At 53.6% G+C, this 533,632-nt stretch overlaps 19 protein-coding genes across 62 annotated transcripts in view; 6 read left to right on the top strand and 13 right to left on the bottom strand.

Moving 5' to 3' along the window:
- Positions 1-38,772, bottom strand: part of TNRC6A (trinucleotide repeat containing adaptor 6A) — a 43,353-nt gene extending 4,581 nt beyond the window's left edge. The window contains exons 1-21 of one of the 7 annotated variants that reach the window (XM_051797902.1): positions 38,609-38,772; positions 37,917-37,964; positions 35,727-35,762; positions 28,810-28,900; positions 26,802-26,823; positions 20,110-20,442; positions 15,480-15,527; positions 10,467-13,055; positions 9,493-9,657; positions 9,142-9,317; positions 8,885-8,965; positions 8,400-8,451; positions 7,194-7,336; positions 6,392-6,529; positions 6,036-6,164; positions 5,867-5,944; positions 5,405-5,615; positions 4,809-4,841; positions 2,430-2,561; positions 887-1,045; positions 410-550 (exon numbers count right to left, since the gene is read on the bottom strand). In XM_051797902.1, coding sequence (XP_051653862.1) covers positions 410-550; positions 887-1,045; positions 2,430-2,561; positions 4,809-4,841; positions 5,405-5,615; positions 5,867-5,944; positions 6,036-6,164; positions 6,392-6,529; positions 7,194-7,336; positions 8,400-8,451; positions 8,885-8,965; positions 9,142-9,317; positions 9,493-9,657; positions 10,467-13,055; positions 15,480-15,527; positions 20,110-20,442; positions 26,802-26,823; positions 28,810-28,900; positions 35,727-35,762; positions 37,917-37,964; positions 38,609-38,613 — 4,810 coding nt within the window. In that variant the 5' untranslated portion in view covers positions 38,614-38,772. Of the gene's footprint in view, positions 1-409; positions 551-886; positions 1,046-2,429; positions 2,562-4,808; positions 4,842-5,404; positions 5,616-5,866; positions 5,945-6,035; positions 6,165-6,391; positions 6,530-7,193; positions 7,337-8,399; positions 8,452-8,884; positions 8,966-9,141; positions 9,318-9,492; positions 9,658-10,466; positions 13,056-15,479; positions 15,528-20,109; positions 20,443-26,801; positions 26,824-28,809; positions 28,901-35,726; positions 35,763-37,916; positions 38,446-38,608 lie in introns of those variants that run through there. The other 6 variants (XM_051798203.1, XM_051797833.1, XM_051798067.1 and 3 more) reach the window with 6 other exon arrangements.
- Positions 38,773-73,807: 35,035 nt separating this feature from the next.
- RBBP6 (RB binding protein 6, ubiquitin ligase) lies at positions 73,808-102,804 on the bottom strand. 6 transcript variants are annotated; one of them, XM_051798413.1, is made up of 18 exons: positions 102,377-102,804; positions 96,557-96,656; positions 94,597-94,635; positions 93,921-93,957; positions 89,239-89,283; positions 86,854-86,942; positions 86,642-86,738; positions 85,732-85,871; positions 84,655-84,827; positions 83,619-83,722; positions 82,813-83,177; positions 81,893-81,986; positions 81,734-81,812; positions 81,595-81,640; positions 80,114-80,476; positions 79,668-79,769; positions 76,505-78,250; positions 73,808-75,816 (listed from the first exon to the last, which is right to left on the bottom strand). In XM_051798413.1, the coding sequence occupies exons 1-18, from the start codon at positions 102,540-102,542 to the stop codon at positions 74,229-74,231; spliced, it is 5,373 nt and encodes a 1,790-aa protein (XP_051654373.1). In that variant the 5' UTR covers positions 102,543-102,804; the 3' UTR covers positions 73,808-74,228. The 6 variants fall into 6 exon arrangements, with proteins under 6 accessions (XP_051654373.1, XP_051654633.1, XP_051654554.1 ...); XM_051798673.1 differs by lacking the exon at positions 80,114-80,476; XM_051798594.1 differs by lacking the exon at positions 79,668-79,769.
- Positions 102,805-119,078: 16,274 nt separating this feature from the next.
- Positions 119,079-145,849, bottom strand: CACNG3 (calcium voltage-gated channel auxiliary subunit gamma 3). Its single transcript, XM_051803357.1, has 4 exons — positions 145,576-145,849; positions 124,211-124,294; positions 121,659-121,799; positions 119,079-120,560 (listed from the first exon to the last, which is right to left on the bottom strand). Exons 1-4 carry the CDS (start codon positions 145,784-145,786, stop codon positions 120,049-120,051), a joined length of 948 nt encoding a protein of 315 aa, XP_051659317.1. The 5' UTR covers positions 145,787-145,849; the 3' UTR covers positions 119,079-120,048.
- Positions 145,850-154,943: 9,094 nt separating this feature from the next.
- Positions 154,944-252,747, bottom strand: PRKCB (protein kinase C beta). 2 transcript variants are annotated; one of them, XM_051800788.1, is made up of 17 exons: positions 252,485-252,745; positions 252,209-252,240; positions 210,502-210,584; positions 200,691-200,802; positions 199,314-199,442; positions 191,425-191,581; positions 190,916-191,050; positions 188,728-188,824; positions 185,055-185,201; positions 179,496-179,669; positions 175,950-176,041; positions 175,387-175,449; positions 173,790-173,928; positions 172,000-172,080; positions 171,627-171,734; positions 167,280-167,420; positions 154,944-155,804 (listed from the first exon to the last, which is right to left on the bottom strand). In XM_051800788.1, the coding sequence occupies exons 1-17, from the start codon at positions 252,652-252,654 to the stop codon at positions 155,652-155,654; spliced, it is 2,013 nt and encodes a 670-aa protein (XP_051656748.1). In that variant the 5' UTR covers positions 252,655-252,745; the 3' UTR covers positions 154,944-155,651. The 2 variants fall into 2 exon arrangements, with proteins under 2 accessions (XP_051656748.1, XP_051656656.1); XM_051800696.1 differs by lacking the exon at positions 154,944-155,804 and adding an exon at positions 158,251-160,638 and having other exon boundaries at positions 252,485-252,747.
- Positions 252,748-267,435: 14,688 nt separating this feature from the next.
- AQP8 (aquaporin 8) lies at positions 267,436-273,038 on the bottom strand. The gene is made up of 5 exons (XM_051803481.1): positions 272,629-273,038; positions 270,417-270,543; positions 269,610-269,824; positions 268,338-268,472; positions 267,436-267,997 (listed from the first exon to the last, which is right to left on the bottom strand). The coding sequence occupies exons 1-5, from the start codon at positions 272,880-272,882 to the stop codon at positions 267,955-267,957; spliced, it is 774 nt and encodes a 257-aa protein (XP_051659441.1). The 5' UTR covers positions 272,883-273,038; the 3' UTR covers positions 267,436-267,954.
- A 5,955-nt stretch (positions 273,039-278,993) lies between these two features.
- LCMT1 (leucine carboxyl methyltransferase 1) lies at positions 278,994-297,222 on the bottom strand. 2 transcript variants are annotated; one of them, XM_051803078.1, is made up of 11 exons: positions 297,084-297,221; positions 295,946-296,037; positions 295,249-295,370; positions 293,826-293,902; positions 292,939-293,000; positions 285,931-286,033; positions 284,633-284,753; positions 283,772-283,873; positions 283,046-283,137; positions 281,317-281,414; positions 278,994-279,849 (listed from the first exon to the last, which is right to left on the bottom strand). In XM_051803078.1, exons 1-11 carry the CDS (start codon positions 297,158-297,160, stop codon positions 279,827-279,829), a joined length of 969 nt encoding a protein of 322 aa, XP_051659038.1. In that variant the 5' UTR covers positions 297,161-297,221; the 3' UTR covers positions 278,994-279,826. The 2 variants fall into 2 exon arrangements, 1 of the variants encoding a protein (XP_051659038.1); XR_007907102.1 differs by lacking the exons at positions 278,994-279,849; positions 281,317-281,414 and adding an exon at positions 283,233-283,407 and having other exon boundaries at positions 297,084-297,222.
- A 390-nt stretch (positions 297,223-297,612) lies between these two features.
- ARHGAP17 (Rho GTPase activating protein 17) lies at positions 297,613-340,260 on the top strand. 6 transcript variants are annotated; one of them, XR_007906724.1, is made up of 21 exons: positions 297,615-297,755; positions 317,611-317,650; positions 321,302-321,406; positions 322,293-322,369; positions 323,467-323,578; positions 323,776-323,852; positions 324,142-324,253; positions 324,987-325,055; positions 325,213-325,294; positions 327,537-327,664; positions 328,054-328,165; positions 328,751-328,832; positions 329,282-329,362; positions 330,029-330,142; positions 330,481-330,572; positions 330,701-330,857; positions 332,114-332,338; positions 333,715-333,878; positions 334,534-335,139; positions 336,118-338,140; positions 339,311-339,421. XR_007906724.1 is itself a non-coding variant. In XM_051800065.1 (21 exons), exons 1-20 carry the CDS (start codon positions 297,703-297,705, stop codon positions 336,138-336,140), a joined length of 2,511 nt encoding a protein of 836 aa, XP_051656025.1. In that variant the 5' UTR covers positions 297,615-297,702; the 3' UTR covers position 336,141; positions 339,311-339,457. The 6 variants fall into 6 exon arrangements, 5 of the variants coding, with proteins under 5 accessions (XP_051656317.1, XP_051656025.1, XP_051656154.1 ...); XM_051800065.1 differs by having other exon boundaries at positions 336,118-336,141; positions 339,311-339,457; XM_051800194.1 differs by having other exon boundaries at positions 338,096-338,140.
- Positions 340,261-340,397: 137 nt separating this feature from the next.
- On the bottom strand, positions 340,398-354,599 carry SLC5A11 (solute carrier family 5 member 11). 6 transcript variants are annotated; one of them, XM_051801590.1, is made up of 17 exons: positions 354,402-354,599; positions 352,261-352,437; positions 351,300-351,371; positions 350,913-351,017; positions 350,634-350,693; positions 349,989-350,093; positions 348,429-348,534; positions 347,431-347,511; positions 346,900-347,105; positions 345,984-346,119; positions 345,537-345,644; positions 345,013-345,163; positions 344,637-344,805; positions 344,335-344,550; positions 343,924-343,966; positions 343,087-343,231; positions 341,508-341,654 (listed from the first exon to the last, which is right to left on the bottom strand). In XM_051801590.1, exons 2-16 carry the CDS (start codon positions 352,390-352,392, stop codon positions 343,128-343,130), a joined length of 1,794 nt encoding a protein of 597 aa, XP_051657550.1. In that variant the 5' UTR covers positions 352,393-352,437; positions 354,402-354,599; the 3' UTR covers positions 341,508-341,654; positions 343,087-343,127. The 6 variants fall into 6 exon arrangements, 5 of the variants coding, with proteins under 5 accessions (XP_051657187.1, XP_051657254.1, XP_051657350.1 ...); XM_051801227.1 differs by lacking the exon at positions 343,924-343,966 and having other exon boundaries at positions 340,398-341,654; XM_051801294.1 differs by lacking the exons at positions 343,924-343,966; positions 354,402-354,599 and adding an exon at positions 354,321-354,353 and having other exon boundaries at positions 340,398-341,654.
- A 2,420-nt stretch (positions 354,600-357,019) lies between these two features.
- On the bottom strand, positions 357,020-384,956 carry GRID2IP (Grid2 interacting protein). Of its 5 annotated transcripts, none has more exons than XM_051799691.1 (21): positions 384,543-384,956; positions 377,099-377,353; positions 375,506-375,591; positions 375,035-375,104; positions 373,680-373,774; positions 372,608-372,791; positions 371,143-371,297; positions 369,506-369,607; positions 368,253-368,347; positions 367,692-367,809; positions 366,912-367,237; positions 366,336-366,749; positions 365,434-365,521; positions 364,460-364,549; positions 363,512-363,708; positions 362,931-363,086; positions 362,047-362,133; positions 361,410-361,539; positions 360,335-360,453; positions 359,738-359,902; positions 357,020-359,064 (listed from the first exon to the last, which is right to left on the bottom strand). In XM_051799691.1, the coding sequence occupies exons 1-21, from the start codon at positions 384,554-384,556 to the stop codon at positions 358,993-358,995; spliced, it is 3,018 nt and encodes a 1,005-aa protein (XP_051655651.1). In that variant the 5' UTR covers positions 384,557-384,956; the 3' UTR covers positions 357,020-358,992. The 5 variants fall into 5 exon arrangements, with proteins under 5 accessions (XP_051655651.1, XP_051655810.1, XP_051655554.1 ...); XM_051799850.1 differs by having other exon boundaries at positions 364,460-364,537; positions 369,506-369,596; positions 371,105-371,297; XM_051799594.1 differs by lacking the exon at positions 384,543-384,956 and adding an exon at positions 380,599-380,692 and having other exon boundaries at positions 364,460-364,537.
- A 2,568-nt stretch (positions 384,957-387,524) lies between these two features.
- Positions 387,525-394,749, bottom strand: LOC127466220 (delphilin-like). The gene is made up of 3 exons (XM_051776839.1): positions 394,651-394,749; positions 390,645-391,216; positions 387,525-387,767 (listed from the first exon to the last, which is right to left on the bottom strand). The coding sequence occupies exons 2-3, from the start codon at positions 391,206-391,208 to the stop codon at positions 387,525-387,527; spliced, it is 807 nt and encodes a 268-aa protein (XP_051632799.1). The 5' UTR covers positions 391,209-391,216; positions 394,651-394,749.
- Positions 394,750-395,071: 322 nt separating this feature from the next.
- Positions 395,072-403,748, top strand: ZDHHC4 (zinc finger DHHC-type palmitoyltransferase 4). 8 transcript variants are annotated; one of them, XM_051802680.1, is made up of 8 exons: positions 395,627-395,757; positions 395,831-395,851; positions 396,481-396,611; positions 399,033-399,118; positions 400,246-400,424; positions 400,522-400,647; positions 401,440-401,684; positions 402,967-403,748. In XM_051802680.1, the coding sequence occupies exons 3-8, from the start codon at positions 396,489-396,491 to the stop codon at positions 403,249-403,251; spliced, it is 1,044 nt and encodes a 347-aa protein (XP_051658640.1). In that variant the 5' UTR covers positions 395,627-395,757; positions 395,831-395,851; positions 396,481-396,488; the 3' UTR covers positions 403,252-403,748. The 8 variants fall into 8 exon arrangements, with proteins under 8 accessions (XP_051658795.1, XP_051658736.1, XP_051658377.1 ...); XM_051802835.1 differs by lacking the exons at positions 395,627-395,757; positions 395,831-395,851 and adding an exon at positions 395,072-395,182; XM_051802776.1 differs by lacking the exon at positions 395,831-395,851 and having other exon boundaries at positions 395,614-395,753.
- A 439-nt stretch (positions 403,749-404,187) lies between these two features.
- Positions 404,188-414,311, bottom strand: E4F1 (E4F transcription factor 1). 2 transcript variants are annotated; one of them, XM_051800478.1, is made up of 14 exons: positions 413,943-414,311; positions 413,501-413,640; positions 413,278-413,374; positions 412,404-412,675; positions 412,076-412,196; positions 411,652-411,804; positions 411,002-411,168; positions 410,321-410,536; positions 409,919-410,024; positions 409,017-409,234; positions 407,847-408,045; positions 406,956-407,116; positions 406,110-406,172; positions 404,188-405,224 (listed from the first exon to the last, which is right to left on the bottom strand). In XM_051800478.1, exons 1-14 carry the CDS (start codon positions 414,058-414,060, stop codon positions 404,877-404,879), a joined length of 2,379 nt encoding a protein of 792 aa, XP_051656438.1. In that variant the 5' UTR covers positions 414,061-414,311; the 3' UTR covers positions 404,188-404,876. The 2 variants fall into 2 exon arrangements, with proteins under 2 accessions (XP_051656438.1, XP_051656536.1); XM_051800576.1 differs by having other exon boundaries at positions 412,404-412,609; positions 413,943-414,309.
- A 198-nt stretch (positions 414,312-414,509) lies between these two features.
- PGP (phosphoglycolate phosphatase) lies at positions 414,510-417,906 on the top strand. The gene is made up of 2 exons (XM_051803227.1): positions 414,510-415,194; positions 415,795-417,906. Exons 1-2 carry the CDS (start codon positions 414,570-414,572, stop codon positions 416,118-416,120), a joined length of 951 nt encoding a protein of 316 aa, XP_051659187.1. The 5' UTR covers positions 414,510-414,569; the 3' UTR covers positions 416,121-417,906.
- Positions 417,907-418,095: 189 nt separating this feature from the next.
- Positions 418,096-423,066, top strand: BRICD5 (BRICHOS domain containing 5). The gene is given in 7 exon segments (XM_051803851.1): positions 418,096-418,982; positions 418,984-419,024; positions 420,527-420,656; positions 421,086-421,238; positions 421,516-421,623; positions 422,074-422,227; positions 422,704-423,066. Coding segments are annotated over 7 exon segments (798 nt in total). The 5' UTR covers positions 418,096-418,865; the 3' UTR covers positions 422,799-423,066.
- Positions 423,067-423,516: 450 nt separating this feature from the next.
- On the bottom strand, positions 423,517-427,683 carry MLST8 (MTOR associated protein, LST8 homolog). Its single transcript, XM_051802966.1, has 8 exons — positions 427,439-427,683; positions 427,311-427,362; positions 427,069-427,231; positions 426,897-426,972; positions 424,996-425,148; positions 424,792-424,916; positions 424,178-424,341; positions 423,517-423,696 (listed from the first exon to the last, which is right to left on the bottom strand). The coding sequence occupies exons 1-8, from the start codon at positions 427,565-427,567 to the stop codon at positions 423,578-423,580; spliced, it is 981 nt and encodes a 326-aa protein (XP_051658926.1). The 5' UTR covers positions 427,568-427,683; the 3' UTR covers positions 423,517-423,577.
- Positions 427,684-428,545: 862 nt separating this feature from the next.
- Positions 428,546-435,330, top strand: LOC127477450 (hexosaminidase D-like). Of its 4 annotated transcripts, none has more exons than XM_051802009.1 (15): positions 428,546-428,581; positions 431,307-431,512; positions 431,704-431,800; positions 431,933-432,170; positions 432,278-432,387; positions 432,689-432,776; positions 432,857-433,021; positions 433,108-433,291; positions 433,513-433,584; positions 433,692-433,896; positions 433,996-434,078; positions 434,290-434,368; positions 434,559-434,660; positions 434,804-434,893; positions 434,998-435,330. In XM_051802009.1, exons 3-15 carry the CDS (start codon positions 431,706-431,708, stop codon positions 435,179-435,181), a joined length of 1,695 nt encoding a protein of 564 aa, XP_051657969.1. In that variant the 5' UTR covers positions 428,546-428,581; positions 431,307-431,512; positions 431,704-431,705; the 3' UTR covers positions 435,182-435,330. The 4 variants fall into 4 exon arrangements, with proteins under 4 accessions (XP_051657969.1, XP_051657883.1, XP_051657791.1 ...); XM_051801923.1 differs by having other exon boundaries at positions 428,550-428,581; positions 431,304-431,512; XM_051801831.1 differs by lacking the exon at positions 428,546-428,581 and having other exon boundaries at positions 430,289-431,512.
- Positions 435,331-437,767: 2,437 nt separating this feature from the next.
- On the top strand, positions 437,768-468,167 carry CASKIN1 (CASK interacting protein 1). Its single transcript, XM_051798969.1, has 20 exons — positions 437,768-437,965; positions 451,619-451,670; positions 453,935-454,032; positions 454,146-454,291; positions 454,379-454,474; positions 454,756-454,886; positions 454,956-455,064; positions 455,348-455,456; positions 455,567-455,661; positions 455,732-455,849; positions 459,320-459,427; positions 459,571-459,689; positions 460,546-460,633; positions 462,000-462,097; positions 462,209-462,319; positions 462,391-462,492; positions 462,987-463,125; positions 463,196-465,304; positions 465,408-465,801; positions 466,231-468,167. Exons 1-20 carry the CDS (start codon positions 437,872-437,874, stop codon positions 466,325-466,327), a joined length of 4,413 nt encoding a protein of 1,470 aa, XP_051654929.1. The 5' UTR covers positions 437,768-437,871; the 3' UTR covers positions 466,328-468,167.
- A 259-nt stretch (positions 468,168-468,426) lies between these two features.
- TRAF7 (TNF receptor associated factor 7) lies at positions 468,427-499,596 on the bottom strand. 3 transcript variants are annotated; one of them, XM_051800931.1, is made up of 21 exons: positions 499,452-499,596; positions 488,631-488,749; positions 488,388-488,445; positions 487,252-487,343; positions 483,043-483,159; positions 481,634-481,726; positions 479,995-480,028; positions 478,104-478,287; positions 477,253-477,387; positions 475,912-476,129; positions 475,253-475,326; positions 474,798-474,846; positions 474,533-474,660; positions 473,459-473,541; positions 473,007-473,046; positions 472,433-472,549; positions 471,212-471,334; positions 470,338-470,457; positions 469,994-470,125; positions 469,729-469,848; positions 468,427-469,177 (listed from the first exon to the last, which is right to left on the bottom strand). In XM_051800931.1, the coding sequence occupies exons 2-21, from the start codon at positions 488,709-488,711 to the stop codon at positions 469,163-469,165; spliced, it is 2,013 nt and encodes a 670-aa protein (XP_051656891.1). In that variant the 5' UTR covers positions 488,712-488,749; positions 499,452-499,596; the 3' UTR covers positions 468,427-469,162. The 3 variants fall into 3 exon arrangements, with proteins under 3 accessions (XP_051656891.1, XP_051656980.1, XP_051657053.1); XM_051801020.1 differs by lacking the exon at positions 499,452-499,596 and adding an exon at positions 496,312-498,813; XM_051801093.1 differs by lacking the exons at positions 487,252-487,343; positions 488,388-488,445; positions 488,631-488,749; positions 499,452-499,596 and adding an exon at positions 483,410-484,224.
- A 1,417-nt stretch (positions 499,597-501,013) lies between these two features.
- Positions 501,014-528,992, bottom strand: RAB26 (RAB26, member RAS oncogene family). 4 transcript variants are annotated; one of them, XM_051779115.1, is made up of 9 exons: positions 528,760-528,992; positions 526,158-526,268; positions 507,709-507,750; positions 506,834-506,900; positions 506,501-506,553; positions 504,868-504,933; positions 504,660-504,716; positions 504,249-504,325; positions 501,014-503,648 (listed from the first exon to the last, which is right to left on the bottom strand). In XM_051779115.1, the coding sequence occupies exons 1-9, from the start codon at positions 528,964-528,966 to the stop codon at positions 503,546-503,548; spliced, it is 783 nt and encodes a 260-aa protein (XP_051635075.1). In that variant the 5' UTR covers positions 528,967-528,992; the 3' UTR covers positions 501,014-503,545. The 4 variants fall into 4 exon arrangements, with proteins under 4 accessions (XP_051635075.1, XP_051635092.1, XP_051635084.1 ...); XM_051779132.1 differs by lacking the exon at positions 528,760-528,992 and adding an exon at positions 527,659-527,879; XM_051779124.1 differs by lacking the exon at positions 528,760-528,992 and adding an exon at positions 527,648-527,879.
- Between the last annotated feature and the right edge of the window lie 4,640 nt (positions 528,993-533,632).

Here is a 533,632-nt window from a genome sequence, read left to right on the forward strand (position 1 = left end):
GAGGGTCCTGCACTCCCCAGGCCCATCCTCCAGCCACGGGCACACGGTGGCAGCAGGAGCACCCCACGCTCAGAGAGCACAGGCTCTACATTCCTGCATGGCCGGGCTGCCAAGGTTCGACTGCTGCTTCCAAACACTCGGGGTGTGCACAGCTGACATCAGGATGCAGAGCACAGCTCCTCTGCCCACATTCCCGGGATAGCTGCTGCACTGCATCAGCAAGCAAGCCAAGCCAAGGATGAGCTTGGCAGCTGTGACAGGCACAACATAAGAGATAAACCAGGAGGTGAGCAAGCAGCAAACAGATCCCAAATCCACGACACAAGGGACAGACCAGGAGAGGAGCAAGCAGGAAACATCTCCACGAGAAACTGAGGGAAGGTCACACAATGAATGGAGCAGAGCATACCACTGTTCCTGTCCCTGAGGTGGTCAACTTCCCGCACAGTATTAATTGAGAGATTGTTTATGACACTGCCAGGAGTGACGTAAGGGTCAGTCTCGGGGTCGATGTTTGGATAACCTTTCCATGGCTCACCAGGGCGAAACTCTAGGAACACAGATGCAGAAAAGAAGCTTATTTTGATTATTTTTTAAAACATGAAACAGCTGTCTAAACAATACATCTCTTAATGACCGAAAATCCAAAACCTTTTACTTAATTTAGTCTTCACTTCATTCACTTAATTTCTAGTTTCTCTGCTCCCATCTCCCCAGGCAGATACACTTTTCTCTGCGCAATAAAACTCCCGCTCTCCATTTCCATCTCTAAAGAACACCCTTCGGGCTCTTCTGGAGGCTGGCTCCTGTCCCCTCCACATGGAACACCCAAGGAACCAAGGACACACCCAGGGGAACCATCAGGGGGAGGGCAGTGGAGCTGTACCTGGGGGCCAGTTAACACTGCTAGAGCCATTAGGCGATTTGGCACGGGGCCAGCCGTCCCCAATGGAGCCGGGAGGGCTGGCTGGAGAATTACTGCTGTTCATAAAGTCATAAGGAACAAACGGAGAATCTTCCAGCCTAAAACCACTTGAAATAGCACCTGAATAAAAAAAACAAACACAAACAGCGGTCAAATATTTTTTAAAGCCAGTTTTTATATCTCTATATAAATACATATAAAATCACGCCCTTGTAAATCATTAATGAAATATATGGCAGCTCACTGTCCTCTTATATAGGAAATCTAAAATGAAATGTGCCTGAATAACTCAGGAGAAAATTGTAAGAATAATGTTCCATGGAATCCCTTCACTGAAAGTATCATGTGTTCAATGTAACATCTATTGAGGGTGAGAGCATTCTGTGGGACCCCAACTGGCTAGAGGGGGTAGTGAATGGATTCTGTGGTGGGAGGGCTCTAGGAAGAAATGGCTACAGCACGTGAAGGATCTTTAGCTACTGCAAAGTTCTGCTTATTCTACTCCTGTATTCTATTCTTGGGAGGGAAAATATATAATTTAAAAATCCCTGGAGACAGAGCAAGGAATGGTTTAAAAGTTATCAGACAGCAAAGCCAGTTCTGCTACAGTTCTGAGGGAGCCAGGGATTCCATGCAATATGGAAATTCCTAGTCCTAGTCAGAAAACATCACCTACAGCTCAAGGAACACCACCACTGCCTGTGGTAACAGTTGGATGGGGTTCAGCTGCAGGGTATGGTCACTACATGCTACAACAGCAAAGTCACCTCAGAGCAGCAAAGCAGCTGACACGTCTAAAAATACCCCAACAATCTGAGACTGAACAGTAACAGGAGACTGGGGACATTTATAACTATCTTTAGACACAGAATCTTTGGGCTATAGACTCAAATTTTAACTGGATGAGATTTCAAGCAACTGAAACAGTTGAAATGTCATATGAATCTTGATTACTGCAATCAAACATAAAGCAACCAAGTCCACCTCCTCTAAAACTAAGGACAGCAATGGTACCAGTCTAGCCCTTCTAAGCTCTCCCCAATTTTAGAATGCAAACATAAGACATTCATAACCAAAACCTGTCAGTAAAAATGTCAGCCATGCCCAGAATGTGGTAAATCCCTAAAAATCGCCTTAGGGCAGCAGGGTGGTGGGAGAGAAAACTTGAAAACCTAAAGCTTTTGGCTTAAAAATATATGAAGCATTCCACTCGAGATTAAGGTAAAACTAGTAGGAACAGTCACACTTACAGAAAAGTCTGGTTAAAAAAGGAATTCTGTACAATGTTTCTACTAATCTCATCACAAGATCACTCTGTAAGCACAGTCAGCAAATCTGTGGCTGCTGTGGAAGACAAGCAGCAAGTTGGCACAGACGACACAATACAAAGTGCGACAGCTACAGCAACACAAGAGTTACAACCACAGCCCAAACACAGCAAACCTGCACCTTACACCCAGCACATGACAGGCTGAGGTACTGCTCAAAGACATGCTGAACATACCATGTTTGCTGGAGTTTTGATCTAAGGATGTGTTCACAGAAATGCTGTCGACTGTAGTCCATTTCCTCAGCCGAGATTGTGGCTCTTTAATACTGCTCATATCCAGGTTTACATTCAAGTTTGAGTTCATTCCTGAAAGCATACAGAGCTTATGAAATACAGATTGAACTACTACTTCTGCTCATCTCTCCTGCTGTCCCAATAAGCACTGAAGAGCACACTGCTATGGTTATGTCATGCTTCCAAGTCCCTGGTTTTGAGGAACATTCGAGCATTTAATTCAGTGAACTCAGGGCAGACAGAAGCTAAGCTGAGCAATGCAAAGCACTCCCAAGTTCTCAGTTCATGTCCTCATGCAAAAATGTCAGTGGAAGAGCCATTAGGAAGTCAGAGAAACTAAAATGTAAATACCTAAAATATGGGGCAAACAGAATTTGTCTTGGCCTGCTCTAAGCTGTGGTCTGTACTTCCAAACGTTTCTCTCCCAGAGAATCAAGACAATGTCAACCCAAATCAACCCAAATACCTGGGAGAACCAGCTGTTCTGGGCTGTGACAATGTGCCCACACTTGACTTTGCCTGCTCTCTTTCCAGGTCTGTAAGAATCCTGAACTCACAATCATACCTGGGTACTCTTCCAGCCCTTCAGATCTAATTACTTCATTTCTGAAAATAAACCACTACAACGGTTTCACTTGGGGCCACAGACACACAGGGAGCTTCTCAAATGTCTCCTAGAAACGCCTTCCTTCAGCACTGGAAACGAGGGCTTCATCTTTCTCCTGAGTGGACATTCATGGTCACAGAGAAGCTGGCTTGTTTCTCTGGGGATTAGGGTTGTTTTTCTTAAAGGCATGATCAGGAGTTGAAGCCAGAAATGCCTCCCCTAGAAAAGCCTTGCAAAAAGTGCTTGGAACAGGATGGAGTTTTAAAAAATGTAGCAACTACCAACAGCTCAGGCAGAAAAAAAGCAAAGTCCAATCGATCCTATTTGTGACACCTCCCTCTGGCATTTTGCTGTTGTCAGAGCAGTGACTGCACCACAGAAACCTTCCTTCTACCTCTGGAGCAACTGCAGAGGCCAGACCTCTGAGAGAAGGGTTAGGAGGATCCCAAGCTGGCAGAGGTGCATAGCTCTGACCAGGCCAATGCCAGCCCCTGGCAGGCACAGGTCTGTCACTGCCCTGTATGGGAGACCTATGGGCTGAGGGATGGACACCAGTCCCTGGACATGATCCATAACTTAAACACTCTTCCCAGAAGTAATTTTTCATATCCTACTCTGGAAGACTTTATATTGTTCAGCTATACTCACTATTTGGCAGAAAAAGGTTGGTTTTATTATTAGAAATACTTAATTCTATAATGAATGGAGACGTGACTGCAGGACTGGTCAGGGAGAGAAGGACATCCCAGCCCCCAGTCTCTTCTTTGGGTGAGTATCTAGTGAATCTTGACAAATTCCTTCCCTAAAATGGAAACACAACCTCCTTGCTGGGTCTCCTGACAGTTACAAGAACCTGGAGAAAATAACATACCTACAGGATTGTCCAGGAGACAACTGGGCAAACTGGGCTGCCTCTCACATGACTACACTACCTCTGGACTCAATTCTTCACTGAAGTGTGAAGAAATTCCAGCAACCTGCTACTCTTACCCTTAAGCTTTTATGAGGACTGAGTGTGGCTCCATGTGCTTGTATCACTAGACAGTGCTATTCCAGGGGCATCCCAAAGAAATCCTACCTATACTGTGGCAGAGTCCTGAGGGATCTCAAAGCCACCTTTCATACACTGCAGGTTCCTGAGACGTGGCCATGGTTCAGGTGAGAAAACAGCTCTGTAACAGCATATTCCAGCTCCAGGAATGAAACAGAAAGGAACCCGAGGTAGGCAGGATGCAATTCCCCAGCATGGAGTTTGGAGAGGAAGTGAAATATTCCTTTCCTTAGATCTAACACAGTGTCTGCAATAGCTAAAAAACTTCATTTGTATGCCTTGTTCTTTGAATGAAAGCATAGTTAGACGTTGATGCCAATCATCACCAGCAACCATGAAGCAGCAGCCTGGACCCAGGACTGGCCACAAGTCACCTCAGTGTGGCACATGCAGGGCCAGCACTGCCCCGCTGGCTCCACAGCTCCCTCTGCAAGCACAGGGGTGTCAGTCCCCAGGACACACACTGCTCTGCAAAAGGCAATGGGGATGCAAAGGAAACCAGCCCAACAGAAATGACCCAATTAGAACAAGCGAGAAGAAAAGCAAAACTGAAGGGGAGGAAAAAAATGGGGGTAAGGAACTGAGGTAAATGGTAAACACTTGTGGTAAGTGTAATATAGCAATAAAAAAGGGACCTAAAGAAAGGAGAAAATATACGAGCCTGAAATTTCTGAAGTAGAAATTGGACAGAAGCCTGGAAACACAGGGAGAAAGAAACAGGAGATGTTTGTATTTATAAATGTTCAGACATTTTGCCTGAAATGAGATAACCATTCTTTAAAAATGCAGATCCAAAAGGTTTTTTCCTAGGCTAAACCACTAACAGGTAAACTGACAGTTTGTTCTACCTGTGCAATTCTAGTAATTGGAAATCATTGTGGAAATCCAAAGAAACATGGCTACATCAATGGATTCTTTGAATGGATTCTACTTCTAAAAGTTTTTTAGCTCCAGGAACCAGGACTTTGTACCACTTTGATCCCAAGGGACCCATGGGATAAAAGAAGCACTAAAAGGAGCCAGCCATTCCTCAGGACTGTAAAGCATTTGGCACTGAGACCCAGACAGTCACTGGGAATGAGAGTACTTGGGGAAAAGCTCTTTGGTGAAAAGGGTAACTGGGTAAGCCCCACAAAGAATTAGTACTTCCACTGAAATGGGGAGTGCTGACTGGATTACAGTCACTGTTTTAGGAGACAGGCAAGAGGAAAGTAGGGTCTGTGTCACACAAGCACTGACTGACTGCAGGAGACCCACCTATAGGGAAGCTGCTGAATGCATTGATTGGTGACGGCCCTTTCTGCAGCTCAGGAGTAGCGTGGGGTATGACATTCTCAAGGAAGGATTTCATGGAGGGCTGATGGAGTGACTGCTGTTGAGAGGGTGGAGTTTGCTGCTTCATTAACAGGTTTGGATCAAGCTGACGGGACTGTTGCATCATCTGTTGCTGCATACTAAGAGATCGACCCTTAAAAAAACAGAGCAGTTACAATATCAATGGGCAAAAGCTTTTCCACATTTAAAGGAAGAGAATGAAATGCATCTCTGTGCTCCGTGCATCCTGCACAGCCAAACCCCAGCACCGAGTCCCTCCCTTAGGGCCATCCAACCCAATTCACTCCTGCACACTTCAGTACAATTCACAGCAAGAAACGGAGCTCAGGATGAAAAACAGCTGTAAAGAGAGTTTGAGAAGTCAAAATAAAGGTGTTTGTTTACCTGCTGCTCCTGCTGCTGCCGACCCCCCGAAGGCATGCTCCTTGGAGTCTGCGCCTTTTGCTGCTGAGCCAACAGCCGCTGCGAGACATTGGTGTGGGGGTTAGAGCAGGCCCGGCCCGGGCCAGGCCCCGCTCACACACAGCACCGAGCGACCCGCTGGGCAGCTTACCTGTAACTGGGAGATCTGAGAAAGCTGGTTTAACTGGGACAGTTGATTCAACATGGCTACCTGTTGTGGGCCAAAAAGTGGGCTCAGGCCACCGTTGTTTGGTGCATACTTCAGTAATGATACTGGAACCTGCAAAACAGACCGGGACCGAGAGTGACTGACTGTAACTTAGCCCGGAATATGGAGAATATTATAACCTCTGGTCAACAGCTGCCTGGTTTCTGAAACACTTATCAAGCCAAATATGTTCCCAAATATTTACAGAATAAATAGGAGCGACACCAACAAACAAGGGACAATTTTCTGAAGCAGCATTTAGGTAGTCTCTACACAGAATGCTTTCTGTACTCAGTTACCTGAGGGGATAGTAATGGAGGAGGCACTTGAGCACGTGGATTAGGCTGAGATGAATTAAGAGGTTGTGCTGGAGGCTGCTGCATGCTCCTGGGCTGTGCTGCTATATTCCCAACACCAAACACACTGGGATTGCCATTCTGGAGAACGGATGGACAGTCAGTGACAATAAAGGTTCTGCTGCTTCTCCCACCCCACTCATTTCAGTTACAAGTTAAACACGTATCAATCACATAGGCAGCTACAATGTTATATCAAAAGGCATTAAATGCTGCCAAGTAACATGCCAAGGATATGCACATAGCCTTACCTGTCTAACAGAATTCAAGTTTTGCATACCCAGCCCTGCTAGGGAGCCCAGGGCTTGGTTAGGTAGTGCATTATTTGAAGGGGGAAGCTTCATGTTTTGATTGGACATAAACTGCATGTTTTGGGACTCGTCTGCTACAATGCCATCCTGATGGGACACACAAACCGAGGCGCAACAACCAGCCAGCAAGCAAGCAGAAGGGAGAAACCATTGCCAGGAGCAGAAGGGAAGAGTCACAGGACAGTCCAGCACCAGCAGGAAATAGGCAGAAAACAAAAGAGATCAGGTTAGTCATTGGCACCGCAAAGGGCTACAGAAAGTGCTTAGTATTGTATGTCAGTGAGTTAAAAAGAACAGTTCATATCTCATGGATTAACCAGAAAGCCCTCACTCCCCTCTACACTACCCGCAGAGAGCTCAGGAGCACACAGGTAACTGCTCAGAATGCAGAGTCAGAGGAGTTCAGAAGTGACCACCAGTGAGACTCCACTGACCTTATCGAAGTAAGGACCGCGATCCATGGAAGACTCTTTGGGAATTTGGGGACGAGAGCCAGGGCCTTTTCCAACCACACGATTGTAATCTCCAGCGCCGAGGCCGTGCTTGTCCATCTCCATCCGTTTGTCCTGCAGTAACCCTGCGGGCAGGACACGGTGGCTGCAGCACTCAGGTGTCCTTCAGGCTTCAGCTACAGCAGAACCAGCCTGTGCTCATGAAGACCTGAACTAACACTGCTCTTGGGCAGGAGACTCATAAAAGAAATATCACTTTAGCTTTAAACTCTCTGGGCTTTACTGAAAAGGGAAAGGAAACCTTGTGTATCGATGGCTACAGACAACTGGAAACATGGAATCAGCACCATGATTCTTCAAGGCTTCATGCAAACATTACTCTGTTTTCTCTTAAAACCAAGAACATGTAATTGTTTAAACGTGAAATAATTTAAGTATCAGGCCTGCCATTAATATTAAAATCTAAAACTCAACAGACAGTTTCTTTACACAAGAGACTGTGAGCCTCAAAGTGAAAATAACCAATTTTAAAGTGGAATAAAAAAAGAGTAACTACAATAAAAACTACAATGCTACAATTACTTTTACTTAAACATTCTATCATCATAGTATATTGTTATTAATGTATTAAAGAATTATACTATTTTTTATTTGCTACAGGAATCATAATGGTCAATGGATTAAAAAAAAAAATAATTGCTTCCAAGTAATTTTACACTCGGGTTTAAATGTTTCTAAAATAATCATTCAGTATTAATGTAGTTCTTAGAACTGAACATGTGTTTCCAAGAATGAACCCAATGAGTGAGTGTGGGATTTGGAACATTTCTGTTTATACTCAGTGAAGTGCCCAGAGGGCAATCAAGATATTTGTATTACAAGAAACAAACACACCGTGCCCTGAAAACATTCTCTTATGTCAGTTTAACATATATAAGTATATATAAGCTTAGCTTGATATATGGCTAATATTCCTATAGCAACCAGGTAATGCAGGTGTGCAACATTACTCACACACACAACTATTTTTCTCTACAAGAGTATTCCTGTTCTTTAGGGAAACATATATTTAACTACATATAGCTATATATACATTTGTATTTTAAAAGTAATTTACAGAAGGATATAAGCTAAAAGAGAATCTGGAAGGAAAAGCAATAAAGCCCAGCTTGGTTCTGCTGTTCTTACCTCCAGACATGTCCATCTTATTGCTCTGTATGGTTTCTTCTGGTGATTCTCTCTGAAGCAATAAAATGAATCACAATTATTTAATAATAGTATTTTTAAGAGCTAAAACAAAGATTCTTACACACTATTTGAATTCAAACCTGCAAGAGAGAAAAATCGAGACAATCAGATGCTATTGGAAAGCATTTTCTCCCTTTAGTTGCTATCCAACTGAGAACAGGTTCTCTCACCAAAACTCCCACGTAACGTGGAGTAAAGCAACAGATTATGGGATGAACACCTGGGGAGCGGTTACAAACCCACTTTTCATCAACAAAGAGCTCTCTTTGTAACGAGAATGCAAAGAAAAGGGATGGGTGACAGAGGGGAGACGAACACGAGTAAAAAGAAAACCATGATGAAGATGAACACTGAGCATTTAGAAGTCTGTACACGGTACCAGCCCTGTGGGAAGGCAGCAAAGCCAGACAAAGGCAGTTACTTACTGAAAAACTGAGATTTGTGAATTGCTTAATGAATGGATTGATCCATGTTTCATCTTGCTTATTTCCACCTTTCATTATTCCCTTAAAAACAGAAAGGAATTTCTGTGAAACTCAAATATTTATGACCAACTGCTTCAATTACATCACAAAGTGTTAAGAATGAAAATTAAAGTGCAGCAGTGCTGCAGTCATGCAGGAATCCCTTCTGACTTAGCTTTCAGAAATGACAACAAGCCTTGCCCTGAGCTGCTCCTTACCTTTGTGGGCATTTTCTTCATGTAGGGTGGCCAGTTTAACGATGGGTTGGCTTCTTGTGAGGAACTGCTGTTCCACATTCCAATCTCGACATCCTCCTCTTCCTCCCAGCTGGTCTGACGACTGCCTGTCAATGGCATATCATCTCCACACCAACTATCTTGCATAGATTTAGGCCCTGGTTGTGAAAAAAACCCAGCACATGAACATTTCAGTGGCAGCTGCTGTCCTTCACACCAAACACAGCTTGATGCTGACTGCAAGGTGAACACCCTCAAAACCGTGAAGCTTCCACAGAGGTGCTTCACCTCCCTCAAACACACTTGTTCCAGGATGACACAGAGAGCACTCACCAGGTTTATTTGGAGGCTGTTGCCCAAGAGGAGCATTTCCCCAGCCAGAGGTGCCTCCTGCATCGCTGACGGGCTCTCCCCAGCTCGTACCAGTGTCCATGGGCTTACCCCACGCTGAAGTTCCGTTATCTACAGTAGTGGCTGGAGTAGAAGGCTCTCCCCAACCTTTGCAAAGCAGGGGGAGTTATTGGCATGGTTTTGAACAGGATTTAAAAGCTACCTAAAGAGACTCAAGCATTTTGCTTTTCCTAGATCCATAACACACAATAAAAAGCGTGAGAGCACACATTTCCATTTTGTGTGAGGGTCATTATTACAACTGCAAGCTGTTCCATAAATAAAAGTAATCACAGAAACACAAATTTTGTATCTAAAGAATTACATTTCGATAATACAAATTTCTAAGATATTAAGCTCCTAAAAGCTGCTCATTACATCTAAGTGACCCCTCTCTGCACTTGAAAAACAGATAGAGCACAAGATACTTCCTAAATCCCATCTAAGCTCCTCCCCAAAATTGTTATTCACTGCTCATGAAACTACAAGACCAGAAAGTCTGATCCCAAGTCTGTATAAACCCAGCATCCTTCATTCTGTCTTGTAGAAGCTCAACACTTTTTTCGGGGAGGCTCATTGGCAATATTAAGTTTTAACTGTTTTAGAATCATTTAGAAAAAGTTTCATTCCTCAGATACTATTTTAAATATTTTCTCCATGTTCCCACTCCACAGAACTCAAACAGAACTGTCTAGTCCTTATTACTGCAGCTATTTGAAACTAGAACAGATCTTCCAATCTGTACAAAACCATCAAACCTCTATGAGCCCTGCTGTTCATTTTTTTAATGAATAAAAAGCTGACTTCATCAGCACTTTGTCCTTTCCATCGAACCTTTCCATTGTTCTATGAAGCAAGAATAAAAAATTGTTTTAAAATCATCAGAAAAGACAAATCTGGATAAAAGCCAGGCTTACCAGAACCCGAACTGCTCTCCTTGCTAGTCATGGCACTTGAAGACAGTAGCTGCGGATGTACCTGTGCTTGCTGGTCTGAACTGCTGCTACTGTTTGGGACATTTTTATTCCACATATTCACATTTTTGTAGTTGTATTTGCTTGGATCACCCCAAGCAGAAGTTCCATCATCAATCTCCATTTTCCGGCGTATGGATTCAGGGGATGGCTCCTCCCAGCCCGTGGGCTCTTCCTCCTTTGCCGGGGCTGGCATCGGCCCCCCAAGCCAGCCCGACCCAGGGGGTTTGTTCGTGGCAGACGGGGCTCCCCAAGAGCCAACATCTTGTTTGTTCCATTCTGGAGAGCTGACTGGCTTTGATGAGTCCCCCCAGACTTGAGGTTGATTGGATTTTGGAGGGTCTCCCCAGCCCTGGTTCTGATTAGACTTTGCAGGCTCATCCCATCCTGAAGAGTTGTTTGGGTTTGCATTATTACCTCCCCAAGTAACAGAATTCGATTTACCTGGCTCATTCCAACCAGACACCGACCTGTCGCTGTTGCTACCTCCAGAACTGGATTTCTTTGCCTCACCCCAATGGTTACTTCTGGAATTTTCTCCCCAGCTATCACCGGCAGACACTGCCCAACCCTGGCTGGCCTTCTGTCCATCTCCCCATCCCTGCTTCATCTTCGGTGTGTCATTCCAGGATGACTTTTCCTCTTTGCCACTTCCCCATGATTGATTGCTCTTGACCATTACTGTAGCAGCAGAATCTTCTTCCCACCCCCCTTGGCTGTTTGACCCTTTGGAGTCTCCCCACCTTGTAGCAGACTTTGGATCTCCCCACCCCGATACAGATGAGGTATCGTTATTATTAGGGCTAGGTCTATCCACACACCCCCCTGAGCTGGAAGTCTGTGTCACAGAGCCCCCCCAGGCCTCTGTCCCATTGTCAGTTTTTCTTTCACCCCTCGGTGACGTTTCGGTATCCCAGGCAGTGTTCTGTTTGATTGGAGTCTGTCCCCAGCCAGAGTTGGAGAGGACACGTGGATCTAAGTCAGTTCTGTTCACTATGCTTTGGAGTAACGTGTGCTGGTCAACCTTCCTCCTCTCTCGGTTCTGGCCTTCTGCAGCTCCTCTGTCCTCATGGCACCCAGTGCTCTCCGAGCTCCCCTCGCTGTCCCCCGTACCTGTTTTGGCCCATGTGCTGTTCTGCTCAGCCATCTGGGAAGCAGCAGAACTCTGGCTGTTAAGATCATCCTCCTCAGTAGACTTCCATCCATTTGTAAACTTCCTGCTGTTTCCATTCACACTTTCATTGGAATGCTGATTACTAGGCAGTTTGCTCCATTCCCCGTTGGAAATGTTAGTGCCAGTGCTTTGTGCAGGGTTGCCCCATCCTCTTCTGCTCCCGCCAGCACTTGCACCGTTCCCGCTTCCCCACGGCATGTTCTGGGAGTTGACTGTCCCTGCCTCCCACACCCCTCCTCCTTTATTCCCATTGATTTGAAAGTTAGTGCTGCCAGGCCCGCTCCCGCCCGGCTGCATTAGAGTTGCATTCACAGTGTCACCATTAGCTTGGCTGTTTGGGCCTGGACATTTGTCTCCAGAGTAACTGGAACCATAGGCACCCCAGGTAGTACCGTAAGAGCCGCCGGTTTTGGCCTCACCATTGCTCAGGTGAGAGATGGAAGTGCCGTTTGCCACTGGAGAGGCCTGAATCTGAGAATGATTCATTGTGCTCACGCGCCAGGCCCCGGGCCCTGCGGTGTTGGGCAGCTCGTTCATCTGCACCGAACCAGCAGAGTTTGGTAAACTAGAGGTCATAAAGTTAGTAGTGTTATTTGGTCCATTCATTTCAGTGTTAAGGTTTTGAGGTTGCCCACTGAATGAAACATTCCTTGTACCATTTAATTCAGAATCACAACTTTCCTGAAGGCTTCCCCAGGAACCGTGGGCTGAGCCACCCACTTTCGAGTTAATACTCTGGCTGTTGGCCATCTGACCTATGGTACTGCACTGAATGCTTGTGCCAGGACTCCCACTCCCCACGGACCCTTTCAGGGCATGTCCACTGTTCTCCAACACGGACCAGGCACCATGGTTGCCATTTGAATTCAAAGTGCTTGGATTTAACCCTCCATTTGATGAAGAGTTTATGGTGCCCCAAGCATTCATTCTATTGTTGCTACTTTCAGATTTGCTGTCAGGAGCATCCACAGAAACTTGACATGTGCTTATTATGGATCCATGGGATAACCCCCACGGCCCATTAATACTTCCATTGCCCACATTATTGCTGTTGCTACCAACCACAAACTTATTCTGAGACCCATGTCCGATGCCATTGCGAATGCCATCGCCTTCTCCGCCTGTGCTCCCTGAAGCCATGATAACGAGGTTCCGCTCTGACCCAGAGCTGGAGGCAGAGTCAGTGTCCATACATTCTGAAGTCAGCTCTGGGTCACTGCCAGTGATTGATGGCCATGCTTCTTTGTCAGAGCCGTCTACGATAACTTTATCCCAGTTTGTGCTGGAGTCACTATTTGAAGAGACTGGTCCCCAGTGAGAATTTTCATAATGGGATCCTAGACCACTGTGGTTCAGATCTAAAAGGAAGAAGGAAAGTCCAAGAGCATTATTGTAAGTTCAGTATTATTACCTCATTAGGTAGAAGAGGAAAAAAAGAATAAATATACTAAGCCAGGAATTATTTTGTGTATTATTTTGCTTCTGTTAACACTACAGTCACAGGAGGCGATGGAGAAAGCTCCAAGTACAGCTGCCCAAATGCTGTCACACATATCCCAGAACACCTCTCCCAGGATGCAGAGCTGCTCTGACAAAAAACTTGGAGAAGCACTCCTAAAGATCTTTTACTTTTCAGAGAAACATTTTTTTAAAAAGTACTCTGTATCACTGCATATAAAGTATTTTCTAAAAACATATACATATTAAAAAACTACAATATTATATAAAAACCAAAGACAGTCTGAAAGGCAGAAATCCCAACAGGACACTGCACAGCACTACCAACTGCTGTGTGACAGCAGCCAGAGAACACACACCTTCCCCCCCATTACAGACATCATACAAGATTCTTACACACACGTTACTCAAGATATTTTTATACAACAACTTGACACAAAAAGCACAAGACCCATCTGAAGTTCTGCTTCAGAATGCACTGATGCAGAAGTCCATTTTTAATTAATTTTTAATCAATATCAATATTACTTATCATACAGTGAAAAAGAATCTAGTCCAAGACTCTGGGTCCAAGAGCTGGAGCAGCACAGAGCAGGGACCACCCACCACTCCTCAGCATGGGGCTGGTGAGAGCCCAAGGGGGTCCAGGCACTAAGGTGAGCTCCCCCTGGTAAGTGCAAAAAAGAACAGTGGCTCAGCAGTTTGGAAGAGAAGGAGTGGGGACAGATCTGCTGCAGACAGAGCTCTGTCCCAGGGCTTGGCAGCTCCCAGGCCTGCAGTTCAGTGGAACGGAACCCAGAACTTGCTGATTCATGTGCTACTAGAAAAACACTGCCCAACAAACCTCAAGATTTCAACTCTCACCCTGATATTTACAAAAATACATTTAACCTGTACTAAGAGACTGATCAAAGAGTTGCCTGCACCCTTGGGAGCAAGAGAACCAACAGCACAGAACAACACCTTGATTACACAAACACCATCCCTTTCAAAAGCAACACGAAGGCACACAGATGGCAAACAGCCCGAATTCAGCATGGAGAGAGATACAGGTTAGGACTGCAAGTCAGGGGGAAATGGTAAAACAAACCCTAATTTGCACAGCAGCAGAACACATAAAGAAAGCTGGTATTTATTACAATTCTATTCCCCTAATTTAACTGTGATGCAGTTTGTGCCGAGCCAATCCCCAACAGCATACAGTGATTAGCTTTCACTCAGCCAGAATCTTCTCCTAGTGCATACAAAACTACTTGGACCAACAGTCTTTCTCCTGGACACAAATATGTGTTAGTGAGGCTTAGTATGAGCCACTGTTCTGGAACATTCCTATCTGAATCTCCTCAAGCCACGAACTTCGGAGTTTAAGGACACAAATACTGAACAAGCAGGTATTAAACCAGAGAAACAGCCTCAAAACTGACAACCAACAGCTGACAATATACTGCATTTGGTGCACAGCACAAGCAGCCAGAACAGCCTACTCTCGCTTTTCTTCCCAAAACTATTTAAAGTTGCAACTGAACTTTTGCTGCTTAAATCCTGGACAAAACATTTACACAAACCTGAGTTCCTTAAAATTCTGTAATCTGCTAGGATTGTTTTCAATAATCTGTAATTTAATGCTTTGCAATAATCTGTAATTTCATGCTTTCTAGCTATGAGTTATTCTGCAGGAAATGTTTGCAGGAAACTGTATTTATTTACAAAAGCAGTTTGTTTGTTTTAAAGTACCATCACACAGGCTAAAGTAAACAGAAGGATTGAGAAATGTAAATTAAGGAATACCTGGATCTTGCTCTTTCTGCCTCCTTTTCCTGCTCCAGTACACCTGGCACCCCCAGACTGTCAATACTACACCTTGCCAATCACTGTACCTTTGGGCCTTATGAACAAATGCATTTTAGTAAACAAACTTCTGAGCTTTTAGTGAACAATCAAGACATAATTTCCTCCACAGTGCTGCAGCACATTTCTGATAGAAAGCACAGGGTTGCACAGATTATTCAATTTAATACCACAAATAGGTGATTTAACGAGTAAGCATAAAGGCAAAAAAACCCCCCACTTAGTGTTTTAAAGCTAAGGTGCCAAAAGCTTCTAGTATGAATTCTGACTAAATTAGAAAATTAAAAATGTTAAACCAAATTAGTATGCAATGGCACAGAGAAAGTATACTGAAGTCAGTCACACAGCACATGCTACTGAAAAATGTAAGCCAAAGAATAAAAAACAATAATAAAAAACCCCAGACAAAACTGTGTGAAACATGTAACTACTACAAACACGGTAGTGCAAAAGCAGGTGAGATGGAAGTAGCTAACCTGACTGGTTAGGGGAGTGGCTCACCAAGTCCCGAATGGGAGGCATGCCTACAAAAAAAAAAGCAAGAAAATCACAGAAGTGTTACTTCAGTAAACGAGAGAACAGTCCCCAAACCACTCACTGCTGTAAACCCATCTTTAGCCCCCTTTTCCAGGACAGGTTTCTCTCAGAGCCAGCTGCTCTGATCACCTCCCTGAGCAGGGACACTGACAGCAAACCCAGCCTGGGGATTTCTGCATTAGCAATTCAGCTGCTTTCACACACAGTTCCACTACCAGCTCCTTGTTACACATTTGGCAGTTAGTGAACCAGTTTAGCATGTCCTTAAAAGTTTGATTTACATGAAAAAAAGAGGAAGAATTTATAGTCAAAGAAACCAAAATCACTTCATTTTGGACTGTACTGACTTAGAAGTTTAGAGGTCAGCCCTGAAACTTCAGCAGTTCCTCTCTGAACAGTACATTTGCTCCACCTCAAAGTCAGTATTGTGCTGCCTGACTGAGCAAACAGCAATATCTAAGTATGGCCTAACTCTAGTTTAACCTAAGCACGTGTATAACTGTCATTTACCCTCTTTCACAGCCTCCTCCTCCTCTGTGTCCCACAGGCACTGTATGGAATCAAAGTTCATGTTTCAAACTCACAAATTTTACAGTGGCAGACCGTAACTGTTACATTTAAGGCAATGTTTCCCAAATTAATCCAGCCTCCATCACTACTAACAGCAAATCCTAACTGCTCCCTTCTTCCCTGACTCCTACAACAGCCAAGAAACTTCTCCAAGTTAAAGGAGGAATCTTTTGTTCCCAAAGGCTGTGTCTGGGACACAACTTTGTGGCTCTGCTGCAAGATGCACTGGGATAAAGGGAGACAGGAGGAATCCAAACTGGAGCCATGCCAGGAGCCCAGAGGTGCTGTCCTGTTATGCTCTGGCCCACAGTTGTAAGCAGTTACTGCTGGTTATTATTTTAGTTCATTATATAAATCATTTCACTGTGGAATAACCACCTGGCTATTCTGTGTTCCACAGGAGAGGTGAGCAAACACCAGGGCTCTGATCGACCCTTCCTTCTGTGGGGAGTTTGCACAGGGGGAGCATCAGTGAGGCCAATGACTGCACTGGGGATGAAAGTGTGCTGATAGAGAGCTACTTATGGAGAGTTCTTAAAATAACCATCTTGGCACAAGCCTGGATCTGTTTCAGAAGCACTACATGGCATGAGCTTCACTTATGTGTCTCTACTAAAAAGATATGCCAAATGTCCTAAAACCAGCAGGAAAACAAAGAACCCACAGAGCTAACCCTTCTTCAGCTTCACTTCTAAACAAAGCATGTTCATTTTCCAAACAGGAGATGATTTTGCACACAAAACACAAAAAAAGAGATAGGGGTTTGACCTCTTTGTAATTAAAAAATTCCCCAATAAGAAAGACAGAAAAACTCAGTGTGGTCAGGGCAACTAGAGACTTCGAAGTCAGCAGTACTTGTGTTCCCTGGGTTTTACAAATCACTACCCAATCATTCCAACCACAGCTGGAACTGGGGAGAGCTTTTCAGGAAGACACATAAACCAACCACAGCCATTCCCAATTCCCGCAATTCTGATTTCAACACCTCAAGCCACAGTTTTTCTTGTAGCCCTAAAAGACATATCAATTCCAGTAGCCATTAAATAATGCTTTAAAACAAAAAGTCAAGAAGGTATTCTGTTAAGGTATCAAATTTAACCCTAGTGTCCATGGATATCCTGTCAAGGATAGGGAAGGGATCTACAGATATGTCAAATTTCATAGATTTTTGATTTCAGAGGTAACATCATGGAGGGTACCTGGAATAGCTGTTGGAGGCCAAAAGAGGAACTAGGAAGAGTGGGTGAGATAGGCAAATGACAACAGCATTTCCTTTCAGATACGAAGGTGTCAGAAGACACTGGGTCACTCTTGGCTGCTGCTGCACAGCCACCTCACCTCACCTCACCAGCAACTCCTCAGACAACAGTTTGAAACCAGGACAAAAATCCAGCATAGAAAAACTATTTGCCTACACATTATCATTTTGTCTGTGTTTCTGAAAGAACATAACAACACATCCAAACCAGATGTTATTCCTGGTTTTCCAGGCAAAGAGACCCTCCAAGCACACAAACAAGTGGCTCCAAGAAAGGTGATCCTGGCTGCCCAACCTCAACCAGTGGCTCTGAGGACTTTTCCTGGGACACGGGGAACACCAGGAGCAGAGCACACAGGGACAAAGCTCTGACAGGATGCCACAGGCCACACAGACATTTCCTTAAGGTGGGAAAGGGATCTGGCCAACCATTCTCTCCCCTGAAGGCTCTCAGAACCGCTTTGGAACCAGCTGGGTGTGGAGATATACTACTCTAACAATTCAGGTATTATTCAGACCACAGAACTCCTCCCAGGGAGGCAGCTGCCCCAGACACCAGTACAGCACTGGGACATGCTGGCAGTGCCCAGCCCGAGGTGCCCAGCCACACCAGCATGAATTCAAGGAAAACTGAGCAAAACTGGGAAGAAGAGAGTACACAAATGAGAATCCAGCTAGTTAAATACCGGGCTGTACACAAATTCTCTGGATACAACTAGGAGGTTCCATAGGTTGCATAAACAGTAATACTTCTTAAGTTAGTTTACCTGCGAATTTGTATTTAAATCACCACTTGCTACCATACAACCTGACCAGCAGAGGATATATGCTGCAGAAAAGGCTTCATCTTAGAAGCAGCCAAGTATATGAAAGGTGACTTTAAACCTGGCTATGGGCAGGAACAACATTATACAGGTGAAGCAAAAAAATTAACTACTTAAAAATTACTTATTGCAATGGTAAAGAGTTCTATCAGTATGTTACAGAAATAATACTGGAAAGTAATAGGGTAAACATTCCCAAAGGGAATAAACTGCTGCCAGTGCTTTGATTACTTTCATTTTAAATACTGTTTCTTCAAGATTGAGTAATCAGAACAGCTCAAAATTCAACTCAAACTTGAAATATCAAGGCTATTTTCAGGGGCTTTTTTGTCTTTTTTTTTTAACTAAAGGGGCTAGGAGTTGCATCCTTTGTGGTCTACAAAACACTAATTTTGAGAAACACTGGGAATTTAGTAAAGTCTCAGAAGAAACTATTTGTGGAAACAAATTACATCATCACTGCTATGTGCACATCAAAATACAAATACAATTATAAAAATAAGAAAGTATTTGTCCAACATATTAAGTGTTAGCATGTACTAATATCAAATCCCTTTGAAAAGCTAGATCCCTCACAGAAAGTTACTTTTTTCCAGCCAAAAATAAACTGCATTAATGTCTTGGAAAATTAACTGAACTGCACACTAGTGCAGTCACTGAACAGCACATCATGCATGTGTAACAGGGAAGTTTACCTGTCTTAAAAGGGTATTTGTAGAAATGCATAATAAGCTAAAATAACAAAGGATAACTGTACTTAAATAGTAATAAAGGTAAAGTGGATCCATTTTGTAGGGCAACCAAGCTTCAAGTAGATAAACAGAGAAAAAACCTGACCTAACAACAAAAAGCAATTCTGATATCCTGAACAAGCCATAGCCTGGCTGGATCCGTAGGCATGAAGTTAAAAAAGAAAGAAAAGTCTTGAGGTGTTTTTCAGAATCACAGAATGGTTTGAGTTGGAAGGGACCTTAAAGCCCATCCAGTGCCACCCCCTGCCATGGGCAGGGACACCTTCCACCAGCCCAGGTCGCTCCAAGCCCTGTCCAACCTGGCCTTGGACACTTCCAGGGATCCAGGGGCAGCCACAGCTTCTCTGGGCAACCTGTGCCAGGGCCTCCCCACCCTCACAGGGAAGGATTTTTTCCCAATATCCCACCTAACCCTGTCCTCTGGCAGTAGGAAGCCATTCCCCCTTGTCCTGTCCCTCCAGGGCCTTATAAATAGTCTCTCTCCATCTTTCTTGTCTTGGGTCACTTCAGGTCCTGGAAGGCCATAATTAAGTCACCCCAAAGCCTCTCTTCTCCAGGCTGAACAATCCCAAATCTCTTTCCCCATAGCAGAGGTGCTCCATTCCCCTAATCATCTCCATGGCCACCTCTGGACTCGTCCCAACAGGTCCATGTGCTGGGGACCCCAGAGCTGGAGGCAGCACTGCAGGAGGAGCCTCACCCATGCAGAATGCCCCCCTCCCCTGCTGCCCATACTGTGGGATGAGCCCATCTCTGGAAAGGGTCCTAAAGGCCCTTCCTTGTGAGGTCTGTCTATCAAAACTGGACACAGAAAAGGTGCTCTGTACCACGACCACACTTGGGTCAATGCCCAGGACACAGACTGGAAATGTGGAGCACAGTCATGGTCATACTGGAATCACCACCTGCTCCAAACCTGCCGTGCCTGTCACACACCACTGGCAACAAGAAGCCACTGAGATGGGCTGAGGCTTCAGTCTGGAACTTGCACAAAGAGGCCAATACCACCCTGCAATGTTCAACAGCAAGCTACAACACAGCCAAGTACCTTCTCATGCTACGGTTTACAGTGAAAGCTTAAATAATGTGGGCTCCAATATTACCCTGGCAAGGGAATTTACAATACTGGATTTTAGTTCAGGGAAAACAAGGTGCTTGCCCTCACCTGGCTGTTTTTTGCTGCTGTTGGGCACTTCTCCGTTGGTCACGGGCTGGTTACTGGTGACAGTGCTGCCTCCTGACTGGCCGTTCAACACTTTGGGAGTGGATCCCAGGTTTGCAGCTATCACTGGTAACTGCTGCCCTCGTTTCAGAAGCTGTTTCTGTTCCTGGTGTCGGAATCGAGGTGGTACTTCCCGAGGAGGGTATCGAGGCAAGGGCTGCTGCTGGCTGCTGGCTGGGGCCCGCTTGGCATTATTAGTAGTGCTGGTTCCTGTGGAAGTGCCGTTGGAGGTGACAGGCTGAGGCTGGCTTACACTTGTCTTGGTTTGTTCTGGCACTACCCCCACCCCCAGGAAAAAGAAAGTGGGACAAAGTTATTCATACGAATGGCAACGTAAAAAAATCAAAGACTTAGTCAATACTTAAAGGTGTTTTTATATGATGCAATGGATAGCATTTCTTCCTATTCAAGCTGTAACTCATTCCCCAGGAAAAGCTCTGTTATTCCACCATCACACATTTTCATGGCACAGATCTGGAAGCAGGAATATGCCTTGCTGTCACTCCTAACATCATCAGTTACAGCAAACTACTACTAACCAGCTTTCTATTGCTTTTTGCTGACACACCAGCACTATGCAGTTTATTTCAGCATTTAACCTTCATTTAGAAAACTACTTAAGTACTAAAAATTTAAGTTTCCCACTGGAGTTAGATTTTCAGTGTCATGTACAGAAAACCGCCCTGGCCTGGCCCAAGAAGAACAAGGGGTGAACAGGACCTACAGGACCTGTTGCTAAGACTTCCCTGTTTTGTTGACCCTAATATCCAAAGGGGAAGATATCAATGCCCTCAAGTCACTGGTTCCAGCAGGAACAGCTGTCAGCACAGGTAACTCCACACACAGCCCAGCAGGATGGCACTGGCACGGGGAAAATGCCAAATGTGCAACTGCAACTCCAAACAATCTCAGTGCCAACAGCACGGCCCCAGCACGGCCAGGGGAAGGTCAGAGCAGCTGCAGAGGTCACAGCGAGGGACACACCAAACCCAGCTGCTGAACAGGGGAAACCCACCCCATGCTCAGCTCCACAGCCCTCCCCAGCAGCACAGGGTGAGCGTGGGGCAGGTGCAGGAACTGGAGTAAGGCAGCCCAGCAGGCAGGAGGGGACACCGAGCTACTGGTGTGTGCCCTGGTGCTGCTGCCATCCAGCCCAGCCCAGCCCAGGGCAGCTGTGCTCCCTCCCTCCTTATTGATGTCTCAATGTACTTTTCAAATTTTCTGGATATCCATAAAATGTGTTAATATTTATTGTGGAACTTCCTGAGATACCTCAAGACTCAATCATGACCTCCCTCAGCACCAGGAATATTGTGGCTACATGACTGAAAATGTAGTTTTCAGGGGCCTTTAAAATTTTTAAAATTTGTTTAAAGACCATTTTATCATTGACATTCAGGAACAGATTCATGGAAATATAACATAAAAAATAAATGCAAACAAACTCAAGCTTTTATTTAAAGAATCAATTTGAATGTTGTCAGTGCTATTATGACTATAATATCAGTTTATTTTTACTTCGGTATACAAATACATATTCTTAAAAACACAAACTAGAAGGTCTTTAGAACAACACAAAAAAAAAAGTAGTGGAAGAATCAGCATCCAAGTTGTGTTTTAATGGATTATTTTATTTAGGTTGCTTAAGGAAAGCAGGAAAGAACCTCCTTGTTTGACACAGAGGTGGGCAGACAAGGGTGGGCAGATACATGTGGGCAGAAGTCTCAGTGTGAGGAGCACCCAGCTCCCCCCACACCCCACATCCCTCTGGGCACAGCTCTCCCATTTCACAGCTGACTGGAGACGGACTGAATTAAGGACAGGAATGGCCAGGATATAAGTCAACTTAATGTACAGAGCACAGGGAATAGAAGGGATTCAAAAGCTATCAGATAAACTGGGAAGTTGATAAAGATCACCAACAACACCCCAGATTCCCTCAGTTTAAGCTGTTCCCTATATTAATGGGGGGTAACTGATTCCTTGAACAGTGTTTTGATGCACATAATGAACAACAAATTATGGCCAAAACTGAACTACACAAATACAATGTAGTCTTAAGCAAATCTATTTCATTTGCTCCTTCTAAAATTTCTTGCTTTAAAAATAAAATAACTGAGAGTGAGTAAGCCCAGGGGTGTGGGGGGGTGCTATGTAAGCAAATTGCTGTGAATTTGTTGACAACTTAATGCAGAAGCACTTTGCTCTTCTCTGTGGCCTAGGTACTGCAAAAAGTTCTGAAATTAAAACACATTTATTCACACTCCACAATCTGTGTAACCACTGCCCAAACCTTAACTTTTGGCACTCTCCCTGTGCTTCTTGCTTCAGCGGATTCCATGAGTGTGCCCTCCCAGCCTGGAGCTGAGCTGTGCTGACAGGGACACACAGAACCCCCTTCCTGCAGCCAGTGTGTCACATCCAGCCAACAGAGCAGTCCTGGAGCCTGGAGCCACACACTCCTTCACACACACTCCTTCAGCACACCCCACTCAAGCTCTTTTTTTTTTTACTGTCAGCTTAAGCAGAAAATACAAATACCCCTCACTTGAGGAGGTTTTAATACAACATAGAGCACCTGGTAATGTGCTCACTGAGTCACTTCTCCTTCCCTGCCACTTCCACTGCCCTACAACTGCTCTTCTGGGATAAAGTGAAATAATTTCCATCTGACATTCCCTGGACACCCCGACAGAGCTGCCAGCAGCACACTCACCGCAGTCCTAACACTTTACTTTCCTAATTAAAGCCACTTTAAGACCAAGTGTGTTAGAACAGACCCCAAGGACCTGCAGGAACTCAAATCGCTTTCGACTATGAAGGAGAGCAACTAATAAACAAGGTACTCTCTGCCCAGCCAGCCCTAAGGCACAGCACCAACAGCACTTCTCTAACAGTTCAAGAATATTAAATTTCTCACATATTCTAAGCATTCATTTCCTCAGCAAATGTAGCAATTCTGTCTACTATGATCACCAAACTAAATAGCAATCTGCCAGGTCCCAGGGTTAGACTACAGAATACAGAGTCCACATTTGTATGCTCATTTTAAACTAAAATTATCCAAAGTACACAGAATTCCCTTGCCTTTGCTTCCCTCAGAACCACAGAGTAAGTTTTAAGCTATACAATTTATCCTGTCCAACATTTTCTGCTCCACAACTTCTCAGAAGACTAAATAACATTAATATTCCAATATGGCTACTATGAATTCCAACACCCCTAAATCGTTATCTTAATATTTTAATTTGTTCTAAACAAGTAGTTTGTTAATAAAAGTTTGTTCTGCATACCAGCATTTTATTTTGAATCTTATTAATGCAGAAATACAATACTAACAGACCTACAGTTTATCACAGTTAATTAACTTGACTAGGAACAGCAAGTTTACAGAAATGAGTATTAAAAATGACAGATTTTCATAAAGAACAAACCTGCTGCAAACCCTCAGAGCAGGGGATGGTGGAGTTACAGTTTACAGAGAGATTCCAAAGAAAGACGCTTCCAACTTGTGTTGCTTTCCCACTCTGCAGATTTCATTAGAAAATGGAGGAGAAGCATGGTGTCATTTTACTGCTCCAGGAGCTGCCTGCCAACTCCTCCTGGAGCAGGGGCCCAGGGACTCACGCTCCCCCTCCAATAAAAAAATGGCAGCTGCTTGAGTAACTTTAACGCAGATGGAAAACAGTTTCTCCCTCGCCCAAAATCAGCGTACAGAGATCAAATCCTCCCCTAACACACACAAAGAACAGCACCAGGCTGGCAGGGAAAGGCTCCTTGTCGCTGCTGCTGGAGCTGCCCCTGAAAACGCCCTGTGCCGCTCTCCCTGCATGGCATGCCCCCGAGTTGTCAGGGCTGGAATGCTGAAGGGCAAACAGAGGAAGTCTGGCTTTCAAGCTGACACACGTAAGATGTAGTGCTAGAATTTTCGTGGTGGAAAAATGGCCGCAGCTGTGAGCTCGGAGCTGCTCTGGAAAATATCTCCGTGTTTGCCAAGGCGTTAACCCCTGCGGATCCAGAGGTGAGCGCGCCTTTCCTGCGGGGACTGCACCGCCAGCCAGGCCCATTCCCGGCATTCTTCTACTCACTTGCAAGATTTAAGAGCTAACAGAAGAGTTTTTCCAACCGGGAAAAGCAGAGTCAGGCGAGTGAAAACCCCGACGAAAACCAGAAGGGTCAGTGCAGTCGGGCCATTCTGCTTCGCCGAGAAGAACACAAAAAAGTTTCCAAGGTGGGAAATATGAGTCAAAGATTTCAATTCCACACCCAGCTATTTTTAGAGCACTTTCCGTTTCAGTGGGTAATTCAGTTTATTCTGTTCTGCAATGAAAGCAGCACTTTCTGCTGAGGGATCCAGTGCTGCAGTGACAGCTGGGTGCAGCTCGAGCTCCTGCTGCTCCCCAAAGCCCAGAACCTTTCAGAACTAACCCCAACTCCAGCACTGAGCCAGTTTTATCAATTACTTGGCATCTATACATTAAATGGTGTGCAAAGGGCACTTCAGCTCACGCTGAGCTCTCACCCTGGGGCAGCACAGCCTGACTGCTGGAGAGAGCACACACAGCCAAACTCAAACAGCCTCCTTCAACAGCATTTCCTTCAGTGCTTGACTCACCAGCAGCTACCTAGGGCCACAGTGCTGCTTGCAGAGTTCTGCTTTAGAGGGAATTCAGGATAAATGGATTGATTTGTCTATCTTTAATAGCACTGACTTCAAACACAGCAAAAGGACATATTTTGCCAGGCCAGAAAGAATACCACAACAACTGACTATTCTACAGTACTCTCAACAAATAGGGATTTTCAAATTATCCTTTTTTTCCTAAAGTACCTGGTAAAAAAGCACTGGGATGGCACGTGTCCACGTGTTTTGCCAGCTGCTCCACAAACAGATAAACCTTCCACTTAGCAACTGATACACTCACCTCTAACTGCTCTAACCTGCTCTTCCCTCCTTTAACAAAACCAGCTGGATCAAACCAGACAGGTCAGAATCCCTGAAATCCGCAGGAATGCCAAACGTGCGTTTTTAACTGCAATACTACTGCAATAAAACGCTCCTGGCACCAGAAACATTTATATTAGCATCATCTTCGTTACTTCCATCCCCAATCCTGAACAGGAAAACCCCCAGCTCTATGAACTTTCTCGGAAGGTTTCTGTCATTTTACATGAATGCTGGGACCTACTTCAGCTGGCACAACAGCAATTTCTACCTTAGCTAAAACAACAGTTTAGACCCATCCAAACTGTGCTTAAAACCAAGAAATATCCTCCTTCTCTACCCCCACCACTTAACCAGCTCCTTTTCTGAAAGAGGCACATAATTCTGAATTATTTAGAGATCCTATACTCTTGTATTTTATCTTCAGCTCATGCACAGAATAAATTATTTAAGACATTAACGTGATGGAAACTTGGAAACTAATGAAACATTAATTTGCATCCTGAATACAAGGAGGCAAAACTGGTGAAACAAGGCAAAAGCCATGCAACACAAGATATGGATTTTGTTCCTATAGAAACTGTGGCAAAAAGTTGTGTATCTGCATCTCATGATGTCTGTTCTTCCAGAGCACTGCCAGCTTGTGTTTCTCTGACAACTCTAAATTCCTGTTAAACTTTCTGAAATACCCTTTAAATAATAATGTAATTAAGTTGGAACTTATTATTTCCATTAGTGAACGTTAGGCCTTAAAGAAGAAAAGGAAAAATTAAAAAAAAAATTAAAAAAAAATTACTTTGTCCTTCAGAAGGAAGGCATTTTCTTTCCCTGTGAAGATTCCCACCAGGTAGCCTCCTGAGCAGAATTCCTGCCCTCCCTCTTCATGCTATTTTTAGCCATTTGCTTTGGCCCTGACATGACGCCAGAGCAGCCCGAGCACACGGGTCAAATGGTCACTCCAAATGTATGTTACTATTTACAGTAAAGTATTCTACTATTTTCCTTCTCCATCATCTTTTCAAACACATTTTATCACTTCAGAACAAATCTAGATATTTTCCTAATTCTTTAAATTCAAGAGAAAAGTGAAAACAATCTTTGTTCTCCTTTTTAGGGGCTGGTTGGAATGGAGATTTGCACAAACCCTACAAATATTCAGAATAACTGCAGTGCTCCCACCTGCCATGAACATGGAAATGACACCTTTCAGGTAGTGGCATCTTGATCATTTTGCAGGATGAACCCTTCACAAGCAAGAGTTAAAGTTATATCAATAACTTGTCTACCAAGTGTTCCCAATCCCAGCTGCACTTAGAGCATCTGGAACCTAAATTTCAAACAGATCATTCTATACATGGTCATTCCTTAAGTGTTTGTGCACTTGCAATCAAGGCAAAAAAGGGGAAGGAAAAATGCAAACCAGGACAAGAACTCCAGGTATTATGTCTATGCTTGGTGCTGTGTAAGTAACTAAGAATGGAAAACAGGAAGACCAGCAAGTCCAATCCCTGGATAAACCCTTTGCCATTACTTGTCTAAACTTTTGTGGTCACTTTGAAAAAGTGCAGCTGAAGTCTCAAGGATCCTACCTTTCACTTCTGAAAGGAGTTTTCAGGTGACACGTTTGATTCAACACATTTAAAACCACAGAAAAAGTACACAGAGTAAAACTAACTGTAAAGTAACTTACCTTTGATTTTTTGTTCAATGGCCTAGAACAAGAAAAAAGAAGTGTCAGTGATTTGTGCAGATAAGAGAGAAACCACATGTGCACGTGCCACTTCATAAAGCAACATTAGCTTTTGACTTTCCTCTTTTAATATGGTTTCAAGTTATTTAATTATCTACTTCAGAAGCATCTCTTTAACCAACCCAGGCCTATTATTCCTTATGCCTAAAAAGCTGTTTAAATGTTACAGAAGACAAAATTAATTTGAAAGATAACTACATGAAACAGACTGAATTAAACTTGCAAATTAAGATGTTTTAAGTGAGTTAAAAACTGTGCCTGGAAGCAAAGAGCCGCCACCACTTTTATTGCAGAACAGGGCAGGGAAGGGGGAGGGACCTGGAAAAAGAAAGGAGTAGGAGAGCAAATGCCAAAGCTTCAAGTCTTTCATTTCCAAGATTCAACAGGTTACACCTGTGGTATGGCCAAGATGAAAGATCTATTTGAATAAAACTTTAACACAGCATAAAACTGGGGACAGAGACATTTCTTGTATGTTAGTGCACCTCAGTGGTGTGCTCTTAACTATAAACCACAGTGAGATTGTGCTCAGAAAGCCCCTCCCAAAAGCACAAATCATAGTTCCTCCTATCTGAAACTAGAGTTCTCACTTTTAAAATCAATTATTGCCACAACAAAATGAGATTTAATTTGATGCAGTCACTCTGGAAGCTGCATAAAACTCATTTTAATTGTGATGTTCCATATATCTGCAGTATGTAATAGACTTGCAAAAATACTGAGGGTGTGATTATCTATAATAAAATCCACGAGGAGGGAGAGAAAGGAGAGTGTGTGAATGCAAAAAGAATTCATGGATTCACTGGTTTGATGTCAGACTTGCCCAGATTCAGACATTAGCACTGCCAGGGCTGAAACTTTAACCACAACTCTTCAGTGCCTCGACCTTGCCTCTCTTCAGGAAATCAAGGGCACATTAACAGAAACCCCCTCCTTTTCACCTTCTTATGCTGACAGAAAAGGGTACATAGTTTGAACTCTCCCCAGTTGTGACCCCACGAGTCATTTGCCTGGCACTTGGCCCATGAACAGGAAAATAAGACAACTCAGAACTTTTCAAAACTTTTTTTTGCTGTTTCTGGCAATCCACAGCACCCAAAGAGACCCCTGAAGAGCAAGGGGCTGAGCCCAGGCTCCTGACTGCCTTCTGCACTGAGGTGCAAGTCTCTAAGAAAAAAAACATTGAACATGTTTCAGCTGAGGACTTCCAAAGTGCTCGGTTCAAGACTCTGCAGGTTTTGCCAGCGAGCCTGTGGAAGGTAAAACCAACCAGTGTGTTCCTAAGAGCCATATCCAGCATCAGGCAATGGAATCACAGGAAAACTGCTGAGCAGGTTCACTCTGCTCCCACCAGCCAAAGAATCCCAAAACGGACATATTTAAAACCCACATTTACAAGCTCCTCTCAAGCTCAGGGTCAATATTTAGAATCAATGGCAATGAAGTGCACCTTGTCAGTAAACAGGGATTCTGAAGTGTTTACAAGCATTCCTGTGATGTTTCCATCCCTAAACACCTTTGCTATCAATATTTTCATTTTTATCCACCTATCCTACTACAAATTCTCTTATGACATGTTTCCATACTGAAGAATAAGATATATTAAAATAAGGATACAGCTGAAAGCCACTACCTTCAAATGGTACTTTTATTCTACTAATAAATGCATTTACAGAGAGAGGTTTCAAACTTAAAACCGCCTCTAGTGACAATCATTAAAAACAAGGGTCATCTCAGAAGAGAATTTAGTCTTGTAAGAAACTACACAGAGCCAATTACATTGTTCAGTATGACAGTTACCACTATATAACTGACAGCACATTTGAATCTAAAACACTACATTAACAAGAAAACACCTGTGAGAAACAACAGCTAAATCAGTTTTTACTAGCGGGGTGAAACAAGTCACCCCTGAGCACAGGGTTTTATTTTTCAGTGCTCCACATACCTTTTTTTGAGCAGCTTCCTTCTTCTTCTTGTCTTCTTTTCTCTTTTTCCTTTCTTCCATCAACTGTTCTTCCTCTTCTTGCACTAAATCCCTGAACCACACAGTTTGTAATTAACTCTCCCAAAATACAATCTGTACACACTTAGATTCATTTTAGAACAATTATTTCACAGTGACACAAAAGGAACTGGGGAATTTTGCTTCTAATTGGATCCTGTTTCTACAGGGACTGTCACTGTCACTGCAAGACACAAGTGACAGGACTTTAAGAGCAGATGTGGTGTCAAGCTACACGTAAGGTGTTCTTTCTTCCAGAGCTTACAAGGAAGGCTTAGACTTTAATTTGATTCAAAAGGCAGCAAATTCAGATGTTATTTAATCTCTACCTGAACTGGTACAACTGAGCTCTGGCACATCCCAGCCCGGAGCATTCCCACACTCAGCCAAAGCCACAGACCCCCTGCACATCTGCACCAGCTCCCTCACCCCCAACCACCTCTGCCAGGAACCACCCGAGCGTGGGCACTGTCACACCACAGCTGGCACCAACAGGGTCATTTTAGAGCTCCCCAACCACGGACAAAACTGCAACTTGTCAAAAGTGAACCCAAAACTCAGTGCATTAACTAAATTCACTTGATACATGGTATTTTGTGCTCAAACTGGAGGCTGAGCAGCAACATCCCTGTCCAGCTTACCCTGTTTAAAAACACACTTCAAAAGATTTTTGAGGAAAAAGAACTAACAATGTCAATTGGGGCAGTCACTACTTGCCTCTGCCTGGAAACACTGGGCTCCTTTTTAACCCCAAACTGCCCATAACCACACTTTCAGACAAGATAATTTGGTATCTGTCAGAAACAATGCCAATTGAATGCATTAAACTACAAGATATTCCACAAGTACTAAAACTTTCATTACTTTTTTAGATATATAAATAACCAGTTGATTTTACTTTTAGCTCAGGTCCCTTTCAAAGTGACTGCAGGTGTCAGTTTTGGAGTTTTCATTTTTAATTTTTTTTAAAATCCACATGTGAGTTCAGGCTCCCAGTTGCCCAGTTCCACTGCAGCATATTCATATAAGTTCCTCACTGGTTAATGAGACAAACAGCAGCACTCTGAGCACTGCTCTCGTGCAGGTGGTGCCAGTGTAAGTGATACTGAACAGTAGCTCACCAGGTCATCTCCTTCTGGTACCCAGCAGCAGGTTATCCTCATCCTGATTTATGATCCCACCATTCCTTTGGGAGAGGCAGCTCTCAGGTTACTGCTGCCCATTTCAGTTCTACCTTTAAGCTCTAAAATTGTTTTTTTGTCCTGATCTGAAGTTCTCCAGCAAGATGGTGAAGGTGGTTCTCCTCCCAATAAGGACAATGCCACATTGTAAATGCCATTACATAAAATGCCAGTTATACTTAAATTTAAATTTCGGTGGCTGAATGTACTCACAGAGCAACCACCAACAGCAACTACTGTCAATCCCTGATTGCAGAGATCCTGGTTCTCACTGCAAACCCCATTCCAGCCACTGCCTGCTTCTTTCCCCAGTGCTCCCTTCTGTTGGAATAACAGTGCTTTACTGCACATCCAGCATCCCTTTTCCCCTCTACCACACCGAGGGGGCTGTTCCAGGTACCAGCACCTCCTGTTGCACGTGTGAGCAGCAGCAGCAGCAGCAGCCTGGTCCTGCAGGTCTGACCAGCAGCAGAGCTGCTCTGACAGTGAGCACTCAAACCACCCACACACTGACCTGCTACAGACACACCCCTGCTCTGAGAAGCTTCCACAGACCAAATTCCGGCTTTTAAGATTTTCCAATAACAGACAGCAAGCATTAGTTACTTCTCTTAAGAAAGAATTGTTTCTGAGAATTGCTAAGATATGCAAAAAAAAAAATCTAAAAGTGTTACTTCTGAGCCCCCTCTGTGTTTCAGTTGCACTGCCAGAGGAATCACAACCCACCAAACACAACCTGGCTATTTTGCATTTTGCCACAGCTTTATCATCTGGTTGCAAGACTCATCAAGGACTGTCTCACTGCACAAGCAATTTTGCATTTACAACTGGGTCTCAAAAATGATTTCAGGGACAACTAAGAGGTCAGTCACGTAACTGCAGAAACAATTCCAGTTGGCCAGTTTCACTTAGAGCAACCCCTTGGATGCAGTGCAAATCTGAGTTTAATGATTAACCTGCAGTGACATCTGTGCACTGCAAAGGTGACACATCAGTCAGTCTTGTCCCTTGTTGTCTCACGCCCTGAGCATTTGTAACCAAAGGGAAGTTGGTGACACTGATCCTCAGTTTGGGCTCATTTGGGACAGTCCAATTTTTAACAGGCAATTTAAGTTGGAGAACAATACCAGGTCTGGAATCAGTGTAGAGGAAACAGGTTCTGTAGGTCCCAGCTCCTTCTCAACACGACCCCCAGTTCATTTACAGCTCCCTTCCATACAGAGCAGAGTCAATGGTTCACTCCTCGGGAATTCAGTACTTCCTGAGGTACCACTGACAGCAGGAGATGCCTAATCCAGCTGAAAAGGCAGAGTACTGTGTCCTCCTCCCTCAGCCAGGAGAGGTCATGCCCACAGCCCTTCTCTCTCCCAGTCTCAGTTCCTCGGTGGACATGGTCCGTAGGCAGCTCTGCCCACCCTGCCAACACCCAGGCTGGGACCTCCCCTCGGACTGGCTGCTGGAGCAAAAGCTTAGTTACAGAATCTCTGAGAGCTCTAAGAGCTAAGAAAGCCACCAGCACTTGTTTTGTATAACAAATTTCAGTCTGTCACATGCCAAAACTGCATTAACTGAAAAATTGTTCCGCTTTTAGAAGAAAGCTGTAGCACGTTCAAGAACAAGCAGAATGCAAAATAGTATTTTCACAGGGAAAAAAAGTAACTCATCAATCCTGCTCCAGCTAAATCAACAGGATTTCATTTTGAGAATACAGATGCTAACAACTAACATACCAATATCTCTGGAATATTCTACCACAGCATCATCGGTTTGTTTTCACACAGGAACAACAGAACTCCTAAATTATGACACTCTATGACATCTGATTTTCATCTAATTTAGAAAAACATTCTAGATTACAAAGCCAGTTTAGGATACACAAAACCTCCGATGATTAGGATCAGGACTCCAGGCAACCGATGGATAAAAATTACCCACCTATAGTTCATGCTGAGTTTTTAAGAGTATTAATTACCACTATAACATTGAATCTTAGTGACTGGAGTGCAAAACTAACCCACTGTACAGCAGCAGCAAAGCCCTTCCTGCTCCTGTTCTTCCCTGAAAACTGAACCCTCCAAGGAAGACAGGCCTATCCCCCACCCTCATACATAAACTTAAGCCTGAGACACAAATTCACATTTGCCTATTAAGTCTTCAGAGTGTCAGGCAGAACTCCTGAATTTTCATCTGACAGCAGGAAGTGTCTTCTCCCTTATTCTTTCCAACACACAAATCCATGGCCCTCTCACCAGACAGCAAATGATGGGATTGATGCCTCCGAGTCCACCTCCATTGGAACATGTAACAAACAAGCTCCATTTCTGATGCTGCTCCCTGAGAAACAGGAGTGGAATGTAGCATTTCCCATTCACCACCTCTGACTAAGGGCTCCCTGTTCCTGTGTACAAACTAACAGCAGCCCCGTGGCCCTTTACAGCACGGAACAGGAACCACCACAGGAATCCGGCCTTGTGGTAACAACACAAAGCCAGAAAAACAACCAGTTTTTTTGCTGGGCTTTTCCCTGTATCTGGGAGATTTAATCCATCGACCTTGTGTGGCCAAAGTGTTTGCAGCACCACGCTCAGCTCAGTCTGCCAGCGGGCCCCAGCCAAGGCCTGAGCACTCCAACTGAGAACAGAAACACACCAACAGGCCCCTGATTTCCCCTATCAGCCACCCCACTTCCACCAAACACATGCACAGGGAACGTCCTTCTCCTCCTGTGTAATGGGATTAGCTTGCTCAAGGTTAAATGGCCTTAGCAGAAATGCAAACCATATTTTTCAATTTAGATCAAGTGAAAATAAAACACCCCGGCCATAGGAAATCCACATCGGAGACAGAACAAAGGCCTCTGGTTTCAACAGCTTAACTTGAAAGGTGCTTTATTTTCAAATGAGACCAAATGAAAATGGATCTTGATCTCAGGAGAGACTGCACATTTGATGGCTCTGAGAATGTGCAAGGAGAAACTGCTGCTATCTGCATAAATTTGAACAGACCGAGGGTCAGATAAATATTTACCATTTTTTTTAAAAGCGATTTTTTGCTCCAGGTGTGTACCCCAGTACAATTCCTTGTATAAGGGGGAAAAATCCTAACAAACTACCAAAATGTTTTCCTCAATTAAGCCATTTAAAAAAAAAAATAAATCAAAACCAAACCCAGCCTTTCAATCTCCTAGAACAGGTATCAAGAGAGTGCAAGACACTTTATTTTTGTATGGCTTGATTTGTTATTTGGCTTGTGGAAACTAGAAAAAGCTCTCATGCTCAAACTGCAAACATTTCAGGTCAATATTTATATCAAATCACGTTTCACTCATTACTTTAATTCTTGAAAAAGAGTTCTATTAATCTTTAATTTCTAAAGGTCCAGTTTGGCATTGTAAAAATACCTGGGCTGAAAGAGTCATATTTAACCTTTATTCTTATGTTGCAGAAGGGGAAAATCAAGTTCACCCATATACTCCCTGGCACACAGGCTGAGGATGCAGTAATTAATGTTTGTGCAGCACTGCTATCTTTGCTGTTACAATTTACCAAAGGGCAACATGTTTTGCCACAATAAAATCACAATTCTGTCACCTCACAGAGGAAATGATGGTTACAAGAATTCCAAGTCACCATCCCTGAAGGGATTTAACAGCCATGTGGATGTGACACCTGGGGACATGGTGGCAACTGGATTATCAGCTGAAGGCAAAAAATAACTATGGATTTTTACCTTTTTCCCATATACTCCATGGAGCAAACATACAAGGTAGAATTAGAAGTGATTGTACACAGAGGCTTTTGAAACCAATCTAAAAATTCCAGTGACAAACATAAAATAAATTTTGGGTGAAACAAATAAATAAATTAATTCTTTCCACTGTTTGCTCTTCTTCTAGTTATAAATTAACTTGCAGTGCTACAGGTGGAACACTGCCAGGTAACTACAGGTAAGCATCAGGAATCAAAAGGTCTTTAACAATTCTGCAAAGCACCATGTGCTCAACCTACAGCTGATCTTCTACACACACTTCCAAAAACGTCGCTGAGACTGTTTATATTTTGACATAAAAGTTCCCTAATCTTTAAATTTTTTGAAATTACACAATTACATACAACTGCCAATAAAAATGATTTCTCAGGTTCTATAAAAACCAACAGCTTTTCTACTCGCCAGAATTCTACAAGGATCAATTATAAACTGTGTATTTTGGTTAAAGAGGGATCCTACAGTTCCTTTATCCATGTGTCCCACAGAACAGCCAACTGCACTGGGAAGAGTTCATGGAATAGACACCAGGACTTTGAAGTTAACAAAAAACCCCAACAAACGCTCTGGCACCTGAACCCACCCAGCGTGTTCCTGGGAGCACAGAGAGCCTCAGGCAGTGAGAACAAAACAAACCCACTCATTTACAGACGTGTATGTGTGTTAGTTCTTTCCAGCTATTAACAGAAAGGAGAGGTGCTGCCAAGCTAAAAACTGAAACAAATACTTCAATGAATAATTAATTAGTAAATGAGTATCAGCTACTTTCTTTTTTGCTTTTAAATACCTCAGTCTTTAAATTATCACCCTAAAAGTGAAGTGCTAGAATTGCACCTACCATGTCTGCCACTACCAATTACCTGGAACACATTCAGCTTTCCCATTTTCCCAGTACAGACGCTGGCTCATCAGAACAATGTTCCCAACTACAAGCACTATAAATGCACCATAATTCTGGCACATTTGTGTTAGTTTTGTCCTCAAGTTTCACCCGAGATGTTCACTGCTATGTAAGCAGACAAAAGACAGATCTGTTTCCCAAGAAGTTTATCATCCAACTCCTCAAGACTCCAGCAGCAGCCATAAACAATCCCTATCTTCTGTACCAAATGAGGGACCGAAGGAGGCAGATTAAACTGCTCCTCCACAGTCACACTGGTCATACCACAGGAGGCTCTAACAGAAGCACAAACCCAAACAACTGTTCAAAACCAGCACCTTAACTCTGACCCACTCCCAGGCTGCTGCAGCCTTATTGCTGCAGAGGCAGCACTGCTCTGCACAGGGCTTTGCTCTGAGACCCAAAACGCAAAAGTAAATAAAAGGTACCTTATGGGGACCACCTGACAATTATGTATGACCTGGAAAAGTGTCTGTGGAGGAGAAAGGGGTGTGTAATTTTGCAAAAGTGTCTCTAAAAGTCTTGAAAAGCACAAATAGAATGTTTTTTTTTTCTGCAGTAAACTCTTCCCCTTTCACAGCAGACATCATTCCATCAGAAGTTTCTCAGGGAAAAGACTACACCTCCCAAAACCCAACAGAAAACCAACTGCTTAAACATCAACAAACAACTGCATTTCTCCCTGTTTCTCTATGTCTCTATCATTGAGCCAGCTCTTTTTTACACTCCTGCAGCAAATAAGGAACATATCACAGCAATATTGTAGTTATTGTAACACAAAACCATAAAAATCAATTGTACAGTAATAACTTAGAATACAAGGATGAAATCTACAGGTGAGAAGTTTGCTCTCCCAAAACATGGTCAGTCTGCAACCAATGCAGATGGAAGGTGGAGCGGAATCACAGATGAATGGAAGCCATGGAGATTCTTCCCTATGGTTTGCATGCTTGTGAAACAAGACAAACCCTTGGGTTTGGGAAAATAATTGTAAACGTATTTCAGATATTTACCTTCTCTCAGTTCCACATAAATGAGGCAGGAGAGCCCTGTTTACCAAACAGAATTGAAAGGTTATTGCTTAAATCAGAAGAACTAAATGGTGATTTTTAGCAGTCCTGATTTTAACCAAATTTAACTCTCAGATGTCCCCAGTTAACACTGGATAGCTCTTGTTCTGCCCAAACAGGTGACATTTGACTCGTAACATTAACAGTGTGCAATGGACTTGTCTGAATTACTGTCACGAGCTTATTTTTGAGACCAGGAATATTTGTGCAGCACTAGGCATGTATGAATTCTAGAGAGAACACAGACCAAATGAGGATTCTTTTTCAAAAGGCCAAGCAAGCCAAATGCTAATCCTGAGTGTAAAATAGGAATCACTCCAACTGGATAAACAAGCTGTACTGAAATCTGTAATACTTAATCCTGTCACAAACCTACAGTCTAGGCCAATATTCCCAGTAAGATAAAAAATATTTGCTACCCATTAATTTATAAGCATAAACTCCAGAAGTGACTTCAGAACACACACGAAGCAAACCCAGTGTCCCATGGTGTTCAGAGTCTACATCCACACTGTGAAATCTGAGATTAACATGAACTATAGCACAGGGCTATGTACCTTCCCAGGGAAGAATATGTGCTCTTTTACATCTTGACTAGGTCACTGCAAATTTAATAAGACTGTAAATAATGCCACTGGAGGAAGAATGAGGGCTATCTGCTGAGTTCTACCCCCGTAAAACAATTAACCAGGCCCGTCCAGCGCAGGCACATCACGGTTTATCAGCTGTGTGCTCACACGACCAGGGCTCCCTGGCTAAACATAAACCAGATGGGGCAGCAATGTGAACTTCAAACCAGTTCTGAATCTTTTCAATGAATAAAACATACCCCTCTGTGTCAGAGAGACACAGGGACCCATTCCACAGTACGATTTACTCTCCAAGCACTGAATTTTGGCACGTCTATAGTTTTCTTTCACTTCTTGTCACTCTTGGCCTTGCCTGCAGCGTGACAAGATCTCTGCTAAGGTCATAAAAATGTGCAGATCTACTGACTTACTAAGACTGGCACCAAATACTGCTCTGAACTTAGCACTCTGTCACTCTAAATAACACAGTTCTGAAATCACTTCTGTCATCGAGAAAACACCAAGTGCTTTCACAGAACCCTGACGGGTTAACAGCAATGTGCCAAAGGCATCTTAAAGATTCCACGTGTTAAAATTACTCCATGTATTTATTTCAACAACAACATGGGAAAAATTATTCATGTTTAAGAGTATTACCAAAAAAATCCTGACAGCAGGGGAAAGCAAAGCAGTTTTCACAGTGCGATCCTAACTTGGCCTGGAAGCGGGAGACTGCTCAGGCACGGGAAAGAGGGAAAAATGCAGTCTGGGATTCTATCAGCTATATTCAGGGTTTGGGCACATTTGGAAATCCCTTTAACAATTAGCAAAAGGCCCTTTAAGGTCTAACTGAAAAAGAACCCAAAAAGGAAGTAGGACAAAAGCTGAAATCAAAGAATGTAAAAACCAGAGCAGATATCTGCGGGAAAGTCACAGGACTAAAAGCAAACGGTGCAGAAGAAACAACTACTTAAACAGAAAAATGATGTGTGATGGCACAGAATTCTTAATTCAACATGACTCTGAACTCCTGCCCATTCTACAAACTTTTCATTCTACAAACTACGTGCTAACGGGAAATTCACCAACTAACTCTTCATGGCAAAAGAGGCAAAGACCCAATAGTTCTATGGCAACATACAGTTTATTTGAGTTCTTGCCACAACCAATTGTTTCTTGCCTCCCAACAATATTTGCCTGAAGTGTATAGAAAAAAAACCCCACCAACTCTTCCTTTATTTTTTAGTTATTTTTAGGTACTACGCCCTAGAGCAGAAAAGTTATTTTTCTCTTCAAAAACCTCCCATATTAAAGACACTCTATTATACACCTGGTGTTGTTATTCGGAAAAAAAAAAAACCCTGCTAAAAAGGTGTTTAGTCTGCAGAACTAACTAAACTTGCAGAGATTTCTCTACTCAATAGAGAACGTTTTCCAATTCAGGGTTTTTTTTATCTTTACAATTAACAAGAGATTAAAGCTCCCGATAAAGCCCACAACTATTTCTAGCCCAAGGCCAACTCTCCATCTAAACTGTGGGAGGGAATTTAAATGAGCCTTTTACCTGCTTAGTTTTCTTTCGACTTCTTTGGTAGCTTTAGCTTCCAATTCTCTAGAAGAGAAAGCGGTGTTGGTTTCCATGTCAACAGCAATGCAGCACGAAAATAAAACTGGTGCGGGGTCAGGATGTACAGGGAGCTCCAGGTGGGGCTGGTCAGGAGGGAGCAGGGAGAACACGGATCGCCCAGGGATGGGATGCAGCGGTGCGTGTGTGTCCCGGGACAGGAGCGGGCACAGCCTGCCCTGCCGGCCCTGTGTGCCCTGTGCCCAGCACCCATTCCGGGAGCACGGCACCCATCCCTGCGTGTCCTACCTGCACCCCAACACCCAGCCCTGCTCCGTCCGACCTGCACTTCACCCTTTCAAGGACTTTAAGGAGAACAATTCTGCTGCATCACTTCATCCCGCGGATGCGGTTCCGGCGCAGCCCCGGGACCCTCCGTGCCCCACCGGCGGCCCCTGGGAGCTGCCGGCCCCGCAGGAGCGAACCCCGAGCCGGGGAGGGCAGAGCCCGGCCCGGGATGGGGGAACACCGCTCTGGGCGGGCGCTGCGACCCCCCGGGGCGGCCCCTCCGCCGGCCCCGCGACCCGGCGAGGGCGACCCCGACCCCTCGGGCCGCCTGGGGCTCCGCCGCCGCCGCCCGGCCCGTCCCCCGCCCCGCGCGGCCCGGCCGGCGCCGCCCGCGCTCCCGGTACCTCATGTATGTAAAGTGCTCGGAGTCCGTCCCGGAGGCGGCGGCGCGGGCCCGGCGCGGCCGGCGGCTCTATGCGGGCTGAGCCCGGCGCTGCGGAGCGGGAGGGCCCGGCAGCTGCAGCCGCAGCTCCGCCGCCATTTCCTGCCGCCACCGCCCGCCCGCCCCGCGCGCAGGAAGCGAACCCGCCCCGGCCGCGCTTCCGGGGCGCCCCGACATGGCGCGGCCCGGCCGGGGTCAGGGAGGCACGGAATCATCGCATCACTGCACCTCGAGCTCTGTCACGGGGGCTGGGATGGGTATCAGGAGAAGGTCCTTCCCCCAGAGGGTGGTTGGGCACTGACCAGGCTCCCCAGGACAGCGGTCACGGCCCCAAGGCCGTCAGAGCTCAGGGAGTGTTTGGACAACGCTCTCAGGGACAGGGTGGGACTGTTGGGGTGTCCTGGGCAGGGCCAGGAGTTGGACTGGGTGATCCATGTGAATCCCTTTCACATGAGGATATTCTGGGATTCTGTGATCAGGGTTGGAAGAGACTTTAAAATCATCCAGTCAGACTGTCAACCCAGCACCACCACTGTGACCCTTAAACCACATCACCCAGCGCCACATCCAGATGCCTCTCAAACACCTCCAGAGAAGGTGACTCCACTACCTCCCTGGGCAGCCCTTTCCAGTGCCTGACCACCCAAACAGTGAAAAATATTTTCCGATATCTAATCTGAATCTCCCTGGTCTCAGCTTGAGGCCATTTGCTCTGGTCCTGTCACTGCAGGCACGGCAGAGGAGACTGGCCCCACCTCACTGTGCCCTCCTGTCGGGGAGCCGTAGGGAGCAGACAGGTCCCGGGTACCGACATGTTCCTTCACTCTCCCAGGCACATACATGGAATTCCAGGTGCTGTCTCATCAAATGCCCTCAGCACAGCACAGTTGTTCCACAAGCAATGCAGGATAAGACACGGGTGGACATAACATCCATTTCCACGTGTTTTCCGTGTGTTGGGCAGCTCTACCAGGGCACTGCCAGTGTGCCCGGCTCTGCACCAAGCTTGGGGCACCAATAACTGGCAGGTAAAGAGTGTTAATGTGTAAATAACCACCAGAGACCTTTCTCTTACCCTTCCACTGACTCTGTTGGGTTTAGGGAGGGAATAGAAAAGTCCCCAGCACTGGCAAACCTGGTGAAAGATTGATGTAAGTGAACACAGAGCTTATTCCAAAACACACAGAGATACTGTAACTTCAAATACAGAAAATGAAGAGTGAGGAGTATATGAGCCACACTGTGTTACTGGACTTGGCTTCAGTAACAGTATCCCAGAAATTAGGAAAATCAAGCCAGTCAAAAGACTGAACAGGATAAGAGATGAGAACTGAGAGCAGTAATGTCAGGAACAAGTGAAACTGAGAGCAGACAAGTCCCAGTGAACAGTTCTCCATCTGACAGGCACTCCCTGTCCAAGGTTTTGTTGGGGTAGGGAACTTCCTGCTCTCTCTTTGCACCCGGCTGCACATTGTCACCAGCATCTACCAGCCTAGCTTCAGTTCTTGTCAATGCTAGTGAAAAAATGAATGCTGTTTGATTCTCCTGTGACATGAACGGATGCCCTGGGCATATGAGCAATTGTCCCTGGAAATCTGCTGCAGTATCCACTGTCTCTGCCTGCATGAATGAAGTACAGTGTTTTTCAACTGAAGAAGATCATACATTATTAAAGATGAGGTTTATGACAATGCAGAGTAGCCAGGGAGGGTATTTTTGTCCATAGAGGCTCAGAAATGCAGAGTACATTGCTGTGAGCTGAAAATGCACAGGCATAAAGTGATTGGACTTAAAGGGTACTGACAGTTTGAAATTGGTTTGAATTAATTTGGTCATGTTTATTTTTCTTCATATGAAAAAGTTTGGACTGTCATGTAATTGTGTGTAACTGAAAGCCATTATTTCCTGAAGTCTGACTCAGCTCCCTCTCACTGTTCCATTCACAGCAGCCCTGTTTCATCTCTCTTTGGAGGTACTACACGTGGTGTAGGAGGGCTGCTGTTAAGTCTGTCCTCAGTTGGGAAGGCTGATGAATGCATTATGTACTCCTGTTATGTCAGTTTGTTAACTGTATTATGCCACTGTCAATAAAATTCATAGTCAAGGTCTGCAGCTTTCTTTATTATTTTAGATTGTTCTCTAATTTTATTTATGCACATGCTCCTAGAAACTAGACTGCTGCAGTGGTGACTTCCATTCTGTGCTGTAAATGCTGCAGCTGGTTATACACTGTCAGCAAATCAGTGTATATATAACCAGTGTATATATATTTATAATCAGTGTATAAGTGTAAATGTCAGCTGCAGGAACCAACCCTCAATTACCTACCCCATCATCATCTTCCATCAGCGTCATGTTCTTACCTCTTTCACCCTCACAGGTAACACTTTGCTCAGCTGAGTTCTGACACATATGACACTGGCTGGTGAACTCCTGGATACAGAAGGGAAATTAATAAACCCTCAGATAGGAAGAACATTTGCTTCTGGAAGAACTGGTTGAGCTTCACCCATGCAGAAGCCTGTTAGTCAAAGCAGGGGTACTAGGTCAAGGCAGCTGGCTGGAAGCAACACTCTGATGTTCACCACCCACTCCTGGTTTTAGCCTTAACCTGCACTGAGCCTAAGGTTATTTGGGAACTGAGGTTCTGAGTGACCTTCTCTCCTGCTTACTACAGTTATTTAGTTCATTCTTTGTCCTTTGGTATTCACTGAAGCTTGGGCCTTGGGAGTTCTTTGCTAAGGCCTCAGATTCCTGATTCTACCAGCGAAGGGACAGCAAAGCAGCACCCTGTGCTTGAAGACATACATAACCACCTGTTTTGGGAGCTGCTTTCAGCCAAAGGGTTGATAAATCCTTAACCCTCATGGGATCACTGTTCCCAGGAACCACCATGTTCCTGAGCAGGAAGGAGAGCTCAGGGCAGTGTGTGAAGGGAGGAACCTCCAGCAGTGCTTCCTGCCCACCCTGCCACCTTCTCTGTTGTGTGTTTGAATGGCTCCGCAGCACTGTGGTCATACATTACATCAGAAATTAGAAATAATGGAAACAACTCTTCAAGGGCAAACACACCACCCGTGTTCAGGCAGCTGCCAGGGATGATCTGTGCAGTTACACTTTCATCACTCGGCAAACATGCCCTCCTGGGCAGCGATCCCCAAATATCCTCTCCCTGCAACAGCAGCCGCCACCTGCACCCTGCCAGCCTGGCACGCACGCGGGTCCTCCCATCATCACATCCCCATTCACTTTTTAATTAGGATTTTCATGTCATCAGAGCAAGAGAACAAACTGCAGGAGGCAGAGAAATGCACTGGCTGAAAACAGTTAAAGGGGAGCTGGCGCCATTTCAGCATTCCCATCCCCTCCGCCCTTCAGCTGCAGTTTGCTGTCAAGGCTTTCGTGGAGTCGGGAAGCCGACATGTTAGAAAATACCATCTACTTCATGCCTGGGGAAAACAGAGCTGGGGCTGTGCTGGGAGCAGCGCAGGTCTGGGGACGTGAGACTTTGCCATCAATAACTCTCAGCCGCTCGTTCCATTCAGTCATTACACGGGGCGAAGCCGCTGTCACGGGAGAAACAGATTGTTTTCAAAATTGCTCTTGACTTAAATAATCTAAATGAGCTGATTTGACAGACAAGGGGAAACAGTCTCCTCATCAACACGGCAATTCTCTGTGTTCCTCTGTGAGGAGGCTCCTTTCCTTTTCATTGTAGAGGCTTTATTTACAGGATTTAAAAATAGCCCAGGTGACAGTAAGAGGCGGCAGTATAAAGGTAGTGAACAGGCAGCACTTACTGATAGAAACAATCCCTGCCCTGGAGCCTGTCGGTGCAGTGAGACAGGCTGTGTATGTTAGTGAGGGACATTTGGGACCCTGAGGATCCTTAATTAGGAGGAAAATCCACAAATGACAAAACTGGAAGTCGGTAACAGAAAGCATTGGGCTTGCCTTCAGAGCACCCCTGAAAGCAGCTGGAAACAGCCCTGGAAAGCAGCTGGAAAAAGCCTTGGAAAACAGTGAACACCATGCTGTGCTGAGGCTGGGGTTTAAACAGTTGGCTCTTTTTCAAGGGCTGCAGCAGCAAACAGCCATGGGATCTGTGCTGGGGAGAACATTCCCTGCCTTGCCTCTGGGCTCCAGCACCTTGGCACCACTATCACTGTTACACAGAGCAATCAGAGCAGGGCAGAGCAGGCACTTGGGGTTATTAAATGGGGATTTAATCCTATCCTTTAAATCAGCAAAAAAATTATCAAAGATAAAGGATTTCCCTGTGTTTTAAAGCCAGTCCAACTTGCGTTCCCCGATCTGCATTTGGGAAGGCTGCCAACTGCAAAATGGAATTGCTGAGCCTGGATTTCACTCTGCATCCAGCCAATTACACCAGCCTCACATCCCTGCACTCGGAAGTGGTGCAGTGCAAGAGATGTTCCCAATCTTTATTGATTTACCAGGGCTGCACTGCACTTCCAAAGGGAATCACACTGGTGGGCTCCCTATGGCTCTCCCCAGTGCCCACACTCCACACTTCCCAGGCATTAGCAAATACGGCCCAGTCTAGTCCCTCATAGAGGCTGGTGGAGGAATGTCCCCGGCTCTAAATGTCCCTTGAGATGCTGCTGCAGCAGTAGGTCCAGCCACCCTGGGCATCACCTGCCCTGTGGGCAGCTCAGCCAGATTTGCCCACGTGGAGTCTGCCAGGTCCACGCGTGCTGACCTCTCTTCCACAGCTGTGGCTCTTTCTAGCTTGTTTCTATGTTTTTGCTAAACAAAAAGACAACTCCAAAAAGTAGCAGAGCACTCTTTGGAGAGCCCACAGAGTTACAAACCACTGTCCTTTGCCACCAGCAGGAAGATGTGGATGACATGTGTAGGGAAAAGTGCTTTCCCTCCTGCTTCTGCCCTCCAGTCCAATAATTTGCCATGGCCTCATGCAGTCACTGATGTTCATAGAAGAAACAGCTTCCCCTCCCTTCAGCCCACCAGCTGCACCCATGGCAGAGCTCACCCTTCCTCCAGGATTAATCCCAGGTGGTGAATCGGTGAGAGACACATGAGCTATGCCTCCAGAGAAATGCCAGTGCCCTGGGAGAGGGACGGGAGCGACCAGAGCACCAGCGTGGTCAGTGCTGAGTGCTGACACAGGAGGCTGCACACCCTGTGTGTCTGCTCTATCCTCCTCCATGTCAAACAGCAGTGAGCCCCTTTCTAATCAATGCTCATGGATTGCCTCACTCACACCTGCCCTTTCTCAGCACAGCACCAGAATAACAGATTTCACCTGTTTCCTTTGGACTTCTCACTGACAACGGCACAAACAATTCCTACTCTGCCGCAGACCAGTTCTTTCTGTGCCAGCAATATGCTCTGGTTTAGGCTTCAGAGAGCGATTCATCTACCGAATTTCCTAATTAGGGAGGATAAAATGGGGCCAGGACACACTTTATTGAGCAACACCACAGACCACAGCATGAGCTCTGGCACTCGTTACCTCACGGGACCATCTCCAGGTGTGAGAGTGTCCTCATGCAAAGTCACATCGGTGCTGCCAGGGTGGCACTTTGCCTGGGCCACAGCTGGCACTCACCGGGACCTTTCTGTGTGACCCTGAACTCCTGTGCTCCCGATTCTCCCAGTGGTCCCAGTCATGGGAACTGTAATGCTGAGGTGGTTGTATCTCACCCTAACAATACAGTGAGTTACTTAGCAGACTGTCTGAGGCTCAGCAAGATGAAAGGTCCTTCCCGTGAGACCCTTGAGACCAGCAGCTTCATGCCCACTCCCTGCTGCAGCCCTGCTCAGCACACCCAGGCTGTGAGGGACTGGCCCAAGGCTGGAGAAGCCTCCCCACAGCAGCAGGGCGGGACTAGCTGCTGGATACACTCCCCACAGCCACTGCCCCTGGGCTGGTTGCTCAGCTCCCACTGCCTTCCAAGACACCTGTTTCGGAGGACAGGTTCTCCTGGAGACATTTTCTTTCTGGGCAAGGCTTGACACGTGGCTGCTGCCTCTGCCCTTAACAAAGACTTCACTGTTCTCCCATTATCCTCTTCTTTCCCTCCTGCCTCACTCCAAGCTCTGAGGGTTGTAGGGATGCCTGGGGAGCACCAGGACCTCAGCAATGACACCACATTGCCCTCTTTGTGTCCCCTCCTGGCCGCCTCTCTGTGCCCTGGGGAAGGTCCACAGGGACTGGAGTGCCTGGAAACCGAGGTCCCCATAAACCTGCATCAATACATCTGTGCATGCACACACACACTTTCACATCTATCTTTGCACACTTGAGATGTGTAACATCATCCCATTTTCTAAGTCTCGAATGCCCCTGGAAGCAGGGGTGGATACTGCAGTTACTGGATCACACCCCTGGCAGGCTGCCTTCACCCTACCCCGGTGGAGCAGGCAGCCACAGGGGGAAGGGGCAGTGAGCTGGGGCAGGATCTTGGCTTTGGGCTCTGAGTTGACTCGAAGCATCTTTTTCCTCTGCCCAGGGGCTGGAATCTCAACTACCAGGCTCAGCAGTTCAGCAGATCTGGCTGTACCTGAGCCTCGAGGACAGGGCAGCGCTGGAAATGGCATGTCTGACTCGGCAAGGAAATGTCAGCTATGCCTGGGGAATGGGAGGGAGGAGGAAAATGTCTCCCCCCGCTTGCTCCTGCCTGTCAGATATGAGGCCGCTGGCACAGCCCCATCCCGGTGCCCCCGGCGGGCGATGTGGTCACGCTGAGCAACAGCACCTTGGCTGGGGGAAAGAGGAGAGCGAGGAAACACAGTGTTCTCGCCCTGATTGAATCCCATGGATTTCTGAGCAGCTATTGCACCGATAAAACAAAGGCTGCTTTGAAATGGATGCCTGGCCTGGCCGGCTGCCAGCGCCGGGCGGGAGACAAAGGCTGGGAATACAAATGCAGCGCTGGAAGTGGCGAGCCAAGGATGCTCTGCGGCAGGGAGAGCGCGTCGCCATGGAGACACGGCGGCCAAACCGGGCAGGAAAGGACCTGCACTGAGATGGACTGGGAGCCACAGGAACCATGGGAGCCGCGGGAGCTGAGACACGGGCACTGGTCCCACCAGTGCCCTGCTGAACCCACAGAGAGGCCAGACCAGATGCCAGCTCTGTGTCTTGCTGGGCCCGGGACCTGGCCTGACAAGTGGCATGAGTGACATCTGTCAAGCAGACAGTGAAAATGAGGTGGGGATCCATGGAGGAATTCTCTTTCCCCCTCATTTCATAAACACAAAAGCTGTCAGGGGGGAGGCAGGAATTGCTGTAATTGGTTCATGTAGGAGGCACAAACCCCTGGGCTGGCCTGGGCAGGGACACAGACTGAGCAAACCACTCCATACACCCGAGAGCTCTTGGATCATCTGCAGAAGATGTAACAGTTGCTGTGCAGAATTATGTCATGAATGGCTGCTGGTGATGAACATGATCTGTGTGTCTGATAGTGGCCTAGGGTGATTTATCATTTAGAAAGCAGGAGCTGCTCCCGTGTCCTGTCTGAACGGCCGGTGAGTCCACGTGGATGGCTCCTGTGTCCTGCCAGGAGTGGGCTGAGGCACTGGCCAGGCAGGGAACACGGGGCGTTCCCCACTGCAGGCTGGAAGACCCCCTGCCTGAGGCCAACATCAAGCAGGGGCTAATGCCAGGGAAGCCTCATGTGATGTGGGGTACACCAGGACCACTCCAAGTCACTGCTCCATGACAGGAGTCACCACCAAAACACCCAGGATGGCACCAACCCAGGCAGTGGAGTGAGTCCTGCTCATCACCCCACCGAGCCTCTCGGGCAGATCCTTGGGGAGCACCCTCCACCACTGGTATCTTGGAAGGGAATGGGAAAGTCAATCCCATACGCTTTCCATAAATCCTGAAGCCCTCATGGCTTTGCAGAGCAGGGGAGGGAGCAGGAAGCAAACCATCATTTTTTAAGCAATGGGAGGCACTTGGGTGGTGCCGTGGTGAGGGCTGTATAAACAGCCAGAAAGACAGATTAGATAGAACAAGGCTCACTGTCAGCACACGACAAATAATGAATGAAGGATAAGATTCCCAGGAGAGGCACTTTTCTAATAAATGACATTTTGATCTATAACTTTAACAACTTGTCCCAAGCCATCAAGTTCTGAATTAGGGAAAGGGAACCCGTAATCTGCTCCATCAGTCCTGAACAGGGTCAGAGAGGCAGAAATACAGCTGTGAGGAAGGTGATGGGGACATTTTCTGTGCTCACAGATTGCCTGCCAGAATTCCTTGTCTGCTTTATCACTGATAAAAATCACCACTGAGTTTTCTATTTTCAGTACTGAATGGCTAATGCTCCCTCACCCGGCCCCGCTCCGTCTGATCCTGCCTGCGGGCTCTGCAGCACAGGGAGGAACAGGAACAAAAGCCGGCAGAGTGTCTGCACAGTTGAGCCCTACTGAACTCCTCCTGGCTGGTTAACATCTTCAGGCAGGTGTTTTTCCATGTAAATTAAGTCCATGCTTCCTCTGCAAAGTGCTGGAGGTCCCCACTGATTCCAGGGGGTGGCTGTGACTGCGCTGGCTCTGACAGCCACAGGGCCCTGACCCCACCAAATGAATTACCAAACACCCCCTCCTGCCCTCTCAGCAGCAGCCTGTGATCGACCATCCCCGGCTCTCACTTGTTCTCAAGCAATCAAAACTTAATTCATCTGATTTTAATTAAAGCTAAAAAATTCAGTAGCCTTCGATTTCTCTCAATGCTTTGCAGGGGACGAAAAAAAGACCAGGAGGGTAAAGGGACAAGCAGGAGAGAAAGGGCTTTGAGACAATCACACGCTGGCCCTGTTGGCTTTTATTTCATATGTAGTGCTTTTCTTAAAAGAAATAATTACGTTTCAAAACCTCCTTCCCTGTTCCGAGCGCTGCCTCTTTCCACATTAATGCTATTTGCATGCGCCATCTCCTCCCACCCTTCAATAATTTAAACCTTCATTTTTTATTCACTCAGTTGTCAGATTCATTTACATATCATATCTCTATATTTAACACCAACTTTGCTCCCCTGGATTTTTTTTAAAAGAGGAAATAGATTTCCCTTCTAATTTAACCACGTCTGGGGCAGGGCTGGCTGGGAAGGGAACAGCCCTAGCACAGTGAGGGTTAGAGGGATTCTGGTCTGTCCTTTGGCAGGTGCAGAAGTGCTGGGGGGCTCAGCAGCCCCCGTGGCCAAACCCTCACCTCCATGGGCTCCACAGGGGCTCAGCTCAAAGTGTGGCCTCCTCCCAGGTCCTTCTCTCACAGCCATGGAGAGAGCTGGGCCTCATTCCTGCCGTGGGTCAGGGCCAGGGGAGGGCATTGGCAGGGGATGACTCCAGGCTTCCCCTCCAATATTTGCTGTGGTTGGACAGCTCTGCCTTTATTAACAGTGCAGGGCAATTAGCGATTGCTGTTAGTGGGGTGTGACTGGTGGCACATGGGGCTGCTGCCAGCATGGTGGGGGACATGTGCCAGCAGCCTGCCCTGCAGCCCCCCTGCAGCAGGAGCGCTGCATCCTGTGCACCAGGTGTCCTGCAGCAGCCTCTGCCCCGAATCTGCTCAGAAAATCGAGGGAAATCATCAAGTAAAGGTTCAGCTGAAGTTACAGCCTCTCCCTGCAACAGGGTCTGGCACCTCCCCATGTGAGTGGCAGTGCTAGACCCAGGATGAGCCCTCTCTGATCCTTCAGAGCAGGCTCTGCCCACCAGCCACCCACCACGGCCCCGCAGAATGAGGAAGGCAACGGGGGCACAAACTTCCTACTGCGGGAGACCAGGGATCAGAGAACAAGCCTATATGGCAGTGCCTGGCAGTGGGTGCCAGGGACCACCCCAGCCTGACCAGGGGGGCATCATGGGCCCCTCAAAAGCATCCCCATGGTGCCAGGCTGAGCAAACATGTCACAGTGTCCACTCTGTCCTGTGGGTACAGTACCATGGCAGTGAAGGGTTACATACATTCCACATGGGTAGGCTTAAGGCCCATGGAAAATAAACAGTATTAAAGGCAATTTGAAGGAGAGAACATGAATGAGAAAGGGGTAAATCACAGCTCCAGTCACTGAGGAGAGGCTCAGATCCCCCTCCCTCATTTTCCATATTACTAGAAAAAACAGGGAACTGATCTCAGACAAATGAGCCCTCTGGACCCAATTTTTCAAGGTAATGAGCTCCCCTTGCAGCTCTCCCCCAGCATGGAGACTCCCAGCACCTACCCTTTGCCACAGCCTCTAATGAGCAGAGCCACCATCATCCATCTCAATATCTGCCAGGGACACACACGGCCCACACTCGGCGTTTGCACGAGGAGGGGACAGCGATGCCCTCAGAGCCAGCCTGGGCAGCACTGGCAGGGTGGGCAGGCTGAGAGCCTGGAGCCTTGGCTCTGCACTGAGGGACCTGCAGCAGCCCCAGACAGAGCCACCGTGGTCCTGCCCAACCCAGGGACCACACTGTGGCTGCAGAGTGGTCTGCCAAGGATGCTGCAGGGCCTGAGAGGTCTGCCAAGGATGCTGCAGGGCCTGGCACTGACTGACTGTTTAAAGGCCCCGAGGGTTCAGTGGCAGCTGCCTCCTGGGGGAGCACCGATGGCTCACCTGGCATATTCCTGGCGAGCCTGGCACATTCTCTCCCAGTCTTCCAGCATCAACCTCCAGCTGAATTGGTATTTGCCAGGTTCAAAATAACCTCCTGTTTCAGGAGAAAGTTGCTTTTCCTGCTCCCAAGAACACCTTTGCAGTCTTGATTGGGAGATTTCCAGTGGTCTTTGGTGAGTTATTGGAATTCTCCCTTGCATTTGTCCTTTGCCAGGCTGTGGGAGGGGGAGCAGGGGGCACAGGATGCGGCTCTGGCACTGCAGTGCTCCCTACTATTATGCTTAAATTAACAGGGAAGTTTTTGTAAATTGAAGACTAATTTTGTCTTGGGAATAGATCATTAAATTACAGAGTACTAATGAAAATTTACAGCATCTGGAGAGGGGTGGAGGGATAAGCAGAAGGAGCAGTTAGTTGGTATTTTCCCTTTTTTCCCTGGCCACAGCCAGGGAGCTGCCAAGTCCAAGCCCCTGAGTGCTGGAGCTGGGAGAGGAGTCAGACACATCCACAGGGGAACAAATGTGCAGCGAGGCCGGAGCTGCAGCTCTGCAGCCCCTGGCACCCTGAGAGAGGCGGGGGACGAGACCCCTCCATCGTCCTGCACCGGCCCCGGGAGCTCCATCCCTTGGCTCCCCCGGGCACCGACAGCGGCCGTGGGCAGGGGGGTTCCTTCCCCACCTTCCTGCCCATCACCCCTCCCCAGCCCTGCCGGCTGTGCCCATCGCCCTGGCAACGCGCTGGCTGAGCGGCGCATCCGCCTGGATTAGGGAACAGCAGCAGCACTTGGAGGCCGTATTTTTCCAATCTAACTCAATTTCTTGGGAGCGATGAGGCTCACCAGCTCTGGAAGTGCAGAGGCAGGAGCTGCCTTTTGGGGGGGACACATTGGAGAGCATTGTGTCTGGGGGGCTTGAAGTGAGAAAATGGGGATTTTTTTATTGCTTTGATCATACATAATTTAAATATTCAAACTGCTCTGGAATTCATTGAATTATACATGAATTGCACAGGCAGCATTTTTGTAACTCCTGAAAGGCATTAATGGTTTTTTCTCTCTCTTCAAAACCTTGGCTAACCTTAAATTTATTTATTTCCAAATTTTTAAAATTCTAAATCAGTCTCATCCCAAATCACCTTGAGAGCGTCGCCCACGCTGGGTAATTCCACCAAGTTAATGAGGGATGTGGTGATCTCGGTTTGCTGTAACATCACGTGTTTTGTAGCAGTGTTTGGGTCAGCATGGCAGGGTGAGAGCTCCTCTGAGCTCCCTCCCTCTGGGAGCTCCAACTCACCACGGATCCCTCCAGCCCTGGCTCCCTGGCACCCTGCCTGGGGTTAGCTTGGGACACAAGGCTGAGGGAGCTGGAGGCACTCTGGGGCAAGGGAGCACCTGAGCCTCCCTGGACACACCATCCCTCCCTCCTCATCCAATTTTCCATGGCCCTGCACAACAGGAGCATGGGATGTGCTGCTGCATCTGCCCCTCAACTGGCAGCTGCTGTCTGTCAGCCAGCCCAGTGGCCAGATGTTGTGGGAAGGGAAGGGCCACAGCCAGATGTTGCTAATCTAACCCTACTCTGTCAGTCTGAAGCCATTCCCCCTTGTCCTATCACTACAACAAGCAACACTTTCCCTTGGGGCTGGGTTCTGAGTATGCTCCCCTCCCCATTGCCATCAGACCCAGTACAACACTCTGCACTGGGGATCCCTTCACCCCCAGGCAGGGATGAAGCCAGGCAGTGCCTCTGTGTCACTCCAGATCCTCAATTCCAGAGAGAACATTTCCCAGCCCTGGAAAGCTCTCTGGGGAGCAAGTGAGAGGCTGGCAGAGAAGCGGGACCTGTGCAGCCCTGTCTGCAGCCTTTCCCAAGTTAGCTCATTCCTCATTATCCTTCCCTACCCTTTTAATTTCTCTCTAAACTCAACCAGCTATTGCTGTTCAAACTGAAATAATTAATTGGAACAAAATTGCCACTGTAGGAGAAAAGAATGATTAAACCCATCCAGCGGACAATGGGGCAATCACAGCCTAAGCAGCTAATTACAGGGATGCAGGATAATAACAGAGCCCTGGGCAAACTCTAGGGCTGGATGAGCCAGGAGGAGGGTCTGGGCTTGACTTTGCTCCAGGTTTGGTGCCTGATTCCTGGAGTAAAGATACAAATGCAAGAATGAAAGGTCATGAGGAGGGGGTACCCACACAGGTCTGCTGGGGACACACGAGCAGCGGGAAGCCCAGACACCTTGCACAGCTCTGGGCACCCGAGTCACTGCGGGTGGGAGCCACGGGGGGGCCCAGGGAGATCAGCACCAACACTCCTGGGAGGGGCACAGAGAGCGGAGGGTTTGACTGAGGGAACTGTTAAAGCACATTACACACGTGTGTGCATGTGTGTGTCCATGTACAGATGGCCACTCTTTTTGGGATTCCTTTTTGGGAATAACAGTGTCAGGAGGTCTGGATGGAGCAGAGCAGCCCAGCAAGCCCATGGCCATCACCAGGGCTTGTGCCAAAAGGATAGTGAGAAAAACCACTGGGATGTTTTTCTTCTGTCTCTGCAGCAAAGGGTGATCTTGGTCCAGGAGACCTCACTGCAGAGCATCTGGGTCAGTACTGGGGCAGGGAAAGTGGAGGAAACATTGGATTGGGACTGACACATTTCAAGGAATAAACAGTTATGACAGAAGGGAACAGGAACACCTGCAGCATTACGTGGGTGATGGGGTGCACACCTCAGCCCTGGCTGTGGGGACACACGAGCCGTGTGCCCTTCCCAAAATCCCTGTGTTTTACAGCTCTGCACTGGGCCCTTCCCAAAATCCCTGTGTTTTACAGCTCTGCACTGGGCCCTTCCTGAAATCCCTGCATTTTACAGCTCTGCACTGGGCCCTTCCCAAAATCCCTGTGTTTTACAGCTCTGCATTGGCCCCTTCCTGAAATCCCCATGTTTTACAGCTCTGCACTGGGCCCTTCCCCAAATCCCTGTGTTTTACAGCTCTGCACTGGGCCCAGCACATTGGCTGCAGAGCGGGGGTCACCTCCCCCCACCTGTGGAAACCATGTCACCAGGTGACATGGCAATGGCAAGGTCAACATGTCACCTCACTGGTCCAAAGTGAATGCCACCAACCATCTCCAGGTAGTCACAGCAACAGGAAAACCAAGGGACAATCCTTTTTTGGGAGGTGCTGTGCCCCGACAGGCTCCCAGGGGAGGCCAGGGATCACCACGTCCTCCTTCCTGCACCCTTTCCTGCTCTCCCCACTCACATTAAAACTCATTTAGCTCCCAGTCAGAGACCTGTGACTTCCCTTAATAAAGACATTTTTCATCTCCCCAGCTTCAATGAGAGTGAGTTCAAAGTGGTGTGAAATTGGAAGTGGTCACGGTGTGTGCTGGCAGCACTTCCCCAGGTACTGGCACAGGGGCTCCAGCCTGGAGCACATAAATCCTGGCCAGCTCCACATTGCTTCAGTCAGAGTTCATTTTCTGATGGAATTTTGACTGTGACTGGAACTTCTAAGAGGCATTTTCAGCAATGGGCTTGACCCAGGGTAGAGGGTAAGTCCCAGTAACTAAATCTAGAATAAAGGAGGCTCCTCTTGGCTTATGGGTGAATCTCTGGGGCAGGACCATTCCAGGAAGGCTTCACTTCATGAGGAGCTCCAAGTGCCTTCCAGGCAGACCTGAGGAAGGGGACCTGACCACTGACAGGGGCAGGACACACACATCCATCCCAACTCCACATGGGTCCCCCAGTCAGGGGAGGGCTCCTGGATCCCATGCCAAGGCAGAGACACTGACTCCCCTGAGCCCCCTGAGTCCCCAGGCCCCCTTGGCACTGCAGGGAGCCTAAGCCTGACACTCAGCCTGCCTGGGGCTGCAGGAAAACAGGACTGTTGGGGACCCATACCCATGGCCTGGCAGGGATCGCCCACCTCGGGCTGGGAGCCAACTGCAGCCATTGGTGTAATTAAATCAAGGTCAGGCACAGCCAGGGAGCCACAGCCTGTCTCTGTGTGTCTGTGCTGCTCCTGCCTTTGTACAAAACATCCCTGTGCTGCCCCTCCAGCTCTGAGCCAGCCCTGGGCACAGGCAGCCAGACTGCAGGCTCTGCCACACCCAGGTCCTCCAAAGCTCAGTGGAAGCTTTGGATTTCACCCCAAAGGACAAGAAGAGCACTCTGCAGGTGTCAGACACTTTAACAGGATCAGGTATGTGCTTCCCTCTGCAGGCAGGGATCCCAGGGGACCACCCAGAGCAGCTTCTGCCCTAATTTTGTTGGGTTTGACCCTGCACCCTGCCAGCACTGTCCCCCATTTCCCAAAGTGCACGAGTTCCCCCACTTCCAGTGAGGCAGTTACACCCCACAGCACTGGGGTCACCAGCCTGGGGCTCCCTGACACCAACAGTTCCCCATGCCCTGGGCTGGGGGCTCGCAGGGCCCCTGTCACTGGAGCTGCAGTCCAGCCCCTCAGTCTGCCTGAATGGCTCTTGGATGCCCTCAGAGGGGTTCTGAGGCCCAGGGAAGTCAGGACTCATCCCCACCCCGTGTCCTGTCCTTCCTGCTGCAGGATAACTTGGTGTCAGGAAAACAGCAGCTCCAGGTCTGGGAGCATCACTGGGAGGACGCGGCGGTTCCCGTCACCGGCACCCTGGTTTGTGTGACTGCCAGCCCTGGGTGGTGTGGAAGACACAAACCTTCACAATCACACTCGTGATGAGGAGGGAGAAAATGGCTGGAGTCAGCCCAGTGTTCATGCAACCAAGGAGCAACCATTCGGGGAGGGCGAGCAGCTGCCTTACTGTTCCGAGTCTTCTGGCACTGCGGGGTGGGAGACCTCGGCTTGGCACTTAAAGGGCGACGGCTCTTCTCTGACCTTTATGGAGACAAAAGACAGAGAAGGTTCAGCTCCACTGCAGTGCAGGAGCAGAGCTCTGAGAGCCAGGGGCAGGGACAAGGCACAGGGTCGTGTCCCCACGGGAAGGCTGGCAGAGCTCAGCTCTGGCGGCAGCTCCACCTCTGCCAGGATTCGGGGATGCTGAGCTGGGGACCACGGACTGCCCAGGTCCTGGTGCCAGCTGTGGCACTGTGGGGAGCCTAAGTGGCCAGGGCTCCCCTGAGGTCAGGGCTGCCAGGGAGACTGAAGCTCTGACACCGAGCAAACGTGCCTGGCAAGCTGGAGAGGCTTCTGTCAAACCTGGTTTTCTGTGAATCTTTTCACACTGTGGCCAAGCTGCAAACACTGTGTTCTGTCGGGACCCTTCAGACTGACAGCAGTTACCAGGACATGACCTGTGACCAGGTACAGCCCCCCGTGACCCCGCAGGTGCCAGGACCACGTTCAGCACCGCTCAGATCCTGCACTGGGAACTTGTAAAGGAAAATGAAATGAGTTACAGGAAAACTTCATGGATACACTTTTCAGAGGTTCAGTGAGAGCAGACAAGTCTCTGTGATTTAAGTGTCATCCACCCCTGCAGGGCTAAACACGAGGCCAGGCAGTGCTGGGCAGCATCACGGGGTCCCCCCGGCAGTGCCTGTCCCCCCAGAGCAGCTGCCCCACCGGAGGCAGCCCCTGCTCTGCCCCCCCTGCCTTGTGACTCCCTGGCACACAAAGTGCAGAGTTGGGAATTGTATTTTCCCCTGAATGCTCTGGAAGAGGATGACTGAGATCGAGTGCAGATTTTGCTGCCTGCTCCCCGAGCCAGCCACCTCCACCCGAGCACAGACAGACACAGGACAGGCCCGTGGCTGTGCTGTACACAGCCTGATTACTCACATTGCTCAGGAAAATATATTGGCATAATTAATAACAGGAGGCATCTCTATCAGCCTCTGTGGTGCAGCAAATTATGAGGCAATAACACTTGGACGTGTTGACCTGGATTTCATATATAATCCATCAGACTATTCCTGCCCGGTTGGGTCTCTGGAGACATGAACAATACAAAAATGATAATTAAACAAAAGCAAAATGGACCGCACTGATGCACCATTAATCACTCCCACTGTTGTGGGGAAGGCATGGGACCCCCAGTTTTGCCCTTTTTTGTGCACAGGTTTTGTTATATTTTGGGCCTGGAAGGGGCACCTTCCAGTGCTGCTCAGGGTGTGTGAGAGAGATGAGGGTTTGGTGTCATTATCCAGGAGCAGCAGCAAGGACAGGCTGCAGCTTGCCACAGGGATTCAGGGAATGGGTGGCAGGGAGGTCACCGGTGTGGGCAATCCTTAAACCAAAGGGAAGAGTGACCAGCTCACAGGGAGAGAGGGGAGAGCAAAGCTCACCCCATCCATCCCATTCCCCATGTCAGAGACATTTACACTGCTGAACACCACTGACACTGCAAGTGCCACCCGAGCCCTCGCTGCTGCCACACGTGTTCCCTGTTCATGTCATTCCCAGGGCTATCCCTGCCGAGGCCATCCCACCCACAGCGATGGCACCGAGTCCTGTCCCGTGCCCATGTGTGCACCCAGAAGGGCGAACACCAAAATAGAGGCACCTCTGGGACTTGGAGAGGAGTGGGGCTGAGGGAGCCTGGCTGGGCATGGAGTGGTGCCCATCCCTGTGCCTGGTAGCATTCCTGGCACAACACATCTCCAGAGCTGAGGGCATCTTCTTCAGAGAGGTGCCCAGACACACTCCCAGAGGTCCCCAGGCACATTCCATTGACTTTCTATTTCATCCCTGTTATCAGTTCTGAGACACTCGTGTGTTCAGCGGGAACACTTTGAGGGGAGGGATCGGGTGAAAAATGAGGATGCAGCTGGCTATTAACTGAATCTGAATTTAGTATCCCATTAGGGAGATTGTATTTGGCAGCAGCAAGGAAAAGGTTTACAGAAAGAGACAAAAATATTTTCAATAGAGAAAGGGAATCCTCTGATCAAAACAAAACAAAGCTAATGAGTTTGTTTATCTCAAGCGTGAGGACAAGGAGGGCTGAGAGTGAGCTGGGGGAGTTCCTCCTGGACCCTAAGGCTGTACCTGGGCTTCAGGGCTCCCACTGAAGCTTCACCTCCTAAATTAGTTTAATCATGTCTGTCATTAGTCATCTTTGTCAAGCCCTCATTTTGAGGCCATTTAAAGGGGATTAGAGGAAATATCCACTCTTTACTCCCCTACAATAGTGATTAACTCTCTGGACTCACACGGCATTTTCCTATTGAAGGAAAGAAGCAAAATTAACTCATAACCACAAAATCTAGTGCCTCCACCACAGAGTGGAACCCGGAGCCATTGTTAGGGGAGGAATTACTGGGATAACACCTGGGGTTCTCATCTATACTCAGGGGAGCCACCAGTGCAGGGCTGAGGATTAGAGGCTCACAGGAGTGACAGGGCAGCACTGTAAATGTGCCATGTAAGATCTGGCACACTGGCAGGGGAACCACCAGGTTCCTGGCAAAAATTTAGTTCAAGATGAACCTGACTGCAGGTACTCCAAAATCATCAAACTCCATGAATTACACACACAGAGGAAAGCCTTTGGCTGGAGATGCAATTGGAGCTGCTCCAACAAGTGGGAAGTCCTGCAGAGGAATCCTCTCTGTGAGGAGAGACTCGGCTCCCCAGGGGCCCCCGCCGGCACACAGGGCACTGAGCAAACATTTCCTAATCCAAACCAATTCAAAACAAACTGATGGGCTGTGCCAGCTGCCCACGGTGCTCTGTGCCCGGCTGCCTCACTGCCAGCACCACCCATTCCTGCCTCTCAAAGCCAACCTGGCTCTGCCTGCACCTGAGCGACCCCAGAACAGCGGCATCCCTGCCCCGAGCCAGGCGGCATTCCTGGCCACAGCCTGACAGCATCCTCCTGCCTCCTCCCTTTATCCGAAGAAACACCGCTAACGCAAACAGCCCTTTAACGTTATTTACAGAACCGCCGTCATGAGGTGTCTTCGCCCCTCTGCCCCTCGCCCCGGTGCCCTCAGGGCCCCCCGGCCCCGGCCGAGCTCGTGGCGGCTCCTCCGCCAGGGAATCCGCGGCAGGAATCCCTTCCTCCGGCAGAGAGGAACGCGAGCGCTGCAACAGCTCGGCGCGCAGGGGGGACCCTCGTTCCGAGAGCTCATTAATCCTTGGCAGAGTCTTTGGGTTAATTTGGAAGGTTACTCACCCGTCAGCGCGAAGGGATCCCGACGGGGACGCTCCTCGTGCGCGCGCCGCAGCCTTCGTGGGGAGGGGAGACGGGAAATGGAACCTCTCCCAGGAGCTCAGCAGCGCTCGCATCCTCGGCCCGGCACAGCGGGCAGGGGAACGGCCCGCTGCCAGAGCCCGCGGGGCGCAGGGAGAGCCCCCGGCCCCGCTCCCTCCTCCCGGGGCGGGACACGGACCCGGCCTGGGCTCCGCTCCGGCGGGGAGCAGCGCAGGGCACGGGGCGCATGTCGGGGGGCTCGGCGGCAGCGGGACCCCCCGGCAGCCCCGCGGCTCCGTGCGCTGCCGGCAGCGGCCGTGCCGCCGCTCTGCCCGCTCGCCCTCGCCGTCCCGGCGCTCCGGCCGCTCACTGAACGCATCCTAAATCAAAGCGACGCCCGTGCAGCGCTCGAGCCGCTTCCCTGGCTTGGGCACAGCTCCGGATTTGGATTTAGCATCTCCCGAGCCAAGTCCTCGGTGCATTCTGTGTTAAATAACTAAGGTTAATTTGATTTGATGCACCACTTCATTACCATAAACAGCTCACAGTGTGTCAGTCCTCTGTAATTATGGTTCCCTACAGCCGGCATCTTGTTCATTTTCCATCAGTGCTGGAGCTTCCTTGTGATCCCCTCCCAGCCAAGCCCTCCTGCCTGAACTCCCCCCAGCCGTAATTAGGTGTCATTTATTCTGCAGCTGATGGTTACACTCATTTACAAAAATAGGGGCAAGGATATTAAATTTACTTTTCCTTGCAGCCACACTTGCCTCTGGTGGCTGGGACGAGGCTGTGTGTGCAGGGGGCCCGGCAGGGAAGAGAAGGGATGCTGTGAAGGGAAGGTGCTTTGGCGAGGGGATGCCACGCTGGGGAGCCCCGGGAGCCCCAGCAGGGGTGGGTCAGAGTCAGCAGTGCCTGCAGAGAGGCAGGGGGCAAGGCACAGTGCCAGTCACTGCCCAGGTGGGATTTCTGCCCCCACTCCCACTGCCAGGGGGAATGCCCTGCCACCACCAGCAGCACTAGAGCAGGCATGGATCACATGGAGCAAACTGAACACACAAAGCCACCGTCAACACCTGTCTCCACCTTGGCCCTTTTTGGCCACCAGTGCCTTTGCCAAGGCAGGCACTGCTGTCCCCCTCCTCCTCAGCTACATCTTTCCATGTGTTCCATGGACTGTCCCTGTGCTGCTGGAGCGGGGAATGGGGCCATCCCTGCTGCTCTGCCCTCCGAAATGGGGCTGTTTCCTCATTGTCTCCCATTTAATTCCACCATCACACTGGAGGTGCCACGCTGGAGTTGTTTGCCACCAATTTTGTTTGACAAATTACTCCAGTGTTTGGAAACTCCATTATTTGCAGCTACAGAAACATGACCACACTGGCCCATCCCACGGTCACAGCGAAGCAGTTGATGGGACAAATCCCACAGCTCCATGTGGTCAGAACACACAGTGTCACTGGGACATGGGGGGAATCTGGGAACTGACAAACCACCAGCACAGAGAAACCAAGAAGCATCACACTGTGGCTGTGGGTAGAGCTGCAGATGCCATGACTGGCCTGAGCCCACAATGGCAAAGGTTAGAAACCCAAAGAATACAGCAGCAGCCCTGCCCTGCACTGATAACACTGCTCCCTGTGCCAGCACCAGGGAGGGGGACATGGTGTGCAATTAGAGTGTCCAGGATAGAAGAGGAATACCTGATAAATGGCACGAATACCCAATATCCAAGCAGAATACCTGTTACACAAGGCGAAAACCCAATTCACAAGAGGACTACCCAGCACAGCAGCAGCATAGCCAGTACACAAGATGAATCCACTGGGAATGCCCTGTCTCCTGACCACGGGCTCTGCTCCATCTGCTCCTGCTGCCCAGAAGAGCCAGTGGTGGCCACAGCCCCATCCCTGCTGGGTTCCTGTGAATCCCCCCAAGCCTGGCCATCCCCCACCCCTCCCTGGGCTGGGCACGCTGTCCCACCAGCCCAGCCACACTCTGTGCCAGGATGTTCCACACGCTGGTCCCACTCCCCACAGAGCAAACACAGAGCTCACCCACAGCAGTCACTCTGTTGTAATTTCAGGGGGTTTTAACTGGAATATGCCTGGAGATCAAGTGGTGGTGGTTGCAGGGCCGGCAGCATTAGCAGGGCACTGGGCTGTGACAATATAAAATAGACATTGTTAGAAGCCACTTAAGCCTTTCCATGGGAGGATTGTGGAGCCCTGGAGCAGAGCCCAGGGGACGGTCCTTTATTGCCACTGTGACCAGGTCAGTTACTCCAGAACTCAGCAAATTATTTATGAGGTGGTTGGCCTGTTAAAACATTAACACATCCATCACCCTGTCACTGATCCCACTCCTGTGTTCATGGCACCATTGGGCTTGGGAATTTACTGGCATTTGATTTTCTTCAAAGCTGCATTTGCAAGAAAACCCCCACCTCCAGCTCCCACTGTGACAGAGTTATAGTTGGACCCAGTGGCTCCTCCAAACTCCCTGAGACTATTTTTCCTTCTGGTTTTGTCTTTGCTCCTGTTGCCTTGTTGCATGGCCTAATCAAAGGCACAAATTGGCTCTTTAACTTGCGAAGATGCTTCAGAGCAGAAAAAATCAAATTTAGCTTTTACCATCAGAATGTCGACGTGCCCTTTAAGTGCAAATGCTGGCAGTGGGAGCGCAGGATGAGCCAGCCCAGCCACTCCTCTGGAAGTGATAAAGCATCGAATCTGGAGGATAAATGGGCTGACGGCTGTGGGCACCCCGTGGTGACAATCCAGCAGCGAGAGGCAGATAGTGCTTCCCGGGAAGTGGGGGCATTTATTTCTGTCTGTCAAGACACAGGGAAGATGGAGAACATACAAGGGATGGGAATTAGTGTCTTAATCTACTGCGTTTACTCTTGTCCCTTTTTTTAATGCCTTTGGCTACTCATTTTCCTGCATCTGATATTTTATTATCATATCTTTTATGACATTTCCAGATATTTATTAAATCAAAAGGGAGAGTTCTGCTTTGTGTGCTGGCTGGAGACCCAGCAGAGTGGCTGGGGATGCCTGGAGAGGGGGGTCTGAACCTGGCTGGCTGCTGGGGAGCCTGGGGGGGAGCAGGTGCCCCAGCCCTGCTTGTTTGGGTGAGGGAAGCAGGAGGAGGAATAAAACCACAGTCCAAGGAGTGCTGGGCAGACCCTGGAAGCTCACCCCATTCCTCTTGCCACAGTCCCTCCAATGGGGGATCCCGTCCATCTCTGTCCCATGCCGGGTCAAAGTCCCCAGGACTGGCTGCTGTCCCCTCTGCGACGGGCGAGGAGCTGCCGCAAAGAAGGAAGGGAAAAGCTGCTCTCCATGTCCACTGCAGACAGGTCGGGAGGCAGCCGGTGAAGATCTCTGTGAGGACACTCAGCTTTAGCTGAACAGGCTGTGCTGAGCCTGGAACTCCATCACGGCATGTTTTCCAGAGGCAGGAGCCAGGGGCAAGCTCCCTGTCCCGTGGATTTCTTCCCCTGCTGTCAGCACCCCGAAGGCTCCTGCACTCCTGCCACAGTGGGATGCACATGGCAGGGGCACGGCCTGCTCACCCCAACCCATCCCCACTGGCCTCCCCGGGGCTGCACTCAGCAAACTCTCCGTTTGCTGGAGCCCTTAATTACCGACTGTTTATTCACAGCCTCTGAGGAACTTGTTCTTTACTCCCCAGGCTGTCTGTGAGGGGCTGCTCTCCAGTGCTTCCTGCACTCTTGGCTCTGGGTTTGGCAAGGGGTGGGAAACTCAGGGTCCTGGACAGGTCTGTTGGCAGAGTCCTGGTGTCCTGCAGGGTTCAGCCTCTCGTGTTTGAAGGTTTAATGTTCGTGGCACCCACAGCTCTGAAGCAAATTCAGAAGCAGAGACTGCTATGGGAGACATGCAGCACAAAGTCCATGTGGATGGAGTACCTGGGAAAACTGCAGAGTGACAGTCAGAAGGGTCCCAGGGGAGGTTCTGAGGAAAGGTCTTGTCCCCGGTCCTGGAGGAAGGTCCCGGGGGAAGGTCCTTGGTGCTGGCACCCAGCTGGCTGCTGGAGGGTGGCTGCCCCCTCTCTTTGCATCAGTATCTTCACTGCTCTGCAGCTCTCAGCTCCTCAGGAGAGACTGGCACAAGAACCGTGCTGGGAGCATCAATAGAACCTGGAAGAGAAGCACCCGGGGCAGCCCTGGAGCCCGAGATCCCTGCGGAGCAACGGGAGCGGAGCACAGAGGGCAGGGCTGGGCCCAGCAAGAGGGATTTCACTGTCAGCCCAGAGCTGGGAGGAAGGCACAGCTGGTGCACAGCTGGGGGTTTGCACCCGGGACCGGCCCTGACCCCCGAGACACGACGCTGGTGTCCTGACTCCTGCCAGGAGCTGTGCCTGCACCTCCAGGTGCAGTGAGACTCCACGGGACACTGGCTGGATGTGCTACAAGGGGCTGCACACTTCACATGGCAGGGGGGACACCAAGCTGGCACGGGGGCTTCCACCACATCCCCTCCCTCATACTGTGGGGGAATATTCACAGGAGCAGGTTTTGATGGGAGTGGAATTCCTGCCATGAAACTATTACAGAGCCAATTAAACCCCCAAAAAATCCAGTGCGTGAGCAAAGTGCTGTGGGAGAGCGGAGCAGTGAGGGGGTGGGTCACTGGTTGGTGTGTTCAGCCGCCTGCCAGGCAAAGACAATCTGGATGAGCACAGGGAAGGATCATCCTCCAGCAGCGCCACCACGGAAGCTGCTTCCCTGCGATGGAATTACACAGGAGCTGGACTTGGGAGTGGCAGCAAACGTGAGAACAGGGCAGGGCAGACACTGATGCCAATTAAAAGCTTGTGGAGCTCATTCGCCCAGATGGCAAATCCTGACTCCAAGACTCCAAACACGAGCCCGTGTTTGCCGGAGCTGCGCATTCCAGGCTTGCACAAGGCAGCCGGCCCGGACGGCGGGTGATTGGCAGCCGCATTCAGCAGCGCTCAGAAATCCCTTTCTCTGTTGTCCCTGCAAGATCCTTGGAGATGCCTCTGCAGCATATGGCTCCCTTCAGTGGCACAAAGGGCCTGCAGTGGCCTGGGAATGCCCCAAGTGTTAAACATGGGATCACCGCACCCGAACGGCAGCTCCCACCCGCGCCAGCTCCAAAGAGCTTTTGTGGATAATTAGTTCAAGGACAAAAATATGAAATTGTTACCGATGGTTGAACCTGCAGTGGGCTCGAGTGACATGCAGGGCTGGCCATCGGCCCTGGTGCCCCGGCTCCCTGCACGCTTCCCCTGCTCCCCCATTCCTGTGCCGACAACGGGGGAACAAAGGCCGGAGCCGGCACAGAGCAGTAATTCATCGGCACCCCGGCACACAGCTGCCCTCTCCCAGCACAGCTGCCACCGCCCCAGACACGACTCACCCGGCCTCCATTCCCATGGTCTCCAGGGAGATGGTGATGGACCTGCATCCTAATGATGGGTGGCCGACGGCACCCACAGCCACAGCCGGTTCCCTCTGGCCCTTCCCGGCACCAGCACTCTCGGCATTGTGGATGCAGCCCCAGTTCCCACACAGCAGTGAGAAGGGGAGAGTGGGTGGCCCCACCCCAGCGGGGACATCACTGGGGAGCACCAATGCACTGACCAAGCACCAAAATAAAACCTGCATTGTCTGGGAGCTGCCACTTTGGGACTGGCAACCCACTGGCGCTGAGCACCTGGCACCAACCGCCCTTCAGACGAGGAGGGAAGGGAAACCAGCCCCCAAAACCCACCCCAAGCAGGACACATCACGGTTAAACCCTGGCACGAACGCAGCAGAGCCGTGGCCACAGAGCACCCCCAGGAGCCCTCTGTGGAGCGTGGCGGTGCTCGGAGGGCAGAGATGGGACAGCGCCGGCAAACCCACCCCGCCCTCACGCCCGACCCTGCCCGAGCCCCCCCGGCAGTGCCACAGCCCCGGGGCCACCGGTGGCTCCCACGGCGCGAGGCCGCACGCGGCAGAGCCCACTCGTGCCCCGCATGATAATGAGCCGGCGCGGCGCCAATTAATTGCTGGAAGTGTCTGTTCACTCACCGAATGGGGAGCCGTGGCGCCGGAGCGGAGGGCAGGGCTTGGCAGCGCTGCGGCGGCACGGAGGGGTACGGCTCCACCACGCCGGGCAGGTGAAGGCAGGAGACAGACCTGCTGATATTTTTGCATTTAAATTTCTTTCTTTTTGAGCTCATGTAGCATTTAGGGTCACATGCTGCTGCGAGCATCGGTCGCACCGTCACGTGCCGGGGTCAGGGCTCACGTGATGAGCAAACCTGATGAAGTGCCACCATGACCCATTTTGCGTCGACCCTAAAAAACTTAGTTGTAAAAACCTGATTTATAAAGGGGTTAATGAAATAATTAATTTTTGAAGCAGGCTTCTATCCTTAAGGACCAAATAATTTCACGGGGAGGGGGCGGGAGAGCAAGAGATGGGAATGAAATGCTAAGATTTCGATGAATATTTAATACACCCTCCTCACTCCTCAGCAGCTCCTGTGCTTGGAGCGGCGCCAGCGCCAGCTGAATCCGTCCTTTGTTAATAACCAAACCAACGCCGCTGCTGTCGGTCGGGGTGTGCGGCTCCATCAAGCTGGAATGTGTCACAGCAGACTGGGGGGACGTGGGGCTCAGTGAGTGACCACCCGTCCCCACCACACCACCGGACAGAGCACCAGGCTGGGACCCGCCCTGCCATCCCTACAGAACCCTGATGTATCCACATACACACAGCGATATTTAAAAATGTGTATATATATGTATTTTTTTTTGCAGCCAGAAATAGCACAGGATGCTTCCAAAGGCTCCTTCCTGCTGCACCAAGAGCAGAATTTTGCACTGTTTGAAATTTTCTTAATTTCAAGCAGAAAATAACAGGGCACGTACATTTCCACAAATAAACATCTCCTCCCTCTCCACCTGACCGACCTTCCCTCAGTGCCTGTGGGAGCAGAGGAGCTGCTCACACTATTGGCAAGGACAGGATTGTCGTGATGGCCCCAGCATGGGCAGGCAGGGCACAGGGACGTGAGATTCGGTACAAGGACGGGGTTACAAACCAACCACGGCCCCGCTGGGCACTGATGGGCTGGAATTCCAACCCAGCTCTGCCTGCACACGGATGTCTGGATGAGGAAAATAAATAGGAAAATCTTCCCTCTGAAAATCCAGCAGTGCAGCAAAATCAGAAACTCTGGCTCTGCAGAGATGATCGGAGTCTGGCCCCAGAGCTGGTGGGGATGCCACAGGTCCCTGCCAGCCCTCCTCGCTCACAGTTGTTTAACTGGGCAACAGTTCCAGCGTAATTCCCTGGATTCCCCCATCCATCGGCTGCTCTGCATCCCGGATGGACGTGTGCTGCAGTGTGGGCACGTGGCGAGCCAGAGCTTCATTGGCATTCCCGGCACATGGAGCCGCAGGAGAAGGCTGGCTGTGGCTCCGGGCTGTGAGGAACCACGGGGAGGGAACACCCCACTGGCCACGTACCGGGGGAAGGGAGAGAGACAGCCCCAAGTTTCAGCTCGTGTTCCATCAGCTCGTGCGTGGCGGGGAGTGGGTGCTGTGGGGGGTGCTGTGTGGGGTGCTGGGTGGCTGCAGATCCCACTCTTGGCACCAGCACCGGTGCTGCTGGCATGGGGTGTGGGAGAGTGGCGGTGGCTGTGCCAGTGCCCCACCCTCGGCGCAGGGTGTGCGGGGTGCCCTGGGTAACTCGGCAGGTGCTGCTGCCAGAACGTGCTCATGAGGGCTCTGGTGCCAGAACGTGCTCATGAGGGCTCTGGTGCCAGAACGTGCTCATGAGGGCTCTGGTGCGAGAGGCACCAGCTCGGCTGAGGGGGTGGAGGATCAATGCCAGCAACATCCCCCTCTGGGGAGCCAAAAGAGGTGGAAAACACAGAGGGTCTGGTGGCCAGGGGTGCTGGCACAGCTCCATGGTGGGAATGAGGCCCACCCTTCCCTCCCTCCCCTGTGCCCAGCAATGATCATGGCACAAGTGCAGGAAAGCACTTCCCAGGTCATCTCCAAGTCACCACACTGTCCCTCGTGTTGCCATCCCCTGTCCCTCATGCTGCACCCACTGAGCTCACCGTGGGTGGCTCCTTGGTGCTGGGAAGGCCAAGAAGGGCAGGATTTAACACCTCTGGTGCTGTCAGCATGGGGCAAGTCAGTCTGGGGAAGCTGGAGCCCCCAGAGTGGAGTCCCTGGGGTGCTGCTCACGCCTCCCTCTAAGCATGGGCTGTGGATGGAGGGGGAGTCCCTGTGCTGGCGCCAGTTTCAGCCCAGTGCCCACACTGCTGGGATGCCCAGGACACCACCCAGCCCAAACCATAGGCTCCTGCTCACCCTGCACCTCTGCCCTGGCCGAGCCCCAGCAGCTGTGCCAGCCCCATCCCGCACCAGGGCCCGGCCCGTGTCCTGTGCCGCACCCCGGCCCTGTGCCAGCGACCCCAGCGTCCCCCGGTGACAGCAGGACGGGGCTGGCAGTGCAGCCGGGCACAGCGAGCAGCAGGGGCACGGTGGGGCCGTGGGGACACCTCACGTACCTGCTCTGCTGGAGCGTGGCCTCTCCTCTCTGGGAGCAGGGCTCCCACACATGGCTGGCACTGCCCCTGCACCAAGGGAGCTGGGCAGCTGGGAGCCAGCTCATCCGTGGAGGTGACAGGGAGCGGCCAGCACAATTCCCGGCATTTCCAGGAGCTTTTCTTCCCTCTCAGTGGAGACGAAGGAGCGCCCCAGCTTCATCCGTCGCTCCGGCACTCCTGCACGGAGCCACTGGCACTGGGTTATGTCCTTGAGACACAGACCGGTGCCATCTGGGCAAAATGCCACAAGATCCCTGGAGACTGAGGAGTTCCACGCTGCATCCAGAGCCTCAGAGAGCACCCAGAGCCTCAGAGAGCACCCAGAACCTCCCAGAGCACCCAGAACCTCCCAGAGCACCCAGAGCCTCCCAGAGCACCCAGAGCCTCACAGAGCACCGAGCACAGAGCCTCGATCAACAACGATGAACTGCTTTGTGGCTGGGGCAAAGTGTGGAGCAGGGGGTGTGCAGGGGGAGGCTGGGCAGGGAGCAGGGGGCTGTTAACCCTGTGCCAGGGTCCCTCTGAAGTGACACGAGGGTCTGGCACAGAGGTGACCATGGGAGTGATCCCAGCCACTGCAACTTCGGAGAGAGCTGGATCCTAAACCAAAGTCATTCCATTTCTCGTGCCGGACATCTGCCCTGGCCACCTTCCTATGGGACTGAGATCGACTTTAAAATCAGACTTCAAGCACCTCTTACCTGTTCCCCTCCACCCTCAAGATCCCTGACTACATTTTCCTGGGCATGATTTGTCAATTCTTCCATGACCTACATGGACACACAGCACAGACACACTTGGCTGGAGCGTGGTGGGTCTCTGTGCTCTGCAGCCAGCAGGGCAGCTGGAGGGGCTCATGGTGGGGGGGCAGCTGCCCCTGACCTCAGGCACATGGATCCTTTTGCCCTGGTGTCCAAGGCCAGGTTGGACAGGGTTTGGGGCAACCTAGTCTAGTGGAAGATGTCCCTGCCCATGGCAGGGGGTGGGACTGGATGGACTTTAGGGTCCCTTCCAACCCAAACCATTCTGAGATTCTCCAATCCCCTGCCTACCCAAGCCCTACAAGAATTAACAATGCTGATGGAATGGATTTCACTTAGAAAGGTTTAAGAAAGGTTTAGAAGTCAAACAGTTCTGCACTTACCCTCGAGAGCAGCTCTGGGTGGAGGTTTCCCATCTCTCACTTGCCACTTTACATCCCAATGTCACATGCTAAGACAGAAGAGGTGAAATGTTGAGATCTCACTGGAGGGATGGGGACACGTGCCCTGACCTTGGTCCCCTGGCAGCACCAGCACTGGGGAGTGGGGGCCCCTCTCCTGCCCCCCCCCGAGGCTGCACACAGTGTCCATCTGTCTGTCCAGGACCCCACACTCCCACTGCCCCCACCTCGCCCCGCCTCATTCACCACTTGGAGTTGGGCACATGGAGGATCCGCTGCGTCTAATTAAAATGTACATCCAGTTAATTACTGATAATCATGTATTTCCCCCTCCAATACAGGCTCCAGCAAAGCTTGTGCTGAGAACAGCAAAGCAAAATGCTTTGTTTCCAGTAGTTTTTTAGAACGAAATAGCCCAATTTGTCTTAACATGACACCAACAGGCAGAACAGCATTCCTGGGCTCCAGCCCGAGCTCCCCAGCCATCCCTGCAGTCACAGACCAGGAGATTCAATTATCTGGCAGAACATGTCCCAGAGGCATCCAGATAATTGCAAACATAAGTACAAAATCTGCCACTAATTATTAAAGAAATACCAAATAAGGAAACCAAGTGATGGAAAAGTTGGTGCTGGTGCAGAGACCATCCCCCCATGCTGAAAGGGCAGCATGTCCCGGGGCTGCTCTGCCGTGGTGGGACCCCCAAACCATGCTGGGCTGGGGGAGAGGCACCACCACAGCCCCCAGCCCGGTCTCAGCCCCTTCCTTCTCAGCTGTTCCATCACCTAGTGCACCATCAGGGGCTCAGGCTCCAAGATTCCAGGGTGCTCCAACCTGGCCTTAAACACTTGCAGGGATGGGGCAGCCACAGCTTCTCTGGGCAACCTGTGCCAGGGCCTCACCACTCTCACAGCCAAGAATTTCTCCCCAGTATCCCATCTAACTCTGCCCTCTGGCAGTGGGAAGCCATTCCCCCTTGTCCTGTCCCCCCATTCCTTGTCCAAAGTCCCTCTCCAGCTCTCCTGGAATCCCTTTAGACACTGGAAGGGGCTCTCAGGTCTCCCTGGAGCCTTCTCTTCTCCAGGATGAACACCCCCAGCTCTCCCAGCCTGTCTTCATAGGATTTAACTGTGATTTAAAAAAGAAAAAATGAAAAAAGAGACAAAACCAAACAAATGAGAACCAAGCCCACATCTGGATTTGGAATGAGGATGTGTCTGCTTGTAACCCATCACCACTGCTGGCTGGTGCTGTCTGTATTCACCAACCACTTCCATCCCTCGAGTTCATCCCTCTCTCTTCCCCCTGCTTTTCCAAGCTCAGCCGTTCACCCTGCCCATGATCCAGATGCTCTTCTGATCCATTCTCCCTTCACCTCATAAACGCCCAAGGAACGCGGCTCTGCTTGGCTGCAGGACGCTCACAGCCGACACCTTCAGATCTGCCAGGCCCCCCAGGCGCTGCTGGAGGTGGATTTGGGAACAGCCTGCAGCTCCCGTGTCCCCTCCCCGCGGCCGGGGGAGCCGTCCCTGGGCACGGGGGAGGAGGATGCTCCGAGCGATGATGCTCCACCCGCCGCCGCGCCGAGGGGCTTGGAAGGCAGCCCATGTTTGAGGGCTCCTAAAGGGAAAGCAGCTTCTCCCTGACAGCGTTTTGGCAAAAACAGTGTTATTTAAACACAACAGTTTATTCACTCAAAGTAAATAATAATTAAATAAATCCAATTAAAATCAGGAACGCTTCAAAATTTTCTCAGAAGCGCCTGAGCACTTGACTCGGCTCCTCGCGGGGAGGAGCATGGGCTCGGCTCAGGGCTGGAGACTCGCTGGGCTGGGGACGTGGCCAGCGACTGCCGGGCACCCCAGCTGGGCACGGGGCTCTCGTGGGAGTGCGGTAGGGTCGGGGTTGCAGCTGGGCTGGGCTGGGGGTGCCTCTGCCTCCTCCCAGCTCAGCTTCCCAGGGCAGTTTGCTCCTGGCCCTCGAGTCAGGGACACGGAACCGGCAGCCGAGCAGCCCAGCTCACCCTGGCTCACGGCTTTTGGGCTCCCCCAGGCCCACGGGGCAGAGCAGGAGCTGCCCCTGTCCCCCGGCCCTGCCCTGTGCCCCGTGTTAGAAACAGCCAGGAGGGATGTACAGGACTCGGCCAAACGGCCAGGGAGGGATCCCCAGATCCTCTGAATCCAGACCCGGTGCATCCACCCCCGTGGGGCTGCAGGGCAGGGGACACACGAGAACAACCCAGGCCCAGGGCATGGCTCACCAGCAGGATGTGTGTCAACAGCACTTAATTATATCTCCACAGTGACTATTTTTCCCCCCATGTCCTCATTTCCCTGTGTCCTTAAAACAAGGTGGAGTGTGTTCACCTGCAGCACAGAGCGTTTCATCAGCTCTGGCATCCCGAGCTGGGCCAGGCTCTCCTTCCATCAGCAAAATCACAATAATGACAAAAACAACGAAACCATCCTCTTTTTGAGAGTATCCTTAGGAAGCCCAGGAATCTGGAGAGCTGCCAGGTGCCCTCGGGGCAGGGCTGCAGGCAGGGAGTTCCCGCCTCCATTTCTGCTTTGGTTCTCATCTGGCAGAGCACGGCTGAAGGCTGCTGGCTGGGGAACCATAAACGTCACCCACGTTTGCACACATCTCTATTTGTTTTCCTGTGAAAACATCACGATGTCTGTGCTGCTGGCAACTCTGAAAACAAACCAAAACAAAACAATCCCCTCTCTGGCAGCTCCCAACTCAAGGAGCTGGGGGCCATGCCAAGGATGCCAGGGCAGGGCTGATCTGTGTGGTCCCTTGGGGAGCACTGGGGGCATGGGATGAGCCCCAACAGGCCCTGGGCAGGGCTGACCTGCTCAATCCTTTGGGGAGCACCAAGGGCTGAGCCCCAGCAGCCCCAGGAGGCCGATGCTGCTTACGCCCACGGCCGCGGTGCCAGATCACAGAGTCCTCGCCGGCCTCCTGTCACCACCCCAGAGCCAGTGAGCCCGACAAATAACTGTTTGCAGCTGTCATTGGCTGAAAACAAGTGAATCTGCATATGCTTAATCTTAATTAGGCAACTTGGCAAGGAGCCCTTGCTCGCTGCTACCAAACAGCCATTTCACTCACAAAAGGGCAACAGAAACCCAGTGTGTGCAGAGACGCAGAGACACACACACAGACACACACACAGACACACACACACACACACACAGACACACAGACACAGACACACACACAGACACACACAGACACACACACACAGACACACACACACAGACACACACACACAGACACACACACACAGACACACACACACACAGACACACACACACAGACACACATACAGACACGCATACACACGCATACACACACAGACACACACACAGACACACAGACACACACACACACACAGACAGACAGGCAGACAGACACACACACACACACAGACACAGACACACACACAGACACACACACACACACACAGACAGACAGGCAGACAGACACACACAGACACACACACACACACACAGGGGATGGACAAATGCCTGCGAAGCCTCGTCCTGCCCCGGCCCCACAGAGGGTGATGGGTTGGGGGGTGCTCGGCTGGAGCTGCCCCAGCCTGGGACACACGAGAGCAGAGCTGACAAAAATGAAAGCAGAGGAATTCCGCCCCTCAGTGCAGCATTGCCAATTATTCAACTTTCACTTACCTCTCGAAGACACAGGTGTTGGCCGATGTTCCAGGGGCATTTCCATGGAGGAGGAGGAGGAGGAGGAGAGCCTGCTTGGAGGCACCTGCTGGGGCGGGCTCTGCCAGCAGCCTGGCACGGGACTGGCACTGGATTAGGGCTTTGTGAGTGAAGCCCTCGCTGTGTGGGGAGCGAAACCGGGCTCGGTAGTGAGTGCGTTCGCCCCTCGTGCCCAGCGCTGACATCAGCGGGGCAGCACCGTGCCAGGTGTGCCCTGGAGTCCTGCCAGGCACCCCGTCCTCCACACAGCACCTTCCGCCTCCTCCAAAACCCTCCCAGCGCCACTGCTGCCCAGAGGAGCCTGGCACGGCACAAGTAGGTGTTATTCCACTGTTGTGGGCACTAACACAGCCGTGACAGGTCCAGAAAGGTGCCACCATCCACTACAGAGTGTGACCATCTAGCAGGGCACCCGCATGGGATATGGTGTAACCCCCAGCATGGGCTACACATAAATGCCTGGAGAGCCACCAAATCTTGAGCAAAAGCAGCCCCAAAGGCAGATTTTGGACAAAGCGAGCCCATTATTTATAACCTGGTGCCCCTCGGGATGTGGCAGCTGCCTTTGCAGTGCCTGATTTTAAGCTTTATCAATTTACAGCATATTCTACACAGAGGGGAATTAAAATAAGGCTGGGAATCATCAAAACATTTCACTTTTAATTGAAATTGACTCTGAAATTATACACCAGGGAGGCCAAATGAAAGACATTTACACCCAAGAAAACTACTCTGCCTGCTGTCCTCAGGCAAACACAGGCAGCTCCAGGCTGAGGCAGAGCACAGTTGACACCACGAAACCTTTCCAACACCTCGAACTGGGCATTAGGACAGACTTTGACAACAGCTTCCAGCACAAGGTTATATAAAAATACACTATTTTGCTTGGGTTTATGGAGCTATTTAAAAAAAAAAAGTTCAAAATTTGACTTCAGTGGAAGTTTACTCACCCATTTGAACCTCAGCAATAAAGCACTTAACACATGCCAGCTCACGTGAGAATCCCATCCCGATTCCCAAATTTTCAGTTTCATTAGCCCAAAACATGCACACAGAGAAGTGCAAAATCAATCCTGTTTTCCAGCCTCATGCCCCCAGCACAGACTGTGCCAAGGGAGACTCCGGGGCTGCTCTCCCTGTGCTCCAACAGGGCTGGTGCTCCCACGGGTGACTCCAGTTCCCTGCCCCACATGAACCCCAGCTCAGCACCTCTAACACCATCACCCACCCGTGCTTTTGGGTTCTGGGAAGCAAAAATGGGAGCAGCTGAACTGAAAACCTGCTTTTCCTCAGGCAGCAAACACCTGCAATACACCCGGAATGCCTGACATGGAAAGGCGCGAAGTCCCGGGGGTGATACCCAGTGGGGGTCAGTCCCGGGAATGATATCCAGTGGGGGTCAGTCCCAGGGGTGATACCCAGTGGGGGTCAGTCCCGGGGGTGATACCCAGTGGGGGTCAGTCCCGGGGGTGATACCCAGTGGGGGTCAGTGCCAGGGGTGATACCCAGTGGGGGTCAGTGCCAGGGGTGATACCCAGTGGGGGTCAGTCCCGGGGGTGATACCCAGTGAGGGTCAGTCCCGGGGGTGATACCCAGTGGGGGTCAGTCCCGGGGGTGATACCCAGTGGGGGTCAGTGCCAGGGGTGATATCCAGTGGGGTCAGTGCCGGGGGTGATACCCAGTGGGGGTCAGTGCCAGGGGTGATATCCAGTGAGGGTCAGTGCCAGGGGTGATACCCAGTGGGGGTCAGTGCCAGGGGTGATATCCAGCAGGGTCCTGGTGTGCTCTCCTTTTACCTTTCAGGATGCTCCATTCCTGGTCCGGGATGCCCCAGGTGACGGTCGCCCCCAAGGAGAACCAGGATCAATGTCCCCATTTCACCATTTCTGTGCCACTCTGCCCCAGGATGGCACCTCTGCCCGGTGACACTTCCTGCCAGCAGGAAATGCTGCTTCCACCAGGAAATGCTCTTCCACCAGGAAATGCTGCTTCCACGCCCAGCACTTCCACACCAAACTCTGGGGCAAAGCCCGTGGCCAAGGGCCGTCACTGGGATGTCGTGCCCTTATTGACACCCATTCCCCACCCAGTTGAGCCACACCCCCCACTGCCCCCTCTTCCTTAAAATTGTATCTTAAAATTATCCAGCTAATTCAGTTTCTATTTTCTAGCTCTCCTGCCACTGCTCACAGCAGGATCCTGTCTTTCCAGGCTTTCCTGTCCTGCCAAACCCCTTCTGATCCCCACATGGCACAGAGGAGTCAGGCCTGTCAGATGCCACCACTGTATCCAAAAAGTTCTGGTTAACACACAACCACCTTTTTATCTCTCAGGAGAGAAAATACAATTACAGGGAGCTTAACCCCTGTGTGCAAATGTTTGCTGGCAAATCCTGGAATGGTTTGGGCTGGAAGGAACCTAGAAGAACATCCAGTTCCAACCCCAAAGGACAACAGTTTTCTGAACAAACCAGACCAAGGCATCCACACAACAGCTTTGTGTGCAACGTTACCTCAAGCAGTCAGTGCCAGCTGTAAGAGGGACTGCAGTTTTGGGGTCACAGCCTACCTTCCACCCCACAAACTCCTGGCTCCTTGGCACATGGATGCAGCACACCTCCTCCAGCACCTCCCCAGCCTCCACCAGGGTAGGACATTTAAGGTCCCACCAGTCTTTCCAAAATTACCGCCCTTGATAAGTTTTCTCACACGTTAGCTCCCAGCAAGCTTTTTCTCTGGCACTACCGTTAGAATCCTGAAATGGTTTCCCTCTGCCATGGGCAGGGACACCTTCCACTCAATTAGGTTGCTTCAAACCCCATCCAACCTGGCCTTGGACACTCCCAGGGATGGGAAGGGTTGGGATGTTCCTTGCTTGTGTTCAGCTCTCACTGGAAATCTCACCACATTGGGTCATTTACTGAAAACTTCTTTATTGTAATCAAAAAGTGACATAACAGGGCTGTAATGGATTCTGCAAATCATCTGCCGGTATTTGGTAACTGGTACCAGCTGCTTCTGCCAGGCAATTAAAAAAAACCCAAATGTGAAATTCTTCACAGTACAGTAAACTCCACCCAAACTAATTAATGGTGGTTAAAAAGAAGATGCCCCAGGAAAACCTTTCATGTTACATGGTCACAACTCACAATTCTGTACAAAATGTTCACTTTTATAAAGCTCTGATGTAAAAATCAAATAATCAAGCAGCAATATTTTAAGTGCAGCACAGGGTCTTTCATGTCATTATTTACAACGCTTGAAGTCGTTTACATTTTAACAAAATTAATACAGATGACTTAGGAATTAAGTCATTTTTTCATTATCTGTCGGTTTATGTCGTGACAGATTTCACTTTTTGGTCGTCTTTCTCTTTATCTTTGCTCTTCTTCGATTTTTTCTTCTTGTGTTTGTGTTTTTGGCTCTTTTCCAATTCTGGTTCATTTCCCATGTGTTTCTTATGCTTCTTATGTTTCTTGTGCTTCTTGTGCTTCTTCTTCTCTTTCTTCTTCTTCTTTTTCTTGCTGTCCTGACTCTCCCCTGAGCTGGCACTGCTGCTGTGGCTCCGGGTCTGGCTCTCGGAGGGGCTGTGGCTGCGGCTGCGGCTCACACTGGGGCTGCTCTGGCTCTGGCTCCTGCCGGCCTCCGGCTGCTCGGGGGGAGCCGGGGCTGTGGCTTCCTCTTTCGCCTTCTCCACAGCCTTTTCTTTCGCTTCTTTCGGCGTTTTCCCCGCAGCCTCCTCCTCCTTGGCAGACACGTTGCTCTCGCTGTCGCTCTCGTTGTAGTCGGGCACAAAGGCGGCCTCGTCGGTCTCGCGGGTGAGGTCGGACGAGAGGCGGGCGGCGCTGCTGCTGCTGCTGCTCACCGGGGGCTTCGGCTTCGCCGCGCCCGCCGCGCCCTGCCCCGCCACCGCCTCCTTCTCCGGCTTTGCTTCCGGGGATTCCTGTTTCACGGGTGGTTTATTCCCACCTGGCTCTTTCTCCTTATTGCTCTTGACTTCTGGTACATGCTTCTCTTTCTCCTTCTCCTTGCAAGGGTTTTTCTCCGGCGGTTTGTGTTCCTCGGGCCGTTTGGAGTCGTGCACAGCTTTGTGCTCCGTGGGCTTGCGCTCCCGGGGGGGGCTGTAGCTGCTGCGCTTGGGCTCCGCGGGGCCCTTCTTGGGCGGCTCCACACGCTCCTCCCTCGGTTTGCTCTTCTGCGCTGCTGTGGAGTCTCTGGTTCGGGACGGGGAGTCCTTCCTCCGCGCTGATTCGCTCTTCTCATCCCTGCGCTTGGAACTCGAATGTTCCCTGTTGCCATCGTGGTCAGACTTCTTGTCCCGGTTGGGAGTGAAGTCCTTCACAGCCGAGCCACGGCCACTGTCGTGTTTCTCCGAACATCTGCCATCTTTGGAAGACTGAGAAATGGTTTTTCCATTTCCTTGTTCAGCCACACGTTCTGAGTGCTCTTTTTCTGGCTGAACACTGCTCTTCCTCTTCTCAGAAGTGTCCTTGTCTGACAAAGAATGATCCCGGTCTTTGGTTTTGCCTTTTTCACTCGACACGGAACTTTTGGAACTCTTGGCATCATGCTGGGCGCTTTCATAACTGGCCTCTTTCACAGCTTTCTGTGTTTTCTCCAGAGGCTCCATCTCCTTTTCAGTGTGTTTGAGGGGGTTTGGTGTCTTTGCACTCACAGGTTTGATAACACTGGTGGGTTTTCCTACAGTTGGGGGCACCTGGGGGGTGGTTTTGATGTCTTCCTCTTCAGATTCAAAGTCATCTTTATCCCACTTGGACTGGGGGACCTGGATCATGATAATGACATCCTCAGCAGGGGCTGTTATGTCGTTGTTATACTCCTCCAGGGTCTTAATGACAGTTCGTTTGGTGTCTGGCTTCTCCTCGGGCTTCCTGACAGGGCTTCCCCCAGTAGAACTCGTGCTAGAAGGAAAAACATGGACATTAGTAACAGGATGCACCTACAGCCAGCTTTGCGAACATTTTATAAACTGGTTCATGTTTCAATTCTAAATTCTCATCATTTTTCCAAAAGATGTTCAATTAAGGGAAGAGACAAGAGAAAGGCTGAGTCCACTAGCTGAGATTACGAGCAATCAATTAATTTCCTATCTTGCTACTATATATTCAATTAACAAAGACACAAGATTATCAGATTGAGGACTGTCTGATCTGGTAATTCCTTCATGTCCTATTTCTCCTAATGGCAGATAAATTAGATATCCATTCTTGTTTCCACATGAAAGCAAGAAATTATGCAGAGGTACGGACAGTCAGAGTTTTATCCTCATGTCCCAGTGTTCTTCCTTAGAAAAACAGACATTTTAAAACCCAAGACGCTATCTTAAGTCTCCAACAAATGTATTAACTGTTTTGAGTTTGCATCACCAATGAACTAACCCTGCTGGCTTCCTGCTCAGTACAAACTGCTTGTTTTCCTTGATAACATGTGAGTTTGACCTGAGTACAGTTTCACAGGGAAGATCACAGATTATTCCCTTGTTTAGCATGGATTTAGCTGTTCCTTTCATTAGACACCATAAAGAATTCTATACTTTTTTTTGGAGGGGAGAGTAGGAAAGAAAGCAAAGGAAAGGCACTGCTGAGGTACCTGGTGTAATCTACAAGAGTTGAGCTCGCTCCATCAGCTGTTGTCACCTTCCTTCTCGCTTTTCCCTTTGCCTTTTCTGGCTTAACTTTGCTGCTGCTGGGCTCAGGTTTCTCCGCAGCTTCTTTTCCAGGTGGCACATTTTCTCCACTCACAATCTTTTTTCCAGTTTCTCGGTTAAGTTTAATCTTTTTGGAGGGGTTGTTAAGAAAAGCAGCTTTATCCTTCTCTGGTGTTCGCTCTCCTTTCTCCCCCTCGGGCTCACCCTTCCCTTTGGGTGATGTTTTCGATTCCGCAGTTTCAGGTTTAGAGGCTTTTGCAGAAGCGGCTTCGTGTTCTTTATCAACCTTTTCCTCTGCTTTTCTTTTTCTTTTCTCAGTTTTGGCATCAGAAGTTTTGCTCTTCTCAGTAGGTTTTTTTGACTTGTCCTCCTTGCTGGAGGGCTTCTCTGACTTGGCTTCTTTTGGATGCTCTTTCTTTGCCTTCTCCTCCTTGGCTGGTCTGGTTTCTGGGTGATCCTTTGCCACTTTGGGGTGAACCTTCCGTGGGGTACCGAGAGCTTTTTCATCCTTCTGAGATGAAGAGGTTTTAACACTGTCTGTCTTTGGCAGCTCCTCCTTCAGTTTTTTCAAGGGTGGTTCTGTTCGAGGTGATTTTTCGCGATCGGGGTCCACCTTCTCCTGGGAAGCTTTAGCTGGTTTCACCACGTTGTCTTTCTTTGGAGCAGTCGCCACTTCTACTTTCCGCTTTGTCTTCTCGATCTTTGCTTTTGGCTTATCCTTCTCTTTTTTCTCCTTTTCAGACACCGGTTTGAAAGCAATAGAATCCGCTTCCATGGGCTCATCCCTCACAGGGGTGGCATCATCCCTGCTCGGCAGCATGAACAGAGAGTCTGTTTTAGCATCTTCTGTAGGAACTGGCTCTCTTGGTTTTCTCGCCCCTTCTAACAGCTCAGCATCAGGAAATCCTTCATTCTCATCCCCTTTTCTTCTCTTTCGGTGTTTTTTATGTTTATTGCCTTTGCCATCTCCCAGTGGATTTTCCACCTCCTTCTCTTTCGATTTTGTAGGATCTTTGATGCCATGGCTCTCTCTTCCAGGCTTTTCAGGGTAGTTTCCAGCAATATTACGATTTCTGTGGCTCTGCCCAGCAGCATACTCCTCCCTCCGTCCCCGAGCATATGGTGAATTCTCTCGTCTGGTCCCAGGTGGGCCAAACCTTTCTGGAGAGAAGTTCTCTCTGTTCACCGGAGGCCGTGGCTGAGCGCCCACGGCATAGCCCTTGTAGAACTTCTCATACCACTCTCTGTAGTTCCTCTCCCACTCTCTGTATCTCTCCTTCTCAAACGGGTCTCTGAAGTCCACAGAGCGACCATAGTAAGCCTTCATGTCGTACGGGGGGACTTCTCGGTAGCGGTTGAAGTACTCCCGCTCCGCGTCCCCCTGCGGGACAGTCCGTTTGGTGGGAGACTGGCCTCTGAACACCGGAGAGCGGGAGCGGGAGTGGTATCGCCGGTACGGGGGGGAGCGTGACCGCGAGCGGTGGTACCCGTGGGACCGGGACCTGGAGCGGTAGTTCCGGCTCTTCCCTTTGCCTCTCCTCTGATACGGCGGCGACCGCGAGTAGGAACGGGAATGGGAACGGCTAAAGGAGCGCGAGTAGGAGCGAGAGCGGGAGGAACCTGAGCGGGACTTCGAGTAGGTGTACGAGCTTCTAGAGTAAGATGAAGCACTATAGGGAGACTTGGACCTTAAAAAAACACAACACAAAAAAAGAAAAAAAAAAAGAAGTTAATTCCAAACAGTCATTCTCCCCAATTCTTTTCCTCCCACACTTATTTTTTTCTTTCCTCTCCACATGCTTATGTCAAAGCTTCTTTCAGCTGCTGACATAAAGCTACTGCAAATTGAAGAACTTGATAACATGTAAAAGTTTCTGCTCACAAGACAGAACAGCTGCTGCTTTGTTAGTGTCAGAACACACAGAAGGGTCAGTCTACTTCCACTCACTCTATCGCATGAGCTACCAGAGCTACAGATGGATTTCAGGTGGTTACACTGGCCTCTACTGGTACGGGAACACACACATTTGTCACTACTCGGCAAACACATGCAGTGCAAATCATTTTTGTTGCAGTAAGATGCAAAAAGAGCTAGTCTGAGTGGCTACGGTGCAGAACCAAACATCGAGAAACCACCACTTATCCTGAAGACAGCAAAGCCCAATGTTAAAACAACAGCTAGTTAACTTCACTCTTTTCTGGGAATTTGGACAGGATGCACAATCCTGGTACTGCAAAGGTACAGACAGGCCTATGGAATCCACATTGTCAGGTGTGCCAGCAAAATCCTGCACGTGCCTCCAGCTCTAACCAAGGTGAGTGACCACACTGCAAGAAAAACCCTATCTAAAGGCTTCGAACCTCAGCCTCTAGTCAATGCCCCAGTGCCATGACTCTGGTACAGCTCCTGACATCAGTGCAAACAGCTACTCGGACTCCTGCCCAAGGGACTTCTGGGGACAGAAAACAGCAGCTACTTTCAGGTTTTCCTTCACAAGTTTTTCTTTCGCTATTTTTTAAAGAACCATTTCACAAGATTCTGCATATGTTCATAAGCATCATTCATCCTCTCCAAGTCCCTCACCAATTTCAGATTTCCTTACAAACAAGTCTGAGCTTTTAATTCCCAAGGAAAATGTAACAATGTCAACAAACTACTAGTGAAAGCCCCCAGTTTGCAGTCCAGGTTCAAATCTCTCGTGTATCCACACGAGACAGACAAAAGTGGAAATGAGGATGATTTCTCTCACCTATCTCCTCCAAAGTGCTTGAGGGGCTGGTTACAATCAGGACAGGGAGACACAGAAAATACAGCCCTTACAGCTATTCCATCCCTGGCCTCCTCAGGGTTGTCAGGCAGTGAAGGATGTCACTGCAGACACCTCAGACAGAGAGACCCTTCAACGCTCTTCAGCGCCTGCTGCCCAATGCTAACTCAGTCACCTGCAATCTCTGCCACACTGGAGCCAATAACTGCATATGACACTCCTGTCACTGCTCATTCTTTAATCATCCAATCCATCTAACGACAGGGAGGTGGAGTGGAACTCCCCCTGATTCCTCTAGACAATCTGCTTCTCCATTACGGACATGTAAAGCAGTTACCTGGAAAACGAACGCCTACGCTCCTTTTGAATCTTTTTATATTCCATCAATTCCTTAGCAAAATCATTTGTAAACTCATCAAGTTTGGACTTTTTCTTTTCCCTGTTAAAATAAGTTTGACCTTTATTACAATTATAGTTTGACCTTTATTACAAAAGACATCAAGAAACAAAACATGGCCAATATGAGAAAATGTTTACTGCATGCAATGCAAAAGGTGAACATCCTATTTAAGCAAAAACAGTTCCTACAAGTTTTAGGAAAAGTTTTAGAATTACATTTATCTTGGTTTAGCTTTGCATATTTACCATCTGCAATGAAAAATATATTGGAAGAAACACTGTCACTTTTTCTTAGGTCAGATGCACTTTAGTGTAACTGCAGTCCAACACGCTCCCCCGACACAGACATGAAAACAAGGCAACGTTAGCGAGCCAAATACTTACTCCTCTTTAAGCCTCCGCTGCTCTCTGTAAAACTCCTCCCTAGAGAGAGGAGGTGCTTGTGTCGTTGGGATGGTGTTTGAATGAGCCGCTGGCACTGCTGTTGGGACCCAAGCTGATGACATGTTTGCAGGAGCTGGGGGATATCCGGGAGGGGGGACAGTGTACCCAGCGGATGGAGGCTGCCCAGGTGGAAACTGAGGAGGAAACTGTGGTGGTGGTACCCCCGGAGGAAGAGGAAGTGCATGGGGTGGTGGAGGATACAAGGGAGGTGGAGGCACAGGCACAAAGACTGGTGCTGATGCTGGCAGTGATGGGGCCTGAGTCCTTTGGGCACGGTCACTGTGCGGGCGTCCTCGATTTGAACTTTAAAGAAACCCAAAAACATGTGTCACTGTTTGTCACAGCCTGCCCTGAGCGTACAGAGGAAAGCGAAGCGGCAGCACGGCGGGAGCTCTCCTGGTTCTCACTGGTCTCCGGCTTTCTGTTCACTTCAGACTACACTCAGTTCTGCAGTCCTGGACTTGCCTTCCACAGCCTCGCCCCAGCAGCTCCCTCAGCCTCCTCTCCTTACCCAGCTTTGGGGCTGTGGATGAGGCTGCCACGAGACCCCCATCTCCCACAAGCCAAGTGCCCACTGCTCCTCTGTCCCTCCTGGATACACTTCGTGCTCCACACTCCTGAGCTTCCAAGCGCTGTGTGGGATTAACTCACCTCTCAAACCTCTCCTAACCTCTCCCGCTCATGCTTCCTGTGCTCCTGCCTCATGAGGTATTTGGCCTGTTGCTGTTGTTGAATTGTTATTTTCTTGCTTACTGAGTTAGAGATTTTAGATAATCTGGGGAATGGATCTTGGATTTTGTTTTGATTTATCTTTCAGTCTTTATAAACACAATGACCCTTACAATCCGGCTGTAACAAATGTATAATACATGAAGGACTACCTTGACACTGCAACAACAACTAAACAGGCTCCTTTCTCCAATGTGAGAAAGCAGCTTGGCCCTTTTACATGACTGAACTGAAGAAATGCAGAAGTGTCATAAAATAACAGCCTCAACTTTTCAATAATTTGCTCAATCAATATCAACTAAGTTTTTGAAGAAAGAATGTTGGAGGCTGATTTCTACTGGGAAATCTATTTCTTCAGCCTTATTCAGCCAGTAATCAAAAGGACGGCTTTCCATCCGATCTTTTAATTACATTTAATTTTTATATGTAATTATGGTTTCCTCAAAAAGTGTTCATTATTCAGAGTCTTCTTTTCAATTATGTACTGGAGTTTTATTTTTAAATAATCTTACTGTAAGCACAGATCCCCTTTGTTAAAGCCGATTTGAATTAAGCCACTTGAAAATTAATTATTACTTGTATTCTCTACAACTATTATTTCATTATAAATCAGCTGTTGTTTAAGTGATGTGTTACAGACCAATTTGTCAGGTTACAACTAGTAATATACTGAATTTCTGTTGAATACTTACAGTTCCCAGCCTGGCCTGCGAAGTGCACCAGCTCTCATTGGATGACCTGTTGCAGCGGGCACAGGAAGAAGAAAAATTTCTCAATAAGTTTCTTTGAAGATAATGTTTTAGAAGAAATTCTAAAGTTTTAATTTCTTACCAGTTGTGGGTATTGATTGTCCTTGAGGGCCCAGAAGACTTGGTATCGCTGGTTGTCTCAGTACAGGAACCTGATAGCCCTTGGGAATAAATGCAAACAGTTACAAAATAAGCTCTACTACAACACAAGAATCATTGCACGCATTGAAATAAAATTTACCTTCTCTTCCAACAAACTGCTGATTGACAAAGGGGAGGATTTGGAAAGCTCAGCCGCGGTCATCAGAGCAGGAGGCAACACAGCATCGGGATCGCTACAAAAATCACGGTTTTGTTATTCAAACACTGCTTTGAACTGAAACACAATATACGTTTTGAAATATAAAGTCCAAGGTGAGAAAAGGCTGACTTCTGTAAATGAAAGAAAATCCCAAAATAACCTTCACCACACGTACACCTGTGAAGTTGGCAGGTTCCAGAGGAAGCACTGCTGAGGAGTCTGTTTGGATACTGGTATTCAGAGAGGAAGCTCTCTGGAAAAATATTTGATTAAGCTGCACTTGAATGGATGAGAGTCTGTATAACTCACACACAGTCTCAGCTTTGGAAGATGCAAGAACTGACATTCCATCAGAAGATGTTTCTATGCTAGTTGAGGCTGCCTTAGAGGCTCCTCTGAATCATGGTCCCTGTACTGACAGCACAGTTGGCTCTGTGCATCCAAGGCAGCAAGGCTAAAGGATATAACCCTAAACAGTGGCACAGATTTTTGCATAAAAATAGCATTTCCTCAGTACTAAAAAGAAATGAATGAGACACTAAGGTCTGATGGAACTAAATGGCTAGTTTAGGAATGGCTGGTCATTTCAAATCAAAAACAGTCCCTCCTTCAGGGCAAACCTGTACTGAATGACTGGTAAGGGAACCAAACAAAAACACTGCCAAGAAAATTCCTGCATGAGGTACATGTTCAACTTGCCAAAGTGTCCTCATCCCAAGTAAAAAGAAAAACACAACTCCCACAAGGACATGGAGCTGTCACTACTGATACATAAGGTGATGGCTGGGAAGCTCAAGAAGAATCTAACTTAAGCAGTGTTGGTGTCTTTTAAATTCCTGTTGATCTCCAGATATCCTTACCGAAAATGTCCGTCCGGCTTTTCCCCGCGGAGAGAGAGGGACACTGCTGGAGGGAGATCAGAGACAACCACAGAAGACGGATTCACTGGCAGCCCAGCTGCCATGGACGGCCCAGGGCCCAAGGATGAGAGGGCGGAGCGGGAAGCCAGGGAAGCCAGAGGGATCATGAGCGGATCCTGCTGCCGGGCCATGGCCGGGCGCATCAGCGGCTGCAGGTTGCGCGTTATCGTTTGCCTCATGAGGGGCGGTGGTGGTGGAGGGGGTGGTGGGGGCAGCTGCTGCTGCTGCTGCTGCTGCTGCTGCTGTTGCTGAATCTTGCGGAGCCTTTTCGTGTAGCCGGTCTCATTTTTGAAGTTGTTCACAGCCTGGAGGTAGGAAAATATGTACGAAAAGGTGATATGGAACTTGCAGTAGAGATACGAACAAAAGCCTCCTTAGAGGAAAATCACTGTGTATTCCTGCAAATGCTATTAATCATAAACCCAATCAGCATTCAGCTATGAACACATCCCATTAAACTCTGGTATCAATGACTGGTACCTCAGAGTGTCTGGTTTAAACTGCTTTGGTGTTAACACCCAGTTTAAAAGTGAGGCCACCCCATTACACACAAGTGTGTAGTTAATTTCACAGACTGTCTCTAACGAGTTGTAGGCTTCTGTAATAGATTATGTATTAGAAAAATAAATTTAGCCTTACTCAATTTAGTCTCGCTTAAGGAGATCTAAATTCACATTTTTTTCCCTTTCAGCTATTTACAAATAGACTTTTCCACCAAAGAGTTCACGCTGAAGTCACCACGTTACCTGGCGCAGGAACTTGTTGGCGATTAAAGCATCAGGAGAAACATCTGTCTGATGGCAGGTTGGGCATGTGTGTTCCTCAGACTCCAGCAATGCTGTTCTGATACCTGGAAATAATTAGAACATTAAAACAGTTTTTAATCAAACTACGAAAACTTTTTGGTTCTCATCAATTATAAAAACAAGCACATGATTAATGGGGAAATACAGTCTTTAACAGAGAGCATGAAGTTATAAACATTCAATACTAAAAAAGACTGGCACTGGCACAGGTTGCCCAGAGAAGCTGTGGCTGCCCCTTCCCTGGAAGTGCTCAAGGTCAGGTTGGACAGGGATTGGAGCATCTTGGTCTAGTGGAAGGTGTCCCTGCCCATGGCAGGGAGGTTGGAACAAGATGAGCTTTAAGGTCCCTTCCAACCCAAACCCTTCTGTAATTCTAGGAAAACTTTTAGCAAGCAGCAAATAATGATAGGTTTGATATTTCACTGTGGCAATATGTGAATATGCAGAGCAGACTGGGGCATGACATCTCAACTGGTCTTTTTTCCACTCTAGTGCAGCTAGAAGTCATTCCAGATTAATGAACAAAACACATTTCAAAAAACCACGAGCAGGTTTGAGTTCTGAAGGTTTTAATCAGCTCTGGGGAAGAATGTGGATGAAATGCCTCAATCTCTGTTCTTTGTAGACCACAGTAAGTCCCTGAAGTTGGAGATGGAATGCTGTGTGAGGGAAAGGGCTGTGGACAAACTAAATGCATTTTATATCTAACACTGTAATCACCTGCATTAATATGCACTATTGTCATCCTCATCCTTCTGCAGGTAAAGAGGATTTAGCTAAATACTAAATACTAAGAAGGGAAAAAAGCTTTCTGCCTTTTTTTCACCCCCTGTACTAGAGAAGAGTCTTTTCCTGTTCAGGACACACTGAAATATTCAACAGAACTAAGACAGCAATTTCCTTATCTCCTATTTCTGCTCTCGGAAGATCAAATTTAATGTTTGGAATTAACAAACGGGGCATTTTACACACTTACATTCATCACAGTAACTGTTTCCACAGCAGGGAATAACAACCGCATCCGTCATTATATCCTTACAAATGAGACACAACAGTTCATCTGGAATAGGATCATCTTCTTCCGAGGAGGAGGACGGCTCCTCGGGCAGGAAGGGAGGCTTCTCCTTCTTTCCTATAGCATAAGCTTCCCTGGAGGGAGGGTGGGGAAAGCAAAACAAAAAGTCAAAAGGAAACTCTTCCAAGCTTTGGATTTTATCAAATAAAGATAATTTATGGAATTCTTGTCCCTCCCCATCAGCCTTCTTAAACACAGTTGTTTAGTTTGAACTACAATCCCAAACAAGAAGAGGTAGGTAGGAACAAATCTCCTCCTGCAGCATTCTCCTATTCATTGGATATCTCCTCCTGCAGCATTCTCCTATTCATTGGATCAACTAAGAAACCAGTTGAAACTAGAAAAATATTTTGACAGCTCATCTCAGGTGAAATGAATCCCAGCTCTCCTTTGCCAGAGGGTAAATGTAAATTGGAGGCTCAGGATAAAGCTGGTCTCCCAGTAATTACATTTTCTAAATGAAAGAAGTCTCTGTGACAGCTTCCACAAAAGGACATCCAGGAGACAAAACCAGAAGGGCTTCCAAGTGTCTTTAGAACAGTCATTATTCTCAGGAAACACAAGTGTTTTCTTAGTTTATAGCAAAAAGAAAACTTGAGCCTGTTTCACATGTGAGATCTGATCAAAATCTGAGGGATGGAATCACAGTCCAACAGCTGTTTTGTTACATTTTGCATGAGGCCTTTGAAACACAAACCAGAAGCAAAACAAGTTTCCAGAGAGAACGATCCCAGCTACAAACCCTGCTGCAATGTGCTGCAGAAACAGTCTCTCAGCACCCCCCGTGTTTAACCACCTCCCAGGGGTGTGAGCAGCAGGACCCCTATTTTACTGTTAGCCACCACCAGACATTTGAAACTGGAGCCCCAGTGACTGCCCCTGTAACTCCAGGCACTGGGCAGTGTGGCTGTGCTGCCACTCGGGCACTTCCCCACGGCTCCCTCCCCCTCTCTGGCCAGCCCACCCCCCCCCACTTACGCGTCTATGGTTGGAATCGCGTATTTCCCAGTGTTGGTCAACATGGCACCCTTTGTGTTGGGGTCCTTCACCTCCATCATAAAACTTCTTGGAATTCCTGTGCTTTTTTTAATTCTGGGAACAGACTCGAAATTTTTGTCCTGTTAAGAAATGCAGACATATCTCAAGGCCCACACTGAAAACAAGATTTCAATGACTATTTTAAGCACGAAAGCCTTTAACCCTCTTCTCCGACCGAGTGTAAGGGTTGTTGGACTAAAATACTCATTTCCCTACAGGGTTTCAGCCAGGATGTTCCAGAGGCTGGAGCAATGTTTTGAACTCATCAATATTCTTTGGCTTTAACTGTAGGTTCCTTATGGGTGAAATCCCCCAAACCTGCTCCTCCTCCAAAGGGCAGTTCAAAGGGAGCCAAATTCTGGGCTTGGATAAACTTATACAAACAACCTATAAATGAAGGCTGAATTAATCTCTCATGCACACCGTCACTGACCCACGTTAAACAGCATTAATGTTCAACTAGGGAGTGGGGTTATTAAAGATGCAAATATCCAATAGATGGGGGACACAGAAACATCTTGTTTTTAGGCAAAATACTAAAAATCGTGAACTGTCATAAAAAGAGAGTTAAAACCAGGAAAATGTCCAATAATATTGAGATATATCAAACTGCACACAGAAGTTCACAAAGAAAGATCTATGGAAATACTTAATGCCTGTGACCTAGTGAAAAGAAAATTTCAGATTTATAATTCTAGGTTTCCCTTGAATCCAAAGGGCTTTGCAACACTGCCATGTAACCTCTGTATTTCACTCCAAAAGAAACAATTCTTACTGTGAGTATTCATGCATTTAACTCTCAAGGTAAAAAATGAAAAACCGAACAACCCCCACGTCCCCCAAGTCTTACCCCGTTGGTTGGACAGTTCTTGATGTAGTGCCCAGGTTTGCCACAGCGAAAGCACGTGTAGGAGGGTGGAGGTGGCCCCACGGGTTTCTTCATGTAACTACAAGGGTTTGGGAAAAAAAGAAAAAGGAATGCATGTGTCTTTCTCGTTAAAAAAGATCTCTAAAATTTTTAGATCAACTTCAAAGAACAGGTTTCACATTAGCAACACTTACTTGACTGGATCATATTCATGGCCAGACTGTGTCATCATAGCTTTTATTTTATCCTCCTCGGAAGCATTGGCTTCAGCCAGATTGGCAGTCTGTGCAACAGGTAATTATTTGACACACACATTAGAAACACATTTAAGCCCACACAGCCCAAGACAACACCACTCATCCAATCCTGTAAAGAGCAGCACTACACTAGCTGAGCTTGCATGAAACCAGCTGCTTATACCAAACATTTGTGCTGAAGATGTTCTGGGGAGTCCTTACGCCATGACATGATGTTTATGTGCCTGAGAACCTACTAGAAAAGAGCATTCCTGAGCACTCAAACCTTAGGCTCTGTTTGTACCTTACAGCACGACTTGTAGAATCAATCCAATTTCCTTCAAAGGACTGACGCTATTTGTAGAAAACTTACAATATCTAGTATTTTCAAACTGATTTTTAAGCTCCAGACTATAGGCAGGAGAAGATCTCCACTGGACATGGAATTAAGATGGATGCAAGTAGCACTATTTACATTTTGCTGCATTAAAAGGACACACAACTCAGTTTCAGACACAGAAGTATTAAAAGGACTCAAGCCTTTTACAGTCTCTCAGCCAGGCAAAAGATTCTTTCCATCAGGAGCTGCAGGCAGCCCAAACTGTTCCCCCCTACTAGCTTCCTCCTATGAAGGGATTTAACTACAGTAAACACAGCCTGCAGTTTTCTCCAGTTGACTGTGTCCTTTTAACACACAAATTGTAACATAAACCTTCTGCACAGTTAGATCTTCAAATTACTGAAGGCAGTTGATTTTTCAAGTCGTCTTTGTTCAAATGTTTTTATTACACACTAGTCCAGATACAAGCAGGGTCTAAGGGAGTGACTGTCAATGACTCGGGCCTTCAAGCACCTATCACTCAGCTCAAGCACTCATGGTTTGGTTTTGTATCATTCATTCACAAAAGCAACCAACTAGTTTCAACATTTTATTAAATGGTTGTTTCATATACACAGTTTTTCTCCACAGTAACAGAATCCGGATCGCCAGCTATGAAACCATTTCCATTAACAGTTACAGAAAGCTTTACAGATAATACTTGACTAATTTGTTTGAACCCAAACAGGTTACAAAACACATCCAAAAGCCACAAAACATTAGTAGGAATAGACCAAAATTCAAATATGGCATTTCATACATAGTAATAATCACCAGAGAACTGTTAACACATTGCCTCCGTGCTGAGCCGGGCTGCACTAGAGTGGTTAGAGGGAGCAACAGTGCTGAGTTGCTTGGTGGCATCTTCCTGCATTTTAGATTTCCTCAAAAGTTTAAATGTGTACACCCACCCCTTGGACACCTTTGCACATTTTAGAGTAAAACTTCACATGAGGTTACAAACCCGAGGACATGTTTAGGGACAGCACTAATGGGGACCAATTGGTGGCTCCCTTCCAAACTATATATATATATATAAATTTTTCTTTTTTGGCCAATGTACACAATTTAATTTCTGTAGTGAAGAGGGAAAAAGTTACCAGTGGGAAGAGATCTCCTTTTACAGGAAATGAACTTTATTCTGAGGATGAAGAACCAGCTGCTCTGCCTCAGGCCCTGCCTGCTCTGCTGCCTGTAGCTTTAGGGACCGGTGGTTGAGCACCCGTCTGTCCACACAGTGCAGTCACTAGTGCTTTCCCAGACAAATTACACATTGGTGAGCAAAAATGCAAGCAGTTCCCGAGCAAAACATGGCATTACAACAGTTTCGAAAGGTCACAGCTGCTCAGATGCCACACATACACATTGGTATATTCCTATAAACAATGAGGTACATTTACACAATTTACACAGTCTGCGTTCAAACAAATTAGATCGGGTTGTCCACTGTATAAATCCCAGAATTTATGGAATTGTGCAGCATTCAGAGAATGGGTCTGTAACTATGACTAGGAATTCAAAAATGGCCATGCAATTGTCCATGGTACAGAACCGCTTCTCTTGTGGCTGGTCAAACCCCCCTGGAATGTCCGGAACTTACAGCCAATTAAATTCTTCTGTACAAACTGGGTTAGTTTCCAACGCAAAATTAATGAAACGTATGAAAAACGGTAAAACAGCTTCTGAAGCGCTTCTTCTTTGTGTCTTGAGGATGAGTAATACTGCAACATTATGCTGAGGCTGATAAGGTACTCCCCTTCTATCTTCCCAAACTGGGAACTACTCTTTACAGGATAGTATCAAAATATACACAAATTTAAAATTAAAATAAATACTTTAAGTTATTAAAAATTAAAGGGTTTCTTCCAATTACAACAGTTATCCAACTATAGATCACAGTATCAATTTAAAACTAGGAAGCAAACACTTTTTAAAGTATTTGACAAGAATATATATATATATACCTTAGTAAGCTGGGCCAGAGAAATAGATGCAGAAGAGTCATCAATCTGTTCACAAAAAATTAAACACATATTCAAGTTCTACAGTCAAAACACAACAACAGTTAACCTCTACTATAGTCTGAATGTCTGCACTATATCCCCTGAGTGTCACCCAGAGGCAACTCCAACCCAGTGTAATTTGTATTTATTCAAAACAAAGTCCAAATCTATGATGGCTTAAGAGTGTCTACATAGTTATGAGAAGAAATTAAAATAACCAACCCTGCTGGTCACAATATCTCAGAGAGGGATCCCTGTCAAAAGGGTAAAGGAATCTGCCAATTTTCAGTTAAAAAGGATTTAAAAAAAGTAAATAATTTTAACTGAGGAAGAAGCATCACTTCGGGTAACTTAATATTAGTGTAGTTTATAAATGAATCAGTGAATGTCTCATCATTATAAATGCACACAGTGATGCTTTTGTGAACCCAGCAGCTGCCAGAAAGAAGGCCAGGCCCAGCAATCCTGGAACACACACTCTGCCCCTCCTGTCAGTACCCAAATAACCTCAAATATAAACCAGTCTAGAACAGCAGCCACAAAAGTAACCTGTCACTTTGCCTGGAAAAAAACCTGCATAAATAATTTACATAACGGTGTTTATAATGCCAGAGTAGACTATAAAACCTGAAAAAACCTGTACGTTATTAGACCACAGGCCCTGCCACCCAAATCTGTTTGGGAAGTGTGGGAATGTAGATTATTGCTTGCAGTCAGATCAAACCTGATCTTTAATAGCAGCCCAGTGCTAAATGAACAAAAGAAGAAAGTGCAAAACTTGATGATGAAAACATGGATTCAGAGCACAACCCTGGAGTTTTTGTCTCCATTTTTCTCCTCCCAGCTGGCTATGGAACAGCTCTCAGGAGTGGAGTCTTCAGGCCAGTAGCTAGGAACAGACTGCAGAGCTTATGGAGAACTAGTGCTGAAGGGCAGCTTTCCCACAAGTAAAAAGGGCAACTCTGATCTTCTCCAATACATATACATGGAAATCTACCATGCCACGAGCAGCACTTAACCTGACACCAGCAAAGCAGTGCCAGAAAGATACTCAAATCACTGCTTATTACATCTGAATTGCTGAAAAAAGTAGAATAAAATTTCTCAGTGTGAACTGAGCAGTTCTCCAAGAGGTCACTAAACAGGTCAGCAAAGAGATTAAAACCTTTCCCTAAAACAGCTCTTGTCCTTTACTACCTAATGTGGTGGGAGAATTCAAGGGGGCAGTTTTGGCAGACTCTGAGAAAAAGTATCTCCACGCAGAAGATGATTCCTCACTCCAGTTAGTTGTTCCTCCTCTATGTTTTCAGGAAAGCACATATAGCACACATTCCTGTATTACTGACTAAAGAGCTCTTGAAAAGTGTGCCTTTGGATCACCCAGATCGAGACAAAGAGACCTTAATTCCACTGAAAGTCTTACCAGAAGATTCACCTTTCCTCTCTAGAACACTTTGCACCTAGTCCTGCTCAAAAGGAGGTCTGGACAAGCATTTTGAAGCCTCGTGCTCCATATGCCCCTCTCTTAAATGTGGAAAAGCAAAGCAGTGTTCTCTCAGGGCAGGCACAACTAAATTTTGTGGCTTTTCAGAAGCAAAAAAAAAAAAAATAAATTAGGAAAGCTCTAGCATTAAACAGTCTAGTACTGACCAGAAACTGAAGCACAACAGTTAATAAACTATTAATTAGTTCTTGTATTTTTTTTTAGGAAGCAGTTATTATATGGCCTGCAGGCAACAGTCTAATTTCTTAAAAGAGGTGATATTGAACAGTTACCAAAAGCATAAAAAAAAAAAAAATTAATGTACTCTTCAATGCATTTGCCCAATGGCCATCTTTCCATGGTCCTACATTTCTGCCTATTTTTTTTCCTTTTAAATTTCTACTGAAGCATTTCCTGGTAGTCCCTCAAAACAGTCAAGTAGAAACATCTCCATGAGCTTGTATGCAACCCCAAGATAACACTGCAGAAGAACTAGAGAAAAAAAAAGAACAACCAGAAAAAGCAGACCCCGAACCCTGAACTCCAGAGCCAATGTATTAACTCCCATTTCCTGCAGCAGACTGACAAAAACTAACACGAAGCCAAGTGGGCAGGGGGACAGAAGAGGGGAGGCAAAGGCTGATGGCACTGCTGGAGTGCTCCACTGAAATTCCAGGGCTTTCCTAAACCCTGGAGCTTGGCTACACTGCCAGTTCAGCCAGGAAGGCTCCCAGCTGTGCCTGACAGTGCTACAGCAATGGGCATGGCCCTGCACTCCTGCACTGCAGGGACAGAGAGCCCAAGAGCCCTGCATGGACTGCAGCACCGACAGTTCAGCAGAAAGGCCCCACACTCTGGCTCTGGCTGTGCTAACACCAGCACAGTTCCACATGTGGAATGACAGCTGGTATAAGACAATGAAGACATTAAAAATAAGCTTTTGTGCATCCTTTAGAAAGAAATCTTAACTGATTCTAATTTTGCAGCTTTACTGTCCATCAATAATTGACAAAATTTCCAATGATTTACCCCTACTACACCAAGACCCCGGTTCCACTCTGAAATACATGCAGAAATAGGTGTATTAAAAAAAAAATAAAGGGAAACAAACCCCCACGCTTCAGAACAAGATCTGAGTTAGATTTAAGAACAAACTATTTGTGTCTCCAGCCCCAGAAGTTCCTGAGGCTGCTGGGCTTTTGCAGTGAGAGAGAGGGAGGGTTTGTACAGAGGGATGCAAGGGCTTCCACCCTCCCAAACCAGGGGCAGTCAGAGCACACCAAGGAATGGCTTTGCTTTGCCTTTCCTTTCCTGCCATTACTTCTCACTCACACTAAGTCTTCCCTCCCACTCCGGGATTTTTCCTTTTCTCTTTTTTGACACATCTACATTAGCTTATGGTAAGATGCTACTGAGCAATGTAATACAGACATGCCAGGGAACACACGAGGCTAAAAGAATGTTAACTTTATTTATGAACATGTGGTTTGTGTTTATACACATGCTAGTAAACAAAAAGAAAAAGAACTGTTTTCAAGAAATAAAACCCCATCTGAATTAGATCAAATACTATAAACGTGGTTTACATAAATGCATTACATTAACTACTAGGGTCACTGGGCCAGTTCAACTAACTCAAACTCACAATCAGAGGCATTTGTGTCTAAAAAGGAATTCCAATCAATCAGCAATAGAATTACAGATATCACATTTACTGATTTTAGATCTACGCAGAAAATTTTCAATTTGAGGTTGATTGTTTCCATGGGGACCAGAGGCTTTATTCTACCCAGAACACAGCCCCAGAGTTCAGGAATTTCTAGATTGAGTGATCCTAACGGCTGATCGAGTGATCAGATCCAATGATCCAGGGTTAGTGTAATGCCTCACACCAGTCTAGTGAAGGAGAAGCAGTTATATTTAAAATAAAGATGAAAAATAAACCCCACCAAACAGTACTCTAAGAACTATTGGAAAGGCATAGTTGCACACAGTACCGGCCAAGTGGCACACCAAGATCTACCCCATCACCTGGATTTCCGTGGGGGATTTGTATGTTAGCAGCACAACAACAGTGTTTGCAAAACTGAAGGAAAATGCTGCCCTTTTCCAAATGTGAATTCCAAGTGGTGGTATACTAAAGAAAGGCTTAACCTTTGGGAAATACAGCAGCAGCCAGCCTCAGAGTTACCCAGATCCAAAAACGTGCTGCAGGCAGAAGTTAAGAAAAATGACAGGGATTTCACCCCCAAACGCCCCAGGCTCTAACCTGGTGTCAAAATTTGTGTTGTATATTGTCATTTGCAGACAAACTGCTGTTGAACTAAACTGCTTCACCAGATAAAGGGGAGAGATCAAATGCAGAACTTTAGAATACCACTCTGTGTAGCAACGATATCGAAATTCACGTCAGGCTATTAAAGACATTTCTGTACTCAGAGGGGCCCAAACAATATCACTTCAATTACACAGTTTCAGGAACAAATACCCAGTATTTAAGGACATGAGAAGGAATCATTTAGCTGCACAGAACTGTCCTCAAAACGTCTGGGATATGCTGGGTTTGGTATTTGTTTGAACCCCCAAGTCAAAAGTAAGGAACAGCACCAAGTTTCACAATAATGGTTTCTCAGTGGTTTTTGATAAACATTTTCAAAAACCATTAGGCAAAAAAAAGGTATTTAAAAACAAAAGCTAAGTGATACAATGTGAAAATGGCAAAAAATACACTCCAAACAGTTTTTATTGCAAGAAACAAAAAGCACACAACAACCTATACAAACATACATATCACTAGCTATAGACAGACAGATGTAGAACATGGCACCATGTTCAGTGTGCAAACCTCGAGCCTACAGGATCTGAAACGATCATACATTATCTGTACAACACAGAGTCATACAGGAGAGATTCTGGCATATTCAATATGAAATACAATGCATTGCTAGGTAAAAATACCAATATTCACATTAGAACTCTGCAAGTAAAGGCATTACTCAGTTTTTACTATGCTGAATCAAATACAATGTATTTACAACATACACTAGGTTTTACTGGAAAAGATATTAAGTTAATGTTTGGCAAATTAATAAAAGGCTGCATTGTTTAGAATTAAGTGCAATGTGTAGGAAAAAAAGTGTGAGATTGTGTTTTTACATACTGCTTTTGATGTCGCACTCACTGGCTCACTTCGACTTCTAGAAGAAGAAATAAAGGTGATCAGAATTGAAAACAAAGCACTTGAACCCAACACAAAGACTCCAGAACCTGAACATCACAACATTATGCTCCAATACTCGAGTGAATGTGGACATTTACTGGTATACATAAACTGTTCTCTCTCGGTACATTCAGTGCAACTAAAAAAACCCCCCAAAATCACATTTCTACCTTGTCACAAATTACTCAAGACTCACAGATCTAGAACACAACAGTGCAAGAGGAAGTCCTCACATATTGTGTCTCTACTCTCTAAGTATCAAACCCATGAAGTCCGTACTAGAGTTCTGTGTTCTTAAACAATCAATGGCTGAAATGTGGAGGCAGCTTTGGACAATCTGTACATCCCTGGTATCACACACAGGTACCAGGGACAGGGCTCCAGTTTCTACAGAACAACAATCATCATCTACAAGTGCAACTCTGCTCAAGTGAAAAACACAGTCACGTGACGAAGGGGTAACAACAGTGTCAGCAGCACAGTCTCTAGAACAGTGTTTCTTTGTGGAAGCCCAAGCACTGTGTTCAGAGATCTACTATATTTAGCCATCCAAGTGCCAAAATATTAAACACGTTACATATGCTATATTGACTAAAAATAGTAGTAGAAATGTCACCTGAAAGTAGTTTCTAGGATTTTGTGCGATTTAGGAGTCCTGTGACAAAAAAAAAGGTCTTAATTGCCAGAATTTGCTTTCAGATAATCTTGAAAATGCTACAGTATTTTAGGAAATATGTATTACATTTGAAAACTTGTTGAGATTCCACATATCATTGGTCTGTACTTGCATGCTCCTCATCAAGAACCACACATGCAACCACTGAGAGAGTTAACAAACAATCCACACATCATCCAAAGTGTCCCATGAGCAGAGGCAATGCAAAGGCTGCTGGGGAATTTACGTACCAATGAAAAGGCTCAGCTTCCTGCCAGTGCTAATCCCTCCCAGGCTCCCAGTTGCACCATGTACCTCCAGAAGGTGAGGAAGTACACCAAAATACTTTGGATTACCACAGAGTGGAGGCTTCAGCCATTTACTGCAAGGTGGGTAAGGCCTTTCTGAAGGCCTCTCCACCACTCCAGCAGACATTCCCCACCCCAAACATTAACCACTCTACAGCAGGGGCTTCTGCCATGTTTCCAGCTGAAGAACAGAAAGCTCACCTGCTGGTTTCCTTTCAGCTCTACCCCAGCAGTGCTGTTCTTTCCTTATAGCCCCACGCTGGTACTGATGTGATCTTTGATGCCAACAGCATCTGTCCTCCCATTTTAGGGCAGGGTTACAGCAGCAGGGGAGGTGCCATCCAACCCAAGGGGAGGGTGCACTGACAGCACAGCTCTCAGCACATACTGAAATGAACCCCCAAAGCTAGGCCATGGTTACAAGCACAGTGCTGTGGGTCCACAGCCTCGAGGGAGTGCCTGGAAGCACTGCACCAACTCCTGCAGCAACAGGCCCCAAGGTTACACACAGAGCCACATCAGTCCAGAGCTTTTTGCTTGCAAATGCTTTATGGGTACCAGGATGATGTTGTACTGCTTGTTCAAGACACGGTAACTCCTCAGGGTACTTTATTTATTGAGAACCAACATTAGAAGGACATGACAAAACCAGCAGTGTATAATATCCTGCTGGTGGTGGAGAGGCTTTAAGGAAGCTGGAAAACATGCCCATTCCAACAATGCTGATATAGCTATTATAGATCTGAACTGTATGAAAACATCAATGTAGCAATAATCCTACGGTCAGGATTGCATTTGAGTATCTGTGATTTTAATCAATACACCTGATTCTCTGTCCTCAGTAAATCTCAGGAATACAGAATTAAAGCCTGGAGCACAGGTCCCAGCTTGGGTACAGACAGACTCAGAAAGGTAACCAGCACATTTGGTAATGTGCTAAACTGCCTCTGAGATTTGAGTTTGGGAAGGACTAACTATTCCTTCATGGTACTCGCACAAAAGCCAGTAGGCTTTAGGGTATGGTGCTTTCTGTCTTGCCTGGAACAGACCCTGACTGCAGGAAACAGCAATCACTTCAGAATGAACCTTCTTGTTTGCATGAGTCACCAGCAGGCAACCCCTGGCCTTTCCTCTCCAGCTACTATACAACCCCCTCCCTGATGTGAGGCACAAAACCACCTGCCATATCCTGCCCCACCTCCCCCAAATGCAGGAAATAGTCAAACACCCAGAATCAGAGTCTTCTGAGATGGAAACAAATGCTAAGTTTACACTAGAATGCATAACTGCCTTTACTAAGAAAGCAAACACATATAATAAGGAATCTCCCCATGTAGAGGAAACAGGATCTGCTCTTGGATCTCAGAAAGATCAACCCAAAACAAACTTAATAGAACCACCTTAAAAGTTACCATTGCTGGAGTCTGAACCCCATGTCCCAGCAGACCTCAAAATCTAAGTCTCCTTTGGGACAGACATCAAAATCCACCTCATGCCAACAAACAGCAGCAGCAGCTCTAACAAGGAAGATCCAATGTGAGGGGCTCTGTCCCTGCTGTCAGTACCAGTGTGCCCCTGACCCCTCCCAAGGAAGCCAGTGCTGGGGTACTTACATAACGTATGTTTTGCTTGTAGCTTTCACTCCTCCAATGGGGATTCTCCTCACAATCACCGAGGAGTTCTTGGGAATCAGGGCACTGTCATCGGTGTATTCTGAAAACAACACCAATACAGAAGAAACATTACTCAATTTGTAAGAATGTATTTAATAGGTAATCGTGGAGCACTTTGAAGAAACTCCTTACAAATCTAAAAGCAAAATTTTATATATAACATCTCACTTTATCCTCTCAACACACCAACAGCACCTATCAAGGAATCTTTGGATTTGATAATCAAGCAGCAAAATCTTTCTCATTTTTTAGAGTTAGTTTGAATGCCAACAGCAAAACAGTCTCAAAGACACTAAAGCAGAGCCTAATCTTCCCTGCCTTAAGTTGCTTTTGCTTCTGTTTGACTACAAAAATCAAGAAATCTCTGGAGAAAAACAAACCACAGCCAAGTCTCACCTGCATAAAACAGATTCTCAAGTCTGTGACTGCTTGTCCTGAACAAACCAGGCACTTGGCTAAAGCAGGGAAACTGCACCAGTGCCTTCCCTGTGTTAACTACACTTGACTCCCCCCTGGCTGCCGTGCCCAGGAGAGGGAGCAGAGCTGCCAGCTCTGCTTCTTGGAGCTGAACCATCCATAGCCTCACCGTGCAGCTGCTCAAGGCCTGGCATAGAAATGGAAATGAAACTGGCACCACTGGAGTTTGGAGCTCAGAAACCTGGGGGAGCTTCTGAATTTGCTTTCACAAGTAGGGCAGAAATGGCTCAAACTAAAGTGGTACCTCCCTCCTTAAGCTCATCATCCAGTCTCAATTAACCAAGGGGACATGAGTTCTTTCCATTCACTTTCTGCAGGGAAAAGAGACTCAGACAAAATGACTTCTGAAGACAGCCCCGAAAAGCCTTGGCCTGCACTGTGCTGCTTGTCCAAGGAGGAGAAAAGCCTCCTGACCTTTTACATGAGGCCTAAACAAAACCCCAACTCACAGACACACTCTGAGTAAGCTTAAAACTCAAAGACCTCTCCACGAGAATGATTTTTATATAGAACTGACACAGGCTGGATATGGCTAAATATTGCAAAGCACCATGAGCAGCCATTCCTTGTGATGTGCCTGCAATGTTATATATTCCAAGCCCTTAACTCTGTACTCCGAATCAGAACAATGGTCTGAAGCCCAAAGTTGCTGTGTATCTAGTGAAGTTCCACAGTGGTTTTGCTCAGTGATCACACACACAAAATACAAGTATTTCAAAATTTATGCTCCATTTTTCAGGAGGCAGGAACAGATTCTTCCTAAAGGCAGGAACCTCCCTTAGACCAAACATACCCACAAGAAGAATTCCTTTCAACCATGAAATAATATCTTATTTCTGTTTCCAACTAACAGAATTTTTCTTCAGAAAACTGAGAAATCATTTAGCTGAGACTAATTCCTGGCCTTCCCCCCCCCCCCCAGGGAACCAAACAGCAACATTCCTCTGGACTGCACAGCAATTTCAAACTGTAGGATGAGGGACTATTAGTGACAAAACCAGCAGCTCTAACACAAGTCACATCCTGGAACAAGCCCTAGAGCTCTGCTCCTCACACAGCCACCTGTCAAGAGGCTGCACTGGGACTTTCAGATGGAGAAGGAGCTCAAACAGTGCTGAGGCCCAGACAAACACCTGGGAGATGGTGCCAGCTGCACTTCTAGAAGCCCAAAGCAGCTGTTTCTACCAGTGGAACAGAGTCAGAGTGTCCTTTCTGGTCCAGATCGCAAACCACTGGACTGAGATTTCAGAAATACAGGATAAGAAACAGCAGCTCCACAAAAAGGCTTTCAGATTAAACTGGCATCTCCCAGCAGGGCCTGTTCCCCATGGGCAACAACATCCCCTGGCACAGACTCAACTCCCAGGACCTGCTTAGCCCTGTCACTGCCTTGCTGTGGGAGCAGTGAGGCCAACTTCACAGAGCTGCTCCTCACACTTGTCCAAGCAGAGCTCCAACAGAAATGCTCAAAGCTGGAGGTAACATCGTTCACTCCCACTCCCTTCTAGCACAAACTTGTTCTACCACCAGTAATGGCCAAGAAGTGGCTACTGGATTTTGTCAATCTGAACTGTGATTAAAAATAAAGACTAAACTAACTCAAAATGCTTGCAAAAGCAAAGAAAGATCTGGATATTAAAGGCAAGAGCAGACGAGATGTAACAGTCTAAAACTTGCTATTTATCCCTCCAAGAAAACAGCAGCTTGAAAGAGGTCCAGGGAAAGAAGTATTTCAAGGAATGAATGGATGCAGACTAGTTAACAGCAGCTACCCTGACTGCTGACTCACATTGACTTAGAAATCTGACATCAACAACTGCATTAGTGCCCACAACATTCTTACTGCAAAGTGCAAAGAGCTCAGCTATGTTCTGAAGTTTCTGCTGCTTCACATTTAATGCAGAATTTAAACATCCAATTTTCAAATTAATCTATAATTCAAAAATCTACTAGTTTTAGTAATTTGTGTTCTATGTATGCTACAAACAAGTTACTGACAGAAGTTTCCCCATTATTTTCTGGCCTGCTTTAATCCACCATTTTGTGTGACAGCATTGCTGGAGCAGCTCTGAGCACTCTCTCCAGAGTACTTCCCAAGTGGAGTACAGAACTCACCAGGAGTTCTCAGAAGGCAAGTCTAGGTGTGAAAGGTCAGGGAAAAAAAAGCCTTGCAAAGCAGCTGTTATGCTCTGGGGCCAGGATGTGTAGGTAAGAGTTGGGAATGCCTGCTAATAGGCCAGGCTGTCCCCACCAGAACACAGAGAATTCCTAAAAACACATTTTCCCTCTAGTGCTTAAAATTCCACTCCCTCATGACAGGATTTGTTAGCCCTGTTCTAATCACCTGCACTTGCTCACTCTGTGACAAGCCATCGCTGTAGCTGGCTCTGAAAGCAGCCTTGAAACATCCCGAGGAACAGACTGGGCCACTCCTGCTGGATTTTCTGCTTCCCCCAGAACAGGCATCACTGATCTCACCTACACAGGCAGATCATCACTCCTGGAGCGAGCTGGCTCAGGAGGCCAGAGGAGCTCCCTCTGCACTGTTATCCCAGGGCACTGTGCCCCACAGGAGCCCCTGCACTGCTCTGAAGGGAGCAGTCCATCAAATCTGCCCTCCTTCCACTCGTTAATTGGATTACACTGCCCACCCCTCGCTGGGGTGCTGTCAGGTGGGGCTGCAGTGCCCGAGCACTCCTCTGCCTCCAAAACACTCAGCCCACACCAGTTCAGAGGCACAGCTTCTATTTATTTATTCAATTAATTTCCTTTGTATTTTGCCCAGTAAGTACAACGGCACAATTTCCAAGTGCTTTGAGTCAGAACTTCACAGGGCAGGAAAGAGCACTTGAGAAACCTCAGTTCTGGAGTTTGCAGCTCTTCACAGATTGTGAGAACACCTGTTAGAGAAGACAGGTCAGGAAATCCAGATCCAATGAAACAGAGGCAAGTTTAAAAGCATCACTCTTGAGTGCAGGCTTTACAGAACATGCCTCAACAACAGGCACGGAAGAGGATCCCCCCTTTATGGAACAGGTCCCACCCACCCAGTTTGCATTCCCAGAATTTCACAGAGTCCATCACATCCTTTTTTCCCCACTGATATTTAAAATCCTGTTTACTTTCAGCTTATATTAGCACTGCTTCTATTACTAGCTTTCCATTAGGAAAAGTAACAGCTCCTGAACTGTAAAAGCTTCCTGGACCTGGGAACAATGTGACCGCACAGCACATCTCCACTCATGGGGCACTTTGTTCTTCCCAAGACCATTCCAATGTTTACTCAGGACTCTTGCACAGACAAGGTTATAAAACACCAACACTCATGTCCACATGTAAGAATTCCAAACATCCCACTTAGGCAGAATATCCTGATCAAGTTTTTACTTTAATTTTTGCAGGTGAGCTTAAGCATCTATATCTGATTAATAAAAACAGAAATTCACATTTATAAACCAAAGATTTGGCAGACATATACTTTTGAAATGCATTCCCTAGCTTTGCTCTGCAAACCACAGGGGGATTTTTTCCTGTTCACATGGAAAACACCCTTAGGAAAGCTTCAGTAAGCATCTGTGTCACTACTATAGAATTTTTAAATTATGTATTTTATATATATTTATAATTTTATATTCATTTTGAAAAGGTCAGAGTGCAACACAATCTGCCCAAAGGACTCAGCATAATCCTTTTTTAACTTCACCTTGAGGCAACACCACATTTAACAGCTTCTAGTAAGGCAAACACTCTTCCTTCCCTGGACTCTGGTTATGTATGAAAAAAAAGTAACACCCTGGTAAATCTGGTATGTTGGATGCTGCAGTAACACTTCATGAGGTGACATTTATGAGCATCATTTTTTCTTCCAAAAACTTTGCTTTCTGTTCACCTGCTACAACAAGCCCCACGTGTTTGGCCCATTTCAAAGCGTTTTCTGTCCTGGTGTCCATAACTGGGCTCCATCACAGCTCCTTCCCACAGCCCCCACCGGCCCAGGATGACATCAGGCAGCTCCTGCAGCTGGGAGGCCCGAGTGCCTCAGCAACCGAGGACACAGCTCAGGGACTCTCCTGCAGCACAGCCCTTAAAGCAAATTAAACTTATTTTTCAAAAGCTTTTGAAAATTTTATTCAATACTACTCGAAAGATTCAAGACTTCTGAACTGTGTCTCTGTCTCTGTGTTCCTCACGCAACCCAACAACTTCCCCAACACTTCCAGCACTGTGAAGGCTCTCCACACCCTCCTGAAAATAACTTAAATATTTGTAGAGAAACAGAAGCTTTAAGTCTGACCCCTTTAAAGGCCAGGGCCGAAGTCACACAGCATTCTGATTAAGTTTTAATATGTGAAACAGGCAGAGAAAAAAACACTAGTACACATTTTAAAGAAAAGACTGTTGTGACAAAGAACCACAGGGGAAAAAAATAAACAGTTTTAACGTTTAAGGGATGAAAATACAATTCTTTTTATTTCTGAAAAGTCACATGCCTTAGTCTTTAGTCACATTTAAACTTAGCAAGATGGCAGATTACCGAACTGAAGCACCATAGTAACACAAGCCCATAATCACCTCGCAGAACCAAGCACTATTAGATTTAAACGAATTTATGACTTCACGAAGAATATTTCGTACATATATACATCATAAATGTTCTGCCATAAAACTTCAGGGCTGCCCTGATCTGGCAAACACGCAGTGCCAGGAAGATAAAGAAAAAAAGGTGGACATGAATGATGAAACGATGCTCAACAGCATCCCAATGATGGTGTCTTTTGTGTGGAAAAGTTACATTAACCAGGAATTCCCAAAAGTAATTCCAATACAGAGAACACTCACGAGCAAGAGGCTTTAAAGGGTTGCAGAAATTGATACAGTCACTGATACACTCGATGCAAATTGTTGCTTCTGAGCAATTCCCGCAACGGGCACAAACCTGGCTACCAATGAAGGGGGGCAAAAGAAGGTGAAGACAAAATTCAGTCACCAAACTCATTTTTTTTGGTTTATTTTTCCTTCAAATTAGCCATGTGTTCTATTCCCATCACCTTCAGATTTCTCTGAAATCTGACAGGTTTGTTACGATAAGACATCCTCCCGCATTTCCTTATCCTTTTACCTCGAACTCCAGGCAATCAACGTTTTGTAGCGCTGAGGTGCCCGAGGCCCTCACCGCGCTCCGCGTGCAGCAGAGCTCCGACGGTGCCGTGAGAGCAGCAGCTACAAAGGCACAGCTCCGAGCCCGCCCCATCCCCGCAGCGCGGCTCCCGCGGCCCCACGCACCTTCTTTGGTCTGCGCGTTGGTGATCTGCAGGTCGCAGTCGGCCGCCTTCAGCTTCTCTCGGCCCATGATCTGGCGCTTGAGGTCGCTCAGGGAGATGTGGAGCCCGTCGAAGGTGACCGTGTCATAGTTGAGCTTGGAGGAGAACTTGTAGTGGACGCACGACATGGCGGGGCGCGGGCGGCGCCCGCTGCGGGGCCGCGGGGTCGGGCAGGGCCCGCGGGTGCCGGGCGGCGACGCTGGGGCGGCGGGCGGCGCTCAGAGCCCGCGGCGCTGCGCCATGGCCGGGCCGCGGCCTCGGCGCTGGGGCTGCGGGCCCCTCAGGGCTCCATCGCGGCGAGCCCGCGGCCCCCGCCCCGCAACGACCACGGCCTGCGGCCTCAGCGAGCGCGGCGCGCCCGCCCGGCCCTGCTGCCGCTGCTGCTGCCGCTGCTGCTGCCGCTCGGCTGCGCTCGGCCGCGCCCGGCCCGGCCCCGCTCGGTTCCGCTTGGCCCGGCCCGGCCCCGCTCGGTTCCGCTCGGCTCGGCCCGGCCCCGCTCGGTTCCGCTCGGCCCGGCCCGGCCCCGCGGTCGCTCCCGCGGCCCCCCCGCCCTCAGCGCCCGCCGAGGGGTTTCCCGGCCGACAACCGCACGGGCCGCCTGAGCGCCCCCAGCGCGCAGGCGCAGCCGCGCCCGCCGCGCCCCCACGTGACCCGGCGCCGCGCGTGACACGAGGTCATGTGGGCGCGGCGGCCCCGCCCCCGCCGCGCCGGGGCGCCCCCTGGCGGCGCGGCCCGGCCCCGCGGGTTCGGCGCTTGGAAGGCGGGAAGGGAAATCGCAATTAATTTAACGCTAATTGTGAACCGTGCATCCGTCATCGGCCTCCGCACGCCGTGTTTTGGTAAAGTCACTGTAAACCCCCTGTGGCTCTTGGAGGCGCTGGGTCGGTCCCTGAGAGCAGTGCTGGGGTTCGGTGTTCCCTGCACACCTGGGGGCACCGGCGCTATTTTTGTAGCTTCGAATTGGTTCTGAAACCTTGAACTCTTTCGCTTTCAAATGTGTTCAGCAGTAAATTGTCCTCTAAGCTCTGCAAAACAACCCAAAACCCGTTGGCACTTTTTTGGGTCATTCTCACACATTAGTTTAAGAAGAGCAATAAAGAGAAACTATTTGCTGTAAAATGGATTTTCAGTGTTTTACCATGACAGATTACTGGGAGCTGCATGGGGAACTCCATCTCATTTACTACTTATTGATTTAGAAGCAGCTTTTATCTGTGCACAGAGCTGCTGTGCTGAGCACCTTTGGCAGAGCGCAGTGGTCTGTGCTGCTTTAATTCTCAAATACACAAGAGCTTGAATTCGAGAATCACAGAATATCAGAAGGGTTTGGGTGGGAAAGGACCTTAAAGCCCATCCAGTCCCACCCCTGCCATAGGCAGGGACACCTTCTGCTAGCCCAGGTTGCCCCAGGTCCTGTCCAACCTGGGATGGGGCAGCCACAGCTTCTCTGGGCAACCTGTGCCAGGGCCTCCCCACCCTCACAGGGAAGAATTTCTTCCCAATATCTCCCCTAAACCCACTCTCTGTCAGTTTAAAGCTGTGACATTCAGTTTGAAGCCTTGGACTGAGGGCTGACATGGAGCTGTACCTGTGCACAGATCACTGCTGGGAGCTTCCCAGCCACACGGGCGGGTCTGCTGGGAAAGGACACGCAAACAAGCACGTTGGCAGGGTGGGAAGGTGTGGATTTGCATTTCCTTCTCCAGTTTGTTTTGTCAGCAGCAATGACTGTACTTTTTCCCCCCAATTTTTATGGACTTCAGCTGTGAGCTCTGTGCAAGAGGAGAGGAACCTGCCTTGCCCCGAGCACTCAGGGCTTGGGCGATCCCAGAGCCCAGCTCAGCACAGGCCAGTTTTGCTGGAATATCCACATTGCTCCCTGAGCCCCAGCTTGGTGTCATCACTGCAGCTTGAGGTCACCCAGCTGCTGTGGGCAGGCACTGAGTAAAGCTCAGCTTTAATTAAGAATGATGATGCATTAATACACTGAAGAAATGAACCCCAAATCTCTTCCCTGCTCCCGCTCTCTTCCACTTTGCTCCATGAGCACACGCCAGACCATTCCCACCAACATCACACCAGCTCATTCCCACGGATAAATTACTCCAGTTTGAGCACAATGACCAAACCTTAGAGCCTGGAGAGTGGCAAACAAAGGCAGCTAATTAGGCCGGGGAATGTCATTCAAATGTCTGGTTTTCTGAAGGAAGGGAGGAGCAGATCTTGGAACCCCTGAACAATCAGTGAGCACATCAGGGACAGCAACACATCACAGTCCCCACATTTCCATGTCAGCCTTCAGATCCACAGACCATTTATGCTGAGATTCCCAATGGGCATTTTTTAAAACTCAAGATACTTTCCAGGAGAAGTTGCTGAAGCTTTCTGAATTCTGGCTTCATGATCCCCAAAGCTTCCCAAGAAAAAAATGCCTTTACAAGGGCAGAGGGAGAATCCCAAATGCCTGTGCCTGAAGGAGGGGAGGCACATGCCTTGTGAATGCAACTCAATGCCACCCGCCCCTCCAGGGGTCTTTCCTAAGACAATAGTGTCAGCTGAGGAAGGAATCCAGACTTTTCCTTATCTTTGCCACAGCAGCTAGAAAGAGCTTTGTCAGAAACAGCCCAAAGCTCACCAGAACACATCTCTTGTTTTTAATAAATATCCCATGCTGACTCAAGACTGGAAAATGGTGTTTTGGGCCCCGCCTGACAAGTCCCTGTGGAATGTGCTGGCCTGATAGCCCAGCTAGGGAGCACTGTATCCTCCAGATTCTCAGAACCATACAGAATGATTATGGGATGAAGAGGTTGAATTTCCTTGTTTTGTGCCCTGCCAACCCTCCTGCTGGGAGAAGCTTGGCCATGGCATTTGTGCCCATGCCTGGGAGCTGGGAGTTCCTTTTACCCCACAGCCACCCAGGGCATGGCCCAGTTTGGCCATTATTCACTGGTCTGAGCACAAGCTATTTACCCAGATAGGGAAGCTGGTTTTGTCAAAGCTCCTCAGAGTCTCCTCACCCCCCAGTATCCACCTACCCTCCCATAAACTGCCTCAGGGAGCCAGAGCTGGGTGATGGATCAGCACCATACGTCACCACCCTCCCCTGCTGTGCTGATGTACAGCTTTTGGGGTGGCACTGGCTGGGACAAATGGGCCCAAGGGGCCCAAGGAAGGGGTTATTTATTATGTTAAATACTAATAAATATTACAAATATCTGTGAGGAACTGTTCTGCAGTTTATGAAGTGAAGGGGAGAAGAAATAATTTAACAGGCAAAGGAGAAGGAACCAGAGACCCTGAGACACTGACTGCAAGTTGATTTCTCAGGACTGTCTTTGGTCTTTTTGGCAACACCATGTGTGTTTCCCTGGACTGAGGCACTTGACTCTGCCCCCTGAGCTGGTGCTGCTCTTGCAGATCATCAGGTATGCTTGGATGTTTTGGGATACCTTGTCCCTACAGCTCCTTGCAATGTAGCATGTGAACTAAACTAGCACAGTGCAGCAGAAACGTGCCCTCTGAGGCCGTGGGGGAACATCCAGCAAAGCATTTCCTGGGTCAGGCCACTTCCTGACCGACCTGTTCATTGGGGTGGTTACAGGTTTGTATTTTTCATCTGTGAATCACCTCTCCAACAGTAATTAAGCCTTGAAGTGCAGCAGAAGCCAGGAAGGTCTGTGACTGCAGCACTGCTGAGGGGCACTGGTGTGAGGTGGCAGTGCCAGCCTGCTCCAGAGGCTTCCAAGGCTCTGGATCGTTCCTCCCTCAGCCTGTAAATTTGGGCTCCTAATTCCCTCCACACTATTTGGCACCAGCACTTTATGCCAGTGCAGAACAGTCCCTGGATGCAGAGAAAATGAACCTTTCACCCTCCAGTGCCTCTGGACCTCTCCCTTCCCAGCCCTGGCTGCGCTTCAGCACCAGGAACCAGACCCGTGTGTTTGTCTTGGCCTCCCCAGGGTTGAGCAGAGTCTGAGTTTGGTGTCCTGAAAACTGGGAAGTTCTTCCAGCACAGGTCTATGTGCACTGACACAGCCCATCTGGTGGGTTCCCCTCCAGAGCCCTCTCACAGTTTGTAATCCAGCAATGTTTGCCAGCTCCCTGGGGCTCGAGGGACTCAGAATTGAGGGAAACCAAAAGAGTTGTGCTGGAATACTGAAACAAATCCAGAAACCTGCTTTCATGTCAGAGGAAACAAACAAACAAGAAAGTAAACAATCAAACCCAGCCTGTAATTACCAAGCGTCCTGGGAGCTGCTCCCTCCACAGCTCTGCTGACACCTCCAGCACACGCCCTGCACACCCGTGTGGACGGGTGGAAGGTGCTGACCTGGTTTTCAGGGGGTCCAAAGCCTGGACAGCTTGAATTTATTACCATTGGTACTGAGGAGAAGAAGATTTACCCTATCAATGAGTCAGAAAGAAGATGAGAGCTCATTCCTCATCACAGAATGAATCAGGAGAGGTGTAGCAGGACAAATGCCTCCCTGTGTGAACAGCATTCAGAGTTAAAGGACCTTTTTTTGTTATAATCAGAGATAAAGCCATAAAAACCATGTAACAAGCTCCATCAGAAAGAGTCCCCCAAGGAGCCTGTCCCAGGACCAGAGCTGCTCCCTCCTGGAGGTCCCAGCACCGAGCACCCCACAGCAGAGCCTGCCCTCTTGGGATCAGTGCCTGCCCTGGGTCGTGATCCCAAATTAAAGTAAGGGTTCCTCTGCAGAGGGCTTTCCTTTGATCCTGTCCCGGGATGATGCCAGGAGATGTGCCCCGCTCTGGCGCTGCAGCACCGAGCTCTGCGACCCGCCCGCCGTGCGCGGGGAGAGGCTCGGGCTGGCAGCAAAGCCCTCCGGCGTCTCTTCTCCTGCCAGCTCCTTGTACCCACAGTCGTGGGCGCAGAGGGGGGGTCACACTGCTAGTGGGAACATCTCGCCTTCCGCCCGGGAATCCCCAGGCTCTGGGAAGATGCCGCCTCGTTATCCCGCAGTCACTGGCACCGCCGGGCATCTCCTCCCGACCTGATCCCCCTCGGTGTGAGAGCGCCGGGGCGACCCTGCTGCTGAACTCCCAGTCACTAATTAGACTCCTCAGCAAAAGAAAAAAAATCAGCTGGCCACTGCCATCTCGGGAGAGGAGCCCGACGCAATTTGTTTTTTGTTTTAGCTTAGTTTTTTTAAAAAGAAAACGCACTCGCCGCCCCCGTCCCCGCCTGCCACTAGAGGTCATTTTAGCACAGGGATAGGAACCGGCGGCGGCTCCTGGCCATGGGCAGGGACACCTTCCACTGGCCCAGGTTGCTCCAAGCCCCGTCCAACCTGGCCTTGGACACTTCCAGGGATGGGGCAGCCACAGCTTCTCTGGGCAGCCTGTGCCAGGGCCTCCCCACCCTCACAGCCAAGAATTTCTCCCCAGTATCCCATCTAACTCTGCCCTCTGGCAGTGGGAAGCCATTCCCCCTTGTCCTGTCCCTCCAGGCCCTTGCCCAAAGTCCCTCTCCAGCTCTCTTGGAGCCCCTTTAGGCACTGAAAGGGGCTCTGAGGTCTTCCTGAAGCCTTCTCTTCTCCAGGCTTAACAACCCTACAGCTGAGAAAAACTCTGGTGCCTGTTTTGGGTGGTTATTTCTATTCAGAAGGGCAGGAAACATCCCCTGGATAACACACAGTCGTGTCTAGTAGCCAGATCAGTGACGGTTCATGCCCAGTGCAGCCCCACACGTGCAGCTGGTCCCAGTGCCCCCCTCGAGTGCTCCCAGATCCCAGGGCTGGGAGCAGTCAGGGCTGTGCTGTGGTGTCTGAGCCCACGGAGAGCAAATGCTGCCGGGCACCACACCCGGGCAGCTGGCAGCTCCTGTGCTGGTCCCAGTGCCACCAGCTCCCTGGAATCTCCCGTGGGAGCACTAGTGTGTCCATCCCCCCGGCGCTCCTCAGCCCCTTCTGCTCCAGGTCCTTGCCTCCAACCTTTCCTGCCTTCCTTAATCTCTGCCCTCTCTGCAGCCTCTCGGCCACATCCCTCCACCCCCTCACATCAAAGCAGCCCCGGCTTCCCTCCTCATTCTTAGCTGCTCAATACATTTTAAATCACAGTTAATTAGAGGGATCAAAGGCCCCTTCTCCCTGTCCCCTGGAGTCCCCCCTTCCCAGCCCGGTGCCCGGCTGGCTGCGCACAGCAGCTATCACCGGCTGCAGACGCCGGGGATCAGGAGGTGGAGAGCCAGAACAGAGCAGTTCTCCTCCGCAGCTCCCCGCGCGGCTGCACTAATCGCTCCGGAGACGGTGCTGACTTTGTGGAATTGGCTGGTGATGGGACTGTGGTTGACTTTATCCCCGGATCCTGCCTGTCTTTGAGTCATCCCCATTGTGAGTCACCAGCAGCCGTTAATCCCTTGGAGATAAGGCCTCATCCAGCTCTCTCCGTGCAGGTACTGCTGCTCTGTGCCTGCTCCTCAGAACGGGGAATAAATCCGTGTGAGCTGAGGTCGTGGTGGGAGCGCTCCAGGACACGCTGTGGGGTCACGTCACACCAGCCCTGTGTCACCTTGGGGAGCCAGCCCCCCCCGAGCCAGGGCTCTCTTAAACGCTGCTCAGCAGTCCCAGGGGCTCCTGCCCCCCCCAACCATTTACCCCGTGGGTGAACACTGCCTGTTCCTCCTCTACCCTGAGGCAATGGGGGACTCCTCTCTCCCCCAGCACAGCTCTAGACCCCCTGAAGCAGGACCCCCAGGCTCCCCCCGTGCCTGGCACACCACCCTCAGCAAGGGCAAGCTGAAATTCAGCATTATTTGTCTGCTTCATTTTAAAACCTTCTCCACATCCATAGTAAATTGTTCCCACTTTAATTTCTCCCTTTGTTAAAATGTGTGTTTTATTCCCAGCTCAAATCACTCTCAGTCACACAACTGCTTGTGCCATCAATCACCGAAACTTCCCACACAGTGCCTGGAGACCACAGATCTCTGACCCCCTCTGTGACTCACCTCTTTAACTTTGACCCCATGGCAGATTTCCAGCCCTTGAGCAGCTCTCATAGCTCCTGCCAGGACTCTGCAGCTTCTCAGCACCTTGCTGGGAGCAGAGACACGAGCACTGGCCTCAGGATGCTCCTGGTTTGACTGGTGTTGTGCAGAGGTAACATCTTCCCTGTGGGAATTACTTTGGGATTTCCCTGTGGATAGCCAGGACCCACAGGAGCCACAACATCACACTGGAGTTGTGTGCAGCTGGTACACTGCCTTTCAGAGTCCCCCCCTCCAGGACATGCTTCCCTCTGCCCATCCCTCTCTCCTGGCTATGCCCTCACCCTCTGCTGCACCCACTGCAAGCTCAGCCTGAGGCAGCACCAACACAGGTGTGGGGGGCACCAAACACTGGAAACCCCTCTTTGCTTCCCTCTTTTTTATTTCTTTTTGGTACCTGTGGTGGTTCGTGGAGCCTCTGCTGTTTCCAGGGGAAGCATCCCTCTTTCCAACCTCACCTAAGCCCCACAGGCAGGAGGAAAAACCCCACCCTCTGCTGCAAGGAGGCACAGGTGAGCACTGGGTACTGCCTGCCCCTATCTAGCCCACCTGTGCTCCCACAGCACCCGCCCTGGCAGCAGGCTCAGCCCCCAACAATGCTGTTCTGCTTTTCCCAGAGGGTGGGATACCCTGCTCAGGCTGCCTGAGCCCAAGTGGGCTGTGCTGGCTTCACCCGTGCCATCAAGGATGAGTTCTCCTCCTCTGTTGTTCTCCCTAACCCAGGGAGTGGAAGCCACATTTGTATGCAGAGTTTGAGAGCAATTAAATTGAATTCTAATTATTGTATATCACAAATTAGCAATTTCTACCGTGCTAATATTAATTGCTAACACGATGATAAGGCGTATCAGACAGTTGGGATGGAACAGGCGTTTGCTTGCTTGGAGAGACGTGTGGAAGTAGAAATCACTGCAGACATGGATATCCCACAGCTGGGAGATGTTCCCAAGGCTGGGGGTGCCAGGGTTTGGCATCAGCCCCCAGCCTTCCCAGGGCTGGAGTTCAGAGCAGGCTGGAATTGCCAGTGCTCAGGAAGGGACACTGTCAAGGTCACACTGTGAACCCCAGAGCAGGTGTGATGAAGATGTGCCCAGTCCCTCCTCCCCAAAGCAGGGAGTTTGGGTGTATTTTGTTGCATTTGTGGAAAATTCAGTAAAAAAAGCCAAAGACTGGCTGGTTCTCGAGATTCAGCTCCCTAATCCCTGCCCAGAGCTGCTCTCCCAATCCTCCCAGGATGTTCCTCCTATGGAGAGTGGCAGGGTGGGTATGGTGCAGGAGATCCAATGCCATCACATTTATCACATTCCAGGCAGTCGCTGTAGTGACCTTCACCTCTGCCAGGCTGGAATCATGACTAAAACACCACTGGGACTGTGGGGATGGGCACTGGTGGCTGTGGGAAAAGGGACTGGTGGCTCTGGGAGTGGGCACTGGGGCTGTGGGAATGAGCACATTGGTGTCTTTGGGGGTGGACACGAACATGCAGCTCCAGCTGAGTGCTGGGACTGACGTTCTGGCTTAGCAGGACCAGCTCTGAGCTTGTCACAGATGCTGTGGCAGGTGCTGCCTGTCAGAAAGTTCTCATCCTGTCCCAGCCAACACCCAAAGCCAACATGTTTAACATCCTTACATCACACAGGGAAATCCGAGGAGATCAAAGGCACAGCTGGACGTGCTGCTGTGGGTAAGCACATCACTGGGGAGAGTTAATCAAGGACACAACAATGCCAGCAGCTGTGGAATCAACCCAGACAGAGCCTTGAAGGGGCCTGTGGGCACAAAGCCGGTGCTTTGCAAGGAAACCCTTTCTGAGGGGGTTGCTGCAGTCCCTTGGTGCTCCCAGCAGCAGCTTATGGGGGCTTCTGGGAGGGCAGGTGGGAGCACAGGGATGTCCCCGACATCCAGAGCAGCAGCTGGGATAAATCCTGGGTGTGTTTCTGTGCCGGGGGAGAGCAGCAGTGCTGGAGGCAGAGGGAGAGGGCAGTGGTGCTGGGCAGGCTGGTGGCACAGGGGTGGAGCTGGGAGAAGCTCAGCAGGCAGGGGAAGAGCACTGAGCATCCCCCGGGATTGGCATTTCCCGTCACTCATGCCCCCAGGACTGGTGTTCCCCGAGGATGTGCCCCAAGCAGGCTCTGCTTACCTGCAACTATAGTGACTTCATATCAATGAGGTAATTTTGTCCCAAGGGCTGTTTATCTGTCTGCTGAGCAGCCCCGGCCCTGTGTGAGTCAGCCAGGCTGCACTGCAGCCCCGTGATGAATTACACTCGGACACAAGCTAAATGACATTTGCCAATAAATTTATGCAGATTTCTCCTGTAATCCTTCTCCTCATCAAAAGTAGTAATGCTTTCTCTAATGCAAATGCATTGCAAGAGCCTCGCCACATCAAACGGGAGCTGGGCTGAGTTGTTCGGAATTCAGAACGATAATCTTCATTGTGCTCATGAATGACCATTTCCTAGAGATGAATATTCAACAAAGCCTTGGCAGAGCCCCCTCCGAGTCCTGGCTGTCCCACTGCCCAGGTCCAGCAGCTCTGACCAGCCCTGCAAGCAGATTTCACACTCATTTCACTTCATGCTTTGGGCATTCCTTGTGTAGCTGCAGATTTAATGGGCTCCACTGAGTGTGGAGCAGGTGCAGAGCAGTGGCAGATTTGCAGCCTCGTGGGTGCTGTCCTGACCTTTCCTCTCCATCCTGACCCCTCCTCTCCATCCCATGACTACACCCTCCCCCAGCAGCCCAGCCCAGCCTGTGGGCTCTGTGTGGTCTCCAGCACGGGGTCACACCATCACTGAGAGCAGGAGGGTCCAGCACCCAGCTCACCCCCTGCCCATGGCATCCACCCGTGCTCTTGACCAACACTTCACAGGTTGCCCAGAGAAGCTGTGGCTGCCCCATCCCTGGAAGTGTCCAAGGCCAGGTTGGACGGGGCTTGGAGCGACCTGGGCTAGTGGGAGGTGTCCCTGCCCATGGCAGGGGGTGGAATGAGGTGGCTTTTTAAGGTCCCTTCCCACACAAACCAGTTTGAGATTCTCTGATTCTGTGATTCTGACTTTTTCTGAAGACCCAGTAAAAACATGGCAGTGGCTGCTCCTTCAGCTCCAAATCCTTGTTGTGTTACCAGGAAAGGCTCCTACTTCCCAGTCCCTTCTCAGAGCTGCTTACCTGGAGAGGGCAGGAGAAGGCAGGTGGAAAGGTTGGAGCACCAGGACAGGTCTGGCTGCTCAGTGACATCCCTGGCACCCAGGGTGGGGAGCACTTATCCAACAACACCCCGGGCTGGGCACAGGCCAGGCAGAGCAGGGACTGGTGAACACCCCAGGGTACCAGAAGGGGAATGCTGGATGTACAGAGCCCTTGACCACCTCTGGTCAGGGGGGTTGCATTTTTTGTCATTTTAAAGATGATTACATTCTGAGCAGTGATGACCTAAGCTAATGAACCGCCTGCCACTTCATGGCTTGGCAGGAAAAGTTGAATTGCTGGAGTTGTGGGGTTTTTCCTTCAATCCCAAACACAGAAGATAAGGAAATAAATTATTTATTTCACAGTTGTTTAGTATAATTTTCTCTGTGCTGGGTTTTATGCCCTGACATCCTGGTAGCCTCAGTTAACCCAGGGCAAGGGCAGCTCCAGCACCCCAGAGATCCCCTGACTCCTTAATCAAGGCAAGGAATGGGAGAAGAGCCAGCAGAGGCTGCAGCCAGGCTGCTGAAGGCACAGGCTGGGACATGGGCAGCAGTGCAGGGCACTGGCTCCATCTCTTCTTCCTTGGGTGAGAAAAACTGCCCCAAAGGCACCTTTTGGAGCTCAGCAGCACTGGCTGCAGGGTTTCCATGATCTGAGAGGTTAAAAGGCACTTGAACCCTGAGGTGAGAGCCTCTGGTGCACACTCTGAGAGTGATTTATGGCTTCTCCACTCACCCAGAGCCAGCTTAATGCCTTTCTTCTATTTGGTTTTTTTTTTGTTATTACTGTAAAATAAATAGAAAGAGGATTTAAAATTCAGACTCTCAGCCCAGACCTTGCTGCTGCAGGACCAGCAAAAAGGGGGGCTTGGGGCTGTGATCTACAAGCTCCCAAATCAGGAGCTGTTTTCATATTACCTGCTTTGCAAGGGAAGTTCCTACTTGGAGGAAAAATAAACTTGGAAATGCACAAAAACACCCCAAGAGGACTGGGGATGGGGGTGGTGCTGGGGAAGGGAAGAGCCCAGCAGGGATTTCCCAGGAGCCATCCTGGCCACCCTGGTTGTACCTGTCAGGGATGTGACCCAAGGAGGACCTGCATCCACTGCTGCCATCCTGCATTCTCTGCTGCCATCCTGAATCCATGGGTACCCTCCTGCATCCTCTGGGCACAGTGCACGTGTGAGGGCTTTCATCCTACAGAGCTCATGGGGCTGCTCCAGGCATGCTGGACACGGTTCCCCACCATCCCACCACCATTGCGGGTCCCCAGCACCACCCAGAGCCACTGCTCCCATCTCTCCTGTGACAGCTTCACCAGTGCCACTGCTGGCTTCGCTAAGGAAGTTTCTGAAGACTCAGGCTGTGAAATCCTGCCCTTTGTATAAACATTTTAATTACAATTTTCCGGGACTTCTTTCCTAAGATAAACACATTTTACTTGCAAATTGCTTCTGCTGTCTTTACCCACCCCCCAACACTGCTGCAGCTGCTGGGTTTAATATTTAATGAAACTGCCTCTGGGCTGGGCTGGATGCGGCAGCGGGGCCGAGGGGCACCAGAGCAGCCCCGGAGTGCCTGGGGTGAGCCTTGGGCACAGCCTGAGAGCAGGAGAAAGGTGACTCCTTCGTCCTGCAGGGCCACCACAGCTGGGAGGGACTCTGGCAAAAGGGCCTCGTGCCTGGGGCACAGCAGCTGTGACGTGTGCCCCTGCCAGAAGGGACAATCACCCACCCCGCCTGTCCTGCGGGGTGCCAGGCAGCTTCTGGGCTAGCCATGGCCCCCCATGGCAGGGGAGCTGGGCTTGGCCAGCTGCCTGTCACCTCCCACCGATGGCACCACTGCCCTGTGCCACCACTGCCCCTGTGCCATCACTGCCCCTGTGCCACCACTGCCCCTGTGCCACCACTGCCCTGTGCCACCACTGCCTCTGTGCCATCACTGCCCTGTGCCACCACTGCCCTGTGCCATCACTGCCCTGTGCCACCACTGCCCCTGTGCCATCACTGCCCCTGTGCCACCACTGCCCTGTGCCACCATTTCCCGTCCCTGGGGCCGCCTCACGATGAGGAAATGCCATTAGCTGTGCATGTGGCACCTCATGTGCCACCACTTGTAGGTCAGGTCTCTGGGCACCACGAGTCAGAGCCTCCCAGCCCTGAGGCAGTGGGAGCTGCAGTCCTGGCAGCCTTGCTCGTGCAGGTCCTGTGGGAACGGGGGTTTGTCACCTGTGAGTTGTCTGTGTGGCTTCTCCAGTGACACTCCAGCTGAAGCCAGAGCTGGCAGAGCTCAGGGTCTGCATGGGCCCCCCACAGTGCTGTGCCTTTGGGGAGCACAGGGTGACCCCGATCCCAGCCCCAGAGATGATGCCCTGGCTCCCAGCCAGGCAGGCAGCACCGAGCTGTGCCGTGCTGGCAGTATCTGCTGGCAGTGCAGATCCCATGGGAACTGGCCCTGGCTGAGCCCCTGGCTCTGCTCACAGACAAGGGGTCTGGCTCCAGCTCCAGTGGGGCACATGGTCAGCACCACACAGGGCCTTGGTTTGCTTTAAACCCACCCTGCCCACCCCATGGGCACCAGGATCACACATAGGAAACCAACCGAGCGCTCCCACTGCTCTGTCTTTTATTCCTTCACTTTTTTTCCCCTTTTTCTCTCTTCAAATCTTCCTTTGAAACCCAAACTTCCTGCAGTTTGAAATGGACAATCAGGCCGCTCCGGCAGCTGCAGCCCGAGAGCTTCAGCTCTTGGCAGGAGGATCAGAACTACAAAACTATTTCTTTGAGGCAAATTATGCATTCATCCAGCTCATTTGAAACAAAATATGATTTGCAATTTAACTTTCCATAATGAGCTCCTGCTATTATACCGTTTCCATAATGGCTGGTTTCATTGGAACAGATTGTTGGTGCACATGGTTTACAAAACATTTTCAATGCAAGCCCCGTTTTTTCTTATTTTAAATAGCAACAGCTGCTAAGCATGATAATTATTGTATTTCATCAAAATAAACTTACCGAGTTGCTTCTTGATGCCACTCATTGCAGTTTTCCAGTGGACCTGCAGGTTATTAAAGAAGCTGAAACTTTAATTCAGCAAAGTGAGAGCAGTACCTCGGCAGGGACACCTTCCACCAGCCCAGGTTGCTTCAAGCCCTGTTCAATCTGGCCTTGAACACTTCCAGGGATGGGGCAGCCACAGCTTCTCTGGGCAACCTGTGCCAGGGCCTCCCCACCCTCACAGGGAAGAATTATTTTCTAATATCCCATCTAAACTTACTCTCTGACAGTTTGAAGCCATTCTCCCTTCTCTTGTCACTACATGCTCTTGTAAAAAGTTCCTCTCCATCTTTCTTGTAGGCTCTCTTCAGGTACTGGAAGGCTGGGAGCAGACAATGAGAACCTGCAATGATTAATTGCTAATTGCACTTACCTGCATCACTGTTTCCCAGGGCACCCATCAGAGCTCCCCCAGCTCTGGAGCAGCCCCAGAGCTGCAGCCACGGCCACACAGCACCAGTCCCCCCTCCCCAAACATGCCCAGCTCCTGCTGACCTTCTCCAACACAGCTCAGGGGGTCAAGGAGGATTTTCTCCTCTGGTGACTGTCTGGAGGTTAATGGCAAAGGGACGGGAGTTTATTAGCAAAGAGCAGGTGAAAGTCTTATCTGTTGAAAATTTTCTGGGGGGCTATTGAGAGCTGGGTCGGTCGGAGATTTATGGGTGTGCAGGCACTCGTGGCAGAGGATAACGATGCTGGAGAAGCTATTCCAGCCCCAAGTGAAAGGCTGCCCTTTACAGCACCTCAGCATTTGGATTTAGATGACATACAGTAATGGCACCACTGAAGCCATTACTGTCCATCAAGTAAATAATAAACACACGATATAAATCACTTGGCCTTATCCAGGCTCTCACAAACTATGGCAAACACTAAAAAAAAAACAAACCCAAAAATCAAAGCCAGAAAGGACAAAGAATGATGCCAAGGAAGGAACAGCCAAAGCTCTGCAGGAATAGGGACTGGGGAGCCTCCTTTGCAGCAAACCATGGTGAGGGCTGTGTGCTTGTCCTGATGTGGAATTAGGGGAGGAAGGGTGAAAAGCAGAGCTCTGTGCTGCAGCCAGGACCCAGCTGCCATCTCCCCTCTGTGGGCTCCGTGCCAGTGCCAGCTCCTGCGGGCTGACAGCGCTTCCCCGCCGGGCTTGTCATCACAGCACCAACACAGCAATTAAAACCTCCCTTGGGAGGCAAGCGGAAAGGCAGCCCACAGGCACCAGCAAAGCAGCGCCCCAGCCACGACTGGGAGCCATCCCCAGTTCCCACAGCTGTGGCTGGGTCCCTCTGTGTCCGCAGGGCCGGTCCCAGCCCCCCGGGGCAGCCCCCAGCCGTGTGTCCCTGCCATGCCGAGTCCTGTTTCACCCCTGGGGAGCTGTGAGTGACCCACGGTGGGGCCACTGCTGTGCCTGGCACTGACACAACAGGTACCGACCTCAGCAGGCACGTTTGCTGTGGTGCCACCTGGGATGGATGGTCCCGGTTCCTCCTGTCTGTGGGATCGTTCCAAGGGCAAAGACTGAATCACCCAAAGTCTTCTTCTCTGGCCAGAAGAGCCCACACGCTCATGTTCATTTTGCAGTGTTTACAGTGCTCCCACGATGATCTAACACTGCACAAAGCCATTGTAGGATAAATATAGAGCACTGCAGCACCATAAATCAGCCTGCTCGGGAGCAAGGGGAGGATCGGGCTCGCTGGTGGGATGTGGGTCTGCTGGCACTCCGAGAAGCTGTATCTGCACATGACACCGGGCTCCTTTGTCACCGCCTGGGCTGTCCTGCCCGCGGTGAAGGCGACTCCAGGCACTGCCATGGGGATCCGTGCCCGGCCTGCCCTGGCCGGCGGGTTGGCGTGGCTGGCGTTGGGAACGGCGCCGGCAGCCCCGCGCAGACGATGGGCTATCATACTGTTTATCAAGGGCTGGCGGAAAGAAAACAAGGTAATGGGGCATTTGCTGATTCAATTCGTTGAATCTGAACAAATCTTTTTAATCTTCTTCCCCTGAGGATTGGAAAGGTCAGGAAATAGGCAGAATGTGCACTTTCAGGTATTGAAATTAAACTTGTTAAGAAATCCATATTGATTTGCACTTCTCTGAGAAATATTGAAGCCTCCAGATTTAGCCCGGGTATTGATTTTCTCTTCCAGGGGAAAGACATGGGCACAAAGGAAAGATATTACACGTGGCAGTAAACACCTTCAATCACAGGCTGCTCTGCCTCCACAAACAAACGGCCCGGCCGTGCTGGGAGAGCAGGGCCGGCACTGACCCCACTCCTCTGTGCCCACGGGGGCCTCGCTCCCTGCCTGGGCAGGGGTCGGTGCCCCACACCTGACAGGGCTGAAGAGGCATTTGGGCAGTGCCCTTAAGGCCATGGTTTAGCTTTTGGCCAGGCAGTTTGAGAGGGTCAGTGCAGGTCCCTCCCAGGTGAACTGTTCCACTCTGTTCTATTCCATGTTTTGTGCTTCCAGCCCTTTCACTACTTTGTTTTTAAATATCGCCCTAAGATCCGGGTGCTACTCTTCCTTGACTGTTTTTAACACATGCAATCAGCAACTACAGGCAATTAAGAGGCCTAATTATCATCTGAATCAGCCTTCTCAGAACAACCCCCTTCAAAATAACAGCAAATAAGGGGGAGGCAGATGAAACTCTTCCCTATGAGGGTGGTGAGCCCCTGGCACAGGTTGCCCAGAGAAGCTGTGGCTGCCCCTGGATCCCTGGAAGTGTCCAAGGCCAGGTTGGATGGGGCTTGGAGCAACCTGGGCCAGTGGAAGGTGTCCCTGCCCATGGCAGGGGGTGGGACTGGGTGGGCTTTAAGGTCCCTTCCAGCCCATTCTGGGATTCTATGAAGAACGTGCCTGCAGCCCTGTGCTGAGGGGCAGATTGCCCTGCCTGGGGCCGTTTGCAGAGCTCCAGGAAGGATTTCACTCCAGCAAAGCTCCTGTGCCAGGTTTCCCACAGTGACCCGACCGTTATTCCCAGATGGAATTAGGATGTGACCCGTGACCAGCCACACTCTTACTTTGGGTGGGAGACCCAGGGCAGGGCTGCTCAAAGACACACACACCAGGCACCAGATGTTTCCCTTCTGTGAAGAGCAGAGCAAACGGGAGCCTCGCTGCCCCCAAATCACCCCCGAGGACCTCGTGGGAATCCATCACTTCTGTCAGAACATTAAATAAGATTTCAATTAAGTGACACATCATCACAGACCAGCTGCTTCAAAATTGCCTCCGTTTAGACAAGCTCTGGCCCAGTGGGAGAGTTTAAAGCCAAACCTCCACCTGCTCACATGTGCCCTGGCACTCCCAGACTGACCTCCCTCCTCCCTGCCAGCCACGGCGCGCGCTCCTCCGGTGCCCACAGCAGGGTCAGTGTGACCTATGCAGCCAAGGAACTTGCCAAACTGGACTATTTTATTGTTGTTTTTCTCACGGATCTCCCAACCATTAGGGAATCCCCCCATCCGCGTGCGGCCGCAGCCCAGCCGGCCCCAGCTGCTCCCGCAGCACCACGATCACACTCTGCCTCCTTGGCTGTGCCCAGACAGTCATCTCTGACTGCTGTGTATCAACTGCAGGGAATTAATTCATTTTCTTGCAACATTAGAGGTGAATTAAACGCTGGATACTTGCTACCAGTCACTGGAGAAATTCTGCTCCTGAGTCCTTTCATGGGAAGGAAGAAAGGAAGGAAGGCAAGAAGGAAGGAAGAAAGGAAGGCAGGAAAGCAGGAAGGCAGGAAGGAAGGCAGGAAGGAAAAAAGCCCTTTCAAGACCACAGAAAATTGCAAAAGGATGTTTCTTCCAACCCGACATGACAAAATTGAATTCCAAGCTATTTAATGCATGCACGAAACGCCATAGAGGAACCCAGCCCGAGCACTCCGTCCAGCACGACAGGGAAGGGGGTTTGGAACACGAGCATCGCTCCGGCACCAACTCAGTGCTTCCAGCTCCGGACTTCCAGGCGATTCCACTTAAGTGTAACTACCGGGTTAAGGGTTCTCACGGACAGGGCTATCGCCAGCATTTCCATGGACACACAGCTACGGGAACACTGCGGTTATGATCACACGAACGATGGAGACCTCGGGAAGCCGCTGTCCCGGGGGGTTGGAACCCCACTCAGTCTGCAGGGCGCCAGGGCCAGGGTCCCAGCACGGCCCTGTCCCCTCCCCACCGGGGGTCCCGTCCCCCCGCGGCCGCAGCCACCTGGCCCGGCCGGTGGCTTTTCCAGGAGTGAAAAACCAGCCCCGCAGGCAGGGGCCTGGGGAGCCTCTGGGTTTGTCCTTAAAAACGGGGTTTCACGGGTTACACCATCACAAGGGTGATGCCATGCAGCCTGCCCACAGCCCTGCCCGCCTCAGACCGGCGTGGTTCGTCTGTTGGCCGGGTTGTTGTGCAAAGACTCCTTGAACTCTTTGGGGATGGAGTTATGGACCTGTAAAAAACCGTGGTCCCGCTCCGAGTTAAGCAGTGTCCCCATGGTGACCTTGGAGGGATCCCTGGAGAGGGTGAACATGGAGATGTCGGTGGAGGGGATGGTGCTGAACCCCTTGCTGATGGGTGACATGTCCCGGGAGCGGGGCTCGGTGGAGCGGGAGCTGGACCGCCGGCGGAAGCGGTACCTGTAGGGGGGGAGGCGGGTGAAAGCCGACTTCTTCAGCAGCTCTGAGTGGGACCTGGCGCGGATCTGGCGGTGCTTCTCGATGTACATGTGCACAGCAATCACCCCCACCATCTCGGCGATGATGAAGGACAGGGCTCCGAAGTAGAAGGACCAGCCGTAGGAGTAGCTCTTCTTGGAGTCGCTCTGCCCCGGGTCCCCCGCGTTGGCCGAGATGTAGACTATGATCCCGATGATGTTGCTGAGACCTGCAGGGGAGGACGAAGGACAGGCGCTCACCTGAGTGGCAGGAGCGGGATGGGAGGATGTGTCCCCATGGGGCACCAACCCCTCTGCCAGCACACGGGGGCCAAACCCCCTCACAGACCTCTGCTACCCCAGTATAACTACATACACCGAGTATATCTGTATATTCCAGGATATTGGAAGGTTAGAAGAACAACCACTATTTTGTTTAGAAAAAGGACATTTCAAGAGCTCGCTGTGCTTTGCTTTGCTGAGCAGAACCACAGGAGCCCGGTCTGTGGCCAGAGCAGAGACATCCCAAGGGGCACAAAAGGATCCCTCCAGCACAAACCCCAGCTTGCAATGACCCGTGGGAGCACAGGGAAGCTGGAATGGCTCCAGGTCTTTCCATTTCTGCTGGAGCTTGGAGGTTTTATTTGAGATGGGGGCAGTTTGTGCCCTGCCAGCAGCCAGTGGGGCTGTGCTGCAGGGCTGGGGAGTGGCTGGTGCATTCCCGGATTTACTTAATGAATCGATTATGTTCTCTCTGCTGTTTTCTCATCTGCATCAGCAGCTCCTGCCAGCCAAGGAGGGAGAGTCATTTGTCTCTTTGTGGGGAGAAGAAAAACACAAAATAGAGCAGTTTCTTGAGACAAAGACATTGTCACACGATAATCAGGGGAAGTGTTGGGGAACAGCACAGAGAAATGAGTAATCCAGCAGGAACGGCCTCTCCAGAGAGTGATTTCCATGTAGGACTGCAGCAGCCCCTCTGCCTGGTCCTGCTGCTGCCAGCACAGTGCCCACTGACCGACAGGGCCCCCCGAGACCTGTCTGGGGGCCGGGTAATCCCCCAGTGGGACAGCTGCCACCCTTCCCAGGCTGCAGCACCTGCACGGATCCTGCTTGGCACAGAGCAGGGAGGACGCTTGAAGTGCTGTCCAGCACGGTGACCAAGGCCACAGACCCCTGATGGTTTATCCCTGCAGTGGGGATTTTCCCACCTGGATGGGACAGCTCACAAACCCCAGAATCTGTGTGGACGGCCTGGAAGGACCCACGCCCCGTCTCTCAGTCGCCCCTGTCCCCCCAGGCTGGCAGAGCCCCCCGGCAGCTCCTACCTGCGGAGACGAAGAAGATGCCGGCGCTGAGGATGACGTTGTGTTTGCTCTTGTAGAACTCGCTGGCGGCCACACACAGGCCCCCGAAGAACAGCAGCCCCACGCTGAGGATGGGGAAGACACTGGATGCTCTCACTGCACCTGTGGGACAGGGAGCAGGGCAGGATCAGCTCCTGGGGCGGGGGCTGCCAACATCCCCCCCCAATGCCTGCACCCGGGAGGGAGCAGTGCAGGGGCATGTTTGGGGCTGCCAGGAGGGTGGGGAGACCCAGCACAGGTCCCCACTATGCATCCTCTGCTTGTCATGGAATCCTGGAATGGTTTGGGTTGGAAGGGACTTTGGAAATCATCCCATCCCCTGCCATGGGCAGGGACACCTTCCACTAGCCCAGGTTGCTTCAAGCCCCACCCAACCTGGCCTTGGACACTTCCAGGGATGGGGCAGCCACAGCTTCTCTGGGCAACCTGTGCCAGGGCCTCCCCACCCTCACAGGGAAGAATTTCTTCCCAGTATCGCTATTGCTCCAGATCCCAACACCAGCCCTGCAGGCCCCGTGATTCCAGCCACAAGAACAGCTTAGTCCCTGAATTTCTTTCCCCCCACCTCCTAGGCTATTTTTTCCAGCCTTGTCACACACTCAGCACCAGCAATTTACCTTCCCATTACCAAACACACCACCCACAGGTTTCAGCTGTGGATGTGCCTCTGGAGTCTGGGGTGGCAGAAACCACACAGATCTCACCAGGCTGGGGAGGACCTGCCAACCACAGGGTCAGAAACCTTTCCTGTAGGGCCCAAACTGTCACAGCTGCTTTGAAAGCCAAAATTTGCAAACTAATACACCTCAAGTTCAACAAAAAGTAATTTTCTGATGTAGAAGAGGAACATTTTCAAAATGAACAGAGAGCCCCTGGAGCCCAGCACAACGCCGTGGCCCTGGCACTGGGCTCCATCCCACAGGATCAGCTCTGGCAGCGCCAGTCTCTGCATGCTTGGGAGTCACTGACCAGGCCCTACACAATGAAGGGTCTTTCCTGAACTGATCAGCTTCCAAAATGACAGTAGAGAGTAATGAATACAGCAAATCACTACCTGCTGCACCAAAAATACACCGTGCCTTGGTTTGGGCTCTCCCTCGATTAGGGCTGTTATTAAAACACAGAAATACAGAGAGGCCCCATTAAAATGCCACTCTGGGGGCTTTAAAATAGACTTTTTACTTTAAATGTAGGAGGGGGTGGGAGAACTTCAATGCTAATCTCCTAAAACTGCAAACCTATTCCATCAAAACCCCTCCCCTCTCTGTTTGGTGAGCAGAGCTGTAGAAACTGGGGAGTTCAGAGCAACATCTGGCTGAACAGCAGCTGGGTCAGGCGGGGGATTGGGGCTGAGAACTGGGCACTGGGCACAGGGCCCTTCTCCTGGGATTCCTCCCAGCCCCAGGGGCTCAGAGAGCACCCAGGGCTGCCACCGCCTCCAAGGCTGCCTCGTGCTCCTGCTGCCATATGTTCTTGTTTGGAAACACAGGTGTTGGAATGAACCCTCAGCTGTGCAGGTTCCACAGCCTGTCACACACGTGTGTGGCTGCTGACGGGCTGGGCAGTCCTTGCCCGTGTGCCTTTGCACTTTGGGGCGTGTCATTTGTGTCCAGGCTCTGTCACCAGGTGTCCCAGTGCATTCACACACGTGTCTGCAGAGCACTGAAGGGACTGTGCCCCTACTCTGGGGGGTCAACCTCACCCAGCCTCAGGGGTCCCCATCTTGTCCCCTGAAAGGGGAAATTTAGGTTAGATATAAGGAAGAAATCCCTCCCTGGGAGGGTGGGGAGGCCCTGGCACAGGTTGCCCAGAGAAGCTGTGGCTGCCCCACTCCTGGAAGCGTCCAAGGCCAGGTTGGACAGGGCTTGGAGTGACCTGGGCTAGTGGAAGATGTCCCTGCCTGTGGCAGGGAGGTAGGACTAGATAATATTTAAATACTAAGGTCCCTTCCAACCCAGGCCATTCCAAGATTCTGTGACTCTCTGTGTGGTTCTGCCCCGAGGGTTTGCTCACACCAGAGACAGGAGAACCTGCTTTTCCCAGGAGGGCTGCCAGTTTGATTTTCCTCTGTCTCCCTGCACTTGGCTGCCACTGCAGAGCACGTGGCAGATGCTCATTGTGCTCTCCCAGCAAATCCAGCCTGGCTGGAGACTCTGGGAACAGGGACACCAGCAAGAACAGAGCGTGAATACGAACCCCTGTAGTGCTGCACCACAGACACACGGGGTCCCAGTCCCCTCTGGGGGGACCCCAACAAGCTCAGACCATGCAGCAGCTCCTGGGACTGGCCATGGGGACGGCAAGTGCCAGCCAAATGTGCCACTGACACGTGGCTGTGTCGGGTCACCTGAGGGTCACTGCTGCTCCACGGGCAGGGGGCTGCGACCCATCAGCCTCCTGCCAGCAGGTTGGGGGGACCTGCTGGGTGAGGCTGGGGGACTGGGATGGGGGTGCCCTGCAGGGGGGGTTAGGGGGTGCCCAGGGAATGTGCACTGTGGGGAAGCAGAACTCACGGAGGAGATACTCGGCCGTGTCTTGCTCGTAGTCTGCATCCTCAGGGAAGTGGTCGATTTTCTTGCACACTCCTCGGAAGGTTCCTGGGAACACACAAGCCAGGAAACACTCAGACCTCCCTGCACTGGCTGGAGCTCTGCAGGATGTGCAGCAGCCCACAGGCCTGGGTGTTTTAAATGGGGAAACTGAGGCACAGCCTGGGACTCCTCTGGAGGGGCAAGGTGAGGTGAGAGGAACTGCAGCATCTCCCTAGAGAAAGGGAAGCCCCCTCATCACAGTGGCACTGGAGAACGTGGTCAGGTCATGCTGTCTCTGTCCCCTCTCCCATGGGACCAGGAAAGACGTGTCCCCAGAGGTCAGGGCTCCAGGCAGGAGAAGCCCACCCTCACAGTGTCCTGCACGCTCTCGGGCTGCGCTCAGGGGAGCTGAGCGTCGTGACAGGCATCAATTAAAGCTTGGAGATGAAACTCTGGAGGAGGCAAGCTGTCATCCAGAGGGAGACACGGCATCCGAGGGAGAACCGCCTGCTCCCGTTGCTTTGGGAACTCTGGGAGAAGGGGATGCACTGGGCACAGCGAGGACACACCAGCTGCACAGCACAGCCCCCAGCCTCCTCTTCCTCTCAGCTTTTGGGTTCCACCCACGTTCTCCCGGTATCCAGAGCCAGCAGGCTCTGCCCCACTCACCCCACAGTCACCCCCCATGTGTCCCTTTGCTCTCCAGCCATCAGGCACTGCCAGAGTGGGGCTGCACCAACTGAGCCCTGCTCTGAGTGGGCACAGGCAGGGCAATGTGCCCGACCGCCCAGGGGGAGGGGGTGGGCAGGGGGGCAGCCCCAGCTCCACTGCAACTATCTCACGCTCTGACATTTATTTTGGCTCCTTTATTCCCTCTGTTCATCAACTGATGCTCGTTGCCATGACAATGCTGAGCCACCTGACACACAACTTCAGCCTCCAAACACATACCACAACAAGGCTGAAATCCCAAAAAGCCCCCTCTGACCTCCAAAATGCTCCCTGAAGATAGAGTCCTGCCTCAGGGAGCTGTGGCTGGAAATGGCTCTGGGGATGGATGAAGCAGCTGCTCAGGGTCAGCTGGGCTACATGGCACATCCTCAGCCATCAGCTCCCCATCCCCTAGTGATGCCAGATGAAATTCCAGGTATTCCTCTCCCAGCTTTATAGCTGGGCCTGGGTTACAGCAGCAATACCACATCATGGACAGCAAAGAAGTGGATTTTGTCCAGGTCCTCAGCTTCTGGAGTCTCCTGCTCTGTCCACATTTCCTCAGCAAGAACTCAAGGCAGCAGTGATGCCAGATTACCTGCTCCTGGATCACTGCTCCTGGCTGCCTCTGACCCTGCCAGATCCAAGGCCACAGCAGTGAGCTCAGGCAGAGGATGCCCTGCTCCAGTGCTGGCCAGAGCAGGACTCACCGGGACGGTGTCTCACTGGGACGGTGTCTCACTGGGATGTGTCCTGGCTCAGGTATGGCTCAGCCACTTGCTCTGGGCACTTGCAGCCTCAGCCCCTGCTCACGCCTCGCCTGGGCACACCTCGCCAGCCCCAGGTGTGGACCCAGTGGTGGGCACAGCCCTGGGCACGGCACCAGTGTCGCTCATGCTGGTCCAGGGGGCTGCTGCCTCCCACCCCAGACACCTCTCCCCATGCTGACAGCAGTCAGACCCCTCTCTCAGCTGGGAGCACACCAGGCTGGTGGTTCCAGCACATCCCAACCTGCTCCCGAGTCCTTTCCCAGGCGCTGGCCGTGCCTGTGCTGCAGCCCCAGGCTGTGAGAGTGAATCACACCCCGGGGTTGGTTGGTCTGCCGGGCGAGCGCCAGTGCAGGCAGCGCTGCCGCCGGGACTCGCTCCCTGCTCGGCTGTCTCGGTGCTGGATCTGCCTAATTTCCTCTCCCTATTAGTATGAATCCCAATTAGGCAGCTTGGCTGATCTCCACACTTCCCTGCCAGAGCCCAGCACGGCAGCAGCCGGCTCTGCCTGGAGCCCGGGGCTGTGCAGGGATCCCGACCTGCTGACTCCCTTGGCCCGCCCCGGCACCGGGCAGCACAGAGGAACTACACCTGCCTGTCCCATCTTCCAGCTGGGTTCTGCTCCAGAACCCCCGAGTGCATCCAGCAGGTTGACAAGCTCGGCTTGCTCATGCAAGGACACGTGCTGGGCTCCCCCAGACCCACAGACAGGCTGGGATGGTTCCTGGCCAACAGGCACCAGCAAGGAGACATAAGAACAATGTTCTGAATCAGCTGGAGATGTGCCAGCCCCAAAGCCTGCAACGTAATCCTTTGCCACATTCCACAGCTCTTCCATTTTACATCCCTGTTTTCTTTTCCAGAAAAGCATCTGCAGTTGCACAACCCACCACTGCCTCAGTGCTCTCCTGTGGCCAACGTGGACACGTTGGCAGTGAGAAATGCTGCTGCCATGTCCAGGGAGAGAGGCACAGCCCTTGAGGTGGCACTTTGAGCCTGAACAAGTCAGCGAACAGATCAGCAACATCACCAGAGTAAGTGCCTGGGTGAGCCAGGCAGAGCGGGTGGGAGAGGAGCACTGGGGATGAGCTGTGCTCTCTACCACCAAGACACTCATGGTGGCACAGGGACAAGCGTGTTCTTCAAACACTTGCTGTGTGCTGTGGCACTGCACACCCTGCCCAGGCTACATTAGAACCTCCACCATGAAGCCAGAGCACCTTCTGCCTCCCCTGCAGCATCTTCTACACGGACAACTGAGCTGCTCCAGAGAGAGGAGCAGCTGGAGGAGCTCGATCAGGAGCTGAGACTACCAAGCCCCAGTTGGGGTCTCCTGCTCTGCCTCTCCCTGGCCCTCCTGCCTTTTGGGGTGCCAGGGGTACCTGGTCATGGTAGGGTTAGGGTGAGCAACCCCACCTCTGCCACCAGTTGGGCTACCTCTCTCCTTACCCTTCACAGCAGCTACACACCCGTGGCCAGGAGCAGAGCACATCCACCCATGCTTTGCCCCACCTTCACCCAGCTGCAGGTCAAACTCTCCATGCAATGGTCTCACTTTAATCCAGGGGTGCCCTGAGAACCTGCAGGCATGGCAGGGAAGCCCTCTCCAGCTGGGAAATCTTCTAGGGCACATTGTACATGTCAGCAGTGGGACCGTGGGCTGTGTGGTACCTGCAGTGTGTCCCTGCCCAGCAGCTCCAGGCTCCCTGCAGTGAGCCCTGTCTTTAGGTGACACCAGATTCAATTTGGAAGCAATGGACTCGTCCAGCACACTTTGCAGTCACTGGTTTCTACAGGCATCCCTTCCCTTCCTGCCCCAGCCACAGGGCTGTTTGTGTCCCACACTCCACAGAATCCTTCGATCCCTTTCATCCCCCCCAGCTGGGAGCTCCACCAAGTGCACGTTGGATAATGTGAGTGGTGGCTCCCCCCGGAGCCCCCGCTCCCCCCAGGGCCCAGGGCAGGGCGTTGTGGTTCCCCTGCTCTGCTCAGCCGTGTTTGGTGCCTGCGCTGAGCTCCGGCCCCGCGGTTATCGGCGCATGCAGAGGCAATTAATTGATTTGATCTCAGGTCGTTTTCCTCTCAGAACCCTTTTCCCCAGAGAGGGCCGGGGGGAACAGGGAGGGGGTTGCAAGGGAAGTACGATGGTGTAAATATGGCCAAGAATATCGATCCCAGCCCAGCGAGCCAGAAGACTAAAGAGCTCCAGTTACGGTGTTAAAATCTCATTACTTTTCATCCAGTGGAACAGTTTTTCAGGGACCATTCTGGGTGTTACTAGTGTGTGCAAAGGAAGACTCGGGCTGGGGAGGATGAGCTAAGACCGCTCTTAAATGAGAACAAAATTCCTTGCTTCCCTAATTCTGGCTCAGCCAGGGGGAGTCAAGGTCACATTCCAGCCCTCAGCTCTCTACTCCTCCCAATAAATCCAAGTGAGTTATCTCCCAAGTTGTGGTTTCCAGTAATGGCCTTCCTAAAGACACTACATTACACCAAACCCATTTGGAGGCAATGGCAGTCATTGCGATCTAAGTTCTCTGAAAAATAATATTTTGGAGAACCAGAGGTCGGAGCTGAGCTGGGAAGTGCTGGAGTAGGAGCCTGTGGCACATCCCAGAGCTGCTCAGGCTCTGCACTCCCTGAGTAACAAGAGCAAGATACCTAAATATCTCCAAGGAATTAAAACTTCAGGGCTCATCTTTTTTTACCTCCCACCCACCTCCCAGATGCTTGGAGAGATGGAAAGAAATTCATCTGTGTTCCTTCCCTTCCCCAGCTCCAGGCTCTGCGAGGAATCCTGAAGCTCTTTGCACAAGGTCCCTGGTGTGAGATTGCAGAGCCCTGGGGTTTTGAGTCTTTGTTAGCCATGGCCAGCACCCAGTGGCCACTGTGAAGGGCTCAGTGGGTGGCATCGAGCACCTCTTGTCCCCTGGGAAGGGCTGTGAGGGTTCCAGCAACCCCCCAGCACCTTGTTTGCCTCCTGCATCGCTGAATTTTCAACACAGCCCAATTTCAAAGACACACAGCAGCTTAGAAAAGCATCAGGGAAGGCTGGTGGGATGGCTACAGACCCCTGACCTACAGCTCAGAGCAACACAGCTGGAACTGTTGCTGGAGCCAAAGACAAGAGGTGCTAACCCCCAGGGCAGGGAAGACTCGGGGAGCCAGGTGAGGGACCTGTCCTGGCCATCATCTGTGACTCCTCAGACTGTTACTGTCACCTGCCTCCTCACACAAGCATCTGCTGGCCTCAACTCTCCTGGAGAGTAGCTCAATTAAGGCAAAACCCGTGTGTTCATTCAACAAAAGCCCCAGCTCTGCACTCCTCTCTAGCCAGGATCTCCCCATGTGGGGATGGGTGCTGGGCTCCCCAGCACCTGGCAGTGGGAGGAATCCTCCTCCTCAGGACTGAGTTCTCCTGCAGCACATCCCCATCGCCCCGGCAGCCCCACACCAGCTTCCCACCGCGGCACCGGCCTAATCTGGCTCCATCTCCACTTCACACCCTCTCCCCCTCTCTGCGGTGGTGGTTTGTGGCTGAGCAGAGGCACCTACACAGATATGCTTGTTCTGAAGGACTTTTTTCCTGTTTTTGTAAAAAAAAAAAAAAAAAAATAACAGTGGAAAAAACCCAAGTCAGATGAAAGGAGTGCAAGAGCGAGGAGGCGGCAGAGGTGGCTCCGCTGTGCCGGTCGGACGCCAAGGCCAGCGCGAGCACACGCCTGAACACACACAGGGGGGAAGAACCGAGCCCCCCGTGCCTCCCGACAGCTCAGCAGGCTGTGGGGAGCAGCAAATGCCCCTGACGGGCATCCCCACAGGGGACCCCGCAGGCACAGCCTGGCGCTCGCGCCAGGGGAGGGCCGGGAGCTCCCGCCAGCTCCAGCCCGCGAGGTGCCAGCGATCGGCGCGTGGCACAGGGACTTCACTCCCTCGGTGGTGCTAAAACGGAAAAAAAAATAAAAAAAAAAAATCTACATTTTGACAGTGACTCATCATCTCCCATTCTGGAATCTGTGGGGTTGGTGCAACCTACACAAGGCAGTTCAGAAAAGCAAAACAATTCTGAATAACAGAGGAGGAGAAAAAAGTTTGCAGCTGATGGGTAATTTCCAGCCCTCTGCTCCGAGGGTTTAGCTGGGTTTCCTCATTAGAAAAGTAGTCAGGTAACACTCTGGAGCTGCTTCCAGGGGCTCCCCTCGTGCTCCCTGGGGTTTCCTTCTTCCCTCCATCTTGCCACCTTCCTCTTTCCCTCCTTCTACATTTCTGGAGCCCATGGCAGGGACACACCGCGCTCCTGGGAGATGCCGGGATCGGGTAGGAAGGTGCAGGGGGCTGAGGTGAGTGTGGGGGTCCAGGGTGGCCCCTTCCCTGCTGTCCCCTCTGTGGCACAGTGATGGCAATGGGCAGCAGCTGCTGATGCCGGGAGCCCTCGCATCGTGCTGGGGAGGAGAGCACTCATCAGCATGTCTAAGGAAATCATTTCATGTTTTATCTTTAACAGTGAATAAACATTGATTTTTATTTTAAAAAGTAATTGACATTCCTATGAGAGTGCAATGAGCACTGGAGCAGCCAGAATCAGCGTAAATAAGCCATGTGCTAGAAATTAATGAGCTTCACTGATTGAGTTTATCTGTTTAAATTAATACAATTTTAGCAATTAAAAAAAATAATGATCTTTTGTTTGTTTGCCTGCTTGGGGATGTTGATGGTAAGAGATGGGGCAGAGCAGGAGCCCTGGCCCCAGCTGAGCATCCCAGTGCCTGAGGCACCAGGACCTCTGTCTGTGCAGCCAGAGCAGGATCCCCCTCTTCCTTGTTTAATGAACATTTTAGATTCACTCAGGTTAACTGATGAGCTTCTGGGAAGGGTTTGCCTTCCAGCCTCCTCCTTGGCTGTATCAGGGATGGCCAGCTCAACCCTGGACATTCCTGGACCACACAGCTTTTTGCTAACAGGACTTGGGGAAAGTGGGTCCGTCCTGCACCATGGGAGCTTGTGCCTGTCTGGGAAAGGGGACTTGGGCTCATCTCCATCCTCTCCTTCCCACCACTCCTGAGAACTGGCTAGAGCTGGCAGAAGCTCACAGTCCACTACTGGTGTGAGTGCCTGGTCTTTAAGGTCCCTTCCAATCCAAACCATTCTGTGATTCCATGATTCTACCCTCTCAGCCACCAGCTGGACAATTAACAGAAGGATCCAGACTCACTCATTTGTAGGAGTGAGTATGACCCACGTGATGTTTCATGGCCAGAACACTGAAAACTGATGATAAAAACTGCCCAGATGGGACCAGAGGGAAAAACAAGAGTCAAGAGTGTAAAACCTGAGATCCTCTGTTTAAACAAGCTGCCAGTAATTCAGACCAAGAGAGTCTGTAGGAGTGGGTGCTCCGGTGTGTGCTCGCACCCCAAGCTGTGCCAGAGGCCGGATCATCCCCAGGCTGCTTAAGCACCTATTTATACTAAGGAGGAGAGAAGCTGCGTTGTGATGGGGAGCTGGAGGTTTCACTTCACCAGTATTAAAATGTCCTCTGAATTTCTAAAAAACCTATAAATGACAATTTTATAGCTGTGAAGCGTGGCATCCAGCACAGGGGAGTGCTATTTTCGACTCTGTGTTGACAGCTGAAGGGGAATGGATCACAGAATTAAAAACTAGTTGCAGCTCAAGTCCAAGCAATCACAGCTTGATTACACTTCTTATGGGCACACAGAGGCAAGTCCAAGGCACCAGCACAGACTCCCGGTGCTTTGAGAGGTCAATTCACAGAGCAGAAAACAATTATAAGCCAAATCAGTTAGGAGAATGGATTTAAGCATAAAACATGACTGTGAATGGAGAATGATTTAAGAGTGTTTTGCCCCAAACTCCATCACCACAATGGGAGTTCGTATCGGTTTAGAAACTGCCTGGCTAATATGTAAACAGCTATAAAAATAAAAACAGGCCCAACAAAGAGAAGAAAGGAGATATTCATAACTCTGAATATAAATCAGCAGCACAGAATTGTAGAGCACTGATAAAGGCGCAAACAAACAGCAGAAAACCATCCAAACGTCCTTCCCCGGTGCACTGGGCTGAGCAGCAGCAGCAGAAAGGAGCAGTGCCAGCGCCCGTCCCCAACAACGGCAGCAGCGTTAGTCACAGGCCCCGGGAACGGTAAATAACCCAGCACAGCCACGGCATTTCACATCCAGCACAGGCACATCCCGGAGCTGGGGAGACGGGAGAAGGAGCCGGCTGAGCAATGAACAGCTGCTGGAAGCGCCGCGCCGGGAAGGGTGAGGATGGAGACGCTCCACTGCCCGCCCTGCCCCTGCTCCAGCCCCGAGCTGGGCCACTGCATCCCCCTCGCTGCTCCGGGTGTTGGGATGGTACCTGGTGGCACCAGTGAGGACTCAAACAAGGGGACAGGCCATGGATACAGAGTGACGAGATCGCTGGTTATGGTTGCTCCAAGCCCCATCCAACCTGGCCTTGGACACTTCCAGGGATGGGGCAGCCACAGCTTCTCTGGGCAACCTGTGCCAGGACCTCCCCACCCTCAGTATTCCTTATTTCAAGATGAAGCAGCTGCTCAAATTTGTGACCAACACTACAGCCCATGTTTGAAGGAAGGTGTTACTAAACTCAGGGGGGTCAGAGGCAGAGGTCCGGGAAGTGCCGGAGAAGCCCAGCAGGCAGTGAGCCCCTCTGTGCCCTCAGCACAGCCTGGCCTCAGCCCAGCACTGCAGTTTGAGGGCTGCTAAAAGCAAATCATTCTCCAGAGGAGCCCCACTGTGCGGAATATCAGGACTAAAAATATGTAAATCGTCATGGAAAGCGCTGTCAGAGCTGCAGCGAGACGAGCCAGTTGCCAAAAGGCAATTTTGAATTTCCAAGCTCACTGCACGAGGCATTAAAAAGGTCACTATTTCTGAAATAAGGATCTTTACAAATAAACACATTTGCCGAGGCCTCGGTGAGTCATTCCAGAGCGGAGCAGAGAGCATTTCCACCCTAATGCTCCTGACAGGCCGGGAGCAGGGGAATCTTTTCATGTTTACAGTTCATCAATAGTTATTACAGCTGCACAGTCAATCTTTAAAGCACATTTAGCCTGGGAGGAGGCTCGGCAGGTTGTTTTCCCTGAAAAACTGATATTAAATTTATTACATTCTCCCTCTTTTATAGCATCGATTTGAAGGTAAGCATTTGAACTTCAAATACGTGACTGCCACTCCAGTACCTGCCTTTTTTAAAATATATCTGTACTTCTGTCACATCTTCCTGGTATAAATATTTGAAGTTTTCAGCTGATGCGCTAAAAGGGCCTCGATCCATCACAGCCTATTTATTCCAGGGAATGCAGTGGGCATCGTGCTGCTGGTTTGCTGGTGCAGGAGGTGGGTGCTGGCATCCTACAGCCGCAGGTCCCTGCTCCCCTCCCCGCCGGTGCTGGGCTCGCCCCGGGCCGGGGGTGCGGGTCCGGCCCGGCGCTGCCGCGGGTCCCGGCACATCCAGCACCGCCGGATTTAGCTCTGCCTGCCGGGAGGCTGAGCCGCCTCCTCACCATCTGCGGGAGGGAAGCGAGCCCCGGGGAGCGGCTCCAACGGCCCAGATGGGGAAAGCGACATTCGGGAGTAGCACCATAGTTTCACTCTTGGCTTTTTTTGGAGAACAAGAAGGGACTCTCCTTCCAGACAGAGCATCAGGAGAGAACTTTGCTGGTGAACAAGTGAGCGACGCCAACCTCACCTTCTCCCTCTGAGAAATAAAAGCTGCCTTCCTGATCTGCCCAGAAATCCAGAGTCATTCCCATGGCACAGCACTCGCCCCGCCCTGTGCCTTTGGGAGAGCTCTGCCCTTGGGAACACCTGGGCAGTACCAGACTAGCAGCAGGCTCCCTGCCTAGGGCAGGGACAGGGGATGGTACATCTTGTCCATTACCCATCACTTTGGGATTTTATAGCACCAAGAGACCCCAACACATGACAACCAGCTGCCCTGGAGATCTGAAACACTCCCCTGCCCACAGGCAGCCCGTGGGACTCCTCTGTCTCCAGCTCTGCTGTTCCTGCCCACGCTGCAGCCCCAGCACCACAGGCTCCACATCCAGCCACCCTCAGAGCAGGGAGCAGGACCCCCCTCCCAGCTACAAACCAGTTCCACTCCAGTGTGGGTCAGACCCAGGCAAACTGCTTCACAGTCCCTGAGCTGCTCACACCCTCACCTTGGCCATTAACCTCCCCAGCTTCCCAAAACTGGCTCAAAGCACAAAGTACTCTGCTGGAAGAACTCTAGTCTGTGAAACAATCCCAGTTCCATGGTAGCCCTGCCATTCCAGGAGCAAAACAATTCCAGTTCCCCATGCCTCTGCTCTTCCAGGAGCCAAACAGAGCTCTAAGGGGGAGAGGAGGAACATAGGAAAGCCCTTGAGATGATGGCACACAGAGCTTCACCACTCATACAATGCTTTCTATCTTCTGCCTCTTTTGCATTCAATCACAGAGACAGCCCATCCTGCTGCTGCTCAGCCAGGTGCTGCTCTGCCACCAGCTGTGAGGACAGTGAGACCATGCCAGGCTGCCTACCCTGGTTCCACCAGCCCCAGCCCCCCTGAACTTACCTGGGGCTGCCTCTGCGGATTCACTCCCCTATTTTCATCTCCAGCTTGTGCCCAGCATGTGGCTTTGCCCTCAGCATGGCTCTGCCCACAAAGCGTGTTCCTGCAGGGAGACCTGTGCCTGCAGCAGCCCTTTAATAGCTCTGTCCCAGCTGCAGCCCAGCAGCTCCACCTGGTTAGTGCTGACAGCACCCACCTGCCCCACTCTGGATGATGCACCGGCAGTGTGGACCATGAGCTGGATGGGGAATGGATGGAGAACAACAGCCCTGAAGAGAGCTGGAGAGGGACTTTGGACAAGGGCATGGAATGATAGGACAAGGGGAATGGCTTCACACTGACAGAACAGGGTTAGATGAGATACTGGGAAGAAATTCTTGCCTGTGAGGGTGGTGAGGTCCTGGCACAGAGAAGCTGTGGCTGCCCCATCCCTAGAAGTGTCCAAGGCCAGGTTGGATGGGGCTTGGAGTAACCTGGGCTAGTGGGAGGTGTCCCTGCCCATGGCAGGGGGAGGAACTGGATGCTCTTTAAAGTCCCTTCCAACACAAACCATTCCATGGGTCTATAATTCTGTTATCCCCAGTTTACAGATGGGTAGTGGAGCACTGGAGAGATCACAAGCATCTGCTCATTTTGGTGCTCAGCTGGAGCTGTGCAGAGCCGGGGGTTTCACAGCCTGTTCCAGGCTCTGCGCGGGAGGTGACGGCGCTGTCGCAGCCCAGGCAGCGCTGCCGAGCCTGTGCCACCAGCGGGGCTGAGCTCACACCCAGGAACCAACTTGGGAGCTCATGGGATGCTCTGCTTCTCCTATTTTCTGGAAGACTTCTCATCCTGGAGGGGAGATCTGTTCAAAGTGACATGGCGAGTAATTTCTAAAGGCTGGCTGAGCTCGTGTACCCTGCCCAGCCCCAGCCTAAGGCACGGGGCTGCCGCCGAGCCCCTCCGGTGAGCGGCACGGGCAGTGTCACAGGCACGGCACCAGCGCTGGGCCGCGGCGGTGGAGAGCAGCTCCCCCAGGGCCGATGTCACCGCAGCCGTCCCCTGCACGCTGCAGTGGCAGAGGGGCCGTTCCGTGGCGGCGGTGCCCCAGCCCGGGGTGCCCCAGCCCGGGGTGCCCCAGACGGGCCGTGCCGGGCCAGGATGGCTCAGGTGCGGGGGCGCCGGCACGTCTGTCTGTCTGTCTGTCTGTCTGTCTGTCTGTCACCTCAGCCGCGAGCGAGCCGCGATTCCCAGCGCAGCCAGACGGACCCGTCTGGGGGAGGCAGCGGGGCTCCGTCGGGGGGTTTGGGGGGATCGGGGGGATCGGCCCCGCGGGGGAGAGTGGGCAGGCCCTGCCCAGGAGCTGCTGCGGACTGAGGGGGGGGATGGCAGCGGTGGGACTTGGGGCAGGTTGGGGCAGTATGCAGAGAAGATCTATTTAATATTATTATCTGTAATTATTTAAAACATGCACACCACCTCCCCCGACTTCTCTGCGGTGCCCTCACAGGACCACACTTTGACGCCGGGTGAGAGAAGCAGAAGCAGCGGTTCCGGCTCCTCCCCAGCCGAGAGGTCTCACACCCCGCTGCAGCTTTCCTGCTTCCTATGCAAGGCGCGATCGCTCTGATCCTTCTCCAGCTTCTCACGCTGGAGAGAAGGCCAAAGACTGATGTACAGAGAACACTTTCATCCTCAGCTGGAGCGTGCTGAGGAGCGACAAGAGATTCTCCCGGCACGGGGAGAAGGAGCCTCGGGGCTGCGAGAGGCTCCCAGCCCCCGGCGCAGCCCGGGCGGGCAGGGGGGAGCAGCACGTCCCCATCTGGGGGGCCCCCTCGGCTGCACGCCGGGGTCCCGCTCCCAGCCCGCTCCGCCGGGCGGCACAGCTGCTGCGCCGCGATAAGGGCTGCGGGGCTGCTCAGGCAAATGGAGGATTTGGCAAGGATGTCCTGCATCCCGGCAGGAATGACTGCTCAGGTGGCCGGGACACACAGCCGGGCTGCGGCAGGAACAGCCGCCGGGAGGTCACAGTCTGCCTCGCCAAGTGACAGTGACCTTTCCCAGCCAGGCAGCGGGCCGGGCCGGGGTAGGGCAGGAGGCTCCCGGGGAAGGCGGCCGATGACTCCCGCAGCCCCTCGCAATGTTCGTGCGGTGACGTTGTGTGATGCAATCGGTGATGCTGATCCATCACATACTCTGACAGCTGCAAAAATAACCCTAAGTTGTTGTTTAACCTCCAGCTGAGCATCCCCAGCCCGGCCCAGGAGTTCTTGCTCTGTGTTGGGAGGGAGCCCAGCCCCACCAGGGGGACAGAAGTGCCATCCCTGGGACCAGGGGAAGTTCTGCAGGACATGAGCAGCTCACTGGTGCCAGCAGCACAACCCAATGCTGATTTCAACAAATTAAAATTAGGAATACTTCAAATGGCTCACTGCTTGTTGGTAACCTCTCCGGGGGTGCTCTCCCCTCCCCTTGTGATTCCAGGCACGAACTGAGAGTAAAGGTATTATTAGGGGACAATTACCAAATCACCAGTGAAATTGGAAATGCGAGGGTTTGAGAGGCACAAACCTCAAATGCCACCTTCTGCCACTGCTCTCCAGTGCCTGAGTCCCATGGGGCACATCACCAATGCCAACACCCCTGAGGGTGCCCAGCAGCTCCCAGAAAGGCTGGGAGGTCACATGTCCCTCCCCTCTCTCTGTGCCCACCCTGGGGCTCCTGTCCAGGCCCAATTCTCCTCCTTCAATACGAAGTACTTGGCAAAGAGCAAATACCCAGAGCCCTGTGGAGCGTGGCAGGATGGCACGAAGAGCTGCCCCACTCCCACACCTGCCCTGGCATTTCCTTATGGTTCTGCACAATAAAACACTACCATTGCCAAAGACCTGACGTGGGAATGGCTCAGCCCTCCTCTGCTGCCCACCAGCACAAGGTTTGTCTGTAGATTGTGATGTCCAGAGATAAGAGAAAGGCGATATCTGAGAAAATCATCATGTGCTATAACCCATCCAGCAGCCACGATCCCTCCTCCTGCCTCTGCCCACTAGGACTGTGAAAAACCCCACTATGTTCCAGCACAGTCACTCACCAGTGAGTGAGGGATGCCTGCAAGGGGCAGGGGATGAGTGAAGCCCAGCGGTCCTGACACATCTCAAAAGGGACCAAAAGCCTGATGTGAGAAGACCCTCCACTCCTTCTCCTCTGATCATAGAATCACAGAACCCCAGAATGTTTTGGGTTAGAAGGGACCAAAGGACACGGGACAGTTCCAAGCATGCAGGATACTCTGGCCTGGACTTTTCCTCCTGAAGACACTGTTAAACACCTGCTGCAGGTAGATGGCTGGAAGGTCACACCAGTGTAGAACCAGAACATTCCACAGCATCCCCGGTGTCCCGGGCTGACCCAGCGGCGGGGACACGAGGGGTGTTTCACAGCAGGGTTGTGTAACAGGTCTGGGAACGGGACGCAGCCCCTGCTCCTCCTCGGCTCCTCCCCGCGCCGCAGAGCTGTCAGCACACACGCCGGGGGAGAAGGCACCCGTTGTCACCCCGGCACTGTCATTCTTTATCACAGCAGGTGTCTTCTTAATCAGAGCCTTTATCTCGAGCTGCCACTGCCGCACTCCCCGAGCGAGCCACGGCTCCTCACAGCCTGCGTGGGACTGTGCAGAGCTCCTGGGTCCTCACCCCAAGGAAAGCTACCCAAACCTCTGGAGCTGAGCCTGAAGAGTCAGCCAAAGCAAACCCACCCAAGAACTCTCAGGAGGGACATGAAAACCCCCCCTCCACACCAAGCACTAACCCAAAATGCAGCCACCAGCTCCAGGAATCTGATTCCGAGGGTCATTTGAAAGATTGAAGTGGGTTGTAGATGTTGTAGCCCAGCAGCAGCCCCTCCTCACAGGATTGGGGCAGTGGGCAGGAGCCCTCCTTTCCCAGTGGGGAGTGGAGCAGCAGGCAGGAGCCCACCCTTCCTGACAGGGAGTGGGGCAGTGGGCAGGAGCCTCCCCACCTCCTCCAGCATCACAGACATGTGGAGAAAGCCTTCACTGAGGTCACAGCGCTGCTCCCTCCTCACCTCCCCAAGGGCACTTCACAGGGACTCCACACATGGGTGGGCACCTTGGACTAACCCACCCCCAGCTCCTGTCAGTGCCCTGTTAATGACGGTGGATACCTGGCTGCTGCATCCTGCCAATGCTGTGAGTCAGCCAGTGACACTCATCAGCAGGTGAGGCAGGGATGAACCCCCACACAGGTGGGACCCCTTGGGCAGGGCAGCAGGTGAGCCAGCCCTCCCTCCCCCATACTTATGGGTTAGTGCATTTATGTAATTTTAAGAGCATTTTTGATTTTCCCAAAAAAGGAGGTTAATGTCTATTCATGAAGTGCACACTGTGTTCATTAAAAATCCATGGTGAAACCCATGTGAACAGGAACCATGGAGACACAAGAAGCACTGAGGAAGCTTAATGCCTCAGCTGCCTCACCTCCCTCACCTCACCTCATCCCAAAAGGCTGAGCATCACAGGTCTCCACCCCTGGCCCTTCACCCTGAGTCACTGTGCCACAGCACAGCATGGCCCAGGGGGGCTGTGCCAGTGGGCACAGGAGGGTCTTCACCCTGTGGACCCATGGTCACAGTGCTGGCAGATTTTCCAGATCCATGTGAGATGAACACTAATGAATCCACCTGGTCTCACCTTACAAAGGGCAAAATTCATGCTGAGAGAAGGGATTTACCAAAGTCCAGGTAGCTTTCAGCAGCAGAACTGGGCATCTCTCCCTGCTCCCTGGCTGCTCCAGCAAACATCAGCACTGGCACCTCCCAGCCAGTCCCCCCCTCCCTGAGGACCAGAGGATCCAGCATCCATCTGTGGGCATCCTCCCCAAACCACAGCTATCCCCAGCCACCAGTCCCAGCACCAGGGCTCGCAGCCTTCATTAGCCAGCCCTAATTATTTACAGCCGGCGTGGAGCTGGTGACCTTGCATGGGAAAAAACCCACTTGAGCCTCATTCAAATTCAGCCTTCCACCTCTATTACACGGGAACAGCTCTGGAGATGACAGGCTCTGCACCACGCCTATGCAGCAGTAAAATGCCTCTTTCTGAGCTGTTCACAGCATACATTTTACTCATCACGTGCTGCTCGCAGGCAGTGAGGGAACCAGCTCTCTAACCCACCCCAGAAGTCGTGATTTTTGCCCAGAAAACACCACAGCCTCCCAGGAGGGTGAATTTTGCACCCTGTGCTCAAAGCAGAGCTGGTGGCAGCGAGCTGAAGCACAGCTCCACCCCGGCCACTCTCCAACCAGCCGTGGAGCCGGAGGAACGGCTGCCTGCAGCCACGGTGCCAGCTGGCAGTGGCACGGGACCCTCGGCATCCAGAAGGATTTTTATGGCTTGTGGCATCTGGCCACGTGCCACAAGGACGTGGGTCTGGAGCAGCCCGAGGGTCCAGCCAGCCTCATTTCCATCTCCATTAGAGGACAGTGATTCACGTTTATCCAGCACATCCTCCACCAAGGCGAGGCTCAGGGATTCCCCAGGTCTGAGGCCGTGCCTGGATGCCGTTCATACCCGACCCCTCGCAGAGCCCCTGTCCAGGGCACGTGTCCAGTCCCATGTGAGCGCAGTGCCAGGCACGGGGCCTGTCCCTGCTCTGTGCTGTCCTGGCAGAAAGGCTCGCTGGGTGTCAAACCTGCAGCCTGGTGATTCCACCAGGGGGTCTCAAACAGGTAACTGGTCCCTCTCCACCTTCATCCATCACCTCACCTTAGGTGCCTCCATCACATCACACCCTCTGCTCCCATCACACAGGTTAACTCGACGCCTCCCTGGGCTCTCCTTGCCATGGTGCTGGAGCCAGCAGGCACCCCTGGGCAGAGCCATGGCCAGTGGCACTGGGGCAGGGGGCCATGCCGGGGGTGGTGGGTCAGTGGGCTGGGGCAGGGTGGTCAGCGTGGCCACGGAGGGCAGCCTGGCAGCCACAGCCACACCATCACCAGCACTGGCACCGAGCTGGACCGAGCACTGTGGAGAAGGGCTCGATGGCACGTTGGGGTGTTGATGAGAATCTATCACAGACACCGACCAGACAGAGGAACAGGATGAGCAGCTCCTTAAATACCTGCCTGTAATGAGTAGCGAGAAAAAGTGCTCCATCATGGGTGATTGCAATCTCAGGGACATTTGCTTGGCGCTTTTAAAAATTAAAGATAATAACTTTCTAACAGAAACAATCTTGCTGTCACCTTGGGGAAATTCTCTGCTTGGCCTCACTCAGAGGGCTGAAGAGCTGGAGGCGGGGGAAGAGCTGGTGGCTGGCCAGGGCAGCCGCTTCCAGCCCAACTTAATGCCTCCGCTCAGCAGAGCCAAAACCAGCCAGACAAAACCAACAGGGGAAAATTCAGGAGCAAAGGCGGGTGCCTCCCTGCACCTCACGCCTCTGCTAGGCCTGCTGAATGGAAAACTGAATAAAAAAATTAAAAATCAGGGATTTAGATACGGGAAGTAGCAGGACACTCACGTGATCGGTGGGAGAAGCTGATGGAGTCAGATAAAATAAACCTGTAACCAAAAGGTCAAGGCAAAACAAGGAGGAATCCTTTCATTGTGTTCGAAGGAGGTCTCCTGATGGTGTAAAACACCACCAGATCACGACAGGGCAACTGCCAGTCACGGAGCAGAAGTGACACATTATTATTTATTCATTAGATACTTCTGTTCTGTACTTGGAGACAAATAGGCTCCTGAATTCCAGCAGGAGCTGGGGGGATGCTGAACAGCGACTGCGATGTGTAAACATGGAACCGGGAGGACTAAAGAACTTCCTCCCAGGAGCATTCAGAGAATAGGCTGAGAAGGTTTCTGAAGATCTAAAATGGATTTTAATAAGCCTTGCAATTCTGTTGAATTTCTAGAAGACGAGAGAAGTTGGTTTAATGCCAGGAGTGATGGGATGGGCAGTGGCAGGAGCTGTGTCCCTGGCACTGCCCGTGGGTTAGCAGAGGTGGGAACTGTGGATGAGGAAAATGTCAAACAGCCTTGTGGAAAATAGATTAATCAAAGTTCATAAATTTTTCTTGATATGGTTACAAATTAAGTTGATAAAGGAAGTCGGTGACATAATACATTTAGAGTTCCACAGGGTATTTGATTTAGCTCTCCTGAAAAACTTAAAGACCTGTATTACACAGAATCAACAGCACTTTATTAATGGGACTGGGAGCTCACAGAGACAAACCCTGTCATCCGAGGGATGTTCCTGCACAGCATCACCTGTTACTAGAACAGTATTGAACTATGACAACATCTTTGTTGACAGTATTGAAGAAAACATGAAATAATTGCAGGTGAAAGAGGGAAATGGCAGAGAAAAGACTGATGGAGATATTAATAAAAAAGGGAGGCAAATTTGGCCAGCTCAGTACCACGGGATCATTCAGCGACAGCCATCTGTATACAGCCAACTCCAAGGGTTAACAGTGAAGAACCAGGAGAGCAGGTTCCATTTTGGGGGTGGGAGGTGATGCTCAGCCACACAGGATGGGCCGGGCCCTGGGGTGGGAACTCCCTGTGAGGGGCTGCAGCCAAGGGGGCTCAGGTGACCTGCAGGTGAGCAGCCAGAGTCACAGCAGGCAGGATTAATGACAAACAGCTGCATGGCTACGGGACAGCTGGGTATCAGAGATCATTTCTTATGCTCAAAGGAAGTTCGACAGACCCTCCACCCACCACACACCCTGAGCCACACAGGAACTGCAGGGCAGGTGTAGAAATAACTGGGCAGGCTCCTGAGGACTGTGGGGTCAGCTGATGACACCCACAGTATTGTTTCAATCTAGACAGGATCCCTCCAAAAAGAACGACCCCAAGCAAGGCTCTCCAGGCTTGGCAGGGAGGAACTGCCAGTTGGCAAAGGCCGTGCTGGAGCTGCTGCGGGGGACACTGGAGGGGCCAGGATGGGTCCAAGGGGGACAGTTTGGCTGAGGAACAGCTCCAGGACATAAGATGTCTGTGTCTCCTGCAAACCAGCCTGCATCCCACCCCAGAAGGATGCGGGATGCTGAGCATCCTCCGTGAGGGAGGCAGGCAGAGCAACGCTTGGCCTCCTCCAGAAATGACAGAGCACTTTATTCTGATGAGGGAAATGAGGGAGGAAAGAAAAAGTACCACATCGCCTTAAAATATGGTATTTTGAGAAGCCTTGGCCAAATCCTCCTGCTCCTTTTGCCTGTTTCAGCTCCGCATGATGCCATGGAGCCAGTCCCAATCTACACCACGCAGCAGGGAGGACATGGAGCCTCCCTGCATTTAATGATGCTGCATTTAATGATGCTGAATTTAATTAAGTTTGATGAAAACCAAAGTTCTTTTACCTTCTTAAAAAACACCACCAGCCTAAGCAGCTATTTCTCAACTTCAGCTCTCTCCTCAAAGTGCCATGTCCGTCCCTCCTTTCTGACAAAGCAGGAACAGAGGAAAACAAGTGACGCTGAAACAGCAACGGGGACAGGCACCGACCAGCGCTGGTCACGCCTGAGTGGGACACACGAGGGGACACCTGCTAAGCGTTTGCATATTGTAAAAGCAATAATTAGGATCCAAACACTGCGAATCCAACCAGTCTATCCCAGCCCAGCAGTCTCGGAACACCTGCCTGGGCTCCACATATTGAGTCAACTGCTAATTTGCGTTTCCCAGTGTGGGTGTCTCTCCATGGGTCTGCAGCGGCTTCATTCAAGATTTATCTGCTCTCGCCGATGGGCTTGTGATGCTCACGTGGTGCAGCTCCCACGCAGGCGCTGCCGGGGCTGACACGGATGCACAGAGCCGGCACTCACGTCGGGCAGCTTCGGGATCTGCCCCGCGCCCAGCCGGGAGAGCCACTGCGGCTCTGCACTTGATTCCTCCCTCCCTGCACACACTAAACCCCTGTTAGCAGGGGAAAGTTCAAGGCTGAGGGGCCGACAGGCACAGTTCCCGATGGGCACAGAGCTCTGCTCAGTGCTAAGAGCATCTTCTGCACCGCAGAAGAACCGGTCCCTCCAATAGATCGAGCTCGATCCGGGCACAGGGGGATGAAGCCTCTGTCCCTTTTTCAAGCCTGGTACAGTGAGTGCACAGAAAACAGTAGGCAGCGAGGCCCTGCAGATCACACAGGACCCGCTGCATGTATCAGGTACAGGGCTCAGCCCCCAGTGCTCCCCTGGCTGCAGTGACCATCCCCAGCTGGGGGTTCTCAGGCCCTGCTGCTGGGCAGTCCTTCCCCTGTGCCAGCACGTGAGCTCTGCGCAGCTCAGCTGGGCAAGTTTTCCCTTCCCAGCATTGCACCGGTTAACAGCCTGCGAGGCACCAGTTAACAGCCTGCCAGGCACCAGTTAACAGCCTGCGAGGCACCAGCACGCTCCTCCCGCACAGTCCAGGAGGGTGACGAGCAGCCCTGTCACGTCCCCCCAGCACCATCCCAGCCCCCTGTGTTCCCCCAGAGCGCAGGCTGGGACCCTCCCTGCCCTGCCACCGACTGTGTGCTGCAGCCCCCCACAGCCCTACTGCCACCCACACCCACACCCAGGGGCTGACAGAGCCCGTGTCCAGTGTGAGGCCTTGGCTGTGCCGCAGGGATGGCACCACAGGGATGGCACCGCAGGGATGGCACCGCAGGGCTCCCGCTCCCGCTGCCACCACAGCAGCTGCCAGAGCACCAACACGGGGTAGGATGTGGAGCTGGGAGCACTGAGCCCATGGTGAGCCCATGCCCTGCTGCTCTCAGCCCCACACCTGGGCTCAGGGTGACAGGCTGTGATCCAGCTCCAAGCTCTGCCATGGCACTGCCAAGCCCTTTCTGAGTGAGCTGTGCCCAGGGGAGTGGGGCCTCTCTGGCTCCTTCCAAAGCAGTGATTGATCACACTGAGGGAAACATAAAACATTGGCTGGAAAAAAAAATACAGCTAGCAAACCCAAGAATTTTGGAAATTACTCATGCCTCCAGCAATTCCATCTTTCACAGCCCTGGCTTCTGCCTCCTTGGCTCCCTCAGCCCAAGAGGGGAGACAGATTATCTCAAATTATTTATTACAGAATTAGAGCATGATCCAAACCCTCCTTGAATCAATAAGAAAGCTCCAACTGACTTCACCGGGTTTAGGACCAAGCACCAGGAAGAGACCGGGTATTTCTGCATCCATGGCCATGACTCACCGAGAACTTTCCAACGTGGAGGAGCAGTTTGGCGCCGTGGCTCGTCTGCCCCCACCACTGAAGGGGTCACTCCTGGGCTGGGGGAGCCTGATGCCCCTGGAGCCCCACAGAACAGTGGGGCGGGTCCCCTCAAGCACACAGCACACCCACTGCTGCCACTAATTTTAAAAGTTAGGGCCCAGAGTGATGCCATCAGCCATTTTTTTGCTGCGCAGGTACCAGCACCTGGCTCTGTTCAAGCTCATCTTTGAGCACAGCCCGTGGGTGCTCAGAAACACCTCAACCTGCAGCTTTGGGGCAAAACTGCCCCAAAGTGTGGCCTGTGCTGCAGGAGGGCAGCAGCTGCCAGGGCCTTGCCAGCCGAGCACTGCTGTGGGAGGGAGGCAATTGGGCGAAGCAGTGAGGCCGGGCAGGCAAGAGAACGTCCGTGGGGCAGCCGTGGTGAGGCAGCCCAGCCTTGAGGCAGCTGTGGTGGGGCAGCCTGGCCGTGGGGCAGCCCAGCCGTGGGACGGAGGGACGAGATGCAGCGGGGCAGCAGCAGCCCAGCTTGCCCCACTCTGCCGCTCGGAGGGGAAGGGCTGGTTCTGGTGCTGGGGCTCAGCGATGACACCGCCTGGTGCGGTGTGTTTTCCGGTGACAGGGACGCGGTGCCCGTGCAGCTTTGGAGAAAGACAGCAGCAGCGGGGCTTTGCTCGCTCCCACTCCCACAGCCCCGGTCGGGAGAGGGACCTGTGGCCCCTCAGCCCGAAGCTCCCCGAGAGCATCCCCGGGCAGACACAGCGCGGCTGCCGCCGCCAGTGCCAGTGCCCGGCACGGGGGCGACCCCGCAGCCCCGCTCCCCCCGGCCCCGCCACACGCGTGGAGGAGCCCCCGCGAGCTTCCACCGCGGAGCGACTGCAAGTGCCCGGGAAAGGGAGCGGAGGGCGGCAGCGGGGGGCGGCGGGGCCCCCGGGCAGGGGGATGCTCGGGTGGCCGGGGGATGCTCCGCTCGCCGGGGATTCGGCTCTGGGGTGGGGGGCCCCGCGATGCACCCCCTCCCCCGAAGTTTTGGGGCCGAGGGGGTCGGTACCTTCCAGGCAGCACGTCCTCCAAAGCCCCGAGTGGGTCATCACCTCCTCGTTCTTGCGGCTCGTGTCGTTGTCGCTCGTGGACTTAGTCCTACACACGCCGCGCGAGTAGAGCCAGTAGTCAGTGCCCACGGCGATGGTCATCAGGCTGAAGGCTGCGAAGGCTCCCACCGTGGTGACGAGCATCTGGACGCCTCTGTCACACATCCTCATGCTGCTTCATCCTCCGGCGGCGGCTCGCAGGGGAAGGGCCGGCGCCGCCGCCCGCCGCCCGCCGCCTCATGCCCCCGCGGCCGGCGGAGCGCCGGGGCCCCGCGGCGGCGCGGAGCGGGGCGGCCCGGCCCCGGGGAGCCCGGCAGGCATGGCCCGAGCGGAGCCCGCGGAGCGCAGCACCGAGCCCGGCGGAGCCGCTCCGCCGAGCGCTCCCGCCGCCTCTCCCGGCGCCTCCCCCGCGCAGCCCGGCCAAGGCAGCGGCGGGGGGCGGCGGGGGCGGGACCCGCGGGGGGCTGCGCCGCCGGGACACCGCCCCCCGCCCGCACCGACCGGCCGGCGGCGGGGACAGCGCCCGGGGACCGGGACGGGGAGGGGGACGAGGGGACCGGGACCGGGCACCCACCCCGGGGTGCCGGAACTGGGCGGGGACTGGGACTGCTCCGGGAACCCCACTCCGGGATGCTGAGATCGGGACTGCCCCGGCGCATCGGGAGAGAGACCCTACCCCAGGATACCCGGGCCGGCCCCGGGGAACCCTACCGCTGGGTGCCGGGACTGAGTGGGGACAGTGACAGGGACTGCCCCGGGGACCCCTTCCCGGGGTTCTGGAACCGTACCGGGACTGTAACAAGGGACCGGGACCGGGACTGGGTGGGAATGCCCACCCCAGGGTGCCAGTACCGCAGACAGTCCCGGCAGACGCCCACTTGCCGCAGCCCCCCGGCAAGGGGCAACTCGGCTCCCTCCCCGCCCAGTCCGCACAGCGCTGGAACTGCTGCACCGGTACCGGGCACCGGGTGGCATCCGGTGCGAGGGGTTGGGGGCCACACACCCACAAAGCAGACCCAGGGAGGGCACAGCCCCTGCCCACACTGACACAGGACTGTCCGTGCCCCGGGGACACCGTGTTTAACCCCTGCCCAAGCACAAATTCATCCCGAACATCCCTGATACCCGCAACCCGCTCCTGAACCATTCCCACCAGTCAATCCCCCTGTCCACTTCCTCTCCACTGTCTCCTCATCTCCCTCAAACATTCCTCAGCCGGTTGCATGAGCCCATGACTCATACGACCTTTCCAACAAGCCCTAGAACACACTTACCTCTTGAATTCACAGTCCTGTAAGGGCCACGGGTGAGACGGGAAAGCGAAAGATTTACGCGACGGCGTGTGCTTCCCCAGCCCTCATCTGTATGCACTCGCATGGAATTACTAGTTATTTACTCCAAAAAGGCAAACAGAAAATTATGAAGGTACCGAGAAATTAAGAACGTGAAAATTAAGTAGCTCCTCAACCTGAAATCACCGTCTGTGCTACTCCCCAGGCAGGATACGCTGATTGCTGCCCCGCCGCGCTCCCTCCCCGGCTTCCCGCTGGCTCCCGGCCGTGGATCACCCTGGTTCATTCCCTGCTTCCCCACGGGCCCCGTGCCTGGTTCCCAGCTCAGGCTGGAGGCGGTGCAGCTCTGCCCAGGCTCTCTGGGCGAACAGCACCAGCTCCTGATTCTCAGCATTTCCATCCGGAGAGCGGCAGCGCTCTGTGGGCTGGGGGAGGACACAGCCCTCTGAGGAGTGTGAGCATGGGGCCACAAGGGTTGGGGTCAGCAGCACCCACCCAACCACCTTTCCTGTGCATTTTTTGAGGAGGGGTTATCCCTGAGCAGTTCCTGGGACTGGTGCTGAAGTGGCACACAATGGTCACAGGTCACATCTTGGTGTCACAGGCTGGACACTGAGATGAGCCCTACGTGTGGCAGGGGACACTGGTCATAGAATCATAGAACCCCAGAATGGTTTGGGTTGGGAGGAATCTTAAAGCCCATCCAGTGCCACCCCCTGCCACGGGCAGGGAAACCTTCCACTAGCCCAGGTTGCTCCAAGCCCCATCCAACCTGGTCTTGGACACTTCCAGGGATCCAGGGGCAGCCACAGCTTCTCTGGGCAACCTGTGCCAGGGCCTCCCCACCCTCACAGGGGAGAATTTCTTCCTAATAACTAATCTAAACCTCTCTTCTTGTAACTCAAAACCATGCCCCCTTGTACTGTCACTATCTACCTGTGTAAAAACCCACTTTCCATCGTTTCCATAAGCCCCCCAGTCCTAAACAATCCCACGGGTACCACAAAGGTGGTTTGGGGCACAGTACAGGAAGAGCCCAAGTTTCCCTGGGGCATCTGCCTGAGCCGTGCCCGACGCCCCCCATCCTGCCACCCCCGGCACTCCCCCGCTCCCCCCGCAGCGCGTGGGGCAGCGCCTGACGCAGCACCCCCGGGCCCGGCCCGCGCAGAGGCAGCAAAGATATCTCCCACCCACAGCTGAGGGGCTGCAAATTGCGTTGCGAGTGGGGGATTTTGCAGCCTTAATTGTGTTATTTTAACACAGCGTGTGTAGGTGTGAGCAGAGTGCACATGTACCGTTTCCTAGGCTTTGAACAAAGCGAGCTCAAACAGAAGCAAAGTCCATGGCAGATCGTGTTGGCCCTTGTAGGGTTGGTGGTGGGGGCACCCTTGCCAAGCCCTCTCGCTGCTCCATGAATGGAGTGTCAGCCCCAAGAGCAAGCTCAGAGCTCTGTCTGGAGCAGCTGCCCCAGGGCAGATTTGTAATGAACAAGAATTTGGGGCCCCTGGTGTCCTGCTCTGCAGCTCAGACAGTGGCGGGCAGGGTCTCAGCCTGGCACCCTGCCCTGGGCACTCCGGGCTCCTCCAGCTCCTGCTCCATCACCTCTTGCTGTTCCCTGCCCTATCCATTGGCACCCACCTGCTCCTGGTCCCAGACCCTTCTGCACTGGGCAAAGTAGAAACAGATAACAACATCCAGCCCACACTGCAAAGATTGTATGACTCTTGTGAGAAGAAGGCTGTCCTTGCAGGCAAAAATGTCCTAACACAAGATCTGTTAGGCTTTGTCCTCCCAAATCCAGCCATGAAAGCTCTGCTGCATTTAAACTGGCAAAGTGACAGGAAGTAAGTAGTCAGAAATAATCCCCAGCTGGATTAGGTTTTTCCTTGAAGGAAGAGAGGCTGATACAAGGCAAGTTTGGGTCATTAGCGATGCAGAGAGACGCTCCAGCCTTGCCTAGTCTTCACTTCATTTCCCTGCTCCCAGGGGCTGTGAGGGGATAAGGGCTCCAGAGCCTTTGGCACATGTGTTCGTCCTTCCCCACTCCCACGAGGGGATTATTTATGTCTGTACATGCTTTGGAAGTGCTGGGTGCAATCCATTGGCTCCAACAGGACTCCAGTGGGGAGGCTGGTGTGCCCCTGTGTCATGTGCTGCTGAGCTCAGCGGGGTTCTAGGAGTGACAAAAGGCAGTGATGCCACATGTGCCCCCAGCCCTGCTGCTGGTGGCACGAGCTGGTTCACTCAGTGCGAGCTGGTGCAGTTCCCTCCCTGCTCCACACTCTCTGCTGGACTTCCGACAGTTGAGTAGCAACAAAAATAGCAGGGGAGGAACAGAAATCCATTCTGATTAAGCCTCTTTATTCTGAGATGCAGAGGGAGCAGGGGTGGCTGTGCGTGGGCCAGCAGCAGCAGCTTCCGGGGACTGGGCGACCACACTGGCAGCAGCTGCGTGCCTAAATCCTTGTTATTTTGCCCACACTTGTGACATTCCATCAGCTTTTTTTTCCTCTGTACCGATGCATTTTCAACAACTCCCTGACAGGAGGGCGTAGCCAGGTGGGGGTCAGTCTCTTCTCCCGAGTAACAAGACAAGAGGAAACTGCCTCAAGTTGCACCAGGGGAGGTTTAGATGGAATATTAGGGAAAATTTATTCACCAACAGGTTGTCAAGTGGTGGAGTCCCCGTCCTTGGAGGGACTTAAAAGTCATGTCAATGTGGCACCTGGGGACAGGGGTTAGCAGTGGCCTTGGCAGTGCTGAGGGAACAGTTGGACTCGATGGTCTTAGAAAGCTTTTCCAACCTGAACGGTTCCATGGTTCTTTGATTCCCTGGCAGACAAAACAAGCTGAGAAGAGGGAAAGGGATGACACAGGACAGCAACCATTATGGCAGTGCCCCAGGGTTCCTCCAGCTGCTCTGGGCAGCTCAGCAGCTCCCCATCATCCCCATCCCAGGCTCTGTGAGGGAAGCCAAGAGAATCCCTTCCCCAAGGTCATACAAAGACCAGCCTGTACGTGGAGAATGTCTGCATGGGATGGGTGGGAAGGACAGACTATTACCAAAGGGATCTGTGGGCAGTGGTACCCCAGAAGCAATAAAAGAACAAATAGCAGAAGATTAAACCCCTTCTGTAGCCGGGTCCGGCTGGACCACGCTGAGCCACAAGGAAAGGTTCACTGCTGCTCCAGCCGCCGCAATTTAATTGATTTGATTTAAATCCTTTGAAGAAGAAGTGGATAAGGAATAATGAGGCAAACAGGATTGTAATGCAAATGAAAGAGATGAAAGATGGCTTCAGGGAGACGCTCTTGAAGGTCAGCGCCCAACGCAGAGCTGCTCCTGGTCACTCACTCCGACGCTAATGAGGCTGCGTTTCCCTGGGTGCTTTGATGGATGGACGGACGGATCTGGAGGCAGCACTGGGATGTCTGCCCTTTAATCCCCTCGCTCCGGGTGGATCATCCCTTGCAGCAGTGGGGAGGGTTTTACCTGGCTGTCACAGGGACCGGGTTCCTGCTGCCCGTGTCACGCTGGGGAAGCAGACTTCCTAATCGGGTTTTTCCAGATACTCCAATGGAGGCTCGAACTTCAGAATTAATTAACTTCACTATCAAAAGCTGAGTCATTTGTCACAATGGTTTTGTCATTAGCTCCCATAATTAAGGAAAGTGTCACAAAACCAAATGTTTCACTTACACAAGCCAAGAGAAGCAAAGCTCAGGAGCGTTTCTGACGTGCTGGGAAAGGGCACGGCAGTGAATCTGGGGAGGGGCTCAACCAGGCACCCCGAAACCCTGCACTGGGGCTGGGGGGCACCTTCCCTGGCACAGCTGGGGGCTGAGTGCAGCAGCAGAGGCAGCAGGGGCTAGGGCCTGGCAGGGGCAGACAGAGCAGGGCTGCCCAGTGGGAGGAGGGATGCTGGGGTACCTGGGCAATGCTGAGGTACCTGGGCAATGCTGGGGTACCTGGGCAATGCTGGGGCTGGTTGAGCAGGGCAGTTTTCCCACCCCCAGGTGAATTGGGGTGGTTCCCAGTGACCACCTGCCACACTAGGTGGAAGAGATGAGGACATCTTACTGAAAGCTTAGCTGAAGTCCCCAAAGACAGGAGGAGAAGCCCTTCCCAACACACTCACCAGCTTTCACTTCCTAAAAAAGCAGAGTTCCTCGATGGAGAAAGGCAGGTACAAGCTGTGGAGCTCTCCTGGGAGCGAGCAGAGTGCGATGTTGCACTTGGCCAGGAACCCCCACGGGCCCTGGAGCACGTGCAGGCTCTGGGGGATCCCAGAGGATTGAGATCAGCTCTGCAGAGCCCTGACCTGCCCTCACCTGCAGCCCCCTGACCTCGCTGCCAGGCATGGTGCCCACAGAGGGGCTGCTGGGCACCCAAGCCCTCAGTGCCACCAGCTCAGCCCCACAGCCCTGCACCAGCTACCCAGCCTGGGAACCAGTGCTCACAGGGTGGTGGGAAAAGCCTCTGCAGCAGCATTAACCCATTAACTAGCAATTAACTGAAGATGCAAACAACCTGCACCTTCCCCTGCTCCCCCTGGTCCATCTGTACCTCAAAGTGCAGCTGAAGGTCTCCACTCTGGGACCTGCACTTGGGCAGCTTCATCAGCTGATACTCTCCAGCTGTTCAGATATGCAGCTTTTTGACCAAAACCCTACAACTTCTCAGCATTTCCTGCTATGCCAGGGCTCTGTAGGGCCCCTCCTGGTGACCCCAAGCCCCAGAATCCTTGGCTGGAACCCTCGGGCACGCCCAGCCACTGGCTCGCCCCTGGAGGCTCATGGGCAAAGAAGCCAAGTTCTCAAGGTTTCTTTAAAATTATATATTTTATTTTCTCATACATGCAGCAAATCGAATCAAGAGTATATGCCCATCTAAAAGGAGATCTTAATGAGAACCGTTTGACAACACACAGCAGGTAGTCTAGGATGTAGAAAAGTCATCAAATACTTGCAGGTGAAATCAAATGCACAAACACAAACTGTTCAACAATAAACATTTTTCTTTTTTTTTTCCTTGTTTTACTTGCCACTTTGAATGTGATCAGAAATAAACAGCTTGGGTGACACTTCCATGCACGGACCCAGAGGCGTGTGGTCAGACAGGCTCACCTGCTCCTGCCACCGTGGGCAAGTCACAGAACTCAGCAGTGGGAGAGAGTTCCACCCTCCAGGTGCAATCCTAACCTTTGGAACAGCGTGATCCTTGTGTTCTGTGCTAGAACTCCCCTGGTTCTTCCCTTAGATCAGAGCTCTGGGATTCACAATCATCAGAGCACGTTGACTGCCCTGTGCTTGCTCATCTTCCACCCTTGAGGCTCTCTGTCTACATGGGTTGGCCACTGTGCAAACTTGCATTTATTTATTAAATGGATTAAATCAATCAATAACTCCTTGGGTGATGGGACTCAGCATGAGAAGGCTGCTCAGGGCTCCAGCCAGGGGAGGCAAGTGCAGCAGCAGGTCCCCAGCCCCATGCAAACAGAGCTGCACTGGGAGCAGGAGTGGGGCAGGTTCTGTGCACGGAGCAGCCACCAGCCAAGGTGGAACTGTCTGATCCATCCTGTCCCAGGGAAACCACCTGAGAGCCTGAACCCCACTTACCTGCAGCACTAGGATGTAATCCAGCCCCGCACCAAGTCAGGGCTTGCCATCTTTGCAGCGCATGTCCTGTCCCCTCAGCCCTCCCCCTCTGCCACTGCAGGGCCCTGCTGCCAGTCCCACTGCATCCAGGGGGGACACCAGACCTGCACCCACTCCCCCAGCAGCAGCAAGTGGCCAGGGGCACCCAGCAAGGCCCCCCTGCATCAGCAGGCTGAGGTGCCACCTCTGTCCCCCACGAGCATCCTTCTCCTGCCTCACACTGTGCCCTTGTCCCCAGCACGGCTCTGACACACACACACACAGCAGTGGGGATACCACATGCTCCAGGTATGGATTTACTGGTATGGATTTACTGGGCTTTCTCCATCATTAGAGTACCTGGGGATTGGTGAATGGGGCTCTCCTGAAACTCAGCTCTGAGCATCCTCCTGCAGGTCTGCTCTCCCCATCCAATAGTGAAGATTAAATCATCAAATTACAGTAAACAGTGACTCAACCCCTGTCACCCTGCCCTTCCTTGGAGGAGTCCACACAGATCTGAGTGTCTGTGCAGGCCAGGCACATCCCATTACACGTTTCTCCACAGAAGAAACAGGTCATCTGGAAATAAACCTTGAAATAAGAGTTTGGCAAGCAGCACAATGGACAACGTCAGGAATAATGAAGGTACGAGCCCTGTGAAGAGGACCCAGCCTTTGCCAAACTCTCCCCAGAACATGGATCTCAATCCCAAAGCTGCCACCCAGGCTGCCTGGTGCCAGCCCTGGCTTCCCCACAGGTCCCCTCCAGGGCCACCCAGTTTGTTCAGTGTCCAGCAACGCCTGCTCCACACACGAGTGTCACCCCAACACAGACACAGAAGTCCTAAACAGAAAAGATGTGACTCCCCCCGCAGCAGCCCCTGCACGTGCCCACAGCCCCAGGGTGCCCCTCAGCCCTGGAGACCCTCCAGCAGCATCCTGGGCAGACCTGGGAGCGCCTTCAGAGCCGAAGATACGGAAATTAAAAACATTCACCACTGAAGTAACACTAATTCTGCAGCAACAGGTTTGAAGGTCACAGTAACGCACATGCTCTGCCATCAGCTGTGGGCTGCAGAGGATGGCGGGACGTCCTCGGGGACAGCGCTGGGCCCACGGGAGCCCTCGCCAGCCCCCAGCCCCCCGAGCCTGCCTGGGCCCCTCATAAACACCCTCCTCCATCTGGTACAATTTGCAGTTTTTCTGGGTTTGGTTTGGTTTCCTCCAGCCCAGGGCAGGACCCGGGGCCGCGGGCTCGGCTCACGCCCCAGCAGGCACAGGACAGTGCCCGTGGCTGGTAACGGAGCGAGGACGCCCGTCCTGGCACCGGGACATCGGCTTCGCTGCCCGCAGCCTTTGTTCTCGAGGAATCATCAACAGAAAAGAAAATTTCCAAAGGTATAGCTTGATGTTTATAAAAGATCTACAACCAGAATTTCCTCTGTGGAACTCCTCCTGACTGATAAAATCCCACCCCAATTCCCCATGGCACGGAGGAATGGCTGTGCACAGCAGAACCGCTGCTGGTTCAGCAAATACACAGGGGGGTTCTGCAAACCAGCCAGACCGGGCTGGGACGGGAGTGGGGACGGGGATCCAGAGGCCTCCGTGTGCCCAACTGCCAGAGCCACTGCCCAGCTTCCGATGGGCAGCCCCTGCCTGCCCCTGCCCACATCTGTCTGTCCCTGACCACCCCTGCCCACTCCTGCCTGCTCTTGCCCACACCTACCTGCTCCTTCCTACCTGCCCCTATCCACTCCTGCCCTCATCTGCCTGCCCTTGCTCCTGCCTGTCCACTCCTGACCTCCCCTGCCTGCTTCTTCCTCCACCTACCTGCCCTTGCTACTGTCTGCCCCTGCCCACACCTGCCTGCTCCTACCTGCTTCCAATTGCTCTCGTCCCCTCCTGCCTGCCCCTGCCTACCCCATCCTACATCTGCCTGCTCCTGCCTCCACCTGCCCACTCCTGACCACCTCTGCCTGCTCCTGCCTGTTGTTGTCCCCTCCTTCCAGCCCCTGCTCACCCCTGCCTCCTCCTGCCCACCCCTGCCCTCCCACACACCACGGCTCTGCCTCACGAACAGCTACAAAATTGTCTCTTCTCATTCATAGTTTTTTTTTTTTAAATTATGCAGAAGGTCCTGGATTACTGACTAAAACCCCCAGGAATTTTGGTGGAAATCAGGGAAATCAAGATGCCTGTGAAATCCATGGGTTTGGAGCCTGGAAGAGAATAGCAGAGGGTGTAAAGTAGAAAAGTTTCCGTTATAAATAGCCCTCAGTGCAGCCCTTTGGTCTTGGGCGTGTTTTCAGTTGGTAAATTGTAAACCGAGAATATAAATGTGTTCTGTTTTGGTAGAATATTAATATCCTTTACAGAGCTGTTACATCTCGACAGTGTCTGCGAAAGATTTATGCGAGTGCTGACAGAGCGTATCAAAACTGCAAACTGTTCCAGATGTTACAAAAAAACCCCCACCTTTCACTTAGAAAAAGATTTGCTCTGATTTACAAGAACTGGCATGGGATTGGTTTGGAGTCGTAATGCCCGAGCATGGGGAAGGCGGATGGTGGGGGAGGACACTCCAGAGAGCCGGGCTGACCCTATAGACAATGCATTGAAAAATATAGGTCTATAAGCAGATTTTTCCACACTGATCAAATGTACCCATGTCTTGAACAAAAGGCTCCTCTAAGACAAGCTCACACTCATTGCAAGCTTCAGCACAACGCTTTAAGCGATCAACCATGCTTAGCATTCCACAGCAACGCTTTGGGAGTAGCTGGGTCACTGGGATCTCAGCATTCCACTGCAAAAATTACAGAGACTGTAGCAATTTGGTATATTTCTGTTTGAAAACTCTATTAGTCACCACCAACTACAGTTCCTAGAAGTATCACTGATCGGTAACTGGCACCCCGGACACCTCCGGCTAGGGAAACCAAGCTAGCGAGTGGCACGGACATGGAGAGGCCTCCTAGGAGAAGCGGTCGGCGTGTTTGGCGGGAGGGAATGTGTGTCTGCACTGCTAATCCCGGAAGACTAGTGTCGGTATGTACAAGGCGACCTGGAGTTGGGACAGCGAGGAGAGGGCTGGCACCGCGACTACACGTTAATGACAAACTCGGGGTTGGTGTAGGAGAATCCAGCAAACTCGTTCTGGTCCAAGTTCATGATGAAGAGTTTATCCGTGGGCGTGAGCTCCACCGGCTGCCGGGTGAACTCTTTGTCGAAGTTGGAAGTGTCGCGCTTGTCTTTCTGTTAAAGGGAAAGCACAGAGTTAAACCGGGAAAGGAGCGAGCCAGCGAGCAAGAGAGCGTGGCAGCACCCAGGGGTAGTGGCAGCACCCAGGGGTGCACAGCCATGGGAGCCGTGCTGTCCCCAGGGAAGCCGTGCTGTCCCCAGCACTCCACATTCCACACCAGTTTCTCAAGCTGCCGCCGATGAGGAACTCACCGCCCTGTACAAAAGAAGCAGCCGCACACCACCAGCAAGAAGAGAAGAACACCAGTTTAACAGGCCTGGAACACACAACCGGGACACAAAGGGACACACGAGAGCTGAGGGTGTTGGGGAGGGAGCATCCCTCCTCTCCTGTTCACTGTGAGAGAGAACACAGAGCAGTTCTTAGCATGCAGAACCCCCACTGCAACCAGAGCTTGGCACCGCACAGGAGGAAGGAGCCTGGAGGAAGCAACATGCCTCAAAACAATCAGTACAATGTTAAAATTTAAACAAAATAATCAGCTGTGAGAGCTCTTTCTGCTTTAAGCTTGGTTTTTGAATGATGTCATGAAATGGTGTTAACCAACACTGGTTCATTGATGGAGGATGTGATTTGCTCCAGGGTTGTACAGAGAAAACACACAGCACTTCAAAACCTCCAAGAAGGAAAATTCCACATAGGCAACCTTTTCTCCTTTTAATTTCATAAGAAGAACCACTTTGCAGCTACACCCAAGCCAAAAAAGGGAAAAAAAAGGACGTTAGTGTCAGGATTAGCGCTGGGAACCTGCTATCAGCACTGCGGAGCCAGCGCTGGCAACGCGTGGGCTGGTTTCCTAAACCCGTGTGGATCAGAGACCGCCTGGCTCAGGGGTGTCCCACTGTGGGAGGTGAGAGGGCCGTGGCTGAAGGGGTGACTGAGCACTGAAGGTACAGAACAAGCACCCAGGGTCCTTCATCCACAGCAATGGGAGGTGGGGGGACATTGGCAGCCAGGAAACTGGCTCCGCTTTGCCTCATTACTAAAGCCAACAGGGACAAAAGACCTTCTCCATCCCTTCTTCCATATCTTTACATAAGAGAGACCCCAACACTGTGCTGGAGGTGACCTTACCCTGCTGTGCCACTGGCAGGACCCTGTCACAAATTTGGTGCCTTGCAGAATCCTGCAATATATTTTTTTTTTCATTTTTCCCAGTTTGCCTTTGAAGGGGGCCCTGCTCTGCTGCACCAGGATTTCCAACCCTGGGTTAACCTGTCAGCTCGAACTGAGAAAAAGAACTGTGGGGGTCCTGCAGGTCCCACAATCCCACCCTGCTCCCCCCACCTTCTGCTGCTGTCCTGGTGAAGGACCTGGCAGCTGAGATGCTGTGTCCTCCCTGCAGCCCCTCTTGTCCCAGCAGCTGCCACTGTCCCAGAACTCCGGGCAGAGCCATCGGCATCTTCCTGCCTCAAGCAGGAGCACAGCCAGGACACGGCACAGAGAGGTTCTCCTGCCAGCCCCGACAGGCAAGGAGCAGCACAGCACAGCTGCAGGCAGACCGAGCCTCGGGAGACGAGCCAGCAACGGAGCACGACCTACAGGGGTGCTCAGAGACCCCCCTCGTCACAGGAGACATCCCCTCAGGATGGCTTTAGCCTGGTGGGAGGAGGATCAGAGAGAGGCAAGGGTGATGGAGAGGAGACAGGTGGGAAGAAAAACAGGGCTGGATGGAGCTCAGTGAGCAAAGAGAGAAAAGCCAGGATAAGAGCCGGGACGTGGTTGTGCCATCAGAACTCGAACACGTGGCAAAGCTCAGGGCAGGCACCGGTGTCTGTGGGTCCCAGACTGTCCCTGAGCCGTCAGAGTCTCTCCAGGCCTCTGCTCCCAGCACAGAGAAGGAAGAAGATGCAGATCTGGGGGCACAGAGCGGGAGCAGGGAAGGGCAGACAGGGCGAAGGAGCCGCCTTCAGGTGCAGAGTTCTGCAGGCAAAGGGTGAAGCAGTTGAAGCACGAGGACAAGCCCACCTTGATGGCAGCAGGGTCCCCCCAGGGACGAGGGGCTGGGTGGTCCATGGCAGGTGCTGTCCTTCGCTGCAGAGGGGGCGGGCACGGGGTCCCTCCTGCACCCCAGCCTGTGCACAGGGAGCTGATGGTGGTACCGGGCTCCTGCTCCATTCCCAGAGGGATGCTGAACTGACCAAATGGTTCCTGAAGGCCACATCCATCCAAACCAACGTGTGCCAGGAGCTTCTCCTGCAGAGGAATGCTGTGGCATGCTGCAAAGGGGAATGACACATCGACATCTGCCACTGGTGCAAGTTGCCACCATGGACCCCAGCTCTCCAGAGTGCTCAGCCTGGGGGCCCTGGGGTGGGAAAAACCTCCTGCTGCTGCTTTTTGGCAGCAGAAAGCTCTGGCAAAGGCAGTGACGTGCCCTGGAGGGGGCTCAGGGCAGCCCACCCCCGTGCACTGCCCCCTCCAGCAGTCCCCCACTCCTTGGGGGCTCGTCTGGGAAGCTCTGAGTTCAGCCAAGTGAAGTTTGCTGGTTTCTTACCTTGAATTTTGTCTGAATCGGTGGCAATTTGGCTTCTGTCAAGATGATGAACAGCCTGGGAACAGGCACAGAATGGCTGCATGGACCTGGTATGGAGAGAGGGGAGGGCAGGGGACACTCTGGGCTGAAAGTGCCTCCAGCAATGGGCAATTTGACTGGGAGGTGACGAGGAGCACAGTGGGACACCCTGGGCTCCCACTGTCCGGGCACAGCTGGCCCAGAGCAGTGTTTCTGCCTGGACCACAGCGATGAGAATCCTCCCTATCCACTGCCCCTGAGCCCCTTTCCCACGGCAGAGCTCTGGGGCTGCCCAGGTGCAGGATTCTGGGTCAGCTCCTGCCGGTGCTGTCGGTGCCGCCGTTCGGTGCTCTCGGAACAATCTCGCAGCGTCCAGACCCGCAGAACTTGGCAGAAGCGGAATCCCAAAGGCAGGAGGGAGGTTCTGCCGGCACTCAGGAGGGAGGTTAACAGGAACCTGTAATCCCTCTTTAGCTGAAACTGCCAATTGCTTTGAACAACTGCTCCTGGGAGAGCGGGGCAGGGATGAGTCACCGGCACACGCTGGGCGCTCGCCTCTGCAGTCTCCAGAAATCCGAGGCGATGCCGCAGTCGGCTCCGCTTAAGGCATTGGAAGACATTCCCAAGTGGCAGAGCTCTGCCATCCTCCACCCCAGATCGTCCTTCCTCCAAGGGTCATCCCAGAGAAGCTCCTTCCCTGTCCATGCTGGAGTCCATGAGTGAGTGGGGTCGTCGCTGCGCAGCGTGGGCTGTGCAGGGGACTGGACAATCACCCCCTGCTTGGACGATGCTTCCAGCACATCCCACCTCTGTTTTTTTGGGACAAAGGCTGTAGAGGATGAACAGGCCATGGCTCCAGTGCTGCCTGTGCTGTCCCTGAGCCGGCATCCCCCCGTGTTCAGGGAACCTTCCAGCCCTCGGCGCGGTGCAGCCTCAACTCCTGGAATTGCCTCACTGAACTGCAGAAACTCATTATTGCCAAACACATGCGGGTTTCTTGGACATAGTTTCTCACTTTTTATTTTATAATCAGTGTCAGAAAAAAAAAATTGGCACATTACAAGTCAAAGCAGATTGATACAGTGACAGCCCACAAACATCTGCAAGGGCATAGAAGGAAGTGGTGTGATTGTTGTTGTTTCAAGAGAAATTCACCCTTCCTGAAATGTTTCCTTCGAGGTCAGAAACAAAACTCAGGCCACTTAAATATCTAGCGGCAATTTTTAAGAGTAGGACTAATAGCTGAAACAAGTTTCTTTACAAGGCTCATATCAGAATTCACAATACTGGTCAGAGTTAAATAGGTCCCGTTTGGGTTAATACCATTTTTTGACACATTTAAAGCACAGGTAACAAACTCCATCAATTGCTTTGGCATTTGAAAAGAGGAGGAAGCTTCACTATAGAACCGGTGTTGGTGGTGTTTACTGGGGTGACCATGGATTCAAAAGCAGTTCTTCCAAATTTCTCACTTAGCACTGGATATTGTTTGTTTTGATTAAAAAAATGCCACTTAGGAACTGTACAATCAGGAGAAATCTTTGCCAACAGCAGCTCTGCCTTCCTGAATAACATATCCCATTGCTGGGGACCCAGCACTGGGAACATGCCATCCCAAAGCATCTTTGGAGGGAAGGGGAGCTGTGGTAGGCCTGGACAGACAGCAGGACACAGCTAAAAAAGGAGCCAGAATCAGCATCTTGGCTCTCCAGAGGTTTTGGGAGGAGCCAAAAGGCTCTGGGGAAAGGTTCCATTAAAAACACTTACCTGCCACTAAGGCTAAGAAGGCAAAATATGAAATTTTCATGATTATATTAAAAGACTAGAAAAATGAAAGAGCAGGAATTAAAACATACATGAAGAGATTTCTCCCAATTGCCACTGTGTCTCTGTTTTCCTTCCATCACCCACTGAACTGGTCCTATTTTCTACCAAAAAAACCCATCACAAAAGCCCATTTGCAGCATTTCCTGCACATCACCTCCCCTCCAGGGACACCCCAAATCACAGGAAGACACTTCTGGCTTTGAAATATGGTCACTCTAGTAAGGAACTGAAGAAAATCCATGGATGCAAGGTTCTCAATGGAAAATGTCACCACAACGGCAGCTGGGACTGGATGATGGATGTGGGGATGAGATCTACACAGCTACTTAGCTCTTGGCTTCAGGCATAAAAAACTCAGAGTTAAAAAAGGAAAATCCTTCGAATTCTGACTGGTCAATGTTCCTGATGACTTCCTGGTCGGGAGGTGTTAGCACGGGTGGGTGGCGAGTGAAAAACCGGTCGAAGTTTTCAGCGCTGCGTCCGCACTATGAGAGGGAGAAAAGAATGGATGTGGGTGGGGCAGGAAATGGTGGGATGGGGCTGCACCAACCCCCTGTCGCGGCACAGCCACGTCAGGACAGGAAAAGGTGCAAAACACACCTTGTTAGTCACAGGGTGCTGGCATGGCATGGCACGGCACAGCCAGGGACTGGTACAGCCCCAGCGGTGCCACGGGAAGCGGCTGCAGCAGGAATGGGATGGGGTGCAATGAGAACAAGGGTCTTGGAACAGCCCAGGCTCTGGGTCGTGATTCACTGGACTAACAAGAGCAGTAGTTCACATCAGTGGTGCCAGGTCACTGCTCAGCTCCAGCCCAGGCTCAGTTCCTGCCTGTCACACGTCACATCCCCACAAACAGCCTCCTCTGCTCCAAGGGCTGGGGACTCTCCCTCCTGTCACACGCAGCCAATGCTCTCTGGGCCCTGTTTCCTCCAAGAAGCTGCTCAGCCAGCAAATCCCAGTCCCTCAGGTCTCTCTCCCATTGCCCCTGAGAGAACACACGCTCCAAGTGCTGCCACAATCTTTCCTGGTGTTTAACTTTCATTTGTTAAGTAAATAGATTTGCAATTTTAATAAACGTCAGACTAAATTCAATAAAATATTAACAACAAATACATGTAAACTTCAGCATTTCCCATTCCCTCCTCTGCTCAGAGGTTTCAAGGAAGACAGTGTGAAAATCCATCAGCCCCCATGGCACGTTCCTTTGGCAGCTCTTGTACGTCCTTATAGCACCAAGTGAGAACATTCTTCTCAAACCTCTACAGAACAGCTCAGTGGGTAATGCTTCAGTCGATTTAACTTCAGCCTGAGCCCATCCTTCCAATCCCATGGTTCCCCCTCAGGTTTGTGTGGTCACATCTTCACATTTCTAGTCTGGCTTTGTTAAGCTTCTGCTCCCAAAAGCGTCTCCTGCCCACAGCCATGAGCTCAGCCCGGACACGAGTCCAGCCCTTCTCCCCTCCTGCACCTCTCCTGGGCTGTGGCATCCCATGTGCTGCAGCCCCAGCCCCGGGGACCCTGCAGGAGCCTGTGGTGAGGCTGTTGGACAGCCTAACACCTTCCCAGAGCCATCCCATCAACATCAAACCAGCAATTAAACCCTCCAAATGGGAGCTGCCACCTCCACAAAGCCCGGGGGGCCAAAGGCAGGACACAAGGAGCCAAGCTGGGCTTTTCCGGGCCACCAGTTCCCCCCGAGCACTGGGATAACACAGACCCCCAGCAGGATCCCTGGGAAAGCTGCAGAGCTCCAGCCACCAGCCCAGGGACACCACACCTGGCAGGGGTTACCTGCCCCTGCCATCAACCCCAACACACCCTGGGAGCCTTCCAGAGCCTTCCAGAGCCTTCCAACCCCGCTGTCATTCCCTATTAGCTTCAGAAGACCTCAGTGCAGACACTCAGGGCAGCTCATGTGCAATGTCTGACAGCACCAGATGCCTTTTGGCTACAAAGAAATGTGCTGTCTTAAAAAAAAAAAGTATTAAAAATAAAAAAAAAAAATCAAATGAGCAACCCCCTCAGGAAGATTTAAAAATTAATCCTGATGAGATGCTACCAGTTATTGCAATAGGAAGCACAAATATATTTTAATATGCATATTGGCAAGCAAGAATTTCTAGCTATCATGCAATAAGTATATGTGGATGGAAAATCTGAAAAGTTGCATCTATCCATAGTATTTCCTGTCCTGCTGTGTGGAAATCGTGGACTTTCTATTTGGATACAGATAAAATGGATGGATAAAATCAATACTTTAAAGCTGAAAATTAGGTTTACGGAAGTCACATCCAAGCCCATCCCTGAGGTCTGAAGGTGGTGACCTTGCCCTGGCTGTTCTCACTCCACGTCCCGAGACAGTTGGGGGCTCTGGGAACAGAGCAGGGTTATTCCAGCCCAGCACTGCTGGAGTTCCAGACTCCAGGTTTGACCCACCCCTGTGATAAGGGAAAGCAGGAAGGATCTGTGCCACTCTAGGCAGCAAATGGTCTCTATCTGCAGGAGCACCTTCTTTACAGCTTCCTAAATTAAGTTCCATGTTATTGGACAGGAGATGCCATGGGAATTTTTACATTTATCTAAAGCCACCTTGTGAAAAATCTGCCTCCTTTTAGTCTGATATTAATGTACAGGCATCACTCCATCCCGACTGGAGAAAGGGGGAGGGTGGGAATTTATCTTACATAAATCCCAGCGTGTCCTGTCTAATATTTATAGCCAGCACAGAATGGCTTTTCTTCCTGAGCTGCAGAAATAAACCTGTCAGCTCCGAAGATGGCCTTGTGTTTTATCACTTTCCTGCTTGATTTCAAATAGAGACAAAAGGCATAATAAAATATTTTCCATTGATCCCTGGGATGCAATCAAGGACCATAAGAAGCCAAAGATGCTGCTGCCACCAGCCCTCGTTCCCAGCACCAAGGAGAGGTAGAGCCACAATCCCACTGGCCTTGCAGGCATCTCCTGGGCAAGTCTGACCTTCCTGGTGCTGTTCTGGGTCAGGAAAATTGGCTCCTTGCACCCCAGGGAGGATCAGGGCTTTTCTGGCAACCGTGTTTAGGGAGATTTGGGTCACAGCAGGAATTTGGGGCCAGGCTGAGCATCCCTGTGCTTGTCAGGAGGGATGATGGTGCTTTGGGATGCTCCAGCGCATCCCTTGATCCCTGCTGCTGGCAAAGGGAGCATCTGCTGCAGGGGCTCCTGATATAGGGCCCTGCCTTTCATCCAACTCCTATGGAAAAAGCCAAGTTTCTGCCTAATGTACTGAAAACAGTGGCTGAATAGTCTGGGGAATCTCAGAGAAAGTCTTTACAGGACCCTGGGACTCCCAGAGCAAATCCTGACTGGATTACCAGAGGAGATATTTAACCTTAGCACTTCCACCTGCCCACTGTCAGCCCCTTGAATCCTTAAATCCCACCTAATTAGGAAATTACTTATGCAAACATTGGAACTCACCTCGTACAGACTGAACTAAGGCTACAAAACCCCACACGCAGGGAACCAGCCTTTTACACACCCAGGTCTGTAAATGGCATTTCAATATTAATTAACTCAAGGCAGCTAGGGGAAAATTAATTTATGCAATTAAAAATTATTAGATTAAAAGCCGTTTTTTTAACCCCCCCATCCTGTTGTAAGTAATCCTGGGCTCTGCCATGTGATTTCAGTACCTTCAAAATGAGACTTTTCAAATCACTAGGCTTTATGTAAAGTAAAGGAGTAATTAGATACCAAAAACAATAATTATCTCAACGAGAGACAGGGAGAGCAGAGAAGTGTAAATGCACTGCCAGGGTAACTGCAGACCCGGGGAAGGAATTGTTATGCACCAGCCAAAGCAGGGAGCAGCCAAGCACAGCCCCACGTCAGAAGCACCAAAGACAACCCAGCCCCTGATCTGTCTCGTTCCTGACTCTCTGATAAAGGTTAATCAAGCACAAAGCAACACATGAGCTCTTGGGAATTCACTTCCAGCTCTGGGCACAGAACAGCCCAGCCAGGGGGGGCTGCAGCCTCCATTTCCCTCTTGGGGTACAATGACTGAGAGTCTGGGAGGGGTTTGATGCCCTCCCCAGAAGCAGGGCTGGGCAGGCACAGCGAGCCCTCCCCAGCAGCCCTCTGTACCCTCCCAGTACCCCCCTCAAAACTGCAGTGATGCTACAACACCAGGGAAATGTGGCTGCTGCAGAAGAGACAACAAGCAAAGGTGCCTGTGTGGAGACCGGGTGTGGATGAGGAACTGAGCCACCAGCTCAAATCAAACATGAATTAATGACACCTCTGAGAAGCAAAATGATGCTAAAGACAATTGGAATGGGGCTCTGCTCCTCTTGGCTGGTGTTCCTGGGGCTGAGCATGGGCTGGATCAGGGGATGGCTGGGGGCAGACACCCAGCCCTCATTTGTGTGTTATGCCTTATTTTGTGGCTCTGGATACAAACAATCCCTGCAGCCTGACCTTTACAGACATTAATTTATTTAAAAAAAAAAAAGAAAAGAAAAGAAAATAGACTTAAGCCAAGGGGAAGAGCCAGGTCAGCACCAACTCCTCTGCAGCAGTGCTCAGCCCTCGTGTGACCCCTGAAGGTCACAAACACGCAGCAACATCTCCCTTGTCACCCCCCAAACACTCTGTTAGTGCCCAAACCCCACTCCCACTCCTGCTGCTCCGCTCTGCACCCACTGCTGGCATGGAGGAAACAGCTTTTTGCAGCACAGAGGCACTGCTGGAGAAATATCAGCTATCAGCAAGTACCTGAGTTGTCTTAATCCTCCCTAAATCCCAAATCAGCTGCTGTTAATCTCCCTGTCCTATCAAACGGGGAATTTTCCCGGCGCCAGCCGCTGGGTGAAGCGACAGCCGGCAGCTTAACCAGCCCCCTCCCCAGGGCCGGTGTCAAAGGGATTTTTAAAGAAAGAAGACATTTAAAGCAGGACAAAATTTGCACATTTTAAAGCAGAAGAGCAGTGAGGAAGTGCTTTTGATGGAATTCAGTTGTTTTTCACTGCAAAACACCAAACACCAACGTTCTATCCCAGTCCAGGGCAGGTGACACTGGGGACCTGCTGGGGAGGAGAGGGACAAGGCACAGGGGACACAGCAGCAGCAGCTTCACTGGAAAACAGACACAGAGAAAGGTGGGAAATGGCAGGAGCTATGGATTTACCTTTGTGCCTCAGCATCCCTGGCACAAAGGTCCGATCCCACCCCCAGAAAAACCACGGGGTGCACAAACAGCCCCAACCCCTTCTCACTGTTACACTCTGGTATCAAAGTTAACGCTGTCCTGGTAACACTGTTCCTACACAGTCCAATGGCTTTAAGATCCCCTTCCTTCCCAAGGAAAGGCAAGCAGGCAGCTATCCAGACCCCTGGATAACCATCCCAGCTGCTTCCCAGCACCTGGGTCTCCCCATTTCTGAGGCAGGCAGGGAGAACAGGAGATTATCCCTCTGCAGATGTGGGGACAGCCTGGGCCACGGGGCACAGAGTGGAAATGAGCAGCTCTGAGGACAGGACCCCGTGGAGCTCCCTGCAAAGGCATCATTGCCAGGAGTGAACTCGGTAAAAATATCTGTCTGAAACCAAAACAAGCAGCCCCAATCGTGGGCAGGGCATGGCTGGCAGCTGCCCAGGTCAGCACCCCTGCCCCACCTGTGCCACGTGCTGGAGGGAGATGGGGCTGTGGAGGCTCCCACACGGCCACCAAATGGGTGGATTGTTCCTGTTTGATCAGTCAGAAAAGGAGCTGTAGGAGGGAGAGCTGCTGGAGCAAAGAGGTATTGAGAGGAAGCAGAGCTAAGGGCACTGAGCACCCTGCACCAAGTGGACTCCCACTCCATGTTTTCCCTGAAAGCAGAGCTTTTCCAAGCACCGAAATGAACAGGATAACCATAAAGCGGAGGAAAAGCAGATGTGCACGAGGTTGTTACAGGCAGTGGGACAGGGGAGGGTTCAGGTAAATACATGGAGCATCCCTGGACTCCCAGTTGTGACCCAGGATGATGGATTAAGGGAGCATGGAATGTTCCCACCCTCATCTCAGATATCAGCCATGGAGATCAGATTAACTGTGGATTCAGTTCTCTGTGAGACACCAGTGCCCAAGTAGGGTACAGCAGCCAAGAGGCACCTGGGGGGGCAGCACATGAATAATCCCAAGCCTTAAGGAACTGGAACACCACAGAGAGCCTTGGACATGGCTGTGACCCTGCCAGTCCCACCAGTGGCAAGGAGAAATAGAGAAAACCAGGGAGAGACATCCCTGTTCCTGAGCCTACACAGTCACTGCTTCCTGCACATCCTCTCTGGAGGAGGGCAGGGAGAGCACAGGGAGAGAGGGGATCACACAGAGTTTGGAGTCACAGAGCAGCCACAGCACTGCAGGCAGGAAGACCCACGGTGGGGTTCAGGCTGCACCCCTGTACTGGTGTTACATGGTCAGATGTCGCTGCAATGATGGCTGGACAAGGAGCAGTCAAGTATTCCCATCTTTTTTGACAAACAGGTTTCTGATTGCTCCTTCCTCCACCTCCATTTGGCTCTGGCAGCTCATTCCCCCCAGGCTGCACTCCCAACACCTCTCTCTGGCAGAGGCAGGCAGGGCTGAGGGAGAGCAGGCAGGATCCCCTCACCACAGAGCTCCCTCCACCTGCGAGCCCGGCTCCAGCTTTCCACCTTGGAGAGAGACTGTGGGGTCACATTCAGCTCCACTGCCCACTCAGGCAGACTGAGCTGATCTGGTGCTAAAATAAAGTTGAGATTAAAGAAAAGAGAGACCTGGTCAGCTTGAGAAGAAGGGAGGAAAAACCCAACAGAGAGACTGAGCCAGGATGACAGACAGACAGTGCTGCAACACAAAGGGGTCCAGGAGCTGAACATGTGGAGCTTCCATCCCTGCAAGCCAGAGTGGGACCAGGCATCCCCAAGTTGTCCTGCCACAGCAGAGCTCTGACACGTGCCAGATCCCAGGAGAACCATCTTCCAGGCAGGCAGAGAAACGGCACCTCCAGGACGAGCAGCACCTGCCCGTCTGCCCGTGTGTCCCCACGAGCAGGAGCAACCCTGGAGGAGAGCCCGGGCACACGGGAGGGCAGGAGAGGGGGCACGGAACACTTACAGCCTTTGGCTTGAAGGGGGGCTGGATCTCCTTGCGCTCCAGCTTGTCCCAGTCGATGTAGCGGAAGAAGGCGTGCTCCTTGATGTCCCGCTCCCCCTCCGGGCCGCAGCCCAGGCGCTTGGCGGGGTGCTTGGTCATCAGCTGCGGGAGAGCAAGAGAAGACACGGTCACTCACAGGGTGTCCAACTGCTTCCCACGTCCCCAGGGAGCTGTGATGTCCAGCTGGACAGGCGGCACCGTGCGGCTGCTGCCCCGGGACACCCCAAGTCAGGGTCTGTACCCCAGAGGGGTCCCATCTGCTCCACCTACTTTTGGGGCTCCAAGCAGAGGACTGAGGGGGAAGCCAGAGCAGCTCCGGGGACAGGGAAGGTTGACAACGGCTTATGAAAGTAGGTGGCAGGTACATAAGCACTGGCAGGATGGGCACACCCCCTTTCCCTCTGGGAATGAAACTGGTTCACCAAGAAACAACCTCGGGGTGCTGGCAGAGCGCCCCGTGGTGCTGCAGCCTCTCCTGCTGCAGTGGGGGGCAGGACGGGAGCAAAGCTGCCTCTACTCGGTACAGACTTCTCAGCATCTGCAGAATTAACTCTAAAACCCACTGCCCATTCAGGATGAACAATCTGCCCTCCAAAACTTTCATCAGCCCTCCTCCAGCAGAGCCCCCACTCCTCCGGAGCCACAGCAGCACAGACATGAGGTGGATTTCTAATGAAAGAGTCAGTTTGGAGAAAAAAAGCAGAAACAGTCCATTAATGTTGTTTATCATCTAAACTTCTCCTCTTCACTGGCTCAGTAAGGGAAAGGGGCCCCAGGAATTAAGGGCAGCTGTACAACATTAATATCCTGGGGCAGGGTTTGAGCCATGTTCAGAGATCAGATGGAGATTCCAGAGATTCACAGGACATTGATAAGGATGGAGAATATGAGCTATATACCTGCAACAAAAGCACTGCTTTATTAAAAGCAAGGCAGTTCAAACTGGTCCCAGGGCTGTGCAGAGGTTGCAGGAAGCCTGACTCTGTGTCCCAGGGCTGGGGGAGCCTCTGGGAGGAAAAGGAGATGCCAATGCTCCAGCCAGAGAGCTGAGGAAAGGGTTTCAGAAGCAAGTAGAGAAGCTGTGCCTGCCCCATGCCTGGAAATGTTCAAGGCCAGGTTGGATGGGGTTTGGAGAAACCTGGTCTAGTAGAAGGTGTCCCTGCCCATGGCAGGGGGTTGAAACAAGATAAGCTTTAGTGTCCCAACCCAAACCATTCTAGGATTTTCAGACCAAAATAAGCCCATCAGCCCAGGCAGCCATTGGCAGCACACACCACCCCATGGGGATCTCACAAGCTCCTCTGCCAGGGGTGCAGGTGTTGGATATGAGTCAGTCCTGCCACCCCTGATGGTACAAAACAAACTTGCTCAGGGAAGTTGATCTTTAACAGCAGTGCTGCAACAGGGTACTGAAAGCAAGGAAAACTCCAGGGAAAAAACCCCAGAACCCTAAAAAGACAAACTCCAACAAATACGAGGTAAGAGCAGAGGCACCAACTGCTCTGTGAGCAAACAGCTCTACATCCCTGTCCCCCAGCCGTGATGCCATCTGCAGCTGGGAGAGTGATGGAGCACGGCTTCCCTGGATCAGCATCCCCCTGGAAAGCCCATCTGCAAACAGGGAGGGCCTGGCAGGCTACAGAGGCTGGACCAGGGATTTTCCAGCCTCTGCTCAGGAAGAGGATGTGACTGGCATCAGCATCAGCTTTGCAGAGCCTGTCCCTGTTGGAGGAGCCACGCTGGAGCATGGCCAGTGGGCCCGGGAGGGAGGGCCCGGGGGGCAGGTGGCAGCAAAAACAAAAGCAAGGATTTTTTTCTAACTCGTTTTTTGTTAATAACCAAGTTTCCCTTGGCATTGCAGCACACAGCCCTTTATAAAATAGAAACCCAACAACAAATCTCAGAGTAAGAAGCCTGAGAAGGTGGTAGAGGTAACATGTCTTGGCCTCTTGAACATGTGGGGCAACAGCACGGACAGCAGCTGTGATGGGCTTTTCTCAGGCACCAGCACCAGGGGAAATGGCACCTAAAACACCTGTAAATATTCCCAAAATGCTGCAGAAAATGTGCCATTTCATGCCTTTGCTACCAGGCAGAGATTAAAGAGGGAGCTGATAGTCACAGACAATCTGTTCCCCTGGAAAGGGCTGATTTGCTCAGGCACCATCAAACCTCTCCATATGGGATGGAAAAGGCTGAGGGTCTGTGCCGGTGCCCACGCGCTCCTGGGACAGGAGTCTGGCTCCTAATAACCAAACCTGAGCTACCTGCCCATGGAAACAGCAGCTCCAGGATCAGCCTTCAGAAACAAATCCGAGCTGACAGCACAGGAGGGAAATGCTCCGTTTGATCCACTAATTGCTGCTGACTGGAGAGTCCTGGAGCCACGTGCCAGTGAACTCTCCAGTTTCCTTCCCAGCCAAGGATCCCTGATTAATGCTTGTCTCTGGGCTCAGGCCGGTTCCAGGCTTTCAGGATCAAACACATTTCATCTCTGGGTGGTGCAGGGATGACTGGCACCAGCACACTGGAGTGAAACCACGAGGGAACAAGGAAATGCATTTGGAGACCACGGCAGTGCAAGATCAAACCTCTCACGGGTAAGGGCAAAGGCTTCTCCAGTGGCTTGTTCCCTGCACTAATGTAACACCAGGTTTGTGCCCTCCTGGCAGACCTACCACACACCAACTCAGCTCAGCCTCAGTGCAACTCACTGAGATGTATTCCACTGTGTTCCAGGGCAAAACATACATACTTAGTTCCCAGCTTACTAAAAAGTTCTTAAATCCTACACAGTTTTAATTCAACTTTCGGGTGTAGCAGTTTGGTGGTGGCAAAGAATGTCAGGAGGTTTTGAAACAACAGTAGTACAGAGGGAACCACCACTTTGGTACAAAAAAAATCTGGGAATTTATAGAGAATCAACCCTCGGTGCGTGGCCAAATATCCTCCCATGCAGCCTCCCATCTCCAGAGTGAGAAAAGCCATCGCAGCTACACCCAGCAGACGCTGCAGTCACGGTCCCTGCTCATCTATTTACAGCACCTACACTGTGACTGATGCAGCAGCAAACAAAGCTGACACTGAGCCTGGTCCCTGTTCCAGCCTCAGGGACAGTGATGCTCAGCAGCACCAGGCACCTCCCGCCCTCCTGCCTGACCAGGAACACGCTGGATTTTCCCTTTACATCCCCAACATCACAGTAAGAGGATGAGAGACGGTGACAGAGTCGGTGGGAATCCCCCTCTGACCACCCCTGTGGTTTCTAAATTAAGGATTTGATTTTCCTACATTCTGCTGATGGTGGTGGGGCAGCACCCCTCCCTGTGCCCCATTCCAGGTGGGAACACCTGCTTTTCCCCATGGGACAAGCGAATATTCCTCTTTAACACCAGCTCAGAATCCTGGCAACGCCAGGAAGAGGCTTTGAAATGCCGCAGTGGGAGCGTGAAGCGCAGGATGTATCATTTGTAGATAGAAACACTATTTTGAGAGAGAGAACATTCAGATATTTTCAATATTAACTATTATAAGCAAACATTTCTTAAATTCCTACACAAACACATATTTATAGCAGTGTGTGGCACTTGGGGGTGAGATGAGGCTCAGTCCCAAGCACAACAGAACAACATCGGGACCTCGCCAGCCTTTATCCATCACATCCCAAATTAACTCAGGCTGCATTTAAGTCATGACTAGGCCCAGTCCACAGAGAGGTCGGGATGCTGGGCAAGGTAGAGCTTCACTGCAGATTAAGAGACAGGATAATGAAAATACTGCCCTGACACCACAGATACCACCAGCATTGACGTTCAGGTCATCCTGAAGGGTGACATCAGAGCTAAACAGAAGGATGAAAGTGTCTGATCTTAGAAAAACTATTTTGGGATCATATTCACTTTCCCTGAGCATCATTTTTCATTTCAGGCAAAGATTTATAGAGCTGCCCTGTCCTCACCTGATGGGGCACAGAGTCTCTGGGGATGCCCTCCCTTCCCACCTCCCAGCCAACACCCCAATTCCCCCCTGAACTTCACCTGAGCCCTCAGAGCAGCCCCTGAGCCCCAGCTGTATCTCTGCTCAGTGTAACAGCACAGAGAGGATGTGGGTGTTTTTTTTACCTGGTTTTAGTACACACACACAAATGACACAGGTTGTAGTTTTAGGAGTGGAGAACCCATCTGAGTGTCAGATCCCCTCGTGCTGGGGAGCAGGGGCTGAGCTGGGACCCCCAGGTGTGCAGGATCTCACTGCTCCCACTGCCCACACCCCCCCCCCAACCAGCAGAGGACCCAGCCCAGCCCTTACCCCTTTGCAGATGGCCACTGCCTCCTTGGACATGGACTTGGGGTAGGCGACGTTGTGCTCCATGATGGACTGGAAGAGCTCGTCTTCATCTTCTCCCTCAAAGGGGGCCTAGAGCAAAGCAGACACAGGTTCAGTGGCATTTCTGGGTCCCTAAGCTTCCATGTGCTGCTGTGGTCCTTGGCCATGGACCCAGCCCTGGCTGTGCCATGCAGGGAGGTGAATCATCATCACAGTCCCTGGGGCTGCACCCAGAGTCACCCCAAGCTCCTAAGAAAATGCCCCAGCTGTGTGCCAGCAGCATGGCAAATTCCACATCAGTGTATGCTCAGAATGGAATGTAACAGCCCAGAGGAATCAATTAAAACTCAATTACCTGGCCAGCCAACATCTCATAGAGCAGGACTCCAAACGCCCACCAATCCACAGACTTCCCATAGGGCTGGTAAGCAATTATCTGCAAACAAGAGAACAGCAGGATTACACTCCCAGGTCTGACCTGGTGGCACAAGGCAAAGTGACTCCAAGCTGCAGCCCAGGTCACAAGGACAAGGTTATTCACTGGGACACGTTTCAGCACTGAAGTCCCTCGACCGAGCACACTCGGAGTTCCTCCCACCTGCTCTTTACCAGCACTCTTGGAAAGTCAGGTGTGAACTGTTCACATCATAAGGGCCTTTAAAAGGAAAGAGCACTTAGAAGAAATCCTCTGTCCTGTGAAGTCCCCACCTGCCTGCTGGGGAAGGTCAAAGCCCAGCAGGTGAGGAACAGCTTTGTTCAGCGGGGATCACACGCAGGGCTGTTCGCACGCAGGACCTGCCACCTTGGCATGCAGAGCTCTGGCTTGGAATAGGAAAAGTCCTGAAAATGGGTCAAGCAAATCACAGGACTGTTTTACCCCGAAGCCACGTTGGCCTGAGCACATTGCAGCTCCCTAAAGGAGGAGGCAGGGAGCAGCAGAAGGGCCTGGGCTGGAGCGTGGCCACCGTGCCACAACCTTATTGCTATTCCCAAAGAGGAGGTGTGAGATCACTCCTCTGAGACCCACTGCCAGCAGGCTTTAATGCCATTCCTGGGTGCCACAGTGATCTGCATCCTAATTTCCTATTTTCTGTTCTTCTTTTGGAAAAAAAAGAATTAGAGCAAGGAGAAGAAAATAAGAGTTAAAGTGAAAACACTCAGGCAAATACTGAGAGAACTGGTCATCTGTCCTGTTTGAAGGAGCATTAATCACCCAGAGCAACCAGCTCTGCACCAACACCCCCAGTATTAATCCTGGTGGGATGAGGGGATGGAACACATATTTGATCCAGTAATTGGAAACCTCACTGGCTGCAGCAAACACAACATTGTTTAGCATACGAGTGCATCGATGTCCTAACAAAGAGAATCTCTTTCTCTAAAATATTTACATGTATAAATATTAATCTCATTATTTCAAATTCAGCAGTGACAAGATTTTAGAGGGATGTTTTTATGCGAAGGAAACAGGCACTGGGAATAATTATGCCCCTGAATTTCACAATTGTGCCCATGCAGCACCTCATGGAAGTGTCATGTGTGACTCCATTCCATCAGTAATAACCAAATGCAAAGTCATTTTGGGGTGATTTAGAGCCATGGATAGGGAGTGTCTCCCCAGCAGACACATGGCCTCTCACTGTGAACAGTGAGCTGGACAGATCTAAGGATTGCCACTTCACAGGGAAATATTATCCACTGGTAATTCCCTGTTTCCCACTGGTCATGTTGTGCTGGAGGTGTCACACACAATGAGGGGCAAAGCTGAGCTCCTGAGCTCGTCTTTTCCAGGAGCAAGGGAGTAGCCCACGGTACTCTGAGTGTGCCAAGGGTCAGACAGGCATGGAGCTGCCAGCAGGACATGGGAAAAAACCAAGAGAGGGAAAACACACTGCAGGGAGAGCAGCATGAGGATTTGCTGCACTTTGAGGGGAAGCAGGGAACAGTCCAACAAAGACACAGCTCCAGCATCCCTGCTTCCTTAAGGTCAGCGGGAGATGGACAGTGCTGAGGGGATGAACTTCCCAGGCTGATAGTGAATTCCCTATGTCCCTGTTTCTGCCCAAAGCAAGGTTGTCCCGTGGGGAGGAGCACCAGGGAGGTGCCGGGACGTGCCCGGAGCAGCGGCCGCCCTGCCCAGCTCACCTCGGGCGCGATGTAGTCCGGAGTGCCACAGAAGGTCTTGGTGGTCACCCCATCCCAGATGTTCTCCTTGCACATGCCGAAGTCTGCGATCTTTATGTGCCCCTCGCTATCCAGCATCACGTTGTCCAGCTTCAGGTCTCTACAGAGGGAGAGCAAACCCGTGACACAACGGACAACACGAGTCTCCCAACTCCTGGAGCTCTGCTGGACTGCTGACCTCCAGCTTTGTCTCACACCCCAGACTCTTTGCAGGGGAAATGAGTAATAATAAGTCAGAGATCTGTCAGGATGGAGTGTTTATTTTACTTTTAACCCACAGGAACACCATGCTGGGCACAGTGCTTTGAAGTGTATGATGGAAAATACTCATCTGGCAGGTTGAATTGATTTGGTTTTTTTGCTCCTATGAAAATCAAAGTGCACTTAAAGCTCCCAGCAATGAAGAAGCCCCTATTCAGCACAAGTCCCTGCCTCACCTGTGCTCTGCTCCCCATGAAATACACATCAGCTGTGTTTCTGATCCTCACCCACAGAATACCTGTTTGTGATACCCAACTTCCCAGAAGCTCTGCTCCTCAGAATGAGCTGCAGGGATGGATCCAGCTGCAGAGCCTCGGATCCAACTCCCAGCCCCAACTCAGAGGTGGGTGCTCCAGACTCGAGGACACTTCTGTAGCAAACAGTATTTTGCTGCAATTTCTACACTCTTGCTGGTTTTAAGGCTGCTTTTTCCAATTATCATGTCAGTGCTTAGAACCCCAACAGGCCAAAGGCAGATGGATAGGAGCTGGGATTCAGACTCGGAGGAAGGAAGGAAGCAGGGGCACTGGGGACTGACAAACCAAGAAATCTCTCTGCAGCAGAGGATGGCAAGAAACATCCCTCATGTCAAGTTTGCTCTACTTCTTTCATCTCCAGCATCTCCCTTTGCAGGGCACTTAATGGTATCTGACACTCATTAGGATGCTCCGCTCCACCCTGGGCTCTGGGAATTCTTCTGAGCAGGGAAGAGCAGTGAACACTGGTTTCAGAGCTAAACCAGCAGCCTCTGAGCCTAGTCTGGCACGTGGCAGCGACCCAGATCCTCTGGGTGCCCTAATCATACTGGGAATGGCAAAGGAGATGCAGTGGCTGAAGCAGAAGTGACACTCACACTGCAGAGCTCGGAACCAGCCCCTGCTGAGTGCTTCCTCCAGTGTTAATGGTAGGAGAGAGGTGCCCTGAGGGGCTGGGAGCTGCTCCAGGCTGCCAGCCAGCATTTGTGTTGTGTGGAGAGAAACACGTGGAACGGGGGCAAGAGAGAACCAGAGGTGCCTTCCTATAAACCGGGATAAAGCAGGAGCCTCCTCCAAACCAGCGGCACCTCGAGGCTCCCAGCTCTGCCTGGGGGTGTGGAACGTGCTGATGGCTGGACTTGATGATCTCAGAGGTCTTTTCTGACCTTAATGATTCTGTGATTCTACCTACAGGCAGCTGCCAGACCCTGCCCATGGCACAGGCAGGGAGAGCCCTGGGCCGGGGCTGTGGCAGATGGGGAGCCCAGAGCCTCTGGCCGGAGGTCCAGGGGAGGGGAGGAAGGAGGAACCTGCTCACCTACCGATAAATGATGCCTTTGCTCTGCAGGAAGAAGAGGCCAATGGCTATTTCTGCTGCGTAGAACCTGAAATGGGAGATTCAAAAGGAAGGCTGATAATTAAAGGAGATGAATCAAAATGAAAACCTTTCAAATCCGATCACAGTGAATGAAGCATCTGAAGGCTTTCAGGAACACATCCTGCTCTGTCCAGCTCACGGGGGACAGGAGCCAAAAGGCACCCGTTAACACTCAGGTTGCCATCCCAGCAGAGGAGCCAACACCCAGTGTCTTCTTCGTCCCCCAGGGAGGGGGGAAGCCTCCAAAACCTCCCTGTCTTCTGCTTTCATTTACATAAATTTATTTATTTAGCTCAGTTATTTACAAGTGCAATGTACCTCAAAGGTGAGGTGGAGGTACCAGCATCCTTGGTAAAGACTTCTCCTGCTTCTTCCCAGTCCTGCTGTTTCCCCTCCCTTTCTGCTCAGGAATTGCACCACAAAGCCTGTGCCTTGGGCTCTGTTTCCAGCCACACGCCACAAATACATCCCATACCTACCCCAAAGGTGCCAAACTACTGCACTTACACTGCGTGGGGCTCCTTGAACCTCCCGACCTGCTGGATCTGGTACATCAAGTCCCCACCATTCACATATTCCATCACAAAATACAAGCGATCCTAAAGGAAAAAAGAAACAATTAACAGAATTATCAGAGCAGGGAATCTGCAGGGGCCAGAAACAAGGACTGAGGCGATGGGCAGCTCCAATCTGTATTTCCATGGCAATACAGTCATCATCCCTGTGCTCCCCACGAGGTGCAGGGGGCTCATGTTCACACAGAGCCCAGAAGTGCTGATCCCTTTGCAACACTCGGGGCTGAAGCTCTGCCCCTCTGCAGACAGACCCGCTGGAGAAGGCAAGTGGAGGAATCCCTAAACCAGAGGATTTTCCCTTCCCAGGAACACGTTTGCTCTTCTTCACAGAATCTGTTTTCAGAGAGCTGGTCAGGCAGCTCCTCGCTGGCATTTCCCCACGCACTGCATGGCTTCAGTTAAGGGATGCACAGGAGACACGAGCACTTCCAGTGGGGACCAAACTCCACCCATGCCCACCATGACTTGGCCAAGCACCAGGAGGACGAGTGACATTGCCAGCCCTCTCCTGGGCCAGCAGTGCCAGGGTTGCACAGGTCTGCAGGGGATCCAGCTGCCCTTGATCAAGCTGGGCAGGCAGGAAGGAGCTGCATCCCTTCTCCTCACTCCTCCCAGCCTGGTCTGAGGGGCCACCTCATTTAACCACACATGGTTAGATGAGTCCTGGGGAGTTCAGAGGTGCTCTGAGAGCTGGAGCCCCTCTGCTCTGGAGCCAGGCCAGCAGAGCTGGGGTGTTCACCCGGAGAAGAGAGGGCTCTGGGGAGACCTGAGAGCCCCTTCCAGTGCCTAAAGGGGCTCCAAGAGAGCTGGGGAGGGACTCTGGACAAGGGCACAGAGTGACATGTGCCCTTGACACACAGGAGCCAAAGGACACCCTGGGCTGGCCCCATCCCAGCTCACGGAAGGAAGGACAGAGGCTGGAGCACTGAGAGCTGCAGGTTGGCAGCTTTATATAACACTTCATAATATTTCCTCATTTCCTCCCTAAATAAGCTTTGCCCTGCTTTTCAGACAGGAAGGACAAGGAGATCCAAAGAGATGCAGATGGAGCACTGCCATAAGAAGGGCTATGGAGGAACTGGGGTCATCAGCTCCAGCACCCCACAGGGCACAGCCCAGCCTGGCGATGCCCAGCCAGAGGAACTGGAGTCATTGGCTCCTGCCTCCTGGCACAGCCCACCCAGACAGGGGGGCAGCACCAAGGGGAATTAAATAGAGCATCAAAGGGGCAATTGGGCTGTGTAAAACACATGGCACTGATGGGATAGAAGGGCAAATTCAGTTTGGGGATTTTGGAGCCCCCCACTCTGTAAAGGACTGCCCTGCCAGCCCGCGGGGGAGGCACGTGCAGGCAATGTCACCTTGAGCAGGCAGAGCCACGGCAGCCAGGCTGTGACAGCCACGGGAGAGCAGAGCAACGCTGTGCTCGGCTGCAGCTGCTTCCTAAATATATCGATCGGCTTCAAGAAGGAAGAATATTAAAAAGACGGTCTCTTGAAACAGCCAGCTGAGCTCTAAAAGCAGGAGCTGAGCTTTCCTCATTTGGGTGGGGAAGGGAACGCTGGTGCTTCAGAGAAAAATGCCATGAGTAAAGCAGGCAGATGGCTGGGCAGCCCACGGGCTGGGAGGGAGGGATGGATGGGCACAGAACGCTGTCCTGGCTCCTGTCGGAGGCAGAAAGGACGGCGTCTGTCCAAGTCTGGAGCATCCAAACTCACTGAGCAACAGCACAGTTCGGAGATGTAAATCCCACTGCAGAGCCTGGCATGGAGCCGGTGACACCCCCCTTCGCTGGGCAGACAAGGTGCAGCTCCCAGGCTCCTTCCAGTGCCCTTCTCCTAATTAACCACTTATTAACCTGATTAACCGTTTAGTCCACCCCCTGCCCGACCCCACACTGGAAACGAGTGGCAGCGCCAGGACAGCACCCACCCTACACATCCACCCCCTTATTAGACACTAGGGAGAAATCCGTCCCTGTGAGGGTGGGGAGGCCCTGGCTCAGGTTGCCCAGAGAAGCTGTGGCTGCCCCATCCCTGGAAGTGTTCAAGGCCAGGTTGGACAGGGTCCCTGCCCATGGCAGGGGGCAGAACTGAGTGATTTTTGAGGTCCCTTCCAACTTAAACCATTCCAGGATTCTGTGCTCCTGTGATTTACCATCTCAGTGTTGCTGCAGCTGCTGTGCCCTTTGTGCTGTGCCCCAGAGGGAACCAAGGTCACCAGTGAAGGCACAGCTCACCTGGGGACACCCAGGGACCCCTGGCTCACACCTTTCCCTGGAGCCCAGGATCTCACTGGGATCTTTCAAGGCAGAGCACTCCAGGACATGCCAGCACAGGCATCTCTTGCCCTTCAGCCCCAGGCAGGAGCTCTCTCTCTCACTGCTCATCTTCACTCTTTCTTTAACACAGATTTAGGGCTCGTGTCTCTCCCGAAGCCGCTGAGCCAACAGCCTCGGCTGAGAATTGTGCTCTGGACTGTGCTCCCAGAAATCAAAGTGCTTTGTGCCAGCGTTTGATAATACACCCTGCTATACATTTTGATTACATTACAAATACGATTACTATTAAGCTACTATAGGTCTGCCAGGAATAATCCTGCGCTGACTCACTTCAGATGCCAGTGAGATGCTGTGTGAAATAGCTGCTCCTGCCACATTTCTGATTACTGTGCTGCAAAGCCAGGCCGCAGGCTTTAAACACTCAATGTGTTTGGTAAATGAAATTTCTGGAATAACATTAAAATGTAATCCTCCTGGAAAGCATTGTCATCGTTCTAAAGGACTCTGCTGATTCCCTCTCCCGGCTCCCACTGACAGGGGCCTGGACATTCTCATTCACAGGTTGCTTGAGGGCTGGGCAGGGATTGTGTTAGAGGTCCCCTGTCCCCTTCTCCACTCCTGACTCATACAAACCCAATCACATGCCCATTTCAAACTGGATTTCCTGTGGTTTGGATTAGGTTTCTCCCTTTACTCAGGGTTTTGATCACAGGGATGAGTTCTAGGAAAAACTGCAGCACTTGGCAATTGAATCATAAGGGACATTGTGGGCTGGGGGTGCCTGAGGGGCTGGGAAATCACTACTAACACCATGAACAGCTCCCTGATGAAAACATCTCAGGGGAGTGCAGCTATGGGACATTACACTCTCGTTTCACACATTTTGTCATGGAGACACTTTTGCCAGAGAGGTGGACAAGCTGTGAGGTTGCCAAGGCAGAGAATACAGGGCTGCTTTGGCAAGAGCAGTGATGTACAGAGAATCAGGGAATCCCAGAATGGTCTGGGTTGGAAGGGACCTTAAAAATCATCCAGTTCTACCTGTGCCATTGGCAGGGACACCTTCCACTAGCCCAGGTTGCTCCAAGCCCCATCCAATCTGGCCTATCCATTTGCCAAGGGTCAGGCTCCCAGGGCTCAGGGTCCACAGTCCCTCCTGCCCCTTGCCCAGGGACAAGCTGTGGCACCAGCACTTACCATGGTCTGGAAGCAGGAGTGGAGCTGGGTCAGGAATGGAGGCTTCCCGGAGAGAGCCAGGACACGTTTTTCCACCATCGTGCACTCCACATCATCATCCTGGATAACAACGTCCTTCTTCAGGATCTTCACAGCATAGAGCTCGTCTGTGCCCTTCCTCTCCGCCAGCATCACCTACTCAGGGTGGAGGATAAGTGCAGGATCAAGGGAAATGTGGATTTTAAATGTCTTGACCTTAAATAGTTAAACTAATGGCTTGCTTATTATCCTGCGGCTCCTGTTACAACCCTGAGAAGAGCTTCAGGTGCCAAATGATGCAGAAAGCTATCAGGGGTATTGCCAAAAGCATTTAGGGACACCAAGTCTAATGAGTAACGAGTCTACTCCCTCACCACCTCATTGCCTGGAGGAGCCCATCCCAAGGGTTTGCTGATGTCTGAGCCCAGCTCACCCTCCAGCACCCCCAGCCCTGAGTCAGGGCCCAGGGCAGCACCCTCACAGTGTCACCAGCAACGGGGGAGGCTGTCAAGAGTCTGAACACAGAATCCATCAAATTACAAAGTGGTAAAAATGTAAAGTGGAAAAGAGTCAGTCTATAGTGAATAGTAAGGAAAAAACCACACAATCTTCTCTGTTTCACCCTGCCCCCCAACAGTGACCAAACCCCACTGTGAGCGGGTCCATCCCCCAGCCAAAGCCTCTCCCAGCCAGAAGAATCCATCCAACCTCTCATTTCAAGCCAGTCTCACCCATTTACAGGTTTATTTATTGCAGTAAATGGGATTCACTGCTTCTGATGGTGCAAATCCCCCAGGTTAATCCCATCAGCCCAGCGAGGGTCCCCATCCCAGCCCACCACGCTCCATCAGCCTAAGCTGCTCCTTGTGCTGCCAGCAACACAAACCGACTCTGAAACCACGCTTTGCCTCCCATTTTCCCTCTTGCACTCTCTCATCACATTAGATTGGAGTGCTGGCTGGAAATGAATTGCTTTTCATTTGAAGGAGTCGGCAGAAATCCTCCAGTCACATCGGGAACAGCAGCTCGGGGGTTTTGGAAATAAATTATGTGAAGTCAACATCAATAGGGTGGAACTGAAATGCACTTCAGGCTGGGGCAGACTGGAGAAGACACACGAGCGGGTCTCGGGATGACTTTTGAGACTCTAAGGACAGCCGGATTAACCCTCTTGTGTTCCAGCCCTGGTACAGCTGCCCAGGGCAGGGGTGGAGTCCCCATCCCTGGAGGGATTTAACAGATGTGTGCATGTGGCACTTGGGGACATGAATTAGTGGTGGCCTTGGCACTGCTATGGGAAAGGTTGGACTCGACGATCTTAGAAGGCTTTTCCAACCTCAGTGATTCTGTGATTCTGTTCTATGACACAGCCAGGGATGACAAGGCAGGGACACAGCCCAAGGATTGAGGTCTTCATTACCCACCCACTTGTTTGAGTGAAAGTACCAGTGGGAGAGGGAACGGGCCCTTCCGAGCACACGTAGCTCTGGCTCGTTCCCGGCGCTGGCCCTGGGGAGCTCGGCTGTCCTGGACACGCTGCCTGTCAGGATTAGCTGGGAATGGTACTGGAGCTCCTCAGAGCCAAGTGCTCTGGAGCAGGTGCTGACATTTCCCTCTCCATCAGCGGGGTGGGGCTCTCACAGGGCGGGGCCGTGGGCTGGCGGCTCAGGGACCCCGGCAGAGCACTGATTCACTCACTGGTGCTCGAGAAACACTGAGAGCCCAGAGCAGCTCGTTGTGCTGCTGGGACGGAACCCAGCAAGGCACAGGCACTGGGACCAGCTCTGGGCTTTGCCTTTTCCCGTTACCAGTTCCCTGAGATGTTTGCAACAGCCCTTAGCACCACACACGGGCACGGACAGACGGACACCCTGCCTGCAGCCACGGATCAGTAACAACGGGACAAGGGGGAACGGCTTCACACTGACAGAGAGCAGGGTTAGATGGGATACTGGGAAGAAATTCCTCCCTGGGAGGGTGGGGAGGCCCTGGCACAGGTTGCCCAGAGAAGCTGTGGCTGCCCCATCCCTGGAAGTGTCCCAGGCCAGGTTGGATGAGGCTTGGAGCAACCTGGGCCAGTGGAAGGTGTCCCTGCCCATGGCAGGGGGTGGGATGGGATGAGCTTTAAGGACCCTTTCAACCCAAACCATTACATGTTTCTCTGCCAGGGCAGCAGACACAGCTGTCTCACATGGAGTCTGCACCTCTGCCCTCCCTTCTGATGCTGCCCAAACTGAACTGTTTTGGTTCATTGCCTCCATTTATCACCATTTTTACACAAGTTGAGCTTTACAAGGTGCTGTACACAGGTGCTAAAACCAGGGCTGATTTCTAAGTGATAAAAGCAGACAGGCTTTGCTGTTCAAAATTGGTGGAAAAGAAGCAACTGCTCCAAGAATAGAGTTTGTGGGAAAATTAAACCTGTTACCTGGGAGTAAGGGCATTATATACAATATTAGTTATATACAGACCTGCCCTGCTATCCATAACCCTTTCAGAGGAAAGTCTACTAAACCAGGGAGCCTCTGAGCCTGGCATCTGCTGCTGCCCTGAAGGGACCTTGCTGGGGACGTGGCTCCCACCCCCCTGTGCAGCGAGGCAGAGGTTGGCTGGGGTACCACCACAAATGCAAAAAACTGCTCCAGGGCACACATGGGCTGTGAACAGTTCATGCAGCAGCTTCCCAATGACACGGCAACCCCCAGCACAGCTGAGCCAGCCCTGCTTTGCTGGGATGTGAAAGGCAAAAGGACCCTCCAAGCTGCTGAGAACCAGCGGGTGACACACGGGGGACCCCGGGTGTGAAGTGTGTGCCCAAGAGTGCAGGGATGGTGGAAACCACCTGCTGCCCTCAGTCACATCTGGGCTGTGTTCCCATCTCCTGTGTTAAAGAATCACAGAATCATTGAGGTTGGAAAAGACCTCCAAGATCATAGAGTCCAACTTATGACTGATCCCCACCTTGTCCCCCAGCCCAGAGCACTGAGTGCCACGTCCACTTGTACCTTGGACACCTCCAGGGATGGGGACTCCACCACCTCCCTGGGCAGCCCCTTCCAATGCCTGACCACCCTTTCCATAAAGAAATTCTTCCTGACACCAGAAGTGTCCTGATGTCTGGAGGTGTTCAAATACCAAGAGATGCAAACAGGCAAATGCCCCAGTACAGTCAGTGATGCCCTGACCAGAGCCATGCACAGATTGTGGTTGATTATCACAGCACATGAAAACTGTGTTCCATTGGACTGGAATCCAGAACTGCAGTGGCCAAAGGCTCCACCCTGCTCAGCAAAACACCACAAAACCCCCCAAAAGCCTGACAGCTAGAGAGCACAACAGATTGATTAGCTGCAAAAATATGAGCAAGCCATGTAATTTCCTTTTCCTCTATTTATATTACAGCAAAGCAAACCCAGGGTGGGCTGTGCCAAGTGCTGCCTCCCTCCCTGGGAAGGTCTCCCTGCCCATGCCAGCCCATGGAGTGCTGCCACCAGCCACAGTCCTGGGGGCTTGGTGGGACTCACGACCAGGGGAGCCCAGGGAGATCCCAGAGCACCAGGAGCAAACAGGGCCACCCTGTGTCCTGGGGCTGAATGCACCAACCCAGGATTGTGCACACCCAAGCCCCTATTTTCCAAACCAGATCCATTTTCCACCCCCTAAACTCTGCTGCCTGGCTCAGGGGACCTCCATCTGCCAGCACACTCGCTGGGAAGCAGATTGCATTCTTTTTTAATTTTTTTTTTGGTGCAGAAAAAAGCTGATATTTAACTTGATTTATTCCTGTAATATAGAGTATTGTTTGGGAATGCTTCAGCATAAAAACTGGAGATATTCTGAACATAGAGAAAGCAAGTTTGTTAAACTCCACCGAGGCCAACATATTGGTACTCCTGACCTGGACTGCCAGAGTGTGGAGAGAGGAAAATACCAAGCAGTAAATCTGAGATCCTGATGCCAAAGAGTTAACAGAGAGAGACAGAGACTCACTAAAATAGTGTGGTTATAGTCCAAGAGCTCTCACAGCCAGCAGGGACTGGGAGGAGGGAGGCTGGCAGCAGGCAGCCAGCACAGGAGCAGGCAGTGCCAGCCCTAGGAGGGAAGGCCACGGTGCCAGCCCTGGAGAAGGACGGCGATGCCACGAGCACAGAGTGGGCTGCTGGGCACGCCAAGGGCTGCAGGGGGCTGAGCCAAGGGCTGCAGGGGGCTGAGCCCCTGGGCTCCCTCCCCTCTGTGCCCCCTGCCTGGCTCTGGGCACACGCCCTCACTGTCCCCGACCAGGAGCAGGCACAGCCCCTGTGCTGTGCCAGCCCGTGCCCCCGAGCAGGGGATGCCGTGGGGAAGTGCAGGCACACGTGAGCAGGAGGCTGCCTCTGCCCGCAGAAACCAATGGTGCCGTTTTAATTAGCGCTAATTAGCATATTTATAACATGCTGTTCCAGGGAACAGTTTCTGTCACACATTCCCTTATATAAGCCACGGAGCCAACTGAAGAGTTTGCTAATGTTTCTCAAATTTAAGGAAAGAAGGCGGGGGGGGGCTACACGATGCACAGCCACAGTCTCCAGATGCCAGCACTGGGTTTGAAAGGGATGAGGTGTTGGGAGGGAGGGAAAGGGGACATGGATATATTTCTGTGTGAGCAGCTTGGGCACGAGGCTTTCCTGCTCCCCAGGATACCAACCCACAGCAAAGGGGTCCGACGGCGAGTTCTGGGCAGGAACCCCAGGCTGATGCTCTGAGTGCTGGGGACCATCAGGACCTCCCTGTTTTCCACCTGTCAAAGGTGTTTCCATGGATCTCTGAGCTCTCCATCTCCAGAGAGGGAGCAAACACCCAAACAGAGGCTGGGACCTCCCCAAGCTCCACGGCCATCAGGAGAAGGCTGAGGGACGGAAGGGGTGTCCCTGCTGCACCCCTGTGCTCAGGTGATGGGGGAACATCACTCCCTGCACACCCTCCTCATCTTCGCTACCTGCCCAAGGAATGAATCTGTTGGCAGAACAATATTTCCTGCAATTAAGGGGGAATTCACTAATGACAGTGGTGCTGGGCCAGCCATCACACCAGCAGACACCAGGCCAGTGTCCAGTGAGAACCACCCACCTCCTGTGGAGCCCCAGCAGCCACTGGAGCACTGGGATCCCAAATGGAAATCATGAGAGAGTTGGAAAGACCCCAAGAAAAATGAAGGCTCTGAGTCACATAATTATCACAAGAATGAAGTTCTGTTACTGCTTATATATCCCACATATTTGTAACTATTAGGAAAAAAATAAAGGCCAAATAAAAAGGAGCTTTAAAGACACAGCTCAGCCCCCCACTTCCCAAAAGGGGCCAGATGGTTTTTGTGATGGTCTCATCAGACTTCTCAGGTGTTTCCTGCTGTGACCCAGAGGTCACAGTCCAGAGGGAGCCAAGCTGGGCTCCCAGCACCGTGACACCAGTGCTCCCAGTCAGAGCGAGGACAGGTCACACTGGAGCAGCCACATGAAACTTATCTTGAATATAGACAGTGTCAAGGAGAATTTGGTGCCTCACCTTCCCAAAGCTTCCTTTTCCCAGCACCATCAGGAAGTTGAAGTCCGAAAGCTTCATCCGATCTCTGCTCCCGTTGTTGTCAAATTTGGAAATGGCATTTCTTGTCTTCTCATCCGCAGCCTTGGACCCAGTTCCGATCTTGGCTCTCTGCAAGGGTGACACGGGACAGGGAGAAAAGAAAACACATTACTGAAATCAGCAGGGAGAAAGGGTGTTATAAACCCCAGTGCATGCCCCCAAAATCCCACCTAGTCAGCCCTTTCCCAGCTCAAACACCATCCTGAGCTTCGGGAACCTTTTCCATCACCGTGATGGGGACAGCACCAAGAAGGGCACTGGAGGAGTTACCAGCACTGGCACATGGCACAGATCGACTGCTGCCCAGTCAACCTCTGCCAGAGCAACTGGGAACCACCTCTGCCCACTGTCACCCTCTCCCCATGCCAGAAGGCAGCCTGCCACACTGCCCCATGCTCCAGGTCATCCAAAGCATAGAACAGAGCCTTAAAGAAGCTTTTTTCCTCAGAACAAGCTTCTGTCTCTCACCTCCTCAGAAAAGGATGGGTGAATATCTCATAGAAGATTTCACAGAATATTCTGAGTTGGAAGGGACCCACAAGGATCAAGTTCAGCTCTTAAGTGAATGGCCCATACAGGGATTGAACCCATAACCTTGGTGTATATAAATATATTAAGGCAAAACACAAGACTTTTTATCCAGCTCCACCTCCATTACTCCCCTTATGGGTCCCTTCCAACTTGAGATATTCCATGATTATATCTGACATTGAAGAGAATCACACTCCTGTGCCAGGTCAGGTTGAACATAGGAAGCCCCAAATCTACTTGGAACAGCAGAGAACAGAGAGCCCCCCTCTCACACCCCAACCACCCTCACAACCACAGCTGCTCACTGAGGACCCCCACAACCCCCCATGCTTAAACACCAAACCCCACCAGTGTCCTGGCACCTCCTCCCCAGGCCAGGGGCTGTCTGATGTGCCGAACCACTGCTTGAAAAAGCTATCTCACAATTTATTCTCTTTTAATTTATAGAACTGTGTGGCAGTGTGAGGCCTGTGCCGAGCTCAGCCTAGCATGAAATTCCATTAACCCGATCCCGGCGGTTCAATTTGGCTGCTGCTGGCAGCCCCTCCAGATAGCACCTCACGGGTAATCTCAAGCCTTTGCTGCTGCTAATTGGTTCTCACAAGGTTCTCCCTGCTGCTGAATTCCCCACTCAAGGTCACCTGCAGCACCTACGAGCATCTGAAAAGCTCCTGCACTGAAAACCGAAGGACTGGTCTCTGGCATTTTCAAACACCATTGGTGTGACCACAGCTCTGCCCCGGGAAGAGGCTGGAACCCAAGGATGGGACCCGCTGCTGTCACTGGAGCCACACACATCCCGCCTGCTTCCCAGTGGGAAAATATTCATACAGCGAAAAGGAAATAAAGTCACATCTCCCAAAGCACAAGGGGTTTCCTCAGAGTCATTTCAGGCTTTTCCAGTGTCCCCAAAGGACAGGGAGACCCAGCAGGCGCTGTATTGACAACCAGCTCAGGTGACCAACAGCAGCTCCGACACAGCCAAACATTTCTCATCGAGCCCAACCAAATCACAGAACCACAGAATGATTTGGGTTGGAGGGACCTTAAAGATCAAAGAGGGAGAAAGAAGAGGATTTTCTTTTGCTCCATCTCAGCAAACCATCCAGCCTCAGGCCCAACACCAGCAGACACGGGCTGAGCTCCAGCACCCAGACCTGGGGTGTCCTGGGGTCCCTCCTGAGGCTGTGTATGAAGAGGGGCCGATTCAAACCCAGTCAGTCCAGCACTTGACCTGATATACAGCATCACAGTATGTTCAGGAAGATCAGATGAGGATATAAACACAACCAGGCCTCCCTGATAGAGCAGGGTCAGGGTGTGGCTTAGCCAGGAGGGTGAAGGTCTTCCCAGAAAAGAGCCCAGAATAAGAGCTGGGGCAATGTAATGACCAGCACTCCCAAGGGAAGAGTCTTGTTTCTGCTGTCAAGCATCTCTAAGGACCCTAAGTGAACACAAAAGTCCTGTAACCTCTTTGTAATGCACTCCTAACACCTCCACAATCTCGAGACCTCTTTGAGGTTTACAACCGAAGCGTGCCAAGTATTGCTCACTAATTTTTTTTAAAAAAAAGCACTTGACCTTCGTTATCCAACTCCATTTGTCACAGTTAATTTACTACATCTGAATTTATGCAAGAGCAGCTGACATCCCCATCTCTCCAGCTGTCCCAGAGAGGGGCTGATAAAGAGCGAGCGGAGCTGGCAGGGATGTGGTGCAGGGATGTGGTGCAGGGATGTGGTGATGGGATGTGGTGCCGGGATGTGGTGCCGGGATGTGGTGATGGGATGTGGTGATGGGATGTGGTGCCGGGATGTGGTGCCGGGATGTGGTGCCGGGATGTGGTGCAGGGATGTGGTGATGGGATGTGGTGCAGGGATGTGGTGCAGGGATGTGGTGCAGGGATGTGGTGCAGGGTTGTGGTGCAGGGATGTGGTGCAGGGATGTGGTGCAGGGATGTGGTGCAGGGATGTGGTGCAGGGATGTGGTGATGGGATGTGGTGCAGGGATGTGGTGCAGGGATGTGGTGCAGGGATGTGGTGATGGGATGTGGTGCAGGGATGTGGTGCAGGGATGTGGTGCAGGGATGTGGTGCTGGGATGTGGTGCAGGGATGTGGTGCAGGGATGTGGTGCAGGGATGTGGTGCAGGGATGCAGCACAGGGTTCCATGCTGGGCTCCTCTCGGATGGTCCTTGTCCAGCCCAGGCCGTGCTGGCTGGGACACAGCTGCAGGGAGCACAGCAGCACCTTGCTCAGGCTGTGGAGAGGGGCATGGCTCTGGCAGCAGCTCCACAAGCTTCCAGGCAGCTCCGTGCCCCCCAGGCTGGCACTGTGTCCTCCCTGCCAGGCTCCAGCACACTCCACTCCTCCCTCCCAACACCAGCACCAGCCATGGCCCAGCTGGAAGGGGATCCCCTGACTTCCTCACAAGGGAGGAGGGGAGACACATCAAGGTCAGGGCTTGGGTGTACTCTGGCACCTCTGGACTGTGTGTTTTCTGATCTGTAGAAAATTCATCATCTGACTTCCAACACAGCATTTTAACACCACTGGAACATCATGAAATGCAACAGAAGACAGTTGTTAGCTCTTTATAGAGCCAACAACCATTGTTTGTAGCTAACTGTTGTATTAGAACTGTCCTTTCTTGTATATTCAGGAAAGTTGTATATAAATAAGATAAAAAAAGAAAGGAGAACTCCAGTCTCTGCTACAATTATGGAGTTCATGCTGACAACCATAAGGGCAATTCTTTTATGTATGGCTCATTGCATGTAAGTCTCCAGATGTACCATGCTCATTCCCAAGGTTCTGGGGAGATTTTAGCTACGCTGAGAAATGGCAAAGACCTGTTAACTCAGCAATGTCTGGATCAATCGTTCAGCAAGATCTTCCACGGCTTATTAAGTAGTAAATAGACATTTCTCCTTGAAGCCTCTGTGGGGAGTTGGACCCTACTCCATGTTCCCTGTGCTGCCAGGGAAAGAGCTGGCAGGGAAGGCCCCTTGCTGAGGGCACTGCAGGCAGGCAGCAAACACCTGAGTCCAACAAAAATCAATTCACCTCAAATTTCTGCCTCAGTTCCTCGTTTCCTTCTTCTCCCTCGGGAGGCACCGGGACGTTGAAATACTCCCCCTCCTCCTGGCTCAGCAGCTTAAACCTGGAGGGAGAGTGAGAATGTCGGGTCAGGATGGTAGGTGGGGCTGCAGGTAGGCAGGACCACAGGCAGGACCTCACCCCTGCTCCGAGCATGGCATCCAGGTGAACCTTCCCCAAGGTCAGAAGACCCCCCAAACCATGCCCCTCAGCAAGCCCCAGACTCTCAGCCAGGTGGAGGGATGTTTCTGGGTCCCTCACTGTACTGGGGACCCCCACAGCCCGGGGAGCACATCCACTGCCTGCTCTGGGGGGCACACAGAGCACTGACATCACTCTCAAACGAATCCTGACCCCAAAACCCACAGACAAAAGCATGTCTTTCTCATGACAGGCACAGGAACAGGCGTGGGCAAAGCCCCTCTCCATCAGCTGCCCCCCGAGGACAGCACGTGGAATGTGCCAGTGCCAGGCTGGTGCTGCCAACCCTGAGAGCACAGACAAGATGCTCCTCAAAAGAAGGAAAAAAGCTTAAGCAGCAATTATCAGAAATCATGGAAATGCCACTCAGAAAAGAGGCATTCCACCCCATTAGGGGTGAAGCCCAGCTCTGGCAGCAGAGGCTCTGGCAGCCAGGAGGGTTCTCAGCTGGGTGTTATCCCAGAGGCTGCTCCGAACAACAAAGCCCTGTCCACACAACACAGGGACAGGCTCTGCCTTTGAGCTTGTTTTCTCCATTAACTGCAGTTGTTTGGATATGAAATATAGATCAGAGCTCCTGCTCCTTCTCCAGTTTACTTCAACCAGCGCTGTGACAAGGAAAATTACTTAGATCTCCACTTACATGATTTTTAAAAGGCTGGAAAACACTCAGGCTTTGGGCTGCGTCAGAAGCCAGCAGCACATGACACACATGCACCCTTACAGGTGACTGGGAATTTGGGGGGAAGTGACAGCTCCCTGCTGTTTTCCAGAAGAGGAGCCATGTCCCCATCAGGTCTGGTTGGTGATGAGGAGGCTGAAACCCTGCCACGTGTCCCTGTGCTGTACCAGGTGCTGCCCACCTCACTGGGGGCAGGGAGGGGCTGGACAGTGACAGGAGCACCCCTGGATGTGCCAGGGTGGGGCAGTGGGTGCCCCCTCCAGTCCCCTCCTGCACTTCCCAGCTCTCTCTGGGTACCCAGACTGCCTAATTCCTCCTCCTCCTCTCCATTCTCTGCTCAAAGGGAGACACATTCAGTTTCTATGGTGGGAAAATGCAGTCTGGGGCATTCACTCAGCTCGTGAATGCAGATTAACAATATGCAGGGGTTGGTTTCCAAAAGACATCTAATATCTCTTTTCAATTATTACACTTGCCATGGACAGGTAACACAGCTCCCAGGCACCAGTGCCCGGGGAAAAAACAGGGAAATAAGGTACTGTGTGTCCTGCTGGGAGAGATAAAATGAAAATGGAGACCCACTGAGGGGTGTTACAGCCCTGCTGTGTTCATCACTCGTGTGGTAACGAGCGTTGGTAATTACACACTTTGGTGGTTCCTCCTTGTACTGAGCTGTGCCCTCCACACTGGCACTGCAGCCCACGTGCTCCAGCCAGGAATCACAGCTCCAAGGTGTCCCCACCACCACCCCCTCACAGCCCTGCTCTCCCACACGCCTGAGGAAGCCACAGTGCCTGCCTGGTACAGAAACTGAGGGAATCCAAGCAGAAAATGCTGGAAGATGCTGCCTTGGCAGATGAGGGCAGGTGATGCTGGCTCCTCCCAAAGCCCACGCAGTGAGAGCCCCCGGGAGCACCAGCCCTTCAGGCAGAGCAACCCTGGGGCTGGGAGGGGAGTCTGGGGGAGGGAAAAGCCCCACATGCCCCCTGAGCAACCCTGCAAGGAGCAGGAGGACACGCAGAAGGTGATGCTAAGCCACTCCATGCTGAGCACCCCTACACTGTCCTGACTCCTCTGGGCACCCCATGGACACCCCACACAGCACCAGCCACCCTCTCCAGCCCGAGAGGTGGAGCAGCACCTTACACAGAGCCAGGCCAGGTGGGCCTGGAGCAGAGGGGAGCTGGTACGAGGGGCTGTCACGTCTCTCACCCCCACAGATGATCCGGGCTGCTTTCTGCCCATGGTATTTAGGAAACGATTACATCTTACCATCCATCCACTCCCGACTTCTGCAGCTCAGAGATCCCAAAGGACAAGGAGCCCATGAAATCATTCCTGCTGGTCAGATCCCAGTCCCAGATCTCCACAGACAACCGCCTGTCTTTGTCTGCCTCTTTCAGTTGGCTGGAAGAGAGGAACAGGGACGGTTTTACCCTGGAAGATGTTGCCACACCACCCTGTCCCCCCATGCTCTGCAGGAATACGGATGCAAAGTGAAGGGATGCTCCTTGATGCCTGTTGAGGTCTCCAGTATTTAATTGCCCAAGCACATCTGACTCACACGGAGAGCACAGAGTTTGTGCCCTAACACTCAGCTTTGATCGGGGTCAGGGCAGAGGTTTGAGTGTTTCTGAGTCACTTACTGAATAAAAAGAATCATTTCTCAGTCGAATCAGTTCAATGCCTCTGAATAATTAAATAAGAGCAAATACAATCACATTAATTCTCGGGGGTGAGAAAATTCAGTTTACAAATTTAAACATTTTCCTTGTACTTACAATTTAAACGTCTCGTTCCACTCAGGATTCAGGGAGCACTTGATAGTTTTGGTCTTCTGTTTGCTTTCATTTTTGGGGTCAGGGATTAGCTTAAGCTTCACGTAGGGATCTGACAAGCCATTAGGGTCCATAGGAACTAGGTTTTTAGCATCTCTTACTGGGGAAGAGAAACAGGATTAAATTCAGTATTCCAACTATAAAAATACCCGACAACTGACAACTTCCCTGCGTGCCAAGAGTAAGTGTGAAAATAGTGATTAAAACCAGAATTAAACTGGATCTGTGCAGACATGGGCATTACATGAGGAACGACATAATTAACGCAGAGCAAACGCAGCTCTCGTGGACGGGGGAGGCTGAAGGGTCGACTCAGGAGATGATTTTTATTTTCTGATAGGATGGGTTTTTGTTTGCTCTCAGTTCTAAGCAATTTAAAGCCGGTTTGTTTCCTCTTGCCCCCTGGGAAGCAGCACTGCACTGATTTGGTGGGAGCACGGGGATGGAGCTTTCCTTGGAGAGAGGAAACAGCAACGTTAATGCCCCAGGCAGGGGAGAGCAGGGACCCAAAGGCACCAACCTCCCCACTGGGCCCTCCCAGGCTCAGCTGGGGCCCTGAGGGAGCAGGGGGATGCCCATGGGGCATCATCACCTGCCCACTTGGCAGCATCACCCCGGCTCTGGGAGCTGAAGTGTCTCCTCTGGGAAGCAGGAGGAGAGAGGGAAGAGCAAACCTGAGTTGACTTGGTTGCTTGTAATTGGATTGCAGCTTGGATAAATTAAATACAGCCAGGCTGAGCTGAGGCTCTTTGCCCAGATTAAGTCAAAAAGGGTCTGTCTGCCAGGAGAAGGGTCTTATCTTCCCTCCAGCCCGAATGGAGACATCAGAGATAGAAAGCCTGATGGCCACCATGGAGCCGAGCTGTAACCTGCAGAAAAGCTGTTTCAAGGAAGCCCAGAGCAGAGCTCTCCCCTCCCCAGGTCCAGTGCACACCCCAGGGATCAGGCACAGAGGGTTGTGCCATGTTGGGAACAGGAACTCAGTGCTGCCTGAAATTCCACCAGACGCCACCAGCAGCTCTGCTGTGAAGGCACAACTTCACCCTATAATCCCAAGGAGGAGGAGAGGACTCTGGCTCTGTGTGTAGCACCACAGGGCATGAGAAGATACTTTTAGAGTCAGAAGAGTAAAAACAATTGCCCACTTCCCAATTCACCAGTAAGGCACTTCTGATGAGGTTGGGAACCAGAGAGTTTTGAAAAGCAAATTAATGCCCCAAAATCTGCCACCTAATGCTGTCCTGCCAAAGCATTGCCCAATTTTCAGATCCATGGAATCAAACTTGCAGCCAAAATGCAAATCTGCATTTATAAACGAGCTCATTTATCAAACGTGACAGCCCTGCCAGCAGCTCGTGAGACGGGAGAGGCGTGAGCCTGCTGGGAACCACCGCCTGCCACTGCAGGAGCTGGGCAGCCCCAGCCATCCTGCTGCTCTACGTGCTCCTCAGACGCCTGGGACGAGGCAGCTGCAGGAGCCAGAGTCACCTCTGCCCCTCTGGCAGAGGGGGAAGGAATGACTTCATCCCTGCCCGTGGTACACGGGGACCTCGCCGGGGATGCCATCACAGAATAACTGAATTCCAGAATAGTTGGGGTTGGGAAGGACTTTACAGCTCATCCAGTGCCACCCCCTGCCATGGGCAGGGACACCTTCCACCAGCCCAGGTTGCTCCAAACCCTGTCCAACCTGGCCTTGGACACTTCCAGGGATGGGGCAGCCACAGCTTCTCTGGGCAACCTGTGCCAGGGCCTCCCCACCCTCCCAGGGAAGAAACACCTTCCTAATTTCTATTCTAATCCTGCCCTCTGTCAGTTTAAAACCACCACCCCAGGGTTCCCTGCCTGCACCCCCCACACTGCCAAGGCACAGGGAACAATGCTCCCAGTGCCCTCCTGAACCAGGGCCTCGTCACACCCTCCCTCTGAGCTCTGACTGCTTTTTATTGCCTTCTTGGCCTTAAAATTATTACACAAATGTGTTTTCAGTGCCCCTGCCCACCTGCAGTAGGGGACAACCACTGCCACTCACAGAAGCACCTACATTGGGATGTTGTGGCACCAGGCACCAAACAGTGCCCACCCTGACCCCAGCGCCCGGGGCAGGAGAGTGGGCACAGTCTTCCCTGGTGACCATCACCCCTCACCTGCCCTGGGGTCAGCAGAAACCACTGAGGACCCTTCAGACCTCCTGTGTGAGCAGCAGAACCAGCCCAGGGGCTGGAAGAAGCCGCTGGCTCTGGGGTCTCACACCAGCCAGTGTCCCCTCACTGACAGGAGATGCAAAACGATGTCACACGGAATCAGCTCCATCCCAACAGCCAACACAACATCCTCTGGAGACTAATGAACCACCCTCCATTGTTTATCAGGCCGTCCTTCGCTTCTTTAAGGAACAGGAGAAGTAATTCCTGACCCTCACAGTTAATCAGTTTATGCCCTGAAGCATGAGATTTGATTACCTCATGTTATTATCTCAGCGTGCAGACCTCACAATTTCATTAATGGGTATAATTTTATCTATTCATTTAAAAAAACAAAATGCTTCTGCTTGACCTCAAGAAACTTTCTAACTTTTCAAGCAGAAATCAACAATTAAGTGAAGGGAAGATAAGAACGTGAAGCAGCACAGCAGTGATACCTCACAGCAGGAGAGTCGCGCTCCTTCCTCGCCAGTGTTTATGGAATTTATTTGACAGTTAAATTTGATGTAAAATAGTTTTACATCTGTCATACCCTGACAGTTTTGTGCATCATTAGGAAGTAGTAACATCATTATTAACGGTGATGAGTAAGAATATTACGATCCCATTTAAAGCAGGACTTAAATCACTGTGGGTACCAAATGCGGCCAAGGAGATGCCACTGTGGCCTCAGGCCATGGGTAGGATGAGGCATCCTTAAGTCTTGGACATCCCTGGACCAGGAAGCTTGGAGGGGCAGGGGTGGCAGTGCTCACCTCCTCCACACCATTCCCATGGCAATGGGGACACCGCTCCACTGCCATTCTGTGGTTCTATGAAAAACCCTTCCAAAGCCTGGCTCACTGCAAGGAGAGGTCAGAGCTCTGCCACCTCATGCCAGCCCATCACTTCTCCATGGCCGTGCCAGCAGCACCCCCAATTCCACAGCTCTTGGATGGGATTTTGGAGAGGGGAAGGCTCTTGGGCTGGCCTGCAGCACTCATCTTCCTCCCTCCAGCAGCACACACCATCCCCAGCCAGGAGCAGCCCCACCCCAGTCAGTGCCCGGCACTCAGATGAACACCCTCACAAGTTAAAACATTTAATTAATGCTCTGATAAGAATATATTTGCACACGCTCATACAATGAAAAAGGCACAGGACTCATTACAGCTGCATCTGCCTGGGCCGGTGATTATTAATTAACACACTTCCAGCTCGTTTATCTAATCACAGCATAATTGGTTTCAGTTTTGGTCAATGTTTTCCTTCAATCAGCTCAGTAAACAGTGAAGCTCTGTCCCAGCAGCCTCTGCCACGCTGCAGGAGCATCAGGGGGTTGGGCCCATGGGTGCTAACGAGGGGCTCGGCTTCGCAGGAGCCACTGGGGGCCAGGGCACGGTACCAAGGCTCACAGGAGAGAAGAAGGAACCCAACATGGTCCCCATGCTCAGCAGCCCTGGCACGAGGACAGGGCACACTCTCCTTCACACGCACGGGGTCAAAGGGCCCCGGACACGCTGAAGAGTCTCCATCGCCCAAACACACCCCGACCTCGCAGCATAAACCACCACAGCTTTTCTGCCTCCTAATCCCTGCTAGACTCTCTACCTTTTAGGTCTCTTTTTTACACCAGCACTTCCCCGAGAGAAGAGATGAACACGTGCTGGGCTGCACTGGCACACGGCGGGACACACCTCCCACCTGCCCGCGTGGCAGAGCCAGCTCCCGGCTGCTGGAGAGGAGCCACGCAGAGTCCTCAGAGCAACTCCCATCTTGGAGCAGCAACAGCTTTAATGGATTCCCAGCCCAGCCTTCACATTCTCCCACTCCTCCATTTCCCAGACTCAAATATTCATGTCCCTTAATACGACAGGCTCAGAATAATCTGCATTTGGAAGCTTTTCTGTTACGGAAGCCAAAATGCACAACGCCTTGATGACACTTCAATTTGCTGTGATTTCCCGCTTTATTCCTTAGTCTTTTCCCACTAATAAGACACTTGATCAAAGCCCAGAGCAGAACATGGACTGTGAACATGCATTTGCTCCTGCCCCATTTCACATCTCCCTCCCACACCGGGGGTTCAGAGACACAGAGCCCACATTCTAAATATTAGGAAGAAATTCTTCCCTGTGAGGGCTGGGAGGCCCTGGCACAGGTTGCCCAGAGAAGCTATAAATGCCCCATCCCTGGAAGTGTCCAAGGCCAGGTTGGAGCAACCTGGGCTAGTGGAAGGTGTCCCTGCCCATGACAGGGGGGTGGAACAAGATGAGCTTTAGAGTCCCTTCCAACCCAAATCATTCCAGGATTCAATAATTCTATGAAAATCTGTGTCTTCCACTGGGAGGGAAAGATCAGCTTTACAAATAAAAGGAAAAAATTAGAGTAAGAGAAAAGAAACCCACAGAGCTGAACAGCATCCAGCAAATTCCTGTTAAATTTGTCAAGCGACGAAGAAACCGAAGCCCCGAGTGGGTCCGTGTTGGCCGTGCCCGTGCTGCCATCTGCAGGCACCGGCCCTGCCCTGCCAGCCCTGCCTGCTCCTGCCAGGAGCACCCGGGCACCCTTCACACTTCATAGCTGGGATCCTCTTTGCCTTGGGAAAGCTTCCGAAATTCCCGGGCAAGGGTCTCCCCCCCGGTGGCACAGAGAGAAGGTCTCGCCCCACCGCCAGTACCTGTTTTTCCCTGAGCAGCAGGACCAAAGGGGGGCTCAGCCTCCCACCCCTGCCAGGCTCAGGGGCTCCAGCACCCCCCTGCCACCCACCACTGCGCTGTCACTGCTGTTCTCGACAGAAATCCACCCCCTGCCCGCCCCAAACCGAAATTCCTGCAGAAAACGTGTAAAGGGCATTTTCCACCAGAAATCTGCTCAGAGGAATCCTGGCTGCTGCCTCCACCCACTGCCTTCCTGGGCTGGGCTGGGGCCCCAGTGGGGACACTCTCCAACTGTGCCCCACTGTGCCCCCCTGGGATGGCCAAGGCAGGTCCTGCAGGAACTGTGTGGGTTGGAAAATCCCTCCAAGATCATTGAATCCAACTGTTCCCCCTGCTAAGGTCACCACTGAGACACATCCCCAAGTGCCAGACCTACACAGCTTTTAAACCCCTCCAGGGATGGGGACTCTGCCACTGCCCTGGGCAGCTGTGCCAGGGCTGGACAGCCCTTTCCATGAAGGAATTTTTCCAATATCCAACCTAAACCTCCCCTGGCACAACCTGAGGCCGTTCCCTCTCCTCCTGTCCCTTGTTTCCTGGGAGCAGAGCTCGAACCCCCCCTCCTGTCAGGAACTTGCAGAGCCAGAACGTCTCCCCTGAGCCTCCTTTGCTCCAGGTTGAGCCCCCCCCAGCTCCCTCAGCTGCTCCTGCTGCTCCAGCCCCTTTCCCAGCTCCTTTCCCTTCCCTGGACATGCTCCAGCCCCTCAATGTCCTTCTTGTTGTGACGGGCCCAAAACTGACCCCAGGATTTGGGGTGGCCTCCCCAGTGCCCAGCACAACATGAGGTGGCTCCATCTCCCAAGGGCTGGGTGCCCACCCATGCTTTGGGGGGCTGGCCAGGCTCCCCAGTGTCCAGCCTCTCCTCTCCCAAAGCATCCCACTCCTCCAGCAGCTCCACAGCAGAGCTGGAGAACTCAGCACGCTTCCCTGCCTTCTGGAAAAGCCAACAGCTGACATGTTTTCACCAACACCTCCATAAAGGGCCAGAAATAAAACAGCCTTTCAAAGCCAGTGGAAAAAATGAAAATCCAGCTGCACAGAATGGGGCCAAGGGAGCTCCTCCCCTGCCTCCGGAGAGGTGGGAACACAGTGCCAGGGAACTCATGGTGCCAGTGGGAGGGTGAGCTCTGTACCCCACTGGCATCTGATGGAGGCTGGGTACCAGTCCCATCTCACTCCCAGAGGGAATCATAGAATCATTAAGGTTGGAAAAGACCTCCAAGATCACCAAGTCCAACCTTCAGGAAGGTGCCTGGGAAGCAAGACTTCTGAGAAACATAGTTCTGCCTGGTTCACTGACACTCTCCTTTAAGGACAAATCAAACAAAAAATAAATTAAAAAATCCTCCAGAACTTTTTTCAATTTTTCATTAACATCTTCAGCAACTTGGTATTTTTCTTGAGAATACTCCTGATGGCTCTGTAGGCCAGAAGGATCCTGGCTCTCCTGCACACTCCTGGATCATACCTGAGTACCTCTTTCCATGTGGGTGAGGTGACCTGTGCCGCCCCTGCCCAGGCTGGGGCACCTCCTGAGGCTGTGCCCACCACAGACCAACGCTGCCCTCGGCCTCCCATCCCCCGGGGGGGCTGGCTGGGCTCACCCTCCCTGGAGCAGAGCAGGGCTGGAGCCCTGCTGGGTCACGGCAGCCATCCCTGTGGGCCCAGAGCAGCAGGACCTTGGCAGCCTCCGCTCTCCTCAGGGAACAGGTGCCCGTCAGAGTGACGAGGAGCACCCCGGGATGCACGGAGACAACCCCATCCCACAGAAACCAACCCTGGGGCTGTCACGGCACCTCCCGCTGCGACAGGACGTGGAAACCAGACTCCTCCACGGAGCCGGTGGGATGGTGGAGAAGGATCTGGTGTTGCCATGGATGTCCCACCCGGTGCCCCCTCAGGGGCACTGCAGGGGGCACTTCACAGCCCACGGCTTTGACTCATCCGGGAATAACCGCGACAGCTCGGCTGCCCCTGCGGAGACCGCGGCACCCGGAGCTGCCTGGGCACCAGCGTGGGCACGACCTCCCTCCCACACCCGGAGCTGCCTGGGCACCAGCGTGGGCACGACCTCCCTCCCACACAGCACCGGCTCAGCCCCGGCAGACAAGCCCCGAGGGACTGACAGTGCCGTGCCCACAGGGAGCAATCCCTGCCTCCAGCCCCCGCTCCACGACACACCCGTGACCAGCACCTAACAGAGCCACAGCTCTGCTCTGATCTCCTTGTGCTGGGGACAGGAGGCTTCACAAGGACATGGCTTAATGTTTGGGGGGGTGCTCAAAGGTCATGGGGGAAGCAATATCTTTTGGGAACTCAAAATCTGGGTGGCAAAAGTCCTTAAAGACAGGATAGTCCTGTCTCCTGCCACAAACCAGGAACAGAGAAGTTTCAGGACAGAGAAAACTGGCACTAGGAACAGGGTGTTTCCCCATGGATGGCCACCAGGTCCCTGGGACACTCCAGGCAGGGAAGGAGCCTCTGCTGAGCCCGGCACTGCCTGGCTCCCTGCAGGCTCCTCCAGCCCCATCTCCCACCACTGGGCACATCCCTGCAGGTGGATGCTGTGGGATGGCTCCTGCCCATTATGGCTGGTTGGATCCTCTCTGCTCCCCCTTCCTGGGGTCCTGCAAACGCTGAAATTTTACAGCATTTAAAAAGCAGTTCGAAAAATCTGTAACTGCCGTTGATACAGAACCCCTGGAGCCCCAGCCAGGCTTTGCCAGAGGGCAGGAGGGTGCCCAGAGAGGCTCAAAGCCTTGTCCTGCCCTGCCAGGCATCTGCTCCTGGGTGCTGACGCCGGGCACGGCGCTGCCCAGCCCTGCAGGGCCGTCAGGCTGTGGGTGTGCTGTCACACAGTGTCACACACTGTCACACACTGCCAGTCACACAGTGTCACACAGTGTCACACACTGCCAGTCACACATACCTACGACGGTGAGCACGTCCTTGTCGATGTCTGCCCGGATGTATATCCGCCCCCGGCGCTCCGTGTGGTCCGTCCCGCACAGGCTGGGCACGTTCATCACGCAGCGCTTGTGCACGTTCATCATGCAGGCTGGGGACAGAGGGACACACGTTCATCATGCAGGCTGGGGACAGAGGGGACACACGTTCATCATGCAGGCTGGGGACAGAGGGACACACGTTCATCATGCAGGCTGGGGACAGAGGGCACGCTCAGCACCCGCTGCCACAGCCCACAGGGCACTGGGAGGGACAGGGAGCACCCGTTCTCCTCCTAATGGGATGTTGTGAGGGATTCTGGGATAAATATGCAGCGAAGGGATCTTCAAACACAGCCGGAGACTTCGCAGAGCCCTGCCTGGACACGGGAAGCCATGGCAGCAGCTCTGGGTCCTGCCTAAGAGACCCCAGGGCTTTGAGCCCGTTCTCTGATCGCTTGAGTTTTGCTGACTCATTAAACTTTTCTTCCATCACACCCAGGGTACAACGCTGGATTCACCAGGAGCCCAAGAAGGGGCATTAAAAATTACCTGTGTATCTGTATACAGATGCACAGGTATAAAATTTGATATATGTAACATAAGCAGATATAAATATTTATATTTCAAAGCAATCCATTTCCCCTTGGTAAGATTCCCAAGGAAAACCCTGCTCCCACAACGGCCAAGCCTCTCTATTCCTGAGCAAGGACCAGCCGAGTTTGCTGCTCCTGCTGCCGCTGCCAGCACACACTGCACGTCCCAGTCCCTTTAAATGGAACGTACAGGATTAACTTGGAAAATTACTGATTCCATCCTCTCCCTCTGTTTCCAATCCCCCGTTTTCTCCTCTCCACTGGCAGCGCCGGGAGCGGCAGCACATGGCACGGCCACACGGTGTCACTCGGAGCCAGCGGGAGCTGAGGGGATGTGCAGGGGGATCCTACAGGGACGCTGCAGGGGGAACGTGGGGGCACGCAGGGCAGGATGTGGGGAGCAGGAATGCTGCACGGATGCTGCGGGGGGTGCTTCCCGAGGGGATGTAGGGGGGGATGCTGCTGCAGTGGGATGCAGGCAGGCTCCCCCCCAGCCCAACACCTTCCCTCTCCCTGCAGCCACGGGAGGATGCCCCACACCAGGTGAGAAGGTGCCCACTCATGCCCCTCGTGCCCCCAGCAGCCCCACAGTACACTCTGCACCACGGTCAGAGGGAACGGGCTCTTGGCTATAACTCAGGTGGGTCAGGAGCCCCTGCCCAGGACCTTGGGGTGCCACAGCCTCCCACGGGGTGCCAGAGCCCCCCATTGCTGCAGCCAGAGCCCCCCATTGCTGCAGCCAGAGCCCCCGGTGCCATCACTTACTGTCACATTTCATGCCCTGGTGGATGAGCCCGTACAGCAACGACCCGCAGTGGTCGCAGAAGGTGGGGCTGGAGTACGTGTGGATTTTGAATTTGTGCTTGCTCCGGGGATCCTGGGAGGGAAACAAAGGATAAAGATTATAAACTTGCATCAAATATTGGCAAGGCACCCCCGCTCTGCCCACTCCTGTGCCAGCTGGCTCTGGAGGTGCTGCTAATGGACTTCAGTCAACTGCCCCCGACTGGTGGGGACCTTTTCCAGTAATCACCAGGATCCAGCTTTATTCCTCTTTACATATGTTGCCATAACAATGAAAAAGCAATGCATTGGCTTGTCTGGGGATTTATTCTTTTTCAATAACTCGGTCTTAGCTTGGAAAACACCAGGTGAAATTGGTAGGTACAAACCAACAGAAGGGCTGGACACTGCCCAACTTCCATGCAGAGCAGGACAAACCATCCATGATTCCATTTATATTAAGCCTGCCCAGGAAACATCTCTGTGCTCCAGTGCCAGCCCTCCCCAGCATTCAAGCTGGGGATTCAAGCTGCTTGGGGGATACTTTAATATTTTGAGCTTTCTTAAAAGCAAGGGAAGATTTTTCTGCAGCAGAGTGTGCAGACCCAGAAGAGCCCAGTTTATCCCTTTATTCCTTGTGCAGCCACCAGGCAAACAGGGCTGCTGGGGCTCCAGCAAAGGCAGCAGGAGTTAAAGCCAAACGAACTCAAATCATAGAATCCTGAAAGGACATTGAAGATCATCTCATCCCACCCCCTGCCATGGGCAGGGACACCTCCCACTGGCCCAGGTTGCTCCAAGCCCCGTCCAACCTGGCCTTGGACACTTCCAGGGATGGGGCAGCCACAGCTGCTCTGGGTAACCTGTGCCAGTGAAATAATCTCCAAAAGAAACAACTTCTCAGCCAGGAGAGAGGATGAAGCACTGAGGTATAGTAAGGATTTGGTATCTCTTGGTATCTTCCTAGCATGAAAAGACAATTCTGGAAGGCCAGGAGAGCCTGGAGCAGCTGGGCTGTGCAGAGGAGGGCTCTGGGGCTCCACACCTCTGGGAGCAGCACACACAGACCAGGGGGAAGATTCCAGCATGGAGCAGCTTGATTTCATCTCAGGTTAATTGTTTAAGGGTTAGGGATAAGGCACAGCTCCCGCTCTGTCATTTGAGCTGAGCAGCTTTTTAATGGCCTGGAAAGCTGCCCAGGCATTAGCAAAGACACCTTTTCAGGGCACTGAGAGCAGAGTAAATAAATAAAGAGTGGAATCAGAAGCGAGCTATAACATCACTGCCAATACACTCCTTCCCCCTGAAATTAATTTCCCAGCACTGTTGCATTGAAGCTTCCAGCTGCATTAATCACCAACATCCTGCTTTGTTACTCAGCACCACAGATAACCCCACGACACCAGCCAGGAGCAAAACTAACGGAGCTTCCTCTAACTTGATCTGTGAAGTGCCAGGAATCAGGTACAGGCTTCAGCAAATTTGTACTGAAACTGGAAATAACTCACCTGGTACCCAAAGCAAACCACTTCTAGACACAGAGCCCAGTGTAGCTCTGCCTGGTAGCTCGCTCCTGTGCCAGCTGTGGCACAGGAAAGCCAAGGGGAAGAAGGGTCATGATCAACCTGCCTTTTGGACATCCCAAAGAGACAGTTCTTTAAGTGACACTATAGGTTTGAAAGCCTTTTGCAATCCTCAGAAACATAAGAGAGCAGAGAAAACTTAAACCTGGATTTTAGGCTAGAACAGCAGGTGGGCGAGGAGTTCCCCCCGAAAAGCTTGGGGCAGGCAGCCTGGGCTCGACCCTGCAGGATGGTCTGTAAGGTTCCTTCCAACCCAAACCATGCTGGGATCCTATGATTCCCTTGCCACTGTCCCAGGAGAAAGGGGGCCTCTGTCTGACCGGTCCTGCAGAGCCCCCTGGGCATCAGCCACCACTGCTGACCCTCTGTGGCAGCAGGACAGGGCGAGGGGGACACGGGGCAGGGCGAGGGGGACACAGGCAGGGCGAGGGGGACATGGGGCAGGGCGAGGGGGACACAGGCAGGGCGAGGGGGACACAGGCAGGGCGAGGGGGACACGGGGCAGGGCGAGGGGGACATAGGCAGGGCGAGGGGGACACAGGCAGGGCAAGGGGGACACAGGCAGGGCGAGCAGGAGCCCTGTGCCAGCGTGTGACACGGGGAGGAATCGCCCCCAGGCACTCCAGCTTCTGTGTTCCCTTCTAGAAACATATATTCCTGTTTAGGCAAATGAAAGCTTTAGTCATTCATAAAAAACACAAGCTTTATGCAAAAGGAGACAATTCCCACTTCATGCGAAGGATGTGAAATTCCCACTGGAACCCGGAGTTAAAGAAGGCAGAGCTGGGAAAGCAAAGTGTGTGTTGAAGCATACTGAGCTCCCCAAACCCAGCACCACAGCCCTATGGGAGGGGCTAAATCCCTCATGGGAACACTTCAGGCTTCACCTTCTGCTCCCACATGCCCAAGGGGCTGTTCTGCAGAGACCCACCCGCAGAGGGGCAGAGCCCAAGGGGTGTGAGGGTGATGGAGCAGTCAGGAACAGGGAGGCAGAGCCAGTTTTCTGGCTGCTGGGATGTGTAGGGCCCGTGTCACCTTGACCAGTGCCTTAGAAAGTGCCAGAAACTGGCAATTCTGGATATCATTTTTGACCAAGGCTGTACAAAGAGACTATTTTTGTACCACCGAGACAAGGATGACGAGAACACTGCGCATGCAGATGCTGAGACTTAAAACAAGAATGGTTAAAAAGAAGTTTGCCAAGAAAAGAAAAAGCACTTCTCCTCCCCCAGCAGCACAGAGCCGGCCTGAAGAACAGGGCAGGAACAGCTTTCTTTGGAGCAGAGCTGGAAAATGCCATTTGGAGAATGTCAGTGCACGGCAAGACTCTGCCCTTCCCAGCCAGTGCTGCCTCAGAGGGGTCTGAGCCTGGGGCAGGAGCCAGGACAGGAGCCAGGGAAGGAGAGGAGATGCTGCTGGCTTTGACCTGGTGCCCTGCAGGCATCAACCCTGCAGAGGTGGCAGAGCCCATCCCTGGCCAGGTTGGACGAGGTTTGGGGCAACCTGGGCTAGTGGAAGGTGTCCCTGACCCTGGCAGGGCAGTGGAACTGAATGACCTTTAGGGTCCCATCCAACCCAAAGCTATCTATGATTCTATGAAATAACCTCCCAGGCCTCCACTTCTCCTTCAGTGGAGCCCTGGGAAGGGGCAGCCAGACCCACACTGATGGCTTGTTTGAATCCTCTGTACTGACATTTGCTGGATTTGACAGAACACAGCTTTGCAACAAGATCACAGGTGGCTGCTTTCCCCATCTCATTGCAGAGAAAGCTCTAAATTATCTCTCCCAAAGAAGAATTAACACAGTTCCCATGAAGAGACCATTTAAAAGTGAATTTCATAGCAATTTAAGCAGCATACTAGCAAATACAACACAGCCAGAGCTTACAGCATGTGCTCAATAAGCCTGGGCAGGGGACATAAACCCAAAACCTCACACTTGTTTCCCATGACTCCCATGTGGAAAATCCCCCCGGCATGCAGGGGGGATCACAGCAGGCAAAGGTGGCCTGTCATCCCTTCCAGGGAAAGACTGGATTACAAGAGGTCAGGGATGTGAATGTGAGGGTTCCAGGTGGCATCCTGCCACTGTGCCAGCTGTTCTCTGGGATGCCAAGATGAGGTAGGGGAAGATGTAACAGAGACAATGGCACCCACCAGAGACAGGGAGCCCGGGCTCCAGCAGCACTGGCCCATCCTGTCTGGGGGCTGCTGCCCTGGGGATGCACCTCCTGCATCCCCCCACCTGCCTGCACAGGGCTGGAAAAACACCTTTGGTGAGAAATAGCTCAAGTCCCAGCAAAAAAACAAGCAAGGAAGTTCAGGAACAAGGGCACAAGAGTGCTGGGTCTTTGTTTCAATGAGAAGAGTCACAATAAACCAGAGACTCCATGGAAAGGAGGTTACAGGCAGGAGGAAAACACAGGTCATATTCAAGGTAAGACAGCAAAGATTTGGGGCTCTGTCAGGTGTCCTTGCCCATGGCAGAGGGATGAAACTAGATGGTCCCTTCCAACCCAAACCAGTCTGTGACTCCAGGATTCTGGAGCATCTTTTCTACCACCACATCTCCTCGGAAGCTGCCTCAGTGTGCCACAGCTCAGAGGCAGTTGGACGCTGCTGCGCCAGTAAGTGACACCAGAACTATTTTTCTGTATTTTACAGCATTCCAGCCACAGAGAAGCTCACAGAGCACAGGGCCTGGGGGCACGGCTGTGCAGGCAGCAGGGTCCTGGCAGCAGGATGGAGGCAGCTCCTGGGGAAGAGCCAGCAGAGCAGCACGGACACGGCTGTGGGCACAGGCACCACGGCGGGGGCTGCTTCCATGTCAAACAGAACCTGCCCCTGACAGCTTCCAGCAAGTAAATACATTTTTATTGACAAAAGATCTCATCCTCTCGTCAGACAACTGCAGTGGGATATGGACGACAGTTGTTCTCCTCTTGCTGCTGACAACACTGAATAAAACGCTTTCTCTTGCCAAGCAGCAAAAAAACCCAAAAAGCCAAACTCAGCTTCTCTCCCAGAGCAGCACTTGCATCTCAACATCCTTTAGACATGTCTGGTATCTTGTACATGCCTCGAGAGTCATTTTATTACACCTCCATGAGAGTGGGGCTCCCACAGCACTTTCCCTGCAGCCTCTGGGTGCTGGAACAGCAAAGAGATCCCTGAAACACCTCCTGCCTGCAGCATCCCCAGCTGGTGCCACCTCGAGCACAGGCTGCACCACCCACCTCATCACCATCCTGATGAGGGCCCAAACCCACCTCAGACCCAGCCCTGGTACTCTGGAGCCACAGGGAGGGCACAGACCCAGCCATCTGCTCCAACCTCTCCTTTAACCAGCAGCTGTGTCCGACCTGGAGTAACCAGGCACAAACACGCCGAGACAACACGAGAAGAGCTTTCCAATGCCAGGGCTGAAGCCGTGTGCAGGCTGGCAGGAGAAAGAGTCGGGCTGTGGCAGAGCCAGGGAAGCACCAGAAGGTGCTGGGAGGGAGCAAGGCAGATACATCTTCATCCCATGGGAACTGTCACTGGCTGCTGGAGCAGCGAGCAGGTGCCCGCCCTCGAGGGGCAGATGGCACAGCACGAGAGCTGGAGAAGTTAATTAGCAGCACAAAAGCAAGCAGAAAGTTGCAGAAAGGTTGTGAAGATTTGCCAGAGCACTGGACAGTGAAGCCCAGAGGAATGTGAGATGTGAGGAGGGATCAGATCCTGTGCTCTGAGGCAGTGCAGGGGCAAGAGGGTGCTTGGAGTCACCAGGAAGGTCCTGACTCGATGGGCACATCATGGAATGTTTTCCATGAAGAAATTCCTCCTGAAATCCTCTCCCCATGCTGCAAAAGGGGACAAACTACAAGCAAAACTGAAATGTAGCTACACTGGCCTGTTACCTTCAGAGAGCAACTCTGATATTCATTAATGCATCCTGATTAGATGACCTTTAACAGGATCATGCAAAGAAGGTCATTTTAATGATTATTTTGTCTACAATTTAAATAATTATGCATTCTACTAATAGCTCTGGCTATAATTAGGTTTGCCAACTGGAATACATTACACATGCCTGACTTCAGCTCCTGGAGACCTGGCTGTGGGTCAGAGTGGTCATGGCAGCTCTGCCTCCTGCCAAGAGGAGACACAGGAGTGCCAGAGCTGGGAATGAGGAACAGCAGAACTGGACAGAGGAGGCAGGGCTTTGGGCTGCCAGCCCCTCTGAAGCACCTCACCAGTTCTCACTTGGGGAATGCTGGGGAGAGACCACAGCCTGGCAGCACCTTCACACGGAACAGAAGTCCTGCCCTGGCCAGTGTAGCATGAATGCAGCCTGATGTCTGCAGCACCAACATCTGCAGCTACAGCCCCATCCTCTGCTGCAAGAGGCAATTAATCTTACATCTTTTTCTACTTAGAGGCCCTATCATGTGTAATTAGTCCTCTCTCCTAGATGCAAGGCTCCTACTCAGCAGGCTTGGCAAGGTTAAACACACAACCACGCTCCCGCTCTCTTCAAGGAGGTTCAAACACAACCAGATCAAAAAGAAACAACCCAAAGCCTGTTCAGCCAACACTAGACAAACTCTGACATTTCAGTGGTCTCCAGGGATTCTGCTCTGCTCCCCAAGTGTGAAACACCAGCCCACCCCAGGTCATCTCTGCATGCACCAGCCTGCATCCCCCACAGCACTTCAGCACATCCTGAACTTCAGACTGAGGAGTTTTATTTCAGTAATTAGAATTACACAGGTGTTTAAATGTTCAGATAGAGGATAAGCACTGTACAGGGACAAAAGGTTTTCTCCTTGATTCTCCAGTAACTATGAAGACACAGAGATCAAGGAGCAAAGTTAGAAGATATTTTTTTAACATATTTTTTTCCCTGGGCTCCAGGACCAGGCCAGAGGAAAGAGCAACTCTGGGCTGCAAACCAGCAGGCAGCTGGCAGCAGGAGCCCCAGCCCTGCACTGCTGAGCCCTGGATGCCAGTTCACTGCACGGCTCCCTTCCCTCTCCAGCTCAGCACAACCACGGGGCCCACCGTGAGGACGAACCCACTGCGAGGTTTAACACATGCAATAAATTAAGCTCCTTATTTCTGCTGGATTCTCTGGAGACTCATATCTGGGGAAAAGTTACCAGCTTGAGGCACCAACTGAAAAAACACATCACTGTAACCAGCACGGCCTGATGGCACCAGATCTGACACCAGCACAGGTGTCTCTGGATTCACACCACGGCTCTCAGCAACCACAGGGCACGGGGAAAGTCCAGCTTTCCATCAGTTCAAAGCAAAGCTCCAGTCCCTGGCTCATTCTAAAGCTGACAGGGCATTGCTGTGTGCTCTGGTTCTCCCTCTCCTGATTCAAAGCTCCTTAAGGATTATATGATTATGTAATTATAAATATTATATATTATAAATATAACGATATTGCTGTACGAGCATGACTGACTGTGCAGGAGGAAGGAATTTTGTCCTGCATTCATCCCCCAGTGACAGAGGGGCAAGGGCACAGACCAGAGGGGTTCTGGGGGGCTTTGCTAAAATAGTAAAAAAAAAAAAAAGCTATGAAAGCACCATTTTCTCCCTGCTTTAGTCCCAAGCACCTGCGTCCCTCTTCATTTTCAGAAATGATGTAATAAGAGATTCACTAACAGCACTGGGCAGCTGTTACCTGTCTGAGGGCTGTGCCATGGTGGCAATGCTCATCCAGGGATAACAGCAAGCAACAGGGAACGTGACCAAGGGCCTTTACACCTGCCCTGGTATTGTGGGGCCTCTTAAAATGTGACAACTTGGATTTAAATTAGACCTTTCCCTTCCCAGGCAGAGGCTGCCCACAGTCATCCAGAGCTGCTGGAGAGACCAGCTGGGACCAGCTGCCCGAGGGCTCCTCCTGCTCCTTGTGTGCTCAGCCTGGGCAGGGCTGCTGGGGAGGGACAGCAAAGCATCGTGTCCCCCATCAGCCACAGCTCCACAGGGACGGGAGGAGTGTCCCCTGTCCTGCTACCTGTCCTGTGGGCTCACACTGCCCGTCCCGTGGGCTCACACTGCCTGTTCTGTGGGCTCACACTGCCCGTCCCGTGGGCTCACACTGCTCTCCAGCTGCCCAGGCAGTGCCGGGCAGTGCCAGTTGCCAGTGCTGCTCCAGAGGTGGCAGCTGGATCCCAGCCCTGCTCTCCACTGCCAAACCTCATCTTCCTTCAGCAGGGCTAAGTGCTTTCAGCCTTTCCATCTCTCTTGGCACCAGAGTGCCCTGGGCACCCACCCAGCTGCTCCCAGGGCCCCTCACAGCTGCGGGGCTGGTGCCCCCCTCACCCGCTGCTGTCACCCCCTGGGTGCCCACAGCTGGGGTGGGAGCCAGGGCTCTGCTCAGGCTCCAGCTCCTTCTCCATCACACTGCACCTAAAGCAGCCTTAGCAGCAAGATTCCATCTCAGCACGCACAAATATCCAAGCACCGACCAGAGCAGATATTTTGCAGAGGTGCCACCCCCCCACAGCCCCAGGCAGGCTGGCAGGGTGTGAGATGGACCCGTGGGTCTTGCTGCTGCTGCCTTGGTGTGTTTTACATGACAGGGAACAGAGAGAAAGTGTGAGTGTCAGAGCTGCAGCCACATGGCCAGAGGGAACTTCACAGTGTCACATCATGTCACAGCAAGGGTCTGTAAACCTCCAGCACTGAGGGCTCCCTGGAGGGAGCCCAGCACACACCAGTGGCACCCACAGCCCAACACTGGCACTGCCCAGAGGACACAGACCCCTGTGCTGCCTGGGTGGCCAGGCTCAACCCTCAGGGAAGGGATCCCTCTCCACCACTCTCCCTTCATTTCTCCATGCCTTCTCCAGCTGTCCTTGCCCTATTTCAGCGGGCACCCACTGCAGAGGGGCAGCAGCAGAGGCAGGGAGCAAAACTTCCCAGAAAAATAGCAGAGGCGGGAAGTTGAGCAGTCTAAGGCCATCACTTCCCTCTCCTGCAGCTCCATCCCCTCAAGTGACCTGCTCTGGGCCAGGGCTCTGGGACAAACACCGTGCAGGCACACTGGGTATGCACACACACCCACCCCAGTGCCCTCCTGTATGGACCCTGGCTGTGCCCGGGCACCCAGGGATGGAAGAGCAGGGCTTGTGTTCCAGCCAAGCCTCGCCCTTGGCCTCACTCCAAGCAGGCAGCAGCTCCTGCCCACACCTCCACTGGTAGTCCCTCCTTGTCCTCAGGGGCTTTTGTCCTGTGGGTGCCAGCAGTGCCACTGTCACCTCCTGGTGTGCTGTCCCGGCGCAGGAAGGGCCGTGGGTGCCGCAGCTGCTCCGGGGGCTGCGTGAGCAGAGGCTGCCACGGCTCAGGCAGAGGGTTCGACCTCACCCGGGCCCAGGACAAGCCCACCCACTGCTGATGGCCCCAGGAGCCTCACCCCTGCAGGCCCCCATCTCTGCCCACCATGGCACAAAGCCTCGATTTGGGAGGGCGACCGACAACATGTGTTTAGCCTCCACCTTCCGCAGCCTGTTACACCTCCTGCTCCCACCACTTCTATTTTTAAGGGTGAGAGTTGTGGTGCTCTGTCGTTTCCCCAATTCGAGCTCTTTTCTCCCAGCAGTTCCCCAAATTAGCCAGTTTCCACGGTAAAGCACAAAACCTGCCAGACGGACCTGAATGGTGCTGGCAGAGCCCAGCTCTGCTGCCCCGGCTCCCACTCACCCCGAAAGATCCACTGGGAGAGAAAATCCTTGTGGAAATAAGGGTGGGGACTTAGATGGCAGGCATTTGTGTGGTTTTCTGATGCAAGAGATGAAAGGACACTGGGGCAAGGCTGTGGGGTCAGCCCCAAAGGGAACTCTCTGCATCCCCACACATCCTCCCTGCTCTGCTGAGAGCCAGTTATTGGGTGGCTTAAGTGTTTTAAGTCCCAGAAACATGAGAGTCCCCATAACTAAGGAATCACTGTCCCTGGAGAGATTTAAAAGCTGTGCTGATGTGGCATTTGGGGACATGGGTTAGTGGTGGCCTTGGCACTGCTGAGGGAACAGTTGGACTCGATCTTAGAGGTTCCAACCTAAACTACTCCATGAATCAGAGATGCCTGTGAAATAATGGCACAGAAGTGCCCTCAAGCAAGGAGGAACGTCTTCTCCAAAGGGCTGTGAACCACAGTGAGCCCTTGAGCACCATGCTGTGCCCCCAGCCGGGGCATCAGAGCTGTACTTACATCAGAGGCAGGGCCTTTGTCAGCGCCAGGGCAGGAGAAGGTGACGAACTCATGGCACCGTTTGTGCACGACGAAGCAGCAAACTGGAAAGAGAAGACAGGGACGGGGTGAGGAGCATGTTACAGGATCAGCACCTGGGGAACAGAGAGTTAACAGAATAAAATGCAGCTACATCTGATTTGTGAGCAGAGGCCCCGTGGCCTGAGCAGGTTTTTTAAGCCGTGGCAGAGTTTCAACCCTTACTGAACATCACTGACCAGACCAGGCTATTAGTAAAAGTCAGTAGAACAAAGTGTTGAGCAAATGTCAGAGGAGGGCTGGGAACCCTTCTGTTCCTCTGAGCTCATTGTCACTCGTGGCACACGCTGAGGTCACCGCCGGGAATAAAAAGAGGGAGAATCTGGCGTTCGCGGGTATCTGAGCTGAAAAGTGCATGTGTCCAAAAATGGAAGATTGTACTGAGGGAACAGGTGGGCAATTTTCCTCCCACAGCTCTGCTTTTCTTCAGCATCTCCCCAGCCTCCGTTTGCCAGACCAGAAGACACGCAAGTCTTCCTCCCCTCACGCACGTCGACGACAGTCGCCCTTCTGGGAACAGCACAGGGAAATCAATCCCGACACGCCACTACCCAGACTTCCAAGCAGAAGTATCCAGAGTCCCCATCCCCTAAACTACCAAACCCTTCCAGCACATGCCAAGGCAAAGCTGCCAGCACTATTTCTGCAGTTTTTGCAGTCAAAGCACCATACTTCAAAGCTAATGTTTTCCCTAAGTGACAAATAAGCACATCACCTTCAGTAACAGACCTTGAAGAGCCGTTTGGCACTGCAGGGAACTTCAGCTGATGGCCCAGATCTTTTTCGAGGGTCTCAGCCCACCCCACCCTGCAGCTGGAGGTGGCAGCACTGCTTTGAGGAGCTGGGATGTGCCAGGTCTGGGGAACAGGCACCACCTCACACCCCACGTCACATCCTCCTGAGTGCCAGCTCCTGCCTGGGTGCACCCACACTCTGCACCACATCCACACTGTGCCCCATCCCTAGGGATGGACCCCAGCTCGCAGGAGCACCACCATGCCCAAAGGGAGCCCAGGCAGGAATGGAGCAAAGGGAACAAGCACTGATTCTGAGGGGAAGCCTGGGCACCACACTCTGCTCTGCCTCAGGGGTCTCATCTGCCACATCCTTTTCCCAAGAGCCATTGTTACACTAAATAAAAGGCTCTTTGGAAGATGAGGAGCAGGCATAGAGGTTTGGAGACAGAGCTCAGGAACCAAACTGAGCCATGAACAAGAACAGTTGCAGCACTACGGGACATTTCCTAAGAAACAAGGAAAAGGTGGCCCATGACATGGGCCATGAACCTCACAATCCCCTCTTTGTGCTCTGCTACATCCAGCTGTAAATTCCTTTCCCTTTCCACATTTTTCATTGTGAAAAAAACCAAACCCAGAAGGTTTTAAAGGCAGAACATCTGCCAAGAGCTCTCTCCTCGCAGGACCTCTCACTTGCTTTTCTGAGGCAAACAAACAAACATCTTCTTGAAAGCATTGCTCACCATCTCTGTCATTGGTATATGGAGACAGAAGCATCTGGGAAGCAGGAAGGAAGGAATTAGAACCATATTAGCAAGGTTTTCTCCTGAAGTGTGTGTATAAACTCAGTAACTCTGTGACACGCCGGAGCTCGGCGCCGTCGGGAGGGTGCTCTGCTGCCAGAGCCTGGGCTGCAGCAGGAGCCTCCCAGCAGAGCAGGGGTAATTCCAGCTCAGCAAGAGAAACAAGACTGCTACTAGGCTGAATTTATCATGGAATGGTTTAGGTTGGAAGGGACCTTAAAGACCATCCCTGGAAGTGTCCAAGGCCAGGTTGGAGGGGGCTTGGAGTAACCTGGGCTAGTGGGAGGTGTCCCTGCCCATGGCAGGGGGTGAAACTGGATGGTCTTCAAAGTCCCTTCCAACTCAAAGCATTCCAGGATTCTCATATAGATTGTAAGGATAATATAGACTAAAGAGAATCCACTGGAGGACAGTGGAGCAGAACACTTCCCTGCATCCAGCACAAACTGGAGCTCTCTGCTGAGGGCACCAGGCTGGGCTTTGCATCCAGTGCTTCAAAGGAAGCTCCACAAGCCTTGGAAAGATCCATTGGAACACTTCACACATGCTTAGGTGAATGCTCCATCCATGCAAAAAAACAAAAAGAGGGCCAATAGAATGAGTCAGGTACGGGGTCTCATGTCACTAAACCCGTCTCAGCTCCCAGACGTGCATCCCACCCAACGGATGTGAGGAGTTCTGAGAGATCTTTCCACTGCTGTACCCTCCTGCTGTCATCACACTTCAGCAGTTTAAGCCCATGTCTTTGTCAGTTTAGAAACCCCAGCACGAGCAGCAGCTTTCCCAGGTTGCTAATTAGACAGTTAATTTGTAAATCTTATTATTTGGATAATAAAGTTATCAAATCCCACTGGTGAGCTACAAACATCCCAAGTCATTTGTATACAACAAGAAGGAAAGATTAACCTTTCCCGTTCCCTACTGCATAATGCAAGAGTGTTTCCTGGTCCTAAATTATCCTTCAGAGCCAGCTCCACTGCAGGAGTCTCAGGAGTCATCTCTGTCCTGGGACAGGATCCAAGCCCTATGGAACCCAAGAGGCAGAGACCCCCAGCTCAGCAACTCTCCACAGCCTTATGAGACTTGCTGGAACACACGTTCTTCATACCAGCCCCAGCACAGAGTGTCACATCTGAAGAGATTTGCACCAAAGTATCAGGGCCAAATCACACACATCCATTCCCTGGGATCCTGACATAGTCCTGGGAAGAAAGGTCTTCTGGAAGGTTGGGTTTGAGGGCTAAGAAATCACAATAACAACAGGGCATTTTCAAACCCCAGGAAATAATCTTATTGTGGAGGTTGAAAAGAGAGAAAATGCTAGAAAATGCTAACACAGTATTGCTTAAAAAATATATACACACACACATACATGCTGAAAGGCTTCTTGGCTTAAACCACTGCTCAGAAACCCTCCAGAAAAACATAAAGCAATTTCCTAAACTGATCCCAGAACATGCCAATCAGAAAAACCTCATCAAAATGTGTTCCAGGAGTTTGAAGTCTGCAAAGCAAATGTCTGGCTGTACCTCCAGCATGGGAAGGGACTTCCTGGGGATGGGACACCCCGGGGAAGGGACCTGCCAAGGCAGTGAGGGCGAGTGGGGCAGCTCAGCAGAGCATCCACCAGCTCCGGGCTGCCAATGGCCAGAGCAGCCCGTTCCCCTGAACACAAGGGGACAGGCTGCAGAATTACAGCTCTATCTGGCAGCAGTTGGGGCTGGCAGCAGTTGGCTGCCTGCATGTTCTGGAAGGATGCTGCCTGTTCCTGCAGCAGCCAGAGGCAGCCGAGCAGCTGCTGCTCCCACGGGCAGCGCGGCCGCTGCTGCCCAGAGCCCACACGGGCACCTTCCTGCTGCAGAACATTCCCCTTTCTCCTCTTCCCAACATGTAAACAAACTCCAAAGTGTTTCTCTGCCACCTCTCACCTCACAGGCTCCTTCTCCCCTCAGACAGTCGGGCACTTTGCCCAAAGACACAACAATGCCCAAAGATTTGCTCTTAGAATACAAAATCCTTCCCAGGCCAGTTGCTTCTGCCCAAGGAAAGCCCTTTATCAAAGCTTTAAGCTCCTTATACTGGCATCAGGCTACCCAGAGAGCCAGCCCAACACAAGCATAAGCATTCCTGGGAATATCAAAGCCCAGGAAAGGCTCAGGTCAGCATTTCATTTGCAGACCCCTGAGACTGCTGAGCCTGCCCTGGAGAGCAGCACAGCAGCAGCCCCTGCCTGTGCTGCTACTGCCAGGACACACAGCATCAGAGAATCCTGGAATGCTCTGGGTAGGAAAGGACCTCAAAGCTCATCTCATTCCAACTCTGCCATGGACATCTTCCACTAGCCCAGGTTGCTCAGAGCCCTGTCCAACCTGGCCTTGACACAGTGGCCAGTCCTGCTCAGAGCAGGTCTTTTGTGGTATTTTGAGCACTATTTCTCCAGCCTACTTTGACCTGGCTCTGGATCAGGTATTTGGGACGCTACAAACACACGAGAGAGGGAAAGCTGTCCTTGCCCATACCATGGCTGTGCTGTACAGATCCACTTATGCAAAGAAAACAGATCATAGAATATCCTGAGCTGGAAGGGACCCACAGGGATCGAGTCTAACCCCTGGATGGGCACAGGACTCCCCAGGAATCCCACCATGTTCCTGAGAGCTGTCCAAGCACCCCCTGAGCTCTGGCAGCCTTGGGGCTGTGCCCACTGTCCTGGGGAGCCTGGTCAGTGCCAACCACCCTCTGAGGGAAGAACCTTTTCCCAATATCCAACCTAAATGACTGCAAAGGCTCACAGACACTGGAAGAAAAGCCATGGCATTGGGCCACCCAAAGCCCCACATCTCCACACAGCCCAGAAAAACCCAGGAGAGCCCCCAAGCTGCCTCCAGCCCCTGTGGAAGCTCTCAGCACCAGCCCACAGGGAGAGCACAGACCCACAGCATCCCTGGCACATGGAGCAGGGCTGGCCCGGGGTGATAAATCCCCTCCTGCCCCTACTCCCAGCCTGCCACCCGAGCTGGGATCAGCCTCCTCTCCCACACGGAACGTCCTGAGCTGCAGGAAGGTATCCAGCCCTCCCCAGGGCTCAGCCACTGTGAGAAACTGCCTCCTGCAGGAGTGAACCCTGCCTGGCAGCCCACAGAGCAGCCCTGCCTTCCATCTGATCTCCATTAGGTGCTCTAATTTCATTGCATGCACTCCTTCCCCTGATGTTCTGAAGAAGGGGATAATCAGTTTTCCCTGAGTCCTTCACAAAATGAATAATTCAGTGAAGTCACCTCTGCTGCCTCCCCCGAGTTCATCCCTCCCCAGAACACACATTCCCACTGAAGGGAAGCCTTCGTCCCCCTCGTTAGGCCAGGGAGAGGTCTGGAAGCACCAGGAACAGTCTCAGATACAGCATGTCAAGAAAGGGAGACAGATGGAGAGTTAACAGAGACAGAAGAAGGTTCAAGTAAGATTCATCTAAAAATCAAAGCCAGGGAGGAGTTCAACCCTCCCCAGGGAGCTGACGGAGCCGAGCTCTGGCAGATGGTTCCAGTATCACGAAGCTCAAAGATTATTTCGAGCATATCTCAGTGTGTAGCTGCTCCCTTCCAACCTGTGGATATTCTCATTTGGATAACGTCTCCACTTCCCAACTAACAACAGACTCAGGAAACAGCTTGGAATTCAGATTAGCAAAACTGAAGAAAACAAAAAACACCAGAAAAAAAGATTTTTTTTTTTTTTTAAAGAAGCTTTGTGTTGATCCACCTACAGTGGGCAAACCCCTGGGGTCAGAGGCACTGCCCTGGGCTGTGCCCCAACGAGGGACTGAAACACTCCAAAGCCCGAGCTGCCCACGACTTTCCATTCCACATTAAAAAAAAATAAATCAGACTCACGACATCAAACAGAGGCAGTGAAGCGTGGTAATCATAAAATAAGGGGAAATAAGGGCTCCAGGAGGGGAAGTCCTCAATTTCTGACAGCACTTTACAGCTTTTAATCACTTAGAGCACACAGAGAGAGAAGCTGAGCTAAAATTTGTGCTCTTTGGATTTAATCCCCAGCTTTGGTTAAAAGCTTTCTGGGGTTCTTAGAGCACAACAAATGTCTTCAGCTCCTCAGACTTCAGTGGTTTTCCCACTGTCAGCTCCAGAGAGACACAGTAAAAACAACCATGATCCACAGGGATTTTCGCATGGCACTGGGAAGAGGGATGGAGATGTCAGGATCTGGGCTGATGCACCGACTGCCTGTGTGCTGGAGGATGAAGAGAGTGACACAAAGGACCCTGCCCTCCCTCCCTGGGTCTGTGCCTGCTCCACCACGGCCCAGCAACCACAAGGAATGATGAGAAACTTCTGTGCCCTGGAAGACACTGGAATTTTGCTGATTTGCCCCACTGGGGACACGGCCCAGGCACAGCACCATCCTGGCATTGGGATGAGCAGAAAGGTTAAGGCAGAGGACAGAGGGCATGGGGGACCAGGAAGAAGGGGAGAGGTCACTGATTCAAGTAAAAGGTGAAGTGATGAAGTGAGATACAGGGGTAAGAAGTGTGAAAAGGCATTTCTGCCCAGTTTGGTCTTGTTATAGAAAAGGAAACAGCCGTTTTCCTTAAGGAAAAGGGGAAAAACCAGATAGCACAAGACATGAGGCTTCTCTTTCATGAGGTCTCCTGAGCCTGTTGCTCTAGAAGGCTCTGACTGCCTGGACAGCTACAAAGATTTCAACCCCAGGGAGTGATTGTCCCCCAGACCTGTTAATCCTGCAGCAGTGGGACACAGAAACCTCTGTCACAGACCTGAGGAGGCCCAGCCTGGCAAACCAGCACTGGGAGAGCTGTCATCGAGTGCCAGGCAGAGAAAACTGCATTTCCTGATATTTCTGAAGCAAAAGCAGCAGGATGTGTCTTTTTAAAGCTGTACAATCTCCCAGCCATTACAAAAGCAATTCTCACTGTCCCTTCTGCTCTCTGGGAGGTTCCGGCAGCAGTGGCCGGAGCTGGGACCACTTAAGATCCTACATAACAGGCAGGGCTTTTGCCCACCACTACTCATCCCAGGCTGGCTTCTGGAGAGGGATGGAGCATGGACACAGACACGTGGGATCAGGGATCACACAAGGATATCCCCTTTTGCAGGGAGGGGAGGATGTTCAGGCTCCTCTTGGCCCCCCAAGGTCTTTCCAGGTCAGGAGCTCAGCAATAGGGTCTACGTGCCTGAAGAGCTGGAATCCTCTTTTGTGCACATCCCTGTTAGGAAAAGGGCACGCTGAAATACCCTAATTTATTGAGGCTCCTCATCTGCCCAAAAACCCAGCTCCAGGATTTTTTGCTCACTTGTCACATTGACTCTACAGGGAAAATTCCAAGAAAACTGACCCCTCACTCTTCTGCCTGTTTGCTCTTTGGGAGGGGAAGAGGGGCAATGTTGGCTCTTAAACAATAAACCCAGGATGCTGCAGAAGATGCCCCATCTCCCTCATCCCGCGATGCCACCGGCCGGCAGCGCGTCCATCCTGGGGCTGGCAGCTATTTCCAGAGACACAGAGACATTAATTTTGCATTAGAGAGCCTGTCCTGGCTCCGACAAAATCGGCTCAGAATTTAAATACTTCATCAGCATTTCTCCCGGACTGAGCTGTAACAGAGATTCACTTTCAGGCTGAATAATTTAGCCCCGTGTGTGCTCCCGGCCAGAGCAGCTCCTGCAGATCCACCGGCTGTGCCGGCACCACCCCCGCTGACAGGAGTTCTGGGAGCCCACCGAGACCCCCCGCCCCAACAGCACGGGCAGGGCCCGAGATGGTTCCTGGCAGCAGCACCGGGCTCTGGCTCCAGCAGCAGGAATTGCCACAGCCTCCAAAACTGGGCAAGAGCCCAAAGCTCAGCTTTACCCCTTTCCTCTGTGAACTAAAAGTTTTAGGGCTCCTCAGAAACATTTGTGTTATTGATACCCCGGGATGGGGAGGAAAACACTTCCAGTACCAATGTCTGGGGGGCTCCTCACGCTACCACAGGCTGAGAGCTCTGGGTGGCTCCTGCAGACCCATCACCATCCACTGCTGAGCTCCAGCAGCATCCAGGGGCAGAGCTGGGCACAACTGGCACCTGCAGCTTCTCGGGGTAAGACCTTGTCAGCAAAACTCAGGTGCATCCAGTGCCTGCAGTGCCCAACACCTGAACCAGCCCCAGCAGCTGCACTGAGGAGGGGGAGCAAGGCTCTCCTGGTTGCTCCTGAAAGGTGTATCTTTAACATTCCTCCTTTTTCATTGAAAGGGGCTGAGTATTTTGAGCCCAGCCACATGCTTCAAGAAGGACTTGAGCCCACATGAACAAAACACCCAGAACTGCCTGCAGCTTTTCCATGACATACCATAATGAATTGACAACATCCTCTGCATGACAATGAATGTGCTGGAGCCAGGCAGGATGAGGAGCATCAATCATTTCCAGCAGTGGAAGAGGAGTGGGTGGGGACAGGGACGATGACAGCATCAGAGCTGGGATGGGGAGAGAACTTCATTCTCCCACTGCATGTGCCTGAGGAACACCTAAAGCCACATCCAGGCTGCCAGGGACAGGGCTGTCCAGGCAGAGGGTGGTCCAGGATGCCAGGGACAGGGTGGTCCAGGCTCCAAGGGACAGAGCTGTCCAGGCAGAGGGGCTGCTCCAGGAAACAAAATCCAGCTGGCCTGGATTTTGTGGCTCTTGCTGGCACAGGGTTCACTGGACGTGGCAGAGGGTGAATTCCTCTACCCAGCTTGGGCCAAAAAAGCTGCTTGGGAGCAGGCAGAGCATCCCAGCATCCAAAGACACCCTACAGGAACTGTTCTTTCACCCCACCATGTGCCTGTTCCTGGACCATGCAGGTCCACAGCTGAGTCCCACCACAAAACAAGCTACTGAGAGCCCAACAAAAGCCCCTGGCAGAACCCTCACAGAGAGGCTGTTTGCAGTGTGGGGGTGACCACGGGGCACACAGACACTGAGCTGCACCACTCGCCCACTCCCCAAACCCAGCTCCCCCAGGACACAGCCAAGGCCAGCAGGGAAGCTGAAAGCCATGAGAATGAAGCCACCAATGTCTCCCCATGGACACCTTTCTCCTCTGCTCCGTTCCCTGTCCCAGGTGCCGCTGCACAGACCCACACAAGGGCAGGGGAACTCGCCGGGTTGTGCTGCCCACACACGGCCCCAACAGTGCCCTGAAGGAACGGGAGGGGAACGTGCTGTTCCCCACCTTAATTATAGCCCGGTCACACACTGCAGCTACACTAACAGGTAATTTCACAAGGTGGAATTTGGTTCTTCCCATGTTAACAGTCCCCTCTGACTTGTTTCTTAAAAGCCTGAATCACAAGCCTTGTGACACGGCGTGGAGGGAAGGTCGGCACAGGGAGGATGGCCCCGAGGCAAGCAGGGACAGGGTTATGGATTATTTGGGGATCACAGGCACTGGAGGAGGAGCAGCCAGGTGCTGGCCAAGGTCAGGCAGAGGAGACACCTCTCGAGATGCACAGCTGATGGACAGACTTGCTTTGTACCTTGGACAAACGGGGACAGGCATCGAGGACACTGCTGCAGCCCCCGCAGAGCCCTGTGCCTTTGCAAGGGGCTGGGGGCTGGATCCCTGGGGACATCCCTGGTGCCTGCAGCCAACTCTGCTCACAAACACCCACACACCAGCTTCAGGACCAGTCCCAGCCCCCCAGCGACACCCTCAGCATCTCCACCAGTGAGAGATGAAAAATAAGCACTCTGTGATTAATCAAAGCCCCAAGGGAGCAGATTAAACAGTCTTGGCAATTAGTTCTGGATTTCTTACGAAGGCGCTGGAAGACAGTGGAAAGCTGCTGCAGTCCCTGAGGATGAGCACCGAGTCCTCCTAAAACCCTGCACCAGTTACACAACTCGCCGGCGCTGTGGCGATGTGTTAAATTACAGATGGTCTCAATTAAAAGTGCAGAGATGGAAAGGAGGCTCGGAAAAAAAAAAAAAACACACGAGAAGAAAGAGAAGATCATTAAAAACTTGGCAGCCTACTTTGACTCCGGTGACCTGGTAATTTAATATTGTAATTGAAACTCCGGGTCAGGCTCTTGAGAGGAGGGAGAAATATGGAAAGGTATCCCAGCAGGATCAGTGCTGCCCAGAGAACAGGTCAGGCATTAAGAAGAGGGCAGTCCCAGAGGCAGATAACCCACCACCAGCCCAGTTATGACTCTGGTATCTCCCAGCCTGAGAAGATGCTGCCAGCCTGCTTTGAAGCCAGTCCTTTTTGTCACAGCGTATTAATCCTGTTCAAGGCAGATAAAAACCCAGTCCCCAAAGTGCTAATAATGTAACTCAGTTAAAGCTGGATTTCGTCGCTTATCTTCAAGAAGAGAGGGGAACTTCACTTCCATTTTCGTCCTCGCATCCCCCCTTGCCCTTAAATTTTAATATTCTGAGCACTGTCGTATTTCCAAAAGCAGAGACCAAGTCTCCATGCCCCAAGAACACTGCCTGCACCCCCAAACAGGCATCGAGCCACAGGGACACCAGGCTGGGGAAGGGCCTTTCAAACATCACCAACAACACCCCTTGTTACCAGTGCCATGTGCCCATGTCCCACCCTGTCCCAGTGCCACCTCTGCAGCCTGGAGTCCACCCAGTTCTCCCAGCACTGGTGCTGCCCAGCACAGCCAGTGGCAGTGGGAAGGAGCCCCATGCACTGCCCCCATCTATCCATTAGATAGGATATCAGGGAAAATTTGCACAGATCCATCTGGGAACGTTATGGTTTTATGTCCCTAAAAGAGCTGGTGTCACACACACCTCAGTGGTGCTCCAGAGCTACAGTGAACAATCACAAGAGGTGGCTCCTGCCCAGGGACAGGGACACCTTGCTAAGGCAAGGGGATTAGGGAGCCTTTCCTACAAGGGGTAGGTGTTACACCAGTTTCCTGAATAAATCACAGAGCTACATATACTTGGAGCACCTCGGGATGATGGGATCAGGGTCAGCCATGTGCCTACAAGGACATCTCAGCAGAGACCCAAACCCCCCCTCTCTCACTGGTGCCCCCACCACACCAGCTGCCCCAAGGCACTGTGGGGTGGGGCCCAGGCATGCCCCAAACAGCCTGTGCCTCCTCCTGAACCTGGAGCACGCTGGAATCCATGGATTTCAGTGAGGATTTCATTGTGCTCATCCTAAGCCTCCTCTGGCCAAGAGGCTTCACAGTCCTGATAGGAGTATTAATTTTCCCTGGCACTGGAGATCCAGAGACTGAGCCACTTTTTGCCCCTGCAGAGCAGCAGGAGAAGTTTATGCTGAGTGCTCACAGTGAGATGCTGCACTCGTGTCCTGTAGATCAGCTACTGAGGGCAGAGAGTGGAGCTCATACGTGGGAGAAACCTCTCAAGCACCCCTGGCCAGAAGTGGTGGTTTTTTCCAGAGCGCTCACCTTCCCTCCAGAAGCTCATCACCAGTGAGCCAAGGGCCTGGAGATCAAAACCAGCCCTACAAATGTGAATAAATGAAGCTCTTTGACCAAAACACCATCGAGAGTAGACCATGAACACAGAATTACCAGGCAGCAAAGGCTGGGAGGCATTTATATACTGCTAAAGAGGCAGTATGGGCTGTACTCTTGCTCCTCTGTGTATTTCTAAAAAAAACCCAGAAAGCTGCATGGTCCCTTGGCTTTTCAGGAAGCACAAAAAACCAAAATAATCATGAATACAACAGGAACATATTTTTTTTTGTCCGATATGAAGAGTAATGACTTCCCTGCTGCTGCCTCAGGCTTATTTTGAGCTGGCAGCATCTTGGGAGGGTTTGTTCTCCATACACTGAATGATGTTTGAAGGGTTTCTTGAACACCCAGGAACGTGAACAGCTCAATTTAAGTACAAGTGAAAGCAGCAGCCAGCCAGGGTCCTGGTAAGGTGAAGCTGCCTACAGAGGATATATTTAGTGTTGCACAGCCCTGGGCTTCCGACACAAAACACTGACCGTGGCCCCCCTGCAGCTGCACCACCAGCACGACACCTCCCTGGTGACCAAGCACAGCAACCCATGGCATGAACTTGAGGTTTTTAAGGTTCCTTCCAACCCAAACTTGCCCTGGCAGCGCTTTAAACACAGGCACAAACAGCTCCTGACATTAGCACACCTCCTGTCCATGCCACCGATCAAACCGAGCGTCCAAACAGTCTCAAGACATTTTTCCATCCATCTCTGGCTTCTCTCTCCTGTTACACACCAGGTTTTGCCCCAGTTGGGTAGCCACCAGCTCGCTGCTGGGCACCTGTGCCCCAGTTTGAGGTTGGAGCCCCGTCCAGTGTGTCCTTCAGCACCTCCACTTCCCCCTGGTCAACATCCAACGGGCTGCCCAGAGGAGCTGTGAATGCCTCATCCCTGTTCAGTGCCAGGCTGGATGGGGCTTGGAGCAACCTGATCTAGTGGAATGTGTCCCTGCCCATTGCAGGAGCATCAGAATCTTCAACAGTCCTTCCAGTCCAAAGCATTCCAGGATTCTGTGAACTAATCCAGATAAACATCAGCCAGCACGTTTTGGAGCTTCCAAGCCCATGAGACACCTCAGGACCTGCCAGGCAGCAGGAGATAAAGCTCTATCCCTGATCCTGCATGGTGGGAAGCCAGAAAACACCCCACGAGCCTGCTCTGCTCCCTCAGCAGGGCCAGCCGTGGCAGGGCCGTGGGACTGCAGTGCTGCCCAGCAGAAGAGAGCGGCCAACCGGACTCGGTATTTCAACCACTTCCTCCCGCAGCACAACACAGGCTCGGAGCCACAGCTGCGACACAGAGCAGGGCTTCCCTTTAGGTTTGGACTCTCCCAGCCCCTCCAAGAGGAGCGTGTCCCCCAGACCTCAGCAGCTGGCGGGGGGGGGCTCAGAGGGACCCCGGGGCTGGAGCCCGAGCGCGGCAGCACAACCAGCCCCTGCTCCCGGCAGCGCTATCGCAGCAGCTCCATCTGCACGGGCAGCTGCTGACTCACAGTGCCCACGCTCCACCCCGGCCCCCCACGCTCTGCACCCTCCCACAGCACCAGCACCCCCCGCAGAGGGGGGCCCAGGGGGCTGGGCACCCAGCAGCCACCATCTGTGAGCCACGGGCTCAGAGAGAAGCTGTCCCATGTGCACTAAGGCTATTTTAACATGGGGATAAAATTAAACCAAGCGTTTTGTCCCCACCGTCTCTACTTTAAAAAGATCTGGCAGGACCATCAAATGCCGCAGGCAAGGAAGGGATGTTCTCCATCACCCGCTGTCACTGCAGGATGTCCCCAAAAAGCCACCAGCAGGTCTTCCCCCCCCTCCCAGCTCTCCAAACACCCATCGGGCAGGACCAGGAGCCAGTCAGTCCCCAGGAAAGCAGCAGCAGCCCAGGGCACTGGACCCTGGCAAAGGGAGGGGACACCAGGCAGCCCTTGGGCACCCCAGTCCCCTGGGGAGAGGGCTCTGTGCTGATGTGACACTCGCTGCAGGACAGGCGGGGGTGGTGGCACACGGGCAGGTGACACACCACAAGGTGACACGCCAGGGTGCCCCCACTGAGGAGTCTCCACAGACCCACCAGACCGAAGCAGGGCACAGACTGCCAGCCCACAGCGGGGGATGCCCATCCCCAGTGTACATGGTCTGAGTGGGGAAGGACCCAGACACTGCTCAACCAGCGATCACCTGCTGAAGGCTAAAGCTCACCTGGAGCTGCTCCAGCTGCAGCAAGCGAGCACGAGCCACACAGGGCATTGGGAGGGCACAGCAAGGGAAGAGCAAACCTTGAGCTGCAGCCTCACCTCGCTGTCAGGCCCCAGCAACACCACTAATTTGACGAGCTCCATTCTCCAAGGCCGTTCTCAATCCCTCCCTTGTGCTGCAGTGGGGACACAGGGACAGCAAACTCCCTGCAATGGGGTTGGGCAAGGCAGCACAGGAGTCCCTGCCTATGTCCTCCTGGACACAGCCACATTCTGCAGCCCCACACAGTCCCCCACATGCTTGGGACAGGACCCTATTTCCACTCCTCTCATGTTCTCTACACAGAGGGGATCAGACCTGCACCCAAGCGCCCCTCCCACCACCAGCCCCTCTGTGGGGCACCCCTGTGGGTTGGGCAGCAGGTCAGGTTATCAGCAAACACAGCAGCAGAACAACAGCCAGAGACTCCAATGGGCATTGAGGCCCTGCCACACACCCCCAGAGGATGTTTGTCTGTCCGTCTGGAGCCAGGATTTGTCCCGAGCCACACTCCAGGTCTGTGGCCAAGCAAAGGACAGAGCGTGGCTGCCCCAGTGCTGACCCAGCCTGAGCAGACACCCCGTGATCCCATAGAGAGCAGAGGCACAGAACCTGCTGGGGAATTGTTCCAGTGATGCTCCTTAGGAACAAGTTGCTCCTATTTTCCAAATCCTGTCCAAACCAATGGCAGCCAGGTCAGCCACAGGCTTGTCCCAGTGATGCATCTGATGCACTGGGCAGGATCCAGCCCCTAAGCAGTACCCTGTGTGCATCCCTGCACCCCAAGAGCCCTCTGCCAGCCCGGGCTCAGCTCCCAGCCCTGTCCCACAGCCATCACAGCAGGGACTGCAGGCAGCACCCACCAGTGCCCAGCAGGAGCACGGCCGAGCTTCAGGCTCTCCCAAGGCAGGGAGGAGCTCCAGCTTTGCATAACAAACTGGATGTTACCAGGGGAGGACCCACTGGGGTAGGAGACACTGGATGAGGCTCCCACGGAAAGGCTCTGCTGGAGGCTCCCGAGGCAGCACCACAGTGTCCGTGCCAAACCCACTGGAGCCACAGCCCACAGGACTTGCCAGGGGACAGGACAGCAGCCCTGGCACTGTTTGAAGGGGTAATTTGCTATTTTGGCAACACAATGCCTGTGCCAGGTGCTCTGTTAACCCCGTCACACAGGGCTGACCCTCCACCGCCAAAATGCCAGGGAACAGGAGTGAGGGGAAGCACAGGACTAACACTGACTGCTGGACAGTGTCAGCCCCCCAGACCCTGGGGGCTTTGGGACCACCTGACCCTTCACTACAGCACATTGGGCACGAAGGAGAGAAGAAGGAAGGGAGGGAGGGAGGATGCTCGCCATGGTGCTGAGCACTCTCCTGGACTCCAGCCAGGAGATGAATGTTCACTTCCCAGGAGAGGTTTGCCAGCAGCACCACAAACAGCAAAACCCCTCGGCGCTGACCCTCGCAAGACGAGCGCTCCCACACTGCAGCCCCCACATGCAGCAGGAAGGGGAGCAGATTACACGGGGTTCTGTTGTTTTTCCTCCCTTGAAAACAGGCCATTATCTCCTGACAGGCTGGAGCGCCGGGTGTTATTACACAGCAACATCGCTGCCTTGCAGACATTCAAAGGGCTGCAGCTGGCAAGAGCGCTCGTGTACTTGGCACCGCGTTTGATGCTCCACGGATAAGATATTAAAATAACATTTCCAACATGCAGAATTACTGTGTCTGCTCACTCCTCATGCTCCAGCCGGAGCCGCTGAGAACAAGGTTTTATTGATGCTGCCAGACAGGCAGCACCGAGCGCGGCGCAGGCTGGAAGAGTCACCTTGCTGCAGGAGAGAGGAGGCAGCTCTGTCCCGGGGATCTGTCTGTCCCTGCCCCCGGGTTTCCTGGGGGAAGCTCTGGGATGCAGCACTGCGTAGGATGCACTCAAAAACCTGTTCAAGGTGATGGCCATGGAGAGGTGGAGCAGAGAGGTACCAGTCCTAGGCCAAGGTCAGCACAGAAGGTGGGAATCAGACACTACCTGCAGTATCACCTTAAGGGAAGCATCTTAAAACATGGTGGTGGGGAGGAAGAAAGCAAACCTGCTTAGTATTTTACCTTTTCTTTAAAAAAAATAACATTTAGGTGAATTTTGTTTTAACAAAGCAGACAGAACCCTTGGCTTCCGCTTCCCTAACAAAACTCCATCAACCCAGGAATTGAGTTTGCTCTTCTTGGACAACAGTCCTGTGCAATTACACACCACCGGGTTCAGCGAGAACATTATCTGGGCTGGCAGCTTTCGGAGGAGGAGAAGAGAAAAGAGAGGAGCCGTTTTATTTACACAGAGCTCTGCAAAGAGCTTTCCTGGCTCACTCTCCCCGTCCACGTCCCTGCCGGCCAATACGACTTTATTAATGTTTACGATATGCCCTACTTTTTCATGCGGCTCTGTCCCGGGGAAGGAATCCATTTGCATTTTTAATGAAATTTGGAGAAGCAATTTAGCCAATCCCCTGCACGCCGGGCTCCAAAACCCTGGCACAAAGAAAGCCCAGGTAGCAGCAGCCCCTCGGACACCCCTCTGTGCCGTGGCTGCTCCAGCCCCAGCGTCACCCCGAGCAGCCAGGGGTGACATCTCATCCCGACTCGGTGCCGCTGCAGCTGGCACAGCACCCACACCCTCCCTGCCACCGCCACCTCGCCCAGGGGCAGCTTTACATCCAGTCTATTTTAATAAGGCAATAAAGGGGAAAGCTCCATACATAAGAGACTAAATGGGACAATAAAAATCTGTGAGCTCGCCCGAAATGTCTCCCAGCTGTTCTGCAGCACTTTAGAGAAACAAAACAGGGCAAATTTCAGAAATACTGAGTTTTGCTTGTGCATTCCCAGCAAGTCTCTCCAGTTCACATTGGCCTCTTCCCATTTCCTCTCTGCTACACAGATAAAGAGAGGAACCTCTCTGCTGAGCCATGAGGAGTTGTCAGCAAGGCTGGGAGGAGAAGGAACAGAAGTTTCTAGTAACCCACTAGTTGCAGCACCAGCTCCTACAGTGAGCAGCAGCCCCCAGCCACAAGCTCACCCTCAGCCCCAGCCAGACCACGCCAGCTCCTCCACACCGAGATCTGCCGCGACATCCAGCTTGATTTTTGGAATAAAAACCTGATCTCCAGCAGAAGAGATGCTCGCCCTTCACCTCTGCCTTACTACAGGCCCACACCACCTCACCAGGGCAGGAAAACGAGCTGCAGCAGCTGAATCAAAAATTCCAGCTCACCTCCCAGCAATCTTTCCATGTGGAGTTTCCCCTTCCCCCTGGAGGGGAGCACGGTGCAGCATCCCCACAGCATCACCCCCAAGGCATCTCACTCACCCTGCAACACCTCCCAGCACATGCAGAGCCCAAGGAAAGACACAGGAATGTCCCCAACACTGCTCTGCACAACCACCTCTTGCATATCCCTGAAGGAAGAATAATGTTCCTGGGAGCTTAAAGGCCACCCGGAATCGGTGGGGTTGAACGAGGAGGCACAAACCCCTCACCACCGAGGGGATGCTCCCCCACAGACCAGGGCATGGCTCCCCCACCATGCTGCCTCCAAAGCTCCCACAAAGCCACCCAAATGCTCTTGCAAACACGAACTTGTATCTGTTTGAAGAGTTTGGGGTGATAAAACCCCTAAAAGAGGTGCCTGTCCAAGTAGGTTCTGTTTAACCCCCGTCACTCTGCCTTCCAGCCTCTCCTTTGCCCCAGCACCTCACTGACCATCCTGAGGGTCCCCACCAGCCCACCCAGCCCCCAGCTGCCAGCTTCTGCCCTTCCACATCAACCACATCCCAGATCCAGCCTCATCCCAGATTGGCAGCTGCTCGGGGGCGGCTTTCCATTTCTGCACGCACGGCACCCGCTCCTCAGCACATGATCGAGTAATAAATATTTGGAAAGATCTGTTATTTTTACATAAACAGCCACAACACGCTGTAGAGGCTGGGGAAGGAGCCTGCTCCTCACTGCCGAGCCCCAGGGTCACCTGCTGCCCCTTCCCCACCTGCCCCAGCACCTGGAGAGGGAGCTCTGAGGGATACTGGACACAGGACTCACTCATCCCAAGCTGCAGAGGCTCCTGGTGCTTCACTCTGGATGTCAAACAGCCCCTCTGAAGTCCCTCCAAAGTTTTGCCAGAGCACAGCACATGCAAACACTTCCATCACCTCTCCCAGCTCCCTTGTCATAAAATCATGGAATGGTTGAGGTTGGAAGAGATTTCTGGAGGTCCTCCTGTGCAACCCCCTGCTCAAGCAGGGCCACCAGGATCATGTCAGGATGGCTTTTGAGTATCTCCAAGAAGGCAGACTCCACAAACTCTCTGTGCAACCTGTTCCACCCCTCTCTTTGCCATGGGAGTGCTGTAACATGGAAAACCTCAGGCTCATCTCTCCCCTTCCTCCTGCTCCCATCTCCCAGCACTGGCAGCCTGACAAATCTGCCAAAGAACCCAGTGACCCCCACATACGGCTCTGACCTGGAATGAATTCCATCTCCCTGTAAAGAATGGCCTGTCCCACAGGAATCCTGGGAATTATGGAGACTGGAGCTACAGAAGAGGAAGCAGGTTCAGCCCAGGACTCAAACTCACTTGCCAGCCACCCCCAGGGAAGCACTTCTCTGCCTTTCAGACTCCAGGAACATCAAACGCACCCACCAAAAGGTGCTTCCCAAAAATTCGTGTTTTGCACCCTGCCAGGATAATTCACTGCAAAGTGGCTCTCAAATACAGTACATTCACACGGCTGCATCCCCTAGACTGCGGGTTTTCCTGCCTTACATCATCCTTCCTCCTTCAGCAGCTCCAGGACTTTCCTGCCCTCCCACCCTCACCGGGCACCACTGCTGGGCCATGGCCCAACGTGACACCCACTGCCTGCGTCAGCCCCCTTCCCACCTCGGGGCCATTAATAACAATTACCTTATAATTCTATTTCATTATAAGGTTATTTTGGATGGCAAAGGCTGAGCCCAGCATATTCCCATCACTAATGGAATTAGGGCTCCTTCCGCAGCCTCGAGCGCTGGCGGAGCGGGAGCTGCAGCCCCGGATGCTGGACCTGCTGTGTCCCCACCTCCGTGAGCTGTGGGGATGAAGCTGCAGCTCTGGGGCTTTGTCTTTGCTCAGTGAGCAGCTATTCCCACCCACATCAACTCACTCTGGGCTCCAACTCCAACCTGCAAACACCTCCTGTGCCCTGATCCCCCGTGTGAGCATCCCTACAGGTCCTCCAGCAGACAGGCTCCAGCTTCAGAGAGTTACAGGCTCACACAGTGCCCAAAAGGGAGGAGGGGATGACTAAAGGAGAACACTGATGCTGCCTCAGCCTTTTTTTCTCCAAGGTTAGTGTTTACAGACCCACAGCCCCTGCTCCCTACCAGCCCCTGGCTCTCCAAGTGCTGTCCCAGTTGTATCCCTGGGATACAAGGAAAACATCAACACGCAGGACTGTCATTTCAGAGGAGCTCTTTTCTATCAAGTTATAACTCAACACAAATGATTTTTGCTGCTCTTTTCAGTGAGCAGGTTCCCAAAGGAGCAGGAGTGAGTGGCAGAGCCCTGGGGAGCACGGGGGGCTTGGGAAGGGCTGTGGAGCTGCAGTCCCAACACACACACCCCGTCCTCATCCTCACCTAAACAAGCCACTGCCATGGGCCTTTGGAAAGCAAGAGAGGAAAGCAAGCTCCCTGGAGGAGAACACAACCTCCCACAGTGCTGTTCTGAAGCTGCAGTGCCCTTCAAGGGGGCCAAGTTCACCAAGAGCCCAGACAGATTTCAGCTGGGCAAATGTGACTGAGGAACAACAACTCTGGAGCTGCTTGCCCTAAGTCCAAGATCTGGCCGACATAAAATCCTTTCACTCCTCGAGAAGGCTGCTGACATCCCTCCAGTGAGGAGGGAACATTCTGGATGCTATTTAAAAAAAAACAAAAAAACCCCAACAAATGTAAAAACGTAGCAAGATCTTTGAGCATCACCTCCATCCTGCAAATTACAGGCTGGCTGAAGGCCTCCCCTCCTTCTGTACCTGCCACTCCTGCACCTGACAAAGGCAGCAGCCCCTGCAATGGCAGTTTTATAGAGAAATATCCCAAATATCAATTGATGCAATATTGGAAGGCAAATACTCTCTATGGCAACCTGAAAGGTCTTAATTATCCATGCAGGTGGCATAGAGAGCAGCCCCACACACACCGAGCTGGTAAACTGGGCTTTTGATAGTGGGTATTGAGGGGAAAAATCCCATTCAACTCCTTGAGAGTTCAGGCAGGTCCTTCATTAGGGAAAGATATTCTTGAACTCACTGCACCACCCCAAAAACTATTATATTTGCGACTTAAAACCCATCTGAGTGTTTTAACCAGGAGGGAGCTGGGAGGAGAAGGAATTAAATCAGGTTTCCAACCCAAGAACACTCGTTCCCGTAGCAACAGCAGCACCACGCTGGCGCGGACAGGCAGGAATGCTGCATCCAGAGCCTGCTCCAACCCCACATCCAGGGCCATGGGAACCCCAGGACAGGCAGGAATGCTGCATCCAGAGCCTGCTCCAACCCCACATCCAGGGCCATGGGAACCCCAGGACAGGCAGGAATGCTGCATCCAGAGCCTGCTCCAACCCCACATCCAGGGCCATGGGAACCCCAGGACAGGCAGGAATGCTGCACCCAGAGCCTGCTCCAACCCCACACCCAGGGACACGGGAACCCCACGGCACGGCCAGTGCTGGACCCCGGGACAGGTCTGGTGGCTGCAGGAGTCATAGAATCCCAGAGCAGTTTGAGTTGGAAGGGACCTTAAAGCTCATCCCATCCCACCCCCTGCCATGGGCAGGGACACCTCCCACTACTCCAGGTTGCTCCAAGCCCCATCCAACCTGGCCTGGGACACTTCCAGGGATGGGGCAGCCACAGCTTCTCTGGGCAACCTGTGCCAGGGCCTCACCACCCTCCCAGGGAGGAATTTCTTCCCAACATCTAACCCAGATCTCCCCTCTGAATTTAAAACTGTTCCCCCTTGTCCCATCACCATCTGTCCAAGTAGAAGTCTCTGAGATAAGACATATCCTGGTCTTGCAGGAATCCCAGTGCACAAACTGGCTGCTTTTTAAAGATGTGCTCTGATGGCTCAGAACAAACAGAGGAGTATCTGCAGGAGGAGAAAGTGTTTAACCACCACTGAAACCGTAATTGTCTCCAGGGAAAAAGCATCCAGGCAGGGCACACGTGAACTGAGAGTTCCTGGTGTACGAACATTTCCTTTGGGAATTTCCAACTCCCCAGTGAATTCCTGACCAGCCAGTAAGACAGTGCTTAGACATCATTATTTCTACAGACACACCAACCAGAAAAAAAGAACCAAACAGCTGTAATCTTCAGCAGAATCAGCCTAAAGTCAACTTCCAGGAGAAATTTGCAGAGTGACTCTGGAATAGAAAAAGCTCCTTTTTAATTCCTCACTGTGAGGGTGGGGAGCCCCTGGCACAGGTTGCCCAGAGAAGTTGTGGCTGTCCCTGGATCCCTGGAAGTGTCCAAGGCCAGGTTGGATGGGGCTTGGAGCAACCTGGGCTAGTGGAAGGTGTCCCTGCCCATGGCAGGGGCCTTGGAACTCGATGGTCTGTAAAGTCCCTTCTAACTCAAATCATTCCACGACTTGGTAGCTTTCCTTCCCCCAACACTCCTGTTCCTTGCAAACACTTTCCATGCAATTGTTGAAAATATCCAAAATTTGTGCCATGTAGGTTTGGGTACATCTGACTGCAAAGAGACAGGAACACAGTTCTGCTGAGCTCTGCAAAGACACGACACCTGAGGAGACACCACCTCACCATCCACCTTCAGCTGCCAACAAGGCCACTGAAACCTGGCTGTGAGGAGCAGCTTTAGCAGATGCAGGACTCCAGGTTCTTACAGAAGCAGGCAAGTGCCAACCAGCCCAGCATACAGGGCAGGAGAGATGCAGCAGAATTTCAAAGCTCCAGGCAGGTTATAGTGATGCTGATTTGGAAAGGACAGACCCACCCCTGCATGCAACAGCATTACAGTAGCATTGGCACAGCCTTCACAGAACTGTTCCTTCTGCAGGAGCATGGCAAGAGACAGGCCCATGGAAAGCCCTGGTTCCACTCTGTCCATCCCTGACAAGTCTCAGCACTGGCAGAGCACTCACACACTGACAAGCAGCTTTGTTACAGAACATCCCTGAACCGCTGTCTCTCTGAAATCTGGGTTCCCACCTCAAAGCCCAGCCCCAGGGCTGTTGCTTTATACAACCCCAGACCATGCTCAGCAGATCAAGGGAGCTCCTCCTGCACACCCCCACACCTTCCATCAGAAAAACCTCCTACCAATTTTATTACCAGCTTCTAGTAACAAGTCTGGAGCAAGGAATTCTTCAGGCAAAGGCTGGGGAGCGAGCCCCGCTCCCACACCATCCCGCTGCTCCTCCTCGCCCATGGGAACCGTCCCGAGCGCTCCTCGCCCCCGCTCAGGAGCTTTCACCACAGACAGCCCTTGCATCCTCCACCATATCAAGAGGCAGATGGATCGTTCTCACGTCAAGGGAAAGACGGACCGAGTCAAAACAGAGAAGGATGGCTTTTAAACGGCCCCATTGCGGGGAGGGCGCCGGTGCAGCTGCTGGGGATGACAGAACCAGGCAGCGTCCCCAGGGACACAGCTCAAGACAGCTCTTCGCTCACTCGAGTACAGAAGTGGGAGAGCAATTAGGAGGAACAGCAAGGAGCTTCTCCCCCTTCCATCCTTCCCACTCGAACACGGTGCCGCAGTGCCGAGCTCCCGCCGCAGCAGGGCCCCCACGCCCCCAGCAGTGCAGCCCCAGCCCGCCAGCCAAGCCCAGCCGGGGGCCCTGATCCTTTGAGCAACAGGAGGTGACAGTCAGAGACTTCAAGAGGGCCCAGAAGGGCTGGGGATGGAGTTGCTGGCTGGTCTCACCAGCGGCCAGGATGGGCTGTTGGAGAGCCCCTGCTGCCAGGAGAGGACAGCTCAGTGACACTGCTAAAGCAGCTCCCCAGCCCTGGTTGTGAGCTGGGGGTCAGCACGACAACCAACATCTTGCTTTTAAACTGAGCAAGTGCAGAGCAAAGGCTGCACAGCAGCACAGTGAGGTGGCAAAGAGTGCAGGGCAGGGAAGGTGTGGAGCTCCCGGGGTACCAGCCATCACCACACCCCCACAGAGAGGTACAGCCCTGGCTTACAAATCCTGAACCACCCTCCCAGGAAACTTTATCACAACAAGGTCTATCTTGGCCATGATGCCCCAGCTCAGAAAGCAGAGGGTGAACCCCATGCTACTGACAGGGAGGATCCAGGAGAACAATGCTCCAGCACCAAAGGAAGAGGATGGACAGAGCCAGAAACCACACATGGCAGCAAGGAGATGCTGAGCACAGCACAGAGATCCTCTGTGAAGGGAAGGACCCTGAGTGCTTGCCAGGGGAATACCCAGGGGCTTCAAACCTCAGTCACCCAAGAACAACCATGTGCCAGCCACTTCCCTTCTGCTGCAGGATTTCAAGGAGCAAGAGCAGAAAGCAGCTGGGTGTGGGGTGTCCAGGCTCCACCGTACTCCCCAGCTGCAGCTGCTTGGCACCTTGTATGTGACCACCAGCACAGCCACTGCTCCTGCCCCAAAAACTGCTCCTTGGAGCAAGGGCGAGCAGGATCCTGCACAGGATACACTGTCACACCACGGCAATTAGTGCTCAAGCCCTGCCAGACACAAAGCAAGACAAGCTCAGGCTGCTTAGTGAGAACCTCCAGGCTCCACAAATAGCTTTGGGGAAGTGATACTACAGACAACGCTGCGGGGCACACACAGGGACTTCTCGGGGCACAGCTCCTGGCACTGCTCTGCTGCTGCAGCTTCCTGCTCTCCCACGGGCACCAGTGGGACCACAGACCCTGGGCCAGCAGTGCAAGGGCTCAGTGGGCAGCTCAAATCCCAAAGCCCTCACTGAGCAACTGTGCTGCAGGAAAACCGAGAGCAAGCTGAAGATGCCATTGCTGCTTCTCCTCCACCTCCAACCCAGTCCCCTCGTAGCTGCTCCAAGTGGAGCTTGACCTTGGGCTTCCCCCAAAACCAGGCCCCCAGCACAGCCTGGCCCACGCCAGTGCACTGCCACCCTCCCTCCTAGGGATTTCTGCTCCTCTGCCTTGCCACAAAGTCATGTGTTGAAGTTATCGGAGCTGGAAGTGAGTCAGCACAGTAAACGACAGCCTAAGAATGCAACTAATTAAAACTATTCACTCAAGCCAACCTGTTCCAACATACCCAGGACCCCACACAGAGCCAGTTGCACCAGTGGGACACAGGATGCCATCCCAGTACGTTGGCTCCTGTCTCCTTTGGCACATGCATGAAGAGCGAGTCCTTCCTCATGCAGAAGTCAGGGCCTGTGTTCCTCACCAGACATTAGAGAAGGGTTCAGGGGAGCTTTACTTCAGCCTCATGACTGTACAAGTCGTGTTTCAGTTGGGGGAACACATGAAGCCACCACCAAACCACCAAGGAGTGCTTGTACAAGACAGGACAAATTGGTGACTTGGAGGCAGCAAGTCAAACCAGCAACAGGAACGAGCTGGGACTCACCTGCAGGAGCAGCAGGCCAGCCAAACACCTCACTGACTTTAACACTTAACCCTCCCCTTCTCTTTTTCAGGAGTCAGAGTGCAGTTTGCTGATCAAGACTAAGAAACCTCAAGGTTACACAGGTGGCTTTACGGTAGAACAAGCATTTCCCAGATCCAAAAGCAGGGAAAATCAGGTTTGAGCAACTCCCAAGAACTGGGCAGGACCTTAACATTCCACTGTCACTGACTGGTGCTGCTTTTGTTATGGAAATGGTGTGCCAACAGATGCTGGTAGATCCATTTGCAGGATGATGCCCACAGGGATGGGACTGGAAAGCTGGGAAGAAGGGAGTGTGTTGCTGTGTCCGTGGGCATCCCCCAGCACAGCAGCTGGAATAGGGTTGCCTCAGTCCTCCCCCCTCAGACACAAAACAGGGACACCCCTCACTGTGAACAGAATCATGAAGGTTGGAAAAGTCCCCTGAGCCCATCGAGTCCAACCATCCCCCAGCACTGCCAAGGCCACCACTGACCCAGGTCCCCAGGTGCCACATCCACAGGGCTTTTAAATCCCCCCAGGGATGGGGACTCCACCCCTGCCCCGGGCAGCTATGCCAGGGCTGGGCAGCCCTTTTGGGGAAGACATTGCTCCTAATGTCACAAGATGAGCGTGGAAAGCACCTTCCACACCCCTCTGTCATCCAGGCAGGCAGCTGGGCCAGCCCAGTGCCACCTCACAGCCCAAACCTGCCCATCCTGGAGCTCAGGAGCGCGGCAGAGAGAGAGCACTTGAGTGACTAACTTATATGACTAGAAAGTATTTAGTTAAACCCTCTCTGCTGCCAAGAGTGTTTCCTTTATGCAGCTGAGATGGAAAATGAGCATGAAACCTAATCGGGTCAGTGCAGCAGGCAGGAGGGCAGCAGAGCCCGGCTGTGGGCACTGGCTGGGGCAGGTCCTGGGTGGACAGTGGTGCCCCCTGAGCCCAGTGATGTGCCCACCACAGCGAGGGAGAAGACAGATTTACAAGAATTCTGGAGCATTTTTTTTGGCATTAAAACAGAAGAGATGCTGAACACTTTATCCCTCGTCACGCTCCCAACCAAGTAAGGCAAACCAGATCCAAACCCCTATAATGGATTTATTATTTAATGCCAGTATGTAACAAGACCCAGCTCACGCTAACAAAGTTTGACAGAAGATAAGTAACCATCCAGCCACAAGAGCTGCAAGAATCACAACAGACAATTAAACAGCCCTTCCAAAAATAGCCTACCTGACCTGCTACCACTCCTGACTATCAATCCAGCTCTCCCTGCAGAGAAGCTGCTACAGTTGAGTCAAACCTCAAAATACTCCCTCAAAATAGAGCTGAACCGGTGCCGTGTCTGTAAGTGATCCTCCCCTTCCTCAATTTAGATCTCTCAGAAACCTTCACAGAGAGAAAAATCACTACGTGTCAAGGCAGAGCAGAGACAGATATTGATGGCAACAACGCCAGCAGTGGAGGGAAGGGGAGCAGCGGGAGGGAGCTGACAGGGAAGGCACAGGCAGTGCCCAGGCATCATCAGCACAAGGTCACTGGGGAGCTCAGGAGGTTTGGTAAGAAATTAGGAGTTGGAAGTCTTCATAGTTCCTCTGTTGGTGCTTTCCAATACTTTTTATCTCCAGTGCATGGGAATGCCAGGCAGCACAGACTGGCTGCCTGCGTGGGCACACAGGGCTCTGCCTGCACCCCATGGGGCTTCCAGTACCCACCGTGCTGCCTCCCCCACCATCTCCCCCTTGGCTCTGCTGATTCCCAGCTCCTTTCCAGAGTGCTGTTTCACACTGGAGCTGATCCTCAGCTGCTGAGGATGAGGTGGGCTCTGTGCCACAGGCTCCTCAGCTCAGGTTTGTAACCTCTGCACGCCTTGTTTCACCCCAAAGCCTGCACACAGCTCCCCTTGCCTTCTGGCTCTAATGGAGACAGTGGGAAGGCTGTGCCTGAGGAAGCACCCGTGCTCCTGGTTCCAGAACTGCAGACTGCTTTGGGTTGGAGGTGACCTTAAAGCTCATCCAGTTCCAGCCCCGCTGCCATAGCAGGGACACCTTCCACTAGACCAGGTTGCTCAGAGCTCCATCCAACCTGCCTTGGACACTCCCAGGAAGGGCCATGCAGTGCCAGCTCCATGCTCATACTGGGCTGGCACAGCCTGCCACGAGCAGCGTTCCTGTGGGAAGGCAGGGCACAGTGACAGTGAGCTAAACCACGCAGGAAAAGGTTGTAACTGGGTATGGTGACACCAGAGAGACTGGATGTCACCTCCCCCAGACACACAGATGAGTTACCCGGTGCCCCAACAGAGCAGGATCCTCCATCAGTCACACAGATGCAAACAACCTTAAAAAAATGACCATTTCACACACATCACACAAAGACCTGAAACGCACCATTTGGTTCTTCATTTAAGCCCTTAGATTTTTCAAAGGCTGTATAATTTTCATTCCTCTGCCAGTGAAAGTCTCTTACAGGAAGTTACTCCACAGTTTCCGTGTTACTTCAGCACAGCCCTGCTTACAAGACCTGAGCCTGGGCCACAGAGCTCCACAGTGAGCCCCAGGAAGGGACCAGGGCCACTAGAACTGTCCTGCCAGGATGTGCCACCTCCTGTCCAGCTCACCAGCAGCAGGGGGGACACCAGAGCTGGCAGTTCCCAAAGGACAGACAGCGTGGCAGGAGCAGGGGAGCCCAAGGCTTTGGAGGAGATGAGGAGCACCCTGACCTGCAGTTCCACATGGAGCAGGGTAAATATCCCGTCCATCCTTCCCCCTCCAGAAACAGCCACAAGGCAGCAGTGGATTGTTATTTGACAGCAGAGCTGAGCTCTGCTCCTTGGGAGGGAAGACATCGGGGAACAGCACAGGAGCATTGCCAAGGAGCCCCAGTTTGACCACACAGAGGCCAGAGGTTCCTGCCAAAATGTGCTATTATCGAGTACAAACATGTGATTTGAGTGTCTGAGCAGACTCCACTGTTGGGTCTGACTGTCCTTCCAGAGCATCACCCCGCAGGCTGCCCTGCTTCCACCCAGAGCTCACCCCCTCCAGCAGCTCCTTCCCCCCTCTGCCACAGAGGGGGTTCACTGCACACCCCAACAAACACCAACAGCTTCAACAGCAGAGGAAATGTGGGGTTTTATCCCAGACATCACCAACTGCCACTTTCCTGAGCTGTTTCAGCACAGGTTTGTACAGTCTCACCGGGCACAAGCCTGGACTGGCAGCAGCACTCCCAGCTCCACCAGAGGACCCCCACGGCTCCTGCTCCCACCCACAGCATCGACCAGGCCGAGCCACAAGCCCCTGCAATTAAGCTGCTCGTTTCAGTGTAATGGCTTGGCAGGGCCTGGACAGCAAATAAAACCTGAGCAGGACAAGACCTGAATGTGCAATAACCCGATCAAAGGCACAGCTGTCCTGAGAGGCAGACACCTCCCACAGCCACTGCAGAGCAATTAAGAGCCCAACCATCTCCACAGCAGTGGAAGATGAGACACGAGCTCTTTGTCAGACATCCGTTGGCCCTGGTTCATTAGAGGAAAAGCACATCAAAACCAACGACCAATAAACTGGGATTTAAACATAAGCAGCAATATCCACGTACAGACACCTCTGGTACTAAAATACCAGGTGATTCCACAGCTCCAGCACTGCCAGCACACAGGCACGTGCCCATCAGCACTTCCACGCTTCAGGATCACACACCTGCCCCAGAAATTTTATGACTAAGAGAAACTGCTTGACCCCAGCTCTCCTGAAAGTCTGGTTTCAGCCTTGTAATAAATGGACAGGTGATAACAGATCTCAAAATCTGTAGGATGTTCTAACAACAGAAGATCGTGGTCCTGAGAGTGCCCATCCCAACACAAGTGCCCTGTGGGGCCAAGTCAAGGCACCTCCAGTCTGGCCAGCCCACCAGCATTTTTGTTTCCTAAACTGTCTTCCCCAAGCCAAAAGCTTTAGCACCCTGTGCAAGTCAGCAGGGAGCTGACAGCTATTATTTTAGGAGTCTCCATATGGACCCATTGCAGCATCTTGCCGCTCTAATTTAGGGCACAGGCTGACGAGGAGGGGATGCTGCTTCCACCCCCAGAGGATGTTGATCTTGGAGCACCTTCCGGTCCCTAGAGGGGCTCCAAGAGAGATGCAGAGGGTCTTTGGCAGCTGCAGCTTCCCCATCCCTGCAAGTGTCCAAGGCCACGTTGGACGGGCTTGGAGCAACCTGGAATAGTGGAAGGTGTTCCTGCCCGATGGCCCCTTCCAACCCAGGCAGCACCACCATCCTACTGGTCCCACAGCATTTTCCTGAGGGTCCCAGCACAGGGCAAGGAGGGCAGCCCAGCCTGGGAGCCCTTTGCTTCTGCCTTCGGAAGGGACCAGATGGGCCACGTTATTTTGAACCCTCTCTAAGTGCTGACACACCACTGCTCCCTCACATGACTGTCCTCCTGCTTTTTAAAGAAGTTTTCTTGTTTCACTCTGACATGGTGGAAGCAAAATTACAGCCCAGGCAGCAGCGATAAGGGAGGAACTCGCTGCAGAGCCTGAGGCACCCGATTCAGGAATAAGATAAATCACCAGGGCTCAGAGCAAGGAAGGGGCCCCTGGGGCTGGGGGGATGCAGGGCAGCCCCTCCACCCACAGCAGAAAAGACTTGCTGCCCCCAAACCCCCAGGGAGCAGGAAGAGGTCCAGAAAAGGGTGAGATGGCCACAATAACAAGTTGATTGTGTAGGGGAGCATCCAAAAGTCAGTCAGCAGGTACCTGCTGGAGTCGGTATTCCTTTACAAGAATCCCAGCCTTATAATTTCTGCAATTAAAAAGGGAGTTCTTCTACCGTGAGCTAAAATAGAAGTTTTTGTCACAAATTACCAGCTTTCACTCCTCTCATACCTGAGCTTAAACTGAAACTTAAATGGAAATTTACAGGAGAATGAGAAAGTGAGTCAGCCTGCCCTTCCCAACAGGCATTTACTTTCATCCTTTCGGACTCAGTTAATAGTAACAGCAGAGAAATTAAGTTTATTCCAAATTTACAAAGCCCAGAAGAGGGAAGGAGGTTTTGGAAGGGACTCCACCACACCAGGGACCACTGGCAGCACCAGGATTTGCTGCTGGCCAGGGATGCTGTGCTGTGGCTCCTGTCCCCATCCCAGCAGGCCCAGTGGGATGCAGGGAGGGCTCCCTGCTCTGTCCCACCCTGTGGGACCTGCCCCCACAGCAGGAGGTGCTGCAGTGTGTTATGTCACCCATGTTATCCCACTTTTCCCACCCACACAAGCAAGTGACACTTCCACCAGCCTGGGGAAAGGGCTAAAGCGACCTAAAAGATAAACAACCCTCCTGCCTCATAACCTGTTTGGCCAAACTGCAGCAGGGTGAAGGCAGGGGGACTCTGCCTTCCAAAACCTGGCACAGAGGCCAAAACAGCCAGAGATTTGCAACTTCCATTTGGGAAAGGAACAACAGCCACTTGCAGGGAAACCTTTGATGGAAGAAAAGCAGATCCTCCCACGATGCAGAGCAGGACCCAGGCAGGGCGAGGAGCTGCTCCCCAGGAGAGCCAGCCCCAGGTTCTCCATAGCCCAGGGGAGCAGGGGCCAGGGGCAGCTTGCAAGGTTGGAGAAATGGTCACTCCTGCCCAACACAAACCCTGCTGACAGAGCCACTGCCCTCAAACACCCAACCACCACTGGTCTCACCTCCTGGGCAATGCCAGTGCGGAGTCTGGAGCAAAAGCCAGCCCAAGAGTATGGAGGCTTGCTCTCATTTTGCACTTGTGCAAGCTGACAATGCAGAAGAAACCAAAAAAAGCGTCCAAAATACATTTCAAAGCACCTTATTCCCAAGTAGCAGCAGAGCTGAGGTTCAGGAGACACACTGCAAAGATTCCTACCTTGCTACATGTCTCCTGGGTATTTAGGTCAACAGAGGGGCTGCTGGTAGAGCAGAAAAATCCTTTTAGGTGTATAATAAGGGAGAATTTAATTGTGCTCCAAGGTGGAGAGACACAAGCCATTTGTCATGCAGCATTTGCTGACAGGATATGTCCACAGCCCAGCCCTTGCCTCCTTCACTGCAGAGCCAGAGCTGCAAACAAAGGAATTCAAACCCAAAGTGTTTGGCACCAAAACAGATATTCCCCCAGCTGCGGAGAGAGAAGAAATCTGAACTATAGTTTAAAGTTATTTTCAAAAAATTCTCTACAAGGGTTCAGCACCCAACCAAAATGCAAATCACCAGCATGGCTTCCTGAGCAAATGAGCTATTGCTGCATTTTTTCCAGTCCGGCAGCATCTTGCTCTGAAGATCTAATAGCAGTCCTACTGAGCAGCAGCTAATTAAAGCCTTTTCTCCTGCCAAACCCCCAGATTCAGAGTCTCTAAATGACCCAGTAAGTGAGACTTTTTCCACCTCAGAAGCCCTGGGAGACACCAGGTCAGCAGCTCTGTCCTTGCCACTGCTGTGGCTGTACATGGGCTGTGCCCTCCCCGCCGATGGCACCTCAGGCAGAGGTACCATGGACTGACCCCTGCTCCTCTTACACATCCACAAGCTTGTTTCCAGAAGATTCTGGCCCTGGGGCACCTCTCCATCAAGACAAGCGGGTAAGACAAATTTGGAAGTTAATGGAGTGAGCTATTGGAGACAGCCCTTAGACACATGATCACACAAATGGGAATTAGTTCAGTTTTAGAGCCGTTCCTGGGGCAGGAAGCAGCACAATCTCCTGCGACAGGTTTAGGGGGGATAGACTAAGGTCCTGTTCAGCCCTTCTTCCCCTTATACACATGGATGTCCCCTCTTGGCAGCTCTACCATCCTCAGAAACCCACTGTCACTGACGGCTGTTCCATGAAAGGGCTCCAATGAGACCCCCCAAAGGCAAGTTATTCCATCAAACTCTTCAGAAACCAAGTGACCATGGAGATGTCGACCTCTCCCCCATCAGGGCTGGTTTCCCAAGGAGCCCATACAGAATCTAGAACAGGCAAAAGCAGAGCCTCCACCACAGCCCATCTCCACCATCACGGCACAGTCCAGGTTCCTCCGCAGCAAAAACGGTGCCGAGCTCCAGACAGTCTATAAATAACCATTTGGGGGGATTATTTCAAGCTGTGCATGAATCTTCCAGGTGACAATGCACTGGCTGATCCTGAGCGACAGCAACTGCTGGGCACGGAGGGGCTCCTGTGCTGTCCCCACCACGGCCTGGCACAGCTCCTGCTCCACGGTGGGCACAGCCTGGCACAGCTCCTGCTCCACGGTGGGCACAGCCTGGCACAGCTCCTGCTCCACGGTGGGCACGGCCTGGCACAGCTCCTGCTCCACGGTGGGCATGGCCTGGCACAGTTCCCACACCAGTTTTATCCCTCAGGCAGCCTTCCTCCTCTTGGCTACTCTCAGTTAAGGGCAGGTTATAGACTATTGCCAAATAGTTTTCCTAAGCCAAGTTAAAGTTTAAGTATTTAGTGTAATGAAAGCAAAGAATGAAAAGCCCTAAAAACAAATTACTCAGCCTCTGGGGCCGGCACAATGCTAACAGCCTTGACAAGCACCATCATTTTGCTTACAAGGCAAGTGCTAACGGTCCCCACCAAGTAGAACAGGGAGCTGTAACCATTTCTGAATCAGCCTCTCCAAACCACCCCGCTGAGAGAGGCAACAGATCTGGAGACACAGTAAATAATGACTTTGCACTGCGTCAGGAGCTAATCCACTCAGTGATGCAAATGAAATTCGTGGGCCACTTCCCCCTCACTCCGGCTTCTCACTGATATTATAAAACAATCTTTGCACTGACTCCTGACTTCATTGCTATGTCACCACTGAAGCTGCATGAAGCCATTCAGAAGAGCCAGGACGACTTTCACTCCTCTTCACAACCTCACTCTCTCATTCTTCTGCTATAATTGGAAATCATGAAAATGCATTTGCTCATGTGCTTGGAGTGTCAGCTATTGAATGTGCTTCTGCTCTGTTCAGACCATCAGAATAAAGGTATTTAACTGTTCCCCCCAAAGGTGAAGCTATTACTGCTGCATCCTTTCAGATGGCAACAAAAGACTGGGAGGAATCCACCGGCAGGACCGGCTGGAACGCACCCGCGTCACAGCGCGAGGAAGAGGAGGAGCAGCTGAAGGCTGAGATTTAGACATCACAATCTTTTTTAGCTTCCCTGCTGCTGACTAAATACCAAATGTAGGAAGACGGGATCAGAACTACAAGAGACTGAAGATTTTAAACATAGAATCGTAGAATCCCAGAATAGTTTGGACTGGAAGGGACTTCAAAGCTCATCTCGTTCCAATTCCCTGCCATGGGTAGGGACACCTTCCACTAGCCCAGGCTGCTCCAAGCCCCATCCAACCTGGCCCTGCACATTTCCAGGGATGGGGCAGCCACAGCTTCTCTGGGCAACCTGTGCCAGGGCCTCCCCACCCTCACAGCCAAGAATTTCTTCCCAATATCCCATCCAACCCTGCCCTCTGGCAGTGGGAAGCCATTCCCGGTGTCCTGTCCCTCCACCCCTTGTCCCCAGTCCCTCTCCAGCTCTCTCAGGTCTCCCTGGAGCCTTCTCTTCTCCAGGTGAACCCCCCCAGCTCTCCCAGCCTGGTTCCACAGCAGAGGGGCTCCAGCCCTTGGAGCATCTCCGTAGCCTCCTCTGGACTTGTTCCAACACATCCATGTCCACAAACACAAGTCCTGACTGACAGCAGAGGCAGAGCCACCCTGAGGAGGCAGTGACTGCTCCAGCCCAGCAACTCCCAGGAGCTCCCTGTAGAGACACCAGTTATCTCCTCATTTTCCCAACCATCCCCCAAAAATCATGCACCTCTTATCTCCTGCTTAGAGAGAGAAAGCTTCCCTTGTTTCAAAGATTGCTCTGGGGAGACAGCTCCCACCCAAAGAGGAGAGCTCCAGTAGACTGAGTCTTTGGAAAAATCCAGATTTAAGTGGATGCAAAGAGGCAATTTACAGAGAGCTCAGCCATAATGAGCCTCAGGTTTGCAAATCCAGTAATTTCCATGTACTGGAGCCTATTAATATTGGATCTTTTGGCAGGCACTGCCTTGTCCAGCTCAGATTAGCAGCGAGTATATTCTGCTTGTCAGATTTAAACAAGATGTATAAATCTGGCACAAAAGCAAGACCAAATATGGAAGCAAATTATTTAAACTGACAAGATGTAACTCAAAAGTGTTGGGCACTCAGCAGCCAGTGCCCATCAGCTGGGGCAGAAAGGCTCCTGCTCTGGGCACAAGAGTTAAACCCCAAAAGCAAGAGGTCACCTGTGCTCACTTCAAACACTCTCTGATTCCAGTATCAAGCTGGATTGGGATTTTTTTTTTTTCCCACATGATGGGAAAAGCAGAATGTTTATAAACAGGTGAGGAAGTCAGCCCAAAATCCCTCAAAAGCAAACAGCTTGAGCAGAGCTGCAATAGTGCCTCGGGTCAGTGCTGTGGCACAGAGCCTTGGCCAGGCAGCACATGGGCTGTGCCATCCCCCGAGCCAGCCCCTGCCCCCTCCCCACACCGGATACACTGGACAGGCAGCTCAGGCAGGGAAAGAACCACAACTTCATCTAAACAGCATTTATCAGCAGCCAGAGCCAGTGCCCAGCCTGGACAGCTTCCGGGAGAGAGGCATTCCATGAACACAGAGAGAAGAGACCTTGCTCCCAGGAACCTCTTTGCAGGAGGGTGACACGAGTCCTGTTCCCGTTTGTGCCCCGGGGCTGCAGGGGATGCTCCCCAGCGATTCCCTGCTGAGAGCAGGAGGTGCCCAGCACTCCCTGCCCAGCACTCCCTGCCCAGCACTCCCTGCCCAGCACTCCCTGCCCAGCACTCCCTGCCCAGCACTCCCTGCCCAGCACTCCCTGCCCAGCACTCCCTGCCCAGCAGCTGCCGAGTGAACAGCAGTGGGAGCAGCAGCTCCATCTGCACCGTGATGCTGCGGGAGCAGAGCTGTCATGTCTCATGAAATGCATTTCCTTTCCCAGGGAACTGGGATCAGCTGTCGGAAGCGATGGCAAGGGCTGACTTACGGCATCAAGAGGGACCCTGGGAGGGCTCGTGTGCCTCCTCCCCTATCAATGAACAGGAATAATCCTGAACAGGAGAAAAGGGAGTGTTGCTGGCAAGTTCTCAACTACACAGACTTCAGGTGCCTACCCATAAGGAAACATTTTAATTTATTTTTCCAGGGAGAACAGGATGGATGAACCCCTCCCAGCCTGCATCAAGGCAACCACAACAGACCAGGACTGACCACGGAAAAGCCACACAAGCCACTTCCAAGCAGGAGGAAGCTGCTTGGCCAGAGCCATCCCTTCAGCTGCTCCAGTCAAGCCTCGGCCACACTCAGGGGAGGACACATTTGGGGTGCTCAGAGCAGGAGCTCCCAGGGCACAGCTCCCCGTTACCCCACAGACTCTCTGGGAGCTGCAGCAGCCCCTCACCACAGTCAAAGCCATTTGCTGCCCCTCAGCTCCTTGGGAGGAGATCCTGAGAGGGAACAGAGCATTGCCCGGGAGAGACCCTCCGGCTGCTGTTCTCATGGTGCCTGCAGGGATCCTGCTCACCCTGGGAACCCCAGCCCAGCACTGACTGCCTCTGCCCCTGCCCAGCTCCAGGTGCAGCTCAGCAGGAGCAGGTCGTGGCTGGGAACGCTGCCTGCCCTTCCCAGGAACAGCTACAGCCAGCACAGCCACTTCTGGGAATTGCCTGTGCTCGACACAAAGCCCTTGGCTGCTCCCGAGTACCACACCACTGGAGCTTTCTTCCCATCTCCCCCACCCCTCCTGTGGCTTTTGTGGAAAAACTGACTTTCTGGTGCTGGCTGCTGTGGGCTGGCAGGACAGGGCCAGCCAGGGTCACATCTCTCCCCTTCCCTGCTGGGGCAGCAGCCCCTGTGCCTGGGAAACAGCCTGACAGGGCTGAAGAGCTCCAGGGAGATTGGTACCTTCATCCATTGGGTCAGTTCTGGAAAACTCAGCCACTTACTGTGTCATTTTACATCCCTGGTGTTCCTAACACCTCTCTGCCTCCAGGGACTCCTGGCCAAGGCACAGAAGCCACCAAGACCAGCCCAGCCCTGGATGGATGAATGGTGGGTTGGCTCAGAGCAGGGGAGCAGCAGCCCACAGCTGTCCTTTCCCTGAGGAATGTGAAACCAAGGGACAGCCCTGTCTCCTGTCACACTCAGGCCCAGGTGTCCCAGCCCTACATCTCTGCTCAGGTCCCAGGTGTGTCACCCCAGGGAGCCCCTGAAGGGTCCCACTCCAGGGAGCACAGTGGCTTTGCTTTCTGGGTGTGGGATGACAGCAACCCAGGGGATGAACGAGCCCTTGGCTAGCCTTCATTTCCTACAGCATCACCTGAAAAGCCTGGAGGGGCTCTGGAGCACTCCATGCTCTCTCTGACCCCTCCCCTCACCCAGCTATGGGGACATCACACCTACCACCAGCGTGGAGGGGGCTTGAGGGGCAGCACACAAAGCAACCCCAGAACACAGCAGTGGCAACCCAGGGCTGCACCCAGGATCCCCACGCCAGGGCTCCTGCTTCCCTGATTTTATTGTCTTTTCCAAAGGCAGCCTGCAGCCCTCGAAGAGCACAAGGAACATGCTGCCCAAAGACCTGCAATTACTCCTCCCTACAGGGAGCTTCTTACTCACCTTTTCTAAATGGCTCTAATCTATGGACTTTTGGAATAATGATTCATGAAGCCATGAATCCCCTCTGCTGGAGGGATTAACTGCTCCCTCCACCACACTCCGAGCTGCCCTTTGGGACTGAGCTGGACCACAGGCACACACAGGCACCAGCCCACGGTGGGGTCTGGCAGGTCCTCAGCGCTCTGCTAACACACAGCACTAATCCTCTCACAGCTGGCTTCTGCGGGAAAAATCCACCCAAACACTTCTCCTGAACAACATCCCATCCCACCCACCATTATAAACATCCCCTCTCGTTACCACAAGCTCCAATCCAGACCAGGGGATGGCACTTCCACCTTCCCCTCCTGATTGCACACACGTTACAAGGACGTGTTTCAAGCAGTTCTGCCCTCAGCTAAATTATAAGCACAGCTAGAAGTTAATTTCTGAGTCACTGTGATCCTGCAACTTATTTGCTGATAGATCCGACGGGGGCCTGGATGGCACTGAGGAGCCTCTCCAGCCTTTTTAGGTTTTTGCCTGTTGAGCTGCAGGCGGGAGGAGGAGCTGTGCTGGCTGGGAGGGAGGGCAGCAGCACACCACAAGGGCTTGTGCAACTCCTCTGCTCGAGTTCCTCCATAAAACCCCAGCAGTTAACACAGTCCACTGCAAGTTTGAGAGGAGGCTCAGCCCCACCTCCTGTTCCACAGCAGACACCAAACCCTCAAGGTCTTGCTCTGTTTTTCAGCATCTTGGTGCCAAGACAGGTGAGCGCCCACCCACCCCTCGCTGCCAGTGAAGGTGCCCTGTGCACCCTCCAGGAGCCGTGTGCTGCAGGAATTTGCAGGATCACACGCGTGTGAGCGAGCAGGCGTGCACAAATGCCTGCTCTGTTTGCTGAGAAGTCTCCTTAGAGACAGCCCAGGCATCAAATTCCCCAGGAAGACTCAATAGCTGGAGGATAATCGTGGCAGAGGCTCGTACACCGGGGTGGTCCAACCTGTGCAGTGGGGTCAGAGCTCACAGGCACCGGGTAGACGTGCTGCAAACCCTCCTGCCACCCCCAAGGCACCCAAACCCTCGGGCAAGCTCTGAGCCCCTCTGCCCAGCTTCCCACTGCTGCCACGGGTCAGCAACGGACACCCCAGGGAGGAAAGAGTCCACCCCATTATCCGAGCCCCAGATCGCTGGAGGATGACAGCTATCTCTGGAGATAAGAAAGAAAAATCTACCCTGCTAACAGCAGAGGGGGAGGGAAAGAGAAACCACTTCCACTGAGAGACTCAAGCGAGCCCTTCTGCACTGCAAGGGGACACTGATGGGCCTGCACACAGAGTGGTCCTTGCTGAGCCCGACAGCTGTGGCCTCAGCAGGTCCAGATTGCCTCCAAAAATCTCCTTCCAAAACAGATCTCCACCCCCAGCCCCTCCCCTGAGCCGCAGGTATCCAGCGCAGGAAAGAGCAGGATTAGGGGAGCCAGCTCAGGTGACAGGCTTTAAAACCAGCCTGGGAAGGGGCACATCTTCCCATTTTCCCTGTCAGCTCTGTTTGCACTCCGTTGTGCAGGACACAGACCATCTGTGCAGCACAGGGCCCAGACCCACTTCCCCTTTCTATTTGTACCTGCTCCTGATGCCAAGGACGGGGCTCCCACTGCCCCGGGGCTCCAGCACCAGGAACTGCCTTATCACCACGAGGCACACAAAAAAAACCTACCAAATCATGTTTCCAATTTCTGCAGCATTATATAATTAGCATCATTTGTGTTGCAAAAGTAATTGCAGTAACATTTTTAATTAGTCTATTTGAACACTAACATTTCTCCAGTGCGCATAATATGTTGACACGAAATTACTGGGTTTGAGGCAACTCTGAATGATTGGAGTTTGTTTTGCTTTTGTTTCTTACTTGCTTAATGCAGTCAATAAGAGCCGGCAGTGCACGGTGAGGAGCCCAGCCCGCAGCACAGAGCGAAGTGTGATGGGTTTCACTTCCGTCTGGAGGGCAGAGAGGGGGGAGGAAGGGTGGGTTGTGAAGGCTGAGAGCAAGAGAGAAACACTTGCTGGAAAGGTAAGGCCTGGGTGACATTCTCCAGCTGCTCAGTTTTGGTCTCAGATGTTGAATCGTGAAAGCACAAAACAAGACGAGGGCGCTGGCCTTGGAGGACGGGGAGAGGAAAAGCTGGAGGGAGGAATTCTATTTGGTATGAAGTTTAGGAAGATTTAATCTGAAGAGTGTCTTGGCTTACCGAGTCATAACCAGGGACAAGAAGTACAGAGTCTCCCCAGAAAAGTCACTGCATGAAATCCAAGCACCCATTACCAAATGATGCTTCCCCCCCCCTTCTCTTAAGGAAACAAGATTTTCCTTTCCAAGATCTTTTCTACTTAGTACACGTGAAAGCTGTAACAGATGCAGGTTATTTTTTGCTCCCAAGTGTGAATCACGTTACATGGCTCCTCACCTCTGCAGGGACACCTCTGCCCAGGCCCCCGGGGTGAGAGCCCAGCCCAGCCCAGCGCTGCCACAGAGACTCCAGCTCGAGCAAACAGCTCTTGGGGACCCACCCCCCCATCAAATCTCCAGCACAGCCAGTACCCCGATCCACAGAGGGACCAAGAGCTGCTTGGACAACAGGAGAAACGGACTCTGAGGATGCCAAGGGGGGAACACGAGTAGGAAAGACAAAGAGAAAGCTGCCAGCTCCCAGGAGCAGCACATTCCGAGAAAGAGAGCAAGACCCTCACTCGGCAGCTCTCAAGCCAGTTCCCTTTCCTTTACCATCCTCACAGCACTTCCTACATCAGCAGAACAGAGACAGAAAGCCACCAGCTGGGACTGGCCACACGTTCCCTCCCCAGGACATCCCCAGCCTGCAGATCCGAGGGGCTGCTCTCTCCCTCTTCATGCACTCCCTGGTAATGGAACTGGGCAGATGGATCCCAAAGCCCGGGAAGGGAGAACATGTACACCCCCTTCTCCTTGTTACTGATGAGTTCATACACCTTCCAGCTACAGCAGGTCCCTACAGCAGGGCCAGAAAGCCCCTTTGTGCCACGGGCTGACAGGCAGCCAGGGCACATGGAGCTCATCTTCCAGGCACATCCTCAGCACTCCAGCCTTCCAATGCCCACAGTGTATTGATACTTTCTCTTAACCTGCAGCACCAGCCCTGTTCCTGGGCTGCCTGTGCACAGACCTCTCCTGCCCACACTGAAAGGCTTTCTGGCTTGGGAGAGAGAAGTTGGCCCAGGAAGTCTTCAGATGCACACGAGGATAAGGAGGGGATTGCATACAAGGATAAGAAGCAGATTAGCAGGCAATTAAGTGGCATTTGTGGTATCCATTAGTATTTCAAGATACAAAGAGTCAGTTTCTGCTAACTTCCTGCCAAAAGTCACAAGTAATGAGCTAATTAACAATCTAATTATTGCAAATGCCCTAGAAAGAAATCAGGGCACAGGTGAAAACCTACTTAGAGTGAGCACAGCAGCAGGAACAGCTGAGAACTCAGGCGTGTGCCTCAACTGCATTTCCACCCATCCCACGGAACAACAGGGTAAAATACTCAGGGAAGTTGTGATAAAGTTGAATTAAAGCTCCATTCAGTAAAGGGGGAGCTAGACCCCAACATCAGAGCTTACTGCCAGCCCTGTGGGGCTGAAGAACCCCTAAACAAAAGCCAGCCCTGGGGTTTTGTGCTTCCACGTCAGCATTTACCGAGTCCAACAGCAGCTGCAGCACAACCTGTGGGGCACAACCCCAAAGCTGGTGGTACCCACATGACCCAGTGCACCCAGGGCTCTGGTGGAACAGCCTGACCCCCTGGCACCATGCCAGCCCTGACACCCCAAGTGCTGCCTCCCACCACAGGAGAGCTGCCCCCCGGGGTGGCTGTGATCCTGATCCCAGAGCAGATGGCAGGAGGGAGCGACTTCTCCTCCTGCTCGACTTCCAAACCCGGGAGTGTTCTGCAGGGAGACACAGTGTGTCCTCCACCAAGGGGCACCAGCTGCTCCGTGCCCCCACTGAGATGGGCATCACCCCCACAGCTGCCCCACCAACAGGAGCACTTTAACCTGGGCACCTCAGCACCTCACAGAAGGGGTGACTGAAAATCCACAGGTCACTGATTGTAGGAAAGGAAGGACTGGGCTGTTCTACAGACCCAAATCTACAAAATCTCCTATTGCACAGTAAGGAGGTTTTCATGTCTGTAATACCAGAACAACCTGGAAAGTGGTTTCTTAAGGCAGAACAGGATGTCACAGACCAGCCACACACCCCTGGAGACATCACTGAGCACCTCTGGAAATGCTACTGGTGTCACTGCAGCCTCACAAAGGCTCTTGCCCCACGACCCAGGGACAGGACTGCTCTGCCCGACATCTACTAGTGGGGGGAAGACCCTTCACCTGTGCATTGGCAACTCTGAGACCACCTTCAAGGACCCACCCACTGGCCTTGCACCGAGGACTGATTTGATACTGGTTACAAACATGTAAGGATAAACCTTGAAGCAAGAGCACAGCTCCAGGTTTGGATAATAGTTCCTGACAGCTGGATGAGACTTGGAAAGGCTCCAGCTATCCAGCCCTGGATGTTATAGGTAGGACTGAGCAAAGCTCTAGAAATAATGCAGGAAAACCCTGCCCTGCTAACACATGGTCCCCTCCAGCTTCTCCAGCACACTCCAAATTTCAGGGACATTGTGTCTGCACAAATAAGCCTGCACTGTAAGGAAAGCCAGGGAATGAACAGCCAGGTAAGGCTAGGAAGAGCCACAACAGAGATACAAGCTGCACAAAACTCCTCTGAGTAACATGACTGAACTGCCCATGTGTGAAACCTCAGGTACCAGGGGAAGCTGTGACCTTGAGAAACAGCCCTAGGACATGTTTTAGTCTCCATATCTGCTTTCCACTGCTTGCCAACACCTGCCCAGGCCTTCGGGTGGGGGTTTGGGAGGTAGCAGGGAGATGGTTTTGGTATTTTAAGGTTATACTCCTAGGGCAAGTGTTAAGGATGAGTACCAGCATCATTTAAATTGGATTAGACTTACACTGCTTGTACAAGCATCTGCAGAGATGCTTCTGAGAGCACCCAAGACAGAGCCCTCCTGCCTGCAGGTACAGCTGCCCTCGAGATCCAGACCCACCACAGCACCCCAAGCCTGGGCTCTGTGCCACACCACCACCCAGACAGCTGCCAGGAGGAGCAGTTCTGGAGATATTAGTGCTCTACAGCCAGTTTGTTTTCATGCCAAATACCTCCACCTGGGATTCAGCCACCCACCAAAATAAAACTCTGTCCCAAATATTCACAAGAGCAAGATTTCACTGCCAGCAGCTGCGAGCACCAGCCCCATCTGAACCCCACAGCCAGACCTGGACCCTACACAGGTGGGACCCATAGGGCAGGATGAGCTGCAGGCAGGAACAGCCCACAGCTGGGCTGGCAACGAGAGCAACCAGATACCGCCTGGGTAATTCATCCGAATTTCCCGAGAGAACATCACCAATCCCTAAAGAGCCCCTCCAGAATCCCAGCATTATCAGAACAAAGAATTCTGGTCGTAGTAACCCAGCTACTGCATCATATTTTGTTGTAAAGCCTCATTTCTCTCCCCAGCAACACAACTAAGCCATTCAAGTCCTTGCGGGCTGCGCAATTCCAGCCCTGGAGGAGCCCTCACCCAGCCCGTTTGCCAGCCAGACACATGTTTTCCTGTTAAGTTCATTAAAAACCAAGTTCCCTCTGCCTTTTTCGGGGGATTTCGCTGAAGTCCTGGGCGCTTATCTCTGGAAACGAAACCCGACCGGCTTAGAGGCAGCGACCAGTTGCTCGGTTGATTAAAAAAATGACTAAGCTGCTTCCCCAGCTCCGCGGGGATGCTCGGGGACGGTGCCGCGGGGATGTTGCTCGGGTTCCGCGGGGATATTCAGGGCCGGTCCCGGGGGACGGACACGGTGCGCGGATCCCCCCAGCCCCCCGGCACGGCGACACTCACCTTGACACTGGAAGCCCTGCTTGCCGAAGCCCCTGCGGAGAGAGAGGCGGAGTGAGACACCGGCACCGCAACCCCCCTGCCCGGAGCGGCCGGCGGGAGCAGGGACCGGGCGGGACCGGGATGGGATGCGGGGGGATGAGGGGACACGGGACGGGAGCGGAAGGGGTGCCCGGAGGCGGGCGAGGGTGAGCTCCAGCGGGCTGGGCGAGGACGGGCGTCCCGGAGCGGGATGGGGGTCCCGGAGGGGGGGTGCGGGGAGGTCCTGGGGGGGCTCACCAGATGAAGTCGGTGCAGTGGCTGCAGAAGGTGGGCTGCTTGAAGAACCGCGCCGTGAACTTGTGGTTCTTCACCTCGTGCACGTTCTTCTGCCGCAGGGCGCCCTTGCGGGCGAAGCGCACCGGGCCCTCCTCGCCCTCGGGGGCCGGCGCCGCCGGCGGCTCGGCCATGCTGTGCGGGGGCCGCCGGCCCGGCCCGGCTCGGCTGGGTTGGGCTGTGCGGGGCTCGGTGCCCGGCGGGCCCGCTGCCGCTCCGCGCCGCTCCCGCAGCCGGCGGGAGGCTCCGACACCCGCCCGGGCGGCCCCACCCCCTCATCTACATACGGCGCCCGCCCCGCCCCTCATCTGCATACCAGACCACGCCCCTTAACGCTTTCTACATGACAAGCCCCGCCCCCCGTCCGGCCGTGGCCCCGCCCCCCGTGCTTTGCATGTCATTTGCGTGGCGCCCCTCGCGGGGCGCAGTGGGCGGGGCCTAGCCCGCCGCCTCATTTGCATACAGCATCTGCATCCCCGCGATGATGCTGCCCCGGCCCCGCGGGGACCGCGCGGGACCACGGCCCCAGCCCGGCCGGGCAGGGACACCGTGAGCTCACGCCGCCCGCGCAGACAGCGCCGGAGCCCGCAGGAGTCAGCGGGAGACAGACACGCAATAACAATGGCGGTAATAACGACGGTAACAAGAACAGCAAAAACAACAATAAAGCCAGGGAAGTCCCGACTTCGTGCCAGTTGTGGTGGCACCTGCCCGACACCCACCGCAGATACCCACCCCAGTACCCACGGCAGGGCTGGCAGTGGCAATGAGAGGTGTTCCCCGGCTCCCTCAGGAGTCCCAGACCTCCCGCTGCTGAGGCCAGAATTATTTTTTTCTACCTTGATTTTCTGCACAACACGAGTCAGCAGCAGGGGCAGCAAGTCCGGAGGGGATCCAGGCAGGGGCTCAGACACAGTGGAGGGGCATGGCTCCATGCCAGGCCGGGCACTGGAATGACCATGGCTTGGGGCAGCGGGACCATGGCCATGAGCAGCCCATGCAGGGCCACGCTCCCAGGGCTCACACATGGGCACAGGGACACAAAGCTGACCAGCTCAGTGGTCCCCTCAGAATAATTTTTTAAACTTACAGTTGGAATAATGATCTTCTTTTACCCAACCCACTGCAAACACCTCAGCTGGCTGGCATGGAGGAATTTTCCAACCACATCCACCATTCGTCTCTCTCTCACTCCCTGCCGGCACTAACGGACATGGAAAATCAGATCCATCAGTCTCCTCTGACATCCAGGTTTCCCTGTGCCCACCTCGTGCTGCATCATCCTGGTCTGAGCACTGAGGAAATAAGAATTCAAATCAAAACAGGAGACATCTTCAATGGAAGCATAACCACAAAAATAATTCCATGAACAACAGATCTTTCTAAAGTCTCATTTGTGGGATTTAATTCTGGCTCTGCAGCCACGTGACCCTTTCCCTTTGGGGCCCAAGACCATCCCTGCTCTGCTGGGATCCATCCTACGTGCTCTTTCTCTGAAGAAAGCCCCTCTCCCTCCATGGAATTAAATGCCCAGGAGGCTTTCTCAAAATAGGCCCAGGGCTGTTATTATGTTGCTGCTTTAAATGGTTCATTACAGTAATAACACGTGGCCGACCTGTCCTGCTGATGTCACCCTGCTAGAAACAGGCAGGCTGGTACCAGCTCCCAGCACCTGATTTTCCTGCTAAGAAGGAGAAATAAATTGCAGGCATCCCTCCTCGTGCTGTGCTCATGTCGGGAGGGAGTGAAGGGAAGGTTCCTGGCGTGCCGAGAGCGTGGGGGCTGCAGGGGATGCTTTCTGTGCCCATCACAGTGCCAGCCCTGTGCGGGGTCCCCACTGCCCCGGGAGCCCCGTCCCCTGCGGGCTCACACACAGAAACCTGCGCAGCAGAAACAACTCTCCTGCCTGGAAAGGAACCGGAGCAATAATGGAAATAATAACGGGGCGTTTGGACTCCTGCCCCGTGTGCAGGTGTGTTACCCTCAGTGCTGCTGCACTGCTCGTGTAGCCACACCAGGCTGAATTCTAATTGTAAACTCGGGGCTTTGCCTGTTTCTCCTTTGTTGTTCTTTTACTGCATGTTCCCATTTCCCTGCATAGCTGCTGTGTGTGGAATCCAGAGAATATGGCTTTAGTTTGCCCCTATGAGTATAAATAATCATGATAATAATGCACAAACTTTTGTCACTGCTGGGCCAAGGAGTACAAAAGCCAGATACCAGTTCCTGCTCTCAGGGGATTGCTTTCTTCTTTGCTTAGTTTACATCATATTACCTTATTTTACCCTTTTCATTACTTAGTGCACTCTGAGTCATGTCATATTAAAGGCAGGAGTTTCATGACCGTGTTAATTTTCACGGAAGCTGAGGATCCAGATCCCCTCAGCACTTTGAAATGTTGGGATGAACATCCCAGCAGCTTCTTCCTCTAAGGAAACTGTTATATTTATTAATGCAAGTGAAGTCCCCACAGGTGTGACGAGGGACTAACACAAACAACCCTGAACTGTCACTCTCAGGGGAGCACAGTGGTGGAGCAGAGGGGAAATCAGCCCAGTTCATTCCCGTTTCCATAAAAGTGCAGGTTCTGGTCCTGTTTTTCCCTCCATCTATTCAGGAGGGTACCAAAACCCAGCCGGTGGTGTGGGCAAATGGTGACCCCACTCCTTGCCACGCAGGGCTCTCCACGGAGCTGTCAAATCCAGGCTCGCCTTTCCCGGTGGATCTGCAGCCTCCCTCCGCTGCGGGGGGCGGGAGAGCAGCCCCACTCCGCGGGAGACAGCGGGTGCAGGAGCAGACTCCCAGAGAGACATGATTCACATCCTGAGGAAGGGACCTCATCCTCCCACCCGGCAGCGAGGAGCTGCTCTGGGGAAGGGAAGGAGCCGAGCGCCGCAGGGCTGGGCTGGGGAACGTGGGAGCAGAGCCCAGCGTGAGGCTGCAGGGCCGGGGGGAAGGAGACCAGTAACACAAGCCCCTTCCAGCGAAATCCCCCAGCCCCGGCTCACAATCCCCAGGGGTTCAGATCCTGCCATTGCAGGATCCAGCTCCAGCCCCTCAGCTTCTCTTCACGCTGGGTGAGCCCACACTGGTGAGAGTCAGCCAGCCCCAAAGCTCGGCAAAGAGACAGAATCCCCCAAATCCCCCAAACCAAGGCGAATTCTCCCCATTTCCTAGGCAAGCTCTGCCTCCACACGAGCAGGAACCCCTGCAGCGGCGGGTGTGGGAGCACAGCGAGCGCCTGCAGCCTCCAGCCTCCTGCTGATGTGGGGATGCTGCTTCCCTGGTGCCCACACTGGCTTCCTCTAAAGAACTCAAAGAAGCTGGAGAAGAGATTTGGCTCTTTATTTTCAGCTTTCTTTACTTCGGGACCTAAATCCACCACAGGAAACAGGTGGAGGAAGAGCCCGACTCTAATTAGATATAAAGGTGTCTCAGCAGCCTCCACATCCGTTTGTGGATGTCCTCTTGCCCCCACTCCACATGCCAGGAGGGCCAAGGCCAGGAGAGGGGTCCTGGAGCAGGGACAGGGATACTGGAATAGGAACAGGGACCCTGGATGTGGGACAGGGCACCATGGTGCAGGAATAGGGATCATCTTGGGAGGAAAACCCTGGTTCCACCAAACTTCGGAGGAGCTTCTCACTGCCCACAGCAGGCAACTCTCAGAGGCTGCCCAGGGGGCCCTGGAGATCATGGGACAAAGAGTCTGGGGGCAGAGACACAGCTGGAGCTGCAGTCTGGGACATCCTGGTTCGGGGCAGCACTGGCCCCACTGGGCACCCACTGGGGGAGAGGGTTCTGCTCTGGGTCCCATGGGGACACTGGGGACAGAAGAGGTGACAGGCAGCTCCCCACCCCCCCCCGGAGCAGGGTGACATCAGCTGCGCTGGTTTTTCCCTTTCTGCTTTCACAGTTTTCCATGTTCCACGGCCTCCGTGCAGCGAGGATGCAGCGGGAGAGAGATGCTGCACTCGTGTGAGGAGAGACCCAGCTCCCCACCCACCGGCGGCAGGAGATCCTCCACAGCAGCCGCTGGGGAGAGGAAGCCCAAGTGTTGGTGCGTGAGCTCACCGAGAGCTCAGGAGGGGCCGGGGAGCGCGGGAGGAGCCGCAGAGGCAGGGGCAGGGCACGGCCGGAGCGGCCCCTGCTCCACTCTCGGATGCAGGAATCCATCGTTTCCATTTCCCTTCTCCTGACTGTTCCTTGTTTCACCCGGCAGCACGGATGAAGAACAGTTGGCAGCTCTGGGATGCAGGGATGTGATGGAGAGGGATCAAACCGGGCTGTCATGGGGGCATCGGGATCACTGCCTGCAGTGGTGGAGCTGCCATGGGGCACGGTGGGCTCCAGCTGGCCATGGCCCCCCAGACCACCTCTGCTCACCACGGGGGTCAAACTGAGGGAGCAGAGGCAGCCAGGTGTGTTGGGAAGAGAGGAGGAAACCTGGGCAAAGCAAACAAAGGAATGTCAGCCCTGATGGCCCCCTGAGAGCAGGTGACAGCGGCTGGCAGAGCTGGCACAGGCTGACCCTCCACCCAGGGGCAGGAGGGCACGAGCAGGTGAAGGGGCTGCAGTAAGTGGTTAACAGGGCTCTATCTCCCCCAGCCCACCCGTGTGGGGCAGGGCAGGCAGGATGGCATCTCCCCTTTGCACCAGGGAACACCATTTCCTGCCGAAGCAGAGCTCGTCCCCTGTTTCCTGGCTCCCAGACAGTCTGTACTCCTTTGCCCAGGATTCATGGACACCCAGGAGCAAGCTGGGGAGCAAGGAAGTCCTGGGGATGCAGTTCCCGGGCTGTGAGGGGCAGCAGGGCTGTGTCAAAGCAGTCAGCCTGTTCCCAGCTCAGCACACAGACCTGCAGTGCCTGGTGCTGGGGGCTTGTGTAAATACATCCCTGTTCTTCAGAGTCAACAGCATTTCTCCCTCCTTCCTCAAGGCAGAGCTCGCTGCAGATGAATAAATGAGATGAGGAGCTTGTGTTGTTCACTGCCCAGTGGTTGTACACCCTCTGCCCCCTCTGGTGAGGGGCACAGGCACCAACCCTGCCCAAAAGCTGCAGACCCTGAATTTCCCACCCTGTGTGCTCAGGAAGCAGAGGCACATTGGGTGCTTGCATGGCTCGGCACATCCCAAACACGGTTAGGCTGTTTAAATATTTCATATTCCTGGCTGCTGGCTTTCAGGGAGAACAAATTAATTCTGTTTCATGTACCCAGAAACGGCCCACATCAAACTGCCTTCCTGCACAGTTGGTTAAGCAAAGTTTGTGGTAAAATCCTTGGGGTTTTGCTGCTTGGTTCCCAAACCATCTGATCAACAAGTGACTTCCATATCCTATGACTCTTGGGGAAGTGGTGTTGGTCCCCCCTGCTATTGATCCCGTGCAGGCTGGGTTGGTGCACAGTGAGGTCGGTGTGGTGGCAGGAGGACAGGGGCACTGCCACCTCCACATGTGTCACCAGGGTGCAAAGGGGAGCTCCAGGCCCCGGGCAGCCAGGCAAAAACTTGGAGATTTAAGGACAGCATTGCATTTCTGTGCTGGATAAAGAAAGCAAGACCCAAACTGAACAGCAGCAACACCGAGTTGTGAGCGATGGGCTCGAGCTGGTGCACGATGAAGGCTCTGGGGAGAGCTCAGAGCCCCTTCCAGTGCCTGAAGGAGTTCCCACAGAGCTGGAGAGGGACTTGGGACAATGGATGGAGGGACAGACCAAGGGAGCAGGGCTAGATGGGATATTGGGGAGGAATTCTTCCCTGTGAGGGTGGGGAGGCCCTGGCACAGGTTGACCAGAGAAGCTGGTGCTGCCCCATCCCTGGAAGTGTCCAAGGCCGGGTTGGAACAGCCTGGTAACACAGCCCAGCTCTGGAGGCAGAGCAAAGCCACCAACCCTCTCCCATCCCTGGGCTGAGGCTGCAGCACCTGCCTCTTCTGGGCTGCAAAATAATTCTGCTTGTGCCATGGCAAACTCCAGCTGCTCTCCCCCAGGAGCTGGATTTCTCTGCAGCCTCCTTCTCCCGAGGGATGGCTGGTTTTATATCCATCATTCATCACATCTCTCAGAAAAATCATCTGATGATGAATTCTTCACCCAGCCCTGCCAGGAGCCTCATTTAAATAACAACGAGGCTCATTAACAGCACAGAGCTGATCCCTGCACAATGATTTCTTCATTAAGCTTTGCCTGGGAGGGTTTTCCTCCCAGCCGAGCCAGCAACCCCTTCCCTTACAGCCACTCTCTGCTGCTCCACATCCACGGGTGCCAGCGGGCCCAGCTGTGAGCAGGGGTGTACCCAGGGATGCTCCAGAGCCTGTTTTGTCAAGAATCCTCTCTCCTGGGTGCCTCAAATCCTGGGAAATTCTCCGATGGATGTTCCTGCGATGGCTTTGGCCTTTGTCCACTCCCAGCTTATCCTGGCACGGCCATTGGTCTGCCCTGGGCACGTAAATCCCTGCACACAGATGCTCCACAGAAAATCAGTTGGCTCTTCCCTGCTGGTTCCTCCAAGTGAGCACGGGGCTCATTTGGTTTGTGCTGCTGGGGCATTGTGCCCTGCTCCCTTTCCCCAGCAGCTCCACTCCTGGCTCTCTCCAGCTGCTCCAGTCTTTCCCCAGCACAAACAAGCCTGGGATGAAGCACAGGCCCGTTAGCACCAGGTGGGGGTTGCTGTTTCTCACTGCATTTATCTCATGGTTTTTTTTCCAGTGGAGATTATTCCAGCTTGAGGGGGAGCAGGCAGGCAGGAGCTGTGGGCCAGACATGCCCAGGTCCTGCCTCTCTGTCCCCTGATGTCCCACTGGCCACCCTCCCCAGCCCCACAGTGGGTGAGACTGTGCCTGGGCAGGGGCTTGTGGAGGCTTTGCAGCCAGGGATGAGGGTTTCCCTCCTCCATTCTCCATTCCTCTTCTTCCTGCTGTTTCTGCCTTCTCAGTGGCCTCACCCTCGACAGTCTGAGCACACTCACACACACTTGCCCTCAGTGAGGACTGTGGCTGCCCCTGCTCAGCTGGCACCCCCCCATTCCCCAGGCACTGAGCCCACCCCAGGTGACATGTCCCCCCACTGCTGGTGGCTGCCAGGCTGTGGATCCTTCCTTACACACAGATTTGTGTCACTGGAGCATCCCCAACACCGTGTGACAGCTGTGACATCCTCCTTCCTTCCAAGGAGAGGTGACCCTGGGAGCTCACCCCTGGCTTCACCACTGACACCACTGCCATCTTCAGCTGTGGCATCACGACAGGAGGAGAAGCAATGAAAAAAAAAAATTGTTGATGAATTTCCAGAAATATTTGAATAAGTTTCATTAAAAAAAAAAAAAATCCCCCAGAAAGATCTGGTGTTTCACCAGTTTAGAAACCAAAAGAATTTTGGAATGGAAAACATTTGCATGAGGCTTTCCCTCCTCTCTAATGAAATGACTGGGGCTGGTTTGGGCCAGCAGTGCCTCAGCTGCTCTTGGGTTTCGTTGCCCCAAGGGCATCCCCGGGGCAGCAGGTGGGAGGATGTGGATGCCCAGTGGCCCCAGGGTGTCCCCTGGGTGCCAGGGTCCTGCCCCAGCCCCTCACACTGCCCACCCCAGCGCAGGGGAGGGGAGGGAACCAGCACTGGCCGAGTGGGAATTCTCTGCAGTAAATCACAGCAGGTTGTTTTACTCCATGATCTCCGAGGTTTATTTATCCCTCCCTCACGCTTGCTCATCTGTGTTTGTCAGCCAGATCGTACCAGTTGCCATCTGCAGGAAGCTGTAAATTGTTTTCTGGCTTTTCCCTATCGACCGCAGCTCCTCCAGCTCCTTCCTGCTCCCCTCGGAGCTGGGAGCTCTGCAGCACCTGGGAACAGGCAGGGCATGGCTCCTGCCCGAGGGCTGCTGGGGCCCTGCACGTCTGGCTGGCCACAAAGCTCCTGTCTCCAGGTAGTTTTTCCTTGGACACCAGGCCATGGCAAACCCTCTGGCTGTGCCCAGCCCGGGGCTGCTGTGGTGTTCTCAGGTTAACATCTCCCTGTCACTCACAGGGGTCACACTACTCTCCTTCTCTATTTCTTTTCCCAACCTCCCCATGAAACTCAGTTGCTTCCCTACCCCCGGGGCAGAGGACAATCCTCAAGATGTCACCTTGTGCTTCCCAGGCATCCTCCCTGCTCCAGGGCGGTGAATTCTCCACAATCCCAACTCAGCCTGGATCACATCCATCAGGTCCTGCGGGCTCCTTTATCACCGCACATTTGGATATTAAAGGCCATCCTGCCGTTCCCCCTGCCCCCCGTCCCCAGCCCGATTCGTTCCAGGCAGAATTTCCTCTCCTGAAAGGACTCGCTGGTCTGGCAGCAGGTACCTAAATGTAATTAAATTCCGCTGCTCTTCCCGCTGGAAAGGGAATGCTTTAGGGGAGTTCCCTACCCGTGGGACGCCCCCATTCGTGGGATCCCGCAGCCGTGGGACCCCCGCCCGTGTCCGGGGTGGCCCCGGGCATCCGCACTCCCTCCGCTCCGCCCGGCTCGGGATGTCACCGTTCCCATGGCAACGGAAAGGCTGCAAAAAAAAAAAAGTAGGAGATGGGAAAAGGAGCTGAGGGAAGAGCCAGAATGGGGGGGGCGGGAGGAGGCGAAGGGGGGGAGCAGGGGGAAGAGCAGCCGTGGGGGGTTCGGTACCCAGAGGCCACCCCCTCCCCACAGGGACATCCCCGCCACGCCGGGGGAGGCTCAGGGTGCGTGAACCACGGAGGGGACCCCGCACAACCCCTGCGCCCACCCACAGGTCCGGGCGGGAGGGACCCGGGCCCGGCACCCCCCCGACCGGCAGGATCGCCGCTGCTGGGGCAGGGGACGGTCACCTCCCCGGCACTGCACGGTGGCAGCCACGTCCACTGCTCAGAAACCAAACCCGCGCTGTGAGCGGCGCTGGGCAACTCAGCAGCTCCTGCTCCTCCTCCTCCCTGGTCCCCTTTTGGCTGCGCCTCACCTGAGCTGCCAAACCCCGCTGGCCCTGCCCCCCCCGCAGCCCAGTGTGGGGACCCTGGTGCAGGAACCTCATCGCAGGGACCCTGGTGCAGACCCCCGGTGCAAGGACCCCGTGCAGGGACCCCAGCACAGGGACCCCGAGGAGATGACCCTGATGCCGGGACCCCGGAGCAGGGCCCGCTGCCCCACCTCACCCGGCACTGCCGAGGCTCTTTGCCACCTCCCCACTGTGGTCGCACAGCAGAGGAGGCAGCACCGAGGTGCTAATTCCTCCTCGATTAGCAGCCCATGGATTCCTTTATCAGCCCTGTGCTTTACTGTATCGTGTTGATCATTTTGATGGAGCATTTGTTTTAATTTCCCAAATGAGGAAGCAATCTTGTAAATATTGTGCAGTAATTAAAATGGCTATTTATTGTGCAGCATTCTGGCTGTTGCCAGCACAGAACATGATTAGCATTCCCCTTCCGCCGAGCCTTTGCTCCAGCCGGCCGGCAGCTCCAGACGGCTCTGGCTCCGGTGTGGGAAGGGCTGGTGACACGTGCCTGGAGCACCTCCCCACCCTCAGGTCCTGCTGCTCGGGGTCCTCACTGCTACAAACAACTGGGGGTTTGATGTCACCCAGAAGCTGAGGAACACGGCAAGGAGGGAAAGGAACTCTCGTTGTTGAAGCAAACCCCACTCCTTGGGGTCCTGCTGGTGCAGTGGCTGTGAGCAAATCTCTGTGTTGGGGACAATGGAAGGGCTGGAAGGGGGGTCTCCTGGGGCAGTGATTCCTCGGCCAGCTTTGAGCTTGGGTGAGGGGGTTCCTGCCTGCTCTCTGCCCCCTGACCTGATCCATCCCCACTGGCATGGGAGAAGGGTGCACATCCAGACAGAGGAGCCTGGAGGGATCCATGGCCCCAGGAGCAGGGGCTGCTCACAGGCTGCTCACACACCTCCACCACTACCCTCACACTCAGCCGTTCCTCAGGGTTACCTGTCTGAGCCCAGACTGTCACTCTCACCACATTTGCATGAGCACAAGTGAGTTCTCCAAAGCTTTGCCTGCTGTGGTTTCTGTCTGTTATTTCCTCTTCACAAACATTCAAAGTGGCAAATGCTGAAAAAATAACACTTGGAAATAAATGTCTGCCCAAATCCATTTTAAACCCCCTTTAAAATGTAAATCCTTCAGCGATGCCGGGCACAGAAACACTTCAGAGCCGGGGGAAGTGAGGCTGGATGTCAGTGGGGGTGCAGGGAGGGGATGAAGCCCCCGCTACCACCAGCGGCTCTCTTCCCTCTCCAGCTGAGGGAAGCAGGGCTCCAGGGGGAAGGGGGGCTCCAAGGGGAAGCAGGGCTCCAAGGGGAAGCAGGGCTCCAAGGGGAAGCAGGGCTCCGGGGGTCCCAGCCCCCGCACTGCCCCGGTCCCAGGGGCACATCTCTGTGCCAGCTCCTCCCCAGGGAGCCTGAGTGGGTGGCCTGTGCCAACAAGAAGTGAAAGATCGAGAGAATGAGGAGTAGAAACAGGAGCAGGGTGGGAAGGAGGGAGTAATCCCCTCTCCTCACATTTCCTTTCCTTTCTGTGCTCCAGAGCCTCTCCTGCTCTGCTGTGGGAAACAGGTCTGGGAGCACTTGGGGGGGAGCTGGAGATGTCCCTCCCTGGCCCCGTGCAACAGCCCAGGTCTCTGGCAGAGCCCCGGAGCTTTGCATGTGGTGGGGAGGCTCGTTAGTGCTCTTTGCATACCTGCTGATGGGCGGGGGGGCTGCTCCGGCTCGGGACCTTGCTCGGGGCAGGAGAGCAAATGCAGCAGTGGAGGCTGGCACAGTGCTCCGGGGCTGCATGGTGGCACAGTGGCGAGGGACATGGCACAGTGGGGGACATGGCATGGTGCCAAGGGCCTTGGCATGGCAGCAAGGGACATGGCAAAGCAGTGAGGGACGTGGCACTGTGATGAGAGACATAGCATAACAGTGAGGGACACGGCACAGTGTCGAGGGACATGGCACAGTGTCGAGGGACATGGTGCATCACCGGGGACGTGGCACAGCGGTGAGGGACGTGGCAGAGCCATGAGGGGTGATGCCCAGTCTGGGGGCACAGTCCTCAACCCCGCGGGCACCATCCAAGGCCAGGAGGGCAGGAGCCCATCCCCATCCCTGTGCCCGCTGATGGCGTGGCTGTAAAAGCTTCCCCAGAATACATCCCGACTCCCACTCCTCCATCCCTCGCTCCCGGCTCCTACATGCAGCTGCCAGCTCACGCGCAGCGCTGGCTCCGCACGTCAGCGCCCACCTCCGCTGTCCCCCCGGCCCTGCCCACGCAGCCACCCAGCACCCCGGCCCGGCTGAGCACCCCCGGGAGCCCCCCGTGGCACTGGGGCAGCGCCGAGGGCTGGCACAGACACTGGGGATGAGCTCGGGGTCCGCCCTCCGCAGCCACTGCGGATCCGCCCGACGGGCAAAATGGGCTCAAAGGATTCATTCACCTTTCCTTTTCAGGCTGTGGTTTCTCCAGCTGCAGAAAACCTCTAGCGCCGAGCAACGGGAGAATTCCCAGATGCTCTCATGGGGCATGTTCTAAAAGCATTCATCCATCCTACCCTGCCACATTTGGGCACCTCAGTGTGCTGCCTCTGCTCGGGGATGCCGCTATTTTAAGACCAGGCTTTGGGGGAATACACTGGCAGCCCCCCTAATCCTGTTGGGAGAAGGATTTGGAAGGGAAAACTCTGGGAGCTCCTCCTTTCCAGACTGCAGGAGAGGGCAGACAGGCAGCGGGCACAGGAAACAGCTGGGTGTTGTTCTGCCTGGATGAAAAGCCTTTTGTGCAGGAACACGGCCGGTGAGGCCCCAGCACCAAGACAACCCCACCACGGGGACAGCCTCGCCCAGCTCCCCGCCCTGTGGTTCCTCCTCGTGTCCTGATTGTTGCTGACACGGAGTTATCCCTCCTTCAGCCCCTGGCTCCCCACTGTCCCTCCCTGCAGGCGAGACCAGGGGTGCTCGGGCATCGGTGCAGCAGTGGAGCCAGATCCTCCCAGCCAAGGGATTCATGTGCCGGTGTCTGGGCTTGCCAGGACCAGCCCCTGGCAGGCTGAGCTGTGCTGCCCTGGGCGTGGGCACAGAGTGATTCCTGCCCAGCTCTGTGCCAGGGTGGGAGCACCTCGCTGCCCCCCAGCTCCCCAGCCAGGAATTCCTTGTTCTGGGGGGGGGCTGCAACACAGCAGATCTGGGGAAGGGGGGAGGCTCAGCTGTTCATTCCCACATTCCCGGGCCACACATCAGCACTTGCAGTGCCAGGAGCTGCCAGCAGCCGTGTGCCCACGGCCACCAGCCGGGGACCAGGGACCGGCTGCGGGTGGGGGCACAGGGCAGGACATGAACCCCCCCAGGGCTGCTGCGAGGCCGAGGGTCTCACAGGGGGGTGGGAGCCAGCTTGGACTGGGACCAGAAACCAAAGTCAGGGCCAGCAGCCGAGTCGGGCTCAGCCGGTGCCGGCCCTGCTGTGGGCGAGCAGCTCAGAGCTGTGCCACAGACCCGGGGCTTTGGCAGGAGCCTCGGCCATGGCCAAGAACCTGAGCGTTCCTGTGGTTGGGCTGGCACAGGGAGCCTGACCACAGGGAGAGCACGCCTTTACTGCCCTGTTCCCTGTCTGTCCAGGGTGTTTATCCAGAGTGAAAGAGCTGCAGTGTGAGCGCAGGAAGGGCGGGGGCGGAGACAGGGGCACACAAACGTCCTTCTGATGCTGCTCCCGGAGCACACCCCGATTTTTTTCCCTGTGTCCCCAAAGTGCTGGTGCCAGACACAGCTGGCAGTGCCCAGCTGAGCACGTGCCCAATGTCTGCAGAGCCTTTGGCATCCCTCTGAAGTGCCCTGGGCTCTCCCAGCTTTCCGTCATGAGGGGGGTGAGTGTTGGTGTCCTCAACAGCCCCACTCCACTAGTGACTCCACTAGTGCCCACAGCATCAGGGCCCCGTGCCTGCTCTGCTCCCGAGCAGCACCTCCATCCCAACAGGAGCCATTTCCATCCCAACAGGCACCCAGAACCTGGAAAACACCAGGCAACATCCCAGGAGATCTGTGTGCCGAAAAAACATGGTGCAGACCCGTGTCCAGGCCTGATGCAAATTTAATTGAATGGGAATGAGATGTATTTTATGTCCTTAAAGCACATTAAGTGCTCGGAAGTTAATTGGTATTTAATTAGCATATATTAAGCACTTTAATAATACTCAAGGAAAAACAACGTGGTGTTACAGATGCTTTATCAAAAGTCACCCTGACAAACGAAAGATGAATGTGCTGAACACAGTAGCAGCCAAACAGGGGGGCACTTGGGGTTGTGTCCCCTCCTGTCCCCCCTGCCTGGGGACCACAGGCAGCAGCATCACCACCCGGGGGGGCCTGCTGAGCCCCCCTCTTCTGCACCCACTGGGAGAGGTGCCTTGGAACCGGGGTGCAGCAGGGAGATGGGGTGAGGGACAGAGCTGGGGTGCAGGATGGAGCTGGGGTGCAGGAGGGATGGGGGTGCAGAAGGGATGGGGGTGCAGGAGGGATCAGAGTTCAGGAGGGATGGGGGTGCAGGAGGGATCAGAGTTCAGGAGGGATGGGGTGCAGGAGGCCCCCCCGTGCAGAGGCAGCCGCAGCCAAGTGCGTTTCCTGCGGGGCCGAGGGGCCGAGCATCCTCTCAAAAGGGGAAGGGGGGAACCCGTCACAGCCCAGTGGCCTCAGCCCCGCTCCCACAGACCTGCACCCTGAGCAGGGGCAGGTGGGGTCCCCGTGATGACTCCCCACAGCACCAGCTCCCACCAGTAGCTGCTCCCCCCAGGCCCCCTTTGGGGAAGAAACAGTGATTCTGGTCCATGTTTGGTTTGGCATTTTTTGTGGTGTTGCCATGACAACCATCCCAGTGACATCTTCATGCTGTTTGTCTCCTTCTGAGGGTTGCATCATTTTCCTTCCTGAGTGAGCAGCTGCTGGTTCCCGGGCTCACCTGGGGCCCAGGGTGCCCCTGGGCCCACGGCCCCCCCAGCCCCCAGAGCTACCCAGGGCAGGGGTGCAGCAACCCCCAGCTCTGAGCCAGCAATGCTCCAAAATGCTCCAATCCCGGCATTCCCTCGCTCCAGCATCTCTACAGCACAGTCCTCTGTGAGCACATCTTTGTGTCTGTGTCCCTGTGTGGGTCACCTCCTGGGCTGGGAAGTAGAAAACAAGCTGAAAATAGAGAGGTGACATTGGCAGGGCTGTGCCAACCCCACGGGGACAGGGGAAAGCTGGGAACTGCCCTGTCACAGCAGCTGCGAGGAGCTGCCTGTGGAGAGAGGGACAAGCATCTGCCTCATGCCGGGGTTTCCTCCAGACTGCTGGGGAGGGGAACAGCCCGAGCCCAGCACGCAGCTCCTGCCCTGGGGAAGCTGCCATTGCCCCACTCAGGGCAGCTGGGCCCTCTCCTACTCCTGCCTCCTCCTGCCCTCCAGCCCCATTCGTGGGCAGGGTGGGGGGCACAGCTCTGCCAGCACAGCCCCTGCCCCAGGGCCAGCCCAGGGCACTTCTGAGCTGTGCTGGGACGGGCTGGGAAAGCAACAGGCATTTCCAGGGTGAAATGTTTGCAAAATTCAGAGGGTCTAAATCCAGGGACGAGAGGGGGTCCTGGCTGGGGTGGGGAGTGCTCACAGTGACACCCTTGTGCCAGTTCACCACCCAACAAGCCCCCGGGGGGGGGGAACCAGTGAAGCCCCCGGGGGAGGCTGGGGAGGCCGCAGGATGAGTCAGGGCAGCTGCTGGAGGGGACGATGCCCGGCTGACGCAGAGCTGCTGTGCTGGCTCCTCTCCCCCTGCCCACACAGCTCCAGCGCTTCCCTTCTGCCGCTGCTCCTGCCTGTGGCAGCACCCCCTCTGCCAAACAGCCCCCCGCCCCCTCGGCCCCTGGCCCCCCCTCTGACAGGGGAGGGATGACCTGCCCTGAGCTCTGGGGGGGTGTTTAACTCCCCCTACCCCCATCCTTCTGATACCCAGAGGGGCAGAGATGAGGCTGTCCCCAAAGCTCCCTTCTTATGTCCCCCTCTGTGGGAGGGTGCATGGGGCAGGCCAGGGGCAGGAGCTGCTTGGAACATCCTGGACAACCTGAGCAGGGAGCAGCAGTGCTCACTCAGAGGGCACAGGGCTCCCTGGCATCGAGATGCCCAGGGACACCTCTGGGGGATGGACACTGTGCACGGTGATGCCGAGGGAGGCTGGGGCACCACAGGCACCGTGGCTGCTCAGAGGGGGCTCACACTGAGCTGGTCTCATGGCAGAGCCCTGGCACCCACGGCTTGGCTGGGGGGGTCCCACCAGCCCTCCAGCGTCCGGGGAACCATCGCTGGGCCACAGGTGCCTGGGAGATGCAGAGGGGAGGCAGGAAGGTGAGGAGGGAGCAGGAGCAGGAGGTTTCACACGGGCTGTGCTGAGCCCCACCCGCAGCAGGTCAGGGCCGGGGGCTCGGCGTCACCACAGGAGCAGGCGTGTGCTCCGGTCACCCATCAGGAGCCTTTGGGGGACAAAAGAGAGAGGAATCCAAGGTCAGCCTTTCTGCCATGGCAAGGGAGCAACAGGGACACAGTGATGGCAGCAGCCCAGCACCAGTCGGAGCTGGATTCGCCATGCAAGACATGGATGGAGCAAACACAGGGATTTGGACACAGGTTGGAACTCTGCTGTCATCCTGTCCTCATGAGAAGGAAAAGGGAAAGGACTTTCCAGCCCTTGGACATCTTTCTGGAAAAGTGTCTGCTTGCAGTGCGGGTGCAGGGAGCAGAGCAGCAGCACAGGGGGTACAGGGGGTCAGTCTGCATGGCCCCACTCCCCATCCTGCCACAGGCACCACGTACCTCACCAGCACAGCGACCAGGAGGGCAGCGACCATGGGCCCTACCCAGTAAACCCAGTGGTAGTCCCAGTAGTTTGCCACCAGAGCTGGTCCGAAGGCTCGGGCAGGGTTCATGCAGGCTCCGGACACGCCGCCCCTGGAATGCAAACAGAGTGGCTGCATCATTGTGGAGGGACACGGGACCAGCACCATCCCCTGGCTCAGACCAGCCTGGTCCCATCCCAGCACGGCTGCTTGGTCACAGGGATGGTTTTCCTTGGCAGCCCAGACTCGTGTGGCTGCTCAGCTGCCACACAGGGACCAGCCCAGCCCTGGGAGAGGCCGCTCACCAGCACCGGCCTTCACTCATGGCACTGGCAAGTTACTGGGGAAAACCCAGTGTGAGGTAGAAGCACCAGTGCCAAGTTTATTTTGGGGCATCCCAGGAGCCAGGCTGTCAAACAGGGAAGGCTCCATGCCATGCACAGGTTGTGGAGCAGGGGATGGGGATGGAAGCGATTACAGGTTAAAGAAAACTGCAAGGGATAAATATTTGCCAAGAGGTTTGTGCTGTGTGTAAACAGGGGCTCGGGGTCCCACTAGAGCAGGTGGGCACTGCCTTAGCCCAACACCCCCTTAACATTCCTAATTGCATGTGCTCATTATCCCATCACAGAGGCACCGGAGCTGGGCTGCTCTCCCGACACATGGAGAAAGCTGCAAGCTTGGCAGCACTTCCAGCAGCCATGGGGACATGAAGGACATAAACCCTCTCCTGTTTGCTCAGGGCTTCCTACAGCAAACATGGCCCAGGGGGGCCTGGGGTTTATCACCCACCACTGGTGCCTGTGATAGCTGCGCCAGCTCCGGTGCCACGCGCCAGGATGAGCTGACAGACACCCCTGTGCCTGGCCAGACTGCACACCATGGCTCTCCCAAAACTACCAGGGCACCCAATGGGCTCATTTGACTCCTTCCTGGTGTGCCCAGCTTGTCTCAGTTTCCCTGGACAGCAGGGCCTGTGTTGTGCTGCATGAGGGCATGTCCCATCCCAGCCCACCCCGTCCCACCCCAGGCACGGGCACTCTCCTCCCTGGGGCACAGTTCAGCTGGCTGAGCAGGGCAGCCCTGACTGTGGGTGTTCAGAGCTGCCCCTGGGGCTCCAAGCACCAGCTCCATCCCCACAGCCAGCGGTCCCCCCCTGACCCCCTGCCTGGTGACATCAGCTGCTGGAGCGGTGGCACTGGATGGCACCGTCTGCCGGCAGGAACGGGCACAGGGCTCAGGAGCTCACCCTGCCAGGATGTCGACCGTGACGGTGAAGCCGATGCAGAACGGTGCCAGGGGGGTCTTGGTCTTCCCGTTGACAGTGCCCATGCAGACCACCAGGACCAGGAAGGTGGTCATGAGGAGCTCTCCCACGAGGACAGCCGGGACCTGCTCGTCGGCCGTGATGCCCCCGAAGGCTCCCCCGCTGGCGTTCCCGTAGTGCCCGCTCGGTGCCACGGCCTGTGCAGGGGGAGCCTGTTGGTGCCCTCCACGCTCCATTTGTGGCTTTACCGGGCATATGTGCTCACTGTCAGGGCAGCGTGGGCGGGCGGGCGGGTTAAAGAGGAGCTAAACTCAGCACTTGCCTCCTGAAAGCCAGCCTGGCAAACATCAACTCATCGGCAAAGGCTCTCAATGTCTCCTGGGATAACGGGCCAGGCACTGCTCTCCCGGCGGGATGAGCCTTACCCAGTCACCCAGGGGGTTGTGGTGGCCAGACCACTCGGTGCAGGTGGGTGCTGGCTGCCAGCGTGGTGGGCATGGGCAGCACCAAACCTAAACTGACCTTGAGTGCAGTGCCGGAGGTACAAGTGCAGGGAAACGCCGTGTGAGAACACGGCAGGGGCTGCAGGGTGACCATGTGTGTCCTTCTGTGCCTAATTAGTGTAGCACAGCAAACCTCTGGAGAACAGCTGCAGCTATTAATTAGTTAATTAGCCTGGCCTTAGAGCCCGGGGCTGCGGCAGGCTGAGGTGGTCAGGCCAGCTCTGTCAGAGCAGGGGGGGAGTCCCTGTGTCCCAGCCCTGGGTGGAGAGGACCCCAGTGTCCATACCTTTACCAGGCCAGCTCCTATCACCCCTCCACAGAGCTGGGAGAGCCAGTAAGGGATGAGCATCGTCATGTTCAGCCCCCCCACCAGCCACACGCCCAGGGACACGGCGGGGTTGAAGTGGCCTCCGCTGCAAAGAGAGAGGAGCATCAGCAGGGGTTCACTCCCGGCACAGGGTTCCCTCCCCGGGGCTCACCACGGGCTGGAGCCACAAGTGCTTTTCCAGTCCTGTCGTGGGAAGGTGCCACATGCTCCAGAAGAGCAGAATCCAGCTGTTTCCTCTCTCTGCAGTCACTGCTTCAAAGCAGCAGCAGCATCAGGCTGGACACCCAACCTGTCCTGCAGTGCTGGCAGGGGAACTTTGAGGGACAGGGTTTGGGGACAGGTCTCTGGAGACCCCAGGAGCTTCCAGGAGCTCTGGCAGAGCAGGTGTGGGGAGAAGGGGTCTCTCCCAGAGCTGCAGGAATGCCCCGGGGGGGCTGGTACCCAGCCTGGGAGGTCACATCTCCAGGCAGGGAGGGACAGAGCAGGGCTGTCAGGTTGGGCACTGCCGTACAAGACCTAAATCATTCATCTTGAAGAGCACAAGCAAGACAGAGTCAGAGACCCTGTAATTAAAGCAGATTATCATGAGACACACTAACGAACAGGTTTCATAACCAATCAGCCCTGATAATTGCTGGTGAGGGATGAGTCAGAGTGTCTGGGAGCCATAATCACACCTCATTCCTCAGCTGGAATTCAGACCCATCACGAGAGCAAGGCATTGTGCTGTTCAGGGCAGCAAACGCTTCAGCGGGGTGGGGTCTGGGCTGTGAACACCCCCAGGACAGGAGGGAGCCTGGGGGCTGAAGGAGGACCTGGCTGCAAGCAAACCCCAGCCACAGCTCCCACCTTCCTGGCACGGCTGGCAGCCTGGCTAGGGACCCCCATCCTGAGCCAGGCCCCTCTCCAGCCTCTCTGGACACAATCCTTCCCTGTGAGGGTGGGGAGGCCCTGGCACAGGTTGCCCAGAGAAGCTGTGGCTGCCCCTGGATCCCTGGAAGTGTCCAAGGCCAGGTTGGATGGGGCTTGGAGCAACCTGGGCTAGTGGAAGGTGTCCCTGCCCATGGCAGGGGGTGGGACTGGATGGGCTTTTTGGTCCCTTCCAACCCAAATAATTCTGGGATTCTGTGTGAACCTGACTTTAGGTTAAAACATCTCCCTGTGCAGGACCCTGAGATGGCTTCTCTTGGCTTCAGAGCTGATGGGGGACCCCCAGGACTCTTCTGCAGCCCCTCACCATAAAGCTCCCCTGTCCTGCTCCCCTGGTTCAACCAGGCCCAGGGTTTGGGGTGCAGTGGGGTCTGGCTTGGCTCTGCCAGCACAGGTACCACGGGGTCACCGAGTCCCCACTGCACAAACCTCACCTGGGGTGTTTTCCCTGCTGATAAATGATCAGTCAGCTTGCTCTGGACTCCAGGGCTTGTCCATGATCCCAGACAGGACACCTGGGACAGCCTGGAGCCATCCCATGCCTGGGCTGTGCAGAGCTGACACCAGGGAAGGGAATAAAACTCAAGGACTGTTTCAGCTTATTCCTTGAGGATAAATCTATATCTTAGCACCAGACAACACCTTTTTCAATGAGCAGGTTTGTCTAAATGTTGCTTTTGGGGAATTGAAGCCACTTGTGAAGGGGATCTAAATCTTTCACCTGCAGATACCCAGGGGAGTAGCACACTTGGGTCAAAACGTTTTGCTCTGACATCCTTGAGAAAGGAATTGCCTCAGCTTTCCAGAGAATCATGGAATGGTTTGGGTTGGAAAGGACCTTAAATATCTTCTCGTTCCAACCCCCAGAAGAGGATGTTTCTATTTCAGCTTTGACAGTTTTTATTAAAAGGGGCTAAGAATTAAAATGGTCAATCCAAGGCAGGTGAATCCCCCACAAACCCACAGCATTACGGGTGCCACCAAAGATGCCACCACCAGTGCCACCACCACTACCAGTGCCACCACCACCACCACCACCACCCCCCAAGCAGCCACACCACTGACCAGGGGCTCAGTGGCAGGGCCGGGATGCTCAGGCACCGAGATTTGGGCAGGGAGGGTCCTAAGGGTGGTGTGTGGGAGCCCCCAGCATCCCCCCTGCCCACGTTGGAGCTGTGCAGTGGGGTGTGTGTGCCACCCCAGCCGGGGGGCCATGCAGCCCCAGTGCCAGCCCCCTTACCTGATGTCCCCCAGGACGGCGACGGCGGTGCCCAGGGCCAGCCCGTGTGCCAGGGCGGGCTGCAGCCGCCCCGCGCCCCCCGCGTGCTCCACCACGGCCAGGCAGCCCACGAAGACGAAGAGGGCAGTGCCCAGCAGCTCGGCCACGCACGGCTGCACGTGGTGCTCATACCAGGGCGGCCGCCAGGCCTTGGCCTTGACCTCCATGTCCAGCAGCTCCCGCCCTGCGTGGGCTCCATGCTCGGCACCGGCCATGGGGGCACGGCGGGGGCAGCCCGGGGATGCTGCGGGGCAGGGAGTCAGTCCAGGGATGCTGCAGGGCAGAGCCTCCAGACACCACACCTGCAGGACTGAGGTGGCTGGTGCAGGGCCAAGGATCCTGCCTGTCCTGCCACGAGGACCTCTGTGAACGGGCAGCACAGGGGAGGCTCTAAAATATGGATTGGATTTGCATTGCTAAGAAAAAAAAAAAAAGGAGAGGGGCAATAAAAGCTGTTGGGCCAGCCCCCAGGGATATAAAAACTGTTATCACTGCCAAGCCTTGGTTCAAGGCTTGGGGGGATTTTTCCCTTGGATTTTTTTTTTTTTCTTCAGTTTTAGGTTTTTATGCCAAATTCAGGATGTGATTCCTTTCATGCAGAGCCCTGTCTGCAGCCCAGCTGGCCTCCTCACCTGCCTGTGCTGCCAAGAGGCAGCACCTGCCAGAAGGGCCATGGCATCGGGCACACGGATCCAGCAGCACGCTGGGAGATGGCTGGTGCAGCTATCCCAGAATCACAGACTGGAATGGGTGGAAAGGGACCTTCGAGAAACAGTTCCAAACCCCTGCCATAGGCAGGGACAGCTTCCACCAGACCAGGCTGCTCCAAGCCCTGTCCAACCTGGCCTTGGACACTTCCAGGGATGGGGCAGCCACAGCTTCTCTGGGTGACCTGTGCCAGGGCCTCCCCACCCTCTGAGTTAACAACCTTCAGTCAAAGTTTCCCTAAACCTCAGCCCACGTCCTGCCCAGAACTCCCAAAGCTGGGGGCCTGTATCCCTCTTGTACTGCTCTCAAATAAAAGATGCTGGCAAGGGACCCAAGGGATCCACCAGCAGCTCTGAAAATTGGCATTGATCATAACACTTAAACCCTCCCCAAATCCTCCTTACCCCAGCAGGGATCACTGCCTGAACACCAGATTCAGCCAGGGCAGAGGGAACAAGGGGACAACTGAGAGCTGGAACCACTGTCCCACAACCCACAGCTCCCAGCACAACCAGTTCCATTGGGAGGGATTTTAACTTGGGCAGAAAGAATACAGATTTAAATTATTTTTGGGGTGTTAATTATAAGATTAATATAACACACATCCAGTGATGGGCACAGCTGACGCTGCCCGAGCGATGCCAGCGCAGGTCCCTGCAGTGCAGCTCACCTGGAGCAGCAGGAATGTGCCCACCATCCAGGCAGGGATCAGTCCAGCCCCCCAGGGTGTCCCTGCCCCATGTCACTGCCTTGAGCAATCGCCTGCAACGTCCCATGTTTGTGGTGGGTGATTAAGGATTGCCTTTATAGATTTTTTTCTCTCGTAAGCAGGGTAAAGAACGCCAGGGGTGGTTTATGATGTTGTCACAAGGCACTGGGGATGGGAAGGAAATTTCCACTTGCCTGTCTCTGTTGCTGGCCACACCACAGACAAGGGGCAGGCCAGAGAAGCCCAGTCCAGACCCCTCTAAATGAGCCTCCAATAAACCATTTCCCCTCCCAAGAACTTGGTTCCTACAGACAAAAGCTCTTGGCATCAGGTGATAGAAACCACTGGGATGTGGAAGTGAGGGCTGACTTGGGCTCCTGTGAACCCTCTGTACCTGTGGAACATGGCTGGGACTGTGCCCATGCTCTGTCTCCCAACAGAGTGGTGGCTTTGGAGCACTGAGAGATCACAACTCAAAAGCAAGGATTAACCCTGTGTCCTTGGCTTTTAAACATTTACCATTCTTGAGGGAGTGGGATGTTTGCCTGAGCCTTCCAGAGGAAACGCTCCACGTTCATGCAACAAAGGAATTAATTATTACTGAGCCCAGGCCTGCAGCAGGACAGAACAAAGGAGCAGTCCTGGGGGAATGTATCTGCCCTGGTGTTGGGAGCTCCAGCCAAGCGGTTCTGCAGCCAGAGCCAGCCAGTGCTGCCCGGGCATCCCGTGTCTGCCATGTGGGACTGAGGCAAAATCCTTGGAGAAAGCAGCCTGGGAAATTTCAGTGCTGTGCAAAGCCCTGACTGATTTATTTTGGAAGATGAGGGAGAGGGAAGGTTTTTTTGCAGGGCCATGGCTGATGTGCCACTAACCCAAGAGCCCAGGGAACGCTGCTCCTCCCTAACTACTGCTGGGCATGAGGATGGCTCCAAGGAAAACCAGCACTCCCTGCACACAGTTCCAGTTAACCCAACAAACAGGGACAAAACCAAACCAATAAAAGTGGGATGATATTTTCAACACCTGCCAGCTCTGACTCCTAAAGCACTTGAACACATAAATCCTCGGGGAATCTCCTGATGGATAAGCGAGGCTGGGTGATCACCTGGCTCCCACCAAAGGGGCAGGACCAGCCATGGAGGAATCACCAAAAGTTTCCAGCTGTGCCACACCAGGAGGTGCCAGAGGAGAGTGCAAGGAGAAGGGTGGTGGGGCTGCTCAGCGAGGTCACAAGTCACTGCCAGCGAGATGAGGGTGAGCAGAGCGAGGGACTGGAAGGGCACAGCATCCCCCAGCACTGCCCAGCCCACAGCCAAAGGCTCACAGCAGCAGATACCCAGCCTGGATTTACCACCAGGGACTGGCAGAACCCATTGCTCTCGTGTTAACCCTGAACTGTGACTTTCCTGCACCTACGACTCCTGAGCATAACATGTTTTCCAGAACATCTCACAGGTGCCTGCTCCAGATCCAGTTTAAGCTACAAGGCCAGGTTGGACAGGGCTTGGAGCAACCTGGGCTAGTGGAAGGTGTCCCTGCCCATGGCAGGGGGTGGAACAGGATAATCTTTGAGGTCCTTTCCAACCCAAACCATTCTGGGATCCTACACCTCAACCCAGCCATCCTCCCGTGTCCTCCTGAGCAGAGGCTGCCCCAGCACCTGCCTTGTGTTTAGAGGTGCCACAAACACGTAGAGACAACAGCCCTGCTCTGAGCAGCCTTTGCCCCTCACGGAGATGAAATCCTTGGCACTAAGGTTTGCTTGATAAGCTACATGGAAACTCTGCCCGTGGGAAAAGGCGTGGGGATGAGAACAGATAAATCTGTTCACATTAACAGACACTTATTTTTGTCCTTGTTTGGGCTTGCACCGATTTGTTAAACAAGTGACAACAGCAACTGTGTCAATGAGAACAGGAAATGGTGGGACCAAACACGCCACAGCTTCCAAAACCCTTTTTAGGAATCACAGAGAACATTTCCCACATCCATCTACCCCAGCAGAAAAGTCAGAATACCCCTATTTTATCCACCTCCTGTGTTTCATTGTTTCCCTTTGCTTCATTGTGCAGATCTGCCACCTTTCCTTTGCTTTTCCATACAATCCAAAGTACCCAAACTGGGGTTTGTATAGAAAAGCAGATTTGGGGACTGGAACTGGATGATCCTTAAGGTCCCTTCCAATGCAAACCATTCTGGGGTTCTAAACCCAAACCACTAAAAATCCAAAAAGCACATAAGCAGACTCTTAAGGACATGATCAAGTACCATTAACAGCTAATCACAGAACTCCAGAATTATTTGGGTTGGAAGGGACCTTAAAGCCCATCCAGTCCCACCCCTGCCATGGACAGGGACACCTTCCACTAGCCCAGGTTGCTCCAAGCCCCATCCAACCTGGCCTGGGACACTTCCAGGGATGGGGCAGCCACAGCTTCTCTGGGCAACCTGTGCCAGGGCCTCCCCACCCTCACAGGGAAGAATTTCTTCATAATATCCAACCTAAACCTCCTCTTTCAGTCTGAAAACATTCCCCTGTGTCCTGTCACTTCATGCTCTCCTAATGCTTAAGTGCTCTCTGTGGATCAGTGCTGGCACATTTCAAAGGCCCCAATTCTGCCTGGATTGCTATGAAGAAGTTATCAGGAAGAATTTTGGTGCTGCAGGACGTGCTGCTGCAAGGAAAGACCCCAGCAGAGCCAGCATCAGGGTCAGCTCTTTCAAAGAGCCATAAAGAAGCAAAAGCAATTCCTTTGACACTGCCTTATCTTTCCATGTTTATCTTGGAGACAGATAATCCCCACGATTACTCAACTGGGGCTGAGGGAGCACTGGCAGAATGATTTGCAGCTCCGAGCTGTGGCACAGGTGAGGTGACCTCTGCCCCTCCAGAGAGCCCACGTTGGGTAAGAGTTTCCCTTCAAATCGCTACTGAAACGCTCCAGCGCCGATGGAAATTTCCAAGGATTCCTAACACAGACTTACCCCTGTCTGCTGGAAAACAGGGACAGATTTGGGTCAGTTCTGCATGCACAGACTGGTTTCTGAAGAGGGAAAACAACCAGTAGGATGAAGCCACACTTAGACCTTAATTCTGGTATTGAACATTCATAGTTCTGGTATTCGGTGTTAAAATCCCCCAAGCTCTCACAGAAGGGAAGGATGCTCTGGTCCCACACACGCCTGCACATCTCCCCTGCAATGACCTGGCCCCTGTTTCCCCTGCCTGTCCTGTCAGCCCAATGAGGATGGAGCGTTTCCATCCTCAACCACCACATTTCCTGTGCCCCAGCAGCACAGAGACCTGGAAACTCCTGTCAGCTCAAAACAAGGAGCTGTAACTCTGCAGAGGGGTTGAAATGCTGGGCACTGAGCTAACAAGTGCTTTTCATTCACTACTGGGTAATCCCAGGAAGGAACTAAATAATTTCATTTCCTAGAAGGTAACTTCTTTTATCCATCTTTTCAGAGTGAGCAGGTGATGCTCGGGCAGGTAACGTGGGTGGGACACAGATACAGTGAAGTGTGATCACCCACAACGTGCCTGGGCCTTGGACAGAGCAAGGACCAACATCCAAGACTCAGCATGGACAGGCAGGAGGATTCTGGGGTACCTGTGGGAACAATTTGTGACAGGCAGCTCACAGGCAGGGCCCACGTGCCACGACTCCCTCGCTTTGCCATGGCAACTGGACTCAGCATCCTGCTGTGCAAAGCTTCCCAGCCACAGACTGGGGGAAGGAGAGAGGCCTGACAGCACCCAGGAACAGCCAGCTGGGCTGGAACAGGAGGGAGAGGCAGAGATCCAGGGACAGCTCCAGGGAGCCCCAGCAGCCACACCCGGCGCAGGAAGCAGCAGCAGAAGGCAGAGGCCACCTCTCCTGGCTGGAAAACCTTCCTCAGCCTTCCTCAACCAGCAGCTCCCAGCAAAGCAGCACTGTTTCAGCAGCACCAGGCACCCTCCACATCCAAATATTCCCTGGAGAGTGGTGAAAGATTTATCTCTCTCAGTTAGTGGAACCCTGAGCACTGGGCTGCCCACACCCATCCTCCCCACACAGCTCCCAGGGAACCACACACTCCTTTGATCCTGCTGTAACCCTGAAGCACAAGGTGACCCACTTTCCTCACCACTGTTGGCAACTGAGACAGGAGAGACTGGAATAGCTTTTGCAGGAATGATTTCCCTTCTCCTAGCTGGATGCTGTTCAGCTCACCAGCTGCAAATGGAAAGTCAGACTCACCCAGTCAGAGGGTGATCAGGCCACCACCATGTTTTCATCCCAGGGCACAGCTCTGCTCCTGTGCCACGCTCTCCAGTGCTCCCCTTGGATGAACAAACAATATAGGGACTTAAAAAAGAAGTGATGAGCAGAAATTCCTCCAAGATCTAATCCAAACCCACCTTCTTTCAGTTTAAGGCTGTTTCCCCTTATCCTATCACTACACACCCCTTCTGTTTACTGCTTCTGTTCCTCTGAAATTGTGACTGTAACTTCCAAGAACTGTTTATTTTTCCTGGTATCTCAGCAATATCCATCCCTTCATCTCCAGTCCAGGCCCATGTCAATCTTTTCCAAAGTGTTCTCACACTACAGCAAGTCACACACAGCACAGAAATGGTGGCCTGTCACAGAATCCTGGAATGGTTTGGGTTGGAAGGACCTTAAAGCCATCCAGTCCCACCCCCTGCCATGGGCAGGGACACCTTCCACTAGCCCAGGTTGCTCCAAGCCCCGTCCAACCTGGCCTTGGACACTTCCAGGGATGGGGCAGCCACAACTGCTCTGGGCCCGCCTGCAACTGCTTTAAAAAAATCCTCCTGGTGAGGCATTTGGTGAGAAGAAACTTGTAATCACTAAATCAGATATAAATAGGTAATTTCCAGTGAGTAAGACAGGAGACAAACTATAAATATTAAACATTTATTATTTTTCTCATAGGAAGGTTGCAAGATTCAATTTCAAACAACAGGACAGGGGCTTTCGTTACTCTTGGGATTTTGTTTTGCTTCTTTTAAGGGGAAAGAAGAAACTGGTGTAAAGATACTACCAGAAGCAGTGCAAATTGAGATTAATTTCTTTCTTTCTTTCCCCATCCCAGTGCTGAACTGCCAGGCTAAGCCCTTCCCAGTTAAATAACATCTACTTTCCAGTTTCTTGTACACCACTGAACAAAATCAGGGCTCCCCTTCTCCTTTACCCTTCCCCTACAAGAACACCCAGCACAGTGACAGCCTTGTGCAACAGTGAAGCCTGGAGAGGCCAACACGGTGACACCTCACCAAAATCAGACCTGAAGAGAATGAAAATGAACCAAATTGCACCTTCCTGATCAGCCATGCACAGTGCAGGTACCCAGTGCTGCAGCTCTCCAGCGTTGCTCTTCCACCTTCCTGTCACAAACACATGTTACACATCCACAAAAAGACAAAGGAGGAAAACCAAAGAACCCAAGAACACTTTCAGCTTTAAACTACGGAAGGCAAGCTTTAGACAGGAATCACTGACACCTTGTGAAAGTCCATCATTAGACATCTGGGAATGGAAGGCAAGTCCTGCCTCATAACAACTGCTCACAAAGAATATTCCTCAAAACCACCCAAAGCCACCAGGACAGTTCCCAGCACCGTCACAGGGACACAGACTGGGGTTGGCACATGCAAAGTCCATATTTCTGGATCCTGGCCCAAGCCAAGGCAGTCACTGGGGCTCCTGGGCTCCCTTCCCTCCAGCCAGACCCTCAGAAGTCGATGTTTGCCAGACCTATGTGAAGAGAAAGAGGGATTAGGGAGGAAAAACAAGTGTTTATTCTTATCCTACCAGTCCTTCACCACTATTAGGACAGTCAGGCACAGGAAGAAGGATGCTTTGAGAATTACTTAACTTTTTTAAACTTAAATGTAAAGGATTTGGTGGGAGGATTTTTGATTGTGATGAAGCAATTAATTTGAATAAGCTAATCTGCAGGAATTGTTCATGGCAGAAGGAACAACACAGAATGTTCATGAACCTCAGATTCTGCCCATGAAATTAAAAAGAGAAATCTGGGGAAAGTACCCTTAATGAGGGCAGTAAATTCACATGGATTTAAACCTCCTGCTTTAGATTAAGGCATATCCATGCCATGTCCAGATGCCCATTGGACATCTGATTATCTCCTTTGAGATGTGTCTTTTTTAACTTCTAAGATACCCTGCACTACTCAACCTCAGTCCCCAAAACTGTCCTCAGTCTTTCTCTAATCACAGCAAGGAACAATGCTGAGCTCCCAAAAGAGTGAATACTATGAATATTTTGCCCTTAGCTCCCCTAGAAATTCGTGTATTACAGTCATCACCTTTTAGCCCTAAGAAATGAAATGGAAAACATGGATTTTTGAGCTCAGGACTATGGAGGCTGGAGGATTCAGGTGACCAACACCACAAGGCAGCAGCTCTGCTACAGCAGCAGCAACAGGGTATTGAAGGTCTCCTTTCACCAGCTGCACCAGATGCTTGGCTGCTCAGAGATCACAACTATTCCCATCTGCTGTGCCTGGAACAGCGTTGTCTTCAGTCTGGACAAATACAGGCTGTAGCCATCTATCCCTCACCTAAACCACAATTCTCCTGATTTTATTATTTGTTAAGCAGCAGCAACATAGAAATGCTACAGAAAGCATGAATCAAGTCCCTCCATTTCAAAGAAATCCCAGTCTAGGAGAGAGAGAATTTTAAGACCAAAAGGAACATTTAAAAGAGTTAATTTCAGAGGGAATTTTTTTCCCCAGGAGAAAGTGGTGTGGAAAACTCCAGTTCAGATGGCTGTAAATGGGGACAGTGCAGAAAAGCCTGGGATAAGTAATACAAATTTATTTTTGTGTTGTCAGGACACTGTGATTTCATATACCATGTGTCCATATGGCACTTCCCATGCATAGGATTTGTAAACCTTTCAATTAGCACTGATAGGATAAAGCAGGCAGTTATTTAAAGTAACCCATACGGCATCTTCTGGTGGGAAAATTCCAACTCTCCTCTACTGGACAGGCTTCCAACTTGGATGCCCATGAACCCTCCAAAGGCTGTGGAGAAGCAATCACCAGCTGGGAGGTGCTCCCAAGGACAGAGCAGCAGAGCCCATGCCCGGGACAGGGTGTCTCTATCCTGCACCCAGTGTAACGTTCCAATCCCAGTCTTTCCACATAAAATTCCATAGGAAGGATCACTCCTGCTTGTTGGAGAACATTACCCAGGTTGCTGCTGTCCTTTGAAGCCCAGCAGATGCAGTAGTGCTGCATTAGTTGTTCAAACAGTTCCTTTTCATCCAGGAATTCAAGTGCTTCTATTCTGTAGGAACAAAGTAAAAATTGGGATTTGAGCTGGAGTCTCAGTAGAGTCTTTAATAAACTCTTCACTCCCCAGGAGTGAAAACTCTGGCCAGTAAGGCAGTTACCTTTCCAGTCAATCATACAGGAGTTTGTCCATGGTGCCCCCACCTCTCCACCCTTGCTGTCCATGTATGGAACAAGTGACCCACGGGATGTTTTCAGCTTCTCATTCCTGGACTAATATTTCGTATTAGTCTGTACTTCATAGTTCATTTTCCAGGACTAGCCTGTGTAACTTCTCACAAATACCAGTATTTGTCTTCCAACCCCTTTTCCTGCAGATATCTGGCCTTGCTGGCCCTGAGCAGCCACAGTAGCCCAGTGGAAGGGGATTTATCCTGACCAAGGGATGGCAGGGAACAGCTGAAGACTGTGTTTTCTCCAGAGAATCACAAGTCCATACCATGTCTTGGAAGAGTGATGAGTACACCAGTGCAGCTCCCAACAGCTCTCCCACAGGAGCCCATGATGAAACACAAACTAAATGGTACAAATAGAAGATACAAGGAATTGTTTTCCCTAAAATGGTTCCCACCTTCCTAAAGGAAGGTCTTTAAATGTCTTCCTCCAAATGGGAGATTTTCTCCTGAGCTATGCCTGCTTTACAAAGCTTAACCTGGCCCATTCCTCTCTCTCTCCAGACTACTTGAATATCAGTGTTTATTTTCCATGCTAAATATTTGGAAGAGCTGCTACTGAGGATCAAAAGAGGCTGAGGGGCAAAAGTTCCAAAATACACTCCCAGATGTAAGTGCTGCAGAAGAACACTTCTGTAAAGACTTTTATAAATAAAAAGCATTATTTGCCTCATTAATACTGAAGGACAGAGTTTACATAACCTATTTCCTGGCATTTGGAACAAGTGGAAGGAGCTGAACAGATCTAAGGTAGTCAAAAATGCTGCAAAGAAAGCACAGGCTCTGTGTCTCCACCAGTGCCATCTGGCACCACCACACACCACTGTTCCTATTTAAACCACCTCTGATTTCCACCCTCACCTGTTCAGTTCCAGGGTTGGAGAAAACCCCATATGTGAATATTTGGACCAAGGTAACTTGTTCAGCTAATTCAAACTATAGTTAATGACTCACAGCATTTCACATTTCATATTATATCCCTAAGTTACTCCTTAAAAAGTTTCATGTTTTTTAGTATTTCTTCAATGCAAAAAAAATTAACAAAATCCATGCAAATTAGTGACTGTTAAAACAGCCTTTAGTTACCCTGTGTTCTCTAAGCTCTGCAGACCCAGCAGTTTCCCTCATGAAGATGATTTCAATGTGTTGTGGTTTGACCCCAGCCAAAATGTGCACAAGGGACATCTCAGGGACTGCAGAAACTCAACACAGCACTTTTGTGACATCTTTTGTCTGCAAATTCCTGTCATGAGATGCTTTATACTGCACCCAAATCAAACATCCCCATGGCCAGTGGATCATTAGTGCTGCTCCAGGCACAGCTTCACACTCAGCCACGGCCAGCACGTGCCTGCAGCCTCCTCTGTTAGAGCAGGGAATCCCACACTACACATGGATGTGAACAGCCCTGGAAATGGCATCTGAGGATGACTTTTGGTTCCAAAATGAATACCTTTTGACATCAGCCTGTGGCAGGAAGCTGTACACCTTCATCATGTCGATGGCCCGCGCGGTGTCCCAGCCGCTGGCCAGCAGTCGCTCCCTCTGTAACACACAGGGCAGCACAGCTTTGAGGGGCCAGCAAAAAATACCAGAGGGCACTTTCTCCCCCCAAGGATTTTGTAGGGCAGCTGCTTGACCTGTTCTCTGAAGAGCTCAAAGTCTTTCCTAAGCATGTGCTGCTGATCTCTGTGCAGAGAGGGCAGGGGGCAGGCAGGGCTGGGCTCTGATCTACTGCAGCTTTGGGACAACCACTGACAGTCAGTGGGGTCAAAGAGAAGGCGCCAGGGTGACCCAACTGTGGCCTTCCAATACCTGAAGGAGCCAACAAGAAAGATGGAGAGACACTATTTACAAGGGCTTGGAGTGACAGGACAAGGGGGAACGGCTTCAAACTGACAGGGAATAGGTTTAGACTGGATATTAGGAAGGAATTCCTCCCTTGTGAGGGTGGTGAGGCCCTGGCACAGGTTGCCCAGAGAAGCTGTGGCTGCCCCTGGATCCCTGGAAGTGTCCAAGGCCAGGTTGGACGGGGCTTGGAGCAACCTGGGCTGGTGGAAGGTGTCCCTGCCCATGGCAGGGGGTGGGACTGCTCCAACAGGGCACACCCAGACAGAACGTGCAGACAGACTAATTAATGTTGATATCCCAGCCCCCCAGAGCTCTGTGCCCCTCTCACCTGGGAGTCCAAGGACCTGCAGACCTCCACCCCAGCCAGGTTGCACTGTCTCCTCTGCAGGTTCTCGATCATGATCTGCCCGAACCGGTCCGTCATGTTCACCTCGGGTAGAGAAGGAGACAAAAGTGTTCCCCCTTCTGCACACAACGTGAGCGTGGGGAACAGCAGGGCCCTGCTTAAACTCTTGGATTGCCTATGTCATAAAATGTACAGGAAACAGCAAAGTGAGTGCACATCCTTACAATGGGCCTCGTTCCCACTGCCACCACCTCCTCAGCTCCCTCCTGGTCACAGCCTCAGTGCCACAGTGACAGTGCCCTGCCCTGACAGACACAGGGACTGACATGAAAACTGATCTGCTTTGAGCTCTCAGCAACTTGCTTCATCTCTCCAGCAGTGATTTACAGCTTGGAAGATCCTGTTACTAAATTCCTGGAGCCACCTAGTTCCCCCGAGGCAGCGTTTAACTTCCACTGAGAGAAGCAGAGTTGGTGCTGATGTGATTTTTGCTCCACTTTGCCAAAGAACAGAGAGGTAATTATGTAATGTTATACACTCAGAGCCAGCACTCAGCATCATTTCTTTTTCCTCTGTCTTAGCTAAACCAATATTCTATGGTTTTCAACACATATGGATTAAGTCTCAATTATTTTGCTTCAACATAGTCCAGAAATTGTCTTTCAGAATAGCTGTATATTCTTTCTAACAAGCTACAAGTTAAAGCACATTACTACAGAAATTCAGAAGAAACTGCTGTCTCTACAAAAGGACACAGCCCACTCCTATTTCACAACAACTCCCACCTTGGAGAGCAATTGTTATGACAACAATGCGGGTCTGAAAATGCCATTTTGGTTTTACCTGCTCATAATTGATAAACATGGCCACGGGAAAGGTGCTTGCTGCCCACTTGAGCAGGTTTGCAGACTGCTGGGGGGTCATGTAAACCAGCACACACTCTGCCACCAGCAGTGTTGGCAAACTGCAAAACAAAACCAAACAACAGAACTATTCACAGCAGAAGAACAAGACAAATCTGTAAAGAATTGTTAGTGAGCAGTCATTTCATGTCTTGAAAGAGCTACATTTTTTATGAACTAGACACTGAAGTTTGAATGAAATCTCTTCATCAAGTTGACTAGAACTAGGCTTTCTGGCAGCTCATGAATTAATTAACCACAGGAGACTTCTGTGGTTACAAACCAGAGATTTTGGGAAACAATCTCCTCTAAGCCAGCCCTGAACACAGAATAATGTGCATTCTCTAAGTCTTCTCTTACAGCAGGGAACTGAGGAGTCTATTAAAATTCCCTTTGCAGGAGAACTGTACTCTGTATACACAATCCACATTCCTCTAGAGATCAGTAAAATCAGGAATAAATTAAAAAATGAAAAAAAAAAGTTTTCTCTTTACGAAAGTTCTAAGAATTTTAATTAGTCAAATTTGTTCAGTATCTGTGAAATACTCTTCACATATTATTATCTAACGAAATGCAATCCATGGTTTGCACGTTGCCTCTTCCCCCTCCATCCACAAACCAACAAAAATAGACATCTACACGAGTGCTTTTCTTCAGAATTATTGAGTTTGCTTTTAATTGCTAGAATGAAAGGGAAAAAAAAGTCACTAGAAGCAGGAGAAATTCCACAAGGAGCAGCAATGTAGGCAAGCAAGGCAACATTTCAGAAGATGGAAGTGTAAAGAATTAAATGGCAATTTGATGCATTCTGCTTCCCCATATGCTCTCTCCCACCCAGCCAGATCGCTGCTATTTATATAGCTTAGATTTGAAAGGTCTGTCCATCATCCACTCAGAAACTCAACTCCTGCCCCCTCCAAAGCCTCGTGTTGAACAATAAAACCCCACAGAGGAGCTTCCGGACTCAGGTCCACGGCAATCCCTCCACCAAAAGGTTTAGGGAACAACAGGGGTTCAAGTGGAGGCCACAGAAAAATACAAAGATAAAACTCTGAAGTCACAGAATCACAGAATGACCTGTGATGGGTGGGAAGGGACCTTAAAGCCCATCCATTTCCACTCCCTGTCATGGGCAGGGACATCTCCCACTAGCCCAGGTTGCTCCAAGCCCTGTCCAAACAGGGCTTCCACAAGCCCTCATTAAAAAAGAAAAATCAATTAAAAAATATATAATCTTACTGCTTATCCAAGTTGTGTTTCTTTAGCTTTTCCTCCAGATCTGAGGAGAAGCGGAGATCTGCTCCTACAATGGAATATCGACTGGAGTCAAGGCTGTGGGAATCTGCAAGGGCAATATTTGGAGAGACTAAGGTTACAAATAGGAGGGATGCTGAAATTATGAATTAAAAAAAACCAGCACAAGAATACATGAATTGGAAGCCAAAGTTTGGTCTGTTATACCTAACTATGAACAGCAAACTCTTCTTTTTAAAACATTAATTTCCCTTATACTTGTGGTTTACAGTGATATATCACCACCAGACCCTGCAATGAGCCCACTCCTTCCCTCTGAAGCCACTGTGATGCAGAGAGGTTATCCCAGCCGTTACCATGGCTCCCAGGAATGCAGAGAGAAGAAAAATGTGAAGATTAAAGGCAGGATTTTCATTGTGTTTGTAGAGTCTTTTTAGATGACCCAATGTATGTACACAGAACTACATAAAAGTACATCAATTTTTGAAAACCGGAGTTAAGAGTAACGTGTTTCAAATATTAACAACAGATACAGCCATATAAAATATTTATTTCTATAGTTATAGAATGTATATGGGGATCAGACACAGATTTGGGGCAAAAAAATGTTACAATTTATACTTTTGGTATGATTTAGTGATGGTATTTAAGCAAAGAGTCAAATTAGAGAAGGTGTTCTGAGAAACAAATATTACCCAGGGATACAACAGGCCTCACATTCCTGTAAGTGCTTTCCAGCACGAAGCAGGAACAAATCCCAGAGGCAAAGGACACGTTGCCATCCCAGCACAGCTGAGGAACCAGCAGAAACAGAGCCTCTTGCTGTCCAGAACTCTGACCCCCTTTGCAATCAACCCAGCCAGGGGACCCAGTGCCACAGAAAGCACTTCACAAGGGCACCAGCAAACCCACTGAGCCCTGCAGCACATACTGGTGGCTCTGGCACCTCCAGCTTTCCTGGGGTGAAGGCCCTGGACAGAGGGAGGCAGAATGTCCCCCCTGTACCGTGTGAGTACGTGTGAGACGGGCAAACAGTAAAAGAAGAAAAGCAGTGAAAAATCCCCAGTCAGAGTTTAAAGTGGCTTTGGAATGGCCAGTGTCCAACTGCAGGAGCAGCTCCCACAGCTCCACGTGGGACCTGCTGCAGACACAGCTCCTGAATGTCCCGTGGGAGCAGATTCACAGAATCCCAGGATCACTGAGGCTGGAAGAGCCCTCCCAGCCCATGGATCCCCCCTGTGCCCCATCCCCACCTTGTCCCCCAGCCCAGAGCACTGAGTGCCACGGCCAGGCCTTCCTGGGACACCTCCAGGGCTGGGCACTCCAAACCTCCCTGGGCAGTCCCTGTCAAGGTCTGACCACCCTTTCCAGGGAGAAATTCCTCCTGATGTCCAACCTGAACCACCCCTGGTGCAGCTGGGGTGAGGCTGGGTGAAGAGGGAAAGGGAAGCCAAGTGGCTGAAGAGACAGGATGAAAGGGGATTCCAATTCCAGAAAGGGAAAAAAAAGTTTGGGGACAAGTGGGGTTTTTCCCAATTATTAGATCATTTATTAGATCAAGCAGTGACCAAACATTCCAGAGGGTGCACCTCTGTTTAGCTTTCAAGTGACCAACTGTCTGAAAGTGGGGCTAGCAGGTGACTATAGCTGCCTTTCCTGCAACATTTCTGAGCAGTTCCAGGAACCAGAACAGTTCATAAAGAGAGTCACAGGGCAAAAAAAGGGAAAAAAAGAAGTTGTGTGGCAAATGATTCAACATTTTGAGTCAAGGCTTTTTCCATGTGCATGTTCTGTAATAGCTTTACTACTTCCCACACCCTTCTATTTCAGTGATTACATCAAGGCCATGATAATGGCATCAAAAAAAGCCACCCAAAAACCCCACCACACACAGGGAAGTATTTAAATAGGGATTGGTTTCTGTCCATAGATAGGGCACAGCGAGCGTCAGCCACCACAATTAGCAGGGAATTAATGCCAGCTCCTTGTCCAGCTTCAGAGACTTGGACACAGAAGTAATGAATTTCTGTTCTTTAATGAAGAACAGAAATAAAAGCCAGAAATAAACTACAAAACTTTTAAGTGATCCAATAAAAAAGGAGCACAAACACTCCAAGGCAGAAATAAAATGTCCCTTGCTCACACCACATTGACTCAAGCACTTTTACTCCAGAATCATAGAATGTCTGTCTTAAACCACTGAAAATCCCATATTCCAAGCACTAGTTCCTACCCAGGCACCAAGACTTCGTGCTGGTTTCCAGCAGGATTGTTGGGTCGGGATATTCCCCTCCAGAGCACATTCTCTAGGTATTCTCTAGGGTATTCTCCTACCTTGTGGCTTTGTGTGTGATGCTCACACTCAGTCAGTCACGTACAAAGACTCTCTCTTGCACTTGAAATGAAGGTCTGAGAAACACCAGACTCAGATTTAATTTGAGGGATTCAAGGGAGGGGAGAGAGGAGGAGGGAAGGAAGAGCCCCACCATTCCAGCCCACCCCATCCACCCCACACGGGCTCTCCCGGCCCAGATGCAGCACTCAGCTATCCATGGATATCAACAGAGAATGCTTTGCTCTGATCACACCACCTGAATGTTTATTTTTCATGACTTCTGGCACAGAAATAACAACACAAGTGGCTCAAATTTCATAGACTCAGAACAAGACATCCCTGCAGTAATGGAATAGTAGCAGGAGCTGCTTATAGTTGCCTTTTGACCTCACTGCAATACATGTTTTCTTCACAGAAATGTTAGGAACGAGTAACTGCTGTGTTTGAGGATGGCCCCAGGCCCTCCCCTGGCTCCTGGAGCAGCGTTCCAGCCTCACAGAGCTCAGTGCTTCCTCTGCCACAAGAATTCAGTTTGCTTTTCCTACTCCCTTCTCACATTAGTGCAACAATTTCCTGGAGGTTTTCCAAGAGACAGAATGCAGGATACTATTGACTCAAACTGATTTCATTAGGATTTTCATCCTAAGGTATCTTTGGCAGCTTTACAACCCACCAGCCCATACAGCCTATTCCACAGGCGGGATATGGCTCTGCTTTCACTCAGCTCCTCGTTCACTACACCAGAGCAGGGCACGTGCCAAAACACAAATCTGGTTTGCCTCAGAAGCTCAGGATCATCCCCAAAACAAGGCCTGCAAATCACCAGGACAGCAACACCTCTGACACCTGCACCAGATCACAGGACAGTCTGGAAAGGGAGGGAAGAGGAGGCTGAACCAAGCAGTTCCCAAAGCTGGAGTAGGCAGGGCAGAAGGTGTGAGAGGCACAGGAAGGCAGCAGTTCCCTGAGTGTAACTGGCACTTGCAAAGGGAACAGAGGTGGGGCACTGACCTCCCAACACCAGCAACTGCATCACCCAGACAGTGGAAACAATTTACTGTGTGCTTGCCCCAGCAATGTCAAACTGCTGCACAAATCACTGCTTTCCCTGGAGATCCAACATTCCCCAGGAAAGCACAGAGCTGTGCAGTGACAAGTGTCATCCTGCTGCATCCAAGGGCAGAGGCCACCAACATCTATATTTGAACTGCATGCCGTGCAGTCCCTGCCTTGTCCAAAGGGCAAGCACAGCAGATGCTGCCCTGAAGCCAATAAAGTTGTCTATTAGCTCCAGCTTCATGGAATGAGAACACTCAGGGTGAGCAGAAGAGCACTGAGAGAACAAGAATCACGTCAATCCATATTACAACAACTCAAAAATTAAATTCCAAACAATCCAAACAAATTATTCCTGGTACACCAGAGACAGCAGTGTGGAACTTATGTGGGGGAGCAGGCACAGGATGGGAGAACCTCCTCCCCAAGATTCTAAAATCCTGGTCCATATCCCCACAAAAATGGGTAACATTTCCCTACCTGGCAATGCTGCTTCATTGCAGCCCACTACACTCCCTATGACAGGTGGTACTCCCTGAATATTCCACAGTCTAAAAGCTGTACCAGGTCAGACCAGAGGTCCCCTGGTGTGATATCCTGCCTCTCACAGAGCCAACAGCAGCTACAAAGGGAAAAGTCAAAAAAGGGCAAACACGTACTAACTAGCTGTTTTCTAGGTTTTTCCCAAGAATGTTTAAACTTGATTTGGATTTCTGGACCATCACTGAGCTCATGCTTTCATACATCTATTTATTCTAATACCCAGATCCTGCAGGAAGGCAGCAATAATCATTTACATGTGAGGCACAAACTATTTTTTCCCCCCATGTGCATCACTTTCTATTAATCCACATTGAATTCATCATCAAGTCACTAATTTCACAAGGTTCTTCTACAGTTCTTTACCACTCTGAAGAGTTTGGATTTGCCAACAAGCTGCCATTTACTAATCACTGTATTTTCACAATTATTCCTTAGTGTTGAACAACAACATATCCTTAAGCACAGATCTCCATCTCCTCCATGATGAAAATTAACAACATATGCTCACCCTCCATCCCAGCTCCTCATCCATATGAGAACCATTCCTTCTCCACAACCACTGTGCCATTTCTTTGGCACACTTTGGTAAGGGACACTGTCAAAACACATTTTTGAAATCCAGGCGCTATACTGATGTCCTTTTCCAACAGAACCGTTGACTCAGAGAACTCCAACAGGTTTGTGAAGCATAACTCACTCTTCCAAAAGCCATGGTGAGTCTTTGTCAACACATTCTATGATTTCTCTTTTGCACTAAGTCTGTCTGTTAGAATTCCTATTAATTTGTCCAGTAGAGACATCAGTCCCACTGGCTTGGAGTTCCCTGGATTTCTCCATTGGAGTCACAGCCATCACCTTCCAGCTGGAAGTAAGTTTTAAAATGAGAGGGTATAGACCAGTCAGTAGCTGAGCAAATACATTGTCAAGTTCCCTCAGACCTGTGAGAAATCTCTGCTCATCTGTTTGATTTACCAAGTTATTCCACCTCTTGTGCTGGCACTTCCACAGGAAGCAGTTCCATTAATATATCCTTAAATGAGAGTTCCCACATGGATCTCACTCCAACCAACCTGTGGTTGACTGTCAGTTCAAACTGGGATTCCACAACATGCTTCCAGCATCTCCAGGTTACCCAGACATGATGCTACACCCCAGAGATGTCAGTGTAGCAGATCCTACACCAGCCTGGGTACAGTGAAATTGCTACTCTGAGGTTTTAAAACCCAGCACTGAGAAAGAACCAGAGAACCAGTTTCAGAGAAACCAGTCACTCCACTGCACTCCCCCAGTGCCACAGTAATTGCTGATCACTGCTCTGAGTTGCTATTAATAGCTTTTGATTACAATACAGCCCTGCAAGCTGATAACTGCAGTTGTTGTGCTGTACCAGACACATTTACAGCTGTTCAGGAACACAAACAGACACAGCCCTTCCAAAGGCCCGGGCTGCCTTTGGAACAGTGCTTGTGCAGCAGATCCCACCGTGGGCAGGGGATGGCACAGGCAGGGGCCCGGCCAGAACCCAGGGCTCCTCAGGAGCCCTTTCCCTCAGGTGGGGCACTGGACTTTCATCTTTCGAGGCCTGAAGGTACAACAATAACTCCTGACACCTGAAGGTTGGTAAGTTAAGACACTCTAACGTGCAGCAATAAAATCTGCATAACCATGCCCCATGAAGGCAGAGTGTGGCAGCACTGGGATCCCAGGGGCAGCCCGGGGGCAAAGCACCTGCATTTTCCCACTGGAACAAGAGCACACCTCCTCACTCTGCACTTCCTCACCCTTGGAGCCCTGGGGGTCAGGAAGGCCAGTGGGATCCTGGGGGACATTGGGAAGAGCCTTCCCAGCAGATCAGCCCTGGGGAGGCACATCTGCAGTGCTGTGTCCAGTTCTGGGCTCCTCAGGACAGGAGGGACATGGAGCTCCTGGAGCAGGTCCAGAGGAGGCTGCAGAGATGCTGAAGGGATGGAGCATCTCCCTCATGAGGAAAGGCCAAGGGAGCAGGGGCTGTTCAGCCTCTAGAGGAGACACTGAGAGGGGACCTCCCCAATGTGTGTCAGTGCCTGCAGAGGGGGGGCAGAGGATGGACCAGGCTCTGCTGGGGGTGCCCAGAAATGGGACAAAAGGAATGGGCAGGAATTGATGCCCAGGCAGTTCCACCTGGCCAGGAGGAAGAACTTTGCTGTGCAGTGACAAGCGCTGAACAGGCTGCCCAGAGCGTTGTGGAGTCTCCTCCCTGGGGATATTCCAGACCCCTCTGGACACACTCTGTGCCACGGGCTGGAGCAGGGAGGTGGGGCCAGTGACCCGCTGTGCTCCCTTCCAGCCTGGCCCAGTCTGGCATTCAGTGAGGGCCCTTTTAAGCCCTCCAGACCCTGAGCTAGAGTTGTGCTTAATAAAAGCACCAGTCCAGGTGATCCCTCAGGGAGCAGCAAACACAAGGAGTTCTGCTTTAGAGTCACACCTGCTCACACAAAATAGTTGCTATCCTAGATGGAAGTAATTAGTGTTCCTCGGGATGGGGAGTCCACAACATCCTGTTCCAGAATAAGGTTATAAGCCAAGATGGTACAACCACATGACACCACCTGAATTTATTACCCTTTTAATACTAAAATATAACAAACAGCACTGGCTCCTGAGCTTGGACTTTGCAGGCTGTGTTTCTACTGTGAAGACTCTGCTGAATGTAAAGACTTGTTCTCCTAATGAGACAGAAAGAAGATAAACACTCAATAGATATTTTAATCCTGTATCCATGCCTCTCAGTAGCACTTCTTTTCCTGTGACAGAAAACTTAAGCTACATATGAGAGAAAAAGAAAAAACCCAAAAACTTTCTGGCAGAATAAAACCACTTAAAGAGAAGACATTTCTAACATGACACAGAACGAATGGGCAGAAGTCTGTAAGAGAAGAAAAAAGCTTCTTTTCCCTCACAATTCTCTGTCCAAACAGCATTTCAAACATTAAAAGCCTGCCCACATAGCAGAACAAAATGATCAGAAAAGTTTTAAAAGTGCTGCAGTACATTGCTGACTGAGTTTGAAGATGACTCACCTATTAGAAGAGAGTCCCCTGAATGGGATTCCATAATTGGTTTTGACAGGGGAGGTTTTGATCTGTGGGAAGAAGGAAGAAGCATCTCAGAGCAGCTAAGCCTGTTTAACAGTGAGCTTACATCTTTTTTTTTTAACATATATATATATATCTATGTGTGTGTGTGTGTCTGTGATAAAAGCAGCCAAGAGAATATCTCTGCCCTCTACTGGAAATGAAAACCTTTGCAAGTTTGTGAAAGTTGCAGTTGACTTTTATACCCGATTACTCCTAATTTTTGAGGTAATCTTTCAAAAAAAATCCAGACACTCTGTATGTATCCTCAATAAGCCTTAATGGATTCATCCAAACAGAACATTCCCATACAGCACCAGCTATCCTACCTCTCTACCTGAACAGGCAAGTCTGGGAATTTACTGCTGTCTCCAACAGTAAAAAAAGACTTAATCACCTCTAATCATCATGAGATTTTCCCTGCCCCAGAATGAGGTCTGCTTGGCTCCCCACAGCTTCCACATTCCACTTTCTCCAGTTTGGAACAGTGGCTGCACAGTCACATGTAGGAACTTGCCTGCATAATGAACCTTTACTCTACACAGAATCCCAGAATGGTTTGGGTTGGAAGGACCTTAAAGCCCATCCAGTGCCACCCCCTGCCATGGGCAGGGACACCTTCCACCAGCCCAGGTTGCTCCAAGCTCCATCCAGCCTGGCCTTGGACACCTCCAGGGCTGGGGCAGCCACAGCTTCTCTGGGCAGCCTGTCAGTGCCTCACACCCTCACCACCCTCATAGCCCAGAGCACGAAATGTTTCTCAGCAGAGAGATGAAATAATGACACTGACTCACATCCAGGCTCACACAGACAAACACAGGCCTCAGACTTACTTGATATTATGTATTTTTCTTGCAACGATCATTGGAAAATCCACTTCAAAATATTTTCTAGGGAGAAGATTTTCATCCTGGGATTTGGAGGAAGACACTAGAATTAGGGAGACTCAAGTTTCACATACACACAAGAAGATATAACCTCAAGTCCTGAACAGTTCTGGCATTTCTAACAATGGTACAACAAGGTCCTACAGCTTAAAACAACCTAAAACCCAACAAAAAGCAGTTCACAGACATTAGAATGTTCTCTAGGCATTAAGGAAATTATTTAACATTTTATGTAATCACAGAATCCCAGAATAGTTGGGGTTGGAAGGGACCTCTGGAGATTATCCAGTCCAACCTCCCTGAGGACTGGATGATATTCAAGGTCCCTTCCCACCTAAACCAGCCTGGGATTCTGTGATTTACATATATAAACTCACATTTATACAGTTCATTCAGAAACATGTACACAGAGCTGTACAATCCTGTGCTTTGGTACATCATTCCTGTTTTGTTATAGGGTAAAACAGTGAAATCTGAAGGTTGAAAGAGGACAGCAAACCACGGCATTCCTGCTGTTCCTGGAAGCCCACTAGAGGTCAGCTCGGTGTCACACACTTCTGGGGAAGAGCCAGGGCAAGCCACAGCCCCTCCTGAGCTCTGAGGTTTAAAAGCACCTGAACTGACTCTAAACAAGCAGAGAACTGAGGCAGAGCAGCCAGGACACTGGGATCCTGGGGGGCATGGGAAGAGTGTGGCCAGCGGGTGAGGGAGTGATCCTGCCCCTCTACTCGGCCCCAGGGAGGCACATCTGGAGTGCTGTGCCCACATCTGGGCTCCAAGAAAGACAGGGAGCTCCTGGAGAGGGTCCACCCACAAAGGTGTGAGGGGTCTGGAGCAGTTCTCTGCTGAGGAGAGACTGCAGGAGCTGGGCCTGGTTAGTGTGGAGAAGGGAAGGCTGAGAGGGGATCCCATCAATCCAGACAAATATCTCCAGGGCTGCCAGAGGATGGTGCCAGGCTCTGCTCAGTGGTGCCAGTGACAGCACGAGGAGCAATGGCCATAAACTAAAACTCAAGTTCCACCTCAGCACGAGGAAGAGCTTCTTTCCCTGGAGGGTGGCAGAGCCTGGAACAGCTGCCCAGGGGGTGGTGGAGTCTCCCTCTCTGCAGACATTCCAACCCCACCTGGACAGTCCCTGTGTCACCTGCTCCAGGTGACCCTGCCTGGGCAGGGGGTTGGACTGGGTGATCTCCAGAGGTCCCTTCCAGCCCCAGTTGTTCTGGGATTCTGTGACAGCCTGTGCAGTGCTGCCTCCCTGCCCACCTCCCCCTGTGTGACAGAACTCAGCACTGACAAGCACAGAAGGGCAGCTCAAACCTCCCCATGGATCTCAGTCCTCAGCCAGGCCTGTCACCTCAGCTCTCCTCACCTTCAGTCTCCAGAACAGGGTGTCCATGCCAGCCCCAAGGTTAACAATTTGACAGTTGCATTCTGTCTTCTTTAGAAAAGCTTTAATCAGATAACTGACTCCGTGAACACGAGCATAATAACCTGTTAACACACACAAAAGCTTCAGTTTAATTATTATTTTTATGTAATACTTGATGTTTAACACTCATGAAGAATTTCAGGTAGCCTGTGTGAACAGTGGTGTTTCTTAGGAAGAGTAATGCCCTCTTTCTAAGATACCTAAGGGCTTTTGTTTTTCTTTTTTAATTTTTAAAAAAATCTGATGCACTGATAAAACAGAATTCATTGGGTAAATAGACATTTTAGTCAAGTTTCACCTCAAACAGAGCAAAATAACTCTGGCTGGTGTCCACACTTGCAGAGACCAGAGCTGACATAGCCAGCTGTCCTGGGTCAAAGAAACATTTGTGACTGCTCTGAGGAGATTTCTGCACACTGAGACACACAGTCACATCCTGTTTAGAACACAGAAAGCAAAGGATGAGAGCATTGATTTACAAAATAGTATTTAAAAGATCAGCTACAATAAGAAATTATTTCTGTGAAGAAAACTTGTCTCACTCTTTCCTGTATTCCCTACCCCCCTAACACCCAGTGCACAGGGGTTTTGTCAGCCTCAGGACCAGTTCAGTGTCTCCATCCCCATTCCAACTTGCCTCTATTGATCTCAGGTGCTTTCCTTTCCTTGGCTTGTCTCACAAAATATTGGATGTAAGGGTCCTTCCAGTAGCCAACACTGACAGCAAACCTGTCCAGGAGTGGGGAAAAGAAAGAAAGGATTAGGAAATAAGGCCACTAAGGGTACATCTTAGTGTACCCTAAAAGCCTGTGTACCCCAAAAGATACAGGGACTGGTAAGGTCCCTCTGCCCTGGGTGTGCACATGCAGACACAGAATAAAATCTGTTCCACACGTGGAACCATTTCAATTAAGAGATTATATAAAATTTAGTCAGAAAATCTGGCTGTTGCCATACTAAAGAAGCAACTCTTTAATGGGCTCTGTGCTATTGGGTAAAATTCTGTGGGCAAAGACCCGAATCTCAGCTGTTTCCTCCTGGAGGACCCAGTAGGGGAATTGTGTTTCCAGGTCCTCAGACACACACAAATCAGGCTTTGCTTCCACCCTTTGTTATGCCATGAGCTGTTTGCACTTATTCCAGAACTTATTAAACACAGCACTTTAACACAGACAAGTGTTATTCTGTTCTAACAGAACCCACTGGTTTTACAACCGATTCAAAAAGGGACACTCTCAAGCCAAACTCAAACACCCAGCAACCTCCTGCTGCAAAAACTAAGAGGGCAGAACAAACAGCCAGCGACGACACAAGTTAAATCAGGCACAAGAGGGCAACCAACTCATCCCCTCGCCGCGCCCGCCCTACAGGGGGTGAAGAAAGAGACCCGAAATATATGGAGACCGTTTTCCTCAGAGATATCCAGCGTTACCGGAGTTTCTGACCCCGCTGTGAGGTGCTGGCTACCCCCGTACGCTGCTTTATCACCGAGCTCTGAGCCGACCCCGCACAGGGCTCACAGGCACGACCAGGGGGCTGCGGCAGCACGGGCGTGCTCGGGGCACAGCCCGCCCTCACACGGGGAGCTCAGCTCCGCACCCCGCGGCCCCAGCTCTGCTCTCCCGGGGCACCGGCACCGCACGGGGCTGTTCCCGCTCCCCTCCAGCGCCGCTTCCCGGGAGCCGCCCGTGCTTCACTGCCCGACCCAGCACTGCCCCGGCGCGGCGCGGGGACAGAGCGGAGGTGCCCGTCCCGCCCGCCCCCCGGGCCGGTACCGTTTGCAGACAGACGCGTCCTCGCAGGTGCCGCGAACCGCCTCGTCCGCCTCGTCGGGGCCGCCGGCGGCCGCCATGGAGCGCGCGGGGCCCGGCCGCTGCCACCGCCCCTGCGGCCCGCCCCCCGCCGCCGCTCATTGGGCCGCCTCCGCCGGGGCTCGGCAGCGATTGGTCCGTGGGCTCGTCCGTCCCCACAAAGCCCAATTAGAGCGCGCGGGCCGCAGCGCCCCGCCCGGGAAGCGGCGGGATAACCGCAAGGCACGCCGGGAGCTGTAGTCCCGGGGACGCTCGGCGGTACGGGCGCGGTCGCGGAGCTGGGGCTGTCCCCAGACGGGCACTCCGAGCATCGAGCCCGGCCCGGTCGCCCTGCAGAGAGCAGCAGCGCCCGAGGCTCCCGAGAGAACGCCGGAGGCAGCGCCGTGGCGGAGAGCAGCTGCCACATCCGGTCCGCGGGCGGGCCATCCGGTCCGTGGGCGGGGCCGGTGACGCGCGGCGGGCGGGGCCGGAACGGGCCGGGCCGGGCCGGGCGGGCGGCGCTGGGGCGGCGGCGGGAGCGGCGGGGCCGGGGCAGCCCGGGGGGAGCAGCGGCGCCGGGGGAGCCCCGGCAGCGGCCGCCGCCATGAAGAAACAGTTCAACCGCATGAAGCAGCTCGCCAACCAGACCGTGGGCAGGTGCGGGCCGGGCCGGGCGCGGCGGGGGCTCCGGCGGGGAACGGCCGCTATGGGCTCGGGGGGAGCGGGAGGGGGCGGCCGCGGCCGCCCGGGGCTGAAACAGTGACGGGACGCGCTGCCCTGGGCGGTGGGCGCGTCGGTCGCCGTGGGTCGGTCCGTCGGTGGGTCCGTCGGTCGGTCGGTCCCCGCCGGCCCCGGGCGCTCCCCCTGCCCTGCCCCCGGTCACACCGGACCCGGCTCTCTCGGCGGGTTCGGCAGAGCCCTGGGGGTCCCCGAGCTCCCCGCCGAGCCCCGCAGGGCCATTTGCATCGGGCTCTTCCTGTCTGGGTTTTGGCGAGTTTCGTTTCCTTTCTCTCCGCGTTAATATTGAGGTATTCGGGCTGTTTCTCGCTCTTTCTCACATTTAAGAAATGCTTCAGGGAGCGCCTCCCCCAGGACTTAATTTTAACAAAAGTAACAGGAGCCCTGTAGGTACAGTTGTCACCAATTTCCAGCTGTTGGAGTCTGGGAGGGATTGTCACCAATTTCCAGCTGTTGGAGTCTGGGAGGGACCTGGGTCTGTGGAAATAAATCTGTGCCCAGACACGTGAGCTGAACGTGCAGATATCACTGCACTGGGTTTCTAGTAGAAGTCAGTACTTTCCTCCAGAAACTCTTCTCTGCTTTTAGTAAAGATTTAATCTGAAAGTTTGCACCTATACTGAAAGTATAAACTGAAAGCCTGTGCTGATACTGAGAGTATAAATTCATTTATTATCTGAGTATATTTTGGTGGCATCCTCTCCAGTAACTCCCTTAGCAGGGTGTTTGCTTTCCTCGGGGCCCACACAAACCAGGGCAGGTGTGTCAGCTAATAAAGCCCAAGGAGTAAATTTTTAATAGGTTTGTTTTGCTTGGAAAAGGGAACAACTTCCCAACCAACCTCCATCCTCTCATTCCATATCAACTAATGGATTTTTTTACATTGTTGGAGGGATTACTGGCATTCCCTGTTTGCATGTGTCAGCCCCTCAGCTCCAAATCCCGAGTGGAATTTTGAGTAATCTGGGTTGTACTGAGTAGGATAAACAGCTCGGGGTGCTTTCTGCTTCCAGGGGCAAATCCAGCTGAAGTGTGGAGCAGTGTTTGGAGCAGGGTGTGTGGGGAGGTTGGCACTGACCTTTGGCCATGGGCAGGTGAGGGCAGTGGCACCGTGGGGTGCTCGGGGCGTGGTGTCTGGGCAGGTTCTTGCTCACACAGCTGTGCCAGGGAGTCTGGGGTGCCCTGGCAGTCTGGGCACGTGGGATGGGGGGTTCCTGGTTTCATTAAAGCACAGACAATGCTGTCATTGTTTTTCATTTTGAACCTTTTAAAATGATGCCGAGTCATGTGTTTTTATAAGCTTGATATTAATTGCAAATATTTCATATTACTCAGCTCCTTACATTTCATGTACTAGCCAAGCATTCCTGTAGTCATCAGGGTTCTTGTAAAACCATGTAGTGGGGACAAATTTTAGCTGGTTTCACTTGCAAATATCAGGGCTGAGGCTTTCAAATGTGGTTTGAGAAGCACTGTGGGGCTCATGGAAGGCATTCAGTGGGATCTTGCAGGCAGTTTTATATGTTGTATTGAGTTGGTTAACTCATTTGTAAGCTCTGGGGCAGGATGAGGAGAGAAGCCCTGCATAGAGGGACCCGCTAGTTCTGGAACTGCTTGAGGAGGTGATGGCTCAGTGTTTCAAGAGCCTGGACGCCCTTGGGGGATCCTGTAGAGGAATAAGCTGCTCCACAAGAGGAGCAGTTTGGGATCTGTGCTGAGGGGTCACATCTCCCCCTCACCTGGGGTGCTCAAGGATGCTGGGGGAGCTGCCCCTTCCCACTTACCCTCCCTGGGACATCCCCCTGGGTGTCACCTCTCGCTGGCTGTTGTGTTTCCTGGTGGTGTGTTTGGAAGGGGTGTCTCCTCCTGCTTTGCTTTTCCACCATTCAGAGGTTTTTCCCTCATAACTGGGGTGTGTGGAGAGCAGACACTTCCCCAGGAGGTCAGCAGAGCTCGGCCGTGCCTCAGCGATGCAGCTCTGCCTGGGTTTGTTCTCTTTAATGAAGGGGTGTTTGAAATAGTTCAGGGGTGAAGGGAGGAATGACACTGCCCTTCTCCCAGCCCGCTTCCAAGGTTGGCATCCTTGGCCTTGGATCCCACATGTGTGATTCGGGATCAGGGAAGTATCACCTTAGTGTGGAAAATAAGAAAAGATGGGCAAGAGCTCCATCAAAGCCAAGGAATGGCATTTATGGGAAGCCTGTGAGTCCATGGATAGGATTATATGGAGCTGTGAAATACATGTAGGAAACTAATTAAAGAGGGGATTAGCTGAGTGGAACAGGATTCCACAATAATTAATAGATGTGTTAAATATTTTGCTGCAATTGTCTCGTGGATGTGGTTGGCTGCCTTAAGACAAGTGTTCAGTCTGCTGTTGAGGACTGTATATTTTATGTATCTGCCAGATTTGTTGTCAGTGCTGCTGAGGGGAACAGCTCGAGCTCTGGGAAACCTGAAAAGTAAAATATCAGTCACTGTCAGAGTGTGGCCCAGGTGACTGAGACAGAACCTGTCACTGGAGGTGGCATCACAGTTTTCTCAGGGCAACCTTAGCTGGAGTAGTGAGTGAGTCTTGGGATGTGTTGGTGCTCATGCTATTGTGAGGGCTCTCTAATCCAGCCAGGATAATTCCCAAAAAGCAGGGCTGGGCGTGCAGGTGAGCAGAGGCAGGGCTTGCCAGGAAATCATTAGTTCCACACGAGCTGAATTAATGCATGGGAATAAAGTGGCACCTTGCCCATGACAGGCACACAGCTGATCACCCAGAGGAGCCAGCTCAGAGCTGGCTTTGTCTTGAGCTACATCCCAAATCCAGCTGGAAACAGCCTGGAAGTTTTAGATGGGCTGCAAAACTAAGTTGGGGAGGGAGTGGAGAAGAAAGGAATAACCTTAATTCTGAATTTGATGAATTTCAGGTGGTCTGTGATTCCTTAGAGGCCACGTGCTGGGATTGCTTTTAATGGGATTTATGTACTAATTCCCCTAAACCTTCCTCTCTCCTGAGGACCATGGCTCACATCCCCTGAGATCAGCTGTGTGTGTGTGCTTGGCCTGGGCACAGGGCCCTGTGAAATGGAGTTGTGGGCTGTGTTTCAGTCCGTGCTGTCTCACAGATTTGGGGAAGGAGGTTCCCCCCGGTGTTTGTACCTTTGTACCTGTCCTTGGGACGCTTCCGGAGCAGATCCTCACTCCAGCAGAGCAGCTGAGTGTTAGGCTCAGAAATTAATTATGTGATGTATGATGTCAGCAAGGTAATTCTTCAGATATCTGTGAGTGCTTGTCTTAGTTTTCATACTCTTTTATAAATTACAAAGGAGACAGATTTGATTAGAAGCTCAGGAATATTTTCCTTTAAGCTGCAGTCATCCCTAATGAAAATAAACCTTCAGAGCTATTGTCATCAAAGCTTTGCACTGATACACTAATAAGCATTTGAAGTACATAGCAGAGTAATTTCCATGAGGAATGAGCCCACGGAGGGTCTGGACCGTGCTGTTTGCTCACAGAGCTCGGGCTGTAATTAATGGCATTGCAGGCTGTGACAGCCTCACACCAGTTGGGCTTCCCGGCCCCTGGGGACCAGCTGCTGCTCTTGTTGCCATCAGGTTCTTTTTCCATCTTTTATGTGCAGTCACCAGCGTACCATTCAGATTAAAATGATTCCAGACAACTGGTGTGGGAGGTTTAGGTCTGGTGAAGTCACCCAAGATCAGACAGGTGGATATTCTTACTGCCTTTACTGGGAGAGATACTCGATCTGCCCCGAGGCTCTTGCAGTAATTTAAACCAGGGACAGGCAGCTCTGACTAATTAGAAATCTGGAAGAGACCACAAACTGCCTCCAAAAGCTCTGCTTTTATGCAAGAAGATGACTTACCATCACTTCTGTGCTCGTTTCCCACTGTCCAAATGCAACTCCTTGTGTACAAATAGGTTTTTCCAGGGCCTGTACTCATGGCATTGCTGTGACTCACATGGAGTTTTGGAACATGGCTTTTAATAGCTCATGTCCTGCATGAAAGTTTCTGTGCTGAACTATATTTAGTGTTTCTTCAAGCCACTTGGCAATGTGTAAGTCTTGAGCTGGAATTGGAGTGGTTGTAACATAATTATTACATTAAAGTGAGTTATGTTAAAATGCCTGTTATTGGATTGTTGTACAGGAGGAGCTGCCTCCGTTTATCTGTACAGGGAAAACCTGCTGGAAAGCAATAACTTCTAGTAATACTTCATGGAAAAGGGGAATGGTCCAACTGATTCCTTTTTTTTTTTTTCCTGTTGAAGCATTATCCACTGATTTTGGTCTTTCTCAGAAGCATTCTGTGAATTATTACTTGAGGAAGTTCCTTTACTTCTTCATTTTTTGTTGTTAGTACTTTGAAACTAGCTTTTTTAAAGCATCCAGGGTGATGAAACAAGAGTGCACTCATCTCTATTAAGTCCAAAATTCTTCCATCAATATAACATTAACCCTACAGTGCCATTTAATATCAAAGAAATTCTTCTTTAATGTTTTTCTAGTTCTTGTGTGGAGAAAAAAAAAAAGGAGTATGACTCCAGTGTTTGAAAATTTCTGGCTCACCCAAACATCCTTTAAAAGAAGTTAAATTTGCTAAGTGTTATTTATTTGCAGTGCTTGTTGTCTTTGGCAAAGATATTTGAAAAAGTGGTAAACAGCACTGAAATATGAAATATTTATGGCCAGGGCAAAGTCCTCTTTGTGCTTGGGCTTTAGGTTGGCATTTGTCTCCATCTGAGCGCTCATGAAAAGAAAAACCTCATTTCAGTGTTTATAATCATTATCTTAAGCATTTCCTGTTTATCTCCAAATGAAGTTCCAGGTCTCCTTAATTAGAAAATTGCATGAGATCTCTGGTTGGCAGCTGAATTTGGTGATGGGCTTAAAGTGCCCAGTGGATTGAATTAGGGGAGGTGTGTTCGTGAGCAGGGCAGGCTTCGGGGCTGCAGGTCGGGCTCTGGGGGGAATGGAGGGTGTGTGAGTGCCAGAGCACTGGGAAAACAGCCCAGGAATCACTGTCTAAAGAGACACCTGGGGCAGTTTGGCTGTTGGACACCCAGCTGCAAAGGGTCAGTGCCCCCGGGCACTGCCAGGGTACTGTGGGCTCTGCAGAGGCACAAAACTTGGCAAAGTGGGGGTTCCATCCCAGAGGGAGCAAGGAAAGGGCTCAGCCACCCCATCAGCACAGCTCAGCCTCGGCAGGGTCAGCAAAGTCTCTCGGTATCAGCGTATTTATCTGTTTCCTGCACCCCTTGGGGAGCTCTGACACAATGTAATGGGTTGTGCAGCTCAGGAATTGGGTTTTTCTACCAGGACAAACTGCCAGTTATAGAAAAACATGTAGCTATTATGTGTTCAGTTTGGGGCTGCTGCTGGTGGGGAAACTTGGCACTGGCTGGGATGTTTGGAACTTTATTATCACAGTCACAAACAGTATAAATCACAGATTACATAAATAATACCATAAATATATAGATACAGATTGGGCCCAGGCTATGGTCTAGATCAAATTTTGTGGGAGTGTCTGTTAATCCCATTGATGAATGTCCCTTTCAAAGCAGATTGCTGAAGCCAAAGGAAAAATCACCTGAATTTGCCTAAGGTGAGGACTTTGGGGTGACTTTCTTCAGTTGTTCTGTGTTGGTGGAGGGCTGGGAGCTGGGCAGACCTGTGAGTCTGAACTGCTGCTCCTGCTGAGCAGCTGCACTGCTGTGCTGGAACCCCTGGTAGGTGAGAGGTTCTGGCTGTGAACAGAAAACAAAGCACCGTGTTCTGGCCTAATTTTGGTGTTCCCTCTAAGTTTTGTGAAGGCAATCAGTTCATCAGGATCTCCTAATTCCTCAGGGACCAAGATGATCTCGTGTTTAAAGTCCAGGTCATTAAGAATCCTGAAGATTGGAAACTTGAGAAATTACGTTGTGGTTTTAAGAAACTTCTTTCTCTGCAGAACTTGTAGCCTTACAAGGGCAGCAACAGGTTTTAAATCAATGAGTAAGGATTTGCTCAGCCCTCAGTTTAAGAGCCTCCTCGCTTGTGATCTGCTTCCAGACCACATGAAAACCTGGGAATGCCTTTCCTGGGCTGGCTCTGCCGTGCCCACGTCCAGGAGCGGTGACGGGGGCAGGGTGTGGGGCTCAGGTGTCCCGTGGGTGGCATTTCCCATGTGTGTCCTCACAGACCCAGCTCTGAGCAAGGGTGGCTGCTGAGAGCACCAGGGCTTCCCAGTATCCCATCTAACCCTGCCCTCTGGCACTGGGAAGCCATTCCCCCTTGTCCAAAGTCCCTCTCCATGTTTCTTATTGGCCCCTTCAGGTACTGGAAGGCCACAGTTGGATCCCTCTGGAGCCTTCTCTTCAGAGAAGACCAAACAACAAACTAAATTTTGTTGGCTTGAGGATACCTTATTAAAGTGTTGTGAATTCCAGGGAACCAGCTAAAGCCTGTTGGTCAGAAGAAAAAAGTTACATAATAATTTTGTGTCCAACTTATGTGTCAAGTGCTGAGTGGGCAGTGGGTAAAATAGTTGAGATTTTTGTGGCAGAAAAAGAAATTAAAAGATTCCAAACTCGGAGATTTGGGAAATATTAATCGTCCATTTGCTTATGTGTCCTCTTCTCCTTTGGCTCTGCTGCTGCTTGATGAAGCAGATGAGAGGGCTGATAAAATATTCCCACACAGACACTGTGGGATCTGTTCTGCCTGGATCAGCTTGGCCTTCCTATTTTGCTGGGGGGTCAGGACAGCATGACAAGGATAAAGGGAGAGTCTGTCTCAGGAAAGCACCATCTTACATTGCCTTAAAATGCTGAATGAAGTGTCACTCTCCTGTGCAGGTGTTTCTCAGGGGGTTTGGGGAGGTTTTGAGGGTCCAGGGCAGCAGGAAGGGTTGTACCACCCCTGGCACGCTGAGCCTGTGACACAGCACATAACCAGAGCCAGAGTCACCATTCCCGGGCAGACCTGCCCCACTGCCAGGGGGAAGCACACAGGGAAGCACAGGGAGCTGGAAGGGCAGGAAGGGATATTGTCCAGGGGGGTTAGGTGTGTCCAACGTGGAGGTTTTGGTGTCTGACATAACAGCAGGATAGGGGAGGTAAAAATACACCTGAATGTGCTTTAGTGGCAGCTGCTCAACTGCTCAACTCTGGAGGTGCCTTTTTTCCTCCTGATACTTATTCATGTAATCAAAATAATCCTCATCTCTGGGGATGAAGTGTGATTCCTTGATTCTAACTTGATCTGATGGTGGATCTTCAGAAGAAAATAATTTTAATGTCAGGTTATGCCCACAGTCAAAATCTCGAAATAGTAATGATTTGATCAGCTAAAATAGCCAGAAGTGATGTAACAGGCTGTTTCAGCCCGATGCTGTAATGGGATACACTTGGAATTGATGGAAGCAAATGTATTTCTTAGACACTTGCATGGTATTTTTAGGTAATGATAATGGATCTGTGGCCAGAGCTGCTTTTCAGAGATCATTAAATTAGCAATGATGAAATGCCAAATAACAGGATCTTTTTAGGATGGGGTTAAATAACAAGTGTCTTAGTGTGTTAGATATGTTTTCTAATATTGTGCACAGTTTCCAAAAAGAAAGGGGTTATAATTTAAATGAAATAGCTCCATTATTTGGCATTTTAAATCTTTAAAACATCTTGTGGCCTTGAGCCTGACCTAAGGCAGCAGTTGGCCATGGCACAGCTCTGACCTGAAACCTGTGGGAGTTTAATTAAACACCAATTAAACTGGGGAAGGAAGTCTGATTTCAGTCATTCAGAACCGAGTGCCTTTGCAGCAGTTGGTGGTGACAAAGGGAGGGATTTTAACAGATCACTCTGCTCGATTCCCTTGGTTTTTGGGGTTTGGATTGTTATAGGTACCAGTCTTGAAGGCTTAATTGGATCTTTGCTGACACTGTCGTGCCTCAAGCAGCACTGGGTGTCTGGACGAGGAAAAATAGGGAACTTTGGGGTATCGTTTTTAGCTGCAGCGTTGCTTTATTGGCTGAATTAGATCATTTTAATTAGACATTTCATCAGGAACTGCAGAGACAGGACAAGGAGTAATGGGTTCTAGCTGAAAGAGGGGAAATTTAGGTTGGATTTACAGAAGAAATTCTCCCCTGTGGGGGTGGGGAGGCCCTGGCACAGGTTGCCCAGAGAAGCTGTGGCTGCCCCATCCCTGCAAGTGTCCAAGGCCAGGTTGGACAGGGCTTGGAGCAACTTGGGCTAGTGGAAGGTGTCCCTGCCCATGGCAGGGGTGGGACTGGATGAGCTTAAGGTTCCTTCCAACCCAAACCGTTCTGGGATTCTGTGATTTTTGTTTAAATTTATTCCTTAGACACCAAATAGCCCTAAAAGCTTTGGGTTTGTAGTCACTGATCCATAGGATAGCAGAGTTAATCGTGTGTCTTCTGCTTAGCCAGTGCTGCCTCTCACCAGGAAACGACTCCTGGGCCAGCTGGGTGAGGTCACAAATGCTTCTCTCAGTGAGGTGGAGCCTTTTTTCCCTGACAGGGATTGTTTTCTGGTGAAGTTAATTGCATTGCAGTGTGACAGGAACATCCTGGAGTGACTGCAGTGGAGTGAATCAAAGAGCCAAGGGGTCTGCAGGCACTGAGAGTGAGAAGGAGCAATAAAGGAGTTTTTTCCTTCTGTCTTGCAAGTTGTCATGTGCTCGAGATAGCTGCACTGAGATTTTTGTATGCATAACCTCACTGACTGTTTCTCAAGGTCCCAATGACATTTCCAGAGTGAAAATTAAAATTAATAAAAGGAAGAGTGGTAACTTGTACAGCTGAGTGTGGCACAGACAAGGCAGGGCAGTGCTGGGAGCTGTTAATTCTGTTGTACACACAGGTACACACATCCTGGGTGACACAGTGTTAAGGCTACAAAAAGCTACTTCAGCCAGTGACAGGAAAATGAAGTTCAAAGATCATCCCTTTCTTAGAAGATAAATTGTCCCGTGGGCAGGTTTCAAAATCACAGCTGGGACATGGCTGTAGAAAGTACAGCAGTTATTCAAATTCAGACTTTTGGCATCTATAATTTAATTAAAAAGCAGTTGTTAGGAAATGGCAATCCCCTGGTTAAAAGTTATGTTTTCTGTAGAAAATGGAGCTAGAAAGGTGGTGTTCTCACACGGAAAAACCAACGTGTGAGCTGAACTTGCAGCTTGTGTTTGGGCCGAGCGTTCAGCTGGGCTGCCCTGCTGCAAGGGGATTTAACACGCAGATTAAGTGTTCTGAGCTGGTGTGTTTTATAGAGTGGCACAGCAGGATAAGGTAATCCTGGTTTTGTACCAGCAGGTCCGAGCGTGTGTTGAAGTGCAGGGCAATAACCGTGATTAGTGGGAGGCTCGTGTTTCCCTCTCTGCAGTCCAGGGGCCGAGTTAGCTTTAGTTTGGTGCTGAATGCAGGAGCCTCGTGGCAGGGTGGGAATGGCACAGTCTGCGCCTTGGACACGTTCGGCTGCTCTTGTGTTTGCTGTGTCTAAGCAACACAAAAACAGGCGGCCGAGTGCGGGCCGGGATCCCGGGAACGGGCTGAGTCGGCTGCGTGGGGGATGCCGGGCTCGGTCACACACTCGCCTTCCTGCCGGTGAAACATAATCAGGGGCTCAGCCATTAATTGTTAATCGTGGCCACGCTCAGGAAATCAGTGCAGAGGCTCTGTTGGGAAATCATGGGCATAGGGAATAATCCCTGGTTTGTCACTAGCCTACTAGTTGATTTTATGTAACTTCAGGTCCCTGAATTCCCTTGTAGTCTTTTTACAGTTGTTTCAAAGCTTCCAGCTCGTTTTTGCAGCCTCACTTTCTATTCCTGCTTCATTGTTCTGCCTTTTCTGCGTTTCCTTGTTTTACTTCTTGTGCTGATTCAGTTTAGTTCCTTTTCCAAGGCTTTCTCTTGCCAGTTTTGTGAATCCCCAAACTTAAGAGACCTGGCTGGGCAGTACATTAAATAAGAGCAGCATTACCTTTGGTGAAATGGTAATTTCTGGACTGGAGATTTTTTGGCTCTCATGCAAAGTAACATCATGTGGCTGAAATAATTGAATCCCAGAGTAGTTTGGTTTGGAAAGGACCTTAAAGCCCATCCAGTCCCACCCCCCTGCCATGGCAGGGACACCTTCCACCAGCCCAGGTTGCTCCAAGCCCCGTCCAACCTGGCCTTGGACACTTTCAGGGATGGGGCAGCCACAGCTTCTCTGGGCAACCTGTGCCAGGGCCTCCCCTCCCTCCCAGGGGAGAATTTCTTCCTAATACCTTATCTGTTCCTACCCTCTGTCAATTCAAAACCATTCCCCCTGGTCCTGTCAAAGTGCAAAAAACCAAACAAATGTGCAAAAGACGGCCACGACTTCTTTAGCAGTTCACTGAATTTTGTTCATTCTTGTAGTGCATATTTTTCCTATTCAGACATGTCTGTGCTGTAAAAAGTTTGTCTGTGCAAAAGGCAGTGCTGCTTCTTGGAGTCTTTTCCAGGGACTGACAATGCAGAACTTCTGTGTAAAGAAATCATAAAGTTTAAAAATGTCTTGAGTTGGTGGCAATCCACCTGTTTTGTGGCTAAAGTGGAAAGTAAGGTCTTGTTTGGCCGTTCAGGAAATTTTTCAGGGTGTTTTGGTGAGGTTTTTTATTCTCAGCAGTGGAGGAGTTCTCATGTCAGCAGGTGGTTTGCAAGGGGACTGGACTTTGCTTAAGTGTAAAAGCTGCCAAACCCACGTGTAGAGGATCCATGAGCTGTCCTGTTATCCAGAGCCATCAGCTGCTGCCTTGGCTCTGGTCAGACCTACACCTGCATCAGGCTCTGCAGCACTGCCTGAATTTCTGCCCAGCCCTGATTCCTGAGCTGCCCTTCCACTTGTTCCCACTCCTCTGTGCTTGCACCTCTGGTCTCTGACTGGAAAATGGGTTTTATTCCAACCAGGTGAGCATTGAGCCAGCTCAGTTGGAGCTGCTGACTGGTGGGGATGCTCATGCTGGGCCCAGGAGATGGAGCAGGAGGATGAAGGACACAGCCACTTCTGTCAGCAGCTCTGCCAGCTGATGTCACCTCGTGGCAATGGAATGTTGGCCCCAGGCTGCAGTTTCATGATCAGTTGAAGCTGATTTTGAGTAGCTGCTGTTGCTGAAAGGGACAGATTTCCCCTGTTCCTGCCCAGCCTGCGTTGATCCCACCTCCCCTGCCCTCGGGCTGGCCAAGGAGAGGGCCAAGACAACAGGGAACCAGTTTCTTTTGTTGCATGTGATTCCAGTCTGAGCTGCTGCTGATGCAGGAGAGGGGTGTGAGGACCTGCACCTGAAGTTTGGGGAAGGACTGCTGCAGGCAGGGCTCCTGAGGGGAGAAAGGTTGTAGGGAATTGTGTGAGGGGGAATCCAGCACTTGCTCCTCACTGTAGGTTTGATGTGGTGGTGACTGGAGCTGGCCCAGCTCTGGGCTGTGAGGGCCAAGGTGAGCAGCCCTGGAGGGGCAGCCCAGGAGGGAGCTGACTGCAGGATGATTTGTGGCTGCTGCTGCCCAGGCTACATTTCACCACTTCCCCTCAAGCTGTGTCCTGAGTGCTGCCAGAGCACAAAGCGACCGTTCTGGCAGCACCTCTGGTTGTCTTGGCACACAGGGGTTGTAAAATTGCATCTGAGATTAAGGAATAATTCAGTAATTATTTAAGTTACTTTCTGCTTGACTGTATCCTCTGTCAAAATTGTACCCAGCTAATTTTAGGTGAAATGATTTTGCATAAGTAAAAAGTTGTTGCCTGCTTGTGAGGGAAAGACCTGGTGTGAAAAGAAACTCTTTAATGTGAATAAATACCAGGCAGTTCAATATTAAAACCGGTTACTTGCCAAGACATGGTGTGGGGGTTTCTGTATGCATTCTTTAAATAAATTATATTAATAAACTGACATGTTTGGAAAGTTCAAGTTCTGTAGTAGAGTGTAACAGGAGAAATGTTTATTGTAGTAGTTAAGGGGATAAAGCAAGGCATAGAAAGTACATTATGATACGATAAGCTTTGGAAGTTTCCAGTGTAGCTTAGCTTTGTCTCAGGTTCTTTAGGGTTTGTTATCACTAATTTATGACAGCTTGTCATAGGAGTTTTTACTTTGGGAAACAAAACACGAGACCACTGCTAGATTTCATCCTGCCTGGATTTGAGCAGTTAGAATGTTAATCCCCTGCAGCAGCACTTTGCCTTTCCTCCAGAAGTCATTAATACTTTCACAAATCAAATGTACTTTATTAAAGAAGCCACATTGTTATATTGGCCTGACAGACACTGGGAGAAGAGGTTTGGGGCTTTTCAAAGTCAAAAAGAATAAGAGGAGAGCTTCAATAGCTATGACTTTGCCCATGGTATGAAATAGCAGGTTAGCAATCAGGATCTGATTTGCTGGGACAGTATTTCACTGGAAGCACTGAATTGTAAATTGGTATTTATACCCAGAAGTTTACAAGCTACTGGACTGATCGGGCTGCTCTCTGAATCATCACATCCTTTCTCAAACCAAACTTTAAATGTGGTTCTGCATTTAAACCACAATTGTATTTTTACCATATAGAAAGTTCAACTTAAATTCATCTCAAATTTGCAATGCTGTTGCTCAAAATTATCTGCCTAGGTTTGAAACATAGACTTAACTGTGTGAACAATGATTTTGTTGAACTGCCCCTTATTTGGTGTAATACTCAGATCTAATATTGAAAGCACTGCGATGTGTGTTTTACAAGAAGGCTGTGCAGGGCCTCACTGCAGAGCCCCACTCTGTGAGAGTGGCCCGAAAATAGGATTTGGCTTGAGCTGTGGTTGTTCTAAAGAACTAAATTTACTGCCTCGCTCCAGAGAGGAGCCTTGGATCCATTTCACCAGGGCAGGAATTTCAGATCCACTAATGTGAACAGTCTGTCATGGGTTTCCCTGCACTGCCCAGGAACATTCCACCTTCCTTCCAAGGTGATTATCCCCCTAAAGCTGCTCTGCCTTTCGTCAGAGCCGCAGCTCCGTGCTGCCACATCCAGGGCTGACATTACAGGCAGGATCAAAGCTGCAGCTCTTACTTTGAGTGACCAAGCACAGTTTGATGGGGAACTCTGGAGAAAATGAAGGAGAAAGACAAAGGAGCAGAAATCTTTATCCATTTATTGAGGCCTGAACTGTAGTTTTGCAGCTCTGAGGTGTCTGGTGCCTTGGAGGTGATGCACCATTTTTAAAGCCATTCTAAAGGACTGGAAGCACAGAATTTGCAGCTGGTGGGTGAGCTCCAAAACAACAACCTTAGATGTGATTCTGAAGCATCTGTGTTGTCACCAGATTTACAGTGAAATCACTTTTAATACTTGTACAGAAGTTTATATTGTTAATCTGGGTAAAAAATGGGGGTAGGAGGCAAACCGAAAGTCATACTAGTGACTGGTTGTGTGTGGTGTTCCCTAAATACTAATACTGAAAGTAGTGACTGTCATCTGACAGTTTTCTCTGAGTTATTTTTAAACATTTTAAAGCCACTTCAAAATGTTGATACTTACCTTGGGTTGTGCTGGCTTCCTTTTGAAAATATTAGCACAAGGGCAAATGGGGAGGAGTGAGCTGGTGGTCCTGAAACACCTTGAAGCTGTATTTTCTATGAAGTTTGTCTTGGTGAGTGTTAAAAAAGCAAACCTTTTTGAAGGGCAATTGCCATCATTAATTCTGGATTCCTTGTTTTGGAACAGAGTTGCTGATTCTTCCATTTTTCCTGGCAGCAAGTCCTGCCTATTGTATGTGGAAAGCAAGGCAGGATGTGCTGCCAGCCCCGCGAAGGTGCTCCCAGTGTTACCTCACCAGCGAGCTGAGCTGGTTACTCCTGGTAACAAACACAGGCTTTGTTTGAGGAAAAACCACCCAGCAGGGAAGGCTGGCTTTACTTCTGTCTCCTGTGTCGAGTGGATGTCTCCTGCTTCCACTGAAACCTTTGCAGAGTTCGGGACCGGGGCCCTGTCGCTGCCCTCCCGTGGCATCACCTCTGCCAGCGCCACCGCCCAGCCGAGCGTGAGTCAAGGCTTCTGTTTCCACAGTGACATCTCAACTGAGTCACTTGTTCTGCTGGCAATGGCCAAGGTTTTATGGCTCTTAGATCAGGTTTGCCCTTGTTCCTTCCTGGTTTGCCTTTCAGGAGTGTGGATTTTATGGAACCATGGAATGGCCCAGGTTTGAAGGGACCTTGAAGTTCATCCTGTTCAACCCCTGCCATGGGCAGGGACACCTTCCACTACCTCAGGTTGCTCCAAACCCCCTCCAACCTGGCCTTGGACACTTCCGGGGTGGGGCAGTCACAGCTTCTCTGAACAACCTGTGCCAGGGCCTCCCCACCCTCCCAGGGAGGAATTTCTTCCTAATATCCCATCGAACCCTGCCCTCTGGCAGTGGGAAGCCATTCCCCCTTAAACTGTCACTATGTGCCCTTGCAAAAGGTCCCTCTTGCAGTGGTTCTGTAGCTTTGACCTGCCTTGGAGATCAGGACTGATGCCCTGGTGATGGGTAGGACCAGTGATGTCTCAGATATTGTTCAGCTGAAGATTTATTTTTTTAAAATCTCCAGTGTTGGTTTAGTGGAGTGCCTTCATTTTATATGTGGAAATGTAAATTCTTTCCCCGTGGAAGATAAGCACTATTATCTGTGGAATTCCCATCTGCTGTTTCCAGATGTGGCCTGAAAATGTGAAGAAGCTGAAAAATGACCAAGTGAGGGGACCAGTTTTAAACCCATGGGGTGGGAGCTGTTCTGCCTACCCTGCTCAGGGCTGAGCCAGGCCTTGAGCTGCAGCAGAGCCTGGCATGCTGGGTTGGGCGCTGGGCTGGGCTGGGCTGGGCCAGAAAGAAGGGAAAATAAAAAGAATTATACCATAGAATACTGAGAGGCTGACTGGGGGCACATGCAATACATTTTTAAAATGTCACAGCAGGCTAAGTTATTGTAATTAACATGTCTAGAATAAAAAAAAAATAGTCTTTCCTCTGTAAAACCAATTGGTTTTTGTTTGGAGTGAGTTAAGGCAATTATTCTGGCCATGCCATCCCCAAAGAGGAAATGGCTCCAGCTTTGATGTTCTGTATCATATTTCATGTCAAAATTTGCTTGAAGAAACAAGGGGTTTATTAAAAATGACAGTTCTCAGTGTTGTGGTGTCCCAGAGTGCAAAGCCAGCTCTGCTCAGGGTTTTGGCTGTCCCTGAGGAACCTGCTGTTCACGTGCTCAGAACCTGCCCTGCCCTTCGGTACCTTCCCACTCTGAGCTGTGGCAGAGAGGCTGTTTGCCTGAAGGGTGAGCCTGGGGGGCTGATCTGGCTGAAAAGCAGCTGTTTCTGTGACATTATTCCAGTTGTTATATCCCAGCTGAACCAGTGGTTGTATCCATGCAGGAGAGGAACAGTGAAGACATAAGGAGCAACTCGTGGAGCTCTGCACAGTGGGCAGGACTGTGGGAAAAGCAGTTTAAAAGTACTGGTTTTAAGGAATTCGGTAGTTTTATCCTCTTTATTCATTAATGGGGTGATTATAACCATAACAAAATGATTGTTCAGTCTTGTTTTTACAATCAGTCTTTTAAAATGTGCTGCTGACTTTTATTAAGACCTTGGTACCAGTTGAGTCATGTCAAGGTTCTGGTGTTGTAGCAGAGAAAATTCAGTTCTCAGAAACCTTCTTTCCCGGGGGACCAGCTCCGTTCTGCTGCAGTGGAGCACTGCCAGCCTGGCAGATATTTTGGATGTGGGCAGCTGAAGGCCCATGTGCTGCTGCCGTGGTGGTTTGGGATGTGTGCCCGGTCTGGCATTCCCGGACTGCTGCTCGTGCTGTGCTCTGTCCCGTCTGCCAGCACCACCTCTGACACCTCTGGGAATGCCCCCTCTGTCACCAGAGGTGTTGGGAGGCTCTGGGCTGGCCAGGTCCCGGTTTTCCTGGGGATCCTGCCCTCCAGAGGCACAGGGCCAGCTGCTGACCGTGGCGGTCACAGGCCAGGCGCTGGGGCCCGGGAGGGGCTGGGGCAGGGCGTGCTTTCCCCATTAGTAATGGCTTGGAGGGACCTCGTTTTGCAACCCAGAATTAACTGTTTGGGCTGTGTGGAGTTGAGTTCTGGGAATGTAAACAGCCCTGGCTGGAGTCTGGGCTTCAGAGGCTCAGCTTGGGTTAGGCTGGGCTGTGCTCAGGGTGTCTCCTGGGGGAAGCTCCAGTGGAGGGTCTCCAGGCTGATGGCCAGAAACCAGCACTGCTGGGCTCGGGAGAGCCCTTGGGAACACTCTGCTGCTCAGTCTTCCAGTTCTTAGTTCTTGAGTCTAGAAGGATTTCTGCATTGCTTCCATTAGATAAGATGCAAGTAAGCCCTGCCAAGGGCTGAGGACAGAAGTTTGGTAGTGAAAAAGAAATTGTTTTTTTCTAGAAGTTTGCTGATTCCCTGGTTAGCCAGCAGAAGGAATTAGCATCCCACAAAGCTGCAGTTGGGTGTAAACTTTAAACTGGTCATACCTGTAATTCCGAGGGAGACAGGTCCCTTTGATGGTTTGCTGCTTCCCCTGCTCAGAGAGGAGATGGGCTGTGCTGCTATCACAGGGTTGCATTTTTTCTTTCATGGTTGTGATCACCAAAAAACAATATTATTTAGTGGCTCTCTCTTGGCTTCCTCATTAAAGGTGGAATGTGGGCCTGCAGGAAGGGTGAGGCCTTCCCTTGCTTCACTTCCGAGCCTGACATCATCATCAGTGGCTGTTCTGATCCGCCTGGCCTGGCCACGCTCCTGCTGCCACCCGGGCCTGGGAGAGCATCCCTGATTCCAAGGACATCCAGGGTGTCCAGCTGGGACTTTAGATCCTTGACAAACTGGTTCAGTGTACAAAGAGTGCTAAAGATAAACATATAAAATTATCCATAGACTGTGGGTAGCCAGATTTAAAATGGGAACAAAGTTTTGCTAGCACAGTTCTGAGCTGTCTTTGCTTTTCATTCCAATGGATATGATTTCCTAGGAAAAAGGAAGGGAAGGAGAAATCTATTCATGATTCTAAAGCTGTATGGAAGCTCTGTTTTATGTGGTGGGTTTTTCATTAATGTTGTGGCTAAAACCATTCAAAAACATCCAGTAACTTTATGGTAGTCTAATGAAAGGTTCTGTGGAACACAGCTATGGAATAATATTAATAGGAGCTCTTTGGAGTTACCTCTAAAGATAACTGATACAAAATGCATTTTGTGATTCCCAAGAGCTAAAAGTGAATTTCCAAATCCTGTAGCTGTTTGCCTGTTGCTGCAGGGTGGGAGGAGTCCCAGGAGCTGTCAGTGATCAGCAGCTCTGTGGGTTAAGGATGTGCACGTACCCAGCTCCGAGGGCTCGGCCGGTTCTTAGAAGTTGTTTTGAATTGCACCACCCAGGGTGGCTGTTTAATTTCCCAAACTGCTGGTTGGGTTCAGGCTGGGTCTTCTGGTCTGTCAGATCTTGGCTCTGTGGTGCCTGTTCTGGAGCATGTCAGGGTGAGTGTGTCAGCACCAGGGGAATGACCTCTAATCTGCCTTTCCCTGCTCCCAGCCCAGGGCTGGGGACAGACAGGGCAGTGGGAGCTTCAGCTCTGCAATGGGGATGGAGAAACCTGTTGCTTTTTTTTCCCTAAACAGATTTCTAGCTCATCTTGTTCCACCCCTTGCCATGGGCAGGGACACCTTTCACTGTCCCAGGTTGCTCCAAGCCCCATCCAACCTGGCCTTGGACACTTCCAGGGATGGATCATCCACAAATGTGTCTGTGTAGTGGAGATCCATGTACAGATGATGATCCAGATGTCTGTAACGATGGAGAAGGTGGCTGCTCTCCTGTTCCTTCTGCCCCAGTCTCAGACACAGTTAATCCCTGTACTCCTCCTGAGGCACTGCCCTGTCTTGCTGCTTTTCCAGGTTACCTTGGGAAGGTCGAGCCCGCTGGCAGTTGAGCTGCTGGGGCTCCAGCAAACTGCCTTGGTCACCTGCTGTTAAATGCTGGTTGTTTCAACTAGAAAATCTTAATACATTTGGAACTGGCACAGGTTGCCCAGAGAAGCTGTGGCTGCCCCATCCCTGCAAGTGTCCAAGGCCAGGTTGGACGGGGCTTGGAGCAACCTGGGCTAGTGGAAGGTGTCCCTGCCCATGGCAGGGGTGGAATGGGATGATCTTCAAGGTCCCTTCCAACCCAAACCATTCCATGATTCTCCTATCAAACCAGTTAGCTGACTTGTGGGGTAGTTGCCGCTTAAGGTGAGATCAAAATCTGTTTAAGAATGTGCTGCTCTAACTGGGGTGTTCTTACAGTGTAGTGCTGCCATGTAATTTCTAGTAATTTTGCAGGGCTAAGAAAATAAAAATAAATAATTATTCTCTAACAGGATGTTATTTCCATCAGACAAAATATTTCTGTTTGGGTGAGAGAAAAGTTTATCAATCTGGTCTGTGTTTTCCTCAACAAATAAATATTCAAGTGCTGTCAGAGTATTTCAGGGGCTTTTGTTTGAGTCTGGTTGATGTTTTGAGCATTAATTTATTCTGGTATTTAATTATTAAACACCTTATGGTTCACAACTAGTTCAAGCAGATAATGTGCCATGAAATTAAAGTCAAATGCCTTAAAAACAGGAACCCAAACCTGAAGGAATCTTGTCCTTGGAGGTGTTCAGGATGTTCAGCTGATGAAGCCTGATCAGGAAAATGAGCTTTCTCTACATGCCCAGGCTTGCAGTGGCTTATTAGACAGATTGAGGATCAGATAAAGTCTGTAGGAGCTGAGAGACTGACAGCAGGGAGGGGAAACTCTCTGAATAGGAGAAGGGAATCCCAGAGTCCCCCCAAGTGCTCCATGGTGTAAAGGTGTAGTAACAGTGAGCAGCCGAGTGGAAGAGATCAGGGAGAGCTGGGTTTGTCACTGTTGCAAAGGTGGGGTGGAACACTGTTATAGCCAGTGAGCCAACAACAAATAAATCTGTGTCCACATTAAACAATTCAACGTTTATGTGTAAACTGGGATCAGAAGGAGGTGTGGAATTGTGTGTGTAAAGGTTGGAGTATGTTTGTAGCAAGTAAGAGTATTTTGTCTGGAAGTGTGTGTGAGTATTTAGCATTTTTCTGTCGAGGTTAGACCTTTTCTGGGAATACCATTAACTTGTGATGAGCTTTTTAAGTACCAGATCTTTTCTATTGTTTTAGTATTATGGAATTCAGCCAAATGAGGCAGTGGGAGGTTTCTGGTGAGGGGTGTGTGTGTGTGAGGTTAAGGGAAGGCTCAGGCTGCCCTTTCCACTGGTTGCTGATGGACAAAGCTCTGCAGTGCTCAGATACAAAAAGATGAAGGTGCCTCTCCTGCTCTTCTCATGTCTTTATATTCCTTTTCATTCAGATGTATTGATACAACATGATTTAAGGTGGATTACCAGCATGGAGTGAAGCTCCAGTTGCCTCAGTACCCCTGTGCACTCAGTGGGGTGACTCAGGGCTCATCCATGTGAGGCTGGAAGGACCATGGAGAGCTTGGTGCAGTGGATTTGTGCTGCAGGCTGGGATTCCAGGAATGTCAGGGCTTCCCAAGCTCCCTGTGCTGGGAGCAAGGGCTGTGTGTGACATGGTGGGCATGGGGGTGTTTCCAGCAATGGTTGTAGTGGATTCTAACTTGGAACTGAGCAGGTTTTATTGGAATTGTTGAGGTGATCTTTGACCCCAAACTCGCCAATTGCCTGACAATGTCTTTTTTCCTCCCCTAGGGCTGAGAAAACAGAGGTACTCAGTGAAGACCTGTTGCAGGTATTGTAACACACTTATTTTGTGTTTTTTAAGTGCTCCTTGTGAAGTTTGAGCCTTCTGAGATTCATGGAGTACCTAATGTGGGGATAAAATCCTGCGTGTCAGGGATAGAAACCTGGATGTCTTTGACTTCTCAGCACATAAAAAAACTGGGGATACATTTTGAATAAAAAACCTCAGTACTTCTGTTTCTGAATCCAGTCACGTGGCCTGATACAGTGAAGGAGGAAGCATTTTCTTTTAATTAGATGAACGAGCTTGATAAGCTCACAAACCTCTGGTGCTGATGACTTGCCAGTCTGTGGTGGAGGGTGAAGAAGCTCTGACTGGGCACGGCAAGTTTCTGTCCTCGCTTCTGTTTCTCTTGGACAGGTCAACTGGGCCTTAAGAGAAGTGGCAAAAAAACCATATCAACTGCTTACTAGTAGAGACTGGCAATTTATTTCCTTAAAGTCTGTTATTGCTTATTGTTATAAGTGTACAAATCCTTCTTGTTCAGCTTCTGATGTTAAATAAATGTACAAATGCTTCTTGTTTAGCTTGTGATATTTGTTCTCAAATTTGTCACGCTGACAGTTGATTTGTTTGCAGACTTGTCATCTTTGTGAAAGGATATCATTTCATCAAACATGACTTTCATGGTGGAATTTGAGTTGCAACTGTCAGATTAACAAGGGTGACTGACTACATGGAGCAAATTTAAATACAGTCTTGTCCTACATAGTTTTCTTCCTCTGGTTTCTTTATGAGAGACTTGTGAAAGGAACACAAATTGTGAGGGAAGGCTGCTGTGGCACCTCGAGTGTGCTGGTTCTTTCTAATGAATTCCAAAGCAGCTCAGTGTGCCTGAGGTCAGGACCTGTGCCTGGGACAGGAAGCCAAACAGATGATACAAGTGCTTCTAGTTCACATCTCTCCAGCTGCTCAGGTTCAAGGAGAAGATGAGGGAGCATGTCAACCTTCAAGCTTGAATTAGGCACATTGGAGGGGACTTTAAACCTCATCCAGTGCCACCCCGTGCCATGGGCAGGGACACCTTCCACCAGCCCAGGTGACTCCAGGCCCTGTCCAGCCTGGCCTTGGACACTTCAGGGATGGGGCAGCCACAGCTTCTCTGGGCAACCTGTGCCAGTGTAATGGTGGAATGAGCTGACCTGAAACATTTCACCCTGTTTTCAGGGGACTGCTTTGGTTAAACTATAAACACCTGAACAGTTTGACAATACTCTTCTTATTTTCCGAGCAGATGTACAATGAAATGACATAAAGGATGTTAAACACCTTGATAGCCTGCAAGGGCCCGTCTGTTTTCTTGCTTAGCTGCAGAACAGTAAAAAGAAGTGAAAGCCAAAAGCCCTGCTGCTTGTTGCCAAAAAAATTTTGCAAGCAAGGCTTTCCCAGGCCCTGAGCAGCCTGGCTACACCCAAGTGGAAGAATTTACTCACTTGTTTGTTTGCTCTTGGGGGCTTGTGGAGGGGCAGGAGGCTCTTATCTAACCCAAGAGCTTGGAAACGTGGTGCTGCTCGCTTGATAAACATGGTTCACAGTTGGCCTCTTTTTATATTTAGCTCAAGCTTTGCCTCAGGATTGTCATGGCTTTTTTTGTTCTGTTTTCTGAAGGGTTGTGCTCCATTTCAAGTGTCTGTTAAATGTGTTCCTGTCTGAAGACAAGGGATATAATTCAGTACTGGAAGGGCTTGTACAATAGCCCCACTTTCTGGCATGGCTTTGTAGCAGATAATAAAGCAATTGTGTGATGTTCTGCACTCTGCAGATGCCCTGAGGGGACAGACAGCGTGGCCTGTGGGTCACATTGTTGGTTCAAAGGTGGCTTGAAGGAGATTAATGTCCTTTATGGTTTTCCTGACGTTTTTGAACTAAAAAGCAGATCAGAGAGGAGAGTGTATTATCATGAAGTTCTGGGGTCGTGTTCCTCCTATCAGTCATCTGCCCTCTGAGTCTGGCATTCAGGGTGCCTGGAAAGAGGCCGTTGGGAATGTGTGTGCTCCGGAGTCTTTCTAAGGAACATGAGCCACCAGGCAGGGCTGCCCTGGGCTGCTGGGGTCCCTGAGGTGCTGCTGGGGTCCCTGAGGTGCTGCTGGGGTCCCTGAGGTGCTGCAGGGACAGGATGTCACCATATGTCAGGGGTGGAAAAACCCTGTGCTCAGGATTTTAAGAAGTCTTAAAAAGAAATTAATTCTTTCATAACTAGTGGAAGGTTTAGAATGTGTTGGGGGTATTTCTTCCCTGTGAGGGTGGGGAGGCCCTGGCACAGGTTGCCCAGAGAAGCTGTGGCTGCCCCTGGATCCCTGGAAGTGTCCAAGGCCAGGTTGGCCAGGGCTTGGAACAACCTGGGCTGGTGGAAGGTGTCCCTGCCCATGGCAGGGGGTGGGACTGGATGGGCTTTAAGGTCCCTTCTCTAACCCAAACCATTCTAGAATTCAGGTATTTAGTTTGAAGATAACACAACAGTACACCACAAACAAGATCTTCTTTTTCATATATCTCCATATGGGCTGTTTTTTACCTGGACTTAATTTTGAAATTGTTGCTCCATACTCTGTAAATAAAAGACAAAGCCTTGTGCTTTCAGAGCAGTCCCTGAGCGGTTTCTCTGCACCTTATTTTACTCTTATGGATTTTTACTGAGCTTTTTGAGCACTTCAGTGTGGATTCATCTTGCCTCCTGAAAATATAACTGAAGTAATTTTAGAGCTGTATCAAAAACTGGAATCTGTTCAGATTATTTCTACAGATGAAATCTACTTCTTTTTCCTTGCTTTTTAAATAGAATCCATTCCAAAGGGCCTCCTGTTATTCTTGGTGAGTCATCAAAATGCAGATAAACAGCATTCTTTGGGTGCTGTGCACAGAGGCTCGGTGCCATGAGCAGTTCTGTCCCACTGCTCATCACTTTGTTTGCTTTTGATGTTCTTTGAAATAAAATAGTCCAAATTCTTTACTTAAAATCCCTTAAAAGAACAGTTTACCATGTATATATTTGTCATATTCACTGACTGTGTATTAAACCATGTTTGAATTATATGTTGATAAATAGAACTCTTGTTCGTGCTTTGACACTTATTATTTTAATTTCACATCCCTTTTGAATCCCATTAATCTCTCCCTGAAAATACTGTACTGCTCATCATGTAGGAGCTTTGTCCTTGTAGTTAACAGCCAGGGAAGGACATGCAGGAGGAAGCCTAGAGTACAGTTCACACTGTGAATGAGCTGTCAGACATGTCTTCAGCACCTCCTTTACAAGGTCATAGTGAAAAACCGAGTTTTCCCCCTAAATTAGTGTCTTAGATACCTGTGTGTGCCATTCATCTCAGATGGCAAGTGTCAGCCTGATTCCTTTGGCTGAGGTGACAAGCAGGGGCACTGTTTTCTCCCGCTCTGCAGTGCTGTGAGCTCTGACTGAACTGCTTTGCCACTGAGGAAAAAAACAATTTAAATCTCTGTCCAAGCATTTTTGCTGTCGGGCACTTCTGCTGAGCAGCTGAATTGTGAGCTGGAGAATTTGAGAAAAATGCAGCCCGGAGCGGAGTGTGGTGCGGGGGGAAGGTTTTCTGCTGAGGCCAGGGAAATAACTTCTGTTTTCTGTTTGGTTTTCTCTTCCTCCTCCGCCCCCCTCGGGCCCCCCAGATCGAGAGGCGTCTGGATGCCGTGAGGTCCGTGTGCCACCTGGCCCAGAAGCGCCTGATCGCGTGTCTGCAGGGCCAGCATGGCACAGACCCTGACAAGAGACACGTGAGTGCAGCTGCCAGGGCCTGTGTGCCCAGGGCCTGTGTGCCCAGGGCCCGTGTGCCCATGGCCCGTGTGCCCAGGGCCTGTGTGCCCAGGGCCTGTGTGCTCAGGCTGGACTGACGAGGGCTGGCCCTGAGGTACAGCTGGGCTGCTCTGCCCCACATGGGCCAGGGGAGGAGAACTGTGCCCAGTCAGCTCAGGTGTGGGCATTGGTGAAATACCAGCTGCAATGCCCCATGCAAGCAAAACAGCACAGCCTTGGAATACCTTGGCAGTGTCAGGGCACTCACTTATCTCTGCAGTCCCCTGAGTGCTCGGAGCTTTCAGGAGACCCAGCTAAGAGCAGCTACTCTGCAGCTCTGATCAAACCCCTCATGTTTAGAATTGCCTTTTGGGCACTGACACCTCCAGTTGACTGTAGATGTTTTTCTGTGCACATTTGATTTCTACCCCTCTTTAGTAAAGCCATAGGTATTTTTTCTTAAAGCATTAGAACCAGAAATAATGAACATTCAAGTTTTCTCCTTTTACTGAGTAACGGAGACCTGAAAGCAGGGACACACAGAATCTCTGGGAGAGAGATGTGACAAGCTGGTTCCTTAAATCTCAAGTTAAAGCTGTTTATCTCTCTTTGGCAGTAGTTGAGATAAGTTTTGGGCCAGTCATTCCAGCTAAGACTGAAAAGAAAGTGTTTTTCAGAGTATCAGAGAACAGGAGTCTCAAGGCTTGAAACTTTCTGTGACTTGGCATTTTCTTCAAGTCCAAGAACGAGCTGCGTGTGTGTGTAATAGAAACCATATGGAAGAGGAGAAGAGCTTAGAGGGGATGTACTGGGAAAGCTGGAAAGAGTGACTAGCACTAGCTAAGCACTGTTCCTTCTGTTCCACAGAAAAAACTTCCTCTAACAGCTCTGGCTCAAAATATGCAAGAAGGATCTGTCCAGCTGAGTGATGAAACTCTGCTGGGGTAAGTGTTTGCCTTCCTTTGACTTGCAGTCTGACATTTTATTGCCTGCAGGGCTCTAATTAGAGGCTCTGGGTGCACAAAGCCTGGTTTCAATGTAATGAAACTTAATATTCCCAGATTCCTTCTCTAATCCAAAGGGAGAAACAGTGAGCAAGCAGTTTTTCTGGTGTGATTTGGGGGCAAGTTTTAGGCTGAATTGCATTCCAGAGGATTCCGATTCTCTGCTATCATAAAAGCTTTTGAAAATGGCTTTTGTCCTGGTGGATTAGCTGAATTATTATCTCCATTTAAAGTTTAAAATGTAGTGTATTCTACAATGAAACTGCATTTTTATTATATTATGAACTGCATTCTGCAGGTTTGATTTAATGACTTAATGCCAATTTGCATTAATGGCTTCTAGTTTAAAATAATCCCAGTTTAAAATAATCCCAGTTTAACTATCCTGGCAAAGTGGTTATTTGCAGTTTACAGGAAAATGGCTGAAACAAATATTCTGAATTCCTAGAGCAAGTGGGTTTCCTGATTGCTGATGGTCCTGGTAGAATGACCTTAAAAACCTTTGTGTACATATTTGTGAGCCACTGCAGGAGATGTGAATGTGGATAAAACCCCTAGGGAATAGGGCTTTTCCTTAGAACAATCTTAAAATAAAGGTCAGATCATGGCTTTGGAGCCTGAGACTGTTGCATATGGGGTTGCTTGGCATTAGGATGTTAAGACTTTCACACTAAAAGGGCTTAGGAGAAAATCAAATACTGCATTGAGCAATTTTCCTGCATCTGATGAGATGGAAGGATGGGCTTGGAAATAAATACTGACTTCTGTGCCTTTAGGGCTGGTATAATCACCTGGATGTCTTAAAGCCTCCAAAACGTTGTCATGGCTCAGGAATTTTAGAAGAGACAGGTTTAATCACACTCCTTGCCTGTCCCAGGTTTGTCCCTGACAGCACAGAGTGTTTGGGTTTATGCCAGTGAGTGATAATTTGCTCTGTACAGCACAAGGCTTCCCAGAAGGGCCCCCACTGCTCTGATCTGAATCTTTCTTCTTCAGTCAATAGTAACTCACTTGACAATTTCTTGTAATTCTTAAAGGAAAATGCTGGATACCTGTGGGGATGCAGAGAATAAACTGGCAATGGAGCTCTCTCAGCATGAAGTACAGATTGAAAGAGAAGTTCTAGATCCACTGTGCCTGTTAACAGAGGTGAGTCACCTCAGCCTGACTGAAGAAATACATCTGGATTTGTGGATACACTGAGCAGAAAGGGTTTCTCTCATTGCTAAGAATAAAACTGGTTTAAGGAGCCCTGTGTGGTGGAAAGTGGATGTGAGGGCTACAACATGGAGTTTATTGCAATGCACAATTTAAAAATCTATGTAAGCCTCAAATTCTCATTTTAGACAGAGATCCCGAACATTCAGAAGCAGAGGAAGCAGCTTGCAAAGCTCGTGCTGGACTGGGATTCTGCAAGGGGAAGGTAAGAAAGAATTTTTATTACTGGGTGCTTTTCTAGTCACGTGAACTTCTTTGTTGGCATCTCGTGGCATCTGATCTGGTACTTGCTTTTGAAATGCTATTGTGTGCAGGTAGTGCTTAGGTGAGAAAAGACAAACTTACGTTTAAGTTGCACCTAAAAAGAACCCATGGCTACTAGATCCAAACAGAATCAAGGTCTTGGAGCTCTTATATGCCTATATATAGTTGGGAAAATGTTGGAAATTCTTTTTCTTTCCAGTTCACTTCAGTGTTCCGCTTTTCTTCCACAGATACAACCAAGCCCACAAGACTTCAGGAACAAATTTCCAAGTGCATCCTTCGAAAATAGAATCTCTTAAGGAAGAGATGGATGAAGCTGGAAATAAAGTGGAGCAGTGCAAGGTATGGACAGGAGGAGTGTCCTTCCCACATCTCCCATTAGCAGGAGCAGCGATTCAGCCTGAAACCGCCTGAGTGCTGCAGCTGCAAATCATGTGGCTGTTCAACTGTTTGTCTTAAGGGTATTTTAGTGCCAGCTGATCTCTGAATTGCTTTAATTTAATGAGGAACTCTGGGGACTTTTTAAGTTGGTATTTTACATTGTTTTCTGTTTCAGTCTGAGGCAGTTCTGAGGAGGAACTGTGTCCCAGCCTTGATGAATGTCAGGGTGCTGGGTGCTCTGAGCCGTGGAGCAGCCGTGCAGTGGGAGCTTCCTGGATGAAATTCAAGCTGTGCCATCCAGGGAACATTGTGACTGTTACAGCTCTGAGCAGCTCACATTCAGTGTCACTTCTCAGTTGGCAAATACTTCATTATGCTACAGCTGAGCTGGGGACCAAACCCGCTTTTATTAGTCCTTGTCTTTGAATGCCATAAATATCATATTGCCATTCAGTCCAGTTGTTGACTGAAGTGGGCAACTGCTTTGCTGTATAAAAGAGTTAAGCATTTTGAATTCACTTTGCTTGAGGAGTACATGTAGCAGAGCAGGTGCATTTCTGCTTCCTGCAGTGCTTGAATTGACAGTTCAAACTTACTGCAGGCAAAATAAACATGGGGAAATCTGTCTGTCTGTGTAATTTGAAATGCCCCTGTAAATTTGATGTACTATTTTGCATTCTTGTCTTTCCCAAAGGATCAGCTTGCAGCAGACATGTACAGCTTTGTGTCCAAAGAAGGGGAATATGCTCGATGTTTTGTTATGGTGAGTATTTTCAGTATGACTCTGACTCAGCACATCTGTGCACAGACACTCAGTTCTCAAAGATGACATTTTGAGTGCTAAACCTTCTAGTCTTGTCTTATGTGCTCATCAGAAGCTAATGCTCTTTTTGTTTTTAAAATGTGGCTTCTGTTCTCAGTTATTAGAAGCACAAGCAGATTACCATAGAAAAGCATTAGCAGTCATAGAAAAGGTCCTCCCCGAAATTCAAGCCCATCAAGGTAAAGTAACCTGTGCTCTGGCTGATGCTTCTCCTTGCCTGTGCCACCTATGCACAATATTCTCCTCCTTTATCTTGATTCTCTTGCATGCACACTGATTTAATAAGGCCATTTTGATCTACTTAACAATTTTACATTCCCAAGCATAATTCCATCTTCGTGTTCTCTGGAGTTCTCCAGCCATATTTAACACACTAATAAAATATGAAGGATCTCTCTGATACCTCTGATAGGAGGGTAAAGGAAGGATTTTTCTATTTGCTTACACTTCTTCCTTGTTATCATGTGCCCTTTTGCTGATTCATACCTGGCTTTTTAGGCCAATGAAAGTGTCATTGTGATTTAGGAACATATTGGGGGTCCTTGGTTCTTGAATGATTACCAGGGATTATCAGGAAAACTCCATGTATTTAAGGAGCTTGATTTTTTTTTTTTCCCTCATTTTGTGCAATCCTCTTTCCTGGCATGCACTTTATGCTGGAAAATGGAGGGTTTAGGTTCTTGTGCTGATTATCAGCAGTTTAAAAAAGGATATTTTACAGCTTCACTTCTTCCCTAAGAGGAAATGGAACTGCTACAAAGCTTCCTGCTGTCAGTAAGAGCTTAAGGTGTATCACTGAGGATTTGGGATGAAGATGCACCATGTGTTTTGGAAACTGCTCTCCTAAAAACTGACTGTGCTGGCCCTGAATTTTCTAAGTGCCTTGGAGAAACAGGTGAACAAAGTCCAAGAGAAATATAATCTGATCTGAGCAAGGCTCAGTATCTTCAGTTGTGGGTCACAGGCAGGTTGTAAAAGCTGAACCATTTAATACATAAATAAATAGGAGCATCATGCTGGAAGGTGGTACAGAATATCTGTACCCTGTCAGTTTGGAGACGAGGGAATGCAAGCAGGTGATGTTTGTACAGCAGCAGGGCTGCAGAAGGGCTGTACAAAAGGCTCTTTATCACTGCTTTAACTTTGTTGTTGTTGTATGAAAAGTTTGTACAAAGCAGCTGAGGAAAAAGTGCTTCAGAACAGACTGGCCTCCCTGGAAGGTGGGCTGGGGGCCATGGTGGGAGAGTGCTCCAGCAGCCAGGGTAGGGAATTACTTCAGTTGTGTTTCTAGCTGCAGTGGAAATTGGAATCACAGAATCCTGGGATGTTTGGGGCTGGAAGGGACCTTAAACTCATCTCGTTCCACCCCCTGCCATGGGCAGGGACACCTTCCACTATCCCAGGTTGCTCCAAGTCCTGTCCAACCTGGCCTTGGACACTTCCAGGGTTGGGGGCTGAGACTTACTATGACTTTGAACAAGTACTGAGGTCTCTTTTCCTAATTTTTGCTGTAACTTGCAACACTTGGGAAATGCCATGTGCATCTCATGGCGTGTTAATGAATGAGAGGGACTGAAGCCTTAGGAGGGAAGTGGGTGATGTGGTTTTATAAAGAAAAAGGGTGAATTAAATCTTTTACAGAAACACTTTGTATCTTCAGAGCACTCTTTCAAGTCCTCTGAAGTTTTTGTCTTTCTTGGCCTTTTTTCCACATAAAAGAAATAACGCATATATACTAACAATAACCTTTTACATCTGCATTTTTTTCAGTTAAAACAGTAGGAATGGGTGAAAAAGTAAATTGTAGGAAAGAATAAACTCGTGTTCAATTTGGAGAAACTTATATCAATTTGAGTTAAACAACAAGAAAGGAATTGAATTGAAAATTTGTGCATTACAATGCTGGGCTGTCACCATGGTGGTTCTGATGTGAGACACTGGGGCTGTTAATATTCATTATAAGTTGCTGATTTCAGGAATCACATTTCAGGAATAAACTCTGTATTAACAGCTCAGTTTTTATTCACCTTTTATACAGTTAAAATGAAAATCAGCCCAGGTCATGCAATCTGGACAAAATTTTTCTCAGATTCTTCCAGTTTGAAGCCAAATCAATGCAACTGAAACGTGCAGCTGTGTGCTGGCACTTGTGTTGAGCTTTATTTATAATTCCAGTTATACACAGGATTTGTATGTGATATTCCACCCAGAAAGATGCAGAAGTATTTTTTTCTTGACCACCAGCAGCTTCATTTTCTCTTTCCTCATGATACAAGGGACTTTACCAATCAAGGGCTGTAAAACTCCTGCTCTAGTCTGAATTTTCTCTGCTGTACTAGAGGCTTTCTTCTCTTCTTGCCTGGGCTGTAATTTAAGGGTTTGGTAGATATTCTGCTCAGTGTTTTGATACTCTCCAACTAGACAAATGGACTGAAAAACCAGCTTTTGGAACTCCATTAGAAGAGCATCTCAAGCGCAGCGGGCGGGAAATCGCAGTCCCTATTGAAGCCTGTGTGATGATGCTTCTGGAAACGGGGATGAGAGAGGAGGTGGGTAATTCCAGGTGGCATGCCAGGAAAGATGGGAAAAAAGAGTCCAGTCGGGCTCCTGGACTGATGTCTGTGCTTGTTAATACGTAGCTGAAGTAATTTGTTCATTAATGTAAATGATAAATGTTTTGCAACAGAATAACCTTGAGCACTGGTTGAAGTATCTTTGAGATGAATTCACATACAGTGAAAATCAGGGATGGGCCGAGGGTGAGAGGGAACTAAAACATGGTCAGGTTACAGTAACATGACACATTAGGGCTGTAACACTGTCAGGTGAAGACACCAAACCTGAAATGTTCTGAAAGAGGCTGTTACAAAACTTCTGCTGTTCTGTGCTTGTGCCAGTGTGTTGTTACCAGTCAGTTAATGTTCTTTTTATGATGCAGGGCTTATTCAGAATTGCTGCTGGAGCCTCCAAGTTAAAAAAGCTGAAAGCTGCCCTGGACTGTTCAACTTCCCAGCTGGACGAGTTCTACTCCGACCCCCACGCTGTTGCAGGTGTTGTGAATGTTCTGAGTCAAAACCAGCTGGAAATTGATGCAGCACAGCTTTGCGCTGTTAATGTAATTGCTGGCCTGCTGCAGTGTGAGATGTCAGTCTCTGCAGATAAAATAGGAGGGAAAATAAACTGAAAGTTCCCTTGGTTGCACAGTTTGACACAGATAAATGTAGGGTGCCCACGCTCAGCACACTGGGGTATCCTGTCTGTGTGACAGCAGCGTGTGAAATTCAGGTGATCGGCATAACCCAAGGGTCACATTTCCTCTCATGACAAGAGTGTTAATGTGATCAGGGGAGACTAGAGCCATGTGTACACCTTTGAGAAGGTCTTCAAAAGTTCTTTGCTCTGATGAGGTGATTCACAGTTTTAGAACACATGTTTCTGTTAAATTACAGTAATTACTGACAGACCTTTTGTGTTAGGATTTGAGCAGCTACACTGTGGAAGTGTTGGGTATTCCCACTGTTTCCCTGCTACTTGGGACCTATTGCACAGATAAAACTGCAAATCTGAGGGCAGAATTTGAACTGAGGTCTGAAGGCAGTGGCTGAGGAGCCAACCTGTTCCTGTCTGCATTGCAGGTGCCTTGAAATCCTATTTGCGGGAGCTGCCAGAACCTCTGATGACCTACAGCTTGTATGAGGAATGGACACAGGCTGCAAGGTGAGCATGCTAAAAATAGCTGGAGAGGAAAACATGCTGCATATTTTATCAAATTTGGTTCTTCACAGATGAATCCGAAAGAAACAACCAAGCTCACACAGTTGCTTTTCCTATTTCTGCTTTAACAGGTGTTTTGTGTAACTAATTATTTTAAATTTTATGGTTCGTAATCCTAATTATACAAAATGTGGTGAAATATCTACTTTTTGTTTAACCATAAGGGCTGCTTCAGACTGCTGGGTGCACACTGTTGATGCCCAAGCACACTGTTGATGTTGCAGGTAGAGATAATTCAGGGATCTGACTGGCAGGTTACTGAGCTTACTGAGTCCAAAACAGTGCATTTATTTGGCATAAATGGAGGGTTACACCATCATCTCTTTGTCACTCCAGAAACAAGAAATTGCTGATCTGAAAATAAGATATAATGGAGTTTATTTTCCTTTCAGTATTCAGGACCAGGATAAGAAGCTCCAAGAGTTATGGAGAATTTGTAACAGGTTACCTGAGCATTATCGCGTTAACTTCAGGTAGGTGTGAACATCTGTTAGCTCAGCTGCTTTGATGCTGAGTTACTGCTTCTCAAAGCTGATTAACCAAAACTCAGATCTAGGGGTGTTTTTCATGGCCAGATTGAGTGAGACTTATAAAAATACATCTTATTTTATCCAGCGGTCTGTATGGAGAGGTGATGGTAAATTTTTCAGTCAGGTTAATTCACTATTGACTGTCAGGAAATAGTGATGCACAGAACCCTAATACTTAAGGGTCATGCTGTGCTCTTCTTTGTATTTGCCAGTCTTAGAAATCACGAGGATTTATCTTAAACAACTCATTTTTCCTTTTGGTTTTGCCTTTTGGGAATGAATTGGAATAAAACCAACTCCAGTGAGTCCCAGAAGCTTGGAAGTTCCATTACAGGACATGAAACTAGCTGAATCTAAATGTTTTTCTCAGAAAATATAATAGTTCTCTAGCTTCATTTTGCTAAGGTGAGAGCTGCTTTCATGGCTACCCAGTTGAACTTTAATGATTGATGAGTAGAAGCTTAGGGCCAGGTGCCAAGCCCAAGGCTGCTCATCTTGCTTCTGTGTTGTTGGGAGCTGTTGTTACAAGTTCTTGAGTTTTTATTTACTTGCTTTCAACAAGAAATGCTCTTGGTTTCTGCTGTTTAATGATTTCTTTCATTTTTGTAGGTATTTAATCAAATTTTTAGCCAAGCTTGCACAGAACAGCGACGTTAACAAAATGACTCCCAGCAACATCGCCATAGTCCTGGGCCCCAACTTGTTATGGGCAAAGAATGAAGGGTGAGTTCTTCAGGAAAGCTGCACAACAGAACTTCATCAAGCTTTGTTTTAAATCTTGTAGACTATTCACAACAACAGACTGCATACCTAAAAAATATTTCAGGTGTTCTTTCAGGCTGTGCCCCCCAGGCTGTTTTAGGCACAAAGCACTTTGGGGATGTTTTCAAAAGCTGTGTATGTTACTGAATAGTCCAGAGTTCAGCACAGTTGCTCTTTATGTGGTACTGAGGAGTCAATCCATCATGCTTAGCATAAGTTGTCATTTAGGTAATATGAATTTTTAGTTTTCTTATTGTGATAGAACTCTGTATAAAGTGTTCTCCAAATCTCTCCTGCAGATCCCTTGCTGAAATGGCAGCAGCAACTTCAGTCCATGTGGTAGCAGTTATTGAGCCAATTATTCAGCATGCAGAGTGGTTCTTCCCTGGAGGTAAATTCCTGCCATAGTTGAAAGAATTTTATATTACTCTGCACAGGTAAACCTCCAGTAGCTTTTGCAGTGAGGCACCATTTGGCATCTGCATGTCTTAGGATGTATTCTGTCTGTCTCTCCTCTAGATGAAGATTTCAATGTGTCTGGGGCATTTGTGGCAGTTCCTGCTGTTAATTCCAATCACTTGTCACACACTGGGAATGACTATGAATGTGGGACACTGGAAAGGAAGAGGCCTGTCAGCATGACTGTGATGGAAGGGGATTTGCTGAAGAAGGAAAGGTAGGTGTTATTCACAGATTAGGTGTCAATTATTAGCCCTCTCCTGAGGAGGCTTTAATGAGACACACTTTTATTGGTCTCAGGAGAGGAATTTAATGGAAATACTGTAGATAACAATAGTGATTTATTTCATGTTGTTGCAGCCTGAGGATGGTTCAAAGGTAATGTACTGTTACTTCCATTACACTCCATGCATGGTAAATCCCAAGCAGATATTGCTGCTCCCAGTTACCATTTTCCCAGCACAGATTTGGGGGGTCTAAAATTCACTGCAACAGAAGTGTTTGTAGTAGCATCTCTCAGTCTCTAACTTCTGATATTCCATGGCTTCTCTTTCAAAGCCCATAAGCTGAGGTGGTGTTACCTGGTGCCTTCATGATAAGACTTCTGAGTTGATGATGGTACAGTATTGCCACAGCAAGCAGTAGAATGCTAAAAAATACCAGTAAAACGTGCTGTTTCCCATATAACATGTAGTGTAATGTTCATTATTATCACTCATCATGGATATTCAAGTGATGTGCTGTTTTGTTTTTAGCTGTTGATGCAAATGTTAAGTTGTTACCTGTTAGCTATGGCCAGCCACATGCAAATTTGTCAGCACTCACAAGGAAGAAGAAAATCAGTTCAAGATTCAGTCTTTAACACAAGAATAAAATTAAATTCTAGAATGAATGTGCTGTATGCATTCTAAAATCTGTTAGAGTTGGGGTCTATTTATTTGTAGTTGTCCTTGAAACACAAATAGAATCATAGAATGATTTGGGTTGGAAGTGGCCATAAAGATCATCTCAATCCAACCCCCAAATCACAGCCTACATCCAGTAGCTTTTTTTGAATCTGTACTGCAACTTAGTGGGTAACAGAAACAAAATTCATGTGGCAGAATACTTTCAGTGAGGAACTACTCTGGTGTGCAAGGAAATGTCTGTATTTACATGTGAAACTCTGAGTGCTTTGACCTCATTGTCATCAGTGTTTGTCTTCAAATGTAATGGAGTAGTTTGTTCACTTGTGTTTAGCTTATCCCTCTGTGTGGATAAGCCAAATCCTGTTGCATGTCTTAACATTCCTGGTGTTCTGCAGCCAGTGGAAGCTTTAACATTGTGGTGTTCTGCAGCCAGCGAAGGCTTTCCTTGTTGCTGCTTTGCATGCCGAGCGAGGGGGTTTGTCTGGGGGCTGTAACATCCCGTGTCCTGTTGCTGCAGTGCCTGGTGTTGGCTGCGTGGTGTGTTCACTCTCTCTTCTCTCTGTAGCTTTGGTGTGAAGGTTCTGGACTTCCCTGGGAACCCTCGGAGATGTGGCACTGTAAACAGAAAGCACACATCCCCGGCCTTCCAGCCCCCGCTGCCGCCCACCGAGCCGGCCGGGCCCGAGCAGCACCCGCCGGCTGCGGGGGCTGACTGCACCCCCGGGGGGGCTGGGCTTGCTCTCTCTGCTGCCTCAGCAGAATCCCAAGCTCAAGGCCCTGAGGATGGCAGGTAAGAGGCACAGCTTCTGCTGCAGTGGCTTGGCAGGCGGCTCCAGCAGCAAACGGATGTGTCCCCTGTGTCTGCTCTGCAGCCTCTTCCACCTGGGCTGTGCTTTGTCAGGGGTGAGCCCTTCAGGCCTGGGCAGCAACACCGTGCAGGAGCTCTCCTGCCATGCTTCCAGAACTGGTCTTTTAAACGTATGTAGTCCTGAATGTCCCTGAATTAATTTTCTAGGATAATGGAATTCTTGGGGGAAAAAAAATTGTGATGAAATACACTAAAAAAGACTCAACTTCTGCTTCCCACATTGACCTTCCCTGGTTATACTCCAGAGGTGTGCACACAGGGCGATATCAGTTTGCTGCTGAAAGAATGAAACCTACCAGTGGCAATACCCGTTGGTCTTGTTTGTTGTTTCTTACGCATGTTATCTGGATATTGTTTCTTGTTTTGTTTGTTTATTTGTCTGTAGCAAGTGTTAGTGATAACCAGACTTCCTTGCTAGAAAACTGGAAGTCAGTCTGTCATATTTCAGTGTTAGTTTCTTTAGGACAAGTACTGTAGCCAGGTTTTGTGCTATTTAATTACTATGGAAGCTATGCTGTCATGTCCCCAGGGTGAATATACCTGGACTCCAAGGCTAGTTGCAGTAACCTGAGCCTGCCTTCCATGGGAGGTGAAAGCAGCACTTTGCTTTCAGTACTTCTGTGGTCTGAGAGGTGCCACAAACCACATGTAAAGCCTGTGGTGCTTCCAGATGTCGACCTCGGCACCTGGGGGTGAAGCCCCACTGTGGAGTTGGATGCAGCACTGACTTTTGCATAAAGCTTGTTCTCAGGTGACAAATTTACAGAAGCAGCTCGTGGAAATCCCCTGCAGACCAGTACTTCCTCCACAGAGCTTTTGTGGCAGAGGCAGCTAAAACGAAACCTCAGGGGTAGTGTCTGAAAACTGCACTTAAGATCTGCACAGACTCTGTTCGAGTACTTTCACTTTATTAACAGCATCTGGAGAAATGAGGATTGAAAGGTGCCAGTAGATGTGACTGGAAGTTACTCCTTTTGAGGACTAAATTGCTGCAGGTGACTGTAAATATAAAGAGATGAGTGACGATCAGCAAGTCCGACCATCAGCCAGCACCCACAGCCATGTTCACCACTAAACCATGTCCTCAAGCTACATCCACACATTTTTGAACACTTCCAGGGATGGGGACTCCACCACTGCCCTGGGCAACCCCTTCCAATGCTTTACAACCCTTTCTATGAAAACTGTTTGCTGATATCTGACCTGTAGCACAGTTTGTGATGAAAACGGAACTGGTGCAGCTGAGCTGGGCAAGGCATGTTATCATCATCTTCTAATGCGGGATTTTTAATTTTCAGTACCTCAAAATCCAAGGACAGCACGTCTGCAGCCACTCCTCCCCCGGTGAGGAACGGGGGGCACGCGGGCACTGCCCTGGGCCAGGCAGGGAGCAGCAGCAGCCAGCTCTGTGTGACCCAGCCCCAGAGCACGGCAGGGCCCAGTCCCCATGCGCTGAGGAGAGGTGGGTTTTCGTTGCCTTTCGAGCCACTGCGTACCAGCTCTTGATGTACTGCAAAAGTGCTACTAAAGTAACTTTATTAGTATCTCTGCCCTTATTAGAGACAGCGGGTTGATCTGCTGGCCTGTCACTGAGGCCTGGCCATAAAGCCCCTGTGACTTCTGCACTCTTTGAACGTTGGTAGGGGTGTCACCAGTGCTGTTTAACAAACTCTCTCAAAGGCTGTTATTAGTAAATGTGTGCACACTTCTGTAGTTTCCTACTGCACTTGATAATACTGTATTATGATTACACACCTTCTGTGCTGCTAATTTCTTCCTTTGGGAGCTTGGTCTAGGATCACTGAATCCCAGAATGGACCTTAAAGATCATCCTATCCCACTCCCTGCCATGGGCAGGGACACCTTCCACTATCTCAGGTTGCTCCAAGCCCCTTCCAACCTGGCCTTGGACACTCCCAGGGATGGGGCAGCCACAGCTTCTCTGGGCACCCTGTGCCAGGGCCTCCCCACCCTCACAGGGGAGAATTCCTTCCCAATATCCCATCTAACCCTGCCCTCTGGCAGTGGGAAGCCATCCCCCCTTGTCCTGTCCCTACATGCCCCTGGAAGAAGTTCCACAGTCCATGATGTTGAAGTGTTCCCTCTTCTCTCCACAGCTGTGAAAAAGCCGGCACCAGCCCCCCCCAAACCAGCCAACCCCCCGCCAGGGCAGCCAGGAAGCCAAAGCTCTTCCCCAGCTGCTCAGCCACCTTCTGTCTCTCCAAAACCACCTGCCAGAAGCTCTTCTCCTCCTGCTCAACATGCAAACCAAGGAGCAGCCCAGACCTCCGCCTCCCAGGTTTCTGCACCTCGGAGATACTCCAGCAGCCTCTCCCCAATCCAAGCTCCCAGCCACCCACCCCCTCAGCCCCCAACACAGGCAACTCCTCCCCTGCAGCCCAAAGCCAACAGCCAAGCATCTCCCGGCGCTGGCAGCGAGCACGGACCAGAGCAGCCCTGTTACACCCTGCCACAGACCCCCACCCCGCCCGACACCCCCCCGCTGGGGAAGCACCCCAGCAGCTCCCCATCGCCCCAGCCAGCGACTCCAGAGCCCTCCCAGGCTCCCTCCTTACCTCAGAGTGGCACCCTGCCCCGGCCACGGCCCGTGCCCAAACCCAGGAACAGACCCAGTGTGCCCCCTCCGCCTCACCCTCCCTCTCAGCTGCCTGCAGATGGGATTGTTGCAAATCCCACACAAACAGCTTCCAAAATAGTCACAGGTGAGTGGATCCTTCCCTGTTCACTGTCTCCTCAGGGAGTGGAAATAAAGAAAGTAGTACCTGTTGCTGGAAACGAATGTGGGGGGAAACCTGAAAAGCACAAATAATGGTTAAAATGTTAAATAGCTCATTTCCAGTTAAATGCCCAGCCAGCTGCTCTGCACATGAGGGTTTGGGGCAGTTCCTCAGTGAGGAGGCAGAAAGGTTTGGGGGCAAGTGGAGATGAGCTTGTTTTATTATTTTTTGTGTTTGGAAGCTGAACACTGATAGCAGCTCGCTGGGGCTGTCTCCAGGCTCAGATCTTGGCAGGCAGTTCTGCTTGTACATCTGTTGCCAAAAAGCAAATATTTGGAGGAGGGAGAAGATGTAGCCAAGGATAGTGGATTTCAGCACATACTAAGATAAGAAAAGGGCAAAAGTGGTCACTGACACATGTTCTAATAGGCAAAACACACAGAGAATGTTTTAAAAACCTTACAAGAACAGAGCCTTCTGATGCTCTTTTATGTTGAACATCCAGAAGCTGAAGATTCACTTACACTCAACTGTATTTCTTAGGTCAGTACTTACAGAGCTTCATATTGTAAATGCAGTCTTTCTATTTTGAAAGAATTGTAAAGTAAAGAGGAACGTTGTCTTCTCACAAAAACTTCATGAAGCTTCTAGTTGCTAGTTTGGTAGGGATAATGTTAATTTAAGTTAATAAAGTTAATTAATTAAGTTTATTTTTTTTTAATGTAATGCTGAGGCCATTCAAAACCAGCTGATTTTGAAATGTTCTCCTACTGAGTTGCTGCTTATTCTGGGAAATTCTGAAGGAGGAGATAATGAATGTAGAGACTAATGCTTTTAAATCAACCTATAATTAATAGTGGTTAAAACTTTCCCATGACACTGCTTCTCTAGAACTAGACTAATGTATTGGAATGCAAAGTATCAATTCTGTTGCCTAACAGCTTTACCCCAATGCCTTCACAGGTGGGGATGGTTACTGCGAATAAGGTTTGTACTCCCAGAAATGTGCAATATCAGCTAAACTGCTCCTGTTTGTAGCTTGAGTTTGGACATGCGCTTTGGAACATGTGCTCTGTCAACTCTGTGTATCTCATCCCTACATAGCATTCTGCCTGTGAGAGGGTTTGAGACCTCTTCTGCTTCATTTTAATAGTCCTGTGAACACTGTTACTCCACGAGTACCTGTCAAGAAGTAACAGTTCACGCCAAGTCCCCAGAGCCAGTTCCCAGGTCAGGTGCGATGAGTGACCCCCTTCCCAACAGGTTTGTTCTCCTCAGTGCAGGCAGACACTGCAGCCCATGTTTTTCCTGCAGTTTGGTGGATTATGGTTACATTTTAATGTAGGTCCCACTTTAGGTTTGCACTTACTTTTAACCACTTGGAATTTATTTGGCAAAATCCACGTTGCTGTGACTAAACCCGTGGCAGAACAGCCCCGGCAGCACCTGCACTGTGACACGTTGGCATTTGCACGTGGCAGCCCCAGCCTCACTAATAGCACCTGTGCTCAGCCCCAGCCCCAAGCACACCTTCCTCAGGTGGAAGGCCTTGGGGATGCTGCTGCTGCCCTGCTCAGGAAACAACTGCATGGCAGGCTGGGAGAGGCGAGGCTGTGTTTGGAATCATCTCGAGATTTGGCTGTTTACAGCAAAGACACTGGAGTCAGTGCTGGATTGAGAAGTCACACTGGAAATAGTTTGGGTTTGTTTTTTTTTTAATTGGAGAAACAGGTTGCCCAGAGAAGCTGTGGCTGCCCCAGCCCTGGAAATGTCCCAGGCCAGGTTGGACAGGACTGGGAGCACCCTGGGCTAGTGGAAGGTGTCCCTGCCTATGGCAGGGAGTGGGCCTGGATGGGCTTTAAGGTACTTCCAACCCAAACTAGTCTATGATGAAATTAGCAGTAAACAAGCTGCTTATGCAACTAAAAAGTAGCTTTGCTTCTTAAATAACTGACTTTTCCTGATTGTACTTCCGTTGCTTTTGTCAGTATATTTAAGTACGTTACAAATCCCAAGCTCAACTCAGAAGTAAGGCTGGGCTCTGGATTTTCACTTCTACACACAATAAAGAACAGCAGCTGTGCCAAAGAGTCAAACTTTAAGGAAAGACTTAACCTTTTTGTCTAAGTGTTTCATAGTTTGAGTGTATGTGTTTTCATTTTGGAGTTTTCCTGGTTCTGAGAAAATTGCTTTAATGATGACAAACAGGGAGGGTTTGTTTTACCCCAGGGTAACTGGAGGAATCCTTAATTTCTTAATCCCAGCCAGCTGGTGTGCAGGGGCTGCTTCATTAGTGGGGGAGTTGGAACTGGGCAAGGCAAGCACCTGCCAGGGGGGAGTGATGGGCACAGCTTAATATCACTCCTTTCAAGTGCAAACCATAGCAAATTGGCCAAGTTGTGTACTGTAAACACAAAAAGAAGTTTCCAGGAAAGGAAAGCTGCTGAGGAAGGATCCTCTCCAAAACTGGCAAAGGGACCTAGAAAATACAGTCAGTTTTGCTAAAAACCCCTTGGGGAAGAGTTGAAGTGATACTCAGGCTCATCTCCAGCAGGACACTGTGCAGGAGCATCCACCTTTTCCAGATCAATCTGTTTTTAAAGGATTAATATTCTGAATTAACACCACTGCCTGTCACGTAAGAGTACGTGCTCTAATATTTACACCTGCATATATAAGCACCTATAGACTCACCTAATTCACAATGTGCAGTCACTGGTTTTAATTTTAACCTGAAAGAGCGAGGAAACAACAGAAGCCAAAATTTAAGTTGCCAGCAGACCTCGTCATAATACCAGAACAGGAATTCTGAATTGTTCTCAGTGTACTGTTGATTCCTTTGTCCACGTCCTGGGCATTAGCAATGCCTCAAATTCTATTTATGGTGTTAAAGGAATAAGCCTTAGAATATTCTAATCAAGAATTTTATTAAATAATCCAGATGTTTGACCAGCATTCAGTAGGAACTGTATTGGCAAGTTCAATGGTAAGGAAAAGGCACCTGATTGGCCAGAGCTGTTGCTGACTGATAATCATGTGTGTGCTAACCCCAGTACTAACCCTGGCACAGGAACTGCTTGCTCGTGTCCTGGGCAGGCACAGTGTGGCTGCTGCTCTCACTAAACCTACTAAAGTGCTGCAGGCAGAGTGTGTGTGGCTTTGGTGTCTCACTGCCCACTGTCACTTGTGCTGTCTCATGTACACAGATCTAGACAGGGGGTGTTTGGTGCAGAGGCTCCTTCTGTACCAGATGTCACTGAACCCTGGGGTGTCACAAATGCTCCTTCCCTGTGCCACAGAACCACGGAATTGTTGGGGTTGGAAGAGAAGCTGTGGCTGCCCCATCCCTGGAAGTGTCCAAGGCCAGGTTGGACAGGACTGGGAGCACCCTGGGCTAGTTGAAGGTGTCCCTGCCCGTGGCAGGGGGTGGGACTGGATGGGCTTTAAGGTACTTCCAACCCAAACTATTCTGGGATTCTATGGCTTAACTGCCTGATCAGTGTCAGGCCAGAACATGATGGAATTCCAGCTGCTGTGTTACAGTGTCCTGGAATACAAATCCCTGCAGGTTGTGTGAGGCTGTGATGGGCTGAGAGGAGCAGGGGAGGCTGTGCTCCTGTGCTTAAAAATAAGACCTTTATTTGGATTCTTTATTGATTTAAGTGATCTAAATTACTTTCTGTTTGGAACAGCTGCTGGGTTGCAGTAAGGGATGTTGTGGCATATTATAAATCAGCTTTCCCAAGCACTGACAGTATTTTCAGTTATCTTTTTTGAACTCTTAGGGATTTTTCTGGTCTTATAATTCCAGCTACTAGGGCAGTCAGTCACCAGAAATGCAGCATTTTGGGGTCCTTCTTAGACACCTGGGCTTGAACAAAATTCTCCTCACCTTAGAAGTGACAAAGACCATGATGTGCCCTGTTACACACAGGGGAGGGGTACAGGGCTAAACCAGGGTCTGTAGGAGAAGCAACTCCAAGCTGTTTAGTCTGGCTCACCTTTTGTGCCCACCTGCACAGGGTGCCAGCCCTGTTTAAAGAGCCTTTGTTGATCTTTCCTTTCCCTTCTGTGTCTAAGGAAATGCCCAGGAGTACCCGAGTGAATGAACCAGCCCTGTCCCGGCTGCTAAACTTGCTGTTCCCTTTTTGTGCAGACTCTAATTCCAGTATTCCAGAACCACTTCCAAACCCTCCTTCAGAGCTTCCTCCGGAGCCGGCGAGCAGAGAGCTGCACAACCACCTCGTGCTGGACCTCGACACCGACACGGAGAGCACCGCGCTGTGACGGGAGCGCCGCGGCCTCCTCTCCTGGGGGAAAACCCTCAGACCTAACAGGGAAAAGCTTCTTCTGACCACGTGGCAGAACTGTGCACGGGTGGGACTGGGCATCGTGGAGGTGTGATTTACGGACTCTTTGGGTGGGAAAGGCCAACCTGTGGCCAGTCTCCGATTCAGCCGCTCAGAAGAAGTTTGATGATCTGTGTCTTGACAAGGGTTTTCAAACTCCTGGATGGAAGGAATGAATTCCTACAGGAACTCTCCTAGGAAGCGTAATCAGTGCTGATACAGCTGGTATTAGCAGAAATTCCAAAAGAATAAGCAAGCAGAACATTAGTTATTTAAAGTGCATGTATGTATTATGGAAATAATCCTTTTAATGTCACGGTTAGATTTTATTTGTAGTTCTTAGCCCGTACCAGGAGCTGCCTCGCAAGGGACATTCCCTCTGGGATTTGCTGCACATTCTTCTCAAACCATGAACCAACCCCCTGCCCGAGTGCTGGTGGTGACTGCTGGTTATCAGTCACCCTGTCAAACTGTGGATGTATCCAGTGCCTTGAAGGACTGTCGTGCTGTAGGAGGAACTTTCTGTCTCTTTAATAATTTCATTGCTACTTAGGATCAGTAGTTACCCTCATTTCATAGTTATTTGTATTAACCTGGTTTTACTCATGTGCAACTGGCAACTGTTCCACGAGGAAACTGTGGAAGTGGGGTTTGTGCTTTTATTGCAAACGGTTGAATTTTGGAAGAACTTTGAAGCAGCTGTTTGGATTCAGCAGTTGGGTGAACATGTATAAAATTAAAGATTGTCTTTTGTCAACTTAAGGCTTCTTTTTTCTAGTTTTATTGCTTCCAGTGGGCCCTGAAGGTCACAGTGATCCCCTGGGCTTTGTTGCTCGGAGTCACTGGCTGCTCAGCTTGGGTTTCCTTGAGGACTGCAGTGGAAGCACTCTGGGAATGCACATAGGTTTATCCCTTGATGTGTAGATTCATGTTAAACAGACTGCCCCAGCTGCACGTTAACCCAGCCCCAGAGGGGCCTGGAGCACGGGAGGGGCCGGAGGGCCGGCAGCGGCCACGCTGTGCCCCAGGCCTTGGCAGCCCCATCCCCACAGACTGAGGCAGGCAGGGAGCAGCTCTCACTCTTTATTAAGTTTATCTGCAGCTACACAAGGCTCCAGGGTGGGAGCAGGGGACTCGTCCCCCTCCTGCCCAGGCTGCCCCGGACGAGGGACCAGGACATGTGTTGGTGCTCCTGGCCCAGGGCTCTCTGTTGGATTGCTCCCAGAACAGCTGGGGGGCCCCAGGCAATGAGGGGCTGCTGCTGGGCACCCCTGCCCTGGCAGCACCTCTGGGTTTGGGCTGGTCTAGGTCCTTCAGGTGCCCCTGGAGGCAGTTGTGGGGCAGTTTCCATGCTGGGTGCTGGTGTTGGTCGGTGTCACCGTCAGACCACGAGCAAAGGTAACTCAGCAGGAGCTCCCAGGACGGGCCCCTTGGCGCTTGGTGCACACAGAGAGGAGGCTGAACGGGCACAGCTGAGCCAGTGAGATACAACAGAGCATGGACAAGGCCCTTGGCCTCTCCTCTGGGCACTCAGAGCTGTCACTCGCCCCTCAAGGCTGGAGAAGCTGAACCAAAGGGGACCCAAGTGGTTGTAGCTGGTTATAGAGGCATAAATAGGAAAAGAATCCAGACTTCCTGAATTCCAGGCACTGCTCTAATGCCAAAGAGCAAATTTAAATATTTAAAATAACCAAACCTTCCTCAGCTGTTTGGGGCCAATTGGGGTCTGACAGTGCTGGTGTCAAGCACTCAGCCCTGGTCAAAGCCAGGCCCCCATTACAAATAAGGAAGGGATTAGGAAGAAGGATCTGTCTTCTTAAATAAAGAAATAAAATTTAGAAAGCATTAAGAATTACATTAACCCTCTGCTAGTTATTAATATTTACACCAATTAAAATTAGTTGATGTCACTGGACTTGCATCACCCTGGCTATGCAAAGTATGCCCAGAGGAAGACCCCAGCACACAGACAGATGAGCAGGTTGATGTTGAGGATGTGTTTCACCAGCGGCTTCTCCTCCAGGGAAGCCACGGGCAGGGGCTCAGGTTTGGGTGCTGCTGTGCTCTCGGTGCTCTCCTGCCTGCGCTCCATCCCACAGAGCCACAGGAAGGTGCTCATCAGCTTCGAGCTCCCTTTGGCCTCAGTTGCACCTGAAAAGAGAGTCAGGAGTGAGGGATGAATCTCATCAACAAAGCAAATCCCAGGAATGTCCTGTGTGCTCCTGTTCAAAGGGTTTTGATGCAGAAATGCACCAGTGGTGTCTTAAGTGAACACTCTCACTACACTGAGCTGTAGGGACCCCTTCAGTCATCACCTTTTGGGGCTGCAGTACCTGAGCTCAGATTCTGCTGTTCCCAACAGTTTAAGCTGTGGGAACAGTAAACCAAACCTCAAAACTGAGCTGTGGCAGCCTCCCTGGGCAGGGCCCTGCTGTAGGCCAGGGGGGTTTTCTCCATGCCATACACATGTAAACTGAATTTGCCCAGCTCTGGTATGGGTGGGACACAGGACTAAGTGCTGGGAAGGCAATGCTTGTGCACAGCAAACTCAAGACTTCCCAGCAGCGGGAGAGCTGTGCCCTAACTCATTAACTTACAACAGCTTTTATAGATCAAAGAAACACTCAGCAAAAGCTGCAATGTTACATAAACAGGGTCCCAAGCCTGGCAAAAACAGGGGATTCAAATCATCACTGGAGAATGCAGTGGGTCGCTGCATATGGTTGTACCTAATACCGACAAGTACAAGTTTTAAAAAATGCAAATCCTCCTTCACTGATCTGTCAAGAGCTCGGCCCAGGGCTCTGGGTTCTCCCTGCTGCTAGAGCCGATCAGAAAACACCGCTGAAAAACAGAAATGGAATTTCATCAACATAACTGTGGTTTTCCTCCACCCTCCCCTTCTCCAACCAGTTCTCCTGGCAGCAGGTGCCACAGCACTGGTCGCTGATGTGGGATAACGGGCATGGCTCTGTATCCCATCCAGCTCCTTGGTTTCAAGCTTAAGTAATGCCATCAAAAGATGGGAAAGAGACTAAACTCCTGCTTAGGTAAAATGTCAGGTAAAGCCTTTCTCCACCTGGAGGAGACTGAGGTCAGACCTCATCGGGGTCTGCAGCTTCCCCCCGAGGGGCAGCGGAGGGGCAGCTCCAATCTCTGCTCTGTGTGAGCAGTGTCAGGACCCGAGGGAAGGGCTGGAGCCATGTCAGGGAGGTTTAGGTTGGATATCAGGAAAAGGTTCTTTCCCCAGAGGGTGGTGGGGCACTGCCCAGGCTCCCCAGGGCAGTGGGCACAGCACCAAGGCTGCCAGAGCTCCAGGAACGTTTGGACAATGCTCTGAGAGACAGGGTGGGATTGCTGGGGTGTCCTGTGCGAGGCCAGGAGTTGGACTGGTTGATGCTGATGGGTCCCTTCCAACTCAGGATATTCTGTGATTCTCTAATTCTACGATTCTTTCAGCACACCCTGAAGCTACGGAATTCCAGAGGAAGGAGTTTTAACGTCTCTCTCGTCTTCAAAGCCTCTACAGAACGCCAGGGGTTGTTGGGTGTGGGGTTACTGAGCACGACGTTGGAGCACTTACATTTCTTCTCCTCTGCACTACTGCCAGAGGCAATGTTTAGCTCAAGCTGGAGAGCGGGGCGCTCGGCGTCGCTGGGGCAGGGGCTGACTGCCAGGTCTTGCTTGAGCGGTGGGTCCCCTCGCGTGAACCAGGTGAGCCGACTTATCTGATGGCATGAAGAGGGGTGTTAAAGAAACTGCTGTCACGGCTCAAAGGAGCCTCAGGGCTGCCTGCAGGGAGAACACGTGGCAGGGCTGAAATCTGCCCTCCTGCTCTGAGGGGAACAGCCGAGCCCGGCTGCACTGCGGGTGACGGTCACCGTCAGAGGGGGTTTGGAACAGCACAGCTCCACCTCAGGAGGATGAGTCTTCACTCTGTACTGAGGGGACACTTCTCTGTGGGCCCATCCCTGGGTGCAGGCTGAGAGAGAGTCAAGAAGGAGCAAAAAGAATGGAAATTGTGGCCAGGGAGGAACGGCTCAAAGAACCGGGGTTGTTGAGAAGAGATGACAGGTAGGAGGTAGGATTGTTTTCTTCAAATATCTAAAAGACTCATTAAAGAGGGATGTTCTCAGCAGTAGTGTGGATAGAGAGGGATGAACACAACATGAAGCTGGAAAGATTCACGTTGGAGATGAGGAAAAATTGCTACAGGGAGGGCAGGTGAGCTCTGGACTGATCACACACCTCTGGGGCATCTCCCTCTCTGGGGATTTCTGAGTTCACCAGGACTTTTGGGTTGGTCCTGTCTTGAAGCAAGAGGATGTGCTGCTGTATGATCCCTCCAGCTCCCCTGCCCCTCCTTATGTTTCTCTCTAGCCTCAGTGCATCTACTGAAAACAGTCAAACTGGCACAAACCTGGTTCAGAGGAGTTGTGCTCTGGGCCCTGGGTTTCTCTTTCCTGCGAGTAAAAATGGTTCCTCACTAAGTTAGTAAGAGAGTTGGTAAAGATGACCCAGAAGCTGGAATTTCTTGGAAAATAGAGGGAAAAAGGCTAATTTGTCATGCATTAAACACACATGCTTGAAAAACAGCTCTTGGTAGCCTCTACTGTTGAGCAGTTTCCAGGGTGGGATTTATGGGACCCAAATGAGAGGCGGCAGCAGAGGTGCCAGAGCAGAGCAGGGGCTGCTGCTACAAGTGTGGTCATAAATAAAGGACGAATGGAAACTTCCATCTCCAGGTTATTTCTCCCCACATTATTCCCACGGGTGGAACGTGGGGCATCCTGGCAACCACCCAAGCAAAGCAAGCGGAGGGGTGACGCACCATTTCGGGGGCGGGGGGCGCGGTGGCCACGCTGACGAGCAGCACGGTGAGCGTGGAGACGGCCGCCAGCACCATGGAGAAGTACAGGTAGTGCATGTACTTCACCACGCCGGGCCGGGCGTCGGCCTCGCCGCACCGGGGCTCGGGGAAGATGAAGTCCAGCACCAGCCGAACGACGCCCAGCAGCAGCCCCACCACCAGCCCCCAGAAGGCGCCCTGCAAAGGAAGGGAGTTCTGTGCTGGAGCAAAGAGCAGCACCCGCCCTGGACCCGGGGCTGGCCAGGCTCCAGGGGAGAAGTTACCTTCTCGTTGGCTCTTCTCCAGAAGCAGCCCAGGATAAACACCATGGCCACGGGCGGCTGCAGGTAGGAGCTGATGGACTGGATGTAAATGAAGAGCTGCCCGCCCTGGCCAGCCTGCACCAAGGGGATCCACAGGATGGAGATCACAGTGAGCAGCAGCACAAAGACCCTGGGCAAGACAAGGATGCCTTTACTGTGGGCATCTTTACTGTGGGATGTTCTTTTCCCGCTGTTCAGCGTGCAAGACTCTGACTGAGCTGCCTCACAACCATAACTCATAACTCTCTCTGGTCCTCCCCCAGCCTGGGCAGGGTGAAGGTGTTCCCTCAGCAGGCTGTGCCAAGGTGTGTCTCTAACACGTCCCAGTTGTCCGTACCTGCCGACGATCATGAGCTCCCACTCGGAGCAACGCGGACGGAAGTGTTTCCAGAGGTCCATGGTGAAAATGGTGCTGGCACTATTAAAGATGGAAGTCAGGGAGGACATGAGAGCTGCTATCATCACTGACATCATCAGGCCCCTGAGTCCTGGAAACAGAAGGAGAAGTAGAGCTGCCCTGAGGGACCCCCAGTAGCTCCACTGCAGGGTGACCTTGAGGTCTTCTGTGAGCTAGAACAGACTTTTAAAATTTTAAGATAACAGTGATAGGGAAGTTTTAGCCCTTGATTCTCATTGTTAAACATCTGTGCTTTATCTCTTATCCAGATTTGACTGAATGAGACTCTGAATAGGGCATCATCTCCCATCTCTCCTGTTTCCTGCTGCCCTTTGCCACTGTCTCACCAAACCCAACACAAACCCCACTGAAATGAGTTTCAGGGTATTTTCCTCTCTGTACTTCTCTCACTCAACCTGTGGTTGGAGTGTACAGAACCCACCAGTGCCAGCACCAGCTCTTACCTACAGGCAGAAGCTCCAACACCAGCTTGGGATAAGCGATATCGGAACAGCCAGACGGGTTGCCACAGATTTTTTGGCAATTTTCCGGATCTGCACAAGCCACCAGATCTGAAATAAGCAGTGGGGAGTGAGAGGCAGCACTCCCCAGCCACAGTAAACCATGTGTCTAAACAAGTTACTCTGCTGAGTGTTGTAAACTGCTTTTTAAGGAAAATGCTGGAGAGCTTGGGAAGCTTCCAGCAAACGGCAGAGGACCATCTCAGCACAGAGATGTCTGGGGCTGCTGTAGCAGGATCTGCATTCTCCAGTTTGTAACTGGAAGAAAAATTTTTCATACATTGGGCATTTGATGCATTGGAACCTCTCAACTTATTCAGTAAAGTTGCTCCAGCTCTGTGGAGGAGGCAGAGCCAGAGAGAGGGAACAGATCTCTCCCTCAGCACTTACCTGGGAAGAGAACCCTGCTGATCATGCCTGGCATTACCATCATAAAGAGGGGCAAAATCTTCAAGTAGGAGGTCATCAAGGAGCCTCCTTTGGCATGGGAGAGATTTTTGGCAGCAAGGGACCTCTGAACAATGACCTAGGAATGAAGAAATGGGTTTGGTTGGCTGCCAGCAGCGAGGAGCTGGCTGGGATGGAGCGATCCCGACTTTGATCTGCACTGAGCTGTGGCAGTCCCAGACGGGTGATCACGGCTTGGCTGTGGCTTTATGGTTGTTTTGGATCCTGAGCACCTCACAGGAACACAGACCTGAAAGGCACTGCTTGTGCCATCCCAGCTGAGCCTGGCAGGACACTGTGCTGCAGAACCTCATCCCCAGCTGACCACACAGAATTTTCTATTCTTCCTGCACTGGGGAATTCCCTGACCTATACAGACAAGCCTGGCCAAGGGAGCAGCAGGATAGAGTCTGAAATGAGCAGAGTGAGTTAAATAAAAGAGCAAGAAAACACAACAGCAACATCAGAAAGTGACCTAGGGCTTCATCTTCCTGGCTCTGGTGGTGTCACTAGGAGGGATGGGAGACAGACCCCTGGAAAGCTGAGAAGGGGAATTCACAGGTGGTTTGCAAGGAGTGAAAGGTTCAAGTTAAAAAACAAACCAACCAAAAAAATCTTTGTAGACTGAGGTGGACTCACAAACATATTCTCATCCCTTTTTATGTTGAGATGACTCCCAACATTCGGTTGTGCATATCAAGTTTTGCATTTTTAGTATTGAAGCAACCAGATTTTACTAAATTCCCATAAGAAATAGTAAATCAGTCCAGGTGATGTTGCAACTCCAAGGTTTGTAATCAGCTTCAAACAACCAACAGCATTTTCTTGAAACCAAGAAAAGAAACAAGCAGTGACCCACCTGGTCTGTGCACCAGTACCACAGGGATGGGATGGTCATTCCCACCAGAACTCCTGGCCAGGGAAGGTCAGAGTGAACAGGGTCTCTGAAGATGTGAAAAGCATCTTCTCTGGGCAAGCCACAGCTGCTGTTCTCCTTGTGGGTGCTGGGAATGGCATTGAAGTATTTTGTCTGCAAACCTTCCAGGCCACCGACTTCAATAAAGCCTAAAACGGGTCATGAGAAGCTGTTATTGCATCTTCCCAGGTCAGAACTCTGATTTCAGTGTCTGGTTGGCTGTGGGTAATGTTACACAAGTGGTCATCCAGTCCAACCCCCTGCCATGGGCAGGGACACCTTCCACTGTCCCAGGTTGCTCCAGACCCTGTCCAACCTCACCTGAGGCACTTCCAGGGATGGGGCAGCCACAGCTTCTCTGGGCAACCTGTGCCAGGGCCTCCCCACCCCCACAGGGAGGGATTTCTTCCTATTATTTAACTTGGTAAAGCTTTTATCATATTTTTAGTGAATAACCCCCAGGGAAACACTCACTGAAGACCATGAGAGTCACGGCCCCGATGAGCATGATGAGGGTCTGCAGAGCATCGGTGTAGATCACGGCTGCCAGGCCACCTGGGGGAGCAGAGAGGCACCACACTGGGGTCAACTGGGTTTGTTCTGTTGGAGCAGCTCACACTTTGCAGAAGTTCTTGCCCAGCAGCACAAGCTGAGCCCCCAGCCTGGCCGGGGGGTTCTCGCTCTGCTGAGGGGCAGTTTGGCCAAAGACACTTTGGCTGGAATTTCCAGTGGTTTGAATCATCATGAGTCACCATTTGGTCACTAAACACCGAAGTCCAGTAGAAATAATTCTACGGGAAATACATGGAAAAGCTCCAAAACAAAGCCCAGGCTGCAAAAGGAGGAGAAGAAAGAAAGGGGGGGTGATTTTTCATCACTGGGGGTGGGCACTGGGAAAGCAATAACCTTTCTTTGTTTGGGATCTCTGCTTGCTCCGTGCGTGGCTGTTTTCCATTTGGCCACTCGTAAGCCCTGAAAGGGCATCCAAGACTGGAGTCTTTCCGCATTACACGGCTCATTGTCCTGTAAATCCCTCACACCTCCAGAGAGCCCGAGAAAACAGATCCTGCAAATGCCTGGACTGGAGCAGAGCTGCTTCTTAAAGCAGAGTTGACATGCTCCCACCTAGGGTGGCAGGTGAGGGAGGTTCACTTACTCTCACCTGGCAATTTTTTCTAAAAAGGGGAGTTTTTGATTGGTCCCCCCCCCAATATCCATATTCATGGCAGAACCAGGCTGTAGGGGATGCAGGACTCCTACCCCAAGGACACAGTGCATGTCATGAATCACAGAATCCTGGAATGGTTTGGGTTGAAAGGGACCTTAAAAATCATCTTGTTCCACTCCCTGCCACGGGCAGGGACACCTTCCACTGTCCCATGTTGCTCCAAGCCCCGTCCAGCCTGGCCTGGGACACTGGCAGGGTGTCTCCCTCCCCGGGCAGGCTGTGTGGTGGGGAGCCCTGGACGTACCCGACACGGTGTAGATGGCAGTGATGGCCAACAGCCCCGCCACGGCGATGTACAGGTCCCAGTGCAGGGCCTGCTGGATGAACAGGGCCCCAGCGTACATGTCCACCTGCAGCAAAGGACAGTGGCACAGCTGCAGCCATGGCATTACCAGGCCCTTCAAAGAGTGGACATTTAGCTGGCCAAGCCATCTCCTGTGCTGGGCCCAGCCTGGCTTGGAGCTGCTCGTGGCCCCCCGGCTCCCCTGGGCACTGCCCCTGCAGCCCCAGCCCCTGCCACCCTGCCCTCCACCAGCAGGGCCAGGCACAGGCACTCTTCAGCCAGTTCACTGTTATTGCTGGTCACAGGGGTGACAGTGAGGGGAGGATGGGGCTGTCACTGGAAGGGGAGAGTGCACAGCTCTCTGTGAGAAAGGCATTTGGGTGGGGTGAGCTTATCTCTTCCCCTGAGCACCAGTGAGCAGGGGGGGAGCTGGGCTGGGCTGGGCTGGGGGGGAACTGGGGCACCTGCTGCAAACTCCCCAGGCACCTCAGCACCCATCTGTGGATTCCTCCCTGCTGCCATGGGGACAGGGAGGTCACCAGGAAAAGTGTCCTCGGGGCTGGGCCCAGCCCTGACCAACCAGCTCTGCAGCTACGTGAAAATGCTGCGGTTTGGGAGAGTTTAGGACAGGCAAACTGCCAACCACAGGAGGACAGACAGGTGTAAAATCATCCTGAACACAGGAATTGTATTATCAGACATTCCATCAAATAGTCAATCTTATCTAGAGGAGAACCTGAGCCTTCCTCCAGCCACCCAACCTGGCCTTGGATACTCCCAGGGATGGGGCAGCCACAGCTTCTCTGGGCAACCTGTGCCAGGGCCTCCCCACCCTCACAGGGAAGAATTGCTTCCCAGGATTTAATCTAAACCTACATCCTTTTAATTTAAAGCCACTTCCCTTTGTCGAAAGTTTCAGGGGGGGCAGAGGGAGGGTCACACACCATGTCCCACTGTGGCCCCTCTGTGCAGGAGAAGCCCCAGCAGGATCTATTTTCACGGATCCGTGCCCTGCTGGGCTGTTAATGAACAGCCACCAAGGTGTTGTGCAAGAGTTGATTCAGTTATGTATTCAAACAGGTGCAATAAATCACTGAACACTTTTCTCCTAACCCTGGACCAGTTCCTACATCATTCTCCATCCTAAAAAACAGCACCTGGTGTCTGCACAGGCAATAAATGGGCAAAAGGGGAAAAACTGGGTGAGCAAAATCTAACAACAACCTCATCCACAGTCACAGCTCCACCTTTCTAGGAACTATTGTTCAGGACTGTGGAGGAGCAAGGATCAGAATGGGAATGGTTTCAGGCACTCAGGTGCTTAATGGGCAAAAAAAGAAATTGTTCTTTTTTGAGTCAGTTCTCAAAACAACTACAGTCTCTCTTCCTTGGGCATTTTGATAATAAACCCTTCCCTGCTCACCCAGGGAAATGCCACTGGTTGAATTTCTCAGCCTCCCTGCTCAGCCCACACTTCCAAAGTGAATTAAATTCAAGCCATTTCCCTTTTTTTCTACTTACTGATATTTTGGTGAAGATGTAGATGAACAAGTAGAGAATTGCCAGGAACACCTGAATCCTTTTGCCTCCGAAACGTTTCCTCAAGTACTCGGGCATGGTAGTGACCTGTGGAGAGACACAGCTCAGGGGAGGGACGTGGTTGTTCCCAGAGCTGCCAAGGGCTCACCCAGGGAGCCATGTGGGTGTTGGCACTGGTAGGAGACCAGAAGGGCCCTGAGAGCTGCCCTGGGTTGGTATTTGGCTCTCAATTGCTGACTTAGGCCAGCACAGCAGCTTAGCAAGCACTGGCTTTGCTGTGATGTCTGGCACAGGGCTCACTATAAACCAGGATACAGGGGCATCCATCCACCTCCTCAGGAGATGGAGCAACTCTACCCATTGCCAGGGGCTACAGAGCAGTCTGACCCCCCACTCCCACCATGCTGGCCCCAGGGAGCAGCTCTGCTGCCCATTAGCCTGGACAGTGGAGCAGCCACTGGAGCAGCCACAGGAGCAGCCACAGGAGCAGCCACTGGAGCAGCCACAGGAGCATCCAGGTGCCCCACAGCTCCGTCCAGGAGCCACAGGCAGAGCAGGAGAGGTGCAGCCCGAGGCACACCGGTGGTACAGATGAACAGCAGAGGGACACAACACCCCCCGACCTACCCCCGATGCGATGTAGATGGGCAGGAACAGCCAGGCCAGCACCAGGACACAGAACATCCCCTGCAAACAAGGGAAAGGGAAGTCGGAGAGGCAGATCCAGGCTCTGATCCCGTGGATCAGCAGGGACACAGGGACTCATCTCCCCCACAGTTGGTGACTTCAGGCTGGGGCAGCAGGATCTGGAATGCCAGAGGTGCCAGGGCTGTGCCCTGCTGTGGTGACTCGTTGGGGCCCCCCTGTCCAGCACGGGGAGGGCTCTCCAGCCCTGTGCACACTCACGTTCCACTCGTAGGCTGTTGCAGCAATTCCCGAGGCAGCTCCTGACCCAGCCAGGCCGATGAAGTGGCCACTTCCAACATTGCTGGCGAACAGGGATGCACCCACCTGGAGAAACACAGAAAATGAAGTCTGGCCCTGGCACAGGGCGTTGTTCTCAGCCTGGTGAGAGCACAGTGTTGCTGTTCCCCCACTCATGACCATGCATCAGCTCCACTTCCCCAGTCTCAAATGCGGGGGAAGAAGCCAGCGTGTAACTGGGTCCAAAACATGGGAGTGATGTTTATTTATTTACTTCTGTTTGGACAAACAAGCTCTGCTTGGGCAGAGGTGCTGGTCAGAGTGGCTGCAGCCCAGGGGCACAGGCAGAGTGACCACACAGATACTCACAGGCCACCAGGCCATCTGTCCTCCAGCCAGGAAATAGCCTTTGACGGTGCTGCGCTGCGTCTTCCACATGGACTGGGGAGCAGAAAACAGGGACAAGGATTCAGCCATTGTTTGGGGGCTGCTCAGGGCATCACCCAGAGATTTCCCCACAGGACACTGAACTGTCATCAGATGGGAGAGAAGGGTTTCCTGAAGGACAGTTGCTGCTGGGAAACCCTGGGGGAGGAGGGATGGGACCAAGCAGTGCCCTGAGCCACGCACAAACTTTTCCATCATCTCAGCATCCTGATTGAATGTTTTCTGTGATAAGCGAAATGAGTCCCTCCAGATCAGAAAGGAAGGCAAATACTTTTGGGCAAGAACTCTGGAATCCTCAGGTACTGGGTGCAGCCAGGAGGAATGCTTGACATGGTATGTATGACCCATGGACTCCTCTGCCTCAGACAGATTCATGCAATACCCTGAGAGCGATGCACTGCGTGTGAGGGGAGCAGCTATTCATCTCTGCCTCCTGACAGCCAGGTTGTGCTCTTGCTGTTACAAAAACCATGCCAAAGGATGTCCTTCTGCCTTAATTATACACAGACAGCATTTTTAATTTGTGGAATCTGCTGTCGGGACCCCTGTGGACAAGCACAGGTGATTTATAGCACAGCAATTCCTTCCTGGATGAACAAAACATTATTATTAGCAATGCTGTGTACTCAGACAGCCTCTTCCTCACAAGGGTTCTCAAAACCTTGGCAAACAGAGGGCTGACCAGCTCTCCAGTGGAGCAGTCAGGACACTTCCCCAGGCCAAGGTCAGGGGAACAACCTGTAAACTCCCTCTTTGCACTTGTTCAGTTGAATCCAGCGAAGTGAAGCCTGACTCCAGCCAGAGTAAAATAATTTGAGGCCAATCCAGCCATGTTTTTCAGCATAACAAGGCACACGGGAAGGTTTTAACAGTGTTTGCTTACCCACAGCCCGACTGCGAGGACGAAGAGGAAGTAGAGCACGAGGACAGCGATGTCGACGGGCTCCAGCGTCTGCTGGGGGAACGCGTCCCACGAGGGGGTCACAGGGGCCGGGGGGACACTGGTGGGCTCCATGGCTTCTCGGGCAGGCTGAGCACTCCTTGGTCCTGGTGCATAAACCTGTTAAAGAACAGGTGACATGCTTAGAGGAGGATGTGGCAGCCCAGGGAATGTGGTGACTGTTCCTTCAGGAATTCAGGGTTCTCAGCTCTGGCTCCAGCTGCTCGTGCCGGAGCTGTGGGGAAGGATCTTGTCTTCACCCTTTCTGTGATGTGGAGATGCTGCCAGCAGTCAGGACAGCATGACTTGGTGGGATTTCTTATGCAATTTTCTAACTGAGGAGAAACAGGTGCATAAGAGAGAAGGTAGAAATAGCTGAAATATGTGGAGGAAAGGAGCGGGATGTGGCAGAGCTGGTGATGAGAGCTTGAGGGTCCCAATGCTGCAGGGCTGCAGGACTGGCCTCAGGGAGCAGCTGCTGCCAGATCTGTGGCTGTGGAGAGCCATCGGTGTGAAGCTGTTGGTGACAAGCCATGGGAGGTGAAGAAGGCACATGAGCTGCTCCAGCAGTTTCCTCCTCCCCTCAGCTCGGCTCAGCCACACTTTGAGAGCAGGACAGGAGGTGAGTGGCATCCAGGGCCACCTCAGACAGCCCCTGGCTCGGCAGTGGCTGCTGTTGGTCCCCAGAGAACCCTCAGTGCAACACAGAGCAGGTTTGGGATCGTTCCTCTTACCCTGCTGAGCCAAGGAGATGGTTCCTCCAAAGAGGAGCAGGACCAGCACTCACCAGCCCTGGCACTGCCCTGGTGTCACCGGGACGGCCGTGCCGGGTGTCTGCTGGTCCCTGCCCTGCACAGCTGGCCGTGTCCTTAGGCCTCTCTTGCACTTGCAAGGAGACACTTATAAGCCTACCCCCTGCAAAAAGCTGAAGAAGGTGGGGCGAGGGGTGGCCTGCAGCAGCCCGGGGCACTCGGCACGGGAGATGGGACGAGCAGCCAAACGAGTTCTGCCTCTGAGCCCAGACCAGGACCTGTCCCACAGCCACGTGTGTCACAACTGCCGCCGGCTTCAGCCGGTGCTGAGGTGCAGGGCCTTGCAGCACCTTGGCAGAGCCTTTTCTGTGCCTTATAAACCCCCTGGATCCCACTCCCTTGGGAGCTTCTGCCTGGCAAGGATGCAGAGCACTGATGACCAGATCAGTGCTATCTTATCAGAGCCAATGTGTCTTGGCTGCTGCCGAGTTTTTACTGGCATGCTTATCCTCTAACTAGGAAAAGAAAAACAGGGTTTGGTATGTCAGCCTGGGGAAGTTGCTAACCCCACTCTGACACCTCCCACTTTCCCTCTGATACTGCTGTTTCGGGAGGCCATAGGATGACAGAATCATGGAAAGGACCCACAAGGGTCATCCTCTGGGTTGCACTGGAGGGGCAAGCAGTGCTGCAGCTACACACGCTCGCTCACACTCAGGATTCAACCACACGGGTGGGCAGGGTTGTGTCTGCTCCCTCCGAGACACGTGCAGAGCAGGACAGAGCTCTGCAGGCATGCTGTGCCTGTCAGTAAACATGGAGAGGTGGGATGCGCTGCAGGGGAGGTTCCCAGAGCTGAGCACAGGTGCCTGTTAAGCTCCTGGTGCACTCCCGAGCCAGCACGCAGGCTGGTGGTAGGGAAACAGCAGAGGCGGCTGCTCTGGTTCCAGGTCCCAACTCTGCCACGGCCCAGTGGAAATTTTGCCCGTTTTGTGAATTCAGCTCACAGCCTGCTCTCCCTCGGTGCCTGGCACAGGCGGCGGCGCTTTCCTCGCCAGAGATTGTGAGGAGGGAACATCCGTGGCATTGAAATGAAGCCGCTGAAGCTGCCCTTTATCAACGGTGCCGGGGGGACGCAGCCCACGTGGCTCTCGAGGAACCCGTCGGCGCCGTGGCGCTCTAAACGCCTCCTCAACAGGTTTTTTAAAGCGTTCCCAGGTCCATCCACCTCCTACAGACACCACTGCTCACCCAGGCCGAGAGCAGCCCAGCGCCAGCCCCGAACCCGACCGGAGCTCCCCCACTCGAGGTAGAAGCCGAAAGGAAACTTACTGTGCTCAGCTGGGTCTTATTCTGCTCCCCGCGCCGGGCACCACCAGGGCTCTGCCAACTGACAGGCAGCTTAAATATTGCCAGAGAATCGGGGTTTGCCAGCGGAGCTGTTAACAGGGTCACAAGGAACGAGAAGGAATATTTATAGTCAAAGTTAAACTAATTGACCGAAGTTACTCTTTTGGTCTCCCGTGGCTCTGGTGAGAAGTGTATTATTTTCACTATCAGGGCTCCCGGGTCAAACTCCACAGAGTGCCATTCTCTTAAGCAATCTGTGCAGCTACAGAAGGGACAGAGAACAATAAAAAATCCGTGCTGATGTTCTCTGGAGCTGACAGCCCGTGGCACAGGGAGGAGCTGACCGCTGGTCCTGTCCCTGTGTTTGTGCCTGAGCCTTACAAAGAGCAGGATCCATCCCAGCTGGGATTTGTAACACACTGCTGAGGCTGTAGGTTAATCCCAGAATCAAATCCCCCTCTGGGCCAGGCTGGAGATTTGTCTTCAGCATCATCTGTTTGAAGATCCTGACAAACCACTGGGGCCAAAACACACAGAGAGTGATGCTGAAGAGGGACCTCGCAGCACAGAGAGACCATGGCAGGAGGCAGCTCACAAACCCCTGGATTGGGTGTGTGGAGCCCCAGGCAGCACTGCTGAGAAGCCCCTTGCTGGGCAGGTAAACCCTGGGCTGGGAGGGCAGATGGAGCACGAGCACTGTCCTCACACAAACTTATTCCATGTCCCAACAGTGGAGTTACCAACAGGAATTTTAATGTAGGTGCCCCCCTAAGGGCATGTTTTAACCTGAGAGTGGCAGGGTTAGATGGAATATTGGGAAGAAATTCTTCCCTGTGAGGGAGGTGAGGCCCTGGCACAGGTTGCCCAGAGAAACTGTGGCTTCTCCATCCCTGGAAGTGTCCAAGGCCAGGTTGGACAGGGCTTGGAGCAGCCTGGGCTAGTGGAAGGTGTCCCTGCCCATGGCAGGGGGTTGAACTGGATGATCTTCAAAGTCCCTTCCAACCCAAACCATTTTGGGATTCGATGATTCCATGAAAAACTCAGTATCTGTGTTTTATCTCATGTTTCCCACTCACAGTTCTGATGAACGTAACAAGGCCTTTGAACCCTGCCATTGGGAATATTTGGAAACCCCAGATTTTCCTAAATCGTGTTAGAACCAGGTGGATCCTCAAGGGCTGCAAATGCTGCCTCCCAGTCTGTGCCACTTTTTCCTGACCTCCAGCCCTTCCAGCCTGAAGTTGAGGTCTCTGTTTGTCTCTTTGGCATTTTTCTTGGCACCTGGAAAATAATTAGAGATTGAGGCCATTCAAACTATTATCCAGATACTTGGAGGGAGGGTTCAAATGTGGTTCCACTTTGCCAGGGAGGTGCCAGCCTGGAATCCCAGCTGTGATCCTCTTTTCACCGTGACTTACTCTAGCTTATCATTTCCTCTTTGAGGTCTTTTTCACCTTTCTTGCGGGAAAGAGTGAAAAGCCTTAAATAATCCCCTGTTTGGGATTTCCAGGGTCACTGTTTGCCGGTCTGTGCCAGGGGAGGGCAGTGGCAGCCCTGGAGCAGGAGCAGCCCCGGCTGCACTCCCGGCCCCGGCTGCTGCCCAAGTTGTTATTTCCTTTCCAAGGACAGGCTTTCCTGTGAGGATGATCCCGTGACAGGGCTGACGCAGGAATTCTGTTCAGGCTGGGCTGAGGCTCCAAGGAGAGTGCCTGGCCAGTGCCAGGGCCAGGGAGGAATTACCTCATGTCTGCAGTTACCAAACCCAGCAATGGGAGCGTGCAGGGAATGATGAGGCTGTTGTGTGGGACACAGAGCCGTGGGGGCTCTGGGACATCACTCTGGGGGTGGTTTGTGGGCTCAGCCCGGGCAGTGGGAGGTGTGACAGCCACACTGGGCAGCTCAGGCTCCTGGGGCTGCAGCAGAGCCAGGTGGGATCAGCCAGGAGGGCTGAGGAAACATCAGGAGGGCTTTGAGCACTTCAAAGAGAATCAAAGGATGGTTCAGGCTGGAAGGGACCATGGGAGGTCACCTAATCCAACCTCCCTGCTCCCCTGGAGCATGTCACTCAGGATTGCGTGCGGATGGGAAGGAGATGCACGTGCTCAGCAGGGGCTATTTTGGATAACTCTGCACAGAGCCATGTTCCAGCCTCTGGGGAGCACCCAGGGATCGAGCAGGCTGCTGTAAACCAGCTAATCTACAACCAGGACATCTGATATGGAGCTGCTCCCTATCTATCTGCTGTTAGTGTCAGGGGAGATAAATGGCTCCTGGGACATAAACTCAACCTCAGCCAAGAATTCCTTTTGAGAGGGAAACAACTCACTGGCTCATATGCTCATTAAATGTTTTCTTCTGAAGGCTGGAGGAAAAAATCCATACTATTTTAAGAATTTGCTGCTCATATTGATCACACCAGCCTGGATGCTGAGGTCCTTCAGGCAGTGATTCTGCCCCAGCCCAGGCAGGTGAGACCCTGTGTCTCTCTTCTGCAGGTGTAAAGGGCCAACATTAACAAGTGCAGTTGCACAAGTGCCAGATGCAGAATTCCTCACACCATCACGGCAGCGATTTTGGACAGAAGACAGAGGCCCATAAAGTCAGGAGGCAGAAGGCAGTAGCTTTATTTTGGGAGTAGCACATAGGCATTGGGTTGAGACTGAATTGTGAATATACAGAGTCCCATTATCAAATCATATAACCAGAAGTTCTGGTTCTTTGAAAATATCACATAAAAATACCAAAGGGGTTGGAGTTCTAACTATCTCGGAAAGTTACAACATGTAGCAAAATCTATGTACAGCAGTTACTGTCATGACAGCTTCAAAGAACCTCCGGTGGTTTAAACAATGAATGTATTTAAAAAAAAAAAAAAAGAAAAGAAAAAAATCAATGGAATGCAGTGTGCAACATCCAAGAGGGGAAATAGAGCAGAGGGAGCGTGGCCTTGTCACCTCCATCGGGGCAGGGACAGGTCTGGACCTCTGGGAACACAAGGCTACACACTACCTGGCACTTAAAGCTGTATAAACGGAGAACGCTTGTGAAAATATACTTCACTTTCTACAGCAGGGTTTAAAAAAATACCAAAACCTGGAGATTTGATGGTCGTAAGGTCTCCCAGAAATAATGCACCGGTTGGTGGTCGTGTCCTTGAGCGGAGCTGCAGGACGAGCCCTTGCTCTGGCAATGGGGAGGGGGGTCCCTACACCGTGGTTTGCTGGGGCACTGCCATGGGGGGATGTGGGAGCGGGACAGGCTTGGAAGGCAACGGATGCATTTTGCACAGAGTGATGTCTCACAGCAGCAGCACACTGGGTCTGCTGCCAGCAGCTCTGGGGGCACCCTGTCACCCTCAGGGGCATGCACTGGCCATGGGGTGCTGCTCCCCTTCCATCCCACATGGGAATTCAGTGACAGCCAGACTCAGTGAAAGACACACATGCACCTTGAGAGGACATGGACACTGGAGGATGGACATGCACACCTCTGGAGTTCCCTGGGATGGTCACCATGGACAGTAAAGGGACTCAGGACTCCAGCTCTTGGAAGTGACTGGAGGAGGGCAGGGGATGCATTTTCTGCTGTCTCTGCTGTGCCTTGGAGAGGCACTTGGGGCTGCAGAGGACTCCCACTCGTTTTCAGGCTACCAGGGGTTCTGTGCTTTCCAAGGAGGCACCAAAATGCTCAGGGATTTCTGGCTGCTGGCGAGTTCCAATAAGCCTTGTGCTGATGTGTTAAACTCTTGAGAAGCTTTCAAGATCCATCAGCCTCTGGCACAGCTTTAAGCAAAGCTGATGGGCGGGATGAAGCTGGGTAGGTAGATCCGTACTTGGGACCACATGGACAGGTTAGAAGGGTTCTGCAAGGTCCTATTGCTTTCCATTGCCACTGGCTGGCAATGGCAGGGAATTAAAGCCTGCAGACCACCTCCAGTGATGTCTGTTCCACTGTTACAGTCTGTTCAGGTGGAGCTCCAGCTCCACATGCTCTGCTCCAGGGCAGACAGGACTGGGGAGGGACTGGAGAGCAGCTCAGCAGTATTGTTACTCAGGGTCCCAGGGGAGCAGGCACTGGTGGCATCCCTTCTCCTCATCCCCCACACCCCCTCCCCTGCCTGACCTGCTCTGGCTTCCCAGGGACTCTGTGGCTGGGCTTTAACCCCGGCCCCAAGGCTGGCGGGGCGAGTGGTGCCTGCCTGGGCAGAGCCCCCCATGCTGGGCCATGGCCAGGGGGACGTGGGGAAGTTCTCTTCTTCTGGAAACTCAAGCAGGTGGAGTTTCACCAGATGGGTCTGAAATCCTTGACTCAGGAATCCACTGGAGATGGAGGGTGCTAGAAAAGCTGTCACCAAGCCCAGTGCAGTGTTTGCCTTCGTGCCCCCCGTGCCTCACCCTCACACCACCCACTGTCACCAGCGGTGCCTGCTCAGTGCCCACCTGCCCCGGCCCCTCCGCCCGGGGCTCTGCTGGGTGGGAGCAGGTGGCAGCAGCGTATTTACAACCAGACTCGACAGGAGCAAATTGCACTTTGTTGGCAACGAACTGTGGCAGCTCAGGTCACCGCAGGCCCCTCACCAGGCCAGGGGAGAGGTCATCCTGGGGCTGCGCTGGCTCTCGCCCGCCTGCACGTCACTGAGAGCCCGCTGTGGGGAGAGAGGGAGAGGGTGAGTGTGGGGCACGGGCTGGGGAGAGAGGGAGAGGGTGAGTGTGGGGCACGGGCTGGGGAGAGAGGGAGAGGGTGAGTGTGGGGCACGGGCTGGGGGGAGAGAGGGAGAGGGTGAGTGTGGGGCACGGGCTGTGGGGGGAGAGGGAGAGGGTGAGTGTGGGGCATGGGCTGGGGGGAGAGAGGGACTGTGTGGGGCATGGGTGGCTGCTGTGGGGAGGGAGGAGGTTTCAGGGCACTCAGGCTGCCCAGAGAAGCTGTGGCTGCCCCATCCCTGGAAGTGTCCAAGGCCAGGTTGGATGGGGCTTGGAGCAACCTGGGCTAGTGGAAGGTGTCCCTGCCCATGGCAGGGGGTGGGACTGGATGGGCTTTAAGGTCCGTTTCAAACTGTTCTGGGATTCTATGATCAACTTCATTACCCTGCCTGGGGCTGGTGCTTGGACCACCAGCCCTCCCTCAGCCTCCCACCCCTGCCAGCCAACTTGGATGTTAGAAAAATTGCACTTTATCAGTGTTATAAAAATTGCCCTTGCAGACACTCGGGTATAGGTGCTCACAAAACCCCATCTCATTCCCACTGCTCACACCCAAGTAAAACACCTCACTGACACTTCACAGGGGACCCCAGGCTGGTTTTGAAAGGTTCAGCTCACCTCAAACTTGCTCATGAATTCTGCAAAGATGCCAAAGAAAGCTTCAGAAGTTGTCATTTTCGAGTCTTCCCCAAAAAAGGACAACACCTTGCTGAACTCTTCCATGGCCTTGTGCTGCAGGTCATCCAGAGACCGCATGGCAGGCTGGGCACTCTCCAGGAAGGACTGAGGGAATTGGCTTAAGGACAAACAGCCGCTCCGTGGGTCTGGTACGGATCAGAATCACTTATCAATCTCTTATCAGTGGCTGGGTTCCAGCTCAGGTGTCAGCACGGACCTGCTGCACACACACGTGTGGAGGTGCTGCAGCTCAGCTGTCCCTGACGGTGCTTCTCTGAGGGACAGACAACCCAGTACGTCCCCTGGCACTGTGGCACGTTCCCTGGCACTGGGGCTGTGCCACAGAGGGGCAGCTGAGCCGGTGGGCACCACAGAATCTGTTTCCCTGCCGGCTGAGAATGAGGGAGTTTTCCACAAGTACTGAGGCGGTGCCAGACACAGCCCAGCTGCTTCCCAAGGAGCCACAAAGACAGCAGCATGGTTTCCCTGGAGGGCACTGAGCCACCCTGGTGACCTGCCCCTCTGACGGAAGGATACAGTCATGACAATGGCGAACCTGTCCTCCGCGGTGGCTGGCATGTTGTGACAGGCCAGCTGGATGTCACTGACCGTGGTGTGCAGGTCCTTCAGGTCGGCTGTCAGTGTCCTCTGGTTCACTGCAGGGGAAGACAGGAGTCAGCAGTGTTGGGGGCACGGGCTGGGTTGATTCCCATGGCAGAACACAGACAATGAGCGTGGGCTGTTGGTCAGGGGGTCGGGCTGTGTGTCTGCAGGGCTCTGCACAACCTGTCCGTGCTGTCCAGGCACAACCAGACTGTCCTGATGGGATCAGCACGTTGCCAGCAGCTGTTGGTGCTCAAACCAAGGGATACCAAGAATGTTAAAAGGATCCTGGACTGTACCAAGGACGAGGAGCATGTGGGACTCACCAGCACGAGGGCAGTGATGGATACACAGGGACTTGGGAGGGGACAGGGGGACACAGGACAAGGGGTGATACAGTGGCAGGAGCTGGGAGCCTCCAGTGACAGCAGTGTCATTTAACAGTTAGCCAGATACAAACTCCAGCTGGGAAAGCTACAGGTACAGACCTTCCTCAAGTGGAAGTGTCCTGTTCCAGGCCTGAATTTGCTCCTTTATTTATCCACTGTAGCACTAATTCCCAAGGGAATTGCTCACAAACAGCAGGGAATGGTGTGCAACAGGAATGCAACTCGTGCTTTGCAGAGATTCACAGCATTATTTAAATTCAGAGAATTGTGGAATCATTTAGTTTGGAAAAGCCCTCTAAGATCATCCAGTCCAACTGTTCCCCCAGCACTGCCAAGGCCACCACTAACCCCTGTCCCCAAGTGCCACATCTACATAGCTTTTAAATCCCCCCAGGGATGGGGACTGCACCACTGCCCTGGGCAGCTGTGCCAGGGCTGGACAGCCCTTTCCATGAAGCAGGTCCCTACCCTGTCTTCTCACTCAGGACTATTCCTCACTTGTTTTGGCTCCCATCCTGCTCATGCCAACGCTGTGCAGCTCACGGCTGACCCCAGACCCAAACCAAACCCCAAGGCAGTGCAAGGGGACACGGGGCTTGCAGGTGTTTCTCTTCCTTTACCTTTGGCAGCGAGCGGCACTGTCGGAAGATCCTTGGCAAAGCCCAGGAGCTCTGGGAAGTGTTGGCTAAGGGATTTGGCAAGAATGTGCAGGAAGGTGGATTTCCCATCAACAGTCTTGGTCGTGTTCAGCTGCAGCAAAGCAGAAGCAGTGAGGAGGTGTCCCTGCACAGGGGTGGGTCTCCCCACACGCCCGGGGTGTCCCTCCCTCGGGGTCCCGGCTCACCCCGCTCACGTGCACGGCAGTGCCCAGCCATGTCTCGTGGTTAATGGTTAAATGGCACATTTAATGTTCACACAGCAGCGTGGAGATGCTCCCTCCTACAGGGCAGGGCTGCCCCCCTGTCCCCCATCCCTCAGGGTTCCCACCACAACCCACGTGGGATGAAAACCTCCTTCTCCCACCCCACAGCTGTGGGCTCTGGCCAGCCTGAGGTTGGATTCCCCAACACACCAAAGCATCAAAGCCCCATCAGGGTCTCTCTGAAGTCACCCCTATGGGTCAATCCAACCACCTCCTCCGTCCCCCCTCTGGCAGCCACTGCACTCAGGGGTCTTTTAGGACAGGTTCGCTGCACGGGGCACTCAGAGCTCCCAGTGGCAGTGCCTCCTGCCCAGGAGGAGCCTGCCCTGCCTCACCTCGGTGAGGAAGTTGATTTTAAAGCCCGTTGTCTTGCTGGTCTTGGGCTGCCCGTTGTTCAGGTAGTTTCCCATCGCCAGCACGAACTGCAAAGAGAAAACCAGGGAATGAGGGGCTGGTGACCTCCTGCACTTGTATCATCCCATTTCTCAGCTCCTGGGGCTCTGAATTCCTGTTCACACCCATTAATGTGCAGACAGCCACTGCCCCCAAGGATTTAAGGAATTGTTGGGGGGTTACTGGCCAGGAGCCACTAAGGAGATTCATCTCTCCTCTGGAAATGCATTTGGTCACATGGTGACCTCATTTATCCCACCTGCTTTTTTTAAAGGCAAAACCAAATGAATTGCTTAATGACAGTAATTTGGGGCAGCTCGTCTCAGGAGGGTCAAGGACAAGCTACAGTGGGATATGTTCTCTCTCTGCCAGGCACAGCCTGTCCCAGGATGCCAAAATCACCTGTGGGGACCCTGCCCACACCACAGCAGGGCTGGCACAAGCCCTGGCCATCCCCAGGGACCTGCCTGAAGTGCTGCCCAAGTGTGGGGACACACACAGCGACTGCTGGGACAGACCCAAAACATCCTCCAGCCCCAAGACAGCCCAGGACAGCCTCAGTGGGCTCTGCTGTGGCCCTGTCTGGCACGTTTCTGGCTCCTGCAGCCCTCCCTGTGCTGGAGGGGGGTGTGTGGCCATCGGTGATCCTCCCTCCCACATCCTCCTGAGGCCAGGACCCCCACAAGCCAACACCAGGGGATGGACCCTGGCCCAGCTGGTCCTGGAGAGGCTCAAGGCTGGAGCTGCCCTGCAGCTGCCCAGGGGTGCTCCTGTGGGGTGCTGAGGGCCCATGGTGACTGTTTCAGGAAGGAAGGACTGCTCTGACCTCCAGGATTTTTGCCAGCTTCTTGCTGCTTTTCAGCTCTAGGGAGGCCTTGCAGATGCACTCATAGCTGGCTTTGATCTCCTCTGTCTTCTCCTGCAGGGTGGTCTTGAAGTGCAGGCTGCGCAGGCGGATCTTGTACTCGGGTACTGACAACATCTGGGAGCAAAAGGAGCAGAAAGGGACTGTCCCCATTAGCCACAATCCCTCCTACACGGTGCTTTTTCTGGCATGTTGCCCTGTACATGGAAGCAGGATGCACTTGCTTGGCACAGGTGACACGTGGAGCACCTGGGCCAGTTTCACACCCACATCCACGAGTGACTTTGGCAACAGAAAGTAAATCAGAGCTGGGCGAAGTCACTCTCACCAGGGAGCAAACGTGGGGGTAACTCTTCAGTTCCAAACCAGCCCCCACGGGAGCTGCCAGACCCCTCGGGCATCACCCCGAGCACCTCTGCCCCGCGGTCACAGTGACCAGTGCCACCAGCTCCTCCCGCCCCCCCGTGCCCGGTGTGCTGCTGACAGGGGACACGGCACACGCAGCCCCCCCGCTCCCGCAGCACGTCCCCGCCCGCAGGCACCTGCAGCACAAACTGGTCGGGCTCGCTCAGCTTGCCGGGGTTCTCCTTGTAGCTCTGGAAGCGCTGCACCTCCTCCCCGTCCGGCGCGTACAGCAGCAGCTGCTTGATGTGGGAGGGCTCCAGCCGGTCCGTCTCCATCGTCATGAGGATCTGGCGCAGCTCGATGTGCGACAGCTTGAGGTGGGCTATCAGGATGGCTGGGGGCAAGGGAGGCACGTCACTGGGGAGGGGAGGAGCGCGGGACCCCTGCCCCGGGCTGGCTGTGCCGGGGACAGACCACCCGGCAGGACTGGGACAGGAGGTGAACTCGGTCCCTTCACCCTGTGAGGGTGGTGGCCTTCTCCATGTGCCCACCGGGACAGGAAGGGCTTTCTGCTGCCACAGCCCTGCAGAGGCTGCAAGGGGACCATAAAAGCCACTCCGGTCCTGCAGGCCCCTCCAGGGCACTGCATCACCCGCACAGTCAGGGTGGGCTGCACTGGAAACAACCCCCACTCCCACCTTCCCCACAGCCAGGGGATCAGGGGATCAGGGAATCGGGGTCTTGTAGGTCCCACCCAGCACTCTCACCCTCCTTCCTACCAAAAGCACATCCTGGAGAAGCAGCACTGCCCCACTTCACCCCAGGGGGCCATGCAGGCTCTGCCCCCTCCCTCCCCAGCCAGTGAGTCACATCCCATCTCCAGCCTTTCCCATAAAGGCGACTTCTTCCCCTTAATGGTGCTGAACCCAGTCTGGAGGAGCTCTGGGCTGCAGGAAAAGTCCATCCCAGCCAAGCTGTGCTCATGGAATTGTGCTCATGGGATCATGTCCATGGGACTGTGCCCATGGAATTGTGCCCATGGGACTGTGCTCATGTAGCCTCCTTCCCTTTACCTTTCCAGTTCTCTACATCCCTGGTCCCACCTGGCCTGTTTTGGGGGTACCTTCCCTCTGGAGTTTACTTACATGTGTTGTAGGCCTTTTTGTGGGACAAAATTTCAACCACGTCTTTCTTTTTAAAGTTTTCAGGCAAGAGAGTTGGCTCTGGAAGAGAAACTGAAAGATTTAATCATGGGTAAGGACAGGCTCAGCCGGCTCCAGCAGGAAGAAAACTGTCCTGAAAGCAATGAAACCATGAATGAAAGAGAGGAGAACTGATGCTTTGCAGACAGCAGTGGCTCTGGAATCCTTGAATTCTGTGATTCAAAGATCTCCTCAATGGAGGACTCAGTTGGAGCTGAAAAAGGTAAAACGAGAGGTGAAACACGCAGAAAATCCCAGACTGCCCAGAAACATCACCAAAAAGGTGTTCCCTGAGAAGAATCCCATTTTATCCCACCTCCACTGGCAGCTGGGCACAGTGTCCCTTGCAGGAGGGCTCAGACACCCCACTGGAATGTTACCCCAGCCACCACCACTCTGCACCTCCAGCCTGGACTCCCTCTCTGGGTTTGTGGCACCCAGAAACCCCGGTGGGTGGGATACCCCAGCTGGTGGGGCTTCAGGGGACCCCAGTGCCAGAGCAATGGGGGGCTGACAGGCAGGGAGCTCCAGTGCCCATCACAGCTCTTGGGGGAAATCAGCAGATTATGTGTGTAAAAAGAAAAGTGCTGCTGATGATTTCATGGCTTTTTCAGCTTTTTCAACCAGAGCTGCAGTTGGTGAAACCCTGCAGCCGAGTTTCACTGCCCAATGAAACGTGGAGAGAAAACAGGTCATGGCAGCAAAGACAATTAAGAGAGAGAATGAAACCATCTCTTTCTTAATGATCCACTGTGCCACCAGCCACAAAATCCTGAGTATGAACAAATTCATGCCATGTATGATGTCACAGACAAGGCATTGCCTTGCTGCCCATCAAGCCCCAGTTCCTCCCAGCTCCCCCCAACTCCCTGGTCTCTGGCTGGTACCAGGACCTATTTTGGGGCTCAGGTACTTACTCGTGGGCTTCTGTGTCCCAAAGTGCAGCTCCAGGTCGAGGTATTTGACCATATCACTCAGCTTGTCATAATCCGAGTCTTCCCCAAGCTGCAGGAGGAGGAAGAGTCAGGAGCTGTGCTGGCACAGGCAACAGCCTGACAGTGCCTGCCTGTGCTGGGCCCATTCCCTGCCCTCCAGACCAAGCTCTGTGTGCCCAGAAAAAAACCAGGACAGGGTGCTGGCATCGTCCTTTGACTGAAGACTTGGTCACTGCCATGCAGATTGACTCCTGACAGCTGAAATCCTGCAGAGCATCTCTGCCTTCACTGCTACTTGGGCACTGATGGATAAAATGAGAATTCCAGAAACTTCAGGAATTTTTTTGCTTAAAAAATAAAAATCACTGGGAAAAGCATTTTTCTCTCTGGAGTGACAGAGAGAGGGATCTGCAAGATTTCAAGTGCCTGTGGGACTGGAAGATGATCCCACAGCTTCCCCCTCGTTGCTCAGGGCACGGAAAATACAGCATGTGCTGAACATCAGGAGAGACACAGGCTGGGAGTTAAAGCCCAGCGAGGCCAGTTCTGCACCACTTCAAGTCCACGGTGCCAAAGGACTGTCACGTTTCCTCTCACCCTTCATCTCTGCTTCCCCCCCTCAGTGTTCTCCCATCATTCTGCTCCAACCATCTTCATTGTTTCCCGCTGATAAAACCTCCCACAGCTGCAGAACCCCTCTGAAGGCAGCTCCTGACCCTGTCAGCCCCCGAGGGCAGGACAGCACGTGCTCCCCAGGACACTGCAGCCTTTCCAGGCCTGCAGTTCAGTCCAAACAATTCAAAGGATGAAAAGAAGGCCCGCACAGGTAACCAACCCCAGAGCAGGGTTGGGACCCCCACCCCCGCCCCGCCCCCGGGCCGTACCTGTCCCCAGATGGTCCCTTCCGAGTTCTCCACCTGCTCCCAGCGCAGCCTCTTGACGCTCATGTGGTTGGACTCGCTGCGGCGGTGCAGCAGCCCCCGGTGCAGGGGGGGGGCACAGGGCACCGGGGGGGGCGGCGGGGGGGGCGGCGGGGGCGGGATGGGGTGCAGGTGGCTGACGAGGGATTTGGGGGCGGGTGACGCGCTGGCCTTCGCGGCCTCCGCCTTGGTGGGGACGGTCTGGGGGTCGTGGAACTGCAGGGGGGGCGGCGGCGGCGGGGGGCTGAGCGGCGGGGGGGGGATGTGGTCCGAGAGCGTGGAGTAGGTCAGGGAGCTGCCCTCGTCGCTGCTGCTGATGTACTCGCTGCTGCTGACGTCGTTGGTGACATAGCTGCCCTGGTCATCCTGGAAACTCATCTGGGCGAGGGAGAGAGGACAGGCTGGAGGTGGCACCTCATCCTCCATCCACCCGGCCCGCGGGGTGTCCTGCCCCCCTCTGCCACCCGCAGAGCCCCAGGACGCGTCCCCAGAACCTGCACGATCAAAGCCCACGCCCCGAACGCCCCGTGCCGCGCTCACCTCCTCGTAGTCATTCTCGGGAGTGAGGAAATCATCCACGATGGTGACGCGGTGTCCCAGCTGCTCACTGAGGGCGTCCAGGAACCGATCCGTGTCGCGGCTGCGGGGGGGCCTGGAGAAGGTGAAGAGCTTCTTCCGTCGCGACAGAGGGCTGAGCGAGTAGTGGCGGTGCTTGGGGGACGGGGCCGGGCTGCTGTCGAGGCTCACGTAGGGGTTGGACTCGGTGCTGCACGGGGAGGCCACGCTGCTGTGCAGGCGGTAGTAGCACTGCTGGGAGCCCAGCGGCTCGCTCGGCCACGACAGCCCCATGCCCGGCCGGCGAGCTCCTGCGGGACAGAGCGGGTCCTGCACGGCGGCCCTGCAGCCCCCGGGTGCAACGAGCCCCTGCCCCGACGGAATGTGGGGAGAGGGAGAGGGAGAGGGAGAGGGAGAGGGAGAGGGAGAGGGAGAGGGAGAGGGAGAGGGAGAGGGAGAGGGAGAGGGAGAGGGAGAGGGAGAGGGAGAGGGAGAGGGAGAGGGAGCCTCCGCGGGCAGTGCCCCGCGCTGCACAGCAGCACTCCGGAATCCCACAGGATTCACCACCTCACCCACCCCGCTGCCCTCCTGCAGCTGCAGCTCTGGAGGAGCCGTCACTGCGCTTACACGTGGCACTGTCACCGCTCCATTAGGAAAGGGCACCGAGAGGTGCCAAGAGTTGTCTTCTCCTCCACATGCCTGGACAGCAGCACCCACCATCACCTCCCCAGGCTCCCCTGTCCCGCCGTGGGCAGCCGGAGGTACCTGCGGCCGGTGCCCGCTCGGGGGCGGGGGGCGATGTCCTGTGCAGGGCAGCGTTTCCCACCTTGCCGGCAAAGCCGCCGATCAGGCGGTTCTCCAGCTCTGCGTACACAGCCGACATCTGGGAAAGGGCAGAGAGCTGCTGCCGTGCCTGAATCGAGACAGGGCTTGTGGACCCCCAGAGACCTGCAGTGTCCTGAGGACAGGGCAGCCCCCACGGACTCACCAGTCCCCCTCTCTTACTCTTTCAAGGGGGGTTTCACCCCGGCCCAGGCTACTCTGGCTTTTCTGAACACCTTCACTGTTCATTAATCAACTGTCTGTTAATAAGGCAGACACCAGCCTTATTAAAGGTGACTAATTGCCCAGGGAAGTGACCTCAGAGATGGGCTCCAAGGCAGGGACACTGTCAGCCAACAGCAGGTATTTACCCACATCCTTCCCCATTCCCTTTTTCCTGCTTTCCTGTGTTAACAGTAATGGAATCAAACTGCTGGCCCTCCCCATGGATGCAATGGTCCCAACACACCAGCAAAGCTCTCCCCAGATTCCCCCCCATCACACCATTTTGGGGTTGGGTGTCTCCGGGAGGGATGTGCCGTCACCAGCCTGTCTCTCTCCAGGGATCAGGCGAACTGGGACCTCCACGGTGTCACTGCCTGGGGAAGGAAGAGGCAAACCAGTCACTCCTCTGCCTGTGCCCCCCCCTCCCCACGGCCCTGGCCTATCGAAGTCCCCCTGTCTCCTACTGGGACCCGGAGTGACCTCCCTGCCCCAGCTGCCGCCTCTGGGGGTCCCGAGGGACCGGCGCGGGTGGGCCCAAGGTCAGCACTGCAGTTCCAGCCTGCTCTGCCCTTCCCTCGGGGCAGCTGAGGACAGGGCTGCTCCCCACAGCTGGTGAACATCTGCCCAGCCAAGCAGCTTCCCTCCAGCACACACAGCTGTCAGACGCTCTCCGAGCTCTAATCCCGACCAGAAAGGCTCCTCAGGTTGGAATATCTCCCCCGGGAAATGTCTCAGACCCCCCTGACAGCTGAGGAACACCACATGGCTGGGAGGTCCTGGCAGGGAGGTCATGGGGAGGTCGTGGTGGGGAGGTCGTGGTCAGAAGCCGTGAGCACAGACCAAGGGCCCTTTGCCATCAGCCAAGAGAGATGGGGGATAGGCAGGATGCTGTGTCCTCTGAAGGGAGGGAGGGTTTGTGCCCTGAATGTGGTTCATCAAGAGTCTCAAAGTGGCCCTGAGCCATGATCTTATTCCTCACAGGGATTTCACAAATGCTGTTTTCCCTGTGAATTTGATGGGGTCTGAGAATGTTCACAGGGAAGCTTTAAACTGTGTCCCCCAGAAGGGAGGGCTCAGACCAGCAGGACAAGTTCACATCCAAGCAATGGAAGGGACTGGAAACAATGTTCAGCCTCAGACCAAGTCCCATCTTATTCAATTGATTATTTTGGGTTATTTCAGTGTGGAATCGCTGTCCCTGGAGGTGTTCAGGCAATGACTGGACGTGGTGCTCAGAGCTCTGCTCTAGCTGACAAGGTGGTGATTGGTCAAAGGTTGGACTTGATGATCTTGGAGCTCTTTTCCAACCTTAATTATTCTATGATTCCATGATTCTAACTGTTTCTGAAAACATGGATTTCCAGTCAAAGCCTCAGTGCTGGCTCTACTCTGACCTCAATCCTTTCCTCCATCTTTTCCCACCGTTCAAGCTTAGGAATAGTTCAGGCTTTTGGCTTGGGGCAGAGCAGAAGAACACTGTAGGCACAACCCCCCCGTCCCAGCCCCCTCCTCCCCACACCCCCATCACCCACCTGCTGCCCCCCCTTCCTCGGGGCGGGGGGTCCGGAGGCTGCCCCGGCACAGGGAGGCCCCTCGGACGGAGCTGCGGAACCGATCCTCCACCTCTGCCTCGGCTGCAGCAGGACACACCTCTGTAAGGCAGGGCCAGACCCCACAGCTCCCCTGTCCCTCTCACCACAGCACAGGGCCCCCCAGGCCCCTGGGACCGGGGGCTGCCATCTCCTGGTACCCACTCCCTCCATCCTACACCATCCCTGGGGAGCTGAGCAGGTTCCAGACGCTCCTGCCAGCACAGGGCAGGGATGGATGCCCAGAGATGGGACATCCAACCACTTTTTCCAGCAGGATTTGCATCGACCAGCTCATGGGGCACACAAAACTCCAGCTGGTCTCAGCAAACTCCTTCCTGTCCTCACGGGACAAGAGGGAAGTGGGGCCAGCACTGGAATGCTGCCACACGCTGTGTGTGCCTTGTCCACGTGCAGTTCAGGGTGGCAGCTCGGGGAGGCTCAGGCTCGCAGCAGGATGGAGGTACAGGAGCATCTCCGAGGGACCCGACAGAGCAGGGCTTGGACAGCCTGGCACAGACACCAGAGATGACCGGAGTTTGGGAGCCCGGGAGAAGGACCAGCCCAAATTCAGAGATCTCTGGCAGTGCACTTCCATGCACAGACACACAGAATGGAGCAGAACAGCCAGAACTTCTCATGGTCAGAGACTGCCCCGTTCACCCGAGAAACTGGGAGGGGCCAGGGACCAGCCTGGAATAGAGAACAATTCCAGCCTGAAACAGTCTGGGACAGAGAGACTTACTGTCATGCTTCCCTCCTCCCCTGGCCGTGGATACCTGGTCTGTATTCCTAAAATATAGCTGCAAATTTCTTCGTTTATACACTAATAAATCCTTGGGAATCTGCAGCCCCTCATGCAGGCTGAGCCATGGTTCTGCACACACAAAGCAGAGGTGTCTGAGAGTGCAAACCCAGGGTGCAGGAGCACAGGGTTCCATGCACAACAGGCAGGATTGCACCAGGACTTGGAGGTGTTTACTGCTAAAATAAGTGTGTTCCTCCAAAAGTCTCTCTCCAAGCAACATCTCTTTTACCTTCACTGTGTCTAAAATGAACACATCAATGTAAACAGCTGAGAGCAGAAGAATTTGGAAGCAATTAAGAGCCCAAATGCACAGATTAGACATTTCACTACAAATTTGCCCTCAGCAAACAAACTGCTGCCAGGTTTGTGCTGCCACAGAACCAGGTGATGGTGAGGGGACAGGAGGACCAGGGAGAAGGGGGACCACCAACTGCCCTCCATGTCTTTTTGGGAGAGCAGCACCTCACTCCTCACCTCCTCCAACCACGGATGCCTGTGTGACTGCTGGGAACATCCCCAGGGACATTGTGCCACCACGTATTTTACCTCTCTGCTCTGAACACTGCCCTTAAACCAGATACTCCCTTCCTGGACTTCCTCACCTCTAACGACCTGAGCAGCTTCCAAAAGCCTTTGCTCCCAGGGACACCCTCTCAGGTGCCATCCCTCCTCTCAGTGCAGAGTTTCATTCCAACACCACACGGCTCCCAGTGCAACGGGACATGGGGGAACACGGTGTGTCCATCTCGGAGCACAAGGACTTTCCTCTCACCTGCCAAGGACTTGTACCCAAGAAACCTGTCAATCTTTTGCTGGCAGTGCTCCTGCTCCTCGTAGGTCAGCAGCTGGTAGATAAACTGCCAGATGACTTGCTTGGCCGGTGTGTCCAGCACCGGGTACACATCCACAATGAGAGTGTCAATATTCCTGCAGAACGGGAGAGAGAGGGCTGGGCAGGGAGTGCATCCCCAGGGCATGGTGCCCCCACGCCACTTCCCGGGGCTCCGGCGCCTCCCAGCCCGCCTGCCCCGGGATCTGGGCTGCGGGATCACCTCGGAGCCTCCAGCACGAACCGATGGTTTCACAGCACAGGTGCAGGGGTTAAAAGCCCTGTGGATGTGGCACCTGGGGACGTGGGTTAGTGGTGGCCCTGGCAGTGCTGGGGGAATGGTTGGACTCGATGGTCTCAGAGGGCTTTTCCAGCCTAGGCAATTCCATTATCCTCTGAGTAGGAAGGGTGAGGAAGCATCAGAAAGCAGAGAGAAACCCTGGAAAGACCTGAATTTTGGTGAGCAGCAGGTAAGCAGGCTGAGGGGCAAATGCACCAGGGAGGGTGGCTGGGCTGGCAGCCTCCCATGGCTGAAGATTTTCATCTCATTTTGGCTCTGTGGTGTGTAAAGATGGGGAAAGGGCTGTTGGGAATAGCAGGGCTGAGCACCTGATCCAGGGAGGAGGATAGAACAGCCTACAACAGGAAGAAATTCCTCCCCTGTGAGGATGGGGAAGCCCTGGCACAGGTTGCCCAGAGAAGCTGTGGCTGCCCCATCCCTGCAAGTGTCCAAGGCCAGGTTGGACAGGGCTTGGAGCAACCTGGGCTAGTGGAAGGTGTTCCTGCCCATGGCAGGGGGTGGGACTGGAAGACCTTTAAGATCTCCTCCAATCCAAATCATTCCGTGATTTTGTGACAGGCCTCAGTAAAACGCTGCTGGAAGACAAAGCAAGGGCAGGAAACAAGGTCACTGTTGAAATCCAGAGTGTGCCAGGGGATCAGTTTGGATCCCTGCAGCAGGACAGGGGGCATGTGCTCCATGGCAGGACAAGGGCTCTGCAGCCACAGCCATTCCCGTGCTGCCACCAAGGGAATGCTGCAGCTGAGATGCTGAGAAGAGTGAGAAGACAAAGATGAACGTGGAGAGATTTACTGAAAGAGGTGGAACAGGATCTGTGGTTGTCAGGGACAGCTGGACAGCAAGAGAGCGTGCACTGGGGGGACCAAGGGATCAGGGGTGACAGAATTAACCTGAAAAGCTGAAGGGTCTGCCCTGCCCTCAGGTGGGACACTGGACAGAGACGGGCTCGTGCCCTGCAGATACACACCAGGGAACACCCAGCTGGGGACAGCAGAGCTCGCTGTGACTGACCCCCAGCCAGCTCTGCCTCTGCTGACACCAGCTCTGGCCGGGCACTGCCACGGGCTGGGCACCAGCACGGGAGGAGTGGAGCTGCCATGGAGTTACCGGTGTTGGAAGAAGCCTTCCAGCGCCTTGCAGACGGTGTAACGCTCGGGTGGGGTCAGCAGGTGCTCCAGCTGCTGCGTGAAGGTCCTTCCTTGAATCTTGATGCTAGAGGGGAGAATCTCTGCAACCCACTGCAGGGAGGTGAGGGAGGAGGAGCTGCTCGGGGACTCAGGAGAGTCAGAGTCTGCAAAAAAAAATTCCATCTTTTCTTGGTTTCTTTTGAGGGCAGTGGAGCAGTTTGAGTGCCACTGGCTCTGTACTCTGAAGGAGGTCAGACTGGATTGGGTTTGGAGCAAGCTGGTCTAGTGGAAGGTGTCCCTGCCCATGACAGTGGGTGGAATGAGATTATCCTTAAGGTCCCTTCCAATCCGAACCATTCTGGGATTCTGTGGTTATATGAAGCAGGGGGCTGCTGGGTTTTGTTTCTGGCACACATGCAAACAAGTTGGCATCCCAAGGCTCCTAATGTGGGACTAAGGGCAGTCCACTGCTGCTCCAGAGGGAAGAGCCAGTCCCTAATTCCTGGGTCTCTGCATTGTGGAGCAGCACCCCAACAACACAGTGACCCTCCTGCCTCCACACGGCTCTGGAACCGCAGCAGCGCTCGCACTGTGCCCTGGGCTGGGGTCCTGCTGACACCACCCCACTGCCCAGACACCCTCAGCTCCTGCTGACTCCTCACCAGCAGCGAGTAAATTATTGATCCCAGCAGCAGGATAATTATCCTGCAGAGCACAGCCCATCCACAGCCATGGGATCACGCAGCCACCATGGATGCACAGGGTCGGGTTACTGCGGCCAAGTACACGGCACAGACTGCGCAGAGAGGACACTGGCAGGGGACACCAAGGACAATCACACGGCAGGATGAGCCCTCCTGGAGAGCAGCCAAGCCTGAGATCCAGCCTGATCCCAGAAAGCAAGGGCTGTGTGCCCTGGGGAGAGGAGCATCCCCCAGGCAGCGCCTGAAACCTGCTGAGCCTGTGGAGGTGCTCAGCAATTCCCTCTGCAGCGGGAACTGAGGAGCTGCTGTGGGCTTCCTGCCGCTCCAGACCCTCCTCCCCACTCTTACCATTGGAGATGTTGACGATCCCCTCTTCCACCACCAAGGTGGGCATTGCCCCACTGCCCTGCAGCATCGACACCACCTTGTCGTGGGAGCAGTTCCTGCGGGCACAGCAGAGCCGGGTCAGTGCCGCCTGTCCCCGTGGGCAGCACTGTGGGCAGCACTCCCAGGAGAGCAGCAGGGAGAAGGAGCTTGCAGCTGCCTTCATTTCTCTTGGAAAAGCCTCCTTGTGCTGCTGAGAGCCATGTTTGGGACCTGCTGTGATTCCCCTAGTTTCTCTCAGTCTTTGCTTGCTTTTACCTGAGCTGCACAGGAAGGAGCTTCCGAGAGAGAGCGAGCCTGGATCGTGCCCCAGGAGTGGTCTCCTTGCTCTACCTGCCCCGAGGAATAACCACAGGGACTCCTGTGGAGCTCATGGCACATGAAGCCAGTGTTCAGCTACACCCAGACCCAGAAAATGAATTTTCCTTTAAGTGACACAGTGCTGCGGGTCTCTCCTTGCCTGTCCTAATTCCACACGATAAGAAAATGCAAGGTGAATATAAAGTGTAATTTTGTAGGCAAAAAAATCTTGGTCTGCCCTTGGAGAAGGATATGGGCTGGGCTGGGACAATGACTGCCAAAACAGGCTCAGAGGACAACCCTCAACTCATCTCCGCTATTTTCTGGCAATGCTGCATCAGCCAACAGTTTGCTGGATCAGCTGAAACATGAGAACCTGAGCCCTGACAGAAGCAGCATCAGATGTTTAACCTTTAAATATTCATCACTCTCTCTTATCCTATAGCCTCCTCTAACCCTTTGCTCTTGGTTTCTGTGTAAAAAGACCAATCAAGGACACAGGGGCTGCTGCCCTGAGCTGGTGAGGGCCCCTCTGGTTCCATTGCTTTGGTGCACAAATAATATACAGAAGAATAAACTTCTGGGTGAAAATGTGATTCCCATGTGGCTTTAAGCTTATGATCCCATCCTGGGAGTGATTAATGAGCTGAATGGTGCTCTGCTGCTTTCCAAAGCAGGTGTTTAACACATACAGATTAACTCAGAGAGGCTCAAATTGGGGTCTAGGGTTGGGCTGCAGTCAGGACCCCAGTTATATACACTGTCCTGCATTATACATCGTTATTTGCACAGAGAAACCAGAGGAGGAGCAGGGATGGAGAGAAATGCTACTCTTAGAGCAAGATTTGGTAAAAGAATATTAAAGGACATGTCCCCATGGGGCAAAACCCCTCGTGCACCAGAGCAGACACCTCTCCAGGCCCAGCAGCTCTCATTTCTGGGGCACAGGAGTGACCCCACACGTGTGCTCAGCCCCTGCCAGCCCAGCCCCTCACACAGGGGACCTGCAGAGCTCTCACCTCATGTCCAGACCGTTGAGGAACAGGATCCTGTCTCCAGCTTTGAGAGCAGCCTTCTCTGCTGGGCTCCCTAAACACACAGGGACAGGAGGGGCTTCAGCTGGTGCCACCTGCTTGGGAGGGGGTCCCAGTTCCCCAGCCATGCCCAGGACACCCCAGGCAGGGCACCCACTGCTGCTGGGTGTCCTGGGACCCTTCACCCAGCTGGGTGCCAGCACCCAGCCTGCACTGGGAACACTGGTGTCACGTCAGGACATTCACTGAACACACACTTTCCACCTTTCAAAACGAGGAGTGGATGAAGCCAAACTAAATTGTATCAAAGATGTTCATTATTCCACTGGGAAAACTCCATCATGGAGCCTTGGAAAAGTCCTTTTTGCTCTTTTCTAGCAAACAGCACTTCACATTTCAAGTTCAGAGCTGGGATCAATAAGTGATTTTGAATCCCATGGCTGGAACTGTTCTTACCTGGTAGAACAGACTCGATCCACACTGGGGCATGGCCACGGAGTGTGAAGCCAAAGCTCCTGTTGCCTTTATAAACTCGCACGGTTCTGCAGGACAAAAAAGCAAATGGGACATGAGAGTCCAAGATTTGGCCCTTGTTTCCTTCCCCAGCCCCTCCACAACCCTGTTAGCCCAGGTGTCTCCTGAGTGCTCAAGTCCCCAACATTCCCAGTATCCCCACAAGGTCCCCTTTGATACCAAAGTCTTTCAAACGTTGTTTTAAAGTGGAATGTGGGCTAAATATATATATATTTAAAGGACATATATATATATAGAGAGAGAGAGGTATAGATATCTCCACTCTGTGATTCTTTATTACACAGAATTAGAGGGACAATGTGGTTTAGGGAGCAAAGGTCTCATAGGCTGATGTGAGAGGAATTAAATTCCTCTAGGAAATTTTGGAAGGAGCACTGGGAAATCCCCCTGCTGGGAGGCTGATTGGAGCTGGGAGTTGTTCCTGCAGGGAGCTGGGGGAAGGCAGCATTACCAGCAAGATCCTGTGCTGGCAGGGAGGGAGACTGTGCTGGAAATGGGTTTTGGACAAGTCACATGGAAATTATCCTGGCAGGAAGGCGAGCTGGAGCCAGACACCCTGGATTGCCCAGATCCTGCTCTCTTGTTGGTGAGACGGAGCTGGATCAGAGCAGGAGCCACAGCCAGGGCTCTGCACCCTCCAAGGCTGCTGAGGTCTGGCCATATGGGCACGGGAAGTGGGTTAATCCCTGTGCTCCAGGGATTGTCCGTCCTTCCTCCCACGGCCTCACACCCAGACACTTGCTGGGGCAGGGCAGGACCAGCCATAGACTCACAGAATCATGGAATTGTTAAGGTTTGAAAAGACCTCTAAGATTATCAAATGCAACCATCAACCAGCACCACCACCCCATTCACCACTAACCCATGTCCTCTAGTGCCACATCCACATGGTTTCTGAACACTTCCAGTGATGGGGACTCCACCACTGCCCTGGGCAGCCTGTGCCAGGGGTTGCCAATCCTTTCTGTGAAGAAGTTTTCCCTAATATCCAATCTAAACCTCCCCTAGCAACTTGAGACCATTTCTTCTCATCCTGTCACTCGTTATCTGGGATAACAGGCTGACCCCCACCTGGTTACACCCTCCTGTCAGCCTGCTCTCTGCTCGGGTACCCTGCACCCCACTGGCACAGCTGGGCACCCTGGAACCTGCTGGCACAGCTGGGCACCCTGCAGCCCACCCAGCAAGGAGCCAACACCTCCTCTCAGCCTGCTAGTGCCACCTCAGCTCATCCCAGCCAGCCTTGCAACGCTGAGGGGACCCAAAGCTGTCCCAGAGCCAGGGCGGGGCACAAACCTGCCCAGACTTTGAGAGGGAGGGGTGTTTGTTCATCCCGATCCCAGGAGGGTTTCACAGGGAACGCATCCCTTTTCCTCGTGCCCCTCCCTTTCCCTGGCATCCCTCCCTTTCCCTGGCATCCCTCCCTTTCCCTGGCATCCCTCCCCCGTGCTGCCCTCCACACCCAAGCAGGCGGTGCTGCCACGACCCCGGGGGGGCCCCCAGGAGAGGTGTTACCTGCGGGCAGCCCCCGAGGCCACACTGCTGGTGACGAGGGAGGTGCTCTTGCGCAGGCTCTTGCTGAGCTCCTCGTGGCTGCGGGGCACGGAGCTGGCGCGGGTGGACACGAGCAGCCGCTCCTGGTGGTCCTCGCTGCGGCTGCGGCGCAGGCGGTTGCTGTGCTGCTCGCTCTTGGAGCGGCACAGTTTGCTGATCAGGCTCTGAGACACCACCTCGTCAAAGCGCTGCCGGTGCTTCTTGGGGATGAAAATCCTGGGGAAACGAGACGGGGAGTGAGGAGCGGGGCCGTGGCAGCTGTGGCACAGAGCTCCAGGGTCCAGCCACGCCCGGAGAGGAAAGAGCAGTGTGCTCTTGACCCCAGTCCTTCAAGAGTTGTAAATGCCAAGGCTGAGAACACCAGGGGTGCTGGGGACACCAGGGACACAATTGCACCTCTTCCCCCATCCCATGCACAGCTCCACTGGGGCAGTGATGTCAGACCCCTCCTACAGACCTGCTTCTTCCCCAGCCCATTCTGGAACCCCCACAATGTTGCTCGCCACCTCCTGCCCCAAACTCTCTGCTGGGAGCTCTGGACTTTGCTATCCTGGGCCCCTGCCATGCACATCCCCACATTCCAGCTCTCTCCACAGCCAGGCAGGAGCCTTGTGCCCTTTGGGAGATGTTGGTGCTGGAGGGGTGGGTTCAGTGATGCTGCAGGCAAGGGGACAGCACTGGGAACTCACTCTGTTTCAGGTCACCTCCCCTCTCCTGGCAGGAGCAGCCAAGTGGCCTTTGTGCCCCCACAGGGACTCCCAGGATGCTCAGAGGGTGCACAGGGGATGCAAAGCAGGACCCCAGGAGGGTGCAAGAGGGCCCCGTTGGCACCACTCCCACCTTGGCCGGGGTAAACCCCCTACACCAGGAGGCACTTCTTCTTTTCTTTTGCCTTCTGCCATCACAACAGCGAGATGCTGACACCTGCTCACCTACCCCTACCCTCTGTTTGCACATTTAGGGGCTTCCGGAGGAGCCCTTATCTCTGAGTGTTTCTATAGCAACCCCTCCCTGCACCTCGCAGCTGTGGTGGCTCGTTAGACAAAACCATCTCGTGGGGTTCATTAACGCTCCTCACCTCGAGCTCCCTGTGTTATCACAGCCTCACTGGGGTGTGAGCACACTCCTGGCTGCCAGGGGATCATGTCTCCCATGGGAGCAAGAACTGGGCCAAACTGGTGTCAGAGGACCCAGAGGAATCTGCTCCGAGGGGCTGCACCGGCAGGACAGGCTGGAGAGGCTGGGGCTGGTGGGGGGATCCCACAGGGCTCCCTTGGGCAGCTTCGCCAGGGGAACACAAAAACCTGGGTGAAGCCAGAGGAGGAGGAAGGGGAGGCTTCAAATCCCAGATCTACCAGAACCAGGACATCTTTATTTGCCCCCAACAAAAGGCAGAACTCAAAACAAGAGCTGCTGCAGGAGGAGAAGACAGATCATAAGCCACCCGAGGCTGGCAGATGCTCACATAGAGCATCTGGTAACAATTTAAAACAAGTAACACATTGGTGCAATTCCCAGGCGATGTGTGATTAAGCAGCAACTAGAAAAGAGTGAAACTGTGCTAACAAACAGTTCACCCAGATGTGAGCTGTGGGACAGGGCGGCCACAGCCCTGGGGCAGGGGAGGATGTGGGTCCCCCACACCTCTGCCCCAGGCTGGGCGCCCACCAGGGAGAAGTCCGGGTTCCTCGCAGGCAAAATGAGCACAATCCCATTTAATTGGCCAAATTAAATCGGCCCTGCTCATTCCAGCAGAGCTGTCCCACTTTACACCAACCTCTGCTTCACCACCGGGCTGCCAGGCACCAGGATGGAGCACAGCTCCCTACCCAGGCACGAGGACACGAGCTGCACCATCCACTGCCTTAGTGCTCCAAGAACAACGCTGCCTCAGCAAGGAGACAGCTGAGTGACTACAAATAATCCCACTAAACATGCAAAATAGTTCCCTTCTGCAAAACCTGGATGGCCCTGTGCTGCTCGGGGATCCCTGATCCCTGCGATTCAGTGGGTGCCAACACCCAAAACGTGTGCCCAGGTCTGGTGCATCAAAGAGACCCATCAAAGACAGCATGTGGGGAGTCATTAGAGTGGATACCTCAGTTCCAGCAGGATACCACCCATGAAGCACACACTGGCACCAGCACTGACACTGACACCAGCACCGGCCCAGGGCAGGTGGTGCCTGGGGCTTTGCAGAATCCTGATATCCCATGGCATAAACCTGGTTCTACCCATTGGCATGGCATGGAGGAGCAGCACCCAGCTAGGATGTCCCTCTTCCAGCAAATCCCACCGGGATTCACAGAGCAGGGATGCACCCACCCCATTTGTGGAGGTCAGCCCGGGAGCAGCGGCAGAGCCGTAGAGCACTGACCTCATGCACCTCTTCCTCCTCCTGGGGTGCTCCAGGTCAGCCCTGGCTCTGTTTCCCGTTGGAGCAGGGATGGGAAAGGCATCCCCATCCCCGGGCACTGCAGCCCTTTGCCCACTCTGTCCCTGTGCAGGGTGTGCTGAGCCCCAGGGCACCAGCCCTCCTCTGCAGCGGTTTGGCACCTGCTCGGGAGGATTCACTCTGCTCCAACACACAGATTCAGGGCATCTTCCAGGCCAGGAGAGGCCCCAGAGGCTCCAGCCTTCTTCACCTTCACCCCATCCCCAAAGCAGCCAGGCCAGGACAGTGGCACAGTGCTGTGGGTTGGAAAAGCCTCTGCCAGTGCCCGGTGCCCATCCCCAGGGCTCAGCTCTGCTCAGGGCTCCCTTTGGTGTGTTCAAACACATCTCAGTCTGTGTCACACTCGCTATTTTCCAGCTCCCAGGTGGGTCACTGGCTGCCCACCCCCAGGTAGACAGTCCCACTCCTGCAGCCCACCCTTGCTGGGAGCTGGTTCCCCGATTTCCCAGCCCAGCACTCTGGAGAATCCCCTCTTCCACACACACGTGTCCTGTGATGAGCTCACCTGGACGGCCCCACCCTGGGATGCTGAGCCTCACTGGAGCAGGATGTGTTCCATTGGGAGGGCAGCAGGGTCAGCTCCAGCTCTGGCTGGGGCAGGTGAAGATGCCCCAGGTTTGCTCAGAGCTCGTGCTGAGCCAGGCTGGGAGCGAGGGGTCCCCGGGCTTCGCTCCATCACACCCGGCACGCCCAAGCCCCCTCCTCACCACCCACCCCTTGGCTGGCCTACAGCCACGGAGACAAAGCAGGCCCAGATGGGCTCTTCCTGCTGCTCCCCAGCACCCCCACCCCAATTTTTCATCTGAGCTTCGCTCGAGTCCCCCCAGCAGCCTGTGCCACCACCATGGTGGGCACAGGGCGGTGGCAGGGCTGCCCCGGTGCCAGAGCAGGGTCCCCACAGCCCCAGAGAGCAGAGCCCTCGTGGGGATGCCCGTGGGGCACGAGGCTCTCCCAGCACCCCCCCGGCCACGGAGCCCACGCGGGGGAGCGGAGCAGGGACACGTACCGAAAATGCCGAGAGAAACTCCGGTCCTTCCCCATTTGTCAGGGTGCGTCGGGAACAAAAGGGAGATGCTTCAGATCCTCATGCAGCTGAGCCCCAGCCTCGGCTCACGCCCACGACGCGGCCGGATCCAAGAACCCAACCCGTGCCAGCCGGTGCCGCCCTGGCGCGTGGCACCCCCGCGGTGCCGGGACCGCGGCCAGACGGGCCGGAGCGCCAGCGACCCACCTGGGCCCAGCCCTGCCTGCCCTCGCCTGGCTCCCGCCACCTCGCAGTGCCAGGTGCAGCTTCACCATCCACCGAGAGCCTCCGTCCGTACCCGCCGGCCCTCAGTGCCACCTCTGCCCTCCCTGCCCGGCTCTGCCCCGGCTCGCAGGCACCAGCCCTCTCCCTTTCCCTAAAAACTGCAGTCGCTGTGATTTCCAGCTGGAAGGATCTCGTAACAGAAAGGAGGGCACGGCTCGGCGCCGAACTCCGGGGGGATGCCTCCCTGGTGCTAATTAGTTGACTTCTAAAGTGCTTCTGTTTAAATTACGTGCTGCTGCAAGGGGTGAGAAACCTTAAAGGCAAACGGCGGCGGGTGTGTGGATGTGGGTGTGGAGGTGGAGCTGCCGGGCTGCACCGGGATCAGCATCAGGACCAGAGTCCTGGGCCCAAAGCCCCCCAAGGAGCATCCTTTGCCCCCAGGGTAACACAGCAGTGCTTTGCAGCAGGAATAAAAGATAAAACCCCATCTCTAATTTAAATAACGCCATCTTTAAGCGCAGCACTGGTGTTTGATGAAGAGGATGTGAAGCTTCCCAGAGCTGCCAACATCAGATACAATCTCCAGGTAGCAGCAAAGGAAGGAAAAATGAAAAATGTATGGTTTAGCCTCAAAACAACTAGCAAAGACCTGACCTTGACTCTGTTAGTTGTGCAGAAAAACACGTCCCAGGGTGGATTAAAACACTGAGCTATGCTTGGATTATGTCTGAACTGTGCTATGGAATCAGCTACTGGTCTGGAAAAGCCCTTCTGCCCTGGCTAAATGCTAAAATTTGGCCTGTTGGCTTTACCCATGGAACAGGAATTCTGCTTGTGTACCTCAAATTCTGCTTCTCAAACCTCATGTGCACGGGAGGGGGGTCACAGCCTCGTGCTGGCCTCCAGCACCAGCAGCTCCCACAGCTCCCACAGCTCCAGGGGGATGTGGTGCCTCCAGACCCTCCTGCACGAGTGGGACTCGCTCCAGCCCAGCAGCAAGCACGGAGCTGTGATTTCCACGGGGGCTGCTATCCCATTATCCCCGTGCTGGGAGGCTCCATAATCACTCATCTGGCTGCAGATGTTCTGCAGATGGGACTGTCATTATCATTAAAGAAGAATGAAGGTGCTTTTCCGCCCGGGAGTGCAGACAGGGGGGGATGCAGTGGCCATGCACTGGGGCTGGGAGCCCCTCACAGCCCTTTCCTGGCCACCCAATTCATCCTTGGGGACAGCCCAAGACCCCTGACAACTTTTGGGGAGGTGACACATCCCTGCACCAGCTCCAGTAGCAATTGATGGAAGATTCCCCCTGAAGCAGTACCACAGCCCGTGCCTGGCTGGGGGAGCCCCCTCCCTATCAGCCCTGGCACCCTGCAGTGCTCTCAAACCCGGTGTCTCTGTGCCCAAACCACACTGTGCACCAAGAGCCAGTGGTTTTGTCCCTGTCCTGGCAGGGATGGGCAGCCCCACAGCTGCTGGGGACACACCAAACCTTCAAAGAAACCCCAGAAAGACCTTTTCTGCAACTTCCACCCTGCCTGGCATCGCCCCACAGGTATCGGGGACAGTGGCCAGGTCAGTGGGTGCAGATGGGGCTCGAGGCCACCCCACTCTCACAGACAGGTCCCCAGACCCCCTGTGACACAACAGGAGAGACACAGGGCCATCTTCAGCCCATGTGTACCCTGTGTCCCACACCAGCACCCTGGGGTGCAGGGACCTGTGTCACCCCCACTTTTCAGACCACACCTGCTGCCCCCCCACACACACTTTCTGCCTGGAACAGCAGCACAAAAGCAGCTTTTCCTGTTTTCTTCGAGACACTGGAAAACTTGGACCAAGTAACCACTTCCCCAAATAAAAGTTGTGACTCCAGCAGGGTGCAGGCAGGCCAGGCTGATCCCATCTGCATCCCAGCCAGAGTTTGATTTGACAAAGGAAATTAATCTCCTATCAGGAGATTTTGCACTGAGGCATTTTGGTCATGACCTATTTGAACTCCACCAATAAAAAAGGAACTCACTCCCAATTGTCTCGCTGGTAGCACGTTTTGTTCCCTGCTGCCCTAATTCCCTTTTTTTTGGGCAGTTGAGCATATGCTGGGCTATCAGATTAGGGATTGTTTTTAAATGGAAGAAAACAAGAGCTGCTTTTCCTCCATTACTGTCCTGCCAGTGGCTTTTCAGTGGGAGTGCTGGGGCCGTGGACAGCAGGACAGTGTCCCTGTCAGCAGCAGGGGCTCGGGGGGTCACACGTGCTGCATCGGCATCCAAGAGAGCTGGGAAGCTCCCTCCAGCCCTGAAGGAGTGGGTGTCTGGAGGGGGGGCGACAAGCAGGGAAGCAGCACAATCCATAATGTATAAATCCTGATGGCTAAAATGAAATTTCTTACCCAGGCACGGTCACAGATGGTTGGAGTAGTTTAATACGGGAACACGCCAAGTGATTTTATTGCCGTGCAAAACAAGCTGAGACAAATAGATTGGGAGTGTTATTAACAGGAACTCGGTGGAATTGCTCCCATAATAAGGGAACCCCTGATGGGCAGCAATTTTGTCTGTGTCAGGGGGATCAGAAGTGGCTGCTCATCTTGGCCCATCATGGCACCCTCTGGCTTTCCTAAAGGAGAAAGGGGCAGGAGCAGGGGCTGCTCGGGAAGCAAACGGAGCACAGCCTAAGCAGTGAAGTACAAACTACCCCCAACTATCCTTCCTGCAGCACTGAAGCACAACAGGACTTGCAGGAGATCCAAGACAACATTTCACAGTCTGAACAGCCCCAGAGTTATCCCCCAAGGATGTGGCCAGGGTGAAGGGCTGGATGTCACACACATCCCCCTGTTCCAATCCAGGTTACCAGGACAATGTCTGTGTAACCATCACTGCCGGTGGTTTATTCACCAGCAATGTGGGTCGGTGGGGAGGAGGGGATCTGTGTTTCCCACCAATCCTGCTGCAAACAGATGTTTTTAACCTAAATGGTGCTGCCAGAGGCTGGTGCATCTCTGATACTGCTGGGAAAACGTGCTGTTCAACGGGAGACGGTGCCCAGGACACCGGGGTGGGAAAGTACCACAGCCCTGGGAGATGCCAGAGGGGGGATCCCACTGTCCCACTCGGCTTGGAGGGTCACTCTGACCCCCAGAGCCCGGGGATGAACCCTGGGGTGGTTGTGCCAGCACTGCAGAGCACTGGGTGCAGAACCAGTGCAGCTGGAATCGCAGCTCTGCCCTGCTTTGAAACCAGCTCAGAAATAAGAGCAGCACGGAGAGATGCACGCCCCTGGGACCCCAACCTGCCCAAAATAACCCCCTCCCCTCCCCAGGCTGGTGTGGGGCACAGACAGGCCCTGCACACACATCCCTGGCACACACATCCCTGGCACACATATCCCGGCACACACATCCCGGCACACACATCCTGGCACACACAGCCCCGGCACGGCCGAGGGGAGCAGAGGGGACAAACCCGGGGCCAGACCCAGCCTCTGGCATTGCAGGTGATGGAATAACCCAAATCAGAGCTTCCCTCTCCCGGCAGAGTCCCTGACCGGAGCAGCTCTGAGCCAACACGGATGATAAGAGTTAATTAACTTCCAGCACCCCTCGTTTTTGTGGTGCCAGGAGCTGCTAGATTCCAGAATGGACCTGATTTAAACCCATTGCCCTCGCTCCCAGGGACGGTGCGCTTGTTACTCACCCGAGACAGCTCATCTTCCCCCCTGGCAGCCGGATTTCAGCATCCTTGAGCAGAACTACAACTGTGCACTTTGCCTACACACATCAGCCATATGGGCAGGGGATGGGAGCGGGGAGGACCCGGCGCTGCACGTGCATTATCCCTGCTATCCACAACCAAGCAGATGAAAAAATGTCAGCAAATTAAAATCTGCAGGAGCTTAATTCTGGGCAAATGGGATGAAATCCATTTGAGATAAAAAGAAAGAAAGGAAAAAAAAAATCCAGTACTGGAAAAGCCCAGCTCGAGGACGTGTCTGCAGCACCGGCTGGATCTGTGTGCTGAGTCGGGGGGTCTGGGGTTATGCTGAGCAGCAGCACTTTGCAGGGAGCACGTTAAAGCCCGGGGGGAGCCCAGGGAGGGGACAGCAGGGAGGGAGGACAGCCGGCAGCAGCAACAGCCCGAAAATAAATACAGCTGGTGCAGAGGGAAGATCCAATCAGGCCAGCGCGAGGGTCAGCGGGAGACGGGGACGTACCGGCCGCTGGCTCTGCCTGGCAGGGGACACACTGACACCCGCGGCCACCACCGTGTGCCCACAGCGGGCTCGGGCAGCTGCCCGGGGCCGGGGGATCGGGGGGGACCCTTATTGGCATCACCCCAGGATCGCCCCCAGCATCGCCCCACCATCCCTGCCCATCCCTGGCCGATGGCACTCCCATTACTGGATGGAAGTGGCTCACCCAGCCCTGCGAGGGCTCCTCTCCTCCAGGCTCTGCAGGGTGGGAGGCACGGGTGAGGCCACGGTCTGGGGTGTGTGGCACTGCCCCCCACATCCCGGGTGGAAAGAGCTCACGGAGAGCTGGGCACAGCCTCGCAGGGATGCCGATGGACACCCCCATGATCCCAAGCCCTTCATGGGGTATCCCAAAGGACAAACCCCAGGACACTCCCTGGGTCAGCTCCAATGGGCTCTGCTCACCTGAACTGCACCCACACCCTGCCCGAGGGTGGCTGCCCCGTGCCCTGGGGACAGGCACGACAGCCACACCAGCACCCCACACTGGCACCCCACCCCTGGGCACGGCGTCAGAGCTGGGACCCCCCTGCATGGACCCCCACGTGGCACAGACCCCAAACCCCCTCCTCAGTCACCAATGGACTGAACCCGTTTGAGCCACGTGGAAATCAAGGAATTCACAGCACCCCTAAATCCAGAGCACTCGGGAGCCCTCACCACCTTCAGTGAGAGTAAAACACGGAAAGCTCTTTCTTGGAAGCAAACTCGTCAGACAGACGGGAGAGCCCGGGATCAGCACCTGGGACCAGGCACGGCAGCACACACAGCACTGCCCCCCAGCACCCGCAGCTGGGAAACCTGGTCTCCAAAGCACCTTTTTTTTTTATTTTCCTGACTTCATTTCATTAAGATTATGTGGTAAATCTTTTCCCTGAGCTAAATATTTCATTTCCATTAAACCCAGATTAGCTGCCTGATCTGCGGCGCCTCTTGCCCAGGCCCTGGCGTTAACATTTCACACGGGGGCATGGGCCAACCAGGGGGTTTGACCCCGTTTTTTGGGGTGCTGCCCTACAACATCACGGGGTGGGTATGGGGCAAGCTCTGCTCCCGTCGGGGGGACAGCAGCACCAGCTCCAGCCACGCTCCCCTCACTGACATGGGGATTGCTGGGATGGGGACACCCTGGGGGGAACCTGCTGTGCCCCCCACAGAGGGGCTTGGGTCCAGAAGAAGATTTGGACACTTACTCAAATCCCCTCTGTGGGGGGAAGTAATCCCATATAATTCCCTGAGGATGATGACAAAGGGGATAGCGAAGGCATTCGAGGCATTTCCACAGATCTTGCTGGGGAAAAGAATTTTCCTGAACTGTGGGGGGTGGGTTTCTTTTTTGATTTAGTTCAGGGTGATGGCTCAGGCCTGGCTCGGTGCCATCCACCCCTGCCCCCAGCCCCAGCTGTTTGCAGGCCAGGTCCCTCCAGGATGCCCAGTGGGGACAGGACAGCCCGGACATGGGCACCTGGACAAGGTGGATATGGGGAGATGATGGTCCTCTCTGCACCCTGGCCCTGCAGGGGTCTGTGCCATCGTCCCCAGGTGTGGGGGGGCTGTAGGGGACCCACATGCAGTCACAGCAGAGCAGTGGGATGCTGCGTGACAGGGCCACCGACCCGCTCCCCCCGTCCTCCCCAGCGCCAGCCCGGTGGAGACCCCGGCACCGGGGCGTTGTTATGGAAACTGTAATATCTTACAATTCCACTGATTAAAGCAGGAATTGGAAAGCCGGGCCCGGAGCGGGGCCAGATGGAGACCTGATTCCCTAATGGCCATCATCTCAGCCTGGCCATAATCCCACCACGTGTCCCTGTGCCAGCACCAGCTCTGTCTCCAGTGCCAGCCACGCTGCGGAAGAGCAGCGGATCGGCTGCACCCCCTTGGCACGGCCGCTGCTCCAGGGGCTCAAGAGGTTCCGGGGATCCCAAGCCAAGGGGAGCATTGCCAGAGCACCCTGGGATGTGCAGCCCCTGCCCAGCAGCCCAGGCAGCCCGTGGGCCCAGCAGAGCTCCCCCAGCTGCTCCTGCTGCTGGAGCTCCGGCAGCCCTGGCTGAGCCCTCGCCCACCTCCAGCTCTCACCCTGCAGAACTCAGTTTATTTTTTGGCCAGGCTCTTGGGGAATCTCCAGTGGTTCTGCAGCTAATCCCATCTCCCTTCCCAACAACAGCCAGGAATGGGAGCCCTGTCCCCTGCTGCAGGCAGAGGTGGTGGCTCTGTAGGGCCCGTGACCACAGTTCCTGGTGGGGGGGATGTCCACCCATCCGTCCTGGGCAGGACAGCCACCCAGGCTGGCGGGCACAGGGATGCCAGGCTCAGATGCCACCAAGCTCAGCTCAGCTGTCCCTTGATAAGGGAGTTGGCATCCTCCCTGCAGGATCCTCTCGACCCCTTCCCAACAGGAACCTCCCAGCCCATGCGTGCACCGCTCAGCGCTGCTCACCCCTCACCGGGGGCAGAGGGGTGGACGCCCATGGTTTGATGGCACCACGGCAGCAGGGAGGTGGCACCTTGTACCTGATATTGTCAATGAGGTGCTGGTGGGACTCCTGGGTGAGGACCATGCAGAGGGCATAGGCCAGGCACTCCACCTTCCTCTCGGCCGCGTACTGCTTCAGCACGGTGAACACCCTCTCCTTGAGCTCTGGCTGGTCTCCGAGGATGTCGTCCACCTGCCACGGGGGAGCCAGGAGAGGAGAGGGAAGGGCCCCTGAGCAGTGGAACCGTATGCACGGAGGAACTGCCACGTGGAAACGTGTCCAGCTCCCTGCACCACCTGCTCAGCACACGAGGGGGGAACCACGCAGGGAGGAGAGGGAACTTCAGACAGCAGCCCATCACACAGCACTGCTGGAGTCTCACACGCATCCCTGGAATTGCTGTTCCAAACATTTCACCAGGACAGTGGCATGACCCCAAACCCCACACTTTCTGGGTCACAAGTGACCCCACAGGAGTGGCTCTGGCACAGCAGGAATGGGATCAGTCTGGAGTCTGCCTGGCAGAGGACACTGCAATGGGCTTTTGGAGCTATTTAATCTTCATACTTCATCTATCACTCTCTGATCCCCTGCACTGTCCTCCCTTTAGCACTGGGAAGCTGCTGGGAAATGGGGAGAGGGAGTGTGAAGGTGAGCACCAGCCCTGGAAACAGCACTGGCAGCTCCCACTTGCTGTCCTGTCCTCTCCACCTGCAACATGCAGAGTAATTACCTAATTACCATCGAGCCAATTACCCTGCATGGGACCCTCCTTATGCACCTCTTCCCGGGCTGGGGGGCTGTCTCTTTTCCTTGGGCAATGGGAGCTGGTCCCTCATCTGGAGCATGTGCCTGGAATGCAAGAACTCCCTGTGAGTGCCCCACCACACCTGTGTGTGTTTGATTTTCCTTCAAGGGGATGTTTTTGTGCTGACAGCAGGTGTAACTGCTGGGTTTAACAGCAGGAAGCAGAGAGGAGCCCCTCACCCTTGCCCAGGGCACTGGGGGGGGGGGGTGCAGGGCTCTGTGTGCACCCCTGTGGTGGCACTGCCAGGGAGCCAGCAGGCATCACCTGCCCAGGGAAGGGGAAGAGCCATTCCTTCCAGGTGCTTGTCCCACTTGGCAGCTCCCTGGGGAGGCTGACAGCAGCACCGTGACCCCAGCACAGCCCCCCTGGCTCTGCGCAGGCACCGCGGCAGCTCCGGCAGCAGCAGCACTTCAAGGTCACCAAATCTGGGGCAGCCACGGCAGCAGCGTCCCCTGGGCAGGCTCGGGTGTTTCTCAGTTCCCAGGTCCAGCACAGGAATGACAGCCTGTGGTGTTCCTGGTGGGATGCATCCCAGAGGGCTGCTCTTAAATTTTTGCCTGGGCTGAGATTGCAGGGTGGGTGGGAATCACAGAATGATTAAGGTTGGAAAAGACCTCCCAGACCATGGAGTCCAACCTGTGACCGATCCCCACTTTGTCACTCAGCCCAGAGCACTGAGTGCCACATCCAGTCATTCCTTGGACACCTCCAGGGATGGGGACTCCACCACTATGGGGGTGCTGCCACCCTTCATACAGCCCCCAGAGTGTCCCTGAGCATGCAGGGGACAAGAGGAGATGTAGACCTGGGACTGAGACCATGATCACCTCCACTGCCTCCTGGTGATGCCCTCAGGTTGCTGGGACACTGGACCAGCCCAGCTCCAGCCCTGCCCCAACACTACTGATGTGGCCACTGCTCTGTCTGCCAGGCGGGTGTGACTCAACCCAGGGCTCTACGGAATGAAGGAGGCTGGGAAAAAGTGACCTGTGGGCAGTGCAGGTGTGAAAAACGAGCCACCAGCACCCTCTGACCTTCCAGCCTGGCGCCGGGTGGGCAGGAGCACCCTGCCAGAGCTGAGCTCCCAGGTAAGCGAGGGGGTCAGGCACCCCTCTGGGTTTGTTATTTTCTACATCATGTGAAAAAATGAAGCCACTTCAAACATCTGCCCTGTTCATTCCCTCTAGAGAGGCGTTTTCCAGCTGAGCTGTGCTCCAGCATCCAGAAGCCAGCGGCACAATCCTCTGTTCTCTGCAATCCTGTTTCTGTCCAGGCCCTCTGGGGTTGTCACAGGTAGCTTTGCTCAGCAGGGAAGGGAGGTGACAGAGGTGTTGATGGGGATGTTCACTGCTCAGCAGGGAAGGGAGGTGGCAGAGGTGTTGTGGGTGCTCATGCTCAGCAGTGAAGGGAGGAGACAGAGACTGATCAGGTATTTGCAGCACTGTAACCAACTTGCTCTCCCGTGGTCACCCAAGAATCTTTTGCTTGGCTTAATGTGGCTTCATGAGATGGAGGTGGATGGAACAACCTCCTCTCCTCGATAATCTCCTGTAATCAGCAGGTATCTGTTTCCCATGCCATGCTCAGCCCTATGAATCCAAACCTCAGTGTGTATTTGTAAATCTTTAATGTAGAAGCTGACTGAGGGGATTTGCCTGATACCCACAAATCTCTTTATGGATGTCTTGTTCCTTTATTAACTTGGGATCAAAAAAAAACCCCACCAGCCTGGTTATTTTCATAACAGCATTTTAAAAGGCTACTTTGAAATGGAAATTAGAAAGATTGAAAAAACAAGTGTGATCAAATTTATAATTAGCACGAGGCAATGTGTTTGGTTAAACACCCACTAGGAAACTTTCGGGAACACAATGAAGATGTAATCAAATTGATGTTTTCTCTTTTGCAACAAAGTAAGAACTAAAATGTCTGCAGGGTGACAGGCTCAGACTTTGAAGGGACATCCAGACACGCAGCAGAGCAGGATCTGCCCCTGTGAGTTTCCCCAACACTTGCAGTGCAAAGGAATGAGTACTTGGGGTCACCCCAGGGGATCTCCAAGCTCTTCACACCATCCACCTGTTCTCCCAAGTAATTATCAGACCCTTCTCTCTGGTGTTCATGCCCCAAATCCGCACCCCAGGTTGGTGACCCAGCCAGGAGCATCCCCCCATCCAAGCACACTGCTAAATGTGGGACTCTCTAGACCTCGGCTCAGAGGGTGCCCAGTGCCCCAGCCCTCTCCCCACACCCGGCCTTACCTTCCTGCTGAACTCCTGCGCTTTCTGCCTCCTGTCCCGGCGCAGGGCATCGCCGCTGCCCGCGGGGTCCCCCGTGGCTGCCCCGCGCTGGGGCCGCAGCAGCCCGAGCCGCAGGGCCCGCCCGCCGCACGACCCCGCCAGGGCGGCCGCCGCCTCCGGCAGCATCGCCGGCATCCCATCGACTTCCAGCACGTAATCCCCCGGCTCGATCCCGCAGGCCGCGGCGGGAGACTCGGGGCTGACGGTGGCCACTCGCGGGGGGCTGCCGCTCGCCAGCTCGAAGCCGAAGCATCCCCGCGGGCCGGGCGGGAGGCTGGCGCGCTGCAGGCGGGACACCACGCCGATGCTCGGGGGCACGTTGCCGCAGCGCCGGGCCAGCGCCAGCAGTGCCTCGCAGCCCAGCTCGGACACGGGCTGGCCCTCGATCTCCAGCACCTCGTCCCCCGGGCGCAGCCCCGCCCGCGCCGCAGCGCTGCCCTCCTGCACCCGCAGGATGTAGCACGGGCCGCAGCCGCCTATCTGGAAGCCGAAGGACTCGGGCCAGCCCTGGTTGGTTGCCGGCATGGCTGTGACTGGAAAAGAAAGAGGGAAAGAAAGGAGTTGTGGTGGCTTTCCTGCCCTTAAGGATAGTTCCTGTAGATGCCACGTGGATCCCGTGGCATGGGGGGTTCTAGTCTGTGCTGTACCCTCCTCACCGCAGGAAGAAATGCCCCAAGATACTGGATTTGCCCTAGATTTCCCTAAAATAGCAGCTTTTCTTCTTCTATCACTGGCTGCTGGCAGTGCCATTAGCAGTGAGGAGGCCACGTTGGCTGGAAAGGTTCGGCTACACATGGCACCCAGACCACGGCCTGGCACAGCCTCTGTCTCTCGTGTCAGTGGCACCCACCTACCCCTTCTCCCCTGGAGGTGTATTTAGGCATCTGCTTGTGTTTATTTCTCTGGGAAAATAGTTATTTAATTTTCCTGGCAAAGCATATTAATGAACAGATGATCCAAGGACTTAAAAACACCTGATTTTAACCAGCTTTAACCAGCTCTTCTCAACACTCAGTATTTTAGCTGTTTGCAACTACAAAATTACTGCAAATTCATTAGAATTTGCCAGATCCTCTCGGCTCTCCTGGGAGCGTTTCTTTGTGCCTCCCTGTCCTGTGTATGGATTGTCCTGATCACAGCATCCTGAAATGGCAAGATGAGGATTTTCAGAAGGATTTGTTTGTGATTCATGAGAAGGGTTCAGACAGGCTTCATGGATGCTCAAGGAGAAATCGGGCACATCAGCCCTGAACATCTGCAGGAGCTGTCTTTGCCCAAGGTAAATCTGACCAGCTGATGTGCACGGTGCACTTGGGTGCCCTTTCCATGCTGCTTATGCCCAGATGACCTCACTGTGGTCCCTTCCAACCCTCCCACTCTGTGATTCTATGATGTGCTGACCCTCACTAAAATAATTCACATGTAGTTTTCTTCATTTGATCCCATCTGTCTGTAAAAATGCTTTTTACTCCCATGTTTATTCCATCTGTGTTACTGAACACACGTTAAGCTCTTACAAAAATGAAACCAAGCTGTTTGACCTGGACAAATTGTCTTACAGACTGTGAAGACTCAGCATCGCTCAAGAAATGCTGAGCGTTTGGTGCTCTTCAGATCAAAAAGCCTCAAACAGGCACAGAGCCCAGCAGCAGCCTCAAGGCAGCTTTTGGGGTGTCCCCCCCCATGCCTGGGCAGCCCAGGAGGTCCCAGTTTGCTCTGGTCTGTGCTACTGCCAGCACAGCAAAGGCATCCCTTCACCCCTTCATCTCACCTCTGCTGGGGCAGGTGGCTCTCTGGGCTCTGATCTGAATCAGAATCAGGGACTACAGTTATTATTTAAAGAGGAAACAAAGCTGTTTTCCACATTAACAGTGTGGATGCCAAGGACCAGAAGGGAAGAGCTGAGGGAAGCATGGGACAGCAATGGGATGAAATCCATCTGTGACCAAACACCATCCCTGGGGCTGCTGAGCACAAGTTTTGACAGCTCCAGCAAGAGCCCAGTAAGCACTGGGACAGCTCCAGCCCCACTGCTCCGGGCTGAGCTCCCGGGAAAAGCCCAGTAGAGCAGCGAGGAGCTGCACCCCCCTTCCACCTCTGCGCCCATCGGCTCGAGCACTTACAGAAGTCCGCGGCCATCCGAGCGAGCCGGGGGCTCTCACCGGCAGCAGGTTTGTCCCACTAAGGGGTCGAAGCTTTCTCGATTCTCCTCCATCACCCCTAGAAGCCAGTCCCACCTACCCGCAGGGCTCCTGGGAGCATCTTCCCAGCTCCCCCGTCCTCGCTGCAGCCCCCGGAATTCGGGCCCAGCCCTCGCCGGTCTGGGGGTGGCAGAAACGGCTCCTGCACCAGGGCAGGGGGTGGCTGCCCCTTCCTGCACTTCTCACGGGAGCCCTGCGCCCTTCTGGCCGCTCCGGGTCAGCGCCAGACACGAACTAAGGTCTTTCTTGCCTTTTCCTTTCCTAATTAACCTTATTTCCATCGCAAAGAGAAGCGTGGACGGACTAATTGCCGTGCTCGTCCTGGCTGAGCCTGTTGCTGACCTGAGCCTGCAGATCTGGGGGGAATTAGGAGCTGGAAGGAGGGAAAACAGATTAGCGCCCGTGGAGGGAAATCCTTTACCCACAGGGCAAATCTGAAGCGACAGCACTTTGCAAAGCAGCAGGGACACAGCGCCGGGGGGACCTGGGAGTGCTGGGACCTCGCTGGTGAGTGGGACACAGGGATTTTGGGAGTACAACCAACACGCGGTTTGCTGCAGAGTTATGGGAGTCTGGACCAACTTCGGGGCTCACCAGGAGAGCTGTCCCCATCCAGGCTGCTCCAGGCAGGACAGCAGGGGGCCCTCACAGCTGAGTGTTTGGCCGCAGGGCCCCCCGTGCTGACACCGACTGTCCCTTAAGCTGCTATTTCTGATTTTCTCCTCGGCTTCCTCAGCACTCAGGGATCCCGGGGCTTAGCACACTAAGAGGTTTTAGGGAATTACACGTCCTGCTGTGGCACCATCTCTTCGTGGACCACACAGCAATCCAGCCTTCCCTTGGCTCCAGTGTGGGCTGTGCAGTGTTGGGAAAGGTGGGAAACAACCTCCCCCTGGGAGAGCTGACATGGGATCAGGTAAAGCCTTAGGATGGAGAGCTGCAGGGACCTACTCTGTCCAGCCTCAGGGTGAGCAGGATGCGCTGGAGGGTCTTCCTCCCACTCGTGCCCTTCATGGTCACTGCCGCAGGGGATTGGAGCCCTCCTTCCTCCCGCTCCTCCTCCTCCTCCTGTCCTCTCCAGCTCCTTTTGTGCAGGTTCTCCTGCACAGATCTCCCTGAGCAGTGATCCCCAGGCATTGGGGGATCTCCCCTCCCGTGCTGACACAGACACACACTCCTCCTACAAACCTCTGGGCATCTCCCACTATTCCCTGCCCAACAGACAAAACTGCAACGAATTCTTTTTTTCAGCCAGCGAAGTAATTGCTTCTTTCCCCCTCCCCGCCCCACTTTTAAGTGACTTGAGCATTTTAAACACTGACAGTGAATTTTAATCCTTGCAAGAACAGAGTTCTGGGATCCCAAGCTAATGGAGATGGTTTCCTCGAAGACCTTCTGCCAGATTTTGACCAGCCAAGACTTTTTAAGTCATTTTCACAGTGTTTGGACTGAATGAGTTTCATCTCTCTGTGTCTCAACCTCTATTAAGGTATTTGCTGGCAGGTTTGTCCTTGGGCACAGCCAGTGAGGGCACCAAGAGTGGATGAGCTCCTCAGAGGTGCCAGTGCTGGTGCCAGTGGTGCCGATGCTGGTCTCGGCGTGGTGGCACTCCCTGCAGCTCCTGTCCTGGCTGTGCCCAGGGGCCTTGGCACACAGACCCTGCCTGTCCACCCACAAATAACCCACCACGTGCCCACCCCCGTCCCTTCTGTGCTGCCAGACTTGCCAGGTGACACCCAATGTCCCAGACCAGCCTGTTTCTGTACCTGCAGAAATTCTGATGCCTCAGTAGGATGGGGAAAATGTTTTTTCCCCTCCATCCTCCATCAGGAACCAAGTGTCTCAGGCTGCACACCAAGAGACCTGTGCCCCAGGAATATTTTGACTGAATTTCTCTCTCTCAGAGTCTGGTTTGGTGCACTGGGGGCCTCGAACTTATAGGGGGAAAAAAGTCCCTTCCTGAAACTTGCCCTCCTCTGCTGCCTCCAACCAAGCCGATTCATCTCCTCTGGGTGCCAAAGCCCCCGGAGCCCCCCTGGAGCTCTTACCTCAGCTGCCCCAGCTCCAGCCAGCGGCACGGCAGGACCCGGAGCTGGGAAAACCATCCCAGCAGCTGGGGAGCCTTTGGATCGGTGACGCGGCGGCCGCGGCCGGCCGAGTTTCTCTGGCAAATTCCAGCCGGGCACCGTAACCCAATCGGCCCCTCGGCGGCTGCACGGGCGGTTTCAGTTGTCAGACACCACGGAGGACGCGGTACAGGGCTGGATCCTGCGTTTTCCCACCTCATCCCGGCCCCAGGTGAGATCCAGCAGGTGCTGGAGCAAACCCACCTCACCTGCAACGGGGCAGGGTGAGGAGGCTCCGGGTGAGAAGGGAACGTGGTGCTCAGAGCTCTGATAAGGCACGAGGATTTTGCTTTAGACATTTCGACAAAGGCCACAAAACCGAAGGAATTACTGGAAATTCCTAAGGCATGATGAAGGACGGGCCAGGGCAGCGCCACGGACCCTCTGGGGAGAAGGAAGCAGCGCATCGGCTGCTCGGGGCTCCCCCGGTAACTGCCCGGGGCCGCGAGAACGCTGGGGTTATAAAGTCATTTAATTCACACTTTGGCGGCTCTAACCCTCCCCCGGAGCCGAGCGCTGGTTCCTCGCTGGGGCCGCTCCGGGAACGGTCCCCGCGGGGCCGCCGGGGCGCGGGAGGGCGCTGGAAGCCGCTGGAAGCCGCTGGAGAAGCTGGGAAGGGCCCTTCCGCAGGGCTGGACGGCGCGGACCGGGCGGGAGCTCCGCGGTCCCGGGATCCCCGGGATCCCCCCGGGATCCCCCCGGGGCTGGAGCGTGTGCGGGGAAGGGAACGGAGCTGGGGAAGGGTCTGGAGCACCAGGAGCGGCTGAGGGAGCTGGGGGGGCTCAGCCTGGAGAAAAGGAGGCTCGGGGGGGATGCCAGGGGAGACAGGACGGGGAGCCAGGTGGGGGTCGGGCTCTGCTCCCAGGGAACAAGGGACAGGACAAGGGGAAACGGCCTCAAGCTATGCCGGAGGAGGTTTAGGTTGGATACTGGGGGAAATTTCTTCATGGAAAGGGTTGTTAAACACTGGAAGGGGCTGCCCAGGGAGGTTTGGAGTCCCCATCCCTGGAGGTGCCCAAGGAAGGACTGACCGTGGCACTCAGTGCTCTGGGCTGGGGGACAAGGTGGGGATGGGGCACAGGGGGGACCCCATGGGCTGGGAGGGCTTTTCCAACCTGAAGGATTCTGTGAATCTGTCTTGGCCCTCACAGAAACACTAAAAAGCTTGACCTCAGTCCTGTGCACTGGTGGAGAGGACTGGGATGTGCTGGTGGAGGGGACTGGGATGTGCTGGTGGAGGGGACTGGGATGTGCTGGTGGAGGGGACTGGGATGTGCTGGTGGAGGGGACTGGGATGTGCTGGTGGAGGGACTGGGATGTGCTGGTGGAGGGACTGGGATGTGCTGGTGGAGGGACTGGGATGTGCTACCTGGGCTGGGGCTGCTCCATCCCCATGGTCAGTGAATCCCAGGCCCTGCTGCAGGGACCCAGCCCTGGGGGGCTCTCACAGCTGCTTCTCTTTCGTTCCAGGGCTCGGGATGGACTTCCTGACACTCTTCTTGGTTTACCTGTGCTTTGTGCTCCTTGTCACTGCTCTGCTCTGCCTCTGCTCGGGAAGGAAGGAGAGTTTCCTCGCAAGGAGTGTCACCAGGGCAAGCCAGGTAAAGAACTGGCCTTCCAGGCAATGAATGAGCTGCCAGGTAAAGCACTGAGCTTCCAGAGGAACGATCATCTCCTGCTCTGGTGGTCTGCCCTGCTTCACTGTGTTAAATTAGTGTGACTGCTTTATTTCTGCTCCCTAAAAAATGCCAGTGTATGTGGTTAGAGTAATAATATAGTATATTTCATATTTCATCTTGTTTTGACAACTGCTCTCAAGGAAGTGGGGCTGGAAATAGAAATAAACTTCCTTTCAGGTGTTTAAATCCTGCTCAAGCAGGTAGTAAAAAACCATTTGAGTCTCATAGCTCCTGTCCCTGCCTGTGCCTATCTGAGGTGAGAGTGAAGATGGAGCTCCTCAAAATGCTGGAAGCACCTTTTCTGTGACACCACAACATGTCAGCTTTGAGAAATTAAATAATAATCAGGCCCCGGGAATTTTCAGTTTTATGTTATTTGTTGCTGTCATTGAGGGGAAAAAGATGGGGGAGGTTTAAGGATTAAAATAGAGAATTATAACTGGTGGCAAATATTTTAGGGGAAGCTCTTTAATGTGTGTATTAATGCTGCAGGCTGTTACACACTAAGAAAGAGGGAGGAATGAAGAGTTTTAAAAGAGGATTAAGAATTGGCATTTTATTGTCAAAACGGAGAATTGGAAAAGCACCAGCTCGTTTTTCTGTCTGTTGGGCTGTGTCTGAATGAAAAGGGAAAAAAAGCTGTAGTACTCCTGGAAGGGAAATGATGAGAGAATTATCACTTCACTTGTAGATTAGATTTAATGCTGTTCACAGGAGTTCAGACAGACTTTGATTTTCATTACTAGTATTATACTCAATCTTGGTTTATGGACACACTGTGCAGAGAAATTGATTATTTTCCCCCATTTCTCAATAGAAACGTTTAACAAGCAGGAATTAAAATACTGCTGTGGTGTGGAGCCACTGTCTGGAGGAAATTAATTGATATTTGTACATATGAAGTAAATCCATGTGAATATAGTCAATACTTTACCTGAACAGGCTCCCCAGGGCAGAGGTCACGGCCCCAAACCTGCCAGAGCTCAACAGGAGTTTGGACAACGCTCTTAGGGGCAGGGTGGGATTGTTGGGGTGTCCTGTGCAGGGCCAGGAGTTGGACTTGGATGACCCTCCTGGGTCCCTTCCAACTCAGGACATTCCATGGTTCTGTGATTAAAGAGTTTCTCTGGACAATATTTTAGTTTCACTTCTAGCTGTAATTGATGAATGTAAATAATGTAAGTATGTAAATAATGAAGGGTATAAGCCTGGAAGGCTGCTGAGGTTGCATTCAGGGTGCTTTCCTGCTGGGTTGTGTCTCCTCTGGCAGCAGGCTTTGAAAAGCCTCTTCTTACAAACACTTGCCCCTTGGACCGCTGAGACGAGACGCACCAGTTATCACCAAAATATTTAGCATCTTCTCAACTCCACATATGCTTTTTGCCTCCTGGTCTTTCACATCTGAGGCAGGAAGCTCTCGCTGCATATTTTCTTTCCACGTCAGCCAGAAATAGGCTCAGCTGCTCTAATTCCTCCTCCAGGAGCTGTGTGTTGCTATAGAGATGTGTGGGCTCGGAGCAGAGCCAGGCACAGGCACAGGCCATGGCTGGGGATTCACCCCATGAGCACAGGCAGGTCCTCCCTCACAGGCAGGTCCTCCCTCAGCACGTTGGACTGTGCTTGAAGGGGCAATTAGACATGGAGCCATCGGGCTGGATCAGACCAGTTGAAGAAACCAGATTTTTGGGGGTTTGGTTGGATTGTGGGTTTTTTTTCTTTTTCTGGAGGCCAGCAGGCTTTATCCCTTTGCTTATCTTCACTTGATCTGTCAGATGGCCTGATGGAGCATATTGTAGCTGGGGAATTGCTCAGTTCTATCCCCTGCTTAACTAGTGCCCAGCCTACACCCACCCTAAGCTCCTTAGAACTTTCACACATTAACCCAGATACGTTTGTTTGGGCTCCCAGGAATGTGTAACCTCAGCAGCATGCCTGCCTCTGCCCTTTCCTCATGGAAGGTGTGGAATTGGAACTGCCCAGGGAGGTTTGGAGTCCCCACCCCTGGAGGTGTCCAGGGAATGACTGGCCGTGGCACTCAGTGTTCTGGGCTGGGGGAAAAGGGGGGGATGAGGCACAGGGAGGACTCCATGGGCTGGGAGGGCTTTTCCAGCCTAAATGATTCTATGACTGTGTGTTATGGTTGGGCTGGATGATCTTGAAGGTCTCTTCCAACCTTGGTTCTGTGATGAGGAGCTCAGATGCTCCTGAAAATGAGACTCCTCCCCAGTGCTGTGACAGTACAAACACAGAACTGAGGGGCTGGGGGCTTGTGTTTAAATTTGAGCTTGCCCAAGGCAGAGGTGATGTGCAGTTCAGGTAACACAGTGTCTCCATTTCCCTCAGGTGCTCTCGCTGGTGATCCCCACCCAGCTGCAGAGGGTGGCACACAGGGTGGCACACGGGGCACTGCACAGGCTCTTCCACACCAGGTATTGCCCTTTCCTGCCTTTGGTGTTATTTTTCACTAATATTTGTGGTTGCTGTTGGGCTCTCCTGCCACCATCAGAGCTTTCAGTATTATCCTGAGATGTTCCCTCTTCGTTAGGGATGTTTGTCAGGGGTTACAGGTTCCCTTTAAGGTTTGCCACGCTGTTGTCTCTCTCTTCCTTGCTCGTTGTTTAGAAGGTGGTGCCCTGAAACATTTGAGCATATTGACAAATGAAGATAATGTGGCTCAGTAACAGATGTTGCTCGCACTGGTGGGAGCTGCATCCCCACAGGAATTACCACGGCCTCTGTGGCAGCTGCAGATGGAGTCAGACAGACTCGCAGGCTCCTTCCTCTCCCTCAAATCCCATTAGTCTTAGTCCAGCAGCCTGGATGTCCAGGTGGCTCAAGGGAAGCTGCCCAGCTGCCAAAGTGCAGTCTGCTGGATTCAGGTGGATTTTGTAGTGTCTGTAAACTCTGGTGCTTCGGGAATCATTTAAATCCCTTTTCCCTGGGGACAGGAGCTCCAGTGTGACGGACACTTCAGGGTGTAACATCTCCAGCTGTGCTGTGTGTGCTGAGCTTGTTGTGCTGCCTGTTTTGCAGATCCTCTGCTGTGACCCAGCCTGGGACAGAGAGGTGACACTGTCAGATTGCTGGGGACACTGGGACCCCCCGTGCACTGAACTGCTGTCCACCTCTGCCAGCCTCCTGCCACTTCATGCAGCTGCTCATATTACTACAGTGTTTTTGAAATTGTTTACTGGAGTTTTCTTTGCTGTCAGAGCAGCAAATGTCTTCTGGCAGAATGTTTTATGGCCTGTTACTGTGGCATGTTTTGTCAGCAGCAAAGTGATTATGAGACTTTGTACTGACAGGGAAGAAAAATCCAAAGGGCGTTGAAATAATGCAGTGAATTTAACTGGCATATTTAAAGGAGTGTATGTGGGAAGAAGAGAAAGAGAAGCCAGTGGATGGAGAAAACACTATTAATATGCAATCCATGCTGGCCTGAAAACCTAAAAGAGGTGTCTCCTTGCATTTGGAAAGTCTTTGATCACCTCTGAGTGTACTTGACCTGTTAATCAGGATGCTGAGTATTAAATAGACTGTCCCCTTTCTGTTCCAGGAGCTGTTTGTTTGTTGTCCTGCACATAGCCTTGCAGGCTGCAGTGTTTGGGGAATACACCTGGGAAGTGTTTGGGTACTGCTGGGAGCTGCAATTCCACCTCCTCCTCCTCCTCCTGCCCTACCTGCTGCTGGCTGGGAACATGGGCTGCTTCCTGCTCTGCTCCCGGGCCAATCCTGGTAAGCTCATGCTCGTGCTGGAGCTGTTTGAAAACCAACCTTGGAAATTCTATGAAAACCTCTTTTTTTTTCACTGTTTTCCTTGTTTCTTTGGCAGGTATAATAACAAAATCCAACCATGCATCCCTGGTTAAGGTTTATGCTTATGATGGTGTGATGTTCCAGAGAGGCACCGTGTGCCCCACGTGCACCCTGGAGAAGCCAGCCAGGTCCAAGCACTGCAGTAAGGGCCTGAGCTTCCCTGAGAAGTGATCCTTTCCCAAAGGAATCCTGCACCAGGAGCTGCAGTTCACACTACAGCTGTTCTGTGATGAGCTCAGTGCACACAGGGCTGTGCTTGTTTTCCTGGGGTCCCAGCTCACAGCTGCATTTGCCCAGCCCTGGAGCTGCTTTGTTGCTGTTTCTTCTCACAGAAATTACCAGTTCTGATGGTCTAATTCAGGGTCAGGAACAGCCAAGTTTTTGAGCAGCTGGAAGTTAAATGACAAATTATCACCTGTCAAGACATAAGTTCAGGATTTTGTGTTTCACAGAATCGTAGAATCCTGGGATGGTGTGGGTTGGAAAGACTTTAAAGACCATCTTGTTCCAACCCCCTGCCATGGGGAGGGACACCTTCCACTATCCCAGATTGCTCCAAGTCCCATCCAACTTGGCCTTGGACACTTCCAGGGAGGAGGAGTCCACCACCTCCTTTTCAGCCAGAGAGTTTGCTGTTATCTAAAATAGAGGTGGGAGCTACAATCTCTACCTTTCAGGTGCTTTGCTGTGCAGTTCTGTCAGGGAAACCAAAGCCTTGGAGCTGTGGCCTCGGTGAATAAAAGAGGAGAGGGGGACACGTGATTTTTCTTATGATGTGTATCTGTAACTGATTTCTGTGGCTCAGAAGCCGTCAGCTAAATCCCAACCGTCATCCTCACGTATTTTCGGGTTGAAAGCTATCCCAGGGTGTGTAAAAATCAAACTGGTTCCTTGGCAGCCCCGTGACCAGGCTGCTGTGGTGTCCCTGCCCCAGGTGTGTGTGGGACGTGCGTGCATCGCTTCGACCACCACTGTGTGTGGCTCAACAACTGCGTGGGGGCCTCCAACGCCGCCTGGTTCCTGCTCTACCTGCTGTCCCTGACGGCCACGGCCGCTGCCCTCGCTGCCATCACCCTGTCCTTCCTCAGCCACGTGGTGCAGCTCTCCAACCTCCTGCACAGCACTTACCTGGATGCCCAGGGCCAGGAGCACCCCGTGGAGATTCCCTTCCTCGTCCAGGTGAGTTGATGCTACGGAAAGTTTGGCCTCGCTCTTCGCTGTCAGGAATCTTTCCCCGCTCCCTGCAGGCTGTTCCCATCCTGGGAGTTTTAGCAGCTTTGCACAGCTGATTAGGTTTGGAAAGCTGCCGTGGCAGAACACCTGAAAAATGGGGGATTTTTCTCACGGCACTTCCTTGTGCTCTCCCGTTCTTTGGATTTCTGTCTCCAGTATCTGTCACTCAGCAGACCTGGTTCACAGAGAATGAATTTACATTCCATGGCCTCCTACTGCAGGAACATTTAGGAAACAGCTGACAATCCTTGACATCCTCAGGGAGATGTTAAAGCAAGACCCACTACCCTGGAATTTAGATACTGGGAATATTTTCTCTCACATGCAAGCAGAGGGTGACTGTGAGTCTCTCTAGCACTTGAGTGATTTTTATCTCAGTCCCCTCGTCCCTGTAGTGTGGCAGTGAGGTGATAAGTACCAAGTGCTTTACCTTTTCCTCATCCTAGACAGCAGATGTTTCAGCCTTGGACTCTTACAAAAGGATCCTGGTCAGGAAGTGTTTGAGCAATGCCATTACCACTCCCCAGGAGCGGGACTTGACTCAGAAAAGAGCTGCTTAAACTGTATCATGTCAGCAAAACCCAAAGTTGTACCAGATTGTTGCCCCTTCATTTGGCAGTTTGTTTTCAGATGGTTTGTGTTAATGTTTTACAAAGTAAAACAACAACAAAAACAAACAAGCAAAACTCCAAACACAAACAGTTGGAAATAGATGGGTGTAGAAAATCCTCCCACATATTAGCAAGGCTTGGGAGAAAATACATGCCTGGAACTCTGCATGCTCTGCTCAGAGGCTCAAGTAGAACCATGGAATTGTTAAGGGTGGAAAACACCTTTAAGATCATCAAGTCCAACCATCAAGCAGCACCTCAGCTCTGTTCACCACTAACCCATGTCCCCAGGTGCCACATCCACATGGTTTTTGGACACTTCCAGGGATGGGGACTCCCCCCCTGCCCTGGGCAGCTGTGACAATGCTTTGCAACCTTTTCTGTGAAGAAATTTTCCCTAATATCCAACCTAAACCTCTCCTGGTGCAACTTGAGGCCGTTTCTTGAGGAATGGAGCCTTGCTGAGCTGGGTGGGGGTCGGGGCTGGGACCTTGTTCCTGGGGCTCCCCCACAGCTCCATGTGCACATGGATGTTCATTCCAGCTGGGGTTTTACAATGGCCATGTGATTTAATCCTCCAGTTTTTTTAACTAAGTTATTTCTCTCTTTCCTTGCAGCACCTTTTCTTGACTTTCCCTAGGATTGTCTTCATGCTGGGGTTTGTTATCCTGCTCACACTCGTCCTGGGTGGATACAGTGCTTTCAGTCTGTACTTGGCCTTCACCAACCAAACCACCAACGAATGGTGTAAATCCAGAAGATTTGGGGCGTCCCACCATGCCTCATCACAGCCCCCTGACAGACAAGTTGTCTACAAAAACATTTATTCTAAAGGAATCTGGAGGAATTTAAAGGAAATCTTTAGGCCTCCTACAGCATTGGAAAGGAAGAAGAAAACATGAAGATATTTGTGCATCTTTAAACTTTTTTGGTAAGATTTTTATTCCAGCAGTGGGTTTGGATGCCCCAAGCAGCTTTTGGACCAAGATTACTGCAGAACTCGGGTTGATGGTGCCCCAGCAGAGCAAGGTTAAGATCCCTCCCTCTGTGAGGTCTCTGAGGTTCAGCTCAGTCCTGTCTGCAGGATACAGGGACCAGTAGGAATTTCCTGGGATGGAGAGGCTGGTTTGGTCCATCTTCCTGCAGTGAATGTTTCTCTCTGGGGAGGGCCAACACAGAGCTGCTGTGAATTCTGAGGAAGCTGCACCTTTTGTGAGTATCTTTGTGTGGGAAATGATTAACCCATTACTGTAACAGTACAACAGGCTGTATGTATTTAACTGGAAAAAAGATGGTTATTGACAGGATCTTAACCTAGAGACCATGTTCTGCTGCAGATTTTGTACTAATGTGGAGCACCTTAATTTCAGGAAGGACATTAAAGTGCTGCATCTCTTTACCTGTCTCTTCCTTGATCCCTGTTTTCAGCTCCTTCACAATGAGATGCCATTTCAGCCTGAAAATTGTGAAAATGGGAAAGTCTGGACTGAATCCTCATACCCATCTCTGGACAGAGAAGGGTATCACAGGTTTGATACCGAGCTCTGGACATACAGATTCCAGACTTAATCCTTCTGGCATTTCCCATCTTTATTCCATTGTTTGATTTTAGGCATTTCTCTGTATTTTGGGCACTTTGCTGCCAGGGAAGTTGCAGTTTCCAGGGCTGCCCCCCTGCAGTCACTGACCAGGCCACATCAAAGCACAGCAGTGACTAGTCCCCCACTTCTTAAACATGATATAAATGCCCCCATGTCTTTCTCCTTCCAGAAATTCTTCTGTTTGTGTGATAATAGAGCAGAAATTAGAAAAAATAATATAGTAAGAACTTTAAATAATTTTATTTTCAAAAATGTATTTATTTACATGCTGAATCTGTACAATATGCAATTAAAAATCCATATATGGTTTAAAAAAACCCCAAATTCCTATACAATATGGCTTTCCAGCCCCCAGACTGGCTCTCAGAGCAGCCTGGCTGGCATTGCAGGGTACAAGGATGCATTCAGAGACCAGTACGTAAGGCTACTTGTCCAGGATATCAAATAAAAGAGAAATACTGCAGTACCATGCCTTGGGAGGCCTGAAGGAGTGAGGTTAAAGGCATGAGAGTGTTTGAGTGGTGCTCAACACACCCCACAATTCCTTAGGTTTGGTTTTCTCCACTTGTTTTAAATGCATATGATTAAATAGTCTCTTGTGAGACCCCACACTTTCTGAATCCTTCTAAAAACCAGACCGCTGCTGTCCTGGGGGCAGAGGGAACTGATTCCCAAAGGATCCTCCTTAATTTGAGGCTGCTGTACCCAGCAGTGAGCGTCCCCTGTGGCCTGTCAGTCCCTTCCCCATGTGACCATGCAGAGGGTTTATCCCCTGGTGCTTGTTTTAAACTGGGAGCACCTCGGGCCCGTCCCACCCTGTCCCAGGCCTGTCCCATCCCGCCAGGCCCCCTCCCTCCAGCGCGTTCTCTCGCCGGGGGCAGGTCAGGGCTGCCCCGGGCCGGGCCCCCCAGCCGGCTCTCTGTGCCCTACACGATGACAGTCTGCACCTCCAGCTCCCCCTCCTGCGCGGCGATGACGAACTCGCCCGCGTGCTCCATGATCTCGATGTCCTCGGACGCCACCATGGTCACCGTGGCCTCCTGGGCGGCGACGGCGCCGTCGGCGGCGAGCACGGCCCCGTCCCCGATGGCCGAGGCCAGGGTCATGGCCACCTGCTCCGTCAGGCTCTCGGGGGTGGCGATGGTGATGGTGTCGGCGGCGTCCGCGGCGGCGCCCGCGCCCTCGGCCACGGTGACGTTCTGCACGATGATCTGGTGGCCCGAGCTCGCCTGGTTCACAATCTGCTGCACCACCTTCATGATGTGGCTGTCCACCTGCGCGGGAGCAGAGGCAGAGGCCGGCTGTGTTCACCGGGAGCAGCGAGGGTTGGTGCACAGCCAGCCAGCCTCCTCCTGCTGGGAGTTCTCATCACCCCAGCACTCTGCAACCCCTCACCCTCACGGCACTGAAGGTGGGTCACTAGTAAAGTGCTTCCTACAGAAAGTCAAACTGCTGTTTGTAGAAAAGCCTCAACAGTCCACACCCAAACTTTTAAACTGACGGAATCAATTCAGGAGCTGAGCCGGGTCTGACTCTGCAGCAGCCCTTGTTTCCAGCATTCAGGAATGCCTTAGAGGATCACTTCCCCAAGGGTAGTTACTGTACAATTTACCCAGCCTGCAGCTCTGCTCTTGTGTCTGAAGCCCCTGAGTCACCATCCCTGAGAGGGTCTGGGGTTATCAAACCCACAATAAGCCACATTGTGTTTTCAGGTCTGCAGAGCTACAGACGTGGAGTCAGAGAATCCCAGACTGGTTTGGGGTGGAAGGGAACTTTAAGCCCATCTCATTCCACCCCCTGCCATGGGCAGGGACACCTTCCACTAGCCCAGGTTGCTCCAAGCCCTGTCCAACCTGGCCTTGGACACTTCCAGGGATGGGGCAGCCACAGCTTCTCTGGGCAACCTGTGCCAGGGCCTCCCCACCCTCACAGGGAAGGATTTCTCCCCAGTATGCCATCCAGCTCTGCCCTCTGGCAGTGGGAAACCATTCCCCCTTTTCCTGTCACTCCAGGCCCTTGTCCAAAGTCCTCCTCCAGCTCTCTTCCAGGTGGGTAAATGAATGATTTGAAGTTGGGTTTACTTAACATGACAACCACTAAAAGTGACTCATTTCATCTACATCAAGGCCCCAAAATCTCAGTTTGTGTGGCTGCTTTACCTCATGTCTTGTTCCCTCTATTATTTCAGTAGCTTCACTGGTCTCCATGTCTTCAGTAGAAGTCTTGAAAGACAAAATGAGAGGATTCCCTTTTTAGGTGTTCCAAAAAAATCCTTTGTTACCAAAATATAATTCACTAAGATTTTTCACACAAGTCTTTCTGTCCCCCCCCCCATGATGCAGTAGCTACTCCAAAGAGACCTCCAGGACATTCCCTCCAAATTCCATTATCAGGAGCTACTTAAAATTAATGCAAAATGTTCACAAATAACTGGAAGAGAACCTCCTCTCTCAGCAGCATTTGGCCAAGCAGCAAATTTTTCTCCCATTGGAGAAAAACTATGGCAGCACTAAAGGAACTCAATAACTGAGCTCTGTTATCCTGCTTGGATAAGAACTGGCTCTGTGTCATGAAGAGGGAGAAAGTGAAATACATAATTCATTGCTTTTGGCAGCCTCTGTTAGAAACAACAGAGACTATCTGGGACAAAACAAGCTAAATAGAAATGGGAGAAGAGAATAGGGAAAGCTGAAGTGAGTTTGTGAGGCCATAAAATCCGGTGTGTCAGAAGTTTCCTGACTCAGCCTCCTGCTGAGGCACTGTCAGCCTGCCCTGTGTTCTGCTCTTCCTGCCCACATCACACACAGCACCTCTGGAGGGTGAGGAAAGCTCCAAGTGCTTTCCTTCCAAAGCAGGTTAATCCTACTGACTCCCAGGGCCCTGCAGGCAGGGGTGGTCCTGTTCTACCTTCTCCTGAGAGCCTGGAGGAGGAACACGTACAGCTGCAGTTTTCCTGAGCAAATCCTGTGCTAAATTGGCAGGAGCAGCCGTTTGCCCCCTCTCACCTCGATGATGTACTCCTGAGTGTCGGCCACCACCGAGGAGAACTCCACCAGCACAGTGTGGGGATCCTCCGAGAGCACCGTGGCCGCCAAGTTGTCGGCTGACTGACTCTCCTCAGACACCATCACTTCTTCCACCTCTTTCATAGCAACGAGGCAGCCACCTGGAAAATTCCCAAAGTGCCAGAAAAACATCACTTTTCATGGCCATCTCAGATAGTACCTGGAAGGTGCTACACAGCACCAATGAGGCCTCTTCATGGGATGCCACAGACAAGTAACCAGTGTCACACAAGAGACTCTCAGCACACCAGGCCAAGAACAGCCTAGGAAAGCCCTGTGTGACACCAGGCAGCTGAGCCTCAAGCAGAGCAGCTCTCCAGTGCAATACCAAAAAATACACAGCTAAATTCAGATGATAAAACCACACAGGATTTCAAAAGCTGTCTGTAAAGAACCTGCAGGAAGAGTCTGGGTATATTTTAAGTCACTGTTCTTTTCTGCTGATGCATTTCAGTATCTCCTAGGAAACTTCTTTTTCCCCTCAAGTAAACTTGTATTGTTCCTTGAAAACTAAATACACTGTCAGCACTACCTGAAGGAGTCTGGAAATCCGTGCTTAGGAGCTAAAGGAGCAGCAGGTCCAGTGCAACTAATCCCATCAAACGAGATTATCTGTGAGAACTTTACTCAAGACATTTTCCCCACAGAACTCATAGGCCCCCTCAGATACTGGAAGGACTGTTGGGAGCTCTCCACACAACCTTCTCCAGGCTGATGTGACCATCTCCAGGCATCTCCTGATGCACACACGGACACAGGGCACACCCACCCCAAGGATCATTCCCTCTCAGCCAAAGAGCAGCTTGTCCAAAGCCCAGCCCCGGAGCTCACCTTTGGTGCGGAGGTGCCTGTTGAGCGTCCCGTGCTCGGCGAAGCCGCGCCCGCACTTGTAGCACTTGAAGGGCTTCTCTCCGGTGTGGTGGCGGATGTGGCGCACCAGGGAGCCCTTCTCCCGGAAGCCCCGGCTGCAGAACTGGCACACGTACGGCTTGTCCTCCAGGTGCGTGCGGAAATGCACCTGCTGCGCGTTCTGCACACACAGGGAACAAGGGCAGGGCTCCTGAGGGGCACGGCAAACTCACGGGGGAGGGATTTCAGCTGCCGGGGGGAGGCTCAATGTTTTTAGGATTTCTCACATAGGACACAGGGATTGGTTTTGTTGTGTCGTGGTTTAGGGACGGCACTCCCCAATTTAGTGCTCCCACTGAGACTCTCCAGAGCGTGAGCCGCTCGTTCCCCCTCCCTCTGCAGTGGGATGGGGAGAGGGGGAGGCACAAAAGGGGAAGATCATGGGTTGAGGTAAGAACAATTTACTGGAAACAGCAATGAGATAAGAAAATGAACAGTAACAGCAACAATACCAATGGCAGAGGGTGCAAGAAAAAAATGAATGATTCCCATAAAAACCTCCCAGTAACAGACAACACTGGACGGCTCCATCCACCACTGTTTTCTCAGCCCAAAGGAACCCCTTCTGCCCAGAAGAGACTCCCCTCCACTGCCCCCAGCAATGATATGGGTGGTACAGAATAACCTCTGTCCTAGCCATGCCCCTCCTGGCTACTGCAAAAATTAACCCAGTCCTGGCTGGAACCAGGACATACTGTTATTCCATATTTGTTCCACACATGAAAGAAGAGTTTCTTCAGAAATGAAACAGTTTTATGAAGACTGTCCTTCTTTTGCCCACTAAACCAAAACCTCTTTTTGGTGTTTCACATCATAGAATGCCAGAATGGTTTGGGTTGGAAGAGACCTTAAAGTTCATCCAGTCCTACCCCCTGCCACGGGCAGGGACACCTTCCACTGTCCCAGGTTGCTCCAAGCCCCGTCCAACCTCAACTTGGACACTTCCAGGGATGGGGCAGCTACAACTTCTCTGGGCATCATGTAAGAGGCAGGTGGCATTTGCTCTTTCAGGAGCGAAGCCTCCTAAGCTCTCCCAGGCCCTGGCTCTGGGAAGGGCAGTCTGGAGGCCAGGCTGCTGTGAGGGGGACACACCTTTGTCTTGTAGCGCTTGCCACACTTGGGGCAGGGGTAGGGCCGCTCGTCCGAGTGCACCCGCCGGTGCCCCTTCACGTGGGCGATGGTCTTGTAGAGCTTCCCACACTCCCCGCAGCGGAACCGCCGCTCGTTCACGTGCACCTCCTGGTGCTTCTTCAGCAGGTAGGCCTTCGTGAACTCTTTGCCACACTCCTCACACTTGAAAGGTTTGTACTCTAGAGAGACAGAAGGAAAACCTGTGGTTGGTCCAGGACAACCAGCAGCAGCAGCAAGGATCCAGCACAGGCTGTAACTAAATTCTGACCAAAAACTAACCCAGGCAAGGAGAGGAATTGTATTTTCATCTGCATATGTGGGCTTTCATAGAATCCCAGAACAGCTGGGGTTGGAAGGGACCTCTGGAGATCACCCAGTCCAACCCCCTGCCCAGGCAGGGTCACCTGGAACACGTGACACAGGGACTGTCCAGGTGGGGTTGGGATGTCTCCAGAGAGGGAGACTCCACGACCCCCCTGGGCAGCTGTTCCAGTGCTCTGCCACCCTCCAGGGAAAAGTTCTGCCTCGTGTGGAGGTGAAACTCCTTGTATTTTAGTTTATGGCCATTGTTCCTCATCCTGGCACCACTGAGCACAGTCTGGCACCATCCTGTGACAACCCTTGGAGATCCTTGTATGGATTGATGGGATGCCCTCTCAGCCTTCTCTTCTCCAGGCTAACCAGGCCCAGAACCTCATGAGAGAAATACTCCAGACTCCTCATCACCCTTGTGGCCTCCACAGGACCCTCTGCAGCAGGTCCTTGTGCTTCTTGAACTTTATCTCATTCATACATGAATTCTGGTCAGAAGTGGCTCTGTGAGCCATGGCACGTGTCAGACAACTGCACCAGCACAGCTTTACCTGTGTGACTTTTGATGTGTGTCTCCAGGGCAGCAGTTTCACTGAAGGCTTCGTTACAGTGAGGGCAAATGTACCGTTTGTACCTGTTGGTTCTTTCTGCAGGCGCCTATTGGAGAGAAAATGGTAAAGCTTCACTTTGCTTGTACTGGTGTGCAGTGTAAGGATTGCTACCCAAATTCCCATTTAAATACTCCAGCTTTGACAAGAAAGAGATCTCTGTTGCTGAGAGACACTGCACTTAAATCACACGTGAAAAGTGTAACCATAACGATGGACACAAAGCCCCAGGCACCAGAGAGATATGTGAGGACAACACAGGGGAGTGAGGCTAACAGTGCTGCCCACAACCAAATACAGGCAAGGAAGATTAAAAAATAATCTATTTATGGAATACAAACATACAGACTCTGCTTCTTCTAATTTAACACACTGTTCTCCACACGGCTCCTCTTCTACTTCCACCACTTCTAGTTCTGGAGCAGCTCCAGCAGGTTCATCCGGCTTCTGCACCTCCTCCACAGCAACTCTCTCGATCACAATTCCCGAATTCCTCATGGCCTGCCTCAGCAGATTCTCACTGTTCACTTCCCCCTCACAGGGCAGCTCCTCAGGATGCGACTGTTGAAGGAACAAACAGGAAGTTTGGCACAGCAAATCCACAGTTTGCCCTTTCTTACAGCAACACTGCTGTGACAGTCACACTCTGTGGGGTGTCTAATGCTGCGCTACGGGGTTGAAAGATCAACCAGGGAATATCTTGGGCTGGGGAGGAACACGAGGTGGATCTGTACTCTGAAAAGCCAAGGGATGACAAGCCTTTGCTCCTACCGCAGTCTCGTAGCAGGGAATGGTCAACAAAAACATCCCCTCATCCTCCACACCCCTGTAATCTACACAGTGCTCAGCTCAGCAGCAGAAGGGCCCAGGACAGAGAACAGTGCCTGCCCACGTGGAAAAGAACCTAATTAACCACTTAATTCCCACACTCAGATCTATTCTCAGCACCCGTGAAGATTTTGTTCATGAGGTGAAACATCCTTTGCACAAAACACACAAAGGGTGTTTAAGAGAGACAACACTCACGTCCAGGTCCAGGGGTTTTCCATCCACCACAGGAAGTTCCTGCATCTGGACATGGACTTCATGGAGAACGTTTCCCTTTGCATCTGTCACGAGGTGGATGACAGGGGAGGCCTCGATGGACTCGCTGGCTATCGATGAGACCGTGTCTGTGTTGGAGCTGCACGAGCCTGCAGGGGAAGCAGCACAGTGAACCTCGTGGGGAAGAGCCACCCCTCAGCTCCATGGGCCCCACAAAACATCTGCCTCAGAACAGCGAGTGCTTGTTAACCAGCTTCTCACACATTCCTCAGTCAATGCCTGGCTACAAGCACTTCGGGGTAAGAGTTTTGCTCTATAAGTTGCTTTTCCTTATAAAGAATATAAAGTGAATACCACAGAATTTGAGGGTTTTTTTTCATAAATGAGATTCCAGGAACGGTATGTGTTGGAAGGGACCTTAAAGATCATCCCATTCCACCCCCTGCCATGGGCAGGGACACCTTCCCCTAGCCCAGGTCACTCCAAGCCCCGTCCAACCTGGCCTTGGACACTTCCAGGGATGGGGCAGCCACAGCTTCTCTGGGCACCCTGTACCAGAAGGAATTTATATTCCAAGTGCAGGAGGGTTTGGCTTTATCAGACACAAGGTAGGTCCTGACAGCATCACTGACCTGATGGCAAATCCTCTTTGTTGAGAACTATTTCTTTGGTCATGTTGAAGCGAATCTTTTCGGTGCAAGGTGTCAGAGATTTAAGGTGCCGAGTCAAAGCTCCTGATTCTCGGAAGCTTTTCCCACATTTCTTGCATTTGTAAGGTCTTTCATCTGGAAGTGACAAGGATCAAAACAACAACATTATGCCCTGCCAGGATCAGCTCTGTGTGTCAGGCTGCTGGAAAAACATGTTCAGCTTCCTACAGCACACCGGCTGTGCTCATCCCAGAACCTTCCACTGCCTCCCAGGACCCCAAATACTGGGGAGCTCAATGGCCTCAGCTCAGCAGAAGGTGGAAAGCGCAAGAAATTCCACTGGAAGGCAAATGGATAATCACACACAGCTCCAGCAACGAGGAACTCTTATTTGGAGAGCCCTTACCAGTGTGCCGCCGGTGGTGTCGGATCAGAGACCCCTTTGTCCTAAAGGAAGTTCCACAGAGTTTACACTCATAGTCCTTCCTGCTGCTGTGAGTGATCATGTGAGCTTTGAGGATGCTGGCCTAGGGAAAGAATTTCCTTTAAGACATTTTCCAAATGGTTTCAGGGTTCTATATTTCAACTACAGAGAACAACAACGCTCCTTGCGAAAGCAGAACTTCCCTGTGGGAAGAGTGCAGCAGGCAGCAGAGAAGCTCATTCTCATTCTTTTTGAGATCTCTTAGCTGACAACTCCCTGATTAAGTCCCACGAGCAGAGATGATACTCACAGTTTTGAATGTCTTCTGGCACAGCCCACACACGTATCGCCCCTCCTTGTTCACCTGCAGCTTCACCTTGACCAGCTCGCTGGGAGCGTCCTGCTCCTGCTCCTCGGGGCTGCCCTGCTCCTCACCCACCTCCCCGTCCACGGGCCCGTCTGCGTTCTCAAAGACATGGTCTCCTGCTACAATGACTTCTTTGATGTGCCCACTGCCTGGGAAAAGGGTGGGGAGACACTTGGGTTCTTTACAGGATAGAGCTTTACCCAACAAACAAGCCACTGTTCCAGCATTTCGTGCAGAAAGAAGGGAAAAAGGCACTTTAAATCTGCAGCTCAAGCCTTTGCAACCCCCTAGTTATTGCAGTGTAAGTATTAAAGTGGGCACTCCTGGAATGGAGCTTTATATCTAATTTGCATTAACTTATAACCCTAATTTCTGTTAATTGTTTGCACTAATTAAGCTGAAAGAAGTCAGATTTAGGTTGGATGTTAGAAGGAAGTTGTTCCCTGTGAGGGTGGTGAGGCCCTGGCACAGGTTGCCCAGAGAAGCTGTGGCTGCCCCATCCCTGGAAGTGTCCAAGGCCAGGGTGGGACCTTGGAGCAACCTGGGCTAGTGGAAGGTGTCCCTGCCCGTGGTAAGGGGTGGGGCTGGCTGAGCTTTCCAACCCAAACCTGGGTTTCTATTCCCTGATCCTAAAGCAGAGAATGGTAGAGCTGACCTGGGAATGCCTCTCACAGCTCTGAGGGAACACCCAGCCCCAAATTCCAGTGCCACAGAAGTGCCACAGACCAACCACAACCCAAACCCACCAGAGGAAGACACGGACGAGGTATCAGGTTCCAAACTCCCTGGGGGGCAAAGGCAGCCCCTCCGAGCTCACCTACGATGGTCGAGGCACTGCTGATCTCCTCTGCTATGGAAGAGGCTTCAACGACAATGTGGGCGACAGTGATGGACTCCTCGACAGCAGGAACCTCCTGCTGGCACACGGACCGTCTCAGCAGGCAGGTTTTGCTTTCTTTAAACACAGTTACCCCCCTCCAACCCACCAGGCCGCTGCATCCCAGTTATATGCAGCCCCGGCGCGGAGCAGCCGCTGTCACCTTTTGTCCTTCCTGGCCGAGGAGCCCGGCGAGCGCGTCGGGAGGGCGCTGGCAGCCCTTCTGCAGCTTGTGCTGCACGAACTCCTGCAGGGAGCTGAACTCGGCCTGGCAGCGCCCGCACTTGTGCACGTCATCCTCGTCTGCGGGGGAAAGCTCCGTCAGTGGCGCCGGCACATGGAGCCACCGGGCCGGGCGGGACCGCAGCGGGTCACTACTGTCCCCCCGCTCCGGCGGGGCCGTCCCAGATCACCCCCGGAGAGGGACACCCCGCACCCGCCTGGGCAGCCTGACACACCGACAGCCGCCGCTCTGCCCGGCCCGGGAGGTGGGAGGGGAGCGGGGTGGCCTCGAGGGGGGCACACGGGCCCCCCGCCCCGCTGGCAGCACCGGCGCGGCCGGGCCGCCCCTCAGCCGGCGGGCGGGGGCGGTGCGCGGGCGGTACCTTGCTCGGCGAAGGGCGGCGGGAGGCCGAGGAGCGCGGCGGGACCTGCGGGGGCCGCGGCCCGACCCGGCCCGGCCGGTGCTGCCGTAAGCGCCGCCGGCCCCGCGCCCGTTGCCATCGCGGCCCCCGTGTCGCAACGCGCCGCAAGATGGCGGCTTTACGGCCGTGTCGTCATAACAACGGGACGGGGCTCGGCGGGGAACGCGTCCCGCGGCGCGGGAGTTCCGGGCCCTGTGGGCGTTGTCGGGGCACCGTCCCCGCGCGCCCTACGGCGACCTCTGAGCGCCGTGAGCCGGCGAAGCGGAGCCTGGCGAGCTATTGCCGGATTACCAGGGGGTTACCAACGAGTTACCACGGAGTTACCCAGCGCGTTACCTAACGAGCCCCGCAGAGCCCGCCGGCACCGCGTGGCCCTGGCCAATGGCAGCGCGTGGGGAGCGGGCCCTCGGAGAGAGCGACCAATGGGAGAGTAGGACGCTGGAACGGGTGGGCGGGGCGGCGGGGACCGACTCCGGCGGGGGGCGTGGCCGCCGGCACCGCCGCCCAATGGGGACGCGGTCCGTGCGGGGCGCAGTCAATGGGGAGGCCGGGGGGGCGGGCCCGAGGCGCTGAGGGCGGCGGGCGGTCATGGCGGGCACCGCGGGCACGGCGAGGCCGCGGCTCTGCCGGCGGCTCGAGGGCGAGACGGCGCGGGCAGTGCTCGCCAACGCCGACACGCTGCTCTTCGACTGCGACGGCGTCCTGTGGCGGGGCGACACGGCCGTCAGCGGCGCGCCCGCCGCGCTGGGCCGGCTGGCGGCGGCGGGCAAGCGGCTGTGCTACGTGACCAACAACAGCGGGCGAACGCGCGTGGCCTACACCGAGAAGCTGCGGCGCCTCGGCTTCCCGCCCGCCGAGCCCCGCCACATCTTCGGCTCGGCCTTCTGCGCCGCCCGCTACCTGCGCCAGGCGCTGCCGCCCGGCGCCGCCGCCTACGTGCTGGGCGGGCCCGCGCTCGCCGCCGAGCTGGAGGCCGTGGGCATCCCGCACCTGGGCCCCGGGCCCGCCGCCCTGCCCGGCCCCGCGCCCGCTGACTGGGCAAAAGCGCCGCTCGACCCCACCGTGCGCGCCGTGCTCGTGGGCTTCGACGAGCACTTCAGCTACGCGAAGCTGTGCCAGGCGCTGCGGTACCTGCTGCAGAACCCCGACTGTCTGCTCGTCGGCACCAACCGCGATCACCGGCTACCGCTCGAGGGCGGCGCCGCCATCCCCGGTGCGCGGGGCGGGAGGGCGGAGGGGGTGGTCCCGGTCCCCTGGCTCTGCGGGACTCCGTGCTCAGCTCTAAATCATCACACCTCAGTGCTGTGTTGATAAAAGAGGAAGTTGCACCTCAACATGAGGAAGAACTTCTTTTCCTTGAGGGTGGCAGAGCACTGGAACAGCTGCCCAGGGGGTCGTGGAGTCTCCCTCTCTGCAGACATTCCAACCCCACCTGGATGTGTCCCTGTGTCACCTGCTCCAGGTGACCCTGCCTGGGCAGGGGGTTGGACTGGGTGGTCTCCAGAGGTCCCTTCCAACCCCAGCTATTCTGGGATTCTGTGTGGCAGCCCAGGTTTCCCAGAGCCTGGACTTTGCCTCACAGCACCCCTGAAAGAGGGATAATCCATGCTGAACCTTTACTCAGGGAATAGTGGTTCCTTTTCTGACTCAGTGTGGGACAGAATTCAGCCCCCCGAGAGGCTTCATGTGCCGCCTTTGCTGGGGCTGGCCTGTCCCTGTGGCTGTGAAGCCAAGCTGTTGTGTCCCCAGAGCCGTGGGCGGGTGTGGGTGCCGGGAGCCCTGTGCTGGCCCTGACTGTTCCTGCTGTCCCCAGGGACGGGCTGCCTGGTGAAGGCCGTGGAGACGGCGGCGCAGCGCGAGGCCTTCATCGTGGGCAAGCCCAACCGCTTCATGTTCGACTGCGTGGCCAGCGAGTTCCAGGTGGACCCCGCCCGCACCATCATGGTGGGGGACCGGCTGGACACGGACATCCTGATGGGGAACAGCTGCGGGCTCACCACGCTGCTCACCCTCACCGGCGTCACCGCGCTCGACGAGGTCCAGGCACACCTGGACAGCGACTGCCCCGCCAGGCACAGCCTCGTGCCCGACTACTACGTCGACAGCATCGCCGACCTGCTCCCGGCCCTGGGCGAGTAACGGGGCAGCCCTGCCCCGGGGACAGCCCCTGGGCTCGCCCTGTGGCAGTAACCTGCTCACTAGGTACTCCCTGGAGTTAGCAACCCTTAGCTTCTCACCTCTCTGTCCTCTCGGTATGATTCTGTTTACATCTCACTCCTGAAATGCACTTTGGAACAAAGGGGGCATTACAGTGGCCCCCAGGGCTGGGGGCTTGGGGCTGGTTTTAATTATAAACACATCTCTCCAACGTTAGTGATGCTCCACGGCACAGAGTCCTCTGGACTGGGCTGGGGAAGTGGAGCTGGTTGATGTGAGGAGAAGGGCTGTGTTCTGGCCAGGCTGGGCCATGGCTCAGCCTAGTTCGTTCAGGGAAATGACTCTGGGGATGTGCAGGACCTGTGGTTGTGTTTGGAAACACTTGTGGAGCGGGTGTTTGCCCTGGGGATGATTCTTTTTCCCCTGTTTGGGGGTGTTCCAGGGCACAGCCCTTCGTCAGGTCACAGAAACAAATTCGTCTCCTTCATTTGACCACTGCAAATTGCACCTGTGACACAGGTGGGGACGATCCCACACGAATCCAAACCATGGCTGCTGCACGCTGTGTCTGTCCAGGGTCAGGTGTGTGTACAGCACATACACACACAGGCACTCCCTGAGCCTAAAAACAGAGCAAATATATTTAAATTATAAATTTAAGCAGAGTCTATGATAATATATCTTGTTTCCCAGGAGGGAGGATGAGAGGAATGTACTTACTGATGACAGTAGCTATAATTCTCCTACATGCAGAGTCTGTAGCCATGCAGGACTGTCCTTCCCTCCTGCTGCTTCCCAGGAATACCCAGATCGATCCGTACCGAGTTCTGTGCTTCCCTCAGCATCAACACAGCTGCTTGCTTTGGCTTTAGCTGCAGACCCCAGATCCTGCTCAGTCCCTGGATGGGTGGGGGCTCCTGAGTGTGACAGTGGTACGTGCTTCCTTCCCACCCTGAGGTGCTGATCTTCCGCGGGGACCAGGCGCGGTGGGGCTGTGAGGAGGGCTGGCTTGCTCAGGGATGATTTCAGTTTGGTCTCCAGGTGGGGTTGGGTGACAAAGGGCTCAGCCATGGCATGGGATTCTGTGCTGGCTGAACCTACTGTGAAAGCTTTTGCGTTATAGAATTAATTGAAAATTATATATGCAAATAACACGCTTCTATTCCATAGATTCCAGTATCTACAGTTCAGTTTTAGCACTGGTTTTCCTTCGGGTCCTGCTGTCCAACTGTGGCAGTGCTGATGCCATTTCCTGCTTGGTAACTTGTCACCTTGCTTGTACAGCAATAACTCTGCAGTCCGGAGGGTCTTGGAGTTCCCACAGTGTTGGCTGATCCTTTAGAAGGATGTTTGTTTGTAATCTGGAGTTGTGGCAGGAACTGTGGATGATCTCTTCCCTGCTCCTGTCTCAGCTGGAAGGACTGTGTGAAGTCACCCAGGTAGAACTTGCCCTGGATCTGGATAATGTGGAAATGGACATTATGGATTCACTGCAGGTCGTGTCTGATGTAACCATGTGTCTTTGGATTCAGTCCCTGTATCTGGTGCTTTTAGTGTCAGGAAAAGGCCGGGAGAGGTCCAGCCTCCCTCTGGCAGCTCTGCCCTGCCGAGGGTTCTCTCTGGCCAAGGGAGCCATTGCCTGGACTCAGGGATGCTGGAATGTGCTGGTGGCGCTGTCAGTTGTGCTTCAAAACACTCTATCAGCTTCCAAATGGTTTTTAATCCTCTACTTGAATTCCCATTAAACTCTCAAATGTGCTCTCCCTGATACTGTGTCATTTTGTGGTCTTGTCTCCACAAGCTTTGGTGCAGCTGTGCAGTGGGAATCCTGGGAGTTAGGGATGCAGTTTGGAAGGGACCCTAAAAATCACACAATTTCATCCCCTGCCATGGGCAGGGACACCTTCCCCTAGCCCAGGTTGCTCCAAGCCCCATCCAACCTGGCCTTGGACACTTCCAGGGATGGGGCAGTCACAGCTTCTCTGGGCAACCTGTGCCAGGGCCTCACCACCTTCACAGGGAAGAGTTTCTTCCCAATATCCTGTCTAACCCTGTCCTCTGGCAGTGGGAAGCCATTCTACCCTGTCCTGTTGCTCCAGGCCCTTGTCCAAAGTCCCTCTCCAGCTTTGTTGTGGGCTCTCTTTCAGCCAGTTTGGTCAGCCCTGGGTGGTGCTTGGTAGGAGAATGTCCCAAAGCTGCACTTTCCTGGGTAGACACCACCTGAAGGAATTTGGAGCTTTTCCTTGCCTCGACACCTTGGTCGTGTCTGGCTGGCAGGTCTCAAACACTCTGAGGGCTCCTGGACTGCGCAGGATCTGGTGATCTGGGAATGCTGCTCCCTGGGGTGTTTCCCAGGGCAGGACACGGGTGACAGTGCGGGCAGTGAGGGTGACACTGTGCCAGGGCCCTGCCCGGGCTCTGAGCAAGGGCTGCAGGCAGGGCAGGGGTGTCTGTGCGGGGCAGCAGCATCGGCGCTCGGCGGAGCACAAAGTGCTGCTGAAAGGTGGAAGCAGCCGCTGCCAAGGGCAGGCTGCCCCTGTCCCCTGCCATCCGATCCCTCAGTGAGCCCCCCTGGCCCTGCCAGCCCCGGGGCCGCACAAAGCCCCCGATTGTGGTGCCACAGGGGCAGCGGAAGGGCCGCGCCGGGCACTGACAGCAGCGCTGGGCTCCGCGCCGGGCACACCTGCAGCTCCCGCGGGGCCCTTCGGCTGCGAGGGACGGCTGTTTATGTGTGGGGGATGCACGTTCAGGTTTCCCAGGTGTGCCTGGAGCCGGGATCATGCCCAGTCTGCGCGTGGGCAGGAGGCAGAGCGGCAGCAGCAGCCAGGTCCTCGCCTGAAGAGGAGGATGGAGGGTGGGGACAGCTCCAGCCCTGCTGCCCCTGCAGTGAGTATCCCTGTTCCCAGCAAATCCCGGGCAAAGGCTGGCTCTGTCCTTCCTCTGGGACTTGACTTTGGACAAGGGCATGACAGGACAAGGGGGAATGGCTTTCCACTGCCAGAGGGCAGGGTTAGATGGGATATTGGGAAGAAACTCTTCCCTGTGAGGGTGGGCAGGCCCTGGCACAGGTTGCCCAGAGAAGCTGTGGCTGCCCCAGCCCTGGAAGTGTCCAAGGCCAGGCTGGATTGGGCTTGGAGCAACCTGGGCTAGTGGAAGGTGTCCCTGCCCATGGCAGTGGGGTGGAACTGGTGGGCTTTAAGGTTCCTTCCAACCCAAATCATTCCAGGATTCCATGATTCTATCACAGACAGAGCCCCTGCTCTGTGCTTGCCTGATTCTGCTCTGAAGTGGCTGAGATCCCACCATTCCTCTGGATCCTGGTAAGGTTTTGTTCATTCCCCAGCACTCCCAGTTCAGCTCCTGCGAGGCTGTCAGCTGGATAGGTTGGAAGTGCCTGGACTTACAGGGGTTAAACCTGTTGGGTAACAGGTCAGAGGTGCCAAGGAAGCCTGGTCTGACACTCGGGATGAGTGTGAGCCATGACCTGCTGAGGGCTGGGAGCTGCTGGATTGCTCTATTTGCACCTTTCCCACCTGAGGGAATTCCATTAGCTATTGAAAACCTGCCAGTTACTGCAGGGCTGGGGCTCTGCTCTGTTGGAATCAATAGGATTTCAGATATGTGCAGTTTTAACTCACTGCTTTTCTGGGGGAATAATCTGGAAGTTCTCTATTTCCAGTCAAGATCTGTAACTGCCCCAAAGCTGGATGAGCTTGTGCAGTTGGAGCACATCTAACCCTGGGCATGGATTGAATTTCTCTGTCCTTCAGAGAACTGAGAAACATGTTAATTTTTTTAAGTGTGGCTTGTGTTTGAGATTATTGAAAGCACATTTTCTGCTTTGTAAAAATCCTGTTATGTACCATGAAGTTAAATTTAATTGCTTTAACATAAGAATTAAAGTAAATTAATAGAGCCAATGGAAGTGTCACAGGACTGCTGAGCTGTTTTGCTTGGTCTCATGGAGAACAACTTAGCAAGAAAATTCAACACAACCAAACACAGGGAGGGGCATGGAAGCAGGATCATTCCACATGGGGTCTGATTCCAGTGCTGATGGCTCCTCTGGGACTTCTGCTGTAAACCAAAATAATTTAATTTGTGGTTCCCTGTGTGTGGAAAGCTGCCGCTCCAGCCCTGCCCTGGGGGTGTTGCAGCTTCTCTGGCTGTGGCAGTGCTGGTTACTGGGATGTGGGATCTGGAATTCCAGCACTGTGGGAGGAAAGCTCCATTATTCCAGGTGCTGTGATGGTTTGGCTGTTCTGCACTGCAACCAGTTTGCACAAGGATTTGTGTCATGAGCAGGAAGCGTGTTTGATGATGAAGAATTGGCAGAAGGGTCAATTTTAACTCCTGTTCCTCCTTCCTTTGCCCGGTTCCCAGGACAGGAGGGCCACAGCACGATTCCCAGCTCCCCCCAGGACCTTCTGGATCACCCTGTCCATTGCCTTGATATTATTTGCAGTTGTTGGCATCAGTGTCGTGGGGGTTCTCAGCTTATCTCCCAGCTCTGCCCAGGTAAGGGATCCTGATCCAGGCAGGAAGCTCCTCCTGCCCACGGCCCTGGGTTTTGTGGGAAGCAGTTCCCAGGAGGGATGAGTGGGGTGAGATCAGGGCTGGTTTTGGCTGGATCCCATCCTGGAGGAGGCAGGAAGGTGCCAGCAGGCTGCAGGCAGGGCTGTGGCAGTGGCAGGGAGTCCCCTGGTCCTGTCCTCCATACCTGGTGCCTTTGGCATGAGGGGCACTGGTGCCTCTCCCCAGCCCTGAATGATGGAGATCAGCCTGTCACAGATCATCCTTCCTATGGGTCAGAGCTTCCTTCTTTCCGTTCCTAAATCCTCCAGGCTAGCAGCAGGGACCAGCACAGGGCCCAGGGGGGATGTTGGTGGGAGATGCTGTGCACGAGCAGCTGCTGGTGGGTGCTGCCTTTCTGCTCCTTGTGCCCAGGCTGGCTCCCAGCTCGTCCGACTGACACTGCAGGGCCAGCAGGACCCTCTGAGGAATCAGACAGCCTTGGTGGACAAGTCCAGGAGCACTGTCACCTACTATGTCACCTCGCAGAGCAACCTCAGTGCCGTGGTGCTGTACGACAGCAGGAACGTGAGTGCCTGGGGTGGGGGGGTGAGCAGAGCAGTGCCTGAGCTGGGTGGGGGTAAGCAGAGCAGTGTCTGGGGCTGGGGGGGTGAGCAGAGCAGTGCCTGAGCTGGGGGGGATAAGCAGAGCAGCCCAGGCTGCTGGAGTGGGAGCAAGAGGCGTGGGCCAGCAAGAACACCCACCAGCTCTTGCTTGGTGCCTTTCTCTGCACCTTTAGTCAGGAAAGACAATGCAGGGGAGAGGAGGAATGTCCTGCCCACTCTGAGGGCTGTCTGTCTGGCAGGGCTACGTGTGCTACAAGCCCGTGGAGCAGAGCACGTGCTACCTGAGGAGGATGGACCCCTGGGACCTGCAAACCCTGCAGGCAGCTCTCAACATGTCTGAGCAGAGGGTGAGCAGCTGCTGTGGCCATGGCAGGGTCAGCTGTGGGGATGGGGGATGGACTGGCCTTTGATCAGGGTCCTGGCTCACTGAAGGCCCTCTCCTGTGTGGATTTGCAGGGGTGACTCCCCACACCAGCACCCCAGGCGTGGCTGGAGGAGGGCAGGGGCTCTCCCAGCCGAGGGGAGCAGTGTCAGCCCCCTGTTCTCTGCAATTCGTGCCAGGGGGGCTGGCACAGGAGCAGGGCTGTGCCCACCAGGTTGGGCTCTGGGTAAGCTCAGAGCAGCAGCTCCCAGGCTTATCCATATCCCCACTCCTGTGGGACAGGGCAGCTGGCAGGAGAAACCTGCCCGGCTGCCAAGGTACAGACCACTGCCAGGGTGCCCTGGAGGGCAGAGCAGGTCAGTGGAGCAGGATGGACAAAGTGCCTTGGGAGGATTTAAAGGGATGTTTCTTTCAGGCCGAGCAGCTGCTCCGTCACAACAACCAGACCAAGTACTACCGGGAGTTCCTGGGCATCCTGCCGGGGGAGCAGGTGGAGCCCAAGGGCCTGGGGGAGGCTGTGCAGAGCCTGTGTGAGCACACATCCATCTTCTGGGTCCGCAGAGGGCAGGGTAAGTGGGACAGTCCCCTTGGCAGGGGAAGCACAAGCTTTTCTCACACCTCTAAGAGGATCAGGCTCTGCTGCACAAAAGCTGATGCATCCCTGGACAGTCTGCCAAGGCCCAGGACAGGGACAGGTGACCTCTAGTGCAAAATCAAACCATTGTTCACCATCCCCCTGTGCTGGCTCGTACCCACACCCTGCCCTGGCTGGGATGGGCTCCGAGCCCCCACCCCGGGCAGCACAGCCTGACTGCACAGCACAGCCAGCACACAGAGCTGTCCCCTGGGACACTGCTGCCTTCATCCTTGTCACCTTCATCCTCACCACAAGCAGCCTGCCGAGCTGTCAGTCTGCTCTGTGTTGCTCCAGCTTTAATGAGGAAGGTCGTTCCCTGAGGCTTTCCACTTGCTTGGCTCCCCAGGGAGTCGCAGCTGCAGCATCCAAGCATTCCTCTCACCCGCTCCTGTCCTTGCTTGTTGGCAGGTCCTGGGAGGCAGCGGCTGATCTACCTGTGCATTGACATCTGCTTTCCAAGCAACATCTGTGTCTCTATCTGCTTCTATTACCTCCCTGAGTAAGTGCTGAGCTGTGGACACCCTCTTGCTGCCCTACATACTTGAACTGGATTCCTGAAAAGCCTCTGATTTCCACAAGGAAGGTAACACCCACACCATCCCCAGAGCCTCCTGCTGATTTCATGCTGCACCTCAGGAGGGTTTAGAGAAACAAGAGGCCTCTGCTCAGCACTGTCAGCACAGACAGTCCCTGCAGCTCTGCCCCAGGGCTGCCATGTCCATAGCAATTAGGAGCCCCAGGCCTAGAGGAATCCCAGGGAGTAGCTGGTGTTCTGGGGCTCCATGCCCTGCTCAGCACAAGGTGGTTACATTTGTTGGGGTGGTTGGCTTTAGGAGAGCAGCTCTCCAAGTCACTTTGTGAAACACTTTGAATAAAGGGATTGCAAACCAAGACAAGCTGCCTTTCCTCTTTGCTCAGCCTCTTCCATTCCTTAGAAAGTCTCATTTTTATTTTTCTCCCACTTTGGGGTACAAGAACATACCAAGCTGTCAGCAGCTGATGCCACAGGGATTCCTCCAGCTCAACTGTACCTGTCTCCCTGCAGTGGGATCGTGTCTCCCTGTCCCATTCCCTCCCTTAGAGGCCACACACATTTCAGCAATGTCCTGCTCAGAGCTGAAGCCTGGTCTCACCCCAGGCAGCTGCAGCTGCTTCTGCCAGAGCCCAAGCCCTCTCCATCAGGGAGGGGACAGGCACAGTGCACGTCCTGGCTCTGGAGAGGGTCCTTGTCACTGCAAGGCAAGGGGAAACACAGAGCTCCTCTCCTTCCCACACGTGCCCGTTATCCCAACACACTGTCGTTGAAGGCAAGGCAGACCACAGCTTTCTGGTGGCCACTGTACTCCCTCTTGATCTCTCCTGTCTCCACACACCACAATCTGGCCAGGTTATCAGAGGAGGCTGAAACAAAGAGTGAAAAAAGGAGTGGGATGTATATCATTACATTTTAAACTTCTTCTTTTACTATTATTATTAGAAATAGTTTCCTCTTGCTTTACTCACCACCATCCTTAGGGCTGGTGATGAGCAGCAAGGCAGAGCAGCTCAGTGCATTTCTGTATTAACTGGGATTTTAATAAAGAGCAGTGACTGTGGAAATCACCACAGGTTTGTTTTGAAGGGACAGCCACACTGCACACTGAGAGCAGCACTGATCCCAGGTGAGACCAACTGCAACCTGGAGACCCCCTCTCTGGTTTAAACAGGTGTCTCTTGCAGCACAGGCAGAATGCTCCAGGGAGTTCAGCAGAAGGTGCTGGGGGGGTGAGCCTGGGTGCTCCCACCCCACCCACACCCATGCCCAAGTCTGGCAATGTCCCAGCCACAGGAACTGGCTGGCCCTGTGCTGGTGCAGGGCCCTGGCACGGCCCAGGTGCCTCACCTGTGACGATGTACTGGGAGTCCCCAGAGAAGGCACAGTCCCACATCCAGCCCCGAGACGTCTCCCCGGGGTTGTTGCTCTTAATGCTCAGCTCTGTCATCAGAGAGAAGTTTGAAGTCCTCCAGATCTTGCAAGTCTGATCTGCAGAACAGGTAGCCAAGAGCCTGCAAGGAGGAGCCATGTGAGGGTGACCTTGTCAGTCACACTGTGTACCTACAGGCCTCTGTTCACCATGGGCCTGGCCAGTGATGGCCTGGAGACCTGCCTTCACTGCACTCACTCACATCTCCTTACACCTGTATTGTCTGATTTATGAGATTTCAGCTGAACAGACTCCAGGAAGGAGCCCACACTCTGCTCCTGGAGATCAGCAGTGGGATCCCAGCTGCAGGAACAGCTCGTGGCTGCAAACCTTGCTGAGCTCAGGGAGCACGAGTGGGACACGACTGAGAGCAACCCCGTGGTGACACATCCCCTGCCTCCTCCCTGGGGCCCTGCAGCGTGGAGCCAGCATCAGCCCAGCTGGGGGCACAGCTGGGGGCACCGCTGGGCTCTGCCTGCCCGGGAAGGCCCGTGTTTCCCATGGGAGGGAGGAGAGGGCTGCCCACACTCACGTGGAGTCGGGGCTGAACTTGCACTGCAGGGCGTAGCGATTGTGCGCCGGGATCTTGGTCTTGGGGATCAGCTGCGTCACCTCCTCGCCGATGCCGCCCGTCAGGTTCCACACGTAGCAGTTTCCCTGCGGGGAGACAGTGGGATCTGTGCCCCCCAAAGCCAGCCCGGATGTCCCCGTGCCGCCCCTCGGCCCCCCAGCTCACCGAGCTGTTCACAGCCGCCATGTAGCTGGCGTCGGGGTCGATGTGCACAGAATTCACCGACACCTCGGGCTCCGGGATGAGCTGCTCGTTGTGGTCGGTCTTCAGGTCCCAGATGTGGATGGCACCGCTCTGGTCACCCACGATCAGCTCTGCCTGCAAGGGAACAGCCCCCCGTGAGCAGCAGCCCTGAGCTGACGCCCTGATCGTGCCCGTGCAGCACCACGGGGAGTCCTGCTCTGCTTTGAAGCATCGGGGTCCTGTTCTGCCTCCTTCTTCCCCAGCACAGGGCTGTTCCACACAGTGGCTGCACGGAGAGCAAGCCAAGTCCTGACTCCTGTTACACTCTGCAAAAGGCTGTTTCCCTTCCCAGAAGTGTTTGTTAATTTTATAAAGCCCAGAGCACACAGCAGCTGCCTGAATTCCAGAGCTGTTGCACACCTACAGCTCCAAACAAAATCTACAGGAGCCAAGTGATTTTCAGCACATCTGAGAGGAAGCATTTAGATGCAGGTTGGCCAGTGAACAACTGAAGCACTCAAGAGCGCACAGATACCTGAACAACACAACCTGGACTGGCTTTTTTCTCTCTCTCACGCCTTCTCAGGGGAAGGACAAGAGCCAGCTGAAGGGCAGAGTCCTGGCTCTGATCCCATGCTCAGAGCAGAAGACAATGCTGGCATCCCTCCACTCAGGCAGGGCTTTATCGACAGCCTGCACTGCCCACAACTCCAGCAGAATCCCTAGAGGAGATCAGGTCATCAGGCACAGCTAATCCTGGGCCTGGGAGCACAGCCTTGTTCTGAGGAAGACAAACACCGCTGATATATTTACCTGACTGCACAGAAGCCTTTCCTGGGCACCTTAATCCTCAGCCCCTCTTAGCAGGTGTAAAGTGCAATTCCTAAAGCCATCACGATTTACCCAGGCCATGAGGAATCTGGGATAACTGGAGCAGCGTCTCTGCAGAGGGAATTGCAGAGCCATGGACCTATCTGAAGAAATGCTGCCACCTTTGGACTAATTAACCACGTTCTGCTCACAAACCAACACTCTGCACCTCAGCAGCATTTTGGTCAGTAATTATTTCCCATCTGAGACCTATGTGCAGCAATACTTTTTTTTTACCATAACATATTTTCACAGCACTGATACCACAGGAGCATTTGGGTAAAGTCTGGTCCAAATAACTGATCTCAAATCTGGTCTGAAATTCCCAATTTGCAAAATTAAACCTTTGCCAAATGAAATGCAAAGGAACACTTCCATTACTCAGCATTTTACAAAGGTCTGTGCTGCCCTGTCTGCAGGCAAACCCACAGCCCTACAGCCCAGCAGTCATAAGCACTGCAATGATCCCTATTGATTTCCCTGCTAATGCACCACATTCCCTTCAGTCTCATTCCAAGCCCCAGCCCTCCCTCTGCTCAGCAACAGCTGCTGAACCCACTGGTGGATCTCAACCAAACCTGATGGGAATCGTGGCTGTGGGCCCTGAGATGCTTCTTCTTGCCAGCAGTGCCACCCAAAGCTCCTGGCACCAGCAGCTTGGCCAGGCAGGGGGCAGATGGGGGGTGGGAAGGAGGCTGCTGCCCGTCCTGCAGTGCCACAATGGGTCTGTGCCACCAGGAAGGTCACCCACCCCAGCCACCTTCCCAAAATCTTCTGCTGAGATACAACTCTGCAGCCCCTCAGATTTACCCAGAGGAGCCACATAACAACTTGTCCAGAGGAGCTGTGGCTGCCCCATCCTTGGAAGTGTCTGAGGCCAGGCAGGACGGGGCTTGAGCAACCTGGGATAGCAGAAGGTGTCCATGGCAGGGAGTTGGAACAAGGTGAACTTGAAGATCCCTTCCACAGGATTCAGTGTGCTGGGAGCCCACGGAAGGAGCCAGTTTGCTCACCTGGTTGGGGTGCAGGCAGACACAGTTGATGGGAGCGTTCACCTGGAAAATGCGCTGGCACTGGAGGTTCCGGGACCTGCAACAGCCGGTGAGGAAGGGGCATGTTTGGGAGCCTGGGATCAGCCCCGCAGCCCCAGGACACTGCTGGAGGAGGGGAGCCCCCCGTGCCCACCTGAGGTCCCAGATGCGGGCCATGCAGTCCTCGCCGCCCGTGTACATCCAGCGCCCGTCCTCGTGGAACCCCACCGACGTGATGTTCTTGCTCACGCCGTCGTAGTTGATGACGGGGTTGGGGTTGTTGGAGTTGAGGTCGTACATGCGGATGTGCTGGTACCCTGCAAGCACCGGGCAGGGCGTGGGCGCCGTCCCCGTGCCCGGTGTGCCCGGCGTGCCCGGCGGGACGGGCGTGCTCACCTGCGGCTGCGATCATGCTCCGGTCCGGCGTGATCTCCAGGGCGTTCACCTGCTGCGGCCGCCGTTAAGGTCGGTACGGAGCATCAGCCGGGCCCGCCCCGCGGCGCCCCGAGCCCCGGGAAGGATACGGAGTCCTGGTGCTGCACCGTGCGGGTGCAGATGCCGCTGTGCGCCTGCCAGAACCGCACGGTGTGGTCGTAGCCGGCCGTGGCCAGGATGACGGGGTCGCTGCCCACCGTGCCCTGGGCCGCGTTCATGCTGCCGCCGCGGGGCCCGCTCAGGCCCCCCGCACTCGCGATCCCGGTGCCGCCGCGGCGCTGACACCGGCGGGGTGTCGCTGACACCGGCGGGGTGTCTCTCACAGCGGCGGAGCTCCCCCCGCTCCCTTCCCTGCCCGCCCCCGCTCCCCCTTCCCGGTGCTCCCGGCTCCCTCCCGGTACCCGGCTCTGCGCATGCGCCCGGAACAGGCCCGGGCCGCCACAGGCGGGGTGCGCATGCGCGGGAGCGGGGCGGTGGGACATACCATGGGCGGGGCGGAGGGAGGGGGGTAAGGTGAGACCACGGAGCACGGGGAGGGGGGGGGCAGCTTCCCGAGCCCGCGCCAGGGGGCGCAGTGATGGGGGGAGAGGGAACGGGATGTGGGATATGGGGCGTGGGATAGGGGATAGGGGGGGTGGGATTCGGGATATGGGATATGTGATGGGGGATACGGGAGATGGGACACACACCGGGAACCGGGTACACACTGGGCATGGGACACACCGGGCATGGGGCACACGCTGCACACGGGGTACCCGATGGGCACGGAGCACAGACGGGACACACACCAGGCACACACGGAGAGCACACCGGGCACCGCGGGGCGAGACGGGCACTGGACACGCAACGGGTACCAAGCACTGGGCACCGGACGGGCAATGGGAGCCGGGCACGGGGCACACAGCGAGCGGCTCACAGCGGGCACACAGCGGGCACACAGCGGGCTCACAGCGGGCTCACAGCGGGCACACAGCGGAGCCGCCCGTTGTGCCGGTGCGGCCCCGGGCAGGGCGGGCGGTTCCGCGCGCTGCCGGTGGTCCCCCCGTGCGGGGTCGTGGGCACGGTCCCCGCTGGGTGCGGCGGCTGCTGAGGCCCCGCCACCCCTCCTCTCCTGCCGCACCGGCGGGCACAGGGCCCTTTAAGAGCGGCGGCGGCGGCCGTGCCCGTGCCCGTGCCCGTGCCCGTGCTCGCGCCCGCTCCCGGCGGTGCCCGCGGCCGCCCCGCACCTGCCGGTAAGAGCCGGGACAGCGCGGGATGCTCGGGGCCGCGGGGAGGCCGGGGCGATGCGGGGATGCCCGTGGCCGCGGCGGGGAGCGGTGACGGGAGGATGCGGGGATGCTCGGGAAGGATGCGGGGATGCTCGGGAAGGATGCAGGGATAGCCGGGGGGATGCAGGGATGCTCGGGGCGATTGCAGGGATGCTTGTGGGGATTGCCGGGATGCCGAGCAGAGCTTGGAGGGTAACGTAGGCACGGGAATGCCCAATGGATGCCCTTGGTGTGGGCATTGTGGGGTGCGCCAGGTTTGCAGGGTGCAGGTAGTGCCCCACAGCACAGAGGGCAGGGGGGGTGTGGAAAGGCCCAGGGGGTGTCTCAGTGTCCTGGAGGGATGCGGGATGGGACAGGGGCCAGCTCTGCCCGGGGACTGGGGGAACAGCCCCAAGGGGAGTCCACAGTCTCTCCTCGCAGGAGCCCCGGGCTGTGGGGCTGCAGTGCCATGGCCTCTGGGGAGGGGCAGCTCATCCTGTGGGGGGGCACAGGCTGGGAATACAGAATGGCCTTGGCCAGGTTGACCATGAAATTCTCTGGAAGCACCTGAGCATGTGCACATGTGTGTGTGCACACGTGTGAGTGTGCACATGTGTGTGTGCACGTGTGAGTGTGCACGTGTGTGAGTGTGCACATGTGTGTGCACACAAGTGTACGTGGAGCAGTGTCACTCCTCCCACAGCTGCACTGTTTTGTATGTGGAGGGAGCGAGGGTTTGGTATGGAAACAGTGGGAACACTGGAGTGCTGGGCAGCTGAGTGGCACCCGAACCCCTCACTGCTGGTCCGTGGGCTGCAGTGGCACCTGCAGGTACCCAGCGGGCAGCAGTGGCCCTGCCACCCCGAGGCACTCGGCTCCATCCTCCCCATGGCCCGGCACTCTCCATGTGCGGGTTTGGGTTTGCTTCCATCTTCCTCGGGGCTTGGGGCTCAGGCAGGTAGGTGGGGAGCTGGGCTGGATTCGGGGAGCTGGAAGCAAAACCCACGTGGGCTGTGTGGAGGCAGGGAGGGGGGCGAGGGTCTGACCCCTCCTCACCCCATCACCATGAGGGTGTTGAGTCAGACTGGCCGGCTGTGAGGAGCCTCCCGGGGACTGTGCCAGTGCCATCCCCAAAGCGTTGGCAGCGGAACATTAATAAATATAGCGGGTGCTAGCGGCGAGATGTCGGGTTAGAGGGGCAGCATCCATCAGCTGAGCCCTCGCTGCCAAGGGATCTCCCGATGGCACAGGGATGTGGTGTCCTGGCTGCCCCCATCACCCCTTGGTGCTGCCCCCCCACTCTGGCCAGCACCCTTCCCTCCCCCCTGGCTGCCTGGGAACGCAGACCCTGGGAACCTGCCCTATTTAAATAACATAACGTACATTAAAAACGCCGAATCCTGGCGAGCTGACAGCATCTGTCTAAATATTTATCCCTGTTCCGGTCAGGCGCTGTGTTCCCATGACAGCCCCATTAGCACTTGGCATATTTATGGCCTTCCTGGGTGCTGGGCTCCCCGTGCCATGCACCACGGGGCCACTGACCCCCCTCCCGTGTCCCCTCTGTGCTTTCCTGTGCACTTGGGGTGACCCCCAGGCTGGCAGCTGTCCCCAGCCTGGCACATCCCTGCTGGGCTGTGCTGGAGCTGCCAGGAGCATCCTGGGCAGGGCAGGAAGTGGGTACCACACTTATCCCCTGGAGCACAGGAGGTGCAGTGCCATGAAGTACCTCTCCGTGCAGGGAAGGGAGTGCAGGGAACAGCCTGCTCCCCAAAAGCAGGCTCCAGCCCCCGAGGGGCTGGGGGTGGATGCACTGCCCCGTCCCTGCCTCAACAAATACAGAAGGACTGGAAAATAAAAGAGGGGGGGAAAGGGCGGAAATGATGCTTGTGTGCGGCTCCCGGGAGAATCTGTGCTGCGGGGCCCTGGGAGATGTGCTGCCCACAGGAGGGCAGCTCTGGGCTCCTGGGGTAGGAGCTGGCATCACCGAGGGTCCCTCGTCACCTGGGAACAGGGCTGTGGGTGAGGAGGAGCCCGAGGGGACTGTGGGAGCAGAGGACATGGGGTGCTGTGGTGTTTTCCCAGGGTTTGTGTTGGGGCTGCAGAGGCTGGTGGCTCCTGGGGCTGGCAGGAGTGGTGCCCCAGTGACAGCAGTGTCCCCAGCGCTGCACTCACCAGGGTCTGGCCTGGCTGAGCATCTCCTGCTGCAGCCACAGTGCCCCTGTGTGGGACACTGTAGGCAGTCTGGGAATTGGGGCTGGTCATGTGCCATTGGATATGGAATTCTGTGCTGTCCCTCAAGCTGTGGCTGTGGGAGATAGGGATGGGGCAGCTGCCACCTCCTGCTCCATGGAGGCTACTTTGATTTGGGCTCACTTTCATCTGAGTTGAACTCCCTGTCTCAGGAGTTCTCAAAATTAGTTTACAAAGAAAATATGTCAAATGAAATTTATTCATCTAAATTGTGACACCTCTGTGACATGAGCTCATGCCTGCAGCCTGCACGGCCTGTCCTGTGTCCTGTCAGGGATCAAGCACTGCTTTAACTGGACACAGCAAGGTTTCTCACATGGCCCCTCTGGGTGCCGAGGGGGTCCAGGCTGCCACCCTCACCCCGCCAGTGCCCATGGCTGTGCCGGTGCTGTCCTTGGAGCAGCCCAGTGCTGGCGTGTGCCGGGGTGGTCCCCAATCACCTCTCCTCCATCAGCAGGGCTGTGCCGTGCCCACCCCCTGATGCCACCCCACCCTGCCGCCCTGTGACACAGCCCCTGTCTCGGGGGTGACCCCGCAGCCCGAGGGGATCCCCGTGGAGGACCTGCCCTGCAGCACCGCCCTGTTTGCTCTGGCACTGGCCACGCCCTTGCAGGCAGAGGGAGAGGCTGATCCAGCCGCTGGCCCCACGCTGGGGCACACAAGGTAGGAGGCACACGGCACCGCTGTGCACGTCCCTGATGGGGACCAGGGTGCCGGAGGGGTTCCCCCCATGTCACCTTTCTCTGGGTCTTGTGCTGCCCTGGTCGGGAGCAGGACACGGTACGTGGGGCTGTGCAGGGTCACCTGTGCTTGAGGTCCCTCTGGCCACTGCTGGACCCTGTGTGTGTCCCCAGAGATGGCCTTCCAGCGGAGCCACCGCCTGAACCTGCTGCGCCTTGTCGTGCTGCTCCTCATCGCCTTGGCCGGCATCAAGTTCCTCTTCCGTGACAGGTGAGGTGACAGCAGGACCTCAGGGTGTTTGGGGGTCTGTGGGGAGCCCCTGGGTCATGCCCAGGTAGGTGCCTGGTGCTGGGGGGCAGCTAGTGCCCTGTGTCACCCCCGTCCCTGCTCCACTCCCTGCAGCTTTACCCTGGAGCTGCACAAGCACGTCAGCAAGGACAGCGGGTTCTGGGGGGACACAGGTGACATCGTCCAGGATGTCATCCCCCAGAGCCAGGTTCTGGAGCTCCCTGAGGCGAAGATAACGGCCCTGAGGCAAGAGCCTGGGCAGCAGGTCCCCAGGGATGTCAGTGCCACCGACATGAGGCTGGTCCACTTGGACCTCAAGGGAGCTGCGCCCAGGGTCTCCTACCTGGAGCAGGTGAGGATGCCCAGTGGCAGGGAGAAGGTACCAAGGAGGGATGTGTTGGGGGGGGCTCAACCTGCCATGCTGTCCCCACTGCTGAGCCCACCTTGCCCACCCTGCAGGTGTTCCCCTTCCTGTCCCAGCTGGGAGCCAACGGGATCCTCATCGAGTACGAGGACATGTTCCCCTTCAAGGGGGAGCTGGAAGTCCTCAGGTCCCCGTACGCTTACAGGTGAGCAGGGCTGTGTGCTGAGCTGCCCGGCGGGGCGGCCCCGGTGGGTCCCACTGTGCCAGGGCTGGGTGTGACCCACCTGGCCCTGTGCCTGCGATAACCGTGGTCGGAGTGCCAGGCTGCGCCGCCGGCAGACCGGCTTCCAGCCCTGCTGGGACAATATTTGTGCCCCTTAGTAAAGTCCACACATGTGTGGGGTGGTGGGGGCTATATGGGCAGGGTGCCAGAGGAGGAGGGGAAGTTCCCCAAGCTCTGCCCTCTGCCCTGGCATCCCCTGGTGAGCCTGTCCCTGCCCTCCCAGTGAGGAGGACATCGAGCGGATCCAGCAGCTGGCGGAGCAACACAAGCTGGAGGTGGTTCCCCTGGTGCAAACCTTTGGCCATGTGGAGGTAGGGGGTCCCAGTCCTGCTCCCCATCCCAAATCACAGGGGGTTCCCCTGGAAACCCCCCTGATGGCTCCTTCCCGCAGTTCATCCTCAAACACGAGAAGTACCAGCACCTGCGGGAGGTCGAGCGCTTCCCCAACAGCTTCAACCCCCACGTCCCCAACACCCTGGCCCTGCTCAGGAGCATCTTGGCACAGGTGATCGAGAAGCACAGACGCTCCACCTGGATCCACATCGGCGCGGATGAGGTGGGCATTGGGCTGTGCAGGGACCCCAGCCCTCGCCCCAGGGGTGCTCCCAGGAGTGCTGAGCATCCCCCTTCCCCCAAGTCCAGGTTTTCCATCTCGGGGAGGGGATGGACTCCAAGAACTGGATGAGCCGCAACAAGGGCGATGTGGGGACCATGTTCCTGAAGCACATCAAGGAGGTGTTGGGCTTCCTCTCTGCGCAGTACTGGGGGCTGCGGGTGCTCATGTGGGACGATATGCTGAGGAAGATCAGCGTGGGAGCCCTGCGGGGTGAGGGGACGGGGACGGCAGTGGTGTCTCGGGTGTCAGCCGAGGTCTGTCCTGTGTCTCGGCAGTGCCCGTTCACGTGGCTGCCCTGGCACGTGTCATGCCTGGTGCTGGCAGGAGCCCATGCCTAGCCCTGTGGGAATGTGGGTCTTGGGCTGAGGAGTCCTAGGCATGCTCCTGCTGCTGGCACCAGTGCCAGTGTCCCCGTCTTGCTCTCCCTGCAGAGTCTGGGATAGCGAAGCACGTCTCACCCGTGGTGTGGTTCTACGCACCCGACTTCGAGGCTGAGCAGCTCGGTAAGGTGACGTGCCAGGCTCCTGGGGATGGTGGGGGGATCTGCCCCCAGCTCCCCACAGCCTCCTGGGCACAGTGGCACTGATGGCTCATGCCTGTCCCGCTGCAGAGCCGTTCCTCACCAAGTATGCAGAGAGTGGCTTCGAGGCAGTTTGGTTCGCCAGCGCCTTCAAGGGCACCACGGGGCCGGCGCAGACCTGGACCCCCCTGAGCTACCACCTGAAAAACCACCTGAGCTGGCTGAAGGTGATGCAGGCCCTGCCACGGCTGGCCCCGCTGCGCTTCCAGGGCATCGTGCTCACCGGCTGGCAGAGGTGAGGGGCACCAGAACCCCCTCCCTGCCACCCCGGTGCCCACACAGCCACACTGGCAGCAGTGCAGGAGGCGACGGCGTGGCTGTCCCCACCCTGCAGGTACGATCACTACTCGGTGCTCTGTGAGCTGCTGCCCGTCAGCATCCCCTCGCTGGCCATCTGCCTGCAGACCCTGGTGAACGGTGAGCCAGCGGCCCTGCCGGCACAGCCGGGCTCACCCCCACCTCCCACTGCCTGCCAGAGCCTGGCCTGCCGGGAAGGGGACAGGGGGGAGATGGGAGGCAGGGGAGGAAGAGCTTCAGTCTCTCCAGTTTTGGGGGTGTGGTGAAGCCAGGGGTGAGCCTGATTGTGGGGTGGCCCAAGCCTTTTTGTCCCTCTCCTCACCCTTCCCAGGGGGCTTCACAGAAGAGGCAAAGAGGAAGGTCCTGGATGTGCTGGGCTTGGAGAGTGTGCAGCTGGAGCAGAGCACCTGGTGCGTGACCACCCCAATTGCATCAGAAGGGATGCACTGGAGGGGACCAGGGAGTTGGTCACCCAAATTCCCCAGTACCAGACCCTTCTGGGCTGAGGGCAGGCACCCTCCAGCCACACAGAGTGCTGGGGTTCACCCAGCCCAGTGCATCCCACATGCTGGGGTCTCACCTTGGCCTCCCCTTCCCCAGCGAGGGCAGGGGAGCGTTCCCTGGTGTGGAGATCTACCACATGGTGGAGCAGGTTAATGGCCACCTGAGGGAGAGCATCCTGAAGGCTCTGGAGGAGGAGAGGTAACAGGCGGCGGGAGGCAGCGGGATTGGTGGCTTGGGCCACAGGGCTGGAACACGAGAGTTTTTCCATGGGAGGGGACCTGCCTGACATGCAGCTCCCCATCCCTGGCCCCTGTGCCCCCCACTCCCTCGTACCTCCCCAGTGCCATCAAGGGCTGGTTCAGCCCCTACCATCGGAAGCACCACTTTGGGAACCCCCGCAACATGGAGAGCTTCGGCAGCAAGGTGCTGAAGTATGTGGTGCTGGGGGCTGGGAGCCCCCCCGGGTGCCTCTGCAGGGCTGGAAGGGGTCCCAGGCTCACAGAAGGGAGCTGGACCCCTGCTGTCCCCCCACCAGGCTCCATGAGGACTGGGAGAGCTTCGTCCGTGACCTGCGTGCCCAGCTGGAGAGGGTCTACTTCCCAGACACGGTGGAGGAGTGGATGGAGGAGAACGTCAACCCCTACCTGGACCAACTGCGGGACCTGGTGCGGGACTACCGGGCCATCATCCGCCTCAACGGCCGCCCCAAGGCCACGTAGGGGCTGCAGCCCCCCCAGCTCTCACTGCCCCCCTGGCTGGTCTTCGGGGGCCAGCACCGTGTGTCTGTTTGCTGGTGACGGCGCTGCCGCCGCCGCTCGCGCTGTACAGAGCCCTGCACACCCAGCTCCACAATAAAGTATTTTCATAGATGCTGCTGGTCCTGGAGGGGCCATGGCTCTGTGTCCTGGCCCCCATGCAGGGAGGGGAAGCTGGGACCGGTGTGGAGGGTTGAGGTCTGTCCTGGGCCGCAGTCTCTGCTGGAGCTGGAGGGGTAGGTAAGCCTCAGGGCAGAGCGTGACAGCTCATGGGGACACCTCGTGCTGGCCTCAGGGGTGGCCATGCCCTCCCTGCAGGACGGGATCCAGCTCGGTGCTGGGGCTGGGTGCTGCATGGCACAGGGAGAGGGCTGGAACCCGGGATGGGGCAGTGACAGGGGGCTGTGCAGGTGCCCTGTCAGGCTCCCACCAGCACCCACTCCCCACCCCTGTGTCAGCTTTCAGCCACCATGAATCCCTGGTCGTTGGGAGGGAGGTGAGTGTCCTGAGCAAAGCCATCCTTCAAACCCTGCCTTCATCTCTTCCCTCCTCTCCATTAATCCAGGACCCAGGGCCCCATGTGTTCCCAGACCCCTGCTGCCTCCTGCACCCAGGCAGGGGCCTCAGTGCACTCCATTCCCATCGGAAAGGCAGCTGGGGGGGGATGCGTGGGGATCTCTGCGTGGGATGAGCCCTCCTGCTGCCGGTGGTGCCTCTGGCTCCCACAGTCGGGTTTCCACGTGCCTGTTCCCTGCGGTGCCCACCCCAAACCCCCCCGTGCCTGCGGCTCTGCCCGTTCCGGGCGCTGGTTTCTCTCGGCGTGTGCGAGGCAGGAACAGGGACATTTCACTGCACATTCTTCTGCTCTGCAAAGACCAACCCGACTTGGCAAGAGCCCGAGGGAGCCGCAGGAACGCGAGGCTGGAGCTCCTCCTGCAAAGCCTGGCACAGCCAGGGAGGAGGGACAGCGTTGGTGCACCCCACTGGCCCCACAGAGCCCCGCGTCGTGTCCCGGTCACAGAGCTCCCAGTGCCCGCTGAGGCCACCGGGGCAGGGGCTGCCCCGTCCCGTGCCTGTGTTGGGTGACTGGGTGTGGGAGCCCAGCAGGAGGGAGCTGTGGGGCACAAAGGGACCTTTGTTGAGGAGCCTCGTTTGTTATCAGGTGGTGGCAGATGTGAAGGAAGCCCCTGACCCGGCAGGGCCCCCGGGCGCGTGCGGAGCCCCGGCCCCAGCCCCCAGCCCGGGGAGCCCCGCGGCGGCTCAGGGCCCGTGCGGCCGGCTGCGGGATTAGAGGGCAGATTAGACGGCGTTCCGTGCTGGCAACCCAAATGTCCTGGATTGGAAAGTGGGGGTGGGGAGAGGAGACGACCCCGCCGATCCCGAGGCGGGGTCAGCCTGGAGGTGGGGACTGGGAGGGACCCAGGGGCTACAGAGGGAGCTGGGGGCTGCACAGGGAGTTGGGGGCTGTGGAGGCATCCTTGGGCTCCAGCTCAGGGGTATGGGCCAGCACGAGGCAGGCAGGGGGGCATCAGGAATGATCTTAGTTCCCTCCTCCATCTTTCCCTTTGCCACGGGCACACACACGGGGCTGCAGCCGCCCGTCCCCCTGCACCGCACACGGCCGTGCACCGCATACACCAGTGCACTGCACCCATCAGTGCCCAGCGCTGCGGTGGCCAGCTGGCTACCAGCCTTCTGGCTCAATTGCCTCAACGTCGCTTTGCTGGAACCGGCACTCCACAAGGCTTTTATCCGGTTACTCGTCCGGGAGGGGAGAAATTTGGGCTGATTTTGCGTGGGTGATGACCGTGCTCTGCCCTGAGGGCACTGTGGGGACATTAATGACTTGTCCATCACTGGCCCTATTTCCCATCGCGTTCCTCAGCGTCCTCATTCCGGGAACGCTCCACACCTGGAATGTCTCTGTCATTCCAGCCTTAAAAGTGAAAGGGACGAATGTCACCGGCCACTGTGTCAACAAAAGTGGAAAATGACGCGGTAATGAGGGCTTTATTTACAGAAATGGAACAGTTGCTCCTGCCCGGGTCCGTTACCGGCACCGCAGGCTGCCGGCCGGTGCCTGCGATGTCCAGGCGAAACGGAGATCGGCAAAGGGCACCCTGGAGAGGGACTGGGGAGCACGGGGTGCCCCGGGTGGGGGTCTGCCGGACCCTCCTCAGGTCCTCCTCGAGGAGGAAGAGGCCCCGAGCAGCCGTGTTCCCCCCTCCCCTCCGCCCGCCGAGACCCGCCAGCTCGTTACACGCCACGGCTGCGCGGCGGCGGCGGCGGCGGCTCCCACCGGGGCGTCCCCCGGGCCCCGGCACCGGGGAGGGGGATCCCGCGCTCCGCCCGCAGCACCGGGAGGCCCCCGCCCCCTCCTCCTCGTCCTCCTCCTCCTCTTCCTCCCCTCCCGCGCTGCCCCCCGCCCTCCCGGTGTGGCCCCCCCCGTCCCGCCGCGCCCCGCCCCGGGCGCCCGCCGCCGCCGCCGCCCCCGCCCCCGCCTCCGGAGCGGGCGGGCTGGGCGGGGGGGCCGCACCGTGCCGAGCCGAGCCGTGCCGAGTCGCCCCGAGCCGCCCCCCGCCCCTCGCCGCGCCGCGCCGCGGAGGATGCTCGGGCCGTGAGCCCGCAGCCGGCAGCCCCGGCGCGGCGCAGCCATGGGCAAGGACCAGGAGCTGGTGCAGGCGGTGAAGGCGGAGGACATCGCGGCCGTGCAGAAGCTGCTGCAGAGGCCCAAGCCCGGCAAAGCCAGTGAGTGCGGCGGCGGCGGCGGGGCCGGGCCGGGGGCGGCGGCGGGAGGGGGACCCTGGGGGGGACACACACGGACACCGGCGTCGCAACAGCAGGCGCGGCGGCTCGGGGCCGCATCCCAGCGCTGCTCCCGGGGCCCGACCGCGTTGCCGCCCTGCCCGCCCCGGAGCATCTCCGGCCCCGGAGCATCCCCGGCCCTCCCCTGGTTGCGGCGCGTCGCAGGCGGGCGGGGGCCGTGGACGTGCCGGGGACCCCCGGTGGCGCCCCGGGAGGGGCGGGGAGAGGGCTGCCCGGTGGGGATCTGAGCATCCCGGCGGGGCTCGGAACATCCCCGGGCGCTGCGCGGGTGCTGGGCGCTGCACAGGGTCGCCCCGCCGGTCCCGGGGTAGCTCCCGGTGCGGCGGGTTCCCAGTCGGGCTGCCCTTGCCCCGCGGCCGGGACCAACTCCCGACCCCCAGGAGCCGGGCCCGGCGCCCCCGGGATGTTTGGCCTGGGCAGGGGCTGCGGCCGGGCGGCGCCGGGCACATCTGCGTGTGCGTGGAGCGAGTGTGCCCGGCCCGCGCGTGTGAGCCCCGGGGCTCAGCGCCCGCACACCTCTGCGTGTGTCCGCGCTGCCGCGGGTGCGTGTGCGGCTGTGTTTGGGTGCGTGGGGTGTTTGCGTGGCGGTGTGTACCCTGGCATCTGTGTGTTTGGCTGGGCTGTTGGTGCCTCTCGGTGTGGGGGTGTTTGGATGTCGCTCCGCGGGTATCTCCCGGTGCGTCCCTGCGGCTGGCTGTGCACGGCTCCCCGTGTGCACCGAGTGTGCGTGGCCAGGTGTGAGGCTGCAGGGGCGTGCGTGTGGCTGTACGTGTGTGTCTCCGGCTCTACGTGTGTGTAGCTCTGTGAGTATCTACTCGCTGTAGGATATAACTGCTCTGTCGAGGCGTTCCGCCCCGGAGTGAATAATTCATGGTGCTGATGCAGCCGCAGGTTTCAGGCCTGGTGCATGGGATGAACTGGGGGGGCTGGGGACTGCTGTCCCTGGGTATGGACAGGGACCTCCTGTGGCATTGGGTCGCTGGACACACAGCCCCTTCATGGTTGCACCCAGTGTCCCTCCCTCCAGGGCCAAGCGCTCCCCAAATGCTGTTTTCCTGGAACTGTGCAAGGCTGGTGTAGTGTCTCCCATCCCTGGTCATGCAGGGGTGTTCCTGGCCAAGCAGGGCCAGCGTGGTGTCCCCTGTCCCCTGGTGCTGGGCAGGCATCCCCCATGTCCCTGCTCTGGTGTGGCATCCCCCATGTCCCTGCTCTAGCGTGGCATCCACCATGTCCATAGTACCACTTGGGGCCAGTGTGTGTTTCCTTGTGCCATGCAGGGCCAACATGGTATCCCCCCATGTCCTGGTGCTGTGCAGGCCTGACATGGTGTTCCCCAGGGCCCAGTGCCATCATTGCTATCATTGCTGAGGGAATGTACAGGACAAGAAGAGTCCCAGCTCAGAGTCCCCTTCATTCTAACCTGCTCCAGGTGCTGCCACTGCAGTGGCCTCTCGGAGTGACACGTGGGGATGGGGACAACACTTGGCCTGTGCACAGCACTGTCCCCCACACACCCCTCTCCAGTCCCTGCTGGCAACAGCCAGAGGTGCCAGAGTGCCACTGCCTCCTCCTGCATCCCTCTCCTTCCCAGTGCTCTGCTGCATCTCCCACTGCTGAGCCCTCCAGGTGCCAGGTGGATTGGCCACGGGGGGCCAGTGGTGCTCCCCATGTCAGGATCGCAGGGTAGGGACAAGGGACACCCAGTGAGGCTGAGCCTGGTGTTGGGCAGATTCCCACTGTAGGCCTGGATGCTTGCCCCATTCCCTGGCTGGGCTGTCCATCTCCAGCTCTGTTGAGCCCTCCAGTGCCAGTGCTGGGCTGCTCTGGTGCCATTTCCCCTGGATCCAGCTCTCTTGCCTGGCAGAGGGTGCCACACGTGTGTCACAGGTGCTGTGCTCCCAGCCTGGGGTGCATGAGCACCTCTGACCGTGGCAGTGAGGCTGGAGGAGCAGTATGAGGAGAGGGACAGCACTGAGCAGGGCTGTCCCCATGCCGTGGCGGCCCCGTGTCCCCTCCAAGTTCCAGTCCCACACATGCCTGTGGTGCTCCCCGCGCTGTGCGGCACCAGGAAGATTTGTAACTTAGCTCTGTTATCTGGATAATATCCTATTCATGTGGGGTTTAATAAATGAGATTTTAAAAATCCTTGCGTGAATTAGCGCGGGTTGCCATGGCGACATGGGGCCCGGTGTGGTGTGTGGAGTGCGGGGCCGGGGCCCGGGCCGGCCGCAGCGCGCAGCGCGCCTGCTTCCCGGGCATCCATAATTGATGAGGTTGTCTGAAAGTTGCGCAAATCAGATGCAGGGATTTGGCAGCAAACTGTTTCCCTCCCTGTCCCCTCCTTCCCGGTGCTACCTCGAAGAATTGTAGTGACTTGGCGTTTTCCCCTTGGCTCCAGAACCGTGGGATGGGATGGGATGGAATGGGATGGGATGTGGCCCTGGGGTGTCTCCAGAAGCACCCATGCCCACTGTGCCATCCCTGTCCTGGGCACCCAGGGCTTCGGGCAGTGGGAGATGAGCCGTGCTGTGCCGTGCAGGGGATCCACGGCTCCTCGGCCATGGAGGGTTGGAGCGAGCTGGTTCCTTCCCTGTGGGGCCGGTGCTGCCAGCGGCTCATCCTGTTTGGAAATGGCCTCTGTGTGGTGCTGCCAGGGCCGTGTGAGGGACCTCAAGCCGAGGGTTGGATCCTCTGTCCTGGCTTCTCCTCCCACTGGGCTGGGGGGCTTTGTAAAGCACTTCCACACGTGGCAGCCTCATGTGGCCAAGGAGATGTCCCAGCACGTGGCCCTGTGGTGCCAGGATAAGCATCCGGTGTGTCAGGGGCTGGCTGTGCAGGCGGAACACAGGGCTGTGTCCTGCAGGGATGTGCTGCCCACTCCATGCTTGGTCCTCAGGGCCATCCTGGTCCCCCAGGCTGCCGTCAGGACTCGTGTCCTCATGTGCTGTTGGAGCTCTGGGTACCTCGCTCTGGGACGCACGGGGATGAGCAAGCCAGGCTGACTGGCTGGGATTGGGATCTGGGCATGGAGCTCTGCACCCCTTGTGCCCTGCCATGCCGGGGTGACCCAGCCCAGGCTGGTCTCACTGCCCAGGGTGCTGTGCTCCAGCCCGGGCAACTCTCTGGGTACCCATTCCCTCGCTGCCACCTGTGCAGGGCTCCGCATCCTGGCAGCACTGCTGGCATTTCAGGACTTAGCCCAGCCAGCCCTGGCCCTGCTGCCATGTGCCAGGAGCAGGTCCTGGCCTGCTTGGGCAGGGACCTCAAAGCTCAGCAAAAACTCCCAGGCTCATCACCCTCCGGGTGCTGCTGTCCCATGGTGAGACATCCCGGGATGTGAGTGGAGCTGCAGTGGCTGAGTGGGATCATTGCTTCTCCAGCACTCCAGGATTCAGGGAGAGCGGGAAGCAGAGCCAGACCCCTTGGGAACATGGGCTTCTGGGCAGGGCCTCAACCAGCTGCCTCCTGCCCTCCAGTGCGTCCTCTTGCACGATGGCCAGTTAATTCTGGGTTTTCTTGCCTGCATTTGATTGCATTAATAATCTCCTCTGATAACAGTATTTAATAAAACCGGGCTAATATGGCGCAGTTAGGAAATGTCTTTGACATTTTACAATTCAATTTCTATGCAGTAAAAGGCAGGGCAGCTGCAAATCCAATTGTGGTGCAGTGCCCAGGGCGTGTGTGGCCGGCAGCCACTGGAGCTGCCCAGTTCCCCCTCAGCTCTCTGGGAGAGCAGGAGCCTTTCCTGGGAGGAAGCCACCCCGATGACCCTCCACCGCCACTCCCTGGTCACAGGCACTGGGCAGACCCTCCTTGCTGACAGAGAAGCCCGGGTAGAGGGGAGCAGACAGTGCTCACCCATGTGCCAGAGCCCCTGGATGCTGCCAGCCTCTGGAGCCATCGGTGCTGGGCAGGATGTCTGGAGTTGAGAGGAAGGGGCTGTAGGACCAGATCCTGTGGCAGCTTGGCCAAAAGGATGCTGGGCCCCCATGCACCCCCCGTCCCATGGCCAGGAGCTGCTCCTGTGCCTCCCCCGATCCCCTTGGCACGGATTAAGGGGTGGAATGCCAAGGGGATGGGCTGGGATGGGGGTGATGCCAGCATGGGGTGATGCTGGTGCCTCCCAGCCGTGTCCCAGGCACGGGGCTGTGCTCTGAGCACCGCTGGCAGGCAGGTTCCCGAGTCAGGGCCGAGCAGCTCCGGCTGCTGCCGTGCTCATCCACGTGTCAGCGGGTCCCTCATAAACTTCTTGGGGTTTCCAGCCCACGTGTGAAGCTTTGCTCCCAGCAGGACTTGGCAGGCGGATGCGGGCTGGAGCGTGCCAAGTTTCCTTCCAGAGGGGCACTATTGCTCAGCCTGGGGTGACTTCTCCTTATTTTACATTTCTTGCCTCTCTCTGTGGCTGGGCTAAGTTGTGGGTGCAAACCATCCTCTGCCACCCGCCCCCAGCAGAGCCCCCATGTCCATGCTGGCTGCCGGGTCCCTGCCCACCAGGAATGCTGCAGGGTACCCAGGACTGTTGGCCACAGCCACCGAGGAGCAGCAGAGTTGCAGGCCAGCAGCTCTGTTCCCAGCTTCCTTACTGGCCTGGATTTTCTCTCAGCAGTCCCAAATTCACCTGGCTTGACACCAAGCAGCCCTTTGCCAGCAGCGGGTGGCCCCTCGTGCTGGGGCTCTCCCACGGCCGCCGGCTCCGGCTCTTCCCCGCACCAGGACCTTCCTGCCGGTGCTGTGGTGCCCCTTGCTGCCCGTGCACTGTGGGGTGCTGCTGTGGGGGACGTGGCAGGGCCAGGCTCCACCCAGGGGTAATGGTGCTGGCAGTGAGCAGGGCTGGGTGCTGTGGGTGCCCCCAGCCCTTCTCTGCAGCCATCCCCATCAGTGCCAGCCCATCGTGGTTTCCAGTAGCCAGGCTGGCGTCTGGCTTCTGTCCTCTGCTCTGCACTCCCTTTAACTCTTCCATCCCCTTCCCAGCTGCTGGGAATGGCTGCAATCAGTCCCCTTCCCATCTTGGTCTGCCTGGGTGCCCCCAGCCCCTTCCCATTCCCCCTGTGCCTGCACCAGCCACAGCAGCAATGCCCATGGATGGCGGCTCCGTGGTGCTGTGCCAGGGCACTGGGTGTTCCAAAGCAGTGGTGAGTCCTCAGGGAATGTATTCCTCAGGCACATGGCAGGCAGGAGCTGTGGCATTGCTGGCAGGGTGAGCAGTGGAGGGGAATGCCCAGCTCTGGCTGATGCCTGAGGCTGTGTTTGCCATGGTGCTCTCTTCTGTTCTGATGCCACTGAGAGGGTGGTGTGTGCTGGGAGTGGTGCTCAGGCACCACTGGGAGAGTGTTGGAGAACAAATTTGCTGATATTTAATGACAGGTGCTGTTATTGTCAGGCTCCTATGGGCAAGGGAGAGGCATTGGGAAGCAAAACTCAGGAGGGCCTGCATGGACACTGTTGCTGTCACCACTTTGTGTGCCATCCACAGCCAAGTGTGCTGTGAGGATGGGCCATGCCAGGGAGGTTATCAAGCCGGTGTGCAGTGCTGATGTCACCTCTGCCCTGGGTTACCATCCTGTCCCGCAGCTGGGGCACGTGGGACTCGCCCTCCTGGTTCCCCTCTCCCCAGAGGAACGTGGCCAGTGCAGCCCACCTGGTGCAGGAGCGATGCCGCCGGTGACCCGGCTCCTTGTGCCAGGCTGAGAAGGATCTTTAAGCTCTAATGAAATGTTAATAGTATTTTCCAACTCAATACGGGAGCAGAAAATGAGGTGTTTAACGCTGGGCTCCGCAGCGACAGGAGCAATCAGCCTGAGAAATGGGAAGCTGGGATGCAGTGCTGGCCTCAGCTCGGCCTGACAGCCCCGTGCTGCCGGGACCGCTCCGGTGATGGATAGGTTCCAGTGCCGGCACAAGCCATCCGGTGGGGAAGCACGGTGCCGGGAGGGCGTGGGAGAGCGTCTGGCTGGGAGTGCCAGCTCTGCCTGGGTCTCCTTGGGTCTCCCCACCAAGGTCACTGCTGGTCGCCTGGAGAGCACCGAGCAGATGGAGGCAGCAGTGGGGCCAGGGTGCCCCAGGGTGCAGTGGGACACGGGCCCCCAGCGCTGTGCCCTGCCACGGCCTGTGTCAGCTGGAGACAGAACTGGCTGGAGATGGTGCCCGCAGCCACCACAGGCACAGCCGGGCTCTGCTTCTCTGAGCACCGGCAGCCAGGTGCTCTGCCAGTGCGCCTGCGTGTGCCCCGCTGCATCCGCGTTCTCCCGTGGATCCATGTGCACGCATGTGCCCGTGTGAATGTGTGCATCCATGTGCACGCATCGGCCCCTCTGCATCCGTGCGCCGTGTGCCTCCGTGCACGCGTGTGCGCCCCGTGCCCGTGCGCCCCTGCCCCGTGTCCGTGTGCCCCTGCCCCGTGCCCGTGCGCCCCTGCCCCGTGTCCGTGTGCCCCTGCCCCGTGCCCGTGTGCCCCTGCCCCGCGCGTCCGTGTGCCCGCGGCCGCCTCCGCTGCTCGCCTCGGCCCTGCCTCTCCCCGGCCTGGCGTGGGGCTGGCGCCGGGACGGCCGGCCCGCGGCGGCGGCAGCCGGCTGATCCCTTCCAGATGTGGCTGCCGGAGCCCGGCTCCGCGCCGCCTCCTCGGGAGGCCCCCGCAGGTTGTCGGTCCGCGGCCGCCGGAGCCGCTGGATCAGACAAAGCGCGGCTGCCCGGCTCCTGCATTGCAGCTGGGCTGTTTACGGCAGGCACGCTCCTCGCAGCCCTGCGGCTCCGCAGCAGCTCCGCTCCAGCGTCTGTCTCGGCCGGCCCTGCGCTGCCCCTGCCAGCCCCCTTCTGGGGGACACTGGGGACAGTGGGACAGGTGCTGAGAGCCCTGCGCCTCCCCTGCAGCGCTGCCGGCCCGCTGGGAGCGGTGTGAGGCCTCTGGCCGCGCTCCCGGTGCTCCCGGATGATGCACGGCACCGCCTGGCCCCACATCCCCGCGCTGCCCACCCGCCCCGGCAGAGACCGCGGCACCACCGAGCTGCCAGCCCTGCAGGGCTGCCGTGGCCGTGCCCGTCCTGCCCGCGGGGGGCCCGGGCACAGCGCCGTGGTGCAGAGGGTGGGCACGGTGCTCCCGCGTGCGTGGAGCCAGGCTGTTCCGTGCACGAGGACAAACGACGGCTCTAAAATAGACCCTCGGGCCTGTTTTGCCGACGCGCGGATGGGAGCTCAGAGCTGGTGCTGCGGCAGCGCCTGGTGCCTCTGATGCATCTGGGCTGCCTGCACATACACACACATGTGCACACGTGTGCACATGATCTGTGTATACCAGGAGCTCCTGCCAATCCCCAGCGCCGTTGGACCGCACTGGGTTCATGGGAGGCCAATGATGAAGACTGTGTGTTAGTTAATGATGCTTTGAGATGCTCAAAGCTCCTGATCCCTCCCTGCAGCCAGCGAGGCCAGCGTTGGTCCTCCCAGGGATCCCTGATGCTGCAGAGGGGACAAGGATGGGGAGGAGATAGGGAGGATGAGGATGAGGCAGGGCAGGATGGTCTCTGCTCCCATGTCCCACAGGGGTGCGGTGCCGGACATGCTGGGATGGATGGATGGGCAGACACAGGTGACAGTGGCCCTGAGCAACCATGTCCCGTCCCTTCCATGCCAGCCTTGCCATGGCAGCAGTGACTGCTTCCAGCCAGGGTGATTACTGAAAATTACCTGTTTGCCACAGGCTGGCAATTAGGGCTCCCTGGCAGCGACACCAACACGCATTTCTGCACAGACGAGGGTGGGCGTGCAGCTGGCACCGGGCACGACGGGCAGGTGGGACGCTCGGCGCTGGTCCCATGGAGCTGAGCACAACACCTCGTGTCCCACCTGTGGGGCAGAGCCAGCGCATCCCTGCGCTGCCCACACACCTACCCGTTCCTTCTGCCTCTTCCCCGCATCCCTGGGTGCACAGGGCCGAGTCACCGGCAGCCACTGCTCAGCAGAGCCCGTGGCTTTGTGTGGTACTCGGGGGGATGGGGGGATGGGGCTGCCCCAAGGGAATCCGGCTGGTGCAGCGTGGCTTGGACAGGCTCTGTGGCACCACACAGCAAAGGTTGGGTGAGGATACATCTTGGGAATACAGGGAGAACAGGGACCCTCACAGTAGCTGCTGGTGCACCGTGGAGTGCTGGGTCCCCTGACCCACTCCAGCCCCAGTGGTTTGGTTCTGTCCTGGGTACACCCGTGTACCCTGTCCCCGCCTGCCCTGGCAGCCCTCAAGGGCAGCCCCTCACCCTCCCTTGGGATCAAAAAGTTTCCTTTTTTGTAAAAATAAAAGCATCACAGTGGAGTCCCCGCTGCCTCTTGAAAGCTGCATTTAAGCTGCTTCCTGCGGCCCCAGGGGACAGCCCTGTGCTGCCATGACTCAGGCTGCCAGAGCCCAGCCAGCCTCCAGTGCAGATTTCTCCACTCCCTGGAGAAGGCTTCGCAAGGGCTGGGCATCCAGAGTGTCCGCAGGTGTGCTGGGCACAGGGCCAGCGTCCCCCAGGAGTGCCTTGGGATTTGGGGAATGGCTGGTGATGGGCAGCAGGGCACCCAGCTGTGGGTGTGCACAGCGATGTCCAGATGTGATGGACAGTTGTTATCCTGCTGTGATGGGCACTGGGGTGTCCAGTACTGATGGACAGTTGTTGTCCGGCTGTGATGGGCACTGGGGTGTCCAGTACTGATGGACAGTTGTTATCCTGCTGTGATGGGCACTGGGGTGTCCAGTACTGATGAACTCTTGTTGTCCAGCTGTGATGGGCACTGGGGTGTCCAGCTACGGTGAGTGGTATGTGTCCAGCTGTGGTGGGCAGTAGCTATCCAACTGTGTTGTGTACTGCTCTGCAATGGCTCCATCCCATCCCAGCTACCTCTCAGCCCCAGGCAATCCCTTTTCCTGTACAGCGGTGCATTATTTATACAGTCCAAATCGATCGGAAGATGATAACGGCTTCATTAGCATCTGAGCATCGTGCCGGCCTCAGCGCCTGACACGACCTTGGCTGCAGGAGTACAAGCTTTTCCCTGTCAGGACCAGCTCCCTGATGTCACCATCATCACTAGACCCAGCCAGGGGTGCTGTGCCCATTCGGTGGGGTCCCCACACTGTCACATGCTGCCATGGGGAATCAGACCCACCCATGCCAGGGCTCCTCGTGCAGCCCCGTTGTTTGCGTGGCGCTCGTCAGCAGGGATATAATTAAGAGCAGCTATTTTGGATGCTTCCTTTATCCGGCAGATCCCAGCGATGCCGCTGCAGGATCCTCCCCCTGTCTCTGAAACAGGCGCTTGCCTTGAATGTCTTCCCTGTGGATATTCACTGCCTGTGGGGTCCTGGGGGTCCTGTTGTGTTTGCGGGAGGGCACACGCAGGGGTCCAGCTGCCCACGTCGGCTGGAGAGTGGGTTACAGCACGGCTGGGGTTGGAGGGGAGGGGGATCACTGCAGAGGGATGATGGAAGGGATGGAGAGGAGCATTTGGGGGGGGTTCTCCTGGCTCATCCGCTGCCGCCATGCTGAGGGGGGCAGCCATGCTTTCCCCTCATTAAGGAGATGTTGATTTAGCAGAGCCTGGAGCCATCTGCTTGGAGCAGCCGCCTGCTCCCTGCTCCCTGCTCCCTGCTCCCTGCCGAGGGGAGCTGGGTGAGGATGTGCTTCGTCAGTGGGGGCTTGGCCAGGGGCCCCCAGCCCCGGCCGGGCATCGATCGCTGCTGGCGCTGCGCTGGCTGCAGACACAGGGGCTGGTGTGTGAGCACGTGAAGGGGTGCTGGGAAGGAGAAGAGTCCCCCCCAGGCACCGAGGAGTCCCATTGTGGGGGGCCATGGCCTCAGACGTGTGCAGGGATGGGGCTGGAGCAGCTGGGAATGGGATTCTGCCATCAACAGGTATTGGGGTGCCCGGAGCTGTGGTTGGTCACAGTCTCATCAGGGCATACACTGGGGTGCCTGGAGCAACAGCTGGGCACAGGAGTCTCCATGCTGGGATACCTGGAGAAGTGATTGGGTCCAGGGGTCTCCCCACGGCATGTACTGGGATGCCTGGTGCAGCAGTTGGGTGTGGGGGTCTCCCTGTGGCCGTGCACCGGGATGCCCAGAGCTGTGGCTGGGCAGGGGATCTCCCCCCGGCGTGCACCAGGGTGCCTGGAGCAGCTGCCAGGCCCAGTGTGAGGAGCCAGGGTGGTGCACGGCTGGGCCCTGGGGTCGGGCAGTGCTGCTCCCCCATGCGTGCCCGGCCCTGCACGTGCGGGTGGCTCGTGCGTGGCCCGTCGCGGTGCCCGTGGCCGCTGCGGGGCCGGCGCGTGGCAGGGGAGGCCGGGCCCGGCCAGGAGCTCGCAGCACGCGGAGCGCCAGCCTGAATGCAAGCGTGCACTGAGCTCCTGAGCTCCCTGTGTTTAAGTGGAGGCATTTCTGGGAGTAGTGGCAGGGCTGCTCCCCGCGGCGGTGTTTACTCTGGCAGACGCTGTTTATAGCTGGTGTCGATGGCAGACGCTGCGGCTCCCGGTGCACGCAGGAGCCGCCGGCTGCAGCCACATCCGGAGGTGCTGGAGCGCGCTGGATGGATCCCGTGCTTCCCCCTTTCATGGGGCCAGCGATGTGGTCCTGCCCTGGGATGCTGCTGGGGTGCAAGGTGCTCCGAGAGCTTTGAGGAGCCGTGCCAGGAGAAGGAAGGGGAGCCCTGTGCTCCCACATGACAGGGCCATCACCTGAGCAGCCTGTGGGGAGCCAAGAGGGGACATTGTGGTGTCCCAGGGATGGTGGGGGGCCTCAGGAGGTCAGAGCAAAGAGCAAAGAGCCACCCCTCCCACAACACCTGCCTGATGGCATCTGCTTGTGCGTGGAGAGGGCAGGATGGTGGTTACAGGTGCTCGGTGGTCCCCGACACCCCTCAGCAGGGGTGGTCTCAGCAGAGGGGACAGCCAGGAACACGCTGGGTGCCCACTGGCAGCATTGGCTGTGCAGGAGCCCTGCTTTCCTCCCTGCTGTGCCTGTCTCCTTTTGTAGCTGGTATTTTTAATTAGAAGTGCTCAGGTCCCTTCTCTCTCCCTCGTTAGTGGAAGAGTTTTTCCTTGTGCTTCCCAGCCATTAATGAGCTCTCACAGTTCTTGCTGCCCTCCGACAGGCTGCAAATCCCACCATTGGTCTGGTGATGTGTCAGGTCCCCATCCTGCTCCCCTGCTCTGGGAACTGGGGTTATTCTGAGACCCCAGCTGGGCTCCATGCTCCAGCTGCCTTCAGCATGCTGGCGGCCACTTCCAGAGCTTTAAGGAAAGTCAAACCACTGCATGGCTGGAAGTCACTGACTAAGCACTTGGCACGGGCAGTGATGGAAGTGCTAAACAGATTTTGGCAGCCGCAGCCTCTCCTGCAGGTGCAGGGAGGAAAAATTTGCCGCTATGGTGTGTTGGAGTGCCGGTGGTTTGGGTGATGCCGGGGTGGCACACGTGCCTGGGGATCGCCAAAGGCATCACTGCCGCACCTGCCACCCCGATCCCTGGGCACTGCCCCGTCCCAGCCCCTTGCTGGGATCAACCCGTGGGAAAGGCCAGGCACCGCAGACCTGCTGACATCCGTCCGTCCATCTGCAAGGACCGATTAGCCGGAGCGGGGCCCGTTTCGGGGCTGGAGATCGGAGCCAGGGCCGGGCACGGTGCCGCTCCTGCGCCCACCGGCTCCCTTTGTCCGCTGGCCCTTCGCATCCCTGGGGGGCAGCCCGGCCCCCTTCTCCTGGGAGCCGGTTCTTGGCGTGGGGAGGCAGCGGAAGCGGCGCTGGGCTCCTCTCCACCGGAGCTGAATGGCACCTTTGTTGGGGAGGCTGGCGGCAGCTCGGGGCTGGTGGGGACCCGCTCGACCCCGGCCACTGCCATCAGTCCCAGCGTTGGGGCAGCTCTGCCCACCAGTAATGTCCGATTCTTGCCAGGGGAGCATGGGGATGCTGGGGCAGGGGTGGCATTTGGGGCTTCTGTGGTGTTCCTGTCCCTTCCTGCACTCAGGACCCTGCAATGCCCCTGTCCCTCCCTGTGCCCTGGGGACCACGTGGTGTCCCTGTCCTCTGTGCACCCTGGGCACCCCATATACCCTCATCCCTCCCTGCATTCTGGGTACCCCTTGGTGCCCCTGTCCCTCCTTGCACCTTGAGACCCTGCAGTGGCCCCTTCCCTCCCCACATCCTGGGGACCTTGCAGTGCCCATCCCTCTTCACACCCAGGAGAAGCAGTCATGTCCCCATCCCTCCCTGCGCCCTGGGGACCCCACAGTGCCCCTTCTCATCCTACAGCCACCCCGTGGCACTGCATGCCAGGAGGAGAGCCTGGGCACCCAGGGGCCGGAGGCTGGTCACTGTGGCTTATGGAGCCCATCCCCGGCAGCTCTTGCCTGTCACACTGGGCTGTCTCAGCGTTAGCAAATGTCCTGCAGCTCAGACTGCTGGGCAGTCACGGAGGGAGAGAGGGAGGGAGGGAGCGTGGGCAGGGAGAAACCTCTGCCACCGTCCCAGCCGCTCCTGGGACCACATGCACTATGTGGCACAGGCAGGGCTGGCTCAGCCCAGCACCACTCCCCAGGCTTGAGGATCAGGGCTGGACACAGCCACCCTTCCTGCTGCTGCCCTGTTTATCCATGTGCCCAGTAATTCAGTATCTCACAGGGATGCTGACAAGGGAACACGGTACAGGGAGCATGAGCAAGGCCATGGCTGTGGTGCACAGGGAGCATGTCTTTGGCCCCATATCCCTCTTCCCTGCCTGAAGTAGCCCCTTCCAGTTGGCTTCTCCTAACGAGAGCTTGTCCCTGGCATACTGGTTCCTGGCATGCTTCCAGCTGAGCTTCTGAAGTGAGGATTCAGGGGATGAGGATGGCAGGGTGAGTGACTTTGGCTGCCCCTTCTCCTGGCCAGGCCATGCCACCTCTGGGTCATCTCCCACAGACTTATGGCTGTGCCGGTGCCATCTCGCTGTGGGGGACACAGGGGCTGCTGTGTGGGCCCCCAGCCCAGGGCTCTGCCAGGCTGCACCCACCCTCCTCCTCCTCCTCCTGCTCTGGCTCCCGCTGGGGGAAGAGCAGCTCACTGGAAAGCCTGAGTGGCATTTTTCGGGTAAATCTTATGTAAATCTGGCTCCATCCTTCCTCGTGCTGCTAATTGGATTGCCCCGACGGGGTTTAATTTCCCACGCAGGGAAGTGTGGGGTGGGCAGTGCCGGGCGGGGGCTGCAGGGCAGGGGCCGTGCTGGGGTGCAGGGGAGGGTGCTGAGCTCCCTGCTCTGCCAAAGCAGCCCAGTGTGAGCCTCACGGGGCCACGCTGGAGCCCCAGGCATGTGAAGCAGCCTGGGAGGGAACCCCAGGCAAACCAGGTGAATGGGGAGAACCTGGTGCCAGGAGGGGCCCCACCTTGAGAGAGGACCTCCCCCCTGAGCCCTCCTGCCTTCACCTGCCTGCAGCATCGGGCAAGCCTCACACAGCACCTGTGGAGCTGCAGGGAGCCCCAACCTTGGTAGGGAGGGAGACCTGGAGCTGCCACCTCCCTGATGTGCTCCTGCCCTGGCCACCTCCTCTAACATGCTGTCCCCTTCCCTCCCTCCCAGAGCTCCTTGGATCGGCAAAGAAAGTCAACGTCAACTTCCAAGACACCGACGGGTGAGTGGGAGCCTTGTGGCCGGATGTGTGTGCTGTGGGGTGCACAAAATAGGGGGTGTGCTGTGGGGTGCACAAAAACGGGGGGTATTCTGTGGGGTGCACAAAAACGGGGGGTGTGCTGTGGGGTGCCATGAGCAGGCGTGAGCGTGCCGTGGGAGCCTGGTCTGTGCAGGAATGCCAGGCTCTCTGAGCGATGCAGCCGAGCTGATGGGTCTGGTCCTGGGGCTCTCAGCCCTGTTAGCCCACGTGGCCGAGCCCTGCCTGCACCCAGAGCCGGTGGCTGGCACAGAGCTGCCACGGGCCCCAGAGGAGGCAGGAGGTGAGGGCTGAAGGGTGGAGGAATGGCCATGCCCCACATCTCACCACCCCTTTCCCAGCCCTTTGGGGCCCTGTGGGCGCTGTGCAGGGATCAGCCCTGCAGGGTGCCGGGTGGGCGAGCCGTGACCCCGCCGGCTGTGCCACCGGCGCTCCGCAGCCGGCATCCAGCGGGCGGGAGCAGCGGGAAGGGACCGCAGGCTCACGTCCCGCTAATCACGCTAATGAGGCCATGAGGCCGCCGGCACAGGGAGGCAGCCGGGGCCCCGCGCAGGAGGGGCTGCGATGGGAGTGATGCTTGTGGGGCTGGGCAGCGGCTGCCCCTGTGTCCTCGGGCTCCCCTCGCCCTGCGATCCCACCCCTTGAGTGGGCCAGCAGGACGATGCCACTTGGTCCCCGGGGATGGCTCTGCTGTGGCCATGGAAATGGCAGTGAGCAGAGGGGTCGGGTGGGATCAGGAATGGGAGGCCATGCCCTGGGGAACATGCAGCCACAGCACCGGGGTCCGTCCTCATCCTCGTCACTGGGGCAGTCGCAGCGGCATCCCCTGGTACCTGCCAGTGCATCGGCCGTGCCCGTGTGCACGTGTGTGCGGGCACACGCAGGCAGAGCGTGTGCAGCCGAGCAGGCGTGGCCACGGGAGCGTGTCCGTGTGTGCCATGGGTGTGCACAGCATGGGGCAGCAGTGGGGCGGGTGGGTACGACGTGGGCAGGGCAAGGGGGGCATCACCCCACGGGCCACCTCGTGCTCCGCAGTGCTGGCAGAGGGAGCTGCAGGCAGGGCCCTGCTCGTGGGCTGCTCATATCCTGCCTATGGATCCTGGATGGCTTGGGGCTGCAGGAGCAACAGGGCAGCAGCCACCAGCCTCCAGCGCTGCTCCTGGGAAGGATTCCCCAGGGAAGACACAGAGCAGACCCAGGTTGCAGCCTGTGTGTGCTCTGCCCTGCCGCTGGCATGGGCTCAGCCAGCCCCGTGCCTTGGTTTCCCCATCCCTGCTGTGCTGGCTGATTCCTGGCTGGCGGGCACCGTGGGCAGGCACCGTGGGCAGGCACCGTGCTGCTGTCCGTGTGCCTGCCCCGGGGACGGTGCCCTCCGTGTGGAGACGTGGCCGGCTGGGCCGTGCAGTGCCCGGGGGAAGCCCCCGAGGCAGCCCCGGGGAGGGCTGCGATTTGCACCATCTTGAGCGGATTTGAGCAGGGCGCTGGAGCGGAAAATGTTGACATTTCCCAGGCAGACGTTGGGGATCGGCCTCCTGTGCAAGCTGTCTGCTCACATCGCCGCTCCCCGCCGGGGATCGCGGGCGGCAGCTCCGTGGGGATCGTGGTGGCCAGAACATGTTCCTCACGGGGATGTGTCCCCCTCAGCTGGGGGCCTGGGGACAGAGGAATTGTTACCCCACCCCCCACCTCTCGGGCACTGGGCAGCCCCGGGGGCCCCACTGGGGTCCACAGCCCATTCCCATGCTCTGGTGACACCGGGGTGGCCCTGAGGATGTGATGGGGGTGCTGTGCATGACCAGGGCCCAGAGCAGTGGGGTGGTGGGTGCCAGCCCAGCCTCAGGGAGGATGCCACCGCCAGGAGCAGCAAGTAGGTCAGCTCCTGGCCTGCTTCCCAGGCGTGAGCCTTGGGGCCGGGCGCTGCAAGAGCAGAGCAGGGTAAGCGCCAGGGCCTTTCCCCGCCCCACTGCCAGGCTCAGCGCCCGACAAGGGCACCACTGCCATCTGTGCTCGTGGCCGTGCTGCCGGGGCCAGGCTGGGGGAAGTGGGTCAGTGGGGAGTGGGCTCTCTGGCACTGTCACCCTCCATGGGACACCCCTGTGCCTGCCCTGCCCACCACCTTCAGCCCTGTGGGGTCTCATCATCCTCAGGGAGCTGGGTGTAGGCTCGAGGCCATGCTGCCAGGTGGAGGGCATGTGGACTTGGGACCCTGACTCCACCCTGGTCCCCAGGTTCTCGGCCCTGCACCATGCGGCGCTCAACGGCAACACGGAGCTCATCTCGCTGCTGCTGGAGGCACAGGCTGCCGTGGACATCAAGGACAACAAAGGTGAGTCCCCGGGTGTCCTGGCAATGCCCCCCCAACCCGTGCCCCTCTGTGGGCTCTGCCCTGGTGTGTTGCCACACTGAGGGGCTCACGGTGTGCCCCTCCTGCCCCTGCAGGCATGCGGCCCCTGCACTATGCGGCCTGGCAGGGCAAGAAGGAGCCCATGAAAATGGTGCTGAAGGCAGGTTCCTCCGTGAACATCCCATCGGATGAGGGCCAGATCCCCCTGCACCTGGCGGCACAGCACGGGCACTACGACGTGGTACAGCAGGGCACGGGGGTGGCAGGGGGGAGATGGTGCCACCCCTGTCCCCTGCCCTCACCGAGTCGGGGTCTCGCTCCTCTGCAGTCGGAGATGCTCCTGCAGCACCAGTCCAACCCCTGCATCATGGACAACTCGGGGAAGACGCCCTTGGACCTGGCGTGCGAATTTGGCAGGGTCGGGGTAAGTCCTTGAAGGGCTGGGACCCCCCAGAGGAGGACTGGAACAGGACGGAGCACAGCAAGGTCCCTGGGGGTGCTAAACAGCCGAGGGGGAAGCACAGGGCAGCCCCAGAGGTGGCCAGCACTGGGGACCTACGGTGCCACCACTGCAGGGGATCTCCTGCCACTGGCGAGAGGGCAGGGGGGGCCGGGGGCATCGGGAGGGCCAGGGGGCCACCCACAGCCCCGGGGGGCGGCCGAGCCGCCCTTGCAGCCCTGCTCCGTCTGTGTTTGCTGAGCCAGGTGGTCCAACTGCTCCTGAACAGCAACATGTGCGCGGCGCTGCTGGAGCCCAAACCGGGGGACACCACCGACCCCAACGGCACCAGCCCCCTGCACCTCGCCGCCAAGAACGGCCACATCGACATCATCCGGTGGGTGCTGTGGGTGGAGGGGCAGCGCCGGTGCCCCCCTGTGCCCTGCTGACCCCCTGCCCCCTGCAGGCTCCTGCTGCAGGCTGGCATCGACATCAACCGGCAGACCAAGGCAGGCACGGCGCTGCACGAGGCTGCTCTCTGCGGCAAGACGGACGTGGTGCGGCTGCTGCTGGATGTAAGGACCCCCCGGCACCCCCAGACACCCCCTACCCAGCCAGGGACTGCAGGAAGAAGGCGACCCTGCAACTGGGGGCTCAGAGCAGCTTGTGCAACTTCACCAGGGAGTGGGGATGAGGGTCCTGGAAGGGATACACCAAGGCAGTGAAGGTCCTGGGGCGGGGGGACACCAAGGCAGTGAGCTGTGCCCTTCAGCTGCTGGTCTCCTGGTGGACCACGGGGTCCAAGGGGGTGGCAGGACAGGGGCAGCCTCCTCCCAATCCCTCTCGGTGCCGTTGCAGAGCGGGATCAACGCCCACGTCAGGAACACCTACAACCAGACAGCTCTGGATATCGTCAACCAGTTCACCACCAGCCAGGCCAGCAAGGAGATCAAGCAGATGCTGCGGGGTAGGGGGTTGGGGGGCACATGAAGGCCGTGCTGGTGTGGGGGGCGCTGGGCTGGGGGTGCCAATCCCTGCGGGGTGGGCAGGGGGTGATGCTCCCGCTCTGTCCCGCAGACGCCTCCGCCGCTCTGCAGGTCCGGGCCGTCAAGGACTATTGCAACAATTACGACCTGACCAGCCTCAACGTGAAGGCCGGGGACGTCATCACCGTGAGTGCGGCGGGGGGGGCCGGGACACCCCGGGGTTGGCGCCAGCCCCTGACCCGGCCCCTGCCCGCAGGTGCTGGAGCAGCACGCGGACGGGCGCTGGAAGGGCTGCATCCACGACAACCGCACCGGCAACGACCGCGTGGGATACTTCCCCTCCAGCCTCGTCGAGGCCATAAGCAAACGAACAGGCAAATAATTCCCCCCACCTGCCCCCAGCCCCGGGGAGCCCCGTGTTGGTCTGGTGGGGACTGGGGTGTTTGGGGGGTGCAGCAGTGCCAACAAACCCAGGCGATGCCCCGCTGTGCATGTGGGGTCTGTGTCCCTGCCATGTGCATGGGGACGGTGCCTTTGAGTGTGCAGGGTCAATGTCCCTGTTGTGCAGGTGGGGCCAGTGCCCACCTGGTGCCTGTGGGCGTCGGTGCTGGCAGCCCCAGGGTGTTCATGGGGCAGCCCCAGGCTGCCCTCAGGGGGAGGTATTACTTGTGGTGCTGGGAGCTTGGTGCATGAGGAGACTGGGGGCATCACTGTGGTTTTGGGGGGCCAGTGCAGCAGTGGGGTCACAGAACCTGGTGCTTGGGGTCTGCACAGGGGGCTGGGCACCAGTGCCAGGGACCTAATGCTGCTCCATGGAGACCTTCTCCCCAACCAGGGGCCATCCCAGGAGTCGGACCCTGCTCCTCTGCTCAGTGCTGCCTGTTCCTGTCCCCATTCCATCCCCATCCCTTTAGGCTCCTGGTGGGGTGCATGGCCCCCTTGGGATGGCCCATGGCTGTGCCCATTGCCAGGAGCATCGTAGCAGGCTTTGAAAGGCCCTATATCAACCATCTCATCCCCTCTCGGGCGTGTGGACCTTGGGGGCAGCCACGTTGTGGGGACACAGGCAGGAAATGGTGGCACTTGAACAAGATCTCAAGGGAATGGTGGCATGAGTACCCACTGGCTGCCGGGCACTCCACACCAGCTGTGGAGGTGCCGGGCACTGGACAGGCAGGGACAGAGCCACCCTCCTGGTGTGGGTCACGTGCCGGTGCCATGGCATGTGGTCCGTGGCTCCTGGAATGCGATCTGGGCTGCAGTCCATGGCTCCTGGGCTGTGGTCCGTGGCTCTTGGGCTGTGGCTGACCCCCCAGCAGCGTTAGCCAGGCTGTGGGGTTCCATTGCCACCCCATTGGCTGCAGGGCTGGCAGAGCTGGGAGCGAGTGCTGAGCCAGGGCTCAGCCAGCTGGGCATGGGGGTGCCAGCACTGCAACCTCTGGCCCAGCCGTGCCTGCAGCCCTGCTCCCCCGAGATGCCTCCATGGGGAACAGGACCCCCACGAGCCCCCACACTGCCCCATGCGTGGGGCTGTCCCAGTGTCTGTGTTGAATCCACGGGATGTGCCCGTACCCTGCACCGGGCTGGGCGTGTGCTGAGCTCCTGCTGCTGCTCCTCGGCTCGGCTCTGGATCGGTTGGATCTCAGTTCTGGCTTCTCCACGTCCCTTTGGTTGCTTTTTTGATTTGCTGCTTTTTTTCCCCCTTTCTTTTATTTTCTTTTCTTTCCTTTTTTTTTTTTTCCTGGCGGCACTGAGCGTGTCTCTATTATTTTGATTCTTTTCATTTTGTCTCTTGTTATGTTTTATTATCAGGTTCATGGGAGACTGTAACAATCCCCCAACACTTCCAAAAGATCCCGCTCCCGGCTTACGGGGCTGCTGTGCTAAACGGTGACGCCTCGTCCCATCCGTTCCATTCCCTGCCTCCACCTCCACCTCCACCACCACATTCCCATCAGACTCTTTTCAGTTCCTTTGGCTATCACAGGCTCTCCCCTAGCAGTGCCGACGAGCCGCATTATGGACAAGGTAGTTCACCGCTCGCTTCGTGCTCTCCATGGATTTTTCTTTCTTTTTCTTTGAAGCGTGTGTCGAGTCTTTTCTCTCTGCTCGGCCTCTCCCTCCCGGCCGGGGGGTTTGCACGCGGGTGTGCACAGGCGTGTGCACGTGTGTGCATGCAGCGTGTGCATGCGTGTGCGTGTGCATGGGTGCAGTGGGTGCAGTGGGTGCACACACGTGGCACGCGCATGCCATCGTCCCCCTGCCCTCACGCCCGCGCCAGCGCCGCTGTCACACCTTATGTCCCACAGCTCCGCTGCCGGCACATCCCACCCCCCCGCCCCGGCATCCCCGTGCTCTGCCCATGGCCCCTGCACTCCTGTCGGGGTGCATGGAGACCCCAACCCACACTCCCAGCTCTGTGCCAGGGGCAGGGCTGGCAGCACAGTGCCCAGACGGGAGCCACGGGCACAGGCACCCTCTGCCTGCCTCAGCATCCCTGCAGGGTGTTCGATTCCCAGCTCTGGCTGGGTTGGGACTGCACACTTGGAGTGGGAAGGGGCTGCGGCACTGGGGGGCTTTCCCAGGGAATGCTCCTGGGGCTGGCCCAGCACTGGCAGAGCCCAGCGAAACCCTGGGGACCATCCCTGTGGCACAGGCAGGGGACGGATGCTGTGGATCTACGTGTTGGGAGCGCCCTGGAGCAGGGGGATTGCAGGGGTGCAGCCCCTGCCGTGCCCACAGGGCTGCCCCAGCTGGCTGGGGTCAGGGTCTTTGCATGTTCCCTGGTGGCAGCGGCACAGGAGGTCGTGTTGGGGAGCACTGGGTGACGTGCTCGCAGTGGGGACAGGGCAGCACATCTTCTCCCCGGGGCTTTCTCTCCCTGTGGGGTCACACGGAGCCACACGCCTGCCCAGGCTCCTCTTGGTGTGACCATGGCATGTGCAGCTCAGGGATGTCCCAACCCAGTTTGTTGTGGACGTTTGTTCCCCCTGTTGCTCCTTCAGTGACTTTATCCCCCTGTACCAACCATCCCCTGCTATGCTTGGCGCTGACGGGGTGAGGGCTCTGTGAACAGAACCGGCCTGGGTGGCAGTGGGGTGGCAGGGGGGTGACAGTGTCCCACGGCTGGCAGAGTAGCAATGCCCCGTGGTCAGTGGTGGGGTGGCAATGCCCTGTGGCTAGCAGTGGGCTGGCTAAGCTATGGTGGGGCTGCAGCAGCACTGGCCTCGTAGGGCTGTTGTCCATGTCATCTGGTGCTGTTTTAACCCCTGGGCTCAGAGATGGGTGTGCCTGGTGCGAGTGGGACCTGGCAGAGGTGGGCAGCATAGAGGGTGAGGAGCCATGGCCATGGGTAACCTTCAAACTGTGCCTTGCCAGGAGGATCGGATCCTCTTACCCACTGCTGTGTCCCCTGTGTGTTCCTGGGGTTTACTGCTTGAGTTTGCCCAGCTTCCTTTGCTCCCCGCACCAAGTCATGCCCCCCATCCTGCTCTGTGCAGGGACAACACTGTCATCGTCCCCTGCCCGGGTTCAGCTGCGGCACTGGGACACCCCACCACATGTCCCTGGCTGACAGCAGGGAGGGGATGTCCTGCAGGATGGTATCCCAGGGCTGGTCATTGTCATCCTGTGCCAGCTGCTTGGGAGGGGAGCAGCCAGGGGGACAGCTCTGGTGCCCTTGGGCACGGCCGCAGCCGGGGTCCCCACACCTTGCCTGTGGGGTTCTCCCTGCGTGGAGCAACACCAGGCCCGGGGTGGCGGGTCCTCCGCCCTGTGCCCACCCCAGTGCGAGCCGAGTGCTGAGCCACGCACCTGATGGCCCTCTCTCTGCTCTGCCACCAAGGGTCTCGCGGGGCCGACATGAGCCCGTCCCACCTCTCGCCGTCGCAGGGCGGATCGGCCGCGCCAGCCCCCGCCGAGGAGATCTGGGTGCTGCGGAAACCCTTTGCAGGTACGGCGAGCGCGGCCGGGACCCTCCCTGTCCCCGGGGAGCACATGCCAGGACGTGGCGGGGGCTCTGGTGGGGCATGGCCACACCACAGCGTCCCCTGACCGTGGGGCTCAGCGCCCTGACAGCCCTTCCTCTCTCTGCAGGTGGTGACCGCAGCAGCCTGGGCAGCACGGGCAGCGTGGCCTCTGCCCGCAGCTCGGGGAGCGGGCAGAGTGCGGGCAGCGGGGCACACGCCCTGCACGCCGGCTCCGAAGGCGTCAAGGTAAGGCAAGCCCTGAGGGGGCCGTGCCAGCTGCTGTGGCACTCGGCTCTGGTCCTGGCAGTTTGCTGCCCATGACCTCGGCTGGTATTGATGCCTGAGCGGGTGTTGTGCAGTCCCATCGGTGCCCAGCGGGCCACCAGCCGCGCTGTGGTCACCAGCGTGTTCCCTCCACCTGGCCCCTCACTGCTGCCCGGGCCTGGGCTCAGCCCCCGGCACGACATTCCACAGGTCCACCCGGAGCTGCCGCGCCTCTGCCGCCACTCGCAGGGGCCTCCGCACTGCGCTGCGCTGCCCACGCTGCTGCCGCCGGCACCGCGCACTGCCCCCGGACCCAGCCCCGCACGGCACAGCGCCCACCGCCCGCTGCGCTGCTGCCCCCGGCACGCACCGACGGCACACAGCCCCCTCCCCGCACCGCCTGTGCTCTGCCCCCGGCCTGTCCCGTGCCCGGGCTGTGGCACAGCCCACCTCCCCTGGCATCCCTCCTGCGCCATGCCCACGTGCCCCCGTCCGCACCGCGCTGCCAGCCAGGGGGGCTCTGTTTCGTGGGCACGGAGGACCCCGCAGCCTGCACCAGCAGCCTGGGCTGGGCATGTGCCAGGCTGGATTTGGGGTGCTGTGGTGCTGCGGTGCCGTGGGCTCCTGCTGCCGGGAAAGCACCATCTGCTGCTCCCGCGGCTCCATCTCTCCCCGCTGCAGCCGAAATCTGCCGCAACCCTCCCTTGCCCACCCTTGCCCGGGCTGGCGGCACCCGCAGCACCCACGGCACCCACGGCACCCGCGCCCCCCGCGCCCCCGGCCCCCGCCGCCGCCTCACTCCTGCCTTGCTCTCCCCCCTTCCCGGGGTGTTTTTCAGCTGCTGGCAACGGTCCTTTCCCAGAAGGCTTCTGCGCAAGAGTCTGCCGTGGGCGATGGGCCGGCCAAGGCGCAGGACATCCCCGCAGGTGCGTGCTGCGGCCGCCCGGCTGCCGGAGCAGGAGGAGCCCTGGCCGTGCCGTGGATCCAGGGATTTGTCTTTTTTTTTATTGCCACGGCACCCATCGCCAGAAGAAAAACGTGTGGGTAAAAAATGACTCTGTCGCCTTTCGGCTGCTGCCAGGCCTTCTCCTGCCTCGGTTAGTGGGGGCCCGTGGGGGGCGGGGGGCGGCGTGGGCGGGCAGGGGGGGCACCGCTGCTCCCCGGCCCCTTCCCTTCCCTGGCCCCCCGCCAGCCCCGCCGGAGCCCGAGCCGGGGTCCCCCCCGCCACCGCCGTCTGGGGGGCTGCGGGGAGCATGGCCACGGCGCGGGGGTGGCCACGGCGCAGGGGTGGCACATGCCTGGGGAGGGGGATGCACACGTGGGGGTGTGCGCGGGGGGATGTGTGAGCTGTGGAGAGGGACAGGCAGCAGGGAGAGGAACCCGGGGAGGGGGATGCGCACTCGGAGAGGGGATGCACACATGGAGGGGGGTGCACAGGCAGGGAGGGGGGTGCAGACGTTGCCAGGGAGGGGGAAAAACATGCTGGATCGATGGAGACACAAGTGGGATGCAGACGTGAGGGAGATGCACATGGCAGAGGGATGCACATGGGAGGAGGATGCCCACGCGAGTGGGAGGCAGATGCCCGAAGGATGCACACACAAGGAGGATGTACGAACACACACTCAAACACACACCACACACACACACACACACACACACACTCACACACAGAGCAGGGGGATGCACACACACACACACACACTCACACTCACACACACACACACGGAGGATGCAGTCACTGGTGGGGGGAAGGGTCTGCTCTTGCTCATCCCGATCAGAAATATGAGGCAGAAATGTCGGGGCAGCCCCCATCACCCCCAGCTGGAGGGTGGTACCATGAGGTGCCTGTGTGGGTGTCCTGAGTGGTGAGTAGCTCGTGCCAGCCTGCCTGGTTGGTGACGTGGCTGGAGGAGCAGGGCCGGAGGGTTTTGGGCAGTGGGACCCCTCTGGCCGCTGCCTGGGGGAGAGGGGCAGCCAGGAACACCTGCTCTGAAGGAGAGGTCTGGCTGGGACCTGCTGCCCAGGGCTGGATGGAGGGCACAGCAGCCCCTCGACCGGGCTGGGGGCTCACCCACCCATCCCAGAGGAGCAGACCTCCTGTCCAGGGCACCCCAGGGTGCTCCGGGCTGCTGTGCCGGGGCAGGTGTCGCTCTCCTGTGCCTGCCCTGGCCCTGCCAGGCTGGGGGCTGTGCCATGACATCCCACCCGGAGCGGGGGCTCGGCTCCCCCCTCCGCGTGGCCGGGCCCCAGGGGTGGGAGCCCCCCCGCTGACCGCTGCCCCTCCGGCAGGTTCGTCGCGGTCGCAGAGCGTGGCCAGCTCCCCGTACGCCCCCCAGCCCCCTGCCGAGCCCCAGCTGAAGAAAATGGAGCCACCGTCAGAGGGGAAGGTGAGTGGGAAGCACTGGGGTGCTGTGGGGAGCACGTGGTGGGGACACGGGCAGGGCTGATGGGTCCCTGTCCCCGGAGCTGCCTCGATCCACCTGTCCCTCTCACCCCAGAGCTCGGAGGCCGTGTACCAGTGGCTCTGCAAGTTCCAGCTGCAGCTCTACGCGCCCAACTTCATCAACGCCGGCTACGACATCACCACCATCAGCCGGATGACGCCGGAGGTGAGGCCGCAGGGCCGTGGGAGGGAGGCAGGGCTGGATCAGGGCGGCACTGACCCCCCTCTCTGCCCCAGGACCTCACGGCCATCGGCGTCACCAAGCCGGGGCACAGGAAGAAGATCGCGTCCGAGATCAACAACCTCAGCATCCCCGAGTGGCTGCCGGAGTACAAACCGGTGAGGGCTGCGTGGGGCCGTGGGGCTGAAGCCACATCCAGGACAATTAATCCCCTCCAGGGAGGGGGTGGCACAGGGGGATGAGGGTGGGAGCTGGCTCACTGCTGCCGGATGATGCACACATCCTGGAGCTGCTCATGTCCCTCCCCACAGCTCTGCAGGGACTGTCAGGCTGGTGCCAGCTGTCACCACGTGGATGTGACACTGTGGTGTCTCCTGACACCCCTCCTGCCCCATCATCTGCGCGCAGTGAGGGGCTCCCCATGGGAATGGGGCTGGACACAGCAAGGGGCTTCCCATGGGAACAGGGCTGGGCATGGCCCTGGGTGCTTGTGGGGCACAGGGACAGCACGGGGACAAGGGAAGTGCCCTGGAGCTGTTGTACCCCCACAAGATCGGATCTCCTGTGTGCCTCAGGTGCTGGGGTGCCAGGGGTGCCGGGGCCAGACCCTGGTGCCAGCTGGTGCTGAGCCATGCCCTGTGCCCCACCCCAGGCCAACCTGGCGCTGTGGCTCTCCATGATTGGCCTGTCCCAGTACTACAAGGTGCTGGTGGAGAACGGCTATGAGAACATCGACTTCATCACCGACATCACCTGGGAGGACCTGCAGGAGATTGGCATCACCAAGCTGGGTAAGGCTCTGTGCACAGCACTGGCTGCGGTGGCCTTGGCGGTGACACTGATGCCCCGTGCCACCCCCAGGCCACCAGAAGAAGCTGATGCTGGCGGTGAAGAAGCTGGCGGAGCTGCAGCGTGCCGAGCTGGGCAAGTACGAGCCGGGCACGCTGAAGAGGAAGGCGTCGGGGCCGTGCCCAGAGGTGCTGGCCATTGAGTCCCCCCCACCGGAGCCACCCGAGTGCCAGTCACCCAAGATGACCACCTTCCAGGACAGCGAGCTCAGCAGCGAGCTGCAGGTGGCCATGACGGGCGAAGCCCCCGAGGAGCCCCCTGAGAAGGCGGTGAACCCCGCGGCCCCCGGTTACCGCTCGCCGCCGGGCCTGGGTGGCCGTGCCAGGCTGATGAGCAGCTCCCAGGAGCTGCTGGGAGACGGCCCGCGGGGTCCTCCTGCCGCTGCCATCTCCAAGAGCCAGGAATACCTGGCGGAGGGAGCCGGTGAGGGCCCCCCTGCGCCACCCAAGGAGGGGCGCCCGCCCCGGCACGGCCACCCCGTGAAGCGTGCCAGCGTGCCACCGGTGCCCGGCAAACCCCGGCAGCCCTTCCCACCCTCCACTGGGCAGCTGACGCCGCCACAGACCCCCGGCAAGGCACGGCCCCCCTCTCCACAAGGGCCAGCTGTGCCCCACGCCACCGCCAAGGTGAAGCCCACCCCGCAGCTGCTGCCGCCCGGCGAGCGCCCCGCGTCGCCCCGCTCCCTGCCCCAGTCACCCACCCACCGCGGCTTCGCCTACGTCCTGCCGCAGCCCGCCGAGGGCGAGGGGGCATCCCCGGGGGTGCCCGTCCTGCCCGTCTCAGTGCCGGTGCTGTGCCTGCCTCCGGCGGGCGAGGGCGAGGAGGAACCGGGGAGGCCGAAGAAGCGGGCACACAGCCTGAACCGCTACGCCGCCTCCGACAGCGAGCAGGAGCGGGACGAGCTGCTGGTGCCGGACGCGGGGCCCTACGCCACCGTCCAGCGGCGCGTGGGCCGCAGCCACTCGGTGCGGGCAGCCGCCGGCGGCGACAAGAACGTCAACCGCAGCCAGTCCTTCGCCGTCCGCCCCAAGAAGAAGGGACCCCCACCACCCCCTCCCAAGCGCTCCAGCTCCGCCATCTCCAGTGCTGGCATGGCCGAGGACTTCCCCAAGGAGGGTGAGGGCGAGGCGGCCGTCGGACCCCCGAGCGCTGAGGGGGAGAGCCGGCGGGAGCAGCGGCGGGCCAGCGACCTGGGCGGCAGCGTGGACACGGGCAGCGCCGGCAGCGTGCGCAGCATCGCGGCCATGCTGGAGATGTCCTCCATCGGCGGCGGGGCCCGCGCGCTGGCCCTGCAGAAGCCGCACGTGGCCGGTGGGCCTGGGCCGGCCAAGGCACCCGACGGCTACTACCTGCAGCCGGGACCCCCCCCGGGCAGCCCGGACCGTGCCCGTGTGGCCACCGTCCTGGCCACCGTCAAGCACAAGGAGGCCATCGGGCTGGACGGGGAGGTGGTGAACCGGCGCCGGACCATCAGCGGCCCTGTCACCGGGCTGGTGGCAGCCGCCCGCCGCGAGCGCGCCGACAGCGTGCGGTCGGAGGCGGGTGCCGACAGTCCCGGCGAGCGGCTGCGGGTGGAGCGTGGCGGTTCCCCCGACGGCATCCCCTTTGCCGAGGAGGGCACCCTCACCATCAAGCAGCGGCCACGGCCCCTGGGGCCGGCCCGGGGGGAGGCGGGCGAGGGGCTGTCCCCAGCCCACCGCCATGGGGAGCTGGCCAAGGTGGAGGCCAGTGCCACTCTCAAGCGGCGGATCCGGGCCAGGCAGAGCCAGCAGGACGGCGTCCGCTTCGTCCTCACCGAGTCCGACACCGTCAAGCGCCGGCCCAAGGCCAAGGACAAGGAGCCGGCGCTGGAGCCGGCCACGCTCGCCGTGTACCAGAACGGCACCGGCACCGTGAAGCGGCGGCCGGCCTCCGAGCTGAGCGGGGCTGAGCCGCCCCCGACCCCACCGCCCACTGCCCGCCCCGACGGCCCCGACTACATCCCACCGCCTGCCGAGCCCAAGAAGCCCTTCAAGCCACCGGTGTCCCCCAAGCCTGTGCTGACGCAGCCACCTCAGAAGGTGCCTGGGCCACCAGTGCCCATCCCCAAAAAGGTGCCCATCCCAAGCCCTGGCAGCCCAGGTAGGTGCCCCACCAGATCCCTGGGACAGGCTCTCCCCGGGACAGAGGCCGGGGGTCCCAGCTGGCCCTGCCGCCCTCCTGCCTCTCTCTCTTTTCTCCGCAGAGGTGAAGCGGGTCCATGGCACGCCGCCCCCAGTGTCCCCCAAGCCCACGCCGCCTCCCACGGCGCCCAAGCCCCCCAAGCCCCACGCCGCCATCCAGTCGGTGAGCGCCAGCTCCACGCCGGCCCCGTCACCCGCCCGGCAGCTGGGCCCCGCGGGCACCAAGCCCTCCAGCACCCCGCCCTCGCTCTGCTCCAGCCCTGCCAAGCCCCTCTCGCCTGGCACGCAGCCCCAGCAGGTGCCGGTGAAGCCGCCGCGCTCCACCATCGCCAGCCCCTCTGTGGACAGCACCGGCCCCGAGCTGGCGCAGCAGAAGCTGGAGGAGACGAGCGCGTCCCTGGCTGCTGCGCTGCAGGCTGTGGAGGAGAAGATCAAGCAGGAGGACAGTCAAGCAGAGTAAGGGGGTGCAGGGGGTGGTTGTTCCACGGGGAGGGTGCGGGACCGTGCAGTGCCACTGAGCACCAGAGGCCACAAGCACTGCAGGCAGGGATTGGGATGTGGCCACGTGGTGGGGGTGGGATGGTGCCAGGAGGGATTCTGGGGGACACTGGTGGAGCATCAGGGGACCTTGGCTGGAGCTGCATTGGGGAAGTGACACTGGGGGACACGTGGTGGAGCAGCATGGGCAGCGAGACCTGGGCATGTGGGTGCACTGGGGACATTGGCACAGAGCACTGTGTAGCAGCCCTGGGGTCTGTATGAGCAGTGACACTGAGGACAGTGCCGAGCACGGCAGGGGGGCAGGAGGGCTGTGGCACAGGGTGGTGGGGGCTGTGTGGTGTCCTCATCCCTGCATAGCCCTGACCCGTCCCGGTCACTCCCCAGCTCGGCCGTGGAGTCAAAGAGCACCGTGAGCATCCTGGACGACATTGGCAGCATGTTCGACGACCTGGCGGACCAGCTGGATGCCATGCTGGAGTGAGGGGCGCCAGGGCCCCGCGAACCTCAGGGCTTACGTGGGCACAAGGGCACAACGATCCACGACCCCCCGGCCCCGCCGCCCTCCCCCCGTCCCCTTTGTACAGCCGTCCCCTCCCGGACATCCCGTCCCTCGGGGTTTGCACAAAGAAGAAGATACCTCAGGATTGTGCTCACAGACTCGGCGCCGGCTCCGGCAGGACTCCCTTTTGCAGAAGCAAAAAAAAACAAAAAACAAAAACAAAACCCAACAGAAGAAACAAAGCAACACGTCCGGACCGAACCGCTGCCGGGGCTCTGGGAGGCTCTGGGGGGCTCCCGACCTCCCCGTCTGGTGGCCGCCCGTGCCCTGCCAGCCCTGGCGCCGCGGGTCACCGCGACCCGAATGTAGCACAAGCCCTGCCCGGCGGCCCCGGCAGTGGCTCCGCCAGCCACGTGGCACCGATGGCGTTTGCAAGTGGCGGGGCCGGGTGGGCAAATGCACTTGGGTTTCTTTGCTCCGTTTTTAATTTTTATTTTTTAGACTTTGTTTTCTTTCTCGGTTGGGGTTGGCGGGGGCGGCCAGGGCAGCTCCGGGCTGGCGGCTCCCCGGGGGCAGCGGGACGTGCCCCTGCCCGGCCCCTCCCCGCCCGGGGACAGGACGGTGATAAGCTATAAAAGAAGTATTAATTTATTGGAGGGGAAAAAAAATAATAATAATAAAAAAAAAAGATATAAAGCAGATTTCCCCCACCCCCAAAATAATAAAAAGAAATAAACTTTAACAAATATATATTTAAAAGATTTTAAAATATTAGCAATTATATATAAAGCAGTTTAAAAGAAATCAAGAGAAAACTGGATTTTAGCTTGAGAAAAACTATTAGATTATACTAAGCTGTGTGTCTTGTGGCAAACTCATTCTACGAGTAGCACAATATTTACCTTTTCTCTGGGTGGAAGGTACGTGCGAGCGGTTCTGGTCGGGTTTTCCGTTGGGATTCAGTGTCGCGTCTTTCTTTTTTCCACCGTTACGAACTCAAAGGATGTGCCTTGTTTTATGGAGGTTTTTGTTAATTCTTACACTGGAGGTGTTTCATTTCTTTTGGAGTGTCTTCAGGGTTTGGTTTAGGTTTCTCCTGGTTCCTTTTGCTGTCGGTATTTGTCTGGGGTGTGTGTGGTGTGCGTGGGTGTGCACGCGGGGTGCGTGTGCTCGCGTGCGTCCTCCGGGATGCGCCGCTGTATATTCCTGTATAAACTGGAGTTGGAGTCTGGTTCAGTCGCTTGAGTCCTGATGAATGCATTTTTTGCTTGTGGTTTCCAAACAAAAGTGTTGCTGTTCCTTTCTTTTCTTGAGACGTAGAGTGGTCTCTCCCCTCTTCTCTCTCCCCCCATCCCTCTCCCCACTTCCCTCTCTCCCCGTCTCTCCCGTTGTGGTCGCTGATCCAGATGTGTTTGGCACAACTTTGAAATTTCTTTTAAAAAAACAAAAAAATCAAAAACAAACAAACAAAAAAGACTTTAAAAATAATTAAAAAAAAAAAATAAATCACCCGCCTGAAAATATCTGTTGAAAAGAAAAAAAAATATGTATCTTAAAAAAAAAAAATCCATAAAGTTCTACATGATGGATATATACATATATATATTTTTTATGATTAAGTTATGGACTCTGTATTGTATCCCATCTGTCCAGCTCTGCATCTTGGTGCTGCTCCCTGCTCTTCTGTGCTTAGATTTCACCTCTACTCGTCCTTATTCTTCCTATTCTGAATAGTAGATGGCTCGTGGTGCTGTGAAGACGTTTGCTCCTATACCAAGTCTGGCAACAAATATTTAAAGAAAAATAAAAAAAATAAAACCCCTGCCAGGCTGCCACCACTGTTTGTGTCCCCAAAGCATCCCGAGTCCTCGTGGCGTAGTCGTGTCATGCTGGGTGTTCAGTGTCATGGGGGGGTTTGTGCTGCACGGTCGGGGGCACCCTTGGGTGCCTCTGTGGGGTGCTGGGGCCTGGCTGGCTGGGAGCTGCTGTCCCCAGTCAGGTGCCTGGTCCCTGCATCCCAGTTTTCACTCCACAGGGCCAGTGCTGGTCCCTGCAATAACTCACGCTGGGCAGGAACAACTCTTTCTGCTTTTATTGTCAATGAAGAAATAATCAAATCTATATTACAATCTTAAAAACAGTAGAAAATGTGAGTAAAAATGCAACGGAGGCTTTTTGTCTTTAATGTGGAGACCATAATTACAGGGTGATGAACAATGGGCTTGTGGAACTTGATTTGAGAACTAGCTGTGGCATAAAAATCGTACCTGGCTACTCAAGGAAATACCTCTTCCCAGATGGATCGGCCCCGGTGCCTTGGCAGTAAAATTAAATACTAGAGACAGAAAGGGGTCGGGTGCCCACCCAGGGCAGGGCCTAATGCTCAGTCCTACCATGGCCAGGGGAGCAGCCTCCCAGTGTCACCACTGGGACACGCTGATCCATCCAGTCCCATCACTGGCCAAGGGCTGTGCTCGCCCAGCCTGGAGCCCTGGGGCCCAGAGTCACCCCAGCCCCGGCCCCAGGGGTGTCCCCAGCTGGAGGGACACAGGCAGAGGAAGGCACTGGATATGCTTCCTCTGCTTTTCCAATCATCTAGGGCAGATCTGGGGGAACATCTGGAGCATCCATGGGGCAGACCCATCGGGAGAGCCGCCAGCCGGGATCCCTGCGGGGGGGCCGGCCCAGGGGCAGCAGCAGGCAGTGGTTGGTGCAGGAGGAGCTGCAGCAGTCATTTCGGAGGATGTGGTCACCCACAGGCCGATGGAGGGGAGAGTTTTTGGTCTTTCAGTGTGCAGGACTAGTGTGAAGCTCTCACTAGCACGTCCAGACCTGTGGAGACAAAGGAACCCACGGCAGTGACTCCTGAGCAGCTCTGGGGGCTTCTCTTCATCCTCCCACAGCACCTCCCTTTGGGCTGCCACCATCCACAACACCCTGGCCAGGAGTGGGGTCTCCTACCTGTTGAGAACTACCCCCTTGTGTCACAGAACCACACAACCATTTAGGTTGGAAAAGACCTCCCAGCCCATGGAGTCCCCCCTGTGCCCAATCCCCATCTTGTCCCCCAGCCCAGAGCACTGAGTGCCATGTCCCGTTGTTCCTTGGACACCTCCAGGGCTGGGGACTCCACCACCTCCCTGGACAGCCCATTCCAGTGTTTAACAACCCTTTTCAGTGAAGAAATTCTTCCTGATGTCCAATTTGAACCTCCTCTGGCACAGCTTCTTGTCCTGTCACTTGTTGCCTGGGAGAAAAGGCTGATCCCCACCTTGCTACAACCTCCCGTCAGTTTGTCTGAAGACAATTCCTAACTCATTTAATGCCCCAGTTCCAGCACTGGAAGAGCACAAACCATGCTAGAGCAGGCTGGGGTGACCCACCTTTACAGTGCTGTCCACAGCGCCGGAGAAGAGGCGGCCACGGGACACGGCGAGGGCGGTGACGCTGCCCTGGTGCCGCAGCAGCGTCTGGGTGCAGATCATGTTGTCCATGCTCCACACCTGCGGGGACACGGCAGGCGTGAGCCACAGCCCGGGAAGGGGATCTCACGTCACAGGCCCCGAGGCAGGTGCCACACCGAGGGATGGGGATCCCCATCCCCCTTCCCTCGAGGTCCCCCGTGTTGTCCCAGCCCCGCACACGTACCCTGAGCGACCGGTCGTAGGACGCGCTGAAGACTTTGGTTTGATCTGGTGTGGAGATGACAGCGAGGGCATAGACCGTCCCCACGTGCCCTGTCAGCGTGCGGACCTGCTCCTTTGTTTCTATATCCCAGACCTGCGGGGGAAGAGCTGGGCTCGGAGCTGTGCTGGGATGAGGCCACCGCCCTCTCCTCCGAGAGGTGTTTCCACCTCCACACACACTCCAAGGTGGGTGCTGTGCCCCCACGCTCCACGTGTGCCAGGGGGGACAGGCAGGGCCAGGTGCCCATCTCCACACCCCTCTCCCCCAGCCTCACTGCCAGGAATGCATCCCAGCCCGTCCCTTACGTGGATGAGGTTCTCGTAGGTGCCGCACACGATGTGGTGGTTGGTCACGGCGATGGAGTACACGCTGCCCCCGGACGTCTGCAGCACGTGGACACACTCCAGGTTGCGGATGTCCCAGATCTGATGGAGACACCGGAGCAAAGGCAGGATGAGACCCGTGCAGGAACCCCTCTCCAGGGGCGAGATCCCTTGCAGCCATTCTGCCACGCACTGAGTCAGCCTGGCTCCATGTGTGCCCAGATCACACCTTCAAGGACAAATCTATCCAGCTGGGAATGTTCAGTACTGATGATGAGCAAAGCCCTGCTGTCTTAATTGGCTGCCCAGCTTTGAACATCCAGGCTGAAAATGTTGTGGAGACTGCTCACCCCGTGTGTGTGACTACACACACACATGCACACATGACCCACTCCTTGATAGCACTACAACCTGATGCAGACAAATTAACAGGGATTTATTAGCACTGAGGAGGGCAACTTGCAGTTCTGTGTCCCCCAGATGCTGAGGTGAAGTATTCATCAAAACCTGAGCCAGCACAGAGCGTGGAGGGCACTGGGAACCCTCACAGATTTATGGTAACTCTGCAGCCAGCCAGTGACCTTGCCTGTTATCAGCAGGAGTGGGAGCACAGATAAGGCTGCAGCAGCCGCAGAGGCAGCACGAGGCGCCAGGGCCGAGGCCCCAGTTTATCCCAGTGAGCCTCCCCAGCAGCCCCCAAGGCCCAGCCTGCAGAGATGCAATCAGCACAGGAGAATCCCGTGTGTCAGCAGTCATCTCACATCCCAGCAGCTGCCTCTGGTCCTGCTCCACAGGGGAGCAGAGCACAGGGGGGCACAGGGAGAGCCGCTGGGTCCCACCAGTGCCAGGGTCCCACCTTGATGGTCTGGTAGGATCCACTGTAGAGATAGTTCTGGGAAGCCACCAGCGCTCGCACCCAGTGATTGAGACCTGTCAGCTCCTTCTTCAGCTTGAGCTCAGTACCTACAATATCCCAGACCTGTGGAAAGCACAGACAATACACAGAGACATGGAGGAGAATCCCAGTGGGGCTGGGCAGAACATGGCCGGTGCTCCCCACCCATGCCCACCCCGCAAGAGGCCCTCACAGCTTCTGTGGGGATCCTTGTGCCAGCTCTGCTGCCTGCTGGGAATGGCCTGAACCCACTGACTTGCAGATAAAACACAATAACTGCTGAGTCAGCACGTTCCCTGAGGGAGCCAGCCTGGACACTGCATTACTGCTGGCAGAGACCCTTCCCTAGCACAGCCACGGGCTTGAAAACCTAAACCACAGCTGCAGTAAGGAACTGCCCTGAGCTTCCACTCCCAGCCTGTCTCCACAGAGCTCCATTCTCAGTCTCTGGCGTGCAGGGACTGACAGATCTCACTCTCCCTACTCTGAGCAGCACTCCTGGCCTGCTCAGCTCAGCTGGCAGGAAGTGGCTGGGGATGGCAAACCCAAAAGGCCCCATATTCTCCTTCTGCTCAGTCTGGCTGCTCCCCCAGCCCTGAGCTCTCTCCAGAGCCGAACCAGTCCAGGCCCTGGTTAAAGAAAAGAGCACACATCCTCTTACAGATGGACGGGCCCATAAGCTGTCTCACCAGGAGCTGGAAGCAGAACCATGGGAATCCAGCCAAGGCTTTAAAGGGTAGCTTGCAAAGCTGTTCTCTGATTTCTGCATGTTTTAGGTAGAGAATGCAGACTCAAGATCCATTGGAGGCGGTTTCAAAACAGGCAGCCTGAATCCCCAGCCAATTCTGGAGCCCAGACATGATTCCCAATAGTCTTAGCAGGTCTGTTGGGGGTCCAAGGACACACACACTTGGGACTTGCCAGGATACTCCACCTGCAGCCTCAGGTTTACAGAGTTGGAAGAAATAAAGTGCTTTTGCAGCCAAGTCCCAGAACACCTTTGACTTGAGTGCAGAGTATGGGCTAAACCTTTGCAGTACTGGCTTCTCTGTGGCTCAGGAGAGCGCAGCAACAAGGTCACCTACAGACCAAAATGCCACTTTCTTCCTGTTTGGACACTTCTGTCTGACAGTTTGTACCCTTGGTCCCACACCAGCCCCAGAGGAGCCCCCTGAGCTGTACCTTGATGGCTTTGAGGGAGCCACTGAAGAGCATGTTGTGTGAGGAGACCAAAGTGCAAACAGGATTGTCGTGTGCTCGGATCGTGTTCACCTTCTGCAGGTTTTGAATATCCCAGACCTGCAAAGGAGAATCACAGAATCACAGAAGGGTTCAGATGGGAAAAGCCCTCTAAGATCATCGAGGCCAACTGTTCCCCCAGCACTGCCAAACCCACTAAGCAAGAGCACCCATGAGGGGCAGGGCAAGTCCTTCGTGCTGAGGCCCTTCTTGACATGCAGGTAGGACAGGGCACTCGTCTGAGCCACTGTCCTGGCTGATCAGGATCAACCACCCTGTCCCAGCTCACAGCACCAGCCTCCTGCTCCCCCCACAGGAGCAGGGACTGGGAAATCCAGCCTGCAGGAAACCCCCCAATCCAACCCATGAGTGACTTGGCTGAGGCAGTGGGTACAGCACACACAGGTTATCAGTCCCACACCACTGGCAGCTGAAGAGCCTTCCAGAGGAAGGTCCCTGCTCCTGAGTAGCCTGTGGCTCTCCCATCCCGGCTGCAGAGCGGGGTCAGGGTACTCACAATGATGGTGCAGTCAGCAGAGCCACTGTACAGCTTGTTCCTGGAATGTCACCAGAAGACAAAGGGGGGTCAGAGGAGGACAGCGCCATGTGCAGGCTCCCAGCTTGTCCCCAGGCACCGTCTGGGCCAGGAGCTGCAGTCCCACAGCCTCACTGGGACAAGACTTCACGCACCCACCCCGAGAGCGGGGTTCCTGGCTCATGGGAGGCCAGGCTGGACTGGCCCTTGGAGCAGGAGGCCAAGCACCCTGCTGGTGACCAGGGACAAAGCCAGGACACAGGGGACACCACAAAGATGCCGCTTTGTCCATTTTTAAAAAGCAGAGGCAAGATGTGCCTCTGATGCACAATTTTGGTCTGTGCAGGGCAGAGGATGGGAACTGTCAGGCCATGCTCAGGAGCCCCCATGCTCTCCCCCGCTCTCCCCAGGGGCAGATGTCCCTCTCCACTCACCCCTGGATGCAAAGAGCCAGTACAATTCCATCATGACCCTCCAAGGTCTTTTGGCACTTGTATGTGGTACAGGTATCCCACACCTAACAGGAAACACGAGGCAGGAGTTGGGAGCGGGCAGGATGTCAGCAGCGGAAGGAGGAAACAGGCTGTCTGTCACCTGGGCACTGCCTGCCGAGTCCTGGGCACGGATACACTTGTCTGGGAAAGGAAATCTACTGCAAAGGGTCAGGCTGAAGTCAGTGAGACCCAGGACAGCAGCAGGTATCAGCCCTCTGCAGCTCTGTCCTCCTCGGCCCAGGCCAACACAACAAACCAAACCAGAGGAGCAGCTCTCAGGCTCCTGCTTCAGCAATTCTCACCCTGTCCTGGGGCTCCAATGGCACAGCACAGCCTCCTCTGCCACTGCAAAGTTTTCCCCCTGAGCACACTCTGCTCTCTCAAGAGGGAATGTTGTGCCTGGAGCAGCCAGGACAGGGGAGTTTCTTTCCCTAAAGTACAGCAATATCCGTTTTCTTCCACGTGGCTCTAAAACCAAGAAAACTAAACCAAAGCTCTGCTCCTGGCAGGATTAGTCGTAGCAGCCCGTGGGGGTCCCCAGCCCAGCCAGCAGCCACCACAGTGACATTGGGAAGGGCTGTTTAAGCTGCACCAGAGCAGTGCTGTCAGTTTGAGTTACTGCAAACAGGACAAAGGAAAACAAACATGCCATAAAATGGGAAAAGGACACTTTGGATCAGGGACAAATGTTTTGTTCTAAGATGACTTTTTATAACAAAGGAAAATAAAATCAGAAGCTGAAATAGGTTTGAATACCCTAAACACCACATAAAGCAAATCCAGCAGCAGCAGGAATGAGATTCTAATCTGAGCTTTGCAAAAATAACTCTTGACTCTCAATTTCACTATCAAGTAATGTTTCCTCCCAGAGAATTTTGCCCAACTATAATCACAAAGAATCATTTAAGATTCTTTGGGAGAAAGTTTAAGAAGTGACATTCCCCCCCCCAAACTGAACTCAGCTTCTGTCCCACGTGACAGTGCAGAAGGTGCACGGAACAGACAAGCTCTTACCTTAATGGTTTTGTCTGAGGAGCCACTGAAGAGCAAGTCTCCTATGGAGTACACACACAAACACCACACAGGGCCCTGGTGGCCCACAAAGGTCCCTTTGCACTTGAAGATCTGCTGAGGATCATAGGCTGCAGAAAGGAGAGAGCAGGTGAGAGGTGGGAGGACAGTGCTGTTCCTTTGCACACCTGTAAACACCGCCCAAAAGGGCTCCATGGGCCACCACCCACACCCAGCCCCAGGGGAGGAAGCCCACAGGGATACTCACATCCAAGGATGCCCATGTTGAGCCGAGCATTGATGTGGGAGAGCTCATCCTGAAAAACAGAACAAGCCACGTGAGCTTTCCACAAGCAGGGAGAAGGGTACAGTGTCCCTGGCAAGTGTAAAAGGCCCAGGCTTTGGAGCAGAGGGTTCTTCCCTTGCTGCAGGGCTCCTTTCCTCTGTTAACACATTCCCAGAGCAACAACAGGCCGAGAAAAGGCAGCAGAGCCAGTTCCAGCAGCAGCCCAGATGCAGTGACCAGCACTTGCTCCCCAGGCTGCCTCTGGCTCAAACCTTTCCCCAGACCTCGACTGCAGTACAGGCAAACCAAACCTGGTGTGAGCAGAGCCAGCAAGCAGGGGGGACCCCAGAGCCTCTCCCACTGCAGGACAAGCCTAGCTAGGAGCTGAGCCAGCTAACTCCATGCAATCCCTGCTCCATCCCAGGGCCCCTCCTCACATTCAGCATGGAGGCGTCCCTGCGGAATTCCATCAGGTCCTCGCTCAGCTTGCTCTGGTTCTCGTCCAGAACATCTACAAGAGAAGGACAGGCCCACAGTCACTGCAGAGCCACTGAGGGTATCCCAGGGAACAGGCAGAGGACACCCAACTGCCACCCAACCTCTGAACACGGAGGGAGGACACACTGCTGCTATTGGCTGGGAAAGCAGGAGGGTGTCTGCTCCTCAAATGGAAATTGTACCTGGATGCTAAGAACCAGCAAATCTGGGAGCACGACAGGGCTGGCACAGCAGGGGTGTCCAAGAGCCCTGCTCACTCCACAATAGCTGCACTGTTGGCTATTTGACCTGCTGATTTTTATAGGGGCCTGTGCCCATGGACTGCACAGGAAAAAGTCATAGGAGAAAGGTGGCAGCTGCCTGTAGACATTACTAGGACTTGCCACGTGACCAGTGAGTGCAGGATTAGGTCCAAGGATGTTCTGGCAGCAAAGTCAATGGAACCCCTATTTGTCCCTCTGCAAGGAATATCTGAACCTCCTGAAACCTGCTCAGCACCAGTTTTAAACACGGAATGAGTCCTGTAATGCATCATCCAAACAAAGAGCTTCCCTGTCCCTACAGCTCTGACCAGAGAGTTCGTCCAGAGCAGACTCACCAAACTTCAGCTCCAGGTTCTTCTCCAGCTGGTCGATTTTCTCAGAGAGCTTCCCCAGCATGGAGCGCAGGAAGGCGATCTCCTGGTCCTTCTGGGCCATTGCCACCTGCATCTCATGGAAACGATCGTCTGTCTGCTGCAGGAACTCCTTCAGACCCTCGAACTTGCACGTCTCCAGGTGGGTCTCGTAAGTGTCTTGGTTTCCTATGAATGTACACCTGAAGGGAAGGCAGGCGCTGGCTGGAGCAGGGCTCCCATGGAGACTCCTTGCTCAGCTGGCTCCTCACTGGAGCTCCAAGGCCCGTGCGGCTCCCAAGCTGTCCTGCTCTTCCCACCAGCAGCAGGGCTACTGTGGTTCATTATCCTTCAAAGGATGGATTCAATAATTTTGGATGTCTTTTCCAATCTTAATGACCCCATGATCCTGCTGGGTGCAGGCAACTGCAGGGCAACATGGAGGCCAAGCAGCTCCTGTTCTTCCAGCCAGAGCATTGGCCCCAAAACAGACTGTCAGTCTGGGTAGTTGCAAGGAAAAGCAGATCTCGGGCAAGAGACAGTGTGGTGTCAGTTTATGTGCTCACCAGGAGCACCAAAATCAGTGGAAAAAACTGGAGCTGACCTCAGCAGATGCTGACTTGGGCCTGCAGCATGGCAGGGAGTCAGGGATGCTCTGCCAGGACTTGTCTTACCCTGCCTCTGCCAAGACATGTCTAAGGATCATACAATCACAGAGTTGTTGAGGTTGGAAAAGGCCTCTAAGACCATCGAGTCCAACCATTCCCCCAGCACTGCCAAGCCCATCACTAACCCATGTCCTCAAATGCAACATTGGCTTTTAAGTCTCTCCAGGGATGGTGACTCCACCACTGCCCTGGGTGGTGGGTTGGACAACCCTTTGTGTGAACCCTCCTCCTGCAGTAACCCCAAGCAGGGAAGGCCCAGCCCGAGCTGTCCCCCTGCTCTGGTGACAGTGAACCCTCTGGGGCAGATCAGCACTTCCCTCGCCCTGGTTGGCAAGACACTGCCACGGTGCTCGAATTACTCTTGTAATCCTCCTCCCTTCATGCTCTGACTCTCCTCCAGCTGTTCTTCTGCCTCCTCACACCTCACCCTCCTCCTGGGCTCACACCTGGGCACCAGGACCTGCCTGTTCCCACCAGGAGAGGGGTTCAGGGGCTGCCTCCTGCAAGCCCTGTAACCCTCAGCTCGGCCTCAGGCTGAGCACAGCACTGAGGAGAGCTGCTCGGAGTCCTTAGGGTCACCCCAAGGCTGCAACGACCAAAAAGCAGCTCAGAAGTTACCTCAGGTCACCTTCCCCACTCAAAAGCATCAGGTCCTTACCCGTACTTGGAGTGGGGACACTTGATGTGCTCGCACTCCTTGAGGTGTGCCTCCAGGTTCATTTTGAGCAGAGGAGGGCAGCTGGGGTTGTTGGGGCAGCGCACGGGTCGGTAATCACAGCTGCTCTCATGGTCCCTGCCCACGGAGAGAAGCAAAGGGAGGGAAAATCAGCAATGAGCAAAAATTAATGGAAGTAACACAGGTTGTCAGGAAAGGAGCAAACCAGCCCTGTAAGGCTGTCAGGTCCAAAGCCTCCTGCTCTAAGACTGCAATTCCAGCTTTTAATTCTCATTTGACCAGAAAATTAAGAGTAATAACAAGCCACGTTTACACAGGGCATATCTACTTCTGCAGCTGAAGGGCTGAGCCTTCAAGCACCCACAAACAACAGCTTTCCACAAGCAAGGAAAGCTTGTGGAAATCCCTATCAGTCCAATCCCTATCAGCCAGGTAATAGGGAAAACAGGGAATGCATTTAGGAGGGGGAGGCAGACAGATTTCAGATTCTCAGGATATAACTAGGATAATTCCTCTCACAAAAAGAATCCCAAGGTCTCTGCTTGACCATACCACAGCGTTTCGCCCCAGAAGTGAGGGGGCTGCTCTCACAGTGTCCCTGTCCCAGTGCTGGCACTCAGGTAAGCTGGGAGCAGAGAACAGCATCCTTCCCCTGAGACCAGCCCATGTACCACCATCCCAAGAGTGATTTATCCCCTCAGCCCCCCTGCCCACTCCCACTCCCACTCCCAGCAGTGCTGGCAGGAGCGGCGCGGCCCCGGAGCCGCAGGGCAGCTCAGGTGTGGCAGGCTGGCACAGCCCTTTCCCTGAAGAGGCTGGAACAGGGCACTTACTTCCTGGCACTCAGCTTGATGGTGAAGGGGCACCCTCGGGGGTCCACCTCGAAGGCGGTGGGCTTGCTGCTGGCCGCGGCTCGGCACCCGTACTTGCAGTGGATGAAGAGCTCCCCGATCTGCTCGGCCACCGCGATGTTGTTCACCACCACGGTCAGTTTGGCATTGTCCACGGGGCACTTCTCTGCCAGGGAGGGACGGAAAACACAGTCAGCAAGGATTAAAGACAGTGCAGGAGCATTTCCAGGAGCCTCTGCCTGGAGACTTTATTCTTTTGCCTTCCCTGGCCAAGTCAGCCAAGTCCCAGGTGGGTGGCCGTGGAACGAGCCACGGATATTACACAAGGTCTGTGAGCCACTATCTTTAATTAGTCTTGGGGCTTGGAAAAGTTACAGTTTTTGTTAAACCATGATAATTTGAGCAAGCTACCAATGAAGGATGGCCACACTGGGACAGGCTCCCCAGGGAAGTGGTCATAGCACCAAGCCTGAGTTCAAGGAGCATTTGGACGATGCCCTCAGGCACATGGGGGGATTGCTGAGGTGTCCTGTGCAGGGTCAGGAGCTGGACTCAACGACCCTGATGGGTCTCTTCCAGCTGACCATATTCTATAATTCCAATTCAGACTACCTTGTGCCTGGTGAAGTGTGACTGTTCATAGGCAGAAGCCCCATCCATAACGTCCTCCCTCACGCAGGCCTGGGCTCAGCTCCAGCTCCCAGCAGCACCATGGGCCAGCAATCACAGAATCATTTAGGCTGGAAAAATCCTCCAAGACTAATGACTTCATGCTTTGACCGATGTCCACCTTGTCCCCCAGCCCAGAGCAGTGAGTGCCATGTCCAGTCGTTCCTTGGACACCTCCAGGGGTGGTGACTCCACCACTTCCCTGGGCAGACCCTTCCAAGGCCTGATCACACTTTCCAGCAAGAAATTCTTCCTGATGTCCAACCTGAACCTCTCCTGGCACAGCTTGAGGCCATTTCCTCTTGTCCCATCACTTGTTACCGGGGACAAGAGGCCAACTCACATTTGGCTACGACAGAGGCAGAAACATGAGCTTGGAGGGCAGGAGCAAAGCTGAGCAACTTGGGATTGCAACTGCAAAGCATTTTGCTACAGAACATGTGGGTTGGGACAGATATAGCAAAGCACAGTGAGGGGATTATCATGCAAAGCAGAGGGACCTTCACATGTGGAAGGTGAAAATTGTAAGGCAGAAAGAGCTGCTTTTCTGCAGAACTTGCCCCTCCTGGGCTCATTGTGCTGGTAATGCCAATGGCTTGGCTTTGTGCTGAACAACAACTTGCCAAGAGGGGCACAGGCTTGTGCCAAAAAAAGTCTTTTTTGCAGTGCAGAGTCCAATCCAAGTGGGAGCTGGTTATCCCAGGCCAGCAGCCAGAGGCTTGGGCTCCCTCAGGGTTCTGGAAGAGCTGGGTGAGCTAAAGCAGTTCTGTGGGGCACAACCAGGGGCCAGAGCGCTGGCACTGAGGGGCTGGGGGAGGAGGGGTTGATGGGGCTCTGCCAAACACAGCCCCCCTGTTCCTTAGCCAGGCAGCCACAGAAAGCTTTCTGTCTGAAATCAGTGGGTCAGCTCTGGGCGAGACGTGTATTATCCCGGGATTATCCATGGCATACTCCACGATTTGAGAACATCCTGTGCCCAAGAGCTGGGCCCAGCCCTCTCTCCAGTGCCCAAGCTCCAGTGTGTTCCATGGGAGCTGCACGGCCCCCGAGCCCCAGCCCCTCACCGCTGCAGTGGCAGATCTGACTGACAGCTTGTTTTAAGCCCTTTGAATATTTTTCTGCAGGTTTCTTTTTAAGTGAAAGCAAACAAACCAGAAAATAACAGTGTTTTGGCTGCATCACACAAGAGCAGTTCTGTACTCACCAGATGTTAAGGCACATCTTCTACAAAACGTGTGCTGTGGAGACAGAGAGGAACAGCAGCGTCAGTGTAAAACGAGAGCAGGCTAATTATTCCCTGTGGACAATGATGGGAAAGGTGGAAGATACCCAAGCCTGTGGCTCAGGGGCCTCGGCAGCTGTTCTGCCTGCTTTAGCTCAGCACCACAGGGCAAAGCCCAGCTGCTTGCTCAGGGTGCAGCACAGGTCCTGCTCCTGAGAGTATTAAACTTTGATGTTCTGCCCCGTTCAGGACCAGGCCATGATTGTGGTGACAGCCAAAGCCACGGGCATGTTCTGCTACACTCTGATATTCACAGAATCACAGAATGGTTTGGATTGGGAGGGACCTAAAGATCATCCTGCTCCAACCCCCTGCCATGGGCAGGGACACCTTCCACTAGACCAGGTAGCTCAGGGCTCCGTCCTGCCTACTCTTGAACATGTCCAAGTCCTTCCTACCCTCCACATCTGCATGGGGTTTCCCTACTTCACCTTCCACTTTAGCCCATATTATGCCTCTCACAACCCTGAGAAGTCCTCAAGGGAAGGAGCAAGGGGAAGACTGGCCTCTCCCTGTCTTTGCCCAGTCAACCCATTACACATATGCCCCTGAAACTCTTCTAAGGCAGCTGGAGCTGCCCTGTCCTGCTGCCAGGAAGATGGAACAGCTGGTTTGTAAGTCCATTAAATGCTCTGTAAATTGTAGCACTTTAAATAGCTCCCTCTCTCTGTTCTTGCAGTTTAACTTGATGAAATAACAAACACAATCTGCCACACTCACGAATATAAAGGCTGCAGCATTTCACTGCTCCTGACCTTGCCCCGTGGGCTCCCTGGAGCCTCCTCAGCCACATTCCCCTGCCACAGGGCCAGCGCCCGGCAGCGGCTGCGAGTCCCTCCCCAGAGCTGTTATCTGTTATCTGCTGCCCTGCTCCTTTTCCTGCCCGGCACAGCTGCACGGAGCGCCCTCCAGAGCTGCCAGACCAGGACTGCACACCAAGCCAGGCTGCTTCCTGCAGTGAGTTTTTTTCCACGTTATCCAGTGCATTTCAGCGTCTCTGTGAAGAGCTGCTTTCTGAAATGGTGCAGCGAAACTGCACCAATTTCCAGCACTTCTGGGGAACAGCACCCTCACTGCAATAAACAATCCGGAGCTGTTGTTGCTACAGCCCCATCCTGGTAATCAGAAGCACATCAGAAGCATTAGAGAGCCCATCTCGAAGCCATCTTTCTTCACAAGTAGCACAGAAGCAGGAATAATTTACAGCTTCTATTAAATCCCACTAAAATGGAATCCAGAAGAATATTCATAATGCTCTGTGCCTTTCATTTGAGGATCTCAAATCCCTTTGCAAGCATTAACTACATGAAGCTTCAAGCCATTTTTGTTTTATAAGCAACACTTCCCTCCCAGTTGAGGAGCAGCCATTGCTGGGGTGCCCTGGAGCTCCCTGCAGAGCCCTTCAGGACAGACTGAACACGGCCAGGACAGGGCAGCTCTCCTGGGAAAAGCCATCCAACTTTAGGCAAGCACCAGGATTGCTGGACAGTCAGTGGGGACAGTCAGGGCTTGGCTCTGGCTCACACAGGACATGCTGGTGATTTGAAGAGCTCTGCCTTACCCCACAGGTTGTGATGACTGGATCCTTAAACACACTGCAGCACAGCTGGCAGCACAGCTTCACAGAGGGCTGCTCAGCAAACACCAGGGGCTCCTGCAGGGACAGAAAGGGACAAAGACAGCACAAGGATTAGTCCAAACACAAGAGCCTTCCTCTGCAGAAGGAACAAAATACTCCTCAGAGGTGAGTCTCGGGGAGCCTGGGGCACTGGGCACACTGGGGGGGGGGGGGTTCACTATCTCAACCAAACAATCTGGATCTGCTGAGTTCCAGTAAGAGGCAGGGGAAGAACAAACTTGGGAGTGGCTGGAGACCCTCAGCTCATCACAAACTGGGGGCCACCAGCATCTGGCAGGATCAGGACCTGACAGCAAACTGCTCAGACCAACTTCTCTGTCAGTGACTCAAGTCACCAGACCTGTGTGAGCTGCACTGGCTGAGACTTTGTGCTTGGTTGGACTGAACAGAGTGTTGTCAAAAATGTACTAAGCCTGGAGTTTGAAAGCAATTTTAGAGCAGCCTGCCCTTTTGTATTTTTGAAACATCCTGGAGGAAGGGCTCTTTCATTCCCTTATGAAGCAGAAACAACATTGTTTCTGCTGCAATGGGCCCATCTCTCCAGTTTTGTTTACCAACTACGACTGCCAGCACTGGGCTCTGAGCACGTCCTCCTGGAGCAGCACAGCTCTCCAGGACCCTGAGCATGATCTCCTGGAGCAGCACAGCTCTCCATGCCATGCCAGAGCAGGGCTTCACATTTCAGAGCATTTCAAATCAATCTCTGCAGCTCAGTCTCTCTTTTCATCCCATACTGCTCTCAGAAATGCAAACACAACCCCCTGGGTTCCTAAATATGAAACACACTTTCATCCCAGATCAGTGGCAAAACACCACCTGACCTTTTATTCATCCAGTCTGGGGTTAGTTACTGGGTCACAAACTAAGCTCAGCTTAAAAGTGTCCTCCCCTAATATGCAGACAACTCCTTGCACTCTCCAGGGCTTACAATCAAGTCAGTGGGGTGCCACACATCCCTGAATGTGGGATAGGGCTCCAAATCCATAGGGAATTGTATTTCTCTTGCTGCCTGGGGCCAGACCACCAGCCTGAGCCTTGCAACCCCCACTGCTCTGCAGCAGAGCCAGGGAATCACACAGGACTTTGCAAAGGTTTACAGTTTATCTGGGAAGCAGAAAAGCCTCACCATTGTCCTTGCTCCACAGACAGGGAAATGGCTCAGAAGGAGGCAAAGCCAGTGGTGGAAACAAAGTTAAAGCCGGAGTCCTGACAGCCAGGCACCACAAAAAACCTGTCTGTGACAGCTCTGTGTTCTCACTAGAGTCCACTAAGTTACTCTTTTGTCACTGCACTTCCTAATACTGCTCCTTCAGACAATCCCAAATACCTACTGGCTCCTCCTCTTCCTCATGGAGTGAGAACGTCGAGCGCAAGGACATGTTGGACTCGGAGTGCAATGAACGGACGGAGATGGCCGAGTCAGAGCGGCGTGGGGTGCTGATCGGGGGCTTCAAAGAGATAAAACCAGCTCTGGTTAGTCCAAGTAATTCCCAAACTCTGTGTGAACACTTCAAGTTCAGTCCTCTCCCTCCCAAAACTACGCTGCTCCACTCCAAGCTGCACTGAGCGGCCCTGCTGCTGTGTGCCCTTCCCTGCACTGTGCTCAGAGACAGGATTAAGGTTTAACTTCCTAAACCGGGCTGACATCTAAATTCCAAGCACGTCCCTTTCTCCAAGGTGCATTCGCTGTGCACTTACCGTGGGCACCCGCAGAGCAATGGTCTGGAAGAATTAATCCTTCATGGAAAGCTCTGTAAATCTCCCCCAGAGACTGCTCCAGCTCCTGCCCTGTCTCCAATCTCTGCAGCAGCACTTGTTGTTGCACTCGCTATCTAACTTCTGCCAAATTTCTTTGCGTAAGTGTGGAGACTTCCTTCTATTGAATTCCCTCACAGCCCGGCTCTGCCGCTTCCTGCTCGGGAGGGGAGAGCGGAGCGGACACCGCGCACCGACCAACGACCATCCCCCTGGCTGCAGCGGCCTTGGGATTGGCTTTGAGGGAATGCTGCCTCTGGAATATTAACCAGCAGTGCATCTCTGAGGGGGGAATATCAACCAGCAGCACGCAGCCAAGATGAAACTTGGCGTCAAAGCAAAACTGGACGCTCTTCAGATCATGAAGTGTCTGGATTTGGGGGTCCCAAATCCGCCTGGGAGTGCAGCCAGGGCTGGGTTACTTGAGAAGAGATGCTCCTGGTAGACTGGGAAGGGCGCAGAGGGAAGGAATAAAGGTAGTCAAGGAGCAGAATGGATGTTTTGACAAAGAAATGGGAGAATGAAGCTGTAAGCTTCTGGCACCTGGCACCAGGAGGTGACCGATGGCACCTGCACGTGTCACCTCTGCATGGCTTGGATGTAGCTATGTCAGCCACCAACTCTGAGCAGTGCTGGCTGGAAGCAGCTCTGGAGATCACTGGCTGGAATTGAGACTCTCCCTGACCCTGGAGGCCAGCCCTGGCACTGCCCAGCTGGAACAGGGGAAGCTGCACGGACCAGACTCTGCTGCCCCAGGTTCCTGTGCAGCACCTTGGGAGCAAAACACTTTCCCTCATATTCCATCTGAACCTTGTGAGCTGTAATCTGTGCGTGTACCCTGGGTCAAAGGGGGCAACATCAGACTCAGGGACGGACAAAGGCAATGTAAGAGGGCAGGAGGGCAGTCAGGAAATCCAGCAATGAAAGTTGTAGGATGAGGTTCAGAGGCTGCAGTCTGAGTGCAGCCTGGCTGGGCTGCAGAAGAGGAGCAGATCAGGATCCTGCTGGTTCCTCTGCTGCTTCAGTTTTATGATCCTGCACTCCCAGGAGCTCAGAACTGCTGCATCTGCTCAGAAGCCAAAGCATAAAGCTTTTTCTTAAAGACAGCATATTTATTGGCTAAACAGGTAAACCTTGAGGAGGAAGGGTTATAATAAGTAAATCAATTTTATGTGTATCCATTCAGCTTATTATTTTCCTCCACTAGTAACAGAAGTTATTAAAATAACAAGAATGACTGTGCATAGTTCCCACTCTGGAGGTGACACGGAGTGGAGGGCAGCACAGGCAGGCTCTGCAGGGAGGCAGGTTTATCACAAGAAGCATCCTGGGTGGTCAGCAATGGAGAGGGGGACTGCTGCCCAAAAACATTTCCAGGAGATAGAGGTGTGAGACACAGACTTTCAAGGCTTCTGTAACACTGTGGGCTCAGAGCCCTGTGTCCTGGTTGGGGTAATGCTGGTGTTAACTACACAGGGGACAAATGAATGTGCTGAGAAAGCTCCCTCATTCCCTTGGTTGCAGACACAATGTGGAATGGCAGAGGATGTGCTGGCATTTACAGACCCTCTGGGTCTCTTCAGCCTTGCTTCTTGCCAAGCAAACAAGGACAAGACTTGAGAGACCTTATTTCTGCACTAAACATCAGGTGCATCTTCAAACAGCCCAAGGATGGAGCTCCCAAATCTTCTGATGGAAGATGGATAGTTTTTGGCTGGTAATTCAGTCCAGCCTCCAGTTCAGAGGTGAAGCTCCCTGTAAACAACAGACTTTGGACAGCCAGGCAGCCTTCATCCACTAGTATCTATTTGTGCCAATATTCAGCTGTAACCTTTAGCTGCAGTTCCCATCACCTCAGCTACAAGTGCAGGCTCCACGTGAAGGCTCCAGCAGAGTCCTCACAGGGACCTGTGGCACTATTTTCATGGAAAGCTGACAGCAGCTGCTCAGTAATCCCTGCCTTGCACAGAGAACACACTGCTCTGCTTTGGGTTTCATTAACAGAAGCTTTAAAAAGAAAGAAAAAGGGGTGGTGGAGGTCACAGAAGGGCTCTGACGCGTCTCCAGCTGTCTCACTGATGGCTGACAAGCCCTTGGCAGCTTCTGGAGGAGGGAAAACTCAGTGATGAGGAAGGGAAATCCCAGATTATTTCTTGACAAAGCAAATGAAGCTTCCTAAAAGGGTTAGTGAGTCTGTCTGGAGCGGCAGGCAGAGCAGGGCTGGGGTGGTTCCGGATTGTCAGCACCTCATGCTGTTTCCTGAACCACTCATTAATTCTCCTGCTATTTTTGCTTAAGAACATTTAGCACTCCAGGGAAGGTGGGCTGAGACTGCCCAAGAGGATTGGGGCTGATCCCAGGAGAGATCTCCCCCATTTTTGGCTGCACACCTCAGTTCGTGACACCAGGGTTTTCAAAGGAGCTTTTCCACCAGACCTGGCTAAATGAAGTATCCCCAGCATCCCCTCCTCTGCAAAACTCCTCCCCTCTGCCCTGTGAGAACTGCCCAGCTCGTGAGAAGGGCACAGTGAGCCCAGCACTGAGCCCACAGGGGTTGTGCTCACAGCCAAGGGTGGCCTGGAGCAGTGGCCCAGCTCCGTGGGGTCAGTGAGGGGATGGAGAGCTGCACTTGCCAAGGACACCAGGCAAATGTTCAAAGGACTTGTTAGGAAAAAAAACAAACAAAAAACCCCATGGGCTCACATAAAACACAGCAAGATGTCTGAGCAACAGAAGGAACTTTATAGGATGCTGACAATAAAGCTCTTTGCAATCTGGTGTCAAATTTATTTTCAGAAGTGTTGTAGCTCCATATTGTTGCTGACCCCAGTCTGTCAGGGCATAACTCCAGCAGCAGGGATCCCATTTACCTCTAGCTTGGAAGCTGGGTCTTGTAACCTGACTAAGTCTACAAGTCCTTTATTTGAAGTTTACTACCAACATGCTTAAATCTAAACAGAGCTCATGGTTGTGAGATGTGGTTGGAGCACCAGGGACAGGAGAAGGTCCAGGCCTCAGAGCTGTCCATCCTTTCCCTGAGGTTTGCTTTGCTGTTGCTGTTCCTGATTTAATTGATTTAGCTGATTTAATTTCTCTCTAAGCAGCTAACCCTGAGGCCTGTTGAATCACTAAATTCCCCAAAACCAGCTTACTCAGAAGTGAGTAAGAAAGCTGGATGCAAAATTGGGAAGTTCTTTTCCGCAAAAATATTGGGAGACACGGGAATGGTTTGTGTGAGAAGCCCCCAGGGGCCCAGCACAGTCTGTAGTGTCCAACATCCCACTCTGCAGGTTCCAAACCCGCTCCCTGTGGCCAGAAGCCCCATCTGGAGGTGGGAATAGGAATGGATTCTACGGCCTCGACTGCAGAGCCAGCTGGGATCCATCCAACAGGCCCTGACCAGACTGCCTGGCCTCAGTCACAGCCCAGACATCCCTGGCTGTGCCTGTTTCCTCCTGAGCACCTGCTCTCCCAGAGCCAGGTACACACACAGGTCTGTGGCATTTGTACTTCCCGGGCTTTGAAACCACATAACCATTTCAAGCAGTGTGAAAATGAGCACCAGCAGCACCAGCTTAAAGCCCCAGGTCAGAATCAGCTGCTTCCCCACGGCACCAACCACAGGAGCAGCCAGGAATGCTGAGGCTGGTCCTGCCCCCAGTGCAGGAATCTCCCTTGGATATAACAGTGCACAGGAATGATGAGGGAGGCAGAGGACTCCAGAGAACACCAGACATCTCTCATCTCTCAGCTAAGCCAGTCAGGAGGGCCCTGGCAACACCTACCATGCCATCGTCCTCATCCCGTGGGGAATAGGTGAGTGTGCTGGAGGAGGACGGGGTCCGGCGGTGCTGCTTGAAAGTGTTGGTCCCGTCAGCTTTGAAGGGAATCAAAGAAAGAAAAACAAGCATTTAGGCTCCTCAGAAACATTCCCAAACTATGGGTCAGCCTCTGTAGCTGTAAGTGTTCCTTAGAAAAGACTCGGGATTCTCCAATTCCAGTTCGTGACTGGACATATCAGGTAGAACAACCCTGCTCTCTGAGAGCCTGCCCAGAAAAGAGCACAGGTTATATTCTGTCAGGTTCACAAGGTAAAAACACTATTAAAAGGAAACTTTATACTCCCACATATCTCAGTCACCAACAAAAATTGCTCGGATCCAGGAAGGTCTGGATACTCTTGCAGCACAAGGGAGGCATGGTAAATTAAATATGAGATATTTGTATAGAGATTGTGTTACTGACTCGTGTAAAAGTTTGAATGTAAATATTCTGGAGTCCAAAACCACCTAGAGTCCAAGACAAATGTAATCCAAACATCTTCCTTAGGCACATGTTAATTTTCTTATCTAAATCAGTGTCAAGTCTTCTTGTTTCTACTAAAGGAAGGATATTTGTATTCCAAAATAAAAACAGACCTCTTCCTACATTCACCCCACGTGTCAGGCCTCAGGCTTCCCTCACCTGCTGAGCTTTGAGGAACAAGGCACAGGAATTCTAAATAAGTAGAGGCATTTGCATCCTCTCCTGTCTGAGCTAAAAATGGCCATGGGGGTTTCACCAAAGCTCCAGAGTGACTCACAGTCAGGCACAAGAGTGAAGATGGAGTTTTCAGTGCTGGTGACGATTGTCACAGGGATCAGTAAGATTTGGTGCTGAAATCAGTATCAAACCTTGTTGTACTATCCCAATTTCAACAGGAGCTTCCCAGTGGTGCTGCTCAGTTTGCCTAAGGGGAGACAATTCCTGTGCCTTCTCATTTCCTTCATGTCTGGACACTGGGGCTGCAAAGCACTAAAACCAGCCCCTGGCTAATGAACACAGTGATTCTCCCAACAGCTTTATGGTTTGTAGAAAACAACAACAACCCTGGAATGACCCACAGTGCTTTGGTGAGATGCTCCAAGCATGAGATACTCACGCTTTGTGATGGTGGTCACAGCAGAGTAGGCTGGTCCAAAAGTTGTTTCCATTCTCGTCTGAAATATGGAGGAAATGAAGGTCAGGGCATATAAAGGCTTCAGATCTTTCCCAAACCGGTGAAAAAATGCACATACACGTTCCTAACTTTTATCTGTGAATGCTGAGAATCTTAAGAGGCAAGGAAATACCATATTTCAGAAGGCATCTAGTCCCTCTGCTCTGCCACCAGCAGTGACCTTACCCCGTTAGTGTTTTCTGAAGGAGTGATGTTTGTTGTGCCACTGGAGAATCGATTGTAGCGAGCGTTCTTGTTTGAGCTCATAATCTAGGCCAGCATCTGTTAGTCATGGGAAGCTTGCTCTGGGGAAGAAGGGAGACAGAAAGGGAATTAGGTTCACTGTATGTATTTTCCTGGGCTCAGAGAACACTCTCCTGCAGCACTAAGTCCAAGTGTATATCTAAACTCACTTAAACCTGGATTTTCAGGAGGAAGAGGCAAGAACAAAGTCAGATTCCTTTGAATCATTCCTGGATGAGAGTTCAGCATTTTCTAAAAATATTATCTTTTAAAAAGGGGCTCATTTCTCTTTTTCCACTGTTTACACAGATTTTCACTAAGCTCAAGTTTGCAAAGTCAAGAATTCCACAACAATAACCTGCATAAACACCTGGAGTTTGCTTTCTTTAACCTCAGCTGGAACCTGATGGTGCTTCAGGGCACAATCATGCTGTTATCCCAGTGGATCTGACAAGATGCTCTCAGTCTCCTTCGGAGCCAGGTACCCTTAGGAAGGAGCTGCACCTTCCCTGCCATCACATGGAGGCACTTCTGGCTCAAGCAGGAGTTTCCCTGAGAGAAGCCAAGGGCTCAGCTGAGCACTGAGCTCTCCTCCCAGGCTCCATCCCTGCAGCTAGCAGGTTCTGCTTGCACTCCCAGGCTGTCCCAGCCTGTCCAAGGGGCCCTGTGCTCTGGGAATAAGCTGCTCCAGAAGAATCCTGACTAAGAGACCCCTTTCTGTCCAAGGTAAGTCTTGGTATTTTCACTGCCAGCAGCAGAGCCCAGGGGCTAAACAGACACACACCTGCAGTGAGGACAGACAGGCCAAAAAGGGTTTACTGAGACAACAAAAATCCCTTTCTGCAGGACAAGAGTCTTGTAAGGAACACCCCACAGGTGAACGCAGAGCTCCTGGTCCTGTGAGATGGCTCTGCTCCAGTCAGGCTTCCACACTCCTGCTGCTCCCACTGCCAGCTGCTGGGAGGTGAAATCTCTCAGGGGTTTCCAGCAGTTGGTTTTCCCCGGTCTGGAGGTGACAAGTCCTAAATCTCCAAGCTCCTTACAGAACCACCACCGTGATTTCTCCACTTTACAGAAAGGGAAACTGAGGCTCAAAGAGAGACAGGGTCCCACCATGTAGCTGTGACTGGGGACTTGTCCAGGGATTCCCACCTCCCTGGAGAGCCCTGGCACAAGGCTGCCAGCACACAGGGCTGGGCACACCCTGCACCTGCATTTTAAACACTGCAAAGGTGACACTTGAGCTGTCCTTGACCAAGGCTCTGCTCAGGGCCTGACACAGCACTTCCTGGGGCTCCCTGCAGCTCTGGATCCAACAGCTGTCAGGCAGCCAGAAACAGCAGCAGCAGAATCCAGGGAATTGCTACTCAGGACTAAATTCTCAGAAAAAGCTACAGTCTAAAACAAAAAAAAAAAAATCCCACAAAAATTCCAATGAAAAACCAAACACAGAAACTCCGAAGCCAAACCCAAAACCATCTTAAAACCAGGGATCTGGATAATGTTTTCCACACATGTGACAGCACTGTCCTGGCTCTTTGCAAATGCCAGATCCCTGAGGAGATGCTGAGCAGAGTTGCTGGAGCTGTCTCAAAACCAGCAGGACTGAAGCAGTGTTGTGCTGCTGCATCAGGGAGACCTGCCGAGTTTAAAGCTGGGCTCCAGCAAGCCAGAAGTTTGGCTGTGGCCATCAGATCCTTTTATTCCTGTCAGTGTTCCTTAGGGCACAGAGATTAGAGGGAACTGGGAGGGTGGGTGGTGGGAGAGGGCAGGCAAATTTTTTGGGTAACACTGGCTGTGGCCCCATGAGGTCTGAACCCCACCCAGCCTCTCACCCTCCAGCAGCCTTGGACCAAGCCCTGGAGCTTCCTCCCAGCACAAATTCACCTCTTCTGCACAGCATTTCTGGACTATAAAGCCTGAAGATCAAAGAGTCAAAAAGGTGTCCAGCTGGGGTCTCCAGATGATGTAGTGCTTATAAATAAAGCAAAGCCAAGTACTTCCACGAGTGATGGCATAAACTGCCACATTTCCTGGGGTCTCATGTCTCAAGGCTGCATTATCTCATCCTTAATCATTGCCTGCATGTATCCCTGAACTTCCCCTCTCCATAGGTTCCCTATGTGTAACAATGCAGCTAAGCTCTGGTCATTTCCACTAAGGTAGAAATAGAGGGACTCACTTTTCAGGGATATGAATCCATGATTCCTTCTTCAGAGAACCTCAGCAACATCTACCCAGTGACCCTTTATCCTGCACTGCTCAAAGCCAAGAGCAGGGATATGCTCCCACCTCACCATTCGTGTCAGCATTAAGGGAACCTCACATATAAAATATTCCTATTGGGTTTTAGGGCAAACAATCATTCCCAGATGGAAAGGGAGGAAGCCCATCCTAATGGTGGATTGTGGGTTGTCTGGAGACTCCTACAGAAGCTTCATTCTCATTTTCAGGGTATGTATCACCTTCAGATGTAACAGATGGAGCGATGGGAAAGCACTCGGAGACAGGGAAAACCAAAAATGGGGACAACCAACAGCTTGAGGAGTTCTGGAATATCCTTAAACGTTGGATCAGACATGCAGCCAACAGTGACTGCAGGCACCTGAGCCACTACAATGACCCCTACAGCACCTGCCTGGGAACTTCCCAGGGATAACCCACAGGCCATGGAAAAGTGCCCTGGAGAGGCACTAAGGAAGCATCTCCAGTCTCACCCTGCCCCAAAATCCCACTCAAACAGATGCAACAGAGCTTGGATAAATCCAAAGTGAGGAAGAGAACGGGGATTTTCCACTCACTGTCCGTAAGCACGACCTGTGCTCTGCAGCTTGGCTGAGCAACCTACCAGCAAGTAGCAGCAGGGACCTGCTCTGTCTGCTCTGAACAGAGAGCAGAGGAACATGAGCAACGGGAAAAATGCTGAGTAGAATATCAGCCAGGCTGCAGAACACCAGCAGCCACAGGAATATCTGATTTCAGCCCAAATCTCTGCACCCACCAAAGGCAGGAGTATTTCAGCAGCGCAGACACCTCCCCAGAGCACTGTCGGACAGCTCCTCCCATCTTCCCAGAGGTACTGAGAAAGGCCTTTTCCAACTGGTATCAAGCAAGTTAAAAGGAGGCAGAAAAGAGCTGATCCTGTCAATATTAATATCAGATTCCTACAGCACTTGCAAAAATCTCTGCCAGATTTCTGCACCTTTGCCTGGCATCTGAACCCTGCCTGCTACACTGTCCTGTGCTCCAGGCCTGGAGGATGCATGTCCCTCCTGGGGATCCCAGCCTGTGACCCAGATTCTCCTTGCCCAGAGTTAATTTTTCTAATATTTTTTTTTTTTTTACCATGCAACTTCAGTGTTTTTTAGAGTAAACAAAGAGGGGAAAAAATCTACCCTGGAAAAGGAAGCAGCGGGGACCAGCTATCCAGTAAATCCCACGGCTGATCGTAAGCAGATGCGAGGGAGGGGAAGGGATGAGTTTCAGCATTTGCACACCACGGGGATCAACTCAGGCTTTTGAGACTCAGCGAGAAGAAAAGCCTTAAAATCCTTCTGTAGTAATCCAAGCAAGGAGAAACCCAACCACCAGTAGCTGCAGAGGCAGCTGGGGGAAGCAGCGCTCTTCCTACTGCTGAGTGGAGATCCAGTGGGATCAGCCACGGATCACACTGCTGCCAACCCTGCCACTGCACCTCAAAGCAGGGAGAAGAATCACCTCTGGAACCAGTGGCCTGGCTAATCATAGAATCCTGGAATGGTTTGGGTTGGAAGAGACCTTAAAGGTCTCCCAGTTCCAACCCCTGCCATGGGCAGAGAACCACTGGCCATGCTGAAGAGGGGTCTGGTGGCATCTGCCTTCTCTCCGCCCCCAGAGCACACACAGTTATTCCCAGATCCTTACAACCAAGCACAAAGGCCAAGGCTTTGAAGGGGGGACATGGCATGAGGAGAAGGGACAGCAGAGTATCCCGACCTTCACAAACATCACATAACCTTGCCTGGTCCTGTGGAGAGCCAGTTCCCAGTGCAGAAACCCCACCTTTGCAGGCACCAGGGCACTGCTGGGCTGTGTGCTCTGGCTGCTCTCCAGGTGAGCCACGGGCACAGCAGTGGGTCCTGCAGGTGACACGTGCCACGACTGGCAGCTGCAGAGTCCCACAGTGTCTCCCTGCCAAGACACCAGCAAGAGTTTCCTTTGCCTTACGCAACCGCCAGCCCGTGACGCTCAGTGTGTCCTACATCTGCTGGTTCTTCTTTCCCCCCTCCTTCCTCTCTCCATTGAAGCCCTCTCCAAGGTTATTCACCCCCAAGGAAACCACTGGAGCAGCAAAATCATCCACAGCAGGAGTGTTTGCCAGCGGGAAAGACAGGCATGGGTTATCCTGCTCCGGCTGGAACAGCCCCTGGGTGACGTGAACTTCCTTATCTCACAGCCTGGGTATTTATGGCATAAGAGCTTCTGTTCCTCTTACAACACCACAGTGAGGACGAGAAGGGTTACACATCCTTGAGAGTACTGGCACATCCCCAGGGAAATACTCTGAGAAAAGCTCCCACAGCCCAGCTCCACGGGACAAGGGGAAGGCACACGGGTGCCGAGAGCAGGGGGTGGCTTTGGGGGCTACCCCCACTTCCTTGTCCATATCCCAAGCTCTCACACATCCAGGGCTCCTCTGGGGGAGATCACAGGGCCAGTATATCCAGCCCAGTTGGGGCAGGCTGTCTACCTTGTCCTTCTGCAGGACCAAGGTGTTGCCCACACGTTCTGTGAACTGGTTCTTAGTGGCCCACAGAGACCAGCAAGGGAACATCTCGAATCCCAGAGACAGCCTGGTGACAGTCACACTGGCTTCCCTGGTATCTGTGGTGGAAATACCACCCAAAAGAGCTTGTGAGCTGCATTAACAGGGCTTTAAGAACACGGTTACCTGCTCTAGGTGACCCTGCCTTGGCAGGGAGTTAGACTAGATGGTCTCCAGAGGTCCCTTCCAACTCTAATTAACTATTCTGTGACTACCAATATCTCATGGTGATGAGGACTATGAGCATCTGGTCTGACTTGTAAAACACAGGCCTCAGAATGCTGAGCTACCCCAGATCCCTGAGATAGACACCTCTCAAGTCAGTCACCAGACAGGAAGCAGAGGGTGGAGCCCATTGGTCACTCCTCAGGTTAGGGTAAGGTCCTTCCAACCCAAACCATTCCAAGATTCCATGATTTTCACAGCTGCTGAAGACAGAACTGATGCTCTGACCCAGCAGGACATTTCTTACACTCTTTGGGAGGCCTCTCAAAGGCCAGGATTGTATGCCAAGATGTGCAGTCAGTGCTAGAAGGACATAAAACCAGAACAGAAGTTCAGCCTTACTGACAGAACGTGGCACCTCCATCTGGTGGGTGTTGGGTTCTAGGGAACAGTCTTTGTATTGTTCAGAAGTTTCTCCTGTAAGTCATACAAACTTTCCTGAGACCAAAATTGTATTGAGCTGTCATCAATAAAAATAAAACTGATATTTTTAATTGCTGCTGCTTTTTCCAGCGCTTCCACCAACCACAGGGCTGTGAGAGTACATTCAACAGCTGCTTGAACGTGGCCATGCCTTTGAGCAAACGGGGTTCAGAATGGGAAATCATGTCATATGGTGCTTTTCCTAACGGATAATGACTCCTTGGGATAGAAGATTTTTTTTGTAATACTTCATGTCAAAACCTGAAGCAGTAACTTTCAGATGTGCCCATAACTGGATCAAAAGTGATTGCTCTGGTGGAACAAAGCATCTCATTTTTCTCCTCCCCCCCAAAAAATGAAGTTAAAAGGAAGGACAGAGGCCAATGTTCAATACTGTTCCATGGCACAAAAAGCTACATTTGAAGCTTTACTTCCATTTTTGGTAACCTGGAAGCACCCACCTACTACACCATTTTTGTTTTGCAGACCAGGGCTCAGTAGTTCTGACCCCTCCAACCCAAATTGCCGTGTCTGGGCTCAGCAGCTGCACAGTCACTGCTGGGCAGCCAGGCTGGCAGGAACAGGCACGTCCAGAGCTCCTCCACACAAAGACCAGAATCAAAAGGTGCTTTAAAAGTTGGCCCTAACACTGCAGCTTCGTGCTGTGCCTTTCACAGCCTGTGCTTTTCCACATCCTCCCTCAAAGAACAGGCCCACTCAGACACCATCACATTCTTAAATTGGGGATTTGGTTAAGGAAAAAGAATAAAACCCCAACCAAGCCCCCAAACCAACAACATCCTACCCCTCCAAGGCAAAAATCTCAGTTCTGCTGCAGTTCCTTGGGAGGAAATGGTCACCCCCTGTGTTGATAAGAATTATCAGGCTTTAAAAGCTGAGAATAGTCACTTACACCACTCACACCACAACTGGTGCTCACTGGTGCTCCTCAGCCTTGCTTGACAGAGAGACCAAATGGCTGCCAAGACCCCACAGGGTCCTGTGGGCTGGCTCAGGCCCTGCTGCTGCCAATCTGATCGATAGAGGGGCTTGCAACTCATCTAAAAAGCCTCTAAGACATGGCAGGTCAGCAGCAAAGCCTGGGATATGGAGAGATTCAGCCTCTGTTCTCCCAAGGGAGCCAGAGGAACGTTTGTCTCACCTGGATCCTCCTCTCCTGGAGCCCTGCTAGACCCAAGGCAATCACAGCTCCTCCTTTCCTTCATTCCTCGATTCCTGTGCCACCACTGAGGCCTTTTCCAACTGCTTTGCCTTACTGGCTGCACTGCACTCCTCTGGAAAGCTGTAACCAGCCCATCACATTATGGGATTCTTCCAGATTAAAGTCATAAGAAACCTGAGTCCATAAATATAAATCAAAAAGCACAAAGTATCACTTCTACCCCCTGCTCCCCCCAGCATCCTCCAAAGCTTTGAAACTTCATGACACACTCTTGCCCTCTGGGTGCAATTGGAGCACTTCAAAGATCAGGCTGAAACACATCAGCTCCTTCACAAAGAAAAATAACCCAGTAAATTCCAGTTACCTGCTCTTTTTTTTGTACAGTTGCCTTGGACTTTGCCACTGAGAACAAGCAGGAGGCACAACGTAGACACCTACATTCATTGATCAAACTGCGACCCTCAGAGGAACAAATGCTGAATCTTGGATTCCAAAAGCAATCAGTGGCTGTGGACACTTGCACCATGGCAAATCTATGGACAGCTTTGAGACAGCAGCACTGTTCAGTGTCCCACAGCCCCCAAACACTCCCCCAGGGTGACTCAAAGGGGAGGCACCTGGACACAGCCTCTCCTCACAAACTTGGCTTCCACGCTCACAACTCTGCCTAAGGAAAACCGAGGACTTCCCAGCCCTGAAACCACCAGGAACAGCCCCGGAACACACTTGCTGAGTTGCACTCAAAAGTTCCACGTCCTCGCAAAGGTCACTCTGAAGGATCATAAAACCAGCACAACGGGGCTCTGGCTGTTGGACAGGCCACAGGTACCCACTTCCAAACTGGTGCTGGATTCCAGGTCTCCACCGAGGGATGGAAACAGTTCCTCCCTCCCTGCTGTGACGGCTGAAGCAGAGCAGCTTCCCAGGGAGCGCTGCCGTGGGCTGACACCCAACACCCGGAGCAAACCCCCCTCCTGGGGGACACTCACCCTCGGCCATCCCGGCTGGCCCGGAGCGGCAGAGCCCGGCAAGGCGCCTCCATGCCCAGTTCCTGAGCCCTGCACAGGCTCTTCCCGGCCAGGCCGTCCCTCCCGCTATCTGTGTGCGTGTGTGCATCGCTCCCCAGTGATGTAAACACAAAGGCATGCGGAGCAGTGGGCGAGATGTAAATCCAGCTGGAAAATCCCACAGCTCAGCCAATCTCCACGCTGCCTCCCAGCATTGCCCTGGCTGCTCCGGGAATGCTCCCTTCCCGGTTCAGCTTAGTGCAGGAAAAACAACCCTCTCTGAGCACACACGGATTTATTCCCCCGATCCGAGAAAGCTCCAGGGACGGGACAGCCCATCGCTCGCTTTAAGGGAAGTTTGGGTTTCTCTCCCTCTTTAGAGAGTTCCCAAACTATTCAGAATTCTGAATATCAAACAGCAACACAGTCTTTGTTTGGAGAGATGATCCAGGGGAATCCAGTTAACTAAGAACCACCTCAAAGGCTGAGCTGGGGAGCAGGACTCACTCAAAATACAGGCACTGACAGTGGGGGACTCCTGCCAGGACATCCACCCCCACAACTGAGGGTCTCCCAAGAGCAGGACTGCCCCACTCCAGCCCAGGACGCCTCATTAAAAGCTGATGAAACTCTGATGAAACTCTGAGCTTGGGTTGTGCTAAAGGCAGAGCAGGAGCAGCCTAAATGTGTAATTTGGGGCACTGCTGCCCTGGGTTCCAGGGGGACTTGCTGAGGTCCAAAGAAGGGTGACACGTACCCCTGTGAGCAACCAGCCACCTCGTTCCTTGTCCCAGCTGCCACTACATCCCTTGATCCAATCCATGGATGAGGGGATGTGCCAGTGTGTCCCTCACCATGCCCATGGTAAAGGGTCACAGGCAGGGAAGGGCCGACAAAGGGAATACAAATCAGGAGGGATGAGTTCTGACAGGCTGAACCTGTCCACGGAACCCAAGTGCTGAGGTAGTGAAACCACGAAGGATTTTCTCTCCAGTGCCTTTCTCCTGGTGCAGCTGGGCTTGGCTGAGACAACCTGTGAGACAGGTACAGTCACGCTCCAGGAAATCCCACAGTCATGGCCAGCAGGGCCTGGAAGCTCCCATGGAAGAGGGGAATGCTCAGCCCACGAGGTGACCGATGGCTGAACCCCAACCGAGGTTACAGAGTGCTCAACACCACTCAGGGCCACCCCCAGTGCTGCTCAGCAGCAGCTCCTGGCAGGGCAGAGCTGGCTCCAGCTCCAGCTCCAGCTCCAGCACTCAGTGCTCAGCAACACCCCAGAGCCTGGAGGGGTCCCTGCGGCTCCGGCAGCGTCGGGATTGTGGAGCCCTGGGAAGGGAATGTTTGCCTGCACAAAGGTTCCAGCCAGCGGGCACAAACTTCCATGTGGTGCTTCACACGTGGCTTAAGGCCCTTGAAGGCTGTGCTGCCACAGGAACAGGCAGGTGTGGGCCCACCCTGCAGAGCAGCCGGTATCCCCCCAGGGATCCCTCGGGTCAGGGAACCGAACTGCCTGGAAACTATGGATTGGGGTTTTTTCCCCTTGGGTTCAATCAGTATCCTGAAAATTCCTGTTGGGGTGTCAACCAGTGAAGGTACCAGCGTTTCCTGACAGGAAACTGCACTTTGGCTCAGGTTTCCCAAAGCCACTGGGTAAAACTGAACCTCCCTCAGGGTGAAACAAACGTTCCTTCCCTCGGGGAAGTCTCACCTGCACACGAATCAAACCCCAACACCTGAGATTTCTGGCTGGATTCACCCTGTCCCTTCCCTGCTTGAGACAGCAGTGCCCTGGAAGGACCCCAGGACATAGAGGGGGACCCAGCAGAGTGTGGACAGCTCCCTGCTCCTACAGCTTCCTGCATGACCTTAGGAAATCCCAAATTTCCCTCATTGGGGGTAGGTTCAGGCTGGACATCAGGAGGAATTTCTCCATGGAAAGGGTGGTCAGGCACTGGAAGGGGCTGCCCAGGGAGGTGGTGGAGTTCCCATCCCTGGAGGTGTCCCAGGAAGGCCTGGATGTGGCACTCGGTGCTCTGGGCTGGGGGACAAGGTGGGGATCGGGTACAGGGTGGACTCCATGGGCTTTTCCAACCTCAGTGATTCTGGGATTCTGTGGTCTCGCTACTTTTGCTCAGCCAGGGCTTTCTAGAATCATCCTTCAGTCCACAGCCCTCTCCTCACAAACCCTGTTGTGGCTGGAAGCTGAAACCCTGACAGACAAACACCCAGACCACAATGCAGCAGCTGCTTAGAGGAACATAACAGCTTTGTCCAGGCTGAGAACACATTGCTGGGAGGGAAATGCACGGGGAGGCAAAATTAAAGCACTGGGATTGAAACAAAGTCAAAGCAACTCTGTCAAAGTGGAAAAAACAACCGCCAGGCCACAGTTCTTAACACAGCCTGGCCCTGGTAGGGACAACAGCCCAGATACACCAAACCTGGGTAACTCCTGTCCCGGTTCCTCTCACACTCAGCGAGCCCCCGGCAGCACCTCAGCCCTCGTCTTTGACTCCACAGGGCTCTAAAGCATCTGAACACAAAGGGAACCCGCACCCTGGGCTGCCCTGCACAGCCCCGCCACAGCCCGGATCCAGCAGGAGCAGGGACAGTGCCTGTCCCCGGGAGCAGGACCCAGAGCACCGCCGGCAGGGGACACAACAACGCCCGTGCCAGCCCCGGGACCCGCGGGCGTTCGGGGCGGCTGCAGAGCACCCCAAACACCCCCATCCTGAGCGTCGGGAGAGCACGGCACGGGGAAACGAGGGCACCGCGAGGGCAGGGGAGGACAGGCAGCGACACGGGACGGGGTCGGGCAAGGGACGGGGCAGAAAAAGGCAGAACTGGGCAGAGTCTGCGATGAGACCCGGGAAACACACCGGGAGGGCACGCGGGGCGGAGAGCAGGGCACGGGCGGGATCCACCGGCACCGAACAGCGCGGAGATGGCGCTCGAGCCCCTCTGAGCGCCCGCACGGCCCCGCCGGCACCTCCGAACACACTGCCCGGGGCCGGGACCGGGCGGCGGGCACGGGGCAGCGCCGGGAGCCCCCGCGGGCACTCCTCAGCCGTTCCCCCCAGCGGGGCCCGTCCCGCCCGGCCCCCCCGTCCCGGCCGTACCTGGGAGCGGCGGCGGCGGCCGCAGCGCCGGTGCCCGGTGCCGGCACATCGCGGCCCGGCCTGCTCCCCGCTGCCGCCCGGCCCGGAACCGCCGCGCGCGCCGCTCCTCGGGACTTGTAGTCCCACGCACCGCCCGCCGCCCGCGCGGCCACGCCGCCCGCACTACAACTCCCGGCGGCCCCCGCGGCGCGGGCGCTCCGCGCTACAACCGCCGTCGCCACTGGCTCGGCCCGGCCTCCGGCGGTAGCCAATCAGACGGTGGCAACCACCGCCTCGGGCCACGCTGCGCAGCGCTCCGCCATTGGCGCGGGGGAGCGCGGCGGCCAATGAGCGCCGGGAGGGGCGGGGCGGCAATCACGCCAACCGCTGACGATTGGCTGAGCCAACGGCGGCCTGACCAATAGCGGCGTCGGAGAGGCTATAAAGGCCGCGGCGGGGAACACGCGTTCTCTTTTTCTATGCGGAGGTGAGGAAAGGATGAAGTGCGTTAGGGCGCGCGGGAAGGGAAGGGAACGGGGCTGGTAGCGAGGGCGGGCCGCTGATGATCCATATTGACCTTTCTGACACCTCGTCTGAGGGCGGCGGGCGGCCGCGGCCCCTGCTGAGCAGCCACGGCTGAGGCCCGCGGGAGCCGCGGCGGGGCCGGGCCGGGCGCTCGGGCTCCCCCTCACGCGCTGCCTTCTCCCCTCAGGGCTCGGCGGGAACCGGCGGCGACGCGGGACGTCCGTGCCCGGACCGCGGCTGCTGCCGGGGCTCTGAGCCGGTCAAACGCCTGTGCCGGGTGTGCTCTGTGGTAAGTGGGGCTTAGCCTTTCCGGGAAACTGCTGCACAAAGATGCGGCTGCAGAATGGGCTGGATTACAAGAAAGCATCGACTTTCACTCTCCCACGTGGGTTAGTTCCAGGTGAATGCCCTGAGTGCGATAGTGTGGGTAACTGAAAGCATTTACACTCTACGGCGTGTAGATCGAGAATTTAAATCTTTATTCTGCTATGGAATATAACAAGTTATTCCAGCAATGTTCTTGCCCCAGCCTCAGATCAAGTCCAGCCTTGTCATTAAACTCTTTGCTGCTGTACCAATTTTTTAGCTTGCAGGTTAATAAAGTTTTCAACGACTTGTTTGGCTTTTGTCTCCGTTATTCAGAAATCCCATGGGTGACATGTAAAACCACTGACTGACTTTAAACTTTATTGTTGGGCACCCAGCAGGGTGTATTGAAATAAACTGCAGCTCAGCCCAGCTCCCTTTCATTGGAATCTTGGAGTCACTTAGGTTAGAAAAGACCTTTAAGATCCAGTCCACCTGATCCCCCAGCACTGCCTGGGCCACCACTGAGCCATGTCCCCAAGTGCCACATCCACACAGCTTTTAAACCCCTCAAAGGGATGGGGACTCCACCACTGCCCTGGGCAGCTGTGCCAGGGCTGGACAGCCCTTTTTTGGGGGGAAATTTCCCCTGGTGGTTCAGCCATGTGGATCCAGATGGGTTCAAGGCAGGTGAACTATTTGAGCGCTCTGTGCTGCTGTGTTTAGACGATCAAAACACTGCTGTAGCCACGGAGATTATAAAAAGTTTTATTAACAGGAATGAACCAAAAGCTGTAAACAAGAGCCAGCAGAAACGAGAGCTGCGGGTGACGCTGGATGCACCGAGCAATTAATGCTGCATCAAACAATTAATGCTGCACTGAGCAATCCTGCAGCATCGCGTGGTGGCAGCAGAGGCCCGTGGAAAAATCCCAAATGGCCACGTGAGGAGGAGCTCTGGGGTCAGGCCACTGGGAGACCAGTCCTACATTGGGAACCGGTGACTGGGAGAGATGGGGCTGTCTGCTCAAAGCTTGGGTCTGATACCACAAACGTGGCTGTGAGGGCTCTGCTCTGGCAGAGTTTGCTCCCCACAGGTGGGTTGGAAATGCTCCAAAGGGAAACATTTACATCTTCACTATTAGTGGTCTTTAACTGGTTTCAGTCCCGCAGGCAGTGACCAGTTCTCAGCTTTGTCTCCCAGAAAGTGAGATGCCAATCTGAGAGGGAAAGCAGCAGCCTAAGGTAGGAATGCTAATCCATCAGTAATTCTAATTCATTAGGAATCCTGCTGCTAAATTTTGCCTTTAGGTAGACTCCCTGTCACCCTGGGATGGAGGTGCTGCTGCTCCCAGGGCAGGATGAGGAAGCAGAGGGATGCACAGCTCAGGGCTCAGAGCTGCCTGGCTGTTCCTGCCCCACACAAAACCAAATCCCTGGGACCCAGCAAGCTCAGGGACTCTCTGAAATCCCACTCTTTTCCTCAGGCAGCAAGCAAATGCTGCAGAGCCCAGGGTGGGATTCTAAGAAGTGCTGGGGACCCCTCAGTACAGCAGCAGTGGGAGCAAAGCAAAGCTCACCCAGGCACCTGGAACAGCGAGTCCTACACATTCCTACACAGTTCCTTTCCTGAGCCCCTCTCAGAGCCTGCCCTGGGCTCTGCTACCTGCAAACAAATCTTGAGAGCACCTGCAGCAGGTAATGACACTTTTCAGGTGAAGAGAGTTGCTCCAGTTATTTTAGGGAAAGGCTCACTGAGCAATGGACCGATGCTGCTGCTCCAGTGGGAGTGTTGGCCACTGTGCCAGTGCTGGCCATCCCTTGGATCGGTGGGATGCTGAGGGGGGACATGGGGGGCCCTGACAGCCATCCCTCACCTGCCTGCTCCTGAGAGACTGGCAGCAGGGTTTGCCAGGAACGCAAAAATTCCTGCAGGAATGGGTTTTCCGCAGATTACTTTAAAATTTAAATCAGACAACTTTGAGACTTGTCTCTCCCTAAAAAAAAACCAGGAAAAAAAATGCTCTGTTCTCAGTAGGTTCATTTCAGGATCCTTTTTCGCCCTGTGGAGCTGTAGCTGCTTGTGTTGTTGCAGCTCACAAAGGAGCCTGGAGGCTCCTTGTGCCCATCAGGAAGGGGGTGCTGGAGCCAAAATTCCGAGCAAAAGGAGGGGCAGGGCTGTCTGAGCCAGCTGCTGGGGGGGCTGGTGGTGGCTGTAGGGCAATGGATGGGTTACTTCCTTTCATGTGAAGTGGCCCACGAGGCTCAGCACAGCAGGCACCTGCTGATGTGTGCATGGAGTTTCCAAAGGAAAAAACTGCCAAAGGCCAAACATTTCATCCAGATTCAGATTTGTACTTAGAAGTGCAGCTTGACAAAAAAACAGCCAAAAGCCTGACACAGACCAAAGGGGTGAGGAGGCCCTTGAAGAGAGCTGGCAGGAGTCTGCAGCCTGTAAAATCACTGCCTGCAGCTTCCCCCCAGCTCTCTGCGGCGAAAAGAAAGAGCTGCCCAAGAGAACTTTGAAGATATCAAAGCGTTGTTGCATCTGAAAACGCCATCACACTTACAGGAAGGTATTTAGAATAAGCTGCAATACATTAGATTTCTTCTCAATTAAAGTACTAGAAACGGCGGAAGGAGGAGAACCAAAGCCTTTCCTGAAGGGATAATTCAGGAATCTCTGTACGCAGCCAGGTATGCAGGAGCTCATCCAGACAGACAGCCAAGCTCTGTGTTTGCAGGGAACAGGAGAATCCCTCACCCTGGAGGTGTGTCCCACCTCACAGGGATGCACAGACAGGAGAAAGCAACTACAAAAATGTTTGCCTTCAAACACATCCTTCCTGCACGCCCCAGGCCAGGGGCTGAATTCCAGGGATGCAGGGAAAGAAAGGGGAATTCAGACGGGGAGAAGGTGTTGGTTCCCCTGCGTCGCAGCACGACTCTCACTAAGGTAACAGCAGCCTCACAGAGCGGGCACAGCTGGCCCTGGGAGGAGACCCCAGCCCAGCCCCTTCCCAGACAGCCGAGCTCCCGGCCGGGAGCCAGGCGGGAACACCAGGGGACAGAGCCAAGTGCTCTCAGCGCCCATGGCTGTGCTGGGGCTCGGGCAGCAGCGCCCAGCACGCGGCTGCAGCATCCCAGAGAGCTCCTCCTGCTGCTGCCTCCATGGCCCACGGCGCAGCTCACCTTGGGGGCAGACACAGACACGACAGACAGACATGCACACACTGCCCACGGGAGCACGGAGGCACGGCCAGAGTCTCTGTGCAAACGCAGCGTTAGGACCTGCAGCAGCCCGAGCCTCGCACTTCCTTCTTCACGTAGTCGTGGAGCTTGAATTTGGGCTCGTTGGGCAACTTCATGGACCTGTGCTTCAGCTCCCTGTGGGAAGGGGGAACAAAGTACTCCAATGCTGCCTGCTTCTGGGAGAAGGGATTTTGTCTGGAAGAAGCTGGGGAGGGACTTTGGACAAGGGCCTGTAGGGACAGGACGAGGGGGAATGGCTTCCCACTGCCAGAGGGCAGGGTTAGATGGGATACTGGGAAGGAATTCTTCCCTGTGAGGGTGGGGAGGCCCTGGCACAGGCTGCCCAGAGAAGCTGTGGCTGCCCCATCCCTGGAAGTGTCCAAGGCCAGGTTGGAGGGGGCTTGGAGCAACCTGGGCTAGTGGAAGGTGTCCCTGCCCATGGCAGAGGGTGGGACTGGATAAGCTTTAAGGTCCCTTCCAACCCAAACCATTCCAGGATTCTGATTCCAAGCTGGCCCAGCTCAGTTGAACTGAACTTGGCCAGGACACTGCGCTAAAGCTCCCCCTGATGAGACATTTCATATCTCATGTGAGAGAGCAAGTTCTTGCCAGCAAAAGAGCTGAAGGTGGGACCCAGGGCATGAAGAGGTGGGTGACGGTGCCAGCCGTTATCCCAACGGCTGCTGTGCCCCTGCAGGAGAGGTGCCCAGCACAGCTGCTGCTCCAGGCACTTACTTTGCAATGGCTGTGAACGCTAATTCCACGTTGAGGCCACTTTTTGCGCTGGTCTCCATGAAGGGCACCCCGTACTCCTGTGGGACGAGACACAGCAGCATCAGGAGTGTCACCTGTGATGTTCCCAGGGGCTCCCAGGCTCTGGCCAGTGTCAGTGCCTGCCTGGGGAGTTCATACCCTGCCATGGTGGGCAGGGAAAACTGAGCCAGGGATCACAGCTCAGGTAACTTTGAGAATAATTTTTGAGGACAAAGAAACAAGAAATGTTAGTGGAAGCTTAGAAAAAGAAGATGAGGAGGAAGGGGAGAGCACAACAAGGGAAGAAAAGCAAAGTGGTCCCAGGCATATTTTGGGTCAGACTGGTCTCCAGGTGACCATTTCCTGGTGCACATCCTCAGGCACCTCACCTACCTTGGCAAGTTTCTCTCCATCTTCCCTTTTCACCACTCTGTCCTGGGCTGAATCCACCTGCAATGGGAACAGCAAATAGCAATTTAGGGTGATTTGGAAGGTCACCAGGAGGTAACCTCCACATCCCCTTATGCCCTGCCAGTCTCCCCTGCCCGTGGCTCCACCGTGGGAGGAAGAGGAGGCTCTGGGAAGGTGGGGCCAGGCTCACCTTATTTCCCAGTAACATGAGGACCACGTCCTGCTGTGCGTATTCATGGATCTCTGTCAGCCAAGCCTGCAGGGAGACAGCCAGAGACAGGGGTTGGCAACAGCCCCAGGGGGAGGAGGAGGAGAAGGGGGAGCTGCCCCAGTCCTGGGCACGGACACCCTCTGTGGGAGATGCTGCCATCCCGAGCAGTGCCAGGGATGTTCCGTGGATGAGCCCTGTAGACAAGCAGTGCCCTGGGGTGCTACTGAGGGGCCCACTGTGCCAAGCAAGCCCAGCACCTGCTCTGGCTGCTACCAGACTCTCATGTCCAAGGGTAACAGCAGCCTTTCGACCCCACTGCCCACTCTGTCTGCCCACAGGTGCCTCTAGGAATTTAACCCCAATTTCCCCTTGGTTGGGATGTTCAGACTAAGCCTCCTTTTCGAGGGTAAGGCCAAGGGTTGGCTCTGGGATGTGCCCCCTGCCCGTGTCCTGCACGTGCTGCCCCCCATGCCGAGCACACTCATCCCAGCAGGCCCCTGAACCTGCCTCTCTGAGCCATGGGGTGGTTTCTCTGCCTTCTAATCCAGCCTAATCTAATCAAACCTGCCCTAATTCCCTGTAATCCCTGACCCTGTGGTGTGAACAGCCACTTGCTGCCTCCCGTGCCGACACTGTGCTCACGGCAAGTGCCGGCGATCCCCAGCAATCCCTGCTCCACCACCTCCGAGTCCAGCAGATCCTGCATCAGCACCCAGCCAGGGAAGCGAGGGATGATTCGGGATCAGGGCATGTCACTGACAATATGTGGGAGCCCAATGCAGCAGCCCCAGGAGCCCACCACCCCCCGGGGGCTCAGGGGGCTCAGTTCCATGGGGCAGGTCCAAGGGATGCAGTCACTCCTGACTACACCCCTCAGCTCCCTTCTGACTCCACTCCTGCTCCACCCCTCCTTGCCAGTGCTGGCCCCCAGCAGCCACAGGGGACTGGTGGGGCAAAGGGAAGAGACACAGAGTGCCTGGGTGCTCCTGACCCCCCCACAGTGATGTGCCCAGGGGCAGCATTTGCTCCTCCCCTCTGCCAGGTTTAAGAGCCCTCTGCTCCAACACCACTCCCCAGCACCCCTGGAGGACCTGCAGGGGGTCTCAGGGTTAGCTGGGGGCTGGGGTTGTGAGCAGGGGGCAAATCGGGCAGCACAAGGGACCCCCACAAATGCCATCAGTCAGGAGGGGCAGGTGGGCTGGGGATGGGCAGCAGGATGTGACCCTCTCCCTGCCAGGTCTGGCACTAAGGTGGGGGGCAATGAGGTCCCCAGTCCCTACTGGCTGGGACCCAAAGGAGCAGAGGGGAACAAGGGAGCAGCTTGCTGGGGAAAGCTGCCCATGCTCAGCTACTGCAGCAGGTTCTGTGCCAGTGCTGTAATTACACAGGTTAATTGACCAGAGCAGTGAATCCATCACCCCTTTTCTTTGCTGTGAGAGGGAAAACCTTCTCCACCCGTGCCCTACCTGTCCTTGCAAGTGCTCAGAATTCATGGAAGCCCTTCTGTAAGTGCCCACAGCTCCTGCCTCTCTCACACCCCTCCTCCAGGTACTCCCTTCCCTGGGCCAACCCGCAGCCAGCCCGGCAGGAGGGGCCGGGGGTGCTGCCGTACCTGGATGTTGTCAAAGGACGCTTTGTTGGTGACATCGTAGAGCAGGAGCAGAGCTGTGGAGAGAGGGACGGGCATTAGTGCTGGCTCTGCACCGGTCCCCGTGGCAGGTCACCCCTGGGGACAGCAGGTCCCTGCTGGGAAATGTAAAACAACACTAAAATCCACCACAGCAACACCTCACGCTGCCGGTGTGTTTGCACCTCGACACGCAGAGCCTCCTCCATCCTGGGTGGCTGCTTCCCACGGGGAAACTGCTCCGGTGATTCCCGACTCACCTGGCCTGCAGTGGCAGCTCCAGGGGGCTCCCCCAGGAGCAGAGGTGGCCGTGCTTACCGTGGGCATCCCGGTAGTAGGCGTGGGTGACGCTGCGGAAGCGCTCCTGCCCGGCCGTGTCCCAGATCTGGAAAGCAGACGGGAGCAGGGGGATCAGACGTGACCAAGACCCACCAAAACCAGCCCAAACAGCACGGTGCAACCCCAGGAAGCCTCTCCAGCTTTTGCTTCCAGGGACATCAATAGGAAAAACAACAAGAGCAATAAATATGGAAGCAGCACCTCCCCACTCCTCAGCGCAGGGACACGGCAATGAGTGGCCGAGGGCTCCTGACACGGCCCTTAATCGGAAAATCCATGGATCAGATGGATGCATGGGGACTTGCTAATGTGATTTATCAGTCTTTAATGCAGCAGGAGGTTTGCAGAGTGCCACACTGCTGCTGGGGAGGATCCATGCTAATGGTGTTACTGAGCTCCGGGCAAATGGTCAGGTCTCGGGGGGCTGGAGCAGCTCTGGACACAAAATCTACATTTCCCAAGGGCTGGATGCTGGCTGAGCCAGGGAATGTGGATGCCTTCAAGCATCACCATCCTTTGGCTCTGCCAAAGCAGGAGCTGCCTGGAAAAGCTGAGCAAACCCCACAGATGCTGCTCTGGTTTCACTGTCTCCAGCTGCAGTCACGGAGCAGCAGGGAGGCAGCGGGGCTGGGACACGGATCACCACAGCCAGAGCAGCCCCCAGCCCTGAGCAGGCTCCCACCAAAGGGACAGAGCAGCCAAAAGGCCTGCAGGGCTGTCCTGTGGCAGGAGACACAACGGCAAAGGCTGGAGAAGGGGGACCTGTGTCGGGGGTGCTCCTCTGCTGAGGGGCTTTGCCCAGCTCCCAACAGCCAGAGGGACAAGGGAGCTGCTCCCAGGGCCACAGGACGTACCTGCAGCTTCACCTTCACCCCATCCACCGTCAGCACCTTGTTCTGAAAGAAAACAGAAAGGGTGGTGAGGGGTGAGCGTGGCTGTGAGACACCCAGGACCCCAGGGAGAAACAAACACCTGGCCCCCCATCCCAGACAGAGTTTCACCAAACCCTTGGGCTGATCCCTCTCCTGCCTTTTAAACTGGCACCCATTGGTCCCAGTGCCTGCAGAGCCATTTGCACCATGGCCCAGCCAGAGGATCCCTCCCTGTTTCACCACAAGCTGCATCTATTTGGGTACCTAAACCCTGATGGTGCCACGAGTGGCTTGGGCTGGAGACCTCTGGCCATAAATTAATGAGTGCCAGCATCCCACCTTACCAGCCTTCAAAAGACAGAGCCAACCACTCCATATCCAGCCAGCAAATTAAAAATAACTCCTCCTGCCTCTCGTACCTGTTTTTCTCCTGATTTCTCTCTCATTTTTTTTCCCCTGGTTTTCTTGGTTTTAGGAAAGGTGGAAAGGAAGAGAGGAAGGGGCACACCGGGTTTTCCCCAAAACAACGGGATACTTTCTGCAGAAGGATGCCCTGGCAGAACTGGGAGCAGTGTGGGGAGCCCACTGGTGCCCCTCCAGGCGGCTGTGCTGGACAGTGAGGGCAGGGGACAGATCCTGACTGTGTCCCAGAGCAACCACCAATCCAGCAAGCCTCACCAGGCTCTCCAAACACGAACCAAACACAACCCTACAGACCAGCGGTCCCAGGCGAAGGAGCAGAGATTAATTAGCCTGCCAGATGCATAGAAATTAGCACAGTAATCATTGGAACGTGCTGGAAATGCGGCCAAGGAACAGCACACCAGTGGGATGAGGCAGCCGGTCGCTGCTCTGGTGATGATTTGAGTCCCATTTCCTCCAGAACTGGCACGGGGTGCTTTCCTCTCCCCAGGCACGTGGCCATGGGATGGTCAAGGCTGCCCTGACCCTGGGCTGGGCTCCCCCAGCTCAGCCCTGGCTCACCCACCTCCGGCCCTGGACACACCACCAGCTCCAGTGCCACCAAACCCCTCCAGGCACGTGCCGAGATCCATCCCTGCACATCCCACACTGCTCAGCACAAGGACCAGCCACCTCGGGGTGCTGGTGCCCATCCTCACCCCACCAGGACAGTGCTGCTGAGGCTCTTCACTGATGGTTTTAATGAGGGCACATCTCCACTCGGATAGAGGCAAGGAGGAGAGGGCAGGAGGAGCCGGAGCGCTGCATCCACCATCTGCTCAGGCAGGCGCAGGGGAGACGGTCGAGGTTTATAAATACCTTCAAAGGCAGCGACTGAGACGGGGGAGCAAAGTGATTCACAGCCCAGGAACGGTAAAAATAGGCAGCCAGGGTGTGGGGTGGGGGAGCTGGAAAGTAGTTGGGGAGCAGCCGGGGGCTTGGGGAGCTGGCTGGGGGCTTGAGACTCACCAAACACGGAGCTGAGCCTTTCCTGGGATGGGAAGCCAAGGCTGCTGAAGGCTTGAAGTGCCTAAAACCCAGGGTTCCCACTGCCATGAGGTGCCTCCTGGACCCTGGTGCCGCTGCCCAGGGCTCCCAGGTGAGTACAGACAAGAGCCATCCCCAGGGTGGGACTGTGTGCCACGGTGATGCTGCTGAGTGTGTCTGAGCTGCACCTTCACCCTCATCCCAGAGGAGGCACAACAGCTCTGCTTGGCCCCTGTTCTGCAGGTGAGACAGGGCAGGTTTACAATCTGCAGAAAATCCACTCTGAGCTCACCTTCCCCTCAGGTCACAGAATCACAGACTGTGCTGACTTGGAAGAGACCCACAAGGACCATCGAGTCCAAGCTGTGGCTGCTGCCCCAGGGAGGCACAGGCACATCCTGCAGGGTGCAGGGGCTGGGAGCCCCGGGCTCTGTGCTGGCACAGCATTTGTCCAAATGCCATTCCCAGCTGGCAGCAACCAGCTGCCAATACCACCTGCCAGGGACTGTGCCAGGGCCACCGTGCCAGGGGCTGCAGAGGAAGGAAAACACTCGGCACTTCCCCATCAGCCCTGGATCTCGGCACAAGCACCTTGCAGGGGAAAAGGACACTTGGTGGGATAGATGAGGACAAAGACACCAGGAGCTTCACGTTAAAACCAGCACCAAAGAGATGCCCTTCCCCACGGCAACACCAGCACATCCAGCTCAGAGCAGTGTGAGGCTGTGCCCGGGGACACAGCCATGTGCCCAGGGTGGCCGTGCTCCAGGGGTGACTGACCACCACGAGTGGGAGGGAGAACATGGCCCAAGCCCTGAGCATGGACCATCTGAGCCAAAGCCACCTTGAAGCACCTGGTGAGCAGCCGAAAAAGGTGAAGCTCCAAAGCTGCCCTTCATGCATTGACCTGCACTTCAGGAGTTAATTAACACAGAGCCGGCAGCAGCAGGAGTGACACTAATTACGACTGACCTACATTTTACGGGGGAAATGCTTAGACCTAATTAAAGTCTGCACATGGATCCAGGTGCTGCTGGACCAGGCTGGGAAAAAAAATGGATTTCCTGGGGTTTGGGTGTGGAACAGAGCGGGTTTCCAGGGCAAGGAGCTACAGAAATGCTCCTGCAGGCAGGAGACACAGCCAGAGCCATCCAGAGCATCACTCCTGCCGGACCCCTGCCTGCATCCCAGAGACATTTGCCAAGAGAAACTGTGGCTGCCCCACCCCTGGAAGTGTTCAAGCCCAGGCTGGACAGGGCTTGGAGCAACCTGGTCTAGTGGAAGGTGTCCCTGAACATGGCAGGGGGGGGATTAAGGTCTCTTCCAACCCAAACCATTCCAGGATTCTGAGACCCCTGGCTGCCCCCAGGCACGAGGTGGCTGCAAAACACGGGTGAAGAAGGCAAGCAGAAGGTAGGAGGAGCAGGATGGGAAAAGGCAGGATCTGGGGTGGGAAAGGGCAGGAGCTGGGGTGGAAAGAGGCAGGAGCTGCTGCCAGCAGCACAAACTGGTGTGGTTCAGATGAATCAGATGCTCAAGTCTCCCCCCATACCATGGCTAAAAGACTTTCCAGCTTCCAATTATTATTATTATTTTTTTAAGGAGCTGCTGCCTCAATTCCCTCCTGACAGCCTTTCCAAGGCACAGCTGGGGGCTGAGCTACTAATAAGCATCCAAAGACAAAAGATGACGTGTGTCAATGCACTGAGACATGAAATGTGCTGCCAGCCCTGCGGGCAATGGGAGTGCTTGTGCTCAGGGCTCATTCCTCATCTCACACAGTTTGTTATAACAGAGGTAACACTCCCAGCAGCCTCCTGCCACACAAATTTGGGCAGGAAAACCATCCCTGCGACTCAGCTCTGCTGTTGCCCTTCCCAATTTCAGATTTTAATGTGTCTTTTTTCCTGGGGCGGTGACAATGTTATTAAAATCTCGTCTAGCAGGGGCTGCAGTGGAATGCCTGGGCTGGAGAACACGAGGCTCCAAAGTTAAATAATCCTCAGGATGTCAGATAAACAAAGTTGGAACCTTGCAGATGTAGGAAAAATCAAATTACCAAGTGCAGATGGTCCTCAATTAAGGGCAGCATTATCGACACCGAGGCCCCGCTGGCTGCAGCCCTGGCACGATCCCACCCCCTGCCCGGGGGCAGCCGTTTGGACGCAGAAAGGATGGAGGAGAAGGTGATGGAGCAAAACCACATTCCCCAAAACATCCACCCTGCAGCAGATGCTCCCACCCAAATCAAGGTGCTGCTGCCCTGCTCTGCTCTCGGGGCAGCTGCAGGATGGGGAACTGCCATTCCCCTGCCCCACAGCGTCCCCACGGTCCAGGTGAAGCCCACTGGGAACAACCAGCACAGCCCAGCCCAGCCCCAGGGCCCTGAGCCCATGCCAGGGAAGGCTGCAGCACCACCCAGGGTCAGAACCACAGACAACCCGGCCTCCCCCAGCTTTTCCACACATTAACTCATTAGGCAAAGCCTTAAAAGTTAAATTGGATACATGGATTAATTTGCTTCACAATTGAGTGGACTAATGGGAGCTGCTCACTGACATCGCTCAGGCTCCAACCAGGGGAGTCCCCACCCTGGCTCCCTGGAGCCTCTGGTGGGTGTTGGCTCCAGGAGCTGCCCAGGAGCACCCACCATCACCCACCCACCCGAGCACACACAGTGCTGGGGGCTCCACTTTTACCATGGAAAAGAACCCCCTCAAATGTCATTACTGGGCCTTGGAGGCAGCTCCTGCGGCCAAGTGGGGGAGAATTCCTGCCAAAATGGGAACAAATGGCTTCAGTGACTATGGATCAAACCAGGCTCCAGGCAGCAGCTGAGTTAATTAGTGGCAGTAATGAGCTGTGGGACTGACAGTGCAGCCACCCAGAACTGTCATTAGGTTGTGGTGTCACCCCGGGGCAGGTGGCTGCCAGGTCCCCATCGCCGCTCAGGGGTGGGTGATAGACTGGGTTATCCTTTATTCTAGGAAGCCAGGAGGAACCCAGCAGCAGCAAACTGGCTGAAGGGATGCTGGAGCACCCCAGCCCTGGGCAGGACCTGGATCCAAATTCCCCTGCGAGCACAAACGCTCCTGTGCCAGGAGGAAATGGGATGAGTTGTGGCTGTAGCAGACACACAAATAACCACCACCTCCAACAGCGGCTGCAAAAATAGATTAAGGATCGATATGGAAACCTGCCCAAAACAGCAGGACACTGCATTAAATTTGCTCGTTAAAACCCTGAGGTTTTCCCACACATGCGCTTGCGGCTGCCAGGGGGTTGGTCCTTGTGGCTCAGCATCTCCCCAGGCACAGCACCTGGCTCAGGGACATCCTGGCCCTTTGCCAAGGCCAGGGATGAAGGAGCATCCCCCCCTTTGCCCCCTCAGTAGAAACAGTGCTCCAATGTTGGTCCCTCCAAATTCGAGCCATGCTCGTTCTGCCAGGCCAGCGGGTCTGGCACTGCCCGGCCATGCAGTGCCTCCATGGAAAACACAGCCAGCCCACCACTCCAGCCTGGGGAAAACCCTTTCAGGAGCACATTCCCTGCCAGAGAGCAAAGGGAACAGCCCGGAGCCTGCGGAAAGCTGCTGGGAACAGGGAGAATGGGGCAGGGACATGGGCTGGATGCAGAGCTGTGCCATGGTGTGGCTGGACGTGGTCCTGCCCCAGCCATGCTGAGCCCTGCTGGAAGATATCCCAGGCACTGGGAATCATATTCTTCCTCTCCTCAGCTATGCCACCATCAGAGACATTCCTGAGCATCCCTGTCACCCATCCCAGGGGAGACCTGGGTGGCCAACACGCCCGCACGGTTCCCTCCACCTCATCCCGTTAAGTCTTCCACTTAGAGAGAAATCCCAACCATTCATCTCGCAGGGCAGGTAATTAATTCCTCAGCAGCTCTGTGCATTTGCACTCTGCAGCTAAAAATAGAAACTTCTGCCTTGTTTTTTTCCTCCCCAGGCCTTGCACACTCCACACTCCCACCTGCAGTGGAGCTGCTCCAGAGCCAGCGCCGGTCCCCGGTGCCAAGATCCCTTCAGAGCCCACGACGTGTCGGCACTCGCTGCTCAGTTCCTCAGCAGATCCCGTGAAAAGCAGATTAACACCATGTCACCTCCCAGCACACGGCGCTTCCAACCCGCTCTGCTGCCAGAGCCGGCCCCGTGTCCCCCCCACACCTCCTTCCAGGGGTCACCACACGTGTCCCCTCTGCCCTGCACACCGGGTCCCTGCCAGGAGAAGCCACAAGCCCTGTCCTACATAAATGACCCCACCTGTGGTCTCCAGGTGGGCATAGCCCCTTCCCCGCAGCACCCCAGGGATGTCAGAGCTCCAGCCTTTGTCAAGAGCCATGTTCACTACATTAAATCCCAATTAACATCTCCCTGGCTGCCAGCCCTGCAGAGATAAGAGCCGAGGCTCTTGTTGGAGCAGACACACTGAAGAATTAGTGACTTATCATCTTCTATTCACATCAGTCTGCAAATAAAAGGGTTTTCTGGCAAGAAGAGAATCCTGTCTTAGGGACAGATTAGAGGTAAGAGGATCTGCTTAGGATCATGCATTTTAAAGTACAGCCATGCTCTTCTTCTCGGCATCGCCCGTGGCAGCCACGTCCAGCATTCCTTCCCCTGCCTGGCTGCTCCATGGAACCACCACAGCCCTGGGATGACTGGAGGGTGAGTCTCTGAGGGAGGTACAGGCAGGTGAGATGTGATGCTTTTAAGCCCAACAGGGCTGCTCAGACTCATCCCAACAGGCAGAAGTCACAGCCATGCAAGGCTTTGAGACGTCTCTGCCCCATCAGAGCGAGCCTGTGCCCCAGTCCTGCAGGCAGCCAGGGAAACTGGGGTTTACAGCCTTAAAATTCCATAGGACAGGATCTGTTGCAGCCACCCTGGAGATCAGAGCCACCAAAACACAACAGTCAGCAGGAAGGCTGCAGCCCATCCCTGCAGCTCCAACACATGGTCAGCTTCCAGGATGGGATGGAGCCCACGGCCACATCCCTCCTCCACACCCAGGGATGGTCTGTGCAGCTCCCCCAACACCCCGGGCTGCATTACTCACCCCTTCCATCTCTTTTTTCCCTACTTTATGATAGAAGAGATATTTTTAAAAATATCCCTGCTTACTTCCAAACCAGGCAGCCTTGGAGACAAAGGGGGCAGAGATGGCTCACACAAATCGGTGCCAATATGGGAATAAGTAACGTGGCACTCCACATATTTATCTTCATTTTCCTCATCGAGGACACGCCACGCTGCACAGCGGGACAGGGATCTCCACGGAGCATTTGCTGTGGGATCATTCCTCATCTGCAGCAAACACGGCGCCGTCAGTGCCGTGGGGATGAAAAATGGCTCATCAAGTCCTGTTAGACAGGGAGTCATTTATCTGAGGGGGGGAACAAAGCCTTGCAGCACTTTTATAACCTTAAAGGTCTTTTCCAACCTAAACGACTCTACGATTCGCCTCAGTGACTGCAGCCAGCCCCAGGTTGTGCCCTGGGCTGAAAACTTGCCTAAAGTTTCTCAGAAGACTCTACAATCCAATTAAAAAAAAATCAGGGCTGAACACCCAGCAGCAAACACCTCGGCAGTAACACAGCATCATCTGCAGACAGCACTGCAAACAGCATTATTAAAGAGCGCTTCTCATCCCTAAAGAAAATAAAAACCCCAGAGACCTGACAAAGGAATCTGTAGCTTTTTATCCCAAGCACACCCATCCTTCACCTGCAGCCGAGGCAGACAGCTCCTGAGCGCCGCGCTCTCGCTGTGCAGCAAAGCCCAGCCCAGACAGATCCTTCAAAGGATTCAAGGGAAAGGGAGAGACTCAACAACTATAATGAGATTTTCTGACAGCTGTAGGAGTCCAGTCAGCCCCCAGGACTGGCATCCATCAGGTCCCAGTGCTCCCTGACACCCATCAGGGGTCCCAGTGCTCCCTGACACCCAGCCCATCTCTGCACAGTGTGGTGGCAGCAGTGACAGCAAGGGCTGACGTACAGTGGGCTGAGTGGGCACAGCCCCTGTCCCAGCACCTGTCAGCTCCGGGGTGGTCACTCAGATCCACTCACTGCTGGCACAAGGAGGAAGCCACGGCACAAGGAGCCTTCCTGATGCTACCAGCACAGAGCTGCACCAGCCCAGGCACTGTGGAGTCAAAGCTTTGATCTTTGCAAAGCTTTTCCTTCTCTACAGCAGCAGTCCCAGCTCTCCCATTTTCTGCTCTACTAGAGCAGGCTCTTCCCAAGGTTTGGGCTCCACTGAAAGCCCCGGGAGATGGAGAAGTGTAAGGAAGCACAGCACACTCAGCACATCACCGGCACTTCCACACCAAAACTGTCCCAGTCAGTCAAACCAGTTTGTCTAATCCAACTCCACCATTTGCTCTCCCAGTGTGGGGCACTGGAGCAGGGCTGCAAGCCAGGATTGCACTGGGAAATCACCCCAGGCAGAGAAAACATCCCAAATCCTGCCACTGTGGTCGCCAGGAGGTTCAGGCAGAAGCACCAGGATGGGAACACAGTGCAGACAGTGCTCCTGGACAGGCAGGCGCTCTTCCAAGACATTGCCAACCTTGTTACAAATAAAACTGGGCCAAACTCCACACACAGTTGCCTTGTTGCACGCTTGGAAAGCCCATCTTCAGCCAAGAACTCCAGCTGGAGCAGCTGGGTCCTCAGGAGAGGATTTCCACCCCTGCACTGGGCTATGGGGCCGATCCCTGGAGACCCAACCCCCCAAAGCTGCTCTGCTCCTGCTGCTCTTCCCTGTTGGAATAATTTGACCTCACGTGTGTATTATTCAAGGGGGAAAAACACATCTGTGAAGCATTAACGCTTGCTTGGGAACAAGGTTATTTTCGGCACTGCCGAGCACTTCTCCCGTTAATTCATGCACATTTATAAGTGCAGCTCGTTAACATGTTGAAGGAAGTTCGGGCTGAGCCACAGAGACACTCACTGAACTCCAGCCCTGCCTGGAGCCACCTCGACGAGTTACCCCAATGCAAAGGGGCCTGGAGAGCACCCCCACACAGCAGGACCCGCTCCCCAAGTTCAGCTCCTCAGCACTGACTGATTTAAGAGCTCTGGGTGCTGCTCTCCAGGGTCTGCAGCACCACAGCAGCTCACTGGCACCACGCTCTGAGTCCTGTGAATGTCCCACACCCCAAGCAAGGTGATGCTGTGGGAGTTGGTCTCCTCCTTTTATTGCCCCTCCTAACAACACAAACTCCTGCTGTCAGGCAGACAGGTGGGGTCACCCTCTCTCAGGGCTCTGGCTCCCCCAGTCCTCCAACTGCTTTTTGCTGCAGGGCTCCTGCAAGGCAGAGATGCTCCATGGCAATACCCTGCAGGGATGCCCTGGAGATGCCCTGCACTCAGCCATTCTCCCAAACACAGGGCAGCAGAATTCACTGGGAAGAGATTCCCAGCCCCACTCTGACCCCATCACATTAACCACACTTCCCCAAGCCTCGCCAGCAAACCATGGTGGAGCTGAGGAATGAACTGGGACAAGGAGCTGGGGAAGGAGCCAGGAAGGCAACTGCCTGTGGACAGGCTCCCTGAGCAGGACAGGGGGCCCTCCAGGCTCAGGACTCAGCACCTTTCAAGCTCCTTGGCACTGGCTTCAGGCCACACGTGCCTCAGCACTCAGAGGAAGAAGAGAAGTCACTCATCTGAAACCTGCAACGTGTGATGTCCCGGGAACACGGGAGCCCCAGGAAGCCCACACCTGCAGCACAAGGGCTTGAGAGGCTTCACAGCCCTGGCTCCACTCCCTGCACACACCGTGAGCACACTGTGACCACACAGCCCCCACAGCCCTATGGGAGCACACAGGAGCAGTTACAGCACACACCACACACGGGTGACAGGTGCCCAGGGCAGTGTGACACGGCTGTCACTGTGCCAGGGTCTCTGGTGCCATGGCAAGGTGCCTGGACGCGGCACGGGGGGCTCACCCCTGCAAAGCTGCATCCCTGGCAGCCCAGCAGAGCTGCCAGCCCTTCGCCGAGGCTGGAGCTGCGTGGGCTGGCTGGCACTGCTGCCAAATCCGGGCTGAGCTCTAAAAATTGACTCTGAGAGTAGCAACAATCCCCCGGCGCTTCCGCCGAGGCGCACGGCACACGGGGCGATGGGAGCCCGCGGGTCACGGTGTGACCCCACAGAGACCGTGCTCCCCCACACCCCCGGGAGCAGGGAGTGCTCACCCAGGAGCAAAGATACACCAGTGAAAGCCCAGACATCTGCCTGCACGGGAAGGGCTCCCTGTGCTCCCGGGAAAGGGTCTGTCCTGCCCCTGCTCTGCCCAGGGCACCGTTGTAAGACGGATGCTCATCCAGGGACTGTTCCATGCTGACAAGGAGGATGTCCCTGGACAGGGTCTTTGCTACGACCCCCCCAGCAGCAAGGCTGGGCTGAATTATTCATCCAGCCACACAGTTGTGTTTTTCTTAGTCATCAGCTCGGAGGAAGCAGCGAGGCACAGAGGCACCAGTGGGACCTGCTGCTGGTGAGCAGCACAGGGAGCAAATCCAACAATTCAGACCAAATTCAGCATCCAACAGAGAGCAAGGTCCTCACCAGTGGGGTCTGCACTCCCCAGAAGGGCTGGGGCTCCCTGGACACCTCCAGCAGCCTCCTGCACTTGGCTCTGGGGGGCAAAAGTCATTCCCAGGGAGTTGTTCCAAGGTTGGGAGCACAGGACACAGGAGTGTCGGCACAGCGGCTCTCCCAGGGAGGCAGTGCCAGGTGCTGGGCTCGGTCCAGGCTCAGTCCCAGTGAGGAGGAGCAGCAGCACTGGCGCTGGGGCAGGACCCCCCAGCCCTCCTCACCTCCCCCTGTGCCCGGCACAGGTCACACTGTGGGGGCACATGGCCCGGGGGCTCTTCCCCGATATCAGCGTTGATGCCACAAACCGGTGCCGAGGAAGAGCGCTCGCCCCGGGCGGTTGCCGTGGTGATGCTGCGCAGGCAAAGCTGGAAAAGCCAAAGACTCCATTTCCCCAGTGTGTCACTGGGCCTGGGAACATCAAGGCTTGGCAGGGAGGAGGAAAAAGTCCCAAGACGTGGGCAGATGGCATGAGGGCTGGCAATGTGGACACAGATGGATGGCTTTGTGGCACCCAACCCAAGCGAGCTTGGCTGCACTGATGCAGCTGGGCAAGGCTCCTCATCACTCCCCGACTTTCAATAAATTAAATAGAAAAACGCCACACAAAATGGAACTAAATCTGTCCAGGTGTTCCCTCCAGGACCAGCTGCATCCTCAGAGACATGCTGACCACATTGCCTCCCCTACAATCTGACCTTTCCTGCCTGCTGACCTCCTGCAGACAGCAATGACCCCAGCCCTGTCATACCAACATCTTCCTCAGGCTCTGAAGCATCACTGAGACCCCCAGAGCCCTCTCTGACGACTCCTCACCCGGGGACAACCACAGCCCAGGGCAATGGACATCACCCATTAGGGCTGAAGCAGCACAAGCTCCCAACACACGCTAGTTATGATCAGGGAGAAATGTTTTTTTCCCAGTGCAGGCATAAAGATGAATTCTTTGCTGTTGCTTCCGAGAGATTCTCCAATCCCTCAGGGCAATGACTCGGTGCTGAGCCAGGATTTAAAATGCTGTATGCCCCTGGTAGACAAAGCTGTGTGAGCTCCACTGCTCTGCTGGAGATCCCTTGCCGGGGGAGCCGGGCAGCTCCGGAGCCCTGGGATGAGCCAGGAAGCACACGGACAGCACGGTGCAGCCGAGCACCACCCGGCTCTGGCACACGAGGGCACAGCACTGAGCCAGCCCCTGCACTGAGCCAGCCCCTGCCCCAGGGCACGGGTGTCCCCGTGGTGCCAACAACAAAATATTTTGCTTCTGAAGGCTCCGCAGGTAAACAAGCCCTTGATCCCTAAATCCCCCATTGCCATAGGAACAGTGTGTCCCCCATTGCCATCCAAGGACTAGGACAGCTGCTCAGGCACACGCCATGCTGTGGCTCCTTCCCCCATAAACACAGCTATAACCCACTGGATGGGGTTGTTTTTCCCGTGTTTTTCCCTAAGGGGGATGATTTGCCAGCACTCACTGTTCCAGGCTCTGGAGTGGCCGATGTCTGCCCTGCCCCTCACCATGGGGATGCTCAGTGTCACCCTCACAGGGTCTGGCAAAGCCCCACAGATGGGACTGCCCCAACCCCTGTCCCCACGGCTCAGGTGACAAGGAAGTGGCTCTTTGGGGAAAGGATGAAGGGAAAGGTGGTTCTCAGGGAAGGACAACGCACAGTCAGTGCCCGGCGAGCTCAGCTGGAGTTGGCTCCCACCACTGCAGCTACTGCTGAACCTGGGAGCAGCACCTCCCCCTTCCCCACGGAGATCATCAACATCCACTCTGGGAATAACCCAAACCCCACTGGGGGCAAATAATTAATTAACAAAACGAGGCAGCAGCACTGTGGAAAGGCAGTGAGGGCTCAGGGGATCACAGGGGCTGAGCAAGGCAGAACCATGAGACAGGGATGCTCCTAATGGCCATCCTAAGGGTAGCCAGGGGGTTAGAGGCACCCCAAAACCCACCTGACCCCCTTTCCCAGCCACTCTCCATCTGCTTTCAAAGAACAACCCAGTTCTGCACAGCCGAATTCAATATTTTATCACAAATAAAAGATGAAAGTGAAATTAAGCCAAATGTATTCCATTAAATATTCAAACCATTTAGACTTACTCTGGGCCCATATAAATGTTTTATAGCCAATAAAACACTCCCTCACAGGTCCTGGCACCAGGAGCAGACCCAGCCTGGCTCAGCACCGTGGTAGTGGATGCTCCAGAGCCCAGACTGGCCTCACCAAGGCAAATTTCCCACCTGGCAGCACCCAGAGAGGCACTGACACAACACAGCCGTGTGCCCACAGCCCTCCTGCAGCCCGACCTCCTCCTCACCCTGCTCCTGCACCAGGATCCTGCTGAGCTGGAGTGGGGCAGGGAGTGGGGCTCTGACCCACAGCCCTGGAGATGCTGCGGGTGGGTGGGAATTGCATTTTCCAGCAGTTTCCATATGTCCATCCCCATCCTCTAGCTGGGTTTTGGGCTCCCACATAGTTCAAACTAGGAGGATACAGAGGCAGGTCATGGTGAACACCTTGACAACCACCCTCCTTCCACCAGCAGCTCCCAAGTGTATTTTTTCTGTGTTTGTGTCCTGGCTCTGCAGCACCCGAGCATCCCAGGCCTCCTGCTCTCCCTGAGCTAATGCAACCCAGTACTTCAACTACCTCAGACCAGGACAGACCCATGGGGACACCAGCTGTTGGTGAGCACCAGGAAGCCACTGGGCACCAGCAGGGATGCAGGAGCCCGGGAGACACCGGTGCCCTTCCAGAAGCATCTCCCAAACTCCACATCCCCAGCACTCTCATGTCAGATGAAACGGATGCAAAATTCCACACCCGAACTATTCCAAGTGGTATTTCCAACACCGAGGGGGTGGGTGAGAGGGGAAGGCATCTTCCCACCATCCTGCAAAGAGGATTAAACTGGTTAAGAGTTTTCTTAACCAGGCTCTGGGGCTTGCTGCTGCTCCAGCAGTTCACTGAAAGAGCAGCTCGAGCACTTCTCTGCTTTGAAGACGTTCATCTTATTTCTCTGCCTCACCCAAGGCAGGAATGGGGCCTGTTGTCCACTGGGATTACCGCCTGCACATGGGGGTTTGCATCTCCCTGGTGTGCTGCAGAGCTGGGGGTTATTATTTTTCAAATGCAGGAGGCAAAGAAAGATGAATAAAACACCAGCAGCTGTGAGAGGAGCGGGCGCAGCCGCCACGGGCACCGCTCGCAGCATCTCTTGGCAACTGAGCCCCTGCATGCAAATGACAGGAGCTGCCAACTGCAAAGCTGTGAGTGTCCCTCTGCAAGGGAGGAAGCAGCCACTGACAGCAAAGCTGGGCTCAGCTTCCCAGGAAAAATGAATATTTACTCCCCTGAGAGCCCGTCCTGGGAGCGGGAACAGGGACCAGCAGCAGCTGGGGAGAAGGCGTCGCCCTCGGAGCCACACACGGCACAAACAGGTGAAATCACAGCCTGTTCCAGCTGACAAGCACTGCCCTCCCTGTGTAGGGCACTGGGATCTGCCTCACCTGCTGCTGCATTCGGGCACACCTGGTCCCTACGGCACCGGTGATGGCATCGCACCCGATCCCTGAAACCAGGCAGAGGGGGTGGAAGCACTGCAGGAATAATCAGGGAATCCTGGAATGGTTTGGGTTGGAAGAAACCTTAAAGACCATCCAGATTCACCCCCCTGCCATGGGCAGGGACACCTTCCACTAGAGCAAGTTGCTCCAAGCCCTGTCCAGCCTGGCCTTGGACGCTTTGAGGGATGGGAAGCTCCTCTGGGCAAATTGAGCCCAGCTCTCCATACAGTGAGAAATGCAAAAATATGAAATCAGCTCCTGGCTGCTGTGAAAATTCATCCAGCAATGGGAGCTGCAGAACAAACCAATTTCAGAGCTGGAAATACACACAAATACGGAATGGTTTGTGTTGGAAGGGACCAACCTAAACCCACCCTGCTGCAGCAGATCCCCATCCTGACCCCACACACATCACAGTGCTCGTGGCAAAGGAGAGACTGAACACTCTGCCCAATGCCAGAGTCCCTTCCCTCCAACATCCAGGGCTAATTTAGTATAGAAAGACATGCTGAAATTAATTTATTTCTATTTCTTTCTTCTGGCCTAAGCAGCTCCCCTCCCACTTTTTCCAGATTGATCCATCAGAAAATGAGCCCTGCTAATGCTCCATGCCAACCACTGAGATAAAAGCCAGCCCTCGGCTTCCAGGAGCCTCCAGGTTGCTCCAGCCCTTCCAAGGGAGGCACCAGGCAAAGGCTGTGATGAAGCATCACTTAGAGGGCAGGGATGTGGGCACCTGCTGGGAACTGGAGCATCTTCCCAAGGAAGGGATTCGGGTGCCCACTGGGGACCAGCAGATGCTCAGGGCATCCACAGCCCCCTGCCCTGAGCACATGGAAGATCCAGGACCAGTCTTGGTGAATCCAAACCATGGTCACTGTTCCTCTGCATGGCAGGAGCACATCTCCCATCCTCCTGAAAAGCTCAGCTGGCTGCTCGAGGCACAGGCAGCCGCCGAGGGCTGGTGGAAGGTGCACACACAAACACAACAAAATCTCATGGAAAAAAAATATTATACACCGTTGATTCCACCCCCTGAGTAGCACAGGGCTGAGTGTAATCAAGAGTCCTTAGAGCTCAGGGCCACCGGTGGCAGGTTTGTTTACAGCACAGCAGCCGTCCCAGCAGGCAGATTATCTGCGGCACGGCCAAGGCTGGAACTCGGAGCCTCCCGAGGGGACTGCGGCGGGGGCAGCAGCAGAAACCCCCCGGGCACACCGGTGTGAACAGGTGGACATCAAAGCTGAACCTTCAGAGGAGGCAATGCCTGTGTCTGCTGCCTGCTCGGGCAGCCCGGAGCTGTGCCGAGGCGTCGGGGCTCCCTCCTGCTCCTCCTCTTCCAGCAGCACCAAACTCGGTGCCAGGAGGATGCTGGTTTGCTCCCCCTCCTCGGGGCAGCAAGTGAGGAGCGACACCACTACACACCTCGGAGAACAAGAGAAGCCACCTTGCTCTGAACTCCACCAAAAAGTGCTTCCCAATGGTTTCATCCCCCTGATTAACACAGAAACCATCCCCCCTGCTAATGCAAAGAAGCTCATTAGCACCTCTTCCCAGGGAGAAAAGGCTCATCCTTAATTTTATTTTTCTTTCATGTTCTTCTCCTTTCAGGTCCAATTAGTACAAAAATCCTCACCTGCCCGACCCTGCAAAGCTGGGGGCTGTGAGCACCGGGCTGGGCAGCCCCAGGGAGCCGGGATGTCATCGGGGACAGGGTCACAGTGGGCTCACGAGGCCCTTTGGCTTCTCTGCTTTGGCAAGACCTTCCTCCCGTTATTCAGCTGTCACGACAGGACAGAAGTCCCACTGGCTGCTCAGCTTGGATTTCTGTCGAGGTTTCTGCAGAGTTGCCAAAATTACAGCAAGAGGCAGCTCCTTCCGTGGCACTGAGAAAAATGGGATTCACACCCCTGAGGGCTAATCCTGCTCTTTTCCAGGAACCCCTTCTCCCTGGAATCTGAACATACGAAGGCAGGAAAGCACACATGACCTGCCCAGAGAGCTGCTCTGCCCTCACCGGTGGAGATCTGTGGGGAGAGACCTGCCAGGTCCCCAGGAGGAAGAAGACCTTGTGCCATGGCTCGGAATGAATTATTCCTTCATGGGAAGGAAAAATTAAGCCCCTTGTTATCTAGTAATGGCTGGAAACCCTGAAGGTGACAACTGTGACCCAGACACCGGAGACAGAGAGGGGTTTTCCCCCCACCCCAGGGTTTTCTCCTCAGAGGGAAACAACACAGTAACTCCAATGATGTTTCTGCCGCTCCAAGTGACCCCCTGCTCAAGACCCCACACACCCACAGCACGGGGGGATCACCCCAGCAGAGCAGCCCCAGCCAAATCCTCAGCTGTGGATCCCCTGGCATTGTCCTGGCTGAATGCTGAGGCTGGAATTTTCTCAAGGAGCTAAAGATGCTCCCCCAGCAAGCCCAGTTTTCACAGGAAGGAATGTTGAGGACTTGACACCTCCAAAGCTCGAAGCCAACAGGTGCCATTTTGATGCCTTTTTTAACAATACAATCATCTTTATTTCCCCAGCATCAGTGGTTTGTTTTCCAAATACATTCAGATCAACATCCTTCTTTGTTTAAGAGATGATGATAAACAAACACGATGTGGGAGGCTCTCCCTCACATAAAACAGTAGGAGGGAACAAACCTTGGGGGCCATTAGGAATTGTAATGCCAGATTAATTTTAAATGGATTTCTATTCATTTACATTCACTCAGGCCTATGTAATCCATTAGCTTTGCATGCATCTAATGGTTCAACATCCTTGAAAATGAGCAATGGATCCTGGACCCCTGAGACCAGTGGGTGGATTGGGAGAGGAGGCAGAGAGTGACTGGGTGGGCACAGGGGCTGCTCATCCCTTCCCAGGGAGCCTGCAGGGACCAAGTGGCAAAAAGAAGAGTGGAGATGGCCCCAAAAACAACGTCAGGAGTTGGGCAGCTCTGTCCCTGGGGTTTCCCCAGCTGGGATGGGATCCAGGGTCCTGGCAGGTCCTGGCTCCCGCAGCCAAACAAGGTCACACGTGCACAGGAGTGCAGCTGCCACACGGGCTGGCCTTGGGGAGGTCCCTGCAGTCTCTGCTGCCAGCAAGGCTCAGAGACTGCCACAAACCCTGTCAAAAACCCCCAAAGCACCAAAATAAACACTCTGTGCTTGCTCAGCACCTCCAACACCAGGCCAAGAGAGCGCAGCAAACCCCAGCGACGTCCTCCCACCCCAGCCCGCCTCGCCTGACACAGCCTCACTCACTTCAGCCAGCAAACCCCAAGCAAATTCTGGAATTTTGGAGAGAAGGAGCTGCCATGTGACAGTTTTCTGATTAGAAAGACACAAATTAAAACCAGCAGAAGCCTCCAGTGTTGCCACCCCAGAGCATCATCTGCACCACGGTGCCAACGGCGAGAGGGACAATTACACAGCACCTGCCAACAGGATTATCTCAATGGGAACGGAGATGCACATCAAAAAACTATTTCCATGTCCCCCAAAAATTATGAGTGCCTTAAAAGGATGATAATAATGAGTTTTAGGGTATACACATGATCTTCCCCACTGCATAATCTGCCCATTTCAGAGCAATGTAGCTCTAGCAGCTCTGTTAGAGAAGTAATTTAACCCTAATTTGATTGCTTCTCAGTAACAGTAGTTTCAGCGCTCTAATCAATAAGTCACAGGGTTTTACGACTGCCCTTGGTATATCAATCATTTCAATCGGTAATAAAATGCTTTTCATTTGAAGAACACCTGAAATACCGTGTAATTACCTTTGTATAAAATTACAGACTCCAATTTACCCATTTCACCTGCTGCAGCCAACAGCCTCGCTCGGCACCAAACATCATTTCCTTCCTAAAGGCTTTCTGAGCCTTTCTGAGCCGTCCTTCATCCCTTCCCATGTCACTGCAGCAGCAAGGTATTACTCACACCCCACAAAACAGCAGGTTACAAGAGACACCCATCTCCCAGGAATCCTTCAAGAAAGGGAGAGATCCAACCCCGGACCACAATGTCCTCAGGCAGCCACAAGGTACTGATGGGGAAACACGGCCAAGGGAAGGTTTCAAGGCCTCTGGCTAGCACTAAGGTGTCCCTGCCTGGCAAAGGATGCTCTGGGCACACCAGACCATTGCAGGGCACAATGTGTCTCCCCTTCTGCCCCCTCAGCCACCCCATTACCCCTCAGTCAAGCAGGTTCCTGCTGTCCTCACTGGAGCCATACAGCTCTGACACACTGACTGCAGGACTCTCCCAGCACTGGGATGCTCGGATCACAAGCAAAACAGACATCTCAGAGACCCCTCAGCACAACACACGCCCCCAAGCCAGAGGGAGCAGGGCCACCTGGCACCAGACCCCCATGTCGGCACCCCAAAGCTGTGCTCAGGAAATGTTTCCAGGGAATTCTGGTTCGTGTCAGTTTTGGTTTTGTTTCAAGAAAAAAAAACAAACCACTCTTATAAACACTGAAAACGACTTAGGGAAATATTTTCACTGGCAGATGTCAGGCCTCAGCAGTTCTTACAGGAATTATCCCCAGGATCCTGAGCAGAGGACACGCTCCCCCATCCCTGTGCAAAGCTGTAACAAAGAGGCTGCTGTGCTGCCGCCACTGCCATCAGACCCCGAGGTGCCCCGGGTGGAGCTGAAACAGGTCAGGGTGACGAGGTTTAAGTCCTTGGAGGAACGTTTAGTTACTCCTCTGCAAAATCCATCGCTCAGCTGCCAGACCCCCAGGCAGGGGCCAAGAAGTGCCCCGGGCACTCACCCTGAAGTCGATTCCCACGGTGGAGATGAAGCTGCCGGCGAGGAACGCGCCGTCTTTGAACCGCACCAGCAGGCAGGTCTTGCCGACCCCGGAGTCGCCCACCAGCATCACCTGGGAGGGAGGGAGGGAGGGGGGTTAGAGGTTTTGGGAAGGAAGCCCCCTGCAGCCATTACCCAGCTCCATCCCAGGAGCAGGCAGCAGATCCCATATGCTTGAGAGGAAAAAAGCACATCCAAGAGCGATGGACCCAGGGGAGGGTGGGGGGAAAAAGGGGGACTCACAGCAGAATAATTCCCCATCCTGCACCACGTGTGTCCCTGAGCACTGGCTCAACTTGAGACACCTTACCCCAAGCTGTACTTAACAAGTCCTTCATGGGGGCACAACCCCCCCCTGAAAACCAAGAGGTGCCAGCTGGGTGACACAAGCTGTAACCCGACGGCTGCAGGGCCCACAGGCTCCCCAACACACCCACAAAACACCCCACCACTGTGGGGCTTTCTGGGATGTGGCACCACCCATGGGGAGACTTCAGGGAGTCCCCAGCCATAAGTGCCAGCTCCAGGGGTGCATCAGCCCTCTGCAAGCAACTGCCTTCCGTGGGACCCACACATGCCCATAGCTGCCCTCCCGGTCCTCCACAGATGCCAAGGGAGCAGCTCCCGGTGCCCCTGCCTCAGTTTCCCCACCCAGCAGCTGCCCTGGGTGCAGACAGGGCAGGCAGCCAGCCCCCTGCCACAGAGACCACGGCAGAGCTGAGCCTGCTCCCAGATACAGCTCCCCAAAACCTCAGCCCAAACCAACAGCCCCCCTGCCCCCTGGGGCACCGAGCCCTCTCCCCTCAGTGGGATGACAACTTCCCACCACCGAGAAATCTGGGACCATGGAGCCGGGCTGCGTGAGCTCCTTCTGCACCTGCCACGGCAGGTTCCCTCTCCCCCAAGGTGCTCCCATCAGCCTTCCCAGAGCCATTAGGCTGTGACAGGATTTAAATGGTTTTAAGGCAGGGACTGCCCTGGGTCACACCGAACCCTCGCAGGAGCCATCCGAAGTGGCAGACGCCACCATGGCTCTGCAGCTCAGCCCTGAGAGGTGGCAGCAGCCTCGGGTGCAGGTGTAGCTCATTTTGGGGCAGGATCCAGCCACAGTGCCCCAGCCCCCACGGTGCAGAGCCCCACACACCGAGCTCTGGCACGAGGGTTGAGGGCAGCCAGCGAACCACGGGTGTATTGGTGCAAAGCCAAGGGAAGGGGGGGAAGTCAATTTTAGTACAAAATATTGGGGTTCTTTAACTTTCCAGACCTCTCTCTGAAACAGGTGACCCTCAACAGCGGCTTCTCCCCACTCAGCACCACCAATGCCTCACCAGGCATGCAAAGCACCCGGGGCCAGGATGCAGCCCCGTACCCAGGACTTGCATTTGGCCACTGCCTCAGGCAGAGCTCAGGAGCCTCAGAAGACGGGTAAGGGAAGGAGAAAGTTTAACAAACCAGGTTTTTACTGGATACAAAGCAATTTCTCTCTGCCACTGGTTCAAAATCAGCCAGACCATTAGCAGAGGTTTTGGCTAACTGGGGCATTAGGGCTTCTCTGAGACCCATTTGGCTCATCCCTGTGCCATGGGCACAATTCCCAGAGAAAGCCACAGCCTGGGCAGGCAGAGGTGAGCTCCAGGAGCCAGGAACCAGCGCAAACACGGAGGTGGCTCCATTTTAGGGAAGCTGTTAAACCGTTACTGCAGCTGTATCAGGACCAACCGCCTACCAAAGCAACCAAACCCACTTCTGGAACACCCCTCACCTCCTACCCCACATCCCAAACCTTAACACGATAGCCACACCAACTGCCACCGGCACCGAGCTCACGGCACCACAGCCCGCGGTAGGACCTGCCCCAGCAAAGCCCGTGTTCTCCGGGCTCAGTCCCCCACGCTCGGTTACAGAGATCCGCGATAGAAACACAGCCAGAGCGTTTGCACTGAGTTCTAGCCTCAGCCAAAATCACTAAATGAGCCCCCATATCGCTAAGTGCGCCCTAAAATCATCAAGTGAGCTTCAGGCTGGGCTTGCATCAGGTCGTATGATGAAGTGGGGGGGACGCAAATTAATTTGTTCTGTGACTCTCTCGGCAGGATCTGAAGCAGCGAGAAGAAGCCATCTGAGCCCAGAAAGCTGGAGACATCTCAGCAGCAGCCAGAGCAGACTCGATGCCACTCAGGGGGTGCCATCACCCTGCTCACAGCCCCGTTTCTTGTAGGTTAAAGAGGAGCCGGGAGGCCACAGCAGCTCCCCGGAGCAGCCTCTGGCCATCACTTGCACAAGTCCCGCAGCAGCAGCCCCGCTACCGGGGGGCTCTGAGAGCGCAGCCCCCGCTGATCCCAACCCTGCCGCCCCGGGAGCCCCCGGGGAGACCCCGACCGGGCGGCTTTGGACGGACGGGATGCCGGGGCTGGGAGGGAGGGGAGTAGGGATGCAGGGATTCAGGGAAGCAGGGATGCCCGCCCGGTCCTGACCCCGGGAACTTCGGGGACGCTACAGCCGACCCCGCACCCGACTGACCCCGCGCTCCCGGACCCCTCCCCGCAGCACCGCCGGCCCCGCACCTTGAAGGCGAGGTCGTAGAACTCTCCGCTGCTGCTCAGCGAGGGCCGCCCGGCCGCCGCGCCGCCGTTGCGGGGCAGCTCGGGGGCGGTGGCGGAGCTCCCCCGGGGCGCGGCGGCGGCGGCCCGGCCGGTGCCCTGCGCCGGGGGCAGCGCGGCCGAGGGCGCGGCTCCGCCGCCTTTGCCGCGAGCCGCCTTCTTGCGCGACATCGCGGGCCGGGGCCGCGGCCGCGCCGGGCGAGGGGGCGCGGGAGCCGCCGCCGCCCGGCCCCGCCCCCTGCAGCCCTGCCGCCAATGGCAGCGCCGAGCGGCCGGCGAGGGGGCGTGGTCTGAGCGCCGGCCACGCCCCTGCCACGCCCCGCAGCGCCGGACCGGGGGGTCCCGGGGGGTCCCGGGGGGGCTGGGAAGGAACCGGGAGGCTGGTACTGGGGTGTACGGGGTCTGCGGGAGCGAAGGGAGCCGCGAACGGGGGGGGTCACACTCACCCATGGGGTGCCCGCACGCCGAGGACCAGCGCGGGGCCCCCCACGCCGCCCCCGCACGCTCCATCCCTGGTGCGGCTCCCCAGCGAGGTCTGGGGTCCGTCCCGTAGCGGGTCCCCCCCGCTCGGGTTTGCCACAGGGCGGGGGGGGGCCACGCGAGGCAGACACGGACCCTCCGCTGCTTGCAGCATCCCTCGAGGAATGCGGTGTGAGGGGGTCGTGGAGCAAGGAGGCCACCGCGGGCTGTGGGGCATGGGGACGGGAGCCCAGGTTCACCCCCGGTCCGTCTCAGCAACTAGTTTCAACGAGCAACACTTGGCATCTCTCTCTGCTCACAAATGTCACCTGAGGCGCTGGCGGGTCTCTCGGCTGGAATAAACGTCTTCGCTGTGTGACACATTCCAGTGGCACGGCCTCGGCCTGGCTGGGAACGGGGACTTCAACAGCACGGCAGAGCAGAACTGGGAAACAAATCACTGTCGTGAGAAGCCAGGCAGGCAAACGGCGAGGATGGAATAGGTGACAACACTGGCACAGGGAGGTGACAGTGGGATCAGCATCCCAGCAAGCCCGGGGGCAGTGCCAGAGCTCAGGTGACAGCTGTGAGGGGTCGTTCTCACTGTGGCCATGGATGAGACTTTTCCCTTTGGGAGCATTTAAAATCTATAGTTAATCCCTTTTCAAGGGCTCTGAAGCACCCCAGGGAACGAGCAGGGGCAGGCAGCAGGGTTCTCATGGATTTGGCTGTGGACAAGGGGGGTGGGCCAGGAGCTTGTGTGCATGGCTCCAGGGTGGGATCCCCCTTCTCCCATCCTGAGTTTCGGGCATGGCCACGGCTATTACAGGCTCCAGGGAATGCTGAGGAGTTCTGTGTCTGCAGCACTCCTCCAACACAGCTGAGGATGAAGGAAAAGCTGTCATGGTGGAGGTTCATCTTCCCACTTCCCTTCATGTGCTCTTAATCCCGACGATCTAGCTGGGAGATGGAAGACCTGCCTGGCAGAGCAGACTGGATGTCAGGGTTTTGCACTTTAATCTGATTTTCTGGGACAGCTGCAGTCAATAGAGGCTGAGGCCTCAGAGCAAAGTGCAATGCTGGAACTACGTATGGGGCTGCAGGTATTAACCAGCCCCCGTGCTGTGGCCATGGTGCAGCTTTTCCCAGTGGAACGTGCCCAGAGGAAGGGGGTACCCAGCCCTGGCACCTCTGTGTGCCTTCGGGGCACACCTCCCCAGGCTGCCTTGCTGCTGCACAAGGATTTTCCCCTCTCCCATCCCCAGCTGATGATGATGGAAATCTCCATCAACAGCTCAGGAGCAAACAAAGCCAGCTGCTTATCGAGGCCGCATCAGGGCAACGCCGGAGGAGATGGCCCCTTATCAGCGGCAGCAGCCGGCAAGCGGGCCTGGAAAATTCTGCCTGTACCAAAGGTCTTGTGCTCCAGTGGCTGCAGCAGGGCTGATCCCCATGGCCCTTGGCCACCCAAAATCAGCTTTGGCGGCAGCAGAGCTCAGAGCACCACGGCCGCGGTGAGAGGCACCTCCTGCAAGTTTCTCTCCCGTAGGAAAGGCGTGTGCAGAGACACAGCCTGCTCAGAATCGCAGTCACGCCTGGAGATGTTGCTCCTCATATAGTTACAGGAACTAATCAGATAACGGCAGCTGAACTAAGGGGGATATATTTGCTAAAAATAGCTTAATGGAACAACATACGCCTGGAGATACGGCGTGCCTGGGGGAAGCGGGGCTGGCAGGGCTCTGAGCAGGGCTGGCCGTGCCAGTGGCTGCCTGGTGCTCACAGCCATCTACATATTTGTAAATTTGTTTTTAGGGGTAGAAAATCAGCTCGTCCACATCATGTGGTCAAGCCAAGAGGGCGGTTGTGCTGCTGTATGGGGGGCTGTGAATGCAAGCACAGACAGGCAGCTGGTGCCACCATTGCCACCTGTACCAACGGCCATGGGGACAGCACCTGCCCTTGGCTCGGCCACCCCCGCTGGGGGACAGAGCTCCACACAGGGCTGGAGACACAGCGAGCCCACCTGGGGCCGAGCACCATGCTCTGCCCAGCTGCTCTGCACAAACACTCTGCTCTGGGGGTTTAAATCTGGCTGTTTTCTTTGGCACGGAGCTCCGCAGGGTTCTGCGTGCCAGAAGTTCCGCGCCGTGCTCAGAGCCAAGTGAGATATTTCGGTGCGAGGCCATCTCTCCCTCCTCCTGCTAGTCCGGGTTGTTCCATCGCTGGCTCGTGCTGCAGCTGCCCCCACGCTCCCTCAGCTGCTCCATCCCCTGCTCTTGGTCAGGATGGAGCCATTCCTCTCCCAGCAGCCTGGGAGCCTGCTGAGCCTGCTCTCCTCCTGGTCCCAGCTCCTGGTGCCAGCTTGGATGGAGCAGAGCCGTCTCTCCAGCAGGCAGGCTGCAAGGACGAGCTATTCCCATCAGACACGATGTCAGCTGTGCCAGCTTGGAAGATATTCATCTTCCTTGCCTGGTGGCTGCAAGAAAGATGGTGCAGGCTCTTCCCATGTGCTCCTCGTTGTGCCTCTGCTGTCACCTACTGCAATGCCACCAGCCAAAGGTCAGGGGGCTTCTCTGTCCCCCTGTGCTGGGCACTAGTGAGGCTTAATCTTGAATTCTGGGGTCAGTTTTGGGCCCCTCACAAAAAGAAAGATATTGAGGGGTGGTAGCACGTCCAGGGAAGGGAAGGGAGCTGGGGAAGGGGCTGGAGCAGCAGGAGCAGCTGAGGGAGCTGGGGGGGCTCAGCCTGGAGAAAAGGAGGCTCAGGGGGGACCTTCTGGCTCTGCAACCCCCTGACAGGAGGGGGGAGCCAGGGGGGGTCGGACTCTGCTCCCGGGGAACAAGGGACAGGAGGAGAGGGAACGGCCTCAGGTTGTGCCAGGGGAGGTTGAGGTTGGATGTTGGGAAAATTCCTTCACAGAAAGGGCTGTCCAGCCCTGGCACAGCTGCCCAGGGCAGTGGTGGAGTCCCCAACCCTGGAGGGATTTAAAAGCCCCGTGGATGTGGCACTTGGAGACATGGCTGGCTTTGGCAGTGCTGGGGGAATGGTCGGACTCGATGATCTTAGAGGGCTTTTCCAACCCGAACAATTCTGTGACTCCCCTAATCACATGTAACTGCCAGCTCTTCCCACTCTGTTCAGCTCCAGGTCCTTTGCCAAGGGCACACACAGCTCTGGCTCCAGAGAGGCTGAAGAGGAAGGGCCTGAGGGCAGTGGGCATCACCTGGATGGGAGGTGCAGGAGGGCAGCTGGGGACAGAGGTGACACCAAGCTCACAGGGCTGACTCAAGAATACAGAGAGCTTGATTTCATGTTGCAGATGAGCGGACACCCATTGGAGATGTCAGACAGAGCCAGGGAGGCAGGGAAGAGTGCACAGGGCACGGGCTGGAGTTGGACCCCAGCACCCTGCCAGGTGCAGCAGGCAACAGCTCTGCCACCTTGGGAAGTGCCCAGCCCACGCAGCACTGAGCAGGCACCGTTCCCTCCCTCACCAGTTATTGTTCTTCCCTCCCCATCGCTCACTTACCTCCCAACACTTCAATCCCATCGCCTTTGTCAGTGTCGCTGGCTTTTAATTGAAATTCCTCAGACATCTCCTCATCAGCACAGCCCATCAACTAGTTTTGTGTGGGAAGTCATTGTTTTCTCTCTGCAGCTGGGAAAGTTAAATTCCAGCGTTTTGCTGGGAGACTGCTTTTGTCTCTTCCCTTTCTTACATTGCCAAGCCCGATCTTACATTGCAACCTCCTTCCTTTGTCTGGATATTTCATTTTCCATCTCTCTTCTAAACAGTCCCTCTGGTTCCATCTCAGACTCCTCCACTTCCCTGGTCCATCCTTAGTGGGAGCTCCCACTTGCAGCTCCCTCCAGCCTCTCATTGCCAATGTTTTCCTGCAAAGCACCCCAGAGGTTTGGAGAGCCCAGCCTGTTACTAAGTCTTTGTTTCTTGGTGTTCAAATCCATAATAGCTCCACACGAGGGTTTGGACACCAGGGAGCTGGGCAGATACTGAGGTGTCAGCACGTGCAGCCCAGGGGCAGAGCTTGAGCACTCCTTCCCCCACCAAACTGCCCCCATTAGCCCATTCTTCAAAGGGTAAAGCCAAGTCAAGCAACCACCAGCACTCACAACCTTGGCAGTGTTTGAGAGGAGGACCCAAGCTAGGCCAAGACATCACTTCCATGGGCAGCAGGAGGATGGGATTGGGGGTCTATCCCCAGTGCCAAGCCAAGGGGGCTCGGTCCCCTCCTCCAGAGCAGAGCAAGAGTCCTTTGCTGTAACACTGGCTGTCCTGGGCTCAAGCTGGTAAACGAGACATGGGGCACAGCTTCCCCCTCTGCTCTGCTCCAGGACTGGCACCCTGGGATTACTC

The sequence above is a fragment of the Manacus candei genome, unplaced genomic scaffold, assembly GCF_025592945.1.
Source record: "Manacus candei isolate 608988 ecotype Guabito, Panama unplaced genomic scaffold, ASM2559294v1 h1tg000002l, whole genome shotgun sequence".
Lineage (NCBI taxonomy): Eukaryota > Metazoa > Chordata > Aves > Passeriformes > Pipridae > Manacus > Manacus candei.

Bases quoted from the DNA above. Each gene is read 5' to 3' on its own strand.
- CASKIN1 (XM_051798969.1), top strand. From the start codon at position 437,872: ATGGGCAAGGACCAGGAGCTGGTGCAGGCGGTGAAGGCGGAGGACATC. The intron at 454,475-454,755 runs GTAAGTCCTTGA...TTGCTGAGCCAG, and splicing joins GCGAATTTGGCAGGGTCGGG to GTGGTCCAACTGCTCCTGAA. The intron at 465,305-465,407 runs GTAGGTGCCCCA...TTTTCTCCGCAG, and splicing joins CCCAAGCCCTGGCAGCCCAG to AGGTGAAGCGGGTCCATGGC.
- ZDHHC4 (XM_051802219.1), top strand. From the start codon at position 396,213: ATGTGCTGGTGGAGGGGACTGGGATGTGCTGGTGGAGGGGACTGGGAT. The intron at 396,612-399,032 runs GTAAAGAACTGG...CATTTCCCTCAG, and splicing joins GTGTCACCAGGGCAAGCCAG to GTGCTCTCGCTGGTGATCCC. The intron at 400,425-400,521 runs GTAAGCTCATGC...TTTCTTTGGCAG, and splicing joins CTGCTCCCGGGCCAATCCTG to GTATAATAACAAAATCCAAC.
- PRKCB (XM_051800696.1), bottom strand. From the start codon at position 252,654: ATGGCCGAGCCGCCGGCGGCGCCGGCCCCCGAGGGCGAGGAGGGCCCG. The intron at 185,202-188,727 runs GTGAATTGATTT...TCACCCTTGCAG, and splicing joins AACTGAGGCAGAAATTTGAG to AGAGCCAAGATCGGAACTGG. The intron at 179,670-185,054 runs GTGAGGCACCAA...CACCCTGAGTAG, and splicing joins GAAAAGGAAGCTTTGGGAAG to GTGATGCTGGCGGAGAGGAA.
- SLC5A11 (XM_051801227.1), bottom strand. From the start codon at position 352,392: ATGGAGCCCACCAGTGTCCCCCCGGCCCCTGTGACCCCCTCGTGGGAC. The intron at 347,512-348,428 runs GTACGTCCAGGG...CTGCTCCCCCAG, and splicing joins TGCCATCTACACCGTGTCGG to GTGGCCTGGCAGCCGTGATC. The intron at 345,645-345,983 runs GTAAGTGCTGAG...TGCTTATTTCAG, and splicing joins CAGCAGGGTTCTCTTCCCAG to ATCTGGTGGCTTGTGCAGAT.
- ARHGAP17 (XM_051800357.1), top strand. From the start codon at position 297,703: ATGAAGAAACAGTTCAACCGCATGAAGCAGCTCGCCAACCAGACCGTG. The intron at 324,254-324,986 runs GTATGGACAGGA...TCTTTCCCAAAG, and splicing joins ATAAAGTGGAGCAGTGCAAG to GATCAGCTTGCAGCAGACAT. The intron at 335,140-339,310 runs GTGAGTGGATCC...CTTTTTGTGCAG, and splicing joins AGCTTCCAAAATAGTCACAG to ACTCTAATTCCAGTATTCCA.
- AQP8 (XM_051803481.1), bottom strand. From the start codon at position 272,882: ATGGCCGGTGCCGAGCATGGAGCCCACGCAGGGCGGGAGCTGCTGGAC. The intron at 269,825-270,416 runs GTATGGACACTG...CCCCCTGCACAG, and splicing joins TAGGAGCTGGCCTGGTAAAG to GCCGTGGCACCGAGCGGGCA. The intron at 267,998-268,337 runs GTACGTGGTGCC...TGTCCCCCAAAG, and splicing joins CTGGTCGCTGTGCTGGTGAG to GCTCCTGATGGGTGACCGGA.
- LOC127477450 (XM_051802009.1), top strand. From the start codon at position 431,706: ATGGCCTTCCAGCGGAGCCACCGCCTGAACCTGCTGCGCCTTGTCGTG. The intron at 433,292-433,512 runs GTGAGGGGACGG...CTCTCCCTGCAG, and splicing joins CAGCGTGGGAGCCCTGCGGG to AGTCTGGGATAGCGAAGCAC. The intron at 433,897-433,995 runs GTGAGGGGCACC...CCCACCCTGCAG, and splicing joins GTGCTCACCGGCTGGCAGAG to GTACGATCACTACTCGGTGC.
- LOC127466220 (XM_051776839.1), bottom strand. From the start codon at position 391,208: ATGCCGGCAACCAACCAGGGCTGGCCCGAGTCCTTCGGCTTCCAGATA. The intron at 387,768-390,644 runs GTAAGGCCGGGT...CCCCCGTGGCAG, and splicing joins CGCAGGAGTTCAGCAGGAAG to GTGGACGACATCCTCGGAGA.
- GRID2IP (XM_051799525.1), bottom strand. From the start codon at position 380,633: ATGGGGAAGGACCGGAGTTTCTCTCGGCATTTTCG. The intron at 372,792-373,679 runs GTAAGAGTGGGG...TTTTTTTTGCAG, and splicing joins GATCGTCAACATCTCCAATG to ACTCTGACTCTCCTGAGTCC. The intron at 362,134-362,930 runs GTCAGAGCAGTC...TTCTCTTTGCAG, and splicing joins AGCTGGCAAAAATCCTGGAG to TTCGTGCTGGCGATGGGAAA.
- RBBP6 (XM_051798413.1), bottom strand. From the start codon at position 102,542: ATGTCGTGCGTCCACTACAAGTTCTCCTCCAAGCTCAACTATGACACG. The intron at 83,178-83,618 runs GTAACGTGGTGA...TCCTACCTCCAG, and splicing joins CCAACAAGTTCCTGCGCCAG to GCTGTGAACAACTTCAAAAA. The intron at 81,641-81,733 runs GTAAGAAATTAA...CCGCTGCAACAG, and splicing joins ACAATCAATACCCACAACTG to GTCATCCAATGAGAGCTGGT.
- MLST8 (XM_051802966.1), bottom strand. From the start codon at position 427,567: ATGAACGCGGCCCAGGGCACGGTGGGCAGCGACCCCGTCATCCTGGCC. The intron at 427,232-427,310 runs GTGAGCACGCCC...CGGTGCTTGCAG, and splicing joins GAGCATGATCGCAGCCGCAG to GGTACCAGCACATCCGCATG. The intron at 424,917-424,995 runs GTGAGCTGGGGG...GTCTCCCCGCAG, and splicing joins TGGCGGCTGTGAACAGCTCG to GGAAACTGCTACGTGTGGAA.
- PGP (XM_051803227.1), top strand. From the start codon at position 414,570: ATGGCGGGCACCGCGGGCACGGCGAGGCCGCGGCTCTGCCGGCGGCTC. The intron at 415,195-415,794 runs GTGCGCGGGGCG...TGCTGTCCCCAG, and splicing joins GGGCGGCGCCGCCATCCCCG to GGACGGGCTGCCTGGTGAAG.
- TRAF7 (XM_051800931.1), bottom strand. From the start codon at position 488,711: ATGAGCTCAAACAAGAACGCTCGCTACAATCGATTCTCCAGTGGCACA. The intron at 478,288-479,994 runs GTGAGTACAGAA...CCTCCCTGGCAG, and splicing joins AAGATGTGCCTTAACATCTG to AGAAGTGCCCCGTGGACAAT. The intron at 474,847-475,252 runs GTGAGGAGGGGC...TCTGTTTTTCAG, and splicing joins GGGACGCCTCCATGCTGAAT to GATGAGCTCTCCCACATCAA.
- CACNG3 (XM_051803357.1), bottom strand. From the start codon at position 145,786: ATGAGGATGTGTGACAGAGGCGTCCAGATGCTCGTCACCACGGTGGGA. The intron at 121,800-124,210 runs GTGAGTTCTGCT...CCTGTCCCACAG, and splicing joins CACGGCCGAGTATCTCCTCC to GTGCAGTGAGAGCATCCAGT. The intron at 120,561-121,658 runs GTAGGAGCTGCC...CCTCCCCTGCAG, and splicing joins CATCTTCTTCGTCTCCGCAG to GTCTCAGCAACATCATCGGG.
- LCMT1 (XM_051803078.1), bottom strand. From the start codon at position 297,160: ATGGCGGCCGCCGGCGGCCCCGACGAGGCGGACGAGGCGGTTCGCGGC. The intron at 293,903-295,248 runs GTGAGGAGAGCT...TCCAAATCCCAG, and splicing joins CCCTGTTCTGGAGACTGAAG to GATGAAAATCTTCTCCCTAG. The intron at 293,001-293,825 runs GTAAGTCTGAGG...TTCTTCCCACAG, and splicing joins AGAAAAATACATAATATCAA to ATCAAAACCTCCCCTGTCAA.
- RAB26 (XM_051779115.1), bottom strand. From the start codon at position 528,966: ATGTCGCGCAAGAAGGCGGCTCGCGGCAAAGGCGGCGGAGCCGCGCCC. The intron at 526,269-528,759 runs GTGCGGGGCCGG...CCTCCCTCCCAG, and splicing joins TCTACGACCTCGCCTTCAAG to GTGATGCTGGTGGGCGACTC. The intron at 504,934-506,500 runs GTACGGCAGCAC...GTCTCCCTGCAG, and splicing joins CGTCCTTTGACAACATCCAG to GCTTGGCTGACAGAGATCCA.
- E4F1 (XM_051800478.1), bottom strand. From the start codon at position 414,060: ATGGCAACGGGCGCGGGGCCGGCGGCGCTTACGGCAGCACCGGCCGGG. The intron at 411,169-411,651 runs GTCAGTGATGCT...CTTCCCCTGCAG, and splicing joins CAAAGAGGATTTGCCATCAG to GCTCGTGCAGCTCCAACACA. The intron at 409,235-409,918 runs GTAAAGCTGTGC...CTGTCTCTCTAG, and splicing joins ACACATCAAAAGTCACACAG to AGTACAAACCTTTCAAGTGT.